This window comes from Pipistrellus kuhlii, unplaced genomic scaffold, assembly GCF_014108245.1.
Source record: "Pipistrellus kuhlii isolate mPipKuh1 unplaced genomic scaffold, mPipKuh1.p scaffold_m20_p_2, whole genome shotgun sequence".
Taxonomy (NCBI): Eukaryota; Metazoa; Chordata; class Mammalia; order Chiroptera; family Vespertilionidae; genus Pipistrellus; species Pipistrellus kuhlii.
The window spans coordinates 188,023,438-188,595,098 of NW_023425515.1; the positions used below are offsets into that span (position 1 = coordinate 188,023,438).

Consider the following 571,661-nt stretch of genomic DNA (forward strand, 5'->3'; position numbering starts at 1 on the left):
GGTGGTCGGGCCGGAGCCCGGAGCCCGGCGGGAAGGAGGAGGGGCTTCCCTCTCTGCTGTCTGGAGGGAAGGGGGGTCAGGGCTTTGGGGGTCGCCGCCCCCACCCCCTGCTCCGGGATCTCCACGCGGTGGAGTCGAAATCACGGCTGTGTCCGTGACACCCTGTCGGTCGTCATGGAGACGGCTGGTTGTTACACACTGGGGTTGTCACCGGGGTTTGCATGGGTGTGAAGAAGGTGGGCCTAGGGAGCAGGGACTCCCCCGGCCCTCCCCCTGACGCCCCCAACTCCTCCGGTTTAGATGTAAGCTGCTGCATCTGTTAGAAAAGGATGGACCAGTGGCCGCGAGGATGTCGAGATGCGGCTGGGCCTCAGCCCTGAAGGGTGTCGGAGCCTGGGGGAGAGCGAAAGAGGCTCCCCCCGCCCCACCCACCTCGGCCCAGCTCATCGCAGGGATGACTTAGCGGAATGCGTGCTGGGCCACGCTGTCTGCTAGGGCCTCCGAGGAGACGCGTCCTCTGCAAAGGCGCACAGGATGCAGTCTGGCCTATGGTCTGGCCTGTCACCTTCACACTGCAGAGCTGTGCACCTGCAGCCAAAGCAGCCCACGGCGGGGCCTGCAGAGCGGGTAGGAGGAGGGTGACGTTTAATAATCAGAGTCCTCGCCTCCGATCCAGACAGACAACCCCGGATCTCTGGGGTTCGGCCCTGAACTCTGTATGTCAGCCAGCGCCCCAGGGAGGGCTGCTCTCTGACGTCAGAGAATCAGTCATCTAGAAGGAGGGGCGTACTTATTCTCTAAAACGTTATTGGGGTGCTGAAGACCCCTCTGCAGACACCCCGCCCGCCAGCCCAGGTGCAGAGAGAAGATGGACAGGGTTCAGGGTTTAGGAAGCCGTGTCTGGAGGCAGGGCAGCGCCCTGGAGGGAAAAAGCCAGCAGCGGTTCCAAAGTGATGTGAACGAACAGCCTCTCGATTGATAGTTGTCGGTTTGCCAGAGTTTTAAAATATTGCCAAATTAATTTAAAAGGCAGTTTAAAGAGAACAAAATTGAAAAAAAACCTTGGCGTTCAGAAAACATGAAATTTTCATTAACTTATTTTTGAGATAGTTTCTGGATTCAATAAAGCAGCTCAGGTTAAATGACGTGTGTGTGTGTGTGTGTGTGTGTGTGTGTGTGTGTCTTTAAAGCTTGGAATTACGCTCCTGTTGGTCTTAGGCAGTTTGGCCCAGCTACTTGCAGGAGACACATTTTCTCTCTCCCACATTGACCTTGAAGGACCTAACAGAAGTACTTAATTTGCCTGATACTGAATGCACAAGACTAGGGACAGGGTATAGACTGAAACTCCAAAAAGTGTGTCTACAGAGGCCGGGTTCTCAGCCTTCCTCACAAAGCGGCTGACAGCTTTAAAAATCGGAATGAACCTTGACTTGCCTTAACCTGTGCTTTGTAACGGGCCTGCACGAGGCAGGGCTGCCTCGGTTATGAAATGCCCTGCATCTGCGTGATGTGAGAGCACGCCTGTAACAGGGAAGAGGGTTCAAGTTCTTAAAAAACAAAGTGCGTGCGTGAAAAACCTGTTTAGTTTGAATTATTCCCATCGGCTGTATGTCTCAAACACCCTGATCAATGACCTATTTGGCTGTGTGGACACCTCTCTCAGGAGGTGGGGCGGGTGCCATGATGCACAGGTGGGGAGTTCTGGCCGTTACCTATTTCACCTGGTAACGGGGGTGGGTGGGGGGAGGTGGAAGGGTGGTACTTGCAGGCAGAGCTCAGGAAAAGCTGCCTGGAGGGGCGAACCCTGGGAACACCTGGGATAGGTCTCTGCACAGGTTCCCTGGGTTTTCGGAGTTCGAGGCTCTGTGGCTGCGGGATGAGAGCTCACGCTGTCAGTGCTCAGCCCCATTTGCAGGCCTTGGGCTGGGCTCTGCCCTTTTCTTTCCAAAAATTGGGACTTTTTAAAAATGCCATGGGACACGGGACAAATTGTTAAAAATCGGGACTGTCCCGCCAAAAGCGGGACGTCTGGTCACCTTACTTAAAAGACAGCTGTTGATCTGCTCTAACGCCAGAGATGCATGTTGGGGCTGCATTTTAATCAATCAATCATTAATCAATCAATCAATCAATCAATCTATCAATTAAATCCTCACCCAAGGAGTGAGGATATTTTTTACCACTGATTTTTAGAGAGTGGAAGGGAGGGGCGAGAGATAGAGAGAGAGGGGAGAGAAACATCCATGTGAGAAAGACCCATTGATTAGTTGTCTCCTGCACGTACCCCAATCTGGGGTAGAGTGAACCTGCAGTCCAGGTACGTACCCATGACTGGGAATCCAACCCGAGACCCTCCGGTGAGCAGGCCGGCACTGACCACTGGGCCATGCTGGCCAGGGTGGGGGACTGGAGGGCTACATGTTATGTGAACATTCTGAGGTGACTGGACTTGGTTGAAATCACTTATTTAGAAATCAAGGATGCGGCGAAGGAAGGAAAGACACCGCTGAGCGCTGACGAGGCGGTAAAACTCCCAGGAACTCTCGGTGGCCTCTGCCTTAGGAAACCGCTCTGGAATGACCCCGGCGGCGCGCCCCGCGCATGGATCTGGGCAGAGAGAAGCGATCTGGACTGGTTACGCGTTACAGCATGCGGTCATGTGGAAAGAATGATCTTCAGGAAAAATCACACCCTCGGCAGAGGGTTTTTACAGAGGCGGGGCCGGCGCGAGCCAGTTCTGACAGCATCCCAGCAGCGAGCGAGGCAGCTGGGCTGGCTTAGTCATCATCGACTTGTTTCTCTCCTTCCTCCCACATCCACTTGTGTAACTGTCTTCTGGGGAGGGGTTAAGTGGTGTTAAAAAACACAACAGCACTTTGAAAAAGAAGGGGGAGACTCCTCGCCGGTTTGGCTCAGTGGATAGAGCGTCAGCCTGTGAACTGAAGGGTCCCAGGTTTGATTCCTGTCAAGGTCACATGCCCCAGTAGGGCGTGTGTAGGAGGCAGCCGATCAATGATTCTCTCTCATTATTGATGTTTTTATCTCTATCTCCCTCTCCCCTTCTCTCTGAAATCAATCTCTATCTCTATCTCTATCTCTATCTCTATCTCTATCTCTATCTCTAGAAAAGAGGGGGGAGAAATGGTGGAGGATGGGGCAGATATTCACTCCAATTGCCCCATCAGAACTGGGTGGTCCCTCCACTCTGAGATGCTAATAAACAAGGAGGGGTAGGGAGGCCGCTGAGATAAAGTTGGCTCAAAGTGCAGTCCACACTCAGCACTTTGTAAACACCAGCTTACTGATTAATTGTCGAAGGCACTCTGTGGTCACCAGGAAACCCTTGAGGGAGCAAGCAGACATACAGAGGTCAAGATGTAGGATCAGCCCAAGTCGGCATCTGGAGGCATTGGAGGGGAGATGACAGGGAACGGGTCACTGCGGGGTGGGTCTCGGAGGCTCTCTCAGTTCCTGCCGGGTCTGGGAGCCGTGGGGAGGGTGCCACGGGGAAGGAGCCGTGTCAGGCTCCCGCTGAGGGGCCCGCTGAGCGGGGCGGGAGGGAAAGGGCGAGCCGGGGACAGCGGCAGTGGCCCCGTTGGCAGGTCATTAGAAACCGAGCATCTATCTATAGACGCTCTTTTTGTGGTTATCTCGGAAGGGAAGAATCTACCTGAAAACTGAGATTCCCCTTTCAAATTAGTTGCATATGCTCAGCAGGGCAGGCTGGGGGAAAAGCTGTTTTCTGCTTCTGTTAAACCCTAGGCAGTTAGTTCACTGTCCAAGGTGAACAGCCTGAGTTTTAGCCTATTTTAGACTTTCAAAGAGCCCGTGTGTTGTGTGTGTGTGGTGTGTGTGTGTGTGTGTGTGTCTGCACCTGAGGTGCCCAGGGGACCCCTCCCAGAAGTGGCAATGATATGTGCAGCCGATTATGATTGTTATATTACACTGTGAAAGCAGTGCGAGTCCACATCCGGGCAATCAAGCCATATTCATTCGGTGTGTTGGGCACGGGCTCTGGTCCTGGAATTCTGGTCATGGGCAGGAGCGTGGGAGGAGCAGGACTTGGCAGTTGGAAGAGTGAGATTTGTTGGACCCCATGCTGGGGAGCTGGGCGAGGCTCTGGCCTGTGGTTGGGACTGGGACTCAGCACGTATTACACCGGCAGTGAAGCTGCTGATAAGATACCTGACTCTGCCCTGGCCGGTGGCTCAGTTGGTTAGAGTGTCAGTCCTGTATGCCGATAGGTTGTGGGTTCAATTCCAGGTCAGGACACATACCTATGTTGTGGGTTTGATCCTTGGTTGGGAGCATATATGGAAGGCAACCAATTGATGTTCTTTTTCACATCGTTGTCTCTCTCTCTCTCTCTCTCTCTCTCTCTCTCTCTCAAATCAATCAGCATATCTTCAGTGAGGATTAAAAAGAAAATCTGATACCACCCCACTGAGCCCCACACAACTTCCTGGGGGAGGGAACTGTCCCTTTGGTTCAGTGCTGGCTCCTCAGTCTCAGTGCCCAGCCTGGCAGAAATCACTGAGGAATGAATGCAAGATGGTCTGCTCTGTCCGGGGACTGGGGTCAGGCTGGGTGCTCTCTCAGTGTCCCCTCCAGCGCATCGGTGGCCCATTTTTAGGTCTCAAGGTCACTGCCAAGAAAGAGAAGCTGCTAAAGTGACACCTCTATGCACCCACATGACTCAACACAAAAGATAACAGGAGCTCCGCGCAAACAAGCCTCTCAAGTGTCCGTCCCCTACACCTCTGAGGACGGTGTCAGCGGCGTCAGACTGAGGCCGGTGGCTGCCGGTCCGGGGCATCAGGGTGGCCAGAGGTCACCTGGAGCTCTCTGCTCAGCAGGCAGGGTGGAAGGAGTAAATGGAAGGTGCAGATAGACACCGCATGTGGCCGCTGCAGGGGCACCCGAGCATTTGGGAAACGGACAGGGAAATTATAAAATCGGCACCGTGCAGAGGTGGGTGAAGTCAGATGAGAAGGAGGGAGCCCCGAGCCTAGGCCAGGGGCGCCTGTGCTGAGGTCTGAACTAGGGAAAGCAGGTGACCTCAGAAGGGGGCTCGTGACCAGGTTGCCTAGAGCAGCAGTCACCAACCTTTCGGACCTCAGGGACCACCAGCCGTCTGCGGACCACCGGTTGGCGACCTAGAGGAAGGATGTGTGTGGTGAAGACTCAGCTTTCACGCTGGATCCAGTGGAAAACAGGCGTCCAAACTCACCAAGCCAAACTCCCAATTGCCCAGGCATAGGTGTAGTGAAAGGCAATGTGGGGTGGTGGTTAGGAGTTTGTAAAGCCCAGTGGGCGACCTTTCATTGTTTATAGAATGGCAGTAATTACCTCCTCCTGGAACACTTGAGAGGATTAAATGAAAACATTTATGTACAGTCTCAACATGCTCTCAGTGGTGGAGACGCTGAAAACCTGCCTCCCAAGTAGCCATGCAGCAGGTTCTAGCCGGGCAGACATTAATAATCTAGTCTGGGTGAGAGTTTAATACAGGGCCAGCATGTCTGGCCCACTGCCTATGTTTATAAATAAAGTTTTATTGGAACACAGCCATGTTCATTTGTTTGGGTATCATGCTGCGAAGGCAGAGTCGAGCAGTGAGGAAAAAGACTTTCTGGTCCTCAGAGTGAAATGGCCCTTCACAGGAAAATTTGCTGACCGCATCCTCATGGAGCAGTAGATAATTTGCTTGGTCCTGGTCTTCACTGAAGAGAGATAGTGGAGTTAAGGATATGAAGTCTGGTTTATGACACTTTTGGTCTTGGTTACTTCCTACTCATCGTTTTCATAGGTAGAATAGGAGTCATACCCACAGTGAGTGCAGGTCTGGACTGTGCTTAGCACGGTGTCTGAGGGCTTGCCAAGGGCACTGTGAAAGGTCTGCTATTTCCCGACTGGCATGGCTCAGTGGTGGAGAGGTAACCTGTGAACCAGAAGATCATGGTTCGATTCCCAGTCAGGGCACATGCCTACGTTGTGGGCTCTATCCCCAGTGCAGGAGGCAGCTGATCAATGTTTCTCTCTCAACATTGATGTTTCTATCTATCTCTCCCTTCTCTCTGAAATCAATCTATGATATCCATAATAATAAAAGCATAATATGCTAATTAGCCCGGACAGCCAAACAATCTTCCGGACGTCATTTCGGACATCCTTCTGAATGAAGCTGTGGTGGTGGGGGCCGAGGCAGAGGTGGTTAGGGGAGATCAGGCAGGCAGGCAGAATGGTTAAGGGCAATCAGGCAGAGGCAGTTAGAGGTGATGAGGCAGGCAGGCAAGTGGTTAGGGATGATGAGGCAGGCAGGCTAGTGATTAGGGGCAATGAGGCAGGCAGGCAGAGTAGTTAGGGGTGCTGAGGCAGGCAGGTGAGTAGTTAGGGGTGATGAGGCAGGCATGCAGAGTGGTTAGGGGTGATCAGGCAGGCTGGCAAGCAAGCAGTTAGGAGTCAGCGGTCCTGGATTGCGAGAGGGATATTCAAAATTGGCAGTCAGACATCCCAAGGGGTCCCGGATTGTGTGAGGGTACAGGTGGGCTGAGGGACCCCTCCCCCGTGCATGAATTTCATGCACCGGGCCTCTAGTAAAACTATATTTAAAATGAAAAAAAAAAAAAAAAAGGTTTGCTATTATTAGCTACTGAACTTCAACTGTTGGAAGGCAGAGAGAAACTTCCAGAAAAGGGTCACTGCTGCCCGCAGCTCTCACTACCGAATACCCTGCAGTGGTCCCGTAGAAAGCCGAAAAGCAGGACGTGAACGCCCAAGGCCCGCTCTCCCTGCAACATACCCAGAAAACAGGTGACCCCCTTTTCCGGAGAACAGCAGGTCCGAACAGGAAAAGAAAGGGGAGCAAAGGTCAAGGCCCTGGGGTCTAGTACCCATAAGTGCCTGGTGCAGAGGAGGTCCCCAGTATTGGTTGCCTGAATGAACTAAGGCTGGTGGTTTAGCCACAGAAGCGACTTATCAAAGAGCACTGCTGGCTCCTGTGATGAGGAGACCACAGTTAGAAGATAAAAAGTTCTGCCTCCGATATCTGAGGGTCTTAGGATGAAAGCGATATGCTGAAGCCGAGAGGACGATCAAGGCCAGGAGGCTGCTGGGACCTCCCGCTGTGGGACAGGACAGGGTGATGGAGTCCTGGGGAACAGGTAGGCCAAGGAAAAAAAAAAACGCTTAAAAACAAAAGCAGGCACGTAAGGTCATGCATTGGCCCAAAATAACTTGGGACACTGAGCAGACGGATGCAAGCAAGCGGCACATCTTGATGGAAAAGAGGCCAACCAAGCTGATAAGCTGAAATAGTTTCCCCTCCCCGGCGACCTGACTCCTGCTTCGGAGGCCTCGGCGGGAGCAGAGGAGCCCATCAACATGGGGGTTTGGGTTTCCTCTCATCCTTAGGGCGCTGCTTTTCTTTCCTGAGACCCCCACATCTTACCGGGAGTGCACGTTGGAATGCGATCTGGAAGCTGTTTTTCTGTAGACGCTTCAGGCCCGGTTTCCACAGCAGCAGCTGCGGGCGCTGCCAAATCTCCAGAGAAGGGCACCTTATCTGCAAAGTCACGAATCCAGGCATCCAAACGGGCTGCCATTGGCGCGGGTGGGAGGAAGCTGTTTGTCTTAGCTCCTTGGCGGATCAGGAGACTGGGAGGGTTTAGGGACAGCGGGTCCCTTGCTGGACCGAGATAGAACCCCGGGGAAAGGTTTCTGGTAGCTTCTCGGACCGGCTGTGGAGCAGAGTAGAGGGCATTTTGGTAGCAACTAACAAACTCAAACCAGCTGAAGCAAAAAGGGAAGGAAAGCCAGTTCCTGATGGTCCTGACTCCTCAGATTTGCTTGCCCTTTGATTCTCTAACTTTCCTCCTTTCCTTTCTTTTTTTCCTTTCAAAATATTGTGTTTTCTTGCCAAAGCTGGTTTGGCTCAGAGGATAGAGCGTCGGCCTGCGGACTGAAAGGTCCCAGGTTCGATTCCGGTCAAGGGCATGTGCCTTGGTTGTGGGCACACCCTCAGTTGGGGGTGTGCAGGAGGCAGCTGATTGATGATTCTCTCTCATCCATGTTTCTAACTCACTATCCCTCTGTCTTTCTCCCTGTGAAAAAACAATAAAATATATAAAAAAAAAATAAAAATATTGTTTCTTAAAAAAAAGATTTAAATTGATTTTTTTTTGAGAGAGAAAGAGAAAGAGAGAATCATCAATGTGAGAGCAACACACCTATCAGCTCCCTCCCGCATGCCTCCTACCAGAGATCCAGCCTGAAACCTGAGCATGTGCCCTGACCAGGAATTGAACCATTAACCTTTCGGTGCAGGGGAGGACGCCCAACCAACTGTGCCACACCGGCCAGGGATCCTCATTTATAAACTCCCTTTCTGCCTAAGTTAGCCACAGAGGTTTCTGTTGTTTGCAATCAAAGAATTTTGAGTGATACAAAGGGTCCTAGGGGAACTCTGGAGCAGGCATTGGCACTGGCTTTCTGAAGAAGAAAGATTAGGAACCAGAAAGTGGTCAGGAATCAAGGCAACTTTCTCCATCAGTATCAGTTGGACTGCAGTCAGTTTCCAATGACAGAATGCTGGACGTGGGTAGATTGTAAAAATCCAGAGCCCCTCCCCAACGAACTCTGGCCACGTGACTTGCTTGTCTGATGGGATATGAGCATACACAAGGCAGGTAAGTGTTTATGCTTTGGGGCTTGATCTCTCCTGCTGCTCTTGGGAGCCTGTGCCCACCACACACGAAAGAGTCTGGTATAACCCAGCAGGTGTGGCTCAGTGTTTGAACGTCGACCTGTGAACCAGGAGGTCATGGGTTTGATTCCCGGTCAAGGCACATGTCCAGGTTGCATGCAGTGAGGGGCATGCAGGAGGCAACTGATTGATAATTCTCTCTCATCATTGATGTTTCTATCTCTCTTTCTCCCTTCCTTTCTGAATTCAGTAAAAATATAATTAAAAAAGAAAAAAAGAAAAAAGAGAAAGAAAGAAAGAGCCTGGTCTAGCCAGCTGCATCATGGGAGACCACCCCAAGCAGAGACAGACTGTCCCAGATGTAACCTCTCTAGACGGTGGTTTCTCATTCTCGCTACTGCTAATTTTGGGTCAAATCTGTCCTTGCTGTGGGGAACACTGTGCACTGTAGGATGTTTGGCATTCCCTCCCCAATTGTAAGAACAAAAATTGTGTCCAGAAATTGCCAGATGTCTGCTAGGGGGCAAAATCACCCCAGATGGAGGTGATTTAACCATTGACCTAACCCAACTTGCCTGCCGGTGATGAGGAATGTAAACTAGTGCCAGCCAAGCCAGCTCAGCTCAGGACAAGTGCCCACCTTGGCTCATGGAATCGTGTGAGATAATGGCTTTATTTTCACTCACTACGTTTTGAGTGGTTTGTCCCACAAGTACGCCGACTACAGTGGCTTAAACAGGAAGAAATTTATTGTCTTTCACAACAGAAAGTACAGAGGTAGGCAGTTCAGGCAGGGTGCAGAGCACAGGGATGTGGCCCCAGGTCCTTCTCATCTTTCCATTCCGTTGTCCTTGGGGGCTGGCGTTAGCCTCTTGCTTGCTGCCTCGTGATCCCCAAATGGCTGCTCCAGTTCCAAGCCTGAGCTCCAGGAGACAAGGCAAAGGGAAAAAAGACAAAAAGCTTTCTCCAAGCAAAGTTGTGCCTTTTATTGCCAAAGAGAAACCCTCTCCAGGGGCTTTCACTTTGCCATGTCATTGGTCAGAAGTGAACCACATGGCCAACTCTAGCTGCAAGGGAGGCTGGGAAATCAAGGGGACCAGCCTTCAGCTTATGCAGCAGAGGGAGGCGATAACTAAGGGACTGGTAGTATCTGCTGCATTGTCTCTCTGGGGTCTTGGTTTCTTGTCTCTATGATTGCATATCTACCCCAGCCTTCTCTCTCTGAAGGCTGGCTTTGTTCCTCCAGACACAAGGTAGGAAATGGCCATCCCAGCCCTGGAACTGCATCAGATGCTCAGCTCCAGGACCACTAATGACTTGTATTGGCACTGGCTTTCTGAAGAAGAAAGATTAGGACATTCTTTCTTGTCCTAAGATTAGTGGACATTCCAGAGTCCACTTCCAAACACTAAAAACAGAGGTGCTGATTGGCCCAGCTTGAATTCGAATAGAAACCTGATTGGTCTGGCTTGGCCAACCAGCTGTGGCCAAGAGAGCAGCATTAGGCAGGGCAAGCCTTTTTGGGGGCAGGGCGGGTTGTAGATTCTCAGGAAAAGGAGCCTGTGGCTGAGGAGACATCTAACCAGCTACCTAGGTTTTTTGGTGGGGAGGGAGGGAGAAAAGAAATTGCCATCATGAGTTGTAATGTTCATAGGATAAAAATGAACACACACTTGGAAAGACCTAAAATATATGGAATCATATAGGCATTACATTTAACTTAGGCAAATTCAAATGTTCAACCAACAAGCATTTTCCCCCCCAATACAATTTGGGTCCCAAACATGAGCCAGATGCTTGGACTACTGCCTACCCAAGTGGTCTCTTCAGATGCTGGAGGAAAACGTGTTGACTTGGAATTCTGGGATATGGTAAAGCTCCAGAAATTTCAAGAGACTTGTTAAGATCAGGTAATACCTATCTCACTGACTTTAGAACCTAATCCTGGGATAGGTGGACCTTTGGTGGAATATCATGCCTAGAAAATCCACAATTTCTCTCTAGTTTTAATCAGTATAAAGAATGCATTTGGTTTTGAAATATCAAATTATTTTTATTATGGCTTTTGAAAAATAAAAAAATAAACAATATATGTATTTTCATAACTTCTGGCCCTTACTCCCATTTTGTTTGGCGGTCCTGGCCATACAAAAGAGCTGGTAAGAGGCTGGCTTCCTGGAGAGGGGGTAGAACGTGGGAGAAGCAGAGCAAGAAAAATGGAGGTCTCTCCACACACCATGAAAAAGGGATGTTGTCCACTTGGCCAGTGTCTGCTCTCTGGTGACTGGGAACTTGGTCTGTCCTGAATTACGGGGCCACCTTGGTGTAGCAGAATGGGTAGAATGAGATGGAACTAGAAACCCAGGTTCCAGACCCAACTCTTAAATTTACTAGCTGTGTGACTTTAGACAGGACACAACCTCTCTGGGCCTCAGCTTCCTCAGCTGTCCAATGGGGGACATAACACTACAGTATTTACCTCCCAGGGCTTGGGGAGGGTTAGATGAGAAGTGGTTTGAAAACTGCAGAGTGCCTTATCAATGTTAGTCACTATTATGGAGCGACAAAACTGACTGGCATTCTAAATTTATTATAATAAACTCACCACAGCCCCGAGGTTACCATTCTAGCCTACGGCCCTGGTATCAGTCTTGAGTTTTCTTAATTGTGAGTTTCTTGGAGCTCCTTGATGATGTGACATTTAGGTGCATCACGACTCACATGTGGAACCATATAACTGTATCTACTAGACCCCTATGTCTGGGTTTCAAACTTATATTCTTCACATACCTATGTATGTATACATTATTAAGTATTTTTAATAAAGAATGCCTCACCTCACACACTCCAAAATACAGCATTGTGCAGAAAAAAAAAAAAGAAAAAAAAAAGAAAGGAAACAAAAAGAAAGAGAAAAACAGAACAAAATATAGCATTGTGCAAAATACCAGTCTCGGAAGCCACACACGAGGGGAACACGCTTTAACGTCCTACAAAAGCATCTTAGTATTTGGACCCAGAAGAGCCACACCGACTCACAGAGGATCTTGCAAGGCCGGCTGCTGGCATTTCTAGCTCCTTCCGCCAGGCTTGGAGATCTGCAGGCCCCGGCTGAGTTTGCTGGAGGACTCTCTCTTCAGCGTCTCTCTTCCTTGGTCTGTCTTTGGGGCGGCTTTTCTGACTCTGGCCTTCAACCAGCAAGAGAAATAAATGTGCTAAATCTATAAGTGCAGCGAGATCCCCAAATGTTCCACCTAAATATGTTGTTTTTTTTTTACTCAAAATAAATCTTCCCTTAAATAAACAAACAGTATATTTACACATGGATGTGAGCAAAGGAAGTGAAAATGACCCGCCATTGTCGCTCCGCCCATGGTGAGCATCCGAAGGCTTTGTGGTGTCCGCCCTTCCAGGTGTACAGGTGACATTCTCCCTTTTAACACTCGTGTTTCTCAAACCAGGAGCTTCTTCGGGTTAGCACATTCACTGTGAGGGACCGTCTTTCTCTGAAAAGCTTTCATCCAACTGCGTTTAGCCTTCTCTGAGCGCTGCCTGACTCCCGGAAGCCATGCTGTGGGCCTGGCCCTGGTCAGAGCTGACCGGACACTTGGCACAGGCTGGACCTTTAAGGGACCACTCCCAGGATTTGGGGTTAATGGGCTCTGAGAGGTTACGCTCCCTTTGAACTGGGAGACCTTGAGGTCATCCCTTCCTATCACATGATTGGAGATAGCTCAATAGAGACATGGAAAGACAATGCAGAGATGTGTGTGTGTGTGTGTGTGTAAGAGACAGGAGGCCAGTCTCCCTTTCAGCTCTTTGTTTTTATAACATTTTAAAAAATTGATTTCAGACTGGAAGGGAGAGAGAAATACAATAGAAACATCAATGATGAAAGAGAATCATTGATTGGCTGCCTCCTGCATGCACCCCAATGGGGATGGAGCCTGCAACCCGAGCACGTACTCATGACCAGAACTGAACCCCAGACCCTTCAGTCCACAGGCTGACACTCTCTCCACTGAGCTAAACCAGCTAGGACTCAGCTCTTCCATGTTTGAGATACTCACTCTGGTATCCGTATAAAAGCCCTTTTTCTCTGCCTGCATAGGTTTGTATTCATTGCAGCCCAAGATTCTCTCTCTGTGCTCTGCACCTCCTGCAGGAAGATTGCAACCTACAAGCTTTACAACTGGTTTCACATTCCCAGCCCTCCTTCCTGCAGGCTTGACTCTGCAGTGAGGACACAACAGCCCGGGGGCTGTGGGTGGGTGAATTCCAGCTGTGGCCCTCGGTTTCCTCATCTGTCAATCAGGGACCAGAATACCTGCCCTGTCTCCCTCGGCGGCCGAGAGGGGTTCTGGGGAGATCTCAATGGAAGGGGCCGCTGGACCCCCCCTTGAGCTCTTTCCCCTTTCAGACAGGGGTGAGCATCCCTCCCAGAGGCCTGCGCGGTGGCTGGCAGGGCCTGGGTGTGCTGTGCAACCGCGATCAATAGCATCGCCGAGTGAGAAGCGCTAACGTCTCTGCCCACAGAGGGTGCCTTGGCCTGAGTGCTGGGAAGATGAGAACAGACAGCAACTGTTGAGAACTTTCCTCTGGAAACCACCTTTCCTTTGCTTCCTCTTTTATTTGATTTTCAATAAAAGTGCTGGCGGGCGGTTCCCTGGTGCCAATGCCCTGACCCGGCGTGGGGCTGGCTGTCGGGATTAGAGCCGGGGAGCTGGTTAAAAGTCAAGCATCCCCAGTCCAGGGTCCCCTGCCCCGAGGTCTGCTGGGAGTTTGGGGGTTTGGTCCGCTTTTCTGAGTGACAAGGGGGGAGGGAGGGTCGGGCAGCAGAAGGCAGCCAGAATGGGCGCCTGGGAAGAGGCAGAGATAGGGGATGAGAAATCCGAAGATGCAGACGAGGGCAGGAAGGGCAGGGGAGACTGGCAGGGTCTTCCCTGGACCTGGAAGCACGGGGCTCACCCATAGAATGAAAAGGTGTGGACAGAAACCAGTCAGTGAAATGGCGACACCCAGGGGGACATGCTTTTCATCACGTTAGGTATTTGTCCCAGTCGCTCCCACACCCGTGAAATGTTGACATTACAGATGGCGCTGCCTGCACACCTGTGCTTTACACATTCTCTGAAAGGAATTCTGCCCTCTTGAAGTATGCCCACCGAGAATTCATGATTGACACCCAGCACCTGGACAGTGCCAGCCCCACCCAAGGCTCTGAGGGAAACGCTGTTGAATGAATGGGGGCTGGGAGTATCCCTTTGTTTACTTTCCCATCCCCAGGCCCGCACAGCCCGTGGCCTAGACTGGGCATTCAGTCCTTGTTTGTCAGGGAGAAGAGTGTCCTCATTAGCATACAACTGGCAAAAGATTATAAAAGACTGCTAGCCGGATGAATAGCAAACCAAACCCATGAATGGCATTTTGGAGGCCAGAACACAACCCCTCCCCCCAGGACCTGAGAGGAGGAGCTGCCAGGTCTGAGGTTGGCTAGAGGCGGAGACGCCTGTGTGAGCCTACACGCCCTTCTCAAGGTGCTCTCGCTGGCCCCATGCCCAGGACTCCAGCGCTCTGTGGAGGAAGGACGCCCCAGCCACACTTCGTAAAGAGCCTGGAGGAAACCATTCTGTGCCGAGGAGCCTCTGAGTGAGGCCTGGAGGCTGGGAGCTCAGTCTGCTCTCAGCTGAGGCACCGCCATCCACCGCATCACCTGCTCACGTCCAACCAATCACCTGCTCACACCCACCCACTGCATCACCTACTCACCCCCCATCGCCTGCTCACATCCCCCGCGTCACCTGCTCACGTCTAATCAATCACCTACTCACACCCACCCCATCTCCTGCTCACACCCACTGCATCACCTATTCACACCCCCATCGCCTACTCACACCCATCACATCTCCTATTCACACCCCATCGCCTGTTCACACCCACCGCATCACCTGCTCACATCTAACCAATCACCTACTCACACTCACCCTATCTCCTATTCACACCCACCGTATCGCCTGCTCACACCACCTGCACCACCCACCTACCTTCTGCCAAGACCAGAGGCGGCCTGGAATTCCAGGCGGCTTCCCATCTCAGGGAAGCACGTGTCTCCTCCGTCATCTCACATTCCCAGTTGGTCCTCAGACCAAACCTGGCTGTAGGGCAGTGTCTGCCTGCTCCTGGGCTCGACCATATGTGCGATGAGTAAGTGACGAGGCTCCCACTCGTTCCCACTTCGCAGGTGGTGAAGGGCTCGGATCTAGGGAGGCCCTGGATGCACTTTGCCCTCCTAACATCCTTGGTCTAAGCCTAGAGGAAGTCCTCTCCCTCTAGGCTTAGACCAAGGGTGTTGGCTGGGAAGAGACTTCTATTTCCCAAAAATGCCCCTCGCCTAGGATTATCTATTTTTTCCCCATGATAATGTGGTTGTCTCAGGATGACTGTGGCCTTTTATCAAACTCAAATATATCTCCTCTCTGCTACCCCATGATCATGTGTTTGCTTGTGAGCTTCCTGAGAGCTTGCTTCTAATCTCTGCAAAGCAGAGTGTGGGCTGGGTCAGTTCCAGTTCCTGGGCTGAACTGGGAGCGGCAATGTTCCAGCAGGTTTAGGATTTTAGAGTCTCGATTCCCAGCTCTTCTAGGATGCTTCCTTGAAATTCAAGAGAAATGCCAGCCGGAACGTTATTACCCGGACGTTTATTTTCTCGAGGAAGGCAAGCAGTGCTCGCCCGGGTGTGGGCCCTGCGCTGAGTTCCAGCTCTCCCGGTGAGCTGTGTGGCTCTGGACAAGTGACTCAGAGTCTCTGAGCCGTAGCCACCTCATCTGATAACGGGATAGTAGCGATACCCGCTGCACTGGGTGGTTGTGAAGCTCAAACGTGATGACGCTCAGCTCTGCGCCTGGCAGGTACCAAACGCTCAAATACCTAACAGACGTGGGGCCACTGACAGCTGGGCTTCCTGCTGACCTCCCACTGTGTCCTCTCTCCTGCTTCTGGCTCACCTGCAGACCGGCGTTCTGCATCTTGTTCTTCACCGTCTCTACAAACACCCGCCTCTTTAATGCAGAAAGAACAGGGACAGTGTTTAGCCTACGCTCTTCTTTGACTTTTGCATCAGAAAAAAAACACACAAATGGATTTTTCTCACCCTTCAGATGCTACCCACCCGGATGGAATGCTGGGCTTTCGAGGGGACGGGGGCGGGGGACAGTGTAGGCCTGCAGAAGGGGACTTGGCTTTGGGGTGGGCGGTGCCACCCTGTCCTGCTGAGCCCCTTAGGGGTCTCCGGTCCACATTCCAGGGACACCTGAGAGGGGAGGAGCCTATCTGTGCTCCTCTTGGAGGAAAACGGCTTGAGCTGGAAGCAGGACCTCCAGGCCCGCGGGTGAGACTGTAGACGTGGTTCTACGGTGGGTTCCCCCAGGAATCCCAGGCCCCAAGCGCGCTGACAGCCACAGCAGCTACCCTCCGCGGGGACAGCCAGTCCGGAGCTTCCCCTGGGGTGTGGTGACTGACCCTGGCCTCCTCCAGACCCCACATCTCAGGGGCAGTTCACTGAAGAGCCAGCAGCCCCTGGGGGAGCGAGCTGGGGCCCCCTCACAGACTGACCCTCGGAGGTGAGTCTGCAGAGGCCTGGGGAAGGGCTGTTCTCAGAGAGCCCTGAGGGCCACCCACTGGCGCCCCCAGGGGCCAGGGAAGTAACAGGAGTGAAGCGAGCGGGTGGGGTGCAGCACCCACAAGACCAGCATCTTTCTAAGGGGCCTGGGAGGTGGCAGCTGTGGACCGTGGGCCTAGCGTCAGCACATCTCCCGCGGTTCCCAGAGAAGCCAGGAATCCAGAGTATTCTGTTGAAGGGCCGTTTTGAAATGTTACTTAAAAGAAAAAAAAAATCCCGTAAGTCAAACGAGAACATCTGCGGGCTGCCATCTCGCGGTATCCGCCTCGGAGCCTGCCCCTGCGCCGGCCTGGTGCTCAGCGAACCCCTCCGGGCAGTGCCAGGGGACACACGGGATGTCCAGCTCAGTCTGAACTTCAGAATGAAACCAAGGAATGTTTCAGTGGATGTAGATCCGTGCACCATGTGAGACATGCTTACATGAATCACCGTGTGGTGTTGAGCTGAAATTCAGGTTTAACTGGGCGTTCTGTTTTGTTTTGCCCCCTTTTACTTCTGGCAACCCCACTGGGCATTCGCAAAACTCACAGAGGAAGGAAGCCAGCCTTTGGGACGGGCACGGCTGCTGTTCGTCACAGAAGGTGCTAGCTCAGGGGTCGGCAAACTGCGGCTTGAGAGCCACATGCGGCCCCTTGGCCCCTTGAGTGTGGCTCTTCCACAAAATACCATGTGCGGGCGCGCATGTACAGTGTGATCGAAACTTCATGGCAGAAGTCGGTTTTCGGCTCTCAAAAGAAATTTCAATTGTTGTACTGCTGATGCTTGGCTCTGTTGACTAATGAGTTTGCTGACCACTGTGCTAGCTCGCCTCAGGGGCCCATCTCTGCCGGCTTAGGCCCGTGCTTAGCCAGCTGTTGCCCTCCAGGCCTTTTCTGTGGGGAAGGCCTTGAGCCTGCAGTGACTCAGTAATTATCACAAACTCGGAGGAGAGGAGCTAAGCTCAGAAGATGGTCACATCCAAATTCCCAGACGTTATAAAGCAGTGCTTTTAACCCAACATCTTTCCTTCCTTCCTTCCTTTCTTCTTTTTTAGTTGTTGTTGTAGGAGAACCCTTTACCCAAGCAAAATCCCTGGAAGAATGTGGCATATAAAGCAGATAATGGAGAGCTTCTCTTATGGAAGTGAGGGGGGTGTGTGTGTGTATTGAGTCATTCTCTTCCGCGGCACCCATGGGCTCCAGGGAACCCCAGTTTGAACATTGCTCCAAAATCTCTTTCTGGATTAGGTCCTGTCCGTGGACAGCTGAGCGCCGAAGGGCAGAGCCCGGCCGCTGCACGCCCGCTTCCTGGCCTCACTGGGCTGTGGGATGACATCATTCTGCCTCCAAAGCTATTCTCAGACGCGGCCCAGCCAACCTCGCTTGCAGTGCTGTTCTTAGGGATGCTGTTCGTTACGTCACACAGTGTCCCCCCGAGAGGAGACCCTGCATCGCCTTGGTTCCGAGAACCCTTCTGAGTGTCACATCCTTCTGGTGTCATGGACACCGTGGGCTCTGGACCATGCTGGCACCGGGGAGCCCGCACAGAGTCAAACCAGGCCCCCTGTGGTGGGCGGAGGTGGCTACAACGGGCACTCACATCCTCATTCCTGGCTCCATGTTGCCTTTCTTTTACCCACTTGTTTCCTTCCTGGAGCAGGGCTCCTGGGGCTCCCCACTCCTCTCTTCTTCTCTTATATCCTGGTCTCCAAGTCCCTACATCACGGAGAGCTTAGGACGGCTGCCCCATCAGCCAAAACGACATTTGAACTTCCCCTCCGCTCTCTCTCGCCTCCAGACACTGGGTTAGAGGCTGGCCTCTTAGGTCATTTGTTCAGATTGCAGGCAGGGGAGGCGCAGAGGAGGGCCAACGGGGGAGGGGGCAGGAGCTGGCTGGGAAAACGGGGGGGGGGGGGGAGGGACGCGTGTGTGGCTGTTCCCCAGGCAGCACTCCATGGCACTGACCTGCATAAGCTCCCTCTCTGTGACAGTACCACATGGGCTGTGTGTCTGGGGCGAGGTCAGAAACCCTCTCCATACCTGCCTCTCTTTCTCTTTGAAGGCGCAGTTGCAAGATGTTGATTCTTTCAAATTTCTCAGTTCGTAATCCTCTGAACGTTCCTGAGGGAAAACAGCAGTGAGCAAGACAGGGTGTAGTGCATCCTGACCTGTCCCATTCTGGGACACACCTCTGAGTTCTGGGAGACCTGAGGATTCAAGATGGTGGGCCAAAGATGGGGGAGGGGGGGATGGGGGAGAGGGTGTTCTATCCCTATCCTGGGCCATCCTAACCTCATTTTTACTTTTTCATCCTCGTGTGGGCCAGAGGGTACCACCTCCAACCGCCTGCCCCATTCCATTCACATCCTACACAGCATCTACCAATTTCTACTCCGTGGTCAAAAACACACAAGTGGCACGGAGGGAACCAGGATCTGGAGGACACCTGGGCCCAAGAAAATCCGGGAAAACAGTGAGTTAAAAGAATGCCGATGACAACGATGACGGTGGTATAGGAGCATCTGTTGAGTGGTCCCACGTGCAAAGGGGTTTGTATGCACGTTCTCATGGAATTAAATGCTATGTGGTCGGTGCCATCTTTATTCTCATCTTAAAGATGAGTGTTCTAAAAAGAGAGAGAGAGAGAGAGAGAGAGAGAGAGAGAGAGAGAGAGAGAGAGAGAGAGAGAGAGAGAGAGAGAGAGAGAGAGAGAGAGAGAGAGAGAGAGAGAGAGAGAGAGAGAGATGAGGGATCTGAGCTAACTAAGCAGAGGAGAGGTGGTTCCTGAGACCACCTGGCAAAGCTGTGGCCACGCCCCCTGGCCGGGGTTCTATTGGCTGGAAATTTGATTGGCAGGAGAGCGGGGGCTGCTTCCCCAGCCAGAGGCAGCCAGTGCCCTTCAGCCTCTCTCACGCTGGGGGTCCTGAGGGAGCGCTGAGAGAGGACTGAGGGAGGGCTGGCATGCTTCTCAGAGGGCAGCTTCTGTGCGTTTACACGTTTCCTATGGGAAGTCCCAGACTGAACCCCTTCACTGAAAGAGTCTGGGCCTTTTCTGGGCCGGAGCCCTCGCTGTATTCGCCAAGCAGAAAGAGGTGGCAGAGGAGCCGCGGGCTATGGGAGGCCAGGGACCGGCCAGTGGCTCTGGGTCTGCTGCGTGTGTGTGGGAACCCTGCTTCTGCGTCGGGTAGCCGGGCAACACGACCCTCCGTCAGCGCCAGTGTCCCCTCTCTCAGATGGGCTGGCTGATGGACAGAGGAAAGCACGTCTCGTGTGGGGCAGGTGCCCGCTGTGTGGTAAGCGCTCGACAAACAGTGCCAACAGCGCTGCCATGCTTTTGGCTCTGGTTCGTGCAGGTCTCCCCCTAAGTTGTGAATTCCGTACATCTGAATGTTCCCGGCTCTAGCTCTTCCGGGGGTCCCCTCCCATCACAGGTTCGACTTGGCCATCCCAGACCCTCTCCACGGACGGATGTCCAGTGCCTGCATTGTGCACGAAGAGGCAGCTCATGAATAATGCATGTGAAGCTTGATTATGTAAATCCCTGGGTTTTCTTATATTTTTAGCCAGCGCACGACAATGGCCTTTTTGGGGCCCTTTGCTGTCCCATTCTGTGGGCTGGAGCTTTGGGACGGAGCCTGCCAAGCCCGGGGGAGGGGCACCTCAGAGGGCTAGCTCTCCAGAGGGCACATCAAAGGCAGAGCCGGAGCTCTGCCAGGCCCGGCTCTCCCTGGCATTGCTGGTGTGAAAGGAAACTGTGCTCCGCCTGAGGCAGCCCCGTGACACCGCAGACAGTGGCTGCGATGTTTAATTAACTCAGGGAGGCGAACATCAGACGCCACATCAGTGCTCCCTCAAAGCCGCTCTCGTTTCCGGGGCTGCAGCAGGGAGCCTACGGGCTGGAAGGTTTGCAGGATGGAGGACACGTTCTTCAAGGACATCAATCCATCCCCATCCACCTGTCCATCCATCATCCATCCACCTGTCCATCCATCATCCATCCACCTGTCCATCCATCCCCACCCACCTGTCCAGTCCATCCATCATCCATCCACCTGTCCATCCATCATCCATCCACCTGTCCATTCATCCCCACCCACCTGTCCAGTCCATCCATCATCCATCCACCTGTCCATCCATCATCCATCCACCTGGCCATCCACCCCCACCCACCTGTCTATCCATCCCCATCCACTTGTTCACACATCATCCATCCACCAAATACTTATTGGGTGTCTCCTATGCTCTGGGCAATCAGAATAGTGAAACCAAATCTCTATTCTCAGAGAGTTTAATCATCTATTTGTCCTCAGGACATGGCAGAACAAAGAAAATGCCAATAACAGCCACTATAGTAAAACACACACCACAGATGCGCTTGAGGGGAGTTAAGAAACCAGCCTGAGATCGCACAGTGAGTGGTAGATCGCAGGTCTGCACCTCGGTCTGTCTGCCGCTAACGCTATCCTGCTGCCCTCCTCTGTCGGGGGGAGGGGCAGCCTTGGCTCCCGGCTCCCGGCACCCGGCACCCGGGCCTCTCACCTGCTGCTGCCGCCGGGCCCTGTTGACCCTCTTCTCCTGGCGCAGCTGCAGCTCCGTGCGCTCCAGCGCCTCCTTCAGCAGTGCCTTCTCCTCGGCCCCCTTGTAGACGTCGTCCTCCAGCTTGGCCACCTGTGACTGGTACATCTGAATGGACACTGTGCTCTCCCTGAGGCAGAGGAGAGACAAAGCCTCTTTTCCCCGCGTCCTTCTCAGCCCCCGTCCACGCCCCGACCCGGGGGGGGGGGGGATTCCAAATACTCCCCCACACCGCCATCCCATGTGCTCATCACACGCAGGAGAGAAGGACACAGCTTTGGGGGAGCAGAGAGCGGAATAAATAGCCAATCGGCTGCATCAGTGAAGCGTGAGGGGGCAGAGGGTGTGTGAGCACCCCCCCCCCCCAATTTCCCCTGCGGCCCCCGAGGCTGTGATGGAGCTGGGGCAGGTCCACAAATGCTGGAAATTGGGACTCATTGCCAGCAGGGGCAGCTCGCTCACTGAGAGAGAGCCGAGAGTGGAGAACCCTGCCCACTCCGGTGGCCGCTGTGCCACAGGGAGACTTGCCACTTCCAGGCTGAGGTCATCGCCCCGCCCTGCAGAGCCCCCCGGATTTTAGCTGTTCCACAGCCCAGGTCGGGGTCCTGCCCCGAGGCTGAGCCGGGGGCACGGAGGCCCGGCCTCTGGGGGACGCGGTACCTGAGCTGGTCGATGTCCTGCTCGTATCCCCTCAGCAGCTCCTCCTTCCTCTCCAGCCGGCCCTTGAGCTGCGTGATCTTGTCGAACACCAGGTCCAGGTCCCTCTGCCGCAGCTGGTTGACCCGCTCCCGCTCTCGGGGGGAGAGGTGCTTCATGGACACCTGGCCTGCCATGTCCTTGATGTTCATCAGGCTGCCCAGCGTCCTGCTCATGTCCATGTACTGCGGGGAGGGCGGCCGCGGTGAGCGGCCCGGCCGGGAGGGCTGCTGGCCGCGCCTAACGCTCACCCCCTCGCTGCTGGCAATCGCGGGGGGCAAACGCACGTTTGGGAAATGAGTGCAATTAGGGCGATTAGCACAGTTTTCATTTTCTCCGCATGCGTTTACACTCTGCCTTGGGGAGAACCGAGGGGAAGTGACAACAGTTACAAACATCCCTCCTTACTCCGCGGGCTGGCTGTGCCCGCCTGGCCCACGCTGGGGTGGTGGGCGGGTCCTGCGGAGCCATGGTAACCGCCAGCTGTGCACGCAGGGCTGGGGCTGACACTACCTCGGTTTACACGGACTGCAGGGGCCCCGGGTTCCGACAGGAGGCTGGCTTGCTGTACGTACCAGCTTCTCACTGAGATCCAAGGCCTCGGCCACGTCCATTCTCCCCGGCTTCTCGGGGGCCAGGCTGGCAAAGCCATTTTGAGACTGGAATAAAAAGAGAGTTAAAAACTCTTGGCGTTCCACGATGGATGTCTGCATCCAGGAGGTGAAGCGCTGTGTAGTTGCCAAGAACAGCTCAGCTTTTGATTTCAGTCCCTGACCTTCTAGTCCGACTCCTTTGCCAAGTGCTTTCTGGCAACCATGTCCCCACCCTTCAGAGCGCAGCTCCCTTTGAAACGATACGTCGCTTGTCTTGTTCTTTGGTCACTGTCTTCCATCTAGACCGGCGGTTCTCAATCTGGGGTGATCCTGGCCACCCTGGTCCCCCTCCCCCAGACATTTAGCCATGTCTGGGCACATGGTTGGTTGTTGAACCTGGGGATGGTGGATGCTACTGGCATCAGTGGGTGAGAGGGCAGGGATGCTGCTATACATCCCACAGCACATAGGGCGGCCCACGACAAAGAGTCGCCAGGCTGGTGTGGCTCAGTGGTTGAGCATCGACCTATGAACCAGGAGGTCAATAGTTCAGCTCCCGGTCAGGGCCCATGCCTGGGTTGCAGGCTCGGTCCCCAGTAGGGGGCGTGCAGGAGGCAGGCAACCAATGATTCTCTCTCATCACTGATGTTTCTGTCTCTCTCTCCCTCTCCCTTCCTCCTGAAATCAATGAAAAATATTTAAAAAGAAAGAAGAAGAATCAGCTGGCCCCAGATATCGGCAGCACTGATGTGAGAAACCCTGATCCTGAAGACAAGCCCCCAGGAAGCGGGAACGGTGCTGCTTTCGCTCCCTCTCCCGTTTCCTGTGCTGCCGTGGCCCCCGGCAGAGTGACACTCCGTGGGCGTGTTGTCGAACGAATGAATGAAGGTTAAATGAGAACAGCTCTCCTCCTTTTATTAAAGGAATCTGACTTTTGTGCAGCGGAAGCTACACCCTCACAGAATGTGACCCAGCCTTTCCCAGTGCGAGGCCTGGTGGGCGAGCGTCCCTTCGGACCCTTCCCGGGGCTGTGCGGGATGGAGCTCAGAGCTGCGCACGCACTGAGACCTGGTCGGCAGCTGGCTGCTGGAGGCCCCACCCACTGCGTGGGAAAGCCACCAGGCCGATCAGGGAAGGACCACAGAGGGCCTATACGTTTCCTTCAGAAACGCAACTGGGTGTTCTGTGCTTAGCCCAGGCCTTTGTTGGCACTACACTGCAAGCCTGAGATTAACACCCCCCCACCCCCACCCCTGCCCCGCCAAAATCGGTTTGGCTCAGTGGATAGAGCATTGGCCTGCGGACTGAAAGGTCCCAGGTTTGATTCCAGTCAAGGGCATGTACCTTGGTTGCAGGCATAGCCCCAGTGAGGGGTGTGAAAGAGGCAGCTGATCGATGTTTCTAGCTTTCTATCCCTCTCTCTTCCTCTCTGTAAAACCTCAATTAAAAAAAAAAATACACCCCCCCCCAAAAAAAAAATATAAAAGCACAGAGGCCGCAAAAGTGACTGTGACAGAGAAGAATAGAGACATTTATTTATATATTTATTGGAGGAGAATAACAGGGTGTTTGAAGATGACATTAAGCGGGGCAGGCCTGCTGCAAACAGAACCTGAAATGCCGCTCAGTGTCCTCCCCTCCCCTGAGCTGTGGCCTCGGCACCCCCTACAGACCCCCTCCCCCCTTCTCCTGGAAGAGCCCGGGCTCCAGGGTGCAGGCACACAGGCCCCGCCCCTTTCTCTGCAGTCCAGAGGGGTGCCAGAGGCGGACTGCCAGGGACACGGCCCTGGCTGCATCATCCATCACTCTGTGACCTTGGGTGAGGTACTTGACCCCCAGAAGCCTGGAGGTTCTTATCTTGTAAGCCAGGGATGACAACAGTTACCAGACACAGGCGGCTGTGAGGATTCAATGAGGTAACGTGTGTAGAGAGAGGGCTTAGCTCAGTGCCTGGCACCAGTCAGCACATAACAGATGTCAGCTGTCCTTCCCCTGCTGCTTCTCGGCCTCTGACTCTGATTCCCGCCAACCTTGCAGGACCAAGGTCCTCTAGGAGAGGTGGGAGGTTGCGTGCTCTGTGGTGTCAGGGGTGGGATCAGGGGTCATTGCCAAGGGGAAGGGAAATCTTGGAAGCAGGGCCAGGCTGAGCTCCCCACCTCGGAGAAAGAACGTTTGATCTTACCAAGAAAACCAACAGGGTTTTGAAGACTCGCATCTCTCGCAAATGTCTAGAAAAACTGTTGGGGAGAATGGTTGTACAGATAGGATGACTATTATTCCTGCTCAAAGCCTGAGTATGGCTTAGACCCAACTGCGGCAGCAAGCCCTGCCCAGTGGCTCCTGCGATTGACACTGACCTGAACTGCCCATCGTTATGTGTCAATCAAATACCCACTTAGGGTACAGGGCACTTTCAACTTAACAACAGAATTACTTCTGAAAATCCTGTCAAATAAAACTTTGGCCCCTAAGAAAGGAAGGCTTTCTTGAATAATACTGTTGAACTACTGTTGAATAATAATAAAGCTATCATTTGTTAAGTGTTCACTGTGAGCTAAGTGGTGGGGTAAGCACTTTACATAATCACCTCCTTTCATTTGTTTCCTCATCACTTTACAGCTGGGCCATGGAGGCCCAGAAAGGCTTATGGCCTCCCCTAAGGTCACACAACCAGGATTCAGACCAGGGTTCCGGCACAGGTCTCTCTCACTCCAGAATGGCGTCCTCTTAATCATGGCTCCCTCTGCTACCCTTCACGTGTTCATGTTTCTCAGTTTACAGCAAAAAGCAAATTTCAGGCAGACTCACGGCATAATGCCAGAGATGAGCCTGTTGAATGTTTTCTGCGGAATATACGATGTTTTCTGCAGAATGCGATGTGAAAAGTGGGGTCCCCCAGAGGCTGACCAGGCCCCGTGTCAATGCACAGAAGCACCAGGCAAGGCACACCCGGAGGCGGCCTTTCCATTCTCAGACGGGGCTGCTGTGATGGGAGGCACTGACCAGTCGGTACGGACAATGGCCCATCGGGAAGGGCCTGGCCCCCAGCCCCCAATACGCACCGCCGTGCTAGGGCGCACAGCTGGTGTCTGCCCTCATGCCCGCCCTCTCCACGTGTCTGTCAGTCATGCAGAGACAAACTCAATTTGGTTACCGCTTGGATCTCCGTTCTTGAGAGAGCTGGCCAATCGGGCTTTGCGTCCAACGTTTTCTGGATGTGCTTTTCCATCCTGAGAGTCTTTAAGTCTTGAAATGATTTATTCTGGTGGACCTTATCATCTAGAAAAGAATTTGATTTGAAGGAAAGGCTCAGCGATTGCATGCCATAAGCACCACTACTCTTTCCGGGTCTTGTCCAAGGTCACACAGCCAATGGGAGGCCACCTCACGGGAACAGGATGGAACTTGAACCCAGCCTTCTGGGTCCTTGCCCAGGGCTCCGCCCAGCAGCCAGCTCAGCACCCGGAGAGCCCTGTCCCCTCTGGGCAGGAATTCTAGGAGGTTCCCCAAGGTCGATCCTTGTATAGTGTTGGTCCATGCGAAAGTTCCCACCAGGCCACAGTGAAAAGAGAAAAAGTAGGACAATGTATGGGTTTTTCATGAAACCCTACTTATTTAATAGCAAGTTCTGCCCTTGACTCTGAGATCATGTCTGCTCATTTTTTTTTTTATTGTATTAGAACATCCTATAAATATTATAATGAACATAACATTTCATTGGTTTTGAAATGACAAGGATAAGGAGACCGTGGTCCAGGCGAATGGGTCAGTTCCCAAAGTGAACTCACCTGGAGATGGTTCCTCCACTCCCAACCTCCAAGAATGATCTTACTAGGAAAGTCTGCCCTCCCCACCCACCCACCGCCCCTCTAGTCCCCCACCGGCTCCACGTCTGAGAGGCAGCCGAGGGAGGGGGACACTTACTGGAGGAGCCTGCCTTCTCGAGTTCTTTGATTCGCGCCCGCAGTTCGGATAAGGCCTTCTTCTGACGCTGGATGACCTCCTCGTGCCGGGACCCTTTGCACTTGGCCCCGAGGTCACAGAAGGACTGCTCCTGCGGTGGAGGGACGGGCGGCGGCTTTACCAGGGGTGAGCGCCTCTCTCACACGTGGAGAAACGTGGACAACGCACACGCAGCGGAAACCTGGCTGCCGAGGGCTTTGGAAAGTATCACAAAGGGGGCTTCCACCGAGAAGGAACTTAAATCTTTCCCTTTAAATATAAATTCCCAGCTAGGAAGATGTCCAGCTTTCCCCTCTGCTTAGCGCAGCTGTAAACAAAAGACACCCCCCCGCCCCCCCAGGTGACCTCCCCGCGTCTTGTTTATGTTTTTTCTAAGCGTGGGTTTCCATATGCTGTCATTCTGGGCCCAGCTCTGAACGGCACTTCTCACTGTGCTCTGGAGGGACGTGTGTGGATGAGAACACGGATGCTCGCTTCTTCTCTGGCGGTAAGGATGGTGAGCTAAGACTTGCCGGGGGCGGGGGGTTTGGTAAACGGGCTCTCGGCAGGTCTGGAGAGAGGAAACGCCTCCTCGGAGCCCCCGGAGCCCCTAGCCCAGCGGAACTTCTGCAATGGGGGGGCCTTCGGACTGCACCGCAGGCCCGGCAGCCGCCAGCCGCCCAGCTGGAGCCGGGCTCACAGGGGGCACAGGCAAGGGCACTTCCTTATCGTGTGGGGTCCGTGCACCCCTTTGAGATTCGGCAAAGCATAGGGTGCCTTTCTCCAGAAAAATCCACGTACACACAATGAGGTGCCTACAACCTCTGGGGGTTCAGGGATCCCCCTGAAGACCAGTCATGTTACGTGTTGTTAAGCAATTCACCTCTGCGTGCCGAGACTTATTCTAGGCACTGGGGACTCAGCAGTGAGTAAAACTGGCAGAACCCCTGCTGTCCTGGATTCTGTATCCCAGCGTGGGAGACAGACAATAAGGAAAGATGGAAGATACAGGGGGGCGGTGGTAGGTGTTAGAGTGGAAGTGGGATGGGATGTTAGCAATGGCTTTTAGGTGTAGGCAGAGCTGGCAAGAAAGGGAAGGAACGAACAATTTTGGTTCTGTTATTTATTATTTTAGATATGTTTTTATTGATTTCAAAGAGGAAGAGAGGAGAAAGAGATAGAAACATCTATGATGAGAGAGAATTATTGATCGGCTGCCTCCTGCACGCCTCCCACTGGGGATGGAGCCTGCAACTGGGGCATGCGCCCTGACTGGGGAATCGAACCATGGCCTCCTGGTTCACAGGTGACCTCCTAGTTCAACCACTGAGCCACACCGGCCGGGCTGCACCAGGCTTGTTCGTGTGTGGTGGGCGCAGGCTCCCAAGGCCAGCAGGAGAGATCAAGCCCCAAAGCATCAACACGTATCTGCCTTGTGCTTGCTCATATCCCATCAGACAAGCAAGTCACGTGGCCGGGGTCCGTCTGGGAGGGGCTCCGGGTTTTTACAATCTACCCACGTCCAGCGTTCTGCCGTTGGGAACAATGCAGCAGGGCAGCGAGGCTCCGGGCAGCCTCTACTCGCGCCTGGGCCCGGCGTGACCCCAGCTCCCCGCCCCCTGGGAACGTGTTTATTTCGAGGAGACGCAGATTCTTTCTCATACAACTCTGCAGCCCTCTGACCCGCTCTGGCTTAGAAAGCAGGAAGCGGCCGGAGGGCGGAAACCGTTCTGAGAAGGAACAAATACTTTTCCCCTTTCATCTGGCTCTGCCAATCCCGTCCCGTAAGGGAAACTAATAACAATCCATCCCGACACACACAGATCCCCAGTGGGCAGAAACCCCGTGGGTCCTCCTCTTCCCCCAGCACAGGGCCTGGCACACAGCAGGCGCTCAATAGTTGTTGAGAGAGTGAATGGACATGGGTCAGGCCTTGCACTAAGAGCCTGGGGTTCCAGCAGGAGGGAGACCTGCTCTCTGCCCCTCGGAGCTCAGCCCACGGACCCGCTGCAGTCCCAGCTCGAGGCCACCCTGAGCGGCGAGGAGATGCTGTCCAAGGGCCCGGGCAGCGGTCAGTGCCAAGGCCAGCTGCTGGGCCACTGAGCCCTTCCGTGAGAGCTGTGTGCGGCCTGGCTCGCTGCTGCTTGGCAGGAGAGAGGCATCTGTGAGGAAGCAGGAAGGCAGGCTGACACATTTGGCCTCGTTTCCAAGTGAGAATTCAAAGCCCCGTGACTGAGGCGCCCTGCTCTCTAGTTTCATAGAGCAAACCCGGGGACTCACATCCGGGGCCTCCAGGAAATTGGGGCCTGCAGGGAGCACCGGACCCACATCAGGTCTCCACGGGCAACGGGAGCATCAGGGCCCCAGCCCCGGGGCAGAACCTGAGTGCCACCTCCGAGGCCGGCGTGATTAAGGCTGTTCTCACACGTACTCCCTGCTGCTCTGAGGCTGGGACTTCAGGCCCAGAGAGGTCTCTGGGTGGGGGCCCGAGAGAAGGGTCAGGGGACAGCCGCAGAGCAGATGGTGCTGCTCTTTGGGAAGGCAGTGTGGCCCAATCGAGCGCAATTTCGGACGTCCTCTGGGCCCAGCAGTTTAGATAGTGTTTTTGTTGTTGTTGTTAATCCTCACCCGAGGATATTTTCCCACTGATTTTGAGAGAGAGTGGCAGACAGAGGGAAAGACAGAGAGAAACATCCATGTGAGAGAAACACACAGATTGGTTGCTTCTTGCATATGCCCCGACCAGGATTGGGGCCGGGGAGGAGCCTGCAACCAAGGTACCTGCCATGGACTGGAATCGAACCCGGGACCCTTTGGTCCGCAGGCCGACACTCTATCCACTGAGCCAGACTGGCTAGGCAGGACAATAATGTGGGAACACAGAAGCCACTCAAATCTCCATCCACAGGGGGCTGCTTGGACAAAAGGGACGCAGAGGATTCTATGCAGACATTTAAAAGCAGACATTAGATCTTACCTGAAGAGATGCCCGTTTAAATAATTGTGTGGGGAAAACCAATTTGTGGAATATATATGGCTTGATACCATTATTTCGCAAAAAATAAAAATAAATCTCTTAAATAAATACATGTACCGGGGAGGGGGTGAAAGAGGCGGTAAGTACACATAGGCAATAACTTAATCAATAAAGAAAATTAAAAAAATTAAAAAAGCAGCTAAGCTGAAACCAGTTTGGCCAGTGGATAGAGCGTTGGCCTGCGGACTGAAGGGTCCCAGGTTCGATTCCAGTCAAGGGCATATATACCTTGGTTTCGGGCACATCCCCAGTAGGGGGTGTGCAGGAGGCAGCTGGTCGATGTTTCTCTCTCATCGATGTTTCTCTCTATCCCTCTCCTTTCCTCTCTGTAAAAAAAAAATCAATAAAACATATATATATTTTTTAAAAAGCTAAAAAAATAAATGTATGTACAGGGTGGGACGCAAAGTACATTTACAGCTGTGAGTACATGAGACAGTTGATTCTTGTATCATGATTTATTAGCTAAAGGCCCAATGCACGAAATTTATACAAGGGGCTTGGCCCCTGAAGCTGCAGCGGCTGGCCTCGGCCTTCACAGCCGTGGCAGCCTGCCTCGGCCCTCGCAGCCCCGGCTTCGTCCGGTTGTCCGGAAGGATGTCCAGAAGGTCGTTCGGCTGTCTGGTCTAATTAGCATATTACGCTTTTATTACTATAGATCATTGTATTACTTTCCACATGAACAACTGTGAGTCTACTTTTGCCAACCCCTATCTGTATAGGTATGTGTGTGTGTTGAGTTTGTAAATAAAAGGTATTTCTCAACGACCCTACGAGGTGATTTGTGAGTGTTATTTCTCCCACTTTCCGGAAGAGGGGATTGGCTCAGTGACCTCCTGAGGTCACAGTTTCTGAGAAGAGGACCCCAGCAGACCAGACCCGAGCCGGGTCTCCACCCACTGCCCAGTCACGCTGTATAAGGAGGATGTGCCAACCTGCTGACAGCTGGCACCTCTGGGGACGGCATTGGAGGGGCAGGACTCCTGCTGGTTAACTGGCACCTGGCACAGAAGGATGCACTGTTTTGGGAACTCAGGATGAGAATGTTTTCCAGAGCCAAGAGAGCCGCCACGGGGCTCCCCCTCCCTCAGCCTGTCCTCCTGGGGGCAGGGACCGGGCGGGCACTCACCTCCTGGCTGCTCACGCAGGTGTCCGTGGGGATGGGCTCCATCTGCACGGGGATGCCGCACGTCTGGGCCGTGCTCCTGGGCCTCGGGGGCTTCTCCTTGGGCGGCGGGGGCCTGCGCTTCTCCTGGAAGGCCCTGGGCAGAGGCGACGTGTCACGGGGCTGCACAGGGTTCCGGGAGCCACGAGGTCCCCCCTCGCCTCTCCTCGCCCAGCCCCCACAGGACAAGAACAGGAGCTCCATGTTTACAGGTAACTGAGGTCCCCCAGCCTTCAGGTCTCCTGCCCACGGGTCACTGGAGAGTTTAGTCTCAGGGGACTTGCAGGAGAGTGGCCAGGGTGGTGGGCACCCAGCTGCCCTGGCTTCCCCCCTGGGTCTCCCGCAGAGAGATGCCACGGATGGGAGTGTTTGTTGTTTGTGCGCCATTTTCTGCTTTCTTACGGGTAAGCCCTTCCGGGTCTCATAGCAGCCCCAGGAGCTGGGGACTCTCCTGGCCCCACCGGCCGGGCAGGAACAGACACACAGCCATTTGCCCGCGGTCACGGAGCTTGTCAGTGGACATGCCTGGCTCTGAACCCAGTCAGCACGGGGCTGGAGCCCGCGCTTTGAACCGCTGTGTGACTCTGCTTTGGCCATGGGCCCCGAGGCATGAGGAGCTACGGGGTCTACACAAGACATCGGTTTTACTCACGCTTTCTTGGGGAAAACATTATGTCAAAATTTGGACAAGCTATGGATGAAAATGCAAAGCCACATGCACTTTTTAGATAAATCCATGGGACGGGGATATTGAATATTTCCTTGGAGCTGACCTCTGACACCTCCAGTCTATACATTTAATAATTTAAAATTTAAATCAATGTTCATTGATTTCCTTCAGGGAATGCTGGGAGGCAATGCCAGGCAAGGTCTGTCCTCAGGGGGAAGGCAGGCATTGAATGGGCAATTAAACAGCCTGACTGAGAAGTTGGGTTAGGTCAGTGGTCGGCAAACAGTGGCTCGAGAAACACATGCGGCTCTTGAGCTGCAGTTTACTGCTCTGTTGACTGATGGGCTTGCCAACCACTGGGTTAGGTGAAGTGCGGGGCTGAGGGCCCCAGGCAGAGCAGGAGCCCTGGTCCATATTTGGGGAGGGTGAGTGACAGAGTACTTCCTGGAGGAAGTGGCATTTAAGCTGAGACCTGTCCTCCGGAATATTGGGCAGGAATCTCTGAGAAGCACAGGACTTAGCAAAGGCCTGTTCTACCTGATAAGGCTGTGAAGCAATGATACAGGCCATTCATTCATTCTTCATCCATCCATCCATCCATCCATCCATCCCACTCCTCTCTCAGCACTTACTGACCCCCTCTCTGTGCAAGGTTCCTGGGGTGCTCAGGTGTACCCCGGGGCGCTCAGTGTGCCCTGGCTCTGCACGCCGTGCAGGCCTCCTCACACACCTGAGTGCCTCCTTGAGGGCCTCCAGCTCCCGGTCCTTCTTCTCCACCAGGCCGGTCACCTGGGCCATCTTCTCCTTGAGCGCCCCCAGCTCTTTGTTCTGCTGCTGGACCAGGGCCACGTTCCTCTCCAGTTCCACCTTCTGCTTCTTATTAAGCTCCCCTGGGAGCGACATGAAAGCTGGTGAGGGGGTGTCCCGCCTGGGGTCCCCACGAGGGCCACAGCAGGCTCCTCTCTCTGCCCGGGTTTGAGAGCCGCGAGGAGGGCCCGCCCTCCAGGAATTCTCCGGGGGCTTCAGCAACAGCCAGGAGGTCTGCTGGCGTCTGAGCAAACAACTCACGTGAGCGCTGGCTCTCTGAGGACCGTGTGCCCCTGCCTTAGGCTGTATAACCCGCAGGTGCTGTCTGACCCGCCCATGTCCCTATGGCCCTTTGGGGCACTCGGCCCACTTCCCGCTGCCCGCTTCTGCTGCTCTGTGTCTAAGGGTGTTCTCAGGCCTCTGGAATCTGCTCCTCATGTGTTTGCTCAGGTGCAACAGCCTCCAGCCAATGACAGGTGCAGGTGAGCACGCAGCCGCTCCCTCACCCTTAGCTGGGCACCCCAAAGCTCTGAGTACTTCACCCCGCTCTAGGTGGCCCCGATGGGCACATCAGCCCGAGAAGCAGGTGAATTGCAGGTGATTTCACATCTGAGGAGGGGGACCCTGGAAGGAATGACCTGGCCCTGGGTCCCAAAGCTGGTGAGTGTTAGGGCTTGTGCAGGTTGCTATGCCCCAGGAGGGAGCCTGGGGGCAAATTCTCAGCGGTGACAGGAAATTCTCCTAGAAAAGGGGAGCTGTGCCTCATTGCAGAGGTCCAGCGCCCTCTGAGGAGTGACATGTGGCCCCTTGGTAGGGAGTCAGGGCCACAGTCGGACAGGGCTTTTGCTGATCCCGCCACAAGTGCTGTGGCCGCCCGGGAAAGCAGACCGAGCAGGGCCTCAATGCCGTGCTTTCCGACTCGTCGGCCCCGATTCTTTCCTTCCTCAGAGTGGGCCGGGAAGTCAAGGGACCCAGGCAAGCATACGAACCTCTCAGATCTGACATCCGGGTATGGGCTTCCGTGAGGTTTTTCCTTAAGTTCATGATGACCTCCTGCTGAGACAGGATTTCCTTCTGAGCAGTCAACAAGTCCTCTCTGCAACTCACAGAAAACAGGCAGAGCCGGGTCAGCCCCGTCTCCCTGGTGTCTCAGGGGCCTGGGAGGGACCACGTACAGATGCCTAGTGACACCCCATCAGTAATGGTCCATGGGACACTGGTCCCAGCAACGGGGTAAGCAGCGGCTTTAAAAATTCTCAAAACAAAATTCATGTTAATGTACATCATTGAAGATAAACACATCGCATCCAACTGGTGTGGCTCAGTGGGTGAGCATTGACCTATGAACCAGGAGTTCAGGGTTCGATTCCAGTCAAGGGCACATGCTTGGGCTGTGGGCTCCATTCCCAGAGGGGGAATGTGCAGGAGGCAGCTGAACAGTGATTCTCTCTCATCATTGATGTTTCTGTCTCTCCCTCTTCCTCACTCTCTCTGAAATCAATAAAAATATATTTTTTAAAAAGAATTAAGAAACTCAAATAACAAGAAGACCCCGGACTCCACACCTTTTATCAGATTCTGGTAACGAGGCCGGAAGTGGGGGTACGGTGGGATTGCCGTTGCTGGCGTGCACGCCGGGGTAAGGCTGTGGCGCGGACTAGGCCCAGGATACTCACATCATGTGGTCACACACTGCGTCCTTGGTGCGGCTCTCCGCGGGGGTCCCCGGAGGGCAGTCTTGCTGTGCTCCCTGCTCCTGGGCTGAATCAGGGACATGCGGACATCGTTACAGTCCCGCAACCCGGGCCTTCTTTCCCCGAAGCAGAGTAACCCATCCACGCGCCTGCATCTCCCCCACTTATACACTCTCCCCCTACGGGACCACCACGAGTTCCGTGTCACAGGCTGAGGACTCTCCACCCTCCCTGAGCTCATGAAGTCCTCCCCGCTGCTCTCTAAGGCACAGGTCATTAACTCCATACAGACGAGGAAGTGGACACAGGAGTGACGGAACCTGTGCCCACTCAGCAAGCGCGTGAGGGGTAGAGTCCTAACCACTGGGTCACACCGCCCGCCCTACTTCCTCCTCTGCACTCAGACAAGAGTCCTGTCCTTACTACATTTTCTACTTACTCCCCAGCCCACTGCCTTCAGCTTCCGCCCTCACCACTCAGTCACATGCTCGCTCATTCATTCATTCGTTCATTCAACGTTCAGTGCCTTGTGGTCTAAGTGTGGGGTGACCAAGCTGTCACCCTTCAGGTCCCAGCTTCAGCATCCTCCCTCTGACCTGGACCTGGCCATGGTGCCCGGCTCACCATGGGTCACCTGTCAGGGCAGGATTTGGGTTAACTGCAGGGACCCTGCCTGCTTGCCCATCACTGAACCCTCGGTGCCCAGAATGAACTTGAGACATAACAGATGCTCCATGAAGCACGTTGAGTGAATGAATGCATGAGGTGAGCCCCGACAGCTCATTGGCAGGCTTGAGACCAGGACCATGATTCTCAACCAGGGTGAGTTTTTAGTTGTCGATCGATGTCTGCAGACATTTGTGGTTGTCACACTGGGGTGGGCGGTGGCACTGGCATCTGGCAGGTAGAGGCCAGGGATGCTGCTCAACACCCTACAGTGCCCAGGACGGCCCCCACCCCACAGAATTATCGGGCCCCAAATGTCAGTAGCGCTGAGGCTGACCCTGGCCTGGGGCCTTGGCTTCCAGAACTCTCCTCCGAGAAGTGAGGTGAATGCCCCTGACGTTTAGAGTAGCTAGAGGGCCTCTCCAGGCAGCTGGTGGCTGGGTCGTTTAGGGCAAACACACGCTCAGCACTCCGAGTGCCGTCTCAGCCTCTGGGGTTTGGCTTTTAGGAAACAGACCCTGACGGCTACGAAAGTGCATCAGACAAAGTCACGAACGACAACGGCAGAGGGAAGCCTTCAAAAGGCACCTGCCGGGGGAGTTCACGTAGAGAAGACGGTGCCTGCCACGCCGCTCCGACGGCCCTGGGAGCCGGCAGCCTGCGCTCCCCGCTGCCCGGCCGGGCACAGAGGCTGCCCGACTCCTCGCTGTCGCCTCGGTCCCCCCTGGGCCTCGAGGGCCCCCGACCGTGTTGTGTCACGAGAACGAAAGGGGGCGCCAGGGAGTGAGCGAGCTTCTCCACGAGCAGAAGCCCGTTCCTTACCCATCGGCCCCTGGGGACCCACAGGCCGACCGGAACCTGCCCGGCACGAAGGGTCCTCGGGTCTCCCGGGACCTACCCAGGTCGTTGTCCTTCAAGGCTGCGATCTCTTCCTCTATTTTCTTGTGATGCTCCGTCACTTTTTGGAGCTTCTTTTCGAGGCTCACGATGGTCAGGGAGTGCTGCTTGATCTGCTCCTTGTACTCGGCGACTTCTTCTTCGAAGCCCTGCTTCTGCGACTCCTGCTCCTCGTGCAGCGCCTTGATGGTCTGCTGCTGCAGCTGGATCCGCCCCTCCATCATGATCTGGGGGACGGGGATGTTAGTGCGGCGGTTGCTCTGACAGTAACGACGGTAACACGTCCCCTTGGCCTCCACAGCCACCGAGCGTGGTCCCGCCTCGGGGCCTTTGCACACGTGTGGTCCCCCTGCGTGCTGCGCTGCCTCCCTGGCTCCCTGCGTGGCTGCTTCCTTCCTGAGTTTCAGGCCGCCAATGCCACCTCCTCAGGGAGGCCCTCCCTGATTGCCCAGCCAGAGCAGCAACCCGAGGCACTTTCTGTTCCATCGTCCTGTTTCGTTGCCTCTGAGGCACTTAGCACCGTCCGAATGACCCCGTGTCTTTGCTTCTCACTCCCACCAGCACGTAAGCCCCATGGCAGCAGGTACTGATCTTTTTAAGTTTACCAACACGCCCAGCACCCTCAGTGCCCAGATCCCTGCCACAGCATGGGGCCCACATGCTCAGTAAAGATTCATTGAATTAATGAATGATTTTATAAGAAAAGAAGTGGATGGCCCGGCCCATGTGGCGCAGTGGTTGAGTGTTGACCTCTGAACCGGGAGGTCATGGTTTGATTTCTGGTCTGGGCACATGGCCTGACGGTAGGCTCAGTCCCTCCAGGCTCGATTTCCTCCCCATGGGCCGATGCTCTGCCTGAGAAACTCACATACATTTGGTGAAGTCTGAGGACAGTTTTGGTCCTACAGTCACAGGAGGGTCCCCTGGGGGAAGGCCTGTCGGACCCAGAGCCTCGGCAGCGGCATGGAGGCTGAGCACCAGCACAGGGCCCCCCCCCCCCCCCCCATTTCTGAGCCGCGTGCTCACAGCACTGTGGTTTGCGCCGAGCGGAGAAGTCTGCCTCTCACCATCTTTGTCTTGGCGGTTTCCAGCTCCGCCAGCGCCTCGTTCAGCTTCATGGCCAGGCTCTCCGCCTTCAGGCTCTCGGCCGCCTTTGTCCTCTGGCTCTCCTCCACCAGCGCCAGCGCGTCCTTTAGTTTGTTATTCAGAACGTCTTCCTTCTGCGCCTTCAGGTCCATTTCCTAGACAAGCAACAGACCCCCAATCACCAGAAACCCCCTCTGAGCGCCTCCCGCTCCCCCCGCCCCCGGCGCTCAGAGGGGGTGACCTCTGTCCTGGCACTGTTCCCTCGGTCCCTCTGAAGTCCAAGTCCATGGCTTCTCCGGGAGGTTCCGATCAGTACAGAGCTCCCTCTTATATTCAGCTGACTACCCAGGCTGACGTTTGAGAGCCTTTCTCAGGAGAAAATCATCCAGGACTGGCGTGAATAGACTTTAGTTCCACCTGGTCTTGAAAACCTTCTGAATTTGTATTTACCTGTATCTAAGTAACTTAAGTGTTATTTAAAGTTAAACCCCTATTGTCAGGCTGTGTGTTTATTGCTTGCTCTGACTATTGAGATGTTGGCTATTGTGTGTGTGTGTGTATGTGCAAGTGTGTGTGTGAGTGTGTTTGTGTGTGTGTGTGTGTGTGTGTGTGAATGTGTTTGTATGTGTGAGTGTGTGTTCCCCTTGTACCGTTGGGACCCAGGAACTGTGAATTACACCCCACAGCATGGAGGTGCCCAGGGCAGGGCCATGTGCCAACTTCTACCGCTACTGTGCCTGCGACTCCCCGTGACATACATGGGAGTTGGCATGAAGGCGATGATGACAATCAGGAGAAGTTCTGGTGGAGAAATGACATCACGGTGATGAGAAGGTCAGGCGTCCTGACCCCTCTCTGACCCCAGGCGGCAGAGCCACACAGCCTCTGGCGTCAGATGGTCCTGGTTTGGATCCCGCCCCTCTGCTTCCCAGCTGTGAGCTCTCAGTAATGATGATAATTATTATTAACTTCATTCGCAGGGTGCCAGGGTGTTCTGTGTGCTTTGTGTGCACGCTAACAACGAAGCCTCACAGCTCAAGGAGGCTGACCTTTGGGGATCGTCTGTGTTTCGTTGAGTGCGGAAACCAGTGCACAGAGACGGTGAGCAACTTGCCTAGTGTCCCACAGCCAGAGAGCGGCCGAGTGGGACCGCCCGCCTGCCTCCCGGCCTGCTCCGAACCACGCCTGCTCCTCCGCTCTCCTCGCCGGGCCGTACCTCTTTCTGCTTGCTCAGGCGGTTCTCCAGGTCTTGCACCCTTTTCTTTTCCTTCTCGATGGCCTCCCTCGCCTTCTGTCTCTCCTGGGCGATGCTGTTCTCTGATATCTGGAAGTCAAGGACAAGTGGTCTGAGGGCTTATGCACGAGGGAGAGAGGGAGATGGATTCGTAATTGTTGAAACCGGTGAGTCAGGGGTTGGGAGCGAGAGCTGCAGGGTCAGGCTGCCCACAGGGAGAGGTGAGAACCTGGCAGTCACGTCTTGGTCACGCGCGTCACAGGGAGAGCTCTCGTCACTCAGGAATCTGGGGCTGGCGTTCGGGAAGTGACATGCTGGTGAGTGTTCGGCTCTAGGCGTTTGGCTCTGAGCCCCTGAGTAAACAGACATGTGCTGGCCCCAGTGTGGCCTTCTTTGGAAGTACACGGCTTCTTGGGAGGCCGGGCACGAGTGACAGAGCTGGGCACACACCCCCTGCCCCTGCAGGCCTGGCACCTGGTGGTCTGTACGTGGCCTACAAAGGCTAGGGTCCAAAAACGGATGTCCAGGACTGTCTGGCACTGGGAACACGTAGCCGGCAAGGTCTGGTGATGGGGAGGAGGCCGGGGCCCAGCCTTAGTCACACAAGCCCCGGGAGGTTACACGGGCAGAGCGAGGCTGGAGAACTCCAGTTCTGGCTGGTGGAACTCTTGCCCCCACAAACATATAAAGCTCGCAAGAAAAATATGTAAAATATATACATACAGGCACAGACAAAACACTGGAGAGGTCTGTGCCAACACGTAAAGATGGTAATTTGGGGGGGAGTTGGGATTATGGCAATTTACATATTCTTCTTTTCACTAGTCTCTATCTTCTAAATTTTCTTTAGTGAACATGCATCATTTAGCAAAAAGAAAAAAAAAAAAGCTACTGGAAATTGTTATAGGGGATGCTATGCTGCTGGTGGTGGTGGTGGTGGTGGGGCCGCGGGGTGAGACTCTGGGATGCGTGTCCCTGGAGAAAGACCAGCTTCCCCGCTGTTCCAGAAGCTTCAGTGGCCCCCATCCAACCGCCCTGCTCCACGCTCGGGCCTTCCGGGCCCACCAGGGCCCCAACTCGCCGCCCTGCCGGGCAGGGCATTTTCCTACGGTCAAGGCTGCCTCCGAAGGTCCAGCCCCCACCCTGCCAGTCTACGTCCTTCCTGCTGTAAGAGTCCATGTCAGGAGGGCCCCTCCCCTTCTTTATTAGGGATGCTGCCTGGCCATTCCAGGTGCAAATAATACTGTGATGACGGGCATCTTTAAGTGATTACAATGTGGTGCTAAAGCACATGTGTCAAACACAAGGCCCGCGGGCCAAATCCGTCCCGCCAGGCCTTGCAATGTGGCCCGCACCGCGCTGTCATCATTGCACTCCGCTGCGTTTCCATCACAATGACAGTTTATGACTGTTCAGTAAACCATTCAGCCCGCGATTTAGGCTGGATTTTAGATTTTGGCCCCTTCTCTGATTGAGTTCGACACCCCTATGATAAAGTATTAGTGCATCTAATCTGCACACCCCCGGCAGCATCTACCCAGTTACCCCCATTTTACAGGTGAGGACACGGAGGCTGCAAGTGAGGCGGGAAGAGGACAAGTCACGTGCCCATGTCACACGCCAGGAGGCGGTGGCTCAAGCTCGGATGCCAGTGCCTGCCCTCCCCACCCTGACACTGGCCTTTGGACCCTGCTCACCCGTGCTGACTCAAACCCCACCCTCCCTGGCGGCAGAGACATGTGTCTACGTCCACACGTAAGCGGGCACAGGGCTTGCCACCTGCCCAGCAGGAGCCCGAGCTCCCAGACCCACCCCGGCCCCTCTGCGTCAGGGAGTCAGGGGCCAGCCGCCGCCCAGAGTCTGGGCCCGACCCCTGAAAAGGCCTGCTCGGGGGGTGCTCCCTCACCCACCAGGACTCTGATCTCACTTCCCTGTGCCGCCTGGCACAGTCCTGCTGCCAAGGTCTTCGCTTGTCGGTCCCCTTCCCTCTCCCCTCCCGCCACTCCCCACCTCCCACCCCCCTTCTTCTCCCCTCTTCTGGGCACACCATCCTCCCTACCCCCCTAGACTCTGCCCTCACCTGGCGGGCGCTTCACAATGAATGCACTGACCCCTCACAGCAAACCTCTAGGTGGTTCTGCCATGACACCCACATCGCAGACAGGTCACAGAGAGGGCAAGGGCCTGCCCAGGGTCACACAGCATGTAGGGCAGGGCTGGGATTTGACCCAGAATGGACGCTTCCAGCCCACCACGGTCTCCTGGCACATACTCTGTCTCCCGCTTCCTCCCCCTGCCCTAATTTGGCTTCCATTTACTACAGCCTCAATTCCGTTCCCTATGTCCTTGCCCCTGCCCCCGGGTTAACTCAGGTCCCTGTCCTTTGCACGTGGCCGCTTGGTCCAGGTGCTCCCTTTCTCCTCCAGGCCATCTCCCCAGAGGGGCCTTCTCTGCTGCAGGGCCTCCCCCCGGGAGCCACCCTGTGCATGTTCAGGCGGTTGGTTGCCCCTCACCTTAGGGTGGGCTCTTGTGCCCTGACTTTCGTGGGGACTCCTGAGGGAGGCTGGGTGTGGGTGCCCCCAGCTCTGCTGGGCCTGGAGCTCAGACATCCCCTTCCTCCCCCTCACTCCCTCTCCTCCCCATCCACTCCAGAAGGCCCTGAGCCCCGGGCATTGCTGTGACCACCACGTGAGCTCGTTATGTTCCTCTCTCGTCCATCTGACTGCGTCCATCTGTCTCCTTCCTGGGGGAGGGGCACACGCAGCCGGGGGGTGGGGGTGGTATTCCTCTGGCATCCCTGCTGGATCGCATCATAAGTGCCTTTCGGCGATGAGGAGGGGGAGCTGGCTGAGGGCCTGACCCCAACTCCACCCCGGGGTCATCCCCTGGGGATCCTCTCTCTTCCCTGGGCAGTCAGTCACCTGTGTGTGCCGTGTAGTTCGGAGTACTTGATACCTATTAACTCCCAGAGGCATGTCTGTCACCACTCCCGTTTTACCGATGAGGAAACTGAGGCACAGACGGTTAAGTGATCTGCCCCAGGCCGTGCCGCTGTGAAGCTGGATGAGGTGATGCTGGCCACTTTGGCACTGCCTGCATCTGCCCATGTGCCCAGCACACACAAGCGGGCACAGAGACACGGGGCCTTCCACTGAGGCCCGCTCCCCGTACCTCCTTCTGCTGGGTGAGCTGGTTCTCCAGGTCCTGCACGCGCCTCTTTTCGGTCTCGAAGGCCTCCTTTACTTTCCTCTCATGGGCCGCGCTGCTCTCCAGAACCTGCAAACCGGAGGCCAGTGATGTGCCGAGGTCACCCACTCCGATGACGCTGAGAATGAGGCCAGCTAAGGGCCGGGGTGGTCTTACCGGCCACGCCCGCGGCCTGCACCTCCCCCTCTCGCAGCAGCCCTCTCAGAGAAGTTACGCCCCATTTCCTGGGTGAGAAACTGAGGACAGGAAGTCGGTGGGAGCCCCAGGGCCACGCACTTTGTTGGCGGTGGGCGGGGATCGGAGCCCTGTGCGAGGAGAGAGCCGCCTGCACGCAGGCCTCGGAGGCAGCAGGAGGGCAGGGGGCCAGGCCTGAATGATTTTGGTGCCGGGCAGCCTCCCAATGAGCAGAGAATCCATTAATAGTGGAACGTGCCCATCCTGGTGGGCTGCCCTGGGTGGGAAGACTCCCTGGAGGCGGGAGAGGGAGGCTGGGTAACGGCAGGAAGCTGCTGAAGGATCCGCCCAGCCCCGAAGTTTAGAGCTCCGTGACTGCCCCAGCCCTGCGCTCTGGTCCCACTCTCCATAGAAGACGCCATGTCCCAGTCCCAACCTCTCTCCCAAGCCCTGCCTGGGGCTTTCATTTTATTTTATTTAAAAAAAAAAATAAAAAAATATATATCTTATTGATTTTTTTTACAGAGAGGAAGGGAGAGGAGAGTTAGAAACATCGATCAGCTGCCTCTTGCACACCCCCTACTGGGAATGTGCCCACAACCAAGGTACATGCCCTTGACAGGAATCGAACCTGGGACCTTTCAGTCCGCAGGCTGAAGCTCTATCCACTGAGCCAAACTGGTTAGGGTCGTGGTCGGCAAACTGCGGCTCCTGAGCCACAGGTGGCTCTTTGGCGCCTTGAGTGTGGCTCTTACACAAAATACCACGGCCTGGGCGAGTCTATGTTGGAGAAGTGGTGTTAGAAGAAAGTTTAAGTTTAAAAAATTTGGCTCTCAAAAAAAATTTCAATTATTGAAATGTTGATATTTGGCTCTGTTGACTAATGAGTCTGGTTAGGACAATGGGAGGGGGCTGTGTTTTATGCTGTTTATAACTCTCCAACTGGTTGTCAAGGCTACGACTCCATGGTTCTCTCCTAGAGCCGCCAGGCCTCTCCCCAAAGTAGCTGAGCCCCCCGGAGGACAACTTACTCTGGGGGAGCTGCCCCCACCCCGCCCACCACATCTGTGGCTCTGAGCGCACTCCAGGGCCCTCGGGCCTGGTCGGGGCTGCAGCTGACCGCCCCTGAGCTGCCTACCTCCTTCTGGTGGGTTAAGCGGTTCTCCAGCTGGTAGACTCTCCTCTGTTCTTCGTCCAGTGCGTCCTTCACTCTGCCTTTCTCTTGCATAAAGCTCTCCTCCAAAGCCTGGAAGCCAACGGGTGCTGCTTAACAGACCGGGTTACCATGGCAGGGACCTGGACTCGGAGCCAGGCGCTGTGTCCGTTAATGCTCCACAGCTCACCGCACCGCACCGCATGGGGGGCGGTGGCCGCGGAGAGCCCGGGACGGGGGTGGGCAGGCCCCGGGCAGTCAGGGCCCGGGCCAGGCCTGGATTGGGGCCCAGACAGACTCAGTCTCCCCGAGCTGTATACCTTCCTCTGGTGGCTTAAGCGATCCTCCAGCTCCTGGACTTTCTTCCGTTCTTCCTCTAGGGCTTCTTTCGCTCTGTTTTTCTCTTCGGTGATTCTCTCCTCCAAAGCCTGAAAGTCAGTGGGCGTTGTTTAACAGCCCTGGTTACTATGGCAGGAACCTGGCTCTGTGCCAGGCCCTGCAGCGGTCAGAACCTGGGGCTCTGACCGGCAGCTCAGATCCCAGCCCCAGGTCCATCCCTCCGGTGTGTGACCTTGGGCAAGTGGGAAGCTACAGAAGCCTCAGTTTCCCTGTCTGTACAGTGGGGACAGCCATGGTGCTTCCTGCATTGGGTGGATGTGAGGAGCAGATGAGATGATAAACATGAAACGCTGGGCACACGCTAGCCATTCGTGAAAAGGGCTGTCATTTCTCTGTCATCTCTGCTTTGCTGAGGAGGAACTAGGAAAGCGAGAGAAGCAATCTGCCTAGTTAACCACGAGCAGGGATTCAAACGCTGGCCTATTTGACTCTGGAGCCTGCGTTCTAAACCACGGTTAGCAAACGATGGTCTATGGGCCAGATCTGGCCCTCTGCCTGCTTTTTGTAAATAAAGTTTTATTGGAACACCTCCTTGCTCATTGTGGATTGCCTATGACTGCTTCACAGTACAATGATAGAGCTAAGCAGCCACGGCAGAGACCGCATGACCTGCAAAACTCGAAGTCTATGCCGTCTGGCTTTTTGTGGAGAAAGCTCGCCAGCCCGGATCTAAGCCATTAGTGCGTGCAGAAATCAGGTGAGGGTTGTGAACAGATGATAACACAAAAGATTGGAACTTCGGTGAAGGAAATTTCTTATCATTGAAACAGAGCCCTCAGACAAGCCAGGGCCCATGAGTAAATTCTGACACACCGTCCTGTATCATGCGGCATGAAAAAGGTGCATTTAAAATTGGGGCGCCTGGGTGCTGAGTCTGAGACAGCACTTTTTAAAAAAATATATTTTATTGATTTCTTACAGAGAGGAAGAGAGAGGGACAGAGAGCTAGAAACATCGATGAGAGAGAAACATCGATCAGCAGCCTCTTGCACACCCCCTACTGGGGATGTGCCCCGAACCAAGGTACATGCCCTTGACTGGAATTGAACCCGGGACCCTTCAGTCCGCAAGCCGACGCTCTAACCACTGAGCCAAACCGGCTAGGACTGAGACAGCACTTTTTGATGAGCGGGTGGGGTCCAGATGTCAACACTAAGTGTCTGGGAGCGAAGACCCTGCATGGGACAGCAGGGGCCTGGATCACTGTCTGTCTGTCTGGGTGGTCACCTGGCTGCTTCCCCTCTGCAGGGGGTGGTGGGCCCTGACATTGGTTTTGTTTAAAAGCGGCTGAAGCCGGCCCTCGAACCCCTGCCTCTGTCAGGGTCGATGTTATAAGTGGGTGTCTGGGAGGCCCAGGCTGGTGCCGCCAGTGGCGTGGAACGTGGTGGGGGTCAGCCGTGCACCCACAGGGAAGAGCCAAGCCCAGAGAGAAAGTAAAAGCAGCCATTTGGAAAGGGTAGATCAATCAGGAGGAGAGAGGAAGTAGTGGGAGGTGCTGGAGGCTTGACTTTTTCTGGTTTTAGCTTCCTCTCTATTGCCGGACACTGGCTTTTTGCATATCTAATTGTCCTTCAAAATGGTCCACCTGCCGAAACCGGTCTGGCTCAGTGGATAGAGCGTCGGCCTGCGGACTGAAAGGTTCCAGGTTCGATTCCTGTCAAGGGCATGTACCTTGGTTGTGGGCACATCCCCGGTAGGGGGTGTGCAGGAGGCAGCTGGTCGGTGTTTCTCTCTCATCGATGTTTCTAGCTCTCTCTCTCTCTCCCTTCCTCTCTGTAAAAAAATCAATTAAAAAATACATAAAACATTAAATAAATAAAAAATGGTGCACCTTGGTTTAAGTCTATCGCTAATATTGCCTCTATGGGGATCAGGTGAGATGTTGGGCAGATGGTTCTCCTTCTTCATTCGTTTATTTCACCAAAGGCAGAGGGACAGAGAAAGAGAGGAAGAGAAAGGAGGAGGAGACGGCACACACTGGAGGATGGAATGACACAGGCAGAGGTCTCTGCCTCTTGGAGGGGTCTTGGGGGGGGGCGTGTGACAGAACAGACTAAGCTGGAGGTCACGGAGCTCTGGTGCGTGAAAGACAGAGGCAGTGGCAGGGCAGCCCTGGGGGAAGGGCTGGGGCCCAGGGGATCTGTGCTGCTGTCTGAGGGGCTGTGAGGAGGGGCGGGCTGTGGTGGGACCACCTGGAGTGCTGACAAATGCTAGCACAGGAGCCACACCCTCACCCCAGTTAGACCAGAACCGGGGGTGGGGAGAGAGGCAGAGCATTCCTGTTTTTTAATCTGAATGACAAAAGGGCAGCCGAAGTCCCGAGCCACTGGTCTGAGATGATGGCCAGGAGGTGGTTAAAATCGAGGCGGTCCCTAAATATCAAAAAGAGCCGAGGCTGGGCTCCTGGAGTGCCGTCTCCTGGCCTTCTCCAGGGATTCTAGTTCAGTGGGTCTGGGGTGGGGCCCCAGGACCTGTAGCTTTAACCAGTGTCCAGGCTGTTCTCATCAGGCAGCCACGGGAAAACCTCCCTCTGAGGCTGCTGCTGGACGCGTGGTCTGCAGACCTGTGCCAGCCGCAGCAGCCAGCCGGGAGCTCGTTAGAAATGCAGGTGCCCGGCCGCACCCCGGACCTGCGGAGTCAGGACCTCGCTTTATCAAGACCCCTGGCTGACCCTCAGGCACCTCAGAGCTAGAGAACTTCCCTGTAAAATGTCCTCTCCCACTTGGCGTGGTTTCTAGAAACGTGAGCAGCTATTTTGGCCATTTGTCTTCCCTGGTAAGTGTAAGGGAAGAGCAAAAGGCTGGAATCAAAACGTACAAAGAGAAAGCAGAAGACTGAGATAACACGACGCTGGTCTTGCAAACACTGAGAACCACCCAGGACCTGCGGTGGCAGCTCCGACAGTAAAATCAGAGGCAGCATTTAAACTAGGGGTGTCGAACTCAATCAGAGAAGGGGCCAAAATCTAAAATCCAGCCTAAATCGAGGGCCGAATGGTTTACTGAACAGTCATAAACTGTCATTGTGATGGAAACGCAGCGGAGTGCAGTGATGACAGCGCGGTGCGGGCCACATTGCAAGGCCTGGGGGACGGATTTGGCCCGCGGGCCTTGTGTTTGACACATGTGATTTAAACAGACGAGCTACTGGTTCTAGAAATTTCAATAACATTTCCTTTTCAAGGTGGTTTTGCTCTGAGTTTCAGAATTCAAGCTCCACGTGAACTCCTCCAACATCACTCACTCCTTTGAGGAATTTAGTTCCCTGACACCAAATGACTTGCTGAGGTTTCTCCATTGAAGGCCATGCTTTTAATTTGTCATGGAAAAGGCCATGGCCTCCGTTTTCAGTAGAAAAAAAAATAATGACAGGAACCTTACCGCCTTCTCTTCCATCAGCCACTTGACTCTAGCCGTCAGCTTCTCTTCTTGCTGTTGCCTTTCTTTGCTTAGCTTCTCCTTCTCTGCCAGATACTCCCGTTGTGTCTCTTGCAGCAAAGATTTTTGAGTTTCCTGAGTACTGCTGACTTTGATCTGAAGGAGAGGAAAGGACACTGAAGCTGATAGGGGACAGGGCTAAGGGCAGGAGTCTTTTCCATGGTTGTTTATTGTTTTGTTTTGTTTGTTGTTTTTACACGTTGTTTACCTTTTTGGGGAGGGACAAAGCTTTATGTGAAACATTCCTAAACACAAGGAAAATCTATGCTTTTCCCTAATCTATTCCCTGTCCTGCCCAGTGACACTGCACTCAGCCATGTGACCTGCTTTGGCCAATGGGACATAACAGCCATGATACAAACAGAGAATGACTGCGAAGCACTCCCTGACCGGTCCTGCTTCTCTTTTGCCCCTGCCAACCATAAGAGCATGCGCGGGCCGGCCAGCTGGGGGAGCGAGGACGCCCTGAGCAGAACAGAGCAGAGCTGCTCCGGCTGGGGCCAGTCTGGACCGGCTGAGGGTAGGCCGGCGCAGACAGTGGGCAAACCCACGAGGGTCAGCGGGGACTCGGCGGCAGCCTGCAGGCCGGGGCAGTGACTGTGGAATGCCTCTCCTGTGGGGTGGGTGTTCGTTACACGCATTTAATGGCCATGACCGTGAGGGCGACACAATCCCTGAGGATCACGTTGCCTCTGACATGCTGACATTATGTCAGTTTTGGTAATTCTGCTGCCGGGACTCTGGCCAGCTGTACCTCTTCCGCTGCATTTGATAAACAGTTTTCAAGATCTGAGGGCTTTTGAGGCCTTTCTGTGTGTGTGTGTGTTTTTTTTTTTTTAAATATATTTTATTGATTTTTTTTTTTTTTTTTTTTACTGAGAGGAAGGGAGAGGATAGAGAGTTAGAAATATCGGTGAGAGAGAAACATCAGTCAGCTGCCTCCTGCACACACCCTACTGGGGATGTGCCCGCAACCAAGGTACATGCCCTTGACCGGAATTGAACCCGGGACCCTTCAGTCTGCAGGCCGACGCTCTATCCACTGAGCCAAACCGGTTTTGGCCCTTTCTGGGTTTTGATAGAGGGAATGAGCACTCTGGCCGGGCCGTCCTGGGCCATCCCAGCCAGCCCGCCTGAACCCCTTCACATGCGGATGGAGCTACGGTTTCACCTGCTGGAGGGTGCGGACTGACCAGCTAACAGGTAAACGGGGTTCACGTGCACAGCGCTGCGTGAACGCTGGGGAGGTGCCGGCCTGACCTTCCCAGAAGCTGGAAGGTTACCTGCAGTTCCTGGGTCCGGACGGAGACTTTTTTATAATGTTCCAGAAGATGCTTCAGGTACAAAGACAGCCCTTGAAAAGAGAAGCGAGAAGAAGGTAAGCATCTGCTCAGCTCACCTCCTTTGCTTTCCAAACAGCCTCTCGGCAGAGCTTGCCGGCAGGTGGGCGAGGGCAGCACTGCACGCCCATCAGGAAGACGTGAGCTTCTAAGATGGCTGGTCAGCTGGGATGGGCTCAAAGTCAAGTTTCTTTCTGGAGGCGGCAGAGGAGAACCCGTCAACAGAACACCTACCAGCCAAGCACCCACTGTGTGCAAAGCCATAAAACTGAGGGACAAGGTCCAAAGCCTGAAGGAGGACATGGAGCTGGAAGGACCCTACGGAGAGGTGGTCAGCAGAGAGCTGGGCATGCTCAGTTGGCAAGACCAGCCCAGCTCACCAGGGTCTCCATGGGCCCCTGGTGGGCCTGGCCCCGGCCAGCGTCCCCATCTGGCCCTGTCTGCCTGGAGCGGCTGGTGAGGCATGCGGAGCGGGGAGTTTCTCCGGGAGGAAGGATGTGAGAGAGGAGGAACAGTGGATGCCCTGGAGGAAACATCTGGGGAGGGACAGGACTGGAGGAAGGGGCTGCTCAGAACCAACCAAGACCATCAGGAGACAGGCAGGTGTGCCAGGCCTGGGAGGGCCCAGGGTGAGAGGGTTTTGAGCTGGAGAACCGAGCGTGTTGGGTAGGCCAGAGAGGACGCGGGCCCGGGGAGGGTGGTGGGCCGGCCGGGGCAGGAGGGCTCCGTGGCGGTCACTCAGTCGGGGCAAAGCAAAGAGGCAAAGACAGAGCAGGGCGTGGGCCGTGAAGACAGAGGGTGTGTCACACTTCTTCAAGGCCATCGAGGAGATAGGAGTGTGGGGAGCGGGAAGGGAGCTAAGGAAGTAGGGGGTTCCAGAGAAAAACTGCCACCGTGAAGAGCTTGCTTGGTGGAAAAGAGAACGAAGGAGAGAACAAAAGAAAGGCTGAAGGCGCCAGAGACAGAGGTCACAGTTCAGGACCGTGCGCGCACAGCTCTCCGGGGAGAGAGGAGAGGGCCCAGGGAGGGAGAACATGGTGGGGAAGGCGGGAGAAAGGGAGAGATGGTGGGGACAGGGAGGAAGGGGGATGTGGAACGGAACACGCCTGTGCCGGAGCCCTGATCTCCGTCAATGGAACTTTCTGAGAACTTCTACCAGGGAAGAGTGAGAATGATGTAATGGCTCTCAGGTATGAAGCATCTACTTTGTGCCAGGCACCAAGCCAGGAATCTGCACATATTTTCTCATCATTATGAGCAACCCAGCAAGGAAGTGTGTTTGAATTGATAGGTGAGACCCAGAAGCTCAGCAAGGTTAGGCTACTGGTCTGGTAAGTGGAGGGATCAGAATTCAGACCCACGCCTGCCTTTCTCTTTTAAAAGAGAGCGGAGGCTCCAGAGCAAAGGGCTGGGTTAGTTCACGGGAAGCGTGTGTGCAGAGAGGAGCGCTGGGAGGAGACCAGGAAGGCCCGGGGGCGGGGCGGCCTGGGTGGCCCTGGCGTGGGCTGTAAGAACCAGGCGCCCCTGGGTCTGGGGTGGCTAAGCTGGGGTGCGGCTGGGACTGTGCTCCGCCGCCACCTGTGACCCAGGGACGCACGGGGAAGGATCAAGTTCTGGGGAGGACCCAGGGAGGGTTAGGGACAGGAGGGAGTCGAGGAGGTTGAAGGGAAGACAGATTATGTTTCTAGATCCAACGATGAACAGTGATCAAAACGACATCTCTCTTTGGGAGAAGGAACGATTCTTTCTCATATTTCTGGTTATACAAGTTGTATGTGCTCATTGCAAAAAGCCCGACATTGCGGAAACCCGCCTGTGGGAAGTGCACTGCTGTGTCTTCAGTGGCCGGCGCATAGTAGGTGCACAATGGCTAGTGTGGAATGAGGGAAAGGAAAGGCCCTGAACGCTGGACAATACTCTCCACAGGTTTGTCTTTTTCTCCAGATTTTTCTTTTGATCAGATACTGACATGAAAAAACAAAAAAATGGGAGTGCCCCATGCCTATTGTATTACAGCTTGCTTTTTCCCACTTAAAAACACTGCATAGCTCGGTTATCAGAGAGTGACTCCTGCACACGTGGGAGCCTTTTGTGAGACAAAGCCTCACTGAAGGAGACACACAAACTGCGCTGGCGAAGACAAACCGGGTCTGTTCCTTCCTAATCGAGAGGCAGAGAGACCGGGTGGGAGGCGCAGGAACGAAATTTCAGGGTTCCTCCTTAGCCGTTTCCTATCTCCCCAGCGGGGCGCACAGCCAGCCCTCCGCCGATCAGATCGGCTCCAATCTCTTACGACATTGCCCAGCAACGCAAGGGGCTCCCCTCTCCCGGGACTCTCCCAGGGAATTTATTTCGGGATTTACAAACTTCGCTTGTGATATCCCTTGTCTCTTAGATCCGTGGTCGGCAAACTCGTTCGTCAACAGAGCCAAATACCAACAGTACAATGATTGAAATTTCTTTGGAGAGCCCAATTTTTTAAACTTAAACTTCTAATGCCACTTCTTTAGACTCGTCCAGACCGTGGTGTTTTGTGGAAGAGCCACACTCAAGGGGCCAAAGAGCCGCATGTGGCTCGAGAGCCGCAGTTTGCGGACCACAATCTCGGGACAACATCCTGAAAGGCAGGCGGTGCGGTGGTGCAGAGCCTGCTCTGAGGTCAGAGGGACCCGGACTGAGTTCTGGCTTGGCCAGGAGGCGGCTGGGACGCTCGGCCACTGTCCTCTCTCCAGGAGGGTGGCCTGGCCAGTGCTCCTTGGGTTCAGTCCAACTGAACGCTCACGACCGAGAAAACCTCGTCTGCTGCCAAATGGGGATGGGGGCGGGGGGGGGGGGGGGCGCGGTTTGTGGCCCGTCACCCCGGTGTGAGCACACAGGCTGTACGCCCTGTGCTGCCACCCACCTGGGGGCCACAGGAAGTCAACGAGTGAGGGCGCTGGCGCTGGCAGGTCAGTGCTCCTCCCATCGTTTAACCCTCACAACGACCTTATGAGATGTTGTCCCTGTTTTATTTTATTTATTTTTAAAAATACATTGTATTGATTTTTTACAGAGAGGGAGAGGGGTAGAGAATTAGAAACATGGATAAGAGAAACACCGATCAAGCTGCCTCCTGCACACCCCCTACTGGGGATGTGCCCGCAACCAAGGTACATGCCCTTGACTGGAATCGAACCTGGGACTTTTCAGTCCGCAGCCGACGCTCTATCCACTGAGCCAAACCGGTCAGGGCGTCCCTGTTTTATAAACAGGCAAACGGAGGCGCAGAGAAGTCAGGTGCGCAGCGGAGAGCCAAAGCTGGCTGGTCTCCGGAGGGCAGACTCAGCCATCCTGCCGTGACACGAGGGGCTGTCCCTGGGCCTGGCTCACTCAGAGAACGGAGACACGTCGCTCTGCCCCAGCCCAAGTTAACGACGAGCCTGTCGTCTGGCGCTGGGCATGGCCCTGCTACCCTTCTGGGCCCCAGAGGGAGTGGGGGCCATCGAGAAAACACAGGCATTCGGATGGCAGCGACCTCAGTGTGAGTCCTGACCCTGACATGTACCGGCCCTGTGACCTCCAGCAAGTTTCCTGATGGCACTGAGACTATTTCCTTGCCTGCAAAGTGAAGGCAGGGCAGTGCCCAGCTCACTGGCTGTGGGAGGACAGAAGCACACAATGTGTGCAAAACAGCCAACACAGGGACACGCTCCCGGGAGGAGCTACATGGCGCGCCTCCTGCCCATCTCTCAGGAACTGTACACAGAAGGCTCCTACGTGTACACGTCTGTGGACGGTGATGGGTGACTGGGCGCCCCCTGCTGGCCTCAGTAATGGAAAGTGCCCTGAGTCACCTTGTTATGGTCGCCAGAACTTGGGGGTAGGCAGGATGTCCCTCCCTCCCGAGAAGAATGAACAAGCTGTGGTTCCGCCAGACAACGGAATGCAGTTCAGCACTAAGAAGACAGGAGCCACGGAGCCATGAAGGACACGGAGGGGGTAAAAAGAAGCCGACCTGAGCTACACACACTGCACGATTCCAACTCCGGGACCTGCTGGAAACGGCCAAACTGTGGGGACAGTAAGAAGACCGGCAGCCGCAGAGGCTGGGGGTGGGGGGAGGGATGAATACACAGGCAGAGCAGAGGGTTTGCACGGCAGAGAGAACGTCTGTCTGGTACACAGAGGCAGGTGCGTGTCCTTACAAAGGCGTCCCAGCCCACGGAATGCACTGTGCCAAGAGTGAGCCCTCACGAGGACCGCGGACTCCGGACAATGATGATGCGTCATGTAAGGTCCACCCTGGCGAAGGATGCTGACAGTCATGGGGAAGGACAGCGGGCAGATGGGACATCCCTGAAATTAAGTCTCATTTTTAAAAATTAATTAATTAAAAATATATATTTTATTGATTTTTTTTTTTTTTACAGAAAGAAAGAGGGATAGAGAGTTAGAAACATCGATGAGAGAGAAACATCGATCAGCTGCCTCCTGCACCACCCCCCCACCGGCAATGTACCCACAACCAAGGTACATGCCCTTGACCAGAATCGAACCTGGGACCTTTCAGTCCGCAGGCCGACACTCTATCCACTGAGCCAAACTGGTTTCGGCTTTATTTTTATTTTTTAAGGCAAATTGCTTCTCAAGTGGAGAAGGGAAGCGAGTCTGGAGCAGGGGCACCTGGCCACGCACCCAAGAACTTTCCTCAGCAGATGCCCCTTTGTGATAAGGACTCAACACTACGCCCTAGAGTGCGGTCACGTGAGAAAAAACGGCCCCGTCACCTTTGTTGGAGCCGGGCAGCTGGATCCCCATGTCCCGGAGGAGCCCCTCGGCGTCCTCCAGCCAGGACTGCGACAGGCGCACCAGGTCCAGCGCCGCCTTCTGGAGCCCGGACACCGGCGGGCTCACCTGCAGGGCCTGGAGGAGCTCCACCTCCTTCCTCAGGTCCGAGCTGCAGCAGGACTGCTTCATGCGCGCCTGCAGAGAGAGGACGGTGAGCACCCGCCTGCAGACAGAGGACGGTGAGGCCTGGAGAGAGAGGACGGTGAGCACCCGCCTGCAGAGAGAGGACGGTGAGCACCCGCCCGCAGAGAGAGGACGGTGAGCACCCGCCTGCAGAGAGAGGACGGTGAGCACCCGCCTGCAGAGAGAGGACGGTGAGCACCCGCCTGCAGAGAGAGGACGGTGAGCACCCGCCTGCAGACAGAGGACGGTGAGCACCTGCCTGCAGAGAGAGGACGGTGAGCACCCGCCTGCAGAGAGAGGACGGTGAGCACCCGCCTGCAGAGAGAGGACGGTGAGCACCCGCCTGCAGAGAAAGGATGGTGAGCACCCGCCTGCAGAGAGAGGACGGTGAGGCCTGCAGAGAGGATGGTGAGCACCCGCCTGCAGAGAGAGGACGGTGAGCACCCGCCTGCAGAGAGAGGACGGTGAGCACCCGCCTGCAGACAGAGGACGGTGAGCACCCGCCTGCAGACAGAGGACGGTGAGCACCCGCCTGCAGACAGAGGACGGTGAGCACCCGCCTGCAGACAGAGGACGGTGAGGCCTGCAGACAGAGGACGGTGAGGCCTGGAGAGAGAGGACGGTGAGGCCTGGAGAGAGAGGAAGGTGAGGCCTGCAGAGAGAGGACGGTGAGGCCTGCAGAGAGAGGATGGTGAGGCCTGGAGAGAGAGGACGGTGAGGACCTGCCTGCAGAAAGAGGACGGTGAGGAACCCGACACGCCTCAGAAATCCCAACGGACTCCACCTGTGAAGAATGCTCTTGATTTTGCTGTGAAGCAGCAGAGCCCCAGGTCAGCGCCCAAGGGTGTCCCCGTCCAGTATTATTTGCTTAATTTTTTTGGTGGCGGAGGGTGGAGGATGGGAGGTGGTGGGGGTGGTGGTGGTGGTGGGGGGGGGGGTGGTGGGGGTGGTGGTGGTGGTGGGGGGGGGGGTGGTGGGGGTGGTGGTGGGGGTGGGGGGGGGGGTGGTGGTGGTGGTGGTGGTGGGGGTGGGGGGATGGGAGGTGGTGGGTGGGGGTTGAGGGAAGGGGAATGTAAGGGGCAGATTATTTTGTTTGCACCCTAACTTGGACTTTTGGTGGTCAGAGTGACCCCACTTGGGTCTATTCAAATTGAAAGCCAAATTGCCGAGGACAATAGGCTGAAATGAGAACTGAATCTGGCTATTTTTATTTGTCCAAATTCCTGCTGAGATCAACACATGAGCTGGTCAGAAAGTGCAGTTTGCTGATTGAAAGAGCTGACACACTAACATTTGCACAAACTCCCCAAATAGTAGCAGCAAGGAAGCAGTTGCCTGCTCCCGGAGGGGGCCCTGGGGCTGGGCCCCGCCCCGCGGGCCGCCCCCTCAGCGGGCTCGGGCAGGGGTGGGGGGCGTCCGGCCCACGGGTCCTATAAGGCCCGAGGAGTCATTTTGTCTGGCCCCGCTGAGGCGTCAGGGGTGGGTTAAGTGTTTGAGGAAACACAGCCGGCTGGTCTTTAAGCTGATGGTTGTGTACAGCCCAGGAGTGATGGTCCAGTAACCCGGTGGCCCTGGGCAGAGAGAAGGGCCCACCCCTGGGGAGGCACCAGGGCTACCAACCGCCTCTCCCTGCCGGGCCCAAAGGAGGAGCAGCTGGAGGACAGGCCTGCTGCTACTGCCCCCCTGGGGTCCGCCACCTCCCACTGAGGTACTCAGAGTGCCAAGCACCTCTTCCTGGGCCGCCCCAGTCCGCCCGGTGGCGTCCTCGGAGGCCCTGTGCTCCCTGCTCTCACACACGTTTCTCCAGGAGAGGAAAGGTGGGCACAGAGGCAGGGCACCCTGCTCGACCTGCCCCACGGAGGCCGACAGGCTCCCGGGCCCGGCACGGGTTCCCACAGAGGGGACGCAGGCAGAGGGGGCGCAGGCAGAGGGGATGCGGACAGAGGGGATGCGGGCAGAGGGGGGGCGGGCAGAGGGGGGGCGGGCAGAGGGGATGCGGGCAGAGGGGGGGCGGGCAGAGGGGGGGCGGGCAGAGGGGGCGCGGGCAGAGGGGGGGCGGGCAGAGGGGGGGCGGGCAGAGGGGGCGCGGGCAGAGGGGGGGCGGGCAGAGGGGGCGCGGACAGAGGGGGGGCGGACAGAGAGGACGCGGACGGAGGGGGCGCGGGCAGAGGGGGCGCGGGCAGAGGGGGCGCGGACAGAGGGGGGGCGGGCGGAGGGGGCGCAGACGGATACAGAGGGGGCGCGGGCAGAGGGGGCGCGGACAGAGGGGGCGCGGGCAGAGGGGGCGCGGGCAGAGGGGGCGCGGGCAGAGGGGGCGCGGACAGAGGGGGCGCGGACAGAGGGGGCGCGGGCAGAGGGGGCGCGGACAGAGGGGGCGCGGGCAGAGGGGACGCGGGCAGAGGGGGCGCAGACGGATACAGAGGGGACGCGGGCAGAGGGGGCGCGGGCAGAGGGGACGCGGACGGATACAGAGGGGACGCGGGTGGAGAGGACGCGGACAGAGGGGACGCGGACAGAGGGGACGCGGACAGAGGGGACGCGGACAGAGGGGACGCGGGCAGAGGGGGCGCAGGCAGAGGGGACGCGGACAGAGGGGGCGCAGACGGATACAGAGGGGGCGCGGGCAGAGGGGGCGCGGGCAGAGGGGGCGCAGGCAGAGGGGACGTGGAGGGGACGCGGCAGGAAGCGGGGACCACCTGGCAGCTGTCCAGCGATGCCCGCAGCCTCTCGATGCTCTTGGCGAGCGCCTCCTGCTTGCAGTGGCTAAGCTGGCTCTCCTTCCACCTTTTCTGCTGAAAGCTGACGTTGTCCTCCGTGACCTGGATGATCTTCTCTATTAACTGGTGACAAAAAAAGAAAAGAAAAGATTTAAAACACGAGGCCCCCTGGAGGAGGGAGCTGGGCGCGTCACCCGGTCTCTGCGGTGGGGAGGGCTGTCCTGCCGGGCGCGGGCGATGGCTCTGGAGGCCGCCATCGGCGCTGTCACCAGGACACTTTCGTTTCCTGGGATCCAAGACGGTTTTGAAGACCCCAAGGCCCGTACTGCTGTCACTCATTTGTTCTAGATTTTTCTGCCGTTTAGGAGCAACTGATAACACATCCTGATGCTGAGGGTCCGGTGGTTCTGAGGCCGACAAGAGCCGTGTGTCCTCACCCGCAGGCTGACACAGGGCGTGTGGGAGAATCACTGGAAACTAACAAGGCCCCCGCCGGCCAGAAGCCCGTCCTCACCTCCTTCTCTCTCTCTCTCTCTCTCTCTCTCAAGTATATTTTACAGAGAGGAAGGGAGAGGGATAGATAGCTAGAAACATCGACCAGCTGCCTCCTGTACATTCCCCACTGGGGATGTGCCCGCAACCAAGGTACATGCCCTTGACTGGAATTGAACCTGGGACCCTTCGGTCCTCAGGCTGACGCTCTATCCACTGAGCAACACCGGTTTCTGCTCTCTCTCTTCAGAAGGAACGGGCGGACGGGACTCCCGTGTTGTCTGGGCGAGGCGGCCCTTTCTCACGACGCTAACGAGGGTGCTAACAGGGCTGCCCCTGCGCATCCGGGGACCAGGTCACCCTGAGCAATGTGGTTTGATGTTCACAGAAACGTTTCAAGGGGGTTTCCCTGGCTTTGACTCTGAAAGCCAGGGAGATCCCATGAAATCTAAGCAGATCTTCATGGTGTGGCAGCATGTGAAAAACGTGTGCCACCACCAAAACCCGGACCACACGCTTCCAGCGGAGGCAGCAGTCCCGGGCCCGAGGCGGCGGCCCGGAGGGCGGGCGCACCTGCTGGTCGCTGACGGGCTTGTCCTGAAACGGCTTGGCTTGCCCGTACGTGGCCCTGATGACTTGGCTCCTGAAGTTCTCCAGCTGTGGACAAAGGAGGCAACTGAGTCAGGGGTGGGGGGGGAGCTGCAGCTGGCTGTCTTGGGGGGGTGGCAGGAAAAGTCAGTTAGGAGGGCCTGAGTGCCCTGGACGGCCATGCCACTGCCACGGCACTGAGATCCACCTGTCACTGAGGGGCAGTGCCTGCGGGAGGGAAGGGGCTGAGCTTTAATTGCGTCCTCGGCCTGCCTGCCTGTCCCAGCTGGTGCGTGTGGGCAGCGCGCGCGCGCGCACACACACACACACACACACGTCTCGAGCCCTCAGAAGAGCCGCTTGCTGCCAATTATCCGGCGGGAAGCCCGGGCCGGAGCACTCTGCCATGATTGCTGAGCTGGCCCCAGACTGTGAGGTAAACATGGAGGCTGTCAGCCCCGGGAAACTCATCAGCAGGGGGCCTGGGGACGGAGGGATCCACTCCCTCCCGCCGTTTCCCGCCCAGAGACCCTGGGTATCGTGTTCCTCTGTGCCCCCAGTGACTGGTCTGGGGCCTGGCACAGAGCAGACACCCCATAAAGGTTCACTGAACGCTGAGAACGGACACGTCTGTCAAAGACCAGGAAGGGGGTCGGGGGGCGGCGTGTGCTCCAGCCCAGCCCGCCCTCCAGGGCCTCCGTGGGGCCTGCGCTCTCGGATGGGATGGCGGGTGTTGAGACAGCAGTTATGTTAAAGCAGGTCTTACAGAACTGCAAGTTCAAGGGGCCCCAGGTTCCGTGAGAAGGCAGAGGCAAAGGAGCCTGAAACTTTGCTCATCTGGAAACTTCCCAGCGTGGAGGCCCTTGGCCTGGGTGTCCGGTTGCTGAGGACCCCAAGACAGAGCCCTGAGGGGGCGGAAGGGCCACCGAACCAGCCTGAAGGTCAACGGCCCCGACACAGGCGTGCACTGCGCACCGTGGGGCTCTGGGACCCGGCCGTGGAGGGAGACGCTCCTGAGGACACCCAGGCGGGGGGTGGGGGTTGGGGGTGGGGGTGGGGTGGCCTGCAGCAGCGACTGGTGCCTCGGCGCTCCATGCCCACCTCTGGCTTCACGGCCAAGGAGGGGGCTGTGCACAGAGGCCTGAGTGACGCCCGCCAGCAGAGGGCCTTGAGGACTGCTCAGGGCGGAGGGACAGGTTCTCCTGGGCCAGTGGTCGGCAAAGCCAAATATCATTAGTCAGCAGAGCCAAATATCAACAGGACAGCGATTGAAACTTCTTTCGAGAGCCACATTTTTTTTAAACTTAAATTTCTAACGCCACTTCTTCAACATAGACTCGCCCAGGCCGTGGTACTTTGTGGAAGAGCCACACTCAAGGGGCCAAAGAGCCGCAGTTTGCCGACCACAGTCCTGGACAATGGGCTGCGTCCTGGATCACTGGCCTGGGGGAGGGTGGGTCTGAGAGAGAGAGAGAGAGAGAGAGAGAGAGAGAGAGAGAGAGAGCGCGAGCGCGAGAGAGTGCGCGGGAGCAGGCCGTGGAGACGGGCTGGGCTGGGAGAGTCGGGGCCAGGGCGGGGCTCCTCCTCGCTTGAGTCCAGACCTGGAGGAACCTCAGTGCCTCGCGGGGTCCCCTCCCAGCTGACTGCTTCCTAGATGGTAACCGGGACCCCGCACTCGGCCAGTAGCACAGAGGATGCCCTCGCCTGGGCCTGCTGGGAGGGCAGCGTGCAGGAGGGCGAGGGCAGCCCAGGGGCACAGGGGGAGCCCGGACGGTAAGGTCGGCCCCGTGACCCTGGGGTGATGGTGGTGACGTTTGGTGAAGGAGCTTTAAAACCTGCCCGGTAGTCAGCAGCGCTATGAGCTGGTGCCGCTGACGGAGCCCGGCCAATGCGGGTCAGGCAGATGCTGCCCGAGGGGAGGGCGCTGGGGCGGGGCTGGGCGGGAGGGAAGGACCCTCAGGATCGCCGTGCTTGGCCTTGGTGGCTCACAGACGCTCCGAGGATCCACAGAGCAGCGTGCCGGGCCCTTCCTCCCGGAAAAGCAGCACAGCCTCGCGTGCACGCTAAACGCCCTTGGCTGCCCTCGAACCGTGGTGGCCAGGAGGAGCCTGAGGAGGAGCCCCCGGCGGGCTGCCCGTGGTGGGCTCAGTGCCCCTGACCCGGCTTCCCTTTGGCTCTCCCTTAGCCTGTGAAGAAGCTTTGTTTGCATGCTCTGGCCCTCACGATGTGCCACGTGTAAGGGGAGGGGCCTCGGGCCATCCAGCCCAGAACACGCACCCAGACCGGCCGGGCCGGCCAGCTCACCACCCTGCCCGGGGTCTCCGTCTCCCAGGAGCTCGGACATCCTGGGGCTTTGCTTTCTTAGGAAAAGGGGCGTTCCTCATGGATGCTGACGGGACCTCTGCTGGGGCCCAGAGGAGGCGGGAGAGGGGTGAATGTCAGGATGAAAATGTTAGGGAGAAGGTGCTGGAAACACTGCTGGGGTCAATAGGCTCAGGCCCTTCCCAGGAGGGAACGGCGGGCGGCTGGTTAATGGGGCAGGCACTGAAGGGTGACTGCGTGGCCGGGGTCTCGGGCGACGGCTCCCACGGGGAGGCAGGAGCCACGCGAAGCCGCTGCCCACGAGGTCAAAGGGAGCAGCACACCACGGCCGCCTTCCTCCTCCTCACGCTTCCCACCAGCCACTGGGCGCGGACGATCCCTGGGGGACGGACGGGGCCTCGGAGGGGCCCTGGAGCTCGCACGCCTACCTGACCTACTGCCCTTTCCAAATTGACTTTAATGAGGCTCTCTCTGCTCCCCATTTCTTGGAGCTGAAGCAATTTCCTTCTGGAATCCTCCTGAAGCTTCTCTTCAACCTGAAAGGGCGATGAAAGCAGGCGCTGCTGCTAATGTGATCGTAATGCACTCTGGGAAATCCCTCCAGGAGGGCTAACGGCCGGGGAGTCCCCGAGGGGGAGGGGCGGCTGCAGGGGTCAGGGGTGTGCCGGGCCCCTCGGGGAAAGGGCCGGGCCCTACTCTGTTTTGTCAACCGCAGACTCCGATCCCGGCTCAGCCCCTAACGAGCCCTGGGACCCTAGTAACTGAGAGAGTTACTGCCCTGCTCTGCGACTCGGTGTTCTCATCTGTCAAATGGGAACGATGAAGCTAGTACCGCCTCACAGCGGCATCGCGGGGACTCGCAGTGGTTAGCCTAAGAGGGCTCTGGAACCCACTCCGGGAGGCTTGCTAAGCGGTGAACCACAGCCTGTGAGGGAAGGCGTTTAGAACAGAGAAGCCAGCTGATCGCTTCCCCTGGTTTGGGTAACGGTCCACAGGAGGGGAGCTTGGGAGTGCTCGGTGCTGCCCTCTGCTGGCCATCACGGGCCCTGCAGCTGCTCAATTCATTTCGGAACAATAACATTTTGGGAGCATGTGCTGAGCCCAGGGCTCTGGCACTATCAGGAAATGAGGCAAACTCTCCGAAATAAACGGGAGGGTTTGTACCGAAATGCTCCATGGCTGTTTATTCGGGAGCCGAAGGGGAGCGGGGAGGGATGTAATAAAAGAGCCAGAGGACCCTTCACAGCCTACGCTGAGCCGTGGGGTCCACGTGAACTTGGAAAAGCCGCACACCCTCCCTGGGCCCAGTTTCTTCCACAAACACCCCTCCCAGGTCTCAGGAGCTCTGACTTCCGTTTCAGCAGACTTCCCTCCACTACAAGGCAGACTCCAACCTGGACTCTGCCCTCCTCCGTGGTCCCCACCATAATGAACAGCCCCACCCCGGCTTCAGGCCCAGGGTCATCTCCTGCGGCCCCTCTCTCACACCCGCTGCTCTCCAAACCCCGTGCTCCCATCCCTCTCAGATCCCCCGCTGCTCCGCTCCTATCCCTGCCCCACCCTGGGCTAGGCCCCACCAGGCGCTGAGAACTTTTGGCCTCTGAAAACATGCCTCTGGCCTCTATTTTCATTGCCTTTCAGAACATTCTTCATGGTCCTGAGAGTAACCAGGCTGTAGAACAGCTCTGTCTGATGGACTGGCTTCCTGTTTACGTTGGCTAACACGGCAGCCGTGAGCCATACCTGGCCAGAGCACTTGAGGTGTGACTGAGAAACTGAATTTTACATTTTCTTTAGTTTTGGTAAATGTCAATGTGAACAGTCACACGTGGCTGGTATGTGTATGTGTATGTGTGTGTGTGTGTGTGTGTGTGTTGTGTGTGTGTGTGTGTGTGTGTGTGTGTGGCTCCCGGCCTTGGCTGTGCCACTGACTGGCTTATGTACTGGCTGTATTAGTAACCAGCAGCCTTGACTCCCTCACCCATACAGCGGGAAGGATCATTTCCAGGTTATAGAGTCGTTGTGAGGATGAAAAGAGATGAACCCAGCCGGCGTGGCTCAGTGGTCGAGCATCAACTTATGAACCAGGAGGTCACAGTTTGATTCCCAGTCAGGGCACATGCTTGGGTTGTGGGTTCGATCCCCAATGGGGGCTGTGCAGGAGGCAGCCTATCAATGATTCTCCCTCATCATTGATGTTTCTATCTCTCTCTTCCTCTGCCTTCCCTCTCTGAAATCAATATTATTTTTTTTTTTTAAAAAAAGAAAACGATGAAATGTTTGGCATAACACATGAGAAATTACAGCTGCCAGCTTCACCGTCACTACTGATCACAAATGTGACAGTATCAGTGTCCAGTTTAGGGCCTCCGGTGGCTCCTCACTGCCTGTGAGGTAGGTAGCCCCCAGCGCAGAACGAACCAGAACGCCAAGCCAACGGCTCAGGAAGGTCCGTGAACTCCGCACGAGGCAAACGACTAAATAAACAAACCCACACCCCGATAAAGCATCCTCAGACCGCTGGAAACCGCGGGGACAGAGACTCTTAAAGCAGCCCAAGAGAAAGCAGAGCTATTGCAAAGGGGCGATATTAGGCTCAGCAACGACCTCAAAGTAGAAACACCAGGAGCCAAAAGACCCTAGAAAGATGAACCTCAGGCGACCTCTAAGGAGCTGAAAGAAAACCACTGCCAACTGGGATTCAGCACTCCGTCAAACACGGAGGTTAAGCGTACGTTTTTCAGACAGACAGACACACACACATACACACCTGAAAGAATCTGTCACCAGCATTGCCAAGGCCAAGGGCAGAGTCATCATCAAGAATGCAGAGCACAGCTCCTGGGGCAAGCGTTTAAAGACTCAGAAACTCAACGGATATCGGATTTTGGCAAGTCCGGGGTCAATGCTATTGTCTTACTCGTCTAAAAGTGTAATTAAGGCGTGAAACATTTCCAAGCAAACAGACAAAAATGGAATGACAGAAAACCATCAACTCAAAAGAGCCCAAGAAAGGAGAGAACAGGAAATACAGTGCACAAATATCATTCTAAGAGGGTAGAGTGAAGCCCCAATCAATATACCAGCAATTGCACTTTATATAAAGATTGTGACTGGGTTTTATAAAACGCCATGCTATTTAGAAGAGAGAAAAAAACCTTAAAAACAAAGATGGGCAGGAAAATGACGACGAAGATGCTGTGAAAACCCTAACCAACAGAAAGGCCGGTGGCCGATGCATCTGCGTTAAGGGCAACGCAGACTTTCAGAAGAAACATTAGACACGGAGATTTCTACGATGATCCAGGGGCGTTTCCTTTCCCACCGGGAAGAATTAACATTCTAAACGTACATGCACCTGGCAACACGGCCTCAAAATGGGCAAAGCAAAAGTGAGCGACATTAAAAGGAGAAATACACACACCCACGGTCATGGTGAGCTTTTTAAAAACACACCTTCTCTCAAAGACTGCAGATGGGACACACACACACAGAGGACGATCAGCAGCAGCATTTCAGTTTGAGCATCACTGGCAAACGTGGCCAATTCGGGATAATTTCACAATTCAGACCTGAAGGTGGGCTGGGGGAGCGGCTGCACACAGGGTTCGAGTCCTGCCGCCACGACTTTAGCTGAGGGATGTCGGGAAGCCCCCTTCGCTCTCGTGAGCCTCAGTTTCCCCAGCTGTGAAGTGGGGTTAAAACCGTGCAGACCGCACAGCGTCACTGCGAGGAGAGGATGCGTGGGGAGCGCCCGGCCCGGAGCGGGGCTGGGCCGCGGCTGCCCTGGCCTTACCTTGCTCTTTTCCCGGAGCGTCTTGCAGACCACGCTCTGGTCGGAGGTGCTCTTCTTCAGCTCCTCCCTGAGCCTCCTCATCTCTCTCTCCATGTTTTGGATTTGCTGGAAGAGTTTCAACAAAAGTCAGCTTCCCTGCCGGCTCGCCGGACCCGCCTTCTGGGCGGAGAGGGCTGGGTCTCGTAAGGCCTTTCACCGGGCACGTGAAGGCGAGGACCGGCTAAGGCCCGTCCCTGGGCGGGCAGGGGGGGCAGGGGGATGATCCTACGTCTGCAGAGCAAAGCAGACTTTTTTTTTTTTTCAAGTGACATATTGACCATGGCTAGTTTTGTTTGAAAATTGTAGAGGGCCTCCTGAGAACGCACATGGACATTCCTTAAATTGTTAGCTGAGCCCCAGGCACTGGCAGAGTACCTTTGTCCAGGTGTCAGCAGGGGTGGGTTAGATATGTAAATCCAGTAATGCTAGGGCCTAGTTAAGAATGCAAATAAGCCAAAACTGGTTTGGCTCAGTGGTAGAGTGTTGGTTTGTAGACTGAAGGGTCCCAGGTTCGATTCCCGTCAAGGGCATGTACATTGGTTGCAGGCACATCCCTGGTAGGGGTGTGCAAGAGGCAGCTGGTCGATGTTTCTCTCTCATCGATGTTTCTAGCTCTCTATCTCTCTCCCTTCCTCACTGTAAGAAAAATCAATAAAATATATTAAAAAAAAAAAGAATGCAAATAAGCTCCTTTGACCCTATAAATAAACCTGCATGTCTTGGGAGTTCGCCTTGCTGCCTCTCCATCAGAGAGATGGCGCCCACCTAGCGCCCAGCTTGATGAATCTATTTCTGCCTCTATGTCTCTTTCTCCTTTCTCTAATTTCTTAATCCCCAGCTCCTCCCCTCAGGAACCTGTCGTTTTCCGTGATGGACACGGAAAACAGAGAAACAGCCGCCGCAGAAAATCAGCTGTACCCTGGGATGGAACAGTGGGAGACATCCATCAGTCCATTAGGATAATTTTACAGTGATTCCTCTTGGGGTATATTTTTGCGATCAACTGGAATAAGGGCCGTTTGGAAGACACAATGGGCCCAGTTTGGAAGGACAAACAACGGATTTTCCTCCTCCCACGGGGGCAGAGACTGCGGATGTCCTGATGTGGGAGAGGCACGTCTCCCCTTCTGTTAAAGACGCTGTGCGCCCTCTGAACTGGAGCTGTGCCGGCTGGGGCAGAGGAGGGTCCCACTGGCCCAGGAAATGGACACTTCACTGTCGTGGTCGGTTTTCCTGCACCTTTAACAGCCGCCTTCTGCAGCGGCACAGGATGCCCCTGTGTTGTTGCTACGAGTGGGAGTGAGGTTACGTAAGGAAGAGTGTTGGGCTGGTGACAGTGATCAGTGTCCCTATGATGAACGTGTGACAGCGGGACATGCTGGTTTGGGCATCGCAGGGGCGGGAGCACAGGGTCTTTCTGGCAGCCTGTGGTGGCCACCCGGCCGGCCCCTGTCCCTGTCGTCCCCGACCCTGACCCTGACCCCGACCCCGACCCCACCCCGGCCCGGCCGGCTCTGAGAGAAACGCCGGGGAATGCTGGGAGGGTGTGTTTCCCAGGGTCTTCCCACCCGTGTCCTCCCAGAGGCAGCCGATCGAAGAGCGAGGAGGTGGCCCTAACCGTCACCATCGGGAAACCCCGGAGGCGGTGCTCCTGCCAAACCGGAAGGTCAGAGCCTTTCCGCGGGGGCCGGGAGCGAGGACGTTCCACTCACGGATTTGCTGAGTTTCAGCTCTTTCTCCTGGGCTTCCCGGTGCTCCTTCTGGGCCTCCTCCTTGGTCAGCGCCTCCTTGAGCAGGGAGCACTGTGGGGAGAGAGGGGCCGCAGGCCACGGGGGTTGATGGGGGCCCAGTCCCCACGGCGGCCCCGCAGAGCTTGTGCTGTTTGGTCCCTCGCGCCCCACACGCCCGGGGGCTGCCGGACCTGCGGCCGCTCCCAGGGCCCCTGCTCACGGGTTCTGAGGAGGAAAGTGTCTGAATTTTTTTTCAAGATCCAGCGAGCTACTCGGGGTGTTTGGGCCGGAGGGAGGCAGGGAGGGAGGCAGGGAGGGAGAAAGAGGGGCCGAGAAGGTCAGTCTCCTCTTTGCCCAGAGGAGAGCTGCACTCACTCTGGAGCTGATGGCCTCCAGCTGGCGGTCCTTCTCTTTGTTCTCGCTCTTCAGCTGGCTCACCTCCTGCTTCAGCTGTTGCACCTCCTCATCCTTGGCGACCACGTCCTTTTGCAAAGACGACACCATCCCTGTTTAAAAACAAACCACGGGAGACTCACTAAGTCAAAGGGACAACAGTGTGGACCACTGAGAACGGGGAGGCGGGGCGGGGGCTGCTTGTCACTGCAGCAGCCCCGGCCCTGCAGCTCAGTCCGGGCTGTGCACACAGAACACTGGGTCCTGCTGGGCTGGGGCCCGAGCCGCGGGGCGTGCCCGATGCTGGGGGGCTGGGGGATCAAACCCAGTGGTGTCTGAGAGAGGCTTGAAGCGAGGATGAGGCCTGAGGAGCCGATGTCAGGGAGGAAGGCCAGGCCTCAGCGCGTTCATCTTTCTATTTCCGATGCTTGGAGCCGTGCCTGGCCCGTGCAAATTTCTTAGGACTTTCCAGTTAGAGGGGAGTGTGAGCAGAGGCCTGGCAGGCAGGGTGGCGTGGGGTAGAGGACGGGGTGTGAGTGTGTAAGGAGTGAGGCTGAGGAACAGCCAGCCCCGGACACAGCACACAGATTCACACAGCGACGGTGACTCACTCAGGGCTCGGCCTCTGCTGTGACCGGCCCTCGGATGACAACAGCCCCAGGCGTGGCTCAGTGGCTGAGCCTCGACTTACGAACCAGGAGGTCATGAATTGGTTCCCAGTCAGGGTACAGCCCCAGTTGTGGGTTTGATCCTCTGTGTGGGGCGTGCAGGAGGCAGCCCATCAACGATTCTCTCTCATCACTGATGTTTCTCTCTCCCCTTGTTTCTCTGAAGTCACTAAAAATGTTAAAAGAAAGAATAGCCCCGACCCAGACTCACGCCTGCTTCTCTCCCTCCCTTTTTCTCTGTCACTGACTCCATCCTCATCAGTCTCTAGATTTCATCTTCTGCTTAAAAATCCCCAACGGCTTCACAGTGCCCTCAGACTGAGTCCCAGCCTCCTCCTGGGAGCCGGCCCTGCCTCCCGCCTGACCCGTCCACCCCCACGGCCCTCGTCCCCACCGCTCCGGCCCCCTGGCCTTCTGCCCCTCCCACAGGGCCCGCTCGCTCAGCCTCTGCTCTCCCTTCGCCTCCTCCCTCCGCTTCACCCCCGGAGCACCTGCCACCACGCTGCCCGATTTCTCTGCAGTGGGCTTGTTGATTCACGTTTACTCATTTCTGTCCGTCACCTGCTCCCAAATGTGAGCCCTGTGAGTTCAGGGACCCGACTCTTGCTCTGGGCTCTCTCCCCGGCCCCAGGACAGGCCCTGGCACCCAGTAAGTGCTCAGTAAACGTGCTGAAGGAATGCAGGGGTCCGGGCTGAGAGCCCTGTGCCCAGCCCAGGCGCTGGCTGCCCCTCCCCGAGTCCAGGGCTGTGGGGCGGGACCTCCGCCATCTCAGTGCCCCAGTCTCTGGGATGGCAGAGGCAGGGGCACTGTCAGTCAATGGGAAGAACCAGGTCCTCACTCAGCCCTCGTGCACCGGGGGAAACGGCGCCCCTCTCTGACGGTGCCTTAGAGCGGGGCCCACATTCAGGGCAAGGCAGCTTCCAGGGCTGCCCCAGCCCCATGGCGCCCGGTGTTCTTGTGACCTTCCAGCTAAGAGGCCATGTTCACTCAGACATTTAGCAGGCCCCGCCCGGGAACTGGCTGGCAATAAGCCTTTCTTAGGAGCAATCGCGAACTCACTGAGCCCTGCTGAAGGGGCTGCTGAGTCCATCTCTGCGCGCCTCCCTTCCCCCCCCCCCGCCCCTGAGGGCAGAGGCACTGGGATGGCGGAGGGGCAGCTCTGGGCACTGGGATGGTGGAGGGGCAGAGGCGGGGGCACTGGGATGGCAGAGGGGCAGAGGCTGGGGCACTGGGATGGCAGAGGGGCAGAGGCTGGGGCACTGGGATGGCAGAGGGGCAGCTCTGGGCACTGAGATGGCAGAGGGGCAGAGGCAGGGGCACTGGGATGGCGGAGGGCCAGCTCTGGGCACTGGGATGGCGGAGGGGCAGAGGCAGGGGCACTGGGATGGCAGAGGGGCAGAGGCAGGGGCACTGGGATGGCAGAGGGGCAGAGGCAGGGGCACTGGGATGGCAGAGGGGCAGAGGCGGGGGCACTGGGATGGCGGAGGGGCAGAGGCAGGGGCACTGGGATGGCAGAGGGGCAGAGGCTGGGGCACTGGGATGGCAAAGGGGCAGAGGCTGGGGCACTGGAATGGCGGAGGGGCAGAGGCGGGGGCACTGGGATGGCGGAGGGGCAGAGGCTGGGGCACTGGGATGGTGGGGGGGCAGCTCTGGGCACTGGGATGGCGGAGGGGCAGAGGCTGGGGCACTGGGATGGCGGGGGGCAGAGGCGGGGGCACTGGGATGGCGGAGGGGCAGAGGCGGGGGCACTGGGATGGCGGAGGGGCAGCTCTGGGCACTGGGATAGCGGAGGGGCAGAGACTGGGGCACTGGGATGGCGGAGGGGCAGAGGCTGGGGCACTGGAATGGTGGAGGGGCAGAGACTGGGGCACTGGGATGGCGGGGAGGCAGAGACTGGGGCACTGGGATGGCGGAGGGGCAGAGACTGGGGCACTGGGATGGCGGAGGGGCAGAGGCTGGGGCACTGGGATGGCAGAGGGGCAGCTCTGGGCACTGGGATGGCGGAGGGGCAGCTCTGGGCACTGGGATGGCGGAGGGGCAGAGACTGGGGCACTGGGATGGCGGAGGGGCAGAGACTGGGGCACTGGGATGGCGGAGGGGCAGAGGCTGGGGCACTGGGATGGCGAAGGGGCAGCTCTGGGCACTGGGATGGCGGAGGGGCAGAGACTGGGGTACTGGGATGGCGGGGGGGCAGAGACTGGGGCACTGGGATGGCGGAGGGGCAGAGGCGGGGGCACTGGGATGGTGGAGGGGCAGAGACTGGGGCACTGGGATGGCGGAGGGGCAGAGGCTGGGGCACTGGGATGGCGGAGGGGCAGAGGCTGGGGCACTGGGATGGCGGAGGGGCAGAGGCTGGGGCACTGGGATGGTGGAGGGCCAGCTCTGGGCACTGGGATGGTGGAGGGGCAGAGACTGGGGCACTGGGATGGCGGAGGGGCAGAGGCTGGGGCACTGGGATGGCAGGGGGGCAGCCCTGGATCCGGCCCGGGCAGTGCTCACCGGACGAGATGGCATGGTCCCTCCGTAAGGTCTCGCCCTCGTTCTTCAGGAAGCTGATCTCCGAGTTCCTCTCGGACAGGGTCTGGCTCAGCACCTGGCTGTAGCCCTGCTGCAGGGCGCTGACCTGCGGGCGGAGGAAGGGCAGTCAGAGAGGTCGGCCAGGTCAGGGGGCACCTGGTCTTGGATGGGGCACTGCTCCTCACTGTTAACTGGTGGAAGGGACAGGAGAGGCCTGTTCCTGTAGGCCCACCGGTTCCTGTGCCATCAAAACATGAGCTCATCGCTTTGTGCACCCACAGCGGGGGCTCGGGCACAGCTGCTGCCGGATAGCTGGTCCCCTAGTGTGCCTGCCGACGACCTTTGAACTCTCAGCCATCTACAGACCGACCCTTGGTTCCAGATCACCCAGCACCACTGGATACGGAAAAAAAATTCAACAGAGGGGAGCAGGTTATGAAATTAGTTCCCTCCAATGGTAATGACGATGTTGTGTACATCATAGAGCATTCCAGCCCCTTCTCAGGTGCTGCTACTTCTTTTTTTAAAAATACATTTTTATTGATTTCAGAGAGGAAGGGAGAGGGAAACAGAAACATCAATGATGAGAGGGAACCATCGATCGGCTGCCTCCCGCACGCCCCCTAGTGGGGATCAAGTCCTCAACTTGGGCATGTGCTCCGCCTAGGAATGGAACCGTGGCCTCCTGGTTCATAGGGCGACGCTCAATCCCTGAGCCACACTGGTTGGGCACATTCTACTTTTTGACAGCTCATCACAGCACCACTGAAGCCTGACGGTCTCATTACCGTCCCCATTTTGTAAGCGAGCATACTGAGCCTCAGCGAGCGAGGCCGCGGGCGCTGGGTCACTCCGCTGGTCGGAGGTGAAATTCCAACTCGCATCTCGGTTTTAGCTCCAGTTCTTCCCCTCCCGTCCCACGGCTCTGGGACCCGCGTGGAAAGCCAGAGGCTCTGAAATCTCGGGGCCAGCCTGCCACCTGCAAATCCGGCCTCCCCCACTTACAGGCCGTGGGGACACGGGGAGGGCACCCAACGCTGCTTCCCTTTTCATTCTGCAAGTGGGGTGGTGGGAGCCCCGAGCTGGCAGGATGTGAGAATGGCTTGATAAGGTAGTGCATGTGCGTGCTCTCGGATCACGCCCGGCACGCGGCACATGGCACATGGGTGTTAGCGGCGCCGATCCTCTCCCCTGACTCCCCGCGGCAAGTTCTGGCTTCATCTTCTCTCGTCTGTCTCGGGGGAAGGTAGGCGGGTAGCATGTCTGTGTGCATTTGTAAGCCTTGTCTAGGCTCACGAAAACACCAGTGCGGCTGTTGTTAAGAGCAAACACAGGGCCCGGCCAGTGTTGCTCAGTGGTTGAGCGTCGACCTCAGGGCATGTACCCTGACCAGGAATTGAAGTGTGATGAGCCCAGAGGTCACACTTCAATTCCTGGTCAGGGTACATGCCCAGGGTGCGGGCTCCATCCCCAATGGGGGGTGTGCAGGAGGCAGCTGATCAATGATTACCTATCACTGATGTTTCTCTCTCCCCCCCTTTCCTTTCCTCTCTGAAATCAATTAAAAAATATTTTTAGAAAGAGAGCAAACACAGGAATCCTTGGTAATGGTGCTATGCTGTCCACATGTGTCAAACACAAGGCCCGCGGGCCAAATCCGTCCCGCCAGGCCTTGCAATGTGGCCCGCACCGCGCTGTCATCACTGCACTCCGCTGTGTTTCCATCACAATGACAGTTTATGACTGTTCAGTAAACCATTCGGCCCGCAATTTAGGCTGGATTTTAGATTTTGGCCCCTTCTCTGATTGAGTTCGACACCCCTACTGTAGGCATAGTGCAAAAAAAAAAAAAAAAAAAAATGATGGTGGTGAGGTAAGCTCATGTAATGTGGTGAGAGCCTTGCCACCAGGTGGCGCTCAGGATCATCATTCTTGCTCTTGGTCTCAGAAAGTCTAGTCATTATTTCTCAGAATTTACCGAACCATCAAGGTTTCGTTTCATTTTCTGACCCATTTCCTGCCATGACATTTGGGGAAGTAACATTTACTTTTTCCCTGGGGCATCTGAAGCATGCAACTCTTCCATACAGGGCACTGGGAATAAGTTATTTTAAAAGAGTATCTGGCTCTTCTCAGCATAATGCTTTTGATACCAGAGGCACAACAGAAACTTCCAGAAGGGATGGGAAGACCTGCAAAGACTCCAGTGCTTCCGACAGATACAAAATAGTTAAACCGGAGCATGAGAGCTTCGGGATTTCAGATTGTGGGAAAACTCCAAACAGTCTTCAAATCACTTCTTTTCTTTCGTGACCGAAGTAAACGCCCGTATTGTGTGTCACCGGCATAAGCACAAGCAGCTTAGCGTCTGTCTTGCTGTGCAGTGAAGCAGGCGCCGAACCATGAGAGCGGTAACCGGGTGGCGGAGCGGGGGCTCCGAGATGAGGACCCGGCCGCTGGCTAGCAGAGGCTGCAGGAGCCGGAGCAGGCGCCCACAGTGACTGGAGACCTTCGAGGGCAGATCGTTACACACATACTGCGAGGGGCCCCAGAGAATGTATACAACCATCAGGCCAACAGGTCAACCTGCCGTGTGCCGTGTGCCGTGTGCGTGTGTGTGTGCTCTGGCTGCAGGTCCTCCAGACAGTAGAATATTTAAGGAACCAAAATATAAGCGGGCGAACCTCGATTTGAGTTCAAACCAGCTGAGCCTCTTGTTCAGAGACGCCTTGTTCTAACATATTCTCCTTCGGTTGTAAGTGAAGACCGGGGAAGGGAGGCAGGCCACAGTGGGATGAGTCAGTGTGATTATTTCTAGGTCATTTCTTTCCTTTTGCTTTTTTAAACCTTTTCCCGATATCACTAGCCGCTTTACACAATAGTTAACTGCAACCTGCCGACGGCCAGAGATTTGTGGGAATGGAGCGATGTTAGATGTCAAGTACATCGCAATGAGAACAAAGGTAGGTGGGGCATATGCATCCTCATCCACGTACCTGGACAAGACCTGTCACCTTTGCTCAGGAAACGGGCCAGTAACCGAAGGGCTGTTTCTCCATCCGGTGGCCCAACTGGGTTCAGAGAAGAAAGATGCTCACAACAAGCCAGCTGCAGTCAAGGCAGCTGCTTGCAGCCGTCATTCCTGCAGGACCAGCTGCTGACGTTGGTTTTTTAAAAAACGGGTCCAAGGAGTCATTTGTCCGTGTAGTGTGTGTGTGTGTGTGTGTGTGTGTGTCTGTGTTTCCTTGGCTTTCTGTCTCCCTCACTGGAATGCAGTCGGGAGGGGGCAGGGGTCATGTCCATGCTGTTCTCTGCTGAATTCCCAGAGCCTGGGAGAGGGCATGGCACAAGGTAGGCACCCCCCAAATATTTATTTGAGTGAATGAACAAGTGATGAATGAATGTATGAGTGAGTGAATGAACAGACATGGTCCTATCCGAGTAATGAAGGTCACGGGGTCTAGTCTTTGTCCTCCTGGAGCTTCCAGTCTCCTGGTGGAATCTCCTGGGTCCATCACACAACCTATGCATGCCCTTTCCTAGGCACCCCTTCCGGGCCTGCGACCCTGCACCTTCAGTTGGCTAGAGAAGGGAAAGGCAGTGACGGTGGCAGAGAGCTGGGCCCAAGCCTGACCCAGGTTTTAAGCGGCTTTGTGCGCCGGGGCCAGCATTCAGTAGTGGCCAGTTTCTTTTCTTCAGTCACCTTTGTTGAGATATAATTTGTGTGCACAGTCTATGGCCAGCTGTACAGGAGTCCTTAAAAAGACGGATCTAGTTTGGAGAGAAAGAACGGGACTGGTCCGTCCAGAACTGCTGGTGGAGGGTTTCTGTCTGAGGAAATGCCCACCAGCGAGCCAGCGGCTACCTTCGGGCTGTGGCCAAGGCCCCAGGGTTTGGACGCTGGGATTCCATGCCCCGTCCAGCTCACTGCCCACGGCTCTGTCTGGGGCTGGGTGGGAGTGGGAGGTAGGGGCAGAGGTGGTCCCTGAGACGGCAGAGTTGGGTGGACCTATCAAGTGGGGTGAGAGCATGGGGTCAGCACAGAGTTCACATTGTGCTGCCCTCGCCCCCTTGCTGTGCAAGCTGTGGCGCGGGGCTGGCGTCTCTGAGCCTGCCCCGGTCTCCTCGTCTGCAGGATGGAATGTGTCGGAGGATCGGGAGGTTAAAAGCCAAAGCCTTGCACATAGTAGGTGCTCAGTCAAAGTTAGTAGGGTTCTTCCCAGGCTAGAAACCTGCCAAGCCTCTCCTCCCTGGGTGCTCTGACACCCATCCCCCACCCCCAGCGCTGACCGCCCCTTTCCTGGCCGTCTGGGTGGCTCCTGCCGTTCTCCTCGGCTCCCCCCGAGAGCTGACGCCCTGCATCCTGACTCGGTCCTCGCCGGCGGGCTTTCCCCGGGTCCTACCTGGCTCTTCAGGCTCTGGATCTCTCTCTGCTTGGCGTCGATGTACTCGTTCAGAACGGGGCCCTTCGGCGGGGGCCCCCGCTCGCCCCTGGGGAAGGTGGTCTCCGTCAGCAGCGTCTGACTCAGGCTGGCCAGCTCGTTCTGCAGGTTCACGATCACGGCGTCTTTGTACTTGGATTCGAGCTCGAAATTCGAGAGGCGGCTCACTTCTCTTCCCAGCATCAGGATGACCTCATCCTGAGGGCGGAGGGGGGCAGATGGGCAGGTTACTGGGCCTGGGCCTGGGGTGAGGGCTTAGGAAGGCGAGGGCAGGCAGGGCAGGGGAGCAGTGGGGAGGAGAGCAGGAGGTGAGGGCAGGCGGGGGGGGGGGGGGCAGGAGGGGTAGGGAGGCAAGCCTGCAAATCTCCTGAGCCACTGGTGTCTAGTCTCCGGGAGGTGGGTGCTGGGCCTCACAGGTGCTAACACTTTCCTGCCCCTAGAGTTAGACTTTCATACCCAGCACAGCCATCCCCGCTGGGAACGTGGGTTGCTAGAAGAGTTTATCATGCTTTTCAAATTGTATCGTATTCAGCCCGGGACCCTGGGGACCCAGGAAAGGTAGTGAGGGAAACACCATTCTATTCGACCACATTCTGCTTATAAGGAGGGCTAGTTTTTAATTTCCATAAAGTTAATATATTCTGAAATGTTTCCTTTCTCTTTCTACTCTGTGGGTACTGCTTCCTGCCTCTCTTGGTTATTCACGTAAAAATGTGTCCCAGGAAACCGAACCGGGACCATAATCCAGGCAGGAACCAGGATCATGCGTGTGGGCTCGGGCACACTCTGGCCCGGAAGACAAGCTGCCCGCCCCCTGTCTCTCCGAGAGAAAAAGTGCTGCAGCCAACTAATGGGTGGTTCCCCTGAAAGGGAAAAATCCCCCAAACTGGCCACTAGAAGTCATTGTTACAATGTCAGAAAGACGGAGGGAAAAAAAATGCAGCTACTGAATTTCTGCCTTGAAAGGAAATCCTGTCCTTCCAACAATTTCCCGTTGGTTGGACAGAGCTCAGTGGGCAATTTCCAGGCCGGATCGTGGCCTGGGGAGCTGTCCGGTCAGCTTCATGACCTCCCTCTCCCCTGACCCGGGCAAGGCCAGGGTCATGAGGAAGCCTGGCTGGCACTGCCAACTGCTGCCAAGGCCTCTCTCGGGGCCTCTGACAATGCCTGTGGCAAAATGCCAAAGGATAGCATCCAACGTTCTGTCCTTCTGGGCAGCCTCCCGGGGATAAGTGGCCCAAAGCCTCCATGCTCGGCCATTATTCATGCGACACACGTTAATTGAGCAGCTACTATGTGCCAGGCCCTGTGCCGGGCGCTGGCGTATAAAGAAGCCTGCAGGGAGGATGTGGTTCTGCCTCCATGGGGAGGACCCCGTCCCTTCCTGGAGGCGGGGCCTCCCCTCCCACGGGGTCCTGGCCAGATTGGAAATCCGGTATCTGTCGCTGTGTAACAAGCCACCCAGTTACGGGGAGTGAGAGGGGCTCGTGGGAGCGGTAACAAGAGCACTCTGGGACAGGAGGCAGGGCAGTCCCTCCGCGGTCCCTCCCCTCGGACCCCTCACCTTGTCCTGCTGGGCCAGGTCCTGGTCCATGTAGAACTCCCCGGGAGGGGCCGCCCCGGCCATGCCCTCGGCCACCGATTGCTCCAGCAGCTCCGCGGCGCTGGCCCACACTAACCAAGGTGAACAGAGAGCACAGGGGAGGGTGTGAGCGTCCCGAAGGCCTCGGAGAATGTCTGCAGATTAACCCCCACATCCATTTCCTGCTGAGATTACAGCTCATTTAATTAAAGAAACGACAGAGAAAGGCGGGGGTGGGGGTGGGGAATCAGTGATGAGAGAGAATCATGGATCGGCTGCCTCCTGCAATGATTCCACACTGGAAATCGAGCCTGCAACCCGGGCGTGTGCCCTGACCAGGAATTGAACCGTGACCTCCTGGTTCATAGGTCGATGCTCAACCACCGAGCCACGCCAGCCAGGCGGTAATAAACTATTTAAAAACCTCCTAAGGCAAGGTATTTCTGCACATCTGAGTCAAGGTGTATACATTTAGATCCTGCCTCCCACTCATACACACACACACACACTCACCACAGAGGTACTGACGTGTGCATGTGGGCAGTGCACACAGGCGGGAGGGCTGTACACAGAAAGTGCACAGGGGAAATCGGGAGACGGCTGACCTCTAACTGTTTTCTTAAAATTTTTTCACAACTGACTGTGCTTTGCTGTGGAATCATATAATAGAAAGTAAACGAAAAGCAAGACCCATCCTCACGGCTGCAAGCCCACCGGGAGCCGCCAGGGGGCGTGCCCGCCCGCACCTTGCTTGATGACCGGAGCCTGGGGGGCGCCCTCCACCACGAAGGAGAACATCTTCCCGCAGGCGCTCATGGGCCGCCTGTGGCAGGCCGGCGGGGCCGTGGTCGGCCTGGGGAAGGCCTGGGACCAGTTCTTGTGCGCTGGCGCTGGCTGGACGCCCGGCTGGAAGGGCATCTGTGGCGGCAAAGGCGAGTGGGCCGGCTGCTCTGCGAACCCAGGCGGCTGTGCTCTTGGCCAGCGGACCGGGCCCCCCATCCACGGGAAGGAGACCTGCAGGGGTAGGCAGGAGGGTCAGGATGAGGGGGGCTGTCCCCACCTCTTGTCCCGGCCGCATCCCAGCAGCCCGAGGTCTCGGCTTGTGAGTCACTTCCCCCAGGAAGCCCTCCCTGACTCTCCCCACTGCGTGTCACACTGCACACGGCTGTGCCGCTACTGATGGGCGTGGCCTTCCTGCCGGGCACCTTCCCAAGGGGTCCCCACGGGACCCCACTGAATGCACCTGATCTCTGTGCTGAGCCTGAAGCTCGTCCCCCAGCTGCGAGGTTTGCCTGTGCGCTGCCAGCTGGCGGGACGGCACCTCTGAGAGGGTCAGGGCTCCGGGTCTGTCCGCTCACCCTGCAGCCTCAGCATCTGGGAAACGCCTGCCGCCCACAGGGCTGGGGGGATGGTGAGCAGAGCGCTGAGACCCAGCCGGCTGGCTGGGACCCCAGCCCTGCTTTCCCTCCATCGGCACTGTGTGTCTCCGGCACCCCTGATCCATCCACCCCTGGAAGCCGAGAGCTCTGGGGTGGCAGGGACCCCGACTGTCTCTTAACCTTTGAGCCTCAACACCCACCACTTCTGGGCAGAGGCTCCGTAGAGATCTCGCCTGGAAACCTCTTTGTTGAACCGGGGGTGGGGGTGGGGGTGGGGGTGGGGGCATGTTTGTAGCTACGCAGAGCAGAGAGCACAGCGTCCATCTAACCGGGGCGGGGGGGGGTGGGGGTGGGAGCCAGTGCCAGGCAGAGGAGCTGACTCTGGGCTCCGTCTCGGCTTAGTGCTCAGCGGTGTTTGCTTCCCGCGCCTCAAGGCTAAGGGGGCCAGCAGTGCGTGCCATGGTGTGTCCTCATCCATCGCACTCCCCTCTCTGCTCCTCACAGCAGCCCTCAGGGGAGCGCTCTTGTCACCCCGTGTTTCCCGTGAGGCGTGGAGAGGGAATCTCTTCATGTCAGCGTCTCGGCCTCCGCCCCTGTGCTCCCTTCCCTCCTGCACTCTCAGACGCTGCCCCTGCCTTCTCTGTCCTCCCCGTCCCTCCCCAGCCTCCTCGGGGGCTGACTTGCTATAACCAAACCATTCTCCCCTTGGTTTGATGAAGACGTATTGAACGAATGGGCCGAAAGTGAGGAGGGGTAAATGCCGACGTGGCTGCTGAGAAACAAACCTAAAAAATAATAAAACTCCAGGAGTTGTGTGTTGGCCACTGGGAACCTCTTGCCTGTAATTCCATCCAATGCCCAGAAGAGGGCGCGAGGACCCGCTCCTCCTGGGACCCGCGGGGCTGGGCCTGAACTTCATCCACTCCTGTCCCGGCTGCCAATTGTGTGCGCAGCTTGGCATCAGCCACGGCTCAGGACCGGCTCCACCTGAGCCTCGCCCTCCGCCCACCCCCTCCTGCCCCCCAACACGCACCTGAGCCCCGGGACTCACCGGGGGAGGCTGGTTCTCGATGACGAGTTCGTAGATCAGCTCTCCGGACCCGAACCTCAGGAGGTCCCCGGGCAGCAGCTTCACGGCCACGTTCTGGATGTGGCAGTCGTTGACGAAGGTGCCGCTGCGGGAATTGAAGTCCTGGAGGACGAAGCTGCCCTCGGCCTCATCGTATTCGATGAGCGCGTGGTGGTTGTCGATGTCCTTAGACTGAAAAGCAGGGCAGTCAGGGCCGGGAGGACAGGAGATGGGGCTAGCAAGTGCCCCCGGGTGCCTGCCTGGCTGGTCACAACAATACTCATTCTTAAATGCAGACGCTGAGGGTCAGAGAGGTTCAGTGACCTGCCCAAGGTCACACAGCGCGTGCAGGGGAAGCTGGGATACGTGCTCTCTCCACTCCAGACCCAGGCAGGTGCCCGCGCTTGTTGGGTGGGAGTCAGGCAGCACAGAGGCAAAGGGAACCTGGGGGGGGGGGAGGGGTCTGAATGGACAGGCACACGTGTGGCCAGAGAACCGCCACTTCCTAGTTCCCGGCTCCACACAGGTGTGCTCTGTTCGCTGCAAATGGCGGGACTGGAAGCAGAACCGGCCCTCACACAAACCAGAGGGTCAGTCGGCTAGTGACAACTGTTCATTTTCTTGCAAAGAAAGTGCCAAGTTCATGGAATGGGGTAAGTTAAGGTCAAGGGAGGTTTTGTCAGAACTGTCTGTCAGTTCGTTCTGTTCATTTTTAGAATAACGTTTTTCCTAATATTGCAGGAAACGAGAACCAGAGCAATGCACAGACGACATTAGAATCATGCCACATGCGGCTCTTTGGCCCCTTGAGTGTGGCTCTTCCACAAAATACCACAGCCTGGGCGAGTCTATTTTGAAGAAGTGGCGTTAGAAGAAGTTTAAGTTTAAAAATTTTGGCTCTCAAAAGAAATTTCAATCATCGTCCTGCTGATGTTTGGCTCTGTGGACGAATGAGTTTGCTGACCACTGGTTTAGGGCCCCATCCCCAGGAGGCAGGAACTGACAACCTCGTTCCCAGCCTTCCAGTCTTTAAAAAAAGTTGCTTACAATCTTTTTAAGACGTTCCAACAAAATTGACATCATGCCAAACAGAAAAGTTTAATAACTACCTTTTAAAAAAAACTTGATGTACAATAAATTTTCCCCACGTGATCAATTATTTCTATTGCTGCTTAAAAGCTTGTCAGAATTTATCTAATGATGGGTCCTGATGTGATGGCGTTTCCCCAGGAGAAAAAGACCCCAGACAGCGGCCGTTCAACCAAAGTATAATATGTTAATGATTTGCTAAGGCCACTCAACAGCTCACTATGACGGGCACTGACCACCAGGGGGCAGACAGTCGGCCAGTTGCTATGATGTGTACTGACCACAGGGGGACAGATGCTCCGACTGGTAAGTTAGCTTGCTGCTGGGGTCCGGCCAATCAGGACTGGGAGAGAAGGGCTGGACACCCCCCGGAGCCCTCCCATGGTACCTCCCAGGCCTCAATCACCCACCAGTGGGGTCCCTCGGCCTGTGCCCTCTCGCAATCCGGGACCCATCGGGATATCAGAGAGCCGGTTTGGGCCGGATCCCTGCAGGCCAGCCCTAGGGACCCCACCGGTGCATGAATCCGTGCATTGGACCTCTAGTATACTGATAAAGGGACAAGAAGACACAACAATCCTTAATGTGTATGTACCTACGCAGAAAATTCCAAAGAATCAACACCATAAATCCTGGAATTAATAAGCAGTTTAGCAAGGTTGCAGGATACAGGTTAATATTTAAAAGTCACTTGCTTTCCTATATACCAGCAATGAACAACTGGAATTTGAAACACAACACCATTGCCCTGGCCAGCATGCTCAGTGGTTAGAGCATCAGGCTGTGCACTGAAGGGTCACAGGTTCGATTCCTGGATAAGGACACATGCCTGTGTTACAGGTTCAATCCCCAGCCCTGGTCAGGGCATGTGCAGGAAGCAACCAATTGATGTGTCTTTCTCACACTGATATTCTCCCCTCAAGGTTGACCTTTCCCTCCCACCCTTTAACTCTCTAAAAATTAATGGAAAAAATATAGTCAGGTGAGGATTAATAAAAAACACACAACACCATTTACATTATTACCAAAACCATGAAGTACTTTAGGTATAAATCCAACAAAAATATGTACAAGTTCTATTTGAAGAAAACTACAAAATGTTGATGAAAGAAATCAAGGATCTAAATAAACGAAGAGATAGTCCATGTTTCATTTTCAATTCCTTAGTGATATCTGATATTTAGCATTTTCTCATGCTCATTTGCATATATAAATTGCCACCTGCATATCTGCTTTGGGGAGATGTCACCCATTTTTAAATTGGTTTTTTTTTTATTGTCCAGTTTTAAGACTCATTTATTTTGGACACACATTTATAGCATCTTTATTCATAACTGCCCCAAACTGGAAGCAACCGAGATTTCCTTTAATGACTCGGGTACCCATTGGGGTACCTCCACACAATGGGACATAGTCAGCGCTAGAAAGAACTGTGCTATCAAGCCCACCAACACCTGCAGGAATCGTAAACGCACACTGATTAGTGCAAGATAGCAATCTGCGAAGGCTACAGACTGTCTGGTTTTAACTCCGTGAAGCGTAAAACCAGAGAGACAGTGGGAAGATCGTGGTTGCCGGGGGCTCAGGTGGAGATGGCAGGGGTGGGGTGGGGTGAACAGGTGAAACGCAGGATTTCAGGGCAGTGAGAGGACTCCGGTGCTGAAATGCAGGATACATGCCTTATACATGTGTCCGAGCCCGCAGGATGTGCACCACCAAGGTGAGCCCCCGTGCGAACTGTGGCTTTAGTTAATGATAATGCCGCCGTGCTGGTTGTAACAGATGGACCACACCCACGCAAGATGCTGGTAACGGGGAAGCCCGGGGATACATGGGAACTGTCTGTGCTGACTGCTAATTTCCTGTAAGCCTGAAGCAGTTCTAAAAAACACTTTGAAGCACTTTAGGACTCGTTAGTGTTTTGGGAAGTGCCACCCCGTCTTCTTTGTCGCCTTTCCCACCCTTTGTGTGCTGTGAGCCTGTGATGACCCAGCGCAGACAAGTTCTCTGCGTTGTTTTGCGTTTTCTCCTCCCAGGCCTCATTGCTTTCAGTTCCCTAAAAGCTGCCAGGCCATTGTTAAGAAATCGATGCAGCAGGAATTCTGAATGCAATGGGGTGAGCTCTGCCAGTGCTAGGCCAAGAGGGGGCTCCCCCTTCCCCCACCTGTAATACTACCACTCCCCCGCTTACGTGGAGAATGGCTACAGGCCGCCATTGGACAGAGCCCTGCGGCAAGCGCAGGCTGAATGCATAAGCTCTCTCCGGCTGCCCCATGAGGTAAACTTTCCCTTTATCATCGTCATCATTACTACTGGCCAATGTACTGTGAGGGCTTCCTGTGAGCCGGGCTGCTGAAGCACTGTGTGCATCCTCTTATCTAACCTGTACAACAGCCCTATAGGGGGCTCTATCATTATCCCATCTTATAGGCGAAGAAGCGAGACTCAGAGGGTGACATGGGAGGATAACAGCATCACCTCCACACCAACACCAGAGACACCGCAAGGAAAGAAAGCTACACACCCATGTCCCCTATGAGCACTGACAGGAAAGCCTCACAAAATATTAGCAAGTGAACTCAACAGCATCGAAACACACACACACTCACACACATACACACACTCACTCTCACATACACACACATACTCTAATACACACACATTCTCATACACACACACATACACTCACACACTCTCACATACACACACATACACTCTAATACACACACATTCTCATACACACACACTCTCATACACACACACACTCACACACTCTCACACACACACACACACTCTCTCATACACACACATACACTCTAATACACACACACTCTCACACACACACACACTCTCTCATACACACACACTCTCACACACACACTCTCTCTCATACACACACATACACTAATACACACACACTCTCATACACACCCACACATACTCACACACTCTCTCACACACTCTCACACACTCTCACACACACTCTCATACACACACACTCACACACTCACACACTCTCACACACACACACACACTCTCTCATACACACACATACACTCTAATACACACACACACACACTCTCTCATACACACACACTCTCACACACACTCTCTCATACACACACATACACTAATACACACACACTCTCATACACACCCACACATACTCACACACACTCTCACACACACACTCACACACACACACTCTCATACACACACACACTCTCGTACACACATACACTCACACACACTCTCACACATATGATGGAATGTTATTTAGCCCAAAAAAGAAGGAAGTCTTACCACTTGCAAATGGATGCGCTTGAGGGCATTATAATAAGGAAAGTAAGTTGGGCAGCGAAAGACAAATACTGTATGATGTCACTGATATGTGGAATCTTAAAAACCCACACGCCTGAGCTCAGAGACACCGTGAACAGACTGGCAGCTGGCAGAGGTGGGGGGTGGCGGGGAGGGCAGTGGGTGAAACGGGTGAAGAGGACCAGGGGCACAGACTCCGGTTATAAAGTAAGTGGTCATGGGGATGCGATGCCAGCCTGAGACTGTAGTTACTAATACTGGATCGCATTTTTGAAAGCTGCTGAGAGAGCAAATCTTCCAAGTCCTCATCGCAAGAAAAAAGGTGTGACAGATGTTAACTAAACTTACTCTGGTGATCATTTTGCAATACATAAAAAAACATATCAAATCGTTATTTTGGAAACCTGAGGCTAATATAATGTTACAGGTCCATTATACCTCAATAGAAATAAATGAAAGTAAAAAGGATTGCGCAGCACAGGCACGTGGCCTTCAGTCCCGGCATGCAATCCGATGGCCCAGCACACGGAAACTTCCAGAGCTCAGGGAAGGCAGCTTTGCAGCCCCTTTATGCACTGGAGGCGGAGGGTGGCGTCGGGGAGCTGACAGGGAGGGTGGAAAGGGAAGGGGGATCTGAGGACAGGCAGGCCCGTCGAGGTTCAGTGCTCTCTCGGGAGCCCTACTCCTGGCGGGTCCTGGGGATGCTTGCCTGGACGCCCGGAACGAGGGCCAGGGTGGCTGAGAACTTCCCCTGAGCCTGACCGCCCACCATGACCCCGTCTGAAGGTTACGATCAGGTCACTCTGGGAGGTGACTTTCATAGATTCCCCCCTCCTTTTTTTTTTCATCCACAACGTGCTGTCACCACCATACCATCAAGCCCTTTTCTTCCGCCCAAATGATCACAAACAGCTCCAGGCCTCGCACCTGCGGTTCCAGCACCTGGGCGGTCTGTCCTGCCGGCAGACCCCCGGCTTCTCCTTATGGGGGCAGGCCAGCTTGGTCTGCTCTGTCCCGGGAGGGTCAGAGGACAGGGACAGAGGACAGCTGGGGCCTCTGTCTATCGCCCCAATGGGCCTCTTCCCCGCAGGGCACCCAGCCAACATCTGCTCCTTACCCAAGGCCCCCACTAGATGGCGCCGCGCCCATTCCTGAGCGAAGGAGGACCATAGGAAACTTTCCATGTCATTAAGGTTAAGATCTCAGTTAACTCACATGGAATTTCAGATGTTTCGGTTTTTAGTTGTTCCCCAAAGCTAAATTCACACCCGAAGAAGGAAGCTTCTTTCTTTAGAAGCTTTGAGTCAGCCTAGAATCTGAAACTCGGTCCCCTCCCCCCTCCCCCCCCATCCCCCCCACCTCCCAACTGTGTGTCTTTGGACAAGTTACCGAGCCTTTCTGAGCCCCATTTCCACATCTTGAAATGAGCGTATAAAAATGATCACCGTAGTTCCTACCCCATGGGATTATCTCAAGGGTAAAAAGTCTGTAAATCACATATAGAACATACACAGCATATATGTTAAAACACGCAGGACGCATCACGCCGTCTGTGTGTGCTGTGGCTGTTTGCAGAAGGACAGGACGTGCCCTAACATCCCTGCAATGGCTGCTGTCCAACGCCCGGGCACCCTGAGCGGCCCAGCCAGCGAGTGCCCGTGGCCTCGGCCGCGCCCCGGGGTGGAGGTGGACCCTGGAGCAGCTGCTCTGGAAAAGAGCGAGTTCCTCAAAAATTAAAAATAAGGTCGTCGTGTGACCCAGCAAGGTCACGTCTGGGTGTCCCCAAAGGACTAAAAGCGGGGGCTTGGAGGGAGACTCTTACCCCTCTCCCCCCTCCAGAGCAGCACTCACAACAGCCCGAAGGTGGGGCCGGCCCAGGAGCCCGCCTACCGGGGGGTATGGGCCTGTGGTTGCACACACGGCACAGCCCACAGCCTCGGAGGGAAGGACGGACATTGTGACAGGCGCTATGGCTCGGGGACCTGCAGGACGCTGGATGCGAGATGCAGGGCCACAGAGGACAGACACGGGCGATCCCGCTCATGTGGAGCACCCAGGCCAGCCTGTGCGGGGGGGGGGGGGGGGGGGGGGGGGACAGGAGGCAGGACGGCTGCCGGGCCTGGGGTGCGGGGTGAGTGGTTCACGGAGTTTGGGTTTTGCAAGGTGACCGCGTGCCAGAGAAGAGTGGGGGGGCTGTGCCACACAGGAACGCACTCAATGCCTCTGAGGTGAGCACGCCGACCACGCGAAGGCGGTACATCCCACGTTACGTGCCTTCTACCACGAGAATGAGAAAGAGGGTGTCACTCCGGCCCCAGTCTCTGAACTGTCCTCTCGGAAACCCCGCCGGCCGGGGAAGCCGGCCACGGACATCAGCTGGTTTCCAGCCACCGGTTCTGGGCCCACCGGGGAGAACCAGTCCCAGGGGCTGTGAGGTCGCTGGGAGGGCCCCCTGGGGGGGCTGTGAGGGGATGTGGGGCTGGACCCTGGTGGGAGGCGAGCCTGTGAGTGCACGGAGGGGAGCCGGGAGCCGCGCCCCCAGGCCTGCTTTCTGTGGGTGTCTCCCAGAGACTGAGGGGTGAGAGTCCACGTCCAGACCTCACGTCTCAAATGCAGGGGTTCCCTGGTAACGAGAGAGACGCGAATTACAGTGACAGGCGCCACGGTTCACCCCCCAGACCAGTGAAGACCTGAGAGGCGGGCAACCATGTAGGCTGGGGGGGAGGCGGTTCCGGAGCAGATGTCACCGCTGGCGGGACCCTAAAACAGTGGTCCGCAAACTGCGGCTCGTGAGCCACATGCGGCTCTTTGGCCCCTTGAGTGTGGCTCTTCCACAAAATACCACGGCCTGGGCGAGTCTGTTTTGAAGAAGTGGCGTTAGAAGAAGTTCAAGTTAAAAAAATTTGGCTCTCAAAAGAAATTCCAATCGTCCTGTTGATATTCGGCTCTGCTGACTAATGAGTTTGCCGACCCCTGGGCTAAAACACCTGTAAACCTCGGGAGGTGACTGGCAGCACCCCTCGGAGCTCAGGTGTACACGCCCTTGGCCACAGCAGACAGCCCCCACGTCCATGAAATGACCGAAACAGGACGGTCACAGCGGCCTTTTGCCATAACCATAAGCGAGGTTACGTCACAGGCTCGATGGTCCTTTTTCCAGGGCGGCCCAGGCCTGGCAGGCGCCGGGCACGGGGCCAGGGCCACCGAGCCGCACAGGGTCTAGTGTGTGTGTTAGGTCAGTCTCGCTCCACGCCCCCCGAGCCCAGGTGGGAATGGGGGGACACAGGCCAGGGAGGTGGTCCCTGCCACGAGGGAGGAGCCGGCGGGCGGCGGGACTGCCCACCAAGGATGGAGGCGCAGGGATGGGCATTCCACCCCCTGTGGGTTCTGCCCTTGGTTTTCCCTCCCTCCCCGCCCTCCTGGCCACAGCACTGTGCTGATGGAGGTGGTCCGGAGCTCAGGGGTCAAGGAGATCTGAAACCTCCCCAGTGCCGGGCCAGGTGAGTTCTTGGGGAGGGGGCAGGGCCTGTCAGTGCTCCACTGCTTAACCTTCCCTTCCTCCCCCCCCCCCCAAAGTTTATTGAGAGAGTGTACACATTCACCCTCACCCTCACAGACCCTCACACACACATCCCCCAAATGGGAGCGCCCACGTCAGAAGGGAGGAAGCATGGGGTTCTCAAAGTGTGCTCCTGGAACACCTCCATGGGACCCCACAGCCACCACCTGAACGAGGGGAGCACATAATGGGAGGGTCCCTAGGTCTCATCCCCCCCCCCCCCCCCCCACTCCTCTGAGGCAGCAGTCTGGGCTCATGTTTAACAAGCACCTTTCCGCAGATGAAAAATCCAACAACCCTTGGCTTGCAGAGTTCTTTCATCCGAGAGGAGAATCAAGCCCCTCTCTCGGCGGTTTAAACAACAGCCACATCCCACTCTACAAATTACAGTCCATGCGCCACGTCAGACCATGTACATGACAAGCTACAACGTTCAGCCCCGAAGTGTGCGGGGGCGGGGCTTCCAGCCGTGGCGAGGGGAGGTTGTGACCGAGCGCCCGGTGGCCAGCCTGCACACGGCGGCCAGGACTGTCGTTTCAAAACACAGCCCTCCCCTTTGCTCACGATCCTCCAGTGCCTTCTTGCCATTCCTCTCCCGATAGAGATCAAAGCGCTCCAGCTAAGGAGACCTCTTCCTCCTCTCGGCCCGCCTCCTCCCCGCTCCTGCTCTGGACACACCGGTTTTCTCTCTCCGCCCCTGAGACTCACAGCATGCTCTTTGGCCCCAGGGCCTTTGCACATGCCACCCCCTTCCTCCCTGGTCCGGTGAAGCCCTCCTTGTCCTCCCCATTTCTTTCCCCGGGAGCCCCGGAGTCGGTGTTGGCTGGGAGCTCCTCGGGCCTCCGTGGGACCTGTGACTCCCATCTCTGCCTCCTCGCCGCTTCCTGGCTGCGGGGACCCTGACTACGGGGACCCTGCCCGATGTGGCCAGGCCAGCGCCGTGTCCCGGGACTGCCTCTGAGCTGAGGCTCAGGGTAAATATTTGTGGAATGAGGAGCGACACCAGCGGCGATACCTGAGCTGGCACACACGGGCTTCCTGGAAGGGAATCAGACCCTTATCGGACACAGACAAGGCCTGGGGCGCAGCCCTTGCAAATCCCAACGCCGATTTTCTCTGAGCCGCATGGTTACCAGGGGCTTTTTCTTCCTTACACGTGGCTTTCCCTCCAGTTTTTTAAAAACCAATAGCATGTAACCGCCTTTCATGATCAGAAAAAGTTGGATGATTTCAAAATACAGGGTGGGGGGAAAAGTAGGTATCCAGGTGTTTGAACGGAACATAACACAATAACTGATAAGTCATAATACAAGCGTAAACGCAATTTTGCATGCTCACAACTGTGAACCTACTTTCGCCCCACTCTGTGTGATATCAACAATCAAAACCCCGTGTCAGCCTCACAAATGATGCTTCAACCTTTAGAAGCATCGCTGCCTGTCCCTTGGGATTTACCCAAGTGAATAAAACAAACAATCTATTTTTTTATTTTTATTTGCGAGATGTAACCTCGGGGTTACGTCAAGGACACCTTTTTTTTGTTAACACACATTTCTGAACTTTAGTTAGTGGCATGGCTTCTAGTGGCAGCTATAAATGTCATTCATTTATTTATTTTATTTTATCTTTATTGGTGACTGTAAGTTTGCCTGTGGAATTGCACCTCAGGGTGGCCTCCAGCTGGTCAAGGGTGACTCTTGTAATCAGAAAAGGCCAGTGAAGCCGGCAGACAGGGGCAATGTTCACCCCGTCCCGCTTTATAAAAACTGGAGAATGCTGACGTGTGTGCAGGTTTGGTTTGTCAAAACAGACCCGTGTCCCCAGATCCCTTTTCAAATCAGATCTCCTCGCCCGAATCCACCGAGGCTCTGGGAGGAGAGGGTTTGTCTAGGAGCAGACAGACATGCCCGTCAGGTTTGTTGACCAAACCTTTGGCAGTTCACGCATCACCCGTTCCCCGGAGCCAGGCTGAGCCCGCACCGCTGCATCGGCAGCTCATTTCTCCGTCAATAAACTCCGCCCAAGGGGCAGACACAGTCAATTATTGTTTATACACCGAGTGCCGCTCAATTTCTGCCTAAGTGACAACTGTCCTCATTAGTTCCCCCTCCCAGACAAGTCAGGATCGGTGGATGTACCTCTGAGGATTCTTGTGTCTCTGTTTGTTTTCTGAGACAGTAATAACCATCGTGGTGTTTTTATGTAGCAGCAGAGAAGCGGCACTGTACCTGCGTGTCTGTCTGAACCCGCACAGCGGCCCTGTGATGGGGTAAGTGGTTTGGAGACGGGGCGGACGAGCTCAGAGCGATAAACTCGATTAATTCGATCTAAGTCATGCGGCCAGAACGTGGCCTTAATGAGATTCAGAGCCAGGCCTGTCTACCCCCGGAGCCTGTGCTTTTGAAAACTGCCACGGTTTTCTCATATCGCCGTCAGATTCAAACCAGAGCTCCCCGTCTCCATGACAGCCAGACGGGAGATAAGACCACCTAAAACCGCCTCTGTCCTGTGGTGATGAAGGAGAAACTGGAATTTTTTCCCGTTTTCTCCTCCCCCCCCAACCCCCCCGTTGGGCACTCAACAGATGTTCTGTGTCCTTGTGGGGAGATGGACACAGGGATGAGGATGGGGGGGGCACTGAGTTATTTTTAAACCTGTTGAGTTTATAATAAACAGTCTCAGGAAGCTAGGAACAAAGGAGGGGACTTTCTCTAAGAGCATCTACAAAAAAACTACAGTGAGCATCCCATTTACGGAGAAAGTCTGAATGCCCCCGCCCCCTAAGATCGGGAACAAGCAAACACTTTTCAGCAGAGTACTGGAAGTGCTGGACCACGCACTAACGCAAGAAAGGAAAATTAGAGGCATTCCATTCTCCTTTTCTCAGAGAAGTGACATTGTTCCTTTTTTTTTTTTCTTTCAGATGACATGATTGTGTGGGTATAAAATCCAAGGAAATCTATAAAAAGCCTTCTAGAAAGTTCAGTTAAGGTTGAAAGGTATCATACAAGCATAAAAAATCTGTTGTGTTTACTGTCAATGACATGTGGACACCAAAATTAATAATGCCATTTATAGTCAGAGAGAGAGAGAGGAACAAGAGTAAATGTATAACAAAAATGTATAAGACTGGTATGCTGAAAACTACAGAACACTCATGAAAGAAATAAAAGACCACCTGAGTACATGGAGAAAAGTACCATGTTTGTGGGTGGAAGGTAACATGGTAAAGATATCAATTATTCTTACACTGATATAGAGGTTTAAACACAATTCCTATAAAAATTCCAGCAAGGTATTTTGTATATACAGGCTTGTTACTAAAATTTATATGGGAAGGCAAAATAAATATATAGAATAGTTTTTAAAAATTGTAAAAGAAGAATAGAGTGGGCAGAGTCACTCTAAATGATTTAAGGCTTATATGGCTATGATAATCTAGACCATGTCATATTGGTAGATTGTTGGACACAGAATCAATGAGATGCAATAGGGAACTCAGAAACAGCCCCGCACAGTTTGGCCAAATGGTTTTTGGCAAAGTTGCAAAAGCCATTCAATGAAGAAAGAACAGTCTTTTCAGCAAATGGTTCTGGAGCTACTGGATACCCATGTGTAATAAAAATAAAACTTGACGTAAACAAAAAATGATCTCAAAAAGGTTCATATAGTTATATATAAGACATTTACAAAACTTTTATTAAATAGAAGAAAACATAAGAGAGAATCCTCAGAATCAAGAGCATGGGGACCCTGTAACCAGGGTCTATAAAAAAATACAAATGATAAACTGAACCTCATCAACATTTAAAATGTTTGCTCTGTGAAATATTCTGTGGAGAGAATGAAGAGACAGACTCTGGGTGGGAGAAAATATTTGCAAACCATACCTCTGACAAAGGACTCATATCTAAGATACAGAAAGAACTCTCAAAACGCAATAGGAAAATACCCCACAAATGATCTGATTAGAAAATGGGCAAAAGACATGAGGAGACATTTTACCAATGAGAATATGCAGAAGGCACTAAATACTCAGAAACACTAGCCGTGTGGGAAGTGCAATTAAAACTAGGATCAGCTCTCACTACGCACTAACACAGCTATTAGAGACGGGGATAATCGTACTTGCTGGTGAGGATGCAGTAAAACCGTGTCTCATATACCGCTGGCGGGGGGTGAAGTGGGGAGGAGGGGAGGGGAGAATGCAAAATGGTTTGCCAACCACTGGGCATACGGTGCCACGAGTTTGGACCATAGGCTCAAGCTCACAACTACAGCTGTTGGCTATCTTTGTGCTGGGAGGGCTCTTCCCTCCAAGCTGGGACTTGCACGTGGCCACGAGAGGACTGTGCCCTCTCATCAGTCCAAAGCTTGAACCTGTCCAAACACTGTAGCCGTGCCTCATACATTTTCTTTTAAAAAATATTTTATTGATTTTTTTTTTTTTCAGAGAGGAAGAGAGAGGGATAGAGAGTTAGAAACATCAATCAGCTGCCTCCTGCACATTCCCCATTGGGTATGTGCCTGAAACCAAGGTACATGTCCTTGACCGGAATCGAACCTGGGACCCTTGAGTCTGGAGGCGGACACTCTACCTACTGAGCCAAACCAGTCAGGGCGCCCCGCACGTTTTCACTACGCTTCTTGCTGAAGCCCAGCACGTGTTGCCAGGGGTTGTGGGCAGCACACGGAGAGGAAAGGTGGCTGAAGGCCAGAGGTTACGTTTCAAAAGAGATGTGAGTCCACAAAACAGCCGGGGCTTTGGAGGGGGCGAGGGAACGGGGCGGACGGCTTCTTACCGCTAGAACCAGGTCTGAGTCTTCGTGCCTTCCAATCGTCGTACTTTTGTTCAGGACAAAAAAGCCTTTGGCGCTCTTTAGATAGGCTTTCATACTCTCTGCTTTTCCTGGACGAGGTGTTCAGAAAGAAACCGGTTAGAAAGAGGCATTCCTCCGATCACCCCACATCCTATTCAGAATGAATGGGACACACCGTCTGCCCAGAGGTAAGGCGACCAGATGTCCCGCTTTTCAACACTTTGTCCCTCGTCCTGCGGCGTTTTTAAAAAAGTCCCGATTTACAGTCCCGATTTTTAACAATTTGTCCCGCATCCCGCGGCGTTTTAGAAAAGTCCCGATTTTTTAAAAATAAAATCGGGACTTTTTTTTAAAACGCCGCAGGACGAGGGACAAATTGTTGAAAATCGGGACTGTCCCGCCAAAAGCGGGACGTCTGGTCACCTTACTCAAAGGAGAAGTCAGCAGAGGTGCAAGTGGACAAATGGACAGACGGACGCGATCCCAGTTAGGATGCCGCCTGCCTGTTGTCCATTCTAAGAGTAGTCAGGTCCTGTCTCCGGCCCCGGGGTCTCCTGTCTTCTGCCAGCATCTGTCAGCTGGGCAGGCTACCTCGTTAGCTTGCAAGCAGGGGGAAAACAGCCCCTTCCAAGTTCCCGACAGTTCTGTTACCCCCTACCCACTGCCTGGAGCAAGGCCTGATACCTAGTAGGTGCTCAGTCAACACTGTGGCCGAATGAATGAAAATACACAATGACACCTCCGAGCCCGCAGAGGGCCAGGCTAGGAATCTTGAGCAGTAATTACCCTCATTTGCTGCTTAGTGTCTATTCTACATGGCTTTTTGGAAAAGCCAAATTCTCTCTCTTTAGCTTTGGGGTTGGTTGGATAACACTTCACCTGAGTCCTGCCCTGCGCAGCCCTTTCCTGGCCTGAAAACACCGTAGAAAGTAACTGAATGTGTTCAACTCGGTAAATTCGTTCTTAGAGCCACGGAGCACCAGCCACCGTGAAGAGGAGAGAGCTTCAGGCATGGGCACCCCCTGACCACTTATGGGCCGCGGACACGGGATTTCTCCTGAGGGCTACGAGGCCTTCCGTGGCCTGGGCGGCGTGGAAGGTCCTCAGAGGAGAGGCCAGGTAAGGGGGATCTCTTACCCCTGGGTGTTGCTGTTGGGGAATCCAGAAAACCTGGGGTGGTCCCCCCTAATCCCAGCTGTACCCCACAGGACATGGGAGAGGTGGTGCCAAAGAGGGTCTGTGAAGCTCCCATGGGGCCCCCTCGGAGGACAGGTGGGAGACCGCACCCAGGTAGGAAGGGCTGGGTGGGGGCACCTCCTCTGGGTGCTCCTGCGGACCGGGGTCTGGATCGGAGAGGGCCTGGGGCGGGGCCCGGCCCCTCCCGGACACCGCAGCCCTTGACCTCACAGGCAGGCCGGCCAGGTCTCCGCCCGCCGCCCCTCGCGGCCGCGCTCACCTGGCCGGAGGAAGATGCCCGCACTCCGTCCTCCGCCCACAGCCTGGCGGGCTCGCGAGGCGCCAGGCCCGCTCCGGGGCGAGGCCTCCCGGCCACGCTCCCGCGGATTCTCCAGCCGGAGGCCGGCGCCCCGCGCACCCGCCCGGCCTGTGTACGCGTGTCCCCATGGCAACGCGCGGGGCCAGCGGGAGGGCGGGGGGCGTGGTCTGAGGGGGCGAGGGGCGTGGCCTGGGCGGTGCGCTGGGAATGCGGGCGTGGAGTAGGGCTGCCACCCACGCCTCCAGGAACCCCCCCCCCCACCCCATTCCCCGCCATCGGCCACTTAGGGGGCCTCGGCCCCATTTCACAGAAGGGGAGACGTGGGCTCAGGGTTCACAGAAGTGTCCCAAGGTTTTACAGGGAGAAAGGAGCGGACTCAAGAATTCTTCCTAGGCTGGCTGCGTTGGGGGTGGGGGGTGGGGTGGCAGGGGTGAGAGGTGATGGAGCTGAGCCAGGAGAAGCCTGGAGGTTAATCCCCCCTTCTTGTTGCAGATGAGGAAACAGAGTGAGCCGGGAGGACCATCACTTCTTGGGGGGATGGGGGGTGAGGATTGTGGGGGAGGGAGATAAGGGGTGGAAGGAACAATTTTGAAAGAATGAGGGTTTCTTCCAACTGCTGGGGAAAGGATATTTCCAAACCGACGACCTTACAGTTCCTGTACTTCCCTGTCAAGAGGGACGTTTATTCATTCACTTGTTCTTTATCCCTGAGTCCCTGGAAGTGTCAGGCGGTGGCCCCAGGGTTGACCTGCATCAGCCATGGTCCTTAAGAAGTCCCTACCCGTGGGCACTGCAGAGAAGCCCGGCTCAGAAACGTAAGCAATGATCATTATTGCCGTAACATCACTATTTTAGCAGGAAAATAAGGCTCTGGGGAAGGTACTCAGGTTTGCACAGCTGGAGAAATGGCAGGATTTGAATCTGGATGAGTGTGCCAAGGAAGAATTTCCCCCTCCCCCTCACCCCCCTCCTTGCACCGGAACTACGGTGGCAGTTGTCACACCCACAAGACACACGTGCTTTCCTTCATCTCTGAAAAGGCTGGGCTCCTGTCTGTCTGGAAGACCTGGCAGGTTTGAGGGCAGTAGGGAAAGAAAGGGGGCTTGGGCCTAGGGGGCAGCTGGGCCTGCCACCAAGCTCACCTGCCAGACACTGGGCTTTCTTCCTGTGGGACCTCCGCCCCCCATGAAGCCATATTCTGCCCCAGCCACCTTCCCTGGCCGCCCTGGATTGGGGGAAGCACCCCTCCCCAGGACTACCTGCTGTTTTTCCTGTTGCCCCAGCCCACCCACTGGGAGAGGTAGGGAGGCTTGTCAAGCCTCTAGGGGGCAGGAAAGAGCCAGAGAAATTGGGAGCAGGGAGGGCTGACGAGAGCATGAGCAGCAGGAAGTAGCCACGCAGTGGGGGAGGAGGCCAGGTGGGAGAGCAGAGGGCCTCCTGGATCCTAAGGGCCCAGGAAATGCAGACTTTTATAAACTCACACCCCAAAATAAACTGAAACCTCTGAAGGAACACTGGCAACCGAGGCCTTCCTCAACCCTCCCTTGGCAGAAAATGAGAACACACCCACCTTTTCCTTAAAGGGGCGCTCCTCCTGCTGGTTTGGGGTCTCCATTTCTCTGGCAGATCAGCCTTCGGTGTCCATTCTCCTTGGTGCCCTGGGCCTCGCCACCTCCTGTTTGAACACTGCAGATGGAGTGCGCTCAGGGCACCTTTAATGGGCCTGTGGTTTGTCTCATTCTGCCTGGAGCTTCCTCCTCTCGCCTGTGAAATGGAGATAATGGCAGCACTACCTGGAAGGATGGAACGGGTTAATCCGTGTAAAGTACTGAATGGTGATGGTGCGGGAGAACCGCTCCTGAGTGTCTGCAATTATTGCCTGCTGTTGTTTTCTTTTCTTTTCTTTTCTTTTCTTTTCTTTTCTTTTCTTCTTTTCTTTTCTTTTCTTTTCTTTTCTTAAACATCACTTTCTTCCTTTTAAAAAAAAATATATTTTATTGATTTTTTACAGAGAGGAAGAGAGAGGGATAGAGAGTTAGAAACATCGATGAGAGAGAAACATCGATCAGCTGCCTCTTGCACACCCCCCACCAGGGATGTGCCCGCAACCACGTTACATGCCCTTGACCGGAATCGAACCTGGGACCTTTCAGTCTGCAGGACGACTCTCTATCCATTGAGCCAAACCAGTTTCGGCAGCCTGATGTTGTTTTCTGATGATATGCGGGGCAGCCCAGTCTCAGCCCAGGTCACACACACCTGGGGGGAAATGCTGTGTGCTCCAGGCTCTGCCCCCACCCCGAGCAGACCTGACTCCGAACAGTCCCATACCGCTATGCCCGTTGCTCTGGCACCTTTCTGGGTGTGGATGTCAGAGATGGGCTGAGTCCCGGCCCCAGAAAGCCCCCAGAGAGGATTCCTGGGAACCTGGCTGGTCTCAGTGGGACAAACCCATAAATTCTACTTCCAGGCCTCTGGGCAAACCTTCATTGTGATTATTAATTATTATTTGCTTGTACCAAGGAACCTTTATGCGTGTGGTTAACAAAACCAGCTAATATTGGTCAAGGCTTGTTAGGAACCAGCTACCATGCCATGCACAGTTTTATTTAATTCTCTTTTATAGAAAGGGAAACAGAGGCACATAAAAGTCAAGTAACTTGGCCCTAACCAGTTTGGCTCAGTGGATAGAGCGTCAGCCTGCAGACTGAAAGGTCCCAGGTTCTCACGCATTTGTGGATAATAAGGAACATTATAAACTGATAAACAAAAAGATAGATACAGAGACAGTAAAGCATCAAACAGACTGTCAAATTACAGCGGGAAGGTTAGAGAGAGGTGGGGGAGATAAGAGATCAACCGAAGGACTTATATGCATGCATATAAACATAACCAATGATCGCAAAACTCTGGGTTGGGGAGGTGTCAGGGCATGTATGGGAGTAGGGGGGGGATGGTAAGATATGTACACATATAATACCTTAATAAAAAAGAGAGACAGAGAGACAGAGAGAGAGAGAGAGAGAGAGAGAGAGAGAGAGAGAGAGAGAGAGAGAGAAAAGGTCCCAGGTTCAATTTCAGTCAAGGGCATTACCTTGGTTTCATACCCAATAGGGAGTATGTAGAAGGCAGCTAATTGATGTTTCTCTCTCATCTATGTTTCTACTGGTAACTATCTATCCCTTTCCATTTATCTCCGTAAAAAAAAAAAATCAATAAAATATATTAAAAAAAAAAAAGTAACTTGTCCAGGCACAAATTTTGTAAGCGGTGGGTTCAAATCCTGAACCTGGCTATTTAACTCTGGAGTGCTATGCTTTTCCGGGTAAACTTTTTATTAAAAAAGAATACACTTTTGAAAAGTGAGCATCTCAGGGGTGTTCACTTGAAGACTTTTCACCAAGTGTATGCACCTGCAGAACCAGAACCCAGACCAAGAAGCAGAGCCTCGCCAGCCCTCACCCAAGTCCCTCTGAGCTCCCTTCTCGTCACTGCCCACTCACCACTCTGACTTCCAATGTCCTAGGGCAGTGGTTGGCAAACTCATTAGTCAACAGAGCCAAATAGCAATAGTACAACGATTGAAATCTCTTTGGAGAGCCAAATTGCTTAAACTTAAACTTCTTATAACCCCACTTCTTCAAAATACTCATCCAGGTCGTGGTCTTTTGTGGAAGAGCCACACTCAAGGGGCCAAAGAGCCACATGTGGCTCATGAGCTGCAGTTTGCTGACCACAGTCTTAGGTGATTAGTTCTGCTTGTTTCTCAATTTCATATAAATGGAATCACACAGATTCCGTTTTCTGCCTGGTTTCTTTCGCTCAACTTTATGGGTGTGTGAGATTCAACCACGTAGCTTGATGTTTTACTCATTCTCATTCCTGTGTTGCATTCCATTGCATTAGTTATCTCTTCCTGCATGACAAAGTATGATGATCCCAGTCACTCAAGGCAACATGCACGTGTCATCTCCCGGTTTCAGTGGGTGACGAGTCGCCGCAGTGCTCAGCGGGGCCCTCCGTTCAGGGTCTCATGGGCTGCAATCCGAAGTTGACCAGTGTTGGGGTCTCATCTGAGGTTCAACTGGGGTTGGATCTGCTTTCAAGCCATGTGGTTGTTGGAAAGATTCCGTTCTTTAAGGTTGTAGACTGGGCCCCCTCTGTTTCTTCCCAGGTGGGCCTCTCAGTGAGGTGAGTCCATAAAACCCTATAGCTAGATGGCAGTTAGGATTTTATGTAAGGCAACCATCCATCTCCTTTGCAGCATGCTGTTGGTTAGAAGGTACGGGTCCCGCCCACACTCAAGGGGAGGGGCTTACAAGGAGATTAGACACCAGGAGTATTCGGGAGCCATTGGATGAGTCTCTTGGCATCCATGTGCACATGTCTCAGGTGTGGAGTGGAGTACACTCGGGTCCAGCTTTAGGGGATTCTGCCAACCATTTTCCCAAAGCACGGGTGCCGCCCACTCCTTCGGCTGTATGAGACACAGGAACTGAGGCATAGAAATGTTCTGGTCAGAGCATGTGCTTTTTTAAAAAAAATATGTTTTTATTGATTTTAGAGAGGAAGGGAGAGGAAGAGGGAGTTAGAAACATCAATGATGAGAGGGAATCACTGATTGGCTGCTTCCTGCACGGGGACCGAGCCTGCAACCTATGCATTTTCCCCTGACCAGAATCGAACCTGGGACCCTTGAATCTGCAGGCTGATGCTCTATCCACTGAGCCAAACTGGCTAGGGCTCAGAGTATGTGCTTTTACATCTCTCCTTCCTTCTCTTCTTACAAAGGGGCTTTGACTTGTGTTCTTTGAGATCATAGATCCCATATCCGGATCACCACATTCCCAGCCACGTTGCCAGACCTGCTGATCGCTTCAAGGCCATGATACGAACTGGAAGCTACACTCCACAAGGCAAGGATCCTTGTCTTGCTCACCAGTGTCGTACCACCATGTCGCTGATCCTCAATAATTTTTTTCCTCCCAATTAAATGAATGAGCTTAGAAACTGTTGTTCAAGAGATGGGCCTCAGGTGGGAACTGAAACTGAGAGGAAACTTTGATGGATCTGAGCCCATATGGATTTTTCTGAAGAGGGCCAGATCTCTCCCCAGCAAAGGTTCGGGGCCGCTGTGATGGGGTGCACAGTCTGGCTTAGTTACTGGATCACCCGAAGAAACAGTTGGTCCTGAAGAAGGAGGCAGGTAACTGGGCACAAGGCCCCGTGAGAAGAGAGACAGCACCTGCCTGGGGCAGCACAGACGCTGACACCTTGTGTGGGTTGACCTTTGACTCAGTTGGCTCTTAAGGCACATCCAGCCACGGCCTGGCCTCGGGGCCCTCGGGGAGATGATGACTGAGTTCATCACACTTTGTCGTGCAGGAAGAGATAGCTAACATAGTCAGTCTGCTGTTGAAAGGCAGATTCTGGAAGTCCTTGGTGGCTCTGAGGTGGGTCAGTGTTGAGAAAGCTTCTTTCCACCAACAAAAAGCCTCCCGGTGTATCTGGTGTGAGGTGACCTCATCCTCTGTCACCTTCCCTCTTGTTTTCTGCAGGTTTCGCTCGCCTTGCTCACTGTCTGCGTTCTCTCTTCTCATTTGAACAGTGCTCCTATTTGGAGCTTCTTTGGGGGGGCCCGTGGCGGGGGGGGGGGGAGGGAATGTGGTTCCTGTCACATGCTTTGTGTCTTCCTTTCCGGCCTCTCACCTCTCTAGGCATGTCTTCTCAGGTGTCCTCTGAGTCATTTCACTTTTCCCTCCTTCCTCACCGCGCTCAACACAGACCTCTCTTTTCCCCAGAACAACCATCCTTTTCTTTCCCCGCCCTCACCCCCATCCTCGTCTTTCACCGTGTTTTCCGACCTCTCCTAAGGACCCATTGTTTTTTTGAAACTTGAGTCGCAGAGATCATCCCTTCTCATCTGAGTCTGAACTTGGATCCCTGTCAGGCAGCAGCGAGGGAGGCAGGAATGTTGCTGGGTGATTAGGATCCTCCACGGCAAGGCTGGGTGCTCAAGGAGAGAGAGGAGAGAGGAGAGAGGAGAGAGGAGAGAGAGAGGGGGGGGGGGAGGGAGGGAAGGAGAGAGAGGGAGAGAGAGAGAGAGAAGAATGTGGGGGTGGGGTGGGGGAGGGGTTAGAGGAACCCAGTGATGAAGAGAGGGGTACGTTCTTCTGCCTGAGGTGAGGCTTGGGCCAGGGGTGATGGTGGTCGGGAAATACTCTAAAGAAAGGAAGCAGGTGACATTTGACTTGAGTCGTGGAGGATGGGTAGGACCTTGGGAGGTAGAGGAGGGAGAGAAGTCTGTGGTGGATGACAGGCACAGAGGGAGCAGAGGTTAGAAGACAGGTGCCAAGAGGAGCTAAGTGGGGTGGTACCGAGGGCCAAGAATACAAACCGAATGGCCATGGTCAGCCTTGGCATGTTTGTTTGGCTTTCCTATGGTGTCAAGACTTTTGATTCGCTGCTGAAGGGACAGGCCTCTTTCTGTGAAGTGGCAGAGAAACCGATTCTGACTGACTTCAGCCTGAAAGCAAACTCACTGGTTATTAAAAAGGAAAAGTCTAGAAGGAACTGCTGGGCTCAGGCCCAAGCGATGCCACCAGGCCTCTCTCCAGCTCTCAGCAACGCTTCGACCACGTGCACCCAGCCTCAGGCAGACTCTCTGTCTGATGGTCACAACAAGGCTGCCATAGCGCCAGCCCTCTCATCTTCTCAGTTTTGAATCCCCTGAAGTTCCCCCAAACGGCCTCGCTGCTTCTCATTTTCTCTGATTAAATCACAGGCCCATTCCCGAGTCAATTATTGTGGGGACTGCTGTGCTCTGATGGGCTGAACTGGAGCCACATGCCCGTCCCTGCAGAGTAAGAGAGAGAGGGAGAGGGAGAGGGGGAGGGGGAGGGGGAGAGGGGGAGAGGGGGAAAGGGGAATGGGGGGAGAAGGGGAGAGGGGGAGGGGGGGAGAGGGGGATAGAAGAGGGGGGGAGAGGGGGAGGGGGGAGAGGGAGAGAGAGAACGAACCATCTCTGAGAGACTGGGCTGAGAGCAGGAGAAAGACGTGATCTATAAAGAATGATCAAAACCCCACAGTATTTTAGAGAAGTGAATTGGTATTTGGGTAACAAAAACATCAGCTGTCCACCACAATAGCCAACATATACAGGTCATTTTAATTTACATTAAAATCTGGACTTGTGCCTTTCCTTGGAAAACGGGAGCACCTGGCATTCCTGGCTTGGCTCTTGCATATGGATCAACCATCTGCTAGGACTGAGGAGCGGCAGCTTCTGTCCTCCCGGCCCGCTGCACTGCTCACACCTCCTCCCTGGCTCCCGGGAGCACTCAAGCTCCCACCCCAGCTTAGATTCTGTTTCTCCCAGCAGAACGAAGTGCTGAAGGCACAGGATCCAGCAGTTCTCCCTGGCTCCCACAAACGCCTGAGGACAGATGCCCGGCCATTTTTTATAACCTCATCCTTTGCTCATGTTTAAATCCTTTTTTAAAAGAAATTTAATCCATAGTGATTTTGGAATCTGATTTGATCACTTCAACGTCTGAATCCCTGGGGCAAGGGCCTCCATCTATTGTTTGTTGTTTCTGCTTTCTCTGGCGCAAACTGGCTTGTTTCTCGGATGTTTGGTGACTTGGCTGAAGTCTCATTTCTGATGGAAACTGACCTGTGGGAATTCTTTGCAAATGTGACTCCTGGTGCCCCTGACCCTCCCCCACTCCCTCACCTCCTGTGTCAATGTTATTCCGCCCCAAATGCCAATAGTGCCAAAGTTGAGAAACCCTGACATCAATCCATAGAGATAAAATCATATTCTTTAAAAAAAAAAAAAAAAAAAAAAAAAAAATATATATATATATATATATATATATATATATATATATATATGTTATTTTTATTACAGAGAGGGAGAGGGATAGGGAGCCAGAAACATCGATGAGAAAAACATCGATCAGCTGCCTGCTACACACCCCCTACTGGGAATGTGCCCACAATCAGGCTACATGCCCTTGATGGGAATTGAACCCGGGACCCTTCAGTCGGCAGGCCGACGCTCTATCGGTTAGAACAAAATCATATTCTTTTAAATTCACTGTTTACTCAATTAAAGGATGTGTAAAAAGTGTCTACACCTGAGAATTCAACTGCACGTGAAGCAGGGAGACGACAGGGTCTGCTTTTAACAGCCCGTAGACCTTAGCCGTCTCCTCTTCTCCTCCTCCTGTTTCTGCTTCAGGCTTATTTCTGGCCCCTGTTTTGCCCCTGGAGACCTTTCTATTATTGGCGTGAGGGAAGATTAATGCACAATTTTCCTGTTTTCAATGGAAACATTTCAGGGCTTAACATTTTTTTCTAAGCTTAGGGAGACGAACATCCAAGGGAACTTTCATCCTAAATGGCAGTTAGATTTTTGGAGTGAGGCGGGGGTGAAGGGGGGTTGTCCCAATTTCTTTTTGCCATTTTATTGATTGAATGATGTTGGTGTGTGTGCTTCACTTTCCTTTTCATTAGGGTTGGGTTCAGGGATGCTGCTTCGTGGTCAGACAATCCTAATACTTACGTGGCGGTCCCTGGGTATGTATTCCGTGTACCCGCTGGCACCATGCACAGTTATGCAATATTACCGACTACATTCCCTGTGCTTTCCTTAGGACAGCATTCCCTTTTAAGGTCAGTAAAAGGATTGCACCCTTTTGCCCGCAGCCCCTCCTGTAAGGTGCACACCCCGGTACATTTCCTCTGGTACATTTGTGCCGGTTTCAAAGAACCCCGTCCGCACTGGCGTAAATGTACCGTCACAGCTGCTGGAACTGCGTGTCCTTCCCTGTGTACAAATGCCCCTGGGTGGGCCAGGACTTTGGGTCTGATTGAAAACAAATGTGTCACAAACAAAACAGGAAGGCCGCTTTTTATGTTGTTTTGGTTTGGGTTCGACTTTAGAAGCGGCAGGAACGAGGTAAGGCAGAGGCATGCACTCTCTGGTTCACACCAGGTATTCACACCGTTTCTCCTCCTCACACAGGCTCGGTTTGTCACCGTTGATCCAGAGAGTAAACGGAAAGCTTGCTTCCGTGACACTCCGTGCTTTCTCTCTCGTTTGTGTTTTGTTGCAGTAGGTGCAGATGGTGTTTCTTGGCCGGGGATACAACTGTCCGGGTTGCATTCTGAAATAATGCATTCCCAGGAAAAATGCCAAGAGTATGCTCTTGGGTTTAGAGTTCCCACACTAATCCAGCACTAATCCCCGCTGATTTTTAAAATATATATATTTTATTGATTTTACAAAGAGGAATAGAAAGTTAGGAACATTGATGAGAGAGAAACATCAATTTAGTTGCCTCCTACACGCCCCCCCTACTGGGGATGTGCCCACAACCAAGATACATGCCCTTGACTGGAATCCAACTGGGGACCCTGAATCCATAGGTCAACGCTCTATCTACTGAGCCAAACCGGTTAGGGCCCCGCTGATTTCTTGAGAAGCGTGCTGGATTTTTCTCTGCAAAGAAGGCTTAAAGCCCAGAGGAGGTCAAGCTGTCACATTTGCCCCCCAGGTTGTATCTTAGCTGTTTTCTTTTGTTACTAAGCCTTCCTTAGTTCCAAATTTGCTTTCCAATTGGTTAACGTTTCTCAAAGTCTCTTTGTGTTTGTAACTACTCCTGACCATTGTCCTTCCAACTTCCTTTATGTTTCAGTTAATAAACTCCAGGTTGTAATGCGGAGCTGGGACTGGGGATGTGTGGTGAGCTGGCACGGCCATGGCATACGCAGCCCCAGGGCGCCGTATGTACCACACCGGCTCAGCCAGGGTCAGTGACCCTGAGAGGGATGGCTGAAAGGCAGAAAGACAGACAAGAGAATGAAAGCTGGGTCTCGGTGGGACGCTGCTTCCTGAGAGACAGCGCCGACGCCCACAAACTGCATCTTTATTTTATGGCCAGATTTCCACGAGGCAAAGTAAGGGCATGGTCAAGATGTTTACAACATTCTCGTGGGCTTCAATCCCACTCAATTACATGCACCTGATCAAGCTCTGTTTCCTTGCAGCCTATAGCACTCAGGCACGTGGGGCCACATGTTTGGACCACAGGTTCAAGCTCACAACTACAGCTGTTGGCTATCATTGTGCGGGGAGGGCTCTGCCCTCCAGGCTGGGACTTGCACTTGGTCACAAGAAGACTGTGCCCTCTCGATAATCCGAGGCTTGAACTTGTCCAAACACTGTAGCCGCACCCCACAGAGATGAAGGAAAAGGAAGAGAAATTGGTTTTTATTGTGCCATGGAAAATTCGATGTCAAGTTCTACATTGGAGCAGGATAAGAAAACAGCCTTTAGCTCAGTGGATAGAGCATCGGTCTGCGGACTGAAGAGTCCCAGGTTCGATTCCGGTCAAGGGCAGCTACCTTGGTTGTAGGCATATGCCCGGTGGGGGTGTGCAGGAGGGAGCTGGTTGATGTTTCTATCTATTTATCCCTCTCCCTTCCTCTCTGTAAAAAGCCAATAAATATATTTAAAAACAAACAAACAAAAAAGCAAAAAACAACAACAACAAAAAACAGCCTTTATAAAAAATGACAGCTAGAAAAAAGACAAGATCACATTCTGGCTGATCTCCAGGGATGACTATTTCCTGCTTCTCAAGGATGGTCTGCCTAGGACAATGGACCTTCCTTTACCGAAGGCAGCGTTTCTCAGCCTGGGCACTCCTGACATTTGGGGCAGAATGACACTTTGTGGTGGGGACTGCCCTGTGCATTGTGGGATGTGTAGCAGCGTCCCTGCCCCCCTGGATGCCAGTAGCAGTGCCCTCCCACCGCGGGGCCATCGCCTGCACCCCCGGCAGGGAAACCAGTCCTGGGGAGAACCACGGATGGAAAGCGAGACGTCTCATTGGCAGATGTGTGGGCAGCGATGGGAACTGCCATGTTTTGCTACATGTGGCACGTGGGGCTGGTTGGTCTGTAGCCTGCCTGCCTTGACCCTGCAGATTTCCAGGGTCCGCTCTTCCCTTGGGGTGTCGGTGTCATAGACACACGTGTTAGGCAGCCCTGTTGGCCCGGAGCCAAAGCTTGTTGCAAGCGCCCCGTTTTAAAGACTTGGAAGTTCATTTGCATCCGCCTGTGGTTTGCTCCTTCTCTGGGTCTCTGCCTTTGGCTCAGCGTGCTCCCCGACTGCTGCTCTCCATTGGTTACTGGAGAATCTGAGATGGATGTACCATGGCTCACTGTCACTTACCAGCCCAGCTTCAGGCACTCTGGCACATCCAAGAGGCAGGGGAACAGCTGTCTCCTTTTGGCCCATGATCTGGGGTAAGTGTGTGTGTGTGTGTGTGTGTGGCGGGAGCGGGGGATGCAGCCTTCCCATCAGAGGCACAGGCTTCCTTACCAGGCACTGGACACAGCAAGGCCTGCAGGGGGTCTGAGAGCTGGAGGCCTCGGCACTGCTGCCTGGCTCATCCTGGACCCGTGGCCTCACTCCTCCCTCTGGCCGTCTGGTGCCAGGGGCCACCTTAGTGGCTCACCCTCGTTGGGGATCTGACATCTGATTGCCACACAGCAAAGGCAGCACCGGACAGCTTTGTCAGCGAGCTATAGGTCTTGGGGCAGGTCTCTTGTCTGCTCTTGGCCTTTTCTGCCCCGTGGAATCACTGGGTTTGGCTCGCCCTCCAGCCCCGGGAGTGTGCGGGCCCTGAAAGCTGACTATGGCAGGTGCACTGTGGGGCAAGGTTCTGGGCCCAACGTGATTTGGGAGATTCAGCGGGTGCACGGGCACCTGAGACTTTCTGACCGTCTCTGGCTCACTTGCTCCTTTTTCTCCGCCATTCCTTCCCCAGGGACTTTCCCTGACCCCCTCCCCGTCCCGTTCTTTACCCTGCCTGGTTTTTCTTCTCAGCCCTTGTTTTCTGACACTACATTATATGTTTACTAGGGGCCCGATGCACGAGCATTTGTGCAAGAGTAGGCCTTCCTTCCCCCAGCTGCCGGCACCGGCTTCCCTTCTCCGACCGTCTCCAGGCACCTGGGACCCGGGCTGGCTTCCCTCCGCCCCGGGCTCTGTCAGGAAGGACGTCCGGAATGATGTCCAGTCTAATTAGCATATTACCCTTTGACTTTGTACTTCGGCCCTTGGGTTCTGTGAGAACTTACCACGTGTCCCCCTCCACCCAGAGTGTAGCCTCGGCGTCAGCAGGGACTTGGTTCATTTGTTTGCAGCTTCTCCTTAGCACGGAACACATAGTAGGTGCTCGGGAAAAATCTGTTGAACTTGGGGATTTCCAGATGGATCCAACCAGGATCTCCCCGTTACAACCTCAGGGCAGCACGCCTGGGGACTCACCAGGAGGGAGGTTCTCCAATCCCAACCATGGTGCGCCCGAGGTTCACTTTCTTCGTCCCAGACCCTCGGTTCTGAATGCATCGACAGCGCGGCATCAGAGTGAAGGCCAAACAGACGGACTGAGCAGCTCAGGATGGGCACTGCCCTCTCAGGCACCCGGGCGCCACGCTGTGCCAGGGCCGCCCACGGGCCTGAAGGAGGAGCCCTGCGCCCTTCCCCTGGAGCTGGCTTTCGGTGACGGTGCCTCACGAGCTGTGCGTGGCACCGGGCGGGTTTCTCAGGATGCGTTTTCAGAAACCAGCCAGAGGCCATGCGCTGAGGCGGCTTGGGTCTTTGGCTTCTCCTTTAGAAGATGGTGGTCGAGTCACAGCTGCCACGGAGCTGCCGCTTCCTCCATGCCAGGCACAGCTGAGGTGCCTGCATTTTTCTCGGGCGCCCACCTTGAACTCGGTGGCCTCCACTGGCAGGTGAAGGCTCAGGCTTTGCCCAGCGTCCCGCCTCTGGAGGAAGCGGCCATGCCAGGATCAGAGCAATGCAAGCCCGCGTCCCGCCCTCTGAGCTCAAAGACGGGCTGGAACTGTCCTTGCAAAGCTCTGCACCCGAATACGCAGCTCACAGGCTGTCCTGAGAGCCCAAGGGTCCTTGTCGGGGCCGCTGAGGCAGCCCAGGAGCCCATTAATCCTCACGAGGGCCCTTTGCGTACGGGCCTGTGCAGCCAGTGGGTGAACTGACCTGCCTATTTCAAGGGACCAGGGCGGCCATGGTCAGTGGGCTGCGCGTCTGCAGAGTATTTGGCTTTGCCATCTCACGCTGTCCATCCAGAACCAGGCCGTCTCGGGACAGTTGGCATCGAGTAACATAAACCCACTCCGACTTGTCTGGCAACGATGGGACTCTTCCTGAAAGCAGCATAGGGCCTCTTGTAGGGGGCGTGGCCAGGCACAGGAGGACCCAGCCCGGGGATGCATAGCAGCTGGTCTCTATCTCTTTTTGCACACGGCTGTTTGCTCCTGCACACGGCTCCCCTGTGGCTCTCAAGTTCCTTGTACCCAATGCATATCGCCGGACCAACAGGACCATGGTCATTGTCACCCAAGCCCATGGGACCACTTTGGGAAGCACTGCCCAAGCAGAGCCGTTCCCATGGAGAACAGCACCTAGCCCACAGCGGGAGCTGAACACGTGGTGCGGGTAGGTCAGCTGGTTCAGGTAGCGCTCTACCCGCAGTCTCAGCCAGGCTCCAGGCTTCTGCCTCAGTTGCCTGCTCGCAGCTGCCCTTCATCAGAACTGCCATCAGTTTGAGAAAAGGGGAAGTCAAAATTGAGAGCAGGTGGAATATCCACTGTGGGCCCAGCACTGCTGACGATGCAAAGGTAAGTGCCTGCCTCCAAGGGCTTCGGTTAAGTTTAGGGGCGGAGCTAAACAGGGGGATTTGTTCTCACAGAACCCAAGGGCCAAAGTACAGTTGGGATTCCCAGGGGCCAGTACCAGAGAGTCATCAGCAGACAGCCGTGTCTGAGGTCTCATTGCCCGTCCGCCTCTTCTAGCTTCATTCTCTTTGCAGAGCAGCATCCCCTGCTTCGCTCACCTGTGGCCCATCAGGATGGCCCTCAACAGCCCCTGATCCCCGAGGCCACATCACCCAATGGCCTCTCGGTCCATCCCAGGAACAACTCCTGGGAAAGAAGGTCGTAGCCCTTCTCCTCATCTGATTGGTTCTCCTGGGTCAGGTGGACATGATATCGGGTCCAATCAGCTGTGACCTGGAGGGTATAGGTCACATGACAGCAACCTGGCTGCCGAAATGCCTCTTCTGGGCGGGATGGGAGTGCGAGGTGGGCGTTTTCTCTGCTCTTGCACATTTAGGGCTCAAACTCAAGTGGGTGGCTTCTCCCTCATCTCTGTCCTCTTATATTTTCCTTAAGAACCAAAATGTGATGCACAAGAAAGGACTAGGGTTTTCTGATTTTATTTTATTTTTTATAGTCAACAGATGGAGCCCTGATAGATCTGAACAAAGGAGCAAACAGGACGAGGGTGACCTGGGGAAGGTGACCCCTGCTTTGGCAGGTGGTTTTATTTATTTATTTATTTTTAAATATATATATATATATATATATATATATATATATATTAATATTATTGATTTTTAACAGAGAGAAAGGGAGAGAGATAGAGAGCTAGAAACATCGATGAGAGAGAAACATCGACCAGCTGCCTCTTGTACACCCCCTACCAGGGGATGTGCCCGCAACCAAGGTACATGCCCTTGACCGGAATCAAACCTGGGACCTTTCAGTTTGCAGGCCGACACTCTACCACTGAGCCAAACTGGCTTTGGCTGGCAGGTGGTTTTAACATAACATGGCAGATAACTTCTTTGCCTCTCTCGGTGAGATTCAGGATCCCAACCTGCAGCTAACATCCTCTCGGCCTTTGTTTTAACAGAGGTGAACCCATGCTCTATGTTTTATATGCCAGCGATTCATGGTATGTCCCAAGCAACGTGAATAACTTCCTCCTCGACTCGATCCTTTCCACACAGACAAAGCCAACCGGCCCTCTGTTGCTCTCCCACAGTGATCCTGCCCGGGAAGTGGGGGGACACTGGGAAGTGTGCAGGCCGAAGGGGGCTGGTCTCTGAGAGTGAAGCTGGAGCCCCGTGCTGGTTTCCTGTCGCCACAGTGACCGTTCCCACAGACGCTGGGCGTGGCCTCAGACACCTGAAACGTGTTCTCTCGGAGCTCTGCGGGCCAGGAGCCCACCGTCAGCACCACCTGGATGTGGTCACGGTTCCAGCGGGCCGTCCCTTGCATGCTCTAGGGAAGACTCCATCCCAGGCTCTTGCGGCTCTGGTGGCCGCTGGCCTCCTTGCCGTGTGGCCGCATCACTCATCTCTGTGCCTCTGTGGCCGCATGGCCACCGCCTCTTCCATGTATGGGATCTCCCCATCTCTCACTCATGAGGACATTTGTGGGTGACACGTAGTGTCCCCATCATCCAGGATCTCCTGAGCCATCTCACAATCCTTAACCACATAACCATGTGGTTAAGGACTTGTTACAGAAGGTTTTGCCATGCTCAGGTCCCTGATGTCTTTGGGGGCCACCATTCAGCCCACTACAAGCCTCAAGTCTCTCTCCCGAGGATGGTCTAGGCTGGGCAGAGAGGCAGGGTGAGAGTCCTTTTCAAAAGCCGCTTCTCAGCTCAGCTCACTGGAACCTTGCTGTCCCCTTTCCTCTCCCCTCCCATCAGGAGGAGGCATGGAGAGTAACTGCAGAACAGGCCCAGCCCATAGATACACAGAGAACCACGGACCGGCTCAGCAGCGGGCAGGACCAGAGCAGCCTCCAGGATTCCCAAGCCAGCAGGCAGGTCCCCACACTCCCTTCTTTATAGGTAACTAAAGGCCCGGTGCACAACATTCGTGCACTGGGTAGGGGTTTCCCTCAGCCCGGCCTGTGCCCTCTCGCAGTCCGGGACCTCGAGGCGTCCTTAGCACTGCCATGGAGGTGGGAGAGGCTCCGCCATTGCCGCTGTGCTCACCAGCGTGAGCCTGGCTTCTGGCTGAGCAGGTGGGAGTGCACTGACCACCAGAGGGCAGCTCCTGCATTGAGCGTCTGCCCCTTGGTGGTCAGTGCATGTCATGGTGACCGGTTCTGCCGTTTGGTCAATTTACATATTAGGGTTTTATCATATAGGATTTGCATCAGGAAAGTGAAAGGTTGGAACTTCAGGACGGAGTGGTTCACCTCCTAACGGCTGCCTCTCCCAGCCCACAGGAGCTTTAAGGAATCATCTAGGGCCTGAGAATTACGCTTCCAACCACGCTCCCAGCCACGCAGGCTCCCACAGGCTGCTCCACGCGTGCCAATACAGGAAGGCCCTTTGGGAGCCAGGTCTGCCTCCCCAGACGTCCCCTCCTCTCTGCAGCCCGCAGCCCTCTGGGCTGTTCTCCTTAGCCGGCCTGCATTCCCGGGCCCCGCAGGCAGTCCTCCCCACGAGGACCTGCTCACCCGCTTCGTGACCACACAGCCCGGCAGTTCTGGGCAGGGCTCCCTCTTGGCCAGGTCTCAGGGATAGAGAGGTAGGAAGGATGTTCCAATAGATAGTGAGCTGCTAAGCACCAGAACTTCCTTTTTAAAAAAAAGATTTTTATTAATTCCAGAGAGGAAGGGAGAGGAAGAAACATCAATGATAAATCAATCATTGATCAGCTGCCTCCTGCACACCTCCTACTGGGGATCAAGCCCACAACCGGAATCAAACCTGGCACCCTTCAGTCCACAGTCCTTTATCCACTGAGCCACATGGCTAGGGCCAACCCCAGAACTTTCTGCGGGGCCTGTGGGCTCCCCTTGTTCTTGGGGGGACACAAGCCCGCATTCAGCGTCTGGAAAAGCCCTTTATGTGGAGTCACGTGTTTAAGAACTCAGGCCCTGGAGCCAGATGGCCTGGTTCAAGCCCCAGCCCCTGCCACTTCCGCTCAGTGTGGCATCCGCCCTTTAGTGGCTCACCTACAAAATGGGTCCAGATGACATGAGGTCACATACGTGGGGTGCTTAGCACAGCGCCTGCTGTACAGCACGTGTTGGGTACGTATCGGCTATTGGCATGACTGACATTGCTCCATGCTATGTAACTCAGCACCCACATGTACTATAATACATATAAAATACTTTATTATAAAATGCTCGGCATCTTAGAAGGGAACTTCCCCTCCAGCTCTCCTGCCGCTACACGGGAGGGACTGGTCACGTGTACCGGTTAAGACTATGGTCCTCAGCATCTTAAGGCCTCGGGCCCTCGAAGAACCCACAGCATCCGGCTCCGAGGACCCCACCCGGGCCTCACCCCCCCAGAGGCCTCGGACCTTTGCTCGGGTCCCACGCCCTCGCTGCCAAGCTGAGCAGCGGTTCCTACACGCGGTCTGGGGCTCCGGGGAAGAAAGTGAAGGCATAACTTAATTTCTTTTGGAAACAGAACAGTCTCAGTGGAGGCAAAACCGAACCACACTCTATCCCCCGTCCCCAGGCATCCTGTCCTGGTGGGAGAGATGCTGTCACCATCAGGGATTCAGTTGAGGAAAGACAATGGGGGACCATGGACCACCCCTCCCACCCCCCACGGGACCTGCAGCATCATGAGATCCCAGATGGCATCTCTGCCCAGCACGCCAGTGACGAAAGGTCCTGTGGACGTGCGTCACCCCAGAATCACAGGGCTCCCCAACCCACACCCCTGTCCGAAACGGCTCCGTCCGCATCGGTCCCCTCGCTGCTCAGCGGTGGCCGGAGTGGCTTCATTGGGGTCTGTGGGTGCGGAGGGCGAGTGGCAGGAGGGAGCACCCCGGGGGGGGGGGCCGTCAGTCGGGGGGCCGGGCGTTGGGGGCCTTCTCCTGGACCTCGTCGTACTGCGGCGGGGGCGTCAGAGGCTCGATGGAGGGCGGAGGGGTGTTTTTGTCCGGGAGGTTGATCCTGAAGTCTTTGAGGTGGAGCTTCTCGGACTTAATCCTTCGCACTTTCAGCGGCTTCAGGCGTTTGGCCAGCTTGGAGTTCTGCCTTTCGGGGGGGTGCCCCTCGGCGTCGGCCCGGGGGGTCGTGGGGCTCGTCTCGTCCAGCCCCGTCAGGGACTCGTAGGAGGGAAGAGAGATGCTCATCCGCGGGCTGTGGTCCGGCTCCCGCGCTCCGGGGAAGTTGGTGTTCATCACTTCCTCGTAGCTGGGGACGTAGTACCTGGAGGAGGCCTCCTCCTCCTCCTCCTCCTGGCTGCAAGACAACAAGCGTGTGAGCAAACCCTCCATCGTAGAGAATCGCGAGAAGACGGACTTGACATCGAGCGCTAGCCCTGGGCTCACAGACCGACCAGCCTTGGAAAGAACCATGGGGCCCCAGAAGTCCTAAAAGCTAACGCTTCCCCTGTTTGCTACGAGCCGGGCCATGTGCTAAGTTCGTTAGCAACTAGGGACCCGTTTCATCGTCCTGTGAGTCAGGTGCTATTATTATACCCATTGGATGGATGGGAAAACTGATACACTGAGGTGACCTGACCCGGCCCTACCTTTAGCAAATGAGAGGGTGGGAACTGAATAAACGCCACATTCTCAGTCCCTACATCCTGTTATCTGGGTGTTATCGCTCCTTGTCTGGGAGTCCCACACTCCGCATGCCAAGAGGGCCCTTCTGGTGCCCAGCTGGTCCTGTGGCCAAAGGCAGTGTAAACACGCATAAAAGAGCTTGAAGCAAGATGGCTGTCCCCAGGTAGAGAAGGCATCTCTGAACGTAAAATGTCTACGTATTTCAAATTGTTCTGTGATTTTATCTCAGGTTCACCATCAGACTCAAAGAGTAAGTCAGGCCCTCAGCCTTACGTTCATTTGATCGTTGAAGTACACCGTCCCCACTTCCCCCACTCCCAAATGAGGGTGTTTTTTTACACATTTATAGGGACTGATGCCAACAGCCATCTCCCGGAGCCCTACACTTGAACCTATGGGGTGGTAACAGCCAGCCTCAGAAATCCTGTGGTTGCCCTGAGTGAGCTCATTTTGGGGGGTAGTTTTGGGGGGGGGTAATGATGGGGGACTGATTTTCCTTCTTTGTTCATGCCCCTCTTACCCAAGTTTTCTAACACATGCACGCTTGTCTTTTATTATCAGAAAACTGGCTTAATTCTTCCAGAGTAAAAACAACTCCCTCCCACTGTAAGGAGCTCTTTCCTATAAGATACGAGCTACTCACAGAAAATTCAGTCACAGAAAGACCCGGTGAGGAAAAGGAAACCCTCCCCAGCCCTTCCACTGCTAACGTTCTGCCTCCCGCCTTCCCAGATCCGCCCCCACCTAACCCCGCAGCCCCAGGACGGGAGGCAACGAGGCCGCCCTCACGCAGGCCCGGCTGTCCCATCGAATACTGTGGTTATAACACAGCCTCCCGCACCCAGGCTGCTGTGTGGTAACCCCCTGTTCTCAGGGTGGTGGCTCCGCCCCCCCCTAATTAGCAAGTACAGACCAGCTGTGACTGCACAGAAGGTCGCTGAAGGGCAGGCCACAGTGTAGGCCAATGGGTGGATACTTACCGTATTTTTCAGACTATAAGACGCACTTTTCCCCCCCCCAGAAGTGGGGGGGAAAAGTCCCTGCGTCTTATGGTCCAAATATAGCCTACACATATACTTTAAAAAGAAAGGTTTTTTACTTGCCCGGCTCTGTGTGGTCTCTGTGTGCTTGCCCGGCTCTAAAATGGTTCTAAATGCTGCTGTTTACTTTACAGGGTTGATTACATGTGTTTATGACTGTGATGTTGGGTTTTAAGGCACATAAAATATTTTAGGACACTATTTGTTTCAGAATCCTTTTTTCTTCATTTCCCTTCTCTAAAAACTGGTGCGTCTTATGGTCCAGAGCGTCTTATGGTCCGAAAAATACGGTAGGTTGTGTCTCTGAATAACATAACAGGCACCAACTCCTCTGTACGTGTGCGGTTATAAGCTCTCGGAACAGAATCGATAGGCACACACACCGTTAACACCCCCTCCTGCTGTGACACTAATTCCCCTTCAGCAAGGTCACGGGGCCTCCGGCAGCCCGCCAGAGCCCAGGCTGTCCGTCTCGGCCGCCGGCACGAGAGGCAAAGAGAACGGCACCTTCTCGGGGTTTGCATTGCGTGGCTAATGAGGTTGAACGTCATCCACTGTCTGGACGTCTCTGGAACGCTTGCCTGTGCATCCTCGTGTCCATCTCCCCATGGGCCTGTTCGTCTTCCGTCTTCGTGTGCAAGGGCTCTTGATAGACGGGGACCTCGATGTTTATCAACTATCCCCAATACATGGCCTAGCTTTTCATTCTGTTTGGGGCATTTGTGATCCCAGAGAACACCACTTCCTAACCATTTCCACTCGGAGCAGCTGCCCACAGCACGCCGGGGTGGGGGGTGAGGGTGGGGATGGACAAGCGGCCCATCTGGGGGCTTGGGCCACCCCAGTCCCCACGCCATTTCTGGGGGGGGGGGGAGACACACGTCCACATCTAGGTGCATCTGTAACCCGCTCACACCATTGTCCTTGGCAGACTCTGGGACAGAGGTGGAAGGTGACTTGTGCCGTGGGAAGCTGTGTTCTCACAGAGCCCGCGTGGGGGAGAGGGAAGGGAAAGCTTCAGACTACGCTGCTCTCCTCACTGAAGGATGAAAAAGCTAGTGCAGAAAATGAAACCACACACCCTCCGTCTGCTCGCATTCTGCAGACCCTCTGCAGACCCTTCCCTGACCCTCAGCTACGATGTCTGGGTGTGTGCGTGCCTGGCCCTGGCCGGTCTGGGCCGGGATTTGGGGGAGAAGGGTTGGCCCGTCCTCACCTGTCCTCCTCGGGGGCGTGCGTCTCGGGCCCCGGCAGATGCTGGATGTGCGCCATCTCCTCGCCCTGCCGCTGCTTCCGCTTGTCCCGGATGCTCAGGCAGATGGAGAGCAGCAGCAGCATCACGCCGGCCCCCACCAGCACGTAGGCCACCGAGAACGTCTTGCTCTTGAGGATGCCGCTGCCCACCTCCGTCTTGTTGCTGCCCTGCGCGGGGGGCTTCTCGCCGGAGCTGAAGCCGGGCACCAGGTTCCACATGGCCATGATGACGCCCAGGACCAGCATCCCCAGGCCGATGGCGGTCAGCGCGTAGTGCGAGCCGTTGGCCTTGGACTGGGCCATCATGCCAGCGGGAGTGGGGCCGGGCCCGGGTCTGGGTCCAAGTTAGAAAATAAATTTAAAAAAGGCAGCCGCTGATGCTGTCACCACAAAAACCCCGAACCGCACCGAACAGGGTCCCTAGTGCAGCGCTAAAAACACAGCGGAACTCGGGCCAAGGCGAGGCATCCGGGCGGCCAGCGGCGGCCAGAGCCTGGAAGGAAAGCAGAGGAGAGGCAATCAGCTCGGCCGCCACGCCTTGGAGCGCAGCGGCTGCTCTGGGAGGGATTGGGGAGCAGCACTGAGACGGAGCCAGAGCCGGCTGGGCTGCCTTTGATGCATCCCAGATGTCTTCCAGCTCAGCTCGGCTCCCTCTGAGAGCCTGCACCGGGCACTGCCCCGCCTACCCCCACGCCAAAGGCACAGCCAGGCCTTCCCCGGCTGGAGGCCAGAGGGGTCAGGCCTGCGGGTCGTGCAAACATCGAGTGGAATTACATGAAGTGCAGCGAGCTCTCACGGGAGTACGGGAGGCGTGTGAACGATGGCAGGCACCAGCCGTGATCGGTGCTGATAGCAGAACCGCCGGGGCGACCGGCATCGGCCAACAGGACCGGCAGCCAGCCGGAGGGGGTCCTTCCCCAGCCTCAGTGGCTTCCCGTTTCCTGCAGCTGAAACGCCAGGAACGAGGGTCATGGCCCAAGCCAGTCTGGCTCAGTGGGTAAAGCACTGGTCTGCGGACTAAAAGGGTCCTGGATTTGATTCTGGCCAAGGGCACGTACCTCTGTTGAAAGCTGGACCCCTGACCCTGGTTGGGGCGCGTGAGGGAGGTAACCAATCCATGTGTCATTCTCACATCTATGTTTCTCTCTCTCTACCTCTTCATCTCCTTTCTACTCTCTTTTAAAAAAATCAATGGAGCAGAAACCAGTTTGGCTCAGTGGATAGAGCATCAACCTGCAGACGGAAAGGTCCCAGGTTCGATTCCGGTCAAGGGCATGTACCTGGTTGCGGGCACATCCCCAGTGCGGGGTGTGCAGGAGGCAGCTGATCGATGTTTCTCTCTCAATGATGTTTCTAACTGTCCCTCTCCGTTCCTCTCTGTAAAAAATCAATAAAATATATATTTTAAAAAATCAATGGAAAAATATCCATGGGTGAGGATTAACAAAACAATAACAACCAAAAAGGAATGAGGGTCATGGCTGACCTGGCCTGGTCCTGCCTCTCCCCCTCATCGCTCACCTCGCCCCTCTTTGCACACCCACCTGTGGCCTTTCTGCAGTTCCGGGACCACCCCGGCTCAGCCGCCCCTACGGCCCCCCAACAACGAGTGTGGCAAGGCTCCCTCTTCCTGTGACCCCATTGTCCTCCTCTGTGCCTGGACGAAGCAGGGACTCAGACACTGTCTGCTGAATCACGGGAATGAGATGAACAAAGGCTGCATGAAGACAGGTTTCCCTTCAGCCATGTGGGGCTCTCCTTTGCTTAAAGGGACAGGCGCTTGGACGGTCCGCATCTTAGCTGCTGTGCCCCTCTTCCCAAAGCGGCTCAGAGGCTTCTGCTCAAGGGAGCAGCCGGCTGCCCTGGGGTTCCATAGCCACTTCCTGGCCGGCAAGTGGGCCATGTGAGCAAGTCACCTGAAGGGTTAGCCTGGGGCACGTCCAGGGGCCAAGGAGGATGAGCAAGCAAAGCTCACATGTGTGCGTGCGTGAAAGAGAGAGAGAGAGAGAGAGAGAGAGAGAGAAAGAGAGAGAGAGAGAGAGAGAGAGAGAGAGATACTTATCCATTATCTGTTCCCTCACAGTGTCAGGCTGACAAGCATGGAAGTGCAAGCGTCCAAACAGCATGAAAGCAGAGTCAGGATTCTCCCCCTCCCCCAGCTCAAAGGAGACTCAGAGGTCATGCGTAGCATGCAACAGACCAGGGACCCGGCCGGAAATCCATGAGGAAGCGGTGCTCCCTGGTGACCACTCCTCAATGTGCTGACCCCGAGAGACAGCAGCCTCTGCGGGCAGCAAATGCCCGCGGGTGTTTAGATGGGCAAGGCCCTCCTCTCAGCTCCGCATTCTTTCCGATCTGCCCCTGAGGACCGCTAACCAGGCTGCCTGAAACCCAGCGCTCCGGAGCTGTTTTCTCATTAAACAACGGCCTCACTCTGACACTGACCGTTCTGTTAGACAACACTCTGTCAGTATTTGGGATAACATCCTTCATCAGCTTGAAGTCTGTTCCTTTCTCCCCGCCCTTCCCTCGCCCACCACATTTCTGTGCATCTGCGAAGCAGTGTTCCGGGCCCGAGAGAAACACGGGTGAGCAGGGTAAGGGTGGGTGGGGCTTCCGGGCCAGCAGCGAACAGTCTACAAAGAACAACCATAAAGTGGGAAGAAAATACAGGAACAGAGCAGTTAGGCAGCCAGGGTCCTAAGCTGGGCTGGAGGGCGTATGGAAAGTCTCTGCAAGACGGATGTCCCACTGGCACCAGAGGGCCTGCACCCTGAACACGCTACATTGTGTGTGCACGTGTGTGTACCTATGTGCATATGCATGTATGTGAATGGTGTAGAATCCTGTGTGTGTGTGTGCGTGTGTGTGCACAGTTGTGCATGTGTGTGACATGCAGGGCACAGGGTCCTGCTGCAGACAGAGCGGGACCAGTGGAACAGTCTGCCATAAGCACAAGGACACTGGTTTCTCACAATGTCGCTCACAGCCAGCGAGAGGCAGGATGAGGGGTTTGGCAGCCCTAGAAATGCCCCGTTCTGCTGAGTGGACCTGAGACCAGGCAGAGGCGGAGGGCGCAGTGGCAGAGGTGCAGCCTGAGGCTTTTGCTAGCACAGTAGGCGAAAAAGCCACAAACCGAGCACCTGTGAGGCCCCAGCAGGTGGGCTTTGTGCCTGGGAGGCTGATGGTGTGTGTCTTAGGCCAGCGATTGGGGCCACTTTGGCCGCCCCCTCGTGAATTCTCCCATTCAGGCGCTGCCTTATTTGGTCAGGGAGGAAACAGGCCCAAGATGAGAGTCCGGGGCAGAGAGGAACACGCCAGGACCCACACGTTCTAGGCCTCAGGGTGGGTGGGTGAGGGTGTTGGGATGGGCAATGTCACACCATTTCTCTGGGTGGTCAGCGCTGGCATTTACGGATCCGAAGTTTCAGCAGTGTTTAGAGTCTTTGGTTCCGCAATCCCAATGTCTAAGGATTATGTGTAAGGAGAGGATACCCATCACAGCTTTATGGGAGCAAGAAGCCAGACACGACTTAAACAGCCAACAAGCTAGGTCTGCCGAAATGAAACATGCACTTAGTAAATTATGGTCTCCAGGCAACTAATGACACATTTTAAAGTCCAAGAGCAAGGTTAAAAGAATGGTGTGCACAGCGTGGCGCTAATTTAAAAAGCCTATCTACACAGATGTGTATATCTGAATATGTGAGGAAAAAAGACTGGATGGTCCTACTCAGGTTAAAGTAAAAAAGAGACAGTGTATTTTCATATCTACAAACGCGCGTAAAAACCCCAGGTGAGGGGCACATCCCAAATGTGTAACAACGGTTGCTTCTGGGGAGTGAGGGGCCTTGGGAACTGTCCCTGTTACTCTCTGTTTCTGTATTTTGATTTTATTTTATTTTATTTATTTTTACAATCAGAATGCGTTGTTACAAGGCAACACAGCTGGGTGGTTAAGTGTGGACGTTGGAGCCAGGATGCCTGTGCTCTCAGATCCTCCCTCTGTGCCTTCCTAGCTGTGTGACTTTGGACAAGTTACTTAACCTTTCTGTGCCTCAACTTCCACAACGGTGAAATGGAGATAAGCTCGCTGGCCCTCCTATCGTAGGGGGAGTTAACGTTAAGTAAAAGCACCCGGGACAGGAGGTCACCAGCATGCAGTAAGTTCTTATAGAAAAGCTTTGTTATTAAATACTGTATAGAGTCTGCATTCTGAATGGAGTGAGATCACCCACAAGGGGAAGGACTGGTTTTGGGGGGGATGGTGTCATAATCTTAGACACCTGAGTGGTCTGTGGCCCATAAACCAACAGTGCCTCCGAGGTATTAAAATTCCATGTGGTCGGGAAGGAGTGGGGGTGGGGGGGTTGGGGAGTCTGGGAGCATCCCCAAAAGAGAGTTTATAAAGAGTCCTTCGGGGACAATGGGAAAGAGAGGTTGAGAAACACCGGTGACTCAACGTGTCACAGTGCATTGCAAAACCCTGGATTACACACACCGTGATGTTTACAGTTATTTTCTCTGCGTGATGGGATTAGCTTGGTTTTTCCTTCCTTTTTCTCACGGCCAAAATGAGACTCAGGGAAAACCCCAGAAATGTGCACGTGTTGCTTTTTGAAAAGGAAAGTGAAATAAGGGTTCTGCTCTGGGGGCTCACGGCAGGGGGATGTGGCCAGCGGCAGCCTCAGGTGGCTGGTCGGTGGCTCTGCCCCCGGAGCCAGGGTCCCGCTGGCCTCTCGGGACTGGGGGGAGGGGGATGTGAACACCCGGCTCCCTGAGGTGCAGCCTGGCTATTTATCTTTGTTTCTGGCTCGCAGGCCCGCGTTATATTTAGTGTGTGGCGTTCTTTCCCTTTGAAAACGATGGAAAGAAGCTAATTTTGTGCACGAAGGATTTGGACCATGTTGGGTCTGACATGTTCCCAAAACAGCCTGGGGGCTGCTTCAGGACCCGAGGGGTCCCAGCTCCGCCAAGTGCACCTCCGGACCCTGGCCTTGGACCTTCCATGGCTCATGGTCAAGGTCGTCCCACGGGTGAAGGGAGGGACCCGGGGCCCAGGTTTTCAAGAAGAATCGTGAAGCAGCTAAGAGAGGGGCTCACCTGTGGTTACCTGGGCGGCTCCCGAAAGGCCTGAGGACAATGCTTCATGCTCCAGCCTCGAGGGAGGACCCGCCTGTAAGAAAGCAGAGACAGCGGTCTAAGCATGCCGGGAGCACCCGTTGTGTTTCGGGAGTCCGGGTATGGGTTTGGGTAGGGGGACGTGCAAGGAAGGTTGTACCCAAAGAAGCCAACATTCTGCACCAAAGAAGTGGGGTTACAGAGGGATACCAACACCGTAGCTACATTTACCAAACCCTCCCATGGTTCTACCCTCCTTTTACCTGCTCCAGAGGCTACAAGAGGAGAAAAACGCTCCCCTGGGTCACAGGATGTCGGCATGTATGACCTTGGTACCAAACCCAGACACGGACCAGGCGAGAAAGGAAGATAGCAGGCCGATCTGACCCGCATGCATAGACACCAGGGTCCTGAACAAAATCTCAGCGGGGCCCTCATGGCCAAGTTCCAGCCCACAGGCACTTTGTCACCAAGTTCCAGTCCCAACCATGAGCCCCTGACAGACTGACTGCCTATTCAACGGGGGTCCCACGGAAAAATCAACTAAGGGCCTGGCCCAGGAGAAAGGACAAGCCGTGGCCACGGTGCCCAGTGGAGTACGTGGGTGGGGGTGAGAAGGGGAAGAGTCAAGGGTACGTGGGTGTTGATTTATTATTCCTCACACTTTGCATATCTCCCACCAAGGGCGAGTGACAGGGTCCCCTTCTCAGGTCAGAACGGAAATCACGTTCTATCTGGGCACCTTGCCCTCGCCGCTGGGAGACCATCTGCATACGATGAGGTTTCGGGATCCAGGTCCTCGTGAAAATTTAGCTCCCTCTCCTCCTCTCGCCCTCGGTGCCGGCCTTGAGCTGGGAATTTCCCTCCATTCATGTGGGACGTGGGTTAAATGTTTTGGCTCGCCAGATAAGTCATTCATTTAATCATCGGGGTTACAGTGCATTCCCAGCACAACCACAGGGTGTGTGTGCAAGAGGCAGCTGATCGATGATTCTCTCTCATGGATGTTTCTAACTCTATCCCTCTCTCTTCCTCTCTGTAAAAAATAATCAATAAAATATATTAAAAATAAATAAAATCCAACAAGAGGAAGCAGCTCTGCCCCCTTCTCCCTGAGCCCCAGACATTCTTCAGAACGTGATTTGGGAACCAGAGGCCGGATCTGGACCTCGCCTGGCTGCTGAGCTCTGCTCTGTGGCCCCGGGAGACACAGTCCTGGAGGCGCCGGGCCCAGCTGGGCTGGGGGAGGAGCGCTCGGCAGCGAGGTGTCTGGCCGCGTGACCGGCCCCACAACAAAGAGGCTCCTTGACCGTCCTCCCTGCGCCCAGCCTCTTCCTGCCAAGCTGCAGGCCCGGGAACGGGATCCCCATGCCATTCATGCACAGGGACCGGGCCGTGCTGCGTTCCCACCACAAAGGAAGGACTCAGCGGGGCCCTGCGGCCAAGTTCCAGCCCACAAGCACTTTGTCACCACGTTCCAGTCCCAGGCGGCGGGAGGGCGTGGGCCCAGGGACAGGCTCCCAGCGGCTGCAGCAGCTGCTGCTGTGCAGTCCTGAGTTTCAGGCCACATCCCAAGAGCCAAGGTCAAAGGGTGTCGGGTTCCTGCTTCATCAGAACAGGTTCCTGCGGATTGCGCTCGTGGGAGCAATGAGAGCCCTGTGCGCATGAGTCATGGGGGGAGGAGGAGGGCAGCCTGAGCCAGGAGCGACGGGAGAAAGAGGCTGTTCAGTGATCCGTCAGGCAGAGGGCTGACAGCGGTAGGAACGGGGCAGTCAGGAGCCACGGAACGCGGTTTCCGTCAACGACAGGCTGACCGCCTATTGGACGGGGTTTCCACGGGATTACAGAATTTTTTGTGAGAAATGAAGGCTGTGTGGTTCAGGGGGATTTTTTCTCTGACGGGAACAGCGTCTGGAATGTGGCACTCCCTCTCGCTCACAGCACCTCCATTCTGAGCGTACGGATTGCACCCCAGTCCCTCAGCCCCTGGCCTGTCTCCTCCCAGAGGAGCCCGCCCCCCAGCGCTGCATGGTCAGAGGGCGCGGCAGCCCCAGGCCCAGCTGGTGGGCTTCGAAGGACCCGGCTGTAGGTTACTGGTGAGGAACTGAGGTCCTGTCCACGGATGCAGGCCCACGGGAGCCACCTGAACCCCTATGAAGTGCCATTGCAGCTCCTGTAAAGGTTTTCCCTTCCCCTGAGGGGCCAGCCTGTCCCTGGATGTTGGGAACATTGTCAGGTTGTGATGGTGAAAAGCACAGATCGTTTTATTTCTTCCACCAGCTCCATGCCAGAGAGAGCCTTTTATGCCAGACGAGGGGCCCAGAGCACGAATTCATGCCCCTTGAAAGGAACTGTGGGCCACGAGGCTGTGGTAAGCACAGGGGTGGGTCTCAGCCCATCTTCCCTGCCCCTGCCTGGTGCCTCTTGCTGCAGCCTGGTCCCCTGTCTGCGGGCAGCTCTGATCCTGCCACTCCCACATGCTAGTTGATGGTGCCAGCCCCACTTGCTGGCACAGAGTGACTGGAGCTGGTTCCAGAAGCGACTGCTGCCCTGATTGCCCCTCAGGAGCAGGGGGAGGTGAAGAAGCCCTCAGGGGCAATCAGGCTGGCAGACACCGCTGATGGCGTTGAGTGATTAGGACCGGCACTAGGCACTGGCAGTGGGTATGAGTAGCGGCTCTGGCATTGACAGCGGGTGTGAGTGGGGCCGGCACCAGCAGCAAGTGTGTGCGCCAGATGGACCATGGCACATGGGAGTAACCACCAGAGGCTTGCCCTGGTAACATTGTTTCTGGCGACAGCGACTGGCACCCTGCCTTGGTCTGGCATCCCCATTCACCTGCTTCACCATCCCGCCGCAGCCAATACCTGCCATGTTCTGCACATGCCCCCTGGAGGCCAGCACATGTCATAGCAACCGGTTATTTGGTTGTTCAGTTATTCCACGGTTCGGTCTATTTGCATATTAGCCTTTTATTATATAGGATAGGACCCGTGGAACCCAAAACAAATTTCCAAAGTCAAAACAGTGAGTTCTGGGTCCTACACTCTCTCCGTGCTAACACCCTCTTTTCCTGAACCACCACAAAGTTCCTGGATCTGACCACTGCTCCAGCAGGCAGGAGCCACCCACGTGGCCCTGGCAGTGCTATATTCCTTCCCCTTCCGTCCTGGCTTCTCATTCCTGCTGACCCTCAGGCCGCCGTTCACGCCCTCCTGACGGCCACTGTTATGGTGCTCGGCGTCCCACCAGCCAGTTTCCCCTCCATATTTCCACCCCGTTCCCGGGGCAGCGCTGACAGCTCCGTGTTCTCTCTCTGACCCTGTCGGAAGGAAGCCGGGGAGTACTTGGGGACAGTGGGATAAAGTCTGCAGCTTGTCCAGTAAGGCCCTAGGCCTTCCCACTCACTCACTGACTCCCCGAGCATCTTCCAGTCCCGCAGGCCCCAGTCATGGTCAGTCCCTGCCCAGGTGCACCGTTTTACGCTGTACACTGTGTTTTACTGTACCTTTCCGTGTTAGTTATGCTGAGACACACAGATACCAATTCTAGGTTGCCTACAGAATTCGGTACAGGAGCCTGCTGTGCAGGCTTGCAGCCCAGGATCAGCAGGCTGCACCTTAGCGCCGAGGTGGGGAGCGGGCTGCACCACCCAGGTTTGTGTAAGTGCCTCTGTGATGCTCGCACAAGGACCACGCATTCTTCGGGACCGGCCCCGTCATGAAGCAGCCATGAAGCAGCGTGTGATTGGAACAGAAGCTCCGGCAGCAACAAGAACGAAATCAGCAGCAACTGAGACCACGAATCAGACCACACACTCGTCCCGCCCTCACAGCCACCCCCCACAAACGATTAGCCCTCTGCCTCTGAGTCTCAGAGAGGCCGAGTGATTGGCCTTAGGCCACACAGCCGGAAGCAGCAGCGACAAGATTCACAGTCACATCTCGCGGACACTGATGCCCACCTCCTGTCCCTGGCACCACACCAACCCCACAAACACGAGTCCCCGTGGGCCAACCTCTCGGCAGGACACGCAGGCCAGGAGCGAACATGGCACAGCTCATTCTTAGAGACACTTGATCACAGATGCACGAGGGCGGGCAGGTGTGCGCTCCTTTTTTAAAATATATTTTACTGATATTTTACAGAGAGGAAGGGAGAGGGACAGAGAGTTAGAGACATCGATGAGAGAGAGACATCGATCAGCTGCCTCCTGCACACCCCCTACTGGGGATGTGCCTGCAACCAAGGTACAAGCCCTTGACCGGAATCGAACCTGGGTAGGACCTTTCAGTCCGCAGACCGACGCTCTATCCACTGAGCTAAACAGGTTTCGGCCATGCACTCCTTTTAGAGTGGTTTTTTAAAGAGTTCGATCCCCACTATTCCTGGGCCCCTACCGTGTGCCGGGGGCTCTGGGAGGCACACAGGCGCACGGGGCATGCTTTCATAGTCCAGCAGGAAGACAGGTGACCCGCACTCACAGGAGGGAAGGCACCCTCAGGGTAAGAGTGAGCGTGCGGTGAGCATCGACTCTGCCAGGCCCCCGTGGAGCTCCTCCCGAGTATAATCACTTAAGAGCTATGAGTCTATTTTGTGGTTGAGGTTCAGAGAGGTAAAGCCACGTGTCCAAGGCCGCACAGCCTGTACAAGCAGAGATAAATCACGCCCGATCCTAAAACCTGCACTCTTAACCTCTAAGCAGTCCTGCTGAAGGGGGGCCCAGTGACAAGTCCACAGACAGAGCGACGAGGGCTAGGGAGGGGTCAGGGCGGGAAGCAGGAGGGTAAGACGGCAGCCCCACAGCGCCTGGAGGAACCTGTAAACGTCCTTGGGTGGAGTCGGGGTTAGGAGGAGACTATGGTATTCCAGAGCAGTGGTCTGCAAACTGCGGCTGAGAGCCACATGCGGCTCTCGAACCACGGTTTGCTGCTCTGTTGACTAACGAGTGTGGCGACCACTGGGATAGGGGCTTAATCACAAGGAACCACAACAGCCTGTAATTATTGGAATCAAGAGTCTAGGTCCGTGGTGGGCAAACTCATTAGTCAACAGAGTGGCAAAAGGAGGCTCGGGAACCGCATGAGGCTCGAGAGCCGCAGTTTGCTGACCACTGCTCTAGAGGAAGGGCTGGGGCTAAGGCACTGACTGCAGAGCTAAGAGGCAGCCACCCCCCCCCCCCAACCCCCCAGCCTGGGTGGTGGTACATGTCCTGACAGCTCGGGGCTGCTGGCTGAGAAGTTAGGGAGGACACACTCCCTCTGAAGACTCCGGGAGCCGGGAACCAATCCGAGATCTTTTCTTTGGGAGTTTGACGGGGGTGGGGGGGCATGTCTTCCTCTGGCCGGGGGCCTGCACGTGGCCCCATCAGGAAGGCCGGCTCCGGGCGCCCGGTCTCCAGCCCCAATCCGTGTTTCTCGGGAAACGTGACATCTCTGCCTGCTCCCCGCTGGTGCTCACGGGGGCAGGGCAGCGGCCAGAGCTCCTGTCACCGTCCACTCAGAGTGACCCTGACCCCTGGACCCTCCTCCAGGCCCGGGGATGAGCCAGCCGTGGCTTCTCCATCCGGCAAGCGGGGCTGGGCAGCTGAGCCCGGGTGCTGGCCACTGTCCGGCCCAGCCTGCAGGCCCCGCATCTGCTCAGCAACAGACAGATCTGCCGCCTCCGGGCTCACACGGAGTGCTCTGCACACGCGAGCTTGTTTACTCTGCCCATCCAGCTTCCGAGGAGGTGTGACCGGCCTCACCTTGGTCCGTGTTGTCCCTGACTGCAGAGAGGTCGAGGCCCTCGCCCCAGGCCTCACAGCTCCTGAGGGGTGTCCTGTGCACAAAATCCCCTGTTGGGACCTTCCTCATCCCTGCGGGCAGTGGAACCCCAGCCTTCCGGCCAAGCTTAGCTACGCCACGCAGGGCCAATCCCTGTAACGAAGCTTGGCCACATGACCCGGCCACCGGGGCGACCCTCTGGGCGCGAGGACCTTCCAGGGACCAGAGCATCAGGCCCGAGGCTCGGGCCGGAATCTGGGAGGCAGGAGTGGAGGCTGGAGGCACCCGGTCAGAGCACTGGCTGCTTGCCCGGCTCCTGTGCCCCCGGGCATCGTCTGGACACGGACGTGACTCAATTGGTCCCTCGTCCCAAAGAGGCATTTTGCAGCAAAAAGTAGAAGAGGGCAGAGGGGGAGCTGGAACTGAGCGCAGACACCCCCCGCCCCCCGACGCGGAGGCCATCCCGGGGTGGGGGCCTGCAGGAGGCTGCGTTCCTAGCTCAGCTCTGCCCCCAACAGCTACGGAGACATCGTAATTCTTACCTCCTCCAGCCCCCGTGGCGCATGGGAAGAGCGGAACGGGACGGGGTCTACCTCATGGGGCTTTTATGCGAAACGAGGTCAACGTGTTGAGTGTTTATTCATTCACTCCACAGAGTATTAACTGAGCACCTGCCACCTGCCACGTGCTCTAGCGCTGGGGAGAGAAGCATGGCCCTAACAGAGAGGAGGCCTGTCCCCCGATGGAGCTCACAGAGAACCAGCCTGGAGAACATGCTAGAAGGAGGTCAGGCTGGAGGGAAATGGTGCTGGGAGGTGGGCGGCGGTGCCGGAAGCAGTGACTTTAAAATATGATGGGCAGCCAAAACCAGTTTGGCTCAGTGGATAGAGCATCAGCCTGAGGACTGAAAGGTCCCAGGTTCAATTCCGGTCGAGAGCATGTACCTTAGTTGCAGGCACATCCCCAGTAGGAGGTGTGCAAGAGGCAGCTGATGGATGATTCTCTCTCATTGATGTTTCTGGCTCTCTCTCTCTCTCTCTTCCTCTCTGTAAAAAAATCAATAAAATATATTGTTAAAAATATGATGGGCAGACAACACAGCCAGCGAGAAAAGAGGTCTGAGCAGAGACCTGCAGGGGAACCGTACGGAAACCTGGGAGAAGGGCTTCCTAGGCCAGTGGTCGGCAAACTCATTCGTCCACAGAGCCAAATATCAACAGAACGACGATTGACATTTCTTTGGAGAGCCAAATTGTTTCAACTTAAACTTCTTCCACTGCCACTTCTTCAACATAGACTCGCCCAGGCCATGGTATTTTGTGGAAGAGCCACCCTCAAGGGGCCAAAGAGCCGCATGTGGCTTGAGAGCCGCAGTTTGCTGACCACAGTTCTAGGCAGAGGGAGCCTGCACCAAGCCCAAGGCAGGGACAGGAGGCTGAAAGCAATGACTCCCCGGGCGCCTGCCGCTGACGACAGCCCGTGGAGGGAGGCGAGCACCCATCTGTTCTTACAGAGGCCAGGGGGGAGGGGGGGGGGTGTGGGGCTGACTCCAGGCCATTCACACTGAGGGGGGAGGAGAATCTGGGGTCCAGCTCAGAGGCATTTGCCACTCACCACCCTGTGTTTCTCACCCTGAATTCGGGGAGAGGCATGTGGGGGGGCTGAGGAATGGCCCCCGAAGCTATCCAGACCCTAGTCCCTGGGACCCTGACTGGCACTTTACGTGGCAAAAGGGACTTTTCGGATGTGATGAATGAAGGATCTTGAGATGGGCAGGTTAGCTGGGGTTGTTACCCAGGTGGATCCACTGATTACAACCCCAAGTGTCGCCACAGGAGGGAGCAGGACGTACAACCTACGACGGAAGCAAGAGGCTGGCGAGACGAGAGGAGGGGCCGTGAACGGAGGGGGCACGGGGCTCCTAGAGGCCCCGAAGGATCTGTTCCTGCCATGGAACCGGCTGAGTGTGGACTCCGACCTCCGGAACCGCCGAGAACAAACGAGCGTTGTCCTCAGCCGCCGTGTGCGGCTCAGCGGGCACAGGAAGTGAAAAATGAAAGCGGGCAACGTTCAAGATCGCACCTTCCTCGGTGCCCGCCCCGCTGACTGTTTGCTTCCCCGATAGCTGGCTTATGGGGCACAGTTCCTCGTCCCGATCACACCGATCCCGTGAGGGCTGCACCCACTGCCCGTGTGCCAGGCTGGCGGGGGCTGGGCGCTGCCCTCCTCCACCCGGTTACACGTTAACCCGGGGCCCTCCGGGAGCCAGGTGCGCACCGCTCTTTGCCGGGATGAAACCGGGGTAAAGGCACTCGCTCCCGGGCTGTATCCACGGGCACCCCGAGTTCCCGTGGGCTCAGGACCCCGGCCCGCGGACAAAACAGGCCCCAGGCTTCCGTGGTCCTTGGTGAGGGGGTTTAACCGAAGCCCAGGCGTGTGGCGGTGGCAGGGGGACCTCTGGGGCCGGGCCAGGCCGCCAGCTCCCGGCTCAGGGCCCTCCCTGTTCCCAGGCCGCTGGCGGGCCGGCCCTGATGCTGGAGATTAGCACACGGCGGGAGAAAGTTTCTCCTGCCCATATCTGGACATGTTCTTTTTTAGCCATGGAAGTGGCTCCCAGACCTTCTGCCAGGAGCCCGCTTGGCACACAGCTGACCTCGTCCCGTCCTCTGCCTCCCCCCCTCCCCCTTCTTTCTCCCTCCAATTTCTGCTGGAAGCATTCCAGCCAGGGCTGCTTTCTCAAGCCCCCGGCCCTCCTGCTTCCAATTTTTAGAAAGCCACTTGTCACATCCATTCCTTTTTCTTTTTAAAATATATTTTATTGATTTTTTACAGAGAGGAAGAGAAGGATAGGGAGTTAGAAACCTCGATGAGAGAGAAACATCCATCAGCTGCCTCCTGCACACCCTGCACCGGGGATGTGCCTGCAACCAAAGCACATGCCCCCGACCGGAATCGAACCCAGAACCTTTCAGTCCTCAGGCCGGTGCTGTCCACTGAGCCAAACCGGTTTCGGCCCAATTCCTTTCTCATCTTGGCATGGTAACAACAACATTTACCCTCCTCCCAGGTGCTGACCAAGGGCCAGGCCCTGAGCTTCCCAATGCACGTATTACCATTAGTCATTTTATTTACTTGTAAAATCAGCATACCTTATATATGTGGATTAATGCTTATTACCATGATTCACTGAATAGGATTATGTTTTAGACTTATTATTTCATAGCACATTTAAGTTTCCCGAGAACCCTAGTGAGAAAGCTGAACAACCTCCATTTCACAGGCGAGGAAACTGAAGCTCAGAGAAGTTAAGATACCTGCTCAAAGTCACACAGCAAACAACATAGCAAAGATTCAAGCTAGATGTGTCTGGCTCCAGAGCTAGCACACTGTCGTCCTCCCTCCCTTCCTCCCCACTCCCATGCCTCTCCACCCCCACACACAGACTCCCATGCCTCTCCCCCCCCCCCCCCCCCCCCGTGCCCATGGAGAGTCCCTCCCCATGCCCCGGCTGCGGGAAGCCTTTTCGGGGCTGACCTTGGTCCCTGTGGGCAGGAGGCAGATTCCTTATTGTCCTCCGTGTCCTTTCCCCTCCAGAAAAACCAGCTTCCCCCATGTGACTCAGCAGGCCTCTGCAGCCCTGATATTCATCTGGCAGTATTGTAAATAATTGACGCCGGGATGTTTAATCATAAAACTGGAACTGAGGCTGAAGCATGGCGGCCTGCCGGAGCGGGGGAGGGGAGGGGCAGGCCGAGGAGAGTGGGGCTCGCTCTGGGGGGGCTCGGCACCTCCTTCACGTCGGGGGAAAAAACAACAAGAACTGCCCTCGGCCGAGTGCTCAGGAGCTCCCCCGCACGGCCAGTGCTTCCATGCCTTCGCCCCCGTGGCTCCCCGCAGTCTGGGAGGGGGGGGGCCCCTGGAACCCCTGGTGGTGTCGAGGCACAGGCTGTGGAGGGCTGGAATTAACCCCCTCCCTGCCAGGGGTGATTAGACAGGCAGAACCCCCTTCACAGGGCTGAAGAGTGAATGTTTTATCCACGTTAACTGTCCAGCGCTGGGTACACAGTAAGTGCTCAAGCATGGCGCACCGAGGGAAGGAGGACATTTGCATAACCCTAACCCTAAACCCCAACATTAATCCTAGAGTCTCCTGGAACTGAAAAAAGACTCCTTTTGCTTTCTTTCTTTAAAAAAAAAAAAAAAAAAAAAAAAAAAATATATATATATATATATATATATATATATATATATATTATAAATTTATTTATTTCAGAAAGGGAAAGGAAGAGAGAGACAGAAACAACAACGATGAGAGGGAATCATTGATCAGCTGCCTCCTGCATGCCCCCTACTGGGGAATGGAGCCCAAAACCTGGGCCTGTGCCCTTGACTGGAATCGAACCTGGGTCCCATCAGTCCACAGGCCGACGCTCTATGCACTGAGCCGAAGCCGCTAGGGCTCCTTTTACTGTCTTCGCAGACAATCCTCTGGATAAGCCGCCGGTGAACCTCCTGAGGTGCCGATGGTTCCTCAGGGGCTTCTGAGGGCATCTCTCAGCCGGCCTTCCTCTCTGCGTTCTGACCATAAACGCCGGGCGGGCCAGCGAAGTGCGGGAAAAGGCAATGGCCTCTGCGGGTGCGCCAGACACCGCCGGCTGAGGGCGGTGTCACCTGCGGGCACAGTGCCCCCGGATCTCCCCTTCTCCCGCCTGGGCTGGAGGCACCGGCTAGCCAGCCTGGTATCCCAGGTGGCGTGGTTCTGCTTCGCCTGCTCGTGGTTCCCAGTACCCAGCCTTCCCTTCCTGCATCACAAGAAAACCACGGACCCTCCGTGACAAGGGCCATGTTTGCTTCCCGTGCTGCTGTGACAAGTGACCACAAACGTGGTGGCTTAAAGCAACATCAGGTCACTCCCTTACAGTCTGCAGGTCAGAGCCTACGAGCCAGGTGCGGGCGGCTGCACTCCTTCCGGAGGGCACCGGGGGAGCCCAGGCCCTGGCCTCTTCAACTCCCAGAGGCCCCTGCATTCCTGCCTCCCCTGCCCACTCTACCGATTCCGACCTCCGCTCCATCCTTCCTCTCAGAGGGACCCTCCTGCCTGCCTCCTATAGAACGTGACTCTGCAAAGGCCTTTGACCATATCAGGTGACACAATTACAGGTTCTGGATTGGGAGGTGTGTGTGTGTGTGTGTGTGTGTGTGTGTGTGTGAATAAGAGAGAGAGAGAGAGAGAGAGAGAGGGAGGAGGGGGGAGGTTTCATTAATAATTTAATTATCCAGCTTACCATTAGAGTAAGGTGACCAGACATCCCGCTTTTGGTGGGACAGTCCCGATTTTTAACAATTTGTCCCGCATCCCGCGGCGTTTTTAAAAGAAGTCCCCAAAGCGGGATGTCTGGTCACCTTACATTAGGGGTCTAGGCACTGCCCTGTACAATTTCAGGGGATCATTGGCCTTCCACAGACTCTCCCAAGACAAAAACCCCCACTCCGGAATGGACAACGTCCACTGGGTGACAAAACTGGGGGATTACCCATCTGGCCTTTCCTTTTCTTTTTTTTTTCTTTTTTTTAAAATATATTTTATTGATTTTGTACAGAGAGGAAGAGAGAGAGATAGAGAGCTAGAAACATCGATGACAGAGAGTCATCGATCAGCTGCCTCTTGCACCCCCCCCACTGGGGATATGCCCGCAACCAAGGTACCTGCCCTTGACCGGAATCGAACCCGGGACCCTTCAGTCCCCAAGCCGACGCTCTATCCATTGAGCCAAACCGGTCTCGGCTGGCCTTTCCTTTTGAAGAGCGTGCATCCCTACGTCGTGACGAGAAGAGCTAGCACGCACCGAGTCCGGGTTATCTCATTTACTCTTTATGTAGAAGCCGCTACCGCCATCGCCACATGACAGAGCAGGGGGTGGGGTGAGGGGGTGGCGGGCCTTTTTCCTGCCAAGGGCCATTTGGATAGTTACAGCATCATTTGTGGCCCCATATACAATTATCCACTTAAAAATGAGCCTGCTATACTTGATCAGATATTTAATCCACTCACCCCTAACGCCTTGGCAGGGCCAGACCCAGTGATCTCCCTTAGGCGGCCCGCGGGCCACACGTTCCCCACCCCCGATAGGGATGCGGACACTGAGGCCCAGAGAGGTTATGGAACTTGCCCAAAGTCTCCTGTTAATAAGTAGCAGAGTGAGGCTGTGAACCAGACAGTTAGTCCAGAGTCCCTCTGAGATCCTGCCTCAGGCCAAGCTTTAAAAAGAGTGGGGTTTTCAAACGTCTACACACCCTCCAGACGGCACTCCTTTGTCCGATGTCAGAAGCAGAAGCGAGCGGATGGCAGTGAAACGAAGGCCCCACGGGGTTGTCCCAGGCCCTCAGTGACAAAGACGAAGGAAGTCCAGAGTCCCAGGTGACCTGCTAGGAGCCGTGGGTCCATCCTGTGCCCTCGGCCACTCTGCTCAGCACTGCGATGGGGCTCTCGGGGCTGCCCGGGGCCCGTCTCTCTGACTGCCACAGCCAGGCTGGCCATGAGACCCGGCCCCCAACTCAGAGCCCCTCCTGGGCCCAGGTGCCTTGCTGGACCCTTAACCTGAGCCAGCAAACCTCCCTGGCTGCTCCCCGTCCCCTGACTGAGAGGAGGGAATGGGCCCAGGACGGTGGCCTCAGGCTCTAACGGGCTTGACCGCCTCAAACCCGGGAGCCCCCGGCAGGGGTCACGGCTTCTGGTGCACCTGTGGGTGCTCCAGTCACATCGCTGTCCCTCAGGCCGGGAGTTACAGTGCACCATCACCGCCCCTAGGGGGCCTGGCTGCCGCAGGAGTTCTAATCTCTGTGAGGTCGGACCCTGCCCCACGCTGCAGGGCGCTAGAATCGGAGGATCAGCTGAGGAAGCCAGCCTCTGCACTCCAGGGCACAGACTGGGGTTCCTGCGGCCCAGGCCACCCTAGGGTGGAGGTCTGCAGGGGTCCAGTCTGCTCCCTGAGGCAGGAGAAACTTTCAGCCTCAACTATGACAGCGGCCGAGCAGTTCCGAGAGTAACAACAAATCCTATGTAATAAAAGAGAAACACACAAATTGACCGTACCTCTGCTATGATAACAAGCCGTGCCCACCAGCCAATCAGGAGTGAGCATGCAAATTAAGCAAACAAAGATGGCGGTTAATTTGCATATCCAGGCACAGAGCGAAGACTGAAGACAATGTAGAAGGAAGCCAAGCTCTGCAGAATGGAGTGAAGCTGCAGAGAAGCGAGGGAAACAGGAGGGGCGGTGGAGAAGGGAGGGAATCAGGAGGGGTGGTGGAGAAGGGAGGGAATCAGGAGGGGCAGTGGAGACTGCCACAGCATCAAATAGGAAAACCCCGAACAGGTCACCTGGGGGGCGCTAACTATTGTCACAGAACACGTCTCCGCAGGGACCTCTGACTAGGACCCTGTGGGCTACACAGCACAAAGCTCTCTGGAGCGTGTCATACTCGTCCCTCCCCAGGAGGGTCTCGGGGGCCCCAGGGGACGCCACACTGGGCTGAGGAGCTGTCCAGAGCTACCTGGGTGGGGGTGGGGGGGTTGCTATGTGGCTGTCCTGGGTGCCTGCCCAACCTCAGATCCCCTTCTCCTGGCTCTAAGCCTGGGTGTGGGCAGGCCTGGCCAATCAGATCTCCCATAGGGCAGACCCCGCCCAATCAGAACCAGTAACACTCAGTTCTCCTGGGGGAGAAATGCTGGTGGAGCACCCCTCCTTCACGCTGAGGAAATGCTGATGGCGTACCCCTCCCTTCCCCTGCAGCGCTGGTGGCCATCTGGTCCCTGCCAGGGGAGACTGCCACGCAGGGGAGCAGGGAGGGCGATGGCAGAAAAGAGAGCTGAGGTGAAGAGGGAGCGGGACCCCAGGGACCCCACGCGAACCCGTGAATCCAGCTGAACCGACTCAAGTTTCCGTCGTATGAACCCACCGGACGCTCTTCTGCCTCAGCATTGGTCTGCGGACTGAAGGGTCCCGGGTGTGATTCCAGTCAAGGGCATGTACCTTGGTTGCAGGCACATCTCCATTGGGAGGGGGGGGGTGCAGGAGGCAGCTGATCAATGTTTCTCTCTCATCAATGTTTCTAACTCTCTATCCCTCTCTCTTCCTCTCTATAAAAATAAAAATATATATATTAAAAAAAAATTTTAAGACAAAATGACTAAAAACAAAACTAAAACGGAACTGCCAGGTGCCTCAGCTCCCCTTCCCTCCCTTTCTGGGGCCAGCGTGGTGCCGACAGGTGCAAGCCCCTGCGAGGTGGGCGGTCAGGAGAGGGCGCGTCGAGGCCTGATCCCGGGTCCTGGATCTCCTCTCAGCCGGGATGTTCTGAGGATGACCATCCGGGTCACTCGCTAAGATGAGATTGGCTGTCGCAGTGACCGAGAGAGGCGACAGTCACAGGAAAGACGCTGGCTAATCTCCCCCGTCCACCCGCCTGGAGCACGCCACTGAACAGACAGCGTCACAAACCACGGGCTGGGGGACGCTCTGGGGCCAGCAGGGCATACGGGCTGGAGGAGCCGGGCCTGCCCGTGGAACGGTCATTGCCACGGCTGACAGCACATCTAGCGAGCGGACACACACGCAGAGAAAGGGAAGCAGGGCCGTGGGGCCCGGCAGACCCGCCCGAGGGAATCCGCCTCTCTGTCCTGCGGGCCGGGCTCCGTGCCGGGCCCCGAGTGAGCTGTCCACACACTCTGCCCCCAGCCGGCACGACGAGGAGGGGCACACAGAGAAAGGACTGTGAGAGATGACTCGCTGGGGAGAGAGGGCGGCAAGGAGCAAAGTGGCAGCAACAATCCGAAGAAGGAGAGAGAAAAGGACGTAAAACGAGGGAGAAATGAGAACAGAGGGCAGGAAGGAGCTGGGGAATGAAGACCAGGTCTCTGCCAGGGAGGGCATGGCTGGGAGACTGGTCGGGGGGTGGGGGTTAGGGTGGAGTAGGGGGGTGCACAGGAGTGGGGGGACCTTTGGGAAGGGGGGCAGATCTGGTGCTGGGCCTCACACTCCCCCTGGGCAGCTACCAGGCCTCTGCCATCCCAGCAGCCATGACAGGGGCCGCACCCCGTCCGGGCTGTGTACACAGATAAGCCAGGAGCCACCGAGCACCCAGAGCGGGGCTGCCAGGGCGTACCCTGCCACCCACACCCATGGCAGTGGCTGCCCAAGCACCAGGGATAGACCGAGCGGGCCCTGGAGAGAGGCCACCACCTCCTCCGAAGCTTCCCAAGCCGACCGCACACCTCCCCTGGCTGCAGACCACAAAGGCCTGCTCCATGGCCTCCGGGCCTCCCAGCTTGCTCCCTGCACACGGCTCTCCGTGGGTGGCAGGGGGGTGGGGGCTCTCCAAAAGGCAAATGCAATCACACCACCCTCACTCCAGATCCCGCCGTGGCTCCCCGTTGCCCCCAGGATAAAGCCCCGATCACAGGCCCTTCCAGCCCCTCACTTACCTGCCACGCCCCTCAGTCCCAGGCTGGTCTCTGTGCTCGTTCCGTGCACAATCTCATTTCCTCCTCCCCACAGCCCTACCTTCCCCCACTTCTGAAGACACCTGAACTGTGACCGCGAGAGGCTCGGCACCCTCTGCGGGTCCCACACTGGCAGGACACCGTCCTCCGCCTCTGGGCTCCCGATCCATCTCACCCACGACCCCGGGCTGCCCCCAGGAAGCACGCCCCCCGCTGAAAACCACGCGCCGGACGACTGGCTTAATTAGTTTAAAAGCAGCACAGGTGATAATGTGTATTAAGATTATTAACAATATCTATGTTCAACACCTCGGCAGGTGGTGCCCGCCCTGTCTGCCCGCAGATCTCAAATAAACCTCCTTCCTGCCTCTTTGCTGCTGCTGCGTCACCCGGGCGACCGCCCAGCCTCCTCGCGGGTCTCCCGGCTGCCGCCCTTGCCCAGGGGGCGGTTTTGCAAAGGGAGCTTCTGACAGTGCCCTCTGTCCTGCCCACCCCCTTGCCGGGCTTCTACTGTCCTGAGGATAAAACCCAATCTTCTCCCCTGCCTTCAGGCCTTCTGTCATCTAGACCTGGCCCCTCTGCCTCCTTCTAGCCCTGGCCACGCAGAGAGAGGTCCTCGGACCAGCAGCCTCGGTGGCCGGCCGGGGGGCTGGCTAGACAAGCAGACTCTCAGCTCCTCCCGGGACCCGCTGGGTCAGAGCCCGCATTGCCACGGGCGAGGCGCACCTCCAAGCCCGGGAAGAGCTGCTCCGGGCCACCCCACGCCCACCTGGGGCCCCAGCCACCCACACTGCCCCTCCCCACTGGCTCCTTCTCGCCCGTCACCTAAACGTCCCCATCATGTGGAGGCATTCCAAACCACACGTTCGCAAGTCGTGACCACGCGGCTCTCCATCTTAGAACTCCGTGAAGCGGCTGTGAAGGCCACTGGCGATCGCCTTCTTTGTTTATGTTCTTTTGTGTCTCCGCCCACCCCCCACCCCCAGGGTGAGCTCTCCAGGGGCAGGCCCAGGGCGGATGGTATTGGGCAGAGAGGAGGTGCTCTGCACATAGTTTTAGAATTAATAGCAGCCACGGGTATTGTGCCCTGGTGAGGTGGTAGAAAAATCTTCTTTCCGTGGATTATCTTGTTAATTCTGCATGAAACCTGTGAGGTGAGACAGGGACTAATTACGATAATCCCCACTGCACAGGTGAGGAAACAGAGGCGATGACACCAGGTCACAGAGCTGGTCATAGGCAGAGTGACCTGGTCATAGGCAAATAGGTAATAGGGCTCCGCCTGGGACCGGGCGGGGTCGTGACCTGGCCCCCGTGACAGCACCGGCTGCCGTGGCAAAACCCCGCCCTCTATGTGCACATCGAACGCGAGTTTGCACACACACGGGGTGCTTGGCGTTGCAAAGGATTTCCTAGGGAACACACCTACAAAACCAAGAATTCTGCTGTTGGGGAACCCCGGCCCCTTCGTGTGCTTTGTGCAAATCTCATTTTTGTATCTGGGATCTGCGCAAGCCAGGGCTGTCCATCCCCGTGTTCCCAAAGACAGCTGCCATAAACCAGTGGTCGGCAAACTGCGGCTCGTGAGCCGCTTGCGACTCTTTGGCCCCTTGAGTGTGGCTCTTCCACAAAACACCACGGCCTGGGCGAATCTATGTGGAAGAAGTGGCGTTAGAAGGTGTTTAAGTTTAAAACATTTGGCTCTCCAAAGAAATTTCAATCGTTGTGCTGTTGATGTTTGGCTCCGTGGACTCATGAGTTTGCCGACCACTATAAACCCTTCACCTCCAGACACGGGTCCAGAGGCGAGTCCAATGGGCAAGATGCTTAAGTGAAGAAGCACCCGCCACTTCTGTGCCCTCTGCGGAGGCTACATGCCCTCCCTGTCAGAGCCACCAGGCCCGTCACGCCCATCTGTGGAGACCTAGCGCCTGCCTCTCACGGCCTTTCCTGTCTGCCCTCCGCCTCACTCCACGGAGCACACCATGGGCGGTACCAGACACCCTCACCATTACAGCTCCGCCCCCTCATCACGTCCTCAGCACTGTCGCCTCTGGTTCCTGAGCGGGAGCTTGGGTTGGCTTCCTTGGAAAGTCACTTCCTTCACTGAATCCTCAGCAAAACCCTTCACACGAGGAACATGGAGTCTCCACCTTTCGCAAAGGAAGAACCCGAAGCTCAGAGAGGGGAAGTGATCTGCCCAAGGTCACCCAGCCAGCTGGCAAGGGACCTAGAACTTGGACCAGCTCAGCTCAGAGGGGTCCTGGCACACGGATGCTCCTTACTGAACCTGCAAGGTTTGACCTCACAACCGCTCCCATGAGGTGGGTGCCCATTTTACAGGTGAGGAAACCGAGGCTCAGAGAGGCAGATGGACACATCCTCAAGGTCACCCAGGTAAGACGTGCGCAGGAGAGCGAACAGCGCCACGTGGTGTGGCCGCTCCGCACTGAGCCTGGCACGCTCACTCATTTCTCACTTATAAACTGGCCCTCGCGGAGGCCCAGGCAGGCAGATGGGCGTCACGGTTTGCTAGTTCCCCTGTATTTTTGTCTTCCATCCAAAGGAAACAGGGCAGAGCTTGAGAAACCCACACTGGTTCCCAAGATGCAGGCAAAATAAATAACACACACATACACACACACACACACAAAATCAACAAACTACAGGGCTGTTTGTCCACCCTGAGCACCTGCCACCCACCCCACCTCCAGCCTGCAAGCAGGGTGGTGCCGTGGAAGTGCACTTAGATGTCATGGCAAATGCCAGCCTGCCTCTCCTCCAGCGGCAAATGCCAGCCTGCCTCTCTGCCAAAGGCATCAACAGGATGCTTACGAGACGGGGACACGCCTGTGAAGAAGGTCGCGTTTTAACACGAGGGAATCCGAGAGAGAGTTTAGTCACAGACCCCCCTCCCCCCAGTTCCCAGGACGAGGTGCAGGATGGCTTTCTGCCATACCTGCTGTGCCCCGGAGACTGTCCTGGCACTTCCGCAGCCTGAGCCCCACCCAGCCCAGTCACAGCCCGGAGTGAGCGACCTCGCAGGTGACGCTAAGTTAAGCTGACAAGTGTGACGGGCGGGGTGCTCTGTGTCCGTCGCACACCCATCGCCTTGGTTCACGGCCACCACAGCCTTTAAGGTTGCTAGGAGCCCCCCGTTTTGCAGATGAGGAAATGGAGGCGGTGAAGCAACGTGTCCAAAGCCCTGCAGCAGGAGGAGCTGGGACTGGAACCTGTTTTTGGAGTCAGTACACAGGGCCTTCCGGGAGAGGGGCGGGCACATCCTTCACTCAACCGGCGATGGATGCTCATTCCGGGAGCCCCATCCCACAGAGCTGAGGGCAGTGTGGTGCAGTGAAAAGCGACAGGAGTTAGGCAGCCCCCATCCCCACTCCCCAAGTTCCAATTCCAGCTCCTCTGTTTTCCAGCGGTGTGACTCTGGGCAGGGACTTGGCCTCTCTGAGCCTCGGTTGTGGCTCTGTAAAATGGGGATAAGAATAGCACCTAAACCAACAGGGCCGTGGTCGGCAATCTGCGGCTCGAGAGCCACCTGCAACTCTTTGGCCCCTTGAGTGTGGCTCTTCCACAAAATACCACGGCCTGGGCGAGTCTATTTGGAAGAAGTGGCGTTAGAAGAAGTTTGAGTTTTAAGAAATGTGGCTCTCCAAAGAAATTTCAGTCGTTGTGCTGTTGCTAGTTGGCTCTGTGGACAAATGAGTTTGCCGACCACTGCGATAGGGTTATTATAAGGATTCAACCAGGCACCAATAACAATAACTGACATTTGCTAAATGCTTCCCTGCTCGAGGCACTGCAAAGAAAGATGTACTGCCATCTTCTTTATTTCACAGACGAGGCACTCAGAGAGGCCGAGCCATTTATCCAAAGGCACACAGCTAATGGCAGAGATGTGGGGATTTCGGTCTCCTAGGCTGACTCTGAGCCCAGGCTCAGAAGAACTGCGCAGTGCGTCCCCTTATAGAATTCAACCTGTGCGCAAACCAACAGGCATGGTGTCTATAGCACAATAGCTCTCCAACCCACAGCCAAAATAGTTATCATCTGTGGGTGGCCGTGGGGACAGAACCCAGAGAGGGCCTGTCTCGTGCTGCCTGCTGCCCAGCGCCTGGCAGATGCCTGCAGCCCTCCGCGGGAGCCCTGCCCTCTGTTCCCGGCAGGGCAGGCCCTGTGACGCCTGGTCCGTGGCCAGAGTCAGCGTGGAGACTGAGATGCTCTGTGGCTTAGAGCTGGGCTTGGCGATTATCGGAAGTCACCCTGGGACCAGACGCTGACCCCCCGTTGGTTTATGCTTCAAGACAGACATAACAGTAAGCCCTCAACATCTTCAAAAACTCCACTGCCCTGGCCGGAAGAGACACTCCCGATCAGAGTTTGGGGGCACCTGCCAGGCTGGGGAAGACGGGGGGCAGTCAAGGCTGCTTGTTGGCAATACAGATGCCCCTGGGCCCTAGCCCAGACGGCTGACTCTGAGCTGCCAGAGCCGGGCAGAGGCACCTGCTCATTGACGTAAAGTATGACTTATGTCTAGCAAAACGCCGAGATCTCAGTGTGCCGTTGGACAAGTTGGAACCACCACCCAGGTCAAGATATCAGACGTTGCTGAGGCTGGTTTGGCTCAGTGGATTGAGCATCGGCCTGCAGACTGAAAGGTCCCAGGTTCAATTCCGGTCAAGGGCATGTACCTTGGTTGCGGGGACATCCCCAGTAGGGGGTGTGCAGGAGGCAGCCGATCGATGTCTCTCTCTCATCGATGTTTCTAACTCTCTATCCCTCTCTCTTCCTCTCTGTAAAAAAAATCAGTAAAATATATTAAAAAAAATAAAAAGATATCGGACGTTTCCGTCACCCCTCTGTATGCCTTCTTCCCGGGAGGCCCCACCCAGGCCACCGCCGACCGGCTCCCGTCGCTGTGGGCTGGTGTTGCCTGTGCGAGAGCCTATACGTGGGCTCGTACCTGCACCCTCATCTCAGCCTCATCCACGCGCTCCTGTGTCTGCAGCTCGTTTGGTCCCGTTGCCTTGCTGAGCAGCGCCCGCTGGGTGGGTATCCTGTGTCTGTCTGGTCACCCGCTGACGGGCAGATGGGCATCCTCTCATTTGGGCCGCTGTGCGTGAAGCTGCCGTGAGCATGTGTGTGTGAGTCCGCGTGGGCAGGTGTTACCCTCTCTCCGAAAATGCCCAGGCCCGGGGCTGCTTGCCGGCTCACAGGGGAGCATTAATCTTCATCCTCTCTCTGCAGGAGCAGCGGCAGCCCGGCCGGGGCGGGGTCCCTCGCCTGCTCTTCTCCAAGCCCCCATCCCGGGGAGGAGCCCCCAGGGGTGACGGGACCCCCTCTGGGTCACGGAGGAAAAGGTCTTCCTGACCAGTGTTGCCTGAGTCATCCCACAGTGTGACTGACATTCAGCTCCGAAAGCTGAACCCACTCTGGGTGGTTTGTTCTGCCTGACGATGCCAGCCTTTCAGCCAGGGCTCCGACGCCCGTGGAGATAACACAGGAGGGCCTGGTTGCCAAGGCTGCGACCGAGTTTCCTGCCTCCTTCCCCTGCCACCGACGGACTGAATGTGCTGCTGGAAACGGGTCATTCGCAGCCCTGCCCCTGCCCCCCGGAGCATCAGTGCCGATTTAGCAGAGGCAGGAAAGCAAGGTGGTGATTAAAATCTGTGTCTGGCTCTAACCGGTTTGGCTCAGTGGATAGAGCATCGGCCTGCAGACTCAATGGTCCCGGGTTTGATTCCAGTCAAGCGCATGTACCTTGGTTGCAGGCACAAACCCAATAGGGGGTGTGCAGGAGGCAGCTGATCGATGTTTCTCTCTCATTGATGTTTCTAACTCTCTATCCCTCTCCCTTCCTCTCCATAAAAAATCAATAAAATATATATATTTAAAAATAAAATAAAATCTGTGTCTGGCCCAGCCGGCGTGGCTCAGTGGTTGAGCGTCGATCCATGAGCCAGAAGGTCTGGGCACATGTCTGGGTTGTGGGCTCCATCCCCAGTAGGGGGTGTGCAGGAGGCAGCCAATCAACGATTCTCTCTCATCTTGATGTTTTTATCTATTTCTCCCTCTCCCTTCCTCTCTCTGAAATAAAAAAAATCTATATATCATCTATATCTATATCTATATCTATATCTTTAATCTGTGTCTGTCTGTATGGCCTTAGGCGAGTTGTTCACCTTTCTGAGCCTTGTTTTCCCCATCTGTAAAATGGGGGTCCTGGCAGCACTACCTCATGATGCTGGAGTGAGAATTACCCGCTCTGGGGTGTGGAAAGGAGGTGGCAGTGGTCAGCTGGGCAGCATGTGGAGTTAGAAGCAGAGGGAGCGGCGACTTGAGACCAGTTGTTATCTGAGGACCACTTCACCCCTCCCTTGCAAAGGGAGGGTGGACGATGCTAATATGCAGATTCTGGGGTCCCTCTTGGAGGCTTCCCGAGTGACCCGGCGCTCACGAAAGCCTTGAACCCTCACCCCGGAGTGCGGCCCGGGCGGAGCCTGGGGAGCTGCCTGGCCCGGGGGAAGCAGACAGGGGAGGCGGGAGGGCCACAGCGTGAAACTGGGCCAGGGAGGGTCAGCGACCAACTTAGTCCTCCCCCAGACAGCCTCCCGGCACTGACCCAGGAAGGCCAGCCACACGTGCCTCCCCCGGCCTGTGGGTCCGCTCAGCCACGTGTGGGGAGGCATTACCCAGCTACGGGATTAGGAGGTTGTAGGTTGGATGAAGGAGAGTTCGAGTGACTTACTCTCAGCTTGAAGCTGTGGCAGCGGAGCTGTGAAAGGGCTTTGTGTAAGGCAGTTCTCTCCATAACGGAATAAGCTGCCAGAGGCAGTCATGAGCTGGAGCGGGTAGAGCCCCTAACCGCACGCCAGCACCCTTCACCTGGCCATGACTGCGGCTGTGGACTCGGTCCTGCTCCCCTGGGCCTGGCGGGGGGGGGGGGGGGGGGGGGGGCAGCTGGTGCCTCCTGACAATCGAAAACAGTCCCAACCCAGGACCCGGGGGCAGAGGCCACGCTCTCCTGCGCTGGAGGGACAGCCTCTCCCTGCAGCCGCGTCCTCCCTCCTGCGGGTCTCAGCGTTAACCCGGCTCCTGCCCGGTGCCCCTCGGGTGCCGCTGGCTTAGCCACGCCCAGCTGATCGGGGGCTCCTGACCACCAGGGAGGCCAGCTCGGCACCTGGAAAACGGGTGTCACAGCAGAACGGACCTCAGTGCACCGCCCTGAGGCTTAGGCAAACCCCCAGGACACACCAGGCACCCCCAGCACTCAGGGAGTGTGACCCTCTCTGTGCCTTACACTCTCTCCCAGCGCCCGGTGTCACCTCCCGCCTCCCAGAGACTGGATGCCCTGTGAGGACAGGGCCCGGGTCCGACGCAACCACCCCCAAGTGGATGCTGAGTCTCAGGATGTTCTCGGCTCCCCTGACCAGTAGGTGGCCGATCACTGTTCCCTGGGAGTCCTCCCCGGGGCTGAGGTCCTCGGGTGAAAGCTGGCTCTCCGAGGGTGTTCAGGGCGTGCCGTGGCTCCAGATGGCGGGGCGAGAGCAGCCAGCAGGGGCCAGGAGGTTCCTCCTCTGCCTTCTCCTCTGCCTCCCCCTCCAGCACAGTCACTCAGATTTCCTGGAGGCCCAGGAAGGATGAGTCGAACCAGGGAGAACCCTGGATTCATCCCATCTGAGCCCCTCGCACAGGGAGGGAGCATTCGCATCCACGTGACGGACACCCCGGAGAGGGGGCCTAGAGTGAGGCAGGCAGGGTCAGAAACGAAAGCTCTTCTAAGCTCTCACTCAGTGCTCTTCCTTTTGCCACCTTCAATCTTAACTCATCGGGCAATCTTAACTTAATCATAATCTTAAAACAAACAAATCAACAAAGAGAAAACCCAACATCTGAGACACAGTAAACCCCACACCACACACTCTGGGAAGGGATCCAGGGAGACCACTCCCATTCCCAGTACCAACCAACCACACCCACAGGCCGTCTCCCATCCTCCACCCAACAGCCTTTGCAATCAGCAGTGTCCCCAGAAAGAGCTGCTGTGGTCGGTCTGTGTTCCCTTTGTCATAGTTCGCCCATGTCACTTCAGCATCTGCCGCTCCCCTCCTCCTCCCACCCTTCACCTCCCCCTTTCTCCTCCAGACTTCCTAACGGCAGTGCAAGGACACACCCGTCTCCCCGTGGCCTGAAATCCCAGTGACCTTGGGCATCTTCTCCCCTGCTTACCCCATCCTTCAACACATACACACACACACATACACACACACACTCCCAGGTCTCACACCGGCAGGCCTGTGATACAGTCCTGAGAACATGGGTAACCTCACTTATAAAGCTGGAAAATCTGGTCACCCTGGGCCACATGCTCACCTGGAACAGGCAGCCGGTGCTGAGTTATTGCATGGCCTGCAGGAGGGGCCTGCCTCCCCCTCTGCCCAGGCTTCCCCTCCACCCGCTAGCTCACACCTGGCCACGCTCTCCCTAACACGTCCTGCCGCCCCGTTTCAGACACGTGCGTCGGCGGCCCCACGCACAGGCGGCCCCCAGGCTTGCTTCCTCCTCCTTCGCAAAGCCTTTCTTCCCAGTGACTCTTCCTGCCCCACCCACCTCCCTCCTCACGACCCACCCCAGGGGCCTGGACAAGCCACCGCTGATTGCAAGTCAGGAAGAGAGCCCTCCCCGGGACGTGACCTTGATCTTGAAGTTCCGGGTGAGGAAGTAATGTCTGTGGTTTGAACCACCCCGCAGCCCACGGTTTTCATTACGGCAGCCTGAGCTGACCACGACCGGGCCCTTTTCTGAGAGGTGGCGGCCTCCAGAACTGATGGTTTCGCAGCTCCAGGATGACAGGTCTCACCGTACCACGTGAGGTCACGTCACTGCAGCCCAGGGAGGTGCAGACCCCATTTCCTCCCAAGAAGCCCCTGCAGGCTGTCTCTCAGCCTTTGCTCAAGGCCCCCAGCCCCGGTATCCGACCATGAGAGCCATCCTTCCCCTCCTCCTCGCAGCTGAAACGCAAGCCCTCGGCTCTCCCCACGGCTCTGGCACCTGCTTTTGGGACAACAACCTCTGAAAAGCACCCTTCGCAGTCCAGGCCCATCCATCAGAGCCCGGCCCGCAGGCCCTGCTCCCATCCACGGAGCGGCAGGTGCAGAGCCCGCCCAGTGTGCTTCGGGGGAAGGCGTCTGTTCTGCCCCGGAGCCACCAGGAACCGCCCAGTGCCCGCACAACAGACACCACGGGAAAAGCTGTCAGGGAAAGGGTCGGCACAACCTTCCAAGATTCCAGGTTTAAAAGACAGAGTTTCAGGATAAGGAAGGGCTGGGGGAGGAATGGTATTGATGGAATACATTTTTTTTTTTTTTAACAAGGTGGAATTTGTGAAATTTGCCTAAAGAAGAAATAAGCAACTGGTATCTGAATCGATGCCCAAAAAAGCAAGTCTGGTTGGCATGATGTCATGAGAATAATTTGTGTAAGGATATGACCAGGGTGGGGCCCAGGTCCCAGAGAAGAAAGAGAGGACGTAGGGCCCATTGGGCATCCCCCCAGCTGTGTCCGTCCACGATGACGAGCTGTATGAAGTACCCAACGCCGGAAACTGGGTACACACAGTAATGGAGTCCTTACAACTGTCCGTGAGGAGGGTAGGCATTATGTCCATTTAAGAGGTGAGTGCTGAGAAAAAAGATGGCAGCTGGCAGGCCGGAGCTGAGAGAGAAGAAGTGAGTGAGTGAGGGTATGTAAGGAGTGTGAGAGGAAGTGTGTGGGGTGTGTATGAGTGAGTGAGGGAAAGTTTAATCTCCCAGGAGCAGCAGGGGCTGGCAGAAAGCCTCTTCTTGACAAGGGGAGACTACCACCTCGGTGGGCACTCCCAGAAGGCGGGGCTCCAGCACGAAGCCCACGCCATCTTGAACGGCCTTTTTTAAAAACTCATCAACACCACCACCAACACAGGCCTTGGAACTGCACCTCGACCCAGCACACACTCCAGCTGATATTCTGCTACCCCAGCTGCAAACCCACGGACACTGCGATCTCCACCTCCAAATACACACCATTCCACAGCTAGTATGTTTGTATGTTTTCAGAAAACAACTCTGAGACCAGGCGGATTCCTGCAACAGAGAGGAATGGACAGAAGTGCCCCAGCCATGAAGACAGAAGAGAAACTGTCCAGAGATGAAAGCCCGCTGACAACACCTCGCCATACTAGCAGACAGATGCCCAGGACCAAACCAGAAACGGTCGGACCTGCATCACCACCATTTGTCCACCGTCCAGAACTGAAATACCATGGCTGACATGTACACATAAGGAACCTTTTGACATTGAAATTGGGTCTCAAAAGAACTGTTGGCCCAGAAAGGAACTCACTACAGACTGATTCATTCGCCTCTCAGCGTAACCATTATGGCTTGTCTCCGTTTCGGTTCTTATAAGGGTATTTCTTGAATCACATGATCTAACGCATCTAGGGGAAATAAAGAACAACATAAATTGATGAACAGAAATAGACCTGGAGACAGAGAAGCAACAATCAGACTGTCAAACCTCAGAGGGAAGGTAGGGGAGAGTGGGGGCAAAGGGGAGAGATCAACCAAAGGACTCATGTGCATGCACATAAGTCAAACCAGTGGTCATGGACAACAGGGGGTGGGCATACATGGAAAGGGTTTGGGATGCGAATGGAGGGATGAGGACAATTATGTGATACCATAATCAATAAAGAATTTTTTAAAAAAAAGATGAGTAAACGGTATCGGACAAGCAAGATTAAGTCAATAGCCCAGGATCACAGAGCTGTCAAGCACAAACTCTGACCCCCGTCTGTCTGGCCGCAGAGCCCACTTTCTGGTCCATATGCCAGGAGTTCCACACGTGGCTGGACAGCTGAAGTGTGTCTAAAACCTAGTGACCGGGAGTGGCCCCGGGCCCCCCGCCGGACACCTGGCTGGGCCCCCACCCGCAGTGGCTGCCCACGCCTTCCCCACCAGCCTCCCTGCGGTCCTGGCTCCCCTGATGGCCATGGTCCCCGGTCCCTCAGACCGCCTTTCTCCTTCACCTTTGCCCCCGCCCCCATCACTGGGTGAGATCCGATTCTTACAGAAATCCCTTCCCCCGTAGGTCACTCCCCCTGAACGAGATCGCCATCCTGCCATCTGCTCTCCCAGGCCTTCCAGGCTAAGGCAGCGGCTGTCCGAACGTGGTCCCCGGCCGCCAGCATCTGCAGCGCCGAGGGCTTGTGAGAAATGCAACTTCTCGGGCCTCCCCCAGACCTACTGAACCAGAAACTCTGCAGGAGGGCCAGAGCGATGCTTAGCAAGCCCCCCGGAAGCTTCTAACAATTGCTAACGTCTAAGGACCACTCACGCAGGCATTTAAAAATCCTGCCTCTCTTCTCATTTACGATGGCGTAAATGTTCTGGGAAAAGAGAGACGTGATGGTGAGCCATCATTATGAATGTGCTTAATGCCACTGAAAAGCTAATGCTTAAAAATGGTTAAGAAATTACTTAAAAAAAAAAAAAGGGTAATTAGCCAGAAGCTACACACGAAAGATTACGTATTGTAGGATTCCATTTATATAAAATATACAGAGAGCCAGGGAGTAGGGGGAAAGGGAGAGTGGGGAGTGCCTGGTTAATGGGTATGAGGCTTGGGGTTGAAGGGGTTATGAAAAAATTTTGGAACTAAAAAGAAAAAAAAAGTTTTGGAACTATTTAGAAGAAGTGGTAGTTGTCCAACTCAGAGTGTACCACGTGCCAATGGACTGTTCGCTTTTAACAGTTCCTTTAATGTCCTGTGAACTTTGAGACCAGACACGAGATCTATGACCATCAGCTTTTAGTGAGACGTCATACTTAATCTGACGGTATTCCGTGGATAGAGGTGCCGTGGGCTGTGTCAGGCCTTCATGCTGGACATGTGGAGTCTCTCCACAGGAAGACATTTCGCTGGGAGGACACGTTTAATCAGGGTGCTGAGGTTCAGCAAAGCCCCTCCCCACAGCGAGCAGCAAGCACCACTCAGCTTCGGAGGAGGGAGGGTGCCATCGATGGCGGGAAGAGCCAAGGGCCAGGCGGCAGCATGGCTGGTGCACATTTATTTCGGGACAAATGTTTGGGGGGAAAGGCTTTCGTCTTCATGTGCTGAAGAAAAGTCCCATGCCTCTCAGATTTACCCGTCACTCCTCAGAGAGATGCGCTTGACTCCTTGGCAACGAGGAGCGGACGTTCTCCAGAATCCCCAGGTACCTCCCGATTCCCAGCCCCGAGGCTGCCCACCAGGTAACGTGCATTCAGAGCTGGAATGCATTCAGAAACTCCTGTTTCCCACCACAGCAGAGTGGTTAAGAATACAGAGCCTGGCCTGGCTGGTGTGGCTCAGTAGTTGAACGTCAACCCATGAACCAAGAGGCTTCCAGTTCCATTCCCAGTCAGGGCATGTGTCCTGGTTTCGGATTCAAACCCCTGTAGGGGGTGTGCATAAGGCAGCTAATCAATGTTTCTCTCTCACTGATGTTTCCATCTCTCTATCCCTCTCCCTTCCTCTTGCTCTAAAAACAAAAAACAAAAAACAAAACCCAATAAAACCACATTAAAAAAACAAAACAAAAATGGACTCCGGGTTCAAATCGCAGCACTGCCACTCACTAGGTGTGGATGGGGAAACCGAGTGCTGACGATGACAGAAGCCGGGGTCCCAGGAGGACTCTGAGGGACAGAGGCCCCATCTCCCCCTCCCGGCACATTCCATTGTAATTGTGTCCTGAGTGTCTCAGGCCTTGAGATGTGGGGCTGTTTGCACATGACAAGCATACCCCTGCCTCAGCTCTCCCAAGTCATAGGACTGCTATGAGCTGACATATGCAAAATGCTTAGAATGGTGCCTGGCACAACTGTTATATAAACTTAAACTAATATCTATAATATAAAAGCATAATATGTAGATCAACCGAACAGCCGAACAACCTTCTTACGACCACACTATGATGACAAGGCGGGTGTGATATGATTGGTCGGGGGTCCCCATCATTGCCCCAAGATCACCCCACAGAGGGAGGCCCAGGCCACCAGCTGGTGGGGCGATCGATTGGAGGTGATCGATTGGGTGAGGGAGGGGGTTTGTGATCGATTGCCCTGCAGAGGAAGGTCCAGGCTACCTGACTTATGGCGTTGTAGCAGGTGGGCGGGGTCTCCCTCTGCGAAGCGATTGATCTCGGGGCTCCTGGACTGCGAGAGGGTGCAGGCTGAGCTGAGGGACCCCACCCGAGTGCACGAATATTGTGCACTGGACCTCTAGTTAGAAATAACTTGTCAGGGCAGACCCACTCACCAGCCAGCCCAGGATGTGCCTCCTCCAGGGCCGCCCCAAGACAGGAATGATGAGGAAGGCATGGATGTCCTCCCTCCGCCCCCCCCGCCCGGCAGTTCCATCAAGGCAATGGACCCCATCCAGGATATTCCCCCAAACATCTGTGACTGCATCACTAACCGGATGTCTCTGCCTCCCAGGAATTTCCCTAAACTCTTTCTGGTATGTAGAGCCTGAAACCCTCCTAGGAAGCAAATGTGTCTGCTCCTGACCGGAGAAGTTCCCAGGACCGGCCAGCTTCATCCTGGGCCAGAGCACACACGTGCTCTGAAGCTGCCGACACGCTTCCCCTCCTGCGATGAGTCAGCACAAACCCGCAGGGCAGAGCTCCGGGGACCTCATCTCCACCCATGCAGCCGGCGCAGTTCCCCTCGGCCCCGGCTGCCAACGGCTCCGTCCGCCTCCGGCCACAGACAGGCTCAGGACCGTGACCCGTAAACCCAGAGCTTGTACCCGCAGCGAACCACACACTTATCTCCGCCATCCATCTGTAACAGGTTGCTTGTCTCGTACCTATGAGTCATGGCTCTTGTTTCTTCCTTCCTGTGTGTGTGTGTGTGTGTGTGTGTGTCCACAGATCCCATTGGCAATCTGATGAAAGCTACTGACCCTCCTCAGAGAAATGCAGACATGGAAGGTCTGATGAAATCTCAGATGCTGAGTGGGTCCTTACAGTAATCTGGACCCTGATATGAGTTATTATGATCTTAAAATGACCCAACAATGTCATAACCATCTTGACGACTGTAAGTTTTACTGCTTTGGTGACCAGGAGACCATCTCAGAGCAGCACTGACAAGCACCTTTATCTGCACAATAAATGTCCGGAAGCATGGCTACTTCTGGGGAAAGTACTGGGGGGGAGGGGTCTGTAGTGGGAGGAAAATATATCTTTTTCACTGCATATCCTTTTACACTTATTTAAAAAAACAAAAAAAACAAAAAAACACTATGTGTAAAAAAAAATTCTAATCAAACTAATTTTTAATTAAATAAAAAGAGTTCAAGGAAAGTTATTTAGGGGAAGAACTATATACAGCCCATTGTTCCTTCAATTCCTGTGACAGGGGAGGTCACATGGGGAAAAGGTCAGCTGACTACTCACAGACTGGGACTTAACACCAACTGGGAAAGGCAAAACATCACTCAGGAAAGATGACAAACTGTCCCACGTGGTGTTCAATGCAGGCCATTAAAGTTTCAAATCAGAGAGGAGGGTGTTATTAATATTTCATTAGGTCCCTACACAGCGGGGTGCTGGGATGGGAGTTGGCCACACCTTAGGGAAGTGTAGGAGCTGCACATGTAAGCAAATGGACCCTGATCAAGGCGGAGGGATAAAGATGTGTAAATGCTAGCACAAAGCTGGGGTGCGGAGACAGGGGAGGGGAGACAACTAGTGGGGCTAAACAGTCTCCCACATATACAACCCCCCGACCCCCAAATTCAAAGATGGTAGCTCTGCATTAATTGGGTCCAATCCCGCAAAACTGCCCTTTCTGTGGGTCATGGGGGCCTAGAGCCCAATACTTCCCATGCTGTGGTGAGGATTGCATGAGGTCACATGGGTAAAGCTCCTGGCTCTGTGTCAGGTGCATGGTAGGTACCAGGCATGTGGTAGGTCCATCCCTTCTTCCCTCCCCTCCTGGATCATCAGCATAAAACTTTCTATGCTTGGCCATCCTATATAATGAGAGCCTAATATGCTAAGTATCCAGTTGTCCATTCAACCAATCAAAGCATAATATGCTAATGATATGCTAAGGCCGCTCAACCACTCACTATGATGTGCACTGACCACTAAGATGCTAGATGCTCTGACTTGCTGCTGGGGTCTGGAGGATCAGGACTGAGTGAGATGGGCTGGTCATGCCCTGGAGCCCTCCCATGGTCCCTCCCAGGCTGGCCAACCTCCTGTGTCCCTCCCCAGCCCTGATTGTGCACCAGTGGGGTGCCTCTACCTGGCCTGTGCCCTCTCACAATCCGGGACCCCTTGGGGGATGTCAGAGAGCCGGTTTTGGACCAATCTCACAGGCAAGGCCGAGGGACCCCACTGGTGCACGAATTCAGGCACCGGGTCTCTAGTTTCATATAAACATAGATGCTCCATATAAACCCGCAATCCCAAATCTAGGTATTGCCCCAGGGGAATAAAACACTCAGGTTCATCCTAAAACCTAAATGCAAACGTTTACAGTGGCGTTAGTCTGCGTCACCGAAAACTGCAAACATTCCAGATGCCCTTCAGCAGGGGACAAAGTATGGTACAGCGCGCCCGGAGATACACCCGGTTTGGAGGAGTCTCAAATGCATCAGGAGGAGTCAAGGAAGCCAGACAGAGGCCTCGCACCATGATTCCATTTAGATGCCATCCTGGAACAGACAACACTGAATGCACAGCCACCATCAGTGCCTGCTAGGCACGGGGTGGGAGAGGGGTGGACCACACAGGGCAGCACGAGGGAACTTGGGGGGGAACCTGGGGGCGACGAAAACTTTCTGCATCTTGATTACGGCGACGGGCACAAAATTACGTTTGTCAAACTCATAGAACTGTACGTGAGGAAGGGTGAACTCCCCCGGCTGGCGTGGCTCAGTGGTTGAGCATCCACCCATGAACCAGGAGGTCACAGTTCGATTCCCAGTTAGGGCACGTGCCTGGGTTGCAGGCTTGATCCCCAGTGTGGGGTGTGCAGGAGGCAGCCGATCAGTAGTTCTCTCTCATCATGGATGTTTCTCTCTCTCTCTCCCTCTGCCTTCCTCGCTGAAATCAATAAAAAATAGGAAGTTTTTTTTTAAAAGGTGAATTCTACTGTTTCTAAATGTGTGTGTGTTATAATGTCCGGGGGCGGTGTCTTGGTCAGCTCAGGTTGCTATAGCAAAATACTGCAGACTGAATGGCTTAAACAATAGACATTAATTTTTCATGGTTCTGGAGGCTGGATGCCCAAGATCAAGGTGCCGGCAGGTTTGGTGTCTGGTGAGCGCCATGGCTCGGAGGAGGGGGCCCTCTAACTGCGTTCTCACCTGGCCTTACCTGGGTGCTTGCTCTCCCTTGCGCGCGCTCTCTCTCTCTCTCTCTCTCTCTCTCTCTCTCTCTCTTTCCTAAGGGCACAAATCCCATCCTTGCTGTCTCACTCTGGTGCTGGAATCTAAACCAAGTCACCTCCCAAAGATCCCGCCTCCTCATACAATCACCCTGGGGGCGGGAACATCAACACAGGACTCAGGGGAGGCGCCACAAGAGGTTGTTTGTACATCAGCTGTGGGTTCTGCCTGGTTCCCACCATGGCTTCCTCCCTCTGGAAGGGAGGCCCAGATGCTCTCAGTAAAAGAACCCCCTGGAATAGTGCTAATATTTGCAAAGCCCTAGACAGCTCAAAGAGCAGCTGACTAAGACTCCACCCCCTCTGCAGGAACCGGTTTGGCTCAATGGATAGAGCGTTGGCCTGCGGACTGAAAGGTCCCAGGTTCGATTCCAGTCAAGGGCATGTACCTTGGTTGCAGGCGCATCCCCAGCAGGGGGTGTGCAAGAGGCAGCTGATCGATGATTCTCTCTCATTGATGTTTCTAACTCTCTATCCCTCTCCCTTCCTCTCTGTAAAATAATACCTAAATAAAATATATTTTTTTAAAAAGACTCCATCCACCCAGCATTATAACACTCTCTCTCTCTCTCTCTCTCTCTCTCTCTCTCTCTCTCTCTCTCTCTCACACACACACACACACACACACATTTACAAACAGTAGAATTCACCTTTAAAACAAAACAAAACAAAACCTGTATTTTTTATTGATTTCAGAGAGGAAGGCAAATGGAGAGAGAGATAAAAACATCCATGATGAGAGAGAATCACTGATCGGCAGTGATCCTGGGGGAGGGTCTACAACATAATTTTTATTTAAATAATTAAAAAATAATATATATTAAAAAAAAAAAACCACATTTCCTTCTGTTATAAGAACAATACTTATTTTCTAAACAAAAACTTAGGAATTCAGATTAACCAAAAAATTTAAAGCCATTAGATTACCCTTGCCATCCACAACTACTGATAGTATCTGTGACGCTGTTCGGACTTTATGTATTTTGTAAACAAATATACCTTTTTTTTTTTTAAACAAAAATGTGATCTTACTGCAATATGGTTTTGTGACCTAATTTTAACGATCTTTTTTAAAAATTGATTTTAGAGAGAAAAAGGGAGAGAGAGAAAGAGAAACATCGATCAGTTGCCTCCCATATGCACTCTGACCAGGGATCAAACCTACATCCTGGTTACGTGCCCTGACCAGGAATCGAACCTGCCCTTTAGTATACCACTGAGCCACCCAGGCTTGTGACCTAACTTTTAAAACACTGTTATATAATGAACAATTTTTCACATCACCCCTATTCTTATGAGCCATAATTTTTAGTGGCTGGGAACATTCCAGGACATGAAGGACCCACAATTTGTATAAACAATCCTCCACGGATAAACACATAGTAGGTTTCTACTTTTATTGCTATTATATAAAAACACAAAACAAGTGCTGAAACAGACTCCTTAATCACGCTCCCTCGGGATACATGCCTGGTGTTGAAACCGCCGTGATTTTTGTAGCTTTTGAAGTGCCTCTGCAGACAGTCCGATTTGCACTCCTACCATCAGCTCATGGAAGCACCTCCCAACAGCAGCATTCCTTTTTAACTGAACCTTTTAGATGAGGTGACCAGGCGTCCCGATTTTGGCGGGACAGTCCTGATTTTTAACAATTTATCCCGCGGCGTTTTAAATTTTTCCAAAAATCGGGACTTTTTTAAAACGGCGCGGGACGAGGGACAAATTGATAAAAATCGGGACTGTCCCGCCAAAAACGGGACGTCTGGTCACTTTGGTTTTAGAACTTTTCCATACATTTAAATGGTCCTATGTGGAAGACGGTATTGTTTTAATGGGCATTTTCTTTCCTAAGATGAGGGTGAATATGGTTTCTCCCTGCCCCCACTGACCATGTGCTTATTGGTTAACAGCAAGTCTTCTTGACCCCATTTCTCCACACGGGCCCTCAGCCTCTCCTTCCCGATTGGAAAAGCAAGTGCTTGTGCGCGTTTAGAAACCAGGCCCGTGCCCGCCAGGTGCTGCGAATACTGCTCCGATGTGTCATGTGCTGTATCTATGTTTTCACAGGTAGCCATCATTTTCAAGAATTGCTTTTATAATTGTTTTACATTTTATTGATTTTCCACAGAGAGGAAGGGAGAGGGATAGAGGGCTATAAATGTCAATGAGAGAGAAACATCGACCAGCTGCCTCCTGCACACCCCCCACCGAGGATGTGCCCGCAACCAACGTACATGCCCTTGACTGGAATCGAACCTGGGACCTTTCAGTCTGCAGGCTGACGCTCTATCCACTGAGCCAAACCGGCTTTGGCTGCTTTCATAACGTTACTACCGTGCTCTAAAGGCCCCTTCCAAAGAGGGGTGCTGGAGTCTTCACGGCGGAGAGACCTTGCAGAGGCCACTTGGCCCAGCGACCAAGGTCAGCATCCCCCAAAAGCCATGCTGACGTCACGTAGACCCATACACGATTCTGCGAGGACCTCACCTCTTTCCTAAAACCCCGAACCCTACGGGGTCCAAACATGAGAAGACACCAAGCAAACCCAAACTGGGGGGCATCCAACACTCCGACCAGTCCTCCTCAGAGCTCTCAAGGTCAAGCTAGGCAAGGAAAGACGGAGAAACGGTCCCAGGCCAGCACAGACGAAGGAAGGGGATGTGATGGCTAAAAGCAACTCAGGGACTTGGATCGGATCCAGGAGCAGACACCGTGAAATCCAAAACGAAGCCTGTCATTTGCTGAGCAGCGACATGAATTTCTTTCCTGCTGATTTTTTTTTTTCTATCTTTAATCTTTGAAAGCTAACTGTCTTTTGTGCTTCCTTTTAGGGTCATCCTAGCCTCTGCACCAAGGCACACAGCCACGATTGCAGATTTCTTTACAAAGCTTGGTATTAAATATTAAGTATCGCTCACCGTTTCAATGTTGCATGACTCTGCCAAGAAGAGGAAATTGAAAGCTCGAGTTATCTGACGCCTGGGCCCTTCCGTGACTGACGGGCGACATCAAAGCCGGTGACTGCTCTCCCTGCCGTCCGCAGAGCCGGGCCCAGGGCGAGGGACCGGGTGCAGTCGCATCCGAAAAGCTTTCTACCAGGCAGAGGGCCACGAAGTAAGGATGGGGCGAGGGAGGGGCATTTTCTGCCAGGATTTCCCAAGAGCTCATCATGTTTCCCCAGAACAGAACGGTTGGACGCGGGGTGACATCTCCACCTGAGCGTCCAGGGGCTCTGTGCCCAGGGGGCAGGGCTGCCTTGAGGAGGGGCTGCCCAGGAGGGGCAGGGCCAAGCGGACCCCCTTCTTCTCGAGAGGTTTATCTCCCGCCCCTGGAGGAAAGGCGGGCTGCAGCCGGGCTGGCGCCGAATTCTCCAGGAGATTGCTTCTAGAAACAGACACTCAGACTTCCTCTCACTTCAGCGAGGACGTTATTTTTGCAAACACTTGGGAGGTTCCCGTTCCGGCCTCGGAGGGAGGCTCCGGGAAGGGGGGGAGGCCGTGCAGCCGCCTCCCGGCCGCAGCGGGATTCCTGGAGGTTGTGGACCCTGCAGATGTGGACAAAGGCTGCTGCCACCACCGGAACACGAACAATCTGATGCGACCGGAGCCACGGGTCAAACGTGCCGGGACAGAGGCTGCCAGCAGCCGGCTCCAGGGATCTACGTCATCGCCAGGAGGCAGAGCTGCCCGCTGGGCCCACGGCGGTGGCCTTGACGGCGCCCTCAAGACAGCAAAGTGCATGGTGGGCCTGACGTGGCTCCAGCCAAGGCCCAGGAGCACCCAGCTCTTGCCGGCCGGTGCTCAGGAGCAGCCCCCCGGCCCCCTGTGCCACACGATGGCCGAGATGCCCGGGACACAGACGATGGAGAGGTAGAGAGCTGTGACTGTGGGGACAGCAGGAGTAATGGAGCCAGGAGACAAAGCTCCCATGTCCCTAGAGCAGAGGTTCTCCACCTTCCTGATGCCGCCGGCCCTTTAACACAGTTCTTCCTGTGGTGGTGACCCCCAACCATAACATTATTTTCGTTGCTATTTCGTAACTGTTATGTTGCTACTGTTATGAATCGTAATGTGAATATCTGTGTTTTCCGATGGTCTTCGGCGACCCTGCCAGCAGTTCTCAACCTGTGGGTCGCGAACCACTGCAGTTGCGAAAATAACGTTATGGCTGGGGGTCACCACCACACGAGGAGCTGTATTAAAGGGCCGCGGCACTAGGAAGGTTGAGAACCACCTGCCCTAGAGCAACCCCTGAATCACCCGGATTGGACAGAGTCGGAGAGACTTTCCCTGAGTGACGGGAGGCAGGGAGAGAGCCGAGAGACGCGCCCAGGGACACCCTGAAACCACCTTCCCCTGCAGGGGGCCGTGAGGTTCACCGTTAGCCCGAGGTCAGCCACGAGTCCCGGGAAAACGGCACAGGACCAGGCAGATGGGCCTCAGATCCAGGCAGATGGGCCTCGGGGCTGTGCTCTCTGCATGGATGTGAGGGACACTCCTGAAGTGGGCCACGAGGGGGCCGCACAGGGGTGGCCGCCGGCTGTCAGCCAGTGGGGGAGCACGTCCTACGGGATGACCCTCCAGCACTCTCCCCCCCAGACCTTATACACGAGCCCCTCTGTCTTCTCCATGGTGGGGTGGCCCGCGGGCAAGTGCCAGGGCCCCACCCGCTCCTGCTCCTCCCGGGGCGCTGGGCATGCGCGCTCTTCAGCTCAGGCTGGGCTGGCAGTTCCCCGTCGGCCCTTCCCCTCAGGCAGGGGCCCCGCGTCAGCCAGCTGCACCGGCCAGTGCCCTGTCCCCTGCAGGAGCCCGGCGCCCGTGCCACCACGTGTCCTTGGTGTGTCACATGCTCTCAATGGTAAACCTACTTCTGCCCGCCCCTGTGTCCATCCAGTGACACAGCGCACACCCACCCACATGTAACGAGGTGAGGGTCTTACCGGGCTCTCTCGCCACGGAGACCGCACGCTGTGTCCAGGCCTGCTTTCTCCTATTCCACTTTCGGAAAGCCAGGGCAAGACCGCTTAACTGACTTAAAAACGCATTAAGATGCCGGGCCGGCGTGGCCCAGCGGTTGAGCGTCCACCTATGAACCTGCAGGTCACGGTTCGACTCCCAGTCAGGGCACATGCCTGGGTTGCAGGCTCGATCCCCCGTGGGGGGCGTGCAGGGGGCAGCCGATCAATGATTCTCTCTCATCATTGATGTTTCTCTCCCTCCCTCTCTCTCTCTCTCTCTCTCTCCCCCCCTCCCTCCCTCCCTCCCTCTCTCTTCCTCTCTGAAATATATATATTCACTAATAAGTCACTGCCTGCAATCTGTAAACATTAGCCTAGGGCAGTGCTCGGCAAACTCATTAGTCAGCAGAGCCAAATATCAATAGTGCAACAATTGAAATTTCTTTGGAGAGCCACATTTTTTAAACTTAAACACCTTCTAACGCCACTTCTTCCAAATAGACTCGCCCAGGCTCCAGTATTTTGTGGAAGAGCCACACTCAAGGGGCCAAAGAGCCCCATGTGGCTCTCGAGCCGCGGTTTGCCGACCACGGGCCTAGAGGACCTCCGAGATCGCTCATTTGCACGGCATCAACGAAGCTGGGATCCCGGGAGGGGATGAGAGGTGCAGGGGGCCCTGTCCCCAGGTGGGGTCACAGGCCCTGTCATCAGAACCCGTGGCACGTTCTCAGCACATCTCTGCCACGGACGGGGAGCCACCCCAGTGCCCAGCCCTGGGGAGCCCTGGGGCAGGGAACGGAGATCTGCGGCTGGGTTCAAACCAACGGAGCAAACACCCAGACGGCACACAGCTTTCTCCCTCCGCCTGTGTGATCTCAGGGTCACGTCCATCCCACCCCAGACGCTGGCCTCCTCCCATTCTCAGCGGCTCACTGAGAACAGTTTTGCTTTAGATTTTATAAAAAAAAAAGTCCCTTTTCAAGAACCCATGGCTACGCAGAGGCCTGGCCCCCTGGATCTCATGGTGGAGAATCACTGGCACAGCTTTACGGGGTTTTGGCCCGGGGAGCGTTTATAGGGAGCCAACAGGGAAGTTGAGCCCCTTCCAGCCACCCGGGGAGTGAAGCGTGCGGGACCGGCAGGCCAGACCCGGGGTGAGGAACATCGCTCGGGGACATACCCCTGCGATGAGGACGGATTGGAAAATCGGGCCACGCAATGGCAGAGCCGGCGAGCACACTAACAAACCCCTCGTTAAAACCCCGCAAACGGCCAGCAGCGGCCAGCAAACCCCGATGGTTTCCTCCCAAGGTTTCTGCACGGAACACGAGCTTCTTTTGTAACCTGGGGACAGAAACCACCTGGAGAGCCTGTCCGTCCAGAGGCACTTCAGGAAGAGCAGCAAACAAGTGCAGTCGCCAGCGCCCTCCCAAGGGGATGTCGGCGCGGACAATGGCAAGATGCGGGGGCCCTGACGTGCGCCCCTCTGCTTCCAGGGGCTCCGCGTGGACTCCTCCGGACACGCCCTGGTGGGTGCCCCCCAAAATGCCCAGCAGTGTGGGGTGGCGGGGGAGAAAGGGGCTCTGGGAGGCGGAGAATGCCCTGGGGTTTTGTTTTCTTTTGAGCCATCCTCAAAATCATTCGAGGAGGAATTGGGAAACGTGGGCTCTAATCCTGGCTCTGATCTCGGGCAGGACCCGGGCCTCAGTTTCCCTATCCGTTAAAGAAGCAGGTTGGACTTTCTGATGGTTGAGGCCCCTTCTGGCTGCACTTTCCAAGAGCTGAAGGGACCAGCACTCAGGCTGAAAGGCTGCTAATTCTGATAAATCTAGGGCAAGCGAAAAGAAGGAGGCTTTCGGCAGCTCAGACCAAGTAAACAAGGCCGGCAAGGAGGCAGGCCGCCCAGCAGTGCTGAGATGCGTGTTGGGGTTGGGGGGGGGGGGAGGGAGGAAGGGGGGCCCGGAATCAGCCTGAGGCCTCTGCTGAGACCCTCACTGAGACCCTCCGAGAGCCCCCTGGCTGGGTCTTGGGGCTATCCAGGAGGGGCAGGGCAGTCTGGCCTGAATCAGGGAAAACCAAACAAGTGTCCTGTTTCGGAGGAGCCAGAACTCCTGGGGGTGGGGGAAGGGGGCGGGAGGGGGGCACAACCAGTGTGCCAAGGGCTCAATCCAGGGGGAAGGAGGAGAAAAGCATTGCCGGGCGAAGCCGGGCCACCTGTCCAGGCCGGGGAGGAGCGAGACCCCAGGAAGGGGCCGGCAAGACTGAGATGCTGAGAACCACTGAGCCAGACGCGGGCCTCAAACCCGCTCTGACCTGGATGCAGCGGGCCTCCTGGGAGCATGCAGAGGACGTGGGGGGCAGGAGGCTGGGTGCCAGGCCTGACTCTGCTGCTGACGTGCTCCGTGCCCTGGGGCAGGTTTCTTTCCCTCTCTGACTTCCGTGTATCCCATGAGAGTGGTCCCCTCCACCCGGGACACCCCAGGGTCCCCCTGTGGCAGGTGAGAGGGGGTGCCTGCTCCCACCAAGCCAAGGGACACATATAACATAGAGGACACCCTGACAGCTATCAAGATCGCCAGGACGCCTCCAAGCTTCCGAGCAGACGCCACGAAAGTGAAAGCAAAAGCCAGCAGCCACTGCAGACCCTTCACCTTGTCCCCTGTCCGAAGGCATCGAGTTTCCAGAACATTCCAGGCACTTGGGGAGGAAAAAACTCTTCTCAGTCCCTTGAATTCCACCGTAACGTGGGGCCGGGGGAAGAGACGCCCAGAGCCAAAGCCCCTCACGCTCCAGTCTCTTCCAGCCTGAGAGTTTGGGGGGTTATTGTCACCCCACAGAGGAGGGCCGAACATTTACCAGAACCCCCACCCAGTCAAGCAGGAGCCCCCAGCGGCGGGTCAGGCTGCCCAGCGGGAATGCCGACAGGAGGCGGGCGGCGGGCCCTGCCGTTCCTCTCTCTCTCTCTCACACACACACACACACACACACTCACACACACACACTCACACACACACACTCACACACTCACTCACACACACACACACACTCACACACACACTCACACACACTCACACACTCACACACACTCACACACACACACTCACACTCACACACTCACACACACACACACCCACACTCACACACTCACACACACACACACACACACACACACTCACACACACACACACACACTCACACACACACACTCACACACACTCACACACTCACACACACACTCACATACACACACACACTCACACACATACACACACACACACACACTCACACACACACACACACTCACACACACACACACACACTCACACTCACATACACACACTCACACACACACTCCCCGACCCTGGGACTCCGGGCCAGAGCCGGAAAGCCATGGCTGGAGGGGACGGGGCCCTGCCACGGTGCCAGGCCCCTGCACCTCTTCAGTGGATGCCGGGCTGGCAGCGTGGGCCTCACACCCCATGCACACATCTGACCCTTAACCAGCGGTCACATGTTAAGACCACATGCTCATCGCTGCCTCCTAGGCGGGGCTCCAGTCCACACCCCCTTTTTCACTCCCTCTGCCCCCAACCTGCAGGCCGGCCTGCCCTCCCCAGCAGCCTTCTCCGAACTTCCATTCGGCAGCAGCCGGAACTGTCTTCCTCACGTAGCGAGAGGATGTGAAGGGGGTTTGTGTCTTCTGGTGGGCGGAAGGCACGCCTGTTGACTGGTTCCCGGATGCTTACGTGACCACGTCTCGCCTGGGTGACCACCCTCGCCATCCTCCACTCCCATTCCTCTCCCCTCCCTCACTGCCTGAGGACCCACACCCCGCACACATGACCTCCAGCCTCCATGCTCTGCCGATGCTGCTCCATCTGCCCAGACACCCTTCCTGCCACCCTAGGGGACTCTCTCACACTGCTGAAGGTTCAAACATTCTCGAGGCAGGCCCTCTCGCCACGCCTCCGCCCGGGCCATTTTCCTTCTGTTCTCCGCTGAGCTCTGTAACCTGACTTCCCGGAGGAGTGGCTGTGCGCTGGGCATGCATGATCCGGCCCGCTTCTCGTTCCCATTTCACAGGTGGAGAAACCGAGGCTCAGAGAGGCAAAGGGACTCTCACTGAGGGTCACAGAGAAACCCCCGGGAGTGGTGGGGCCTGCCTGGATCGCCAGCTCTCTGGGACCCTGGTCATGGCCAACCCCCCACGCTGGGCCCTGAGACAAGCCCAGGAGACCCTAAAGATGGAACCATTCCAGCTCAGGACGGGGTGAGGAACAGAAGCACCGTCAGCCTCCTCCCCTTCCTCGCTCTTTCTCCTGCGCCTCCGGCAAGCTGTCCCGAGAGGCACCTGGACGGGAAGGGGCTCCCTCCCAATGCCATTCCACCCCATTGACTTGGGTTGAGATCTTATGTGACTAGTCTCCCGAGTGTTAAAGGGCCTCAGAGGCAGACTTTCCTTACAGAAACTCTGGGCCAGGGGTCTTCAAACTGCGGCCCACGGGCCGAGGAGTCTGATTCGGCCCGCCAGGTTTTTTGGGCAGTGAGTGCAGCCGAGGTGTTACAGTAGGAATTAGTAGTTCATATAGTCCGGCCCTCCAGCTCTCTGAGGGACCGTGATCTGGCCCCCACTTTAAAAAGTTTGAGGACGCCTGCTCTGGGCAATCCCTCTCTGCCTCCTCCCCAGCTCGGGCAGGTCAGGGTTCCAGGGGGCTGAACAGCACCCCGCCCCCACACCCCAGCTGCCAGGGAAGGACCTGGCCAGGTCACGAAGGCACCGGTGCCCCAAGGCTGGTTCGGGGCAGGGAGTGCCCGGGCGGGGCTGGGGAAAGCTATGGCGCCCAGGCTTCCTGTTCCCCAGCCCCTTGTTTGGAAAGATTTCTTTCTGAGCAGGACCATCCCTCTCAGTCAGACTCGGTGCTCCCGGGCCACATACCCTGGCACAGGCGTGGATCCCATGTGGGTTCCCAGTACGCACTCTGTGCCAGGCGTGAGCTCCCACCTCACCTCGCGGGCATCCTCGCATGTCACAGCCTTTCCCAGGGAGAACCAGGCTTCACCCCACCTCGCTCACGCCCCACTTCCTCGCCCTGTTGCTTCTAATGCACAACACGCACATACACACCCTCGCATCAAAAGCGCTAAAAGGCCTCTATTTTTGGAAAGGAGTGAGTGATGGGGGAAGGGAGACCTTGCAGGGCGGGTTCAGGGGACCTCCTGGGACATTCTCCAAATTCTGCACTCGGGAAGGCGCCTCTTTGTCCTCCGGGCCGAGGGTTCAAACCCGCCGGCGGATGGCACCTGTCCCCGCCGAGGGCCCCGGAGGCCGCCGCCTTCCCTGCCCGAGGCCGGCGGCCCAGCGCGGAGCCGGAGCCGGAGCCGGAGCCGGAGCCGGAGGCGGGCGCCCCGCGCTGGGAGGGCGCTGCCCCGGCGGGTGCGGGTGCGAAGTTCTTGGGGCGCCAGACCCGGGGCTGAAGCTCTCGGATGGATGGACGCACAGACAGACAGGGCAGCCCTGGACTCGCCCCCCGCCCCCCCATACCCTGGGAGCCCCCGGTCCCCCTGGGGAGCCACGGCCCGTCCCTCCGGGGCGGCGGCCACACTCACCGGGGCGGCGGGTCCGCTCGGCCTTCGCGGGGCGGTGGGTGGGGGCTCCACGGGCTGCCTCCTCCGGGCGCGGGGACCCCGGGCTGGAGCGGGAGGCTCCGGGGGGCGGGGGAGAAGGTGCACCGCCCGCTCAGGAACGGGATGCGAACGCAGGAAGCGCGGCCCCGGAGCGCGGCGCAGGGAGGGCGGACGACGGACGCAGAGGGCGGGCCCGGCCCGAGGGCCTTCCCCCGAGAGGCACCGCCCCCCGGGGACCCACCCTCCCCCCGAGAGGCACCGCCCCCCGCGGACCCTCCCTCCCCCCCGAGAGGCACCGCCCCCCGCGGACCCTCCCTCCCCCCGAGAGGCACCGCCCCCCGCGGACCCTCCCTCCCCCCCGAGAGGCACCGCCCCCCGCGGACCCTCCCTCCCTCCGGCCGCAGCGCCGCCCGCGGACCCTCCCTTCCTCCCTCCGGCCGCAGCCCCGGCCCCCGCAGGCCCTCCCTCCCCCCGAGAGGCACCGCCCCCCGCGGACCCACCCTCCCCCCGAGAGGCACCGCCCCCCGCGGACCCTCCCTCCCTCCCTCCGGCCGCAGCGCAGGCCCCCGCGGACCCTCCCTCCTCCCTGAGAGGCACCGCCCCCCGCGGACCCTCCCTCCCTCCGGCCGCAGCGCCGCCCGCAGGCCCGGGGCCGGGGTCCAGGCTGCGAGGGCGCCGCCCACTGTCGGAGGGCGCCGAGCCCATGTCCTCCCCGCCCCCCAGCCGCGGCGATCGGCTAAGCGGAGAGGGGAGGGAATGAACCCCCAAGTTGGGGTGCCGTGGGCGGGGGGAGGTCGTGTGCCGGGAGCCTGGGCAGTTAGGGGTTAAGTAGGGAGGGGAGACGCCCCCGCCTCTGGCTTCCCCCGGGACGCGGGCGCTCGGACCCCGCGGCGCCTGCACCGGGTCTGCACTCACCTGGCCCCGCACGTCTGCTCCCGGTTCTTCCGGGGGATGGGGGGGGGGGTGGCGGCTGCACCCCGCACGGTCCGCTCCCCGCTCCTCCCGGGGCCGGCTGCTCCCTCTCCTTCTCTCACCTCCGGCCGCGGAGCGGGGCTGGAGCGCTGGGCCCGCGCCTCGGGGTGACTGATGGGCGGAGGTCTGGGAAGCGAGTTTTTAAAAAGCGAGTCAGCTCACGCCTCCCAGCCGGCTTCCTCCCCCCCCCCCCCCCCCCATCCCCGTCCGGGGTGTTCCTAGCGCCTCGGGGTCGCGCGCCGGCGCTGCGCCCAGACGAGGCCCGTTTGGCTGCGGGTCCCCGCGCGCGGGATGGGGGCGCTCGGGCCCTGGAGTGTTCCGTGCTGGGGGGCCATCCCCCACTTTGCAGAGAACTTTCCCAGGAAAGCGCAGATCGCTGTCCCCCTGCGCGAGGCCGGGGTCCTGGGGGTGTGAACCCCGCTGGGCCCGGGCGCGCTCACCTGCAGCTCCGCCGCCGCCCCTGCCGGGAGGTTTGCCCGGGAGCCGCGCCCGCCTGGCGTCCAACCCGGTGGGTTGATCTCAGCCAAACCACCGACAGCCGAGGCTCTAAACTGGAGGAGAAGGCAGCCCGCCCGCCTCCCCTCTCAATCTCAGACCGGATTCCCGGAGGTCAGCCAGTGCCCCCTCCTCTGGTGCGTGTCCAGGACTTTGAAGTTCAAACCCTGAGAAAGCCAATGGCCAGCTGGCCAGGTGTCAGAGAAGGCGCCGAGGACACAGGCGCCCCCTACCGGGGGAAGCTAGCGTGACCAGCACAGAAATGAGACACCTGGAGGAGTTGCAACCGAGTTCACCTCCAGGCTGCTGAATTCTGCATTCATGGGTACACAGGGCCTGGTGAGAGAGGGAGAGAGAGTGTGTGGAAACCTCAGAGTTATCACTGGTGGGTATTCCAGCCCCTACACACACACACACACACACACACATTGTTTCAACTCACACAGTAACAGGACCCTGGTGTTCAGGAAAAGGCAGATTGGGGGCAGCCTTGTGATTTGAGGCTGGGAAGGCATTTGGGGAAACAAAGCAGGGAGTCTCCGTGAGCATAACACTAACTGCTGTTCCTCCCAGCCTCACTACGAACCCTCATTCCTTGCACCGTCTCCTGGAATTCCTATCCCAGTCCATGAGATGGCCGTTGCTCACACCCACTTCGCAGAAGAGAAGGTAGAGGCCTAAAGAGGGGCGGTCATGTGCCCAAGGTCACCCAGCTGGGAAGGATCAGGAGTCAGTCCCTGGTTCGTTGGCTCTAGAAGCTGTGCCTTCCTCCTACCTTCCCCCTTTTCTGGAATATGTCCTTGACAGTTGCACTTGCTTTCTACTCTGAGACAAGGTTCCCCTGCTTCCCCCACTGCCAGCCAGGAAGTCGCCTTTGCCCCATTCTCGGCATAGTGGTGGGATTCTCTCCCAGTTCCGCTCCTGCTCTCCTCGAGGGCAGGGATTCCTGTGTCCCGGCAACTTCGTCTGGCTCCCTGCAGGTGCTTAATACATATTTGACGAGTGAATGAAAGCCCCCCAAAATATTGTTTTAGGGATTGGGGAGAGCCCCTTGTGTAAGCAGGTACCTGTGCGAACATGCTCCGGGATAAGATGCATGTATATACATCACACAGTTTAGGCTGCAGATCTGGGAACCTGCCAGGCTCCGGAGGAGCGAGGAGAACAGTCACGTAGCTCGCAGATAAGACTGAAATCTGGTTTCCATTTCACTCTGGGAGTCTGACTTCGGAGAGGCCCGGGCTGAGGATGGTCACCTCAGGCCCGTGCTCCAGATCCCACCTGGAGGCGAAGCGCCTTGGTACTTTTCTGTGCCAGGATCTGGCTCCGGATTCGCCGGGCGCTGCTGCCAACCCAGCGGGCCAGGTCCCGTCTATCTCGGCAAACCATCTCCAGGCTGTTCCTTTTAGGCAGCTCACCCTGGCTCACCCGGGGAGAGGTGGGCAAGATTCCCAGGCAAAGCTGAGCCACAGGCACACCTGAGAAGGTGGGAGAGGAGACCTGTTTCTCTCTGCCATCCTCCCCTGCAGAGTGGAGAGCACCCCCTCTTTGTTACCCAAGCCACACGAGAGCCTGCTGACACCCTGTGAGTGTGTGCCCTGCACCAAGTGGAAAATAAATGGCAAGCGGCCAGCATCAAAATAAAAAACAGACAAAACAAAACAAAGCAAAAACCCCTAGCAGGTCCCAATCCTAATCCCCAGAACCTGCAGATATGTTACGTTCCATGGCAAAAGGGACGTTGCAGGTATGAATGTGAGGGTCTTGAGATGGGGGATCATCCTGAATTATCCCGCTGGACCTAATGTCTCCGCAGGGGTTCTTATAAGAGGGTGGCAGGCAGGAGGCTCAGAGTCAGGGAAGGAGATGGGATGGATGAAGCAGAGGTCAGAGAGATTCCATGGCTGAAGGGAGCTATGAGCCCAGGAGCATGGGAAGCTTCTAGAAGCCAGAAAAGGTCAGGAATGGATTCTCCCCCTGAGGCCCTCCAGAAGGAGCTCACCCTGCTGACACCTTGATTTTAGTTTAGTGAGATGAGTTATGGACTTCTGACCTCTAGAAATGTAAGATAATAAATGTGTGTTGTTCTAAACCAGGAATTTTGCAGTCATTTGTCACAGCAGCAGAAGGAAACTAATATATCTTGCAAACACAGCTATACAAGATTTAACCCGCCTTCTCAGCTAACCATCCACCCTGCTGCTCTGCTCACAAGCGGCACCACGTGTTATGGATTTAGGAAGAAGGCAGGGTTTTATCAGCTCTGTCTTGGATTTCTGAGTCTTCTGCCACTTATGAGCTGTGTGACCTTGGGCAGACGCCTCCTCCTCTCTGAGCCTATTTCCTGATCTGGCCAACAGGGCTGCTAATGACACCCACTCTGAAGGATCGATATGAGGATTGGGTGAGCCGGAATGTGACCAAGGGCCTTGTAAATAGCCCAGTGGGACCTGAATGTGAGTCGACTGGTGCATTAGCTCCTCCAGTTCTAAAAGCCTGTGTTCTAAGAAGAGACTTTGCTGCTCTGATCCTTTGCTCTGGCTAGGTGGGCCGGTGACTAATTTAAAATATTTGAACCTTTGTTGGTTAGAGCATTGTCTGGTTAGAACATCGTCCCAATATGCCACAGTGGTGGGTTCAGGGCACACACAAGAACCAACCAATGAATGCATAAGTAAATGGAATGACAAATCAATGCTTCTCTCTTTCTCTCTCTCCCCAATAAATTTTTAAAAAGCTTATCTTCAAAAAGTAAAATAAAATATTGAACTGTCTCTAGTCAATGACTAGACACCAATCTGTGGTGAAGTGAAGCTGGGAAAATCTACTTGCATGAATATATCTTCACGCACAACTCACACATGTGCTTAAAAACACATGTCAAAGGAATTCTCATTGCTGATTATCTATAATGAAACACTGTACTCAACCTAAATGCCACCAGTAGGAAAGATGCTAAATCAATCATGATGCAGGTTCCTGCCGGAATACTCTGCAGTCATGGAAAAGGAGGTGGCTCTATCTGACAGGGAAGAATAGCCAAGATGCATCATTTCCTACGAAAGGCACTAGACGAAGCAGGATGATGTCACACAAATGTGGCTTTTTAAATATGAAGACACAGACATACACACACAAATATATACATTTCATTATGCCTAGAAAGTGTGTAGGAGGAGTCAAATCAACTTAGAAACTGAGAGAAGAGGTGTGTGTGTGTGTGTGTCTGTGTGTAATAGGGGAGGTATTTTTTTTCAATAGGAATGTGTTATATTAATAATAAAAACTAAGAAAAAACAAGGAGGAGCCATGTGTACGGTCCCCCAGGAGTGCACCCTCGTTTACCTTCCCCAGTGCAACAAAAGAGGGCTTTCCTTTTGTTCCAGCCTGAGCAGGTGACCTTCCTCTTCCTACTCAGTCTTTACAAAGGGCTCATTTCTAAAACCTCAAGCTGCTGAGCAATGCCTCTGCTGTGTGACTCCCGACAAAGTCAGCAGTACATTGCATGCGTACACATACTTGCAACCTGGCCTTCGCCTACAACAATTCACATTAGTCACTGGGGAGGGATGTGTCTTACGTGCCGGTGTCACCTGTGCCATACTGGCCCGGCCTCTCTGAAGGTGGGACCAGGTCTGTGTGGCCCAGAGACCATGCCCAGATAGTGCAAAGTAACACTGGAGAGTTGGACCACTCGCTTAAATGAAGTAATTTCCATCCCGTTTCCTGGAAATTGTTCGTTCAAGAAATACATCTCTACCTGAGTCACCAATGTCTCTGGGCCTGTGCAGACGGATCAGACAGCCGGGATGGAGCTAGAAAGGGCCTCGGGGCATTTGAGCACAGGTCCCTAAGACCCCTGAGCACAGCCCGCCAGCAATCCTACCTCCTATCACCCCACATTCCTCCGGCCGCGTCCTGCAGGAATGCCCTCTGGTCTCACAGTCGGTGCAATTCACCCAGCTCCTTCCTACCCGAGGTCCCGCTCCCAAGCTCTTGCCCTTGAATCATTCTCCAGGCTGCAGGGTCAGCAGCGTGAAGCAGATCTGAGCAATGGTTCCTTACTCCCCTCGGGACCGAGCCCGGACTCCTTCACATTTCCCAATCGGGTGGGCCCTTCGGATTTGCTCAGCCTCCTTATTCATCGCTCCCTCAGGCTCCATGTGTACTCCTTCTCTCTCTTCCCGTGGGTCCCTTTTCGTCAATGATGAAACCTTTCCCGGAAGATCCCAGTAAACTTCCTTGAGAGTCCCTTGCTGGAACTGAGTCACAGCCCCATTCCTAAGCCTCCCGAACTTCCGAGACTGAGGGGTCCCAGAAAATCCTGCTCCCGTCCACACTCAGAACACAGCTTCCACTGGTGGACGGCTTTGAAGTTAATTTTACAAATACGTAAGGATACATGATCGCCAAATGCTGAAAGCAACCTAAAAATCCTTCAATAGGGGAATGTTTAAACTGTGGTCTATCCATGCCATGGACTATCATACAGCAATAAAAAGGAGCAAAGTATCAATGTATTCACCCACCTAGAAGGATCTCAAGGGGGTAAAGAAAGCTGATCTCAAAAGGTTAGATACTGTATGATATCATTTATATAATACTAGAGGCCCGGTGCACGAAATTTGTGCAAGGGCCTTGGCCCTTGCAGCCCCAGCTGCCTCGCAGCCCGGCCAGCCTCACAGGCCTGGCTTTATTAGGAAGGATGTCCGGATGGCCATTCTGCTATTTGGTCTAATTAGCATATTATCTCTTTATGACCCTATTTCCCCGAAAATAAGACTGTCTTATATTAATTTTTTCTCCCAAAGTTGTGCTAGGTCTTATTTTCAGGGGATGTCTTATCTTTCCATGCGCTAGGTCTTATTTTCGGAGGGTGTCTTATTTTCGGGGAAACACGGCATATAAGACTCTTGAAATTACAGAGATGAAGAACATCGCGAGGGGTTGCGGATGGGGTGGTGGTGTGGGATGAGGGTGGCTGCAGTGGAAATGTATGAAGGCGCTTGTGTTGGGGGAACAGCTCTGGATCTTGACTGAGGTGCTGGTTACACACACACACACACACACAATGAATTACACGTGACACATGAAATCTGAAATCGATGTCAGCTTCCTGGCTGTGACAGCATACCACGGTTAAGCAACATGTTACCGTCGGAGAAGGCTGGGTGAAGCACACACACACAACCCCCTCCTGCCCCTGTTAATTTTACTTTTTTTGCAATTTCCTGCGAATCTGTTGTCATTTCAAAATGAAGATTTCAACCCAAGTGATACATAAGTAAAATAAATAAATACATAGGGGTATTTGGGGGTGAGGTGGGAGAGAAGATCTCAAAAACATGTCCAGCACAGGAATAGTTAAATTCCCCCGATTACCAGAGGAGGTGAGAGAGTCAGACCACACCGTTAAGCAGGCAAGAAGTAGAACTTTTTCCATGACTCAGGGAAGTTTATCTCCGGAGCCCCGCTCTGCCAGGTGGTGGGAATGTTCCCCTCCCCTCTGCTGGGGTTGCATCTAAATTCTGAAGCCTTATGTCATGCCACAGCTTCCACTGGCACAGGTGCCACCCACCTAGTCCCCAGACCCGGTGCTGGCTGTCGGACCCTGCAGGTGCAGGCTGAGCTGTCCCTCACCCCAGCTCCACAACACGCCGGGCCTGAGGGGAACCTGGCAGAACAGCAAGTCCTCTGATTCACACGGAGTCCACAAATACATTTGCTTGGCTCATACAGTATTTTGAGAAGTTAGTTGGCAACATGGGTGCTTCCATGGAGGAATCTAGATCCTGGAGCAGCTCGCTCTGGGCACACATCCCAATGGGTCAACACCCTGTGGACCCGCTGGGTCCTGGCTGTCCCTGTAGACAGACACGCCCCTTTATGGGTTTGCTACAGTCCCTGCCATTCCCTTTAGGGCCTCCAGCTTGGACCCACTTTTTGACTATCTGCCTGGCCCCTCTAGACACTTGAGTTGGCAACCCTCACTCTTCCCTAAGCACCTTTGTGTCACTTTGGGGTTTTCTCCAGCTCCTGGCTGGGGTGCAGAGACCCATCTGCCTAGATAAATCGAAAGCTGTTCATGCCAGGACCTAGCTGGCTCCACACAGGAAAGGGACACAATGAGACACGGCCCAGCGTCCGCTCTCAGGATCCCTGATCTCCTTCCGGACTCCCCTTCCTCCTCCTTATATGGGGGCCTTTCTTTTGTCTTGTCTTGGGGCCCGGGGAGCCCAGCAACTGTGTCTAGTCCTCACCACGGCCCCCGGCCAACGCTGTTGTCCATACACACCAGTCTCCTGTTTCCTTTTATTACCGGGCTTTCAGACCTCCAAAGCCAGGCCTGTTAGCATCTCTTTCCCGCTGTGTCTGCCATCCTGGAGACAGGCGACAACACCTGCCTGAATTTTGCAGCTGGAAAGAGCTTTCTACAAGCCCAGCTCTCCCCATGCCCTGTCTCAGTTCAGCCTCAGATTGGAAATGAGGCTAATGGAACGGATTTTTTGGACCGGAACCCGGATTCTTTGTCCGCAGAGTCGAAGCATGAATCCAGGGACAGAGAGTAGTCTAGCGAAGGTGGAGACTTACTCAAGAACAAGTACATGCTCCCACGTGGGGAGAGAGAAAGAGTTCCCCAGAATGGATTCTTATGTGGGGAGGAGGGGGGAAAGGGTCCCACTGAGTTCTTTCCCCCTGTGGCTTATAAAGGCTGCAGTCCCGGTGCCTTGATGTCCCCTCTGATTGGTCACTATTCCCTTAAACTGGTTACTATGGTAACTCCTGACCGCAAAGGTCAAACACCACTTAGGACGGGGGATGCCCACCTCCCTCATTGTTCTTTACTTTCTGGCTTTTGTCCTTCTTCATTTTGTAAATATGGGCCTTTTTGGCCACTTCCAGCTCCCTTGTAAATGCAACTGTTGCTACTCCCTGAACCTGGCTTCCTTGTGTTAGGGAGATGTACCCATCTGTGTTTTTCCATGGACCCCGATTCTAAAAATTCCCTAGGCCTGCCTACATTCCCCTAAAATTCCTGTTTCACTAAGAGAGAGGAAGTGTTTGTCTCAAGTCAACAGCTGGTGAGAGGCAGAGCTGGGACTTGGACCCAGATCCCAGACCGGTTCTACTTCCTGCACTCCCAGGTCCCGGTCCATCTACGCAGGGGGCAGGGGCCAGTCAGGACTCACACCTGGGCGAGACTGAAAGACTATTGGTCAAACTGTTCCCAAGGCCCGCCTGTTCCCCATCTGATTGGAGGATGGCTGTGACTGACAGGCTGCCAATTACTGACACACGGACTAGACTGCCCTGCGAGCCCAGCCAGCCAGCGCGCGTGGATTCCCTGGAGAAGAGCGGGGATCAGAATGGAAGGGCGAGATAAGAGGTTGACTCAGAGCTGGTAAATCCGGTTAAGGAGAGGGTAGATGCCGCCTGCTGTCAATTTGCAAATCAGCAGCCTCGCCTTGCTGGCTGGACAAGGCCATTTCTCTGAAAATCCAATTACACTGCAGAGCGTGGAGGGCAGCCCTGGGTTTCTGCTCAGCTCCCTGTCCTCCACCCTGCACTCTCCCCGCCCTGCTTCCCGTGGCTGCCTCACGTCCAAGGGCCCTGCTGGCCACCCACGAGTTTCTAGACCCTGGGGCTCCGGGAGAGCTGTCCCCTAAGCTCTCGGGCACCAAGCATTCCCTCCTCACCATCTGACCCTCTGCCTCCCGGGTCTGGGAGCAAGGAGTGCGTGCAGGGAAAGACAGACCCACCCCAGCCCTGGGATTTTCTCAGCGGTGGCATCTGGGCCGTGGAGCTAATAGTCAGAAAGGGGCAAGTGGTGTTTTGTTTTGTTTGATTTCAGTGTAGCTCGAAGTTTAAAATTTGTGTCAGTTGGCATTGTTACATTTTCCTGTTGGAAATGCAACCATCTCTTTCACCTTATGTTGCCTTTTAGCTAACAGGAGGCACCACCCACAGAGCCCACGTTGTTAGAGTTGTGCATGCGTGAGGTCGGCTAGCTTGGTGCGTAGGCACAGGGCCCTGCCGCGGAGCCGCCTGGGTTCAAATCCTAGGCTTTGTCGTTACTGGGTGCAGCATTTCACCTGGGGGAGGGGCCTCTACTTGCTTGTCTGTAAAATGGGGTCAGTAATAGCCCTGACTAAACTGCTGCCTGTACAACACAGGAGGCAATGCCCGGCTCATCGGATGTTGCTCTGGAGAAGGAGGCTCTTATTCTTTTAGGAGAAAACCCCCCAAGGTGAAGGGGGGGTGAGGTGGCCCCTGCTCTTTGCATCCGGGTCGCTTGTCTCAGCAGAATTACGATTTGATAAGGATACAGTGCTGGCAGTTGAACTGGACTCTCCAGCGTCTGGGCTGGCACTAGAGACAGCACCAACTGGGAGTGCTTTGTGGACTCACCCAGGGAACCACAGAGGCCCGAAGGCGTGTGCCAGGCTGGCGTCCTCTCCATCTCACTGGGGACCACTGAGCACTGTGGGGGGAGGTGGGCAAAGGTGCAGAAATGGGGCCCAGTCTGCGGCCTCGGCTCCCAGGAGGAGGTGGGAGTGGGGAGGGGTAGGAGGGTGGGAGTGGGAGGGGGTAGGAGAGTGGGAGTGGGAGGGGGTAGGAGAGTGGGAGTGGGAGAAGGTAAGAGGGTGGGAGTGGGAGGGGGAGGAGGGTGGGAGGGGGTAGAAGGGTGGGAGTGGGAGGGGATGGGAGAGTGGGAGTGGGAAGAGGTAGGAGGGTGGAAGTGGAAAGGGGGAGGAGAGTGGGAGTGGGAGAAGGTAAGAGGGTGGGAGTGGGAGAAGGTAAGAGGGTGGGAGTGGGAGGGGGAGGAGGGTGGGAGGGGGTAGAAGGGTGGGAGTGGGAGGGGATGGGAGAGTGGGAGTGGGAAGAGGTAGGAGGGTGGGAGTGGAAAGGGGGAGGAGAGTGGGAGTGGGAGGGGGTAGGAGAGTGGGAGTGGGAGGGGGTAAGAGGGTGGGAGTGGGAAGGGGTAGGAGGGTGACGGGGAGGGCAAGCAGCCTGGATTCAGAGCCGCTGTGCCTGGAGTCCAATCTCCCTTTGACCAGCTGCTCAGAAGGAGGAAGCAGTGGCCAGATGTGCTGAGTTCAGAGTTGGTGACCTTGTGAGCTGCCAGGGTGATGGGAACTGCCACCCAAGCCCTTGGAAATCCCCTATGGGTGGTGGTGGGGGAGGAGCTCCCTGTGCTGGAGCTCTCCTTGTACTTGTTAAAAAAAAAAAAAAAAAAAAAAAATATATATATATATATATGTATTATTGATTTTTTACAGAGGAAGGAAGAGGGATAGAGAGTTAGAAACATCCATCAGCATGCCTCCTGCACGCCCCCTATTGGGGATGGAACACGCCCTCTACTGGGGATGGAGCCAACAAAAACTCATGTGCCTTTGACCAGAATTGAACCTGGGACCCTCCAGTCCACAGGCCGACGCTCTATCCACTGAGCCAAACCGGTTTTGGTGAAGAAAATTTTACCTGACCAGGAATCAAACTCGGGCCGCAGCGGTGAGAGCACCGAATCCTAACCACTAGACCACCAGGGATCCTTGTACTTCCTTCTCTTTTTCCTTGAGGCATAATTTCTAGTCGATAAGGTACAACACCCTTAAATGGAGTTGTGACCCATTACACCGCTGTGTAGCCGCCACCCCGATCAAAATCTAGAGTAGGGGTGTCGAACTCAATCAGAGAAGGGGCCAAAATCTAAAATCCAGCCTAAATCGCGGGCCGAATGGTTTACTGAACAGTCATAAACTGTCATTGTGATGGAAACGCAGCAGAGTGCAGTGATGACAGTGCGGTGCAGGCCACATTGCAAGGCCTGGCGGGACGGATTTGGCCCGCGGGCCTTGTGTTTGACACATGTGATCTAGAGCATTCCCAGAACCCACAAAGGCTGCCTCAGACCCTTTCCCAGCCAACACCCCCCAAAGCACCCTTCACCCCCATCAATTAGTTTTGCCTTTTTTGTTTTGTTTTGTTTTTTGTTTTTTACATTTCCAAATAGATCAACCAACCTCTTCCAGGCCCCACACAAGGCACTCACAGATCAACACCCCAGCGCTATACTAACTCAACACATCCCGATCTAAGCCTTCATCACTTGATTCAGCAGACCCTCAAGTTCCCACAAAAGTTTCCAGCCATGTCTGAGAGGCAGCCGTGGAGCAGGGGCAGGCGAGGAGCAAGCTGTTCCAGGCCTGGCCTCTGTTGCTCTGGTCCGCTCCACAACCAGCTGCTCCGGGTCTGGCCACTGCCCCTCCTGGCCTGGCTGCTGCTCCCGACCTGGCTGCTCTGGGCCCGGCTGCTCCTGGACTGGCTGCTCCCGACCCGGCTGCTCTGGGCCCGGCTGCTTCGGGCCCGGACGCTCCGGGCCTGAGTTTTGCCTCTTTTTGAACTTCAAATACACAGAACCACACAGTTCAGTAGCCCCTCCCCCTTCGGCTTAGTTTTGCTTTTAGGTTTCAGCTCCTGAAAAATGCCGCCTCCTCCGGGAGGCCTCCCCCGACCTCCCTCCTGGAGACCAGTCACCGGGTTCTGCTCATTGGCGAGCTCTTCCCTCGCACTGGGAGGCCTACGAGGGCAGGAACGAGCTGGTCTTGCTGTCAGTCCCCCAAGTGCTAAGCTCAGCAGAGGGACGGGTTTGCAGGGAGCAGGAAGGAGCCTACGGGAGAGCAGTGTGTCCAGCTTTGGCTGTGTATTAAGATCATCTTTTATTTTGTTTTCCCAGATAATCTTTTAAAGAGTAGCTATGAGTTCCACCTCCAAGCAATGGAATAGGAATCTCTGGGGGTGGGACCCTAACAGTAGGGTTTTATTATTTATTTTCTTAAAATATATTTTTATTGATTTCAGAGAGGAAGGGAGATGGAGAGACAGAAACATCATTGATGAAAGAGAATCATTGATTTGCTGCCTCCTGCACGCCCCCTACTGGGGATGGAGCCAACAAGAACTCATGTGCCCTTGACGAGAATCAAACCTGGAACATTTCAGTCCACAGGCTGATGCTCTATCTTAGGGGTGTCGAACTCAATCAGAGAAGGGGCCAAAATCTAAAATCCAGCCTAAATCGCGGGCCGAATGGTTTACTGAACAGTCATAAACTACTAGCCAAACCGGTTAGGCAACAGCGGGGCTTTAAATACTCTCCAGGTGTTCCTACTGCTCCGGCCTCCAGCTCTAAGAACCACTCGGCTGGCTGGGGTGGGGCACCTTAGTTTTAACCACCACCCAGGTGTTTCTGATGCTCATTCTGGCTTGAGGACCCCTGGGTGAGGGCCTGGTTTCCGTTACCTGCAGGGCACTCTCAACAGATAAGGCCCCTCCTGCCCACCGTGGTGACCTGCCTGGATGCAGCTGCAGGCCTGGCCCCCTGAGGGCTTTCCCCATTCTGCAGCCGCCTACGTCTCTCCTATGAGCCTGGGAATCTTTAAAGTGGCCCCGCCCCCTTAGGAGGGCCGGCTGCTGGCTGAATAGTCTCACATTCCTGTGAGGCCCCTTGTGCCTTCCTTCCCTGCCCCTTGCCTTCACTTGAGAATTATCCGTCCCCCTTCCGCCCCTCGTGGGTTCTAACAGGATGGCTGCCTGCGGAGAAGACCTTATTCTGTTCTTATTCACCCAATGGCATCGCCAGGGACAACTGAGGACTGGCTGCTCCTGACTCAAGAGAGCTTGAGGGAGCCGACCAGGCCTCACCTCACCAGCCTGTCCCATCCCAGAGCTCTCCAGATAGGCGTGCAGCCAGGCACTCTCAAATGCATTTTCTGCCCTAACCGGTTTGGCTCAGTGGCTAGAGTGTCAGACTGTGGACTGAAGGGTCCCAGGTTCGATTCCGGTCAAGGGCATGTACCTTCCTGGCGGGCACATCCCCAGTAGGGGGTGTGCAGGAGGCAGCTGATTGATGTTTTCTCTCTCATCAATGTTTCTAACTCTCTATCCCTCTCCCTTCCTCTCTGTAAAAAGTCAATACAATATTTAAAAAAAAAAAACACCAAAATGCATTTTCTTCCTATAGCACCGTTATTCAGACCAAGGTGCTTCCCCAAGCTGGCCCGAAAGAACCTGGTTGGTTCATCTCATTGCCGGAAGTGGCAGAACAATAGGAGTCCCTTTTCCCTGGCATAACTCATCTGAGATGTTAGTGAAAAGTAAAAGCTGACTCTGGGATTAGTGAACCTGTGTTGTTTGACAATATTTACATCTCCCTGCTAATCCATATGCTTTAGGCATAGCAGACATTTATCCTCCCCCGCAACCACCACCATATTCTGCCTCCCAAGTCCATGTTACTTCCTGACCCAGAGTAATACCAGTGCAGCGATGGATGGTGTGCGACCAACACATTGTCAGGGGGCAGGCAGTGGCGGCGGCCCCCATAATGACCCACCCTCGCCCACAACTGTCCGTGGGCCCGCTGTCCACCCTCCGCTGAGCAGACACTGTGGTGGTGATCAGACGCAGGTTGTGTGAGACCCGTCTGGGTGGGGCTCAGTAGCTCAGCAGCCCCACATGCCATGGGGCATAAACACAATCCCTGGGGCCACCCCTTCTCAAGAGCCAGGAGGACTTTGGGGATGGGCGTCTGAAGGGGGGTTTCTGGGGGCAAAGCAGCAGAGTGAGGGAGGGGCTGGCTGCCTCCAGGGCCTCTCTGGCTCTGCTGGGCCGTGTGTCTAATCATCACCTCGCCGTGTTTTCTAGAACCCCCCCCTGCCAGGGCTGCCTGGTCCAGCTGCCTCCATTCCTGGGTGAGCAGCCGAGACGGGTGAAGGTTGTGGCCTCCAAATCCAGGATCTCATGGGACATCAGAGGCAGTGCTGACCTTGAACTCACAGACTCCACCCACCAGCATGGGGCCCTCTCTGCTCTGCATGGACACCCCCCTCCCCCTTTCCTACAGTTTTCTCCAACTCAGGTGTAAGAGGCAGCTCTCCTGCCATCCCTGCACACAGGAGGTGCACCGAGAGCTCCAGGAGGCCAGGGCACCCCTCTTTTGCATCATTTTCTGGGCCTTGGGTGACTCCCGAGAGCGCTCCTGACTCTTCATGGAAGTCACACCCTCGAGGGGAGGGACCTCGTTCCACCTGCTCCCTTATTCCCGCGGCAGGCTGGAGTCCCCTCCGGAGGAGGCCCTCGGTAAGCGTTGGACGGAAGAGTCTGTGAACGTCCCAGCATGACTGACTGCCATTCCAGACGGAGTCCCAAACCCTCGCTCCTCCTGCCCCCTCCCAGCTGGAACCACTTCCCGGTGGGTGTGGGATGAGCTCAGCTGATGATCGCACGCGGCGTTTAAAGGGCCTGGCTGGTCCACACTCCGAACCAGTCCCGTGCGCCCTGCCTGGTGCCGTGGAACCCCTGGCCCAGAGTGCTGGTTCTCAAACTCCCCTCCACGGGACCCCTGGGGGACGCCAGGAAGCGCTTGGTTCCTTCGGAGCCCTGGACAGAGACCCAAGGTTCCAGGAAGCATCCCCGCGACTGTGGACACACACCCCCCGCCCCCATTCCCAGCCCACAGCTGGGTGAACTGTCACTTGTTTTTTCCTGGGTGATTTTTGTCATGAAAATGAATGAATGAATGAATGACCTGGTGCTCATGGTGCTCCTTTATGGGATCTCACCTCAACAGGGAGAGAAAGGTACAGTGACGCCTGTGCTTCTTCTCTGAGGGGGAGGGGCGGGCCATGAGGTAGAGTTACCAGCAAGGTCATGCAGGTGGTCGGGAGTGGGACCCCCTTGAAGGCAGGCCCCTGGGTGCTGAATCCTGTTCTCTTTGGGGTGTACTTCTGAGCAGGGCTGGGCTGTCGGGGGTGGGGGTGGGGGTGGGGGGCAGGGCTGGGCCTGATGTGAGTGGGTGTCACGGTCAGTCCTAAGTGGGCTCTCGTTTTCCTAGCTTTGCTGGGGGGCTGCAGGGCCCTCTGGCGTTCTGTGGAGCACAGTCTGGCCACTGCTGCGGTGGGGAGTTCTTTAAGCCATGCTTGTAGAGCTGCTCTGCCTTCCGGGATTAAGAAGAGTGAGATCCAGCCCCTGGCTGGTGTGGCTCAGTGGGCTGGGAATTGCCCCGTGCACCAAAAGATTGCTGGTTCCATTACTGGTCAGGGCACATGCCCAGGTTGTGGGATCGATCCCAAGTAGGGAGTGTGCAGAAGGCAGCTGATCAACGTATCGCTCTCACATTGATGTTTCTCTCTCTATCCCTTCCTCCCTCTCTCCCTCTCTCTCTCTCTCTCTCCTCTCTCTCTCTCTCTCTCAAAAATCAATAAAAACCTATTTTTAAAAAAGAAGAGTGAATCGCTTCTCGGCCTTTTGGCTAAGATCAAGTGTAAAAAAGAAGAGTGAGATACTCTTTGCTGCAGTCTTGACCCAGTCCTGGCTCTGACCCCAGCAAGCTGTGCGACCTCAGGCAAGCCCCGTCTCCTCCTCTGGGATATGTCCTCGTCAGACCAGACAGCTCCACCGGCCACTCCACTGTCCAGAAGGAAGACAGGCCCTGAGCTGGCCCCTTCAAGAAACAAAGAGGGGCTGAAACCGGTTTGGCTCAGTGGATAGAGCATTGGCCTGCGGACTGAAAGTTCCCAGGTTCAATTCCGGTCAAGGGCATGTACCTTGGTTGTGGGAACATCCCCAGCAGAGGGTGTGCAGGAGGCAGCTGATCGATGATTCTCTTTCATCAATGTTTCTAACTCTCTATTCCTCTCTCTTCCTCTCTATAAAAAAAATCAATAAAATATATTTAAAGAAAAAAGAAAAAGAAAAGAAAGAAACAAAGAGGGGCCCGGCTGGGGTGGCTCCGTGGTTGAGCATTGACCCATGAATCAGGAGGCCATGGTTTGATTCCGGTCAGGGCACATGCCTGGGTTGCTGGCTCGATCCCCAGGGTGGGATGTGCAAGAGGCAGCTGATCCATGATTCTCTCTCATCCTTCTCCCTTCCTCTCTGAATTCAATAAAAATTATTAAAAAAAAAAAAAAAAAAAGGAACAAAGAAGGTCCCAGGAACCTCTGCTGCTTCTGCTGGTTAGGAGACTCTTCCTGTCTTGAGCAATTCTAGAAGGTTCCTGAAGAGTGCCTTACTCTGCACCTGCACTGGCTGCCTGCCACAGCCACTCCTCTGGCAGTTCAGGCACTGAGGGTGGAAAGGAGCCAGGCTGAGGATGGGTGGAGAGAGCCTGGAGGGAGGCATGTTGGCGGGGCCGCCCGGGCCTCCTCCCAGGGGGTGGGGCGTTGGAGCCATGTTAGAACTCGCCTGTCACACGGGGCACCCCTCTGAGGTCACGGACATTAGGAAGAACACGGGTTTGGAGTCAGGCAGAATCACGTTGGGTAGTTGGATTTCGGCTTTTCCTCTAACCCCACCGCGGGAAACTGGCCTGTTACTCAAACTCAGCCTTAAAATACAGGCCTTGGCATCCCCCATGGCTGGTGGCCCCTTCCTCCAGCTTCAGAGACAGGAATAATGGTTGAGTCTTTTTGTTCACAAAACATTACTCTGACCTTCTCCCATAGTCAGAGCTCTCGCCACTCTCCTCTTCTGCCTCAATCTACTATTTTATTTATTTATTTTTGCCGGATGTGGCCCCACAAGGACCAGGCAGACATCGCCATAGTTCTGCCTACTATTTTATATATATATATATATATATATTTATGCTAGAGGCCCAGTGCATGAAATTCGTGCACTTGGGAAGGGTGTCCCTCAGCTTGGCATGTGCCCTCTCACAGTCCAGGAGCCCTTGGGGGATGTCCGACTGATGGCTTAGGCCTGGGCAGGCCTAAGTCACAGTGTGACATCCTGTGCACTCCCTGTGCTCGCCAGCCATGACCCCGGCTTTTGGCTGAGCAGTGCTCCCCCTGTAGGAGGCACTGCCCACCAGGGGGCAACTCCTGCGTTGAGTGTTCTCTGTGGTCATTCTGCCGTTTGGCCGATTTGCATATTAGCCTTTTATTATATAGGATATATATTTTATTGTTTTCAGAGAGGAAGGGAGAAGGAGAGAGAGATACATCAATGATAGAGAATCACCAATTGACTGCCTCCTGCATGCCCCACCCTGAGGATGGAGCCTACAACCTGGGCATGTGCCCTGACCAGGAATGGGACCATGACCTCCTGGTTCATAGGCCAACTCTCAACCACTGAGCCAGGCTGGCTGGGCCTCAGTCTACTTTTAAGGCCCCTTATGATTACTTTGATTGTTCCGCCCAGACAATTCTAAAATGGGGTAATCTTCTTAATTAAGATCAGTTGATTAGCGACCTTAATTCCCCTTTGCCGTGTCAGGCAACATAGTCACAGGTTCTGGGGATGAGGACGGGACATCTTTGGGGGGCAATTAGTCGGCCCACCAGTGTCCTTCCACATGTCTGTCTTCCTTTGCCCCAGGTCCTCCCGCCCTCCACACCCCACACCTGGCTGCCTGATTGTCCCTGAGGCGTCCTGGCACCCACAGGGAGAGGCCCTCCTTGCCCCAGGCCAGGAGGAAGACTCGTTTATTCGGTAGGAACATGAGGAGGAGGCAGGTGGCTGGACAGGGTGAAGTTTATGGCCATTCTCCAGGTGCCCAATTGTGTGTCTGACTCCCCTGGGCTGCCCACATGGTCCGGTTTTTACAGCCCTCTCTCCCTGGGAACAATGGCCCTTGCGAGTGAGTATCCTGCTGCTTCCCAGCTGCCTCCCAGCAAGGGGTAGGTATCAGGCTCCTGGAGGCCACCTGCCTGGGACCTCTCATGGGAAGGGAAACAGCTGGAGCCTCCTGTTGGAGTTGCATCATCAGAGGAAGTCCCCTTGGTGGGTGGGTGGCCTCGTGGTGGGTGGGATGCTTCCTGTTCCCCAGCTGGTCCCCTCCCTGGGTGACCTGTCACCCTCCAGCCCTATACTGGGCTCAGGAGCCGGGCCTCCTGGCTGGGAGCGAATCCTGAATCTCGGAGGGCCAGCTTCCAAATGTTGCTTCTCCCCCTGAAGATGTGTTTCTTGCCTTCTGGCAGGAAGCAGACATTTCACCCCCATTTAAGAACCACTTTTTCAGGTCGCAGGGAGGGGGCAGGAATCATAAGAGTCTGCCCCCTTGCAGCCCTACCTCATGGGCAGGGCTGTCTGGGTGGTCTGGGCTGGTTTGCTTCTTGCTGAGCTGAGCTGGGCTGGACTCTGGCTGAGAGGGACACATCTCGCCATCTAGTGGAGAGCGGTGGGACTTCCCCGGGGTAATGGACCAAGAACTGTCTACACTGGAGCTGATTATCCAGGGCAGGGGTGGAAGCCCTGGCTGTCACCCAAGGAGGCTTAAAGCATATGGATGCTCAAGCCCCACTCCACACCTGCTGCATCAGCCCTCCCTCGGACCAGCAGACTCAGGAAGGCTGCTGGGCAGAGATCCGGAGGCCCAGCCAGGGGGAGGCTGCTCGGCCTGTGTCTGGAGGAGCTGAGACATCCACCCGGGTCCCCCTCCATCGTCAGCCCTGCTGGTCCCCCACCATCCTGGCGAGAGGAGGGGGGTGCCATCACCTCAGCTCCCCCAGGCATCTGCTGGGAGGCCTGGGGCAGGGCTTGGAGCCTTCCTGCAGGGTTCTACCTTAGTCTTTGGAGCAGACAGTGGCTCCATCAAGTGCAGGCTTAAAGGGGAAAGGCAGCCCCCGGAGCTCCTGGCTGAGGGGGTGACGGGGGGTGGAGGGGAGAGCGGGGGCGGGGACTCTCATGGTCTGGGAAGCGAGTACTTACAGCAGCTAACCCCACCCCACACCTCCCACCCCCTCACCTGCCAGGTGAGGGGGTGGGAGGAGAAGTCGCCGCCCCCCGCGAACATGGCTTCAGAAACTGTTCCCAGGAAACAGCTGGGTGGCCGCCAGCCTAGGCCAGATTCCGCACAGGGCCCACCGCGCATGCTAAGACCCCGGCTCCCACTCAGAATGCTGGGGATCCGGGCGACCTCTCTGTGCCTCAGTTTCCCCACTCGTCCGCCGAGAAGAACAATGCCTACCTGACAGAGTAGCAGGGGGGTTAAACGGGGAGAACACGGGCTGTGCGATCCTCCACGGGGCACGGCGTGGCCTCTCGGCGTCGGGAGGAGCTCAGGGTGTCACGAAGGGAGCGGGTGGGTGCGGCGTCTCTGAGGTCAGGGCGGCTGCTGCACGGCCTGCCATGCTCAGGGCATCTCTGTCCCCCCGCAGGGCCTGCCCAGAGTGCCAGGCGTGCCAGGCTGAGGAGCCCTGAGCGGGACGGGGCAGTGCCCAGCCCATGTCAGCTGTTACCAGGCCTGACCTCTGGGTCAGATGCCCCCGCGTTCTCACTCTGTTCCCGGCGCGTCCGTGAGCTGCTGGGTGTGTGCATTCACCTCCCCTTACCCCTCAGAGGATCCGGGGCTGCTCTCCGGGGGTCCGAGGCCCTGCCCCTCCTGAGGGGAGGGAAGCGTGTTGGAGAGGAACGCCCTCTGGCCACGTTAAAGGGCCCACCTTGCCCCTGGCCGGTGTGACTCTGATGGTTGAGTGTGGTCCCGGGCACCAAAAGGTCGCTGGTTCGATCCCCGTCAGGACACATGCTCAGGTTGAAGGGTCCAGCCCCTGTTGGGTGCGTGTAGGAGGCAACCAATCGATGTTTCTCTCCCATATCGACGTGTGTGTGTGTGTGTGTGTGTGTGTGTGTGTGTGTGTCTCTCTTTAAAGTTAGTAAAAGCATATCTACCTTTTAAAAGGCCCTCCATTGTCCCCAAAGAGCCACAGGACACTGTTCTCTCCCCAGGGCAGCGTCCCCTCTGGCCCTGCGGCCTGCTGCGGACCCCAGCCCCAGCCCCGGCCGACGGCTCTGCCCTCAGACTTGGCTAGAACCGCCTGGAGAGGCCCCGTCCCGGGCAGGCTTGCCAGGCTGGAGGCGGCGTGTCTGTTGGTCAGTTTGCCAGCCGATGGGGCCGGCTTGTCTGGGGGTGAACTCGATAGGGGGGAAAGCAAAGCCGGGATAGAGATGGAGATCCTGGCAATACCATGCCTCTCTCTGCCACCGGCCCCGCCTCCTCTCTGCACGAGCAGGCGGGTCCTATGTGAAAACCAGCTTCGGAGCCGGGTTTCTGTCCCTCGTCGCTGGCTAGCATAGACATCCCACAAGTCCTGTCCTAGAATCTCCTCCTCCCCTTTCCCTTCCCCTCGGGAAGCTCTCCCAGCAGGAGAGAGCACAGCTGAGCTCCACCTCTGACTGATGCACCTGCAAGGTAAGTCCTAGGCTGGAGGGTGGGGGGTGGGGGCCGGGGGAGGGACCAGCTGGGAAAAGGAGGCAGGTGACTGTTCAAGCCTCTGCCCCGGGGTCTCTTAGCTTTCTAGAGCTGGGCAGGCCCCTCAGCCTTTCCAGCCTCGGTTTCTCCATCCATGCAACGGGTTCATAATCTCCTCCTCAAAGAGGCTGTTGGGGAAATGAAATGAGAACCGACATGGAGACAGGCCGCCTCGTCCAGGAAGCGCTGTGCAGTAGTGTTTATTGTTACAGTGTTAATGTTCTCTCTGGGAAAGGTGTTCCAGGCTTGAGGCCTCGGCAGCCCCCGGCAGGTGGGGGAGGGCTCGGGAAATCCTTCTCCCACAGCCAACCACCGGCAAGAAGGCCCGTTTCCACAGTTCTGTTTCCCACGGTTCTGTTTCCCACGGGGTCTTTCGTGTCACTCAACGGCCCGGAGCCTGTGGAGGCCTCGAAGAGCAGCCCAGGGTGTGATGCCCCAGACACAGGTGATGGTGGGTGAAGGGATGGCGAGGGCGGCAGGACGTGAGCTGGCCCTGGAGCATGGAGGGGCCTGGCCCTGCGGGGAGCACTCAGGCCTGTTCTTGCCCAGGCCACCCCACGCTGCCAGCCCCAGCCCTGGTCACGAGCTCAGGACTGGGGGGCATTATTCTGGGGCCCCTCCACGCTGGCTGTGTCAGGGTCTCATATGGCCTCTCGCTGCCCTCGGCAGCCTGGGGCCCGGTGACAGCGATGCTGACGGCAGAGAAAGGCTCTGCTCAGCCCTGGACAGAGGGGGCTCTCAGAGGTGCCAGGGTCAGAAAGCTGAGTGCCAACCAGGTGCCTCCTGGTGGCTCTGGCCCAGCCTCTGGCAGGAACACCGGCCCCTCTGCCTACCCTGGTGCTCCTGCCCCTGGCACCACCCGCCCCTCTCCAAGGGGCCAGCACCCGCAGGCACGGGTGACACCTTTCAGAGAGCCATGTCCCGATGCCACGTCACCCTTCAAGGGCCAAGACCCCAGCCCAGGCTGTTCGGACAGGACGTGCCGGTCAGCGTGTGCAGGTGGCCGCTCCACCAGCCCTTGTCAATTAGCCACCAGGTCTTCCTGCCAAGTCCGCCTGGCCCCCCCAAAGCAGATTGACATTGAGGGTTTTCCAGCAGACAAAGCCCACCAGAAGGGACTCTGTATGGGGCTTGTTTGTTTACCGGTCATCCTGCTCTCATGTGGAAAAGCCAGCTCCCAGTGCTCCCCTGCCACCAGGGACACGGGCATCGGGGAGGAGCGAATGTGTGGTCAGGGCATCTTTAGACCAGAAGGTGGATTTGGAGTGGCCCACGTGGCCCCAGGCCTTTCGGACTGACGCCCTCCCGGCTGGTGACCCCCCCAGCCACTGCTTGCTCACCTGGTCTGCAAAGGGCATGTGCAGGGGACAAGGCGAGTTCATTTCTGACAAGTCCCGTTAGTTTCAATAAGCAGGTCTGCCTCGCTCACCCTGCCCTTCCCACTCACCCTGCAGGAATGACCGGCCTCCTGGTCTGCTGCCCCCTGGAGGCAGGTCCTGGGGTGGCCGTCACCCAGGCTGAGGCTGGCTCAGGAGTGACCAGGGCACCGGCATGGCTGGGCCTTTTATCCTCCTTCCCCGGCTGCGGGCTCTGCGGGCTCTGAGGCTTCGGCCCACGTGTGGCTGAATGTCAATGAGACACTGGGGTTTGAGACCTCAGCGAAGCCAGGCAGGCCCAGAGCGTCACGCCTCAGGCTCAGAATCAGAAACGCGTCCCGAGGAGGCCACGCATTCGGATGAAAGGGGGCGTCTCCCTGCCCGCCCACCCCCCGGGGGAGGAAATATCCCACGCTCCTTGTGCTCCTTTTGCACGTTGCTTCCAACATTACGGACTGAGAGGGGACAGGCCCACGTCCGTCCTGTGTTGACCTCGGCCTCGCGCCTGCCTCCTGAGCCGCTGCGAAGTGTGTTACAGACGTTAGCAGTGTTAGTCCTGGCGGCAGCCCGGAGGGAGGCAGTCACAGCGGAGGGAGGTGCTGAGCACAGAGAGGGGAGGCCGCCCGCCGGGGAGGAGCCACACGGCACACCGCGGCGAGCCAGGCAGAGGCCAGGGTCCTCTCCGCCATCCCGATGATGTCACCCCGATGATGTCACCCCGATGATGTCACCCCGGCGCCCGTGACAGACACCCCGGGAAGGTTTGCCGGTTTAGAGAATCCCAGATCCGCGGCCACATTTGGTCCAGTCCTCCCAGACCTCCCTCAGTCATCCCCGATCCTGCCGGCACCTCCCTTCACCCCTGGACAGGAAGTCTGCATTTCCTGGCACCGTCATTGCCAAGCCCCGCCCCGCACGCACCATCCACCTGCCCCCACCCCCGGAGCTGGTGCTGGAGGACGGGCAGGTACTCCTCCACATGCCCACCCCGTGCTGGGCGTTAGGGGCAGAGCAATGACTTCCCTGTTCTGCTTGTTCCCGAGAGGGGCTCAGCGACCCCAAAGAGAACCCAGGAACCAGGGTCTCAGTCACAGGGGCAGGAGGCTGGGGCTGTGCTCTCCCTCCGTGTGGCGTCTCTCCGGCCACCTCGCTGGCTGGAGGGCCCCCTGCTGACTGGTCAGCCTCGGGCTTTGCCTGCCTGACCTCTGTCCCTGCTGGGCTCCATGTCTGCGTGGAGCCTGCCTGCTCCCCCCGGATGGGGCGTTGGGGCCCCTTTCCAGCTTGGCAGCCAGCCGGTCACTCTGGGTGGAGCCTGGGTGACGGGGGGGCCGGCATGGTGACAGGTCCTGGGGGCCAGCGCCCTTCCCCGGGCAGGTCGTCCATGGCAGGCGCCCCCTGGTTCCCTGTCTCGCCTCCGGATGGCAGTGTCTGTGGGGGTTTTCCCCGGGACCAAGGCCTCCGCAGTCGCTGGCACTGTGTACAGGTGACAGCGTCCGGCTCCTCTCCCTCCGGCGGCTCCCGGGGTCGGTCTGGCTGAGCAGCGGCTCCTCACACGTTGGTGACCTCCAGGCCGTTGTAGCCCTCCAGGCGGCACTGCTCCGGCCGGTCCTCCAGGTCCTCGTCCCCGCAGTCCTCGTTGTGCAGAGAGCCGTAGTCGTCATGGAAATCGGGGTCTTTGCTGCCGAAGCCCCGTCCTATCTTCCCCAGGGGCAGCTGCGGAGAGAGGCACGAGGCCACGGGACCAGGAAGAGAAGGAATGGGAGTTTCAGATCTGGGACGTGTGGCGTCTCCGAGTCTAATTGCTGTGTGGCCTCGAGCAACTTACCTAACCTCTCTGTGCTTTTCCTAGCCTATATAATAAAAGCCTAATGTGCTAAGTGTCCGGTTGTCCGGTTGACCTTTCAACCAATCAAAGCGCAATATGCTAATGATGTACTAAGACGACTCAACAGCTTGCCATGAGGTGCATTGACCACCAGGGGCAGATGGTCTGACCATAGATTAGCTTCTGCTGAGGTGCAGCCAATAGAGACGGAGCGAGATGGGCTGGACGTGCCCTGGAGCCCTCCTGTGGTCCCTCCTGGCTGGCCAACCTCCTGCATCCCTCCCCCTCCCCCAATCGTGCACGGGTGGGGTCCCTTGGCCTTGCCTCCTTGCAACCTGGGACACCTCGGGGGATGTCGGAAAGTCAGTTTCAGCCAGGCTGAGGGGCCCCATTGTTTGGGGCCCCATGTGCACTGGGCCCCTAGTTAGCAATAACACTCCACTGCTCAGGGAGACTGAGAGGATTTTGTGAGTTAACATCAGGAGCCAGTTGGTTACCAGGGTGAGGACAGACAAGGTCTTTCTGATGAGCCACAAAGCTCCCATCTTCCTCCTCAGCGGGAGGAAGGCCTAACGGAGGAGAGATCGTCAGAGCGTGCACTTGAGGTCTGTCCTCATGCCCACATCAAGGAGAAATGTGTGGGCTGGAAAAGGTGTGGGTTGTCGAGAGTCTCACACCAGGGCTCAGATCCCTGCTCTGCCACTTCCTTGCTGTGTGACCTGGGACAAGTCCCGTGCCCTCTCTGAGACTCAGCTTTCTCAGTCACAAAATGGGAACAGTAAATCCTATCTTTTTTCATTTTCTCCCTCAAAAGGGAGCCTTTTAGACACTCCCCCTCATCACACCCCCACCGTGAAATTACACCGTGGGTATGCTCTGCGGGTGACAGAACGGAGGGAGGTGTTTTCCAAGCCAGTGTTCCCCCCTTTGGGGGAGTCACCCTCCATGAGCATGCTGCTCTGGGCTGAGAGCACCTCCCCTCTCCCCTCCCCCGCGGTCAGGATGGCGCTGGGAAGGCTGTGCACGCCCCGAGGGATCGCTGAGCGAATGGGAGAACTTGGGGTCGTGGCTGCTGCTCTGTGTGCCCCCACCTGCACCTCCTCGGACTGTGCGGTCTGAGAGCGTGGTCAGCCCCAAACCCCACACGTCTTCTCACATCGGAAGCTCTGCTGGTGCGCCTGGCGGGGCCGCTGGAGCTCCAACCTGGAGTCAGGGGTCCCCAGAGGCCCTGGGCTTCAGGAATCCAGGGGGGCCAGATGCTGCATGGGAAGCAGCTGCCCAGGGGGCTCTGAGGAGGCGGCTGAGGCCTGAGCTTGGGGCCGCTCCCCTACCCGCCGTGGGTCTTCCGCATCACACATTCAGGGCCTCCCTCCTCCCTGCGCCTGTGCCCGGAGGGCCACGCTGGCCTCCACAACAAAGACCTTCCCAGGCAGCAGGGCTCGGCGAATCGGAGGCCACTTACCCGGCCAGCCTTGTGCCTGATGCCACCGTTGTTCTCCTCCTTCCCCGCCCGGGGGGTGCCGGGGGCCCGCCCGGGGGGCGTTCCGAACCGCTCCGCCTCCCGGATGCCCGTGGAGCTGGGGAGAGATCATTCCAGTGCGTGTGCGTGTGCGTGTGCGTGTGCGTGTGCGTGTGCATGTGTGTGTGTGTGCGTGTGCGTGTGCGTGTGTGTGTGCGTGTGCATGTGTGTGTGTTTGTGCGTGTGTGCATGTGTGTGTGTGTGCGTGTGCGTGTGAGTGTGTGTGTGCATGTGTGTGTGTTTGTGCGTGTGCATGTGTGTGTGTGTGCGTGTGCATGTGTGTGTGTGTGTTTGTGCGTGTGCATGTGTGTGTTTGTGCGTGTGCGCATGTGAGGGGGCATCAGTCAGCTCCGGCCTCCCGGAGACACACACACACACACACATACACACACACGCACACGCACACGCACACGGACACGCACACGCACACGCGGCCTGGTTGGCCCTTAGCCACTGCATCCCCAGGCCATGGGCTCTGTAAGGGGTCATCACAGCACTTCCCTCATAAGATCTTCCTGGGCTGAATGAGATGACACACACAGAGGCCCAGCATGGCTGGCACACGTGACGGACTGCTATGATGACATCTGACCGTGACCAGCCGGGGTAGGGAGGGGCACAGGCCTGGGCCGAGTCCCCTGGCTGTGCCCCGGTGCCACCGAGGACCTCGCTGGGCCCGTTTCCTCATCCGCACAATGTAGCCCGGAGCACCTCTGGCCTTTACAAGCCGTGAGCCCTGAGGGAGAGTGGCTGGCTCTGCGGGGCACACACAGGCCCTGCCGGCCCTGCCACCACCATCTCCTACGGAGCTGCCCCCGGATGGAAATACAAACAATTCGGGGAAGAAACCAGCACCAGGCAGAGCTCCTTGGGGGCTCGATGCGGCCCAGTGGGCATCTGCAGCCACGTTGTCAGACCTCGGGGTGCTCAGTGGTCTGACCTGCTGCAGGCACCTGCGGAGCATCCACTAGGAGGCACTAGCCCGCCTGTCCGGGTGTTGGTCCTCGGCCACTTTTCTGATGTGGAGACTGGGTAGGGGGGCTGATGGGGTCTGTCCACCTGGACCATAAGCACCATTCGGACGCCCAGCCCTTTCCCCAAGTCTTTGCCCCACAGCATCGCTGCCTGGACTGGCCCTGTGGATCCTTAGGCCTGGGTGAATCATCCCCAGCTGAGACCCCCTCCCAGGCCTCTGCTTCCACGCTCCGTCCTTCTCCCCGGTCCGAATGGATGGATGGACGGATGGATGAATGGATGGATGGACGGATGGCATGGGGGTTTACCCACACCCTTATTCCATCTCCTTCTAGTCTATGGTGTTTGGCCAAAGCACTTCACTCCCCGAACCCCCAGTTCCAGCCCTGTGACAGGAGACCAGCCGCCTGGTTGCAGGGGCAGGTGGGACCCGGTGGGTGAGTGAGGGCCAGATGGGGAGTCGGGGCTCCTTCCCCCCTGCACCCCAGGTTGGGGAGGGGGGAGGACGCTGCCCGCACTCACGTGGTCGGGGGGAAGACGGCACTCATCTCCTCCGCCAGGTGTCTCCGGAGGATGTGCTTCCCGCTGGGGATGCCCAGGGCGGTGGCCATGGCCTCGGCGTTAAACGTGGGCTCCAGCACCAGCACGGCGCCATGGACCCCGCTGTTGGTCAGGTTGTCGGCATACTCCTGGGGGCAAGGCACGAGGCTGCTGAGCCCGAGGGCCGCTCTGCTGCGGAGAGGGGTGCCCTACTGGCCCCAGGGGGTCCTAGCCCCAGGTGCCTTGGCCCCTTGGGCACCGGCCATTTCACACTGAGGCGAAACCCACCCTCCCTCTTTAGGGCCATCGGGGCAGTGGCTGAGGCCATTCTGTCACTGACCCTCCCTGATCGTGGCAGGCAGCCCACACGCACTCAAGTGAGACAATGGGCCTGGAGTCCACCCCGCACCCGCTCCTCCGTCTGGGGTCCTGTGAGGAGAGCAAAGGCACTGCGGTCCCATTGTGGGTGCGGGGCTGGTAGTGCCCTCCTCTTGAGTGACAGAGGCAGCTTGTTCTTGCCAGTCTGCGTAAGATGCCCCAGCTCACACAAAGTGCTGGTCGGCACACAACGTGCGTGGCATCTGCGTCTGCCTGAGTCACCCCACTCCCGCCGTCACCCTCACCTTCAAGTCAATGTCGCGCACCCACTTGAGCACCCGCTGGTTGGTCCAGACCACGGGGTCTGTGTTCTGTGTCTCGCAGCGGGCCCGGCGCTCCTGGAGGGCCTGGGGGAGGGAGACAACGGGTCAGTTTGGGGGACAAGGGAGCGGGCTGAGGTCACATGAAGAGTAAGGGCCCTCAGTGCTCACCGGGCCCTCAGTGGCCTGTGTGAGAGGACAAGTGATGAGCTCCTGGGAGGTGAGGGTTCGCCATTTCCCTTGAACTGAGCACAGGCCTGCCCTGCACCATAGGAGTTGTTGGGAGGAGGGATGGTGAAGAAGAGATGAATGCATGGATGGATAGATGGTAGATGGATGAATGGATGGATGGATGGATGGATGGACAGACTGACTAACAGATGGACGAATGGATGGATGAATAGATGTATGCATGTATGTATGGATAGATGTATGTATGTATGTATGTATGTATGGATGGATGTATGGATGAATAGATGTATGGATGGATGGATGGATGGACAGATAGATGGACGGATGGGTGGATGGATGAATAAATGGATGGATGGATGGATGGATGGATGGATAGATGGACGGATGATAGATGGATGGATGGATGGACGGACGGACTAACAGACGGACGAATGGATGGATGAATAGATGTATGCATGTATGTATGGATAGATGTATGTATGCATGTATGGATGTATGGATGAATAGAAGGATAGATGGATGGATAGATGGATAGATGAATGGGTGGGTGGATGAATAGATGGATGGATGAATGGATGGATGGATGGATGGATGGACGAATGGGTGGATAGATGGATGGATGCATGGATGAATGGATGGATAGATGGATGGATGGATAGATGGATGGATAGATGGATAGATGGACGAATGGGTGGGTGGATGAATAGATGGATGGATGGATGGATGGATGGATGGATGGATGGATGGACGAATGGATGGATAGATGGATGGATGGATAGATGGATGGATAGATGGATGGATAGATAGATGGATGGGAAGATGGCTGGATGGAAAAACAGTGAATGCCAGAGGGGGCAGGAAGGCTATGGGAGGTGCCTGCACCCACAGCCTGGTTCTCACCTCCCTGCTGAAGTTCACTTGGTACAGCAGCTCAATGCCCAGCAGGATGCTGACCTGGTGGAACTTCTTGGACACATTCAGGTGCTTCTCCAGGTCCCGCTTCATCAGGGAGTTCAGCATCCGCCCATCGACCAGGTGGTTTTGGAAGGCCTGGGAGTACTGGGCCAGGCCGATGTCGTTCAGCCAGGCCTTGGCCACCCAGTGATGGTCCAGGTCGGCGGCTTTGGACAGGCTGGTGGGGAGAGACAAAGCCAGGGAGAGGGGCGGTGGGAAAGGGAGAAGGAGCAGAGGTGAGCAGAGAGGAAGAGCGAGAGTGGAAACAATAGGGGGGCAGACAGTCACGGAGACTGACAGGAACAGGGAAGGAATGGAGAGACAGGAAGAGCGGAGATGATATGAGAGGGGGATGAAGGGAAGAGAGGGAAGAGGGAATGAGAGAGGGGGGAGAGAGAGCACCCCAAAGGGTAAAAAGAGACCAACAGAGAGAGGGAGGGGATAGGAAAAGAGAAAAGACCACGTTCAGACACAGGGACAGTGATGGCCCACAGGGACAGGTGTAGCAGGAACAGCACTGTGGGGGCTCCCGCACTGCCCCGCCACCCAGGGCCCCGACAGGACCCCTGAGACCCACAAAGCCTCTGCCTAGCCCGTCTCTCCTTGGACTGTAGCCAGTCACATAGCAGCACGTCTTGGAATCAGAATTAAAACCTATTTTTAATTTTGTCTATTATAGCATTCTCTCCTCACTGCCACCCCTCAGATTTCTTTGTATCCCACACAGAACCTGCCCCAGGGCCACGCACATAGTAGGTGTACCAGGACTACCTCTCAGATGCATAAACAAACGGAAGCAAGGGTAGTCTAGTCGGCTGTCACTCCCTTGCTCGCCACACGGTGGCAGCCTCTCAAAAGGAATAAGGCCAGCATCCCCGACCCTGTCCATCCACCAGCCAGTGGTGTCAGTGTGTCTGTCCCTTCCTCTTTTTCCCTAGGGTCAAGGCCCGACCTCCCTGATGTGGATTTCTGCATCTGCCTCCTGACTGCCCCTCCTCCCCACCCCATCGTCCCTTCGAGTGCACCCTCCCCATCAATTAGATCAGGTCATCCTCTGCTCATATGACCAAGTGTGCAGAGTATATGAATCCAAATACGTGACCTTCTGGAAAAGGCGAAACTAGGGAGACAGTGCAAAGGTCAGGGGCTGCCAAGGGTTGGGGGTGAGGGGAGGGAGGAGCAGGCAGAGCACAGAGGATTTTTCAAGGCAGTGAAACCACTGGTCTGACACGGTAACGACGGACATACGTCATCACACGTTTGTCGAAACCACAGAACGAACCCCCATGTCACCTGTGGACTTGGGATGATGATTATGGTGATGTGCCTAAGCGGGTCCCATGGTAACTAATGTTCTGTCTAGTGGGGGATGTGGTAATAGGGGAGGCTGGGCATGAGGGCGGGGACGGGGGATATGGGAAATCTCTGGATCTTCCGCTCCATTTTGCTGTCTGGGCTCCCCTCCCCCCTCCTCTCCTGGGGGAGGGAGGGTGAGCGCAGCAAGACAGCGGTGCCAGGGCGGTGGGAGGCGGGCGGGAGGGGCACCTGCTCACCTCCTTCAGCGAGGCCATTTCTAACCAGCAGCAGCCACGTGTGTGCGAGCCCCTCCCCTCCCCCCCCCCCCCCCCCCCGTCCCCTCACCCCTGAGACACCTGCTCTCTTCATTAAACTCGTCCCCAGGCGCCCAGCGTGGCACCACTTTCTCAGCCGTTGCCTGAGCCACTGTAAGCGCCCACGCTGAATAAAGCCTCTTGACCTTAAAAGTAATTGAAGACCACCGGCCGGTGTGGCTCAGACAGGTGGTAACCTTGAATTCCTGGTCAAGGGCACGTGCCCGGGTTGCCAGCTTGATCCCCAGCAGGGGGCGTGCAGGAGGCAGCCCATCTATGGTTCTCTCTCTTCATTGTTGTTTCTCTCTCCTCTCTCCTTCTCCCTTTCTCTCTGAAATCAATAAAAAAAAAATACATTTACAAAAATAATGGGAGACTTTTTGTCCAATGTGACACTGCCCCCTCCTTACACGGGGCTGGATTAGACCCGGACATTCGAGTTTGGGTACAGACTTAGTTATCATCTGGGTCATTATTTGACACGGAGAACAGGAGGCCACACTGGCTCCAGACCGTGCGCCTCTGTGCCTCAGTTTCCTCATCTGTAAAACGGGGCTGGCCGTGTTAGTGTCTGGGGTTGTGAGGACTCGGGGGTGAGAGAAGGGATGAGCAGCTGGGACCCACTGCGTGTTCCATAAACAATAGGAGGAGGAGGAGCCGTGGCTGCTAACACTTCGTGGGAGACCGGAGAGGGAACTGACTTCAGTGTTAGGTGTTCTGTGACTCTGTGCTCCTGGGCCTCACCTTCCCCTTCTTTATTTTATTTAAAAAAATTAAAAAAAAAAAAAATATATATATATATATATATATATATATTTTTTAATGATTTTTAACAGAGAGGAAGGGAGAAGGATAGAGAGCAAGAAACATCGATGAGAGAGAAACAGCTGCCTCCTGCACACCCTCCACCGGGGATGTGCCCGCAACCAACGCACATGCCCTTAACTGGAATCGAACCTGGGACCTTTCAGTCCGCAGGCCGATGCTCTATCCACTGAGCCAAACCGGTTTTAGCTCCTTCCCCTTCTTTAAAACGGGGGTGAGAGGACCTATCCTACATGGGTAAGGTGACCAGACGTCACACTTTGGGCGGGACAGTCCCGATTTTGAACAATTTGTCCCGCGGCACAAATTGTTCAAAATTGGGACTGTCCCGCCAAAAGCAGGGCCTCTGGTCATCTTATGCATGGGTGCTAAATAAAACTGTGCCCACACAATGGCGGGCGATGGCTTCACAAAGTCCTGTAGAGAGAAGGCCCAGAGAGGGCAATGTCTCGCCCGAGGTCACACAGGATGCGCTCTGTATGACGACCTCGCTGGTTCTCAGCCTCTAGTCCCAGGGGTGGGTCAGAGGGTCCCTGAGTGCCGATTGGGGAAGGTCTGTGTATTTCTTCTGGTGAAAGTGTCTTAAGGTTGTTTTTTTTTAATTTTTATTGAGTATGGTATCACATAATTGTCCACATCTTCCAATTCCCATCCCAAACCCCTCCCCACATATGCCCCCACCCCCCTGTTGTCCATGGCCACTGGCTAGGCCCATAGGCATGCACACAAGTCCTTTGGTTGATCTCTCCCCCTTACCCCCCCCCTCCCCTACTTTCCCTCTGAGGTTTGAGAGTCTGATCGCTGCTTCTCTTTCTCTGGGTCTGTGTGTGTTCATCAGTTTAGGTTGTTCGTTATTTCCTCTAGATGTGTGAGATCATGTGATCCAAGAAATACCCTCGTAAGAATCGAAACTGAGACAAGCCGTAATGGTTATGCTGAGAGGCGAATGAATCAGTCTGTTCTGGGCCAATAGTTCTTTTGAGACCCAATTTCAATGTCAAACATTTAAGTTTTTTATTTGACTCTCCACGGGGCTATGATCCCCCAACATTAAAGAACCGGGTCCTAATTGACCCCAGCACTTCACAGGTGGAGAAACAGTCCCAGAGAGAGAGCAAGGTCACGGGGGGAGGAAGGGCAGGCTGGTTTTCCCGGGGAGCGAAGGGGCCCTGGGAGGACCAGAGTCCTCCCACAGCTCTTGTCATTTCCAAAAGCCGGGTGTTGACCCGAATCCCCCCCCCCCCCCATAGAATCTGACCCCACAGTTTTGAGAGGTGAAGCAGGCAGCCCCACCCTGCTCAACGCAGCTTTTACTGGCTGAATTGGGAGGAGGATTGGGGAGGGAGCGAGTCCCAGCTTGGGTGACTGGGATGGGGACTCCAAGGAAGGCCCTGGGTGGATGGGCGGTGAGTGTGGGTGCTGTGGGACCTCGGAGGAATCGCAGCGGGTGCCGCTCCTCTACCCCTGGCCTCCAGCCTGGCGAGTCCCAGCTCAGGAACAGGCCGCTCCTGTGGGCTTGGCTGGCTCTCAGGTGGGGCCTGAGTTTCTGATCGTTATTTCCCGCCACCTCCAGTGCCGCCTGCCGCCCCCCCCTCCCCACGCCCCTCCCGGGTGCTCTCCAGGCACCGGGTTCGGGTTCCTGCTTCCAGCTCCGCCTTTTCTAACCCACAAGCTGCTTCTGCAAATAACGGCATGGCATGCACTGCCGGCTGGATTAATTGACGGCACAGAGAGGACGGGAGCCAGCGAAGGAGGTAATTATGCAAAACAAGTGTCTGTTCTCCAGCCTGCTCCCTGCTCCCTCTGCACGCGGGCACTGGAGTGTGTGTGTATCTATGTGTGTGCATGAGTGTGTGCATGAGAGTGTGTGTGTATCTAAGTATGTGCATGTGTGTGTGAGAATGTGTGTGTGTGTCTGGGTGTGTGTATGTATCTATGTGTGTGTATGAGGGTGTGTGTGTGTGTATATGTGTGTGTGCGTGAATGTGTGTGTATTTAGGTGTGCATCTATGTGTATGTGAGAGTGAGTGTGAGTGTGTATTTAGGTGTTATCTGTATGTGTGTGTATGAGAAAGTGTGTGTGTGTGTATGAGTGTGTGTGAGTGTGTATGGGTGTGTGTGTGACTGTGGGTCCTTTCCTTTCCCCCGGATCTGCTTGGTAAATAAGGCTCCCTCCCCCGAGCATAGCCTGCTCACAAAGGTGAGTGAGAGGCAGCAGGAGCAGGCCAGGTGGGTGATGTTATGGGTGGGGGTCAGGGTGCCAAGAGCAGGGGGGGCGCTGTGGAAAGGACACACGGGTGGGAGGGATCTCGCCACTCCCTGGTGCATCCTACACAGAGCGCCTCCCGCAGGCTGCAGCAGCCACTTCCTCCCGTCCCACCCTGCCTCTCCCCGCCTGGCCTGCCCTCTGAGCCCCCCGCCCCCTCCCAGCCCCCCGCCCCTTCCCAGCCCCCCGCCCCCTACCAGCCCTCCGCCCCCTCCGCCCCCTCCACCCCCTCCGAGCCCTCAGTGCCCCGAACCCCAGGAGCCGGGGCTGGGCGCAGACACTGTGGCCACTCCCAGGCCCACCCTCAGAGACAGAGAGTTCTGGGGGTGTGTGAGGTTTCCCCAGCCCCTGCCCCGAAGGGAAGATGGCATTTGGGGCCTCACTTACTCCCTGGTCTCCATCTTTCCATGGGGGGGGGGGGGGTGCCTGGGCCTCCTGCCCTGAGATGTGTGGACCAGACTGCACCCCTAGCCCGGCCTACCACGCCCTTCAGCCCACCGGTGTGACCGGAGGTCCCAGGGGCACTCCCCCCCCCGCCCCCCCCGGCCAGCCCGGGCGGGGGCGGCTCACCTCCGGCCGGCCTCGGCGTCGCGGTAGTCCTCGATGGCCAGGCGCAGCTTGCGCCGGTGCAGGGAGCTGCACACGCCCAGGCCCAGCTCCAGGTCCTCGTCGCTCAGGCTTAGCAGCACCTGCGCCCCAGAAGGTGGGCACTGAGCGCCCGGGGGGGCTTGGGGGCCCCTAAGGCCTCCCAGAACCCGTGCTGGCCGGGGCTGAGCCCCAGAGGGGTCTGCTGGCTGGAGCTCCCTCTCCCCCATCTCCTGCCCACCTTCCCTGCCGTCAGGGCAGAGCACCCCCACAGCCCGCCTGGAGCACCCCTGAACCAGGTCAGCCAGCTCCTGGGCTACAGCTCCTCCTCACCTGGAGGGTGGGAGTCGGGGTGGGGGTGGGGGTGGGAGTTGGGGTGGGGGTGGGAGTCGGGGTGGGTGTGGGGGTAGGAGTTGGGGTGGGGGTGGGAGTCGGGGTGGGGGTGGGGGTGGGAGTTGGGGTGGGGGTGGGAGTTGGGGTGGGGGTGGGGGTGGGAGTCGGGGTGGGGGTGGGGGTGGGAGTCGGGGTGGTGGTGGGAGTCAGGGCGGGGGTGGTGGTAGGAGTCAGGGCGGGGGTGGTGGTGGGAGTCAGGGCGGGGGTGGGGGTGGGGGTGGGGGTGGGAGTTGGGGTGGGGGTGGGAGTCGGGTGGGTGTGGGGGTAGGAGTTGGGGTGGGGGTGGGGGTGGGAGTCGGGGTGGGGGTGGGGGTGGGAGTTGGGGTGGGGGTGGGAGTCGGGGTGGTGGTGGGAGTCAGGGCGGGGGTGGGGGTGGGGGTGGGGGTGGGAGTCGGGGTGGGGGTGGGGGCAGGGCAGGCCGGCTTAGGGTTGGTAAAGCTCAGGGGCAGGACCCGGGGATTCTCACTGGGGTCCCGGGGTGCCCTACCTTCCCGCTCTTCACGTTCTCAGCGCAGGCCTTGACGTACATGGGCATGGCCATGACCACCTCCAGCCAGGCCTGCACGGCGCCCGCCTTCCAGTGGGACATGGGCGTGGTCCTGACCAGCTCCACCTGCTGCAGCCGGTCCGCCTGCTCCTCGCCCTCCGACAGGCTGAGGCTCTGCCGCGTGGGGCTGCCCTGGCTGTCCGCGTCTGCAACACACACACAAGCGGGGCTGGGGAGGGCACACACAGGCCCAGGGTTCGAGCACACACACGCAGGCCATGCTGTGGGGGAGGGGGGGTGTCCGCAGGGGGCAGGGACGGCAGGCTGCACCCTGAGCCTCCATTCCCCCTGCAGGAGGAGGGCAGGGATGTCTCCTTCCTCCCCCTCACCATGCATTTCTTCTTTTAAAAATCAAAATGGCCCGGCCGGCGGGGCTCAGCGGTTGAGCGTGAACCAGGAGGTCATGGTTCGATTCCCGGTCAGGGCACAGGCCCCGGTGGTGGGCTCCGTCCCCAGTGTGGGTTGTGCAGGAGGCAGCTGATCAATGATTCTCTCTCATCACTGATGTTTCAATCTCCCTTTCCCTTCCTCTCTGAAACCAATAAAAACATATTAAAAAAAAAAAAAATCAGCCAAGACCGGTTTGGCTCAATGGATAGAGCGTCGGCTTGGGGACTGAAGGGTCCCGGGTTCGATTCCCATCAGGGGCATGTATCTTGGTTGAGGGCACATCCCCAGTAGGGGGTGTGCAGGAGGCAGCTGATTGATGACTCTCTCTCATCGATGTTTCTAACTCTCTATCTTTCTCCCTTCCTCTCTGTACAAAATCAATAAAATATATTAAAAAAAAATCAGAGTGACCTTCGTTTTGTTTTTCCACCACTCCCTCACGACACAGAGAAAAGAATGTTAAAGACGTAACCCAGAGGAGAACACATATAACACAAGGTGGAAATGGCCCAGCCCCGGCCCTCAGGCAGCAGCTGGCAGCAGTGAGCTAAGGGCACGCTGGGAGACGCACAGGCCAGGCCACAGACACACGCAGACCCATGCACTGCACCCCGAGTCCATCCTGTTCTCGCGGCACCCCTGCACCCCAGGAGCAGTCACACGCTGTCCCCCTGCACAGCCTCAGGGGGGGCTGCCCCCACCTCTGTTTCCCCGCCTCCTGTGACGGGCAAGGCTCCGTCCTGGCTTCACTGTCTCGGACGATGCAGCAGGTCATGCTTAAGGTGACCAGATGTCCCGCTTTTAGCAGGACAGTCCCGGTTTTCAACCATGTGTCCCGCGGCATTTTAAAAAAGTCCCGATTTTTGAAAAAAATTGAGACTGTCAGCCGAAACCGATTTGGCTCAGTGAATAGAGAGCGTGTTGGTCTGTGGACTAGAAGGTCCCAGGTTCGATTCCGGTCAAGGGCATGTACCTTGCTTGCAGGCACATCCCCAGTAGGGAGTGTGCAGGAGGCAGCTGGTCGATGTTTCTCTCTCATCGATGTTTCTAGCTCTCTATCCCTCTCCCTTCCTAATTCAATAAAATATATATATTTTAAAATCAATAAAATATATTTTTTAAAAAGAGACTGATTTAAAAAAAAAAAATTGGGACTGTCCTGCCAAAAGCGGGACGTCTGGTCACCTTAGTCCCGCTGGGCAGCCGGGGGATTTATTTTCTCAGGACAAAGTGGAGCCAGCTTCCGAGCGGCCCTCGCAGACAAGACTTCTGATCCCCAGCCAGTTCCCACCCTGTTCCTCCGCGGTGGCCGCCTGCACCCACACCTGACAGGCGGCTGCACCCAGGACGCAGCTGTGGCTGCCTCGGCCCCCCGCCCTCCCGGCTTTCCTGGGAGCACTGCTTGCGTTCGGCTGGGTGCTCGGGGTGGGAACCCAGGCCCAGGCCTTGAGCATCCTCCCTGGGCGGGAACGCACTGCCCCAGCCAGGCTCCCCCTGGGTCCGGGTGGGAGGGGGCGCTATCTGTGAGCTGAGGGTGAGCTTGTGTGTTCTGTGCCAAGGTGTTTGTGGGGCCTGGCTCGGTCTCCCCGAGGGAGGGAGGGAGGTAAGGGGGCGTGGGAAGGGGGACACTGGGAGATGCTGGGCAGCAGGAGTCAGAGAGAGAGAGAGAGACAGACGGAGGGAGGAAGGGAGGGAAGAAGAGGAAGGGGAGAGGAGGGAGACTCAAAGAACAGGCCTTCAGGAGAGGAATCCTGCCACAGAAACAGCAAATACACAGACAGCGGGAAGGAGGAGAGAGTGCTCGGAGGGTGGGGAGGGCCCAGCGGCTCTGTGGACAGACAGGTCCCAGCCCCCTTCCAGTGAGCGTGCGCTCCTGGCCCGGCGTGTTTGGGAGCTGGTGCTTGTGGTTCTGACTCACAGCCCGGGCCCCGGGAGGAGCTGGCTTGGCACTCCTGTTATTTTATTTTAACATTTTTACTGATTTTTTTTACAGAGAGGAAGGGAGAGGGATAGAAAGTTAGAAACATCGATGAGAGAGAATCATCGATCAGCTGCCTCTTGCACACCTCCCACTGGGGATGTGACCACAACCAAAGTACGTGCCCTTGACCGGAATCGAACGTGGGATCTTTTAGTCTGCAGGCCGACGCTCTATCCGCTGAGCCAAACCGGTTTCGGCGCACTCCCGTTATGTATGGACTCCAGGCTCCAGGCACGCGTGGCTACGCAGAGTTCATAGGAGCCGGGCACACATTTCGGTTCAGCGGGCCACCGCTGGGACTGAGCTCCGAGGAGCAGATGCTGCTGCCGGTGCGAGGAGGGGTGTCTATGGGGTCAGACGCTGTGAACTAAAGGCCATTTCCAGATGCTGGCGTTAGAGGGCCAGACTTTATGGCTGCATCCCATCAGGCCTGGCTTTTATTTCCCCGGTCTCAGTGCTGAGAGGGGAATCACTCATGTTAGTAGCCAGGCAGCTCCGTGAGGGCTGAGGACCCAGGGGGCTGGCTGGGCCCGGGCAGTCTCAGGAGGGCCAGCCAAGAGGCAGCCGCTCCGGATGCCCCGAACACGAAGAGGCGGGACCCGGTGAGGCTTTGGAGGAGACATAGGCACAAGGGCGCCCCAGATGGCCAGCTGTTAGGGAGGGTTCCCCCAGCTGGGCCCCCCAAGCAGGGTGTCAGCCTGGCTCCGGCACTGGCACACAATGGCCCGGGGGCCGCATTCAGCCCGCAGCCTGCTTGTCGCAATAGAAAGCGCCACACGTGGTCTAAGGTTGCTCTCTGGCTGCCATGGCAGTGTGAGCGGTTGTGACAGATCTGTTCGTCCAAAATCCTAAAATAGTTCCTGTCTGGCCCGCTGTAGAACATCCTTTACAGAAACCTTGAGGTTCTGAGGTTGGCATTGGAATATGGGAGACCTGGGTTTGGGGATGTGTTTCCCGTGCCCCCAGCCTCACTTTCCACATCTGTGAAATGGGACCATCATGATGTCGAGTCACAGGGATCTACCTGAGGACCAGGGGAGAGGATGCGTGAAGCGTACAACGTTCTCCGCCTGGTGTCCGGCCTACAGGGATGGTCTGGGGTCTCCTGACCCCCGTAGGCTCATGTCACTTACAGTGAAGATCGGCTCTGCCCAGAACAGCAGCCGCGAGCCCGGGTGGCTACTGAGCCCCGGGGATGCGGCTCGTCCACATTCAGAGGGCACACTGCTTTTTGAAGACTGTGTGTGTACAGAACGATGTAAACTATGTTATTTTTATGATCACATATTAAAATATTTGGGTCTGTTGGCTAAAATATATTACTAAAATCCATTTCACCCTGTTTTCTTTTTAATATGGCCACTACAAAAATCTAAAATTAGCTAAAACGGGTTTGGCTCAGTGGATAGAGCGTTGGTCTGAGGACTGACAGGTCCCGGGTTTGATTCTGGTTAAGGGCATATACCGCAGTTGCGGGCACATATCCCCAGTAGGCGGTGTGCAGGAGGCAGCTGATCAATGTTTCTCTCTCATCAATGTTTCTAACTCTCTGTAAAATAATAATAATTAAAAAAAAATATATATATTATTTTAAAAACCAAAAATTGCATATGTGGTCTGCATATTTTTACTGGCCTGGGTGGGAGATTTTTGGTTCGTTTTCTCATCTCATTCCCACCCCTCAGAGGGTTTGGAGATGAAGCGCCTACTTCTCTGTTTCGGGCTCAGCCGTCCTGGACGTGCAGGTCCCTGAGGCTGCAGCATCAGCAGCACCTGGGAAGCGTTAGGGTTGAAAACCCCTGGAGCCTGCCCAGGCCTCCGGACACGGAAACCCGGGGGTTGGGCCCAGCAACCATCTATGTCTTCATCCACAAGCTCCTCGGGGGATTCTGATACAGGCGGAGGTCCTGAGCCACTCTGTAATGCTTGCCCTGGAAAACTTACCCTGAATATTTAACTTGAAACCTAGCATTGATCAATATCTTTTAAAAATATATATATATTTTTTATAGATTTCAGAGAAGAAAGGAGAGGGAGATGGAAACATCAATGATTTGAGTCATTGATTGGCTGCCTCCTGCAAAGCCCCTTCCACTGGGGACCGAGCCTACAACTTGGGCATGTGCCCTTGACAGGAATCGAACCTGGGACCCTTCAGTCCCATGGATGACGCTCTATCCATTGAGCCAACTGGCTAGGGCTGATCCGTATCTTAATATCCTCTCCTAAACTGTAAGATTATTAAAAACATTCATTCTGATCTCCTCTCCCAGCTATACCCTACTCTACCCAGTATTTCAATGATGTCCTTTTAAAACCCCACACAATTTAGAGATTGTCATCATGATTATTTTATACTGATAATATTAAATGTTAAAATAATGTACCTACATGTTTACCAATTTCTCTGTTTTTTATTCTTCTAGACATTATCCTTGACCAGTGGTCGGCAAACTCATTAGTCAACAGAGCCACCTATCAACAATACAATGATTGAAATTTCTTTGGAGAGCCAAACTTTTTAATTCTAAAATTTTTCTAATGCCACTTCTTCAAAATACTCACCTAGGCCATGGTATTTTGTGGAAGAGCCATGTGAGGCTCGAGAGCTGCAGTTTGCTGATCACGGTCCTAAACATTACTTCGAAGATATTGAAGAACCTGATTTAAAAGTTCCTCTGGCCCAGCTGGTGTGACTCAGTGGTTGAGCATGGACCTATGAATCAGGAGGACATGGTTTGATTCTAGGTAGGGGCAGATGTCCGGGTTGTAGGCTCCATCCCTACGTGTGGGGCGTGCAGGAAGCAGCCAATCAATGATTCTCTCTCATCATTGATGTTTCTCTCTCTCCCTTTTCCATCCTCTCTGAAATCAGTAAGAATACATATTTTTTTAAAAAGTTCCTCTGATTAAGAGTAGCTTTGGTTCATCTGAAAAAAGTCCATTTCATCCCTGTTCTTCAAAGCGTGTTGCTGGGTGCAGGGTTTTAGTTGACGGCCATTTTCTTTCAGTGCTTGGAGAACATTGCTCCACTTTCGTTGGCCTTCCATTTTGCTAAAGAGAAGTCAGCTGCCAGTCCCATTGCTCTTCTGTCAGTTACTCTGTAGGTTTTCTGTGTCTTCAATGGCCTTCAGTTTCATTAGGATGCAGCTAGATGTGGATTTCTTTTCCGTTATTCTGGTTGATAGAAACTGTGCTTCCCATATCTGTGGCTTCCTTTTTGGACTATTCTCGACCATTATCTCTTAACATATGACCTCTTCTCCAGTCTCTCTCTGTTTTATCCTGGGACTGGGCTTTCTGTCTTCCCTTTCTTGTAACCTAGCACTGTCCAAAAGAACGTTCTGCGATGAGGGAAATGCTGTATAATCTACAATGTGCAATGCGACAGCTGTCAGCCATATGTGGCTATACGCTCTTAAAATGTAGGTGATGCAACTAAAGAACTGAGTTTTAATTTCATTTTAATTAATATAAATAGATGTTTACTTTGCCATCTGAGGCTAGTGGGCTATTGTAGTGAACCAAACAGCTCTGATTTCTCCTTCAGAGTTTTTATCAACTTAGCTTCCAACATTGCATTCTGAGTAATTTCCAAAAAATTTTTTTCATTTTAAAAATCTCTCTCTTCAACTACTTGTCTGCTATTTAACCCATCCTTTGATTATTTTTTTCTCTAATGCTGCCAATGATATATTTTTGTTTTTAAGTGTTCCACTTGGTTGTTTTTCAAGATTGCCTGGTCTTTTTAGATAGCCTCTTGGTGGTTGCTCATTCTATGATTTTATCTGAAATTTCTTTAAATCCTGCATTAGTATTACTTTGTATTTGGTTTTGACAACTGCTCTATCTGAAAGGCCTTGGAGGTTTAAATGTGCTTTAGTTTCTGCTGACTTGCATGCATACCGAACTCGTATTTCATCTTATAGGGCGGTAGGGCCCATAGGGATGAGAGAGAGAGGTAGGGTCTGTCCCTCCACTCTGCCACACCCCAAGGTTTACTCCCCCGTTAGCAGCCCTGATCTCAGCATCTGTCTGGACAGACACTCACTTTGGCATCTGGCTACCGCTCACTGCTCCTGCTCTGGAATGAGCTCAGAGCTTTGGTTTTGGGGTGAGGGTGCCTTGGAGATTTCCCTTACTTTTGCTGAGGCAGCCATGCATGCAAGTATGTTTTATTCCAGATTTAGTGGTTTCATAGGGGGCAACCCTTGGGAGCCGGCCTTTCTCTGCACGCCCCCCGGGGGCACCCCGCTTGCTGTGCGCACTGTCCACCCAGCACTCCCTCTTCCTGTTCTGCTGACCCTGCCCCTGTGCCGGCCTGTTCATCTGTCCTGCCACCAAGGGAGTCCTTGATTCTGCGGTCAAGTCTATCGTCTCTTTATCAGCCAGGCCTGCCTTACGGTGATCCTTGCTGCCGTCAGTGGCGTAAAAGCCCAAGTTGTGGGGAAGGGACGGACAACTCCATTTGTTCAGATGTTTTTATTTTTGTTTCTTTTTCTAATCCTCACCCAAGGATATTTTCCCATTAATTTTTAGAGAGGGGAAGCGAGAGGGAGAGACAGAAATATTGATGTGAGAGAAACACATCGATTGCATGAGCCCTGACCAGGGCCCGGACTGGGGAGGAGCCTGCAACCAAGGTACGTGCCCTAGACTGGAATTGAACTCCGGACCTTTCTGTCCACAGGCCAATGCTCTATCCCCTGAGCTAAACCGCCCAGGGCTGTTTGGATGTTGCTAAAATTTGATTATGTCCGGGCATCGCTTCTGCTCAGTAGCCGTCCCTGGCTCCCTGGACAACACCCCAGCTCCTTCCAGGACAAGGGTCTGTGGGAACCAGCTGACGTTGCCAGCTTTCCCGCCGCCTCCCCCTTCCCTCCCACCCTGGGCACCCAGCAATCCTGCCTCCCCATCCCCAGCCCCACCTGCTCTCCCTGCTCTCCCTGCTCCAGAGGCGGCCTGCTGCTGTCCTCTCAGCGGCGTGGCGAAATCCTACAAAACCTCAGGCCCCATTTAAACCTCTCCTCTTTCATGGTGCCTCCTTTGGTCACTAGTGTAGGCCTGCCACCCCTGCACACACTCCCTTCCCACTCACACTCACACTCACACACGTGAACCCAGGTGGGTTCCTGCAGCGGCGCCCATGGCTGGGATTAATTAATTAAGGTTGTGTGCTTATTTGATGAGCACACGTGCTCCCCTCTAGACTGCAAATTCCAGGAGGCGGAAGATGGGCCCGTGTTTGCCCCCGAGGGAACCTGGGTACCGAGCAGGCCCTGAACCACGTTGTGCTGGTGAATGTTTACCACGGGCTCTCGTGTTTGAGAAAGGCTTTGGTTTGCAGCATCCGCTCGCCCATCTCGGTTCTCAGTCCTCAGACCGACACCCTCCCCGCCGCCCTGCGCGCCCACACGGATGACCACGTGTGTTCTGGGATTTCGGGGAGAGCGAGTCCCCCTTTGTCAGGCCCATCGGCACCCCTGTTGAAGGAGGAGCACTCCCACCCTTCTCCCTCCCGCCCTCCCAGTGTCTGAGCTCCACGGAGCCCGGTCACGGCCAGGAGAAGCGGCTGAGTCACCTGGCTGGGCTCTCGGGCCGCGGTGACAGGCCTACACCAGTGGCCAGAGGGGCCTCTGGGCTTGAGGCCGAGTGGGAAGGAAGCATGTATGTGCCCAGCACAGTCCTTGTCCCCTCAACATGCTTGGCAGTGGCCCCGTGAGTCCCAGTCATTCCAGCTCCCACCAGAGGCCCCTCGGCCCTGCTGCTAATGCCTGCCTGCAGCTCCGGGATCTGTGGCTGTGAGCACACTGCACCTGCCCTGGGAGGTGGGCACAGGCCCATTTTACAGACGGGAATGTGGAGCTCAGAAACGCCCTGGGAGGGCCTGTGCTTTCTCTTGCTGGCCCACAGTTGCTCTCAGCCGAGTCTCCTGCAGCGCTGCGGCTAGCAGCTTCTATCCATGTCTTCACCTTTCCATCAGCCCTGGGAGACAGGCCGTTCCCTGCCCATTTCACAGAGGGGGAAACGGAGGCTCAGAGGGACCAAGTGACTGGCTTAGGGTCACAGCTAAGTGGTCAAGCCCGAAGACCTGGCTCCCAAGCCTGGCTTCTCCTCCCCTCCTCCCCTCCAGTGCTGCTTAGTTTTTATAGACTCTGCTGGGTTCTGGCTGTTGCTAAAACAAATATTTCTTACACACACACAGACACACAAACACACACACAAACACACACCTAGGGAACCTGGGAATGAATGGTTCATACCCCCGAGCTATAATTGGTTTGTAGATGGCTCTCAAACTCCCTCTGGCTTACAGAGCCGCCTCCTCCTCCTCCTCCTCCCCCGGTCACCACGGTGACAGTGTCAGAATGGCCTTCTCCCTCCCTGGCTCAGAACCATAGATCACACACACACACACACACCCCGCCCCCGAGACACGGCTTCCTAAAAGGAAGGCCGCTAGCACTGCGCAGCCAATTTGGAAGTGACTCCAGCATCGCTGGCCTGTCCAAAGGTAGCAATTAGGCATCTCCGAGCCCATGGGGTGACAGGGGCCAGCTATCTGGGCAGAGGCAGCCCCTTCTTCTCCTCTCCCTGCTTCAGGGCCCTGCGGCAATGGGCTCGGCCCCCCTGTCTACTCCTGGGACCGGGGACGGCAGCAGAGTGAACAGCCGGTGTTTCTTAGCCAATCTGCAGGGCGCCTCCCCCGTCAGCAGATGCTGCCACGGACTCAGGCTTTCTGAGCAAAGGGGGTGCTCACGTCGATGGAGGCCCAGACCCCACTGCCTCGCACCTGGCTCCCCTTGCTTCTTAAGGCCCACGGGAATCCCACGTGAGCCACAGGGAGTTTCCGTGGCCAAACGCCATCAGAAACGTGGCATGCTTGAAAGCTAACGGGTGGTCTCTAAGGACTGGAGACTCCATGTACTGCTTCCAAACGCGTTGACCCAGAGATTTAGTTTCTTCCGGCTGAACCTTGTGGTCTGTGGAGTCAGGAGCCCTGGGTTCTGGAACCAGCTCAGCCACGGATGCCCTGCTTGGCGGTGGCAAGTCCCTTCCTGCAGGCAGAGGAGTGAGTGGGCGAGAGGCTCCCGGATTCTCACTTCCTCTGGGCCTACCCCTGGGCTGGCTCTGGCTACATGGGTGTGTTGCTGAACTTACCCGGGCCTCAGTCTTCCCATCTGTCCAAAGGGCCCTTCTCTGCCTGTTTCACGGGGCTGGCGACCCCAGCCAAGCCTTTTACATCCAAGAACTCACTGTACCCTGGCAGCCGCCCTCGGACGCTCTCATGGTCCCTGGTGTGCAGGTGAGCAGACTGAGGCACAGCCAGGCTCAGCAACGTGCCTAAGGTTAGCAGGGAGCCAGTCAGGACGGAGGCTCGAGCTCAGAGCGTCTGCCCAGAATCTATGCTCTTAACCTCGACCCTCGTCTGCCGCGGAAAGAGCGCCGTACGCTGTAGGGCTGTGACCCCGAGGGGCAGGGAGTCAGTCTCACTGTGGTTCACCCCGTGGCCTCCCGGGAGTGTCTCTGTCCCCTGACTTACAGGCTCCAGGAGCCAGGAGTGGGGGGCCACGAGCAGCCCCCACTTTCCCGTCCTGCCGTGGGGAGCAGAGGAAGTCTGGGGTGCCCACGGAGAATGGCTTTTCCACAGTTTTGGGTGGAGCTGGAGGAGGACTGGGCAGTCCCTGCCTCTTCTCCTCCTTGAGGGCGTTCCGATGACCTAACTCAGGGGTCAGCAAACCGCGGCTCGAGAGCCACACGCAGCTCTTTGGCCCCTTGGGTGTGGCTCGGCGTTAGGACCACTTCTTCAAAACAGACTCGCCCGGGCCGACAACCGACGTCTGCGCATGGGCCACGACGTTTCAGTCGCACTGTTCGTGTGCACCCACACGTGGTATTTTGTAGAAGAGCCACACTCAAGGGGCCAAAGAGCCGTAGGTGGCTCGTGAGCCGCGGTTTGCCGACCACTGACCTACCTCATGGATTTCACACTGGCTTCACGCAGACCCTCCGCTCAAATGAAATCGATCTATAAGACAAATAAACCAACGCTTTGGGCTGAAAGACAGGGTCAGGGGAGGTGGTCCAGGACTCCAGGGACCCGTAAGACTCCAGAGGGCACAGATGGGTAACCACTGCCCAGGTCTGTTTTAGGGGGAGCCTGAGGCCCAGAGAGGGAGACCCATCTGCCCATGGTCACACAGCACGTCACTGGCCCAGCTGGGAGTCCGGAGCGGGCTCAGGACTCCTGATGCCCTGGGCTGAGGCTGGGCCTCCGCAGGAGCCTGGAGCAGGGTGTGGGCAGCTGCTCTGCCTTCCACCTCTCCTCAGAATGAAGCTTAGGTAGCCATACTTTCTATTTAGGGTTCATACCTGGTGTTGATGGGGCACCACTGGCCCCAGACCAAGGCCATCAGGCCCCCCGATGCTCTGCAAAGGTCTGTCAGTCACCACAGACCAGACAAAACCTGAGATGGTGGCCATCACATCAGAACCTGCCCCGCCACTTCCCGGCCATGTGCCCTGAGGAAAACAGGGGACCCTCCCCGGGACTAACCGGGCACTGCTGCAGACTGCCAGGGCTGCTGGGGCAGCAGCTACTGTGCCAGGCCCCGGGCTCTGCTCAGCAGGCCCAGCGAGGGTGCTGGTCACCAGTCCCTTGGGGGCGGCTCCTCCCCAGAACTGCCCAGAAGGGTGGTCTCCGCCTGCCTGGGAAGCCCCTCGGGGAAGCTTTCCAATGCCAGCTGCACTGAAACCCGCTTGGGCAGAGGGTCTGCACCGTGAACTTGTTGGCTTATTTACCTTATCACGTGATTTCACTGGAGCAGAGGGTCTACACCTGCGGCCATCGCCCCACGTTAACCGCGTGCAGCTGAGCCCACTCGTGGAGCGTGTTCGATTATGCACGCAGCTCCCTGATCCCGGAGGTCTCGTGTGCAACAGCCTAGAGCGAGGCTCCCTGCTGAATGTGGGGGGTGGGGGGTGGAGCCCTGCCTGTTAGTGCCTTCACCAGCTATGCCAATCTCGAGGGACCGCTGAGGAACCCCTAAAGGTTCCACGGAACACAGTTTGCAAACGCCTTGCTTATTCCAGTTTTTTTCCTCTCCAGCGTGGAGAAACCGAGCCCCAAAGCCGAGAGCCTGCACAGGGCTTGCCTAGGCTGGTGAGGCTTCCTGCTGTCCCTGGCGAAGCACTCGGTTCCACAGATATTTTTAAAATTTAAGGTGACCAGATCGTTCCGCGTTTGGCGGGACAGTCCCGATTTCCAACAATTTTTCCCGCGTCCCGCGGCGTTTAAAAAAAAAAATCGGGACTTTTTTAAAACGCCGTGGGAGGCGGGAAAAATTATTAGAAATCGGGACAATCTGGTCACCTTATTTTAAATTTGTGTGGCTGATCAGGGGCTGCGTAGCAGTTACTGAGAACGTGACTTCGGGCCAGACTGCGGGAGCTGCATCCCGGTTCTGCCTCCTAGGTGTGCCGTGGGGTGAGGCCTCCCTGTGCCTTGGGGTGGTCCTCCGCGGGGGAGCACGGTAACATCGTTCTCTCTGGCTCTGACATGTCTTCCTAATGGGCCACCCTCGGGCGCCCTTGGGACTCACACCTCAGGAGCCCGGCCTGGGCAGCCTCCTCTCCCCGGCCGTGTGGTCACCCCACAGAGGACGCTTCTCCTGGGCTCGGGAAAGGCCAGCGCTGCCCGGGGCAAATGCCTCAGCCCTCCCTGTCCGGAGACGGAGAAACCAGGATTCGCGCCCAGAGCGACAGTGGGCCCGGATTTGGACTCGGAGGCCTGGGCACACAGCCCCAGGCCCAGATTCCACCCAGGGATAGGTGGGAGCCATTCGCCTCCCTCAGGCTAACGGTGTGTGTCAGGCTGCTTCCTGCTTCTGAGGGATCGTAATCCACTCACGTCACAAGGAACACACACTGACCTTCCCAGGCTCCAAAGCACACACAGCTGTTACGTCTGAGCCTCCAAGGAGAGGGGTACTGCGCCCATTTCAGAGGTGAGGAGACTGAGGCTCACGGGCCATGGCTGGAGCGATTAGCCAGGCGGGCCCCACGGGGCGGGGGGGGGGGGGACTGCAAGGTGCTCCCCGTGGAGCATGGCATGCAGCTTTATGGATTTTGTTACTTTGGGGCTACTAGCTGCTACGGACCGAAAACCTACTAAGAAAACAGTGAGAGATTCCCAAAACCCCAAACTCAGAAACGCCAACGAGCAGTCCGCCAGCGGCTCCCGGGGACGCGGCCTGCCACCACACAGGCTCCCCGGGGCCGGGCCGGGCCCTCCCGTCTTGCCATTTTCAGGGGAAAAGTCAAGGTTTTCCGTTGCTGCTATTTTTGCTTCTAAAGCTCGGGTCTCCCGGGACCACTTTTTCGTGGCTTCGGCCTGTGCAGCTCAGGGCTGCGTCTTCGCCTGTTTCCGGTACCTGGGCTCTACAGCAGCGTTTCCCAAACTTCTCTCAGGATGAGAATCACCTGGTGGAGCTGTTAAACTACAGATTCCTGAATCCCAACTAAGAAGTGCTAAACTAGAATTTTTGGGAACATATAGGTAAAATTGTATAAATTCATCCCTTCACTCTGCCTGGACAGGAATCTGCACTGCTGACAGGCCAGGACTGCATGTTCACAACTCAGAACGGGCCTCACAGACACCCCCGGCCCCGCCACCTGCTCCCAACAGTGGGCCCTTAAGCTTTTTCAACTCAACCCCTCCCCCGCCCCTTGGGGCCAAGCACCCCTGGGGGCCTCTCCCGCGCCCCCGTTCCCACCTCCCCGGGAAGAAGAACCCGGCGGTACCTTCGGAAGCATGGCTGAACAACTTCCAACACAGTTGCGATCAAACCCTGGAGGTACTTTAAGCTTCCAGGGCATTCTCTCATGGTCTCAGGTTATGAGCCTGTCCTTCTAGGAAAAGCTAACCGCAGGGATTCCTGTCTTGTCGTCACGACCACCAGGTTCTCTCCGCGGGCAGCGGGAACAGGTGGGAGGAAGGGGGCACGGGGTGCCCTGGCCCACGTGGTGGGGTGGGGCTGAGCTGAAAGGTGTAAGGGCCTGTGGTTGGGAGCAGCTGGGCTGGGGGGGGATGTCTGTGAGGCCCATGTTGTGACCGCCAGGTGCTGGGTGCCAGGGCCATGGGTATTTTCAAACTTACATTGTCCAAGAGCAATGACCCCCACGTGGCAGCGGCTGCACTTGGCCTCCTGGGGCCCGGAGAGTGAGGCACCCGGCAGCTGCCGACATGGCGTGGCCCTGGAGAGGCGGCTCCGGGGCCAGGCTCTTCCCGGGCCAGGAGGGACCTGGCACCTGGAGTGGGGGGTGGGGCTGCAGGTGTGGGTCAGGAGGGGACTCCGAGGCCTAGTGCGCTCCGGCTCCAAACGGAGGGCTTGTGCTGGCCGCCTTGTCTGCTCTGCCCTCCGCCAGCTCCTCCCGGGTTTCTCTGTCTGAGCCGGGGGGGAAGGCTGGTGGGAACGGATTCGGTCACAAGTGCAAAGGAGAAGCTGTGCCAGAGAGAACTGACACAGGGGGATGAGGGAGGTGGGGAGGGGGAGGTGAGGGTCAAGCCAGGCCCGGCTGAAACACACACAGTGCCCCCCTGCTCGGGGCCAGCCCCGCGCTGCCCAGCTGGCGCCATGCAGGGGGGCACCGCAGCAGCACCCCTAGGCTTGAAGCCCAGTGCTGCTGGACCCTGGACTGGAACCTGTTTTCTCGATCACGGGGACCGTGGGAGGGTTAACGGAGTTAACACGTGTCAGGTGTGCAGCGTGCCCTGGCCCGCGGTCAGTGCTTAGTGGTGTTAGCTGGGACGGTTACGGCTAGCATTAGGGGCACCCGTCGGAGCCCACCGGCACGCGGGAGAGCTGCAGGAGGGTAGAGGGCAGCCTGGCAGGTACCAGCGTGCAGCTCCCACTGGCCCGGATGCCCTGGGCAGCCCTGCCTCAGTTTCTCACTAAGGGGCACCCCTCGAAGGCAGGCCATCTGGGACAGGGTGTCGGAGATGATGACAAGATCTGAGCAAGGTGTGGCCCGGCCCTCGGAGGTCGCACGGCTGTAGGGGAGAGAGCTGGGATCTTGGCCGAGTGAGTGGCTCTCCTCCGGCCAGCGTGGGGGCTGGGTTAGGTTTGGGATGGCAGACAGCTCTCTCCCTTGTGTGCCAATTCCAACAGACGGACAGACGAATGGGCCGTGGCCGCCTGGGGCTTTGGAAAGCCAAGAGATGGGGAGTCACCCTGGGCGGGGCAGGGAGGCCCTTTACCGGATCGGTGCTGCCTGCCCAGGGCCAGGGAGGGGTACGAGTGGCATCTGGAGGCTCCCATGCCCTCCTCCGCCTGGCTCAGGGGCCGGTCCTCCAGCCCGGCTGCGCCTCGGAATCACCAGAGGGGGTTAACACTGATTCGGGGTGCTGGCCTGGCCTTGGCCGTTTTTGGAAAGCTCTGCGGGTGATTCTAAGGTGGGGTCGGGCTGAGCACTGCTGGGGGAAGAGGCCCCAGTGCCGTGGCCGGCAAACCTCGGCTCGCGAGCCACATGCGGCTCTTTGGCCCCTTGAGTGTGGCTCTTCCACAAAAGACCACGGCCTGGGTGAGTTTATGTTGAAGAAGTGGCGTTAGAAGAAGTTTTAAGTTTAAAAAATGTGGCTCTCCAAAGAAATTTCAGCCCAAACCGGTTTGGCTCAGTGGATAGAGTGTAGGTCTGTGGACTGGAAGGTCCCAGGTTCGATTCCTGTCAAGGGCATGTACCTTGGTTGCGGGCACATCCCCAGTAGGGGGCGTGCAGGAGGCAGCTGGTTGATGTTTCTCATCGATGTTTCTAACTCTCTGTCCCTCTCCCTTCCTCTCTGTAAAAAAAAAATCAATAATTATATATATATATATATATATATATATATATATATATATTTTTTTTTTTAAAGAAAGAAATTTCCATCGTTGTCCTGCTGATATTTGGCTCTGTGGACGAATGAGTTTGCTGACCATGGGCCTAGATCCTCGAGTCCTGAGCTCGCAGCCTCTCGGTGCGGTCTGCTCTCCGGGGCTTTGCAGGAAGGACAGGGTTAGAGGTGAGAGGCCGCCTCCTGTTAGTGTTATGTGGCGGCTGGGAGAGAGGCTGAGGCAATGGCTGCAATCAGGGTTTGGGGGACCCGGGGGCCCCTTCTCAGGACGCACCGTGGAGTCTCCTGGGGGAGGCTTGGCGTCTGGGGGACCCCGCGGGGTTCAGAAAGGCCTGGCTTCGCCAGGGGGAGAAGGAAGCCGATGAAAGCTGACCGGGGCGCTGGGCTGGGGGCGCGGGGCCAGGGTGCCGGCCTCGGCGCTGGGGTATCAGGACCTCGGGCAGCCCCGGCCGCCTGGAGGGAAGCCGGCAAAGACGGGCTGTTTCTGGTGAGGCCACCCGGCCTCAGCCCCTCTGTCAGCTCAGAGCCCGGCCAGCTTTCCCCGGCGCCGCCCTCACCCCGGGGAGCCAGCCTGCCGCCCCGAGGAGCAGGGGAGGGGACCTGGCCTCCCACCCAGAGCAACAGAGAGGCAATCAAATAACATGGAGTTCGGTAATATTTTAAAATAAGCTTTATTTAGATTTTTTTTTTAAATATCTTATTTTTGCATCCATGCCTTCGAGAAACCTTTCCCACGGGAAAGGTTATTTTCGTCTAATGTTACCCATAACTCATTCGCTATTTGACGCAGTTCTCTTAAATAAATCATCCTTAGCAACTCTTAGAATTATCTCCTAATTTACAAAAACTGAAATGAAAAGGAGCTACTAAATCATTACCGGGAGTGGTTGCAATCTTATTTTCTCGTAAGGGAAAACAATAAAAATCAATCAACGAAAGAGAGGGAAAAAAGATTCATGGGGGAGAAAGCATTTTCTAAAATCTCTCTCTGCAGAGAAAGACGTGGGCTCTGGTCTCCCCACTGCACGGCTGGGCCACGGGAGGCCACAGGGAGCTTAGCGAGTGCCCGGCCTGCTCCCTCCCTACCCTGCACCGGCCAGAAGGAAAGGGAGGAGCAGACGGGGCGGGGGAGAGAAGGCTTTTCTGTTTGTTTGAGAGACTTTGGACAAAAGGCCCTATCCGTTCGGACAGAGATTCTCCAGCACTGGAGCGGGTTGTCTCTGTAAGAGCAGAAAGTGTTACTGGGAGCAGAAAGCGTTACTGGGAGCAGAAAGCGTTACTGGGAGCAGAAAGCGCAACTACTGTGGCTGAGCGGATGTGCGAGCTGAGCTGTTAGTAGGTGAGGTGGAGCAGTGGGAGGGGACAGGTGGAGCAGTGGGATGGGACGGGGTGGGATTCACAGGCCAAAAGAGGGAAGCTCGTCTCAGGCCTCGGGAGGCCCTGGCTTCCAGCTCACGGGATCTCCATCGCCCCACATGGGATGCAGCTGGTTCTGTGCCAGGGAGCCTCATGGGGGCCAACACAGCTCCCAAACAGGCCCATGTCCCTGCCCGTCCTCTCCGGGGCGAGTGGGCCAGGCTGCCGGGGCGGCTGGAGGAAGGGCCCAGGGATCCTGAGAGGCGCCGCTGAGTGTGGCCGGAGGAGCCAACCAGAACGGGGACGGCAGAGGCCCTGGTGCTGGACACTGTGTCCCCAACAGCCCTCCCTTGAGAGAGAATCCCCACCCCCACCCCACCCACCGAGGACACCTGCCAAGGTGAGAGTAAACCGAGGATGAGACACAGCTGCAGGGAGGACGGATGCTGCAGGGGGGTCCCGGGACTGGTTGCCTCCCCCGGAACCCACCCTCACTCCGAAGACAGACCCGAGAGAGAGAGAGAGAGAGAGAGAGAGAGAGAGAGAGAGAGAGAGAGAGAGAGAGAGAGAGAGAGGAGGTGACCCTTGCAGGATGCGCTCTGCTCACTGAAGTCAGTGCTCTGCAGGGCAGATAAATAAATAGAGAGAGACAGGCCTGGCGAGAGTGGGGAGAGAGGTGGAGCGCACGCCCATGCAGGGGCGGGAGAGCAGGAGAGAGAACGGGGAAAAAAGCGAGCTCAGAGACCCCGGTCCCCGGCCCCCCTCCCCTCTAACCGGACCCCGCTCGGTTCGGCAGCAGCGTGATAAGAGAACAGACAAGTCAACAGAAAACCCAGCCTCCCGCCCGCCCTGTGGAAAAATATACATTACAGCATTTATGTCATCATTTAGATAGAATACGTCTCCTGCACTTTGTGCAAATAAATTAAACGGAACTGTTTTCTGTTTTTTCTGTTTCTGTTTCTTTTTTTTCTTTTTCTTTTTTTTTCTCCATCAAGAAAGAAATGGCAACGCAATTTAAAAACTGGCAGGCCGTGAAAAAGAGCCTGTTGGACCTCAACAAACCCAGCCAAGACAAGGCCCCCCGACTGCCCCCCATCCCGGCCGGGCTCCCAAGGCTGCGGAGAGGGGCCTCACCCAGGCCACAGTGGCGTCTGTGGTTAAAGTGACTTGAGCGCGCCCCGGGCACGGGGTCTGGTCCCGCTGCTCACACGGGGGGCAGGGATGGTGGGGGGCATGGGGGACAGACCACATCCTCGGGGGGAGGGGCTCCGGAAGTAGCCGTTTGGACGAGGGACATGTACAAGCACAGAGTGCACAGTCATTTTTTCTGTTATTTACAAATACACAGCAGTCCTTCAAGTTTTCAAGTTTCATAGAGAGGAGGCGGGGGGGGGGGGGGGGGGAAAGGAGGGGACAACACAACCCAACGAACCGAACAAAAGGGAAACACAAAAAAACAAAAAGGAAACAAAACAAAACAACAAAACAAAAACAGAACGAAACAAACCCAGATTAACAAACATGACCGCATCGCGCCGAGGACGACAGAGAGTTGACAGAGTCACACACGTGTGTAGTATGTACATCGATTACAGAGGTGGCGACGCAGGGGGAAGGGGTCACACGCGTCTGTCCGCGCCCGGCCGCACGCACCCGGCACCCACACGCCCCACGCACACCCACACGCACAGACACCCCGCCGGGCGGCGGGAGGGAGGCGGCATCACCAGTCCGCGTCCTCCTCTATGTAATAATCGGGGGCGGTACCATCAAAGAGGCCGGGGTCGAGGGACTTCCGCTGCTTCCCTCTGGCGAACACGCGGGAGATGGAGCCGAATCCCATCTTCTCTTTCTTCTTTTTCCGTTTTTGGTCTTCAAGATCCTCTAGTGACTGTGCAGAGATGCGGAGGAGAAGAACAGAGCCAACCTGAGCTGGGGGTGGGCAGGAGGGGCAGGCCGGGGTGGGAGGGCACAGAGGGGGTGGGGTCTCCCCTGGCCAGGTCTGCCTGCACTCAGCGGGAAATCTTGGCCAGTTAGGGACCCTCAGAGTCAACAGGAGGAGCCGTCCAAGACTGTCATGAGAATGTCACCAACGTGGACAAAAGTTAAGGTGACCAGATGTCCCGCTTTTGGTGGACAGTCCTGATTTTTAACAATCTTTCCAAAAATTGGGACTTTTTTTTAAAACGCCTCGGGACAAATTGTTAAAAATCGGGACTGTCCCACCAACAGTGGGACATCTGGTCACCTTAACAAAAATGCATAGTAAACATTCCACCACAGTTAGCTGCTGGGGTGTTGGCGCCATCATTTAAATTGTTTGCCCGAGACCTACAGATACCTCCTCCTGAGGGCTGGCTAGGAGTGTGCCCACGCCCTGGGCCATGGCCCGGCCACAGGGGCACTGAGCAACGGCCACACCTTCCCTGTGAAAGAGCCCCCGTGGAAAAGGGGGCCTGGGAGCCTGGAGAGTGAGGACAGAGGAAACCGGAGCTTTCTGTCTGCCAAGGGCGAGGACCTTGAATCTGAAGCCCCCCGGACAAGAAGCAGGACTGGCTGGCCAAGGTCGAGTGGGAGGCGGGGGCTTAGGGTCTAGTTCTGATGATGGGATAACTACGGGGGCTGGAGGCTGGTGTCTCCCGGAGAGCTTTGCACAGCCATGGGGTACTATTCTGTCAAAAAGGCAGGGCTCAGACTAGAGCAGTGGTCGGCAAACTCATCAGTCAACAGAGCCAAATATCAACAGGTCAACGACTGAAATTTCTTTGGAGAGCCGAAAACCGACTTCGGCGCATGGGCCACGAAGTTTCAACCACACTGTACGTGCGCGCCCGCACGTGGTATTTTGTGGAAGAGCCACTCAAGGGGCCAAAGAGCTGCATGTGGCTCCAGAGCCGCAGTTTGCCGACCACTGGTCTAGACCTGTGGTTGGCAAACTGTGGCTCTCGAGCCACATGCAGCTCTTGCACAAAATACCACAGCCTGGGGTGAGTCTATTTTGAAGAAGTGGCATTAGAAGAAGTTTCTAAGTTTAAAAAATGTGGCTCTCAAAAGAAATCTCAGTCGTTGTACTGTTGCTATTTGGCTCTGTTGACTAATGAGTTTGCCGACCACAGGACTAGACTAATGGTTCCTAAAATATGTTCCCTGTATTCTAGGCCCAACCCACAGGTGGTGGATCCAACTCCCCAGGAACCCACATTCGAAACATTTCCCCGGGGACCCCGATGGGACTCGCACAGGCCAGCAGGTGCGAACCCTGGGACTAGAGAACTGATCCTAGTGACCCCTCGGACCCTCACATTCATGCCATTTTCCTCCCTCCTCACCCCAAGGGTAGACTATCGGAATGTTAAAAATGAACAAAAGTTTCCTGCAAGGAGGGGCCCATAAGCTCATGGCTTGGCTCATCAGACTTTGGCTGCCAAGAGAAGACACTTCCAGGGCCACTGGATGGAGAATGTGTGATGCACTTAGTAGGTTTACAGGTCCTGAGAGGGCGCGGAAGGGCAGACCCAGGTGTACGCCTGACTCAGGCCCCAATCCACATGTGACTCCTTGACTGCTCTTGGCGTTGGGTGCCCCGGTATGGGAGGGGGATGCCAGGGGCCCAGGGGAACAAGGGATGAAGGCATGGTCGGGCTGGGGAGAAGGGAGGGACTGGGGCGCCTGGGGGCCTGGGGAAGGCACACCCACCTGTACAATGGGGCTGTGCAGGTTCTTCTGAGCTGGGCCGGGACTGTCGCCCTATAGCCAAAGGAGAAGAGAAAGATGAAACAGCGGAGACACGGGACACAGGAGAGCAGAGGCCCTTAGGGACCACCTTGCCTCTAGGTGGGGAGCCCACCCTCACCCCGGAAGCAGACACTCCTGCAGGGTCAGTGGGGGAGGGCCTGGGGCTCTCTGAGAGGCTGACTGGATCAGGGCGCCTCGCCCGAGGCCCTGGGGTACTCCCCTGCCTGTTCTTGACCCCCAATACCATCTGACCCCTAATACCCTCTGACCAACAAATCAGTTACTCAAAGGCTTCTAAGTTCCTGTCCCGATGGGTCCCTTGTGCTAGAACTGGAGGTTGGCTACACTTGGGTGCTTTTCCTACAGATAGAATTTTATAGGGGAAAAAAAGGACAAAAATAAGGAATTTTGGAACAGGGAGACTCAGAGAACTGTAACCTCTAACTCCTCCACAAACACAATGAATCTCTTATTTTGTGGGAGGGCAGGGCTCATCAGCCTGATTTACAAATTCACAGGCTCCAGACAGTCCAGCAGCACCGAGCTAATGAAAAGCAGAACGGCCATACACATTTAGGACAGTCCGGTTCCTCCTGGGCCAGTTCTCCTTCGGATGGTGCACAAAAGTGGGCGCCCAAAAGCCTTTGCCACATCCCAGCATCAGTCTGTCCTGCCTGGGGGGCAAACGGGTCATTTGGATCATAAAAATCCTTACCAGAGTGTCCCCTGGTGGTTGTTTTAGGAATTGCAGGCAAAGTGCCAATGAAGAAACAAAGTCCGTGTCACCTGTCCATCAACTTGTCCAACCTCCCTGCGCTCAGAGGCCACCTCTGCTCTAAATGAATGGCCAGAGCCCGAGGGGATGTGGGGGGAGGGGGAAACTGGGGTCCTTAGTCCAGGCTGGGCTGTTCTTGCTATTGCCAGGCCGAGTGCCTGAGAACAAAGGGTTCCCTGGAGCTAAGCTCAGGCTCTTCCTGGTTTACCTGTGTGCACATCTGTTGACATGTGGCCTGAAGGTGGTGGAGGGAGGGCGGGCGGGAAGGGACCAAGTGGCAGCTTAGTCTTTAGTCCTATCTCAAAGTGCATGCACGGAACTCACGGCAGGCGCCGGAAACAGGTTTACTGTGGGTGGGGCTGGCCGTCTTTGCCAAACGTATGGGGAAGAGAGTGAGGCCGGTGCCCGCTGAAAGGCCTGAATCCCTGTGGGAGGAGAACTTGGAGCTAAATGTGCCGGGGCCCAGCTGGGCGAAAGGCGAGGCCTGTGCCAATGCAATTCAGGAGGCTTTTAGAGAAGACTTTCTGCAGCCTGGATTTCCCCACAGCATTTTGGCTGCCAGGGCCACTGTAGGCCCATCGAGGGGAGACAAAGAAAAAAAAAAAAAAAAGGCCCTGGGGCTGTGCACAGACACCAGAAGGTTCTGGGTTCGAGTACGTCACGGTGGCCCCTCCGAACCAGGGAACAGCTGCCACAGCCCCTCTACCATTAGCGGCCCACCTTCTCCACCTTGGCTCTGCCAGTCAAGACAGCGTTTGTCAGCAAGGTGCTCTCCTGGGGACAAGAGAGCACACGGCTTCTTTCATAAAACCCCCGAGAAAGGAATCCCGGCCGCTCCTGGGGCCCAGGCCTGCGTTCTCCCCGTGACAATGTGGGCTGAGCAGGGCCCGGGGCCAGCAGTCCTGCTGCCCACGCAGCAACTTGAGTTGAGCCTCAGCTATTTTTATAAGCACTTTTCATTGTTATTGCAGATAGGAGAAAAAAAAAAAAAAGTGTTTCCACTACGATTACTTGAATATAGAGAGGGGACTGATTTTTACAAATTGATTTTCAACCAGCACCGTTATGTACTCGCTTATTATTAACGCTAATGGCTTTTCAAGGTTATTCTCCTGCGTTTCCCGGGTAGGTAATCATATCGCCGGCAAGTGATGGTTCTTTTGTCTTCCTTCCCCGCTGTATTCACCTCATTTCTTTTTTATTGCCTATCTCGCTGGTTCATCAAGCAACACGGGCTGAGGTTTTGAGGAAAGCCTTCCCACGCACGTGAAGCCCCACGCTATTGTGTCTCCGTCTTCCCGACGTGGCAGGGCAGACCCGTCATTGACAACCACATGATGGACCAGGAATGAAGAGGGGCCCTGACCCCCGACCCCTGACCCCAGCGTGTCATGTTGGAGCCTAGACAGGGCGGCGTCCAGTCCTCAGACACCTGACCCGCCTCCCTTTGCCCTTCCATTCCTTGGGAGCCTGACTGTCGCCCTCCTAGTCATCGAGAGGTCGGTGGCTAGGGACATGTGCCTCTTGGTAGCTGGCACCCAGGATGCAATCCAACAGGGTTTCTGATGACATAAGCAGAGCCAACAAGCTTAGAACAAATCCATGACGCCTCCCCAGAGGCAAAAGGCGCCAAGGCCGCTGGCAGTCAAAACACGGGGGCTCATTCCTGGATGAAGACGGAGAGCCGGCCCCGCCGGGACAGGCAGCGCTGGGAAGGCTGAGGTCTGGGCGGAGAGGCCCGAGGTCTCACCCAGCCCTCCAGCGGGGACCGCGGGCTGCACAGACCCCGCGGCCGACCCAGGCCCGCCTTCCTTCCTTCCTCTGGATTTTCCTCGCCCTCCCGGACACAAGGAGCAAATGGGCCTCCTTCCTTTCTCTCCCCACATCCATCTCTTCTCGCAAAAGGAAAGAACAGAACAGGAAGTGCCTCCGAGAGTGCTCCCTGGGTGGACGAGAGGAAAGAGCGAGCACGTGTTCAGCCCTCCGCCCGCCCCAGCGGTTCCCGGGCCCGCGCCCCTGCTGGCCTTACGTTGCAGAGGGAGTGCGTCCGGTGCCGCGGGGAGTTGATGTCGCTGGGCGTGGAGGACCGGTCGCCTTCGGCGGCGGACGCGTCGGAGATGACAGAAGGCTGCCGGGAGTGGCAGGGGCTCACCCTGACCGCTGGAAAGCAGGGACAGCTGATGAGCGAGGGACGGAGAGAGTGGCCTCACCTTGGCTGCCTGGCAGGGGAGGGCATCAGCGCCCCCGCTATACCCAGGAGAACGCTGAGCTGGAGAGAAGACACCTACCCAGCTCCCGCCCTCTATTCCAAGCCCCACAGCTCAGCAGGGAGCTGGTTCCAGGGAGAATCTCCCATCATAGCCTCTGGGTCCAATCAGGCCCTTCTGAACCCGAGTGAGAGAGAGGGAGAGAGAGAGGGAGAGCCGGAGCTCCCAGGGACCTCAGCCATATGAGCCTGGGGCCCCCCACCCTCCTAAGCAGCTACAGAGGGAATGCCTCCCCCCGCCCGGGGTCAGAGGACCTCGGAGAAGTCCCCCGCTGTGGCCGCCCCGCCCCCCCCCCCCCTGGCAGGGCTCACCTTGCCGGTCTGCAGGGTGCGGGGGGTGCGAGTGGTAGAGCGTCTGCTGGCTCTGCCGGATGGCTGCGGTCAGCGGCAGGTCCGCCTGCACCACCCACTCCTGGTTGCCGTTCAGCACCGTCTCGCCCGGCATGGCGAGCGAGTGCCGCTTGGGGACATCCTTGGTCAGCGTGGCCAAGGACTGCTTGGCCTGGAGGGAGGGCCAGGAAACAAAAGAGGACGTGACTGTGTGGCCGGCTGCTTGGCCACGGCCACCGCCACCGTGAGAAACTGTGAACTGGCCTTGGACCCGGCATCTCCGCTGCCTGAGGGCCAGTCCGTAAGCCCGGCCCCGGGAGCAGGCCTCGCCTGGTTACACCTTAGATCCGACACCGGGGGAGACCAGCAATACGGAGAGAGAGAGGGCCACACACAACACACAGAGACACACACACACACACAGACACACACACAGACACACACACACACAGACACACATACACAGACACACACAGACACACGCACAGAGACACAGACACACACACACACACAGACACACACACACAGACACACACACAGACACACACACACAGACACATAAACACACACAGACACACACACAGACACACACACAGAGAGACACACACAGACACAGACACACACACATACACACACAGAGACACACACACAGAGACACACACACAGAGAGACACACAGAGACACACACACACAGAGACACACATAGAGATACACACACACACACAGAGACACACACACACAGAGACAGACTCAGACACAGACACACAGACACACACACACACACACACAGACACAGACACACATACACAGACACACACAGACACACACACAGACACACACACAGACACACGCACAGAGACACAGACACAGACACACACACACACAGACACACACACAGACACATAAACACACACAGACACACACACACAGAGACACACACAGACACAGAGACACACACATAGACATACACACAGAGACACACACACAGAGACAACCACAGAGACACACACACACAGAGACACACAGAGACACACACACACAGAGACACACATAGAGATACACACACACACACACAGAGACACAGACTCAGACACAGACACACAGACACAGACACACACACACACACACACACCACCCGTTCTTTTGGGCTCTCTGAGGACTGGCTGGGATGTGACGGACATGGTAAGGAGATGGTGTTTCCATCACCTTAGCTCCTCCTCAAATCCACCTGTGACCCCTTCACAAGGGCCGCACATGCAGGCGGGCGGCCGCTCCTCCCGGCTCCCAGGGCCCCGGGGTGAGTGCATGGCCTCGGGAAGCCCAGGGACTGAGGGGCCGAGGCAGGGCGGTGGGCAGTGGGACAGCTCGTCCTTTCCTCAGGCGGTGACTGAGGCCTGTCTGCTTTCGGTCACTTCCGTCTAGGACAGTGGTCGGCAAACTGCGGCTCATGAGCCACATGCAGCTCTTTGGCCCCTGGAGTGTGGCTCTTCCACAAAAGACCACAGCCTGGGCGAATCTATTTTGAAGAAGTGGCGTTAGAAGAAGTTTAAGTTTAAAAAATGTGGCTCTCAAAAGAAATCTCAATCGTACTGTTGATATTTGGCTCTGTTGACTAATGAGTTTGCCGACCACTGGCCTAGGATATGTGTTTTTTTTTTTTTAAATAAACGATAGCACATTATTTGGGGGGGGAAAGGGCACATCATGGGCAATTTTTGCTTCCCGGCTGGCTCCCCCGGCTCACAGGGCAGGGGGGCACTCGGAGGGGCCCGCGGGGCCTGCGATGAGCTTGTCCGGGAATTCGATGCCCAGGGAGCCATTACAGAGGGCAGAGCCACCGTGAGTGCCGGCTTCACCCCTACCATGAACACCGATGGCATGGAAGATGTCACCTCCTCTCCCTCTCTCAGAGCGGAGATGCCAGCCCCTTAATGGACCGCCTTTGGCCTAACGCCTGACAGAGCCTCATCGTGCGAACCAGCCGTGCTGCTTTAGATAAGGCACGGCCCTCTCTGAGCCTCAGTTTCCACAGCTGTATAATGGAAAGCCGGGACCACGCGATCTTTAGGCTTCTCTCCAGCTCAGACACCCCGGGAGCCTGTGAAATCACTTCCCTTCCGCCACCAGTCCCGGGGGAATATACACCTACATGGCCGAGGGAGGTCAGGTTGAGGGGGTCAGCCCCACCCCCAGGCCAGGCAATCACCTCCTCCCTCGCTTAGGAACCGTTCCTGGGCTCGGAGTGGATCCCAAGGAGGGCGTGTGCCGTTATCTGTGCTCGACCGAGTAGAAACCAGAGCTCAGAGAGGTGCAGTGACTTCTCTAAGGATGCACAGCAGGCACAGCATCCACGCGGGGCTCCAGGCCTGGGGGTCTGACTGCAAGCCCCTGTGGGCTCCACGGGGCCCACCCTCCTCGGACACGGGAAAACCAGTGCGGGTGACATAGACCTGGATGGGGAGCAATCCCTCTGCCGCAGGAGCGAGCGAGCGAGGCCGGCGTGGCTCAGAGCCGCTGCATGCTGGCAGCAGCCCTGCTTCACGCAGACTCCCGTCTCCGGGGCCCCGCACCGCACTCCGCACCGCACCTGCTTTCCCACCAGGTGCATGTGCGTCCGGATCTGCGTCCTGGCAGCTGCTCCTAGGGGCTGCCTGCTCCCTCCCTCCCTCGCTCCCTCCCGCCCAATCTATCTTGGCTGCCCTGAGGTGGACTCAGGGGGAGCGTGAGCACCCGACGGGGTCTGCCATCTGTGCAATTAATCCTCTGCTCGCCCTCTTGCAGACACACACACACACACACACACACACACACAAAGTGATGGAAGCCCAGCGCTCCTGTCACAAGCTGCTGGTTATAGCAGCACAGAGAGAGGCCCGGGCAAGGAAGGCCTGTCTGTCTGTCCACAGGCCCTGGGCTGACCTGGGAGGACAGGCAGGCAGCAGAGGCACCAGCACCTCGGACCCCAACTCCACCCCAAAGGGACTGACTGACAGCTGCAGCTTCCTCGGGGGCCTGGGCAGTTCCTACCACTAGGGGTCAGCATCGGACAAGGAGACGCAGGAGGGAGGTAGGGGCTGAGCTGGTCCCACGAGGGTCCCATGGATCCTGACCAGGGCGGCCCAGACGGAAGTGACTGTAGAAAAGCTTCATATCATCCATCACCATGTACAGGCGCCGTTACTAAGCACTTCCTGGGCTTAATTTCATTGAAATCCTCCCAGGAGCCCCAGGCAGTTACCCCTATTGAGACTTGATGAAACTGAGGCTCTGAGAGGAGACGGGTCCTGCACAAGGTCACACAGCTAGAGAGTGACTGGGGCTGGATTCGAACCCGGGACTCATGGCTGTAACCACACCATCAGCCGCATCCGTGCTCTGCAGGCTAACATGGAGCCCGGCAGGCCTCCCCACCCCCGGGGCTCCCACCTGGAGGGCAGACAGGGCGGGTTGAAGACCCTCAGCCCCACCCAGTTCCAGGTACGGGGCACAGAAGCCCAGAGAAGTTCAGTGAGCGGCCCAAGGTCACACAGGAACAGGCAGAGCAGAACTCCAGGGCTCTGGGCCGAGAATTCCCGGCCAGACCCGGACACCCTGGCTCTCTGTTCCCACATGCAGGCTGTGGGCACCGCAGAAAACAGCTTTTGGATGTATTTTGAAGGTTTGTTTTGGATTAGAAAAAAGACACACTTTCCCCCTGGATGACCCAAATAAGACATTCTCACTGTAGATGAAAATATCTCTCTCTCACACACACACACACACACACACACACACACACGCTCAGGAAGATAAAACCCACTTGTAATCCTAGTCCCCAGAGGTGGGTACCATTGCTAATTTTTGTGTGTGCATTTCTTCCCAAATGTTTTCCTAAACAAATATATATATTTTTAAATGGGCTTTTCCTTTTACAGTAGCCCTGGGGAGTGTGGAAGAGTGGATGGTCTCCCTGCGCCCCAGGTCCCAGGCCCAGGCCAGTGAGTGAGAGATTCCCCAGGCTCAGGGGTTGAAATGGGAAGAAGATGCCAATCATCACAGACCCCGCCCCCTCCCCGGTCCTGCTCTGCCGCAGGGCAGCGAGGGGAGGGCTCACCATGGCCAGCTCAGCCTCCAGCTCCTTCATCCGGTTGTCCTTGAGGTCCAGCTGGGAGCGCAGTGCCGTGGCGTGGTCCGTGGCCTCCTTGGCTTGGCGCCGGAGCTCCCACTTCTCCCGCTCCAGCAGGTCCTTCTCCTTGGCCAGAGCTTTGACGGCATCCTCGCTCTCCTGCGTGGGGGTTGGGGGGGAGGGCAGACAGGGTGTCACCACGGGGAGCGCAGGGCCTCCTTAAGGCCCAGGCATACCCTGAGGGGCCCTGACTCCCAACCACAGAAGGCTCTGCAGTGGGGAAGCCCTGGGTTCGAATCCCAGCCATGCCACAAACCACAAGGGCACAGACACAATCCCTTGGAAGAGCCTCAGGAAGTATGTTTCAGTGGCTAAGTGAGCAAATGTTTGTCACGGGGCAGTTGTCTGACTCCATCCAGTCTCCGTGTCTCTGTATTTAAAATGGGGCAGCGGGGACCCAGCGGCGTGGCTCAGTGGTTGAGAAACGACCATTCTCTCTCATCACTGATGTGTCTCTCTCTCTCTCTCTCTCCTTCCCCGTTCCTCTCTGGAATCAACGATAAAATATTTTTAAAAGTGGGGGGAAGGAGTCAATACTATTTGTTTCAAAGAATTGTTACACAGATTGAATTCATGTGAGGGAAACATTTAAACAGAGTCTGATAGACCAGTGTTTTTCAACCTTTTTTGGGCAAAGGCACACTTGTTTCATGAAAAAAATCACGAGGCACACCACCATTAGAAAATGTTAAAAAATTTAACTCTGTGCCTATATTGACTATATATAAAGTAATTCTCTTGAATAGGAATCAAATAAACACAAAGAAAGTATTTTATAATTACTTTATTATGAAATATTAAGTAAACAAAATAGTGAAAAATTATAAAATTCTTGTCTTGTCTGCACCTACGGCACACCAGGCAACATGTGCCGCGGAACAGCGGTTGAAAAACGCTGTGATAGACGCTACGGTCCATAGTGGGCCCGAGGTTCTGTTTTGTTGTTGGGTATCATGCATGTGACAGGGAAACAGGACAGAGAAGGCGACACCTGCAGCCCAGTCCCCGTGGCCGCCATGGGCCCTGCCACCACCCCACAGGGTCACAGCCCCGGCGACCCTGGACGCCTAGGCACGGTTCTCGGCAGGTAAGGAACGTGCGGCGAAATCAGGGGCCCGACCTCTGCTGTCAAGAGCCAAGGTTCAGGAGGGCAGTGTCCTTCCCCAGAGGAAGGTCCCCACTGGGGGGCCTTCCCGGGCTCCCGGCCACAGCCTTCCCGTTCTCCACGTCACGAGCTAACCTCCAGGACTCTACGTGGCCCGGGACCACGGAGAGGTGGCTATTTGCCTCATCAACAACCCTGTCGCCTGTAATCGGTGAACCAAGTCCCTCCGGTAGCTGACCACAAACTCCTACTCATCCCCATAGAGCCCAACGCCCAGCCCCTTCCTCTGTGACGCCTCCCAAGACGGTCTCCCTGCCTGCCGAGTCCCCTGCTGTCTCCCTGGTGCTCCCGGCACTCAGTTCACACACTTCCTATGGTGTCACAGGTCAGACGCAGAGCTGACCCTCACTGGGCACTTCCTGTGCCCGGGCGCATGCGGCGTGCTCCACGCTCACCATGGCAGACGGGCCGCACACAGCTCCAGTGTGCACTGCGTTCACTGTCTGGCAGGTGAGGAAACGGAGGCTCAGAAAGGCCGAGATGCCCAAGGACACACACCTGGGGAGCCAGGATCTGAACCGAGGCCAGCCTGTCTCCGGAGCCCCACGGGCACCGCCTCAGCCAGCCGGTCTGTGTTTGTCTGCCCCGACGCCACGGAGCCCTCAGTTGGGGGCTGTGCCTGCTCCAGCTCAGTGCCTGGGCCGGGCTAGCCATGGCGGAAGCCTCCCCAGGGTAAGGTGATTAGATGTCCCGATTTCTAAAAATTTGTCCCCCGTCCCATGGCGTTTTAGAACAGTCCTGATTTTTAGGTGATTAGATGTCCCGATTTCTAACAATTTGTCCCGCGTCCCGAGGCGTTTTAAAACAGTCCTGGTTCCCCCCCCCCCCCCCAAAAAAAAATCGGGACTGTTTTAAAACGCCTCGGGACAAATTGTTAGAAATCGGGACTGTCCCGTCCCTCCCAAGGGGGACCGGAGAGGCCACCCTGTGCCGGGGTGGGAGAGCTGGTGTCCGGGGAGCGGGGGGTGGGGGGTGTAGGGGAGGGAAGGGGCCCTGACCTTGCGGTGCTGCTCGTAGTTCCGGATGAAGTCCCGCAGCTGCTCCTCGCGGCTCTCCAGCGTGGCGTACAGCTGCTGCATCTGGCTCACCAGGTCCGTCTTCTCGCCCTTCAGGCGCTTCCGGTCGGCTTTCATGGCTGGGGGACAGGAGAGCGGGTGAGTCCTGGGATCCTGGTGGTCTGCCAGCCCCAAACGCTGAGAAGGGCCCCTATTTCGACCCCTCCCCGCTTTTAAAAATATATATATTTTTATTGATTTCAGAGTGCAAGGGAGAGGGTAAGTCAGAGGAAGAGGGAGAGGGGGAGGGAGAGAAACATCAATGATGAGAGAGAATCATCCATTGGCTGCCCCCTGCATTCCTTACTGGGGATCAAGCCCGCCTCCTGAGCATGTGACCTTGACCAGAACTGGACCCGGGACCCTTCAGTCCGCAGGCTGAGGCTCTATCCACTGAGCCAAACCGGCTAGGGCATCAATCCTCTTTTTAACTGATGAGGAAACGGTGTCCAGAGACATGAAACTTCTCTCCCAAGCTCCCAGGTCACTCCGTGGCACTCTCAGGATCCGAACCCAGGCCTGCCTGTTGCTTGAGTCCCTACTGTTGCCTCTCAGTTTCATGGATCCAACGAGGGTAAGGTGACCAGACGTCCCACTTCTGGAGGGACAGTCCCACCAAAAGCAGGACATCTGGTCACCTTTAACGAGGGGGTAATGTCTCTGATTACTTGTCTATCCCGCTCTGAGCTGAGTGGTCCCCAACGTGACCTGGGGAGCCTGTGACCGACCGGTGGGCGTGAGAACCAGAGGGAAGCGACAGGGGGTGGCTCTGAGGGAGGCCACTGACCCACGCGAAGGTACCGTGTGGCTTCCCGGGAGCCTCGGGCGGGCTCTCTGCGCCGGTGGAGAGATGCGGCTGCCCAGCAGGTCTCCTGGGCTCCCGTGGGGGTCACCCCTCTGCCCTCTGGTTGGAAATGAACCCCCGGCTCGATGTACCCCCCTCAGACTCATCGGGGTGAGAACCGGACTTGGCTCTCGAGACTGGAACTTCGGAGGGGATCTCCTCACCGCCCCACCGGGCCTTCTCTCCCTTTTGCCCCGTGGCTGTGGAGGGCGTGACACTGTGGCCTCCGTGGACCGCCCACTGTCCCAGCCCCGCTGTCCCGCCACGGAAGAGGGCTGACACGAGCACACGCCTGCACTGGTGGCCTCCTGGGGGGGCGGGGGCTACGATTGGGGGTGCCCCGAGACCAACGGCCAGACTCTGCCTTCAGATCAGTGGCGCCTCCCTCAGACAAGAGCGGGAATTTCCCGTGCTTTTGGTTAAGCACCTCCCCTGTGCCAGGTCCCTGCCTGGAGGGGACAGGGTCCAGCAAGACAGGGCCCCCTCTTTCGGGTGGTGGCAGATCTGATGGAGGAGACAAGCCCTTAGGTGCATGGATGACTGAATCTCCGCCCACCCTCCTTCCCAGAGAACCCCGTGTCTGTGCCCAGTCACAGCTCCTCTCCCCAGCTCCCAGCCGCTGGAGGGCACGGCTGCAGTTCCGGTCACTGAGACGCACACAGACGTCGGCTGGGCGATCCGTTGGGCTCTTTACAGAAAAGGGTCACAGCGAGCCTCCCCCACCACTGCCTTCCTGCTGGGAGCACCAGGATGGAGACACAGGCTGAAACCGGAGGGCAGGCGGGCAGACAGACAGAAGGAGCCTGGGCTGCTGGTGCATCACCCAGCCGGAATCCACGAGAACAGGAGAATCTATGGGATTCCCGTTACTTGCAGCTCAGCGCACTCTCGACACAGGCGGGCGTGGGAAGCCTCCACCCCCACCACAAAGGGCTCCGCTGAGGGTCCTTCCCACACGCTCTCCGCTCTGGGCTCTGCCCACCGCTGGGCTGCAGCTGCCGGGCTGAGGACGGGCAACACGAGTGCTGGGCCTCTGGGCCCGAGCGCCAAGGGAAGACCACCTGCCAATGTGGATAAGGCGCCTCTGGGACCCCGCATGCCTGTCAGAAGCCACGTGTCCACCACCTGGGACATGTCACTGTGGGGTGCTCATGTCTGTGTGCATGTCACTGTGGTGCTCATGCTGTCAGTGTGTGGTGCTCATGCTGTGTGTATGTCACTGTGCTCATAGCTGTGTGCATGTCATGAGCACCACACGGCCGTGTGCAGCACAGAGCGACATGCACACGGCCATGAGCACCACAGCAACATGCACACGGCCATGAGCACCACACAGCGACATGCACACGGCCATGAGCACCACACAGCGACATGCACACGGCCATGAGGACCACAGGAACATGCCTCCTTCCTTCCTTCATCACAGGGATGCTCTTATTTCTCCTCTCAAACAGTTTTTGATGTTCTCCAAACAGCCCTCACACCTGCTGAGGTCTGTGAGCCATGACCGGCCTCTGCTCCCCTTCCCGGCCACCAGCTTCGCCCGGGCGTGTCCCATCCCAGCAGCCAGGCCGGTGGAACCCTGCCATGGTGACAGTGACGTCACACCCGGCGGGCCCTGCAGGGTCCCAGAAGGAGGCTCGCCCAGCTCCAGGGCGTGCAGGGACTCTGAGGTGGAGGGAGGGCGGTGCGGGGGCCTATTTTTCTAACTGGGAGGAGGCGGGATGCTCGCATGAGATGAGGGTGTAACCAGGTCCCAGCTGCAGCCCCACGTCCACGGTGCTTCTTGGGGATGTCACTTTCCTTCGCTTCCGGGGGGGGGGGGTGTCCTGCCGCAGGAGCGTCACCAGATGGGGGCAGCGAGGAGTGGCACCAGCACTTCTGCCAACGCCAAGGCGGGTGGGGACCGGAGAGAGCAGGGAGGTCTCTGCACTGACACCCCCCCCCACCCCCCGCAAGGCCCAGGCAAGGAGGCCACAGCCGATTCACAAGGAGAACAGAACAAGTAAGTTCTGAACTTTGGGGGCCTGCAAAGAGGGGCTTTGCAGGCTGCTTTTAGAGCACGTGGGTTTTCTCCTTCCCAACTGGGCAGTGCCTGCGTGAGAACCTGGCTGGGGAACGGGGACTAGGTCCTCGCCTTCCCCTCTCCCAGCCTCAGTTTCCCCTCAGAGTGAATGTGCTGGACTCTGAGAACCTCCTTTGGCTTCTGAGGCCCTAGGACCTCCACTTCGATGACTACCCTCCCCCCGCCATCGGCCTGGCGTCGGGGTGCTGGGTCTGTCCCGCTCTGAGTCCCTGAGCTGTCACTTACCTCCAGGCCTCAGATTCTAGCCTTTAAGACGATCCCCACGTGCCAGACACTTTTCAAGCCTCGTGTGGGTTTTGGTCGCTGAATTCTCACAGCCGCCTTACTAATGCAGTCCACGGACAGACAAGGAAGTGGCACCCGTGGAGATTAGGGAACCCAGCCAGGTGGTGAGTGGCAGCGCCCACCTGGCCCCAGGACCCACCCAGCCTGCTACCCTGCTGCTCTGCCGCCGCCAACCCCCAACCACCTACCTCCACCCAGCCCGGTTCGCCTCCCCTGCTCCTCGGAGCTGGTGCTGGGGGTGGGGCTGCGCCTGCCTTACGGAGGAGGAAACTGAGGCACAGAGGGCTCCCTTACTCATCGAGACCCACACGGCTCAAGCAGTGGACCTGGACTTGCATCCAGGACTCTGACCTTGAGCCCCTTCGACTCCTCCATCGCCTCCATGAAAGCACACAGCCACGGGCGGCAGAACCTGCATCGGCCCTCACGGCCAGGATGGCCCAGAACTCCCACCGTCACTTCCTCCTGCAGAGGCCACGCCATCCCAGGGGCTTCCCGAGGGTTCCATGAAGGCGGGCTGGCCTTCTCGTGCACACTCTATGGCTGTGTGTGTGTGTGTGTGTGTGTGTGTGTGTGTGAGAGAGAGAGAGAGAGAGAGAGAGAGGGGGAAAGAGAGAGAGAGAGAAGTCACCCCCTCTTGCTTGCAGGATCCTCAGTCAGCCCCGGGCACAGCACACGGTCAGACCTCCCGTTAGTCTGGGCTCAGAAGTCTGCAGGCTGGGCCAGGATGGTCCCAAGCTAAGAGGCCCTGTAACCATTCCCAGCCTGGCGGATCCCAGACAAACCTAGACTCAGAGGTAGGGAGGGGGAGGCCTCAGTCCAAGTGTGACAATCCTAGCATCTGCCAGTAGGGGGCCGCCCTTTCTCTTCCAGTCAACATTTCCGTCCAGTTAAACCAGTGGTCGGCAAACCGTGGCTCCTGAGCCACATGCGGCTCTTTGGCCCCTTGAGTGTGGCTCTTCCACAAAATACCACGGCCTGGGCGAGTCTATTTTGAAGAAGTGGCATTAGAAGAAGTTTAAATTTAAAAAATGTGGCTCTCCAAAGAAATTTCAATCGTTGTCCTGTTGATACTTGGCTCTGTGGACTAATGAGTTTGCCGACCACTGAGTTAAGCCTTCAGCATCTACAGATTCTGGGAAAGGAGGGTGGGAAGGTGGGAGCCAGAAAGGCCTGGCAAACCACTCAGAATAAAAACTCACCAGTATGGTCTTCCAGCTCAATTCTCTTTACAGGTGGGGAAACTGAGGCCAAGAGAGGAAAAGAGACTATCTAGTATCACACCGAGAGTCAGCACAGGTCTCCTGAATCTTAGGCCAACACAGCTGGCATTAAAAGCACTGGCTCTGGAGCCTGCCTATCAGAGCCTCAGTCTCCTCATCTGTAAAATGGGGACAGCACAGTCATTGCTGCTTGGTATGGAACAGACCTGCACATCCCGAGTGAACCAGCAGGTGCAGACCTCGAGCACTTGGGGAGGAGGGAAGTTCAGAGAGACACACCTTCAGGCACAGAGCCCTGGACTCCAGTCCAGCCTCTGCCCACCACCAGCTGGAGGGCCTGAGACACTGCACAGGGCATCTCTTATCAAGTTCACCAGCGGTCAAGGCCCCCTAGACATCACCCAGCACCTCAGTGCAGCAGAGGATCGTTCCCTGTTATCGTTTCTTCCGATCTTCCCCTCCCCAGGCTCCCAGGCCTGACCTCAGACTTGACTGACCTGGCAGGCCGGAATGGGAGGACAGGCCAGGGAGGCACGTTCAACACCCACAGACTTATGGCCCCGGGATGGGCCTGCATCAGTTTGTTGTTGCTTTTCTGTTTGGAAGCTGAGCAAGGTGAGGTAAGAATAGGTTAGAGTTCAACCTGCTTCACGAAGGTTAATAAGCAGGCTCTTGCCCCATTGGGTGGCACTCGGGTAAGAGAGAAGCCTAGCACGCACTTGGACAAGCAGCAGCCACCAGAGGCAGCTGAGAACACTGCACCCACAGAGCCCAGGTGGCTGTGGATGTGGCTGGGTGGTGGCGGGTCTGACCGGGGGCGGCTCTGCTCCTCACGAATGGAAACCCCCTTTTCTTCTCACCATCTGGCAAAGTGGGTTGACCGCTCACATGGCCAGCAAGTGGAGGAATTGGCACTCGATACCAGTCCTTTGACATTTAAGCCCGTGATCTTTCCAGAATCCCCACAACGGCTCTCTCCAAGTGCAGCCTAGAAAGTGAGGCAGCCTGACCTTTCCAACCTCCTGGCTAGGGTAGGAAAGACAAATACCGGGAACACAGTTCTCATTTTTCAATCCTGTGGCCATGCAGACATGACTAATCAACTATGCACTAGAGGAATCTGGGCCGATTGGAGATGTCTGCCATGGCAAGGGAGGGAAGTACAGATTGGCTAGCTCTACCTCACACCGATCAGAATTGGTATATTTGAGAGTCTTGTCTGGTCAATGCTGTGCTAAACACCACTGCACTCCATGGAACCAAAATCAACTCCATTCAACCAAAAGCAAGAGGCAATTCTCTCAAATGGTGATAAACCAGCACATTCACATCTTGGTAAGAAAACTTCAACCTGCATGCTTAACAGTGAGAGAGCAGATGATCTTTCTCAACTGGGCCAAAGGCACATGAAGGACGACTGGGTTTACTTAAACACATACACACACACACACACACACGCACACACACACACACACTGCACACACACACATACACATATAACAGTATTTTATTGATTTTTTTACAGAGAGGAAGGGAGAGAGAGTTAGAAACATTGATCAGCTGCCTCCTGCACACCCCCTACTGGGGATGTGCCCCTAACCAAGGCACATGCCACTGGAATGAACCTGGGACCCTTGAGTCCGCAGGCTGACGCTCTATCCACTGAGCCAAACCGGTTAGGGCTACTTACATATTTTTAAGGTCATCCCTGACCAGCAACATAAGCTTTTAGGGGCAGGGACCTGGCCCGCCTTGTTCATTACTGTATATGCAGCATCTAGACCAGTGACTGGTACATACTAAGTCCTCAGTAAACACTGAACGATTGACCGGCAAATGAATGACTAAAGCCTCCACTGGGTTTTTCCCAGTGCCACACAGACAAGCAATGCTCTCTCGCATCTTTAGCAGAAACCCGCCATTCTATCCCTTTCCCCTCCCCAGCTCTCATTCCATTTCTCTCTCTTCTTTCTGGAGCAAAAACGCAGAGGAGGATGGTGTGCCCTTGTGCCTCCACCTCCCTCCTCCCATCCTCTCTGGCACTGCTCTGATTTCTCCATCACCTGCTCCAGGTCACTGACAACCTCTGGGCTGTGACCCTGAGCCCTCATCTGTCTGGTTCTATTCGTACAGGAGACACCTTCCCTTGCCCTCCCGGCCCCTCTGGCCTGTTTTTTCTCCCGTCTCCTGCGGTTCTGTCCTCATCTCTTTGCTGACCTTTGTCACAGCTGACTCTCAGCATTAGCAGTATCCATCCTTCTTTCCCACTGCTCCTTGCTGGGCTTGTCCAGCCTCCTAGCTTTTATTTTTTAGAAGATGTTTTAAAACTGATGTTTAGAGAGAGAGAGAGGAAGAGCAAGAGAGAAACACTGATTGGTTGTCTCCTGCAGGCTTCCCACTGGGGACTGAGCCCACACACAGGGCATGTGCCCTGACTGGGAATCAAACCCAGCACCTTTCAGTGCACAGGATAATGCCGAACCAACTGAGCCACACCAGCCAGGGCCAGCCTCCTAGCTTTAAATCCAGCTGGTGGTCTCCAGCCTGGCCCTCGTCCCTGACCTTCATTTCAGAGCCAAGCTCCCGCTAGGCATCTGACAGCATCTCCAACTTAATGTGTCTCAAACTGGTCCTCCAACAACCCAAATGCTAAACTATTTTAACGTTTATGTCTTAAATGCTTATTTTTTAATATTGGCCTTCAATCTGACCGTCCAACCATGTCTGCGGGTCTCGCACAGGTGCTGGACCGCTGATGGGAGCGAGCAGGCGTCCACAGAAGAGGGAACAGGGGAGGATCTGGGCTCAGACATGATTGGGGGGGACCAGGCTCTGCAGACAGAGACCTGGGTTCAAAGCCCGGCGCCACCATGCACCGGCTGTGTGATCCTTAACCTCTCTGTGCCCTTTCCCTCCTGTGTGAAGCGGGGATGGCAGCTCTAGTCCATTCGAACGTGGCGAGCGTGAAATGAGCGCCAAGGCCCTCAACTGTGCCTGGCGGTGCCTGCCTGCCGAGGCTTCCCTTCTAAGCGACTGGCTCACAGTCAGTCCTCTCAGGGGGGGGCGGGCACCCAGCAGGGGGAGTCTGAGCAAAGGCCACAAGACCACTGGGTGCAAGGGCGCCTTGGGCCTGGGCAGGGTGATGGCAGGAGGCGTGGATGAATGCCCTTACCAGAGATGCCCAGCAGCTCCACGGGAAGAACCTCAGATGGAGAGGGAGCAGACACCTGAAGACACAGTGTAAGGGGAGCCGCGAGGGCAGAGGGGCCTTTGCAGGCTGTGCATGTCCTGCTGGGGGTGGGGCTGCTGTCGCTGTGGCCCATCACTCCCTCAGCTCTGGATCCCTCCGAGCTCACCTGGAAAGCTCGCGTGGCCGCCAGGGAGCCAGGCCACTTCCTCCCCAGGGAGACGGGAGGGCCGGGAGGGGGTGGTGTTTGTTTTCCAGCCTCTGAGGGCGAGTCCAGGAAAAGTCCTCCTTCCTCCGAGTCACCACTACAAACAGCGGCAGGGGATGGGCCCGGGCCACTGACATTCCCCAGACGGTGACGGGGCCGGAGATTTCTGGAAAAGAAGCATCGGCCACAGCCCCACGCCCCACACAATGAGGCCTATTTTTAAAGGCTCCCGTTGGTGTGTGAGGTCATTCCCAGGCACCATGATGGCGCTGGCTTGGCCCCAGGGGAAGAGGAGGAGTTGGGAAGGTGGTGGGTGGTGGCCGGGGAGGCGGGACACCAGGGTGCAAACCGATGTGACCTGTGGCCTTGGCTGGGTCTTGGTGCCCTGCCCTCAAGATGGTCCTTCAGACCCTTGGGACCCTCGGGAAGCTGCCCTGAGCTCCCAGGGGCGTGGGGCCTGGTCTCCACCAGGGACCCAGCAGGGCTGGCCATTCAAGGGGGGACACATGCGGCCAATGTGGCTCATCAGGTACTTCCCAGGGCGGCTCAGGAGCCAGCTTCAGAGCCTCAAGGTGCAGACCCAGAGCTGATGGTGTGGGCTCTGACCCAGCCTTGCCCCACCCTGGAGCTGTGACCTGCAGCAAACCCCACAATCCTGTGCTCCGGCAGTGCCGCCAAACACCGGAGACCCCGGCCACTGCCATCCCTAGCAAACAGCAGGTTCTCACTGCCACCCGGGCCGGGCCCCGAGACACCTGACGCCACCCCTTTAGCTGGCGAGAACTGGAAGCCACTGAACTTAAGAGCGCTACACAAGACTCAGACCGCCATGCCCAGGTGTACTGGTGACTGTACATTTAAATGTGAGTGAGTGCCATCAGATGAAAGATCAGCCAGGCCTGTCCCTCACTACATATGCACGCAGGACTGATAAACTCTCGGGCTGGGAAATCGTGTGTGTGAGCAGATGTACTCACTCAGGCTTCTCCGAGGGACTGTGGTTTGTATTATTGGGGAAAAAGCTCAAAGGGTTGCCAGGGCAAAGGGCGGGCAGAGGGAGGTAGCAGATGGGGGATGGGCAGGGGGGGTCAGAGGGGAGGATCTCAAAGACCCCATAGGGTCCCTGGGAACCAAAGGAGGTAGCAGATGTAAAAACCTGCATGCCTCCGCGGATGGAGAGCTCACTACTCTTCGGAGCAGCTCCATCCGTCACACCCAGAGGCAGGCTGATGGGACTGGTTTCTGGGGGTGGTTCCGGGGTCGCCCCCAGCACACTAAGAGTTTATATTCAATTATGCAACACCCATGAGATCACGGTATCTGTGAAGGTTGCTTTAAGATGTCCTCTGGTGGGTCAAGGACGAGGTGAGCAGGGTTTTGCTCTGAGGCCTTAGAATTGACTCAGCTGCAGGTTGACTGTGCGCTGGGCACTGAGCAGCTGCTGAGAGTCTGGTGAACAAGACAGACAGGTTTTATTTTTGTTCTGTTTTTTAAATATATTTTATTGATTTTTTACAGAGAGGAAGGGAGAGGGAGAAGGATAGAGAGTTAGGAACATCAGTGGGAGAGAAACATCCATCAGCTGCCTCCTGCACACCTCCTACTGGGGATGTGCCCGCAACCAAGGTACGTGCCCTTGACCGAAAATGAACTTGGGACCTTTCAGCCTGCTCTATCCACTGAGACAACTCGCTTAGGGCAGTGGTTGGCAAATTGTGGCTCATGAGCCACCTGCAGGTTAAAGACATTAGTACATTATGAAAATGGTTTTTTTTTAAAGTGTTTTTCCCTAAGGTAGTGGTTGGCAAACCCATTAGTCAACAGAGTGGTAAAACACATCTCGCGAGCCACATATGGCTCTTGAGCTGCAGTTTGCTAACCACTGGGTTAGGGCGACAGACAGGTTTTTATCTTGATGGAGCCAAGGGAAAAGCACTGGAGGGACAGCAGGTGTGGGGCGCGGGCCCTTGTGCAGAGGAGCTGACTTTCTCGGGAGGGCAGGAGTGAGCTCTAGACACATGGAGCAGCGGGAAGCCAGTCTCCCTGACAAGTGATTAACTGGCGCTACGGGCTACACATGTCTCTTGTGAGTTTGACTCATGTGCGTTTGTCATGAGAAATCTGACTTTTTTGGAGGTGAAGAGCAGAATGCAGGACTGTAGCAAGGGAATGCCACCCACTCCCCAGACACCACAGCCCACCCACTTCACATAAACCTAAAAATATATGAATAGGCATATCATGCTTATTGTGTATCAGCAGCATTCTAAGTACTTACCATATTATTAATGCTTACAGACACCCTACGAAGAACTTACTATTATTTTACACCTCCCCCCCAAAAATACTTTTTAATTTGCATAAAGAAGGTGCTATTATTATTATTATTATTATTATTAACAATCATCACTCCCATTTTACAGATGGGAAAACTGATTGACAGGTTAAATCATACAGCCAAGGACCCACCACAAGAAAAGCACCTTCAGGGGCTTATTTCTCATGATCCAACAAAAACAATGTAATCAGAGCCAGGGAATGCTGAGGGGCAGGAATCCAATGGGGGGGGGGGGGTTTGAGTGGGAGTAAGGAGATGGGGGTGGGGATGGGAAGATCTGGTCACAAACTGACTGCCCAACTGTCCCTGCAGAATAGTCAGGGGCTTCCCTCTGAGTAAGGGACAATTCTAAGACCTTTCCCGGGAGAACAGCTTTCCTGACGGGGACAAATGCCCCAGAGCCCCCTGGGAGCCAGCAAGGTCCCCCTTCCCCAAGAAACAGCTGAATTTCTGGGTCTCCGTCCCAGCGTGCTGGAAGGACTGGGCCTTTAAAAGTTACTCCAGCAGAGCTCGGCCGGATGATGGGAGACTTGGCCTGGAGACCGACCGACACGGAGACAAATGATGGAACCACACCAAACCTTCAGCAGCAGCAATAAGCCAACCTCACCTGAGCTGCGGAGCGCTACTTTACAGAACCCCCCCCCACCCCCCCCACCCCCCCGGTCCCTCCTAGGAGCCTGCAAAGCGGGCGGGTGAAAGCCTACAGTCTCACTTGCTGTGGAAACCGAGGCTCAGAAAGTTAGTCACTTGCTCACACATGAACCAGAGACTGGTCTGGATTCAAATCACACACCCCTGACAAGGCAAATTAAGGTAAATCCTCTTCCCCCAGACCTCCCCCCACCCCGGGGGTGTGGCTGACTCTGGGGCATCTGGGTAGAGGTAGCCTGAAGGAATTAGGACTTATCCAGGACCAAGGGCGTGCTCTCAGCCCTTTTCCTGGACTCAAGAGCAAATCCTGCTTCCTGCGCAGCCCGTGACTCTGAGCCAGTGGTTCCCCGAGACAGAACCCTCCCCAGGGACAAGCTCCCGTTTCTTGGGGCTCTGGCAGTCGGCTCACAGAACATCCTTCCGGAGTCTCCCAAGATGTGCTGCGCTGCTGGACTGTGAGACACGGCAGCAGAGGAAGCAGACTGCTGGGGAAGCAGGTTCTGAAGAGCAAAGTAAGGACCTCCCTGAAGTGCCCCAGGGCCTTTGCACAAGCCATCCGCTCTGCCTGGAACACCCTCCTCCACCCCAGCGCACGGCTCCCTCCCCTGCCTCCTCCAGGGCTCCATTCACTGTCACCTTTTAGGAGGGGCCTTCGCTGTGTCTCCTCATCTCTGAATCTGCTGGCGCCTGACCTCCCGGCACCGACTAACTTTCCCTCTCAACTTTGTTTCTAAGGCTCTTTCCCACCTGACATAATGTATCTTCCGCAGTTACTTGGTTACTGTTTAGCCCGGTGGGGATTTTGCTATTAAAAATATATATTTTTTTTATTGATTTTTTTTTTTTTTTCCAGAGAGGAAGGGAGAGGGAGAGTTAGGAATATCGATGAAAGAGAAACATCCATCAACTGCCTCCTGCACACCTCCTACTGGGGATGTGCCCACCACCAAGGTACATACCTTTGACCAGAATTAAACTCAAGGGTCCCAGGCCTACACTCTATCCACTGAGCCAAACTGGTTAGGGTGGATTTTGCTACTTTTGTCTCCTGCTAGGCACACATCACTGAGACCGTGGTCTGCCCCATAGAAGATGCTCGATAAATATTGGTAGAAGCATTTCAAAGGGGCCACCATATAGGCAAGGACAGGGTACAGTAATCTCCGCAAGGGAGGAGGATCTGAGCTGCCGGGCTTGGCAAGTGGAGCCTGGGGGTCATGGCAGGAGAGGGGGTGGCGTTCACAGAGCAGGGTGCGTGCGGAGCGGGTGTCTGGGGAACTGGACTCAGTTACACCTCGCCCAAGCGTGGCTGACCTAGGAGCTGGAGAAGCCGCTGACCGCTCTGGCAGGGCTGCTCAGAGACGAAAACAGCCAGCGAGGTGCTGGCTTATGTCTCCAAGTGTGGCTGGTCCCGTCTACCCAGAGGCGAGGTGCTACCAGCTCCCAGCCCTGCTGGCGGCGGGAGCCTTGGGCATAACCCGGTCTTATTTTGAACACATTTTCTAACACCAGAGACACAGAAGCTCCACACCAGCAGGAGGCTGGAGCCGGCCACCTCGCTCACGTCCCAGCTCCACTACTAGCTGGCTGTGTGACTTCAGGTGAGTCTCTTAACTTCTCTGTGCCTCTATGGTTGCCCTGTGTCAACCTCACAGAAGACAGGGAATTTCTGCTTTTGAGGAATTTACAGCCAGACCAGCATGAAGGTCTAAATGCAAACTAAGAGAGTCATGTCTATTTTTTTTGCTCATATTATTGTTATTATTATTTTCACTCAGTCACTCATTCATTCATTCAGGCAGGCAGGCTTTATTGCCTACTTTAGGCCTGGCACCATGCCAGCACAGAGACACGATACCTCCATCTTGATAATAGCAAGGCCCTGGGGGTATGCACTGGGAGGAGCAGGGTGGCCAGACAGGTTGTGAGCTCTGCGCTGGGAGGGCAGATGGGCAGATTCCCAAAAGGCCTCTGGGAAAGACGGGACTGGGCCCTGCCCAAAGCCTGGACCATCGGGGAAAACTGCAGCCAGCAGCCTCCTGAGGCTGTCCCTCAGGCATGCGGGCAGGGAGGCCTGGATTCTAGACGTGACGTGAGCATACAGCCTTTGCCGCTGGACTTGCCTGGTGCAGAGCACCTGGGTGTTCCACGAACTGGCTCCATGGAGGGCAGGTCCCACCCTCTGGGGCTCAGTCTTACGGACAACGTGGGAGGGAACCCCTCTCTGTCCAGAGGCCGAGCCGGGGCGGGGTGCTGGTCCCTAGGACACGTGATCATGCCGCTGGCTCTCTGTGGACGCATCGTTTCTGAGTTTTCTAAGTGGTTGGACCCTTTACAGATGGATTACTTAAACCATTTCCTGCTGATCTAAGGCAAAGATCTGACTCGGCGATGAAAGCGGAGGACCTAGCGCATCCTTCGGACAACTGGTCACTGAAGGGGAAAACGCTGCCTTTGTCCCGCCTTCCCCGCAGGAACTGAACCGGTGGGTACCGGACAGTCTTCGCAGAGGAGGAATCCAGCTTCGACACGAAGGAGGAGCCACACAGGCGAGACCACACAGGACGGAGCCACCATTGTGCCGCCTTTGCTGACGGGCGGGACTCAGCGCGGCACCTCCGGGCGGCCAACATCACAGCAGCGTGGCTCCTTCCCCGGACCATCCACAAGAACGACGACAACAGAGGAGGGAAGAGGACCCTTCAGAGGAGAAGACGCCTGAACCAGTCACTCCACGTGGACCTCGTCTGCATTCCGAGTCCAACAAAGTCTAAAACACGAACTTAGGAGCACATCTGAAACCTGAGTCACGACAGCACATCTGATTTATTTATTTCCAGTGCGAAAACAATCTGGAAGTTTTGTGTTTTTCAAGGAGTCCTTCTCTTTGCTAGGGACACACTAAGGCAGTGGTCAGCAAACTCATTAGTCCCCCCCTTTCTCCTCTCCCCCCCACCCCCCTCTGCTGCATGGCTGACAGCTGCCTCCCCACAGGAGCGCCCAGAGCAGCCCGTCTCTCTGAGCCGCTGCAGCTCCACATGCCCATCGGGGCTGTGTCACGTCGGAGGCATCCCAGCAGAGCGGGAGGTGCCACCCGTGCGGTGCCCAGGAGCTGTGGCTCTGGCTCTGCCTGTCCCCAGGTGCCCGTCATTCCCTTCCTGGGGCTCCAGTTGCCCAGAGCCGAGACGGCCGCCATGGGGCCACCCTAACTCATCTCCGGCTGGATTCTGGGGGTGGAAGGGAGAAGCGACTGGTGCGAATGCCAGCAGACACGGTCCTTTCCCCGCATCATCCCGGGCTCCAGCGCTGGCTCTGGTTTAGCACTGCCCCTGCCCGGCCCGCGTGGCTCCGTGGTTGAGCGTGGATCTGTGAAGCAGGAGGTCATGGTTTGATTCTCAGTCAGGACACATGCCTGGGTTGTGGGCTCGAATCCCAATGTGGGGCGTGCAGGAGGCAGCTGGTCAATGATTCTCCCTCATCATTGATGTTTCTCTCTCTCTCTCTCTTTCTCTCCCTTCCTGTCTGAAAAAAAGAAAGAAAATGAAATAAAATAAACATGTCCCTGTCTGCAACCTGGCGGAGGATGGGCTGGAGTTTGCTGAGTTCCCTGGTGCCTGGGATGGCAGGGTGAGGCTGGCCAGGCTGCAGGGCGGGGGACTGCAGGCCGCCCTGAAAAACCGCCAGCTCAGCTTGCAGGGTTTATTTACTTCTGCACGGAGAAAAGCATCTGACCTCTTAAGGAAGCCGAAGTGAAGAATTTCCTGGCCGATTGTCTGGGAGGAATAACAGGAACTGAGCTCGTAACAGCCCAAGCAAACATTGAGGGAAGCGGCGAGGCCTTGGGGACGGGACCAGGAGTGGGACTCGGCATTGTGCTCCATGTCCCCGACCACCAGCACCACTGTAACTCCGCCTCCCTGTCCCTGTCCCTGCCCAGCCTCCTGGACGCCGAGCTGACTCTTTCAACAACAGACGGTGCCTCAGAGAGACCCTGACCTTGGGAGGTACATGCGGCAAGGAATTAAGAGCCTTAGACTTGGAGCCAGACTCCAGGGCTAGAGGCCCTGACACCATGGCGGGCCCCACAGCCTCTGTTCCCTCAGTCCTGTAAAGACTGGCGATGGTCTGGAAGCTCGCCTACACTGAGCTCCGTGCACTGGTCTGCACACTGTGAGTGTGGGGCACTGAGACTCCTCACCCCTGGGGTCTTGCTCACGTGCACACAACGCGGTGAGTATCAGTTTCCCATTTTATGGATGGGCAAAGTAAGGCCAGGAGGGCTCCAGTGACTCGCCTTTGCTCACACAGCTCCTGAGCACCCAGGCCTCCCCCCGGGCTTGTCTGAGACTTGCCTCAGCGTTTTGCACCGCTCAGAGGCTTGGGAAAGAGGGCCCGCTCCTCTGTGAGGCTGGCAGCGGGGTCCAGAGTCACAGCCGGGCCCCAGGCTCCACGTTGGGGAAGCCTGGACGGGGAGGTCTGGCCGCGCGGCTGTGCTTACGGTAATGAGCTCAGGGCCAAGCCCCCAGGGAAAGCCGCCATCCGCTCCTGCAGGCCGCAGCTGAAGACAAACAAAGCGGCCAGATCCTCATTAAGCCTCCTGGACAAAACAGCTCTTTTATTAACGTGGGAAGCGGGGAGGGAGGCCCCTCCGCGCCAGAACTCCGCAGGAGGACGCGCCTGTAGGCTGGTCCTGCTCACAGGGCTGCACGGAGCTTGGAGCTCCCTCCTGAGTGGCCGAGGGGCCCAAGCCCTCACACGGGAGATGCTCTGAGCTGATACACCGCCGGGGACAAAACTCCGTGTGCAAATCGAAGCCACGCACTTGAAGGGGATGAGCAGCGATCAGATCTGCTGGCAGCGGTGCTGTGGGGAAGGGAGGAGTGCACGCTGTTCCCAAACAGTGTTCTCTGGTCTGGAGTCACCCACTTCGCAGGGCATCTTAAACATCTGTCCCGCAGGCGGGCGGCGAGGTACTGGCCCAGCCCGGTCCAAGTCCAGCCAGGACTTCCCTCCTCCTCCCTGCGAGTCAGGGCGCAGGCAGCCTGGGCAGCAGCCAAGCCCGCCAGCCCTGGCCTCAGAGTGCACCTTCCCCACCTCCTGGCCAACTGCTCTGTGCCTCAATGTGCTCATCTGTGAGGTGGGAACACAAATCTAGGCCTCGAAGGATGGCTAACCCGCTGGGTTTGGAGCGACAGCTCTGGGTTCGAATCTTGCCTCTGCAGCTCACTAGTGACTATTCTCCACAGTAAATGGGGATAGTCCTATATAATAAACAGGTAATATGCAAATTGACCCTCATGCCCTCACAAGATGGCCACCCCCATGTTGTCACAAATGGTCAGCAGGGGAAGGCAGTTGGGGGCAATGGAGCTGGCAGGAGAGGGCAATTGGTGGCGATCAGGCTGGCAGGGGAGCAGTTAGGTTTCAATCAGGCCGGCAGGGGAGTGGTTAGGGGCAATCAGGCAAGCAGGCAGGTGAGTGGTTAGGAGCCAGCAGTCCTGGATTGTGAAAGAGGGATGTCCGACTGCCGGTTTGGGCCCAATTCCTGCAGGATAGGGCCTAAATTGGCAGTTGTCCCGAGGGGTCCCAAATTGGAGGGTGCAGACTGGGCTGAGGGACCCCGTCCCCAGTGCATGAATTTTGTGCACCAGGCCTCTAGTTATACTAATGAAAGTAGTGACCATGCATGGGCTTGTGCAATGGGTTGTGGGCATTCTGAACTCATTTAATCCTCAGTGTCTCCCCTCCCACCCAGGTAGGTGCTATAGCTCCTACTTCGCAGCTGGGGAAGCCGGCAGAGTCTGTATGTACAGTGACCATGTGGACTGCATCTGAGCTCAAGCCCACCTGCCTCCCAGAGCAACCCCCAGGGCTGTCACCAAAGGCTACGGGGTGCTTGTTGGGTTCCTCTCAGGGGCGTGGCCTCTAGAAGGCAGGGAGCAAATGTAGCTATAGTGATGAGTGACACCATTCTCCCCAGAAGGTTCTGCTCTGGGGGCACCAGGTGGGGGCACCGAGGTTGGCACTTAGGTGCAGCGGGTGAGACTCCGCCTCTGTGCAATGGGCTGGTGCAGTGGGCAGGTTTGCTTGACACAAAACACGCCTGGGGGAACGTTATCCGGCTGCTGAGGAAGCGTGTGTGTGCCAACCCTGAGCTGGGGACGGGGAGAGGCCACTCTATGACCACACAGCCGAGGACCTCTCCCCACCCCAATGTCCGCAGCCCCCCTTTTACGCTAGAACTCGAGTGTGGAGCACGCTGCCTGCCTTAAGCACAACCAGGAGGAGCGCTGTCCCTTCGGTGGGCCTTGGCGGGCCGAACCCACGGGGCCGAATGGTTTCCTGCATTTTGCAGAGACAGCTTTATGGAGGTCGAACTGACAAAGGACAGCGCACACCGTTTTTAAAGCGCGTCATGAGATGCATCTGGACTCATGTGCAAACTCCTGACATCACCAGCACCGCCCAGACCGAGACTGTGCTCCCGGCCCTCCGCTGGATGGATGTGGACCCAGATCCCAAGCACCAGTCGCGAAGCACGTGGGTCAATCTGGCCAACAGAGCCGGAAACAGACACCAGGTGCTGAGTGTCTACGGAGATCCAGGCACAGAGCCCTGCGCTGCACACACATCCTCCAGGGGCAGAAGGGCGGGGGGGGGGGGGGGGTAAGGCGGTTACGCATGGAACCCCCAAGTGCCAGGGGACCCAAGTCCAAGTCCCAGGTCTGCCCCTCCCCCCTGGGTGGCCTGGGCACCTTCCTTTCCGGCTCTGTGCCCTTCCCGTGCCTCCTGAGGGTAACTGCAGCACCCACCTTACAGGTTCCACGGGCGGAGGTCAAAGGGTTAATGCCCACCCAGAGCACCCGGCACAGGGCCTGGCCCTCAGAAAGCGCTTCACGGGTCAGCACTTTTTCAAACCAGGAAGTTAAGGGAATCGTCCAAGGTCAGTGATAACCGCCCAGGCAGGCTGCTCCCCAGGCAGGCTGCTCCCTGGACAGTCTGGCCCCACGCCCGTGCGCCCTCCTTCCAGGACAGGATGAGCTCAGAGCCTAAGCAACCAGGTGTCCTTGCCTCTGTGGCTGCAGACCTGCCGGTTCCTGCCTGAACCGACCAGGCGACCTCTGAGCAGGTCACGGGCACAGAAATCTCCCTGCAGACTCAGCCCAACCCCCAGCCCACGGCTCCCCCAACAGCCCGCGTTCTCACCAACAGGGCTGGCGGGGCTTGGCGGGGCCGGCAGGGCTTGGCGGGGACAGGGAACATCTGGGGCCCATCTCCTCTCCTCCCACGCCTCCCCGGGGCCTCCTGCCCCAGATGTGTCAGCTCTGAGGTCCAGGGGCCTCCGAGAGGGGGAGCCGCCCCAGCAGAACGGCCGCCAGGAGCTCGCTCTGCAGGACCAAGCGGGATGCCACGGAGGAAACCACTTCCTGCTCTGAGCCGCCCACGGGGGATGCAGAGCCATCCCCACGGTCCTCCCCAGGGTGGTGATCCGGGTGGGAGAACGCAGCGTCTGCAGGAGGCTGACCCTGGAGGCGAGGAGCCCTCCAGTGGCTGCAGCGTGGCGTGCTCTTGGGTGGCGCCGTGGCCGGCTCTGCCCTCGCAGTACCCTGCTCTCTCTCCCCTCCGACAGACGAGGAAACCGGGGCCTAGAGGCACCTGCCACTTGGCCGAGCTTCACCAACAACGACCCTGAGCTGGTGAAGCTGGAATGTGAATCCCGGTTTCCGTAAACTCGATCCAAGCACACAACCACGGTGCCACCTCTCCACCCGCTTCTCGGCGGAGAAGAAAAACGACAGGCCGGATGGAACAGTATTTTCGTGCTTTCTCCATGCCCGGGGCTGGGGCCGGTGCTCCCGGTCTCAGAAACTCTCACTTCGGTCCCTGGAAGAGCGTGCCTTGTGCAGAAGCACCGCTGGGGGCTCGGAGGGTGAGGGGGCCGAGCGGGGTGGGCAGTAGTGGCTCCCGCACGGCACCCCCGAGCCCCGGCGTGAAGGGAGGCGCTCCAGCAGGCAGGAGGGCTCCGGGCTGCGCGTCAGGGTCCTGTGGCTGCTGTGACAAGCGACTTTGTGGCTGAAGCCAACATACACTTACTCTCTTCTTGTTCTGGAGGTCGGAGTCCGAGGAAGGTCTCCTGGGCCCAGATCCACATGTTGGCAGGGCAGTGCTCCCTCGGGGGGCTCCGGAGGGAGGCCCTGTACCTGCCTTTTCCAGCTGGAGGCTGCCTGCATTCCTCGGCCTGTGGCCCCTTCCTCCTCCTTCACACCCAGCAGGGCAGGGCCTGCACTTGTCTCTGACCCTGAACTTGTGCTCCTGGCACCACATCTTCCCTCTCCGCCCCTCCTGCCTCCCTCTTACAAGGGCCCATCCAGGTCACCCAGGGGCATCTACTTAAACTAATCCTCTCTGCAGAGTCCCTCTGCCAGGCAAGGCAGCCTGCTCGCAGGGTCCAGGGATTGGACGACGGCCATCTTTGGGGCCATTCTTTCACAGCCACGCACAGCGCCAGGGCCACAGGCGGGCAGGAAGGAGTCGAGCCGGACAAGGCAGACCGAGGGCGTCCCGAATCCGTCGGAAAGGCCCCGGGGGAGCGCGGCATGGGGTGGGGAGACCCCGGGCTCCGTGCCCACACGTCTCCAGGCCAGGCCCGGCTCCAGGTGGGGCCCCGGCCACAGGCTCATTCCTCGAAGAGCTGAAAGGCTTTTAGGTTCTAAAAATACCGGCCCGTCGCTAAACAAACACCGGGCTGTGTGAAATGAAGCAACAACATGAAAGGCCCGGCCAGGGGCGCCCGGACACTGAGCTGTAAGCGGATCGGGCAGCGCCCTCCGCCAGAGCAGCCAGAGCCATTTCTGAAGTCCTCACGGAACTCACGGCCAAGGTCAGGCTCTGGACGGGGGCCAGCATGGGGGGTGGGGTGGGGTGGGGACTGTGGAGAAAGAGAGTAAACAAACACTTGTGGGGCGCACTGTGGGGTGCCCTGGGGGCCAGGATTTGACAGGCTACCCTCCTCCTGTCCTCCAAACAGCCCTGCAAAAAAGCTTCTCATGCCCCTGTCCTGTCGGTCCTCCTGGCCCAGTGGAAGCTCAGAGAGGGGACGTAACTTGTCCAACATCACACAGCACTGAGACCTGGGATTCCAATCAGCTCACCTGCCGCTAAGACCAGTGTCCCTTCCCTTTCCCCCCAACCACTGCCAGGCCTTTCTATTGATTTTTATTTTAATTAGAGAGGAGGGGTGGGGGGGAGAGAGAGAAGCATCGATTGGTTGCCTCCCATATAAACCCCACCGGGGATCAAACCCACAACCTAGGTATGTGCTCTGACTGGGAATCAAACCTGCAACCTTTTGTTGTAAGGATGAATGTCCCAATCAACTGAGCCACCGGGCCAGGGCAGCTACCGCCGGGCTTCACACACGCACCTGACAGACATTTGCCTCCTGCTGCTCCAGCCGGACAGAACGGTGGCTGAGAGCACAAGTCCCTGGCCCGGCCTCGTGGCTCCGTGGTTGGGTGTCAAACATGAGCCTGGAGGTCATGGTTCAATTTCTGGTCAGGACAGGTGCCCAGGGCTGCGGGCTCGATCCTCAGTGATGGGTGAGCAATGATTCCCCCCCTCCCCCGCCGGCGTCTTCCTCTGAAGTCAATAAAAATATATAAAAAAGAAAAAAAAAAGAAAGAAAGTAAGTGTGAGCCCTTGAGCCCAATAGCCTGGGTCTGAACCTACCAAGCCGGGGATGCCCACCTCTCTGTGCCTCAGTTTCCTCATCTGTAAAGCACCTGCTGCGTGCTGGGAGGACTGAACGCGCTAATTCAGGTGGTGTGCTTGGGCTGGAACAGTGCCAGGCTCCGAGGTCGGACTTCCCCGACGCTGACCTTCCAAAGTCTCCACCCACTCCTTCCCTGTGCTGGGGCGGGGCAGGGCGCTCTCTCTGGCTGTTTCCCAGAAGTCAGCACATCCTTACTTAACTCTGAGCTGATGCAGAGGAGGGGAGCAGAGGGCCCAGGCCCCCACACCACGCAGGCCAACCTTCGGAGCCCCTCTTACCAGCAGCTGCAAAGCCACAAACCCATCAGCGAATCGGTCAGCAAGCAGCTGGGCAGCGCCCCCTCCTGCTCTGCCCCAAGCTGGCAGAGGAGCCTCTGGGGGAGCAGAGGCGCCGGGTACACGGGTCAGAGGGCATCCCAGCCCCACCTCATTCCCGAGCACAGACCCACGTTGCTACTTCCGGTCGCCTCATTCCAAACCACACGCCTACTATAGTCAGGTTCCCTCTGGACAGCCATCTCCCAAGGGCCTCACACGCACAAGCCCAATCCCGAGCCCCACTAGGTGGAAGGCACTGCCCCCTGTTCTGGGGCGAGGAGGCTGGAGCTCAGAGAGGTTAAGTATCTTGCCCAAAGACACACAGCAACCTGGAGAGGCCTGCCGGCTGCCTTGGTCCTGCAAGGCCCCTGGGGGGCCCCGGGCGTCCAGGGTCCCGGTCAGCCCAAGAGGCTGCGGGCTCTGCTGCCAACTCCTGGCCCAGGTCCCCGGTCTCACCTCCTCAGGGGCACCCAGGGGGGCACCCGTCTAATCCCCCATTCATTCTGCCAGCACAGCTTGCGGGAAGCCGCGGCATTGCCACCGCGTGCTGGCTGGCAGGGACAGAGCCGGAGCCAGCCAGGTGTGACTCTCTGCTCTCCTGCGATGGACAGCAAATGACCAGGAGCCCAAATATAGAAAACAAAAACTGAAACGTGCGAGACAGAGGGGAAAGCGGGCGAGGCTGCCATGGAGACTACCCAAAGGGGTGGCGGGGGTGGGGCACAGCGCAGAATGCAGAGAGAACATTCCGGGTTAGAGATCAGCAAAGCTCCCTCCCCGTAAGGTAGGGGTGTCGAACTCAATCAGAGAAGGGGCCAAAATCTAAAATCCAGCCTAAATTGCGGGCCGAATGGTTTACTGAACAGTCATAAACTGTCATTGTGATGGAAACGCAGCGGAGTGCAGTGATGACAGCGCGGTGCGGGCCACATTGCAAGGCCTGGCGGGACGGATTTGGCCCACGGGCCTTGTGTTTGACACATGTGCCGTAAGGAATAGCCTTGGGTGTCTGAGGGACAGAAAGGGCAGCGTGGCTGCCAGGGAGGTGGGCGCCCATGCACCTCGCTCCCAGCGCCCTGCATGTAGGGCCTTGGGGTGCCACAAGGGGCGAAGGTCCCAGGGCCCAAAGCTTCTTCCTGCAAGTGGCGTCTCTTTGGGAAGATGAGCCCTTCCTCCGGGGACAGGGAGAGGCTGGCGGAGGTAAAGCTGCCGGGCTGATCCGCGGGCCCCTAGGTTGGGGGGGGGAGGACGGGAGCTGGCTACAAAGCCGCTTGCTACTTCTTCCCACCCCACGGGGGCCAGGTCTCTCCCGGAACCTCAGAGGGGAGGCCTGGGGGGACCTGGGAGCGTTCTCAGCATTTCGTTCATGCACTCTCCGCTCGTGGGGCACCCGCCACGGGCCAGGCCCTGACTCAGCCACATGCCCAGTGTGTTCCCAACCAGCCGTCAGAGGAGGGACCCAGACAGCAGAGGGAGGGGGCAAGTCACTGCACTTGCTGGTTTGGGCGCAGGGAGGTGCAGAGGAGAAAGAGGGATGGAGGGGAGGAAGCAGGCGAGGGTTCGAAGGAAAGGGGGAGAAAAGGCAGCTCGGTGACCTCATGTCAAAGGCGCTGGACACTGCAGGGCACTGAGGAGCAAACCCAGAGCCGAGGCCGTTCCGCTGTCAGAGAGAGCCTGGAGGCTGACACGGGTCTCAGTCCGGCCGCAGGAGATGTGAGCGCCTATAGGAGGTGTGAGCGCCTGCAGGAGCTGGCGAGGGCTGGGCGGGTGGGCAGGGCTGCAGGAGGCAGGCAGTCCTGGGTGGCCAGACCTGCTTGTTTTCTGTTGTTTGTCTTTTAATATATTTTTATTGATTTCAGAGAGGAAGGGAGAGGGGGAGAGAGATGGACACATCAGTGATGATAGAGAAATCATTGATCAGGTGCCTTCTGCACGCCCCACACTGGGGATCAGGCCTGCAACCTGGCCATGTGCCCTGACTGGAATCGAACCGTGGCCTCCTGGTTCACAGGTCCACGCTCAACCACTGAGCCACGCCAGCTGGGCAGACCTGCTTGTTTTCCAGAAGAAGGTAAATATTCACACTGCGAATAGTTTCTGTCTTAACGATGGCAACAAATGCAAAGACAGACCCGTGAGTCACCAGCTTTAGAGCTTGGGATGGAGGCAGGTAAATAAAATAGGGGATTGGCCCGGCATGCCCACGGGCACGTCGGCGGGGCAGGAGAGGACTTCCGGAAGGAGAGCATCAGGTACAGAACGTGGAAGGCAGGACACAAGGAGCGGGGCGGGGTCAGACTGGGGAGAAGACCCTCCCTGCCCCTTGGGCAGGGCCGGCCGGGCTCCCCGTGCAGTTGTGTGCCCGGCTCCTGCCTGACTCTCGGGCTGGGACAGAGACACACCAGGAGCCTGTCCCCTGCGATCCTGGTCTAATGGGATTGGAATGGGAGCCGTGGTGTCAGCCAGACGCTGCAGGGAACCCCCTGGAAAAGAGGGTTCCCGGGCTGCCAAACAGGACAGATGGGAGGGTCACGGCCCATGGCAGGAATGCACCCGAGACACACCACCCTCTTTCCCAGCCCCTCCCTCCTGCCCTGGCAGCTGTCCTTCCTGGTGGCCACTCTCTATGGCCAAGGGTGCGGGGCCCGTGCTCCCGCCTTCCAGGAAGCTCAGTTCCTGCTGCTGCTCAGGGAGAACGGTCTGCCCCGCTCCCATCCCCCCATTTCAAGGCCAAGGGTGGCCCTTGTGAACTCTGCTCCCAAACAGGTAGCGATCGGAACAGGGACACGCATGACAGGATCCACGCGGCCCCACACCCTCGGCGCGTAGCCCCGAGTTACTGTGTTTTCCGGCAGCAGGAAAGCCAGCGCCCGGGACGGCAATTCCGGCTGCAGCAAGTCATGACTCTCTTTTCTTTAATTACACTTCCTTCAGGAGGGCTGGGCAGGGCAGGGCAGGGCCGAGCTGCTGGGGAGGGGACCCAGCACCCCTGGGAACTATGCCTGGGAATGTGGTCCCCGAAAGGAAGGGGAGCATTCTTCCCCCACTCACGGGGCATGGAGGAAGCCAGGAGGAGGAAGAGAAGGAGGAGGAGGAGGAGGAGATGAGGGTGATGGTACAGGATCCCTGGGCAGGGGCCTGAGGCCAAGTGTGAGGGGGAGATAGGCCCTGCCTTCAGCTCCTGCTTCTCCTGAAGGGAGGACATCTGTCCTCCTCCCTCCTTCCCCCTCCTCCCTGGCCCAGACCTCACTGCTCCAGGCTGGACCAGCTGTTTCCACTCCATACAGCCCCAGGCCAGCTTCCGAAACCCCAGTGGGACTCCATCACTCCCTGCCTAACGCCTGCAATGGCTCCCTCGTGCCCCCAGGCTGGAGGGCACTGGCCCAGCATCAGGTGCCCGAACCCCATTCCTGCAAGCTTTCCTCTTCTCTCTCCCACTTCGAATCTGCCAGCAAGTCTGTGGGCTCTCCAACCTGTCCTGCTGGGGGCTGCCACAGCTCCCCCCAGCCAGGCCATGCACACTGCAGGAGCCAGAGGGCTGCTTCAAATGCAACTCAGATCCAGCTACTTCCCTCCCTAAAACCTAAACTCCTCACTGGGTGAGCAAAGCCCCACATTGCACCCATATCTCCCTCCGTCCTCACCCTCCGAGCCACAGTGGCTCCCTGTTCCCCGCCCAGAGAGCTGGGCTCAGCTGCCCCTTCCCATCAGCCTCGGGTGCAAGGTCCTCTCTGGCCACAGCATGCAAAGGAGCTCCCCCCCCCCTAATGCTGTACGGCATGTGCCGTATCTTATCTTTCCCTTGTCCGAGCGCTGACTTACGACTTGCTTTCCCTCTGCACTGCTGGGCCGGGAGGAGGCAATTCCTTCAGCACCTCTCCCGGGCGGGCACGTGCCCGGAGGCCAGTCCGTATTTCTGGAACGAATGACTGTGCTTCCGACACCGGGTAGAGTGCCTGCCACCGTGCACTTGGCTACTTAGCTGGGTGAGTGCAGGCAAAGCCCTTTGGGGCCAACGTCACCCCCCCAACCCCCGTGCAGGCCTCTGGGACGGTGGCCAGCCAGGGCCCCATCAGGGCCCCAGCCCTAGCTCACAACAGACCCTCTATGTCGAGTCTAAGCTGAGCTCCACTTTCCTGAGGTGACATTACAGTATGACGCTGCCAGGCCACCCGTCCCTGAGGGCCCGTGAGCCCGTTCCAGGGGGGGTCTGGTTCCAGGGGGGTCTGGGCACCGTGTGTACGGGAGCCTCGTCCCTGCCACCCGAGGAGGCGCCATGTGCTCTGACTGCCCCGAGCAGGCCAACAAGGACAGCTGCAGGCCAGCCCTTCCCAGGGCTTGCTGCTTGGACGTTAAAACGCTCACACGGAGCAGTGACATCATCACACCGAGCATCCTGTCTGCGGAGGCGGCTCACACCTGCTCCTGGCGCCCGGCCGGCCCCGGGGTGTGCACGGACACAGCAACCTGCCCGCACCTGCGTGCTGCCAGCGCGGGGCCGAGCCGCAGCCCGAGCTCCCCGCCCACCGGGGCCCACATGCCCCACAGCCCTCTCCTCCTGGGCTCTCAGAGGCGCTGCCACCGACGACCTAATGGCAGCAGTGAACCCACAGTCCCCAGCCGTCCCCATAACTGCACCTGTGGCTTTAATGCCACCCCTTCCCCTTCCGGGCCCCCAAGGTCACAGTGCAGAGGGCTGCCCTGGCTCTAGACGGGGCTGCCACCATCTAGGAGGTTCCTTTAGTCTCTGGTGGGTTTGAAGGACCCCAAGGCTGCCCTGCCCCCTCATCCAATGACCCCACAGGACAGCCCGTCCATGCCTGGTGACTTTCTGACTCATCCAGCGTGCATTAACCAGCGTCCGCCTTTCCCCGTGTTTCTCCTGGTTAATAATCTGCTGCTTTCAGCGCTGGATGCCCGTTGGCGGCAGGGCCTTTCGGGCTGTCGGGCTGCACTCCTGCTCCTGGGACGGGATGTCCCGGTCATGCTCTGTTACCCTCCACTGCCCCGCTCCTGCGTGTTTGGCCCGGAAGTGTATTCCGGACTCTGACTTCCAGAGCCACCCTAATAAAAGGGAGCATCTGTGCTGCTCTAAGTGACATGCCGGGCCACGAGAGAGGCTGGCCCCCAGCAGCATATGTCCACTCGTTAACTCTATCCCCAAACGCACGGTGATTCCGGAATTACTGCCCCACACATCGACCAGATGCTCGCCGAGACTGGCTCCCGTCCCTCCATTCTTTCAGACCTTTGCGTGCTGCCACGCGTCCAGTTCCGTGTTTGCGGGGTTTTTTACCTGACGGAATCCTGGAAGCGTGACCGTGGAGTCCAAGGGTACATGCACCTGTGACTGTGCAGCGACTCCCCACTTCCCTCCGCTGGGCTCCGGGATCCCTTTGCTAATTAGGATCTCACCCTGCCCTTCCGCCCCGTGTGAGAGTTCTCCCCACGGGAACCGACAAGCGCGGGATCGTGTGGTTTGGCATCCTGCACTCGGAGACGGGAGCGGGCGGCAGCTCAGGGAAGCTTTTATGTACATTTTCAGTAGCGTTCTCTACCTCCTGTGCCCACACTCGGCCCTGGACCAAGGCTCTGGCCGTGGGGACAAGCCAGGGCCTCATCCTGAAGGGGGTAAGCTGGGCACCCCCTAAGGGAGAGGGGTATGCAGCCTCACAGTGTCCCCGCACCCTGGCACCAACAAACTCCGGCACCGGGGACGGAGGAGGACAGCTCTGCATGCCCAGAGCAGCCTCAGAAGCCTGCCCCTCCCGTTTCTGGACGGCGAGGGCTCCCTGCCACCCTCAGCAAGCCAAAGCAACCTTCTGCCTTTTGTCCTGACGACTGAGGACGAGCTGCCAGGCTCCCTGCCAGGTGCTCCCTCCCCAGTGCTCAGAGCAGGAGGCTCAGAGTGCCCGTGAGGGCTGGCACTACTACCCGGGACCGCTTTCTCCTGAGTCAGCTCCTGCCGGTGCCACGGCATCCAGAAAGATGTCTTTAGAGACTCGGGCATTGTGCCCCCAGCCCTCCCTGCCATTACACGCCCCCCCGCTCCCGGCTGGCCCCTGTGCCCACTGCCCCTTCAAGGCCTCAGGGTGCTGGGAACAGTATTTGGCCTCAGAGGGGACGTGTGGAGAGCCCCTGTCCCATCCCTCAAGCCTGCCTAACCCAACGGCTGCATGTTAGGGGCGCAGGGAAACGTCGGTGTAGCAGACAGGTGTTTGGTCTTTCTGGGGTGACAGTTAGGAGTGCAGGATCCTACAGAATGGGCTGGAGTGGGATTGTCATCAACACGCCATGGGTTCCGGCAAGTTCCTTCCACTTGTGGGCCTCTGGGAGCCCATGTGCAGACCTGGGGCGGGACAGGGAGAGGAGCTCTGGGCTTGTGTGGCCGAGACCAGCCTCGAAGCCTTTCCCCCGGCACAACTTCCAGAGCCCGGGAAGAAACCCAAATCCTGGGGCCGCGGAGGGACACCCAAGAACCCGCCCCTTCCTCTCGCTCCCATTCTCTCCCTCCTTCTCTAAAGCAACGGCTACCCCCAAGACCCCCAGACACTTCGCTGTAAGTGTCACGTGTGGGGCGAGTCCTGGTGGGCGTCGGTGTATGTTCAATCAGACCAGTCTTTCGGTTTTTCTCAGGACACATGGAAGGTCACTGTGATTAGGACGTGAATGCAGAGAATTAGACCCAAAGCGTGAAGGAAAGGCCGGGAGGGCACCTGTGTGGGAGGCGGCGGGAAGGGGGAGGGGACGGAACCAGCTGCTTTTCCAGCTCCCGGAGTCAAGGACGGGAGTTAAAGTTCCCGGATGGGGAGGAGCAGAGGGGACACTGTCACTCAGGGATACAGCCTATCAAAAGCAAAGGTGTCCACAGGAGAACGGGGCACAGTGGCTGTCAGTCACTGAACCCCAGGCCCGAGGGCGGATTTGGACCTGAGTCTGTATAACACGCTCGCTGGGGTGGATCCCATCACCTGCTTAGAAACCCCGACTCCCACATAACCACCGCCTTGCAGTCTCTGCCCCCGTGCCGCTGGGCACGGGCATGGGGCATGTGACTTGCTCTGGCCAATGACACATCGGCAAAGCACGCAGGGGCTGGCTGGAAAGGCACTTTTGTAATTTATCAAGGCAGTCTGAGAGGCTGATAACAGGGGAAACTAGAGAGATAGATTTTGCCACTTTTCTGTAAACCTCAAACTGCTCCCACAGAAAACATCATGATTATTGTTTTTTAAAAAGTACATGTGCACTAAAGCATGTGCCCTTTTTGGGATTCCAGTGGCTGCATAAGGCGGCTCACCTGTGGAGACACGTGCCCAGGGCAGATGCAACAGAACGGCCGAGGTTCTGGATGCTCCCTCCATGTGACTATCAATCATTTCCAATGGGATCAAATGCAGAGGCTAAAAAGCTTTCAAGGGTAAGGTGACCAGACATCCCGCTTTTGGCGGGACAGTCCCGATTTTTAACAATTTGTCCCGCCAAAAGCGGGATGTCTGGTCACCTTATTCAAGGGGAACCTGTTAACTATTTAAAGCTGCCAATTGTACATTAGGAAGATGTTCTGTCTGTGGAGTTCAAACTCTCTGGAAGCTTCCACTGATTTTTAGGACTGACCAGCTACGATCCTTCCACATCATGGCTGGGGGTCAGAGTGGCTGGCTTGGGGGTTGGGGAGCCCCTGCAGCAGCCGCCAGGGCCTTCCGGCTAGATCTGGGAGCCTAAGGTGGTTCTGTGTGTGTGACTTATTGGAAACAAGCATATCAATTCAGTCCCAGGGGAAGGCGTCAGACAGAGAAGGTGGGCAGGGCCACGGGAAAGACATCAGAAGGTAGGCAGGAGCATGGGAAACACGAAGCTGCTTTTCAAACCCAGGCGGCGCTGTGGAGACAAGGGCGTGTGTGTGTGTGTGTGTGTGTGTGTGAGAGAGAAGGCAGGTGGGCAGAGTCCTCCCAGCACCGATGACACATCACTCCGTTCGGGCACCGTCTGTAGGCCTGGTTACGTGGGTAACGGCAGCCATGCCAGGCCCACACCTGCTGTGACATAAAGAACACTGCTGTCCCCTCCTGCCCAGGGCCCGAAACACGCTCTGCTCCCTTGCACTCTTTGAAGCAGGAGTATCTGTGGCCGATTCTTATCTACAGGCTTGGCTAGCCATAAAAAAAAAAAAAGTCCTCAGCCAGTGTATTCTGAATGTGCTGTGGGTCCCAGGCGTGTCCGGGCAGGGCCTGGGTCCGGTGTGCCTCCGTGTGATCTGAGCCCCCGGCGTGGGCTCCCGCGTGGGTAAGCTTTCGGGGAGCGTTTGTCGAAGGAGCAGATTAAAAAAACGAGGCTCCGCTCCTCCCGGAGCTCCGTCTGGGGCAGGTGACTCACTCCGCGGCGGGTAAAGGCTCCCACAGGCCCCGTTCCTTCTGCTAAAGAGAGGAGCCCGGGCATCGGCTCCTCTCTCCCACACGCAGGGATCACCTTCTCCGCTCGGATAACAAGGCCCGCTCTGCGCGGGCGGCCCTGCCTGCAGGAGCCGGGCCAGGGACAAGCCTAATGGGACACCCCCCCCCCCTTTTCCCCTGCGTGGGGCAGGGAAGAGGGGCCCCTCCTCATCCCCTCCTCCCGCTGTGACTATGTCCACAGGTTTAGGAGCTTAAAGCAACACAAACGAATTATCTTACAGCTCTGGAGGCCCGGGTCCCAAATGGGTCTCACTGAGCTACGGTTAAGGGGTGGGCAGGGCTGTGTTCTCCCAGAGGCTCCTGGGAGAATCTGTTTTCTTGCCTCCTGCAGCTTCTAGAGGAGCTGCCCGCCTGCAGCTTAGAACCTTTTCCTTACAGTAAGGTGACCAGACGCCCCGCTTCTGAACAATTTGTCCCGCGGTGTTTTAAAAAGTCCCGATTTTTAAAAAATCCGGGATGCAGGACAAATTGTTAAAAATCGGGACTGTCCCGCCAAAAGCGGGACGTCTGGTCACCTTACCCTACAGGCATGAACTATGTTGGCACTTGGAAGATCTGCGCCGCCCAGTGAGCCAGTATTTTCCAAGTGACCCATGTTAGATGCTCAAAAACCCCGCGTGGGCACAAAATTCATCCCAAGTGCAAATGAGACGGATGACTCCGGCCACAGTAACAGATCACAAAAACAAGGCTTCGGATTCCACCCTGCAGCAAGTGAACCCCTAAGCAATGGCCACCTGGTGAGTGTGAGTGTGGCACCGAAGAACAATACCCACGATTCCCTAAGAAGGCGACTGGCATGTTCCCTTTCCCACCTGTGTGTGTGTGAGGCCAGATTCCCAACCAAGGCAACTAGTCACCGTTACCCGACGGAAGCGACAGACAGGAGCAGCATTCGGCAGTCTGCCACGAAGTCAGAGGTCAAAAAGTTTTGTAAAAAATTTACATTTCTGTAAAAATATAAAACAATGCTGCCTTTCTCAGTGAAATCGATTGGTTGGGGGGGAATCGTCATTTTTCATAAAAATAAATAATTGCTATGTATGTTAACATGTGATGGGCTTATTATCATTTGACAATAAATTACTGAAGGTTCAAACATGCTTTCTCTATTTTAAAGTTGAATTTGTTGGGGACATTGGTTAGTAAAACTATGGACGTTTCAGGTATAGAATTCTATAATGCATCATCTACAGCAGTGATTCTCAGCCTTCCTAATGCCGCGACTCTTTAATACAGCTCCTCGTGTTGTGGTGACCCCCAACCATAAGATTATTCTCGTTGTTACTTCATAGCTGTAATGTTGCTACTGTTATGAATTGTAATGTAAATATCTGTGTTTTCAGATGGTCGTAGGCTCTACAGCAGCGGTTCTCAACCTGGAGGTCGCAACAGGCTGAAAACCGCCAGCAGGATTGCCCGAGACCTGCGGAATTAGAAAGGTTGAGAATCTGTGACCTACATCTTGTACTGGGAGTTCACCACCTCAAGTCAAGCTTCCTTGCCTCACTCTTTATCCCTCTTTCCCACCCACCCTCTCTGTCCTCTGGCAGCCACCGTACTATTGTCTGTGTAGATATGTTTTCAGTTTTAGTTTCTAAAATAGGAAATAAGGATAGATCTCAACCCTATCAACAAAAGCTCTTTGGGGTCCTCAGTGGTGTAAGATCATAACACAGTCCAGAAAGCAGAAAGTACGGGAAAATAAACAGACCTATACAACACAGATCTTTAGCCTAGTGCAGTGGTCCGCAAACTCATTAGTCAACACTTGTGGCTCGCGAGCCGCAGTTTGCCGACTGCTGGCTTCATGTTATATAACGGCAAACACGAAAAGAAAAAAGGGGAAATGACTTAAATGTACAGTCATAGGGAAGTGGCTAAATAAATAATGGTGCCTCCATTTGGTAGAACATTATGTAACCATTAAAAATTATGTTTTCCAGGAGTATTTATTGTTGTGGGGAAATGCTCAACACATTCAACACGCCATTAAGTGATTAAAAAAGGGAAGATGCACCCTAGTGGGTTTGCTCAGTGAACAGAGCGTTAGCCCACATACCGAAGGGTCCCAGGTTTGATTCCAGTCAAGGGCATGTATCTCGGTGGCAGGCTCGATCCCTAGCCCTGGGGGGGGGGGGGGGCGCATACAGAAGGCAACCCATCGATGTCTCTCTCTCACATAAAGGTTTCTCTCGCTCTCTCTCTTCCTCCTCCCTCTCCCTTCCTCTCTCTCTAAAAATCAATGGAAAATATCCTCTGGTGAGGCTTACCAACAACAAAAATAGTAATGAAAATTAAAGGGAAAAGCAAATTTTCATGGTCATTGTTTCTATAGTGCCTTGATTATTGGAGAAATCAGCGATGGAGGGGGAAATGGGGAAATCGACAAATACCCCAAGGGGGCCCAGAGCTTCACATGTGTAAAGCTGGGGTCATGCAGGGATTTGGTTATGTACATATGTATACACACACACACACACACACACACACACCCTTTTTTCCTAGACCATCACTCACTGCTTCTGCCTGTAAAACTCACAGGGAGATCAAAATGCTAAACCAAACATTCCCAGCCTCATCCCCACAGAAACAAAGGAACCTTCTAAGTACCGTTCTCCCCAAACTAGACTCGTTCTGTGGCTTTGATTTTTTGGGAACACGGGCTGACATTTGGGTGTCTGAGTTCCTAATCCTGATGTGCTGGAAAATTCCGCTCTCATCACCCCCACACCGAAGACTGAGGGGGGACAGCCAGTGGGACCTGCAAGGCACCCTGGGGGGCTCTGCGTGCTCCCGCCACGGAGACACCGGCTGGCTGTGAACGCGTGTCGCCAACATCTGCCGCGGACTCGGCTGGCACATTCATGCTCGCTCTCCTCATTACGGGCATGTAAATCCCTCTCCATGCCCTGCCTCCTCCTGCCCACATCTGTCCGCAATTCACCCACCACGTGCTGTGGCTGGGAGGCAGCTTCCTATTTCAGGCCGTGCGGAACGCCAGGCGGGATGCTCAAACGGCTGACGGCGCCCACGGGAGGCTTTCCAGGAATACGGCGCGCCCTGGGCTCCGCCGGGCACGAGGCCTCCGAGGTCCGGGCTGCCCCTGGTGGGACCGGGGAGCCCGTGTCTCCGCGCAGATCCCAGGAGGGCTGCCGAGCCCCCTCACGTGTGATAATCACTGCGTCTTTGCACTAATGGGCTCTGGGCTCTGGGCCAACCACTTGATATCTCACTTAATCCCCACAACGACCCTCTGGAAGAGCTGCTTGTATTCGCCCCAATAACAAGAAAGGCCGGTTTGGGGTATTGTTCCCGTTACCCTCAGTCAGGGGACTGTGGTTCAGAGAGGTCAAGGAACCTGCCCAAGGTCACAGAGCCAGCAAGCGGAGGCGCTGGGCGGGATGCAAGCCCAGATCTGATCCAGGGCCTCCTGTCCCCGTGTCCCCATCTCTCCTGTCCAGGCTGACGTCCCCCCCATACAGAAGACTCGATGTGGGGTGTAGTGGAAGAAGTTTCCGGAAAAGCCCTGCATACCTTGACCAATTACTTAACCTCCCTGAGCCTCATCTGGGTGTCTCCATCTGTAAGAGGGGGGTCCCACCTCCTAGCAGGACTGAGGTGAGTGGTAGATCAGGCGCTGAGAACAGTGCTGGCGCACAGTAGGCGCTTGATAGCACGTTCCCTCAGTGACCCCTGACAAGTCCTCGCTGGGGAGACCGTTGGTGGCGGGTAAGAAATCCACGCACAGAGTTAGGAAGAGAGGCCTGCCCGGCCGCTACCAGACAGCTCTCACGGCAGGAGCAAGCGCGGCACCGACACCTCCATAGACATCAAGTCCTTTCGCTCACGGCCACTGTCCCAAGTTTGCAGAGGGCAGCTGTCTGTCCCCGGAGCTGGGGGTGGGGACTCCGGGACGGCTGAGAGGTTTTTTCATCCCCCACAGGCCCTGAGGGCGGACACGGGGAGAACGCCTTCCAGGGCCCAGGACAGGGAGGGCGGGTTTATGGTCCTGGCGATAAATACTTGGCAAAGGTGGTTGAGATGGTGCTTCCTGAGCCAGTCCTGACTCTCCTCCGGTTTTCCACACCTCAGCTCCCACCCCAGGGGCCCGAGGCACCTCCTGGGGGTGTCGCTGGGACTGGGCCAGTCCCCGGCAGGGGAGTGGGAAGCTGGGAGGGACGGAGGGAGGGAGGGAGCGAGGCTCGTGCAGATCGGCCTGATGCTGGAAGGTCGCCCACAGAGAGCATGCATGCTTGGCACCGGACTTCCCGGCCATGCAGCGCCAGCTGGACCGTGACACAGGCCACCTGCCCACCCTGGCCCGAGGAGACCACCCAGACGCTGTCTCAGTGACCCCATGGGAACTCAGCCCCAGCAGAAAAGGGGGTCCCTGCCTGTCAGAGCCGTTTGTTTTGCTGGAAGAGCGCACACATTTGGTGCCGAAACGTCTGGGTAAGGACATTTTCCCAGACGGCCCCGGGGAACGGTCGGTGGGTGCTGGACGCACAGCCAGCTTGGCCCGTGTGCGGGTGCTTGCTGATCACCGCTCCCCTCTGGTCAGGGAGACCCACAATGACAGAGCCCACTAACTGCCCAGCAAAACCCACTCCCCGCTCCCGCCCCTCTGCCCGTTAGCCGTGTGGCCTGGATGGGGCCGTCCGGTAGGAAGTGACATGGCCCAGCTGTCCCTGCAGCCCACCTCACTGCCAGTGCTGCCGGAAGGGGCCTCTGCCCTCAGTTCTGGCTCCTCTGGGTCCCTCCCAGGCTGGGGAGCTGAGACGCCCGCCACCCGAACGGCTCCTCCGGGGTTCGGAGGAGAGACAAATAGGTGCGCGGAGTCCCTCTTTTGGGGTTTCTGCTACAGCAGCCCGAAGTCAATCTAAGTAATTAACCTGCTTTGGCTTCAAAAATAAAGTCCTCGCAGAGTATTTATGGTTCTAGTAACTGGGAAGTGGAGAGCAGGCTGCCTTGTCTTCCCCCAGGGGAGAGGGAGACACCTGGGGAGCACCAGAGGATCAGGCAGACCCCGCTCCCCACGCCCCTCTCCCCCCCAGTGGAGCCCAGTCTGGGCGGGCTTCCCCTTTCTCAAGCACCTTGAGCGCCCTCCCCACCGCGGAGGGCGGCAGGGGCCCCGGAGAGACGGGCACGTGGCTGCTGCATCCCCAGCAGCTCCAGGGAGAGCAGGCTGACCACGTGGCCCACTGGCCTCCTCGTTTCCTACGGCAGCTGCTGGCTACGGGGCAGGGTCCCTCCTGGCAAGAGACCCCCTGGGCACTGACGCCATGTCTCTCCCAACTCCTGCACCTGCCCCGGGGCTGGAGGCTGCCCCGCTCGGAGCCCCGCCCGGGAGGGCCACCGCGGCGAGTTCAGGGCAGGGACCGGCTGGCCTCCAGCAGAGAACGCAGCCCACAGGTGCTCCGTCCAGGGAGGGGAGGTGCTGGCAAAGAGAGGAACCACTGCCAGGTCAGCACCTGGGTTGGCGAAGATGCCCACCCCCCTGCCATACACGACCGGCCAGGACGGGCACAGTGGCGGGCACAGCGGGAGGAAGGGATGACCTATGTGCCCAGTCCTGTGAGAGGCAGCTTTCCACCCCAACAGGCACAGGGCAGCTGGGGGGTCTGAGCATGGGGACCCCGATTCCACGTCACGCACCCCGCAGAGGCTGGACCCCGGTTCCCCAGAGCCGCTGTGGCCTGCGCCCCAGCCCCAGGCGCGGGAAGGCGGGGCCACGCTGCCCGGTCACTCACCCTGCAGGGCCTCTTTGGCTCTGGCCAGCTCCTGCTCCTTCTGGGCCAGCTGCACCCTGAGCTCCGTGGCCGACAGCACCTCGGCCGACTTGCCTCCCTGCGACTCCTCCAGGTCCTTGGTCAGCATCTCCTTCATCTGCCGGAGCAGGTGCACCTCCTCCTGCAGCCGGGACACCTCCTCCCGCAGCAGCCCTGGGGGAGAGGCACAGGTTAGAGGACGGGCCGACCGGCACCCACATGGCCTGCTGCCCCGAGCCCGGACACCACCCGCAGGGGGCTGCACGCAGGGTGAGCGGCCGTATGGGGCGGCGCACACCTCGGCAACACTAACCTGTAGCAGTGTGCACACGCACGGCCACAATGCTCACTCACGGACTGAAGGAGGTCCTGGCCCTGGTAGCAGGTCCGGACACCCAGCCTCCGCTCACACCACGCCGCATTCAGCCATCGCTCTGCTCCCTCCCCGGCCTCTGCCACCCTGGTCCTCGCTATGCACCTGGAGCACCCTTTCCCTTCCTCCCTAGAGCAGGCCCCAGCACCCCTTCCCCCTCGGAGGGGTGTCTCTCACCAGCCCTCTCACTGCCAGGGGGCAGTTTTCATGTTCCTGGGCCTCTGGTCTGGCTCCCCCTCGGGCCAGACATGTGGTCACAAGCAGGTCCCGGCCCCTCTGAGCCTCAGACACCCCATCTGTAAAATGGGTCCGGCCCCCATCGGGTGGTGTGGCTCCAAGAAGACCAGAGGAAGCCCTCCTGCAGGGCTCGGCCCTCAGGGAGTGCTCAGTATTGATGAGGCACCTGTACCCCTGAGGGGGGGGTCCTGGGCCTGGAGGCGGAGCCAGGTCTGGGGGCGGGGACAGGCTGAGGGGGCAGAGCTGAGGCCTTGAGGACAGGGGGCCCCCACCACCAGAGGCCTTGGGAAATGGTGGTGTGGATCCGGGTCCTGTTCCCATGTCCCCCTTACCACTTCCTCCGAGGCCACCGGGGTCCAGCTACCTGTGCGAGTGAGGCCTCCCTGCCCTCCCCAAACTCCTCCATCCCGCCCTCCCCCCCCAGAAGCCTTGGGCCCCCGTAACGCAGAGCACGTCCCCCGACCCCTCGGCTGAAGCCCTCCCTTGGACAGCCTCCCCCAGGCCACAGGGCCTTTCAGCCCCGGGAGGTGCCAGACCAGCTTCCTGCCTTCCTGTCAGCTGGTGTCACCCCTGCCTGCTGTCCCACACTGACAACCTGCACAAACCCCTCGTTATGAGGGAGGCCCACTTGTTTGCCACCCGCGTGCCCAGTGGGTGCAGCTCCCCAGAGCCTGGCCGTACCCTTCACTACGGGGTCCCACGAGCCCCAACAGTGTGTGCCGACACATGACCACTCCCCCCCAACCCCCAGCGAGTCCACTGGCACTGCCAGAGGCCAGGTGCGGCTCTAGCCACGGGGGACTCCAGGTGAACGGCCCAGACAGGGCCTGCCTCCGGCTGGCATCCCTCGAGGCAGGCCGTCTGCGAGGGAAGGTCTGGCTGCCCTGGCATCGACTGGAGTGCGGACTGGGAACTGTCCAAGTCTCCCAGCCAAACTGCACAGTAAGAGGTTTGCTCTGGGGGCCCCCCCCTGCCCTGATTCCAGCAAACATTCGTGGGTCACCGACACTGCAGGCCTGGCACGGGGTGTCCAGAGAGGAGTCAGGGGCACCCTGGGCCTCAGCCTCTGCCGAGCAGAATGAGTCCGAGTAAGTGAGCAGAATACAGAGGAGGGGCTGTACCTGCTCAGGGCACAGGACATTTGATATTAACTTGGAAGATGGGTACGGGAGGGTGGTGAGCAGATGAAACAGCAGGAACCAAGGCAAAGGGGCTAGAGAGCCAGAGGTCCCTGTGTGATCAATGAAGGGTACAAATGAGAAGGAACAAGAGGAAGCCTGGAGAGGTTCAGTGGGAGGAGGGGGGAGGGTCAGATTATAAAAGGTCTTAACCCTCCCCACTCCTCTGTACGCCAGCCCTGGCTCATCATCTCCAGCAGTATCTATGACTTGGGAACTTGCATTACCGTTCTGTCACGGACTGAATGTATCTCCTCAAAATGTACAGGCTGAAAGCTGATGCTCCATGTGCATTTGCAGGCGGGGCCGGGGGTTGGGGGTGAGGGAGGAGAGTGATTAAGTCTTGAGGTTGGAGCGCTCAGGAATAGAATCAGTGCCCTCCTAAGAGACTCCAGAGAGCTCCCTTGCCCCTTTCACCATGCGAGGACACAGCAAACAAACAAACAAACAAAAACACACAACCCAGATGCACAGTTAAACTGGTTTACAGCGGTCTGCAAACCAGACACGGAATATGCCAGTGCCCTGAACTTGAACTCCCGGCCTCCAGAACGCTAAGCCACACGTGGCTGTTGCTGATAAGCACCCAGCCTCAGGTGTCTTAGGTTAACAGCCCAGATGGCCTACGACAGTGGTAGGCAAACTGCGGCTCACAAGCCTCGGTGTGCTGCTCTGGTTTGAGTTCAGGTCAAAGACATTAGTACATTATTAAAGTGTTTTTTAAGTGTCTTTCCCTAAGGCAGTGGTCGGCAAACTCCTTAGTCAGCAGAGCCGCAGTTTGCCGACCGCTGGACAAAGACACTCTCCTCCATTATGTCTCCCCAGCTGCCTGTGCCGCCAGGGCCGGTTCCGACCCAACGGCCGCCAAACGCCTACTTCACAGTGAGGGCTGAGGGACCGCTAACAGATCCGGGCAGGTGGAAGCCAGCGAGCTCTCAACTGCGTTTCCACAGATGGCAGAGGCGTCCAAGAGACCTGGAGACCGAGACCGACCCAGTCCTGCCTATGACCTTAGCATGACCCTGCCCGTGCCCCCCATCCCCGCCCTCCGCCCCTTCTCTGGATCTCGGCTGTCATGTACAGCACATAGGGATGGTGCCACCCGGTTAGCCTTGCCAGATTAGCAAACAGACCAAAGCAAAGCTAAACAAACCGAAGAACCCAGATGCACAATTAAACTGTGATTTCAGCTACATGAGTCATTTTTAGCATAAGGGTGTCCTAAACACACACGGACACAGTCACACTGAAAATGTATCTGCTGTCTGTCTGGAATTCAAACTGAGCCGGGTTGTGCTGTTTTATCCAGTCACCCTACTTGCACCCCATGGAATTTGGGGACAAGAACTGGGCGATCACAGGAAGGGCGTGGAGACGGGGTGAAGGCGCAGGAGAGAGCGGAGAGCAAGATGGGGCCTGTGTCCCTCTCCTGGGCGATCGGGCAAAGGCGGGTTTCTCCTGTGCTCACCCTCCCAACAGGTGCACCTGGCAGAGACCCCGCCCCTGCAGTGGGGCCCTGACTGAGCAGGAGGAGGGACAGCAGGAGTGGCACCTGCAGGAGCCAGCCATTTCTCGGGAGGCCAGGCTGGAAAAACAGCTCAGCGGAGAGAGGGGCTTGTGGCAGCTCATTCCCGGCAGCGCACCTGCCCCCAGCTTCTGGGCCTGCGCTGTCTCCCCTGTGAGACCAGGCTGATGGGGACAGGCAGTGCACTGACAGGTGCTCAGCACAGTGAGTGCTGCTGGTGCCCATTACACCCCACCCCTGCCCCCTGCACAGAGGGGGCACGGACGTTCCTCAGAAGCAATGAAAGAGCTGAAGACTTGCGTTTCTGCCGTGGAGGGATGGCCACCTCGCGGTGTGACCAGGGCAAGTCAGTCCCTGTCCCTCTCCAAGCCTTCACATGACCAGCCCCTTAGAGGGGCCCGCTGATCTTTATGAATCTAGATCAGTGGTTGGCAGACTGTGGCTCGAGAGCCACATGCGGCTCTTTGGCCCCTTGAGTGTGGCTCTTCCACAAAATACCACGGCCTGGGCGAGTCTATGTTGATGAAGTGGCGTTAGAAGAAGTTTACGTTTAAAAAATGTGGCTCTCCAAAGAAATTTCAATCTGTTGTCCTGTTGATATTTGGCTCTGCTGACTGATGAGTTTGCCAACCACTGACCTAGTGCTTAAAAATGCCATTTATCCGCCTCCCATGCAATTAGGGTTGTCCATGTGATCCACTTCTGGCCGTTGAGGCCTAGGACAAAGACCCCAAGGAGGTCTACCCTTGAAGAAAAAAGGGCTTTGGGAGAAGAAAGGGAGGGAGGGAGAAAGAGGGAGAAAGAGAGAGAGGGAGAGAGAGGGAGAGAGAGGGAGAGATCTGCCTTCCTGCCTGGAAAGGAGACTCGGCTGGAGCTGCAGCAGCCACTTTGTAACAGGAGGCAACATGCACAAGCAAAACAGGCCTGGGAGGGAGACCAGAGCCTGGGGCCAGCACAGCGGGTGACTCAGACCTGTACCTGCACCGAGGCCTGGAGTGGCACACAGGCCTGGAGCGGCACCCAGGCCTGGAGCAGCACCCAGGCCTGGAGCAGCTGGCCAGGTAGGGCAGCCTGGCAGAGGAGAGCCTTTGATGACCCTGCTGATTCCAGTCCAAGTGCAGCGGCTGCGAAGGGCCAGCAGCCCCTGCAGGTCTGTCCTGTGCCAGCTCAGCAGGGGAATCTGGGGAGCTGGAGGAGGAGGAAGTGGGGACAGCGGAGGAATCAACCTGGCGCATAAGGAAGGCGACTGCTCCTGGCTTGGGGAAGAGGCCTCTGCGTGTGACAGGCCTTTTCCAGGATGAATCTCTGTGAGCTCGCGAGGGCAGGGGCAGAAGGGGAAAAGGGAAGACAGCTGCTTTTTGCGATGTAGGGCTTCCCCGAGAATGGCCTGACAAGGCAACGGGGGACCCAGATTCTCCTAAGGCCTCCTGGTGAGCTGTAGGTATGTAAGCCTAGCCTTCCACAGCCAAGGTCTCAAGAATAATCATATATAGCCCTAACTGGTTTGGTTCAGTGGATAGAGCGTCAGCCTGCGGACTCAAGTGTCCCGGGTTCGATTCCGGTCAAGGGCATGTACCTTGGTTGCGGGCACATCCCCAATAGGGAGTGTGCAAGAGAAAGCTGATAAATGTTTCTCTATCATTGATGTTTCCAATTCTCTATCCCTTGCCCTTCCTCTCTGTAAAAAAGTCAATAAAATATATATTTTTAAAAAGAATAATCCTATATAATAAAACCCTAATATGCAAGTCAACCAAACGACAAAACGACCGTTCGCTATGAGCAGGGCCTAAGCTGGCAGGCGGACCTCTCCTGAGGGGTCCTGGATTGAGAGAGGGTGCAGGCCAGGCTGAGGGACCTCCCCCACCCCCCAGTGCACAAATGTTGTGCACCGGGCATCTAGTAATCTTGTAATTACTATGTAATCTTGTAATCACAATAACTGCCTCTTTAATAAGCACACACTATGTGCGCCTGACTCTGCTGTAAATAGTTTACATGCCTTAACCAGCTTAACCCTCACCATAACCCCACGAAGCAGGTCCTAGCATCATCACCCCATTTTACAGACAGGGAAGCTGAGGCACAGGAGTTAGGTGACTTGACCGAGGTCACGCAGAGTCAAGAGCAGAGCCAGGGTTTGAGCTGGGCGGTCTTGCTCCAGCACCCAGTCTTATCCCCGGCACCCTATCACTTACAGGGGCTGGGGTTGGTGATGGGGGCGACACAGCAGGCATGCCCCCCACTCACACAGACACCCGGAACTCAGCCCCGGGCCGGGCTCTTGGCAGACATGCCAGAGCGGTTGGTGCCCAGAGCAGTAGAGGGAGACCCGCAGCTTGGGATCAGCCAGCGTGAACTCGCTCCTGGCTCCCTGCCCCTCCCCCATCCCAGCTATCTGACCCTTGGACAAGAGACCCCTGAGATTATCTGAAAATGGAGCCAAGACCAGTCCCCACGGCCTGTGGTAAACATAAGCAAAGCAATTGTCTAAGTGGGAACACTGCGGAAGGTTCTAGATGGGGGTCAAATGTAGTTTGTCGCGATCATCATCACAGAAAAGGGCAAACCTCGCGGGTGCTCTGAAGGAAGGCCCGGCTTCGACACCCTCGGAGCCCTGACCTTGGGACTCGGACCAGGGAGGCCTGGAGCGGGGTGAAAGGACGGCGGAGGCTGAGCCAGCACCTCTGTCCCGTTCCTCGCCCCGCCCCCACTGCGAGGGGAGGCAGGCCCCTGAGGCAGAGACAGGCCCCGAGGCTGCGGGCACACGGGCCACACGGGGACTCTCCGTGCAGGCCGGGCTGTGTGCGGTGGTGGGTGCAGGCCCGGAGCACACATCTGTAGGGGCCGGGAGAGCTGGGATCCGGAGCAGCCCCGTGGCCCTGGCTTCCAGCCCCTGCGGGCCCTTGAAGCTCTGTGAGTGACAGGAGCCGTCACAGGGGTGTCCAGGCTGGTCTGGGATGGGTCTGGGAAGCGATTGTTTGCCTGCGGACAGAGAAATCTGGGAACCTCAGCCTGGGAGGGCAGCCTCAGGGCCAGCTCTTGGAAGTGGGGTTAGTTTCAAGCTTTTGAGTTCTGCCTCAAGGCCATTTACAGACTTATCCTGCCCAAACCTTCTCCTCCCCCCAAAGGGGTCTGGCAGCACCAACTGCACGGCCCAGTTGCCGCCATCCTTCCCCGAGGCTCCAGCTTGCAGGCAGGGGCTGACCAGGAGCCTGGCCCTGAGCCCTGGCCGCCGGAATCTCTCCCAGGCCTGAGGGAGCAGCGCTAGCGTCTCCAGCCTGCACATCAGAGACAGAGGCCACGGCAGGTGAACTGGCTTGTTCAAGGTCACAGCCGGATCCCAACACTGAAGTCTGCCTGACTGCAAAGCTCATGGCCTTTACAGCTGGATGAGGCTGCTTGCCCTCAACGCCACGCTGCCCATATTTCTCGAGCTGCATGCCAGGAGAGAGGGATGGCATTTTGGTAAAAATGGTAGCGTCCCCCTTCCCCATCATGCAACCTTGCCTCTTGCCTCTTCTGCCCTCCCCAAGGCCTGGCTCCTACAGGCAGTCTCCAGGAGAGGGATAGCAACCTGTTTCCCTTGCCACCCTTGCCATGCATGCATGCATGACTCTCACCCCTCACCCCTCCTCCCTCTTTGTTCACCACTCAGAGGGAAAAATTTACCAAAAAGAGAGGAGAAGGCCCAGCTCTGGTCACACCCACCAACGCGTGACACAGGCCACCCGCGCGGCGAGCACAGAGCTCATTGCAAACCGGGTGGAACCGACCTGACCGAGGCCCTGACACCGAGGGAAAGCCCGGCCCGGAGTCTGAGTCAGCAGCAGACGCCCCGTCTGTTTCCTTCTCCACCCACCTCCTCCCTCTCCACCCACCCCAGCAGGCAGGGTGGAAGCGGTTCCCCTGGGCCCTGCTCCCCGGGGGAGAGCCACCCGCCTGGGAAGACAGGGACCAGAAAGGCATCCATTCCCGTTTTAGACACCCAACCTGACGCCCGGAGGAAGGCTCTGACCACGAGGCCACTGGCTCCCCAGAGCTGGCAGCCACACGGGAAACATGCTTTGGCTAGCTAGAGTAGGGGTGTCGAACTCAATCAGAGAAGGGGCCAAAATCTAAAATCCAGCCTAAATTGCGGGCCGAATGGTTTACTGAACAGTCATAAACTGTCATTGTGATGGAAACGCAGCGGAGTGCAGTGATGACAGCGCCGTGCGGGCCACATTGCAAGGCCTGGCGGGACGGATTTGGCCCGAGGGCCTTGTGTTTGACACATGTGAGCTAGAGCATCCTGCTCGGCCCGTCTCATCCGCCGCCGAGGGGGTTAAACGCACGGCCACGTGTCCGGCATGCCGACGGCACCCGCGGATGTCAATGATTCCACAGAGAAGAGACGAGGGTGCTCGGAGCCTGGCCCACGGCGCCCCTCGACGCCGCCATCACGCGAGGGCAGTGAGTCTGAAATCCCCACGTCTTCAGACCCACGTCACGGACAGATCCAAGCTGTCAACACCACGTAAACCAAGTCCAGACGGCGGCCTCGACGGACGGATGGCAGACCCGGATTCTTTCTCAGACGTGGATCCCGAGGGAACCAGGGGCGGGCGATCCCTGCGCGGCCTGACCTCTAGCCCCGTGGCCGGCAAACCGAGGCAAGTGAGCCACATGCGGCTCTTTGGCCCCTTGAGCGTGGTGGCTCTTCCACAAAACACCATGGCCTGGGCGAGTCTATGTGAAGAAGTTGAAGAAGTGGCGTTAGAAGAAGTTTAAGTTTAAAGAATTGGGCTCTCCAAAGAAAATTCAATCGCTGTACTGTTGACATGTGGCTCTGTGGACTAAATGAGTTTGCCGACCACTGGCCCTGAGTCCCTCAATTCCCTTACCTAGAAAAGCGACAATGATGGCTACGACCAGCGGCTCTGGAACGGGCTGCGGGGCCAGGTCCCGGCTCCGCCCTTTAGCTGTCCGACCTGTTGCCTCTTTCCCTCTTCCGGGGAATGGAGGTGACAGACCCACCTCCCAGAGAGCACCATGTCCCGTGAAGGTCAGTGACAGAGAGATAAAGAGGCCAGCAGACCCTCGGCACCACGCAGACCCTCCGCAAACGTTGGCAGCAGCCCCCATGCCATCCGGGAGGATGCCCGGCCACGGGGAGGGGGCGGGAAAGCAAGAGGGTGTCCTGAGCTCCGGCCACCGGTCCTTGGCGGTCACTCGCCGGGAGGTGCCCGAGGCCGGGAAGGCTGCTCAGGGCTCCACACAACCCACTCCCGACAACCCTCCGGCCCCACGGAGCAGCTGATCCAGGAGGGAAGAAAATGTGTTTTGCGTGCTTTAAATGTTTCCCTTATGAAAACTGGCAGGGCTGCCTCTCTGAATTGTTTGGCAATAAAGTCAGTAACGAGGGCGCCGTCCGAGGCTCTCGCCGCTGGAGTGGGGCGGGAGCCCGCGCGGGGTGGGGGTGGGGGTGGGGGGGCAGGAGGGCGGGCCGGCCGCCAGCGCGGAGCCCACGGGGCCTTCCAGAAGGCGCCATCTGGGATTCCTCAGAGGGGCACGGGATCACAGCCTGGTGTCCCGATATGAAATCGGAGCCTTCCTCTGGAGGCCAAGTCCCGAGTCAGCAGGGGCAGAGGGGAGGGCCCTTCCGGCCCGGGACATTTTCCCAGGCTCCCAGGATGCCCGCGTCTCCAGCCCATCGAGTTAATTGAAAAATTACCTTGGGCTGAGAACCAGCAGGCCCTGGCCACAGGGGCTGGGTCACAGGGGGGCCCTGCCCGGTCTCCAGACAACGGGACTCGGCAGCCTGCAGCTGGGGGCCTGGACCCCGCTCGGCACGCACACGAGGTGCTGTTGTGTGTGCCCGGCATGCATCCTCTGCAGTCCCCAGACTCCCCCAAAACTGAGGGAAGCCCAGGGCTCTCACCTAGGGGGTCGTGGGCCACAGTGGCTGGGCTGCTGGCGCCCCTGCACTGTTTCCTTGCAGGACGCTGCTCTGCATTGTGCCACAGCCCCCCCCCCCCCCCCCCCCAATCCCAAACGCCAGCGGATAACTCAAAGGAAGCGCGCCTGGCCACAGGCCCGCTGCCCGCCCGGAACACGGCGGCATTCTCACACGCAGAGGCCACTCCTGGGGCTGATGCCGCTAAGCTGACCGCCTTGAGCTTTTCCTTCCAAGTGCCGTCATGTCTGCCACCCCAACCTCGCCTCTCTGGGCTGTTCCGTCCATTCCGGTCCTCCTAGCCCCGGGTCTGTTCAAAGAGCCAGGGTCTCCGCACTTCCAAGGGGTCCGGCCGCTCGAGGCCTGTGCAGTCACAGACGCTGCGCCTTCCATGGAGGAGACCAGAGGGGACCCTGAGGCCTTGTGCCTCCTCCCGTCGAGCCACAGACATCGGGACGAGAAAGGAACAAACCGGTTAGAAAAACGCCCGCCTTTCACTGGACAGTGTGGTCCATCCGTGTGCCAATCTGATCATCAAGACACAGAAAAGGGTGGGGTAATCGTGGGGGGAGTAATCGTGGGGGGAGGAGCAGTGGGATGAGGAGGGCAAAATCCAGTCCCTGAGGTCTTGCCATGTCTGTGGACTGAGCCACAGACATGTCTGTCCCCCCTATTCCCCGCAGGAAACAGTGGCCCTGACACCGGAGCTGCGTACAAATGCTTTGAACACCCGGAGGGCGGTCTACGTGGCTGCATACTCCGCAGGGGTGAGGCGGGCTGGGGTGGCGTGCCCGCCACGTGCTAACCTCTCTGGGCCTCTGTTCCCTCGTCTGTAAAATGGGGCAATAACAGTGCCTCTCTCACAGGGCTGTTGTGAGGGTTACATGAGGGCCTCTGCATATCCAGTGACCACACACAGAGAACAGTGCTTGGCACACGCCAAGTGCCACCCATATGCCGGCCTCTCTCCCTCCTCTCCTCCTCTGGGAGCCGCTGCCTGTGCTTCTGAGACCAGCCCCCGCCTGGCATTCTTGTCCCTGGAGGCTCTGGAACTCCTGACAGGAGCCCCGGGGAGAACATTCTAGGCTGAGAGGGCGGTGCCCAGCACGGGGCTCCCTGCAGCTGGGCCCTAACAGGAGGCCCAGGCCCGGGAAGCCGCCCGCCCTCCTCACTGTCTCCAGGTGACAGTGAAAACGGAAGAAGAGTAACTCTGATTCCTGCTTTGAGCTGCCTCCGTCGGACCTGCCACCAAACGCTTCCCCTGTCTGTCTGCTCTCCGCCCCCCCCCATCCCCCAACACACACACATTTTGCAAAGGTCAATGCTCATTCTACTCCACAGGCTGCCTCTTGGGAGAGCAGAGGAGAAAACTATTCAAAAAATGTAAACTGAAAAACCCCAAGCTCTCCTGCCTCCCCCTCCCACACACCCGCATGCGCACTCCCACACGAGTGCACGGCTTGCACTCTGGACACAGGACGGGGCCCCCGCACCCGGGTCTTAAGCACAAGCAGGTGGACAGAGAGGCGATGCTGAGTTGTCAGCAATGGTGACCCCTCTTGCTCCTCCCCCCACCGCCCCTCGGCTGTCTTCCTTGCAGGAATACAGACGACCCTGCCACTCAGACAAGAAAACCTCGTACAGGACAGTGTCCTTCCTGGCTTTTCTGGAGCATCTCCTGGCACAAGCCTGGTATTATATGTGCCCTGGCACCACATGCAGCCCTGACCCAGGAGCTGAGCCCCCGAGGTGCCTGCTGAACTGAATGCGGCCCAGGGCACGAGCTCCGAGCTGAGGGTGCCCTCGATCAGGCCAAAGCCCCCCGCCCGCACTCTCCTGACCCGTGCTTCAAGACCAAGCATGCTTTCCTTCCAGCCTCTCTCCTGCCGTGTTGGTGCCCCCCCCCCCCCCCACTACCACCACCACCACCACCACCACACACACACAGCCAGGGGGACATGGCACCGAGGGGAGAATGGCAGGTTCACAGTTTGGTGGCCACTGTGTCCACGTGTCCGGCTTGAATGAGGGGATGAAATGGGCGTCGGATGGGAATAGTCTGGAGTAAAGGCTCTCTATTGGTCTATCTATTGTATTCTCTTAAGTCTCTTCCCGCTCTAGCTGAGCTTCTAGATCTTTTAACCTCCTTTTTGCCAGTCCACAGTCTTCAAACCTGGAGCACTGGGCCTTAGGCGGGGACCCCTGACATACTATGGGCACTCGTGGCCGCTTGAGGGGGGTGGAGAATAGACCCGAGTGACGGGGCCCCCGGGACTGGCGGGTGGGTGATTTAAAAGGTAACACACGCTCCCCGCAACTGGTGGGATGCTTAATAGTCGCCCCCGTGGTTGGGCAAGGCAGCAGAGAACACGCCGGGGGAAGACAGGCCCTGACCAGGTGTTGGCCCTGTAACTGGACTGGGTCCCGTGGGCTCGCTGCCATGTCCCTCAGGAACCGCAGGCTGCTCCCCAGCCAGGCCGGCCAGGCCCCTCCCTCTCCCGCGGTGGATGGCACACAGCGGCAGACATTCCAGGAATCCAAGGGCAATGACATCGGCAACACGGAGCCACATGGAAAACCCCGAACGCAGGCTCTGGCTGTTCCTCAGCCTGGCGGCCCTGCACAATGCGGCCTACACCCGGGGCGGGGGCAGCAGGTGGGCAGGCAGCACGGACTTGGCAAAGCCCACGGGCAGAGCCGGAGCGTGTCCAGGCGAAGCCCCTCGCGGTGACCCTGGAGACTGAGCCAGGGTCGCCCCGCTGCCGCCCGGGAACCTGTTCCCGCTGCTTCTCTCTGGGGAGAGCCGTACATCTCTCTGCACACGGCCGTTCCCCCTGCGTGCACACCTGCACAGGGCTAATCCGGGGGAAGTCAGGGAGCAACAAACCAACCAACCACACCCGAGGCCGGCGGGCCTGGGAGGCAGGCAGCTGACTCACGTTAAACATTTCCAGGTGGAGAAACTCGAGCTCCTTTTCAGCGGGTCAGCACTGAGCGTATTATTTCTCTCCCCGCCGCCTCCCTTTTGCAATCTCTTGGCTGCACGCAAATGTTCACGGGACCTGCCTGCCAAGAGGTGAGTGCTGCTTGTATGGCCATGGGTGCTGCTTATGGACTTAAAAAAATTAAAAATACCATGTGAACTTGTCACCGGATGTCTTTGGGTTCCTTCTGGTCTGAGAGCTGTCGTCGGTCAGCACCGGGTGGTGGGTGCAGGGTGGGCTGCAAACGCGGGGAATGGAGTCCTATTCCAGGGCCCTGTCCTGGCCCAGGCTGCCCCGCCTGCCCTAAAAGCATTCCACGGAGTTTCTAGCTCCCTCTCTCCCCGCCTGCTCCCAGGAGGGCCCCCTGAGGCCTGTAGGCTCCTGCTGGGTCCTCGGAAATAAACACGGGGAGAGTCTGGAACACACAGCTCAGTCTGGGAACATTCTCTCCCTGCCTGTGCGAGGGAAGACGCTGGCTCCTGGCGGGGGACGAGGAATCTGAGGCTGGTCGAGCTGGGCGGATCAAAGGAAGGCGCCCCGTCCTCCACGCCTCCCAGCACTGCCTGCTCCGTCCAGCCGGGAGGAAAGACACCTGGGGAAACAAAGCTGGTGCAGAAGCCGCCGTGCCTGTCCTCTCCGGTCAGAGCCTTAGGTTGCGGAGAGAGGTTTGGTGTGTGAGACCCTCAAACGGTAGGACGCAGGCCAGAGGGTGGATGCTCCATGTCTGGCTCAATAGAAAGGTGAGTGAGGGCTTAAAATGAATCCAAAAGTCTAGGGGCTGCCTGGAAAGGAAGTGAGTTCTAATCCTAGGAGGCATTCAAGCTCAGGAGGCACACCTGTCCTGGACATTAGGCGTCTATTAGTGTTTCCTTGGTAACTACTTTCCTACAGCTGGATCCACCAAGTATCCTGCCCACCCTTACAGATGCAGCTGATTGAACCAGGGCGGTCACCTGACCCAGGCTCTACAAACCATTGGTTGGGCAGGAACCAATCAGATTTTCTTGTCTCCCAGGCATTGAAGAGAATGAAAGGCTATATATATATGGTAAGGGGCCACTGGCAAAGGAGTAAAGCTATGGAGTATCCTTGAAGGGAACTAAAAGGGAGCGGGAAGAAGAGGGCATGACCCCAGGCTCCCACTGTTCCTGTCTGGGACCCCTAAGTGGCAGGTGTTGAACTTCTCGAGGTTGCCTGCTGTCCCCTGGCTGGGGATGCTGCAGAGGGAGGCAAGGTCCTCCAGGGGGCCGGCCAGGCTGGGCAAAGGTGATCAAATCCTGGAACTTCTCTAAGGCCACCTCAAGCTCCCTCTGACTTCGGGGGCCTGTGTGTGCCCCTCCACCTGCTACATGTACTTCCTGCCCAGCACGGAGCCAGACCCTGACCGTATGCCACAGAGAGCAAAGCTCAGTCATGGCCAAGACTCCCGGGACCCCAACAGGCAGAAAAGGGTGTGGTGGGCACACACCCTCACGTACAATCCCCCGTCCCCAGGGAAAGGGTCTTCCCGCACTGCCAATGCCAATGTAGAACTCATGCTTCATGGACAGCACTTTGTTACGTGCAATCCATTTAAGATGGCTTATGAACAAAACAAGAGCTCCACGTACTATGACTGTATTTTACCTACAAAACGCTGCCAAGCCCCGCCGGGCAGGTTCCTTCATTCCCGCTTTAGAAGACTCAGCTGGAGCAGCAGGGCCGAGAGCCCTGGTGTGGGCTTCTGTCAACTCCCACGGCTCTCACAGAGCCTGCGTGGGAGAGCGGAACCCTAGCAGATGCTGTCTCCAAAAACTTCCCCGCCACGAGACCTCACCTTACCCCAAGGACTTTATCTCCTACCGATCATTACCCTGGATTTGTCCAAACTGGGCATCTCTCTGGTCACCTCTGATCACCAACGTTGGTGTAAAACTAATCCAAGTGATGTTTATTGAGCGCCTACTATGTGCAACATAATTATCTGAAAGGTTCTCTATCCGAGGCTTTTTCTCCCAGTCCTACAACACCTAGCCAGAAGCATAAATGGGCAGCTGCTGAAGGAATCAGACCACACCTGCAGACCACACCTGTGTCTGCCTCCCGGCATCTGTTCCCAGCAATGAGCATTCTCTCCGGCTTTCCTCTGAGAAAAACGCCGCTTTCAGGCTGCGTGTTTCCCTGGAGGTTCACAACCTCAACCTTTCCCAGGGAAGGGCACATGACCTGGGCCTGGCCAATCAATGCATTCCATGTGACTGGACCAAGGGATTGGTTCAGAGCTGTCACATGACTAAAGCTAAGCCAATGAGAGTCAGCCCTGGGATTTCTGCTAAATACACTGGGAATGAATTACTCTCTCTGCTCTGGAATCCTAGGAAGGTAAAGGTTACTTAGACTTGTTAGGTTATTACTATTTTTTCATTGATTTTAGAGAAGAAGGGAGAAGGAGAGAAACATCAATGATGAGAGGGAATTATTGACTGGCTGCCTCCTGCACGCCCCCCACTGGAGATAGAGCCCACAACCCAGGCATGTAACCTGACTGGAATCAAACTGTGACCTCCTGTTTCATAGGCCAACACTCAACCACTGAGCCACGCCCGGCCGGGCTGTTAGGACCTTTTTGTAGCCAGAAAGGGTAAAACCCAAACAGATGAAAGGAGAGCTGGAAGATGACATCATTAAGCCCCTGCACACAGCTATGCCTGAAGCTAGCCCTACCTCTGATCATGTCAGCTACGGGGCAACTATCCATTTCCCTTTTTACTTGTCAGGTCCAGGTGTGTTTATAACATTCGCAATTCAAATAGTCCTGCAATTACAGAACTGCCTGGGCAGGTGGTGGGAAACTGAGAAGTGCAAACTGTACAAAGTTAGCTTTTCCACTAACTCGAGGTATTGAGACTAAACACAGACATCTCTGCACCTCAGATGCCACCCTGAATGAGGGTGATCATGCCTTCCTACCCCACAGGGTGAACGGGAGAGTCCCCGAACCCTCTTATGACCTCTGTTATCTGCCACAAGCTAAGGCAGAGAGCAGCAGCAAACCTATAGTTACCAGGGACACCCATATCACTCATCCATCCACACCTGGGCCTCCAGCTGGAGCGTGCAGAGCTGCCTCACGGCCCTCCCACTTCACAAGGTCCAGCCCAGCCCGGCCCGGCCCAGCCCAGCCCGGCCCGGCCCGGCCCGGCCCAGGGGGGCAGCCACAGGAGCTCCCCACTAGGGCTGGGGCCTGGACAGAGGGGTGTGCCTGACACCTTCGAGGGACAGTGTCTCTTGGTCATCCCTCCCTTTAGACTCGGCCATGCGCAGGTGGGGACAGAAAGGAGTGGTGCTGCAGGGCTGACTGCAGCAGGGACAGGAAACGGGGACTATGAGCTCAGGCTAAACTCAGGCTGAATCTTGCCGCTTTTACTTCCTGGCTTTATCGCTTGAAGCACGTTTCCTTACCTCCCTGTGCCTCAGTTACGTCATCTGTAAAATGGGACCATGAATGTACCGGATTTATTTGGGATGCTTCATGCAGGCAACCCTGCAGAGCAAGGGTCCTTGGATCAGGCTCCCTTGAATCATCGTCACCTGAGCACACTCGAGGGACGTTGAACCTTCTAGGGACCCTTTAAGATTACTATGTGGTGGACGGTGAAATGAGACCCTCTCCCTGCATAGGGATTCAGAACACCTGTGCGTCTACCTGGTGAAGGGCCAATCTCTGAAAGGGACCCAGCGAACAGGACCAGCAAGTCCGCCCCGGAAGCAGGAAGGCCAGGCTGGCCCTCGGGGACAGTGGTCATCCGGATGGAATGCAGACAGAGGCTCGGTCACCTCGGCTGCAGTCATCCAGGGTGCATGGCCTTTGGGGAAGCCTCTGGGGCCTCACCCAAGAGAGGGAACAGGAAGAGCAAGCAGCTGCTGCTCATGGCCAACAAACTGCAGCTGCCTAAGGGCTCGATCCGATCTCCCTTCACCAGCCCCAGGTAGCTAGGATTGTAATCAGCAGCAATCCTCGGTGAGCTAGCATTCTGGCTGGGCCTGGGGACACAGCAGCAAGCATGAACACACACTCGTGGTCGCAGTGTATTCCTACTTCCTCTAACCTGAGGCTGCGGAGGACCCGGTGCCACCAGCCGCCCTGAGGGCCTCCAGCTCCGGGTTAGGACTGGAAAGCCCTGTAGAACACCAGTGCCCCAGGGGCAGTGTCTGGGCTCCCCCTACCCCGGCCCCCTGGGAGCCAGTGCAGAAAGGCCTGTAGGAAAATTCCAAAGACAATGGGAACACACACACAAAAAAAGGCCTTTGGGGTCTAATTCTCCAACAATATCCTGGACTTGGAGCCCTAGCTGGCTTGGCTCAGTGGATAGAGCGTCAGCCTGCAGACAGAAGGGTCGCAGGTTCGATTCCGGCCAAAGGCACATGCCTGGGTATTGGGCTGGATCCCCAGTAGGGGGCGTGCAGGAGGCAGTCAATCCATGACTCTCTCTCATCATGGATGTCTCCCTCTTTCTCCCTTCCTCTCTGAAATCAATAAATATATTAAAAAAAAAATATCCTTGGCTTTGAGCACCAGGGAGGAGGGGAGATTGACTTCAGGGAGGACTATTTTACCCCTGGCAGCATCCCTGCTACTCAGGAAGGATTCAGGTCCGGGCAAGTGCGCGATAATTATGCGGAATAAACTAAAGAAAGGATTTCCAGAGCTCTGCCAGGCTAGACGATGCCGGAGACTGAATACCAACTGCCCACTTGTTATACAGAGATCCAGTGACCAAGCCACACAAAGGGCCACATCGTCACACCCGGAGGCCAGAGGCGGTGGGTCTGCTCAGTGAAGGGGCCGACAGCGCCGCTGGGCTGCAAGACTGAGAGCGGCCGCTGAGGGCGACGCAGGTGGGCGGCTCCAGCTCCGGGCTCGGCAGTGTCCTCCCTCCCCCAGCCCTGAACTCCCAGAACCTCAGGTTTCAGGGCTGGAGGAGCCTCCTTACCTCCCTCCAGACACCACGGTGCCCCTCCCGGCTGGTCCCTGAGGGAGTAATTGGCCTGTGGGAGGAGCTGGCCATTTCCTGTGGCTCTTCTTGTAAGCTCCTCCTTTTTTAAAAAAAAATATATTGTACTTTATTGAATTTTTACAGAGAGGAAGGGAGAGAGCTAGAAACATCGATGAGAGAGAAACATCGACCAGCTGCCTCCTGCACACCCCCCTCGGGGGATGTGCCCGCAACCAAAGTACATGCCCTTGACCGGAATCGAATCCAGGACCCTTCAGTCCACAGGCTGACGCTCTACCCACTGAGCCAAACCGGTTTCGGCAAGCTCCTCCTTCCGATGGCCTGCAGGTGAGGTGTTCACCGTGTGGCTGTCTGGCCTGAGAAGGAGGTGGCCTATCGGGGAGCCTGCGGGCAGCTTTGAGGGCACACCCTCCACCTGCCCTCTCTTGCCTCTCTCTCAGGGCAGGTTCTCAATCCCAGGAGGGAACTGGGTGTATTCGCTGACCCGCCCAATCCCTGGCACAATTACTGACGGGGCTGCGGGTGCTCTCACCTGCCTGCTGGGTGAGGCTCGTCCACCGGACCAGCCCGGTGGGGTTCCTCCATGGCCCTGCCCCATGGAGGGTACGGGTCAGGGCAACTCAGGAAATGCTCCCGCAGGACCCTGTCTCAGCTACCGTGTCCCCTGTGGCCTCACAGGGGCCATCACCGAGGAGGGATGGGCAAGAACAGCTCTGCAGAGGCTTGGGTGCCAGGCCAGAGTGAAACAGTGCAGGATGGTGAGGTGGAGAATGTGGCAGGAGGGGAAGGGGGGGAGAATGAGCCGGCTGGGGGGGAATGAGCCGGCTGGCTCATGGGACGGTGAAGACACCCCGAGCCCCTCAACAGGAGTCTGAGGAGGGGTTGTCGATGTGTGTGGTTCCCAGCAGCGAGCCCAGGCCACAGCAGGTCCCGGCTGGGATGCCCCCGGAGCCTGGCTGGGTCTGGGGCGGGGCTGAGGGAGAGGACCCTCCTGATACCCTGTAAGGCTTCCCACGGAGCCCGCCCGCCCCCAGAATGTAAGCGCCAGGAGGGCAGGGCGCTGTGGAGCCAGGGAAGGTGCAGACGAACCAGGACGACTTGGTCCCTTGGGCTCGGGTCTGCCCTGACCAGCATCGCAGAGGGAAGAAGGTCGCCGATGGTACAGACACGTTTGTTAGGTGCCTTGTGTGTACAAAGCATGTCCGGGCCCACGGCTCGTGCCAAGCAACCACCAATCTGTGAGCTGGGCGGGGCTGGCATCAGGGGAGCGACATGCACAAGACAGGTCCCTCAGGGGGCGAGCCTCGGGCCAGGTCTGATCTTGCCTGCCCTCCCCCCCCTCCCCCGCTCTCTGTAAGCACCAGGAGAACAGAGGATAGGCAGTTACTGTGCAACCTTTTCCTTCCTCCAGGCCAATGGACACCAGGGGGCCAGCAGAAGCCCTGTCCCTCAGAGAGGGCTTGGGGCCCTGGGCCATGGGGCCATCTGGCCCTCTGCTCTTCGGAGACTGGCCTGGGGTGAGCAGACGGCCGCCAGCTGGGGGGCTGGGAGAGAGGGGGCGCTGCTGCCAGCTGCAGCTCTGCCCGTCTCTCCTGGAACACCCCCATCACTCCGCCCCGTGGGGAAGGCCCCTGTGAAAGGCACAATCCTCTCCCACACACCCAGCAGCCCTGGGCATGGAAGGGAATTGGCAGGTCCTGGCAGCTGGTAAGAGAACAGACCGGGGTTCAGGAGGAGAGGGGAGGGGGCAGGAGAAGATGGAAAAGAAGATTGGGGGACATTTTTAAGTGACAGGAGCTTCCCAGAAGGGTCTTGTTGCGTGGCTGGCTGCACGCCGGGACAGAGGGCTGGATGGGGTACAGCCCGCTGGAGCCGGGGGAGCAGTGGAGGCCCCAGAGGCCCTCATACCCCACTGCCTCTGGCTGCCTGCGAGCCAGGGAGCCGGAGAAGCCGGGGAGAGAGAGAATCCTGCCTCCCTGTGTCACAGCCCCTCCGGTGCCCTGCTGGCCCTGGGGGACTCACCCACCGACACTGGACATGGCAGGGAGGAGATGCGAGTGGGCAGGCAGCAGGGCGGCCTGGAGCAGCCACTCACCACCCCCTGGGAAGCCTCCTCCATGCCACCTCTCGGAAGACCGCAGAGGTCAGGGGTCTGACAGGGTGAGGGAGCAGCAGGAATGCAAGCAAAGCGTGTGGCTCCCCCTGGCCCTCCGGACGTGGCTCTTCCCTGCCACGGGCATCCTCTCTGCCTGGCCCCCAGGACTGCGACGCCAGGGTGCCCTGGCAAAGTGGGGCTGGGCATGCGGGGAGGGAATAAAGCACCCGGAGCCGGCAGCTGCCGCCTCCAGTTCTCCCCATGCCCTCGGGAGAGCGTCCTGAGGCCTCTGCACAATGAAAAGGTCCTGAACACACTCGATGCCTGCGATAAAGTTACAGCCCAAACTCGCTGGGAGACTAAGCCACCTGCAAATCTGGGCAGCAACCGAAGCCGCGGCCGCTGGCACCTGCAGGGGGGCCTCCAGGTGGTGGGTGTTCCCGGAAACAGTCCACAAGGCCCAGCACGTGAACCGAGGACTTGCAGGGGGGGATGAAGGGGCCGGAATTGCCACACTACACCCCCAGGCTCCCCTTTTCCTTCGCCCAAGCTTCACCCAGCTCTGGGCTAGGCCTCCATGCGGACGCACCTGCCTGTCCTACCCCTCTGGTTGTTCCTCTCCCCCAATGTGGGGGCCATGGTGGCACCTAATGGGCTAATGCCACTTGGTGACTGCTCCAAGGAAGTGCCACAATCAATGTCTTCTAAGTGGCCTCTCTTGAAAGGATCCAACATAGCGGACCAGATAGCACCGGAAGTCCCTACCTGCATGGTGGCTGGTGCCAGGGCCACAGAGCGGGTGGTCCTTGGGAACAGGGGCAGTGCCAACTCCACTTCCCTGGCAGGCTCTCATCTGACACGAAATGCACTTCCATGCAAATCACTCCACACACACACAGGCCTGCCCACACCTGGCAACCTCGGCCGCCACCCTCCCTGGGGTGTTTCCAGCCCTTCGTGACTCACTGCTAACACGGGGTCCCCACGCGTTGGCGTGGCCGGCTCTAATGACATGCGGGGGCGTGTGTGTCTGCTGGGCTAACATCTGTGTGCCCGCCAGTGTGCCCGAGGGTCCCCGCTGTTGAGCTGGCTGCGCGGTGGATGGGCGGGGCTCACTCCAGGGCTGAGGGTGCGGGTTTCCTTACGCTAACGGCTCTCAAAATGATGAAAAGAGAAGGAAATGCTTCTTTCTCCAGAATGGCTGGAGGGTCCTAGCCAATGTCCGGCTAACACAGCTGGGACATCACAGAGAGCACAGGAGTGCATCACGATCCTCATGGACATTTCCTGATGACCCAGAGGCCGAATGAGCAGCTGGTGGTCCTTCAGAATCACGTCTCATCAAATCCCCGTATTTCAAACTTCAAGTTTTTTGTTTGTTTGTTTGTTTGTAATTCATACACATGCACTCATTGAAGTTCCGTGGACTCTGGATGGAACGAGCATTCCCTGCCCTCTTATGGCACAGGTTCCATAGGGATGAAGGATGCTCTGGATTCTTGCCCAACAAGCTCTCAGGTGGGCAATGTGATCCCATTTTACAGATGGGCGAACTGAGGCTCCGGATGTGAAAGAACTTGCTTAGGAACAAAGCCGGCGAATTCAAACCAGGGTGTCTGCTGGCAAAGCCGGTGCCTGTGCCCACTATGGTGTGCCACCTGCCCTGGCAGAAGGAGGGAGCAGCCACAGGAGGCCTCTCCAGGAAAACCAATCTCAGTGTCTTTCAGGAGCAACGACTCTCCCTCCGGAGAGTCCAGGACAGCCACGCCCCCATGTCTCTGTCTCACCCATTAGACCAGGAAGCTCAACTGAACCCTAGGGACCCAGTGGGTCTCTCACCCAGCATTAATCCTTTTCCAAAGGGATAACGCCAAAATGACCCAGCTGCAAATGTCTGAGTTGCTTAAAACAAAGAATGTCAAGGAGAGGACAAATCTTGCTTAAAAGATAAAACTTTAAAGAGCCCAGGCTGAGCCAATACTGGTTTGGCTCAATGTATAGAGTGTTGGCTTGGGGACTGAAGGGTCCCGGGTTCGATTCCAGTCAAGGGCATGTACCTTGGTTGCGGGCATATCCCCAGTAGGGGGTGTGCAAGAGGCAGCTGATCAATGACTCTCTCTCATTGATGTTTCTAACTCTCTATCTCTCTCCCTTCCTCTCTGTACAAAATCAATAAAAAAGAGCTCAGGCTGAGTTGGTTGGCGTGTCATCCCATACACCCAAAGGTTGTGGGTTCGATTTCTGGTCCAGGCACACCCCTAGGTTATGAGTTCAATCTCCAATTGGGGTGTGTATAGGAGGCAACCAATTCATGTTTCTTTCGCTCTCTCTCTCCTTCTCTTTAAAATCAATTTTTTTAAAAACCACACAGGCCCTAGCTGGTTTGACTCAGTGAATAGAGTGTCTCAGCCTGCGAACCAAAGGATCCTTGGTTCGATTCTGGTCAAGGGCAGGAACCTTGATTGTAGGTTCCTCCCCGGCCTGGGCCCTGGTCAGGGCTCCTGCAGGAGGCAACCAATCCATGTGTTTCTCTCACGTTGATGTTTCTCTCTGTCTTTCCCTCTCTCTACTAAAGCAATGGTAAAATATCCTCAGGTGAGGGTTAAAACACATTTAAAGAAAAACCGGACTGGAAACTTAATGTAGGTCTCTAGATCAGCACCAGGCCTTTCCTCATGGCAGAGAGATCTAAAATCAGGGACCAGATCCTGGCTCTAACACCTACTCTGTGATCCCGGGCAAGTTACTGGCTTTTTCCGGGCACCGGTTTCCCCCTGGGGGGTCGAGGGAGGGTGAGATTAGCGATGGCCCCTTCCCTGAGGGTTCCTGGCCCACTGGCTAAGACAAAGCTTGGGGTACGTTTGGCTCCTGCCTCAGAAAAGTAGAATGCTGGGAGCTAATGCCCAGATAAACAAAGTCTGGTCCCTCCTCCTTGCTCTTTAAGTGAGCAGAGGGGCCAGAGGAGCTAAGAACTCAAATGACCAATAAAAAGGTAGAGGGTACAGTGGCCCCGGGTCCTGTACGCTGGGCCTGAGCTGAACGAGGTAGTGTGGCATCTGACCTGGGCCTGGAGGATGAGGGCTTTAGATGTGGACAGATAAAGCGCCCAGTCCACAGAGATACTAATTTCCCGAGAACTTGTAAACAATGACTGGGTTCCTTTAACTGAGTGGCAACGCCCTCTTGCTTTAGGGACTCAGCACCCACGCACCTCGTCCTGGAACTGGCTCTCCCTGCGACCACCTACCTAATGACTGCAAGAGCACCCATCACGCGGACCCCTCACCTGGCCTTACGTGCCTGCACAGCGCTCACCACCCCCTGCCCCTGCCCCTGCCTCTTCCTCCTGGCACTCTCCTCCCACAGAATACTAGCTCCATGGAAACCAGGGCTGCGGTTGTCTCCTCTGCGGCTACCTCCCTGGTAGCGACAACACTGCCTGGCAGGCAGAGATGCTCAAGAAACGCGACCGAATGAACGGACGGACAACCAAAGACGAAGCAATTCGCGCTCCCGGTCCAAGAACACGCAGGGAGCCCCTGGTTGGCTCCGCTGGGGCCCAGACAGAGTTATTCCCACCAAGAGGGAAACCGAGTCACCAAGTATCTCGGCAGAACCAGGTGTCGATGGAACAAGTGCCTAACATCTCCTGCTCTGGTCCCCAGTCTGAGTGCAGAGGCCGGTAACCTGCCCTGGCAGAGGCCCCACCCAGGCCAGAGTGGTCACCAGCGTGGGGCCTGCCACCTGCTGATCTCAGGAGGGTGACAGGATGCCCAGTCCTCCATCCCTTCAATCAAGGGTCCCCTGTCCCTGTCCTCTTCCCCACACTGGACTCCGCCACCCAACAGGGCACTCCCTCAGCTCCTGCAACTCCGCCTCACATCGGGCTGGGGACCGATGTGCTGAGATCCTGGGCTGAGCCGCCTCACTGCCGGGCTAAAAGGCTTATTTCAGCGTGTGGTGCTACGCCAGCAGAGTTCCCACGTATGCTCCCAGACCAGTGGTCGGCAAACTCATTAGTCAACAGAGCAGCAAATCGTGGTTCAAGAGCCCCATGTGGCTCGCAAGCCGCAGTTTGCTGACCACAGTCCCAGAGGAAATGGCCTTGTAACACCCGTGTCCATGACATGTCCATGTCCATGTCCATGTCCTCCAGGCCTGGACACCGTGCAAGTTCTCAGGAGCTTCATTTGGTCTTTCCGAACCAGACCAGCCGAGGGCAGAGGGCGGCTGGGGAGAGAGAACTCGGAAACCTCCCGGGTTTCGCTGCTGGCCTGGCCGTCTCAGGCCAGTGATATCACCTGCACATCAGGCCAGGAGATCAGCACAGCCCCCAGGGCCACCTGAGGGCCATCCGAACATCCGCCGCCCCAGCCCTCAGACAGGCCTCTCGGTGACACCGTGTCATTAGGTTATTGTTATTATGAAACACCAACGGGAGTCATGTAGACACAAAGTAAACAGATGTATCTCCACCCGGCCATCTTCAAAATGTTTACATAATAACCACCTCCGGGCCTTGCATCACTCCGGTCCCTTACAGACCAGACAGGAAGGCATCCTGGCACAGCGCAGGAGGTGGCGATGGAGCAGACAGCATCCATCCTAATGCAACAGGGAGGCTGGCGACTAAGACTCATTAAAGCATCAAGGACCAACGAGGCGAGGTGCTTTGCAGACACCAGCCTTGAATGCTCCAAACAGGAGTGCTCAAGCAGCTTGCCTGAGCTGTCCCAGTTGCTTATTCTTTGCATTGATGCTGTTGTACAGCAAGTCCCGGGCCATGTTCCATGCAGCTGGGGAAGCGGGGTGGGGTGGGGGGCTGTCTTCAGCTGGCTCAGCCCCAAGGCCAAACGGCCAGGGACTCACGCTCCTCCCAGAGCTCAGGTCCCTCTTCAGCGCCCTCGCTGACCCAAGCTCTCCGTGGCTCCAGGACACCAGCGGGAGCCCGGCTAATGAGAGCCAGCTGCTGGGCAGTCCCCTCGAACCGCGGCCCCCCGAATTCCATCCCCTGGAGCCACCACCAGGCAGCCTGGAAGAAGGGCCTGGCTGCTGGCTGAAGTTCCTCAGAGGACAAAAAGGAGGATTAGCTGGGAAGCTGGCTGCCTGGGAAAGGCATTCTGTGTCCATGGAAAGACAAATTTAGAAGTTCCCAGCACCAAGGTTTAGGGAGTTGTTGGGGCTTGGGGGGAGGGGGGATGTCCATTATCAAGTCCATTACCCTCAGGCCTTTCCTGCTGTCCTCACCTTCCCTGGGATAAGACTACTTCCCGGAGCCCGGATAAGATTCCAGGAGTCACAGCATGAAAACCACCAGGACACAATAAGAGTTCAAACGGAATGAATAATCACGTAGGCTCCCTTCTAATGTTTCCTGGGAAAAGTATTCAAACTGCTGATGACAGACCCTCCATCTTCCATCTAAATTTTTTCCTAAGCCTTGAGTCCAAAGACCCAGGGGTTCCTCTGCCCCAGCCCTCCCTGCCCCCATGACATAACTTGCGGGATGGGGGTGTGACCAGGGGACCTGCTGAGACCGGAGCAGAACGGAATGAGCGCACCCACTCGGGGAATTTTAACGCGAAAACGCTGCGGTCCGCTTGGGTGGATCAGCCAGCGATACGGAATCAGACCTCTCGCTGCGTTTGCCTCCGCCGGCGAGGTCTCTGTCTGCGTGAGAGAAATCGCTTCGCTCCCAGCACATGCAAATCACTACTTTTCCTCTCGGTAAAGCAGGGCTCTCCTGGCACTTTGTGGGGCTACCAAGTGGGTTTCGGGGGACCGCCCACACTTCACGCGGGGCTGGCCCCTCTGCAGAACAGGCGCTGGGTCCCGCCCGGAGCCGGGTCTCCAGGTGCGGCGGGACTGACTGCACTGGGACCCACAGCACCGGCAGGCGTGGCCTTGACCTCCCTCCGCAGCCCTTTGGTGGGGGAGGGGGTCGGCGGGAAAGCCGTGGAGCCCCGAGATGTCCGTCCCCGCGCGGAACAAACTCGCCTCCCGCGCTCTCCCCCTGCACCGGCCCCCAGCTCCGGGCTCGGCGCGCAGCGGCGGCGAGAACTTTGCAGCCAGCGGCTCCCCGACCCCGGCGGGAGCGCCCCCGCGCGCCGGCCCGCCGCTCCCCGGGCTCCCCAGGCCGCGCCGCCCTCCCCTCCCCTCCCCTCCGCTCCCGGCGCGCACCTACCGGGCTGGCTGCAGTCGCCATCGGCTCGCACGGAGGGCGCCCGGGCGCGGGGCCGATCGCCGGGCCCTGCGGCGTCCGCACACGGCTCGCCGGCGGCTGGTCCCGGGAGGCGCGCCGGCCCGGCCCCGGCCCCGGCCCCGCAGGAAGGCGCCGGCTCGCCCTGCGCCGCGAGCTGCCGGACGCGCTCCCAGGAGCCCGAGTCGGCCGCCCGCATGCCGCGTGCCGGGGGGCGCTGCCCGAGGCGGGCGGGGTGCCCCGCAGGCGGGCGCCCAGCTCACAGCCCCCGGGGCGGCCGCCGCATCTGGGCGCAGCCGCGCTCCGCCCCCGCCGCCCGCCCGGCCGCCGGTTCGCGTCGGACCGGGGCTCTCCGTCCGGCCGGACGCCAGGCCGCCCGCCGCCTCCGCCGCCGCCGCACGCGAGGAATTTGGCCGCGGAGCCTCTCACATGGGAACGACTCTCACTCCCGCGGCTCCTCCTCCCGCTCCTTCCGGGCTCCGAGGGCCGGCCGCTGGCCCCGCCCCTCGCCGCCGACGGCCCCGCCTCGGCCCCGCCCCTCGTCACCGCCTCGCCCAGGCTCTGCCCCCAGCTCCGCCCCCAGCCCCGCTGCTGCGCCCAGACTCGCCCAAGGCCTCCGGGAGCTCCGCGTCGCCCCGGGCGCGCCAGATCCAGGCCACTCGGTGCCTCCCCACCGCGTTCTTTCCTGGAGAAGCTGACGGTGGAAAGATGGCCGGGGTCCCAGGGCCGGGCAGTACTGAGCCCAGGCCCGAAAAGCCCCAAGTGAGCGAGCGCTTGGAGGGGATGGGTGCACCCAGTCTGCGTGGCTCTGCGCCCTCTGACACCCCGTGACAGCCTGGCTGAAGGACTGCAGTCCCAGCAGCTGGCCGGAGAGGGCAGAGAGAGTGGGCAGGGGAGGGGTGGGCGCGCTGGGACGTGAACCTCAGTCTGTACAGTAACAGTTCTGTAAGTGGATGTAATGCTGAGGGCATTCACTGTGTGCGGGCCGGGAAAAAAACTGACATGCTCCATACCCACGGGGAGATTGTGGTCCAGGGCTGGAACCCTGTGTCTGTGCCTCAGTTCCCCTAGCCTCAGTTTCCCCATCTAGAAAATGGGGCAATAGTGATTTCCCCCTCTATCCATCATGGGAGCTGCTTATGGAGTCCTCGCTAAGGCAGCCTGTGGCAGGTGAGGTGATTCCCCGGTGAGGCCAGGGCCTGGGTTTGGGGAGCAGGTGGAGGGCCAGGTGCCAGGCCAGCTCAGCTCTGTAGAAGGCGGCATCTTGGAGCCCCTAACAATCTGACCCTTCCTTCTGGAGTGGGTGCGCCAGCGCCAGCGGCTAGCCATGCTCACTCCCCGTCAAGTGAGTTTGCAGCTCTGAGCCCCCTTTGATCTAGGCCGTAGGGGTGTCGAACTCAATCAGAGAAGGGGCCAAAATCTAAAATCCAGCCTAAATCGCGGGCCAAATGGTTTACTGAACAGTCATAAACTGTCATTGTGATGGAAACGCAGCGGAGTGCAGTGATGACAGCGCGGTGCGGGCCACATTGCAAGGCCTGGCGGGACGGATTTGGCCCGCGGGCCTTGTGTTTGACACATGTGATCTAGGGATTAGGTTAAAGCTGATTGTCTCCTCAAAGCCCCAGGAGGCAGGTCTGGTCCCCCCCACACCCCGAGCTGACACAGGGTGCTGAGGACAATGGCCAGGTGAGGAGTCACACTCTCCAGGGCCCCTGAGCCTCCCATCCAGGCCGCATGCACCCGCCCTCCCAGGCCTAGCTGGTAACCCATGGCTCACACCGGCCCAGGCATGGCTCTGCATTGAGCTGTGAGAACTGAGTTACTTTCCCTGCTAGGTCTCCCCAACCTTTCCCTTTGTCACTTTCCTGTCTGTGGGTGAGGAGCACTGCCTGCTCACACTCTCTATGGCCTGGCTTTCCCAGCTTCCACCTCCACATTCCCCCCCCCCCCCCCCCCCCCGCCCCAGCGCCCCCACACACACACCTCCCGGAACTTTCCCTCCTGCCCCCGCCCCCCCATGCACATACACACTCCAAATGCTTAGAGGCCACAGGGCAGTCTCAGACCTCCTTTCCCTACCTGGAACCCTGACTGCCCAGGGGCGGGCTGGCCAGCGTGCCAAATGCGGATGGTGCTCCCAGCTGAGGAAGAAAACTACCCATGAGGTTAGCACCCACACCACTCTAGGGCAGGGTTCGGCAAACTCATTAGTCCACAGAGCCAAATATGAACAGTACAACGATTAAAATTCCTTTTGAGAGCTAAATTTTTTAAACTTAAACTTCTTCTAATGCCACTTCTTCAAAGTAGACTCGCCAGGCCATGGTATTTTGTGGAAGAGCCACACTCAAGGGGCCAAAGAGCCGCATGTGGCTCGTGAGCCGCAGTTTGCTGGCCATGGTTCTGGGGGAAAGAAGCTGACCCCACAGCAAGTGAGAGGAGATGCTGGGAATCCCCCAAGTCCACGGCCTTTGCTACAAGGCAGGATGGAACAAAAGAAAGAGGGCTCTGAGGGACTGCCCTCAGATTCTGGAGACGTCCAGCCCTGGAGCCTCTGTTTTGATGCCTCCAGGGACCACTCACCCCCACCCCGGGGACATGAGCGAGTGAGGGGGGCTGTGCAGGGCCTGCTGTGGTTCCTTCCCTAAGAAAGGTGACTCAGGTCCTCTTTGCTTATTAGATGTAGAGGGAGGCTCTTTGCTTCCACCAAGGAACGTTCTCTTTCCCACATTTTTTGAAGAACATGGAACTCTTGACCGCCTCCTATCTTCTCACTTTGGATACTGACATGCACTTTCCTCCAAACTCCACGACCGGCAAACAGCAGCACCGGAACAGCTACATAAGCACTTGGCGCTTGGGTTCTGTGTCAGGAAGACGTTAGGGAGTGGCGGAGACTGGGGCAGACAAGAGGCCACCATTAGCCGCTGCAGAGGAGGCAGTCGATGGCTGTCATGCAGGAATGTGGCTCTAGTGTCACCAGAGGTTCTCGTTTCATTTTAGAGCTGCCAGGAATATGGAGTGATATGTGAACTCTGAGTATGAATTCCTGGCAACTCTTTAAAAAAAAAAAACCTTCAGAAGAAGAAAGAGGAGAGGGAGAAGGAGAGGGAGGAGAAAGCCCAACAAAACATGTTATGTCTAGAAGTTTCTATCCGGCCCATTGGCCACGAGTGCTCATTTCACTGCTACCACTATCGGTCCCCTCTGCATCCTCTTAGAAGTCTGCTCATGCTTCCGACGTGCATTCCAGCAAGCCCAGCCGTTTGTCAAGCCCACAGCCCTGGCGCGTTCCCACTGCGCTCCTTACTCAGCAGAGTTTGGCCGGGATGCGTGAGGCGTCCCCACGCACAGGTATATTTCTGCTTCTGAGGACACCCTGGGCCGGGGCCAGGTTTCTGCTCAGGTCTGCACCGGGAAATCCGGCAGCCAACAGGGGCCAACCCACTCTCTGCCCAGAGCAGCGCGGGCAGGCCCTCCCTCCGGGAAGGATAACTCAGGGTGGGTTTCCATGGAGACCCCCAGGCCAGGCCAGCTTCTGAGCAGAAGGGCCCTGTGCCTGAGTTGATGCTCTGCTGTCATCGCCTTCACATTCTTAATTATTTTTTAAGCGGGGGACTCCTCGCACGTTCCGTTTGCATTGGCATCTGCCAGTTATGTAGTTGGTCCAGCTCCCAGAAGGTTTTCCCAGCCTCCCAGGGATGCTGGGAATGGATGCTGGAGAGGGCTGGGCCTGGGGTCTGGCTCCCCATCTCCTTCTCCCGGGCACACAGGGGGCGGACTCTGCCAGGCAGCAGGAACGGAGGACTTGGGCTGGGGAAAAGCTGTAGGAACTGTGCCCATCCAGTCCTCAACAGAAGCTTAGTGGGAATCCAGGGGTAGGGAAGGGGGGGCAGGGGGGAGGGAGGATGGGCAGTCCAGCAGAGGGCGGGGAGGCTGCTGTGCATCTGAGCTCTGAGGCCAGACCCTGTCACCAGGGGTCCGTGCAGGTCCCATTCCCAGGAGAGCTTCCTTTATTTTATTTTTTAAAATATATTTTATTGATTTTTTTTACAGAGAGGAGGAGAGAGGGATAGAGAGCTAGAAACTTTGATGAGAGAGAAACATCGACCAGCTGCCTCCTGCACACCCCCTACCGGGGATGTGCCTGCAACCAATGTACATGCCCTTGACTGGAATCTAACCTGGGACCTTTCAGTCCGCAGACTGACGCTCTACCACTGAGCCAAACCAGTTTCGGATATTTTATTTGTAAAATATATATATTTTATTGATTTTTTTACAGAGAGGAAGGGAGAGGGATAGAGAGCTAGAAACATCCATGAGAGAGAAACATCGACCAGCTGCCTCCTGCACACCCCCTACAGGGGATGTGCCTGCAACCAATGTACATGCCCTTGACTGGAATCTAACCTGGGACCTTCCAGTCCGCAGACTGACGCTCTACCACTGAGCCAAACCAGTTTCGGCTATTTTATTTGTAAAATATATATATTTTATTGATTTTTTTACAGAGAGGAAGGGAGAGGGATAGAGAGCTAGAAACATCCATGAGAGAGAAACATCAACCAGCTGCCTCCTGCACACCCCACACTGGGGATGTGCCCACAATCAAAGTACATGCCCTTGACTGGAATCGAACCCGGAACCTTTCAGTCCGCAGGCCGACGCTCTATCCACTGAGCCAAACCGGTTTTGTCTGGGGGAGCTTCCTTTAGATCACAAGTGGAAATGACAACAAATACACGAAACGCTGCATTCAAGGAACCCACTATATTGAGTACCCGCATGCAGCCGGACATGTGAGCCCACTGGAGCTCACATTTTTCATGTATTTTCTTCTTCCTGGCTGTGGTTTTAGTACCTGTAGAAGCACTTTTATGGAGATCTTCCAGCCAACATCACTCTACTCTCTGTAGGCACCTGAGTCCAAGACAAGGTAGCAACCCAGGTCCCCAGACACGCAGTTTTGTGGGTGTATATCCCTGTGAACGCCTGGCAATGTTTCCAGGGGCCTGGAGGCCCCCATAGCAACGCCTCTCCCCCTCCTTTCCCCCCCCCCAGTTTGTGTGTGACCTTGGCAAAGGCCCTTTTTGTCTATGGTAAAAGCATGTGGAGGGCTGGGCCAGCGGGCGTGAGTTCTGCCTGCATTGGGCTTTTGCATCCTTCCCGTGGTTGTTGGGTGGGTATGTTTTGGGTGTGTTGCTAGTAGCAATGGCACGTGTATTAGTCACCTATCGCTGTGTATCGAATCACCTCAAACCTCAGTGGCTCCAAACACCAGCGCTTTTTCTCTCTGGTTTCTGTGGATCAGGCATCCGGGTGGCTGGGCTGGGTGCCTCTGGCTCAGGGCCTCTCCGGGGCTGTCGCCATGGTGTCCGCGGGGCTGCAGTCAATGCAAGGCTGCCGTTGGGGAGGATCTACTCCCAGGCTCATTCCCAGGGCTCTCGGCAAGATCCAGTTCCTCATGGGGTGTCCCACTGGGGACCTCCTCTCCTCCCTGGCTGGCTGCCGTCGGTTCTGCACCATCGAGCTATAGATCGATACCCCAACTGGGTGTCTGTCCCCCGGTGTCTGCCAGGGGGCCTGTGTGGGGTGTGTGCAGGGAGGCGAAGCTGCTGTCTCTTTGTAACCTGACTCGGAAAAAGACATCCATCACCCTTTCCCCTTTCTGTTCCTTGGGCGTGAGTCACTCAGTCCCTCCCACACTCTCTGGAGCGATGACAGGAAGGTGTGACCTCAGGAGGCAGTCACCACCTGGGGCCTTGCAGGCTGCTGCCCTAGGCGGTTCATTCTCTGGGGGCTCAAACCCTGGGTCTTGGACAGACCATTTTTCTCCTGGAAGCCTTTTACCTGAAAAACGAAGGTGATCGTGCTGACCACCATGCAGGGCTGTGGTGGGAGGTTTGGAGGACAAGAGGCACACGGGGAGCTCTGGATGGTGCCCAGCGCAGGGTAAACCCTAAAAAAACAGGCAGAAGGGCCACTTTGGGAGAAGGTCCAAGGGACACGCCCGTTGCTTCTAAGCCAGACACGTGCCTCCTGCCCTCTCCATGGACATCTGCCGCCTTCGATCCATTCCTGGGGACTCCAACGTGGCATGGATGCCCTCCGGCCAGCCCTGGGATGCCTTGGTGGCCGAGGCCACCTGCTGATCTGCCCTGGCCGTCCCAGTAGGACTCTGGGGCACAGGTGCAGCCAGGAGGATTAGACTGGGGCTTTCTCCAAAGCCACCGAAGGCCTTTGCCCTGAGGGGGACAGAGGGTTTTATCCGAGGTCCATCCCGCCATCTGTCCCGGCCAGACCTTCCTGGCTGGAGGCCTTTGTGCGCCTGTCACAGGCTCGCCGGTCTGCTTTGACGGTCTCTCCAGGGCCCCAAATGACCTGGCAAAGATCCCAATCCCTCGGGGGGCTGCCAGAGGCCCTGCCCTGGAGGCAGAGGCTTAGCTCCCAGCTGAGCATCCAAGCATTTTCACGGAGTGTGGCTGGTCTCTTGCCCGCCTGCCAGGCAGTCAGTGTGCCAAGTCAGATTGTCAAGTGCAGCGAAGGAAAAACGTTCTTCCTTACCCACGGGCCATGTCTCTCCTGTTTCTGACAAGCAGGGAGGTCTCTGCAGGAAGTTAAAGTGTTGCAGCTTATTCAGAATAAAAATAGTAATGTCATGAATACTATAATACAATTTATTTTAAAAAAATATATTTTATTGATTTTTTTACAGAGAGGAAGGGAGAGGGATAGAGAGCTAGAAACATCGATCAGCTGCCTCCTGCACCCCCCCATCGGGATGTGCCTGCAACCAAGGCACATGCCCTTGACCAGAATTGAACCTGGGACCCTTCAGTCTGCAGACCGACGCTCTATCCACTGAGCCAAACCGGTTTCGGCTCAAATACTACAACTTATAATGCCAATACTGGCAAACATGGACATCGCATTTGCTACACGGATTTGCATGCTCATTTATCTTCACAACACCTCTGAGCGGCTCACATACTGTTATCTTCCCCCCATCGTACAGGTGAGGAAACAGGCACAGAGAAGTCAAGTCACTTCCCCAAAAACACCCAGCCAAGTGCGAAGTGCAGGCAGGACTGAGGCTTCTGTTGTCAGGCTTCAGAGTTCAAGCTAAGAGCCACGATGCTACCTTGGCAACAGGTGTCACTACGGAGCACTCACTTTGCCAGGGACTGTGTTTTCTAGCTCATTCAACCCTAAAAAATCACCCATCCCTATGTCTCCGATGAGAAAACTGGGGCTTAAGGAGACACATCATGTGGCTGATAGAGGTAAAGTTGGGAGGGAGGAGTGTTCTCTGGGAAATGCCTCCCACGCCAGGGTTTTGGGTGGTGGAATAGCCAACCCGTTTTTCATTTTTTTCCTAAAGAGGGGACTCCAGGAACCCTCCGCAGACTGACTTGAGTGCCCCTGGTGGCCACTGGTAGTACTTCACCTTTCCCATCTGGGGCCCTTGAACCCTGAGTTGGCAGCTTCCTGAAGGAAGAAAGTCCCCTACAGCAATTTTAAGAACTTTTGTCTCCTTTGTGTGACTCAACAGACACATAGGGCCATAGGCCATAGGGACAGGCAGACAGACAGACAGACAGGCTTCAGGCCCTGCTTAGTAATGATTTAGTGTCTGAGATAAGAACAATGATTACCAGTTAGTTAGCACCTATGCCTTTGTGACAGGCACTCTGCTTGGTATTTGGTACTTAAATGTTATTTAATTTCCCGATGCACACAGAGGGTATCACCATCACTAAGGGTTATCACTCTCCACATACTGATCATTTTAATCCCCACAATACTACAGGAGTACCATCATTACCCTCCCTCCATCAACGAGGAAACCAAGGAACAGAAAAGTTTAGTAGGTTGGCTGAGGTCACACAGCAGTACACAGTGGAGCCAGGATTCAGACGCAGGCAGTTCTGGCTCCAGAGCCTGTTTTTTTTTTTTTGTTTGTTTGTTTGTTTTTAATTGTTATGCCATTAATGTTTGTTATTGTAGCATTATTACTCTGCATTTGCAGTTGAAGAACCCCAGGCGTGGAGCGGTGAAAGGATTCGTCTAAGATCACACAGCTGGTAAGTTTAGACGCACTACATCAAGGATTTATTCACTCATGGATTCAACAAATACTGATTGTGCGCCAACCACGTGCCGGGTACCACTCTGGGCTCGAGGCAAACCACCATGGCATCTAGCCTGCCAAGGCACCTGTGGTGTGCTAGCATGTGACCCACGAGGGCCCGAGGCAGCCCCCAGGAAACACTGGCCATCTCTGCAAAGGAGAGACTATTTCCAGCGCTCCTCGGTGCCTGCCTGCTGGCCCTGCCCCTCCTCACCCTCACCCCAGGAGTCAAAAGGGCCTGGGCTCCTAGCTCACCTCTCTCCCACCCGCATCCCCACTGCCACAGCCTGCAGGATGGCGCTCACACAGACAAGGGATGCGAAACTGATTGGACTCGGGAGAGGCTGCCGTGAGGGTCTGAGGCACGGAGTTCTATGCTGTCCTTTGTTATTGCCTTTTACTTAACAAGTAAAGCTGGGCAACTCAGGCACCTTCCCGGGGGCCTCAGTTTCCTCACTCGTGAAATGGGTATAAGAATATTTGCCTATCTCCCCAAGACTATTCTGCGAGGAGCAAAGGAGACCATATGTGGGAACCACGTGATTGCAGGGATGGAGCCGGGTGGAGGGCAAGATGGACAGACAGACAGACAGACAGGCTTTGGGCTGGGCTGTTGAGTCATGGAGCCATTTGTTTACTTGTTTCTTTCATTTGGTCCGTCTGCACTCTGCATCCGCCGCAAGTCCTGTCCTCGACACCGTGGGGAAGGACCCCAGCGTGTAGGAAGCTCAATGCACGGGGATGCTGACACGAGAAGGAACTACTGGCAGGTAGGTGACTGGGGTTGTCCTCTCCAAGCCACGGGGCCTCATCACTGGGACGGTGGTGAGCCTCTGCCACCCACCTCCCCAAGGGAAGAAAATGATCCCAAAGACCAGGCCAGTGAACTGCTTCAAGATTCTTGTGTGCAGGGTGAGTGTTGATGCCCAGAGATACTGGCCTGGCTTGTCCCTTTAAGGCTTAAACTGCTCATCTCTCTTAGAACCCATCACCTCCCCTGGGGTAAGAAGCCTGTGCAAAGGCCCAGGCCTTTTATGGGAAGGCCTCTGAGCTACCTGCAAATAGTAATTAGGCATGTCAACCTGAGGGGGTGGGGCGGGGGGCGGCTGTTGTTCAAAGACAAAGCTGGCTTCTCCTGAGAAAAAACAAGAGTCCAGAGAGGCTCAGACACTGGCCTGAGGGCACACAGCATTTGGGGGGGGGGGCGGGGAAGACAGACTGACTTCATCAGTCCTGCAGCAATGGCCCTCAGAGTGTCTAGCAGCATCCTGTGCATTTAGGAGAAATGCCAATTCTCTGCCCCACCCCTACTTCCTGAGCCAGAAACTCGGGGAGGGGGGAGAGGGAGGGTCTGACAGTCTGTTTTAACACCCCTCCAGGTACCCCTGACTCTGACAAAGTTGTGGGGCCACAGCCGTTGCCTGAAGGAAGGGCTGCTGGGTCTCCGTGCCCTTCTGAGCGGGAGGAATGAGGCGGCGGCGGAGCACAGCAAGGTCACTTTCTCAGTGGCCGTGGCGTCACCGTTACATAACTCCCCTCCCCCGCCCCGTGACTTCCTGCACCCGAGTCCCAACGCCAGGCCCTCCCCTGTCTGTCCGCACACGCCTGCGGCTGCTTTCCCATAATTAGGAGTTACCTGCCCGCCCGTCCGCCCGCCCACCAGGACTGGGCCTGCCAGCCAGTGGGGCCCTGGCGTCTCCAGCGCCGAAGGGGTTCTGTGGCTGCAAGGCCCCCAGCGTGGGCCAGGCCCGGAGGAAGGCAGAGCGCTCTGCGCTCGGACATCAGGAGGCAGCCGAGGCCCCGGGCTCAGGGCAGACATCGGCAGCCGCCCCGACTCCCAACGGGACTAATTAGAATCCACTGTAACGCCTTCGCTTCCCAGCGCCATCCTTTAAATATCTCTGAACGGGCTTCAGGAGGCGGACTTGTGAAGCAGACACGTAGGAAGGGCTGGCACCTTCCCCCTGAAGCTGCTCATTAAAACAAACAAGCAAAGATGTGTTTCGCCAAATATGACAGTCTTGTGTTCAAACGTGACCTTTGAAAGTGGATTGTTTCTCCCAGATCAGGGCCCCGGGGAGGGGCGCTGGGGGCTGCCTGGGGTGAAGGACAGCCGTGGGGCTGCTGGGTGGGCCTCCTCCTCCTCCTGGTAAACTCAAGGCGGGACGGATCTTAAAGGGACACCTGCCTGAGGGGCCAGGCTCGCAGCAAGCACCCCGGCGAACGGGTGGATGGATGGAAAGGTCCCGAGTTCCGGCTCAGGGCTTCCCAGCTGTCTTGCACCGACCCCAACAAGCCCCTTCCCAGTTCTCCTAAGTACCCCCTCCCCATCTTAATAGCAATAGCGACCATTTACTGAGGGCCCCGAAGTATGACAGGCCCTCTAGTGGCATCGTCTCATTTAACCCCTCACCTGCCCCGTGACGGTCACACCCATTTCAAAGCAGAGTAAACTGAGGGTAGGAGAAGGGGGCAGAGGTTGCAGACCGGTGGCCCCGGAGCCAAATATGGTTTGCATACGTGCTTTCTTTTCCCTAGCACTCTATTGAAAAATATTTTTAAAAAAACAAGCTGCCAACACTTTCAAGGGAGGATAATTTACACTAAAACAGTGGAATGCAAACTCATTAGTCAGCAGAGCCAATATCAACAGGACAACGATTGAAATCTCTTTGGAGAGCCACATTTTTTAAACTTAAACTTCTTCTAACACCACTTCACCAAAATAGACTCATCCAGGCCGTGGTCTTTTGTGGAAGAGCCACACTCAAGGGGCCAAAGAGCCGCATGTGGCTCGCGAGCCACAGTTTGCTGACCACGGCACTAAAAGATTCAGATAGCTTCATTTGAGAAACATCAGGAGGTCTGGCGATAGCGTACCCCCATTCCATCACACATGGCAACAGGGTGCCCCCCCCCCCACACCCTGTCATGCCCACTGCCCCCTACCTTCTATCCCCGCCTCCCTCACTCAGGGAAGTGATCCGCCGGGGAGCTCCAGGCACGGAGCTCCCCCCACTGCCCTCAACCTCCGTAGCTCCAGGCAGAGTCTGCAGTCCAGGGTCCATCTGTCCATCTGTTTCTCTTGCACACCCCACTAGCGTCCACTCCTGGGAGATGCCTATGTGTTAGGTCAGAGGAGCACTGGATGAGGAGTCTGGAGACGTGGGTGTTTGCTCTGGCCCTGGAGCAGCCTACTTGTTCAGAGGGGAGAGTCCGCCAGAGCCAGCCAGCCTAGAGAACCACTCCGCACTGCAGGGCCTGAGCTGGGAGGCAGAGCCAGCGTGTCCCGGCCCAGGTCCCTGTGAGGACAAGGATGCCCGCCGGGCACTGGGCAGGCCGGCTGGGCTCAGCACTGCCAAAGGGAAATGCTCTTCCAAGCTCCAGGAGCAGAGGCCATGCTTTCCACGTCCTTTCTCTTGCTCCATCCTGTACACATCTGACGGAGGAGGAAACTGAGGCTCAGAGAGGGGGGGCAGTGGCCCGAGGTCACACAGGGAACTGACGCCCCCGCTGGCACACGCTTGGGCTTCTTCATCCTCCCCGGGGGGCCTCCTGGATCCTCTCTCCCGCAGGAACTCAGTGCCCTCGGCTTCCTGGAACTGGGCCTCAGGCGGGGTCAGAGTGACCCACACGGCAGGGGCTGCGGGTCCAGAGGCCTAGCCCAGGGCTTGTTCACGGTTTCTAAGGCGCAAACCCTTGCGAAGAGAATGGGGACGGCAGCGGGCTCGGGGATGGCGGGCCGCCTCTGGGGGGCAGGCGGGTGGACAGGAAAGATTGCGATGCTGGCAGACGGCAGCCCCCGCTTGGCTCACAGGCATATTTTGTTTTTCCCACGGTGTTTTCAAAAATGCATACGGGTTGCCAACATCCAAGAATCAGGGGATTTCACACAAAAGACACCGGGGTTTCTGGCTCCTTGTGAACACTTTCGAGGTCTGGCAAAGCCTGAGCCACAGTTCCCCCCAGCAACGCCACCGGCAGGAGCGGGGCCCGCCCCCTCTCCCCCGCCAGCCTCCGCCACCCTCCCCTCCTGGCCTGTGTGAGCCCCCTGCACACGGACTTGGGGACTTCACCCCCTGCAGCCCCCCCATGATAAAGTCACCCCTCCCATCCTGGCCCCCCGGGGGAATTCTGGGCATCGGTGGTTCTCCACTTGGGGGCAGTTTTGTCCCAGGGGGGACACTGGGTCATTCCTGGGGACATTTTTGGTGGCCAACGTCAGGGGAGGGGGTACCACTGGCATCTATCGGGTCGAGACCAGGGATGCTGCTAACCATCCTACAGTGTATCCAACAGCCGGCCGAACGAGACATTATCCAGCCCCGCATGTGAGAATGCCGAGGTGAGAAACCCTGCGCTGAATGGGGAGACACCACGAGTTCCAGGCCAGGAACAGGGTCCGAGAGGGCGGGTCCCCATGCCAGGGACGGCCCCTGCCCGCTCTGCAACCCCAGGCCGTCCCTGTGCCTGCCAAGGGCCCGACACACTCCCCACGAGGCCATTCAGGAGGAAGCAGATGCCCTGACAGCCGCTCATGATTCAAGGTCCGTAAAGAATGTTAGAAGCAGGTGATGTGAGGGGGCACCTCACGGGGATGCAGAGGCCTCTGCCAGGTACAGGTGCAGAGGCGTTATCTGGCCCCGCCTCTGAAAGGTGCAGTCGGGGTGGGCAGAGATGGGAGGTGGCATTCTGGGCAGAGCACACAGTCCGTGCAAAGGCGCGGTGGCAGGAACAGGCTCAGAGGCTCACGCCGGAGGGGACATGCTTTCTGCAGAGATGCAAAGGCATGGGCTAGAGGAGGGGGTTGTGGGCAGAAGTGAGGGTCCCCCAGCTAAGTGAGGGAAGAGAGGGCAGCCCCTGGGGGGATCCTTGTTCAGGGAATGGAGTATAATTAACCATTGAGGAGTCACTGAAGTTCTCAGAACCCGGTTTCCTCCTCTGATCAATGGGGCTAATAAGAGTAACACCAGCTGAAACCGGTTTGGCTCAGTGGATAGAGCGTCGGTCTGCGGACTGAAAGGTCCCAGGTTCGATTCCGGTCAAGGGTATGTACCTTGGTTGCAGGCACATCCCTGATGGGGGGTGTGCAGGAGGCAGCTGGTCGATGTTTCTCTCTCATCGATGTTTCTCTCTGTCCCTCTCTCTCCCTTCCTCTCTGTGAAAAATCAATAAAAAATATATTTTAAAAAATTATTAAAAAAAGAAAAGAGTGACACCAGGTGACACATGTAACACCAACTAGCTGTGATGCAGTTAATCCTCACAGCGACCCTAAGAAGTGCACCCTGTTATTATTTCCACCAGAGGCCCGGTGCAGGGATTTGTGCACAGGTGGGGTCCTTTGCCGTGGCCTGCAGGGATCTGACCGAAACCGGCTCTCCAACATCCCCCGAGGGGTCCAGATTGCGAGAAGGCGGTTCTCTGGCGATGCACCCTGGAATTGGGTTCCCTCCTCTCTGGTTCTGGGTTACATCACCCCAGAACCTCAGATGCCAAGTCACCGCAGCTCGGCAGCTCCTGCACTGAGCATCTGCTCCCTGGTGGTCAGTGTGTGTCATAGCTACCGGTCGGTCGGTCAAACGGTCAGACAGTCACTTAGACTTTTATATATATAGATTCTACAGAAGAGGAAACTTCGAGATGTGGATAAGTAAATCAGCTGTAACTTTCCCAAGGACATTGCAAATGAGGAACGGAGGTGGGCGGTGGACCCCGGCAGTCTGGCACCTGTGTGTGAGCTCTTCACCACGGCCTCTCCGGAACCTTCTCGGAGAGCTGTCCTTAAGAAAAATGAGACAGCCCAGCCTGTGTGGCTTAAGAGGTCACGGTTCGATTCCGGGTCAGGAGTAAACGGAGTAAAGCAGGGAGGTGCCCAGCACGGTGCTGGCACGGAGCTGTGACACCTCACCTAGGCTCACCATCACAGGGAACAAGGCCCCTGCACAGCCCTCACGAGAGCAGGCGCCTGAGAGGTCCTGTGCGGGACAGCCTGGGGGAGAGGAATGGTGCCCCCTCAGGGGAGAAAACACTGAGCCACGTTTTGGGAAATACATCTCCCACTGGCAGTTCTTGAACCCTGGGCCACCTCCACCCACGCTCTTTATCATTTGCCCGACTGATCGCTCATCGCCGCTGCCCCGGTATACCGCCTGGAATGTCCTCTGTCCTCTTCCTTCAAGCCCTGCCCACCCAGCTCCAAGGACACTTCCTTCCGGGAGCAGCCGGGATGTGCCCCGGCAGAGCAGCCACGCCTGGTCTTTGTGCCCAGAGCGCTGTTTAAACTCGGGCGGCCCTCGCAGGACGTCACCCCACAGCCGTGCCCCTCCCACCACACCGGTGCAGGTGCGTCTCCTGGAGACGGTGAAATGCAGGTCCTGGGGTGTGTCCGAGGCTTTGCTTTTCTAACAAGCTCCCAGGAGATGCTCATGCTGTGGGCCCAGGGACCACACACTGAGCTGCAAAGTCTCAGGCTATGTCCTGGGGGTCACTCTTCCTCCATCGGACAGTTAACGGCAAGGTGACTTTCTGTGGTGGGTTCTTTTCTTGTTAAAAGTTTGCAGGAGGAACCTGGTCCACTAATGCCTGGTTAGCAGACCCTGGGAGGTGTCCTGGATGCAGGCCTGGGACACCTTTCTCCAGCACAGGCCCTTGTACCTGGGTCCCGTTTCATAGGTGACAGCAAGACGAGCCAGCAGCAGTTTTTCTACTCAAAGTGCATGCCCTGCCCCTTAGGGAGCAGCTGACTGGGGGCCAGAGGCCCCTGCAGGAGCATGCACTTACCCCGATGGGTGCAAACAACTCCATCCACATCTGGAGGGACCGAAGCAGAGGGGTCCCTCAGTGCCAGGGCTGTCTGTGCTGCTGCCTGGAGTGTGAGCTCACGTTTGGAGTCCTGCAAGCTTGGATGTCCAGGTGACATGGATGTCCAGGTGACTTGTCAGGTGTCCCATGTCTACAACTGGGCTGCAAAGCTGCACTGACAGTGGGAACTCAGCGTCACGGCAACTGTTGCTAAGCACCTCCCACGAGCCAGGCTTTTACATGCATGTGTCTCCTCAACCCGCACCCCAAGGTGGAGCAACTCCCAGGTCCACCTTATGAGTGGGGAACCTGGAGGCATGGGGTGCGGTGGGGGTGGTGTGATTTCCCCAAGGCCCTGCGTATAGAAGTGACTGTGCTGAGGCTGGAGCCTAGCTGTGCTGGGCCCCTAGCCATTTTGCTGCTTCACCAGTCCAATGAGCCAGTCACCCATCTAACCAACCAGCCTGTCAGCCAACATCCCACGAGGATACACGCTCCCTGGGTGCCTCCTGGGTGCCAGGCACTGGGAACAAGAAGACATGAAGACAGAATCCTGCCCTGGCTGCATGACCTTTGACAGACAGCTTACCACCCAGGCCTTGAGCTTCCTTATCTGTGAAATGGGACAATAATGCTGCCTCCTCATCGGATTGAATACACGCGAAGCTCTTAGACTAGCATCTGCCTCCGAGTAAGAATTCAATAAGTGTTACCTATTAAAATTAGACTCATTGGATGGTGATATTTTAAATTAAATTATTAACATTTCATTTTGTTTCTGGTATAATGTTTTGAAACTGACTTTCAAATAAAGCAACGTTTTGTGGAGCCTGGACCCAGGGCTGGTAGGGAGCGGGGTGCCCCTGCCTTTCAACCCCGCACTCAGTCCGAGGAGGAGCCTGCCTGGCAGAGGGCAGGGTGCCCGCCCACTCGGCTGCCCATTGATTGGCACAGCTGCCCATCGGCACAGCTGCCCATCTGCGTGGCTGGGGCGACAGGGACGTCTGCACGGGGCCTGTCCTTGAGATGTCCCTTGGAATCCTGTGTTGGAGCTAAGAAGCATGGGGGTGCCGTCGGCATTGTGTTTTGCTTGTTCTTCGATTTCCTGTGCCCGGCAGCCTGAGTGGGTGACGCAAGAGACCTCAGTAGATAAGAGAGGAGACGGGAGGAGGAGGAGGTGTGAATTAAAAAAAAAAATCATCATGTATGTGTCTCTGAGGACAACTGTCTCAATTTCCTACACCTGTGGTTGGCAAGCTCATTAGTCAAGTATCAACAGGACAACGATTGAAATTTCTTTGGAGAGCCACAATTTTTAAATTTAAACTTCTCCTAATGCCAGTTCTTCAAACTAGACTCGCCCAGGCCGTGGTATTTTGTGGAAGAGCCATACTCAAGGGGCCAAAGAGCCACATGTGACTCGTGAGCTGCAGTTTGCCAACCACTGGCCTAGACCAACAACAGCAAGCACAGGACACTTCCTGCTCCAAGGGTCCACCTGCCCACAACCTTCCTTCCCTGCCTAGTGGGGGGAGAAGGGGAGTTGGTGGCTCCCTATTCCCAGCACCGAGTCGTTTTGTTCAAGAAATTCCTCTGCATTCGTCGGGGCTGAACGATGCTGTTTCCTGGAATGTCTGTGAAGCCGGTGAAACAACCTGTATTTTTCTGGCTCTAGCTGCATAGTAGGCTCCCCTAGAAATAACATGGCCGATAAAATAGTAGTTCTCAGAAGCCCAGACTTCCACACCAAAAAGAATCACGTCCATCCGTGGGTGTCCGGTCCCTGCTTGCTCTCGGCATCTCCTGGCCCAGGTCGCAAGCTCAAGTGCACCCAGGTGACTGTATCTTACACACACCTGTGCGAGTTGTTTTACTAGTTTTATTCCTGGGACGTGCCCATCACCACTGCAGATCCTTATAGCACTCCAAAGAAAGGGGAGTCACCGTGACCTTGGCCTCTGGGCTGTGAGGGAGCGTCTCTCTGTGGCTGTTCTCAGGGGGTGACCTGGATGGACCCACCCACTAGCAAGCACCCTTGGCTTCGCCTCCACTTGATATGGAATCAAACAGCATCTTACCGCCCCAGCCGCTGCTGCCCTGAGCTGGTGCCGTCTTCTCTCCCTGGGACCATCTCTCTTTCTCTGGCCTCTCTGCCTCCATCTTACTTCATTTCCATCCAGTCTCCACCCAAAAGCAAGACTTATAACCACGTGACCCTCTGCCGAGACCCCTCCACTCACTTCCTATTACTCTTTGCACAAACTCTGAACTCCTGATCTTGCATAAATCTATCCCCTGCCCACACCCCGTCACCCTAGCTCCATCCCTTCTCACTTAAAAAAAAAAGTTTTTTTTTTTATTGATTTCAGAGAGAGGAAGGAAGAGAGGGAGAGAGAGAGAAACGTCAATGATGAGAGAAATGTAAATAAATTGTTGATCAGCTGCCTCCTGCACGCCCCCTATTGGGGATTGAGCCTGCACCCCGGGCATGGTGCCCTGACCAGGAATTGAACCGTGGCCTCTTGGGTTGATGCTCAACCACTGACCCACAACGGCTGCACCCTTCCCACTTTTGCCTTAATTCCCTAATCTCCATGGGCCTTGTTATCTGGTGGCTGAGCCCAGCTGCTTCCGACCCCAGGGCCTTGGCACGTGCTGTACTTTCTCTCCGGAGTGTGCTTACCCTGTCCTAGCTGTGCCTTATCCCCATTCAGGGCTCAGCCAGATGCCAGCTCTCGAGTGGGGCCATTCCCACCCCTTTCTTGAAGCAGCCCTTCTCCTCAACTGTCCCCAACGGATGACTGTGCTTTCTTCTGATCACAGCACACGTGTCTCTGGTGCCATGCTCACTGGCTGCCTCTCTCCGCCACCAAGTAAGCTCCTTGAGGACAGCGGCCACCTGTGTCTTGTCAGCGTGGCGTCCTGGCCCTTGGCACAGCGCCTGGCACAGAGGAGATGCTCCATCACTGGCTGAGCATAACCTGGTGGACAGTTGGTGACCATCCCCACGTGGGCACTGCCTGCAGCCCTCGAATCTCAGCTGCCGGGCCAGGAGACTTTCTTCCCTGGAGGACCCTGTCAACAACCCTCTCCTCCCAGGGCGTCCCGTTTCTAGGCAACAGAGGAAGCCAGACAGACTTCGTCAGGGAATGCTGTGCCCTTGCGAGGCCCTCTCTGCCAGCCGGGCCCGGGCCTCAGCTCTGCACAGGCATGCACTCCTACCGCCGACTTCATGGGGTGGTTACCACTCTCATACCCACTTCTCAGCTGGTGAAACAGAGGCACGCACTGATGGCTTCAACTCATGCAAACTGGCAGAGCCAGAGCTCTCACCCGCCCCCGCGCTGCTGAAAAGCACAGGACCCTTCCCCGGGGGCCTCTCGGGCTCCCTAAGAAGCCGCGCTGGGTTTGGGGGCAGAACTGGGACCTGGAGTCCCTGAGGGTGTTCCCCCTCTTGGCAGACACCCCATCTTCACAAACCCCACCTGGGATGCGGGGCAGGGAGCTCAAGGTGCAGCCCTGAGGTGAGCCCACGCAGTCACCCCAGGCCTTCCTGACGAACTTGGCCCAAGCCCCACGGGCTGCGCTGCTCTGAGTGAGAGTGGCCGCCGGCTGGAGCAGGGGAGGAGGACGGAGGGGCCGCAGGAAGGCAGGGTTAGGCTGGCTTTTGTTGGCAGAGTGGAGGGGGCGTAGCAAGCTGTCACTCTGAATGCCCAGGCGGAAATGAGTGAAATCGGAAAGCACTTCTCCAGCCAGCCCCTGAGGGAGAAGGTGGTTCTGGATCTTGGGTGCCTTACAGGGACCTAGAGGAGGAGGAGGAGAGAGGGGTGAGGGGGGAGAATGGAGGGGTAGGAGAGAAGAGCAGAGGAGGGGAGAAGAAGGCAGAAGAAAGGGGAGGGAAGGAGGAGAGAGGAGGGGAGAGGTGGGGAGGGAAAGCCTGGGACAGGGGAGTTCAAATCTGGTTTCGTGATCTTCCCCGTAACACTGCACCCCCTCTCGGTTCTCTTGGGGCCCTGGGGAGGAAGCGGGGTGAGTAGTTACAGCATCCAACAGGCTTGGCCTACACAGGTGCTGCGGACCCACACCCCCCTCCCAGGCCCGCAGGCAGGCAGAGGAGACAGAGCCTGGGACAGCCAGTGGCTTCCTTTCCCCGATCATTCTTGGTGGCCCACACAAGTTCACGGGCTCAGCTACCGGCAGCAACGACCCTGAAACCTGGGGGGGAGGCTCTGTCCAATAGTGAGTTCTCCAGGGTAAAGGGCTCTGCAAGAGGGTGACCAGTGCCGGTTTGGCTCAGTGGATAGAGCGTGAGCCTGTGGACTGAAGGGTCCCAGGTTTGACTCCGATCAAGGGCATGCACTGTGGTTGCGGGCACATACCCAGTAGGGGGTGTGCAAGAGGCAGCTGATCGATGATTCTCTCTCATTGATGTTTCTAACTCTCTATCCCTCTCTCTTCCTCTGTAAAAAATCAATAAAATAATAATATTATATATATATATATATATATATATATATATATATATATATATATATATATGGAGAGAGAGGGTGAGCAGGGCCCAGAGGGAACACACCGCCGGGTGTGGCCTCAGACCCAAGTCCCCAGGCGCCCTGGCCCTCGGCTGACAACCTCCCTCCCTGCCCCCACTCGTGAGCCTGACCTAGTGGGTCGTTCCGTGTTCCTTGCCGTTGGGATCCGAAGCCCCCCGTTCAGCACACGTCCTCAGGGGTCCCCCTGAGACCCGAGTCTCCACAGGGAAAGTGACAGACCCTGAATGACAGACACAGTGACCTAGTGCAGAGCTGGGGCTGGGACCAGTGTCTCCCCATCTGCAGAGCAAGGCTCCTTCCCTGCCTGGGGGATGGGGTTGGGGGAGGGGGAAGCAAGTGCTTAGTCCAAACACACTGTCAGCTGGAGCTTTCTGTACCACTCCCGGGCCCGGGGCACCAGGATGCTGAAGCACCGGGAATTCTGGGACATTTTGATCATTTTCAGGGATAAGCATACCAGGTCACTCATCCAGCCGATAGTTCTAGAGCAGCCACTACGTGCCACGCTCCAGATGCCAGGGGTGCAAGTCCCCATGCTCTCAGGGCCTTGAACTTGGGATCATCCTGCCAGCTGTGCCCGTGGCGGCCTCTCCTACCATCGCTTTTCCCTTGCATCAGGACTTGCTGATACCTGCTCTCTGCCCAGTCCCTGGCCCCCCTAACCCCCAGTCCCCCACCCCATGTGTGCACACACGTGCACAGGCTCCAGCTAAGCTGAGGTTCTGACTCTGACTTAAACATCATTGCTCCCAAATCATCAAAGCCCCCTGCCCCCTCCTGTCCTGCTCTAACCTCCTGGTGCCACTCAGTTTTCAGCCTCCAATCCCCAGCCCCAACCTGCTGACCAGGTGCCAGCATCAGCTGTCCAGCATTGGCCTCTGGACCCTGGGCTGTATCTCACTCCAGCCGCATGGCCACTGCTGAGCAGGAGCTGCCGTTCTGCCCGGGGTGGGGCCGCCAGCACGTCTGAGCTGGCCCTGACCCCTGGCCGGTGCCGGCTCCTGCTCCTGCCTCTCACTCTGACCCGGGAAACATGTGTGCTCCAGATGGGAGGCTGGGCCTGGTCCTCCCCTCTGAAAAAAACACCCCATTTTCCTCCCTGTAGCAATTATCATGCTATGTCTTTGCTTCCGGAGATGCAGCAAGCATGGCGTGATGGATGTGTGGGCGGAGGGACCCTGGGGCACGGAACTGAGACGTCGGCGCATCTGGGTAATGGAGCCCTGCTTTTACCTGTGCTCACCGGAGGCTCTCCTCACTCACAGACACCGTGGGATGTGCTTTATATTCATAATCTCCCCGGGCTCTCTCTCCACAAGCCTATGACGTGGGGGCGATGATTATCTCTGTGAACTGGATAGCGGGTGTTTCTTCAATGCCTGTGCAATCCTCCCACGGTACAGCTGGGCCTGACCCTGGCCAGCTCCTGGTTAGTTTAAGCACGTGGTCGTCCGAGTGTGTCTGAGGACCACTGGGGTCCCTGAGACCTGGACAGGGGTCTGGGAGGGCCCCTGGCCCATCTCACATCTGCACGAGGTGGGTTTCTTCAGACACACAACCCGGAGAACAGCCCGAGGCAGAAGCAGGTGTGAGACTCCTGTTGTCCTCCGTGGAGCCAGACGTAAGAGATTTGCAAAAGTATAAAATAATGCCATTCATTTCACTAATACATTTTTTTTTTACACTTTGGAAAGCGTGGTTATTACTCATACAGTGTGTTATTTGTATTAGCACGTCTAATGGCTTTATTGTTATTTTTAAATGGCTAAATGTTTAATCTTTTTCAGTGTTAAGCTCTAACATGGTAAACATCGATAAATATAATCCGCACTAAAGCTTGTCAGGGTCCTCTCTGGGGTCTTGAGAACCAAAGTCTGAGAACGGCTGGTTTAAGCCAATCGCAATAATCCGCCTGTCCCATGCCAGTGATTGGCTCAGGAGCTCAGGCTTAGGCCAATCAGCATGTGGCATTCTCTTGGTGACAGCTATTGGCTGGAGAAGGGGCATGTGACCCAGGTTGGATCAATGAGATGAATGGTTTGCTATGAGCTGCTGAGGAAGTTCTTCCCACTCGCTGGCTTACAGGACCGACACCTTCTCTTTCTCTGATGATACTGTGGCCAGATGTGACGTCACAACTTCAGCAGCTGTCTCACCTCCAGCCCGAGGATGGAGTTGACACCCAGAGGAAGGTAGAGCCAGGTTATCACCAAGAAAGGAGACAAAGCCACAGAGCAAGTTGACCTACATCTTCAAGTGCACTGTCATGGCTCAGGAAACATCTTTATATCTCTACTAGAGGCCCAGTGCATGAAATTCATGCACTGGAAGGAGGGGTGTCCCTCAGTCTGGCCTGTCCCTCTTGCAGGCCAGGACCCCTCGGGGATGTCTGCCTGCCAGCTTAGGCCCACTCCCTGCAGGATCAGGCCTAAGCTGGCAGTTGGACATCCCTCTCATAGTCCAGGACCCCTTGCACCTTATCATCTGCCTGCTCACTGCTCCTTACTGCTTGGCTCGCTGCTCCTTAGTGCTGTTGCAGAGGCGGGAGAGGCTCCTGCCACTGCTGCTGCACTTGCCAGCCGTGAGCCTGGCTTCTGGCTGAGCCGTGCTCCCCCTGTGGAAGTGCACTGACCACCAGGGGTCAGCTCCTGCATTGAGCATCTGCCCCCTGGTGGTCAGTGCACATCATAGCGACTGGTCATTCTATTAGGTCTAGTAATAATTAATGTCGTTTTCTAATACTTTTTAAAATCGAATTTATTTAAACAATACAACAAAATTTAATCAACAATATAGTTGCCGTTGTTTTCTACTACTTGTGCCCAACGCTCAGGAAGCATTTTAATCCCTCTGTTGTAAAATTCTTGTGATTTTGATGCAAAAAATTCGGTCAATGCATTTTTGAGGCATTCTTCATTATTAAATTTTTTTCCAAGAAGAAAGTTTTGCAAAGAACGAAACAAATGGTAATCGGAAGGGGCAATATCAGGAGAATATGCAGGTTGAGGGAGAACTTCCCATTCCAAGTGGCGCAGTTTTTCAGCAGTGATTCTTGCAGTATGCGGTCGTGGTTATCGTGGTGAAGAATTACGCCCTTCCGATTAATCAGCGCGGGTTCTTTTTCTCTTAAAGCTTGGGCTAACCTTTCCAATTGGGCACTATACACTGCACTTGTAATGGTTTGGTTAGATGGTAAAAGTTCATAATGAAGAATTCCTTTAAAATTCCACCAAACACACAACATCACTTTTTTCGCATGCAAGTCAGGTTTTGGTGTGGGCTGAGGAGACTCATTTTTGTCCAACCATTGAGGCTACCTTTTCAAATTAACATACAGCACCCATTTTTCATCTCCGGTAACAATTTGCTCTAAAAACGTCAAACGGTTTTGACGAGAGAGGAGCGAACTGCAAATTGTGACTCTTTGATTACAGTTGTTGTCGGTCAACTCATGAGGAACCCATTTTCCAAACTTTTGGACTTTGCCAAGTGCACGCAATTGATTGGAAATTGTTTTTTGTGAACAATTTAAAGTTGTCGCAAGCTCTCGTTGGGTAATTTGAGGATTTTGCACCAAAAGAGCTTGAAGAGCTTCTTGATCAAAATTGGACACACGACCTCGACCACTCTTGTCATCTAACGAAAAATTTCCCTCGTGAAATTTCTAAAACCAATGCTGGCATTTTCTGGCGCTAATTGCATCTTGACCAAGAGCACTACAGATGTTTTTTGCAGCCTCACTTGCTTTTCTTCCTAATTGGAACTCGTAAAGCATGCAGTGCCGAATATGCTCTTCATCCGCCATCTTCTTAGCCCTAGTTTTGCAACAAAAACCAAACCAAACACAAACTTCTTCAAGCAAAACTTGTTAATTGCACTTTACACGTTCTGTAGATACCACGTGTTTGAAGGTTATGTCAATACAAGTCAACGCCAAGCAAGATTTTAAATGAATGTTTAAAAACGACATTAATTATTACTAGACCCGATAGTTGTTTAGGCTTTTATTATATATTAATAGTTTTGTTTTCAGAGAGGAAGGGAGAGGGAGAAAGAGATAGAAGCATCAATGATGAGGCTGGCTGGCATGGCTCAGTGGTTGAGCGTCAACCTATGAACGAGGAGGTCACAATTCAATTCCAGGTAGGACCATATGCCCTGGTTTTGGGCTTGATCCCCAGTAGAGAGTATGCAGAAGACAGCCAATTGATGGTTCTCTCTCATCACTGATGTTTCTATCTCTCTCTCTCCCTCTCCCTTCCTCTCTGAAAGCAATAAGGAAATATTTTTTTAAAAAAGCATCCACTCTTCATTCATTCATTCATTCATTCACCCTTTCTTCTTTTTTATCTCATTACCCAGCCCACCCAACGAACCCTCTACTAAGCTCCCGGGCACTGTCCTCCTTCTTCCTTGAAGAAGCTGCTTTTTCCTCATTAGCACCTGCTAGCCCTCATCTCGGAAGACCTTGCCTCCAGATCGAGGCCTGGCCGATGTTTTCTCGTCATTCAAGCCTCACTTAAGCTGTCACCTTCTCTGAGGCGCCTGTCTGGTCACTTAAAGATTAGCAGCCGGCCCTCTCACCCCCTCTGCTTGCTCTCATGCTCTGGCTGAGGTGCCCTGCACTGACCTCACTACAGCTCCAGAGCTGGCCAGCGAGGCGGGCTGTGGCTGTGCCCCGGGCCAGGGAGCCGAGTGGCCTGGGCCAGGGAAAGGACTGAGTTTCCTGGGCATTGACGTCGTTTGCAATACTTAGCGCAGAGTTGCTGTAGGATGAACAGGTTGGCAAGATTGGGGGCCCGAGGCCTGCGTTGAACTTCCAGAGGCCGCCCAGCTCACGTCCGGCCCTCCAAGGAGGTAAGCTGAGGCCTGGTTGGGTTACACACCCGCTGATGGCGGGGCATGGGATGGCTGCCACCCCCCACTCCGGGAACCATGGTGATCGGTGAGCGTGGGAGAAGGCCACTGAGGGACGGCCCCCGGGGGCTCGGACAGTTGAGCCGGGAGCAGATCAGATCGGTGACAATGACAGGGCCTGCCGATCTGGCCGCTTTGCTAATTAGGCTGCCAGAGCTCCAGACCCCGCCAAGGAAAGCTTGTTGCTTATACTAATCAAGGCGGCTGCTTCTCCTGCTGGCAGAGCAGCCCGGAGCCTGGAGCAGGTACCCAGCATGCAAGGTGGGGGTGGTAGTGAGGGGGTGAACGAATATAGACAAAAACCAAAAACAGCCCCCAGCTGCACCCTGGATTCTGGGTGGCCCTGTATCCCAGTATCACGAGCAGACCTCCTACTCCATGGGTCCTGAGACTCGCTGTCCAAAACAGCCCGGAGTGATGCTGGCTGAACAGCCTGCATCTTGACATTCCCGGGTCTGGACGCTGTGACCACCACGTCTAAGGGACGAGTCACCCTCAGGCGGACAGCAGCGGCGTAGACTGGCCGCAGCAGGTTCGGGTGGCGGCCTCTGCAGTTACAGACTCAGAGTTTTCTGAGTTAATTTCTTTGTCACCGATGTGCTAGCCGAGGATCTCAGGCCCCGGAGAAGTCTGTGTGGAGAGTCATTCCCTTGCTCACTCATTCAGCACCTACTGTGCACCCAGTACCCACCGCTGGAAGCACAGAGATGAACGGGCACCCTGGAAGCTTGAAGTCCTGCAAGGACCTCCAACCAGCCACCAAGCGAAAGTGCAATCCTGTACGCACAGGTGCCAGGGACACCTGCCACAGGTGGGGGCACCGAGAAGGCTCCTGGGGTCGAGTTAGGAGGGACGTTTGAATCAATGGCTAGCCCAGCCGGTGTGGCTCAGTGGTTGAGCGTCAACCCATGAACCAGTAGGTCACAGTTTGATTCCCAGTCAGAGCACATGCCCAGGTTGCAGGCTTGACCCCCAGAAGGGGGCGTGTAGGAGGCAGCCTACCAGTGATTCTCTCTCATCATTGATGTTTCCTCTCTCTCTCTCCCTCTCCTTTTCTCTCTCTGAAATCAATAACAAAATAATAATAATAATAATAAATCCATGGCTAACGCTGACAGAACAAATATTATGTGCTCTGCAATGGCTCTATGTCCTTGACCTCCCTAACGTGTCATCTTCCCCGTGACCCTACCCAGGGGTGACTCTTACAGCTTCGCCGGTTTACAGATGAGCAAACTGAGGCACAAAGAGAATAAGAAACGTTGTTGGCATTTGCACAGCTGGTATGAGGTAACCAGGAGCAGGGGCTCAAGGAGAGAGGATCCTTGGGAAGGAAGAAGGTAAGTGAAAGCACTGAGGGTGGAGGCAGGAGTGGCCAGGGCAAGGCTGTGGGCTGGGGAGGGAGGGCTGGGGGTGGCGGGATGGAAGCGTTTAGTCGGATTCCTTCTTGCTCTGAGTGGCAGCTCCCTGGGCTCTGGCTGGTCAGAGAAGTGTGCCTGGGCACCAGCTAGCCGGAGACCCGCAGGCAGAGGGCCAGGCCGCTGATAAATTATGCTTTTCATCAACTACTGAGGCCCTCCCTTTGCAGCGGGTCTGAGGCTGCTCTCCATTTCAGATGTGTCTTCTGTTCAGCTAACAACGAGCTTGTCATTTACACAGCTTTCCAGACACCTCGGTAAGCAAGGCCGTCTGCTCCCGAGCGGGGCTGAGAGTTTTACATTCAGAGGCTGCCTTCCCCGGAAAGGAAACTTTTCTAGCATCTTGTACCACGAACGCAGGCCCCTAGGGGCCGGGTCCCTGCTGCCCACTTTGAGCTCTGATGCTCTCGCCTCCAAGTTCTGGCCTCTTAGGCCGAGCGTCATAGCACGCTCCGGACACCCGGGTGAGGGGGCGTGTTCCCAGTTCTGTGCTTTGCCAGCCCACCGCTCCTCGGGAGGGTGTGCGAGCAGGAGGGGCAGAGTGGGCGGGCAGTCAGTCAGGATGCGGGGAAGGGAAGGTGAGGGTCTTTGCAAGCCCACAGGGGAGCCCCGTCCCCTCTGCTCTCCGGTGTGGCTCTTGTCCAGGGCCATTTCTCCCTCTTCTTTTTATGGTTATTTGCTCGGTGTGGCTTCCTCCTGCAGACGGTCAGCCTGGCGAGTGGGGAGCAGGTCTAGTTTTGTTCATGTTACATCCTGGCCCCTAGAATTGCACTGGGCACATAGTAGAGGCTCCTAAGTATTTGTGGAAGGAATGCACAAATGAGGATTACTTTTGGGAGATGGATAATTCCTTCCTTCCTTCCTTCCTTCCTTCCTTCCTTCCTTCCTTCCTTCCTTCCTCCCTCCCTCCCTCCCTCCCTCCCTCCCTCCCTTCCTCCCTCTTTCTTTTCCTCCCTGCCTCCCTTCCTTCCTCTCTCTCCATTTCTTTCTTTAAAAAAAAAATTTTTTTATTGAGTTTTTACAGAAAGGAAGAGAGAGGGATAGAAAGGTAGAAACATCGATGAGAGAGAAACATCGATCAGCTGCCTCCTGCACACTCCCTACTGAGGATGTGCCCGCAACCAAGGTACATGCATGCCCTTGACTGGAATCGAACCTGGGACCTTTCAGTCCGCAGGCTGACGCTCTATCCACTGAGCCAAACTGGTTTCGGCTCTCTCCATTTCTTTATCTTTTCTGGAAACTTCGCCTGTGTAGGTGCTGGGGATACAGGATGAGTCAGCTGACTTGGCCTTGGCCCTGGGCATCAGATGGCCGGGCCCGCAGGAGGCCAGCACTGCCTGATGGCAGGAGCTTCTAGGCTCCTCGGCCCACATCCGAGGATGACGAGCAGGTCTAACCCCCTGCGTGGACCAGGGTGGCTGGTGGCCGCGGAGACAGAACGTAATTCAAAGGTCTGCTTTGGAGATACATTTTGGGTTTTCCCTGCAAACTCCTAGCACCTCCCCTTCTTCTCTGTCCTTAGTAGACCCGATGGGCGGGCTCCCGTAGGCTGTCAGGTAAGGGCGGGACGCTGGGGTGTTATGGGGGAAACAAGTTTTCAAATAATCCAGAGATTGTGTGTGTGTGTGTGTGCGTGCGTGTGTGTGTGTGTGTGTGTGTGTGTGTGTGTGTGTGTGAGAGAGAGAGAGAGAGAGAGAGAGAGACAGACAGACAGAGAGAGAGAGAGAGAGAGAGAGAGAGAGAGACAGAGAGAGAGAGACAGAGAGAGAAAGACAGAGAGAGAGATGGGGAGAGGTGCCTCTCTCTCAAAGACAGATTCCTCGCCTCTCCTCCCATAATGAGGGAACAGCGAGGGCGGGGCCCAGGTCCTCAGGGCCGGCCTAGAGGCAACCCCCGGGGCAGGGATGGAACCCTCTGCTGGCCGGAGTGTTTTCTCCCTGGAGCTCCGGGAGAGTCAGTGCGGGCCAGGCTCCCAGGGGGCCTCAGGCTCCGTCCAGGCTGGGAATGAGAGCACAGAGACTGCAGGGCCACCCGCCCTCCCCACCAGGGCTCTGCAGGCCTGGGAGGGTGTCTGCATGGCTCATCCTGTGAGAGGGGGCATGCCAGAGAGGGGGGCAGGCGGTGGGAGGGGGATCACAGATTCCCTCCACTTCTCAAAAGCCCTGGTGCCACCAAGGGGCAGGGCCAGACCCGAGAGCGGCAGACACGTACACCTGGCCCCAGCAGACCCCAACCACGGTGGGTCCCAGCCTCTGCCTTCCAGCCCGCCCCCCTCTAGGGAGTAAGAGATTGCTTTCTCATTTTAAAGGAAATGGCTGCTCACTGCAATGAAGTCAAACAACTCCGAGAAGTAAAAAGAAATAGTATAAATCGCCTATAAAATCTCACTATTCTCACTAATACTCTTATTGGCTCCCCCCTCCCCGCCCCTTCCTAGATAATCATATGGAAACGTAGAATTTTCCAGAAATCAGATATCATTCCACAGGTGATCTTAACTTAAAAAGCCTAACAGTATACCATAGACTTATTCCCATGTAGGTACATATAACATTTAACTAGCGATTTTTAATCTGGCACTCCCATCAGAAACATGAGGGAGCCTGAGAAAACACAGGTGTCTCTCCCCGCCCCCCCCAACCTGTCAGTGGATCTGCTGTGTCTGGAAGTCTGTACATTGAAAATGCCCCTGAGACGACTCTGATTCACAGAACCCTGACCTACAGGATGCTTTAAAAATACCCATCCTGCCCTAACCAGTTTGGCTCAGTGGATAGAGCATCGGCCTGTGGACTGAAGGGTCCCAGGTTCAATTCCATTCAAGGGCATGTACTTTGGTTGTGGGCACATCCCCAGTAGGAGATGTGCAGGAGGCAGCTGATTGATGTTTCTCTCTCATAGATGTTTCTTAGTCTCTATCCCTTTCCCTTCCTCTCTGTAAAAAAAAAAAATCAATAAAATATATATTAAAAAATAAAAATAAAAATACCCATCCTAGACTGGCCGGTGTGGCTCAGTGTTTGAGTGCCGACCTATGAACCAGGGGGTTATGGTTTGACACGTGCCCAGTTTGTGGACTCAATCTCCAGTTTGGGGCATGTAGGAGGCCGCCAATCAATGGTACTCTCTCATCAATGATGTTTCTATTCTCCCACTCTCTCCTTTCCTATCTGAAATAAACAAAAAATATTTGGAAAAATACCCATTCTTGTATTTTTATTTATTTTTATTTAAAGAAAAAAAGACTTTTATTTCTTTTTTTAAAATATATTTTTATTGATTTTAGAGAGGAAGGAAGAGGGAGAGATAGAGACATCAATGATGAGAAAGAATCATTGATGGGCTGCCTCCTGCATTCCTCCCACTGGAGGTGGAGCCTGCAACCCAGGCACGTGCTCATGACCAGAATTAAACCTGGGACCCTTCAGTCCGCAGGCTGACGCTCTATCCACTGAGCCAAACTGGCTAGGGCCCCATCCTTGTATTTTTAGAAGGGGGACAAAGGGAAAAAAGATTTTGGTATGAAATCAGGAATTTAAAAATACTCAGCTTTTATAGGTCCTGAGGAAAGAGATGTCTGGCTGCGATAAATGTGTTACTAGATGTCTTTCTGTTTTTCCTGGATGATTTACCCAGTCCAGCTCCTGGCTTGTGGATGGCGTGGGGTGTGGATCCTAACTGCATGGGTCCTTCAGGGCAAGGGAGGAGGCAGAGGGGGTTTGCTCTGGAAGTTTATGTAGGGAGAAAGAAAAACAATTTTTCAAAAAGAAAAAAGTTCAGCTTTAAGGGATGTATTGGGTTTAGCTCAGTGGTCGGCAAACTGCGGCTCTCGAGCCACACGTGGCTCTTTGGCCCCTTGAGTGTGGCTCTTCCACAAAACACCACGGCCTGGGTAAGTCTATTTTGAAGAAGTGGCATTAGAAGAAGTTTCAGTTTAAAAAATTTGGCTCTCCAGGATAGAGCGTCGGCTTGGGGACTGAAGGGTCCCGGGTTCGATTCCGGTCAAGGGCATGTACCTTGGTTGCGGGCATATCCCCAGTAGGGGGCGTGCAAGAGGCAGCTGATCGATGACACTCATTGATGTTTCTAACTCTCTATCTCTCTCCCTTCCTCTCTGTACAAAATCAATAAAATATATTTTTAAAAACTTTGGCTCTCCAAAGAAATTTCAATCTTTGTCCTGTTGATAATTGGCTCTGCTGACTAATGAGTTTGCCGATTCCCTTTCTTTGTCCTACGCTTTCTGCAGCACCAACCACGTGCCAACAGTGGGACTGCGGGGAGTCTGTCACCACACACCACGCTGGGGCAGTGGAGCACGTCAGTGACGTTTGCAAGATGGATTTCTCCACCCAGAAACGGGCTTCCAGCTCCTCAGGGCTCTCCCCTGGGGCGGTCCGGAAAGGGTTTCTGCTCAGCTTCCCCTTAAAGAGAAATTTCAATCGCCCAGAGCAGCCTGTTTGGGGGGGGCATTCCCGCTGACGTAGCTGGGCTCCCTTACCCTCACCCCAAACTTGCCGAGCTGGAAAAGGAAAGGTGGCTGTTGGGTGAGTCTGGAGAGGCCTCAGGGGTCCCCGTGACAAGCTTCCTGGAGCCTCACACCGGGGGCTGTCATTTACGAGGCACCTTTCCCTCCAGTTCCTGCCTATGAACCTGATAGTTGGCATCATGTCACATTAAGACAGAGGTCGACAAATTTTCTTTCCTTTTTCAGTAACAGGCTAGATAGTAAATATTGTGGGCACTGCAGGCCATCCAGTCTGTCCCCCAATTACTCATCTCATCCCCGTGGTTCTTTTTAAAAAAAATATATTTTATTGATTTTTTACAGAGAGGAAGGGAGAGGGATAGAGAGCTAGGAACGTCGATGAGAGAGAAACATCGACCAGCTACCTCCTGCACACTCCCCCCCCCCCCCATCTTTTTTTTTAAAGTATATGTGTAGGCTATATTTGGACCATAAGACACAAGGACTTTTCCCCCCACTTCTGGGGGGAAAAAAGTGCCTCTTATGGTCCGAAAAATACGGTACTTGCCCTTGACCGGAATCGAACCTGGGACCTTTCGCCAAACCGGTTTTGACATCCCCGTGGTTCTTAAGGCAAAGGCAGCCTAGATAACCTGTCACTGAGTGGGCATGGCTGTGCCCCAAGCCAACATCATTTATGGCCACCGACGTCTGAATTGCACATACATTTCACTCATCACGAAATGTTATTTTCCTATTGATCTTCTTCAACCATTTAAATATGTAAAAACCATTTTTTTTTAAATAGACCCTTAGACAGGGAAGCCTAGATCAGACTGTTAAACCTCAGAGGGAAGGTAGGGGAGGGTGGGGGTAAAGGGGAGAGATCAACCAAAGGACTGTGTGCATACATATAAGCCTAACCAATGGACAGAGACACCAGGGGGATGGGGGTATGAGTGAGGAGAGGTTTGGGATGGGAATGGGGGGATGAGGACAAATATGTAATACCTTAATAATAATAATAATAATAAAAGCGCCGTTTTTCATTGGTGGGCTGTGGAAGAACAGACAAAGGTGGGGTGAGGGGCCACATTTGTAGGGGGGTCGGATCTGGGTGTGTAGGCTTTTCTGGAATTGGAGCCACCTCCCAGGAGGAGTTCTGTTCTGGGAGGCCCGGGGGTGAGTTAGTCACACTGGACGAGCTTCAGGCCTGCAGGCCGGCTCGGGTTGGTTCTCCCTACCAAGCACGCTTCTCGTTGGGGAAGGCGTGTTCTTGTTCCCTCATTACGCAGGTTCAGCTCAGCGGCCTTCTCTGGTCCATGCAATGCGCACAGGATTGGATGTGCATCACCTCCGAGCAGCAGCTGTCAGAGTCGGCACATTCTGCGTGTCCTCTCTCCCTTGGGGGTATTTAGGGAGAGGCCGTTCCATCGGCCTGGGTCCTGGAGTGAGGAGGACACGTGGCAGCCCCACGAGCTGCCCTGGTCCCAGAGCAGGGATGAGAAACAGACCCTTGTTGAAAGCTACTGAACGCTTTCGGTGTCATTTGTTACTGCAGCATAACGTACCCCATCCTAACTGATACATCATGCTCTTTCCACCGCAGCCCAGTGATTTCCGGCGAAGGGGTCAGAGCGAGTGGCCCCTCTCCCAGGAGACTAGATTAATCCACAATGCCTAAAGCCACATTCGACAGGTGACACAGGGCTACTCTCACCCCCGTCCAGCTTGTGTATTGCGAGAGACTCATTCAATAACAACCAGAAAGCGCTTTGAGGATAATTTGCATCTGGGGGGCTGATGAGCACTCCTGCCTGGCTCCTGGGGGTCCCTCACTTTCTCTCCCGTTCCCGCAGGCCTTTGAAAGTAACTCTCAAGCACAGAGGGTGCAAGAGGGTGTGAGGGCTGGTCCGGACGCTCCAGCGTGGGGGTCCCGGTTCTAGAAATGCCAGCCGACACGCTGGAGGAGAACACGTAAGCTGGGGAGGGGAGAAGGTGCTCAGGCCAGGAGACTCCACAGAGGGAGCCCGGAGCCTCCTGAGCGGGGAGCCTGGGGAGGCACAGCGCTGACGAGAAGAGCTCATGGGGACCTCAGACAGTGCTCCCAGCGCATCTCCCTCGTTAAGGTCACGGCGACAAGGAAGGACAGACACTGTGTGTGCGCGGGTTCTGTTTCTCCATTGTCATCCAGAGAGGCTGTTGGGGAGGGGCTCGTTCGGTGCCATTTTTATTCCCGGTCACCTCTCTTCTCGATTCTTTATTCCCAGGCCTAGGGTGGCCTCCTTCACTCTTCCCATCCACACCACCAACAGCCTCAGGCACACGCACAGGCACACGTGCACACACATGCACACACGCACACGGCGAAACCATAACGAGAGAGCGAGCAGGCGCCAGGAACTAATCCATCCTAATGATAAGATCGTTATGGAGACAAAGGAGGAAGGGAAACAGCACTTCATCCTAATTAGGCCGGAAGCTCGTGGCTGTCCGGGAGCAGGGAAGGAGGGAGGTCCGGTCGGGGCGCCCCGGAAAATGCCTCTGGGTGACTAGGAGCAAGGTGACATGGGACACACGTGGAACGCCACCGCAAGGCCCAAGATTCCCAAACTGGGGTTCCTCACGGTACTCCTGGGGGAGGGCAATGGCAGGGAGGGCTATGGGTTTGTTTCAGAATGTAAAAAAAAAAAAAAAAAAAAAAGCTTAATGGAAATTATTGTTTTACAGGCAGACAAATGAAAACTATCAAGTTTCTTTGGTCAGGGCTGGTGTCCCACCAGCTCAGGGTAGGGGCCAACCAGATGGGAGAAGGGCAGGGCGTTCTCAGGCGCTGAGCTGGGCTGGTGCAGGGTGGGCAGAAGGCCCAGAGCTCTGGAGGCCTAGAGGGGAGCCGGCAGGGAGAGAGAGAGAGAGAGAGAGAGAGAATGAGAGAGTGTGAGAGCGGTGATCAGCGCCTCATTCCAGTTAATGAAGGGGAACAGGAGGGATTGCTCTTGGTGTTGATTCTTGATTTCCTATGAAAATGTTTCCGGAGAAGACTGGATACGGACAGATAACAGCTCCCTCCCGGGCTTTCTCCCCCGGACAGCACTGCCCTCCTGTCCGGGCTGGCTCTGGGTGAGCACAGCTCTAGGGGGCACGTTACATGGGCCACTCTGCCCCCTGCCATGGGTGCCTCTCCGACCGCCACTGGCACCGCTCTCCTTCGGAAGATCAGATACAGCACTGCCTGCTCATGTGATCACTGTGCGGGGATGGGGTAGGGGGTGAGGGTGGGGGATGGGTGAGGGTGAGGGTAGGGGTGGGGTGATGAGGTGGGGTGGGGGTAGGGGGAAAGGCCAGGGATGGCCCAGCCCCCAGCTGCACACAGCGCGGGCCTCACCTGGAAACTTGCTAGAAATGCAGAATCTTGGCCCCACTCCAGAGCTAGCAGATCAGACGCTGCGTTTTAACAAGAGCCCAAGTGATTGTCATTCACGTTGAGCTGAGCCGCTGGGCTGTAAATGACCTTCAGAAGCGCACTGGCTCTGGGCCTCTATGACTCCAGCCACAGACACGCTGATCGGAGAGCTTGGCAGTGTGTACAGGCTCAGCAAAGTCACGCAGTCCGCCTCTGCCTGCACACGGTCCTGAATGCTAACGCATTCCCCAATGCAGCGGCACGGCATTGTTTCCTTGTTTGCAGGCAGGCAGCGAAACCCTGGGCAAGCGATACCATCTCGTTCAGGCTCAGTTTCCTCATCTGTGAAATGGGAAGATAACCCAGCTCCCTCACCGAGTCTGCGCGGGCATGCAAGGAGGCAGGCGCAAGGATACAATGCCTGCACCCAATTTCTTCTTGCCACCCACCCTCTTCTGCAAAAACAGCTTGGGGTTGGGGGGGGGGGCGGCCCTAAGGAATATAGAGTGGGGTTCTTATTTATACAAGGTAAGGTCAGGGGACGTTCACGAATGACTCAGAGAGAGAAAGTCACTCCCAGGTAGGCTGTAGGCACATGAGTGGCAGGCTCATTTCAGAACGCTGGCTCTAACAGCCTCTGTTAGGACCTGCTTTTCTGAGTCTTAACTGAAATGCTCGTCAGTGTACCTGTGAGGGGGTGAACGAGCGTTGGGGGACAGAGGGGTGCTGAGTCTCTTGACACTGTACCCAACGTGGTGCATCTGTGCGTTTATCTCAGAAGCTCCGCCAGACTCTGCCCGGGGGGGGTGAAAGATGGGTTTCGGGCCAAGGTACCCCCCACCTCGGCTGTGTCTCAGTCTCTCCTCAGAGAAAGGGCGTGACTTCGGGGAAGATGCCCCAGGCACAGCCGGGCCCGGTGCTCACTTTTGGGGGGAGGGACCTCTCTGTCGGAGAATCCTGAGGACACCGCGTCTGTCGCCCACAGAGCTTAAGGACCATGGCTGACGTGACCGACAGACACCGGGAAGCAGCAGCTTGGAGAGAGAAGTCGGGGTCTGCATTCCGGCTCCCCACTTTGTCCCCGAATGACTTTTGACAAATCTTTTTAGCGCCTGGGCCTCGGTTTCCTCGTCGGCAGAAGGGGGAGGACAGCAGTACCCCCCTCTGCAGGGTTGTTAAGAGACTTGGATGGAATAATCCCTCTGAAGTTCCTAGAACAGCCTCTGGAAGCAGTAGGTGCCCAATCAGTGCCAATGGATGTTTTAAACGCCCTGCACCTGCTTCTGTTTTGGCATCACTCCGACTCGCCCTCTGAGCTCAGGGAGGTGAAGGTGGTGGGAGAACAGGCTCTGAGGGAGGAGAAGGAGGGGGGGAGGAGCAGAGGAGGCGGAGGAGGAGTGAACTCTACATGGAGCTTCCTCACCACCTGGTCGCCCCCGAGGCCCAGCCTCGCTTGGCACAAGCTCTTTGGTTCTGACGCCTGCGGCTCTGCGTGGGGGGAGTCCTGGTCTCATCCAACCCCAAGCGAAGTGCTTTCCAGGCCCCGCTTCACTTCCTGGCAGCCCTGCACCGGCCACCCCTCACTATCCACACAGGGAACCCCGGGGGTTGGAGAGAGAAACAACTCGCCCAGGGTAGAAGCGAACCCATGGAAGAGGAGTTTTTAAAAAATGTATTTTTATTTATTTCAGAGAGGATGGGAGAGGGAGATGAAGAGAGAGAAACATCAGTGGTGGGATTGAACCATTGTTCCTGCACGCCTCACACTGGGGATCGAGCCTGCAGCTAGGGCCTGTGCCCTGACCAGGAATCCAACCATGATCTCCTGGTTCATAGGTTGATGCTCAACCCCTGAGCCACGCAGGCCGGGCGGGAGAAGTTTTAATTCCAATTCAGGATGGTCTCACCAGGCTCCCCTTCAGCGTTTCCAAATGGCCTTCCTTGGGGGGAGGGGTGGGGAGAGTGAAGTTTTGTTAAATGTGGCAACTGTTCAAAATGACCTTCAGAGTCACGGTGAAATCTGAGGTTCGGCCTTCCTAACCCAACAGGTATTCACAGAGCACGGGCTCCAAGGCCAGCTGGAAGCAGACGGAGAGAAGCCCGAGGAAGGGGCGGGTCCCTGCCTGGGAGGAGCGCCCAGTGGGTGCAGAGGAGGGGCGGAAACTGGCACCACCCCACCAGCACCGGCAGCCACGAGTGCAAACTGGAATCTCACTCACACAACCACACAGTAAGGCAGCGCCCGTCCTCACTGCCAGCACAGTGACGCCGAAGCGCGTTCCCACCGAGCGGGAGAGAGACTCAGGGACTCACCAGGCCTCCCAGCCAGGACGTGGCTGAACAGAAGCTGAAACCGGGAGATCTGACTCCAGAGCTGAACCTGCACCGCCACGCTGTGCCCTGACGTCATCTCAGACCGGGAGGCTAGTAGCTCCCAAACGCTGACACCTCTGCTGTGCCCACCGCCCTGTCCCCGGTGCTTAGGACATCACCCGCACTCCGCAGACACTGCTGGGTGCAGGGGTACGTGAACGACGGAAAGGGAGGCAAGGTGACCAACGGTGCCATCGCATCTTTGACAAAAGCCCAGCCTCAGGTCCTCCCAGCGCCCCCGGGGCCTCCCCAGGAAGACCTGCCTGCCCGGGCCAGCGCTTCTCTGCGCCTTGGCGTCTGCTGCTTCCTGTTTTGGCACCTCCCGCTTGAGACAAGGTTGGGAGTGTTCTGCAAGGAAGCCCTCCGACCAGTCCCGCTGGCTTTTCTGGCACAACCGGAAACACCCTGCTTAGCGCAGGAGCCGTGCCTCTCGGAAGCGGTGCATTTCACCTGGCCACGGGTAACCAAACACACGGCGTGGCTGGCAGCCAGGCCGGGAGGACAGTTACCGCAGGCTCCGGGCGCGGGCTCCCGCCCACGGCGCATCACCCAGGCCCGGGAAGCGCCCGGCGTGCCGTGCGGGGACTCTGCTTTGGACTCCCTGGCTCTCTGCAGGCAGGCGGGGAGCTGCTCAGCCCCTGTCCCTCGATGCCAGCACCAGCACGGAGCCCCCGAGAAATGATGTCTGGCCTCTGAATCCGGGCTGGCCTGTGGCTGCTCTGGCCAGTGAAGCCCAGAAGTGATGCCACGTGACATGCAAGGCCCGCACCCTCCGGCTGTTCTCTTGGACTCCAGCCGCCTTGCTCTGAGGAGCCCGGGGGCCTGGGGACCACACACAGATGCTCTGAGCAGCAGCCCCGGCTGAGCCCAGTCTTAGAGCCCCACCTGCACACTGCTCCATTTACTTTTTATTTTTATTTTTTTAAAATATATATATTTTATTGATTTTTTACAGAGAGGAAAAGAGAGGGATAGAGAGTTAGAAAGATTGATGAGAGAGAATCATCGATCAGCTGCCTCTTGCACACCCCCTACTGGGGATGTGCCCGCAACCAAGGTACATGCCCTTGACCGGAATCGAACCCAGGACCCTTCAGTCCATAGGCCGATGCTCTATCCACTGAGCCACACCAGTTTCGGCTATTTTTTAGTTTTAAATATAATTTTTTTTTTTATTGATTTTGAAGAGGAAGGGAGAGAGAGACAGAAACATCGATGATGAGAGAGAATCATGGATCCACTGCCTCCTGCACGCTCCACATGGGGGATGAGCCAGCAACTTGAGTCTGTGCCTGACCAGGAGTCGAACTGTGACCTCCTGGTTCACAGGTCGACGCTCAACCGCTGATCCACGCCGACTGGCAGCCCCCATCTCTCGGTGGGCGAAGACGCCATCTCGGAAGTGGACCCCTGACCCCGCAGGCCCTGCTCCCCGCTCTCCGAGTCACCCCCCACGGAGGCTCAGCCATTACGAAGCATCAATAAGGTACCCTGGCCCTGATCCGTGTCCTGACCCGCAAAATGCCTGAGCGCAACAAACCACCAGTGTTTACATCACGAAGCTCTGTCATCAGCCACAGGAACTGGAACAGCTCTACCGCCAGGCTGCTGGGTTCAAATCCCAGCCCCACCCATTATTACAAACGTTTCCCAGGGCAAGTCACTGGACCCCCGCTAACCTCAGCTTTCCCCTCTGCAGAATGGGTGCCCACAGAGACTCTGTCTGAAGGGCTGTTGCAGCCACACGGTGGGAACATGTGCACGGAGCAGTGAGCACGTGTCTGCTATTGCTGCCATTATCACCAGCTCAGATCTTCATGGGGCGCCTCATTTGTGTCATATCACCCCTCCCGTCCCCCCTCTCTCAGTCCCCCTTGAGTCTATGACAGAACCTCCTCCTAAAGCTTGCTCAGACACATGAGCTGTGCGGCGTGGGGTTAGTACGCTGTTGTGAGGGTCCATGAGGTAATGCACGCATTAGACCTGATACGGCTGCTCACACTCGGGCCCATTCCACGTGGCCTCGCCCTCTGGGATGACACGAATGAGTCTGGCTGTGTCCTAGGCGCGTCCGCTCCATACGTGGGCGTCTCTAGTCGAGTCACGCACACCAAGTTGTATTCCACCCATCCTGGAGCCCAGCTGGACTCCACGGGCCCAGCTCTGTGCTGTGGAGTTTTCAGAGCGAGGCTCTGAGTCTCTCTGAGCCAGCCAGCCGCCTTCCGAAATGGCTGTTCCAGTTGGAGATCCGGCTGCTTCTGACCCTGCAGCCAGAATAAGCATCGTCTGATGCTGATGGACGATGACAGCGGGAGAGCGGACCCGGCTCTTTTCCTCGGAAAGCTGGCCAAGTGATAGTTGCAGTGGAGATAACATCTCAGAATGACTTCCGCTCCCATGTAGCAATGAGCAGTGTACAAAGCAGTGGCTATAAATAATCCTGCTTGACTTCTCAATCAGCATAGACAGGGGTGGGCCAGAGTAGGCTCGCAGTTGTTCATATGGAAAGGAATGGAAACATTTACAAACAATAATATAAGAACCACGTCTGTGGGTAAAGACCTAGCTGTCAGGACGAAGCTAGAGGCTACCTTCCCAGCTCATGGAGGAAGGCCACTCAGGGGGTGAGAACGGGGCCAACCTACAAGGGGAACAGAGGGGAGCAAAGCCACAAGACTGGCGGTGGGAGGAGAATATAAGTGCTTCAGCTGCTGGATCCAGCCATGCCTGAAGCATCCACCCTGGTATTTTCAATGACCCAAGCCACAGCTATTAAACATTTTGTTTGTTTGTTTGTTTGTTTGTTTTGTGGCTTTAGATAGTTTGGGTTAAGGTTCTTTCACCAGAAAATCAAGGATGTCTGACTAACGCAAGTGGGTTTCCACTTGCCCAAAGACCTATTTGTTTCCTGAAGTCTGTGGTCGGCAAACTGCGGCTCGCGAGCCACATGCGGCTCTTTGGCCCCTTGAGTGTGGCTCTTCCACAGAACACCACAGCCTGGGCGAGTCTATTTTGAAGTGGTGTTAGAAGAAGTTTACGTTTAAAAAAATTTGACTCTCAAAAGAAATGTCAATTGTTGCACTGCTGATATTTGGCTCTGTTGACTAATGAGTTCGCCGACCCACTGCCTGAAGTGCTGCTCTCCATGTGAATGGCTCTGTCGTGTCCTAAGTGGTGGACTGGGCTTTCCCCAATCTTGACATGCCTATCTGAAAAGAGGCCTGGGAGGGAATGATCAGAGCTAACTAACATCCATTAAGCTCCATAGGCCAGGCCTTGCATTAGGCGTTTTACAGAGATGACTCAATTCATCCTCACAAGCTCACTAGTTTTTATACCATCGTCATCTCATTTTATAAGACTGGAGGCTAAGGCATGCACCGAAGGCGAAATGTGTTCAAGGTCACAGCTAGTAAGTGGTAGAGCAAGACTGGAACCCAAGCAATCTGGCTCCAGCATCAAACACCCCCCCCCCCCCCCCCCCCCAACGCAACCCCATACACACGCTCAACTAATTTCAACACCATGTCTGCTTACCCTGCACAGACCTGCAGAGAAGTGAAGGTCATAAGCTGAGCTCCTGCCTGCACATCCCAAGGCCTGTGTCCCCCACTCTCTGCCCACTGCTTCGCTCACCACCTGCCCAGGGATGCCTCCCCGGCTTCCATTATAAGGAGCCCACGGTGGTCAGAACCAGGATGCCGTCCTGATTGCCGCCTGCATTTGTGCATGTACCGATCACAGATCCCACAAGACTGGAAGCTGAGCAGGTGACAGCAGAGGCGGGATGGTGCAGATAAGACTGGGGACAGGGAGCGGACGACACCGACAGTTCCATACAGCCATCGCCTCCTCCGCTGCCCCTGCCGTCGCGGCTCGCGTCTGAGATGCCCTAATGAGATGAGATCCTAGCGTCTGTGACAATCCCAGCCGCGCTCTGCTTGTCTCGGTTTTTCTCCTTCTTCTCAGCAGAGCACCTGCTTTGAATCTCACCGTTCACCACAGGAACGGCTCTCTCCCATCACACTGTCACCGCACAGAGCGTGAAGCAGGGGGTGTCTGCTTTGAAAGTCTGTGGGCAGCACATCTTCCCGAGCGTGTCTGTGCACGCAGCAGCCGCCTGGGCTGACAGCCCTTCCCGCTAGGAAAGCAGGGGATTGTGGAGACTGCTTTCGGGATGGATCTCAGAGGATCCTGGTGCGGAGGGCCCCAGGCAGGGACCTGCTGGTGGATGTTCAAAACCAGCTCTGGAGGTGGGGGGAGCCCTGATTGGCAGTGGTTGCCAATTGCCTTGGTGTAAATACACTATCCTCAATTGTCAGTTTCAAGCTACCAATGTGAGGCTCAGCGTTTCCTGAAAGTTCTCATGACTCTTATGAGTCTGGAACAGCCCACTCCAGTGCACTCTGGACAGAAAGTCTGGGGTCTGAGCCTCGGGCCTCCCGTTATCTGACTTTCATTGTGAGAAGACAGAATCTACTTCATGGAAATTAGGGCTTTAAGGTGACGCAAGACAGGCTCCATCCTCCATCCTCCTCCATCCTCGACCCATGAATGGCAACTACCAAACAGACCCAGAAAAAGGTAAATAACACTTTACATTACATCTCCAAATCCCTAACTACGACTTAGAAGCCTAACCCCAAGCCTCTTCTCACGGGGATTTCAAGTGGAGGAGAATCAGCAGGGCGCCCCCTTGTGGCAGTAAGTGGCTCTGCAATTCTGACCTCCCTGACAAGCTGGGGTGTTTGGCAAAGCAGAAACAGTTTGGCAAATGTAGTACAAAACCAAGTAAACCCAGAAGCCCAGAGCTGGCTTTCTTCTCTCATTTTCTTCCCTTTCTTTCCCTTCTCAAGCCTCAAAAAGAGAAAAAGAAACCAACTGAGAGCATTATGGGTAATGCTTCCTAAGAAGAATAATCAAGCCAGACGGTGCCAGATGCTAATGTTACAGCAGGGGACTGGTCGTGACAGGTTTGCTTCTGGCATCCAGGGTGCCAGGCAACACCTGCTTAAGTGCTGTTACAAGGAAAGGATGCTGCAGTCAGCTGCATTTGTTAAGTTTACCTTTCAGGTCCATCCATCCTCCCATCCCTCCTTCCCTCCCTCCCTCCCTCCTTCCATCCATCCCTCCACCCACCCACCCACCTATCCACCCACCCACCCACCCATCCATCCATCCATCCACCAACCTATCCATCCATCCACCCACCCACCCATCCATCCATCCACCCACCCACCCATCCACCCACCCACCCACCCATCCATCCATCCATCCATCCAGCCAGCCAGCCAGCCAGCAATTCATGTCCACATTCCTTTAAACCAGTGGTTCTCAACCTTTCTAATGCCATGACCCTTTAATACAGTTCCTCATGCTGTGGTGACGCCAACCATAAAATTATTTTCATTGCTACTTCATAACTGTAATTTTGCTACTGTTAATGAATCATAATGTAAATATCTGTGTTTTCTTTTTAAAAAAAATATATTTTATTGATTTTTTTACAGAGAGGAAGGGAGAGAGATAGAGAGCTAGAAATGTCGATGAGAGAGAAACATCGACCAGCTGCCTCTTGCACACCCTCCACCAGGATTGTGTCCGCAACCAATGTACATGCCCTTGATCGGAATCGAACCTGGGACCTTTCAGTCCGCAGACCGACGCTCTACCACTGAGCCAAACCAGTTTCGGCAATATCTGTGTTTTCTGATGGTCTTAGGCGACCCTGCTAGCAGTTCTTATCCTGCATGCCCCACATGGGAGGACCGAGCCTATAACCCGGGCATGTGCCCTGACCAGGAATCGAACTGTGACCACCTGGTTCATAGGTCAATGCCCAACCACTGAGCCATGCCTGAGCCTTTGCCTCTATTTGCAACAGAACCTAAACTTATGGCAGATCCCACTCTCCCTTTCTCAAAATCCACCTCTGGTTTCCCACGGAGGCCCTCCGAGGTCCGTAGATCCACGCACCACAAGCATGATCCTGACGCCTTCACACAGTATCTGGCCTCTCCATGGATGTTCCATTTAAACACGCATGGCTGCTCCTCTAACTGCACTTCACTGTTTACAAAGCAATTCCACATTCATGATCCTATTGAATGGTCGGTAACTGTACTGTGCAATATGGCCACTGCTGGCCACAGGTGACCATTTAAATTAAAACGCATTAACATGGAACACGATGAAAAATTCAGGTCCTTCGTCACTCTAGCCACACGGAAAGTGCTCGATAGCCACCTGGCTAGCAGCCAGCATACTGACCGGCACCGGCATGGCACACGCTAATCACAGCAGGACTTCCTTCCAGACAGAGCTGCTCGCCACACAACCGCCCTGTGAGGTGTGTTCGGTTCCCATTTTGTAGACAAGGAAACCAGCCCAGAGAGGCCCCGGAGGAAGGATGAGGCAGTGGCTAGGCTTGAAGCCTGGCTTCTGAGGCCAAGTCCATTGCTCTCCCAGAGCAGCTGAAGGGCCCAGTCCCCAGACTTGCACCCTGATTCATTCTTTCTCAGGAACTGAGGGTCTGCCTGCGGCGATGGCCTCTGGCCACGTTGTCTGCACGGTGTTCATGCCCCCTTCTGGCAACAGCACCCGCATTTTCACTGGCCACTGCTCTTCCCCCTCCTTTCACCGTGAGCCTAGCGTGGGAATGATCCTACTCTGAAGCCAGGGGTGAGCATGTGACTCAAGTCTGTCAGCCAGAGTCCTGTGTCTCTGTACTCGGTGAACGAATGACATCACAGAACGAATGATGCTGAGAGGACACAGGAGTGCATGCATGTGCATGGGCGCGCACACACACACACACACACACACACACACACACACACGGCCATTCATGTGGATGCTCAGGTTCACGGTGGCTGATGTCTTTGGCTCAGAAGAGGCGGGTGGAGGGAAGATGCTCAGAAAGCTCTCCCTTGCTCCCCTGCCACCGACCCATGAATTACGAGGGCGTGGCGTGCCCTGTTGAAACAGGAAGTTGAGGCTGATGCCACTGCTGTAAGACAAGAGGCCAGAGCTATGTGTACCATCTCTCTGGCTCTTCCCCGCCCTGAGAGAAAATGATCTCACCTCCGGGGAATCCCAGACTCTATCTCAGCCTTGGGCCCCTTGGCCTTGGCCCTCAGGGGCTTGGAGAAATCCCTGGATTTCCTGCAGAGATGAGACCTGGTCCTCATCTCAGTGAGGAAAAAAAATCTCAATTTGGGTTTTTTCTTACCCTCTCTCCCTCTTCCCTGGAGACCTGGGACTAATGGCTATGTCCTGGGCGGGATGGGTGTTGGGGGGCTGCTGGCAGCAAATGGCCGAGGACAGGGGACTGGCACAGCCTGGCAGCCACCACATGGAGCAAGGCTCTTGATGCCAGATTTTTCCAGTCCCTGCCTCTGGCCACAGGGCCGCCCACCCAGTGTGTCTTCACTGGGCCTTCTCACAAGGACACTGGAGTCTGGTCGCAGCCCCTGTCACCAGTGTGTGCTCCCCTTCACGTCACTGGTTCCGGCCACAGAGGGCTCATCTCCAAATAGGGTCACGCTCTGAGGTCCTGGGGTACACGCATTTCCAGGGGACATTCTTCAACCTCGGACGGTCCGGTTGGGCCAGGAGGGGGATGGCCTGCATGGGGCTGTGCTCTCTGAGGGAGGGACACTGTCTCTCTGGCCTGGGGTTCCTCCAGGCTCCTCCTGTGGGGAAGGCCACCTCGGCCTCAGATGGCAGAGGTGGGGGCGGGGGAGACCAGGAGCAGCCAGGGTATGATGATCTGGACTTAAAAATACCAAATCAAGAAGATCTGTCGTCCCTGCTAAGCAGTCACGCTCTCGGGTCTATTAAAAGCCCAAACGAACTTTAGAAGACAGATCCTAATAAGCGATTCTCATTATCCTCTTCATTAGCTCCTCCCGTCCCAGGGCGGCCTATTTTCCTCCTGGGAAGGCGCGGCGCCCACATTTGCCTGGGAGAGTCTGTTCCCGTGGCATCTCCAGACGTGGGGTTTGGTGGGAAAAGGGGTCCTTGACCTTGGGCAGGCGGCAGAGGTGAAAGTTCCCCTGTGACCCGGCATCTTTGCATCCGATGTTGACTAGCTTCCTGTCCATACATTTTGGGGGGAAGGAGCCTATGGGAGAAGTGGCACCGGGGTTGGCTTTTTAGTCTGATCAGCAGAGTGTGTGGTGAGCCTGACCCGGTGCTGGGTGGTAGCGGTTCCCACTGGAGAGCCAAGGAAGCCTGGTATTAGGCTGTGGTCAGTAACTGGGGACGCTGGTCCTGTATGTTGGTCTGCAGAGCTGAGGATTCCCTGGAATTTATGCAAAGGGCTCAGACGGTGTCGGCACATTGTGAGCAGGTAAAAGTGTTGGCTCCTACCAGTGGTCGGCAAACTCATTAGTCCATGGAGCCAAATATCAACAGCACAACGGTTGAAATTTCTTTTGAGAGCCACATTTTTAAAACTTAAACTTCTTCCACCGCCACTTCTTCAACATAGACTCGCCCAGGCCGTGGTATTTTGTGGAAGAGCCACATTCAAGGGGCCAAAGAGCCGCATGTGGCTCGTGAGCCGCAGTGTGCTGACCACGGCTCCTACGATTACTGTTGCTGTGTTTTACTGACCCAACGCGCCCCACACCATCTGCCAAAGAGCCCGATCCTGTGCTGGGTGCACATGGGGACGCGGGTTTTAAAAATCCATTTAAACCCTTCACCCCTGGCTGAGCTTTGCTGATGTCAGTAGGGAGCCTCCCTGACATGACTAGTTTCCCCTCATCCCTGGGCTGGGGGTTCGGAGCGCAGCACTGGGAAAAATCGATCCAAAGCAATCACGCCCCTACAGCAGGCCCGACGGGAACAGGAACTGGATGAGAGATGCACAGGAACGGGGAGCCTCTGGGTCTCGGCCCATGGCACCCTCAGAGTGGCAGGTGCCTGCTCCCGGGGTCCAGGGCCCAACACAGGTGCCCTAAGCTGGTGGTCGAGAAGGCCTCCTGCAGCAGACCACGGGAGGTTAGCTCCTCACTTCCTGGCGGGGCCTGCAGCACGTGGTTCATCCATTTATTACACAAACGGTCACGTTGCATTTTAATTGTGATTTCAGATTTCTGTTTTTCTCTCTATTGTTAGCTCGTGTGCCCTGCACACTCTGCAGGCGCTGGTGTCATCCAGGACTTGAAATTACAAACGACGGACAACACAACCCAAACTGGCCTAAGTAAAAAGAACATTGTTGGCTCACAGGACTGGAATGTCCCAGGATCGGAATATATCCTATATAATAAAAGTTTAATATGCAAATTGACTTCAGGAGACAGAGTGAACAGCAGAACGACCAGTCGCTATGATGCACACTGGCCACCAGGGGGCAGACACTCAACCCAGGAGCTGCCCCCATTCCGTGAGCCACAGGCCAGCCAAGGTGGGTGACAGCAGGGGTCCCCCGATTGCCCTGCCAGTCACCCCACAGATGGACTCTGATCTCTGGCCAGGCCTAGGGACCCTACACGTGCACAAATTTTGGGCACCAAGCCTCTAGTTCAGTTATAAATCCATGAGGGAGCTCAGAGGATACTGCAGCCTCTGTTTCTCTCTCTCCACTTTCGTTGGCTCCCTTCCTCCTGGTGGCAAGGGGGCTGCCAGCAGCTCCAACCTCACCCTCTCCCTGTTCAAGTTTGCAGGGAAGCAGGCATCTCTTGTGCGATGGTCTCAGCAGAAGCCTCACTGTGTCTTTCCAGTTCTGACTGGGTCAAGTGCCCATCCTTGAACCCATCAGTGTGGCCTGGGGTCTGTAATACCCAGGACTGACCATCACCTGAACTAAAAGGATTAACTGTGGAAGGGAGATTCCCTGGAAGGAGGTCAGAGGAATAGGTGGTGAGTGACCAGAATCCAGGAGAGCTAAGTTAGCAGGCATGAAGTAAGAAAAAAGTCAGGGAGGAAATGGTGTCCTTTGTTAGAATTCCTTAAAAGCGCAATGATGGTAACACCTCCTTGTTAATGCCTTTCCTTCCCATCCATCACTCCAGGGCAGGGTTCTGTCCTGGTTTCTGTCCTGCTATTCCTTCTAAAAGGCAGGGCTTTGCAAATCACATGCACCAAGGACAGGAAGGCTGAGTGAAAGCAGAACAACCCCCCTGGCCACTTGAATCTGATAAGAGGTAATTTATGACCAGCCCCAGCACCAAAGTGCAGACAGAAGCATCCTTTACCAGACGCAGCTTCTTCCAGTGGCTTAATTTAGGTCTGCCGAGGAAAGGCTTTATCCGACCGGCTGATAAACTTTGCTCCTTAGATGTATTCCGAGGACACAATTAACAAACCCAATGGAGCACGTGTGTGTGTGTGTGTGTGTGTGTGTGCGTATGTTGTACAAAGTATGTGCATGCCCCTGTGTAGTGTAAATTTGTGGGTACCAAGCAGACAACAGCGATTTTCTTTCAAAAGTCCGCAGACTGTTTACCTCCTGGTCCACAAAGAAAATCTCTATAAATCCTGGAAGAGAGTCTCCAGGCCTCCCTCCTGGACCGCAAGGCTGGAAAAGAGAGGAAACATCGAAGAAGGCTCCATTCGCACTGCACTGGGAGAAAGGTATAGGGCAGCGGTGGGCAAACTCATTAGTCAACAGAGCCCAATATCAATAGTACAACGACTGAAATTTCTTTGGAGAGCCACACTTTTTAAACTTAAACTTCTTCTAACGCCACTTCTTCAACATAGACTCGCCCAGGCCGTGGTATTTTGTGGAAGAGCCACACTCAAGGGGCCAAAGAGCCGCATGTGGCTCGAGAGCCACAGTTTGGCAACCACAGGTACAGGGTCTCTCGGCCCAGGGAGCAGAGGTTCTGCGTTTGTCGGAGAGAGATGCTGAGAGGGCCATGCTATTCCCCCAACCTGTCCCATGCCCAGGATCCTGTGCCAGGAAGCGAGGATGGGGGGTGGCGTGGGGGGTGACACAATATCCAGGAGGCTTCAAGGATGGTCCATCACTACATCCTCATCACTTCCTGTTACTGATGCTTGATGACTGATAGAAGAGGCCTCAGGAGACAGAGTGGGAACAGAAGGAGGAATAGCGGGAATGCTTCAGGCACTCAGAAAAGCCTAGAAGGACAGACCAACCCTGCCCTCTATTAGCAGGAGTGACTGACGAGGGCTGCGATAGGGGAGGATGTGGACAGATAAGGGCCTTGCTGTCGGGCTACCCTGATGGCCTTAAGATCCCAAAGAACACTCTAATTAGGGTCAGCGTAGGTGAGTGATAATCAGATGTGGGATCAGATGGGTTAAATGGAGATCTGTATCTCTCCTCGGCTTCTCAGAAACAACTCGGGGTGGGTTTTAAAACATGCGTGCAGTCACACAGGTATGTGGTCGTAGCTCAGAGCTCGGGCTTTAGAATAAAAAAGAATTAGGTTTACTATTACTTTTTGTTTTATCAATCCTCAGCCGAGGATATTTTTCCATTGATTTTTTTGAGAGAGTGGAAGGAGGGGGAGAAACACACAGAGAGAAACATCGATGTGAGGCTCTGTCACCTCTTGCTGTGTGACCTTGGGCAAGTCATCTACCTCTGATTTCTCATCTGTGAGACGAGAGTCTTACTAGGACCCGCATCTCGGGGGTTCGTTGGAGGACCAGGTGGGTGAATGCACGAAGTGTGCAGGGTTCAGACCCTGCATTGGGCAGTCACTAAAGCTGGCCTGGAAATTTGCCTCCAGACACCCTAGTGGCCATAGCCAAGAGACAAGCATGAGCATCCTTAAGCGAAAGGACCAGTTCCTTAGAATTACAGTGCTTGTTACATTGACATGAGTAAAGTTCAGGTCATGGATCTCCCCAGGGTGACCAGGAGGCAGGGGCCAGTTATTTAGAGGCTGTTTCTTCTGCGAAGGCCTTTCGGTGCAACAAGAATGCAGGGGAAGGTATTTGGGTAGCTTTCTCTAAATTTATATCCTTTTAAGGCGCGTGGTCTTTAATTCCGGTTCCTATTGTCAATACTTAGTGGTTTCCATGGAGATTTGACTTCCAGGGAGAAGCAGGACTGAGCACTTGTACGTGAGTGTTCCTGGCGGCAGCACTCGCAACAGCCAAAGTGTGGAAACAGCCCAAGTGCCCATCAACGGGCAACTGGATGGGCCAAATGGGCAGTAGGCACGCCGTGCAGTGCTATTCTGTCGTAAAAATGGATGAAGCACCGACACCTCCTGCCACCGGGATGAGCCTTGAGCACACTGTGGTAAGTGAAAGGAACCCATCGCAAGAGGCCGATATTGTGCGATTCTGCGTGTGGGAAATTTCCAGAACAGGCAAATAAATCTATCGAGATAGAGAGCGAGGCCGGGGTTGCCGAGGGCTGTCCCTGTGGGTAGGCTGTAGAGTACGTGAATTTTTTCTCAATAAAACAACTGCAACAGGAAAGAAAAAAAAAAAAAAAAAAAGGGCTACCCTCGCTCTGCACTGAAATAGCTGGGAAACGGCCTCAGCGGAAATCAGGTGGACACAGGTTTCACTGGGAGCAAGTCCCCGAAATGCTAACGAACCTGTGGGCAGCCTCTACAATGCATTGAGAGCTGGGCCCCGACTACCTAAGGGTCCCCTGTCAAAAGCCTTTTGGCCTCGGTCTGCAGAGCCCTCAGCCCCAGGGTTGGGTGGCCAGCTCTGTCCAAATGCTCATGATCTGTCTCAGTCTGCTTTAAAAAAAAAAAAAAAAAAAAAAAAAAAAAAAAAAAAATATATATATATATATATATATATATATATATATATATATATATATATATATATTTCAGAAATGAAGAGCGAGCGAGAGAGATAGTATCATCAATGAGGAAAGAGAATCATTGATCGGCTGTCTTCTGCCTGCCCCACACTGGGGATGGACCCTGCAACACGGGCATGTGCACTGACCGGGAATTGAACCATGACCTCCTGGTTCATAGGTTCATGCTCAACCACTGAGCCATGCAGGTCTGTTTCCTTAAAAAAAAAAAAAATAAAAAAAAATAAATATATATATATATATATATAAAATTAATTTTTTTTACAGAGAGGAAGGGATAGGGATAGAGAGTTAGAAACATGGATGAGAGAGAAAATTGATCAGCTGCTTCCTACACACTCCCTACTGGGGATGTGCCCACAATCAAGGTATATGCCTTTGACCGGAATGGAACCTGGGACCCTTGAGTCTTCAGGCCAATGCTCTATCTACTGAGCCAAACCGGTCAGGGCATCTGTTTCCTTTTTGAAGATGTCCCCTGCATTCCCACAGTGCTCACTGTTGGGCGGTCAGTGATACTGACAGTGAGTTACAGGTCAGAGGCTGCCCTGGGCGCTTGCCATACATGATTTCCCTGTGTCCTCCATACAACCTCTGAAGGGGGCACGGTCACCCCCACTTGACAAAGGAGATAACGCGTCTCAGAGAAGCAACCTGGCAGGTGCAAGGCCTTGACCCCAAACCCATCGACTCCGGCCCCTGAGCTCCTTCCCTTTGTGCATTCTTCACCTTGACCCCTCCTCTCCTGACACCCAACCCCAATGCCTCCTGGGGCATCTAAGCTCCCCAACTTCTGCTCCGGGCACACATCCGTGCCCTCGGCAGAGACCCTGCGTGTGGCTGGAGATGGTCTGCAGAGCATCGCCTGGCTTCCTCCACTTCACTAAGCAGCGCACCTCCCGAAGAGAAGCAGCCAGCGGTGCCAGGAGAAGAGGAATCCGAGTCCCTGTTGAGTAAGACCCTGGCCGAGCCCTCGAGGGCCTGACCACGAAGACATACTCCTGTTTACCCGGGAACAAGGGGCACCGTGGCCATCACAGTGAAGAGAGTCATCTGAGATGTGAGAAGCTTAGGAAAAGCACAGTCTCCTCCAAGGCTGCGTCTACGATGGGAACGTGGACTCTTCACGTGGACGTGGTAAATGGTGGCGGGGAGAACTGTTCCTGGCTGCTCTTCCGTCCCCCGTCTGCATCCCCTCCCCCATTTCTCCAGCCACCATCCTCACCGAACGCCTGGGTGGTGCGCGCCTTCTTCTGATTTTACGGCGCCGGCCGGGCAGTAACCGCTGCGGAACTTAAACCCAGGCCCTGGGCTGTAAGTCATGCTATTACCCGCCTGCCACATCCCCACGGCGCCGTCCAATTACAGCCCTGCTCCTCGTCAGTAACGCGGGCAGTAAATGCACCATCGTTTGGTGGCTTATTGCAAAATCAATCCCTCGCCGGAGCTGCTGTGACAGAAGCCGAGGAGGCAGCCGCCCCCTCTTTCCAAAGGGGAGACAGCCCCCTCTCCTCTTTACTTTGGAAACGCCTGCGCCCATAGCCTAGGCCCGTGGTTGGCAAACTGCGGCTCGCGAGCCACACGCGGCTCTTTGGCCCCCCTTGAGTGTGGCTCTTCCACAAAACACCACAGCCTGGGCGAGCCTATGTTGAAGAAGTGGCGTTAGAAGAAGTTTAAGTTTAAAAAATGTGGCTCTCCAAAGAAATGTCGATCGTTGTGCTGTTGATAGTTGGCTCTGTGGACTGATGAGTTTGCCGACCACTGGCCTAGGCCCGTTAGACAGTGGCTCAGTGCAGGGCAGGCCTCAGGGGTGGGGTCCAGCTTTAACCCCGCCATTCGCCACGGCCACTTGGGTGAATTGGACCCGGGCTTCGTATTTCCACGTGGAAGCAGGATCAGCCCTTGGCTGGGTTGTGCAAAGCGTGCCCCTCACCCCCAGGAGCTGCCTGCCCCCTTGTGGGTCACTTCCCCTCCCAGCTGCAAGACAGCCACCAGCTCTGCGCTCTAGGCTGACGCCAAGGCCCAGGAGGACCCGAGGACATGTCACCTGGGTCAGAGGCACTGGCCTGGCGGAGCAAAACAGTCACATGATCATGTCAGCGATCCATCTCAGGCAAGACCGCCCCTGGTCACTCGTGCATTGGGTGACAAATGAATCAGGAGCTGAGAAGCACCAACTATAAAGGTGGACTGTGTGTGGTGTGTGCTGGGGGAGGTGCTGGGCAAAGCGGGGGTAGGGGTGGGGTGGGGAGGGCTGTGGAAAAAACCACCGAAGGCCGCCGTGGAGCCCGGTAACAAGGTGCGCATTCATTTACCATTCTCCTTATCGGCGGCGCTGAGAAGGAATAATCCCCCTCGGAACAATGGGCGGCGGATAAAATGCCTGGGTGCAGCAGGGAGGGAGGTGGCGCAGGCAGGGGCTCCGGGAGAGAAGGGGTGCATTCTGAAAGTCAGCATCGGTTGAGCCGGCTGGAAACAGGCCATAATGACCTTCGTATACTTCCCAAGTCCTGTTCCCGGACCCCCGATGGCAGGGCGAAATTAAAAACCACAGTCACCTTCCTGTGTGTGCTCACCCTCCCTGCCTCAGGGCCTGCGGGAATCCCGGAATAAAGGACCTGTGTCCCGCCCACAGCCTCCCGCACCGGGCGAGCTGCAGCCCGGGACCCGTGTCCTGTTACTAATTCTGAAAGTCCACCTCCTGAGAACACTGGCGGGGCCCCAACCGGCTCAGAAACAGCCGAGCCCTGGGAAATGCGCCGCCCCCTCCCCCTCCTGGAACCAGGCCTTGGGCTCAAGGAAGGGGTCCCTCCCTTCCCCTGGGGAACCAGAGAGGCGACTCAAATACCGCAGGGAGACCCAGCACGCAAGCCTCCCCCCTTCACCCCCATCGCATCTGTCCTGTGCACTAGCCCATGGACTAGTCAACTCGCGGCCTCAATAACAATGTGCTCGGCAAGCCCCCTCCTTCTCTGGGCCTCAGTCTCTGCCTCTGAAGGATGGGGAGGGCGCACACACAGAGCCAGGTGGACTCCCCGGGGGACCCCGGGTTCTCATGTGGACCCGAGCCCCCTGGTGGCCTGCTGGGCCAGCTGGTCAGGGGGCGTCCACAGCCAACCCCTCCCTCCCCCCACCCAACCCCACCCCGAGGATAGGTGAGCAGGTGAGCTGTCCCTTTATGAGACCCTGCAGCTTCCCAGGGGCTCAAGCCAGGGCAGCTCACCCAGAAGCAAATCCATGTTCCCCAATCAGGCTGTCTTTTTTGGGTTTTGTTTTGTAGGTTTTTGTTGTTGTTATTAATCCTCACCAAAGGAGATTTTTTTCCTTTGCTTTTTCAGAGAGAGAGAGAGAGACAGAGTGGGAGGGAGGGAGAGAGAGGAAGAGAGAGAAACATCGATGTGAGAGATACACATCAACTGGTCGCCTCTCACATGCACCCTGACCTGGGTCAGGGAGTGAACCTGCAATCCAAGTACAAGCAACCCCACGACCCCTTAGACCAGTGGTCGGCAAACTCATGAGTCCACAGAGCCAACTGTCAACAGGACAACGATGGACATTTCTTTGGAGAGCCACATTTTTTAAACTGAAACTTCTTCTAACACCACTTCATCAAAATAGACTCATCCAGGCTGTGGTCTTTTGTGGAAGAGCCACACTCAAGGGGCCAAAGAGCCTTAGACCAACTTCCCAACGCCTGAGCCACACCGGGCCAAGTCAGGCTGTCTTCATTCTCCTGCTCTGTGCTCCTGGGCCACGGGAAGCCCATGGGCCACGGGCCCCATCAGCTGCATCTCCTTCCCTGCGGCAGCTCTAGGAGCAGGCGGAGAACTCCTGCTTTGTCACCAATGTGGGCCGAGTGGCCCCGGGCTGGCTGCCAACGTACCCTGAGCGGCCTGATTCCAGGCCAGCGTCAGGCCTGCATGGGAGAGGGGCCGAGAGACATGGCTGAGGCCCAGGGTGGCCACCACGCCGAGTCCACCACTTCCTGGGTAAGGACACTATGCTGCTTTGCTCCCGCTGTTCCCTCTGCCTGGAACATGCTTCCGGTGCCGAGAGGCAGTGCCGCGTGGGATGGTGGCCAGCCTGCCTGGGTCCAAATCCCACTGGCACCACCGACGGATGAGCTTGCCTCAGATGCCCCATCTGAGAAATGGGGCGGACTGCAAAGTCTGGCTCAGTGTGTCTCCAACCTCCATGAGCACAGGAGTCACCTGGGGATCGGGTTAAAATGCAGAATCAGGTTCGGCGGGTGTGGCAGGGCCTGGGATTCTGCATTTAAACCGGCTCCCGGTGATGTCGGTGCTGCTGGCCAGGCACTACACTTGCAGCAGCAAGAGGCTCGGCTCACCTCCATGAGTCTGGCGCATGGGGACACGCAATAAAAGGTAAGTCTTATAATCTTATTACAGGGGCAGAAAAAGGAATGCCTCTGATCACAGAAGTTGCAGTCCGTATGTACCCCCGAGCCCCATTTCAAAGCCACTTTTTCTGAGGCCCAGATTTGTCATCTCCTGCCAGTGGCATGAACTCTGGGCAAATGTGCCCAGTGAGACCATCTGGCCCTTTGGAGATATGCCCAGTGCTGCCAGTCTTGGCGTGGGCAGAGCTGGAAATGCAGACCAAGCCTCGACGTGGGGGCCCCCGTGAGTGGGGGTCAGGAAACAGGCAGGGAGGGGGCTGGGACCTTTAGATCATATAACTGCTGCCCCCCAGGTGGGACCCACTCTCACTCCTGCGCCACCTGCAGGTCCCTGGCCTTGTCTGGTCATCACGTGGCTGCCTCAGGCAGCTGGGCTGCGGCCGGAAAAATGCTGTGTCCACACCCGCGGGCCCTTAGCTCCCCGGGCTGTCTGTCCCCCCTTCCTCCCCGCGGCCCCAGGAAAGCCAAACCCTCCAATAGGGACAAACCTGGGCCTCAGGTGCTGGCCCAGGAGAACGGCCCTAAGGTGGAGGGAGGTGGGAGGGAGGGAGACAGGGAAACCTCCAAGATACAGCTCCATAGGGAGATACACCTCCAAGATGCAGTCCCACGGGGAGAGAGGACGTGTCTTGAGCTTGTGTATATGGCGGTCACTGGTCTCCCTGCTTTATACGCATCAACATTTTTTAAATTCTCATCAGAGAATATGTTCATTGATTTAAGAGAGAAAGGGAGGGAGGAAGGGAGAGAGAGAGAGAGAGAGAGAGAGAGAGAGAGATATCCGTTGCCTCCCATATGCATTCTGACCGGGATCAAACCAGCCACCTAGGAACGTGCCCTGACCGGAATCCAATTCAGCCCACAACCTTTCAGTGTATGAGAACGATGTTCCAACCAACTGAGCCGCACCAGCCAGGGGAGCAGATTCTCGCTCTACTTCCTAGCCTGTCACTCTGGGCAAGTGACATAACTTCTGAACCCGTTTTTCCCATCTGTAAAGTGGGGATGCTTCTAGTAGCACCCACCTCCTGGGCGTGATGTAAGGGCTTGAGAAGATGCAGTCTGTGTGCCATGACTTCTGATAATGTGGCCGTCAATAAGGGTGGGGTCAACACCGAAACCGGTTTGGCTCAGTGGATAGAGCATCGGCCTGCGGACTGAAGGATCCCAGGTTCGATTCGGATCAAGGGCATGTACCTTGATTGCGGGCACATCCCCAGTAGAAGGTGTGCAGGAAGCAGCTGGTCGATGTTTCTTTCTCATAATGTTTCTAACTCTCTATCCCTCTCTCTCCCTCTCTGTAAAAAAAAAAAAAAAAAAAAAAAAAAAAAAAAAAAAAAATCAATAAACTATATTACAAAAATAAGGGTGGGGTCAAGTTGCTTGGAGACACGTCTTCCCATGTGACAGCACAATGGATGAAAGATAAAGGTGGCAGCCTCATTCGATTTTTAATTTTGATGAAAACAGTCTCTGTTAGAAGCGGATGCCCTCCAGGATCAACATCTCCAAGGAGAAAGCGTCAGCCCTTCACTATGTCCTTTACTGATGCATCCCAGTGACCCCCGGGGACGCTGGGTACCAACTCAACGGTGTGTGTGCGCTTCCTTGTAGGAACCCGGACCAGTTCTCAGTGTAAGGTTTTGCAGCACTGTACCCCGCTCCCCATTCCCATGGGCCCTGCTGTTTTCAGGGCAGGATTTACAGAAAAGGGGGGCTTCTGGAATACACTGTGATGTGACAGGGAGAACCTCTGTGTCAGAGCTTGGCAGGGTGCCAGGTACACGGTAAGCACTCAGTGTTAGCGCTGTTTTTATTTGTTATTGCGATTACTGTGGAGGGTGATGCTGATCAGAATCAATAACAGATGCAGTGCCTGCACTCACCAGAGGCCGGAGACCTTGGAGCTAACCTCGGGGCGGCCACTGGCCCTGAGGCTCTGTTTACACTTCTTGCAACTCCACAAGCACAACCCCCACCGGCACCTTGAACTTGGTGAGCCCTGGCCCGGGGGAGGCGGACACCGCACTTAAGGAGTAACCTGCGCTCTGAGAGCTGCCTCCTCCGCTCGCTGGTCTGCAGGATGGGGGCGGGGACTGGTAGTCCCCAGGCCCCAGCTCCTTCTGCAGTGGCCTCTGCTCCCCGCAGCCCCATGTCGGGCCTGATGGCTGGCTGGTCCTTCTCTGTGCTCCGGCCCTTCCCTGGCCTCTCGCTGCCTTTCAAGCTCTCACCAGCGTTTGTAACCAAGATGCTTCGGGGACTCACGCCCAGATGTCTCCCACCAACTCTGCCTCCGTGCGGCCTGAGGAAGATGAGGAGAACAGCCTTGGGGGAAGTGCTTGGCCGGTGAGACAATGGACCCTGAGGGGGATGATGGTGACTTTTTTTAAAAAAAAATTTCTTTATTGATTATGGTATCACCTAATTGTCCTCATCCCCTCATTCCCATCCCAAACCCCTCCCCACGTATGCCCCCACCCCCCTGTTGTCCGTGACCACTGGTTAGGCTTATATGCATGTATACAAGTCCTTTGGTTGATCTCTCCCCCTCCCCCCACCCTACCCTACCTCAAACCACTGCTGCTTTGTGTATAAAATTAAAGAGAGGTTTCTGGCCTGCGTGGACACCAAAGGAAGGGACTATCATTACTTGCTCCTGGGAGAGATGGTGACGTTTTAACCATCACGGGCCAACGGGCAGCTGCCTAATGGAACTGTCCATCTCACTGACAGGTGACACCTGCAGCTTCAGACTTTAAGAGTTGGCTGTTCACGGTCCCGCTCGGGGTCCCCCCACTGAATCCAGACCAAACCCCAACACGCACACCCTAAGGGAGAGCTACTGCTTTCCGACAGGAGGCATCTGGCGAGCAGGAGGCATTTCCCTGACGTTCCTGACGGCTCCCCCGGCCCACCTGTCCTCACGGCACCGCTGCATGAGTGGCGGACACACTGTCCCCATTTCACAGATGAGAAAACTGACGCTCACAGCCAAGCAGAGGCAGGGCTGGACCTGGGTCTCCTTGCTCCGGCAGCTTATCCCCCTAGGCCATCCCAAGTTTCCCAGCTTGGTGACATCACCCTGGGCAGAAGGAGGAGACAGCCTGAGGAAGGCAGCAGAAAAGAGAGAAAAGACAAGAGGGGAGATGAGGCCGGCAGAGGAGAGGCTCAGGAGGGCGTGAGTGAGGAAAGGGAGAGGCAGGAGAAGAGCGAGAAATGCATCCTAGGTTAAGGTGACCAGACGTCCCGCTCAGGACTGTCCCGCCAAAAGCGGGATGTCTGGTCACCTTATCCTAGGTGGACGGCTGGCCCCTGGCCCAGCCTCCAGGTGAACCTGTCTGTCACCTGCACGGGGCATTTGCTTATCTGTCTTGTGCCTTCTGAGTCTGAGCTCCCACACTGCACAGAGCATTTCAAGTCCGGCTTCATGGGGCTGAGACCTGCAGCCTTCATGGTGAGCCCGAGGCTCGGATTGGAAGGTGGAGGCGGGAGTCCAGGCAGGCCCTTCCCTGGCCCAGGACCCCTCCCGTGACAGCCCAACACCGGCTGCAACGATGAAACCAAGCCGGCCAGCGACAGACCCAGGACCCTGCAAAGCCTGGTAACTGCAGCCCCTGGTGGTCCTGCTCGGGCCCCCGCTGAGCCAGTGAGGTGGCCCCCGTGGACCCCTGAGCTCCTGGCTGTCCGGCGTGGATCAATAACAGTGGCTTCGGAAGCCCTCGGGAGCTGGTCGGCTGGCACCCTGGTGACTCGGATCAGCACATGGCGTGAATCTGACAGCGCGGATTCTGGAATGGCACAGGCTTTTACGCAGACTGCCAGCCTCTCCTTTGCTTTTATTGTGCGAGCAGCATGAACGAAAGCAGCCGTGATTTGTCCCTCCATAAACAAAGGCCGTAAAAGGAAGAGGGGGGAAAAGCACTACCCAAGTTACATTGAGCCTCCTCGTGGTGATAGAGAGAGGGTTATAAAAACTCACGTGCAGGGGGCTCAGGATTCTGCTGCTGTGCCAGGCTGGTGCCCAGCGGGAGGGGGTGCCCAGCTCCCTCTCTGACAGAGCCCGTGGGGTTCAGACAGTCCCTGGTTCAAATGAAGGTCTGCTATTTGCTGGCTGTGTGACACTGAGTCAGTCGCTTAACCTCTCTGAGCCACAGGGAGCACAAAGGCAGTGAAGGTGGAGTGGCTCAGGTGGAGTGCCTGGCACTCAGAGGGCGCTCGGTAACGTCAGCAGTGATCATCGCCATGGCCAAGGTCATCGTCAGGGACAAAGGGAGGAAGGAGAGCCTCCAGCCCGGACTCCCTTGCAGGGTTGGGGTGATTCTCACAGGAGATGGCGGGCAGGCGAGAGCTTTATAAACTGCAGTGCGCTGTCCACACAGGAAGCTTGATTGCTTTAAGTTCCATGAAGTGGTTTTGTTTCCTGTGCCAGCCTTGAGCCTTGGCCAATAACTCCCCAAATGGCATGTGTATATTTGGTATCTTGCGGTCTGTTGGAAACAACCAGCGACATCCTATTTCTCCCCTGACTTGTGTTTTTGTGTTCATTTTGCCTCTGTCTGCATGTAGCTATTTCTCTTTCTCGCTCCCTCACGCTGATCTCTTCTCTTCTCTTTTCTTCTCTCTCTGAGCCTGGGAACTCCTGGGCTACATTTACACCACTGGATCTTAAACCTTATTATTTGGGACCATTCTATTAAAATAAGACCCTAGCCCAGACGGTATGGCTCAGTGGTTGAGCATCTATCTAAGAACCAGAAGGTCATGGCTTGATTCCCTGTCAGGGCATATGCCTGGGTTGCGGGCTCCATTCCCAGTGGTGTGTGTGTGTGTGTGTGTGTGTGTGTGTGTGTGTGTGCGCGCGCGCGCGTGCGTGCGCAGGAGGCAGCCGATCAATGATTCTCTCTCATCATTGATGTTTCTCTTTCTCCCTCTCCCTTCCTCTCTGAAATCAGTAATAATAATTTTAAAAAGGCTCCATAGTCAGATATATTCAGGAAATGCTGAATCCAGCTGTTCTGGACTGCAGGCTTCATGGCAGCGTGGCTATGCCAGGGTGCACCTGAGGCTCCAGGAGCTGTAGAATGCAGGGATGCCAACACTTGCGTGTCTGTGGAACTCACCCTCCCACCCTGTCGGCAAAGGGATGCATTTCGATGGCTTGCAAACACGGTGCCCGGAGCTGACTGAGGGCCCAGCTGCTGCTCTGCTTCCCAGCCAGCCACGGAGCAAAGCCACGTCCACCCTTGGAGACAGGGACTCCTCCCATGGCCAGCGGCAGCGTGGGAACTCCTGCACAGCCTGGCCAAACTTTTCTAAGGTTGCATGGCAGCTAGGATGCTTCCACCCGACCCTCCTTCTCTCCCCATGACTTGGGGTCTGAAGTGTCATGGATCACTAGCCTGGTCCAGCTGTCTCTCCACTTTCCCTCACACGGGCATCTCCCCAATGAAATCCTTATGTGCTTCATCCCACCTTGGAGGACCCGGACTAAAGCCCACCTCTTGAAGAGCATCTATTACCATCCCGAGGAATACAGGTGGAGCACAGAGGACAATGTGAGCAACCAACAGCCAGCCCATCAAGGACATTCCAAACGAAAGGCAGGAGTTGCTCATCCCATCCTTCCCTCTCTGATCTGTGCAAGCATCCATCCATCCATCCATCCACCCACCCATCTGTCCATCCAACCAAGCATACAGCCACCTATCCATCCATCCATCCATCCACCCACTCACCCACCCATCTGTCCACCCAGCCAAGCATACAGCCATCCATCCACTTACCCACCCAACCGACAAGCCAACCCCGCACTCTGATGGGCAGCTGGACAAGCCCCTGACGTCCCCGCCTGTGCAGGCAGCTCCTCAGCTGCCCAGGCGGCCCGGGGAGGCTGAGAAGAGACCGCGGAAGCAGCTTCGTGTCCTCCCTGTTGGGGAGAGATTCGAGTCTGAGTGGGTTCCCATTCAGATGGAATAAAAGTACCTCCAATAGTGGCACCCACCCCTCTTCTTCACGGAGAACAATCTCATTTTAGTCCTGGCTCTGCCCCGAAGGGCAGCCTTCCAGAACAGGCTCAGCCAGGCTGATGGCCCGGAGAGGAGCTGCTGAGCCAAGTGTGGTGGGGAGAACGTGAAGCCTGTTCCTGGGAGTCACTGTTCGCAGCGGGGAAGGTGCAGAGAGAGACAGTAGTTGGGCCCCTGCTCCAGCTGAGCCCATAACTCAACAGCACCGAGTTCTACCCCATGGCAACCTTTAGAGAAAGTAGGTCCACCTGTTGTACCCAGTTTACAGATGCACAGACTGAGGCTCAGAGCGGCAAAGCCACAGATGCACAGAACTTACACCCATATATGCCTTACCCAGGGACACGGACAATACGGTGGTGAAGGCCAGGAGAAGGACAAAAGGGAGGACATCTGTAATAGCTCAACAATAAAGGTTTTAAAAAATAGGACACCTAGTTGCACACAAAATCAGAAAATATTTGGGAGATAATTTCAAATAAAATCTTTTATGAGACAGGTTTAATTAGATACCTTATAGGCTTAGTCATTGTACTTAAAAAATAATTAGAGGAAAACATCCTCAATAAAAAATTTCAATATCTGTCACACACACACACACACACACACACACACAAAAGAGTAAAACACAGAGTGCTGGGTATAAAATAGTGAATGAAGATTTCCCTTTCCTCTGGGCACGCACATTCCATCTGGGGACAAGGCAGAGAATAAAATAAAAATAAATCGTTGAAAGTTGCCGGAAGTAGATGGTGTTAAGAACTATAGTGAGAGGCAGGGTGGGGAGGGAGCCAGAAGGGGCCGGTGTCCGGAGAGGGGCTCACTGACATGGCGGCACCTCAGCAGGTCTGAGGGCGTCAGGGAGTCCAGCCTGCAGAAGTCTGGGGAGAGAGGAGCACCCGTTCCAAAGCCTGGAGGCTGCCACCCTACCGGCCTGTGTGGGGACTGGCCCGGGGCCGGGGTGGCGAGGACGGGTTTGCTAGGGGAGAGGAGAGTCCAGGAGGTGAGGGAGTTGACCAGGCGGATCCCACCCAACGCCCACGTGTTCATTCCCAGGAGGCCCTGTAGTCCATGGGGAGCTGCTGTTTAAAAATCGGCTTAAAAAAGAAAAAAATCCCTGGTCTGTAGCACTTGCTGATTTCTGTGGCGATGGCACCGAATGCAGCGCTGGGAAGGGATGGGCACATCCAGCTCCAGCCCCCGCCCCCCACTGCCTGGGCATGGCCTCTGACCCCTTAACACTATAGAGGTTTTTGTTTTTTGTTTTTTTTTAATATACTTTATTGACTTTTTATAGAGAGGAAGAGAGAGAGATAGAGAGAAACATTGATGAGAGAGAATCATCGATCAGCTGCCTCTTGCACGCCCCCTACTGGGTATGTGCCCGCAACCAAGGCACATGCCCTTGACCGGAATTGAACCTGGGACCTTTCAGTCCACAGGCTGACACTCTATCCACTGAGCCAAACCAGTTTCGGCAACACTACAGAGGTTTTAAAAGAAATGCCCACCCCCAGTTTCCTTCACGTAAATGCTTTGGGGAAATTCATCCTTTTCACAGTCTGAGCCTGAGCCTTGGAGCACAGTCCGTCTTGAGCTCCATTTCTAAGTGAATTACCTGTGAGAGTCTGCACAGGTTACACGTGTGCCGAGCTCACAGCACCAAGAGCTTTCACATGTGTTCCTGGCACTTAGAATGTTCTTCCTGTGGTCTTTGAATGACCGGTTTACTCCCAACATTCAGATCTCGGTTCAAATGTTCCTTCCTGAGGGCCCTTCTGATCTCCCCTGTCCCCATGATTCCCTTCACATGATCCTTTTCACTTTTCTTCAAAGCTCTTATCACTGAATTAAATTATCACCTACCTGCCTACTTACCTACCTACCTACCTACCTACCTACGTAATCTATCTACCTATCTATCTATCTATCTATCTATCTATCTATCTATACATCCATCCACCCACCCACCCACTTACTTACCTATCTATCATCTTTTCTTTAAAATATATTTTTATTGATTTTAGAGAGGAAGGGAGAAAGAGAGAGAGAGAGAGAGAGAGAGAGAGATAAAAACGGCAACGATGAGAGAGAATCATTGATTGGCTGCCTCATGCTCACCCTGCTATGGGGGATTGAGCCCACAACCCAGGCATGTGCCTTTGACTGGAATCAAACCTGGGACCCTTCAGTCAATAGCCCAATGGTCCATCCACTGAGCCAAACCAGCTATGGCTCTATCATCTTCTATAGTACAACGAAGACCATGGCCTTCGGAATCTGGGATCCGGCATTGCTCTATACGTCCCACGTGCCCAGATCATGTCTGGTGCATGGAAGGGATGCATTAATAAATATGACTCCGTAGCCCTTCTGTCTGATATCTACAGTAAGGGCCGTTAAGTGAATGACTCCCTGCAGGGATGTGAATGATTTATCTCCATGGAGGTCTAATGGCATGCACGGTGGACGGTGGATGAGAGGCAGCCTCCCTACCCAATGACCAGGTGGGAGTGGCTCTTCCTCCTGGATGAGGTTGGAATTTCCGGCTTGTGGGCAGCCTGTGGTCTAATGGCAACTCCTACTGCATAGCTCAGAAAATCCCAGCCAGAGCCCTCTATCGCTGCGAGAGTTGGAGCCTGAATTCCCGCACGATGCCCCTGGCAGGAGTTCCTGCTGGGGAGTGGGGCAGCTTGTCCATCTCTCTTTTCCTTGAAGCTGGGAGGACACAGGGCAGACCCTGAGCAGGTGTAGGGCTCAGAAAGCTGACTGTTTACGGCCGAGGTATGTGATCGGGATCAGAGCCTGGGCCCAGACACTGCGGACCTACTTGAATACTGTCATGGAAAACGGAATAAGAGAGAGGCAAGTTATGGGGATTCTGGGTAACTGACCAGCGGGGTGTGATCCCGCCTCCGAAGTGGAGACTTGGGCTTTCTAGTTCACCGTGTGCCCCACAGATGAAAAGTGCCACCTCTAGCCATGACCCCGAGATGCTGCAGAAGGCATGGGTAAGAACACGTAGGCAGCCTTGTGTATAACGACACGCCGCCAGCCCCGGTCGACCACAGTGGTCCACCGTGGGTAGAACGGTGACATGCACCTACAGTCATTCAAAAGACTATTACGCGGCAGCGAGAGTGAACGAGCCACCACATAAAATAGCAGGGATGCGTTTTAGCAAGAGGATGCCACATGAAGAAAGTGAGGCCCAAGAGCCTCCATAAAATATGGCGCTTTCATAAAATTAAACAAAAACATGAGCCCAGCTGGAGTGGCTCGGGGCTGAGCATTGACCTGTGAACCAGGAGGTAACTGTTGGATCCCTGGTCAGGACACAGGCCCGGGTGGCCGGCTCGATCCCCAGTAGGGGGCGTGCAAGGAGGCAGCTGGTCAACGATTCTCTCTCATCATGGATGTTTCTATCTCTCCCCCTGTCTCTGAAGTCAATAAAAACATATGAAATAACTACTTAGAGATAAACAAACATGCGGTAAGATGTTAAAAAGTAATCAAAGAAATGATAGGCAGAACTCAGGACAGATCCTGTGTGTGATCTGATCATCGGAGCTTCTGGGAAAGACAACATTCAGGACAGTGGTTACGGGGGTGGGAGGGGAGGGACCACAGGTGGCCTCAGCACGGTCAGTCCCTTTCTAGTTTCTCAGTGAGGATCATTTTCATAAATTATACTTAATTTCAAATGTATTAATTGGATCTTTTAAGTGTATTAAGTGTGAAATAATGAAACATTTAACAAGTGGTAATGCCTGGGGGAATCCACAGGGGGACCCCTCCTTCGCCCACACAGGGGTCTGGTTAGGAGAAGGGGCAGGTCACCTGACTGCAAGCCTCTGGGATGCTCAGGGGACAAAGGCCTAAAGAGTCCAAATTGTGAAGAGAGAAAGCAGGCCAGCCAGGCTGTGGGCCCCACCCTCAGACCAAAGCTGCCTCAGGCTCAGCTTCATTCAAGGCCAACAAGGCTCCGCATTGAGACAAGGGACTGGAGGGGCCACAACCTGGAAGCTCTGTACTCTCTGGCTTTGGACACCAGCCTCCTGCAATAAAATCCTTAGATTCCAAAGGGGTAGGCTGGTTGGGGCCAGGAGAAAGGAAGGGAAGGGAAGATGTCCTACCCCCTCCTCAGTCTGTCTACGGAGTGATGGGGTGTGGTAACTGGGAGCCTGGGAGCCTGGACCAAACCAGTTCTTGAGCTTATGTAACACTTCTGGCCTCTCCATGCCCCACTCAGTCATTTTAGGCTGCAGCCCCGTCCCTCTTTCTCAGAGCCCACTGCCTGGAGGAAGCCCTCCATACTGCAAGCAGGTCTCTGATTGGGCCTCCTTGGCCTGGGGTTGGAGGAGGGGAGAGTTGGGGTATGGAGCCTCATCAGAGTCCCATTCCTTTGTCTCCAACTCAGGGGTTACCGGTAATAGAGGTGATGTGTGGTCTCCATCTGCCAGCATTTGGTTATGAATCAGCAGGGAAAACTGGAGTGTCATTTATTGATTGGTGACCCCGGGAGCTGCCTGACCTGGGAGGGCTCCCTGGCCAGTGCAATCGCGGAAGGAATCCTGGCCCAGGGCTGGGGCGGTGGAGGCAGGAGGAGGCAGGGTTTGGGGCTCTAGGGACCAAAGGAGCCCCTGACACACAGCACCCCTTTCCTCTTCTGATGAGAGAAGCTCACGGCAAACAATGTGTTCAGGTGGAGGCCGGGTTCAAATCGCAGCTCTGCCACTTACTGTGGTGTAACTTCGCTTCCTCCCTCGACAATGGGGTTTAAGCAACCAACTTGACAGGGGCTGCGTGGTGAGGAAATGACGTCGTGTGGACCTGTAGTCCATTCCTGTCTTTCCCTCTTGGATTTTTCTCTCCCAAAACCATAAAACCTTACTGTGAGTTTTAATTTTTCTCCAGTTTAAAGCCAGCCGCAGTGCCATCATCTCTCCCTCCTCCCTGGCCTTTAAGGCGAGGTGTCGGGCTGGGAGGAGAGCTTTGCTCTCCTGGGCACCGGGACCAGGAACGGAGCAGGGCGGGGGCATGCTCGGGGAAGCGGAGAATCCGGGAGAAAATCATTACGGAAAGGCACAAACAGAGGCAGATTTGCTTTAGTGGCAACCAATTATTTGAACAAACGGAACTGCAGACAGAGCGATGGTCAATATTTCACGGTGGAAGAGGCAGCCCCGGGTGCTGACGAACAGCCACTTGCCGGGCGTCACGGGCCCCCAGGGATTGAGCCCCTCTCTCCACAGTCCCGCCCGTGAGATGTCTTCCAGGGCTGTCACAGCAACGAACCGGGCTGGGGAGCTTACGCAACACAGATGTATGGTCTCTCAGTTCTGGAGGCTGGAAGTTCAAGACCAAAGTGTCGGCAGGGCTGGTTTCTTCCGAGGCCTCTCTCCTGGGCTTGCAGTTCCAGCCCTTTCTGAGATCCAAGCTTTGGTGTTTCTGGGTTCCCATCAGGCCCCCCGCAGTGCATTCCCAATGATTCAAGCGGATCGCATGTGTCCCTTCTATTGCAGCCACAGCACGAGGTGCCTGCAAGGTTCCATCTGCAGCTGGAGGTCCACTCCCTAGGATGGAGGACATGCCTCCTTTTCTTGGACCTTCTTTGTGCTTTCAAATCCTGAAAAGGCTGCCCTATATGGACTGCAACAGTGGTCTCCCTGACCTCTGACCTCTAGTTAAGTTTGGCCAATGGGAGACACCAGGAGGAGCTTGGAGGGTGGGAGGAGAAGGCAGGGGGTACCCTCACTGTTGTTGGACGTTGGCTAAATGTCTTGAACTCAAACCTGCAGCTCCTCTGGGCTGCTCCCACTCCATACAGTATGCTCTCCACAAGCTGTTCACTGCTCCCTGGCCGTGTCCCTTCAAACCTCAGGGGGATCAGTCAGCTCCCGGCCATGGCATCCTCAGGGGACTGCCCTGTCCCTGTGGGTTTCTCTACATTCAACCTGAACCATCAGGAACTGCTCTATCACTGAATTTGCTGCAGACTGAGCGTTTGTCTCCCCAAGTCCATAAGTTGAAGCCCTAACCCCCATGTGATGCTGGTAGGAGGTGGGGCCTTTGGAAGGAGATTAGGTCATGAGGGTGGAGCCCTCCCTAGGGGGATTAGTGCCCTTTAGAAGAAGAGACATTACAGAGATGGTCCCCTTTTCTTCCACCGAGGACACTGCAAACCAGGAGGCGACCCTCACCAGCTGCTGAGCCTGCTGGCAGCTGGACCGTGCGACTTCCCAGCCTGCAGAGCTGTGAGAAATGCATGTTTGCCGTTTGAGCCGCCAGTCTGTGGAATTTTCTTACGGCAGCTTGAACTAAGACAGGGCTCTGCCCAAATCACCCAGTCATCTGTTTTCGGCTGTCAGACCCGAATACTCTGGCAGCACTCACAGGACTGGCCCTCTCGTGACTGAATGATACCTGCTGAGCGAATCAAAACAGGGAGAAAGACACAGTGGCCCAACGTGTTCAGGAGCAATGAAACCCCAGCGCTTTCGGCGGCCACGTCTTGACTCTTAAACATGTTGCTCAAAAACTTCGCCAAGCCATAATGAGGGTGGGGGAGCCAGGGTGGGTGAGAGATGGATGGTACTAGGTCTTTAAGGAGTTAAGCTTCCGATGCAGGAATGACTGGCACAGCCCACGTTGCCATTTTGGGCCAAAGTATTCTAAGTGAAACAGCTGTGTGGGAGCTGAGGATTGTTCCAGCTCCCGGCCTGAAGCCGAATCACTCATGTTCGGCGTTTGATGGGCTGTGTAATTGCTCCAAACCCTATTATCTTCCTTCGCAGTTGTTGAAGTGTCATTAGGACACCTCTGCTGAAAGGCTGAATTCTCCTATATACACACTTTTAATAATTACAGCCTTTTTAAAACAGAATTCGGTTTTGAAATGCAAAGTTCCGCTCAGAGAGGGAGGCTGCAGGAATGCAGGATTGCGTCAGAGACTTCTGAGCCCAGCCTGGGATGTTATTATGTGTGTTTTTTTATGTAACTTTCTCCGGATTTTCCCGACCAATTAATCTTTTCTGATTTTTTATTTCCTGCCCGATGTGGGAGAGAAGAGAGCAAGACTGTGCCAAGTAACGGGACCAGCCACAGTCTACCTTGTGCCAGCTCCCGCGATTGTGGGCCGTGGGGGTGTCAGGATAGGCAAACCTGAGAAGGAAGCCGTGGTCGTCTCTGTGCCACACCGCACTATTGTGTAGTTTACTTATTTTCTAGCTCTGCTCTGCTGGAGAGTGAGGCCGAGGTGTGTCTTGACAATCTCTGTATCCGAAGTGGGCTGCCCAGCTCAATGGGTGTTTGTTGAATGACTGAATGACTGTCTGCAGAGTGCCCAGAAGGGGCCGGGGACCTCTCTGAGTCCAGGGGTGTGGCCACGAACAAGATGGATGCAGTCCTTGCCTTCCTGGAGCACACAGCAGGGGTGTGAAGGCAAGGTATACCGTGAACAAGTGCATTACCAGCATGATGATGCCACCAAAGAGAAAGTGCGATTCGGCCCAGGTATGTTAGTCGAAGTCAGTGCACAGGTACGGGCACTGCTCCTTTGGGCACTGAGAGAAGTGCTCCCTGGAGTCTCAGAAACGCCCACGGACGGAGCCAGCGAGGTGGGAAACTCTGGCTTGACCCTTGGGTAGGTGTTGGAGCTTGGGTAAGGTCACCTGTCCAATCCTTAGTTCCCATCTAGAAAGTGGGAATAATGTTAACTCTCAAGGCACTGGCGGCAGGCAGAATTCTAAGATGGCTTCTATTTTTTTGGGGGGTGGGGTGGGGAAGATGACCATATGTATTTTATTTTATTTTTCCTTTTAAAGTTAAATTTATCCAGGTGACCATGGTTAATAAGATCATATAGGTTTCAAATGTACAATTCTATGATATAGCATCTGTATACTGCATGGTGTGTCCACTACCCAAAATGAAATCTTCTCTCTGCTCACAAAACAAAAAGGCAGCCAACCCGAATGGGAGAAGATATTTGCAAACAGCAGCTCCCACAAGGGGTTAAGATCTAAAATACACAAAGAACTCGCACAGCTCAACACCAAACAACAAACAATCCAAGTAAAAAACGGGCAGAGGCCCTGTACAGACACCTCTCCCAAGAAGGCATATGATGGCCAACGATGGATGAAAGGATGGCCAACCGGCTATTAGGGACATGCATCAGAGCTAAGATGTCCTCGGGGTGGGCCACGAAGAGGCCACAGTGTGCTAAAGCACGGACCCCTCAACCTCTGGGTACCTGGGCAGAAGCTGGACCGACTGGAGGCCCTGTGAACGAGCTCCAGCTTCCTCTCTGCACTCCTGTACCCCGAATAAATCTCACTTTACGACATAGAAAAGGCTGAGAAATACCGACATGGCACCAGAAAAACAAAATCTCATCTCCCCAGAGGCTCCTGCATGGGCCTGCGGTTTTTAAGAAGTTGATGGGGAGTGGTTGTTAGAGGGTAGTTGGTAAAACACACACACAGACAGACACATACACACACACACACACACAGACACATAGACACACACACACACAGACACATAGACACACACACACACACACACAGACACATAGACACACACACACACACAGACACATACACACACACACACACAGACACATACACACACACACACACACACACACAGACACACATAGACACACACACACACCAAGATGTCCTCTGGATCTCACCCCCTGGTGCGAAGCAAGTCACAGGACCTAGGACTTGCTTCTTACAGATGGAATATGGCAAAGGTGATGGGATGTCACTCCTGTGATTAGGTTATGATGGATGGATCTATCTGTCCACCCCCACACACACCTATCTAATCTTTTCTATCTTTCTAAATACATGTGTTGTATGTATCATCTCTATATCTATCTATCTATCTATCTATCTATCTATCTATCTATCTCTGCTTATCTATCTGGAAACACACACACACACACACACACACACACACACACACTCACTCATATCTACCTACCAGTCTTGCTTGTATGCCCACTTTCCTGGCTTCACAGAGTCAGCAAACCATGCTGAGGAGGCCCGTGTGGCCAGGAGCTGCAGGCAGCTCGAAGACCTTGGCTGCTGCCTTGGTCCTCAGTTTTCCTCCATGGTGACCTCTCCAAGGAGCTGCTTGGGGTGCCTCACAACATGGTGGCTGAGTTCCAAGATGTCCAGGTGGAAATGACAAGGCTTCCTATGTGCCTGAACCTCCGAGGTCCCAGAACATCACATCGGCCACAGTCTATTGGCCAATCAAGTCCTCAAGTCTAATCCAGATTTAAGGGGAAGGGCATTAAATTCTACCTCTCAATAGGAGTAGCCGAGAACATGTGGTTCTCTTTAATCCACCCCACCCATCTTACAGATGGGGAGACTGAGGTTTCTGTCACAGACATTTAACACTTCCCACAGAGGGCAGCTGGAGAGTAGCAGAGACACAACTCTGAACTTAGCTCTGAGTAAGCTCTGCACACAGTGCTTTCTGCTCTACAAAGTGGGTCTTCAGACCAGCAAGCCAATACTCATGGTGGGTTGGTTTAGCTAATGTAATGGCTTCCGAAATGGGCACAGAGAGCCCATTAAAAATAAGACTATGTTAATCAGCTTAACAATAACCCACAACTGTTGGACCAATTCTCATCCATGTTTCTAACTCTCTACCCATCTCTCTTCCTCTCTGTAAAAAATCAATAAAAAAAAAAAAAAAAAAAAAAAAGACCATGTTTGGGTTTCTTATGACTAGGTACGTTCCCCCAAGCATTCACTTTCTTTAGTGAGAGCCGAGCTCGGTCACCGTTCTCACAGGCTAAGACTCATCAACACACAAAACCCAGCTCAAACCAGGAATGGAATCTAGACCAGCGGTCGCCAACTGGTGGTCTGTGGACCACTGGTGGTCCAGAGGTCCGAAAGGTTGGCGACTGCTGATCTAGACTACCCCATCATTCCTGAACTTGTCCGTATTTTCCTTCTCTCTGTCAAGCATTTTTGCCCTACCGCCCTCCACTGGAGCCAGATGGAGACACACAAGTGCCCTGGGCACAGGTACGCTGTGTACAGCTGCTCAGGATGGGTGCTGTCCAAGATCAGCGGAGGGTCAATGGGGTGGAGACTTGTTGGTGCTCCTCTCCCCAAACCTCGTATCCTGGTGTCAGACCGAGTCCACCTGGAGTCATGGTGCCATTTCCTGACTTCCTCAAGGTTGCCACCGAGACCTAACCTTCTAGAGGAGACCAGTACTGGGGCGAACTTCACACCAATGCTGCCTGAGCTATCCTGAGAGCAGCCTGAACATCTCAAGGGAAAGGTGGAGAAGGAGGACTCTGTCTCCTTCTACGGCCTCAAGCAATTCTGCTCTGGCTCCAAATTTGCATCCTCTGTCCAGGAAAACAAAACATCTTCAGTTACTGGGACCCTCTTCCAGGGAGGACAACCCATTGATCATCCATCTCTGCAGTAGTTATATGCCCATTAGAGGTCTCGGGTTCAAGTTCTGATTCTCCCGTTCACGGGAACCTTGGGCCAAGCTTGTACCATCTCAGGGCTAGCAGCCTCCCCCGTGAAACACGGATGGGAATGGTGTGTGTTTCATTCGATCTAAGACACTATTAATGATAACAAGCGATGCTCCTTTATGGATCACAAAGAAAATAAAGCTGCCAGTGACACGGAGACACTTTTGATTCTAAGATGCTGCCTGGCTTCTGAGATAAAGATGACAACAACGCCCATCCGAGAACGGATGGAACTTAGTAACAGAGCTTGCTGACCTACACCAACAGGATGGTGTGAGGAAACGGACTGAATAATGTCCCCCAAAAAGCTTGGGAAACGTTAGAGCACTAAAAATATACATTCTCCTTAGACCTTCAAGTGTCTTCCTCTCTCAGGCGGATGTGCGGGGGAGCCTGCCCAGCCCCAGGCCTCTGTGTCCATGTTCTCATGTAGCCGCTCCCTGCCCTGCGCTTACGGCATCCCAGTGCATCCCAGTGCGTCCCGCATTTGTGACATCCCCACCCTCTGATGATTTATTTGTAGAGAATCGGCTTGTGAGCTGGGAGTCAAGATTTGGGGTTTGATTTATAGTTAGGATGGACTAACATTTGGAAACAATGAACAGTCTTGTCTAAACACATAAATACCAGGAGAGAAGCCCTACGTGCTAATTACCCCAGGGGGCAGGGCGGGAAGGAACAGCTCCACCAATCCTGTTCCGTCTCAGGTTTCTGGTACAACTTCCAGGCGGGGGGTGGGAGTGAGGGATGGCTGGGGCCTCTGGGGGCCACATTCCCTGTGTCCTGTCGAGGGAGGAAATGGCTGAGAGCTTCGGATTGCGGTTTCCCTCCGGAAAGCAAGAGAAATAGTTTGGAAGCCACCAAAGAGCAGCTGATTCATGATTCTTCTCCTGCCAGAAAGAATCAGCTCTCGGGGCCTTGAGTGTCCTGTGTCCTCAGCGGGACAGGTGGCCTGGGCACCGTGCCAGGCGCCAGGGCACGGGCTCCGACTTCTGGGTCCTCTTGGGCTGGCGGGCCGGCTGGAGTGAACCTCTCAGCCTTGGAAGGCCAAGTGCTCCTGGCTCAGGATGTCCGACTGCAGCGCCAGGAGCAGCCCCATCCAGCCACCCAGGTCCTCGGGGAGGCAGCCGGGCTGGCGTCCCCAGACAAGCCACACTTGGAATCAAGGGACCCAGGCTTCCATCCGCCTCCGTCACTCCTTGTCGGAGGTTTGTCACTGGACGTTGTCTCTGTGCTCCAGTGTCCATATTTGTAAGGCTGACCGAGCCAATGCAGGGGAAGCGGCCATCCAAGTGTCTGAAGGGACGCTCATTAAATGATTCCTATTCGGAACCCCTGATGGAACTCTGACTCATATGCAACCGATATTTGCTGAACCTCCCCCACCCACCCGTGCGTGCCGGGCACTGTGTTGGGGACACTGAGATGAGGAACACAGAGCTGGTCTCTGCTCCCACAGGGCATGGAGTCCAGGGCTGGGAGCAAACGATGAACCAATAAACAAGAAAAATAAGACACATTCAGAGGGTGACGGGCTCTGGAGAAAATAAAGCAAAACAGGGGCTAGAGAGAGAGGGGACTTGGGGCGCTGCCTTGGGAAGGGTCGTGGGGGAAGTCCATGACTGCCAATGTACCTCAGCCTCCCCTCCCCGCTATCCACGAGTCTCCAGCCCATGGTTCTCAAACACAGATGAGTCTACCCGCCCCCAACCCCGACAACATTTGGTACTGTCTAGTGACAGCACCATCACCATCACCATCATCGGCTATGGGTGGCTAATGGCATGTAGTGGTTGGAGGCCAGGGATGCTGCTAAACATCCTACAGAGCACAGGATAGCACCCCCTGACCCCCCGCAAAAATACCCAAGTAATTAACTGGCTCCCAATGTTAATAGTCCTTTCCCTTATGTTTTTCATGATACTCAGCAGAGCTGGTGACTGGAAACCCCTTGGCGGAAGGGGCCAGGGTAAGTATAGACCCTCCATCATGAAGGCCCGTCATGGTGACACCAGGGAGCCAGCTGCCTACAGCCCTGCCTTCTCCACGGTATGCAGGGCGCAATGGTGCCCAGCTACACTATGTGCTCTGTATGGGCTGGCTGTAGATCCCACCATGCCTGGCCTCAGGTATTCCAATAAGGCTTCCTGTGCTAACTACTGGTTTGAAAAACACACACTAATAAAATAGGAATCTGAGCTGGCTCTAGTTAGCTTTTGGGATTCAGGAATACTTCTAGACCAGGGCACCTGGAATCCAGTAACAGTCATGGTCCAAAAACGTGCATGTCCTCCCTCTAAGTTTCTAGACTCACATACAGTTAAAAGAGAAATCAGAAGAGGGGAGTGAGGCTGCCTCTACCAGGCAGGGTAGTCGGAAGGGAGGGGAGGCAGCTGAGAGTGAAGGAGGAAGAGCAATGTCGAGGGAGGAAAGATTTCGGAAAGCTCTCGGGGTCCAGAGCCATTCGGACTCTCTGGGGACTTCTGTGTTAGCACAGAACTGAGAAACTAGGTCCAGGTGTGCTGCTACTGCCTCCCCAATCCCCACCCCTTACCCCATGCCTCCAGACCGATCTGTTGGGGAGATAACATGCTTGGCTCTAAGACAGGTTAAAATCAGCCATGGCCATCCTCTTCCTCTTTGCCAGTGAAAAAGACTCCCCCTCTGATAAAGCAGCGTGCCACATGACTGGAAAGTCCCTTATTTACCACCACTCCTTCCTGTCCGAGGAGCCATGCAATGCCTGGAGCGGGGGCAGCCATTTGTGGCCATGAGGGGAATTTTCCCCAACATGCTGAGGATGGAGGGGAGAAAACACAGGAAGAACCAGACTCCTCCATGACATTGCTGAACCCCAGACCCGTTCTGCAAACCGAAGACTTCTTAGTATCCTATCGAATAAAAGGGTAATATGCAAATTAACCATCACTCCATTACAAATATGGCGGTGCCCATAGCCACAAGATGGCGGCGCCCAGTCCTCTCAGCCCCGCTGGAGTCCCCCCTGTCCTGGGGGGGCGGGGGCGGCCAATGAGAGCGGGCAGTGTGAGTGGCCTGGCGGAACGCTTGCTTTGTCACCGCGGCGATGAGGCAAACATTCCACCCTGGCCGCGGAGGGCCTCTGGGCAGCGGGCACGGAGCGGCGGTGTGTGCGTGGCGGGAAATGCTTGCATTGTCGCCCTGGTGACGAGGCAAGTATTCTGATCCTGGCTACAGATGGGCCTCTGGGCCACAGAGAGCCTCTGGGCAGCAGGCGTGGAGCACCAGGTCCCACAGAGAGCATGGATCCGTGCGCAGGGCTACTAATGTAAGAAATAAAATGCATTTATTGTTTAAGCCCTACTAGTTGGGTATTCTGTTACCCTAGCCCAAAGCATCCTAAGTAATACAGTTCCTTTTTGTAGTAATACCTCTCAGAAAGATGATCATCCCCGGAGGTTAACATTTTGAAAGGTGTCATCTCCAAAATGGACAAATCACCAGTTATTTAGAAATCTGAAAAGATGTCCTCAACCCCTGAGGATTCCACAAAGTACAAAACTACTCGACGTAATTGCCTGAGAAACATATGATCTACGACACATGCCATCTCTGCTTTCATGCTGAGACTTAATGCTCGTGATCTCCACTCCCGGACTCAACAGAATCTCAACATTGGAAAAACGGCACTTCGAGCCAATTTTCCCCATAAGCTCCTCCTGTTGTCCATCGTCTCCTCCCCACCGCAGGTAGGCCTGGTTTCTTTACCTGGCGGGTACAGGACAAAGGGCTGGGCACCCATAGCCGGCCCCTTCTCTCTCCTTCCTCTCCGGGGGTGAGATGCCCTCAGAAGGTCTGCACTCTGCGCTGCTCTCCACTAACTTGGGAGTTGAAGGGCAGCCTCTGCCACTTGGGGAGCAGGGCCTGCTCCAGGCCAGTGACACCTGTGTCTGGACAGGGGAGCAGGTCTAATTAGGGGGCCCGTTTGCTAGGGGACAAAGGATACATTCTCTACCACCAGTTTTTTTAAGGATTGGAGGTGACATTTTGGTCTAGCATTGTGTGACCAGGGTCAGTTCAGAGAACAGACTTTATTCTAGGCTATTCTAGCAGGAATGTATTTATTATAGATTTTAAATGGGTTACGGAATTGTCGGAGAAGCTGCAGAAACAGAGCTTTCAGGGATGAAAAGCATCTCTGCTGAACCGGGACACCAGGAGATCTGCTGCTTCTTCCACAAATCAGAGGCTGGCAGCCCCAGAACCGTACCTCCTTATGCACAGCCAGGAAGCTGCCATCGGCTGCTTCTCCTGAAACCACACTGTGCCCGCCCGCCAGGACCAGCACCAGCAAAATGGGTCTGTTGTGCCCACCTCTCAGGTCCCACCCTGCACAGGGACCACAGGGGAAGCAGGCACCTCAGGAACATGCTTTTCAGCAGAACTGTAGAAGCAGCAGAAATGTTCCTCTAGCCGAAGCCAATTTGGATCAGTGGATAGAGCGTCGGCCTGTGGACTGAAAGGTCACAGGTTCTATTCCGGTGAAGGGCACAGATTCTATTCCGGTGTACCTTGGTTGCGGGCACATCCCCAGTAGGGAGTGTGCAGGAGGCAGCTGGTCAATGATTCTCTATCATCGATGTTTCTAACTATCTCTCTCTCTTCCTCTCTGTAAAAAATCAATAAAATATATTAAAAAAATAAAAATAAAAATAAAAATAAATGTACCTCTACCTCTACTAGTAATAGGACACACCTTCCATGGTTATTACAAACCCTTCCTGCTTGCTACCAGGCACTCAGAAACAGAAATGATTCAGATAGGGAGAGAAACCCTGACTTGTAAGACACACAGAACCATAGCCGGCACATTATAAGTCCCATAGAAGTGTTTGCTATTATGGTTTCAAAGCTTGGCCCCTCTCAAGCTATTCCCCAATAATAGATTAAGATTAGACAGAGACGACATGGTTAGGGTAGGGCTGTGTGCTGGATTCTGCAGATTAACAAATAATTAAGTATGTTTAAACGCCTTAATAACAGCACTCAAGAGGCCTCGTGTGTTTTTGAATGGGAGCCGATGACAATGAAGAAAACGGAAGGTGGTGCCCGACTGCGTGCTCGCTGACTCCTGGGGTCTTCCCTGCCAATCAGACCCCTGTCTGTTTCCTCCCAGGGCCATCCATCTGAGAAGGCCCAAATGAGATCGTGTCTGCGGGGGATGGCTGGCTTCAAGCACAATTCAGTGTACTGTCAGGAAGCTGGCCTGACAGCTGATGGGATCGAAATATAATTAAATGTCAACAAAAACGAACACAGCAGAGCATTGGCTGAAAGGCCAAGCTGGTCACCAAGACCCTTCCCACAGGGTGCCAATCATGCCTAGCCATCCCTGTGGGGACGACGTGACCAAAAGGAATTGGCATCGGGTGCCGAGACAAAAGGAGCAGAGGTGTCTGGAGCACCTGGGTGAAGTGTGGTCACGTCCTTGAGGGGCTGGGACCTTACCCCTGCAGGCTGCACGGTCCTTGGGAAGCTCTCCCTGCTGTCCAAGGCCTGTCAGAGGAAGAACATCAGAGGCTGGGCCCTCCCGTCTGTGTCTGGTCTGGCTTCCAGAACTGGCATATGAGATGAGAGACAATTGCCTGTTTCTCCTCAGAATGATTCTTCCAAAAATGACAGCTATCATTCACCGAGTCCTTACTACACAGGAAGGTTGTGCTCATTGTTCTGAATTGCATTCCCTTGCTAGTGGCAAAGATGGCTTATAGTGTCCCTTTGCCCCCTGCCTCTGCACCCCAACTCCTACTAATCTAGCTGTGCTGGGGTTCTTGTCCCAGCAATACAAAGGGTTCAGCAATCTGGTGAAAGGAGCTGAAGCATAGATTCAAGAAGGAGTCCAAAGACAAAAGATAATTTTGAAAGGCATTGGGGGGGTGGTCAGAGGAGCTTCAGCTAAAGGTGCTAAAGATTACCTTTGTAATTGTCTAAGGACCCCATGCTCTTTATTAACACAATTTGTCCTAAAGCAAGGTAGAGATGATACACTTCAAAGGGCAAGATTTACAGAAGCATTGTCAGTTTGGGAAATATCCTACAGCTGTTCAGGTGTTTGGCCAACAGGAGGCGATAACATGTAGATTTAAGATGCCCTGAGCTGTCTGGCAGCAAGCAATCCTATTCAGGTTTAGGGGAAGTGCCCTTTAGCCATTCCAACAGGTAAACTACATATGTGGCTCAGCCCTTGTTGAGCCCCCCAAGCTTCACCCACCTTTTGATGAAACTCTTGTAATTATTACATGCTGGAATTGGTTCCTGGCATAGCTGGGCACATAGAGCCCAGAGACTCCATTTTTCCCGCTTCTTTGCAGCCAAGTTTGGCCATGTGGTATATTATAGTCAATGAAAGTGACCAGTCGAGGTTCATGGACTTATAGATCACATCTGTTCAAAGAATCTGCCTCCACTTCCCTTCCCCGCTTCGGATGGCAGCAAAGGAAATAGGAAGTCATTTCCTCCTAAGGGGCAAGGCCTCAATGTGTGACAGAGCAACAAGGTAGAAGGAATCTGGGTCTCTAGACAACCTCATGAGTCAGAGCTACCCCCCTCTCGACTTCTACAAAAGAGAAAAATGTACATGTAGCTTGCTAACTGCCTTTGAGGACTTTTTTTTTTTTTTTTTAAACAACATTTTAGTCTGTATCTAACTAATTACATCTTCAATCTTTACAGTGACATTGCAGGATAGGAATAATTTTCGCCTGCTTTTACCAAGGTAGGAGTCCAAGGTTCAGAGAGTTTAACTGGCATGCCCAAAGTTCACAGCAGCACAGAATGGCAGAGCTGGGACCCAAGCATAAGCTCGTATCTACTTCTCCGAAATCATGCTTCTCTCTGTAGGTTCTGTGCTGATGGCTCTAGCTCTGACCATTGTAAGAAGTTGGGACAAAGAACTTGATATGCTCCACCAAAGAGAAAGGAAGGAAGGAGGCCTTCTTTTCCTCCGTAAAGCTGATCTCTGGGCACTTGAGGGTCAGGGAGTGATAAACAGAAAATCGTGCACTGGGCCCCTAGTATACCATAAAACTCATCTTTAAAAATACAACTCAGTAGTTTTTAGTATATTCACAAAACAGTGCAACCATCACCACTACCTAATTCCAGAGACTTTTCACCCCTAAAGGAATCCCAACCCACTAGCAGTCCCCCCCCCACCCCCCCCTACGCCCGTTGTCCCTTCCCCTGGCCCCTGGCAATCTCAAATCTGCTTTCTGTCTCAATGGATTTGCATTCTGGGTATTTCACATGAATGAAATCACACAACAAACATATGGCCTTTTGTGTCTGCCTTTTTTTTCACTTACTATCAGGATGTCTTCAAGGTTCATTCATGTTCTAGCACGTGTCCAAATTTCATCCCTTTATGTGGCTGAAGAATCCTCTATTGTGTGGGCATTGTGTTTATCCACTCATCCACTGACAGACATCTGGATGTTTCTGCCCTTGGGCAGTTGAGTGATGCTGCCGTGAACATGCGTGCACAAGTGTGTGTGCGGAAACAGGTGTCTGCGTCTCTTGGATCTGTGTGCAGGTAGCAATGGGGTTGCTGAGTCATTCGTGGTTCTTGGTATCAGGATCACAACAGCTGTGAGGTCTGCCACACTGGGTCCGTCTTCAGGGGGCTCTGGGTGGGGGTTCTGGGCTACCCCAGGTCCCTACTGTCTTTCTGTCCAGCTGATCATGGAACTCTCAAGACACACACCTTTCAGAAGCTGGTTATACCCCCACTTGAGTTCCATGGCACTGGTACTCTGGGAACAAAGATGTTCTGACGATGCCTCCACAGTTCAGTAGAGGAAACAGGTCAGATACTTAGAGCTCCCGAGTGCCTTTGGGGCCCTCTGCTACTCATCCTGTTTCACGGGGAACATAAAGATATGGAAACGAAGGGTAAGGAACTCCGATCAGGGTCTCTAAGGCTTCCTGTGAAATAGCGTGTACAACTGTAGAAATGAAACTAAATTGTACATTAATTTTTAAAAATTTTTTATTGTTTTACTTTGTTAAAGCCTGTTAAACACACACACACATTCTTAAGTGGCTTCCATAAGAAAGTTAAGTCCGCTTGTTAATCGTGTCCTGGAAAAAAAATTATATCCTGAGCCCCAGGGTCACAGGAGTTCTGTTTTCTTGACAGCGACGTGATCTGATTAAGTTAATGGTCTGGGAGAAGATAACGTGTCCTCTCCGGCCCTGGCCCCAGCCTCAGCCCCGCCCGCTCCTGAGCCTTTTAACAGCTCGCCAGGGTCCTCTAAAAATTAAAGGGAAGTCAGCCATAAACCGGGAGGTGCTTTTCCAATCCTTTACTGCCAGACCGTCACTGTCCTAACGAGGTTTCAGGTGTTCCTCTTTTTGGATTATTTATCAGAGCTAGTGAAAGCTTTAAAAACTGGCTCCCACAAAAGCCAAACAGCCATTCCCACGGGTGTCTTTCTGGGCAGAAGAGAGGGACACGCCCATTTTGGCTTCTGCAGGCCCCAAGCAACCCGGGAGGTGGGGCTCCTCTCACCCCACAAGTGTTCCCTGCATCGTCCTCCGAACAGGTTGTCCAACTCAGAAAGCAGTGGTAGGAGGGGGTGGGCAGGATGGGTGAGGTCATGCTGCAGTAACAAGCAACCCCCCAAACGTCACCCCCCACGTCAGAGCCTTATTTCTTATTGCAGCTGTTCCTGGAACCCAGAAAAGAGAGGGAAGCTCACCTATTAGACTATTGATCTCTGCAGGGAGAGAGAGGTGTCCACAGACAGAATTTTAATGGCTTTCTATGCTATAAGCAGAGGACATCATGAGAAGGTGAGCTCCCGTGAAGATGGCAAGCCATGTAAGATAGGACCGGGTTTCCTCCTTCCCTGCAGGGCCAGGCATAGAGCAGCGGATCCTGACAGGGTGACAGGCAGCAGAGATCACACACATGGGAAACACACGTGTGATTCACTCCTGCTTCTGCTGCCCGCCCGCCCTCCCCAAGCTGTGTGACGCAGGCGATTTTCTTAACCTCTCTGTGCCCCAGGGTCCTCCTCTGTGAAGGGGGAAAGTAACAGTCCCGAGTCCAGGTGCACAGTGAGGAGTAACTGAACTGGTGCCTGCCAAGCACCCAGAGGGCCTCTGGCGTACCACGCGGGCCCCGTGTTTGATGAATACACAGCGAGAGCATCTTCTGAGTGTTACCCTGGGAACTGAACTCGGGACTGTTTTGGGAATTCTCACAACAGCTCAGGGAAGGGGGTATGTTCTGAGGGCATTCTGCAGAGGGGGCCACAGAGGCCTGGAGGGGTAAGGCCTGGGGACCGACAACCAGTCAGAGGCAGAGCCAGACTCCCCTCCATCCCCCTTCCCCCTCTCTCCACCCACTGCCCTGGATGGCAGTGCTCTGCCCGGGGACCTGCTGCCTTGGACGGCGCGTGGGCCACGGTGGGTGGTGCCAGCAGCAGCCACTCCTGTGGCTTTTTACCGAGATTTCATGGGAATTTATAGGGATTTCCACATCTTTGGGTTCCTAACTGTGTTTGGTTTTGATTAAAGCCAGAAATCCCCGGTGGGTTTTTCATGAAGAGGAGGGTGACCTGCTGCTCACCCCCGAAGGCCACCACCACAAAGGGAGGTAGGGATGGTGGGGGGGGGGGGAGGAAGGACACCTTCATATCAGGCTGTGTGCTCAGGAGCTGGGAGAGGAGAGCAAATGCCACGTGTGTAGCTGCCGCTGAGCAAAAGGCCAGGCCCCGTGGCACTCCTCCTGATTACGCTGAGAATCCAATCCAGCTTTTAATTTCCTCTGGAGGCGGCTGCAGGCTGAGGGAGCACCGGGGGCTGATGGGAGGGGAAGCCACCCACAGGGCACTCCTGAGGGCTGGCCAGGGGTCCCCTGTCCTCCGAGTTCCCACCGGCTTCAAACACAAACTGAGCTCTGGCAGTCTTGAGCCACCAGGGAAGGAAGCTCCACGATGGAAAATAAGAGCAAATATTTACGGAGCACGTCCTGTGTTCCACGTACGTTACGTGTGTGCACATGTGTGTGCACACAGACACACATAACCCTCAAACGCCCTATGGCTAGACACGCTCACGCCCCTCATCCCCGTGTTACAGCCGTGTGGACAGATACAGAGAGAGGCTGAGTCATTTGTTGGAGGTCACACAGCGACGAGGGAGGCTGGCTCCAGATGCCCAACCCCTAACACGACCCTGCCTGGGAGCAGGGGTCGCAGAGGGGAGCCACAAGCCCCGGGCGACCCTCTGCACGTGGCGTACGTTTTCTCAGAGGAAAGAGGAAAATGCTGGGTGCTCGGCCTCCAAACCCTTCCCTCCTCCACCCAACAAAGCCAGGCTTCCCCAGAGACGCTGTGGCCACGTCCCGACCTGCCGCCCTCAGCGTTTCCTGCTGGGGCCGTGCAGTTGTCTTCTGGAGGCCCCTGCCTCTGGCCTGGCCTCGCCTTCTCCCCGTCACGAGCCCCACTGTCTGGTCACTGCACGCAGGCCTGGCAGGCCTGACCCTCCCCTCCTCTCCCCCCGGCACTTTCAAAGCTCAGTCACAGCAACTGTGTCCACAGGCATGGCCTCCGTGCCTTTGCACATGCTGTTCCCCGTGTTTGGATGAGTGCTTCATGATGCTCATCGAAGTTCCTCTCCTTCTGCAGACTCTCTGACCTCCAGGTTGAGGGGAGAGACCCTCTGGCTCCCACAGCACCCTGGGGAGGGCCACAGAACGCCACTCGGTGTGGTTACTGCCTGGACCCTGCCAGCAGGGGTGGGGGAGTCCTAGGGGTGGGGCTGGTGTCTCGTGCACTTTTGCTTCCTGAACATCCAGCCTAGTATCTGGTGCTTGATGAAAACCACTGAGGGAATGGACGGATGAGGGAAGGAGTGGCCAGCCACCCTCGGATTTATGCCCCAAATCTGACAGACGAAAGGCACCTGTGCTTTGGGAGTGGGCGGGGTGAGAGGGGTGTTTGAAGAGGAGAGTGGGGAAGGACATGCAAGGCGCCAGGGCAGGCACAGTCCTGACCACGGGAGTCCCTGCAGCACGGAGGTCACGTGGCTAAGCCCACAGCTCCTCTGGAAAGGCAGGCCCACCCGCACCGCGATCACACAGCAGCAGCAGCTACGGTGGCCACTGCCCTGATCCACATGCGCTGACAGCGACCTGCAGCGCGGAGATCAGAGCGGGCCGCCTGTCAAGCCAATGAGCTGGGAGGCCCAGGAGCCACCCTGGGGGACAGGATGAATCAGACCACGTGTGTTCCGGAAGCCTGCCCAGCTCCCTAACCACTCCCGCCATACCCTCTCCTGGGGCTGAGCCCACACATGTCCTCGGGAGTCCCACTGCAGTGCTCCTGGGCTCTGTGGGCGAGTGGAAGGGGAGGACGGGGGCGGAAGGCACGGCCTGTGAACAGGTGAGGTACCTCAGTCAGGCCCTGAGACTTGGGGTTTGGGAATGGTGCTGTTAGTAAGTACAGCTCCTTAGCCCATCAGAGCCGAGGAGAAGCCTGCAGGTAGCGCTAACGAGCTAAACACAAGATGGGAAAGAGTCCCCTGAGGATGAGGCCCAGAGTGACAGCTCAGGACCCAAAGGGGGCAGGCTGAGTGGTGTCCCATTGGACATGTCACCTGTGAAGGCTTCCCTCTACACCCCCCCACCCCCAAACTCTCCACCAACTCCCCTGCCCCCCAACGCTGCGGGCCAGGGCCTCCCACGTGGCAGGAGGACTCCCCCACCCAGCAATGAAGTCTTAATAAACTGCGCCGGGAGAAAGGCTGCCCAAACAGATTAACGGCGATGGGACGAAGTTCAAAGAGGAATCACTTTGGATGATTCAGAGGCGTCTTAAGGCTGTTTCCAGAGCTGGGTTCTCTGTTAAGCGCATGGTGAGCAAGACAGGAAATGGAATCGGATGGACGAGGAAGGTGAGGGAGTAAGACCGTGGGCCATATACACAAAGCACTTAGGACATCCCTCTGCACAGGCGAGGACCACACATGCCTAATACCCCATCTGCTTTCCCAGGGGCCCCCGGGGCCTGGTGCCCTCCGCATTCTCTGGCTCTGTGCACACTCTATCCATGCAGGCAGGGGGCTGCCACTCAGGCCTCCTCCCGCTAACAGACAGACTGAGGGAGAAGAAAACCTTAGGAGCGTTTGTGCTGCATCCATTTTCTCGGAGAGGAACCTTCCTGAAGGCTCTTAGCTGTCTCCCCAAGAATTCAGCCTGCCCGTCCCTGCTTCCCTGGAGTGCCCCTTAGCACCTGTGGTTAATCACAATCCATTTGGGCTGAAGATTTCTCTTCCAAGCTCCACCCCCGATGGAGTCCAGACCATCTTTTCCCACCTGCTACGTGTCTGAAGCTGGAGCGGATGAGCTGGGAAGCTGGAGGGGTGAGGGGCAATGTCAGAGGCAAGGCAGGCCTCCTAGGCATGGGCACCAGGCCCCCAGCTTACAAATGCCCTGTGCTTGTTTAATGCTCCAGCATCGCTGTTTCTAAATCCCTCATCCTCTATGAAGCAGGGACACGGTTTCGTTTTGCACAGTCGGTCCTGTAAGTCAGAGAGTGGGTCCCGCACGGAGGTCTGGCTGGGTCTTCTTTCCGGGCCATGGCACATCTCCCACAAAATGGAATCTTCCTTGGTAATGACACCTCCATTGAATTAGTCTATCTCATGCTCTCCCACAGCCACGGCTCCCTGTGTGGCCTGGTCATATCTCCCCTAGGCTGCTGGCTGGAAGCTCTGGGTTCCTGACAGTGTGTCCCTTCCCGCTTCTGCCCGCTCTGAGTCCATGGGGCTGTCAGGCTGCAGGACTCTGGGGTGCCAGCCATCTGGGACCCACAGTGAAAGGTCCCCAGTGGCACCCCGAAATGGGCAAGGCAGAGGCCCCACAAAGCAGTTGTTCATCGCAGAGCAGCCACCATGAAGCACCGAAAACATTGCTTTGCACGGGCTAAGCATCATCCTTGCCTTAATAGAGGTACCAGCTCTCATTAATATTGACATGTCCAAGGTAACCTGGGTAGAAAGTAGCTGAATGAAGGCCAAAGCCCAGAAACCAGACCTCCTGCTCTGTGAGCTTAACCACTGGGCCACCCCACCTTCCAGGAGGGGAACCAAGACAGGCCAAGGGCCTCAATCCCAGATGCTGAGCCAAGAGCCAGCGATCAATAAGCAGAAGAACACAATTCGACTTGCTGACTCTCATTCCGAACTGTATGCCATTCTGGCTCAGAAATGGGTCATTTCGAAGCACATCCAGTGGGACTTCACTGTTTCCTAGAAGACTCACCGTGGGGTACTGCCACAGAACAGGGGTGGGGAACCATTTTTCTGCCAAGGGCCATTTGGATATTTAAAATGTCACGCGCGAGCCATATAAAATTATCAACTTAAAAATGAGCCTGCTATATCGGGTCACACATTTAATGAACTCACCCCAATGGCTTGGTGGAGGCAGACCAAATGTTTGGAGGGCCTGATATGGCCCACTGGCCAGACGTTCCCCACCCCCACTGCAGAGTAACAACCTATAGATATAAAAGGCTAAGTGACCAACTATACTTATGTCCCACCATCTGATGGACTGACCAGCTGGTACATAGGACGCGCACTGGCAATTTAAAAATAAACATTGATTTGTGCATGCGTGATACATATAAAGCTCTCACTGGCATCAATTGCATGTGACTGACAGGCTAGTGCATTTACGTGCACTGGCAATTTAATGAGTTAATTTCCTTTGCATGTGCACAAATCCGTGCACCGGGTCACTAGTATCGTTATAATACAGACGTCAGCTCAACAGCCTCCTAGTAAACGTCTTCTGGGGGTGCAGGGGGGCCCCGGGGTTGTGTGAGAATTGCAGGGTGTGAACATTGCTCAGGCTTCACAAAGGTGGCTTTGTCTTTATCCTGACTGAGCTGGGAAAGGGAGCGAGTGAGTGAGTGAGCACCTTTTAGAGACGAGCGTCAGGTTGCTCAGAGGCCAGGCCTTTCTCTGTAAATGTCAGGTGAAAGTTCAATACCTGTACAGCGGCTCCTTGTTTGAGCTTCATTTCTTGCCATCCATTCAGGGTGCCGAATCACATGCCCGGCCCGGCCCAGGGCAGGGTCTCAGCTCCGTGTGCTCACAGAGGACACGGGACTGAGCACATGTGGGCTCCAGATGCCCTCTGATCTCCGTGAAGAATGGCTCCCTCCGATGCCGTGTGCAAAAACCATGCTGCCACTCCCCAAGCTACAGATGTCCTGGACACCAACGACAGCACAGCCCAGCTCAGCAAGTAGGAACTAGAGAGCTGCCAACGGGAGCAGGCAGAGGAGCCAGAACTGTGAGAAGTTAGCCAGTTCCGCAGGTGCCTGGGACATGAAGGACATCAGATTTAGAAATAATCAGTGGACTGCTGCAAGATGGAGTTGGGGAGTCATGTGCTAAGAGTCTATTGGACTAAATTAGTGGTTTAATGAGAATTATGATGAGAGAGATGATAATGATGGTGAGAATTCCCTCTTACTGAGCATTTCCTATATAGCAGGCATTTTGCTAAGTGTATGATGCCGGGAAGTCATCTGATCCTGAGGAGGCTCCCGTAAGAGCATTACTACACTCTCATTTTGCAAGTGAGGAAAGACGCTCAGAGATGTCGAGTAACTTGTGACATAGACCCTGAGTGGCAGGGGTGAGGCTGCAAAACCAGATACCGCCGCTCTCATGCCTGCCCTCACCTCTTCACAGTGCCCTGTGTTATCACTGCCCTCCCCACACCCAGCCAGGCAGTGAGAAACATCACTACTGCTACCCTAAGAACAACAGCAACAGTGAAAGCAATTTTATGAGCTAAGAGCTGAATGTTCATAATTTAATCTTCACAGCACTTCTGTACGATAGGTATTATTTTCATCTCCATTTGATTTCATTTTTTGGTTAATCCCCACCTGAGGATATTTTTCCATTTATTTTTAGAGTGGAAAGAGGGAGGGAGGGGGAGAAAGATAGATAGATAGATAGATAGATAGATAGATAAATAGATCGACAGATAAATAGAGACATCAATGTGAGAGAGATACATCAATTGGTTGCCTCCTGCACATGCCCTGACAGGGCCTGGCAATTGGACCTGCAACCCAGGTATGTGCTCTTGACCAGGGGCCGATGCTCAATGAGCCACATCAGCCAAGGTCATCTCCATTTTAGAGATGATGAGACTGAGTTTTAAAAAGGGTCAATTCATTTGTCCTGGGTTATACAGACAGATCTGCAGTGGGATAGTTGGAGAAAGATGAGAAGGTGTAAGTCAAAGTCAGGGCAGGAAGGTCACTGGGGATAGGGAGCAGCATGAACTTCCCACTATAATGCCAGAAGAAGGGAAATCTTCTGAGATGTCCATTCTGTCCAAGGGCTGGGGCCTGGCAGCCGTAGTCTCCATGACGCCACCCTCAGGCCATAGCTGGTTGGACTCCTAGTGAACATCTGACCCAACCATCCAATGAGATGCCTTTTCTTAAGACCTTGAACTGAGACGCACTGAGCCTGACGCCTGTTGACTGATGAGTTTGTTCAATGGCAAAGGAATGTTGAGAAAGACTCGCTATGGAGGCCCACACAGGGCTGGCCCACTTCCCAATTTTCCTGAGCTTGCTGTCACCATTTCTGAGGCTCCAATATCCCTCCATTGAACTCCCTTTTCTACTTAATTTAGCTCCCATAGGTTCCTGTTACATGCAGCCAAGTAAATTTTAGTTAACAAACATCACTGCCAGTGAAGCACCTTCTAAAAGCATGACTAATGTTTGCATCTTAACCCCCCAACTTACTTCTAAGGTATTATCTCATTTTTTAGAGAAAAAAAAAAGTAAGTAGTCAAAGTGGACTTGAAATCAAGATGTATCGGACCTCTAGACTATGCATTTCCAGTTGCCTGGAGAGACTGACCTTGGGCTGGGTGACATCATGCCAGCACAGTGCCTATATTTATTCTTGCCAGTCCCAGAATCACTTTTTTTTTTAAAATTTTTTTTTTATTTTTTTATTAAATGTGTGACTTTCTCTGGTGCAGGAGTAGTAGCATAAGTGACTCCCCAAAAACTCTCTGGGATGGTCAACATCATGTGTCAACCTGTCAACCTGGCTCATCCACAATCTCCAGTTGTGCAATCAAACTCTCATCTAGGGGTTGTGGTGAAGGCGTTTTATAGATGTGATTACTGTCCATAATCAGTTGGCTTTAAGTAAAGGAGATGATTTTACCTTGGTAATCTGGGTGGGCCTGATTTGATCAGTGGAAAGTCTTTAAGGGTAGTGCTGAGGCTTCCCAGAGGAAGAAGAAACGCTGCTGGCAGCAGCCTCACCCTGTACTGGAGAATTCCAGCCTGCCCTTCTTGATGGCCTGCCCTAAGGATTTCAGGCTTACTTTATAATAAATGCATTGCCTTATAATATAATAAAAGGCTAATATGCAAAGCAACCAAACTGTGGAATGACCAGTCATTATGATGTGCACTGACCACCAGTTGGCAGACGTTCAATGCCAGAGCTGCCCCCTGGTGGTCAGTGCGCTTCCACAGCAGGAGCGCCACTCAGCCAGAAGACGGGCTCACAATGCTAAGGATGTCCTACAGGGAGTGGGCCTATGCCATCAGTTGGACATCCCCCAAGGGCTTCCGGACTGTGAGAGGGTGCAGGCCAGGCTGAGGGACCCTCCCCTGAATGCACGAATTTCATGTTCTGGGCCTCTAGTCTTATATAAATATCCTACTTGTCCTGTTTCTCTAATTGAATGGCCCAGCACACCCTCCTTAGGGCCCCCTGCTACCCATAGATAAGGACCAACTTCTGAGTTCTCATGGCTCACAACCTCCCTAGCTCAAGACTCAGCCTCATGGCCCTCCACCCCTATTACACTCCCCATGCTTTCAAGCTTTTCCTTCTGCCAGGATCCCTCCACCATGCCTACCTGCTGGAAAACACCTGTCTCTCAGCTGGGACTCAGCTCAGGCCCTCCTCCGACAGGAGGCCTTCCCTGACTTATTTTTTTATTTTTTAAACAGTTTATTTTATTTTATTTTTAAAAATATATTTTATTGATTTTTTACAGAGAGGAAGAGAGAGGGATAGAGCATTAGAAACATTGATGGGAGAGAATCATCAATCAGCTGCCTCTTACACACCCCCTACTGGGGATGTGCCCGCAACCGAGGTACACATCCTTGACTGGAATCAAACCTGGGACCTATTAGTCCATAGGCCGACGCTCTAGCCACTGAGCCAAACCAGTTTCGGCTTCCCGACTTATTTGAGAAACCGCAGTAATTTACCCTTTATACTGAAGTCGACAGCAGTGGGATTGTTTTTAATCATTTTCCTATTTCCTTGGCTTGGTGATTCTCGCCTTGGGGACAGCGAGTTTGCCTTTTCATCTCCTATCTCCAGGGCCTCACTCAGAACCTGACACACAGATCAACTTCTGTTCAATAAGTGCATGCATGTAAGCATCCATGCCTCGGACCCCGGTTTTGCGGGAGGGATGTTCTGGAGCAGAAGGTGGTCCGACCACATCAGGGTCACCTTGAGAAGCCTGGCTGGCCCTCCTCAGCTCCCTGCACACCGGCTTTTCCTCTTTGCAGAGGCTCGGTCTGCAAAAGGAGCCCCGTTGGTGAGCATCCCCTGGCTTCTCCATCTGGCTCGGGGCTCCATTATCAGGATAAATTCCTGCGTGACCTTTAGGATTAAAACTAAATGTTCTGATCCCTCTCCAGACAGGTATTAGGTGCTGGAAATGGCATTTCGCCAGGCCCATGTTGAGTAGCGAACTCCAAATATCAGCCTCATCACATTCTGACACGTTACAGCCGATCTGAGCGGGGCTGCTCTGGGCGCTTTCAGGCTGGGCACGAAGGCCAACAGCTTTCCCTTTGTCACGCTGGGCCTTTGAGAAGCCACCATCAAGGGAGATGAAGGCCGAGTCCTCGCCGTCGCCTCTCTGTGCCTGCCGGGACTGCCAGAGGGAAGAGGGTTATCAGCCGCAATGAGCGGGGCTGACAGGAGCCAGGAGCCCTTCTGAAGATGCTGCGGGCCTTCTGCCATCGCCTGCCAGCGAATGAACACATTCGCAACGAGGCTGGGCCGATGCCTCCACTCCGGGAAGCCACCGGTGGCCTCAATCAGGAAATGGACCGAGAGTTCCTCAATTTGGACTCCTCTGATGAAAGGAAAACCTAATCAGGTAATTGTCTCCATAGAAACCTAAGTGAATTTATTATTGCTTTAATGAACCTCTTCAATTACTCAAAGGGAGGGAACACACGTCCGCCTTCCAAGTTTTCGTGGGAGGCAGGTCTCCGTGAGGAGCTGAGAACCATGAGCGAGCAGCCGCTCACTTCTAGGTAAACAGATTTCCTTGAGGGCGGAAGTGTCATTCTTGGCATTTTAAACGGCTGGTTCCAAGGAATAATTTTGATGTCATTAACAGCAAACGTGTACAGGACAGAGCATTCTTTCTATGTGCCAGACACTGTGGGTATCCCTGACAACAGGTCTCGAGGCAGGCTTCATTCTCATGCCCATTTAACAGATGGGGACACTGAGGCTTGGGGAGGGGAGGGACTTGCCCAGTGTCACACAGAGCTAAGCACGATTGAGCCGTGACTGGCAGGCATACGGCGGCTCTGGGAGCTCAGCTTGTGTGTGAAGATTGTTTATTACTGGGGGTTGAATTAATATTCATTTTAAAATAACAATAGCTTATCTTTATTGAGCACGTTTATGACTGGGGATCGCGCCAAGTGTTTTTCCTGCTATTATCTTCTCGTTCATTCTCAGAACACACTGTGGAGGGGGCTGCGATTATTCCTATTCTATACACGAGGAAACTGAGGCTCAAAGAGGCTGGTGGGTTTCAAGGTACAAACTGTGACTGGGGGAGCGGATGCCACCAGCATTCACCTTGAATTTGTCTGAAGACCTGTTGCACCCTTTGTTTTCTTTTTAATATATATATATATATATATATTATTGATTTCAGAGAGGAAGGGAGAGGGAAAGAGATACACACATCAATGATGAGAGAGACTCACCTATAGGTTACCTCCTGCACATCCCTCTTTGGGGATCGAGCCCACAATCGGGGCATGTGACCTTAACCGGAATTGAACCTAGGACCCTTCAGTCCGCAGGCCGATGCTCTATCAACTGAGCCAAACCAGCTAGGGCAACACCCTCTGTTTTCACCACCTGCTTGTGCAGATGAATTTCACCACCTTACACGTAGAGTCCGAAAAGCCTGCTGAGGCACAATGGCTCAGAGATGTCAATATTCTTCTGAGGTTGACCCAGACGCTTTTAAAATGGGGATAGGATTTCTGAGCACCTGAAACGGAGGTTTCATGCCTTTTAATAAATGTTTTCTCTCAGCTTCACACCCGCTCCCTGCCCCCATCCCGAGGCTTCTAGAATTTGGGCTGCAGGCCTGCAAGAGATACTGTGCTCTGCCAGACTCTGGATCCTCTGAGCTCCTCACTGACTTCATTTCTAAGTCAAGATAAAGAAGACTTCTGAACGTTCAAGTTCTTGATCGGTTTCCGCCTCAGTCCGCAGTAGAGCTCAGGACTCAATCCACTCCTGGCTGGTGATCCTTCGTCCTTGCCCCTAAGTCATCTGAAGGAAAACTCTGCCCAACTATCACCTCTGGGTGCTCACAGTATGTCAGGCGCTGTGCTAAATACCGTATTTTCTAAATTTCATTTTGCTTACGTGTCCTTAGCATCCGGAATAGAACTGTGCTTTACTTGCTACCTGCCCATGTACCATGAAGGAGCTAGAAAGCTCTGTGCAGAATCCCACTTCATTCTCACACCAACCCTATGCAGCAGGTGCTGATTACTCTCCCCACTTGACAGATGAGAAAACTGAGGCTCCAAATTCAGGCACTCGCCAAGATCATGGAGGAAGTGAGTGAGTGAGTGACTGGGAGGAAACGGGACCCTCTATTTACTCAACAAATGGTTTTCGAGCTGATGAAGGAATAATAGGCCCATAAACCAGCTCTTCTGTATGCACCAGGATGGGGAAGAGACCCCGCTAACCTCCAAAGAGAAGCGGTACCTGCCGGTTAGAGATCTGAGTTAGGAATAGAATAACACAGGGTGCAGGCTGGGGAGGGCCAGGCTGGCCAGGGAAAGTCTCTCTGAATAGTGACACCTGAGCAGAGACCTAGAAAATGACATGGAGAGACCATGCACATTGCAAAGATCCGGCCAAGGCTTCAAGAGATAATATCAAATTCAGAAGCCCTAATGATGCCCGGCTGGTGTGGCTTAGTGGTTGAGCATTGACTTATGAACTAGGGGGTCACGGTTCAATTCCTGGATAGGGCACATGCTTGGGTTGTAGGGTCAGTCTCCAGTTAAGGCGTGCAGGAGGCAGCCGACTGATGAGTCTCTCTCATCATTGATGTTTCTATTTCTCTAAACCTCTTCCTTTCTTTCTGAAATCTCTCTCTCTCCCCTTCCCTCCCCCTCTCTCTCTCTATTTTTTTCTACCTAATAAAAGGCAACATGCTAATTGACTGTACCTTCATGATGCCCACCAGCCAATCAGGAGTAACTATGCAAATTAACCCAACAAAGATGAGTTAATTTGCATAAATGGGCACCAAGCAGTTGGGGGTGGGGCAAGACGCTTGTGTCATCGCCATGGTGTTGACAAAGGCATTCTGCACTACCCAAGCCACTTCGGGCCTCAGGGCAGCATGGGAAGGCAGAAAGGCAACTCTGGGCCAGAGTGAAGGCAGTGCCAGCAGCCAGAGAAAGGAAGGCTCATTCTTGCACGAATCTTCATGCATCGGCCTCTAGTATATATCTATATCTATCTATCTACTCATATAGCTATATAGAGATATATAAATATATTTTAAGTATATTTGGCTCTGACACTCCAAAGACTTCACATATTCTAAAGCTCTCACTTTGGACACCCACATTTGGGAAACTATCAGGACCTTCCTCCTTAGTTTGTTGGGAGAAATAAATGAGATAAAGTGTGTCAAGCAGTTAGCCACAAGCCCGACACAAATGAAATGTTACCTGTTATTGCACAATTAGCATTAACCCAGGCCCCCTGCCATTAGCACCAGCAAAGGAGGAGGCAGGGATACCTGCCGCCAGCGCCAGCATCACAGTATCTCATCCCGATGAGTAAACTTCTCGCATGTCCTGCGCCTGTCACTCCGCTCCGGGGGAGGTCACCGGTGCCTGGGCTGTCACAGAAAGAACGTGGCACGAATCCTCTGCTGAATGATCGGATTGTTGGGCACACAGAGCGCCTTAATTCCGGGAAAAATAACCACACCAAACCCTCCCCAGGAACTGCTCCGAGAAGAAAGGCCGTCAAAAGAAAATTAACAAAGTGCACAGTGGATAATCAATAGTAATCAGCCTAGGAAATCAAGAAGAAAGCAATTGCCCTGCAGACCTACATCTTGTTTGCTCAATATTTCTGCGAGGTCAGGAGCCAGTGCCAATCCGCCGTGGTTCTTAGATCCGGAGGAAAATAGGTTCCTGGGCTTCACTGCAAGAGGTGAGTCCTGTCCGTCATCCGGGCAGCAGGGCGCCAAGGCCAAGGCCCGAGCCGTGGCCTGAATTAACTGGGAAGTTGGGTTTCGTGGGCTGTGCTTCCATCGATGACTGTCACAACATTTCCCATCCCACTCGGTGCTGTGTGACTGGGGGGGACTGTTCCCCCTGACCTTGGATCTGGGTGGTCCCTGTCTCTGCTTCTGGCCAATAGAAGTCAAGGGAAGTGACGACGGGTTATGGTAATTCTCCAGTTTGGGTCTGAATCCGTCTTCAGTTTCCACCTTTGCCACTGACTCGGGGCCACACTCACTCTTGGGATTCGTCCCAGAGACCCAGATGCCCAAGCTAGTCATGTGACGAGAAGCACACGGAGAAAGAGAGTCTCAGGTTCCCGGCCGCCGATGAAGGCAGCCTCATGGGAGACCCCTGCCGACTCCCCCTGGAGCCCAGCCTCGCCACCATCCCTGACCCCCGAACTGTGAGCCAATAAAATGGCTGTTCCCAGCCACGCGGTCCTGGGTTGTTTGCCAGGCGGCAAGAGAGGACTGAAACACGGGCTAACCAAGGCTGATGGTGAGTGTGAGCAGGGAGAGCACCGGATGCCACAATCACTGCAGCTCTGAACACGTATGTGCTCAAGGGTAAGAGAGGGTCTCGTGACGGCACGGTCTGGAAGGGGCTCCTACGGCCGCGATGCAGGGAAGGCCTCTCCGGAATATGGAACTGAGCCCTGGGTGACGGGTGCGGGGGTGCAGTGATGGGAAGGGCTGGGGGCAGAGGGGCCCCAGAAGCAAGAGGACAGAGAAATGAGGCTCAGAGAGGTGACCCGCCACACTCACAGAGCCACCGAGCTGGGGTTCCACTTCCTCCTGGGCTCAAAAATCACTTTTTTTGAGCCTCTCAGGGGACCCCCGAGGGGAAGACGAGAGGGAAGAAGCTGGGGATCGGGGACCAGGGAAGTGAGGCCGAAGAGGGAGAAAGTGCTGAGTCTCCAGAAACCCGGGTTGACGGAATGCAGCCTCCAATATGGCACTGGGGTGGGCAGCCGGCAAAGGTGCCCATGGTGGCAGGCGCGATGGTGGAGGCCTCGAAGCGAGGACCACTTTCTGGTAATCAGCGCTGATAGCTCTCCCTGCCTCCTGCAAGCTCCCCTCCGCGCCGGGGGCTGGAAGGAGCTGTTTTCTTTGGGAGGAAGGAGACCCGCCGGCTGGGCTGGCTGTGCTCCGGCTCCCGGGAAGCTGTGCTAATTAGAAAACACAACCACAGGGCCCCTCTGCCCACGGGGTCCCCCCTCCCCGCCCACGGAGCCCCATTAGCAGCTTTGTGAGGCTACCGATGCCAACCGAAATCGGCTACACAGAAGCGCCAGCCACGGTGACTCTCGAGACCCAAAGGGGAAGAGGAGGGAAGACACCTGGTGCAGATGGCACCTTAACCTCAAGGTCGGCAAACTGCGGCTCTTTGGCCCCTTGAGTGTGGCTCTTGCACAAAATAGCCCGGCCTGGGCGAGTGTATTTTGAAGAAGCGGTGTTAGAAGAAGTTTAAGTTAAAAAAATTGGGCTCTCAAGAGAAATTTCAATCATTGTACTGTTGATATTTGGCTCTGTTGACTCATGAGTTTGCCCACCACTGCCTTAACTCCTTTCTGTCTAGCTGGGATCCTGAAAAGCCAATGTCATTCTTCCATTCCCAGGTGAGGAAAGTGAGGTTCAGGGCAGGCAGCCAGGCCATTTCGGCACTAATGACGGAGCAGGGGTGAGTGTCTGTCTTCCGAAGGGCATCGGTGTTTTAAGCCTCACTTTCCCCTGTGGAGAGGGGACCCGTTGGGAAAAACGCTGAATTCTGGCCCAGTAGGGACAGAGTCAAAGACCCAGAGAAGGTCTGATGGGGCTTAGAAAGGCCGTGCTCCCTCCACCAGCTTAAGTAAGTTTGTCGTCTTGGCAAGAGCCATGTCCTCCGTCCTTGGCATCTCTGAGGCGCTGTCTGCTCTGGTGGCATCTTGGTTTTCCAGTTTACATCCTTGGTCTCACTTACCCTCAAAACACCCTTTGAAGGGAACGTGGGGGCAGCATTTTTATCCCTTTATGAATCCTTTAAGAAAAAGTCCTTGGGCCACTGAGCTGAGTTACGTACCCCCTACACTTACGACCCGATAGCCTGGCCCCACACCAGCAAGCTCAGAGTTATTCTTCCACATCTGCCTGCCCACCAGATGGTCAGTGATGGGCAAGTCTGCAGTTCACCGCTGGCACCCCGGCCAGCGCACAGAGGATGTCCATGCCTAGTCACTGAAGCATGAACAAGTGAAGGACCGCTTTGGCTTCATTCATTCACGGAAACACCAATTGAGATGCTCCTATTGGTAGGATGTGATGCTGGGGACCTGGAAGGGCACGAGTCTGATCAACATGCATATCCCACACTCAGGGGACTTTCCGAAGCTCCTCAAGGCAGCCGCCAGGTCCTACAACTCAGGGCGAAATATCAATGACAAGGCCCACGCAAAATCCAAGTGCCATGAGCAAGACAAGGTACAAGGTCAAGGACGATGGATCATAGGCTCCTTTCCTTCCTGCTGCTGGTGATGATGCTAATGGACAGCAAGGCGTGTCCCAAGGGCTGGGCCCTCCAATAGGCTCTTTGCCTGGAATGAACTCACTCACTGACACCAACGTCTTTCTGGAGAGTCTAAAGCTGTGAGGAACCAAGCAAGGCTCCGGGAAAGAGGTGGCTGCCCCTGGACCAAGTTCAACCTTGCAAGTTTTTTGTTAACTTTGGATGAGTTGCCATTGATTAAAAAATTGGGAGATTTTACCTATCTCTACTCTCAAGCTTCTCTTAAAAAAAAAAAAAAAAAGAATTGTTTAGCCACCCTGGCTGTGGTTCCACAGGCCAGCAGGGAGCTGGAGCTGAGAGGAAACGCCTTCCTCTGGCCAGAGAGGCTCTCTCTAGTCATTCCTCTCCCTCAGCTCCACTGGTCTCCGGCCGGGCTTCCGGGCCCTGGCGGTGGCATTTCCTGCTGCCCGAGGATGACTGACAGGTCCATCAGAAACGGAGAGTACTCTTAGGATCGAATAGGAAATACTCAGACTGGCCTCCAGGCGGGCCACCCCCCAAAACAGGGAGGGCAGGGAAGCCAGGGAGAGTGAAGACCATCTGAACGTCTATGTTGGACTCTCACAGGTTTTGCATTTTATTGCAAAGACCCAGTCTCAAGGCAACTTTTTCCTATACTGACAGCGTTGGTTCAAGCACAAGGGCTTGGTACTAAAATTCTCTAAGTGTCTCTGTTTCCACACCGTGAGATGGGAGTGATTCTGAGATGGGCTAGCGAGATAGGAATAGGGAAAGTGAGATAGGGTCCCAAATGGCCAACCCCTTTATAACCATCTAGTAAATCGCCAAATCCCATCTTTTTTACCCAAAGGCACTTAAAAGGTTTATCCTTCTCATCCCCCAACCAGAGGGTAAGTAGCTTAAATCCCGCTAATCAGGGAGATAGAGAACAAAAATCCAATTAGTGCCATTTGTGCCAACCACACCCAAGGACTGATAAAGTGGGGGAAATAAATCTCATTTGGGCGCATTGGCATAAAGCTGAGGAATAGTCTATTGAGCGCTTTCCCTAAGACCTCCCCTGAACTCCAGCTTCTAAAACCCTCAAGAGGAAGGCTCCAGTACACTCTCCTCCCAGGAGTGTGAGTTCCCCTCCCCCCCTGCTCCCCCCCTCCCCCAATGTTACCTCTGCCTGTCTCCTACCCTCCAATGACTCTTTTTTTGCTTCTGTAACTTGTTTCCTGGGTAGAAGCGAACTAGCTGGCTCACTTCCACTGCCTCTGTCATTTTCTACAGAAACTTTCTCTTACTTTGAGTTCTTGGCCCTGAATTCTTTCTTTGCCCAACTCAAGAACCGAGGTCCAGCTTCGCTATTTTGCTGCTAACATCACCAGTAGCCATTCCGCCTCCGTGTACAACGCTGCAGAGCTGTTAGAGAAATTATGCCAATTGTGTACACACCAGGCTGACAAGGAGTACAAATGCTAGTCTTGTATCTTCACAGGTTCATTGATAACAAACAGGTATGTCTCAAAATAGCAGTCCACATGGAACCCTCACACCCACATCCTTTTTACATCTTTATTTTTTGTTGTTTTGCTTTGTTTGTTTGTTTTGGGGATAATAGGAATCCGTGTTTCTTACAACAAAGCTCAGAGAAAACCATACTGCAGAGAGAGCAGATTCTTGGACTTCCTAATTGTTTTTGGTCTCTGATCTTGAAGAAACATTTACATCTCAGTGGTGACACAGTAGCGCCCCAGGACCCAACGGGCTAAGGCCCAGAGTTTGTCCCCTTCTGCCTGAACCTGGCCCGTAGGGTGAATAAAAGGCTGGGAAAGGGAAATTGAACTTGGCAGGCACCGTGGTAATATTCTCCGGAATGAAAGTGACATTTACTACCCCCCCTGGGCCATCACTCCAGCACTCCCTGCCAACACCCTGGCAGTTCAATTACCATCCCAGAGTCCTGGCCCGGGAGGACCTGCATTCAGGCGGCCAGCCTTGGCCATGCATCGCTCAGGATGGCACTGAGCACCCCACAGCTCCAGGTCACAGGGACCCCATCCAGACCAGCACCCTCCACAAGGGCACGTGTTCCCCGTGGCATCTGGCTGCTCTGACCCCCTCTTCCAAGCTGGTTTTCCCAAGAAGGTCATGCTTCCCGGTCCAGCTCTTTGAGCCCCGTAGGTTACGTGGACCTGCACTGAGTCCAATCCTAAGGAAGTGCTGGAGGGCTGGCACCAGGGAAGGCACCAGGTCCCTGGGCTCTGCAATCAGCCCGTTGAGATCTCCGGGGACATAAAGGCTTGGTGCTTGTTTGCACCGTGGGACCGAAGTTCTCTCTCTGCAGCCTCTCTGTTTCCACCTGACAGACAGAGCCACCAGGGCGCATCTGCTCCTTGGTTGTGCATTTCGCATAAGAGTCCCTCCCACTGTGTCATCAGTTCAGGTATAAAACAGGATAGACTCAAAGCAGCGATGGAAGTTCCATCCCTGGGGAGATGAGAAGGCTGCTGCTGTTAGGCCAATCACTGAACGCCTCCACACCCTAACCAGCCCCACCCTAACCAATCTCACCGGCCTCAGTCACCCGGGTCTGCAAAATGGGAAAGCAAGCAGAAGGTGTGTGCACTTTCCTGATGCCCAGGCTCCGTGATTCCTCCTGAGCTGAGATTCAGCGCCGAGGCAAGTCTTCAGTGAATGCCCCCATTGCCCCTCCTCCCCTCTCACCAACTGGTTTAGTCCCTCCAGCCCTTATGTGCTCCTAGACCTTGTGCGCATCTCTGTTACAGCAGCAACAGCTAGGACAATAGCTAACGTGTATTAAGCACACACTGTATGCAAGCACAAGGAGGGATACACACAGCTGCCACCTCATCTATGCTCACAGGGAGGCAGGAATGTGCTGGGGCTCTCTGGGAGCCATCGAAGGGGAGGAGAGAGGGTCAGGATGAGGCCAGTGGCTGGTGAGGGAGGCAGGGTCCACTCTCTTGCAGACAAGGCGTCTGCCAGCCACAGTCTGCTGATTCAATCGGGTCTACTTCTTTTTTGAATGAATAAAGTTTTTGTTTTGTTTTTGTAAATAAAAATCTTTACTGATTTCAGAGAGGAAGGGAGAAGGGGAGAGAGATAGAAACAAAAAGGATGAGAGAGAATCATTGATTAGCTGCCTCTTACACGCCCCCCACTGGGGATTGAGCCCGAAACCCAGGCATGTGCCCTTGGCTGGAATCGAACCTGGGACCCTTCAGTTCGCAGGCTGACCCTCTATCTACTGAGCCAAGCCAGCTAGGGCTGAATGAATAAAGTTTTATTGGAAGCAGCAGTGTCCGTTTGTGGACATGCTGTCTACAGCTGCCTTGGAGCTATACGGCAGAGGTGAGACCACATGGCCCACAAAGACACTGCCTGGCCTGTTACAGACGAGTGTGCCAATCCCCATGGCAGGCCATGGCAGGAAGCTTGGATCTTAATCTTCGGTCAATCAAGTAGCCCCTGGAGGGTCTCACACATCTGACTGGTATGTTTGGAAGGACCATGGAGGCTGCTGCGAGGAGGAGGGCTGGGAGGGGGCAGGAGGGTTCAGGAGAGCTTAATTCCATGCCTGGCACACCGAGGAGTTGGATAACAGTTAATAAAATAGTTCTTAAAACACTGGCAAGAAGCCCGGCTGGTGTGGTTCAGTGGTTGAGCATCAACCTATGAGCTAGGAGGTCATGGTTTGATTCCTGGTCAGGGCACATGCCCGGGTTGTTAGCTCAATCCCCAGTGTGGGGGGTACCAGGAGGCAGCCGATCCATGATTCTCTCTCATCACTGATGTTTCTATCTCTCTCTCCCTCTCCCTTCCTCTCTGAACTCAATAAAAATATTAAAAGACAATGCAAAACTAGAAGATAGGATTCTCAGAAGCAGACTCTGAGAGGAGGATGGGGACATGGGAGACCCGTGAAAGAATCTCCGGGGGGGGGGGGGGCGTGAAGGCAGGAAGGGAGAGATAGGGGCTAAGGGGAGGGGCCTCAGTCTGAACCTGCAGGGATGGGGGCCCTGAAGTGTAAGTGATGCCTCAGAGGGTGTCCTCAGGTGAAGAAGGGAGCTGGGCTTCCCTCCCTCACTGGCCAGTCATGGGCCGAGGGCTGTCCCGGACAGACATCAATGCCCAGGCACTGCCAGCTCTGAGGGCATGTGGGAGCGGTTTTTGGAAGAGGTGACCCAGGTGCAGGGCATGGCAGGTGAACACATGCCGACGTGAGTGGGGAGCCGCACAAGAAAAGGCTCACAGGGATGCAAGGGGACCTGGGTGGCACGGTCTCTGCTACATGAACCCATTGTCCAGATGAGGAGACTGAGGCTCCCGGCCCGAGGCGCACTGACTTGCTCTCCTATGTCAGCCAGGAGTCCATCTTGGTCTGACTCCAAGCCCATCCTCTGCTCTTTCCTTGCACACCCTCCCCCACTCCAAGGCAAGGCAGCACAAAAGCCCTTGCTGCCTCCTGATGCCTGCAGGGTCCCGCAGGGAGGCTGGCCTGCTGGGGCAGATGGTCCTTTCACGCCCGTCATTGCACCATCAGAAACAAATGACGGTCATAAAAACCGGGAATGCTCAATGTCCTTGGACCAGTCAAGGGAGGTTATCAAAATACCGAAGTTTGGATAAACAGAACCTCTTTTATGGAGTGTCTCTAACAGCAGCCTGCAAACCCTGGGCTCCGAGAGGGGGCGGGGGACAAAGAATTTCCTGTTCTCGCGGCAATAAATCAAACAACTCTCCGCGGACAGTGGAAATTGATCTTTCTCGCTCTTCACCCGGGCAGGGCTCTTCCAGAGTCACTGCGTGATGCCCGCCCCGTGACAGCTTCAACTCGCCACATCCATTATCAAAATGGGAAACGTCAGGGCGAGCCGGGAACGGCAGGATGCCGACTCCTGTACCCATGCTGCCACCGCTGGCCACAGCCCCAACCAGGCTTTTCATTTAAAGTCTAATGGGACTTGACCCGAGGAAGCCTGAAGCTAATCTCTGAGTCCTGCCTCCCTTCTTACACGTCCCTTCAGTTGTTCAGGTTTTCCCAGGTCAGCTCTGGGAAAACTGGTCCAGATTAAAGTCTCTGTGGGCCTGGCCGGTGTGGCGCTGTGGCTAGAGTGTGGGCCACACTCCAAAGGGTCTCGGGTTCAAGTCCCTTCAAGGGCATGAATGCATGCATGTAGGAGGCAACCGATCAATGTGTCTCTCTCACATTGATGTTTCTCTCTCTCTCTCTCTCTCTCTCTCTCTCTCTCTCATCCTCTCCTTCCCTTCCACTCTCTCTAAAAATCAATAGAAAAAATACCCTTGGGTGAGGATTAACAACAACAACAAAAAATTTAAAGTCTGTGTGGATATCTCTCTAACTTGCATTTTCTCTTTCACTCATTTCTGTATTCCAATGATCCCACTTGAAAGAGGTTGCTTTCCAAAAAAATAAGAGTGACCAATGCAAGGCCATACCTTTTCACCATTTGAAAGGCAAAACAGATTCTCTCAAGAGGCTCCACCTCCTGCCTCTGCTTCCTATCCCGTCCTAAGAATGGGGGCACTCGATTGTGAGAGGACAGCAGACTCAACAGCCTGAGCTTACCCCACGTGGCAGTGTGTCACACCGGCTAACAGCGCATTGGCCAGAGCAAGTCACATGGTTGGGCTTAAAGTCAAGATGAAGTCCCCTCCATCCACCGCGTGGCCATGGCAACTTGTGGATGTGAGACACCAGTCCAGGGGGTGGAGACTTGGGACCACACGTTCTGGTCAATGCAATGGGGTCACTGTTGTCCAAATGTTTCCCTCCCTCCCTTCCTTCTTCTTAAACAGAAGGCAAAGCGTGATGATAAGAGATTATGTAAGCCATTAGGCTGGGCATGCTAAAATATGAATTCTTAACCCATAGTCAGGAGCTGACATCAGAAGAGATCTCCCCCCCCCCCCCCCCGCCCCCGAGCCCCAAGGAGAAAATCTGATTTTCCTAATATGACCTCAGAGTGACATGGAACGATTACAACCTTTCACCTTAGTCAAACCAGTTCCAGAGAAAGCAATGGTTTGCTTCCTGGACTTTCCTCCATGGAATAAAGCTACGAACAGCAGCTGACCTGTCTCTCCAGCCAGCGGGCGGTCGGCAAGCCTCCGAGGCCTCCGCTCCAGCCAAGCGGCAGCCCTGTGTGGCCGCCAGTCCTCCAGGTTCCCCTGAGTGGGCACCGACCCCGGGACATTCACCCCACTTGGCTGGTGCTTTCCTCCCAGCTCTTAATTAGAACTTAAATGCCACTTGAGTGACCTTTTAAGCTCCATTCCAATGACACCCCTTGGAGCGCGGGCATGGAGGGCAGCCAGGCCAGGAAGGGGCTGCCCTCCACCGGCCTCTGCACAGCGGCGAATGAGCAGCCGGCCTCGGCGATTATGCAAATCCAAGCGTGCATCTCATTTCCTCCAGGGCGGCCTTGGGAATGAGCTCTGAGACCTCCCTCTGCTCCCTCCTAATGAATGCTACATAATTCCTTCCTTAAAAAAATTCTACAATGAGCAAGTTGATTTTTAAATTTCATATATATATATAATTTTTTTTTACAAAAAGGTTTCAAAATTTTTTCTCACCTGGGAGTTCAGATTGAAGCTAATGAGGAAACCCTCAGGTGTGGGAGTATCAGAGTGTATGTGTGAAAGGGAATTTAGGGTCTAGCACAGCAAGGGTACTTGGTAAGCTAAGCATTCATTCACTGAATTTTTCAGCCTGGAAAATTCATGCCATTGTTCCCATTTTATAAACGGAGGCAGGAGCTGAGGTTCAGAGAGGTTAAGTATCCCACGTAAGGTCACACAGCGGGCAGGCAGGGACGCCGGCATGTGACAGAGCGTCTCCCGGCTCCAAAGCCATTCGTCCTTGGTCCCCTGAACACACGTTCCCCTCCTTACACAAAGTCACTCCCCACATGCCACAAGCATGAGCCTCACTGCTGTGATAACAGGAACTTATCATGGAAAAGCTGGATTCATGGATTTGAATTTCATAGACTCACGCTCGAGTCTCATGGTTTAAAGGGCTGTGTTTTCTATCTGATGACGCCCAATACAGTGCCCCCACTGGCCTCCTCACTGTCTCCCATGTAAGTCACTGTCCGTCCCCCATCTGCACGCAAGCCCATGGTGCTGGCTGGCCTCCTGTCCATCCAACCCTCCCCCTGACTCTCAGGCCCAGGTCAGGGGTCCTGAGCCAAGAACGCTTCCCACACTGACCTCTGTCTGAATCCCCAAGGCCTGTGCCAACGTATCACAGGCTCATCAGAGGAGGGCCCCATGCCCCTTGAGGGTCCCCAGTCACCTACAGGCCAGGGCCCCCTCTGTTGTGTGTCTGGAGGAGGAAAAGGGCCTGCCCGGAGCTTGCCCGCCCACAGGACACATGCGTGGGGTCTGTGCTCTGCCGGAGGGAAGGCCTGGGGAAGACTCAGCTCCCGTGGATGGAGCGGTGAGACCTGCCTTCCTAAATCCCTGCCTGCCACTGTGGTGGGGAAATGGCCAAAACCCAATCCCGTTCCCCAGTCAGCTCCGTTGGCTGTGACTGATGACCATCGGTCTTCTCCCATGTCCTCAGCTGTCAGCTGAGACCAAGCCGGGGATGGAAAGAAAAGGGTCCTCCCCAAATAAGACCCCACAGATACATCCTATTTATCTGTGACGGCTTCATGTGTGGAAACCCAGTGTTTCCACACGGACAGGAGGCGCCCAATGCATGCTGGGTGAGTGCACAGACTATTTAAAGAGATGCTTCCCGGGTCTCTCTGGGTGCCCTCCAGTCCTGGGCAGTCTCGATAAACAACTGGCCAATGACATTACCCATGATGTTCTGCCCTCTGAGCTGCGGCTGCTCCATGAATTAAAAGTCCCGGCATCACAATGCACTCTCCTCGGCAACATCTTCCACAAAGTGCCTCGTGATCAAAGGATTCCGCGTGGCCCCTCTTCTCCAGTTAACGCGGAGCTGCCCAGTTGCACAGCAAGGCTGCAACCAATCTTGGATGAGGAGGTGTCCCCAAGGCAGCGCCGTCTATTTGGTCAGATTTGGGGAAACAGTGGCATAGGGTGGGCCCCGCAACCGAGGGAGCCACGCTCCAGTTTTGGCTTTCCCCTTTCTGGGCCTGTTTCCTTACCCCTAAAAGGAGAGATCCGCATGAAATGGGCCAGGAACAGTATTTAGGTGTCATTATGCAAACCCATCCCAACGGCTCAGCCATGGCTGCCATGATGGTGTGTCCAAAAGGATCCTAGGCCAGCCTGGCATCCTCAGGAACAAAGGTGCTGTGATCCATTAGTGATGTCTGCAGTGGAGACAAGGGGAATGGTGTTCTGTGTGTGATGAGGGCCGGGTGAGTCAGGGAGACCCAGATTCAGGACTGAGCAACAGTGCAGCCCAGTAGTTAAGAGAGTGGTTGGCATGAGTCCCAGCACCAGAATGCTGAGCCCAAGTCCCCGCCCTGTACGTTGACCTGGGGCAAGTCTCACGCCTTCTCCGTGTCTCAGTATCCTCCGCTATAAAATGCAGACAGCCACAGTACCTGTTTCATAGGGGCGTTACGAGGATTAAACGAGATCAAATCTGAGAAGCTGTGGGAGTAGCGCCTGGCCCTGAGTAAGCGCTCATATGTGCCAGCTGTCAATGACAGGGCGATAAAATGAAAAAGGTTAGAATTCAATGATGGTGGAGATAAGAACTGTCATGCCTCTAACAATGCAAATGAGAAAGGCTGGTCCCAGAACAGCCTGCAAGTATCCATTAAGTCCATATGCACACGTTACACCCAGACGTACATACAATATCCGTATGTGTCTAAGGGCCTGGAAAGATCTAGGGCCATGGTTCTCAACCTTTCTAATGCGACAACCTTTTAATACAGCTCCTCATGTAGTGGTGACCCCCCACCATAACATTATTTTCGTTGCTACTTCATAACTGTAATTTTGCTACTGTTATGAATCGTAATGTAAAGATCTGTGTTTTCCCATGGTCTTAGGCTCTAAAGCAGCAGTTTTCAACCTGTGGGTCGCAACAGGTTGAGAACCACTAGCAGGGTTGCCTAAGACCATCGGAAAACACAGATCTTTACATTACGATTCATAACAGTAGCAAAATTACAGTTATGAAGTAGCAACGAAAATAATGTTATGGTTGGGGGTCACCGCCATAAAAGTATTAAAGGGTTGTGGCATTAGAAAGATTGAGAACCACTGATGTAGGGGAATGCTTGCAGCATTAACCAGGATATTTCCTGGGTATTAGGATTTAGGGTTAATTGAGAATAAGTATGTAACGACAAATAGGCAAACACACACAACCGCACAGCTCTCTGCAATCAAGCGGCAGGAGTCCCCGACACTGTGTCTGATCTCCCACACAACGTCTGCCCTCACTGACACCAGGACTGCGAGGGACCCCGTTTAGCTGGGAACCAAAGCAGTAGGTACCTCAGGGCTTAAGCTGGGCCTGGCCTCGAACCCAGCAGAACGCGTGGCTTATTTCCAGCGACAGCCTCGGGAGGTAAAAACCCTCCCGACAAAAATCTCTAAAAACTGTGTGTTTTCTAAAGTGCAGACAGCCGCTCGCCACCAGACCCGGCGGCACGGCCTCACATCCAGGCCGTCTGCGCGCATGAGAGCCGGTGAGAGGTCCCCCCAATGCAGGAGTAATTAACGGGTCTTCAGAGTAATCAATTCTCCCTCGGCCCTGGGCTCCTCGGAGCTGTGCCAGAGGGAACGGAAGACAAATGGGTTTTGAAGTTTTTTTAATATTTTTTTTTTTTAAGAAAAGAAATACTGTCATGTATAGAAATCGAAGCAGCAATTGCTTTGAAAATAGAAAGCTATGGAGCATCCCAGAGTATGGGTTTGAAAAGGAAAAGGATGCGGGTGAGGAGCTTCGCCCGGAGCCCGGGGCTGCCCGGACCAAGGCCTCAGTGTTCACGTCTGGAAAATGGGCGCCAGAACCTGGCTCCTTCGAGCACTCAGGGGCCCAGTGGACGGAGCGAGTGAGGCTCAGGCGCAGGAACCACAGGGCCGACACTCTCTTCTTCCATAAACCCTGGGTTCTGGAAGTGGGTAGAGGAGCTGTGTCTGTGGACAGCATGAAACCGTTCAATGCATTTTCAAGGATCTCTTGAAAGAAAACCTTTATCGTCAGCTATGGCACACTGGCCCAAAGTTCCGAAAATAGTAGAGAGGACCCCTGTGTCCATAACCAAGCGCTTCCCAAAGGTGGCGCCCTATAACGATGGCCCAAAACCAGGCACCTGACATTGTCTCAGCATCTCCCATCTCACGGTTTTTACTCTTTGTTCATTAAAAAAAAAAAAAAAAATGTTTTTATTGATTTTATTAACCCCTCTCCCCGTCACACACACATACTAGTACATGTGCACACACAGCTTTCACTATGTGAGGGGCACATGTTAGTTATCTTGATCTTGGTAATCATTCTACAGGGTATATGTTTATCAAATCACCACATTGTACATTTTAAATACATATGATTATATTTGTCCATTACCACTCAAAAAAGTTTATTTTATTTAATTTTTTCAAAAGAGAAAACCAGCTATCCTTCCTGACCGCAGCACTGCAGGCCACGTGTCGTGAATTAGCCAGAAGGCACCGCACTGTGCTGGCACGCAGGACCGGCTGGCTCTGAACTTCGATAACCTCGTTTGGGGGTATGCAATGGCCTGTTCACACCAAGCCAGTCAGAGTTCACCACTAACCATATCGCACCACTGGTAAGAGCCTCCCTCCAGACCAACTGCTGTCTTCTTTAACTTCCATGAGGGCAGGGACTGCTGACTTCCCACGTGCCCCATGCCCAGCAGAGGGCTGTGCCCGGGGCAGGCTCTGGGCGACCAGCTTGTGACCCGTGAAACCCCTCCTCCCCAGCGGACAAACTGCATCAAATGAGGGCGAGGGCGACAGCGGCCGAGAAAATAGTGTCTAAATCAGCATTTGTCTAGAGCAGTGGTCGGCAAACTGCTGCTCGCGAGCCACATGTGGCTCTTTGGCCCCTTGAGTTTTCAGCAAAGGCCAGCTTAGGAGTAACCTAATTAAGTTAACAACAATGTACTTACCTATATAGTTTAAGTTTAAAAAATTGGGCTCTCAAAAGAAGTTTCAATCGTTGTACTGTTGATACTTGGCTCTGTTGACTAATGAGTTTGCCGACCACTGGCCTAGAAGCTCTGCCAGGTGCCTTTGCGATCTTGTTATTGGTGGTGATAATTCCAGGGACGGCAAAGACCTGCCTCTCCGCTCTTTATTAGCCACTGCTTCCCCCGTCTGACTAAGCTTAGAGGAAGGAACCCACTCCACGTCTACGGCTCCAAGAAGGAGGGGACCCCAACGCCCAGCGCTTTGCCATCCCCAGCAGTTACTCCACGCTGCGAGGGGAAGGGCCTCCTTCAGCTTTATTATGACTATTAGCAGCTGCCAATTAGTGTGGCAGGGGGAGCCTCCCTCCGCCGTTCAACAGTGCTCATTACTCTTGGCGTTGCTACCAGCAGAAAGGAAAAACAAAAGCCCCTCTAACTGGGTTCTGGGGGATTATTATTATTATTATTATTATTAATATTATTATTTTGGTTAATCCTCATCTGAGGATATTTTCCCATTGATTTTTAGAGAGAGTGGAAAGGGCGGGGAGAGACAGAGAGAGAAACATCGATGTGAGAGAGACATAGAGATTAGATGCCTCCCAAAAGCATCCTGACCAGGTCTGGGAATCACGGAGCCTGCAAGCGAGGTACAAACATAGCCTTGACCGGAATCGAACCCATGACCTTCAGTCTGCTGTCCACCGCTCTGTCCACTGAGCCAGACCGGATGGGGCCAGAGGATCCTTTATTTGCCTTATTGTGCTATCTTCCTTATGACTATTTATTTTGAAATGCTTATCATTTCAATATATTTTTATTGATTTCAGAGAGGAAGGGAGAGGCAGAGAGAGAGAGAAACATCAGTGATGAGAGAGAATCATTGGTCGGCTGCCTCCTGCACGCCCCCTGCTGGGGATCAAGCCTGCAAGCCTGGCATGTGCCCTGACCAGGAATTGGACCACCACCTCCTGGTTCATAGATCGGCGCTCAATCACGGACCTCCACAGGCTGGGCCGTACTTAACTCTCTTGATCAATCTGGATAAATCCTGGCCATGAGCAGGAGTGCTATTTGGGTGTCCAGCTTGCATTTTCCACTCTTCCCGGGATCAGCACCTTGGCTTTGCTTCAGGGAACCAACTTCCCCCATTTTCAGTCCCTGTGGTTGGGTCCACCCCGTGGGTGGGCACTGCCCCAAGGCTGGGTAATCAGTCTGCTCCAAACTCTTCAGGACTCTTGTTGGAGCTACTGGAATAGTGTCTCCATCCTCCTCCTACTGATGCTAACATGATCGAGGACAGCGGGGGACAGTGGAGGGTTGGGGGCGGGGGGGCTGGAAGTCCATTCTGAGGGCAGCAGAGCTGAGAGCTGAGGGGACAGATTTCCACCACGTGGTCCCCCCCCCCCCCCCATGCCAGCAACAACCTTGGCCCCTCAGGTCTGGGCCCTAATTCAAGTTCTGTCTTATTCTGGTTAAGCAAGCTTAGCAAGTATTCCAGGGCTGTTAAAGAAGTCCTCTCTCCCGCCACTGCGATGACCTACTAGTACCTTTGTGTACCTATTTGCGGAGGTAACGTAGGTCCGTCTGACCCTGACCCCGGGCTCTTTCCCGCAGTCCCAGCCTCCTCGGAGTCTCCACGCTTGCTTAAGCGCAGGGCAGTTCGACTCGCTCTTCTCCCTTCCACGTTGCATCCACCAGAGCGAAGATGTCAAAAGCTGCCCGTCTCATATGTCCATTCATTGAGGGGGCGTGCATTCACTGACCAGCCTCAGTGCTTGCTGTGTGCAGCCTCAAAGAGGGCACGCCACTGCCTTGGTGCTTTGATGAGCTGGGCGGGCGGGTGGGCAGGATGCAGCTGAACTCCCACGAGGCCCTGGCCGGCTCTCTGTCACCTCTGCACCCCTGGCTCCTGCCAGTGCGGCTGCGTGCGGGAGGAGCTCAGCAAGTGGTTCTGAACTGTGCTCTATGGCCAAGATAAAACACGGCAAACCAACTCAAAGCCAGAGAGCTCACTTCTCACCATTTGGGGTGGTTCAAAGATGCCACTGGAGCTGCCTCTAACTGGGGGCTTTGGAATGCAGAGCTGGGCAAGGTACCTCAGGGAGATCAAAGCAAGTGGAAAAGGTGCTGGGAGAGAAGTCTCCAGACTCTTTGTTCTAGAACAGGAACTAAGGGAAACGACTGCCTATTGGCTGATGGATCAATTGGCTTTCTTTCCTCCCTTCCTCCCTCCCTCCCTCCTTACTTCCTTCCCTCCTTCCTTTCCTCCCTCCCTCCCTACCTCCTTCCTTCCCTCTCTCCCTCCCTCCTTTCCTCCCTCCTTCCCTCTCTCCCTCCCTCATTTCCTTCCTTCCTTCCTTCCTTCCTTCCTTCCTTCCTTCCTTCCTTCCTTCCTTCCTTCCTTCCTTCCTCCCTCCTTCCCTCCCTCCCTCCCTCTCTCCCTCCCTCCCTCCCCCCTCCCTCCCTCCCTCCCTCCCTCCTCCCTCATTTCCTTCCTTCTTCCCTCCCTCCCTCCTCCCTCCCTCCCTCTCTCCCTCCCTCCTTCCCTCTCTTCTTTTTTTTGGTTGTGCATACATGAATGCACTGGTTAGTCAACAAACATTATTCCAGGGCCCTGAATAATCCTTGGCACATAATTGCTCAATGAATGAACGAGTCTCTATTTTGTGCCCGCTATGGTGCTAACTGGTGGCAACATCCTCTCTAATAAAAGAGAAACATGCAAATTGACCATACCTTTGATACATCACAAGCCACGCCCCACCAGCCAATCAGGGCAAGTATGCAAATTAACCCAACCAAGATGGCTGTTAATTTGCATACCCAGGCCAGAGTGAAGACTGATGGCATGTGGGTAAGTGGGGGACAGGTCAACATGTGGGATTCTGAGACTGAGGAAACTCCAATGCCCCTTGCTTTCGTCCGGCCACTTTGCCCCTCAGTCCCTTTAGCTTGCTGATTTGAATTTTGCAGAAAGGAAAACGGAGGGAGAGGTGGAGATGGTGGGAGGTCTCTGAAGCACCCCAAAGTGAGAAACTGCCTCCCCTGCTTCCGAGCGAAGGCAAAGAGGTTTCTTAGTCTTCCCACACTCCCCAAAGAGCAGGGAGCACTCAGCATATGGGTGAGTTTGGGGACCTCCAGGGCTTTTAAGGGGTGTTTAGTGACCATAGGAGCCTAAGAAGGTGCTACCTTGGGAATGAAAACCCGACAGAGAATGCTCCTCCATCCCCGTCGCTTCCACTTCTGACACCAGCCCCCCAACAAGCTACAGGCGTGAGGGCAGACGGCAGCCGTTCAAGTATCTTTTCACTCACAGTCTGGGACTTAACATTAAGCTCAAGCCCTGAGTTTACTTCTCACTTAGATCTGCTCCTGGCACAGCAAAGCGTGGAAGGAACAGGGCTTTGGGAGCTTTGAGGAACCTAGTTCTTTCTTTTAAAAAATATATTTTATTGGTTTTTTACAGAGAGGGAGGGAGAGGGACAGAGAGCTAGAAACATTGATGAGAGAGAAACATTGATCAGCTGTCTCCTGCACACCCCCCACTGGAGATGTGCCTGCAACTAATGTACATGCCCTTGACAGGAATCGAACTTGGGACCCTTCAGTCCGTAGACCGACGCTGTATCCACTGAGCCAAAGCGGTTTCAGCAAGAGGGATCTAGTTCTGGACCCAGATTCGGCCTTCTGCTTCCACTGGCTCTTTGCTCACCTCTCTGGGGCTGTTTCCACCTGTAAAACGTGGCTCATCCTCCTGTCTCAGGAGGATCGCTCTGTGAATGAAACGCAGCGTGCACACCTCTCTGAGGGAAGCACGCACATCGAGGCTGCGGCCTACGCCCTCCAAGTCCCCTGGCCGCCGTCCTTCTCGCCAGACGCCCGTCGGAGGGAGTCTAAGCTCAAGCCGCTGCACCGCCAGGACACCAGGAGAAGCCTCTCCGCCTCCCTGCATGAATGGCCGCAGGTTTATGATTTATTTGTGGATTAATTGGACGCTGGGAGACAATTCCATTTCAATTACCTTATTGGCACGGCGAGAGACGCCAGGGCTGCCAACGTCAATACGTTAAGCCTGAGCACGCCGGGGACGCAGCCAGGGTTCACGGCCCCGCTGTGTCATCCACACCACGGCCCACAGGCAGCTTGGGGAGCATTGTAAGAGGGAGCCTGCAGGAGTGAGAGACGGTTCCTGCAATGGCGAGGCCCAACGGGGCTGGCACAGAGGCCGCTGGTGGTGCTGGGACCCCCGTCCCAACACAGCCTCAGCCAGGATTCTCTACCAGAAACCCACGGGGGCCAGCTAGCGCCAAAGCAGTCATTGCTCACGCTGAGCTGGGTGCACTGTGGGGCCCGAGGGAGTAGGGTGGCCTCTGCCACCCAAGGGCCAGGGACCGGGGAGCCCGCAGGCGCAGAGGCCGGGAGACAGATTCTAAGGTGGCTGCCGAGATGCCCGGCGCTGGTGAACACACCTGTGTGACACCCGCCTCCTGAGGACAGGCAGAACCGGGGACTGGGACGGGACTGTGCTCCCAGGCCTGGGGTTCACGCAGCTGACTCTGAGCTCATTAAAAGGGAGAGAACAGAGAGAAGGAGCCATGGGTCAGACTGTTGGACCTCAAAGGGGGGGGGGGGGGGATAAAAGGGAGAGATCAACCAAAGCTCTTAGGTGCATACATATGAGCCTAACCAGTGGGCAAGGACAATATGGGGTGGGGGCATGAGTGGGGGGTGGGGTGGGGATTGGGATGCGGGGTTGAGGACAAATATGTGATACTTTAATCAATAAAGAAATTAAAAATAAATAAATAAAAGGGAGAGAAGCAGCCAGGTGGGCCAGGTTGCATTTCCGCAGGATATTTCCTGAGTTTTCCTCTTCGGAGGTCACTCCTCCACCCACGTGGCTCCCCTTCCCCTGGAATGACTTCCTCCTGAGGCCAGGGGGCGAGAGCCCCGCCATCCTCAGCTCAAGCTCCGGGCTCACAAGTCACAGGGTCCCCGGGACAGTAAGTGGCTGTTTCGCAGCGAGCCCCATTTATAGCTCTTAAAACCCGATGTGACGAGAGAGGGAGCTTGCTCTTCACATCCTCGGGGTGCCTCCCTTTTGGTGCGAGAACGGCTATTACCCAGGTGCCGTTCTGGAAATCAGAACAGGCAGCGGGGTTAACGAGAAGCGCCTGATAAGCAGCCACACGCCCCCCGCTGCGTCCAGTCAGGGCCCGCTCATGTCCGGGCTCGGCTCTCCATGTGGGATGGCCGGGTGGGAACGCGTCCCTGGGTGCGCCAAGGTTTGTTTGGTCTTAGCTCAGAGCCTGGCGGCCTGGGTTGCTTTCAGACCTAGGCCTGTGGACAGTGGGTGGCCTGGGGCCCCCCCACACAAACACTGAAGGGGGTTGAAAACCAAGGTGGGGCTGACGGAAAGAGGAAATCGTAGTCCTCTCCCCTGTTCCCTTCAACAATAGACACCTCCAGGACGGCCCGTGTGGCTCAATGGTTGAGCTCTGACCCAGGAACCAGGAGATCACAGTTCGATTCCCTGGTCAGGGCACATGCCTGGGTTTTGGGCTCAATTCCCTGGGGATGTGCAGGAGGCAGCAGATCAGTGATTCTCATCACTGACGTTTTTATCCCCCCCCCGCCCCCCACCTCTTCCTTCCTCTTTGAAAACAACAGCATGACGGGCCCCACACTGTCCAAGCCACGATGTGCGTCTTCACACAGCACACCTGTGGCCTTGCTGATGTGTCCAGCCTCAGAGAGAGAGAGAGAGAGAGAAAGGCCTCTGGGGTTCAGAAGGTGGCCCTGGGACCAGCCACCTAGTATCACCTGGGAGCCTGCAGACATGGACCAGCTGGAGTCTGACCAGCTTCCTGAATGGATCTGGTGCACCGACAGCGTGAGCAGCAGGGGCAGGTGCACTGTTATCCTCGTGCTATGGGGGAGGGGCTCAGGGAGGCTGGTGAGCTTACTAAGGGGGAGGTTATGAGTTGCACTCAGACTCCAACACGCTCTAGCGGGGGGAGGGAACCGTGAGCTGAGCCTTCACAGGGCAGGTGTTCAGAGGAGCCTGCAGCTGAGCATTCTGGGCAGAGGGAACAGCCTGAGCCGCAGCAGGCATGTGCACAGCCCTGCCTGAGCAGGGAGCAGAGAGCGCCTGGGCCAACCGGGCTTGGTGGGCAAGAGGGAGGTTCTGTCTGGAGCGGCCAGACCCCCAGAGAAGTAGCTGAACAGAGAGCTCATGGCGTGGACTGTGCTTTCCTTGAGGCCCCCACCCAGAACATCACCAGGGAGGACACGGGGCACCCACCCTCAGAGAAGAGCTTCTTGTGCTGAACCTTCCAGAACTCCTGAGCATCCTGAGAGAAGGATTGTCACTTGAACATCCTACAAGGAGCATCTTTCTGAGGCCAGGGCTCCTGGGTGCCACCGTACAGCCTGTGGCTGCATCTGCAGGGTCCTTCCTGCAGCTGCGGCTGAGCTCCTGCTGCAGGTTGAACATCCCTGTGGCAGGAGCATAGCGTGGGAAAAGCACTCAGTCTCCACTCCATGAACTGCAAGCTCATGTCTGTCCATTTGAAACAAGTACCATTCTCTCTTCGCCAGCTACGCTTCTTTAAACATGCCTCGCCCTGCTTTCCTCTCCCCTGCAAGCACAGGCTGCCAGGAACACACACCAGCCCTTCCGCCATCACTCCAACTGCTTCATTACTCCAGACCGGTGCAGGGGGTGGAGAGTCCCTTTGTTGGAAAGTCCGGGAGCGGAGATCAGAGCCCACGGCTGTGCGGCGAGGGGTCCCGAGAAACTGGAAGGGCAGGAGGTGACCACCCAGCCCGTGTCCTCTCGGGAGGTGGTCTCTCCAGGCTGAGCTGCCCTGGTGCTGCTGGCGGCTCCTCTTTGAAAGAGAGAGCTCATCTACTCCCGGGGGTCATGCAGCATCCCTTCGGCCTGCTCTGTGAGCTGGGCATGGACAACAGGTGCTTCCGTTCCTCTGCGCATTCAGAAATGTCTCCAGGGAGAACTCGTTTGCAAAGGATGCTGGGAAGCCACCGGCTGTGCCTCAGGGTAAAAGTTGCCAAATTTTCTCAGTTCAAGGCCCTCTCAGAGTCTCAGGGATGTTCTCAGGGTATCTAGAGGCCAAAAGAAACCCCTAAAGGTTTTGTTTACGAAGTAGTTAAGGCCGGAGACTTAATAAGTACTTATGCTCTAATAACCTAACAGCCAGCTAAAAGAAAATACTATGCTTACACTGAAAGAAAACACCAGTTTTATCTTGCTCCTAAATAATCACAATATGTACATGTGGACTGTGTGCATCTAGTCTGCACTCCTCTCCCCCCCCCCCCCGCGCCCCCCGCCTTGAACTCAGATTGGACCCCCCAGCCTCATTTCCTGTTCTGCACTCATTTTGTTACAATTTGCTTTTGATCAAAGGAACTGCCCCAGCCCCTGCTTCAAAAGAAATGATGTCATCAAAAGGAACGAAGCAGAATCTAATGTTGAAACAACTAACTTGAGTTAGTGCAGTGGTCGGCAAACCGCAGCTCGAGAGCCACATGCGGCTCTTTGGCCCCTTGCGTGTGGCTCTTCCACAAAATACCACGTGCGGGCGCGCACATACAGTGCGACTGAAACTCAGTGGCCCATGCCTGGGCTAGTCTGTTTTGAGGAAGTGGTGTTAGAACACTCAAGGGGCCAAAGAGTCAGTTTGCCGAGCACTGAGTTAGCGGATCCCTCAGTGTCTTCACTGGTGTTGCTGTGTTTTCTCTGAAAATTAAAAATAGCCCATGGCATCTCAGGGACTTCCCTGCCGGCACCCGGGGGTGCCTCGGGGACAGTTCGGGAATCAAAACCTCCGAGCACTTCACGAGTACTCATCACACTTGTAAGCACCCATGACCGTCATTCTCTTTTACAGATGAAGAAACTGACACTCAGCAAGGCTAAGGCACTTGCCCACGACCACCAGGCAGAGCTGGGACTCACACTTGGGCCAAGCATGAGTCCCAGCCTCCAGCACCCCACCCCTACCCCCCCTTGCACCGTCCAGGGACCCAGGTTCAAGTCCAGGCTCTGCGACTCACTAGCTGTGTGTCTGAGAGTTGGTCAGCCTCTCTGGTCCTTGACTCTACTCCTGCTGTTGGTGTGCCTCAGGCAGCTAATTTGCAGGTGGATGGTCTTTATGACAAGGGATCAAGGACAGGTAGGAAGACTCAGCCCTAACCCTTGCCAAACCTCCGAGGAAGAGAAAGGGAGAGTGGGAGAGAAGGACAGAGGAGGGGAGGGGAAAGGGGAGCCAAGGGCAGACCCTAGGTAGGGGTGTCGAATTCAATCAGAGAAGGGGCCAAAATCTAAAATCCAGCCTAAATCGCGGGCCAAATGGTTTACTGAACAGTCATAAACTGTCATTGTGATGGAAACGCAGCCGAGTGTAGTGATGACAGCGCGGTGCGGGCCACATTGCAAGGCCTGGCAGGACGGATTTGGCCCTCGGGCCTTGTGTTTGACACATGTGCCCTAGAGCAACATTTTGAGGACCACAGAGAAGTCCCAAGGCTCAGGACTGGACCCTCCACTCCCTGCTTCTTCAGACCGGCTGGTGCACCTTAACTAAGATAACCATGTTTTTTTTTTTGTTTTTTTTTTAATAACGGAGTTCAAAATGGATGGGAAAATGGGTGCTGCTTAATTAGGGCTTTTAGTCATAATTGCTTAAAAATAACAATAATAAAGCCACTAGCCTCTTTAATTACTCGCAGTGCTTCTTCTCTCCTCATTAGGCATTTCCATTTGCTCATGATGGCATTGTAAAGTGTTTATCAATGCTAACGATGCGGTCTCCAGAGCCCCATTCCATCAAAGGGGCTGGAAATGACGTGGTTAAGAAATAAGTCCCCTTTGCAACAATACATCACAAAGGAAAGGGAACAGAACAGTGGGCAGGGCCTTCCCCCCACCCCCACCCCCATTAATGGGGCTGTCACTTCGGGGAACCTTGGAACCCACAAGGCCTGAGCATCCGGGTTTCCCATTGTGCCCAGTGGGCAGCAGAGAGTCCGTGCACAGGGGGAAGGGACCAGCGAATAGGAGTGGAGATGAGGTTACAGACACCCGGTCCCAGCCCCAGCCCCGCCACTTCTATGCAAGTCAGGAGCGTGTGAGAAGGCATCAGCCCCTCTGGGTCCCAATTCACAGGAAGAGATCCGGGCATCTGCCTGGGAAAGTTTAAGGGCCCACCTCCCAGATGCTCTCTATGAGGATAAAGCTGTTTTTTTAAGCGTATGAGCACACACATAAGTTTTTACTGAGAGAGAGAGAGAGAGAGAGAGAGAGAGAGAGAGAGAGAGAGAGAGAGAGAGAGAAAGAGAGAGTGAAATAAAAACATTAATGAGAAACATCAATAGATCAGATGGTCTACCTCCTGCATGACCCCTGCTGGGTGGGGATCAAGCCCACAATCTGGACATGTGACCTCTTGGTTCATGGGTCCATGCTCAACCACTGAGCCATGCCAGCTGGGCAGGATAAAGTTTGGCAGGCTGGTCCTGAGAGCTAGTGCTTTCCCGTGAGCGTTCCTGGGCCCCTGGATGCCCTCAGCATCTCTGGGAGCAGTTCCCGGGAATCTCCATCTTAACAAACACCCGCTGGTCCTGAGAATCCCGGACCTGAGCCTATCGGCTTTCAGGGACTTAGTTCAGAATGAATGCGTCCAAATAATTCAGCAGGAGGGGCATGGAGCACGGGGAACACACTGACTTGGGAAGCCCTGGGTTCAAGTTCAAAGCCTATTTCGTTTCCCTTGCACATGCACCGATTCAAAGAAAGAAATTTAGGGGAAGTCCAGTTTTTTTAAAAAATATTTTCTTTAAAAAAATATATTTTATTGATTTTTTACAGAGAGGAAGGGAGAAGGAGAGAGAGTCAGAAACGTCAATGAGAGAGAAACATGACCAGCTGCCTCTTGCACACTCTTTTCCGGGGATGTGCTGGCAACCAAGGTACATGCCCTTGACTGGAATCGAACCTGGGACCTTTCAGTCCGCAGACTGACGCTCTACCACTGAGCCAAACCGGTTTCCGCTAAGTCCAATATTTTCTACATTAAAAAAAAAAAAATCAAATGAGACATCAGTCGAAACACCAGTTCGTTCTGTGTGCTGCCCTTGCGTTGTCTGATGCTTTACCCCGGGCCCTGGGTTTGCAGGAGAAACGCTTGTCCCTGTGCAAACAGAGGCTGGGCCCACAGCCTCTGGGCCAGACGGCCGGGTCTGAATATGGCTGCCACCACTTAGCAGCCGGGTGACTCTGGACAGGAAGCTTCTGCAATCTGCACCTCGCAGGGCTGCTGTTGGGATTTAATGCATCCACCCAGGTCTGAGGTTCTCAAACCTGAGCGGAACCAAGGTCACTGGGAGGGCAGGTTTCTGAGTCAGCAGGTCCTGGCAGCCTGAGATCTGCATTTGCCATCAGCTCCCAGGTGAGGCCGCTGCTGCTGGTCTGGTAACCATGGCAATAGTTACAGCAGGGTCTGGCCACAGGCATTGTTGCTACCTAAGCGTGCTTTGTTCTGTTGTTGTCCTGCAGGGGGCACTGTAATCTTGGCAGGCTCACAGCTGCTTCTGCCTCTCCCATCCCCCACACACTTTTCCAAAGAGTATTTATTCTGAGTGAAGTCATGATTCAGAACCCCAGGGTAGAGCCCTGCCATGGTGACTCAGTGGTTGAGCGTTGACTGATGAACCAGGAGGTCGAGGTTTGATTCCTCATTGGTTGGGGCACATGCCTGGGTGGTGGGCTCGATCTCCAGTGGGGGGCACAAAGGAGGCAGTCAATCGATGCTTTTCTCTCATCATTGATGCTTCTGTCTTTCTCTCCCTTTCCTTTCCTCTCTGAAATCAATAAAAATATATTTAAATAAGAGAATTCCGGAGTAGGGATCCCTCTGTACCCAGGTCCCCTGAGGAGGACAGAGGGCAGGAGAGGGGAGCCATCTAGATCTTCCCAGGAAGGTGTCTCCAGTCCAGCAGCCACCCAGCAGTCCTGACGCAGCCCGCACGGACCCCATACGTGATCAGATTCCCCTGGTGGCACTGCAGGGTGTGCATTGCCTCTCCCAGGCGCCAGCTGTCCCTGCCCAGCCGGGCGCTGCTTCCTCGGGAGGCCCAGCTACCTCCACAAGGGCCGGCCGCAGCACTTTCCAAGGGGGCCTCCCCCAGGGCACCCGCCGTCGGAAGCATCCTTCACAAAGCCCGTGGCAGGTGCGGTGACGCTTGCATTCCATATGTGCCCTGTCCCCGCCCCGCCAGCCTTACTGTTCAGACTGTCACCACTCACACAGACACCGGGAGGTCTGGAGCAGGGCAGTGTCCGTGTCCCACAGACATCCTGTGGGGATCCGTTCGTCGGTTCTGGACCTGTCCCGGGCCCTCGCCCAGCGATGATTCCCCAGGGCCTCGCTGCTCAGCGGCCCAGGACCAGAAACAGTGGAATGGCCAGAAACTGCGAGAAACGCAGCTTTTTGGCGGCTTCAGACCTGCTGAGTCAGGGTCTACATTTTAACAAGATCCCCAGGCAGTCAGTGTGCCATTACGGCTTGGAAAGTGCTGAGCCAGGCCCCGACCGGTAGCTCAGTTGGTTAGAGCATTGTCGTCCTTAGGTCAAGGTTGCAGGTTCGATTCCTGGTCAGGGCACATACAAGAAGCAGGCAATGAATGCATAAATAAGTGGAACAATAAATCACTGTTTCTCTTTCTCTAGAAAAAAAAAATCAATTTAAAATAAAAGAAGAAAAGTACTGAGCTGAGGGATACACTGAAGGCAACCAACCATGAAAAAGTGGGACTTGAATCCTGACTCCCTAATGGTGATTCGTGTGAGTAATTGAAATCTCTGACCCTTACTTTCCTCCTCTGCAAAATGGGGGCAGTATAACACAGCTGTTATGAGGCTTCCTTCATTCCTGAGTGCACCCTACATAAATGTCTGGCACGAAGATACAGCAGGACAAGCAGAAAAGACTGCCCTGCCCGCTTGCAACTTACGGGGAGATATTGAAGAATTACACAAGCAAATGACAGCTCCCAGTGGAGGTCAATGCCACAAAGGAGAAATGCGGAGTGCCACGGGGCCTGGGCAGCAGGTCCTGATGAAGTGATGCCCATATTGACACACAATGAAGTGCAGGGGCAGGTGAGGAGGCAGAAGGATGTTCCTGATGGGTGAATACACGGAGAAGGAAAGCACCAGGAACACAGCAGGAGCCCAGGAGAGAGTGTGCAGTCGTTATCGGTAGCTGTGCAACCAATGACGTCCAAACGGTCTTCACTTACAGTTAAAGGTATTTTTTTTTTTTTGTAACCATGTCCTATGTGCCTTGTATTCCCAGGGACTCAAGAAATACTTTTTTGAATTTGTTTTTTCATGTCCTCAGGCTTCTTGACTCCCAACTAGCACTTGGGAAGCTGGGTTGATGGAGGAGGGGGTGGAGGCAACAGCACCGACTTCTCCCAAACTTGACGGGGGATGTGGAAATGGATGGAGCCAAGTGAGGAAGGACGGGGGGTTGGGGGGGTGGTGGGAGTCTGCGGAGTAACTGAAAAGCTAGACAGAGCACGGAAGAATTGTAAAGGCGATTCCACTGCAGACCACAGAAGCTGAAGGACCATGCAGGGAGGGGGCAAGGAGAGGGATGCTGGGACCTGGCCGGGAAACGGACTCGTTTGAACGGAACGTTTCGGTTCTGGAGACAAATGGGAGCAGCGAGTAGAAAATAACGGCCTGAGCAATCAATTAGTGGAAATGTCATCCAGGCACAAAACGGGGAGAAGGAAGCAGAAGGGCTGTGAGCTTAATTTTTTAGATTAACTGTGAGCAGCCAATAATATGACTCATCCAGGAACCCGGCGACATCTAAGCTATTCTGTGTCATCTACTTAGGTTGGCGATTATTGTTTGCTTCTATGGAATTAGTGTCGCCAGTGGGTGGTGGTTCAGTAGAGACCACTGAGGTGGGGACCACCGTCACAGGTCCCCACAGCACATCTGTGCCCTGGGGTGAGGCAGTGACACTGGCCACTGTGCAGGCAGAAGAAAAAATATATATCTTCTTCACCCCTTGCTTTGTGGCTGATTCATTGCCAATTCCAAAAAATTCATTTCCACTCCCCCCTTGTTTTTTAAAAAATATATATATTTTATTGATTTTTTACAGAGAGGAAGAGAGAGGGATAGAAAGTTAGAAACATTGATGAGAGAGGATCATGGATCAGCTGCCTCTTGCACACCTTCTACTGGGGATGTGCCCGCAACCCAGGTACATGCCCTTGACCGGAATCAAACCCGGGACCTTTCAGTCCGCAGGCTGACGCTCTATCCACTGAGCCAAACTGGTCTCGGCCCCCCTGTTTTTTAAAATATATTTTTATTGATTTCAGAAAGGAAGGGAGAGGGAGAGAGAGATAGAAACATCAATGATGAAAGAGAATCATTCATCTGCTGTCTCCTGCACGCCCCCTACTGGGGATTGAGCCCTGAACCCGGGCATGTTCCCTGACCCGGAATCAAGCCATGACTTCTGGGTTCATAGGTCCTGTTCACTGGCCAGCCTGTGTTTTTTTTTTTTTTTTTTTTTTTTTTAATTAAAAAATTGGTTAGGGGATTTTAAAAGTACATGAAAAATAAGAAAAGAATTGTGCATCTTCTCACCACCCAGAGTTAATCACTGTTAACTTCTTGTGCTGTGTGCTTTCTTTCTTTGGAGTTTTTGTGTTAAGAAAACACCTTTCCTTGGTAAAAATGAAATTGGGATGGGGTGTTAAAAATGAACCACGCTCCCTTTAAAGAAACCCATGAACACGGAACACTGCGAAGACGGAAGTGTGAGGATTCGCACCCTCTCTGCTGGGTGTCGTGGCAAACACCTCACTATGCTCAGGGGCGCCTACAAACGTCACAAGGGTGGGGGGCCCGTCTGTTCCCATCACGTCTGGATTCAGTGCCTAGAACAGTGCCTGGCAGATGGAGGTGCCCAGTAAATACTGGCTGAATGAATAGAATGACCAGTCACAGCAACATGGCAGGGACTCTGCTCTTCAGAAACATGTGCCACATTTCGCCGAAACCGGTTTGGCTCAGTGGTAGAGCGTCGGTCTGCGGACTGAAAGGTCCCGGGTTTGATTCCGGTCAGGGGCATGTACATTGGTTGCGGGCACGTCCCCAGTGGAGGGTGTGCAAGAGGCAGCTGGTTGATGATTCTCTCTCATCAACGTTTCTAGCTCTCTATCCCTCTCTCTTCCTCTCTGTGAAAAATCAATAAAATATATATTAAAAAAAAAAAGAAAGAAAAAAAAAAAAGAAACATGTGCCACATTTGGTCAGCACCACCCCACCCCACCCCCACCCCCTGATGTTCACCTCGGGGGGTACACGAGCCACAGAGGGAAAAGCAGAGATGGTTGTGGGGAAGCGGGGGGGGTGGGGGTGCCGAGATGGATGGGCAGATTGAGGGCTGTTTCTACAGGAGCGTGGGCATGTTTCTGTCCTTCCGACTCTTCCCCCGACACGACACACGGGCACAGGGTAACACGTGTGCACCTCACGGGCCTTAAACCGCGCAGGCTCACTGGGCCACGCCGCCCGCCCGCTGCCCACGGAGGACACTGGTACCTGGGCACATGGGAAAGGCCTGCATGACCTGCTGTCACAGTCGGAAGGCTCTGACGGATGCACGGTGAGGCAGGGTTCAGAGGAGCGTGTAAGAAGGTCACTCTGGGGACGAGCAGCCGGCAGGGGGACTGGAGGAAAGGACCTCGCTGAGAGAGCTCGGCCTCGGGGGATGCAGTCCACAGCGGGGTCAGATGAGCAGGGTCAGGAGGCAGAGATGGGGATGTTTAAATGACCCCTGGGATTTGCTTTGCTCTCACACAAGAGCAGGGCTTTCGGGTAGGGACCCGGATTTGGGTGGGGCTAGGACTGGCCCAGGGGTGCTGGCTGTAGGGACTGGGTGGTGGGACCTGGGCGTTCCCTCTGCCAGGCTGTCTTCCCTGCATGCTCTCCTCAGTCCAAGTTAAAGAAACAGAGAGACACAAAATCAAAGGCAAAGCAAAACAACCTGTCCCTCTATGCATTTTGTTTGTAATCATAAAAAGCCAAGCTCTTAGGAAAAGGTTTCAGCAATCCGAAGTGTAGGCCGTGAAGTTACCGCCTGCCCCTGCCCCTGCTCCAGCCAACCGCCCTCAGTGCCACCCTTCAGAGTGGCCGGGGTGTGTCCTGCCTATAGTTTTCCCATGAATATACAAACCCTGGACCCTGGGTATATAATTTTTTGAAGCTGGGGTAACACTTTCCCGCATTTATCTAAAAACAAAACAAGGTTCCAATGAATGAACATTGCTCCTCGTCCAACCAGATAAACCTGGGCCATGACAATGCTCCTTCTTGGCCTTTATTTTTCCCCCCATTTTTTTTATTAAGATATTGTATGTGTACATATCTTACCATTGCCCTCCCCCCCCCCATCCATGCCTTCCCTCCCCAGAGTTTTTCATCCATTGGTTATGCTAATATGCATGCATACAAGTCCTTTGGTTGATCTCTTATCTCCCCCAGATCTCCCTCCCCTCTCCGCTGTAATTTGACAGTCTGTTTGTTGCTTTACTGTCTCTGTATCTATTTTTTTGTTCATCACTTTATAATGTTCCTTATTATCCATAAATGAGTGAGATCATGTGGTGTTTTTCTTTCATTGACTGGCTTATTTCACTCAGCATAATGTTCTCCAATTCCATCCAGGTTGCTGCAAACGATAAGAATTCCTTCTTTTTATGGCAGCATAGTATTCCATTGTGTAGATGTACCAATCCTTCTTGGGCTTTAAAGTTACCTTTATGTGAATTAGCTAGATGAGTATAACCACTCAATGCAATGGTTAGGATCTGCGAGGCGCCTCTTTCTTTTTAAATATGTTTTTGTTGATTTCAGAGAGGAAGAGAGGGGGAGTGAGTGAGAGAAACATCAATGATGATAGAAAATCATGGATCGGCTGCCTCCTGCACGTCCCCTACTGGGGAATCGAGCCAGCACCCCGGGCATGTGCCCTGACCTGTAATCAAAACGCAACCTCCTGGTTCATAGGTCGACACCCAACCACTGAGCCATTTCAGCTGGGCCACCCAGTTTCTATTAATAACAACAGCATGCCCGCCCTTCAGCAAGTATACAATTTTATTTTACAAAATTGGGTCCTCCCCTAGCCCAGTGGTAGGCAAACTCATTAGTCCACAGAGCCAAATATCAACAGTACAACAATTGAAATTTCTTTGGAGAGCCACATTTTTAAAACTTAAACTTCTTCTAGCACCACTTCTTCAAAATAGACTTGCCCAGGCCGTGGTGTTTTGTGGAAAAGCCACACTCAAGGGGCCAAAGAGCCGCGTGTGGCTCATGAGCCGCAGTTTGCCGACTACGGCCCTAGACAAAGGCATATCCACTTGCTTATTTTAAAGTGAAGTCTGTTTCCTGGCCACCTCTGCATGCCCATGTAAATCAAAGTCCTCGCCATTTTCCACAGCCTCACACCATTCCAGAATTTATATTTTACTACTTATTTATCTGGGGCAACCTGCTGATGGGCTGATGGATGGACAATTAGGATTTCCATGGAGTCTTACAATCGCCGACACTGCTGCCGGGGGCAGTCTACCCTCTGCCGAACCTTCTTAGTGGCTCTCCAATCCCAGGAATGTGTTGGACACCTGAGCAGACACTAGCAAGGGGCCGTTCAGAAAAGGCTGGGCTGATGGGCATTCTCACTGCCAGCACAGAAATGCCATCGCTGAGGGAGACTCCCAACCACAACCCGACCTCGGGGACGGACAAGGCTGTGGTCAGTGTCCTTCGGCCAAGACCAGCTGCATGAAGCGCTGTGCGTCCCTGCCACAGGCCCCGTGGTCTAGGTTTCCTCGGACATAAGAAGTGCCTGCCTTGCCCGGCCGGGTGTGGCTCAGCGGTTGGGCATCGACCCATGAACCAGGAGGTCAGGGTTGAACCCGGGTCAGGGCACTTATCCAGGTTGTGGGCCCCATCCCCAGTAGGAAACATGAATGACGTTGGTGGCCACCCAGAATGGGGAAGATCATGTGATGGTGAGTAGGCCGGAGGGTCTCTGAAACCATCCCGGAGTCAGAAAAAATACAAAAAACCTTCAAAAAACGAAGACGAGGCAGCAAGAGACAACAGGACAGGTTCCCGATGCCGGCTGCAGGACAGTCTGTGAGAAGGATAGGAAGAGCAGAGAGGGAAAATGGAAAGGGAGACTGAGCAAAGGAAAGTTGAGCAAAGGAAAATGTTGCCGGAACGCAGAGCAGGAAAGGTCAGAGCCAAGGAAGATGGTTTTGTCGGAGCGAATGAGCAAAAGTAATTTCCTGGCTGTGCGGGGAGAGGCCCTGAATTAAATTTATTCCGGGCCTCGACGATGAGGGTGGTTTCGGAAGGAGACGAGCATGTTTTGGAGCAGGAGAGAGAACAACATATGGGAAGGAATCAGAGTCACCGTGACCTTGGCCCGTGAAGAAAGACGTAGTAGGGACTTGGGAGGACAGCTCAGACGGAGACGGTGCGGCCACCAAGACATGGCCCAGGGCCGAGGAGGCTCACGGGAGCGGGAGCGAGAGGGAAATGCACTCGTTCTTGTCTCCAAGTTACAGCTGCATCCGGCAGGCGCTGAGGGTGCCAGGCCACAAAAAGAGCCGTCTTCCTGTGGACCCTCATGTCCTGTTGAGGGGTGGCACAGAAACGGAATCCAAACCAGGCCTCTGCCCGCCACTTCCTGTCTGGGAGGCTCAAGATATGCCCCTCAAACTCCCTGAGCCTCAGTTCTTCATCTGCCCGTGGTGGGAGTGGGGGACTGCTGACCCTCTGACTCTCTTGCTCTTCCTCTTGTCCCCAGACGGCCTTGCTGCTTCTCAAACGTGCCCCAGGGCCTTTGCACTGGCTGTTCCCCTGACAGGAACGCCTTTCCCAGCACCTGGGTGGCTCTCTCCCTCGCTCTCATCTTTGCTCATTGGTCACCTCCTCAGAGAGGCCCGCCCTGACCACTCTTTTTAAAACGGTTCCCTGTCCCCATCTTCCTTCCGTACCTTTTCTGCATAGTGCTTGTCACCTTCTAACACCCCACTGGATACGGCCTACTTAGGCACTTTATTGCTGAAATTTTCCCTCTTGCATCCCAGCCCCATGGGGGTACGGCCTTTTGCCTGGTATATTCTCTGCCACATCCCCAACAGCTAGCACAGACACCTGCCCCATACTGGGCACTCAACATATAATTTACTAAGGTAATGGAATTAATAATAATAATAATAGTGATGATGATGAGAATTATTTCATTAATTCAACCAAGATTAATTTCTCACCTACTAGGTTGTATGCTGGACATAACCCGGGGCCAGCAAGTGGCCAGACACGTAATAAATAGCATATACCGTGCAAAGCTGAGCGTGGGGGGATGGCATGGCGATTAGGAGTCTATGTGGCAATCGTCGCAGGTCACTGCGCCTGGACACCAAGGCTGCTCTCTTAAAGACACAGACAACCTACGTCTAGACTCCCTGCCTCCTCTGAGCTCTGTTGATCTCACACCCTCCTCACAGGCACACCTAGCAAGGCCCTGCTCTCCCAGGGCTTCCTGAGATAAAGGCGGAAAGGAAAGAGTGGGGACTTGGTGATTTAGGGGTTAATTTAACCCCCTGATCTGTGGCCTCCTCCTCCAGTGCCTCTGCAGCCTGAGGCCCTGACCCTCCCACCCCCCACCCCCATGAGGCCAAGGTCCCCCTGCACTTCTGGTCTTCGGTTTTCGCTAACCCTCCTCAGCTTAGAAACCGAGGGCAGCAGAGAGCCAGTATTTAACGCCAGCTAAGCGGCAGCACCGCACGCAAACAATGTTAGGGCCTGAAAGGGAGAATCACGTATCATTCAGGGAAAATGAGTCTCACAAGGGCCCACGTTTGCGAAAATTGCCAGCAATTCTCCCCTTTGTGTTACAAAGGGATATTGTGGTCTCCTGAAACCCGCCGCACAGAGAGCGAAAGTCCCCCAGGGATGCTGGCACTCCGGCCCATGCCATTGAAAAGCGGAGGACAGAGGGGCCGTCCAGCACACCGAGGGGAGCTGCGCGGGCACGCTGCCCACCACAGAGGGAAGGCGACTCTGGTGGCAGCCTGGACCGGGGGCGGAGGCACGTAAGGGGAATGAGCAACGTTTTCTCAACAAAGAAACCGAATCGACTGTCAGGAGTGGAGATGTCAGCAGCCGGGAGAGAACATAAACCATCGAAATCGAGCCAGACAGGACGCCGCTCCCTGGGAACCTGCTCCTCGGAGCTCCCCTCGAGCGTGGTGGCTGCAGCGAACACCATCGCCGGCCTTCAGCGTTGTCCCCCGAATTGCCATGGGCGATAGGGCCCAGGCTTGGCTGAGGGGCTCCCTGTCTCAATGGCTGCAGCCCTGGCCTCTGACCTGAGGGGCTGGAGGCTCAGAGGGTCCGTGGATCCTGAACCAAACAGCGGGCTGAGAGCGGCAGTGAGGGGCCAGCAGCCAGGGTGCCTGCTTGAGGAGGGGGGTGTGTGCAGTGGAAGGGCATCCACTCTATGATCAAAGGCACGGGGGAGGGGGGTTGGGAGTGGGGAATCCCTCATTGGGCCAAGTTCAAAGTGGCCCTCGGGTCCCACAGGGTCAAATAGTGTACCCGTCCTCCTCGCCCCCCCTCTCCCCACCTCCCCTCTCACAACTTCATGGCCAACCAGAACCTTAGAACCTTATTTGGAATAAGATGCAGATATTGCCCTGACTGGTTTGGCTCAGTGGATAGAGTGTTGGCTTGCAGACTGAAAGGTCCCAGGTTAGCTTCCGGTCAAGGGCATGTACCTTGGTTGCAGGGCACATTCCCAGTGGAGGGATGCAGGAGGCAGCTGATGGATGTTTCTCTTTCATTGATGTTTCTAACTCTCTATCCCTCTCTCTTCCTCTCTGTAAAAAATCAATAACATATATATATATTTAAAAAAAGATGCAGATATAATTAAGGAAAGGCTAGCGATGAGACCATAGGGATTAGGATGGGCCCTACATCCAAATATGAGACGGAAGACAGGGAGGCACAGGGAGGGAGGGAGGCCAGGGGAGACTGGAGTGATGCTGCCACAAGCCAAGGGACACCAGGAGCCACTAGGAGCCAGAAGCGGGGAGAAGGCCCCAACCCCCCAGCCTTTGGCAGGAGCGTGGCCCCGCCCACACCTGGAGCCGGGGTTTCTGGCCTCCAGAGCTGGGAGAGAGTGATGTTCTGTTGTTGGAGCCACGCAGGCTGTGGCGGTTTCATTCAGGCAGCGAAGGACCTGGGGACCTCGGCAGCGTGGGGGCTGACACAGGCGCTAGTCTTACCTCTCCCATTTGAACTTGCACCGCACACAGCACTTCCCCTGTGGGAGTCTCGTGCCCCGGCTCACCCACTGCTAACTCAGAGGGCTCACATGCCAAGACTCGGAGTGCCCACCACAGCCAGGCCCCAGCGTGCCAGGCCCAGAGCTTCCCATTGCCGTGGGATAAGCCCACAGGCCCCACCTCAGCCTTCCCGGCTCCTGCTCACTGGCGGTTGCAGAACTGATCTCGTAGGTGCTGCGTGGCTTTGGATGAAGTTCTGATCAAGGTCTCTCACATATTGATCCGGGTCCCCCAGCTAGAACTCCTCTCCTCCCCCCAGCTCATTCCCACTCATCTCTGTCTCAGCTGACATTCCCTCCTGGGCTCCCCGCCTCCCCGCCCCCCGCTTTGTGTAAAGGGGTCTCCTTCGTGGCTCTCCGCCCACTCCTCACAAAGTCCTTATCTCTGGGTTTGCTTTTCAAACCCTCCCTGGTAGGATGTCTGATCCATGAGAACAGAGAGGTGTCTTTCTTACTCATCCTCATGGCCACATCCCTAGCATCGCCTACTGGGAAGAGTTTGTGCGTGGGGTAAATGTTTGTTGAATGAATGAATGAGTGAGGGAATGAAGGATTTAAGAGATGGATGAGATAACCCTGGGTTCAAGGATTCTATCTCCATTGACTGGAGGAAGGATGGCTATGAAATGATGATGCTACAAGTGAGCATGCTCCGGGTACAGGATACACCACAGACACCTGGGAGAGAGGACCAGCATCTGGCCGGGGGGTGGGGAAGCTGCCTCTCCCGCCCAGGCAGGGGCCCCAGCTGGGACTGGAGGGATGGGGCTGGAGGGCAGGGCACCCAGGCGGAGGGAGTGGGTGAATAAAGGCACTGAGAACAGAAAGTGCCAAATGCCTGCAGGGAGGGAACCGCAGTGACCATTTCTTCCCCTCGGCAGAGTCTCCTCTTTGGGGAAAGCAGGCGGGGAGCTGTGACTTGTGCAATAACTTCAACCAAGCGAGACAGGCCTGCGGTGGATACAGCCTGCTGTGTGCCTGAGCGAGCTATCCGCCAGCCCCTCGCCCTCCCCTGGGTACAAAGTGCTGACCAGGAGCCCAGGGGAGGGGTCTGGGTGAACTGGGGGTAGCAGAGAGGCGGGAAAGGAAGGCCAAGCTGACACTGTCTGCCAGCCCACAGGGGGCTCTGGCCGAGGCCGGAGCCTGGGCTTCGCGGCGGGGAGCAGCCGCTTGGAGTCTTGCTGCCCGAGAATTAATCTAGAGGCCGAGTCCAGGATGGATTAGCGAGGAGGCTGCGGACAGGGAGGTGATTGCCGAGGTCCAGGGCAGGATTATCGGGGCCTGATTGCCGGGTGGCGGTGGGAATAGGAAAGGCCCGGAGAGATGTGAAAAGAGATTGGAAAGAGAAAAACATCTGTTCCGCTGATTGCATGTCCTCAAGTGAGGAAACAGGCGAAGATGACGTGAAAGGATTGGGGCTCGGGCGATGGGGACTCGGAGAGAACGCTGTGCTGCCCGAATGAGAGATCGGCTCCTTAATTTGAACTTGCCACAGCCACGGCCCACACTTCTCTGGGGACAGAGGGTACTGGATGGGAAGTTAAGAAGCCCCTGTCAGTATACACACACACACACACACACACACGTTTGCACACAACACACAATGTTTGCACATATATCCACAATACACACACACACAATGTTTGCATACAACACACGTTTGCACATATATCCACACGCACACATGTTTGCATGCATACATGCACATACACAACATACCCATACTAGTATATGCACGTACTCACATACGTCTGCACACACACGTTTGCATGCACACACACTATATTTGTGCACACACACACATTTGCTCTGGGCTCCAGGAAACGTGGTGGACATAGGCATGTGGGAGCTAATGTCCACTTCCATAAATCCCAGCATCTGCTCTTAAAACACTCCTGATGGAGAAAACCAAACCTCTCAGGGATTCAGGGAAAATGTCACTTCCTTTTGCTAGTATTTGCTGGCCACGGCCTGATTAAAGACTCCAGTAGAGCCGCTGTCTCCCTGCCCTCCCTCCCCACATAACCTCTCCCCCCACCCCTGCCCGGCCCCCGGTCTCAGAACACAGTGTCCAGCTGAAGGTACAGACACTTCTGTGCAGAGAGCAGGAAGGTGGGACCTTGTCTCCCACATGGCCCGGGGCTCTGTGATGGAACTTTTCATTTTATTTAAAAAAAATATATTTTTTTATTGATTTCAGAGAGGAAAGGAGAGAGAGGGAGAGATAAAAGCATCAAGGATGAGAGAGAATCATGGATTGGCTTCCTCCCGCACTCCCCCTACTGGGGATCCAGCCCACAATCTGGGCATGTGCCCTGACCAGGAATTGAACCATGATCTCCTGGTTCATGGGTCGACACTCAACCACTGAGCCACACGGGCTGGGCTATGATGGAGTGCTTTAAAAAAAAAATTTTTTTTATTGATTTTTTTACAGAGAGGAAGGGAGACGGATAGAGAGTTAGAAACATCTATGAGAGAGAAACATCGACCAACTGCCTCCTGCACACCCCCTACTGGGGATGTGCCCGCAACTAAGGTACATGCCCTTGACTGAAATTGAACCTGGGACCCTTCAGTCTGCAGGCAGAAGCTGTGATGGAGCTTTTTAGACGAGATGAAGCTTCCATGTTCAGAAGGGCCTGTTCAGTACCGACTCAGCCCAAAGGGAGAAGAAACTGAAGCCGTGAAATGTTGAGCTCAATCGGAAAAACGGCTCTGACGGCACGGATGTTGCCGAGCCTTTCAGAGGCGGAACAAACATCCACCAGAATGAGGCCGGAGGCAGGGACAGGGCCTTGGAGAAACGCCCTCGAGATGGGAAACAGCCATTAAGATCCCGGACACCCAGCCGCGCGCGCAGCCTCGGTTTTCCCAGGGTCACCTCAGACGAGGCCCCCTCCGAGGAAAACGCACGTACCGCCTGCTTCTTTGGAAGGTCAAGTGCAAAGGTGAAGAGCATGTCCTTCCCGGCAGAGGGGGGCGCTCTGACAGGTGGGCCAGGGCCCTTTGGCACCCAGGCTGGAGGGCATCCAGAGCAACCCCCTAAGCCAGGGGTCGGCAAACCGCGGCTCTCCGAGCCACATGCGGCTCTTTGGCCCCGTGAGGGTGGCTCTTCCACAAAATACCACGGCCTGGGCGAGCCTATTTCGAAGACATGGTGTTAGAAGAAGTTTAAGTTTAAAAAATGTGGCTCTCCAAAGAAATTCCAATCGTTGTCCTGTTGATATGTGGCCCTGTGGACTAGTGATTTTGCCGAGCACTGCCCTAAGCCTTTGGCCTTTTCTGCTGCTGCTGCAGTCAGACCAGCAAAGCGGCAGAACTACCCCAGCCCGGGCGTGGCTGAAGGGCGGGAAGGTCAGGACCTTCGGGGACCATGGGCAAAGGGCCTGCTCTGTCCACGGGCCAGAACTCTCCCCAGAGAGGACATAAGCCCAGGCAAGTGATGCCGGGGGTTTCCCTGGCTGCTGGGATGGCAAAAGCCCAGTCTGAGAACTTTCCAGATAGGATAGTTAACCTCTTTGGGCCTCAGTTTCCTCATCTGTGAAATGGGGGTAATGGTCCTGCCGCAGAGGGGAAATTGTGAGAATTAAACGAGATGATGCAATAGCTTATTTCCGTGTAGCCTAGTGCCGGGCACATTAGAGGCACTGTAGGAACAACTATGATTATTTCCACCACTGTGGCAGAGCTGAAAGAAAACACGAATTAATGACGTGACTCCTGCACTGAAACGAAGGGGTGGCCGGGAAGACGAAAATCATTTCCTCGATTTGCATCTCAAACCCCCTTCCCAGTTTCCAGCGCCTCCCGCCGGGGCAGCACGTTCACCGCCAGCCAACCTGCTGGCTCTGAAATTTAAATCCGGGTCTCTACGTCCAAAGCACACGCACTTGCTTCCAGAAAGCACACAAAGCAGCCATTTGGTCAACGCTCCAGGTACAGATGCTCTTAAAGCTTTTTTTGCGATAAAGCATCGCAGACAGGACAGACCCACTGAAGAAGGAAAAAACAGTCGTTCCTCTGGCAAATGCCGTGTCCCGGGTACTGCCATGCAGGTGTGGCCCGTGTGGTGCCAGCCACATGCAGGATGCTCCCTCTTCCGTGTTCAATCAAATACCTCCTGACTGGACACGAGATAACCATGTTTCCCTGTCTGAACACCGCTGACCAGTGTCTCTGCACGTACGTGAATGTAAGTAATGTTTAAACCGTTTGTTGATTTCCGATTTTAACATTACTTACAATAATGTAAAAGCAGACACGACTTATCTTGTGACCAGTCAGCATGGTATCAGCGTGGGTGTGGGTGGGTGCAGGATTTCCCATGGCCTGGGGTGAGTTTCTGGGTTCATTCAAGTTCTGGTCCCGACTCTTGACTAGTGGAGCGATGGTGGGCATTTGCTCCAACTCCCTGAGGCTCAGTTTCCACATCTGTACAATGGGGAGTCCAGCCCCTGATAAGGCCTGGGCCTCAGCTTAAGCCCTGCCATCTTCTCTCCTCCGTATTCCCATTCCTCCCTCCCCCTCAGCGGTAACTGTCTCCAACCTCAGCACCACAACGGATATGGTGTCTCACCTGGGGTGCCCCCCCCCCCCCTTGTCTTAGTAACTTCTATTTCACCTCCTCTGAGACGCCTTCCATCACCCCCTCAAGCTGGCTGGGGTCCCCACGCTGCTCCCCTTACACCAGGGCTATGTACACCTCACTACCTGTGGTCAGCAGGATCCTAGAATGGCTCACGAGCTTCCCACCCCCGTGTACACAACTGTACCATCGGTCCCTGCCCCTGAGTGTATTTTCCATCTGCGGTTGGGAATCCACAAATGGGAAGGGTTGCCTGTACGTGGAAGGGGAAGGGGGTGGAAGGAACAGCAGGGGTGGGGGTGGGGCATGCCTGCAGGCAGAGCAGAGGAGGGGGTGATGGGCAGAGGCTGGAGGAGCAGGTTGCCGGGGGAGCCTCCAGGGTCACGGTGGGGGTCCCGTGGGTGCGGGTCAGCCTGCTGGACGGCGGGAGGCTCTGCCCCAAGATGGTGAGAGACTTAACGGTGCGCTGTGGGTGTTTAATGGATGCTTTGGAAATTAAAAACTGAAAAGGGCCAAGAAAGACAAATTGCCAAGGGAAGTGGCCAAGCAAGCATATCCATCCTGGTTGCCGAGTCCTCCATCTTTCCCCAAAGTTCCTCCAGCTTCAGAGTCTTTGTCTGAAGAGCAGGGGGTCTTAGTCTTGTGCTTTGTTATTGGGGCAAAAGGGGACCCGGAAGAGGGCATCCGGGCGGCCCCAGCTGAGCCTGCTCTCAGCTCAGAGCATCTCTGGATATTAGAGCCGGGGCTGAGGGTGCGGTGAGACTTGCCTCTCCAGCCTGCTCTTGCAGCCCAATCGATCGAAGGCCTGTGACATGTGGGCACTGTGGGACCGACTGTCCTAGATGCCACCTAGTAATTGCTCCGTCAGCAACGCTTCACACAAATGGGATCATGCAGGAGCCCCAGGCAGCAGAGAGCCTGGGCCGCAGCAGGTCCCAATGCCTCACGGGGCATGCCCTCCCCGGGCTGGGTTCCATGCTGTGCCTTCTCAGAGGCTCCAGAGAAACTCCCATCAAGCAACCGCTCTGTGCCAAACACTCAGGGGCCAGGCCTGTGCCGGGCACCCCTCCTGAGCTAGGCTTTGCAGCCGGATGGTACAGCTCTGGTTCCCAGCTCCCCCGGCCATGCACCCTGCATACTGCAGCTTCCATGCCTCAGTTTCTGCATCTATGAAGTAGGAATAATACCGTGTTTCCCCTAAAATAAGACATCCTCTGAAAATAAGACCTAGTGCAACTTTGGGAGAAAAAATTAATATAAGACACTGTCTTATTTTCGGGGAAACAGGGTAACAGACGCCCTGTCAGAGGACTGCTGTCAGGAATAAACGATGAGATGCATATGAAGTGCTAAAGAACACAGGGTGGACCAGTCCAGGTGTTGGTGGCTCTTCTTGTTATTCCTCAAGAAGCCTCTAGGGGGCAGGGCACAGCATCTCAATCAAGGTAGAACAAACTTCCAAATTGTGTAAACTCTTTTCTGCGTCCATTCGGAGACCCAGGGGATGGCTTCAATACTGTCTTATTACCCAAGAGTGAGAAAATGAAGACATATACACCCCCTCGGGAGAGCACAGAGCCGGCAAGAGCACCTGCCGCCTCCTCAAGGACCTCTGAGACTGACTTCCGTGAGAAGCTATGAGGGAGGGGGAGCACGTCACTGCGAACACGCCATCCCTGGGCCCCCAGTGGCCGTGTGCCTTAACTATGCCACACGCAGGATGAGAAGTTCCGGAGGGTAGACCAGGTGGCCATGCTAACTAACATGCTGGCCACCCAGTGATGTTTTCCCTTTCCTTAAAATTCCTTTTAAATTGCTGCTCTGACACCACCAGTGAGAATTTCCCTCCCAGCTGTTCTGTGGGAAACTGACCCGAGGGAAGGATGTAAAAAAGCAGAGTGAGGGCCCGCAGTCCGTCACGGATGGCAGAGACACACACGGGGCCCCTGACAATCGGGAGACAGCCATGTGCACGGCACACCTGCGTGAGGTGGAGGGGAAGTGGGAAGGAAATGGAAATGAGATGGGGCAAGGGGTCACCTCTTCTTATGGCCAGGTCCTCTGGTGACCTCTTGGTTTATAGGTCGATGCTCAACCACTGAGCCATGCCAGCCGCTCTCCGCTTGCTTTCTTGAGCTCAGCATTACTGACCCACCTGCACCACATGGCTTCCCACCGCCCACCTGGCTCGGGCGGTCTCCTCTGTCCAGAATGCCTGTGTCCTCTCCCTACTGTCGCCCAGGCTGGGGATCCTGCTCATCCCCGTGCAAATCTCTTAGCGCTCAGCACAGTAAGGCTCCTGACCATGAGCTCCCTGGTGATACATCCTCCCGGCTTTCACAAGCACAGGGCTGGCACACGGGGGTTGCAGGAGGTGCTCCCCAGATACTTCTAGAATAAATAAAAAACTCAGACACGGACACCAGGAGGAAGGAGAAGAATGAATGGTCCTCAGCCCCTTCCAAGGTCTCAGGTTCCCATGGCAAGAAGCTGGCTCAGCATGGGTGGCCATTTAAAAGCACTGTTCATACAAAATTTATCGACCAGCTAAAGGAAAGCTGAATTATGTATTAACACTCCTCTTGGCAGGATTTTTTTTACTGTATTCACCTACACAAGCAAGATTTATCAACAGATTTTCAAGATCACACCTCCTGTGTAAGTCACGGCACATATATGCTACACTAGATGGAGGGGTGTGTGTGTGTGTGTGTGTGTGTGTGTGTGTGTGACAGGGACAACACCCCAGAAGCTATGCCTGTGGGTGTGAGTGGTGCACAAGAGCAGACAGAGGCTGGGGGAATGACATTCCATAGTCATTGGGGCCCTTGCTCCCTGAATTCCTCCCAGAATTCTAACCCCCTAGGTGAGGGCAGCCCGGGGGTCCCTGCCCCCTGACAGTCCAAGAACACTGGGCTCTGCCCCTGGCAACTGGCCTCCCAAATGGGAGATGGCATGATAAAAAGACCCAGCCCGTCTGCAGGGCCCTCGGGAGCCGCCCCTGGGACCGCGTGGTACCTGGCTCAAACCTGCAAGTCTTCCTCCAGGGTCTCAGGGTACAAATCGGTCCCTCGCTTATCTGGCTGCTCAGGGAAGGGCAAGCAATACGATCTGTTCACGGTGGTAGGAAGTGCTAGGAAGATGTACAAGTTCTCATCCTGGCCTGCAAGGACCTCTGGCCTAGCAGAGAGGAGACAGGCCTCCACGGAAGCCCCAGCGTGGAGGACAGGGGACTCAGGAGAGTGGTAAGTCCCCAGAGAGAGACAGTAAGTGGGACTGACTGCCAACCTCAGCTTCCATGTCCCATCACTTGACACCTTCCCTGACCTCCACGTAAGGCACATTCCCTCTAACATTTCCCCTCGCAACATGGGCTCTCTCTTTTTTTGCTTGTAAGTGTTTATATTATTGATTGATTTTAGAGAGAGAGATTTATTGGCCCACTTATTGATGCATTCACTGGTTGATTCTTTAAAAAAAAATACATTTTATTGATTTTTTACAGAGTGGAAGAAAGAGGGATAGAAACATCGATGAGAGAGAATCATTGATCAGCTGCCGCCTGCACCCCCCCCCCCCCCCCCCCCCCCCTACTGGGGATGTGCCTGTAACCAAGGTACATGCCCTTGACAGAAATCGAACCTGGGAGGCTTTTCAGTCTGCAGGCCGATGCTCTATCCACTGAGCCAAACTGGTTTTAGCTGGTTGATTCTTGTATGTGCCCTGACTGGAATAAAATATAACCTGCACCCCCAACACTTCCTGCCTCCCTCTGGCCAACGCCCATCCCACACCCAGGTGGCTGGTCCACGGGGCACAGGCCTCCCTTGTGGTGCTCCCCTGGGGTCTGTGGCACCCAGCACAGGGCACTGTGAGGGGTCCGATGCCTGATGAATGAGTAAACAGATGGAGGAACATTCCAGCTGGGAGCTCAAACCAGGAAGGGCGAAGGCGTGGAGACAGTTACAACGGGAATTCTGAACCCTTCAGCGCGCCCTACCACCTCCCCTTCCTTGTTTTTCCCCCTCTTCTCTTCTTACTTTTCTCAACATTCCAATAAAGGGCATGAGGCCCACGGACCTCTGCTCGGTCCCTGGCAGAAGGCAAGCCGAGGCCACTGGGAGTTGCCGGAATTTGTCTCGGAGCCTTGGAGGTGGAGGTCAGCTCAGCCTGAAGCCAACTGCCCGCCTGCAGGCCCAGCGCCGGGCAGTTCTGCAGCCTCAGCAGCACAGGAGGTCCCGCTTTGGGGAGGGAGACCAATAAACAATGGCCAAGCAGCCTAACGGGACTGAAATACTATGCCACTCAAAAGGAATGTCAAGGGGATTAATAGACCAGCTTCTCCTAGCTTGGCGCGAAAGCCAGGCTACTGCCCGAGTTAGAGCGATGCTTTGCCTGTGAGCTACGTTTTAAATCTTCTCCCTGGTGTGGGCCACCCCTATCTTGGCACGGCAGGCTCCGGGACCCTCGGCACCGGTTGGGCCTTTTGAAGGGGGACCGAGCCCAATGCCTGGACCGCAGGCACAACTTGATACACTGATTCCAGAAATGAATACGAGGTCCTTTTCTTGGAGTCTACCTCTGGACTTGTCTGCAGACACCCCGGAAAAAACAGGTTGCCCCTGCAAATAAAGTGCCAATTCTGGCCTCTGTTGAACAGCCAGTGACATGCATGGCAGAAGGCAAACTCTACACAAACAGCCCCCTACACACACACACACACACACACACACACACACACACACACACACACACAGATTCATGGGCAGAGAGGCAGTGGTTGGCCCCGGGTCAGGCCAGCATGCCCCATGAGTCTGCTTTGCTGTCCAAGTTTAGGGTAAGACAACACAAGATAACACACCCAGCACCAACAGGTGGACGCATTCCCCTCTCAATGCTAGATTACTGTAACTCCTCACTTACCGTGGTCGGTAGGTCCCTGGACACCAACCACTCCATTTCAGCACAGGTTTATTAACATTTGCAAGGCTAAGTGCCTACAGCCTATTTCTGTAGATCAGTTGGCCTATGGTACAATCGGTTTTGCTGTTCATTGTTTGGCTTAAAGTTACAGTTTCCAAGAACCCGTCGCGGGCATTGAGTGAGGATTTCCTGCTATATTCCTTTTCCCAGGGCATGCAGATGGGACCCAGACGATGGTGCTTGTGCGGTCTCCAGAATTTTCCACCATGGCTTCACCAATCTACATTCCTGCCAACAGTGCACGCATTTCCCTCTTCACCACATCCTTGCCAGCACTTGCTATCTTTTGGCTTCTTGGTCATGGTCACCCTAACAGATGTGCGGTGATAGGTCCCTGAGGTCCTGGTTTGTGTTTCCCTGGTGATTAGTGATGTCGAGCATCTTTTTCTTTTCCTATTGACCATTTATGCATCTTCTTTGGGAAGATATCTATTCAAGACCTTCACCCATTTTTACAATCAGGTTATTTGAAATTTTTTTTTTTTGCTCGTGAGTTGTAGGAGTTCCTTACATGGTTTGGATAGTAACTCCTCACGAGATACATGCCTTGCGAATGTCTTCTCCCATTCCCTAGGTCAAGTTTTCATTTTATTGACTGTTTCCTTTGCTGCGTAGGGAGATTTTAGTTTAATGAAGTCCCGTTTATTTTTGCTTTTGTTGCCTGTGCTTTGGGTGTCAATCCAAAAAATCATTGCCACGACCATCGCCAAGGAACATTCCCCCCGTTTCCTTCTGGTTGTTTTAGTAAAAGTGGTGATAGGGGAGTGGGCAGGGCCTGTGTCCTAGTACCCAAAGAGGTCTGGAGGCCACACAATTGGAGGACCAGGGCTTTTCTGGAGCAGAGGTATGGTCATCCCCATTTAACCTCATAAATCGGCTTTTGGACCCCAAGGTCAAAGTCAAAGGCAGTTGCTTAGTGAACTAAGTAGAGACATATCTTCATTCCCTTTAAAAATGGCCCTTCAGAGACCAAAACTGGTCAACTTGATATTAATGCCTGGATAAGGACCTAACAAGACATGAATAAACCGTGATGGGCTCTACTGTCTACGCAGGTGATCTGGACCGAGTGTCTGCCCCTCACCTGGCTTGTCTTATGGGGGCTCTCCACCCAGAGAATAAACAACACAATCTGCCTGAAGATGCAGACAGCAAGACCCCATAAGCGAGAGCTAAACTGTGTTCATATTTTATTCTTTCACACATGCATTGAAAGATGTCTAGAAGAATGAACATATATGCTGACACACACACAAACACACAAATAGTTTTACCATTATGAGTATTGGAAACAAAGTTTATTCTTATACTATTTATTAATTATTGTATTATTTATTTGTATTACAACTGTAAACCTACTTTTGCCCACCCCTGAACACACGGCACTATACATCTATGTGAATATCATGTGTATTACTGTGTACACACACATACCTGGCAGCATAGTATATACATTATATGTACTGCTGATACCTTGCTTGGTGAACTGACCAATACATTGTAAGCATATTTAATGAATTAGCCACTTGTTTCTGAGGCACCTAAACCCATATTTACACACGAGATAAAAAGTGAAAAATCAGGGATTTTCCCCCCAACCTGATATTTGAAAGTCCTGGCCATCCATCAATAGCCCCAAATCCCTAAAGCTATAAAAAATTTAACGTTGGTTTAAGTGCCCAAGTCAGCACTTGTCTGTCAGCGAAGTAATCCCCAGTCAGGACTAAAAATTATATATTTGCCTAAAATTACCATATCACCATCCCCGTGCACCTGAGACATAAATGCAAATTCTACATTAGCTATTAAAATATGCATTTGTTTTTTAAATGGCCTTACCCAGCTAATGACTCTGCAAAATTAGGAAGACTGAAATGGATCGGGAGTGAGGGATAATCGCCAGGTATCCCGGCAGCTCTGTAAATCACTGTGTACAGCCAGGGTGTGGGGGAGTGTAATTACACAAAATAAAAATAAGCCACGGCACGGCCTCCGGAGCCTGCCTGCTTGAATGAGTTATGGATATTCGAGTCCTGTCTAAGGCAGCGTTATTAAGTTTTATATCTGGCAGACAATGATTGTCTGGAAAGAAGCAAGCTATCCTGTTAAGAAGGGCTTTGGGCCCTGGCTGGTGTGGCTCAGTGGGTTGAGCATCATCCTGCGCACCAAAAGTTCACCGGTTCGATTACTGGTCAGAGCACATGCACAGGTTACAGGTTAAGTCCCCAGTGGGGGGGTCAATCCCTGGTCAGGGTGCATATGGATCACATCAATGTCTCTCTCTCTCTCTCTCTCTCTCTCTCTCTCTCTCTCTCTCTCTCTCTTAGAAGGGCTTTGGGAAAAGAAATGGAGAGGATGAGGATGGACTCACTGGGAACACAGCTGAAATGAGAGGAGGCAGGTGCTGACGGTGGCCGGCTGGCTGGTGACAGTCCTTGTACGTTCCCTCTTTTGTATTGAAAACAATCGTGCCATCTCCCTTGTGGTGAGGTATCTGCGTTTTGAGATTTCCTGGATTTAGAACATCCTGGATGTCAGTCAATACAATCAACCAAGGTATATGCCCTTGACCAGAATCGAACATGGGACCCTTTAGTCCACAGGCCGATGCTCTATTCACTGAGCCACACCAGTCAAAGCACAAGCTATATTTTCAATGGCAATCATCTCCTGACCTCTTGGCTTTACCATACCAGAATAAAGTAAAAATTCCCGATACATTTTAATACAAGCGTGAGGAGAGTGCCTGGCACACAGTAGGCCTTCAAAAGGTAGACACCGGGCATTCACAGAATCCTTTGGTTACTTTTTCATAGCTCTGGCCACAACAGAACGGGGGGATTATTTAATCAATATCTGTCCCCCTTATCGACCTCTATGATCTAAGAAGGAAGACCAAAGCCCAGTTTTTAAATTCACTCTTAATCCCCAGCACCTAGCCCCGGGCCCGGCAAAGAGTAGGGTGTCAGCAAAGACCTAATGAATGAGGACCCACTGGTGTTGCCTTAAGCCCACATTTTAACAGGTGGTGACATCTAAGCCGGAGCGGGGAAGAGACTCATCTAATCACACAGCCCATCTGGGTAGGAAGGAACAAAGGCCAACCCCTTGCTCTCGGGGTCCCTTCTCTCATCCTGGGCAGCCACCTCCAAATCTGGGGCCTGACCCTGTAAGCCATGGAGAGCAGCCCAGGCCCCGCAAACAGTCCATTTCTGCAGAGAGTTTCTGGGCTGTCTCCTTGCCCCTGATGCCCTTTGCCCTCCCCAGTGACACTGTTTTTAGTTGTTACCATTTCTGGTCACCACTCGGCAGCTTTCTGACATACTGGCTCAGACCTTGAAGGATGTAGGCCATGCCTTCGGTCCCTCTTCAAAGATGGGAGCTGGCTCAAGAGGTCCCCATCAGTATTCCCGGCCTGGAAGCAGCCTCCTCTCCCTATGTCATTCCCAAGCTGATTCTCTACCTTCCGGGGGGCGGGAACCCCTGGAGCAGCTGCCCTTGGCTTTGGGGTCATGGGTGCTGTCATCACTGAGGCCTGGGAAGGGTCCCTGGGGTGCCTGATGACCTGTCATGGACTCTTGGGACTGTTAGATTCTATTCCTATCTGCCGGGCCAAAGAGGCTGCCGTGCGTCTCCTGGGTGAGCCATTCCTGAGCCAGTCCGTTTCAACCGCCTGCCAGTCGCACTTAGCCTGAGCCTGGAGGTGTTTCTGCCTTTCCGGTGGGAGTCTTACTGTCATATATTAACCACTTTCTGCTAGACAATGACCAGGTCGCCAAGAAAATAAAACATCTGCTGACATGCAGGAGTCCAAGAGGTAGCAGCAGGGGATGAAGGGAAAGGCCTAGGCCAGTGGTCAGCAAACTGTGTCTCATGAGCCACCTGCGGCTCTTTGGCCCCTTGAGTGTGGCTCTTCCACAAAATACCATGGCCTGGGCCAGTCTATTTTGAAGAGGTGGGGTTAGAAGAAGTTTAAGTTTTAAAAATCTGGCTCTCAAAAGAAATTTCAATCATTAGACTTGATATTTGGCTCTGTGGACTAATGAGTTTGCCGACCACTGGCTTAGGCCTCCGGGGCAGACAGGCCTGGGCTTGGACCCCTGTCCAACTTCCCAGCAGCCCTGTGCCCTTGGTAGTGAGAAGGCATGAAGTTGTGACACATGTTATGACATGTATGGACCTTGAAAACACACTAATTGAAAAAGCCAGACACAAAAGGCCATGTATTTCCAGTCATTCATATGCAGTGCCAGAACAGGAAAACCCAGAGATAGAAGCAGCTTAGTGGTTGTCAGAGGCTGGAGGAAATGTGGTTAATTTCTCGGATTTCTTCCTTGTAAAATAAAAACAAGATCTGTTATGCAAAGCAAGGCATGTGAAGCTGCTTTCACAGTGCCAGGCACACGGTAGGCATTAAATACATGCTGGGGTATGAAGATGCTGCTGTGGACATGCCATTTTCACAGGCATGCATTTTAGAACTTACTCAGCCCTTTTCCCGTGCATTTGCTATTGAGGTGTAATTCTAACACCACAGAATCCACTCTTTAAAGTATGTAATTCAGTGGTTGTTAGAATATTCACCAAGTTGTGCAACTGTCGCCACTCTGTAATTCCACAGCTTTTCCATCAGCCCTAAGAGAAATCCTAAACCAGTCAGCAGTCACTCCCGCCCCACCCCCCTCCACCAGCCTCTGACAACCACTAATCTGCTTCTATCTCTGGGTTTTCCTGTTCTGGCACTGCATATGAATGACTGGTAATACATGGCCTTTTGTGTCTGGCTTTTTCAATTAGTGTGTTTTCAAGGTCCATACATGTCATAACATGTGTCACAACTTCATGCCTTCTCACTGCCAAATAATATTCCTAACCCAGACCCTGACCCTGACCCTGGACCCTGACCCTAACTCTAACCCATTCATCAGCTGATGGACCTTCCGGGTGTCTCCACTTTTCGGTGACCATTTGTGATTCCGTTCGCTCCTCACAGCCTCCCTGTGGGAGTCCAGCGCAGGCACGATCTTGTCCAACACAGAGATGGAACGGAGGCTCATGGGGATGCAGCGACCTCCCTACGGTCACTCTGCTGTCTGGACACAGGTGAGGACCAAGGCCAAGCCTCCGACCTCAAGCTCGGTCAGTGTCTCTGTGAGATGAGCAGGCCCGGTGTTTTGGTTGGGAGAGGGACTCCAACAGCCTATTACAGATCCCTTCAGCACGGGCTCGTGGGCAGAGCAATGAGCATAATTAAAGATCGTCTGGCCTCGTAAGCCTAGCAGGGGAGTCAACAGCTGATTCCACGTGGCCCGGGGCCAGCATCCAGGGAGGGAACACAGCTCGTTCCTCGGCCTGGAAAACCCAGCGACAATGCACCTCAGCCCGAGGCTGTGCCTGGGGATTCCAGAGCTGCGTGTGCTACTCGCCCTCCCTCTGCCATTCCCAACGTGCCAGGTCAGAGTCCCGGCGCCTCCTCTTCGTTCTTTGCCCCTTTTTTGTTCCCTTGTGCTGAGACCTGGAGGGGCGGGCTGTGCACGTGACAGGGCCAAGCCCACGGGGAAGCTGAGGGCAGTCAGAGCAAGAGAAGATGGAAATCATCCATGTGGGGAGGGGGTCTGCCCCACAGAAGGCAGGGCCTGAAGTGCCTGTGACAAGCACCTTGGTTATTCCGGGCAAGTCCCCATGCCCACAGGCAGGGAGCAAACAACGGCTAAGCACCTGTGGCTGAGCAGCGGTCACTCACCAAATATCAGAAGACAACTTCAGAGTCTAGCTCTGAGGTCTAAACTCTCCGGTGGAGGCTGATAACTGGCACGCAGACAAAGGAGGAAGAGGAGAGATAACAGGAAGGAAATGAGAGTCGGGAGTCAGGGGCTACGTGTTGTCTGGGCACTGAGGAGGCGGCACGGAAGGCCCAGGGACGTCTCCCAGGGGATGGGTGGAAACTCAAGAAAGAGCAGCCGAAGCAGGAGGGGGAGATCTAGAGACACTCTCAGAGGCTCCCCTCCCCAACCCCACCCGCCACCTCTCTAGTCACCCCCCACCAGCTGTCTGGGGTCGCCCCTCAGGCCCCCCCCTGCTGCTGATCATCTGTGACTCCCTCTCAGGACGGGACTTCTGGGGCTCCCTCCCAGCTCCCCTCCCACGTCAGTCTGGGATATGCCCGCTCCTGCAGGATGGATGCAGCCCAGCCTGGTGACAGCTTGTGGCCTTTGCTCCCAGCAGCCTCATATGACATCCCTGGAGGAGGGACAGGCCAGCTGTCCGCATGGGCTCCGCAGAACCCTGCAGCCAGCTCGCTCTGTGATTTATTATCCCAATAACGGACTCCGGGGGACTGGCCCCGATGCCATCACGAGGCACGCGGAAAGATGGCTGAAATCTCAGTGAGCGCATCTGTACCAACGCGATTTTCCAATCAATTTCATTCATAAACCAAACCTCCGTCCACCTCTGGCTCAGGGCCCCCTCACGCGGCCGTGGAAACATGGACAGCAGCATCGCAACATCCACCGCCCAGGGACCAGCAGCCGAGACGTTCAGCCTCAGTCCTCTGCGCACGCTCAGAAGCGGTGAGCGGCCACCTGGGGGTCTGCATAAGTAAAATGTGCCCGGGAAGGTGACCTCTCCCCTTGGGGCAAAGGCTCTAGAAGGAGAGGAGGGGGGTGAGCTGCTCAATGCCACCCTGACAGGGAGAGAATGTCCCCTCCGTCCCAGAGTCCAGGGGAGGAAGGAAATGATGACTGAGCTTTCAAAGCTCCTCAGCTGGGGTGCTCCTGCAGAAAGAGCCAGACAGTGATGGAAGTGACCCCGCTGATGGGGAGGGCGGGGCCTGACAAGGAGGGCGGGGCCACCAGCATGTTCCAAGGCTCCTCCTTCTCCCTGCAACAATGGCCTGTCCTTCCTGCAGTCCCGCTGGAAATATCAGGCAGAGGACACAAGGGAAAAAAACAATAACCCTGACTTTTTTTTTTTTTTTTTTTCATCTACTACTCAATTTGGAGGAAATGAAGCAAAAGAAGCGAACCGTGAAGTGAAGGCTTTTGTTCCCGAAGCCGCTGAGGGAATGCAAATGAACTCGGCACAGCTCTCTGCATTGTTGTGGCCTTGACCCCTTCTGACGTCACACCTATTAGCCGCATTCTGCCAGCCCAGGCCTCATCCATAACCCCGTGGGGACGCCTTGTCTCGCCCGGAGAGAACAAGGACAGAAATTCTCAGGCGGAGATGCTCACTTGCAGGCTGCAGAAGCGCCCGGGCGATAAAAGGCCAGCGGTGATTAGAGCGTGTTTGCAGTATTCTCCTCGCTGAGGACTGTCACACGGAGGTGCTCTGAGTGGCGCTAATGGGGAAATGGGATGTTCTGAGAGAGGCCCTTTGAACCCCGCTCCCCGGCTCCTCCCCCGCAGGTCCAGACATATGCATGATGGGCCTGACTTTCCAATATTCGGACAATACAGGGCAAGGACTTACAGGATGGACATGAGGTTTCGAGAGAAAAAGAAAGGCAGTGAATTAGAAGGAGACGTGGACATTTATTTTCATTTCCCACTTTTCTCCATTACACAGAGATTCCTTCGCTTAGGATGTTTCAGACAATACTAAAAAAATCCCCACAAAAAAAAGCATGGGCTCTCTGTCCACTGGGTTAATGCTCTGCCGCTCTTCTCCGAATGTCTGAAAAGCCGGGGAATAGATGGTGGGCGAGGCCTGACCATGAACCAATCAGGAATGTGCGTCCAGGAGGCCAGTGCAACCCAAGTCTTGAATGTATGTTTCATGAATGGGTGAATGAATGAAATGAAGCGTTCGCCATTCCCCCGGCCTGCAGTCCTGCACCAATTTCCGAAGACCTTGACACCCAGTCATCCACTGAATAACGATTTATGAATACCTACTATGTGCTGAGCATGGTCCTAGGTGCTGTGAATAATGAAATGAACCAGACCTGCAGAAGGCTCTGCCCTGTTGGAGTTTGCACTCCAGCTGGGGGAGGCAGATTATAAGCAAGGCACACATAAGCTAAACACATATATTAGATACTAGAGGCCTGGTGCATGAATTTCATGCATGGGGTGGGGGCGTGGGGGGGGCTCAGCCTGGCCTGCACTCTCTTCAATCCGGGACCCCTTGGGCAATGTCCTACTGCCGGTTTACCTTTTCACAATACAGGACTGTTGGCTCCTAACCGCTTGCCTGCCAGTCTGATCCCCTAACTACCCCCCTGCTGACATGATCGCCCCCTAACTGCTCCCCTGCCAGCCGGATACCCCCTAACTGCCTCTGCCTCAGCCCTTACCATGGTGGCTTTGTCCAGAAAAACATCCGGAAGGCATCTGGTCTAATTAGCATATTACCCTTTTATAAGTATAGATTAGAGATAGTGGCGTGTACTATGGAGAAAGAATAAAACAGAAAGGAGGGACGGACAGGCTCTGGGGAGGGTTGAAACCTCATGATGACACCTAATCAGCCCTGAAAGAAACCTAATATTGGACAATGGCCCCCTGTTTAAGTATTCCCTCCCCCAGGGGGCCCTTGGCCCATTGATTGGTGGTTAGCCCACTTCTCGAGGCCTTTGTCTGAGCAGGGCTTATTGACTTCAGCACCACAGACTCTCGGGCTGCATCTTCCTTTGCTGTGGGGCTGCCTGTACGGGAGGGATGGTTAGCAGCCTCCTTGGTGTCTGTCCACTGAATGCCAGGGGTGGTATCCACGCCCTGCAGCTCTGACACCCAAACATGTCTCCAGACATCTCCCATGTCCTCTGGGGTAAAGTATCCTGGCTGAGCACCATGGTCTACACCTGGCTACTCACAGGAAGTCCCGGGACCAGCAGGTGGGCAGCCTGGGGAGCAGACAGGGCCCCTCTGATGCGCACACGGGGTCTCCAGAGCCTCAGGATTTCTCAGGGTGAGAAAGCCACTGGTGGCCTCTCCAGGGACATGTGAGGAGCTGCAGAAGCAAGGCCCTGGTTCCCAGGGCAGTGACTGGGGAAAGCTCGGAAGATTTTATTCAAGATCCTTCGAGAGAGAGAGAGAGAGAGAGAGAGAGAGAGAGAGAGAGAGAGCGCGAGCGCGCAAAAGAGAGAGAGAGAGAGATCACATGTGACATTCCGAGTTTCTTAGAGATTTGAATCCCCACCACTCCCATCCCGGTACTGTTTTCTTTCTTGTTGGCTGAAGCGTTTATGTAGAGGGGCAGAGCGTTCTCTTTGGGGCCATAAAAGCACAGCATTTTAAAGCAACGCGGGAATGGGTAGGTTCTCCCCCTTGTTGTCATCCTATCTGAGCAGCTATCACCTTGGCGCTCATGCCTGTGCTGGGGCTGGAAGAATTTTGCTTCTCAGAAGGAAGATGGAGAAGCTGTGTTTGAGGGTGTGAGGCCCAGGGAGCCAGGATCCCACTCTGGTTTGGCTCCAAGGAACAGCGTGAGCGCTGAGAGCTGCGTCCAGTGTCCTCTCATCTGCCAGTGGCATCTGTGCTCATCCCTCTTCCTTTGCTCTGTTGGAGAACTCATCTGCACACAGCAGGGGGGCTGGGACGCAGACCCTGGTTAGGGGCCAACTCAGCTATGGATCAACTCCAGGATGCGGTGTTTGGAGGATTTCAGCAGGAACCTTTTCCAGGGTGCTCCCCCTGCCACGCCCCTTCCCAATTTCCCTGCGTGTTACGGCTGGATGACAACCTGAAGAATCGGCCTGGGGTTAGAGTCAGGTTGGCGGGCCGGCCTGCCTGGAAAAGCACAAATGATTCAGCTCATCTACGCTGTGGATACATTCAGACCCTAGACGCCAGCTCAGAGGTACGTGGCTCAGAGGTCAGCACATTCTTCTAATGCGTTTGCTAAAGCAACAATTTCCCCAGCTTGTGCGTGCACGGACAGGTGGAGGCCACTGATCACTGGCTGACCAGGTCCCCCACATCTGCTGCTCTCATCGGGGCGATGCTAACCCCCGGGAGGGCGAGGTCTCCAGGGAGAGTGGCAGACCCAGACCTCAGAGTATGCAACAGGCTGCTCCAACTCCGGAGAGAGCAATGGCTCCGACCGCCTGGTCCTCACCTGCCCTGCAGGCATCGGGGCTGGCGAGGCAGTGAACAGCTGCAGTGGGTTGAGCAGTGTCCCCCCCCTCCCCCCCCCCCCCCCCCCCACACACAAATGCACGTCTGCCTGGGATCTCAGAATGCAAACCTGATTGGGAGAAAGGCTCTTTGTAGATGTAATGAGTTAAGAATCTAGTGATGAAATTTTCTTAAAGGGAAAGAGTGCCTTAAATCCAATGACTGGGGTCTTGTAAGAAGAGGAGAGGACCTAGGGAGACACAAGGAGAGGGCAGCCACGGGGAGGACAGATGGAAGTTTGTTGGAAACAGACAGGAGTGATACTGTCCTGAACCGAGGAGCCACGGAGCCACCAGGAGCCACGGAGCCACCAGGAACCACGGAGCCACCATGAGCCAGAGGCAGGGAACGGTTCTCCCCTTGGGCGTTCAGACACCTTGATTTTGTACTCTGGCTTCCAGAACTTTGAGAGAATACATTCTGCTATCTTAAGCCACCTAGCTTATGGTCCTTTGTGGGGCAGCCCTAGGAGGCCAATGGGATATCCTAATTACATGCGCACTCCCGAAGCCCGGATCTCTAGCAGGCTTCTCTCTCTGCAAGCCTTTGCCTTTGTGGAGCCTCCAAACTGTCCGATGAGATGGAAACCTGTGGAGCCCAGGCGTGGAGAGTGAGGAGCAGACTTTGACCCAAACGAGGAGGCTCATGCCTCAACAAAACCACTGGAACCCAAGAGCTGCGTGTGATGGTGAGATTGGGTGAGAATTCCGTGCGTGAAAATCAGGACCAGACACTCTGTGGGCTTTTTGTAGTCGAATTCTTGGGAGGCAAGAATTCTGCTTCCGTGTTAGCAAACCAGGCACCAGGAGGTCCTCTGAGCCGCAAGAACCGGCTGTGATTCCACGCCCACAGTGTCCCGATCCAAAACCACCAGTGGGCCTCGCCGCCCCCATCCCAACCCCAACAGGCACCCAGGGGCTGACTCTTGCGACATCAGGCTTCTCTTCAGCAGAAACAAATGTGTAACACTTAAATAACTGAGTTTTTTTTGGGAGAAATGAAACCACTGTATAACTTACTCATCAATCACTGTACCAGCAGTAGACAGAAATGTCACTCTTTTGCCGCCATTCATTCCATGGGATGAAACGGTTGCATGGCGAACAGTGACAACACATTTCCAATGCTTTTTTTTTTTTTTCTCCCCACAAAGGCAGCGGCTGGATATTTCTGGGGATGGCTGAGAGAGAACAGAGAGAGAGAGGTGTGCTCAGTCTGCCCAGCTCTCCTGGTCACTGGAGTCCTCGGTGGTCCTTTTCCCGGGGGATACAGCTGTGTGACGCAGGATGGGTTGTCACAGCCTCTGGTCACAGTGTCTATGTGGGCAGGACACCTCTCTCGGGACATGGTGGGCACAGGGACACGGGCAGCTCCAGTGCCTCGCTACAGACACAGAGGGGGTTTGTTCCTGGGCAAAGAGATTTTTAAAAATTTTTTATTGATTTTTTACAGAGAGGAAGGGCGAGGGATAAAGAGTTAGAAACATCAATGAGAGAGAAACATTGATCAGCTGCCTCCTGCACACTCCCTACTGGGTATGTGCCTGCAACCAAGATACACGCCCTTGACTGGAATCGAACCTGGGACCATTGGGTCCACAGGCCAACACTCTATCCACTGAGCCAAACCAGCTAGGGCAAAGAGATGGCTTTTGCTCGTGCTTCTCAAACATTTCATATCAGAACTGGAGAGCTTAATCGGAATACAGGTTCCTGGGCACCACTGTCAGTGGAGATCTGAAGTGAAGTCTGGAACCCACAGCATTTGTCGCAGTGAAGGACTCACAACAAGCTTAGCAGAGGGTTCTGATGCACGAACAGGAGTAGGAGTCACTGATGGTCTTCATAAAGCAGAAGACTCTTTTGTCAAATTGTTGTCGAGACAGCTGTCCCTGGCAACCAGCATTCCTCGTCTCTCTCTATGAACTTGACTACTCGAGGCACGTCATGTGAGGAAAGTAGACAGTAGTTGTCTTTTTTGTAATGGGCTTATTTCACTTAGCATGAGGTTCGGAAGGTTCATCCACGTGGTAGTGTATGTAGAATGTGCTTCCTTTTGAAGGCTGCATAATATTCCACTGTATGTATTTATGATGTTTATTTATCCTAATGGACACTTGGATTGCTTCCACGTTTGGGCTATCCTATATAATAAAGATGTAATACGCAAATGATCATTACGCAATGAAGCGTAATGACCAACCACGTAACAACCGGATCACGGATCAGCGGGAGGATGGGGCAGAGAGCTATAAGAGGGTGGTGGAGAGCTGCAGGAGGGGCCAGGGCAGCAAGGTTTGGGGGCGGGGCAGCAGGCGGAGAGCTACTGGAGGGCAGCAGTGAACTACTGGTGAGCTACTGGTGCAGGGATTTGTGCGCAGGGCTATTAGTTGTTAATAATGCTGGTATGGACAGTGGAATACAAATATCTCTTTGGGACGATGTTTTCAATTATTTGGGGTAGATACCAAGAAGTGGAGCTGCTGAATCATATGGTAGTTCCATTTTCAATTCTTTTGAGGAACCACCACATTGTTTTCCAGAGTGGCCGTACCATTTTACAACTCCTCTTACATTGCAAAAGGGTCCCAAATTTTCCACATTCTCACCAACCCCCATTATTATTATTATTTTTAATAATAACCATCGTGGTGCTTGCAACTCATTTTCTTTTAACAAAAGGATCCTATATAATAAAAGCATAATATGCAGGTTGATCAAACAGCGGAATGACCGGCAGGATGACCGGTTGCTATGACGTGCACTGACAACCAGGGGGCAGATGCTGAATGCAGGAACTGCCCCCAGCCTGCAGGCCCCAGGTCAGCAAAGGCAAGTGCCAGCAGGGACTCCCTGATTGACTGGCAGGTCTCCCCACAGAGGGAGGCCACGGCAGCAGCAGGGGGTGAGGCCAGCGAGTGGGTGGGGCCAAGCTGGCCAATGGGGTGCCAGGGGGGGGGCCCCTCTGATCACCCTGCCAGTCGCCCAACAGACTGGCCCCGATCGCCTGCCAGGCCTAGGAACCCTACCCATGCATGAATCTCGTGCACTGGGCCTCTAGTATACAATATGTTGATATCTTTTTAACTTGGCAGGGAATAGCACACTCTACGGGAAAATGTATATTGGAAAAACAGCCCCAAGCATGGCTCTGCAGAGAGCCTGTTAAAGAGGGCAGGTGACAGCTGGTAATCAAGAAAGAATGTGCCTCTGTGTCACGCAGGTCTGAGCGTGGCTCCCGACTCTCCCCTGTCTCATCTGGGTGGCCTGGCAGTCATGTTCCCTTCCTTTCTCAGACTCTGTTTCAGCGTTTGCAAATACGAATAAGTCCTAAACGTGTACTTTATGTGTACAAATATATACATATATTTACATAAATATATACATATATTTATATACCGTAGGTCCTCGGGTTACGTCGGAGATCCATTCCTAGGGGGCAACGTAACATGATTTTCACCATAAGTTGGAATCCACCTATGTAAGCACCACGTCACATGGAGCACATATATAGCAGTAATGAAGTGAAACAGAAAAAAAAAAAATTAAAAGAAAGATAACAATTCCAGACTTTACTTGTGGTAAATAATAAAATAAATAAATAAATAAATAAAGCATATACGTATGTACATACGTTGAAATGATGGAACTTTTTTTTTTAATATAAATAAATGGGAGATGGTGATGTAACCACGAAACGATGTATGTAGAGTCTGATGTAACCCGGAGACGGTTTGTATACATATGCAATAATGGATGCAAAGTACCCAGCTTAGTACCTGGCACGGAGGAGGTGCCCAATAAACAGCATTATTCTTGGGAAAATGAAATGTCATGAAGAGAGGATGAAGTCCAGAGTGGGCTCTGCTTTCCAGATAGACAAACAGACAGAGGCACATGTGGTCCACAGGAGGAGCAGCCTGCCTGCTCAGCCGTGGAGTGCACCTCGCTGGCTGGCATTTGAGCAAAGGTCACAGCCTCCTGACTATCTGGACTCAGGATGGAGGGTGGGGATCATATTCAGTAAGAGTTCCCTAACAGCAGTGAATCGTCCCCATTGAAATAAATGCCCAGTCGCCCAATCGGTAGCTCAGCTGTGGCTGGGAGCAGCAGGGCTCTGCCATTGGCCAGCCTGGTACTAATCCCAGCTCTGTCGCTCATCAGCTGGGTGACTTCAGGGAAGCTACGGCTGCTGGGTTTCCTCATTTGAAAAATGGGCTGAGTGTGCGGCTATAAGAGTATCTGCTTTAGCCAGAACTGGTTTGGCTCAGTGGATAGAGCGTCGGCCTGCTGACTAAAAGGTCCCAGGTTCGATTCCGGTCAAGGGCATGTACCTTGGTTGCGGGCATATCCCCAGTGAGGGGTGTGCAGGGGGCAGCTTGTCGATGTTTCTCTCTCATTGATGTTTCTGGCTTTCTGTCCCTCTCTCTTCCTCTCTGTAAAAAAATCAATAAAATATATATTAAAAAAAAGATCTGCTTTAGATACAAATAACTAAGAAGCAATGAGAACTCATACGTGAAGTGTTGAGCACATGGCCGGGGATGTGGGGAGCAGCCATAAATGGTCTGACTGGCCTTACTGTTAAGGCCGCTAAGGCCTCAGATGGTGGGGATGGTGGGGTCACTGCACCATCGTGGGGAGGACGAGGCATCTGTGTTCAGACCACGGGCGGACAGAGTTGGCGGTGGCTAAGCCGAGCACCAGCTTCAGCGTCTGTCTTTCTCTTTCCCTCCCGGCCCCATTCAAGCGGCGCTAATCGCATTATCAAGATTATTTCCTGGTAGTCACCGAGCTGCTGCCCTGGGACTTGGGTTTAATTCCGTTTTAATAACAGGTTCTTAAACACATTTGAAAACAAAATTATGATGCCCTTTCATCCCTGTAGTTGGGGGGGGGAAAAACCTTCCGAATGTACAGTCATGCGTTGGTTTTGTGTTGGCTATTGTTTTAGTGTTTGGACTTTTTTTTTTTTTTACAGAATGCCTACTGTTTTGGAGACTGTTGGGGGCTGGGAGGTAGGGTATTTTCCATTTCAAAATGATTTCCCTGGCAACGAGGGAAACAGCCAGTCTTCCCAGATGCCAGGGCCGGCCTTATTTGAAAACAGCCTTGTTGGTGGGGCCAATAGGGATCACAGTTACTAAGAGCAGCGGACGCTCTTTAAGATGATATAGCCAATTCAGAGAGGCTTGGAATGCTCTCTTCATCTTGTATTTATGGGAAAAGATAGAATTTTACTTTCCCAGGCAAGGCCGAGGACATTCTAGAAATTTCCGCTTATTATAAAAGATACAACCTAGAGTGCTGCCTGAGCAAGAACGACAAAGGAACTCATTGGGCTTAAAGGGCTAGGGAACTGATGGTTTTCATTCCTTTACCTTTCAATACTTCCCCCTTATTATACACACCCCTCCCCGACCCACATCCATAATGTCTTAGATTTTATCAAGGCTAAACGGCATGCCTTTTGTCTAATGACCTATAGAACTAGGTCCAATTCTACCATTAGCAATGCGCTCCTTTGGCTAGAATCTGCCAGAGTAATGCATTGCAAAGCCGGTAACAGCAGAAGCTCTGGTAGTCTCTAAACATTCCTTAGGCATCAGGAAAACTCTAGTAACACCTGGAGTATGACCTGGCGTGCCCTGGAACAGCATGCAGAGGACACACCTGGGAGAGAGAGTCCTGGGGGGTTGCTAGAGGGGAACGTGGGGTGGGGAGAGGAACTATGAGAACTCACAGTGGACAGTGGTCTGAGGGACTTATTCTGTGAGCGGCCTGTTACTGCAGAGATTCTAAACCTGGTTCACGAGATGGCTTAGGGGCCAAAGCCCCTGACTGATGTTCTAAACATCATCAAATACATATTTTTTTCAAGTCTACAGTTTTTATAAGATTCTCAAAGGACTTAGGCGTAGGAAGGGCATTATAGCGACGGCAGCATTTGCCAAAGGTTCTCCAGGCATTCAGGCCCTGGGCATAGTGCTTTGTACGCTGACTCATCTAAACCTCCCCCCTCACAGTGAGCCCGGGCATCATTGTGTCCCTTTCACAGATACAGAAAACGAGGCCTAGAGTTGGTTACATAGGAAGAATAACGATGATAAAAATGTCAGCTCACGTTTTTTGAGTGCATGCTAGATGCCAGGCACTATTTTTATATGTTACCTCAGGTCCTCCTAGGTTGGAAGTTCTCGGAGAATTTAAAGAACACCCACCGTTTCAGAGCTAAGCTCACTCCAGACTTTGAACACACCTTGACTCCACTCCTGACCAGGCTTCTGAAAGTTCTCCTTCCTGTCCCCAGTGTTCCCCATCAGGCCCCATACTGGGGACTGAGCCCACCAACTAGGCGGGAATCAAACCATGATCTCCCAGTTCATAGGTCAAGGCTTAATCACTGAGCCACGCTGGTCAGGCCAGGTAATCACTCTTGAACAACTTTTATTGAGCACCTACTGTCTCCCAGGCACCATATGGGCATCCTCCGCCTTCTCTCGTGTACTCCTGGGAACCGGTGCCAAAACTGTGGGATGCAGCCCACAGACGTATTGTTTGGCCTGTGCAGTGCTTTTGTTTTAAAACAAATGCTCAATTAGTCATCCACCTTTAAAATGTGGGGAGATTCCATATAAAGTCTGGGCTTCCCACTTTTCTCAAAAACTCAGGAGGCTCGGGCCACGCTGGCTTGCGTCCTTGGCGGCAGACAGGTGACTAGAGTCACTGCCCTTCCAGCTGCTCTGAGGCCTGCCATGGCCCCCACAGCCCCAGGGGAGCAGTGGGGGCTGTCATCGGTCTCTGGTTGGTGCCTGCAGGTGTGGGAACATGTTACCTCTCTTCAGTGGCATCCCCACATGTCCCAAACTTGGATCTGCATGCGACCTTTTGTCATCCGACCTCTCTCCCTATTTCCGAATCAGAAAAGAACCTCGTGGATCCACGAAGGCACTCACTTCCGCACCACACCCTCCGAAGGAGAAATGACAGAAAACCCCTCTGACCTCACCAGTCGCATCAGCACAATTTCCCCATTCATCTGTCAATGTCCCTGGCAATACGTTAAATCCCACAGGGCCAGGAATGGACGGAGTCAGCAGAATTTCTCCACTATGGCATCCTCTATCTGGATCAAATGAGTCCCTGCTGATGGGGCCGCCCTGTGCATGACGGACGTGTGGCTGTCTCCTTGGGCACTGCTCACTAGGTGCCAGTAGCATCCCTCGCTGGCAACAGCCAAAGTTGGCTCCAGATATTGCCCCAGGAGGGCAAAGCTGCCCCCACCTGAAAGTCTTTGAGCTGGCGTACAGCCTGGTGCACAGGCAGCAAGGACATGTTTTCCGGACAGACGGACAGAGGTGTGGGTGGGTGGTCAAACCAACAAGTAAATATATGGCACCGTGATGAAGAAACCGGGGAGGGAAAAGGCAGAAAACCCCCGCCACAGCCAAATGAGAAATCACGAAGAGTGAAAATTATACGACAATCCAGACACGGCCATTTTACATGAGAGCAAATTGGGTTAAAACCCCACGCAAGTCTTCAGGGACGCTGCTAGTTGTTTAAAGTGAAGGACGCTTGTCATCCGTTTATAACGCGATCACGATTTCACGGCTGGGGTGGGCCTCTGCACACACAGACACGGCTTCCTCAACAGAAACTCTCTGCTGCTATGTAGCTTATTTCACTTTTTAAAAAAATATGTATTTTTATTGTTTTATTTACAGAGAAGAAGGAAGAGGGATAGAGAGTTAGAAACATCGATGAGAGAGAAACATAGATCAGCTGCCTCCTGCACACCTCCTACTGGGGATGTGCCCGCAACCAAGGTATATGCCCTCGACTGGAATCGAACCTGGGACCTTTCAGTCTGCAGGCCGACGCTCTATCCACTGAGCCAAACCGGTTTCGGCTTATTTCACTTTTGATTTTTGTCCCTGAAGCTGGCCCTGACCTACGACCCTGTGACCTGCCCCGGACAGGCCCCCCGTGTCAGTGCCAAATGTCCTGCTCGGTGGGAGTTAATTTCAAGCAAATAAAGGCAAACTGGAGTGCGGGGTGCGTTTCCCCTCGGGGGTCCATGTCCATCTAGAAAGCGTCTCATGGGCTCCCCAGCGCCATTCAAACAACCCTCCTACGTGCGGGGGTTGGAAAGGGGGATTGGGGCCTCTGGGTTCAGGCACAGGGGCCATGCACGCAGGCCCACAGGCCCCTCAGCATCAAGAGCCGCATCATGCCATCTCTTTCCTCCAGTGCTGGAGTTCAAATGGTCGGTCATGCAGATCCTGCCATTAGCCTCCTGGAAGAGGAGCTCCTGTCAAATTTTTGGCAAATTAGTCAGCTAAGTGTTCTTTTCAATGATGCTCCCCCAGAAAAACACTCATCAAGATTGAGTTAAGGCAGTGGTCGGCAAACTCATTAGTCAACAGAGCCAAATACCAACAGCACAACAACTGAAATTTCTTTTGAGAGCCAAAAACCGACTTCTGCTCATGGGCCACGAAGTTTCAATCACACCTTAGGTGCGCGCCCGCACGTGGTATTTTGTGGAAGAGCCACACTCAAGGGGCCAAAGAGCCACACTCATATGGCTCGCGAGCCGCACTTGGCAGACCACGGAGTTAAGGAATGGCTTTGTCCCAGGTGATTCCTGCTTGCCTGGTGTGGGTGGGAGAGGGGTCAACTCTGCCCTTTAGGATTTAACTCCCCCCCCATTCTCCCCATGGGTTGGGTAGAAAGGTGAGAGGGAGGCAGGCTGATTTCTCACTCATGATCCCTCTGGTCTGCGTGCACTGACAGGGAGACAGGCATGGGAGTTAAAGAGAAGGTCACTGGCCATTCATTCCAGGCACTGAGCGGGCTCCTGTGTGCAGACTCACCCAGAGGAAAGGAAGGCTTGGACTCCCAGCCAACTGAGTGAGTCTAACTGTTTCTTCTAAGCCCCACAGACGGTGAACACAGCATTCCATTGGCAACAATAGCTTCTTTCTCAAGGTACGCAGAGCCACACCTGGCGAGTGGAACATGAGATGAGGAAACAACCAGGAAGTGCCCAGGCTCTCATAGTGACGCTGCCTAATTTGGTCATTTAAAGACCAAACGCATCTACCTCAGGGGTGCTCTGGGCTTCAAACACGCTGGGTGAGCCTTCATCGCTTCCTCTGAATTCCAAATGAGGTTTTAGGAAGACTCTGGGACCTGCAGCGGGGCCTGCAGCCCTGCCGGGGTGTGGGGGTGTGTGGCGGGGGCCCTTCCCCCTGGCAGGCTCTCCTGCTCCACAGGCAAGGGGGGCAGGTGGGGAGGGGATGTTGGATTTGTCCTCTGATTCCCTAAACCAGTGGTCGGCAAACTGCGGCTCTCGAGCCACAAGCAGCTCTTTGGCCCCTGGAGTGTGGCTCTTCCACAAAATACCGTGTGCGATTAAAACTTTGTGCCCCGTGTGCAAAAGTCAGTTTTCGGTTCTCAAAAGAAATTTCAATCGTTGCACTGTTGATATTTGGCTCTGTGGACTGATGAATGTGCCGACCACTGCCCTAAACCATATGCTCCCCATCTGGCTGCCCTTAGGATTTTAAAGGGCAACCTTTGCAATCAGTTTCAAAGGGGATACTTCTTCGGGAGCGTTTCTGTAATGTGCCAGCAAGCGAGTCCTCAGACCTTCCTTGGGCTGCAAGATACTCGGTCACTATCACAGTCAAAATGTGAATTTAGCTTCTGGCAATGGACCAACCAGGCTTCGGGGTATAATGCAAGCTATCAGCCACTCCCCAGGAAGGAGGCTAGAGAACACTGCCTGGATTAAAATCCAGCTCTACTTCCATGTTTCCCCGAAAATAAGACATCCTCCGAAAATAAGACCTAGCGCATGGAAAGATAAGACATCCCCTGAAAATAAGACCTAGCGCATGGAAAGATAAGACATCCCCTGAAAATAAGACCTAGTGCAACTTTGGGAGAAAAAATTAATATAAGACACTGTCTTCTTTTCGGGGGAAAAGGGTACTTAGCTACTTGCTGTGCAAGTTGCTTAACCTCTCTGTGCCTCAGAGCCCCGCCTGTGAAATGTGAAAAACAACAGTGCCTTCCTCAACTCTTAAGGTAAATAAATATTTCAAAACTGGGTCTGGCATAAAGTCAGCACCCTATCAGCGAAGGTCAGGCTCTCTGGAAGGGTGTAAAGAGAAGTGCTCCGTATCCATCGAGCCCTGGGCAGAGGGCAAGACTCTCTTGAGCTGAAGAGCTAGGGGCCTGGCCACCATCAGAGCAACACCGTGGGCGGAGCCTGCACCAAAGTAATAGCTCTGCCCCGTCATGCTCAGATCCAATGGCAAGAAGATGGGGGACACGCGGAAACCGGTTTGGCTCAGTGGTAGAGTGTCGGTCTGCAGACTGAAAGGTCCCGGGTTTGATTCCGGTCAAGGGCATGTACCTTGGTTGCGGGGCACATCCCCAGTAGGGGGGTGTAAGAGGCAGCTGGTCGATGTTTCTCTCTCATCAACGTTTCCAGCTCTCTATCTCTCCCCCTTCCTCTCTGTAAAAAATCAATAAAATATATTAAACAACAACAACAACAACAACAACAACATCAAAACAAGACGGGGGACACGCCATTGTTCCAAGCGGTTTGGGAAACAATTCTGGAAAATCTGAATGTGTAGACAGAGCTGATGAGTTGCATACACATTCCTTTGCTACCAATGGAAAAGGATCGGGTGCATCAAAGTACCCATTTTTACTGTGAAGCTGTGGACAGAGTGGTTTCTACCAGGCAGAATGGCCTCATGCCCCCAAGGACCTCACTTCAGCCGTTTGCACATCTCCCAGAGAGAGGCCAGTTCCTAAGCTAATGTGAGAACAAAACATCTTTTCTGTCAAAGAACAGCTTAGACAGCCACCATTTTGGACTGTGTGACTTGGCAGCTGCCATGTTGGCCACATGGCTTGCAGCTCCCATGGGGGCCACCATCTTGAATCAGCAAAGGCTAACCCCTCCCTTTCAATTAGCCAAACGCAAAAGACTGTGCACCTGAGCTGCAATCAAGAGCCATGGACAGGTCACTTGCGCCAGGGATAATAAAGCAGAGCAGCCTGCCTGTTCTGTTTGCACACGCTTCCAGACCATGTGTGCATCCTTCTACGTAGAAGTAAAGATGTTTGCCTTGCTGCCTGGCTCCCAAATATGTTTTGTGTTCTACCAGAACCCCTGACTTGACAGGCTCGCCTTTTTTCTAACAGGTAACATGACCCAAGGCAGGCACTTCCATTAGCAGGCCCTATTATTTCTCTACTTCCACAACAGTGACTCCCTTCTCTAACTCTCACTAAGTATTCATGGAAGGAAAAACCCTCTCACTTTGGATTCTATCCTTGCATTTACTGAGGGACTTAGAAGTAATCCCTCTGAAAACGCCCCAGTCCCAACCCCTCCTTCTCAGAGGGCACTCCAAGGGGACAGGTCCAGCCCCCCTCTGCCTCTCCTCTGAGCCTCCAGGGTGCTGCCAGGTGGGGGTTGGGAGATTTGCCACAGCCAATTTGTCTGTAGAGGGGCCAAGATCCCATGCCCTGTGGTTGGGCACGTTAAATAAACCTGTGAATATCTACCAAAGACTCGACGCTCACTAAACGTCACTATCCAGCTTTCTCTATTCTTTGTGCTCCTTGCTCAGTAAGATTTCCTTTAAAAACTGTTCTCCACCATAAATTAAAAATAGCAAATCTCAGCATGAAACACTTGAAAAATACAAGAGTGCTCCAAGTCCATTGATGGTGAAAAAATGACCTCCATTCCCATGCCCGGAGCTAACCATTCTCAGTATTTTGCACGTTTCCTTCCAGTCTTTTTCTCCTATGCATAATTTCTCCCCCCGCTCCCAGCTTTATTGAAATATGATGGACATATACCATTATTTTCATTTAAAATGCACAATGTAATATTTTGATATATGTGCCTATTATAACTTGATTATCACAATATGTCTAGTTAACATCCATCACGTTACATAGTAAAAAAAATTTTCTTGTGATGAAAACTTTTAAGATCTACCATCTTAGCAATTTCCAAACATACAACACAGTTTTATTAACTACTAGAGGCCCAGTGCATGAAATTCATGCACTGGAGGGGTGGGGATCCTTAAGCCCAGCCTACCCCCTCTCGCTGTCCGGTAGCCTGGGGCTGGGGGCAGGGCCTCTGAGTGTTACTCTCTCCAGCTCCAGGGCTACCCTATCTATTGGTATTTTTCTCTCAGGCTCTGGGCCCATGCCAGGCCCCTCCTCCTGAGCTGGTCACGAACATTACAGTGTCCCGGCCTAATTTGCATATTACCTTTTTATATATATAGCTAGTTACCATGCTGTACCTTACATTCCCAGGAATTATTTATCATATAACTGTAAGTTTGGACCACTGGACCCCCTCATCCACCCCGAGCCACACCGCCTGGGCCTTCCCCTGATTTTAAAACAATCCAGTAAGCTCCATGGTTGGTTCCTAAGTTAAAGACAGAAATGCACTGGTCCTCCTCTCGCTCCTCCTCCTCAGCCACCTTTGGGATAAGTAAAGCCCTTTTGAAATAAAGACTCCACGGGCTCCGTGCTATTCATGCGAAATAAGAAATGAGGCAAAGGAGGTCGGTCGAGTGTGATGGGAAGTTCCGGTGGATTCGGATTTCTTTTCATTGCTTTTACATAATTTTGCAATTGGCGGCGGCCTGTTGTGGCCATCATTTTTTCATGCAACAGGAAGAACTATGCCCCGGGGTATGATCATTAGAATAGGTTAGTCTTCTCTGTTTAAATAGCAGAATGGCTTCTCTGAGCTTTCCGATGAGCTGAGGAAGATAGCCATAGCTGAAGACGTAACCTGAATGCAGACTGAGCATTCCACCACGCGGGAGCCATAGCTGCCTGGGTCTCGGTCTTCTCCTGCCGGGTAATGGATTTGGGGACACATCCGGAGTGACAGGGTGCAGAGCGAGGACATGGAGAAGGTGGGACAGATGCCCCAACGCCAGGAGCAGGGGCTCGGCAAACCGTCTCCTGTGCACCTGGGTCCTGCCCACAGGTGTGTCCAACCTGCGTCCTCCAAGTTCTTGGGTGGCTGTCACAAAAGGGATGATGGAGGCAGAGAGAAAGCAGCGAGGTCTCCGAGAAAGTTAACAACCAAAAGGAAGTTATTGAGTTGCAAGTAAATGAATCAGTCAGACTCACCCAGTGGTTCTGAACCAGGGCAACCGGGCTCCTGGGGACACTGTCAATGTCTGGAGACATTTCTGGCTGTCTCACCCGGGATGGGGGAAGGGGGGTGGGGAATGGGGATGGGGGATGGGGGGGTGGGGAATGGGGATGGGGGATGGGGGGGTGGGGAATGGGGATGGGGGATGGGGGATGGGAGAATGATCTTTTGTAAAACAAATACATATATATATATATATATGTATATATATATATATATATATATATTATTGATTTTTTTACAGAGAGGAAAGGGAGAGGGATAGAGAGCTAGAAACACTGATGAGAGAGAAACATCGACCAGCTGCCTCCTGCACAACCCCTACCGGGGATGTGCCCACAACCAATGTACATGCCCTTGACCAGAATCAAACCTGGGACCCTTCAGTCCACAGACCGACACTCTATCCACTGAACCAAACCGGTTTCAGCTGGGAGATGGTCTTGACACCTAGTGGGTAGAGGCGAGATGCTGTCCATATCCTAGGTTACACAGGTCATCCCCTAAACAAACAAGTATCTGGCCCCAAATGTCAGTAGCTCTGGGGTTTGAGAAACCCTGCCCTAGCCAAGCAAAGGGAACGTGCTGGAAATGAGGCACAGGTGGTTGGGTCAGATTGCTACTGGCCCTCACCCCATTGCCGTACCTCCCTTTTTTTTCTTTTTTTTTACCATAGTCAAGGCACTTTTTACAATAAATTGACTTCTGAGGAGCATACAATTCTATGAATTTTAACACATGCAGCCAGCATCACAATCAGGACACAGATCAATTCTGTCACCCCCACGTGTCCCTGGACTGTGTCCCTCAGAGTCACAGCCTTGCCCCACCCCTAACCCTGGGCAACCATGAATCTCCTCTCCATCACTATAGCTCTGTCTTCTGGACAATGCCTTCCCCCGTGTTATAAGCAGAGCTGAGTCCTCTCCTCCCCTGCACAGGGCCCAGTCCTAAAGGGTGAGCACCAGGAGTCACCCACAGGACAAAGCCCAACAAGGGGCCTGCGTGGGGCTTCCACGTGCGTCTCGGCTCCATTTGTCCGGTCCTCGTTGAGAACAATGCAGACCTGTTGGACGCAGATAGAGTGTTGCCTGTGGCTTCAGAGGAGCAGGAGAATGAGCAGAACTGAGATGAGCAAATGCGAGAGGAGGTGGGGGGATGGGGAAGGCCTGAAAGCAGAGTCTCCTGCTGGGGGCTTGTCCAACTTTCTCAGAAATGTGGGGCCTTTACCCCGGAAGCATTTTGTGATGGAGACACCGGGGTAACTCTTCTCCCAGTAAGAGGATTCTTCTATCGACAAAAGGATTAACATCCAATTCCTTTAAAAAGAAACCAGGGAAGGGACGCCATGCTTCATCAATGTTTGCCTTAAAATAGAAACAAGAGCCCCTCCCGATGCCCGGAAAGCATGCTGGGACAGACATCACCGCTGTGAGCATTCCCCGAGCCCAGCCCATGCCCACTGCGGGCAGCACGAACCCGTTGGGTGAGCCGCACTGTGATGATACGGGGGAAATGCCGAATACGGCAAAGCCTCTGAGAAACTGGAGATTGCCATGGAGATGTCTGACACAAGTGCTCCCTTTCCTGCTTTTTAAAAAAAATTTTTTTTTTTTAACTTAACAGTTTGACAATCATGCTTTGGTTTGACAAGGAGCTGTGAAAATGTGTCACTCTGTCTTTTCCAAACTTCTAAATCCAATCAAAATACCATCGATTAAAAGCCTGGTGCCGCCTGCCAGACTCGGTGGCGGTGGGATCTGGGGAGTCGGCCCAGGTCCTCCTCAGCGCGTTTCCTTCCTCCTCCGTACACCAGCGGCGCTTCAGGTGCACAACCCTGAGGTGCACTTTACCCACAGGTTCCCTCAGGGGAGGCGGCACGGCCCGGGAGAAATCCCAGCAGCCAAGCTCGCGGGCTCCCGTGCCCGAGCCCTCGAGCCCACAGTGTGGTGTCGGAAGCTGTGATGGGCACAGCACGGAGTCACACGTCTCCACCATGCATGCCGGAGGTGCCAGCTGGCAGCTTGCGGCCAGGGCAGGGCCCTGGGTCTGAGCAGACAGGATCTGGAGCCAGAGGGCCTGGCCCGCGTCTCTGCTGTAACCACTCAGCACGCTCGCTGCCTCCTCCTGCCTGCCCGGCCTTTCTGAGGCTGTTTCTCCAGGTGTAGTGTGTCAAACAGGGCTATTTTGGTTGTGATCGATGGAAATTCCCAGCCCAAACTAAGTTTAATATTTATATATTTATTTACTTAATATATATATATATTTAATGTATATGATGTATGCAAGGATGAGTGGTTTGATTCAGGCTCCAACTCGGCTAGCTTCTGCATTTCTCAGCTCAGACTCCGCGGATCTCACCTCATGGTGGCAAGCTGGACGCAGCAGCACCACCCTGTTCGTCTCCCAGGGTGCAGAGGGAGTCACCTCCTAGAAGCTTTCACAGAATCTCTTGGGCTCACTCTGACTGGATCTTTAGTTAACAGTGGCCAGGGAATGTGCCTATGCCATTTGGCCTAAACAGCTGGGCATGGGATCGGGAGGCAGGTACAGGATGTTCCATGAACTTGAAAACCTAAAAGTCAAGGAAAGGTGGTCAGCTCCAAACCCATGGGAGTGCACTGACCACCAGGGGCAGCTCCTGCCTCGAGTGTCTCCCCCCTGTGGTCCGTGCACGTCATAGTGACCAGTCAATCTGCCGTTTGGTCGATTTGTATATTAGGTTTTTATTATATAGGATAATAACTTGTATGTATATTGTGCCCTTATGTGCTTTGTCTTATTCAATCTTGGCGACGGCCCCTCCAGATAAGGTCATCATTCTTCATTTTATTGATGAGAAAACAAAGTTTCAGAGAGGTTAGGTGTCTTCCCTCCAGTTACACAGCCCCAACAGCAGAGCTGGGGTTGGAACCCAGGCCTGTCTGACTTCAGAGTTCATGGCTTGTCTGCTGGACTGCACTGGTATTGATTTGTGGCCTATGCAGGGGATACATTTGCAAGGCTTAACGAACACACCTTATATTCACATGAACATAGCACTTCATGGTTTTCAGAGCATGCCCACAGTCCAGGTCTCATTGAATCCTCGCGATGACATTTGGGGGAGATTATTCCTATAATCTTTTTATGGTTGAAGGTGCTGAGAAAGGCAAAGGACTTGACCTCGGACTTTCTAGCCTGAGTGAAATCCTCTCCACTCTCCACAGTGGTGTAGGGAGAGAGGGAGAGAGAGAGATAGCAAATGCCCACGAGCAGCTGGCCCACAGCTGGACTGGAAGGACCCGTCAATGTGGCGTCAGGAGTGAGCCTGGGCCACCCTGAGGAAGGCTCATTTTAGCAGCTGCACATCCGTGTCTTTCCCTTCTCTGCTTTTTGTTTGAGGGTCAATCCTTCCCCCTCTGGCCAACAAATGTTAGGTGACATCAGAGAGCTGCACTGGCCTGAGAGCCAACCATGTCTGGCTCAGTGGACGGAGTGTCGGCCTGTGGAAGGAAAGGTCCTGGGTTCGATTCTGGTCAAGGGTATATACCTGGGTTGCGGGCTCGGTCTCAGTATAGGGTGTGCAGGAGGCTGCCAACCAATGATTCTCTCTCATCATTGATGTTTCTATCTCTCCCTCTCCCTTCCTCTCTGAAATAAATAAAAAATAATTTAAAAAAATAACAAAATACTTCTTAGTTATGGATGAACTACGGAAGCACGGCATGGTGGCGGCGAGACTGCAGGAGGCAGGAGCGGCCATTCTCATGGCTGAAACAGAGACAGCGGTCCCCACCCCTGGCAGGGCGACGGCCATGATGCAATGGAACCAGGCGGGTCTGTGGAAACAGAAGCCCAAACAGGCCCCACGTTCTGCCGATGGATCCCATGTACGTGTGCATCCGAACTCTTAAAATGCCCTCGCCTCACGTGGGACAATGAATGGAAACTCTTTTGACATCTGAAGCCTTTCCCGTCTTGGGCTTCCCGGGAGCTGATCCATGGAGCTTGAAAGGGGTGCTCCGTGCAATTCGCGCTCAGTGTTATGAAAGCATTACTCCTGCACGTTGGGCTTTATCTAAATTTTTAAACAAGGCCTAATTTACAGGCCCCGGACGGCTTGGCAGATTTCCTGCAACCTCGCTGAAAAGGCCCCGGCTGCCGGCCTGCCTCCCTGCCGCGGGCGTGCTGAAAGACGGCTTTGTCTGGGGTGCCACCAAAAGGCTGGCCATTCAAACAGGCCCCCAGAACCCGTACCCGCGCCCGGCACGCAGAACCACCCCCAATCCCATCCCCCAGGAGCCAGGAGCCGCAGCCCAAATTCTACGGCAGCAGGGACCGGAGTGCCCCAGCCCAGGGGGAGGAAAAACTTCAGAGAAGGCGCAGGATTGTTCCCAAGGGGACAGACAGACACAGCTGGTTCCTGGGGGGAAGGAGGGAGCGAGGAGGTCAGACAGGGGAGGGAGTTTCCGAGTCACCTGGACCACACTGCCCTCCGCTGCCAATGCAGCCTCTGTGTTTACCATGAACCCAAATGCAGACTCGGGCCCGATGCGCACAGAACCCGTGCCCCCCGCGATGGCCTCCTCCCAGGGCACCTGGATGCACCTGCACTGGGCCGTGCCAGGCCTGGGCACGCAGCTGCCCTTTGGCAGGCTGTCTTATAGGGGCAGCGGGGTGAGGGGCGGGGAGGTCACATCACAGGACATGTACATCACGCCCTCTGCTTTGTCAGTGGCTATGGAGTCTCAGGGCAACCAGCCGGCCAGAACCACTTCACATACATTTATTTGGTACCTTCAAGGAGACAGGCATTGTGGGATGCCACCGTGATCAAACCAGCCACAAGCCCGCCTTCGTGGGGCTTGTGGGCAGCAGGAAGGAGAGCAGGGTCAGCCCCTAGCCACGCAGCGGCCTGAGGGCAGAGTCCTCTACCTCTGAGCCAGGTTGCATGGGGTCTGCAAGGAGACGCCTCCCCCAGGTGGGCTTCCCGGGTTGCTAGCTCCATGGTCCTGCCCACATGGCAGCTCTGGCCCAACTGGCCCTCTGACTGTGCCTCTCACGGACCCTCCACGCTTACTGAGTGCCAGCCACCAGCCTCCTGGCGCTCCTCTAACACACCATGCAGCGGCACCTCAGGGGCCCCGCACCCGCTCTTCCTCCTGCTCCGAGGCCTGTCCCTGGACAGCCCCTGGCCTGCTCCTTCACTTCCTCCCGTGGCCCCGATCTAGGTGAACTTGCACCCACCCTCCCTCCATCCCCCTCAGCAGGCTGTTTTCCTGAGCATCAGCCACCACACTATGGACACATCTGTCTGCCGTCTCCTTCCCCAACTCGTCCGTCTATCCACCGCTTTATCCGCGGAGCCTCTCACAGCACCTGGAACATCGTAGGTGCTCAGTATGTACACTTATCGAGAGTCAGGACAAAAGACCAGCAGGTGCTGTGGGAGCACACAGTAGGAGCGCAGTCTCTGCAGAGCTTGGAAGCCTCCCGGAAGTGGCACAGAAGGGCCAGAGGAGGTTTTCTGAGTGGATAACAGGGAAGAGGGCTGGCTGCAAGAAGCGGAACGGCGCTGAGAGGCCTTGAGAACCTCGGTGGCCTATGATCAGTCCCTCAGGAGCCACAGTGAGGGTCGGGCTTGATCCTGAACCAGCAAAGAGGCACATAGAAGCTTCCAGAAGCAGAATCCCACAGAGGGACTTGCCCATTCGAAGGCCCCCTCGGGCTGCAGTGTGGAGGGAAGCGGACATGACGAGAGGCTGGAGGGGGCTGTGGCAGGGGGCCAGAGAGAGATGCAAGACCCCCAGCCAGAATGGCAGCCCTGGAGAGAGCCGGGCCTGGCCCTGCCTTCGGAACCCAGGACCCCTGAGCAGGTCACCAGACCCGCCTGCACCTCCACTTTCTCAGCTGCCCAGTGGGCACACTGAAGGGCACAACGGTCTGCAGGAGGATGTGCACCCACGCCATCTCTTCCGCTGGCATGCGGGGGGCAGGGCTCCACAGAAGCAGGCTGCTGTGGAGGTGACGCGTGACTGGCTAATGGCCATGGCTTCCCGTTTCCATCCTCGCTCAGCACTGAGGGACTGTGTCAGAATCAGACCGGCGCATTTAAATAACGGGGCCGTTTGATTGACAGCCAGAAGGCGTTAATTCAGAAGAAGGAGCGTGGCCGGCAGGAGGGGAGCGGGCAGATGAAAGGCTTGTGATGGCCTGGCACTTGCCCTGCCAGCTCTTCCGGCTCAAGCCTGTACTCAGAAAACAGTAGCATCACATCTGGATGGACATCGACGACGTATCCAATACGGCTCAGAATCACTCCGGTCACCTAAAAGATGCCAGGCGGTGCCCAGGGAGGAGAGAGAGCTATTGGAAGCACCTAGATTCCCTTGCCAGCCCAAAGGACTGGCTGCCCCCACCCCCTCCCCTCTTATTCCCGAGAAGCTGGAAACGGGCCATGATACTGAGTGTGTCTGTCCTTGCAAAAAATAAAATAAAAATCACATTGCTCACCATGCAAACCTCATGCCCTTAATTGCCTGCCAAATCGGGAGACCCTTGAAAGGGAGGATGATAATTGAAATTTCACATAATTATATTTTAAAGTCACACTTTTAGCTTCCCCCAACTTCAGTCAAAACGCTTATCTTGTCAAAATAATCTGAAAGTATTTTTTTATTTTTTTAACTGAAGATTGATGAACCATCGCTGGGAATCCTTTGGCGGCTAATTATAAGTCACGTCTCTCCGGGGCTTGTTCGGGCCATCTCTCTGACTTCTTCTCCGAGTGATGGGTTTGGTCCCTCCGCTTTGAAGCGGTTCGTTTTCCGCTCACGGAGAAGAGGGAAACCTCTCCCCGGCTCTAATTACAGCCGGAGCACTATCCTCGGAGAGCGCCGAGCGAGGCCTCGCGATGGGAGGGGCTCCTGGTTAATCAGGGATAAATCTCGGATACCGGGAAGGCTTGTACCTTTCATTACGGTACCTTGTTGGTCTAATTAATGGTATTACCCTCTGAACTGTGTGCAGAGGCTGGACGCAATTCAACGCACGCAGACAACATGCTCGAGGGGAAAGTGGAGAGAGCCCGGGCAAGCCAACGCATCAGCCCCTGGGTCAGCGGCTCAGTTCTTCCTGGGTGGTTCCCTGATTGGGGGGGAGGGGTGCCCTCAGGTGCCACAGGCTGGGCTCTTAGAAAGAGGGGTGATGGCTCGGTGGATAGAGCGTCGGCCTGTGGACTGGAAGGTCCCAGGTTCGATCCCGGTCAAGGGCATGTACCTCGGTTGCGGGCATATCCCCAGGGGAGGGTGTGCAGGAGGCAGCTGATCGATGTCTCTCTCTCATCGATGTTTCTAACTCTCTATCCTTCTCCCTTCCTCTCTGTAAAAAATCAATAAAATATATTTTAAAGAAAAGAAAGAAAGAGGGGTGATGACTGTATTTTTGTTTCTGGCACAGACTAGCTATTTGCCTGTGATATTTAATTTAAGAAACCAGACATCGCCTCATCAAAAGCAAAAGGTCGCTCCCGTTTGTTCAGGTGAGGTTCGGGGTAACGTCTGGTGAGAGCGGGTGGGCAGGTGGAAGTATCACTCACCCACCTCACACCCTCATATTCCTGCTGAAGGCTGAACGTGATGCTGTGAATGACCACTGAACCACACGGTGTGCCCTCTCTGCGGGCAGGAACCAGACCGTGCTCAGCACAGGGTAAGGACCCGAGAAGTGTCTGTTGAAGGATGAACGAGCTCTCTCCACTGAGTCCTTGTCAAAGGCTCACCGTGCTGGCCATGTGGGGTCCATGGGCGTTTTGTGGAAGCCTCCAACATTTCCATTTTTGTGATAAAAATTATACATAAGAAAACTGACACCCAAAGAAGTTAAGCAAATTTAAAAAAAAATATATATTTTATTGATTTTTCACAGAGAGGAAGAGAGAGGGATAGAGAGTTAGAAACATCGATGAGAGAGAATCATCGATCAGCTGCCTCTTGCACACCCTCCACCGGGGATGTACCCGCAACCAAGGTACATGCCCTTGCCCGGAATCGAACCTGGGACCTTTCAGTCCGCAGGCCGACGCTCTATCCACTGAGCCAAACCGGTCCTGGTGAAGTTAAGCAAATTTTCTAAGGCCGTACAGCAGGGGTGGGGAACCTGATTTTTGCCAAGGGCCATTCGGATATTTACAGCATCATTCGAGGGCCATACAGAATCATCAACTTAAAAATTAACCTGCTATTTTTGGTCAAACATTTAATTAACTCCCCCCCTAACGCCTTGGCAGGGCCAGACCAAGTGATTTCATGGGCCTTATATGGCCTGCGGGCAGACGTCCCTGTCCCCTGCCATACAGCTACTAGTTAAGTCACAGAGTCAGGGTTTGAACTAGCTGTGTTGGGTTCCAAAGACAAATCCTTTAACACCGTCCAAAATAAGATGACACGGAACAAACGGATGAACCCATGACCTGAATTTCATGTCACGTGAGGTTTAAAAGTTAAGTGGAGAGTTTGACAGGTATTAATATTTTACAAAAATGTGAAAAATTGTAAAGGTACCTTATTTAACGAAACATAATGTCACTTATCACTATTTTGTTTGATGTCCCATGAACGTTCAATATTAAGCAAACCCGTACTTTCCAATCAAATTATGCCAATACAGTCGCCCCTCCCAGATGGAGCCTCCATGGGCCTTTGGATCCATCAGCACTTACTCAATGCCCACTGCATCGCTAAAGAAGTCAGAGCAGATCAGACCTCGAGAAGCTCACAGTTGAAGGAGGAAATAAGTCTGTGCTCTTCCCAAACTGCTTTCAATGTGTGCCCAGGTGAGGGGGAGGGGGGAAAGGAGGATAGGGGGCTCGGGAGGGGGTGTGTGCTGAAGCAGCAGCCGGCTGTCAGCAGTGGACAAAGCTAGGAGGATGAGGTTGGGCTCCTGTACCCGAGGCTCTGCCCAGGCCCGTGGTCGGCAAACTCATTAGTCAACAGAGCCAAATACCAACAGTACAACGATTGACATTTCCTTTGAGGGCCAAAAACTGACTTCTGCACATGGGCCATGGAGTTTCAATTGCACTGCATGTGCAAGCCCGCACGTGGTATTTTGTGGAAGAGCCACACTCAAGGGGCCAAAGAGCCGCATGTGGCTCTCAGCCGTGGTTTGCTGACCACTGGCCTAGGCAGGAAGTACAGGCTGGGGAAGGTTTGCAGCATCCCCACGCAAAACCGAGTTAAACAGAGCAAAGGCCTGTGTTTTCGGGGGCCGGAAACAGGCAGGCCTGGGCTGGGCCCTCCGGCTCACTCTGCAGCCAGTCTCTTGGGGGTTAACGCTGGGCAGTGGCAGGTGCCGAGAAGCCAAAGAAGCAGGCTGCGCCCCGAAGGCAGTCCGAGCCGAGCCAAGAGGCCTTTGGCAGGCAGTGTGGTCCTGAGAGGTGGTGGGTGACGGGGGAGAGAGGCGGCCACCATGGTTCTTTACCCTCCGTTGCCGTGCAGAGCAGAGGGTTAAGAGACACAGCCGAAATCGGCAGAACCAGAGCTTTCCTGAAGCCACCACGTGGATCGAACACACACTTCCTGCCTTTGGAAGCAACTGAAATCTATCTGTGAGAGGCAGCATCCATCCACTGTGGAGGAAAAATCCAGTCACCCCGAAGACCCGGTATGGATCTGCTGGCTGTGGGCCGGAAGCCCCTCTCTTCCCACCCTCTGGCCATTGATTAGCCCCATTAGCAGATGACAAATGACGGGGGTGGCCCTGGTCCAGTGCCCTGGGGACCAGCGCACAAAGGATCCGGCCTCCTCTCTAATGATTGTCTTTTTACTTGGCAGCTCCCCCGGGGAGGCTGAAGCTCCAGGAACGTGTCCCCTCCTCCTGCCCCTGCCCCCCCCCCCCAGCTGCCCATCTGCTCTGGGGTCCTCCTCTAGGCCAGCAAGGACGTGCCCACAGAGAGGCTGGTGTGTGGCTCCTAGGACGGGCGAGCAGAAGGGCACACCTGGACCACTGCTCTGGCGCCCTGCCTACAACCAGGAGGACCCTCTGGCTAAAGCTGGGCCTGTGCCAGGGAGTCTGCGGAGAGACTGTCACATGCCCCACCTCCTGGGATCTTCCCAGCCACCCCCAGCGCAGGGGCTGCGATTGTGCCCATTTTAAAGATGGTGAGCCTGAGGCATCACGAGACTTGCACTTTGCTCAAAGTCACACACAGCTCGTGAGCAACACAGCTGGGATTGGACCCCTAGTCCTCCCACCCCCCGCCCCACCCCGTGTCTGATTCCACAGCCTCTTGCCCACGGTGGTATTCCCACTAGCACCTGCCAGCCTGTACCTGCCTAGGCCTGCTCCTTTTCCATTTGTGCCTTCAATTCACAGCATGTAAATGCACTTCCAACTCCGACTTCCTGCAGAAGGGGAATCACTCTGCGGATTTCCTTCACCAAAGCATCTCCCAGCCCGCGTGGATCAGCCCCGGGGGATCGCTTCCGAGTGACCCTCTGGGGGGACGCGGGGCGGATGGAATTCCTTTGGTCGACGCTTATCTGCAGCGTGACCTTGGGCAAGGCCTTGCTCTCATCTAAAAACGATGGACGATCCACGTGAGTAGGATTGCTGAGCAGGTGTAAAAACTACAATCCATCTTAACGAAGGGCGCCGCTTCGTCAAATGAAATGAAATGAAATGAAAGGTGCTCAGTACAGTAGGCGCCGAAGAGCAGAGCTGGTATCACCTCCTCACAAGGTCTCAAGTCAAATCTCTAGCCAGGGATATCATCTCTCCTTTGTGGTTAAAACTTCTCTTAGAAATTCCGACCTGTATTATGTAACTTACTCACATACGTTTTTCTCCTCTTAAAAAAAAGAAAAAAATATCAGGTGAGAGCTTATGGGGTAGCAGACACTGGACGATTACTTTTGTGTCCACCATCTCCTGAGGGCCTCAGGATGAAATAGTAGACTCTATTGCAGTGACATTTTAAAAAATATATTTTATTGATTTTTTTTTTTTTTTTTTTTTTTTTTTTTTTTTTTTTTTACAGAGGGGAAGGGAGAGGGATAGAGAGCTAGAAACATCAATGAGAGAGAAACATTGACCAGCTGCCTCTTGCACACCCCCCACTGGATATGTGCCCGCAACCAAGGTACATGCCCTTGACTGGAATCAAACCTGGGACCCTTCAGTCTTCAGACCAACGCTCTATCCACTGAGCCAAACCGGTTTCAGCTGCAGTGACATTTTACAGATGGAGAAACTGAGGCCCAGAGAGGTTAAGTCACTTGGCCAGGGCACCCAGGAAACCAGCGGCGGCGAGAGGACTCGGTTCCAGGCTGTCCACCGTGGAGCCCGGGCTGGTCCTCACCTGTTGCTATAAGCCCCAGATTATCAATGCCCCGGCCCGGGTCCAGGGTTACCCCACGACCCGCCTGGACTGACAAGCACAGGGCAGCCCCATCGCAAGGGCTTGGTGTGTGAGGAAGAACAGGCAGAGGAGCAGCATGCTCCTGCAGTTGTATGGTCCCAGATCTCCTCTGGACAACAGGTGCCCCACAGTCCATCTGGCGGGGCTCTTTCCCGGACTGGCTGTGACCCAGGAAACCTACCCCAGCTTCCCGCTGCCCAGAGAACACCGTGCCAGTAACCCCAGGGCTGAGGAGTCCAGCGATGCTACAGCAACACTGACCACGCGCTTCAGATCTGCTGAGGGCTGCGATCAACGCTCAGAAGCGGGTGCTCTTATCACTTTGATTCTAAATAGAATTCTCGGGGCTTCAAACAACTTCAAAGTTACCTAATTTTCCTATTATACTTGACAATTGAAGGAGAAGCAGTTGGTTCGCTTTTGCAGACAGTGTACAATCACATATACACATCCGTACACACACACACACACACACCGGTCTCACCGTTTTACAGATGGGTAAACTGACACGCATTGAGATCAAGGTGAGAGTACATGGATCTGCGGAGCTGAGCTGGGGCCAGAACTTGACCTAAAGTGATTCAATGCCACTGTTCACAACAGCCAAATGGTAGAAACAACTCTTTGCCCATCAGGTGAGGAGTAGGTGAAAACGTTACATAATGCAGGCAACAGAATATTACTCGGCCGTGACAAGGAGTGGGAATTTTGATACATGCCACATGCAGGTGAACCTTGAAAACATTGTGCTAAGCCAATGAAGCCTGAGATAAGCAGCCGCATCATGTGTGATTCCATGTATATGCAATGTCCAGAATAGACAAGTCCATAGCGACAGAAAGCAGCTGAGTGGTTGCCAGGGGCTGCAGGGAGAAGGTACTGGGCTTCTCTCTGCTCCAGGTGATTAGAAGTCCGGGATCAATGTTAGGGTTAGGGTTAGGGCTAGGGTTAGGGTTAGGGTTAGGGTTAATTAGGGTTAGTTTTGTTGTCACTCCCAAGCATTCGTGGGCACGAGAGGTCTTCTGTGAGAGACTTCGGGACATTGTTTATTTTTGTTTTTGTTAATCCTCACCAGAGGATTATTTTCCCACTGATTTTTAGAGAGAGTGGAAAGGAGGGAGGGAGAAAGAGAGAAAGAAATTATCAATGCAAGAGAGACACATCGATTGGTTGCCTCCAGCAAACGCCTCATCCAGGGCCTGGGATCAAGCCTGCAACTGAGGTTTGTGTCCTTGATTGGAGTCAAACATAGGACCCTTCCATCCACAGACTGACACTCCGTCTACTGAGCCAAACCGGGTAGAGCTGGGCTACAGTTTTAAATCCTCACAGCTGACACTCACTGAATCCTTAACACACAGGTGCCAAGCACTTAGCACAGGGGTTCTGATATATTATTCGTTCCCTTAATTTTTAAAAGACCCATAAGATATCAGTCCTGTAGCATAAATGAGAAAACATCCATCCTGTGTCCCAACAAGATGACATGCTAGGAAGTGGGGGAACTATTGGTTAAACACAGGAATCCAAGTCCAGTTAAAGGAACATCAGTCATACAGCCAAGACTGAGGTATTGCCCAGTCCCTGAGACACAAAATAGAGCGAAGTTCTAACATCCACAGTGGCTCACAACACCAACTGAATGTCCCTAGCACGGGCCACACTGGCCCCTGAACTTGCAAGACGCAGCCCTCACAGTTCCCTCAGGAGCTGGCAGAAGAGCTAATGGCTATTTGATGGACACCCACCACCATATTACAAATGGTCGGGAGCAAAATAAATGCAAATGAGGCCTCGAGGGCAGAAAGCCAGCTGGGTGTATCCCTCCTGCACTGAAATGCCTGGTTCTATCCCCAAGCTTAATTTTTCATGCAAAAGGCAACCTGGAGCCTGTTGCTCCTAGAAGCCCAGGGGAGGACAATCAGGAAGACAAATAGAGCCCTCCTCCTGGCATCCTGGAAGTGCGAGGAGGGGTGGGTGATGGGCCCAAGTGCCCACACAAACCAGGGCGGCGAGCCTGTGGCAGAGGCTGATTTACGGGCCGAGGGCCCGGCCCTCACCTTTATTTACATTGCTTGGAGCACACACACTCCAGGAAAATTTAGTGTTTTAATTTGGGCATCTGGCTTGCGCTTTATTATTTTTTTTAAATCATCCTCCTCCAGGCCTGCGGGTAAACAAGGCTGAATCAGAAACTAACTCCGCTCCGCAGAGCTCCTCCAGCTTCCGCATCCCGGGTTCAGCATGGCCGTTCCTGGAGGGCATGGGAGGGACGTGTCTGATGCATGAAGGGTTCTGCTGGGACCTGCGGCATGGACCTGCGTGTTTGGGCTCCAGTATGGACACCACACTGGAATGTGAGATCCGGGACACGCACTGGACCAGGAAGCCAGGGTCACCACTCCAGCCTGGGCTCTGCTCCCAAGCATGGTGAGACCTCTGCCAGCTCACTCGTGCTTTCTGGTCTCAGTTTCTCCAACAGTAAAATCAAGACCATGTGGGATGAGAGTCTTCACCATCCCTTTCAGTGTAGTCTGGATGCTCTATGATGCCATGACCTACATGTGTGCTTTCCCCTGGGGCCTCCCTCTCCTCTGTATCCCAATTGTCTGAGTTTCTCGCTTACACGCCTGTTGCAGGGGCTCAGGCTTACATGAGCTCTGCTGGGCCCAGGAAAGGCAATAGTCCCCCAATTTAAAAAATTATACCGTCAGGAGCCGAAGGCAGGAGCCACGTGACCCACATCTTCGGTCATGCAGTTGGCATCTCAGCCCCTGTGGAGGCTGGAACTTCCGAGTCCCCTGGAGCCCATGCTGGGCACTCCCCGGCTGCCCCCAACTCCTTTGAATTCCCCAGAAAGCAAGCCCTGTCTTTGTCCTGGTCCTGGCATCCCTCCTGCCCATTACCTCGCTTGTCAATCAGATGTGCTTCATGACGGCTAACTGAAGGGGTAAACCAAAGGAGGAGCTCAATACACAAAAGTGTGAGCCCAGTCCCCACCCTCACCCCCTCCCCGTGCCAGCATGGATGCCGTAAAGGAATGCAACTTACGGCACCCGTTAGGACATTTATAGAGAGTCTGGCAAGTGCCAAGCCCGGCTCGCTGCTCCACACACGCCATTTCCTGCGGCCTCACATCAGCCCAGCGACGTCAGAGCCAGTGTTCTCTCCAGACACTGAGGCCCAGGCTGGAAAGCAACATGCCCACCTAACACCCCCAATGAGTGCCAAGCAAGCAGGATAATCATGCAGGCGACGGCTCCAGGGATTTCTGCCCAAGCTATATACTGAACCCCTGTGGGCATCTTCCTTTGTTTGAACATACCACTGGGCTTCAAAGGAGCCAGCGAAACCCTTTCTCACACCCACTGCCTCTCCACACTGCTCTGGGTTGTACCCGAATGATGGCATCTTGCGGCCGGCTAACCTTTTTCTGTTCTTCCATGCGCCGTCTGAAAGCAGAACACAAAAAAAGAGAAGATTCCTCCGGGCCAGATCCCATTTGCTGCCCCTCATGCTTGCGTCCTCTGAACTGAGTAGGGAGCAGCTCTGCCAACAAGCCTGGCAGATGGTCAGCCAGGCTCTGGTGATGGCCACGTTACCATGGACCTCTGGCATCCGTAGCCAGACCGGCCCCTCTGTGAGCCCCAACCTACCTGCCTCTCTCTAAGGTTCTCTGCGAAGTCCTATGTGGGCCGCCGGACAGAGCAGCACCAAAGAGCAGAAATGAAAACCGTTTACCCGGGTCTTCCAGGTGGTTTTAATGGCAGGGAACACACCACGGTTCACAGGAAGGTTTATAAGGAAGTGCAGAGCGGCTTGGGGTGTCTGCCGTGGCCCAGCGATTTTGGGAATGCCATCTTCGCTAATAAATCTGAATGCTGCTGGAGAGATTAGGCCATTATCCGGCGCTGGTGTAAATGAGAAAATGATATGATGGATCGCATGCTCGAGGGGCTTTCGGAGTGAGATGGAGATGGGGCAGGAGGACGCTAGTTAGCGATGGCAACTGGCCAATCAAATCACGTTGCCTGGAATCTAGCGGAGGGCCAGTTCTGTCATTCTGACTGTGACTGGCACTTTCCAATATTCATGCCAGGAAGTCACTAAAGTAATTTTTGCTGAAATAGAGGCGCTTTTTTTTTTTTTTTTTTTTTAAGTTGAGAGCCCAAATCATAGATTGATCTGATCATATCAGAACAAGAGGAATTTGAGGGACAGGAGAATCCTTTAAAATCAAAAGCCTAGGGAAGTAGCCATAATTTTTCTTTTAATAGTATGTTTTTATTGATTTTAGAAAGAGAGAGGAAGGGGGAGAGAGAGAGAGAAACATTGATGAGAGAGAGAATTATCAATCGGTTGCCTCCCATGCGCACAGCCTGACTGGGGTGGAACCTGCACTCCAGGCATGTGCCCTGACCGGGAATCAAACTGGTGGCCTTTCAGTGCATGGAATGATGCCTAATCAACAGAGCCACATGGGCAGCCATCATTTTCTAAGGCACTTATCAAGCCCCTAATGGCACATGGCATTGCTGAGAATCTCATTAGTCAACAGAGCCAAATATCAAGAGTACAACGATTGAAATTTCTTTTGAGAGCCAAGTTTTTTCAACTTCAACTTCTTCTAACGCCACTTCTTCAAAATAGACTCGCCCAGGCTGTGATATTTTGTGGAAGAGCCACACTCAAGAGGCTCAAGAGCTGAATGTGGCTCTCAAGCAGCAGTTTGACGACCACTGGACTAGGTGAATATGCATGACCAAATGCATTCAGCAGTAGAAGTTCCCAACATGTGGCCACAGAGACACTGTAAGAGACTTTGAACTTCCTGTAAGCAACAGCGACTTACAGGAAGTTCAAAATCCACACGTGCAGCCCTCAGACAAAACGAATCACTTTTCATCTACGTCCCCTTATTTTCCAAACATACGCAGAGGCAGAGGAAGCATCCACTTGACAATGCTACTGAATTCCATGTATTCTTTGCGTTTATGCATTTTTCTCAAGCAGATAGAAAAAACAGGACTATAAATATGCAGGGACCAGAATTCATTCCAAATCAATCTTTCTTTCTCTCTTGCTCTCTCTTATCATTAAAAAGAGCACACATGAAACCCAGGGACCGCTGTCCCAGCGGGAATATGAATGACAGAGAGACTCAATCCAGTCGTAAGCTGACGGCCCTTGACAGAAGTTCGCCAAGTCCTACATTAGCTCCATCCTTCAAACCAGAAAGAGGAAGCACTGCTGCGAATGCCAAACCAAATCAGAAAGCCCTTCTGCAAATATTCAGAAACAGTATCCATTGGCAGTCGGGGGGGAATCTTAAGTGTGTAACGCTGATACAGATCTACAACTCAAAGGACCCGAACCTTTTGATCCTTCAGAATACTGGCTGCTTTGCAGAGCCACTATAAATAGATCTTCGAGGGAAGTTTGAACCTCGTTACTTCTCTCCTGCTGCCAGAGGTTCAGGAAGAGAGAATGTTCTTGAATTGCACTGAGAGGAGAAGGGGATGAGAATCCCTGATGCTAATGAGTCAGGTCACCACCTCTGCGGGTCTTGGGATGACACGCCCCTTCCGCTCTGCTAAGATGCATAGCAAGTGACCCCACTCCGATTGTCCAGAGTTCCCTGTCTCTCCCTTGGCCACTGCCCCGAGGACAAGGCCTAAGGGTGGACCTGGAGCGGCAGGAGGTCCGCCTGCAGCTCAGACAGTGTGGCTGCAGTAGGAATGAGCACGCACCCGCACAGCCCTCAGGTCAAGTAGAAAACTTAAACAGACACTTTGCCTGCAAATGAACCCCAAGAACCTGATTCAAGAGACCACGAAGGTTGAACGGAGTCTCCCAGAAGGGAGAGCGACAAAAGAGAAATTAGGCAGAGGTCCTGTGATGGCTGAACTCTGCCTCCAGCACTTACAGAGTGCCCACATCCACATGCGGAGACCAGAGGTCCCACCCAGACGTGCTTCCCATGCTGAAGAATCCTCAGTGATGGTGGCGTCAGGTGCAAAAATGTCTCCTCCCCCTGAGTGAGAATCATGCCCAGTCCCCCCTCATTGCAATCAACCGGGAGGTCCCATGCTGCAACCCTACAGACCCCCACCTGCTTGCGAGGCAGGCTGGCGGGGTCGGGGAAACGCCAGGCCAGGAGGGAAGAAGAGAGGTCAAAGACGTCAAATGACTATAAAGCACACTGAACGGGTGACAGAACAGTGTAAAAGAGTGGGGTTAAATTTGTAACTGAAATGATAAAAGCACATAGTGTAAAAAATAGGATTACACTGGTAAAACTGGATTTTCCCTTCGCCACGAGTGGACATTGGACATGGGAGCTTAAAGTACGGGAGCACAGTCTTGGGGGTGATAAGGTGGCCGGACTGGCCTTACAAGACGGGAGGGGGAGAGTCCATGCCCACAGGCAGCAATATCAGACCTCCTCCAACCATAAGCTCCGGGGCAGCCTCTGCGGCCGCTGTGCAGCCGGCCCGGCCTTGCATGCGGAGAGAGAGCAGATTTGGTTTGTTGGCCAGCTCAATAATCTTGGTCACGTCGGCTTAAATCACCGGGCCTCCGTTTCTTTATTTGAGAAATAGATTGCTATGTCTACCTCAATTCTATCACACCAGCCAGTCGGCGGGGCCCATGGAGAGGAAGCCTGTGAACGCCTGTGTGCAAAGGAAAGAAGGGCGGGTACAGGCAGTGGAACCCTGGAAAAGGGACCTGGAAAGGGGGGAGGGGAGGGGCTTTGTAAACAGAGGGTGCCGGGCCCAGCCTGTTTGCTTTGGAGGCTGGTGATAACAACTGAGAGGTTGGAGTGTAGCTTTCAACTTGGCCCAGGGGAGAGCAAGCCAGGTGCTGGCCAGCTGAGTGTTCACAAGGCCCGCGCCCTCCGGGCGGGGGAATGGCCTGGCTGCAGACCAGGTGATGCCGGAATCTCGGAATCACAGTCCTTCTGAACAGACATGAGACAGAAACGTCTGCTGGCAAACTGGCAGCCAGGCCTCGCCTTCCTGCCCCCTAAACCTCCCCATTTCCCCGCTTTCCACAGGAAACGTGTAGGGAGAGGAGCAGCGTTGCACTTGATGGACACCTTACTTAAGATCATCAATATCCACATCATCACAGCCTGGTTCTCCCTGCCTTCCTTCATCATGCTCCAGGGTACCCCAACTATACTCCCCAAGGCCACCACCATATTCCTAAATTTCATACCTTGTCATCAAGAACTGGTGAACACGGGATTTCAAATGGCAAGAATGGGGGAGGGGGACCCCATTATGTTCCGAGTTACACTTCCCGAGTTAAAGCAAATGCATCACGTTCAATGGTTTCAACAGAGTTCAAGTTCATCAAGGAAAATGAACTAATTCATTTGCCCAGCGTTGGCTAGGAAGATAACAGGAAGGGGGATTTTATTTTAAAAGATGCAGAGCCCACTGGAATGTACTTTTCATGTTCTCTTTGGAGGAAAAACAAAAAGATACCCAGGATCTAGACCCTGTACTCTCCACACCTTCCTTCTCCTGGAGGCATGCTCTTTGGGGGAGAAGACCAGCCAGCAGCTGTCCTCGGCAGTGTCCAATCCTAACTGGTCCAAAAAAGCTACACCTTTTAATCATCTCTCTTGGTCAGTTTAACCTTTAGTAGCAAGATTAATGCATTTCCCCAGCATGTTTTTATTCCCCATTGCCGCTGCCATGTACATCTGTGAAGGCTTCTGCATTTGTCACCTTATGATCTATTTTCCCATTACACCTGCTGGACCTTTATTATAAAACTAGAGGCCCGATGCATGAATTTGTGCATGGGTGGGGTCTCTCGGGCCAACCAGGCCATCTAGTCCAGTCCCCATTGGGCCGGCTGAGGGGAGGAATCACGGGAGGTAAGCCAGCCCATGGAGGTTGGCTGTGGGAGCACACTGGCCACCAGGGGGCAGCTCCTGTGTTGAGAGTCTGCCCCCTGGTGGTCATCACATGTCATAGCTACTGGCCAGTTGTCATGTCCTATAGGTTGCTTAGGCTTTTATATATTATATATAGAAGATGTCATTATGTTTCCATGTCAGTCACACCTACCAGGACTTAGTCTGTATCTTATTAAATCTGTGGTCCCTGCACCTGTGTGCCCAGTCACTCAAGCTAGACAGAGGCAGAGAGGAGATGAGGAAGAAAGGAAGAGAAGAAAGAAGAAAGAGAAGGAAGGCATGTAGGCAAAAAGGTGAAAACATCTACATCTCCATGTTTTTGTGTGGTGACGTGGCAGGTGCCGGGGTCAGCCGAACCTGTGTCCCTACCCCCTGTCCTTCTCCTCAGAAGATGATCACTTTCCAGAGCTTGGAGAAGTAACCTTGCCTGGACAGTGTGACTCAGTGGTTGAGTGTCAACCAATGAACCAGGAGGTAATGGTTTGATTCCAAGTCAGGGCACATGCCCAGATTGTGGGTTCAATCACCAGTGGGGGGTATGCAGGAGGCAGCCAATTGATGCTTTTCTCTTATCGTTGATGTTTCTATCTCTTCCTCCCTTTCCCTCCTTCTCTGAAGTAAAATATATATATATATATATATATTAAACAAAGAAAGAAAAGCAACCTTACTAAGCCCCAATTTCTCCATCTGTAGAGTGGAGGTGGTAACTTTACCTACTCACTGTGATATGGAAGTGAGACGAGACAATGTCCCCAGGCACAGTGTCTGGGGAAAACTGGACAGAGGCTCCACCAGCGCCGGCTACTGCTGGTACTAACTCTTGGCTGACCTCGGAAGTCTCTCCATTTCCCCGGCTCCGGCCCTGGCGCATTCCTTTTCTAAGCACGAACTGCTCCCCTGCTAAGGAAAGAGGTTCGAGTCCTCTCCAGAATTCTCCAGCCGAAGCCCAGCCGAGAGGCAGCGAGAAGAGACAGCCTCACATTTGAACGTGGCCCGGCCACAAGCTGCGCTCTGCCCTCTGGTTGGACACCAGCCCCTCCTGGCTGCAGGTGCTCCGGTGCTGACAAAGCATGTTGGTCCGAGGTGCTCTGAGGCCGGGTGATGAAGCGGTTAGTGTCCGACACACAAACCCTAATTAGAATCGCTGCCTGCCAGCTTTAGAACAAAAACGACTTCTTGGTCAGGAACAGGGCTCTGGGGTCATGCCGACTCATGCTTGACCCTGGGTGAGTCTCAGAGCCTTTCTGCACCTCAGTTTTCTCATCTGTAAAATGGCAAACATTGTACTTACCTAGAAGGTAGTTTAGAGGGTTAAGGGAATATAGACAGAAGGGTTTAGAACAGTGTTGACCTACGGCAAGTAAACAATTAAATCGATCACCTATCATTACGGCAATGATCTTCATGACACCTTGTATAACGTGGTAAGTAGACCAAATTCTGCATACTCTGTAATTTGATAATCATGGTTCATTCATTCATTCATTCATTCATCCATTCATTCATTCGACAACTTAGCTGAGGTTTACTCTCGCTATGTGCGGCCTTGTTCTAGGTGCTGTGGATGGAACGGAAAACGGACAAAGCTGCTCTCACGGGGCTGTCATTCTGGGTATCACAACCAGGTCTCCCTGAATGCCTGGCATAAAAGGCAGTTCTCAGCCCAGGAGCTGTGGGCCCCCAGTGGACACTTTGCCAACTTCTATAGACATGTGTGGTTGTCACAACCGGGGTGTGGAGGGTTCTACTGGCATCTAGTGGGCAGAGGCCAGGGGTGCTGCTGAACATCCTACAATGCACAGGACAGCACCCACACTCCTCACCCCCACAACAAAGAATTATCCTGCCTCAAATGCCCATGGTACCAGCGCTGAGAAACGCTAGCATAAGGGAATCTGCAAGAAATTAATAGGTCTCTCGTGGAGCATGATTTTAGGCCACTGGAGGCTACTGAGGCCGCAGGGAGAGAACCCAGGAGAGGGAAGGGTGGAGAATGGGAGGACCACAATTCGAGCTTTGTCTGTATGCATCCTTCCTCGGAAAGAGAAACATACTAAGTCCATGAAGCAGGAGGCCCTAAGCTCAGGACAGAATGCTTCTCCTCATTGGTGACAGGTGAGTCCTAGATGGCTAACCTCCTGAGCAGGATCAAGTTCCCTCTTTACCATTCAATCTCACACCTTAGAGAGAGGTGTGGCTGCCTCCCTAGCTCTCCATCGTGAGAACACACCTCCAGGGCCCAGAGCTGCCCTTAGCCAAAGCAATAAGAATCAGGAATGGAGACGAGCTGGAGCTTCTCCAGCTAATAGCCAGAGGCTGCTCTGACTTAGGGGTCAGCAGGGAGGCCAGCCTGGGCGTACACAGCAGGGAAGCCTGTGGGTTTGAACTCCCGGGTCCCTCACTGTCAGCTGAGCGACCCTGAGCATCAGGGCGGAATGAGTAAGAGTGTGGTCTCTGGGGCCAGAGCTTGGTCACTTACTGGCCCTTTAGCAAGGAACCTCATTTCTGTGCCTTAGTTTTCTCAGATGTAAAATGGGTACAAGGGCACCCCCCTCATACACCATTATGAGGATCGATGGATTAGTTAAATCATTAATACACAAAAGCACCCTGAACACACAGTACCTGGCTCTGAGTGAAGGCTATGTCAAAGCTTGCTTTCATCATCACCATCACGGTCATTACTTTGTCACGATAGACAAGCAACGTAACCTCTGAGTCCCAGTCTCTTCTTCTGAAAAATGGGCATAAGAGCTCCCGCCTCACTGGGCTCGGGGTCCGATTATGTAAGCTAAGCACTGGGTCTATGCTCGAAGCGCTGGCAGGCCTTACTATGACCTATTGAAAAGCGTGACAAAGGCACTGAAGCGCGTTCTCATTCCATCCCACATTAAACTATTCCCCTTCACCGGAAAGAAGGAAACTCCGTGGTGTCCGGACGGTCCCTGACACCCTGTGTGCTCTGATGCACCCAAGACCTGAGCCCCAGGCGCCGTAACACAGCACCAAGGTGAGGGTTAGATACAGGAGTGGGCAGCGTCGGTGTACAGTGAATAGGTGAACCACAGTTTATTCTTGTATTATCATTGGTTGATTATTATTGTATTAACACTGTCAACCTGCTTTGGCCTGTCCCTCCATCAGCCCTGGGCCCCCTCCCATTGGAGGGCTCTTGGTTCTTAATGGCTTCAAACCGTCCCCAGAGCTGGGACAACACTGGGAACGGAAGGCCTTGGCATCCCCATAAAGGTGCTCCGGTGTGCCTGCTCAGATGGAAGAGGGGAGGGGGCGTGGGAGCCGGGCCAGTGTCTCCTCCCCTTCTCCCCATCCTCCCAGACCGGCCACACATCACAGGAGGGAGCCCAGAGGCCCGGGGACCCCAGTACAAGCTCCATCTGAGCTCCTGGCCTCAGGTTTCCATTCATTAAAGGGACGAATATGAGCTTTTCAGCAATCGGACTCAAAGGCCCGCAAGGCCGAGTCCACAGAGCCACCAAAACAAACCTAGAGCCGGTGAATTCCCACCACACCGGAGCCACCTGCTCACACAGTGGTTCCTGCCAAACTCATTAAGACGCTGCTTGGCTTCTTTCATCCTCCTCGCTGCTTAGGAGGCCGGGAGAGAGGCAGGGACGCCCACGGAGCACAGCCGGGCCTCCACGCTCCAACCCGAGGTCGCGTGGAACAAGCAGGAGCCTTCTGGCCACGTCCAGCCACCTGGGGAGGATGCACTTCCTGCGGCTTCGCCACAGGCAAGTCAGGCCCGAGGGGACCTCGAGTGGCGACCTGGGCCAGCAGGGCCCTCACCTGCTCGGAATCCTCAGATACAATCTGCTGCCGAGGATGGTGGCCGACTGGCTTCGGGGAAGCTGTCTTTCCCTAAAAGATTCCGCCTGAACCTGCGCTGCCTGCGTTCCAGATGACAACAACCTTGCAATGCCGACTGCTGGTGGCACGGCTTGTCACCCGCATGTCACTCGCCCCAATATCCAGCCCAAACAGCACGGACTGATTTCCATTACACGATCACTTAAAAGCCCATTCCCTGGCTGCAGCGGCAGAGCGCGTGTGCGCCCGCCTGCCGGAGGGCACGGTGTGAGAAGCCAACCGCCAATGCTCCCATCCGCCGGTCCTGGGAAGAAGGGTCTGGAAAGAACTGAGGAATGGATATGGATTTCAGTTTCCCTGGCTACACAACGGAGGCCTGAACATATCCCCCACATACATGATCTGCAGTGAATACAGCCATCACCCCACGCGTGACCTTCTGAGCCACACATGACTTGCGTGGCGGCGTGCAGGCAGCATTCCGGCGAGCACGCCCCACCTGCCAAGCCCATCTGCTCCCCGCTCCCTGGCAGCCAGAAGTCACAAATGATAACCCACAGGATCCTTAAGAAGTGCCAGCGCTCCTGGGGAGCAGCGGGGAGAGGGATGGAGAGAGCAGGCCTTGTGCTGCCCAGGGCGGATGTGTGACGAGGCTCCAGGTATGGAAATCGGATTGGCGTGGGCGTCTGGTTCATCAGACAGAAGTTTAGAAGGGCCTCAATAAATCATGGACATTTGAAAGCGTGAAATTAACCAGAACCAAAAACTTGACTTAAGGGGTCCCCTGAAGGCATTCTCCATAGACAATGGAGAGCCGGTAAATAATAGCCAATCAATAACTAATTTCAGCCATGCCGTCCTAATCTGTAAGTAATCTGTCTCTCTGTGACCACGCACGGTGGTTTTCGGGAGGGACGTCGAAGCCCTGTTGCGTGGCAGCCTTCCAGGGCTTGACGAGACCCACGTGCCTCTTTCATCCCGGTCCCAAGGCTGCAATCCGAGGCCTGTGCTCTGGGACTCCGGGCCAAGCGACCAGAAGGTCCCAGAGATCCCACCACATTTGGTTCCATCCGCTCTGCCATCTGAAGAGACTCCTTCTTAGAAAAGCGGAGTCTAGCCGGGGAGCCGGGAGCAGCGGCAGGAAGGGGTGGGAAGGGGATGCCAAAAGACGAGGCGTATTTTGCAAAGCAACAGTGTCTAGATCTCTGCAGGCTACACACACATTCAACTCAGTCCAAGGCTAATTCACACCACCGTCTCCGGGATGGCGGTGATGCTAAGAACGAGCAGTCAGACCTCAAGTAACAGCCTGTGTTAATGTCTACGTAACCTGCATCTGCTTATGAAAACGTGTACAGATGTAGGAAATGGCATGTTGGCCCATCCCCATCCTAACCAATGCAAGAGGCACCAAGTCCCCACCACCCAAGAAAGATGCTATCGGCACTCCCGCTGGCAAAGGCATCTAAGTACATATTTCCTTAAAACACACACCCACACACACCCAACCCTATCAACGACTGGCATCCTACTGGGCATAAGTCTTCCAGGTTAAACACAGTTAACACCTGTTTGAACTGGGCACAGTGGCGCTTCATTGTTTCCTTCCACGCATAGCAGCGCAACCACGTGACTTTAATACCGGTTATTCATCCGATGAAACGTTTCTGGAGAAACACACGGCTCTGTTTTCCCCTTGAAGAACAGCGAGGGTTTGAAACACATTTTCCCGCAGACGAAAACAGCTTAGAAATGTTACTTTCAACAGCCCGTTCCCTGCCACCGACAAGACGAGCTGGGGGCAGCGCTTGGCTCTGCCCTCTCCGAGCCTCCTTCTGTCCACCTGCCACAGGCGGCGCTGACCTCCCCACCCCGGGGGACGGCCTTGGGAGCTCGCGGCGTGCCACGCTGCGCGGATGCGCTGGGCTCTGGATGCCAGCATCCTCATTAGGCCTTCTCCAACTCGCGGGGAGCAGGGAGGGAAGATGGGCCAGCTGCCAAGTGTTCTTTCAACACAGATTCCGAAAGAAGATCCTGCAAAGTGCGGAGAGCCCAGATTTTCAGCAGTTCACTTTCTAGACTCGGTTACATAGCAACCGTGCCAGCTCGCAGAGGGGACCAGCAGAGCCGTTCTTTTGTTTGAACGATACCCTGCGTGAACCCTCTGGGAAAACCCGAGTTTCCTTCATCCACTCACCTGCTGTCCGGCATCGTCCCTCGGACGAAGTCTCCAACGGTGGGTGCGTGCGATTGTTGGATTCGCTTCTTTACATTTAAACAAAGCATCCGGGAAGGGATTTTTATGATGGCTTGGCAGGGAGAGCAAAAGGTGACTCTCCCCCGGTAACTGTTTTTGCTGATATTATTAAAAGGACATGAGCATGGGATATGCACATAATGCCCTTTAGTGAAAAGATGACTTGCACGGTGGTTGCATTTTGAAAAACACTCATTTCATTCAAAACCCTCGATTTGGAAAGCAATCTCTCAGGAGCACTGAGTACTTTTAAGGCCTGGGCCCATTGAATTGTACCAATCCAGACAACACTAGAACAGAAGACTACTGCCTCGATGGGCCTTCCTGGGCCTTCCTGGAGCTGCGTTATGAAGATGCAGGGGGAAACCAATCCAATCCATTCCAATCTAAACCAAACCAATCCGATCCAAAGCAACCCACATCGTGTGAACGTTAACTGGAGAGAACCCAACGCTTTCCTTCAAAAACCCTGGAGTCACTAGCAGCAGCAGCAGCCACCGGCAGGCCACCTCTGCAGAGGGTTCTGAGCAAGCAGGATGCCGAGAGCACAAAACCAAACAAAAAAAAACCCCTCACAGACAGCAAGTCACGTGCAAAGTACTGGGTCACGGTCCTGTGGCTGCAGAGGAATACATGACGGCCCCCTGGATGTGTGAGGGGGGCTGGTTTTCTTTCCAACCATCACGCCAGTTCTAAACTCACATCCATTTAGAGGCATATGTGGCCAACAATTAAGTTCAGTTCAAAACCTTGAACGTTTTGTCTTCTGATTGTGAAATCACGAAATGCCCCGTAGGAAAGAAAGGGTTTGGAACATACCAGTGGTGCACGGAGGAGAAATCAAGAGCAGCTTCATCCAGCCACCCACGTGGGCGGGCAGGCATGCCTCCAAGAGCACCAGGGAGCTGCTGGCGGTGTGCTTGTCAGCAGAGCGAGAGACCTGAGAGCCATTTTCACTGCCACAGCCTTGTGGTGTTTTTTTTTTTTGCAGGAGAAAAAGGAAAATAAAACAGCCCCCCTATTGCTTCACCACCACGATGTCACCGTCTGCTAAGTATCTCAACTTCCACGCGGAGCGGGCAGACCGCGGCTGCAACGACCCCCTTGGCAAGCTCCGTCTGCACCCGGACCCCAAACTTTCCCTTGGCTGAGGAGAGCGGCAGCCGGTGGGAAATTACACCGGCATTGTTCCGTCCCCTGGAGCGTGGCTTTGGATCTTTAGCAAAATGCCCAGCTCTTGGCTATTTCTTCACATGGGAAGAAATACAGGCGTCTTTGCCTGTAAAAAGTACAGCATTTGCCATTCCCCGTCTCCCTGACCCCCAGGTAGCAGCAAAGAGCATCTTCCGAACCTGGTGACATAGCGAGTGGCAAAGGACAGCATGCAGACCGCCACCTTGAATACTGTGTGGCAAACACCAGCCCACAACACCTTCCCACCATTACGTCATGGCTGCTTCGGGACCAAACGATGCCCCAGTTCCAGACTTCCTCAAGTACCAAGTTAAGATCGGATTTGGGATTCAACACGGCACTGCTAACAACAGGGCTTCACAGCTCACAGCCTGGGAGAGCACCCCTTCCCGGGGAAGGGAGGGCCGAATGGGAACTGATGGAGAGCCGGCATTCGGCGTTCCTGTGAAAACACCCCCCCCAACACTTAGAAGAAGCTCCCGCAATCACAACAAAACCAGAGCATCCTTTGGAGCCCCTGGCACCTCCTACTTCACCCAGTGACATGTTTATACAAGTGACCCTCCTGGGCTGCTTTTTTTTTTCTGTCCTTTCTGGATTTCAGCAGTTTACAGTTCTGATGATATTCATAACCAGTTACACCCGTTTCTTAAAGGGCAATGAGGCGCGCGCAAAAAAAAAAAAAAGGGGGGGGGTGGGGGAGAAAAGAAGGAAAAACCCTTAAAAAAAGCCAGCTTTGAGCATTTTCCTTTGCAATTCACAGAAAACCAACAGGACCTTTTCTTTCTTTCTTTCTTTCTTCCTTCCTTCCTTCCTTCCTTCCTTCCTTCCTTCCTTCCTTCCTTCCTTCCTTCCTTCCTTCCTTCCTTCCTTTCTTTCTTTCTTTCTTTCTTTCTTTCTTTCTTTCTTTCTTTCTTTCTTTCTTTCTTTCTTTCTTTCTTTCTTTTGATGCTTCCTTCCCCTTTAACCCTTGCAGAGGGTGTCAGAGGTCTATCACTGTCAATGCCAGCACAGACCAGCTGGCTCTTTTCCCTCCCCAGCTGCGGAGTCCCCCCCAGCACAGCGGCCCGTTCTGCAGCCCACCACAACCGAAGCTGTCATTTCCAGAGGAGCCCGTCACTCACCGCGGAGATCTGAGATTTCCCCCCTGGAAAGTGCTCTCCGTGTTTATATTTGCTGGAAACCGAAACTCCCCGCTGAGCGGGGGCATCTACGGTTGCACTGATATCCCACTGCCCCAGCGCGATCTCAGATGGAGACAAAATAAAGTCCAGATGCAACGGAGACAAGGGATCCGGCATCCCCGGAGAAAAGTGTGCGGCAGCGGCGCAATCCGCTACCCCCAGCACCAACCCCAGCGGAGCCGCGAGCTCGCTCTGGGGGAGCATCATTGCAAAGGAAGCAGGCTGCTCCGGAACCGGGAGCGGAGGCATTCGCCCCTGCCTGCCGGGGTGGGGGCAAGGGCCCGGGCATGAAAAGTTTGCACGGGGAGTGGGGCCTGAGTGATAGGTAAGGCACTTTCTGCGGCCAGAAGGGCTGCCCAGGGCCAGAGCAATCGCCGGAACCGTGCACACTGCGCCCGTTGTCCTTAATGACAGCAGCCTGCAACTCCCAGCAGGGGAGCCGAGGTGGCCACCGCCGGACGCAAAGCCACATGCATGCAAGGCGATTTCGCCCCCTGGTTCTTGGGGACACCCAGCTTCCGGCCACCTCCGAGGAGGAGCCCGGGTCCTGCTCGCTCGCTCTCCTCCGCCAGCCAGGCGGGCGGGCGCCAGGCGCTCCCTACCTTGCACGCCGAGCTGGTGGTTCTCCATGTTCGCCGCTGCCGCCGAGTCTGCCGCCGCCGAGGTGCTGGCTGCCGCCGCTCCGGGGCCCGGGCCGGGGCCGCCGCCGCCGCCGCCCAGCTCGGCCAGCCTCCGGCTGGTGGCCGTGAGCTCGGCCCGCAGGCTGGTCACCTCCTGGCTGGCAGCCTGGACCGCCCCATCGATGCGGAGCGCGAGCTGCTTATTGTCTTCCATCATGCTCAGGATGCTGGCCTGGGGGCGAGAGGGGCGACAAAGAGCTGCATGGCGCGCGGGGGGCGGGGGGCGCGCGGCCGGGCCCCCTGGGCGCTACCTGTTGGGTCCCCCCCGCGGTCCGGCTCCCCCCGCGCCCGGGCCCCCGGGCGCAGGAATGACAGCGGCGCCTCCGGCCGCAGGCGGGAGCGAGGCGGCGGGGGGAGGAGGGGGAGGAGGAGGCGAGGGAGGAGGAGGAGGGGAGGAGGAGGAGAGAGAGGAGGAGGAGAAAGGGGTGGAGGAGCAGCCTCGCTCCGCTCCCGAGACCCCGGCGCCCAGAGCGCTCGGAGAAGGACACCCGCCGCCCGGCGCTCTCCAATGGAGCCTACCATTCGCCGCGCGCTCCGGAGGGGGCCTGGCCGGTGTCCGGGGCGCCGCCTGGGCCCCCCGCGCCCCCCACTCCGGGGACACCTCCCCCCAAAGGGCGGATGCGGCGGGAGGCGGCTCTGATCGCGCGGAGGGGGCGCGCCCCGGCCAGCGGTGGGGAGGGCCCGGTCCCAGGCCGGCCCGGGTCCCCTCCCCGGAGCGGTGGGGCGGCCCCCGCCCTGGCGGACCAGCGCCCCGCGCCGGGCCGGCCGGGCTGGGAGGAGGTGGGTGCTCCGGAGAGAGTGGGGTGCTTGGCGAAGGGCCCCCCCGGAGGGGAGTGGACACGGGGCACCAGGGGAGGAGCAGCCCATGTGCGGGAGCTCAGGGTGGAGTTCTAGCCGTGTGGGTTCCTTCCCACGCGGGGAGCCGGGCTGGGGCCCCGCGCGCCTCACTTTCCAGCCCTCCCCACGCCCCCTTTGGCTGCCTCCCCCAAAGGAGCACTCCATCCATCCCGAGACTGGCCACCCGCTGAGTTCTCCCCTCCTACCTGCAGGCCAGTATGCGCCCAGGCGGAGGGGTGTCCTTGGCCCGGTCCCAAGCTTCTGAGCGGGGTGGGGTGCGGGCGAGGGGGGTGAGGCCGGGAGAGAAGGCGGAAAGGAGTCAGCGGGGTTCCCCCTCTGACCTCCTCCCTGGAGCAGGAGGTTGGAGCCAGGCTGCCTCAGTGACCCACTCCCTTCGGGGAGACCTGAGGTAACCTTGGAGTTGATAAACCCATCCAGTGCCTCTTTCTCCCAGAGCACAGGCTCTGCATTTTTCACTGGGGCCCTGGATTCCAGCCACCAGACCTTGTTACCATAGCAAGCTTCATTCCATGCAAATAGGACAATTTAAAGCAGCCAGTAACCCCTGCACCGCCATCCAGCTGGCCAGCCCTGGAGAGCAGCTCAGAGCGCTCCCAGCCCAAGCTGCACACCCCAGAGATTCAACAGCATTCCTTGGAAGCCTACTGTGTGCACAGAGCTCAGGAGGCATGATCATTGCTTTGGAGCACATGTGTCAAACACAAGGCCCGCGGGCCAAATCCATCCCGCCAGGCCTTGCAATGTGGCTCGCACCACGCTGTCATCACTGCACTCCGCTGCGTTTCCATCACAATGCTAGTTTATGACTGTTCAGTAAACCATTCGGCCCGCGATTTAGGTTGGATTTTAGATTTTGGCCCCTTCTCTGATTGAGTTCGACACCCCTACTTTGGAGTAAGGATTCTCATTCCCATTATGGAGATGAGGAAACTGGAGGTGTGGGCAGCTGAAAGCAATTTACCCCCAGGTGCCCGCAGAAATCAGGTGAAACCAGGACTGGAAGCTGGTGATCATGGGATTCCCATTGTGCCTTCTGGAGAGTTGGTTTGTTTTCCTTTCATAGGGAGCCATAAACATGCACTCTTGCTTTGTCCCCTGTGACCATTAAAAAGGCCATGAGGGTATGGGGCAGCACAATTTTCACTCTGTCCACTCCCCTCAGGAACTGGTCAGCTGGGGATGGACACCGGCCCTGGCCTCGTTACACAGGTTCTGACCCACGGCGCCAACACAGGCGCTGAGACTTCTGGAAGAGTTTGTCAATCAGGATTGACGTTCTTCTGTTAACTTATGGAGGGGCATCAAAATGAGAGAGCTTTGTGGGTCTCCCCAAGGGGCGTAGCTACTGGTGGTAGCTACTGGTGGTTCCTGAAAAAGTCAGATGTAGAACAAACATGTAACCGAGAAATTCCACTCCACGGTATCTACATCAAAGAGGTGAAAACACGCTCAGACAAGAATGTGTACACAAACCTGTACAGAGGCAGAAGTGGGAACAGCCCAGACGTCCTTTAAAAAGAAAGAACAAGCACACTGCGGTATAGCCACACCGCAGCATATTAATCAGCCAGGAAAAGGAACTAACACCTATCCATAGGCACTAGTGCCAGTGAACCTCAGAAACGCTGTGCTAAGCCAAACAAGCCAGACGGAGAAGGCCACGGGTTCTGTGATTCCACGGATATGTAACAGCCGGGGAGGGCACCTCCGCTGGCACAGAACACAGGTTCAGCGATGCCAGGGTGGGGGGGGGGGGGGAGGGAGTCGGGAGTGACCGCTATGAGCACCGGCTTTATTTGATGCAAATGTTCCGGAAGCAGACAGAGGGTGTGCTGCTCAATGCCGGGAGGGTACACAATGCCATGGGATTGTTCACTTTAGACGGGTTAGTTTTACATTGTGTGACTTCGCCTCAATAAAAAGTCAGCGTATATGCAAATATAGAAAAAGGTCGGGGACAGGGAGTATTCTGGGAACAAACCTGAGGAAACAATTAAGAGCAGCTGTATTTGGAGAGGTGTGTGTGTGTGTGTGTGTGTGAGTGTGTGTGAGTGTGTGAGTGCTCACACCTGTGTGTGTTCTGTGTATGTATGTTGCTCACACCTCTGTGTGTGTGTGTGTGATTGTTGCTCACACTTTTGTGTATGTGAGTGTAGAGTGTATGAGACGCTCACACCTCTGTGTGTGTGTGTTGTGTTGCTCACATATCTGTGTGTGAGTGTGTAGTTGAGTGTGTGTATGTGTGTGAGTTGCTCACACTTCTGTGTGTGTGCGTATGTTGTATGTGTGTATGTTGCTCACACTTTTGTGTGTGTGAGTGTAGAGTGTATGAGAAGCTCACACCTCTGTGTGTGTGTGTTGTGGGTGTGTTGCTCACATATCTGTGTGTGAGTGTGTAGTTGAGTGTGTGTATGTGTGTGAGTTGCTCACACCTCTGTGTTTGTATGTTGTGTGTGTGTATGCTGCTCACGCCTTTGTGTGTGTGAGTGTAGAGTGTATGAGACGCTCACACCTCAGTCCAGCCCTCATCAGAAGGCACCATATGTATCTGTTCCCAGGTCCCGCTCCCACTGCCCTTGAGTCTCTGCATGGGGGAGGTGCTCAGTGGTGACGGTAGTCATCCGTGCACCCTGGCCACTAACCTAGCGTCAGCATTCTGCAAGTGAGCGTGTGGGAGCGTGCTTGTGTGGTAAACAGACTGACCGGGTGTTACTCATGTTCTCGTCAGCGGGATTATTCCTACACACCGGAATCTGAGAGTCAAGGCAAAACAAAACGCCCAGCGAGGACAGGGAAAGCAAAGACCATTTCTCGGGCCCCATTCAGCTTTGCCTCCTCGTCCCCACTGCGGCACAGCCAGGAGGTTTCCAGAAACTCCCAGGGTGCTTCCTAAAATTTTAAAGAATTGCTTTTTGAGAAGAATTTTCTTAACGTGGAAAAGGGGCTTTTCCCAGCTGCGCCTCCTTGTATTGTTCCACAAACACAAGCACCAGCTCTCAGCAGAAAGTCTGAAACCCATTAGCCTCTAGAACCTACTTGACTTAAAGCAAAAGGGTCTCTAGTCTACCTTCCTTCCCCCCAACGTCCATCACTGCTCCTCCCTGGGTGACCTCAGAAGCCCTGTCCTCTGCCATCTGCCTCGCACCCTGTGGGCAGCCCATGTGCCCATCTGGGGGCTAATGTGCGTCTACAACTCATGTCTCGGGAGACACAAGTAAGCTCCTGGGGGAGGGGCTCAGAGCTGTCTGTCCCCCATAGCTCCCTCTGGGGTCCGCAGCCATGAGAACTGGCAGTACTGTGCATTCTGTCCCAGGATCCAGCCGTAGTCATGCTCCTAAAGAAGCCCCTGCCTCACTCCTCAGTAAGCTGATGTTAAGAACTGAACTAGGCCCAGCTGGGGTGGCTCAATGGTTGAGCATCAACCTATGAATCAGGTCATGGTTCGATTCCCAGTCAGGGCACATACCTGGGCTGCAGGCTTGATCCCTAGTGTGGGGCACGCTGGAGGCAGGCGATCCATGATTCTCCACCCTCTGCTCTGCCTGGAATCACCTCCCTGGCCCTCTGCATCTGTTCCTTTTTCTCCCTGAGGCTCCACCTTCCGCTCTTCCTTATCTCATCCTTGCCCTGGATCCTTGTTTGTTTGTTTACTTGTATATCTGCTCCATAGGCTGAGGGTGTGAGAGGCCAGCCTCTGTGCATTTGGCTCCCTGGGGTGCAGGTCTTGAAACCACAGGGCTGTCCTGCTTTGTCTTGAATTCCACGGAATTTGGAAGAAATAAATGCCCTTTTCTGGAGCTCATTTGATGGTTGCTATGGCATGCAACCCAATAGGAGGCAGCATTCATGTGCTCCCTGCTCCAAGGTGAAGTTCCTACACAGGGGCCGGTGGTAAAGAGCAGGTCTGAAAGAGGCCCGGGTGTGACAGAGCAATGCCCCGAGGAACCCGGATGCCTCCTGGGAGGACATGTGGCTGCCTGCAGGAGCCACCGAGAAGGGTGGTCCTGTCTCCTGCACATCACCTTTAAGGGACACATCCTAACGGTGTCCCCCACCAGGTTCCGTGAAGCACGCCTCTGGCTGTAGGCTGGTCCCCGTGTTCTTCACTGAAGATGAAGCCCCCCGATGTGGGGTCCCAGGAGATGCTTGTGAAATGTGGGTCCAGGGCCCCCTCCCTACCAAGCCATCACTCTGGGGCCGTGCTGGCATCTGCTTGCAGCAAGCTGCCCAGGAGCGTCTGTGCAAGGGGAAGCCTGAGCTCATGGCTCTGGGCATCAGGTTCTCACAATGCACTGGGCACACGTGTGAAACCATGAGCACTAGGAACCTTCTGAGCCTCAGGAGTGGCTGCGAGGGCTCCCCTTTTTCTCTTCTGGATGCTGGCGGTCGGTCCCGCCATCCCTCAGCCCTCCATCGCGAGTCCCTAGGGAGCCAGCCTCCCGGTCTACAGACGGATGCTCTGTGTATTCAAATTGTCACATGCAGATCTGGCCAATTGAGGAGATGCATGTTTACACGGTTTCCTCTGGCTGAGTGCGTCTGAACATGTGCTCCGGGGGAAAGGGTGAAGTGCCTCTAACAGGGCCACCAGGCTCCGGGAGAGGAGACCTGGGGGGCTGCGGAGCCATAGACGGAGGAGAGTGTGCGGGCAGCGAACCCCAACAGCTAAGCCACATTCCCTTCCCCACGATGTCCCCCATGCTCCCACCATTACTCGCCCTTATACCACATGAAGGGATGGAGAAAAAAGAAACCAGGAGGAAAAAACAAGGCAGAGGACTGTGGGGCTCACAACCATTAGATGGAAACGCAAGTGTGCAGGTGTGGATTATAAGTGTGTGTATACATGCACAGTCTCACACACACACACACACACACACACACAGTCATGCACAACACAATGGGCCACATAGGCAACAGTGGTCTCATAAGATTTTAATGGGAAAAAAAAAAAAGATTTTAATGGAGCTGAAAATTCCTGTCGCCTAGTGAGGTAGCTGTGGTAACGTCATAGCACCACTCATTGCTTACGTGTTTGTATGATGGTGGTGTACACACACACACACACACACACACACACACACGTGCTGCGCTGACCGTGGTATAAGAGTACTGCATACCCTATTCTTACCACCTTCCCGTGTCTACATACACAACACCGCGGTGACACAGCTACCTACAGTGTTCAGTGCAGTAACGTGCCCAGGCTGGTAGCCTGAGAGCCACAGGCTGCAGCACAGAGCCCAGTGTGCGGGGGGCTGTGCCCTGCAGGCCAGTGTGAGAGCCTCTGTGATGTTCGCCCAGCAACGACGAGATCGCCTGGCGACACCCTCTCGGGACCTCCCCTGTCATTAGGCAGCGCGTGGCAGTGCGTGTGGACACAGAGCACAGTCACTAGGCTGCAGAATGACATTCTCTTCTGGGCTCCCCAGCGCTTTCTCACCTAAAGGTCCAAAGGCTGGCCAGTGCCTCCCTTCTGTGTATGTATTTAACCAGCCCAGTCACTTCTGTGTGTTTTTCCTTTGCAAACAGCTCTTTAATTCAGAAGCTCCTCTGTTGAAATAGATACATTCTAAGCATCCACACTAACCACATAAGCAGACACACTTACAGCACCTACACTGAGTGGCCAGATTATTGTGATCTCTGAACGCATAATAATCTGGCCACTCAGTGTATATCCTATATAATAAAAGGCTAATATGCAAATTGTCCCCTGGATTAGGAGTTTGACCAGCAGGCAGGCTGGCCAACCACCCATGTCCCCTCCCTCAGGCCAGGCTGGCTGGACCCCAGCCATGCATGAATTCATGCACCGGGCCTCTAACACACACACACACACACACACACACACACAAACACAAAGTGGCCAGATTTTTATGCATTCAGAGATCATAATAATCTGGCCACTCAGTTTATTTCTCGAGGGAAGTACAATTTTTTCTTGCTTGAATGTTCCCTGGTTTTGTGATGTGTTTCTCGTTTGAGGGTGGATGGGGGTGAGGATTGTGGAAGAAGGTGCATGGTGGCCTGGGCTCTAGGCTCCTGCCTCTGGCACGGCCTCCAGGAGTGACAGTGGGCAAATAGCAACAGCTAAGAAAAGTACAAACCCTCGGACAAATATGTCCGCTGGCAGAAAACCACCATGGCACCCCCAGAACTGGCCCACGTCCAGGTCCCTTGCTGTACCCCCTGCCCTCTCATGCCGAGGCAGTCTCCATGTGCGGATTTTACCTTCCAGCCCACAGAACAGCCTCGGGGGGGGGGGGGGTGTCCCTCAACAAGGCAGAAGGGGATCCAGTCAAGTCTGCCAGCCACAGGCCTTCCACTCTCATTCCTCATCTCAGGGGCATGCCAACTGACGTCACCAACGAGCTCCCCCTTCGCCGAGGGCTCTGGAGTTAGACCAGGATTCAAGTGCCAGCTCCGCCACTTACTAGCTATGTGACACTCAATGAGTTACTTCTTTCTCAATGTCCTCATCAGCAGAATGGGATAACTTAACTTTACCACTCATGTCATAGACACAAGACCCTGCGTGAGAAGCATCTGGCAGAGTGCCAGGCGCCTGGACAGGACTCAGTGGAGGAGGGCACCGATGTGGACGCAGATGACAGAGATGATGTTGATGAGGATGGTGAGGATGCTGAGGATGCTGAGGCTGACAGTGACCGTGGAATGGGCAGCTCCCATTCTTCGGATTCGCACTGTGGCCAGGCACTGCGCTCATCCATTCATTTCCCCTCACTCAGGCTGCACCCTCCCAGCACTGAAGACGGGGTTCCTGTCCCCTTTCAGCATCTCAGGAAGCACCTCGGGCTCAGAAGGTTTGCTCACACTTACCCAGCCGACAAGTAGGAGAAGCAGAGCCAAGCCTACGCGCCCGATTTCCAAGGTGTCTCTTCCCCATGTACACCCCCCCCACCCCCCAGGCCCCAATACACCATACAGCCTCACCGTCCCTGTGCGCACTGATGTGCCAAGGGACTGTCTGTGTCCCTCCCGCCCTACGCCCTCCACCCTGGTCTGGCGGGAGACGCAGGCAAGGGAGCCGCTCCGGCTGCCCGAGCTTTCGTTCCCCTGGGCCCTGGGGACCCACTGGGTAAATTAGTTCCTTTGGCTCACGAAATGGTACCCAAGTGGCTTGAAATACTTTCCAGGCCTACCCTACGTGGGAAATTTATTCTCTTCTCACAGAGAGCATTATTCTTGTGGCCTCCATCCCATACACATTGCATTCTCTGCTTTCCAGGGTGGTGTGGGTTGGGTGGGGTGAGATGGGAAATATATATATATATATATATATATATATATATATATATATATATATATATTTTTTTTTTTTTTTTTTTTAACGGAAGTGCATTCGACTCACTAAGGAGCAGAGAGGGATTTTCCAAGAGCAGGATTTTTCAGGATCGCGTTCTCCTAGGTTTCCATCTCTCTCACTGTCTCACCAGCGGCATCTTCGGCAGGAGACTTCTTCCCACTCATTCCGTCTCCCGCCCCCGCCCCTGGCTCAGGCTCTGTGAGCTTCTGCTTGGCTCCTCCATCATTTCTCTCTTCTCGTATCTGCTTTTTGCACTAGGAACGCAGCTCAGGGCCAGTCTTTCTCAGACAGTGAAGACCAGCACGGCCCTCACCCCAGGCCACACAGGAGACACTATTAGGCACCGACAAGCCAAGGAAGTTAAGATCCTAACACCCCTCTGAGCCTCTCGGCAACGCGTATGATCCTTTCTCAAGAAAGGATGCCGCCGAAACCGGTTTGGCTCAGTGGATAGAGCGTCGGCCTGTGGACTGAAGGGTCCCAGGTTCGATTCCGGTCAAGGGCATGTACCTTGGTTGTGGGTACATCCCCGGTGTGCAGAAGGCAGCTGGTCCATGTTTCTCTCTCATCAATGTTCCTAGTTCTCTATCCCTCTCTTTTCCTCTCTGTAAAAAATCAATAAAATTAAAAAAAAAATTTTTTTTAAATAATGGATGCGGTAGGAGGAGGAAAGGGCCTTGGGATCATGGTCGAGCCACCTAAAACCTTTCCAGCACTAACGCGCCCTGGGGGGAAATATTGATGAGCCAAATAGTTCAGACTGTTCAGTCCAAGAAGGACTGAATCTGCCCGCTTCACCCCCACACCCAGGATTCGCTGTCCAATTGTCTACATCACATGTGTCAAACACAAGGCCCGCGGGCCAAATCCGTCCCGCCAGGCCTTGCAATGTGGCCCGCACCGCGCTGTCATCACTGCACTCCGCTGCGTTTCCATCACAATGACAGTTTATGACTGTTCAGTAAACCATTCGGGCCCGCGATTTAGGCTGGATTTTAGATTTTGGCCCCTTCTCTGATTGAGTTCCACACCCCTAGTCTACATAATTGTATTCAACATTTGGCTCATCGGGATCACGTGCCCCTGGCCCGGACCTTGTGAAGCTGCCATAGTTCTCTCAATGGGCTGCCCCTCTATTTGATCACTGCCGTATTCGATGCGGGGGAGGCGTAAAATGATGTCTGATCCACATCTGGAAGCACAGGCTGCGTGACCAGGCGTGTGGGCAGCTCAAGAGGCGACTATGTTTGCTCAGAGCAATGTCAGTTATAGCTCTTTGGTCAGCGCCCTCAGCCGTCTGGGCAGCAAAATGGCCCTGACACCTTTGCCAAGGGACAGCTGGCCGCAGGGCTAAGGGGAGGGGCTCACGCCTCCTCTCATCAAGCTTGCCACCGGCCAGGACCCTCCGTCCAGCACATGGGGTCCAGCCCCAGCCCCTTGCATCAACCCCCAGGCCCGCAGTGCAGGGATGCATCTGTCCAGGCTCTGAAATGGCTGCCCTGCATCAGAGAACAGAACCGGAGCCGAGTTCTTCCCTGGGCTCAAGCAGAGTGGGGGCAGGGGAGGAGGGCGGGGGCAGGGTAGGGAGGAGTCCTGCAGAACGTCACCAAGCCCTGGGGGCCTGAGAACCCTCTAGGCAGAGTTTGAGAAGAAAAGGACAGTCTAGAGCAGTGGTTCTCAACCTTTCTAATGCCACGACCCTTTAATACAGTTCCTCATGTTGTGGTGACCCCCAACCATACAATTATTTTCGTTGCTACTTCATAACTGTAATTTTGCTACTGTTAAGAATCATAATGTAAATATCCGTGTTTTCTGATCGTCTTAGGCAACCCTGCTAGCAGTTCTCCACCTGTGGGTCGCTGTAGTAAAATAATTTTGTGGCTGGGGGTCACCACAACATGAGGAACTGTGTTAAAGGGCTGAGTCATTGGAAAGGTTCAGAACCACTGCTCTGGATCCTCGTCCTGTCATTCCTTAGGAGACACGCTGGTGGGCAAGTTCCCTGTGTCACCACCCGTTGGATTCTCACCTTCACTGAGAGGGTTTTTGTGGCAGCACGGGGTAATATTGTTTTTAAAAGAGATCTTTTTGCTCTTATCATTTTAGTTCAAAGCTGCACGTGCTTTCACAAACCCATGTGAACTTTCAGATGGAGCACGTCGGATGAAGTTATGAGACAGTTTTTCATTAACTTTGAGTGTCGGTATAACCCTGGTTTTTTTTTGTTGTTGTTTTTTTTTCTTCAAAGTCCTAAACTTTCCAGGAAGAGAATAAATGAGCTGACAGATTCTAGCTTTGCCTGAAAGTGTTCACGGATAATGATGATAATAATTGTAGGGTGGAATCCAACGTGGTGCTAAGAGCTTAACTTATATCCCTTACAACGGCCCTATGAGGAAGAAGCTGCCATTCGCATCCCCATTTTACAGGTAAGAAAACTGAGGCTCGGGGAGGTTAAGTCACCCCACCAAGGTCATACAACTAACAAGTGGCAGGGCTGGGACTCGGGTCAATGGGATGCCAGCGGACACCATTTAATTACTCCTTTGCTGTCACCTTTTTACGCCTAAAGTTGCCCTTTGAACTACTGAACAGAGCAGGAGAGACGGGATTTATATACCCAGCGGAGGTGAGAATCACAATGGAACAATAAACCTTTTTCCGGGAGGTGAGAGGACAGGGAATGAGGGTAGGGTGCAGTCATTAGTCATCTGCCCCAGGAATTCTTAGTAATTCATGGGCAGAAACTTGAGCATCCATGTTCAGTCCTATGAAGCCCAGGGCTGTAGCAGGTCTGATATATTTTTTTATGAGCACCTCTGTAGTTTTAATGAGCAAAGACCATCATCCAGTTTGGGACTTTATTTTTTTTTATTAAGTTTAAAAATATATGTTTTATTGATTTTTTACAGAAAGGAAGGGAGAGAGCTAGAGAGCTAGAAACATGGATGAGAGAGAAACATCGATCAGCTGCCTCTTGCACACTCCCTACTGGGGATGTGCCCGCAACCAATGTACATGCCCTTGACCGGAATCAAACCCGGGACCTTTCAGTCCTCAGATGGACGCTCTACCACTGAGCCAAACCGGCTTTGGCCTGTTTGTGGACTTTAGAATCTTAGATCTGGAAGGAACTTCAGAGTACACAAGTCAAACATGCTTTCTTTAAAAAAATTAAAAATATATATATTTTTATTGATTTTAGAGAGGAAGAGAGAGAGTCAAACATCAATGAGAGAATATCATTGATCGAATACCTCGTGCACGCCCCCTACTGGGGATGGAGCCTGCAACCGGGACATGAGCCCTGACTGGGAATCGAACCGTGACCTCCTGGTTCATAGGTCCATGCTCAACCACTGAGGCGGCTGGGCCAAACGTGCTTTCTTTACAGCGGAAGAGACAGAGCCTCTGGGAGGCACTTGGCTTGCCCAGGTGACCCAGACACGCAGGGGCAACACTGACTGTTATTCCCATTTGTTTCTATAAGCGAGCATGTGGCTATGGGAGAGGCTCAGCCAACATCCGCTGAACTGAACTAAATGGTGGCATTTCATTCATCCGTCCGAGGGGCACATCAGACCGCACATGAGCTCCACTTCTGATCGCTCCGTTCTGAAGCTCCAAACGCAGTGTGTGTGTGTGTGTGTGTGTGTGTGTGTGTGTGTGTGGTGGGGGATGGTTGGGGGGAATAGAAGGGAGGTAATCTCTGCTCTGAAGCCCCCCTTTGATCTCAGACTTCTTCTTCTTGAAAATGTTAGCACACTTGGCAGCCGATCCTTCCAGAAATCAATATCCAAACCTTAAAAAACCCTCTCTGGTTATTCCAACAACTTAAAACAAACAGCAAACCTTCCCTTCGCTGTCCCGTCTCGGCGTCCTGCTGGGGAAGAGCTGTGTCTATTTAAAACTGACTTTGATCTCTCCTAAAGGCTCTGGTTTCTCGGCGCACAGAGCTGTGGGCTCCAGACGGTGTGTGCCGGCTGAGAGGGTGCCGGGCCCGGCTGACGCTGCGGTAATTCTAAGAGACAAGCAGCCGAAGCTGGCGCTCCCTTGGGGCTTGGGCTACAGGACACCGTGGCTGACACCCACATGGGGCAGCCGGATGTTCTGCTGTGTCAGGAATCACATATGCACTCGGCTCCACCTCCTCGCTGATCTGGGGATAATTACTGTGCTAATCCCTCACTCCCTTCAATCCTGGAATTACCTGTCTGCCGTTGGCCTGGGGACCTCTCACTAGAGCTGGCGGAGAGCCTTCCTCTGCTCCTTGATACAGGCTTGGCCATGTGACTTGCTTTAGCCTCTGGAATGGGAGGGAACCTGCAGCAAGCAGAGGCCTCAGAGTTCCCGGAGTGACTTGACCTCTTAGATGCCTAGGACCCTCCAGGACAGTGGTCGGCAAACTCATTTATCAACAGAGCCAAATATCAACAGTACAATGATTGAAATTTCCTTTTAGAGCCAAATTTTTTCAACTTAAACTTCTTCTAACCCCACTTCTTCAAAATAGCCTCGCCAGGCCATGGTGTTTTGTGGAAGAGCCACACTCAAGGGGCCAAAGAGCTGCATGTGGCTCACGAGCCGCAGTTTGCTGACCACGGCTTCAGGAGAACAGGCCCCAGGGAACTGCCTCCTTAGTCTCAGCCCCAGACTGAGCAAACGTGAAGCAGACCTACAGGCCAGAGTGAAACCCAGCCAAGCCTGAGCTCCAGCCTCTCCTGCGGGCAGATCCATAAATGAGAAAAATAAAGGTCACCATCAGCCCTGGCCGGGGCTGTGACACAGCAGAAATGGACGGACACATCCCTGACTCCAGCACCTGGACGGACAGGGGTCAGCCGCCTGCAGATGAAAGAGAAGCAACATGCGTTGGCTTAGATACCGGCGGGGAGCAGGCTGGCTCCCACAGCTCCGACCTCAGCACTCCCGGAGCTCGGGGGAGCCGCCAGGTCTGTCCTTCTGGCTCCTTTCTGCCCACCGACCTCGGTTCAGTCTCTGGTGCAGGTGGCCTTGCACTGCACAGAGGCGGCGGCGGCGGGCCCAGCAGCCACTTTCCTGCATGTTACTCAGACCACCTCGGGGAAGTTGCTTCTCTCTTGTGGCTCCCAGGGGAGAGGTGGCTTCTCCAAGGCCAGCGCTCAGTGCTCCTGTGACCAGGCCTGTGTGTGCCACCCTGGAGGCCTCTGGGAATTGGGTGGGTGGCCCCACCAGAAGCACAAGGAGTAGGAAGGAGCCTGTGGCCATGGGAGGGAGATGACTTAGCAGAAGGAGATGGACCATGGGCAGGCCCAGGCCATGGAAGCCCATGCCCACCACACCCCTGCCCAGCAACAGCTATGGCTGAGTCCAGCCAGTTATGATGGTAACATGGATGGAGCAGAGAGCAAAGGGCAGAGGGGTGGTGCACAGAGGGAGGTGGTGGGTGCTGGAGATGGTTAAGACAGATGTCAGAGCTTGCGGACAGCGGACTCACTGGTGAGAGGAGGAGGAGAGAAGAGGAGGTGTCAAGGGTGATGTGAGGCTTGGGTCTGAGCACCTGGACAGATGGAAACTCACTGACTGGGGGAGGCTGTGGAGGAACAGCTGTGGGTGAGATGCCTATTAGACATTCAAATGGAGATATCAAGGGGGCAGTGGGTGGGGTCCGTGAGTCTGGGGTTGCGCGATAGATGTGAGCTGAGAACATGGATTTGGGCATCGTCAGCATGTGTGTGTTATTCAGAGGCATGGGCCCTGATGAAACCTCCTAACAAATGCATGTCAATGGGGAAGAACAGGCCCGAGGACTGAGGTCTGGGCGTCAAGAGAAATACACACAGGAGACTGAGAGATGGGAGGGGTTCCAGCTGGTGTGGCTCAGTGTTGGCCCTCAGACTGAAGGGTTCTGGGTTCAGTTCCAGTCAAGGGGACGTACCTGGGTTGTAGGCTCAATCCCCCAGAAGGAGGCAACCAATCCATGTGTCTCTCTCTGTCTCTTCCCCTCCCTTCCACTCTCTAAAAAAATCAATGGAAAAATATCCTCAGGTGAGGATTAACAGAGAGAGAGAGAGAGAGAGAGAGAGAGAGAGAGAGAGAGAGAGAGAGAGAGAGAGAGAGAGAGAGAGAGAGAGAGAGAGAGAGAGAGAGAGAGAGAGAGAGAGAGAGAGAGAAAGGGAGAGAGGGAACGAGAGACAGGGGGAGGGAGAGAGAGGAAGAGGGAGGGAGAGAGAATAAGAGAGAGGAAGAGGGAGAGTGGGTGAGAGAGCAAGGGAGAGAGAAATGGGAGGGGAGACTTAGCTGTGTTATCCTGAGAGCCATGCGGGGAAAGCATTGAAAGGAGCCCTGGTTTAAGCATCCCACAGGCCCAGAAAGCACTGAGGGTTGAGACTGAGGAAAGGACCAGGCAATGCAGAAACCGGTGGCCCGGACGAGGGGTGTCACAGCTGAGAGGATGGGGGTGGGGATGATGTAGAAAAAGTTTAAGTCCTAGTGCCTAGGTGATGTTCATTAAACCTCAGCCCCTTTTCTCTTAATTCTTTACTTCCTACACAGTGTGTCCAGCTCACAGTACCAGTCATGTTCCCTGAATCCGCCCCCGTCTGTTAATATCAGCTCACAATTCTTCATTACCCATGGCTATGCTGGTCACATATTTTAAAGATACCAGCAACTGTGAAAGCTGAGCAGACTACACCACAATTTAATTACCCTGGAAGTCCCAGAGACGGCCAGCGAATCTGCAAATATCCTAATAGCACACCATAAAAACGACGTTGGAGTCCTGTCGCTATGAATAATGATTGGTACTAATTATCTCTTACTTGGAAATTACATGAGCAGATCCACCACTCCTCCCCTCCCTTCCCCCTGCCACATGGCCAAAAGTCTGTATGATGCCCTAGAAAATAAGAAAGTGACTGGACCCAGTTTGGAAGGTAGCAGACAGACTCACGCCGGGTCCCTGTGAATAGCAGCCCCAGTAGCCCTTTGTGTCCAATGAGGAGAGGCTCCTCCCAGGAGCACAGAGAACTCCTGCCCAGCTGCTGAGAGACGCCTGGGTCTGCTCCTCCTCGGGCAGCCCAGCAGCCGGGCAGCGTCCCGTTCATTTCAGACCAGACCATAAAGGCGTGCTTGAAAAAATTGCAGTGTGGTCAAATGTCTGTTTATCCTAGCATTTCTGAGCAAACTCAGGAGACAGTAAAAACTACCATTTTAGGAGCATTAATATGTGTCAGATATTATACGGAATACTTTAGATTTCTCCCTTCATTGTATCATATCAAGATTTAATTATTATAACAACTAGAGGCCTGATGCATGAAGATTCGTGCAAGAATGGGCCTTCCTTCCCCTGGCTGCCGGCACTGCCTTCACTTGGGCCCAGAGCTGCCTTTCTGCCTTTCCATGCTGCCCAGAGGCTGGAGCTGCTGGGGTGGTGCAGACTGCCCCCGCCGCTGGCTGCTTGGCACCTATGTATGCAAATTACCATACCCAGCATATTTGTTGGGTTAATTTGCATACTCATTCCTGATTGGCTGGTGGGCATCACAAAGGTACAGTCAATTTGCATGTTTCTCTTTTATTAGTGTAGATTCCACGAGGTGGATATTATTAACATTGTTATAAGCTGAGGTTCTAAGAAAAATAATTCCAAAGGTTAGGTCATCCGTAAGCTGCAGAGCGGGGGTTTGAAGTCAAGGAGTACTGATAGCAAAGCTGGAATCTAAAGCTCCACTCAGTGCTGCCTCCTAAAAGAAGATGGATGTCTCAAGCAGAACATTCTGGAGGCTCTGCTGTAACATTCCGCTCACATTTTTATTCATCAGGCACAGAGAATAAAAAGAAAAAAAGACAGAGTCTTGGTCCCTGCCCTTAATAAGTACACATTATACTCTGCCATAAAGTGGGAATGATAATACTTACCTTGGAGGGTCATCATAAAGTTCGAATAAATTAATAGATATGAAATGATTCTCTTTCCTAAGTGGAATGAAGGGTGTAATGGAAAGCTCATTTAAAAAAATAAATTCATAATTCACATTAATATCAACATATTTTAAGGTACTGAACCAAATCTAGCAAATAGCCAAATTTACTACTCCTTAAGTTTTCACTTGTATATGAATGGACCAATTTCCTCCCAAAGAAACATCCTGTTTTTGTGTTGTTTTTTTATTGTTGTTGCAGTTGACATAAATCTACTCTACTCCTGTGACTCGGTTCATTGAAATTCTTTCCTTTTCAATGAAATAATCACCCAGAATATTTTTAAAAAATGTATTTCCACTAGTAGACTCCTGAATAGATGACCTTTGAGATCACGGGCTTATGCAAATTTTTTCTGATTGCTCTTTATCTTCCTGTGTATCACTCTCCCTAAAAATTCTGCCAGTGGGTGTATTTAAGATCTTTTCTCATCTCCTTGCACCGCTATTTACAATAATGAGTCACAGCTGAATGGGACTGGAATATCACGGGCTTCTTTTAACATATGCTGAGAGGAAGGGTGCTCCTCGGTTGGAAAGGCTGATGCATGACAAGGGCGAGGGTTTCCACTGCGAGCGTGAAATGGAACTAGAAATTCCCCTTAGTTACTTTCCAGGCCTTATGCAATTGGGTTTTTGTTTGTTTGTTTGTTTTAGTTTTTGTTTCAGAGAGGAAGGGAGAGGGAGATAGAAATACCAATGATGAGAGAAAATCATTAAAATCAGATGCCTCCTGTGTGCCCTCTACTGGGGGTGGAGCCGGAAACTTGGGCATGTGCCCTAACCTGGAATTGAACCTTGACCTTCTGGTTCATAGGTCGATGTTCAACCACTGAGCCACACTAACTAGGCTGGCTTTTTGTTTGTTTGTTTGTTTGTTTGTTTTTTAATCCTCACCTGAGGATATAATTCCCATTGATTTCTAGAGAGAGTAAAAGGAGGGAGGAAGGAAGGAGGGAGAGAGGAACATCGAAGTGAGAGAGACACATTGATTGGTTGCATCCTCCATGTGCCCCCTACCAGTCACCCTGCAACCAAAATGTGTGCCCTTGACCGGGAATGAAACCCACTACCCTTTGGTCTGAGGGCTGACACTAACTACTAAACAAACCCAGCAAGGCTGGTTTTTGTTTTTTATATAGCCTCATATTCTCTATGAATAATAGCAAACATGTATTAAGCACTCATTACGCATCTGATCTGTAGGAGTTCATAAATCCCCCAAGTAGGAGATATCTACCTCATTATCTTTGAAAACTGAGGTTTTGGAAGGTTGAATAACCTCCCCAACAAGAACACAGAGCCAGTGTGTCAGAAAGGTGTGGTTTACCCTACAGCCCTGACCTGGAGCTATGGGCCCCAGTTCTACCAGCTGGGAGACCTCAGGCAAGTCACTGTGCTTCCTAGACTTTAGTTTTCTCATCTGTGAAATGCGGATGATAATAATCACTGGATGGGAAAATGCTTTGTACATTGCCCAGGAACCTAGTGATGATCACCATCCTTGGGAAGTGACCACCACAATGGGGGAAATCAATGAATCCATCAATGGAATCGAAGATCACTCAATATGTGGGCTCAGGTTTAAGATTAAAACCAGCTTTGTTCAGGGAACCTACGCCAGGGCTGCCCAAGTGCTCACCCACTTACTGCTGAGGAGTTGATGCTGCAGGAGCTGTCATGACCCCAGTGACCCGAGGTCATCTCTGAAGTCCAACACCACCCTTAGAAGTCAGCCCTTCGCCATCTCTCGAAGCTATATCTCACCTCCCGTGCGTGCCAACGAGACTAGGTTTGCCACCCTGTTTGATTAGTGGCACATTTCCAAGCGGAGGGTGTCTGTGAGTGCAATCTTTATGCTCAGATTTATTAAAGCCACTGTTGGCTTAATGAATTACCGCAATCCAATGAGCCTGTAGATAGCTTGTATTTAACTTTTATGTGGCTGCCTTAGAAAACCAGCTTGAAAAGCAGAAATCAATGATCGTGACAAAAAACTCTCGATACAATTTATTTTGAACGTCCAGTTTGGGATTTGATGTATGCCTTTGTCAGATATATTTTATGCTCTCGGATGAATTTTTATACTTACCGATTAAAGGGAGGTTAGCAACATCGGTAGGATTTGATTTGACAAACCTTAAAAGAAACCCTGGGAAAGGGTTCCCATCCATTACACACTCATTTCCAGCCAGATCCAGGTCACGTTGTAATCGGCGGCACTGGAAGCTCCATCTCCAAACTACCAAGGGGAGGCCCTATTTACCAGTTCTTAAGTGAATTAGGAAAAATGCATTTAATTCATCACACCCACTGTGAGTATTGGATTTGCCAGTAATTGGGTGGGGTATAGGCAGGGACCCCAGGGGGAGGGGGATGGGAGGAGTGGGCAAATAGATTAGAAATTTGCCCATTGGAGACTTTGGCCTAGATCAGTTATTGTTTGCCCTTGGATTCTTTAGTTTATTTTTTATTTTTTGGTAATGCACCAATTACTATTTAGAAATACCTGATCATAAGCAACACCTGCGGATTAGCATGGAGTTCCTATTTAGAGAGGTGTCTAGACAGAACCTAAAATAAGAACTCAAATCTTCTGCACTCAGTGGCAGTGGGCCATCAGACTTTCAAAGAAACCAAGACCAGGTGGCGTTTTAAGTTTTCAGACTAAGCAACTTATTAAACATTTGCCTACAAAACGGGATTGAGGGTGGTTTGGAAGATCATGACTTGATAATACACCCTCTTCAGACTGTTCCTTCCATTTGTCCATTCATCCATCACCAATGCATCTATACATCCATTAACATATGCTTCCATCTACCCACTCACTCATCTACCCACCCCCTCAAACATCTATCTACCCATCCACCACCCACCCACCCACTCACACTTCCATCCATCCATCCATCCATCCACCCACCCACCCACCCACCCATCAATCCCCTACTCACAATCCATTCACTTATCCATCCATCCATCCATCCATCCATCCATCCATCCAAGCCTCGGATGGCAACTACCCAGCTGCCCTAGGCCACCTGAGGCTCAGGTAACCAATCCCGACCAAGGCTTGTGCTGCCGGCAGAGGCAGCAGTAGAGGTATGATGGGGTGTTGCCTTCCCCTGATTGCTGGGTCACCTCCCGCCCCTGAGGGGTCCCAAACTGTGAGAGGGGGCAGGCCAGTCTGAGGGACCTCTTCCCTCCACTGCATGAATTTTCATGCACTGGGCCTTTAGTTAATAATATATTATCTTAAAGAAGGTATTTCTCTTAATTGAGATGTTTCCTGTTTCAAGTACTAGTTGCAGGTGCCTGAATTTCTCCTTCTTTAAAGACCCATCTCCAAAAGTGGTAATCTTAGGCGGAAAATACATGGGTTAGCTCAAGTTTATAATCGTACAGACAGAACGTGAGAATGTTGTTTGCCAGACTTATAATATCCTTGCACTTGGCTTGCCTTGAGTTCTGACCTGTACTCATCTGGGTTGGGTTGAAGTGTATTTCCAATGCTTCCATTTTTGCAGAAAACAGGTTTACGGGAAAGCCTCAAGTAGATTCCTGAAAATGTACTGTACTTGGCTTTTTACAAAGCTTTAATTTCTTTCTGATGAGTGCACTCTGCAATAGTTGAAATTGTTCAGCTAAATTTCCCTAAATACATGCGGGGGCTCAAAGGCGGAGTGTGGGAGGCGCTGGGAGAAGTGGGTTTACTGACCCCACAGAGAGGAACTTAATGAGCCAGAAGTGGACTGCTTCTCACTCGTGAAATAGGTCTTCCAGGCTGGTGCTGATGGGCACTTGAACGGGCTGTTACATTTCCGGTCTGTTACATCACTGCTTCTGTGGGGTTCCTCCAGGTAGCACATGGTCTTTCTGCAGGACAGGGCCACCTTCTCGACTTCCTCAGTGTCTCCACCCAACAATTCCCGGAAGAGTGCTAGGTATGCAGTTGGCACTGAATGCTTGCATAAACGCTTCCTCTAGCAAGTGCACAAGCTGACACACATAAGAGTCCAAGCAGGGATTCTTGATTCTTGCCACCCTTTTCATCTCCAGTTCTTCCCTTTTTTTTTTTTTTTTCATCCCAGAGCAGGGGCTCTCAGTTGCACCAAGGAAGTCACAGATGCAGTTTGCACACTTCTTAAAGGCTTTACATATTTCGTCTGATCTGAGTGTGGGCAGTGGCTGCAGGAGCCACGGGGATAGGCTCCTGTGACTGAGCTACTGGCCGGGGACAGAGGCCAGAAGGTGAATGCATTGGAAACCTCTCTGTTCTCGCTTCCAGGCCTGAGCGGAGGCCCAAAGTCACACAGACCAGAGGCATGGGGACAGGGAAGTGGCACAGAGGGCCTCCCACTGGGGGGCTGGGTGGAAAGGAAACCCTTTAAGGCCCAGAGCCCTTCTCGCCCAGGAAGGCTCCAGGAGAGGGCAGACTGGGCAGCCCTTTCTCTCCTTCCCACGGGTCTGACCTGGGGCCAGCATCTCCAGAGGCCCCTTGGCAGATGGCTGGCGCTATGAATGCACAGCCTTTGTCCCGTGCACCCCCAGTTTGCATCGAGAAACGCCAAGCCCAATGCTGCCTTGGCCATCACTGAAATAACCTGGAATGCCACGTTCGCATGTCCAGTGCTGCAGACTGAGTCATTCAGGAGCCTCCCATCCACTGTCCATTGAATGACGAGAAAGACTTGGCCTGCCTCCTAGGGGCTGGTCACAGAGAGCTGTGGGGAGCATGGAAGAGGCACCTTCTGGAAGCTACAGGGAGTGGCTTCCCCAGAGCCCTGGCTGGACCCTGTCCCGCCAGCAGGCTTCCCTGGCGGAGGAGGCCTCCAGGAAATGAGAATCATGTCCCCCAAGGCCTTTGCACAGGAGTGGGGCAGCTCTGGGTTCAATTCCAGGTGGGTCGTTGCATTGCATTCACTCTCAGGTCCTCTCTGGTGCCAACTGGCGGCAGGTGCTTCTCCTCCTTAACGCCAGCCGCCAGTGCCAGCAGGTTGGAAGGATGGATCATCTGATCAAGGGTAAGTCCCCTTGGGACCTGGCGGAGGGGAGGTGCTTCCTGGTCTGGATTCTCACAGCCCGTGCTGTTCCCCATTCAAGCAGCACAAGGGGATGCAAAGCAGCGGCTGCCTCTGTGGGAGGGGAGGTCTCTGCTCCCACGCTGCCTACCTCAGCCTTTCACCAATTGGCCCAAAGACTCCTGGGGGGCCATGTGGCATAGGTGCGGCCAGCCTTTGATCTCATAGAGGACACGCAGACCAGCTTCGCCAAGAGAGATGAACCCCCCAAAGAGCCCATCTCACTGAATTAGGCGAAGGCAAAAGCAGAAGTGTAAGAGCCCTTGGCGATTTCTGCAGAGCAGAGTCTGTGAGCAGAGGTCGGACTTTCAATGCTTGTGAAGGTGCACCATCATGGGCAATAGTAACTCATCTTCTTTTTGGTGTGCTTACTGCATGAAGACGGTATTGTGTCAAGTCTTTTAACCCTCGACCGAATTTTATTCCTCAATAGTAGTTGGGGGCAGGGTGGGGAGGAGGAAGCAAAAACATTCTGAATAATTGCGTTCACAGCTCTTAGTTTTGAATTCTATGGACATTTTGCAAGGTTAGATTTAGTCTTATTTTGTAAAACAGAAAAGAAGAAATCCGAATGAAGGACTTTTGTCATGCACAGCCCCCAGGCAGTAGTGGAGCTGGGGGGATCCCTCAGCGGAGGTCAGGCCTTAGCATCAGAAGTTGGTTAGAGGTGAGCATTCTGAGGGCACAGAGCACAGGGAGAGGCGGGGGTGGGGCCAGGAAGGTGGGCAAGGACTCAGAGCTCAGGAGGAAAGGGTGGGGAAGCCCAGGGCAGCCAGACAGTCCCTTAGAACAGAGGCATTGTGGGTACTTGGAGCCTTCTTACGCTGCTGGTTGGGATGAGGATGCTACTGGTTTTCTTTGGAAAACCAATTTGGTAATCACCTAAGATGTTGAACGGAAATGCCACGTGATGGGGAATTCCACTTCTAAGTATACATCCACCTTGGAGAAACGCAAACATATGTCCACACCAAGCCTGGACACGAGTGTTCCCAGCAGCATGGTTCACTACAGCCAGAAGGTGCAAACAACCCAATGTCCAGCGGATGGATGGGTCCATACAAAGCAGAGTACCACACAATGAACTACTACTCAGCAATAAAAAGATAAAATACTTGGCAATAAAAAGATATGAAGTACGGCTACCCGCTACAATAAGAATAATATTTTGTTTGAAAGAATTCAAACATAAAGAACAGCCACCATGCTATCTGCTTGAATGGAAATGTCTAAAATAGGTGAAACCAGACAGATAGGAAGTAGGTCAGTGGGTGCCTGGGGGTGGGGGCTGGGGTGGGAATGGGAGTAAAGGGCTCTGAGGTTTCCTTTGTGGGGGGACAGCATTCTGAAATCAGAGAGTAATGATTTCATAATTTCTGTAAATATGTGGAACATACTTGAATTGTACACTTACAATGGGTGAATTTCATGGTCTATAAATCATCCCCCCCCCCAATAAAGCTAGTAAGAAGATAAACAGAAGCAGAGGCATGAAGAGATTTAGTTAACAAAACGTGGGTTGTGAGCTGACTCTGGGACAGGGGAAACCAGACGGGTATTCTGATTTGAGAATTCAGCTCTGCGCTGGTCTAGTTGGGGGGCCTGGGACCCCTTGGCTGCAGTCACCAGGCTGTCGGTCCCCTCCTCACTGATGGGACATCCCCAGGGGTCACTGATGTGTGATTTCACATGGAAAACTTCCCAAACTGGGCAAGGATGGCTATCTCTGAGTATTTCAGTAAAAAGGAGGGTAGTTTGTGGTTAAATAAGATTGAAAACTGATATGAAATAAGTTTTTGTACCTCAGGACTTCCGAAACAATTGTATAATATATAATATCTATCACATTTTCAAAATGCTTTACCCCCCATCTGCAACAATTATGGCTACATAAGACTCGTGCATCAGACCTGGATGTAGTTAGAAGAATAAGGGGGAAACAGCACAACTCTAAAGAGGTGGCTTTAGAAAGGTGATCGGGCTGCTGTCAGAGTTTGTCTAGCCCAGTGGTTGGCAAACTCATCAGGTCAACAGAGCCAAATATCAACAGTACAACGATTGACATTTCTTTTGAGAGCCAAATTTTTTAAAACTTAAACTTTCTTCTAATGCCACTTCTTCAAAATAGACACGCCCAGGCCGTGGTGTTTTGTGGAAGAGCCACACTCAAGGGGCCAAAGAGCCGCATGTGGCATGTGAACCGCAGTTTGCCGACCACGGGTCTAGGACTTGAGCAAATACCTATAAATCCCCTGGGCATGTGCTGCTGTTCCCTCACTCAGAGGGCATCCACTGGCTGATCTGGGTGCCAGCTGACCTAGGAGCCCTGGGCTACCACGTAATACTTAACTGCCTCAGTTTCCTCAGGGTCTCTGGAAGTGCAAGACACATAGTAGGTCCACAATAAACGTGGCTGAGCCAAACAGAGTTTAGTTGGGGAGACCCCTTCGAGTCTGTTTCTGTTTTCTATCGTTAGAAACAAGCTCCACAAACGTCGGGGCTCAAAAGAACACCCACTGATGTCTTCACGGCTCTGTCTGTCAGAAGTCTGGAGTCTCCCTTAAAGGAACACTGATCCCATGTGGGAGAGCTCCACCTTCATGACTTAGGCACCTCCCAAAGGACCTCCTATTTCCACCACCAGGAGCTCTGGGGTTTCAACGTATGGATTCCAGGGGGGTGCCAGCATTGCACCACAGCACGGCGTCCCAGAGTTCCAGCCTCTTGCTGAGGTTTGGAGCCATGTGGCCTGCCAGTCATGATGCTAGCAGCTGCACAGAAATATGCGAACAGAAGCCCAGATAAGGCGAGCTGTTGGGAGCTCCTGCAATAATCAGGCTGAGGAGTGATGCCGTGGAACCAGGCAAGGTCAAGAAGATGCAGACGGGCAAAGAGATCTGATTACTCTTCAGGGGCCTGGCTGATGAGAGCCAAGAAGGGGGGGCGTGGCCTGTGTGCTGTGGGTGACGAGGGACTGAGAGTGATCCAGGCGAGCCACACCACAGCCTGTTGATGGCGTTAGAGCTGGCATCCTTTACTCACCAAACTAAAGCTAGCAGGCCTGCTGTGGCACGCCAGGTGCTTTATACTCGTTCCCCGCTCCTGTCTTCTCGCTGGGATTTGGTCTCCGAAGCTCTGACCCCCAGGCAATTGTTCACAATGAGTTCACTCTTTTCCGAATTAGAAGCTAGGAGCCTGGATAGCACCCAAATAGCTGGAGACTGCAATGTCTTTGCTGATCAGGGGGAATGGCGGTCCCCAGTCCCCAAGGGAGTGAACGCTCAACTTCATAAAGGATGAAGATGGTACCACTTACCTGGTCAGCGATTCTGTGCCTGGGAGGGCACATCAGTCCCCCAGCTCCTGGATGTTTCAAGGGCGTCCTTTTGAGGAGCCACTTTTTTTTTTCTCTTCCCATGGACAGCTTATCCTTCTCTCTCTTTCTTAAAAAAAAAAAAAAACCAACCCCCCCCCCACAAAAAACCCTTTATTTATTTATTTATTTATTTATTTATTTATTTATTTATTTTTACAGAGAGGAAGGGAGAGGGATAGAGAGTTAGAAACATCAATGAGAGAGAAATATTGATTAGCTGCCTCCTGCACAACCCCAACTGGGGATGTGCCCACAACCAAGGTACATACATGCCCTTGACCGGCATTGAACCTGGAACCTTTCAGTCTGCAGGCTGATACTCTAGCCACTGAGCCAAACTGGTTAGGTCAATGGTCGGCAAACTCATTCATCAACAGAGCCAAGTATCAACAGGACAACGATTGAAATTTCTTTTGAGAACCAAATTTTTTCAACTTAAACTTCTTCTAACGCCACTTCTAAATAGACTTGCCCAGGCCGAGGTATTTTGTAGAAGAGCCACACTCAAGGGGCCAAAGAGCTACATGTGGCTCTTAAACCACAATTTTCCAACCACTGAGTTAGGGCATCATCCTCATATCTCTTAACAAACATTAATCCCTGCTAAGGTCCTGGGGGCAGCTGAGGGACAAGTAGTGAAAATAAGAAGAGGGCTGTGTACCTGCCTCTTGGAGGTTGGCAGCTCGGGAAGCAAACCCGTTACCGTCCCTCGCGGCTGTGCTCAGTTGGCCTAGTCACCTCCTGAAGTCTGCTGGTCCTTGGTGTTGGGGTCACCGAAGGAGGAAAGCATGAGGTAAGGGATTATAAATGTACTCGAGGCCTTCCTTCCCCCGGCATCAGCTTCCCTCCAGCACCCGGGACCTGGGCACCCAAGGCCGGGGCCTCGTTCCTACCCTGCTTTGTCCGGAAGATCATCGGAATGACACCTGGTCTAATTAGCATATTACCCTTTTATTATTATAGATTATATAATCTGGATACCAGATGGTCTGAGCCCCCAAAGGGTGCCAGCACCCAGGGAAAGGGAGTCAGAGATTTTAAAGGACTCTGGGTGGGCTTTTGCTGGGTGGAGAATTCTCTGGGTGGCCCGGATCCTGGGAAAATCCGGAGGGGAGAGATAATGGTCTCAGAAAGAGGAATGTGGTCTAAGAAGAAGGGAATGTCCATTGTGGAGGGGCCTAAAGGCTCGTTTCCAGGGGAAGTGTATCAATTCAGTGATTTAATCAAACCCAACAAGCTCATTTTGGGGCCTGGTGTGGCAAGATGAGGAAGTGGCACTTCTCCTAAGGTGGGACCCCTACGGGACCGCCAGCGACAAGCCCTCCCCAGTCACAGAGAGGAGCTGGACCCTCATCCAGAACGTTGTCTGAGGATGGCCCCTCACCTGGTCCAGGCCGCCGGGAGGAAGGCTGGCAGTGTTTTATGGTGATACGTGGCTGTACAACTCGCAAATAAGACAGGGTTCTTCATCTCTGACGTCACGGTATGGAGGCTCCTGCCCAGCACAGGTTCAGTCTGCCGAGTTGTTTGTGCCCTTCCCATAGGGGGCCCGGGGTTATGAAAGTCAAGTTCTATGTCAATGCACCTGCTGGCTTCCTGTTCTGGAGTCAACCTGTAACCAGCGATGTATTGAATGCCAGGCTCTTCGGCAAGAACTGGGGAGGCGGCCATTCACAAGGCCACCTACATAGTCATTTCCAGCCACACGTTAGTCTCTGTAGATGTCACACCTCATCAGCACGAGGCGGGCCCATCGCCCACACCCCTCCTCTGCACACATGCTCGGGTCAGTCATCTCCAGGCCGACAAACACGGACAGAACACCCTCTATTGTCTGACCTTGGGTGAGGCCTGCAGACTCAGGAGTGAGTCAGACAGACAGTCCTTGACATGCTTGGAACTCGCACAGAATTCAACAGGATTCTGTTATCTGGTGACGGAGTTATCTGCTATTTTAGTTATAAAATAAAGCACACTAAAGGCTCTACTATGCCCCAGAACAGTGGTTGGCAAACTCATTAGTCAACAGAGCCAACTATCAACAGTGCAACGACTGAAATTTCTTTGGAGAGCCACATTTTTTAAACTTAAACTTCTTCTAAGGCCACTTCTTCAAAATAGACTTGCCCAGGCTGTGGTATTTGGTGGAAGAGCCACACTCAAGGGGCCAAAGAGCCGCATGTGGCTCGCAGTTTGCTGACCACGGCCCTAGAACCATCCCCATTTTTTCCTCCACTGAAGACTCACAGCCTCAACTTTCCTACACAGCATTTAGCTCTCCTGGGATGCCAGCAAATATTACCATCCCCCAGACATATTCAGTGCAGACTCAATGTCATTCCGAAGCAAAGCTACTTCCTGCAGCGCTATTCGAGCGGAGGCATTCCCCACCACACCATAAAAAGCAGTGAGAAACCACAATCGCAGAAACTTGGCTCTCTCACTTACACCTTTTTTAGGCAAAAGTGTCCACGGCAAATGATGGCCCCCAGGGGCTGCTAAACGATCCCTTTGTCTATTCCTCTATGTTTGGATCACTGTGCTCCACTGGCGTGGCTCACAGTCCCAGTTCCCTGCCCACAGTGTGCAGATGCCAAGGCTTCAGGTGCAGACGAGGCAGCCACGGGTTTGCTCAGTGTGAGACTCTGTGCCTGCAGACTGGCATGCAAGCTCCGTGCCCATTCAACTGCTAAAGGCAAAGGGGACCCTGTCCTTGGGGGTTGGCAAAGGGAACCCCGTCCTGGGGGAAGGGCACAGTGAAATTGCACTTACCAGTCATGAGGGCAGGTCAGAGACCCAACCCCACAACTCTTGGAGACATTTAATGTCACCATGGGTATAACTGGGGCCATTAGCCACCTGTTCTTTGGAAGAGAGATAAGCCCAGGCCGGGGTGGGGGTGGGGGGAAAGGGGGGGGGAAGCTGGTCTTCCCCTGCAGGTGCATTTGAAGGAACAGTATTTTGGTTTGTGTGGTTCTGGGCTGGCTAGGGCCTTGGTGCTTGTGTGTGAATAACCCACTGCTCATAATGGCCTGCTCTGGCTGTGGCTGAGAGGGCTGGGGGGGGGGGGGGGAGGTCTCCCAGGGGAGTCCGTTTAGACAGGAGGCAGCAGCTTTAATCTAATTTCAGGGGATTACCTCGCTCATGAAAATGTGGACTCCACTCCACAGATCTTCGCAGAGACCTGGAGTTCTGACCGGATTAATATTCCTAAGATGCTTTCCTCCCAATGGCTTTTGTCTCCTTGTGATCGTATCTCTTCCGAGAGTTGGGAGGATGCTGTGGTGGAGGGACGTGGCTTTCGAACATCTCAAAGGGAATGGGGATGTGGGCAGCTTACCCTGCAGGCGCTGCCTCGGGCTGAAGCACAGGGACGTGGACAGTGAGGTTCTGAGACAAGCCCTTCCCACCCAGCACTAACCTATGAACCAGGTTATGGTATGATTACTGGTCAGGGCACATGCCTGGGTTGCAGGCTCAATCCCCTGTGTGGGGCATGCAGGAGGCAGCCAATCAATGATTCTCATCATGCATGTTTCTCCCTCTTTGAAATCAATAAAACAAACAAACAAAACAAAACTCTGCTGGCGAGTCCCATGTTCCCACCAGAGCGGCTCTGGTCTCGCCGAGGGTGGGAGGTAGTGCTTGGGTTTGAGGTGTCCACCATCCCAATGGGTGGTGGTGCTAACCTGTGGCCCTTTGGGGCCCCAAGTCCAGGAGAGGGGGGTCCAGATGATCCCCAAAGCCCCGATAAAGCTGCCTGCCCAGCACTGAGGTGGCCCCTGCTCTGGCACGGGGCCCTGGGCCGGCCGCGGAGCACTCTGAGGCTGAGCCTTCCTGTCCGGACAGTGGAGGTCATCCCCTGGCCCACACAGAGTTTCAAGGCCAAGGTGATACACTGGTGCCTGAGGGCTGGTCCTGAAGGTCATGTTGCACGGGGGGTGGACGTGGTTTTGAATGAGGTACTCAGTTTTAAGGATCAGGAGACACCGTATAAAAATCTGCATTGCCGGCTTCCCCTCGGCCTGAACACTGAACCTCAGCTGCCTCCCTGGTGGGGTGTGGGGGTCCCAGCTGCCCCCAGCCCTCCAGCTTTATTGTCTCACGCCAGCCTGGACTTACCCCAGGGCCAGGTGAGTTGGTGATATTCCACTGAGCATTGAATTCTTCTTACTTGTATTTTACTATCGCCGTTATTCTACCTCGTCTAGCCTGCCCGGCTCCAGCATCTCCCTAGGATGCTCATGCCCAGTCATGCACGGAGACGTTCCTGGGGTGCCCTTCAAGCTTTTATGAAGGGTAAACCCCTTTTAAACATGCCTCTGCCTCCCCCAGACTCAGCTGCTGCACACCAACCGCCAATCTCCCCCAGAAGACAGCAGGTAATGGTTTCCCTGGTAACCCCCACGCTGCCGCTTCAGGTGGGCACACTGTGCCCTGGGAAACCCGAGCAGCCAGGGCTGGAAGGGGAGACAGTGTGTGCAGAGGCTGAGATGGGACCGGGGCTCCAGGAGGTGGAGTCCTTACAAACCCCCAGAGGCTTCTGCCCGCCAGCCCCAGACTGTGACAGAGCCATCCACACGCTAGGGCAAGAGGGTACCAGGGGCCGTGGCCATGGGAGAAATGCTGCCAACTTTGAGAAACCCCAGTCCCGCTTCTGGGGCTGAAATCATCCCAAACCGTGAGTATTCCAAAGGGTAAATTGTATTTTGAGGGCACCGAAGGAATAATTTAGATTCTCAGCTTTGAACCAAATCCTAAAATTCTTGGTCAAGGGCACTCAGACAAATGGCGGCGTTAGAGAGGGAGATTGAGGGGCGGGAGAGAGAAAACAAGAACGGAACGGGAAAGGAGGGAGAGGCGGCCTTTTCCATGTTTCCTGCTGGTAATGAGCAGAGAAGAAACTGTGGTGTCAGCCTGCTTTCCTGCCCCTTGGGGCGAGGGTGGGATGAGGATTCCAGGCTCAGCCCTGGCACTGTCCTATATAATCCCCTCTCTGTGGTCCAGCATCCCCAGGGAAAAGCTTTGTCCTTTCTGCTGGGGTTTGAGCTCAAGAACCTGGCTTAACTGCCTCAAACCTGAGAATCTTTCTCTTTTTAAAAACATACCTATCTTTATTGATTTCAGAAAGGAAGGGAGAGGGAGAGAGAGAGAAACATCAATGATGAAAGAGAATCATGGGTCAGCTGCCTCCTGCACTCCCCCCTCCCTTTCTCCTCCCCCCCCCCCCCCCCTTTGACCCCAAAGCCTGTAACCCGGGCATGGGCCCTGATAGGGAATCAAACCGTGACCTCCTGGTTCATAGGTTGACACTCAACCACTGAGTCCTGCTGGCTGGGCCTGAGAATCTCTCCATTTTTGACACCCCCTCTGATGGGCGGTCTCTGAACTCAGGCCTCTGTTAAGGTACGGAAGGCCCTGACTTAGAAAGGAACCCAGGCTCCCAGCAGATAACTCCACACTGTGGCCATCGTGCTGCTTTGTTATCTGTAACCAGTAGACGTTTGCCGAGTGCCTTTGTACCAGGCCCCGTGCATGTGCAGACGGCGCAGAGCTTAGCATCTTTGCAGAATGTAAGGTTTGTGCCGAGCCCAGTGGCATCCATCAGTCAAGATGCCCCCAATCCTCTACCAGGTTTGACTGTATCCCTCCCGGTCCAGAGAGCTGAGCAAAGCTTTACAAGGAGAACGGCCGTGGGCAGTCTTTCCTCCTCGGAAGGACAAGGAGGCTGTGATCAGGGGCCTCCCGTAATCACACGTGTAGGCGGGGCCAGCGAAGGAGGCCCACGTGGGTTTGCTGAGCACCGACGTGGTGACGGGTCCGACGTCCATTATCCAGGGGCAGGAAAATAATGGGCTGATGGAGTCAAGACCCAGGGGGCCTGCTATGCTTATGCTCCTAATATAATTCATGTTAATGGATGTTCAGATGAATGTTTACCTATTTGCATTTCACTTTGTAACCGGCACAGTTGCTGAATGAAGTCATATTTCCTGTGGGGCAGAGAAGAGGGAACGGAGCAGAATGATGGGGAGGGAAGGCTTGGGAAGGACGGAGGTTAGGAGGAGAGGATGGCGTTGGTCAGAGGCACTGCTGGAGAGACGAGGCAGCATCTTGATGAAGCAGGACAGGGAGAAGTGGGTTCAAGAGAGTCTGCTTGGGGGTTCCCTTGCTGGGATATTGCAGTCTTATTCTGAGGAGTGGGGATGTCTGGATGAGTAGGACCGAGGGAGTGTGTGAGCTGGTGTTAGGGCAGGACTCCAACCCCTCACAGACCCCCTGCCCCATCAGAGTGAGGTACCAGCATCCATCCCCTCAGCCTAGACACGGGCTTCTCCCAGCAAACATATTCTGCACCTGGGACATATAGCGACCATAGAGCAATCTTGGCTAAGGTTTGTTTAGAAATCGGCATGTGACAGCACCTCCTGATAATGACTTCATTTTACGCCGACACCCCTACGAGGGAGTCCTTGTCAAGATGGCCTCGCTAGAGGAAAGTGACCAGCGTGGTGGTGGGTCAGAAGCCCATGGCCGTGGGGCACAGGACTAGCAGGAGGAAAGCCACTGCGACAGAATAAGGACTTGGAAGTGAAGGTCCAGAGACAGGGGAGCTGCTCGAGTCTACAGAGCTTGTACGTGGTGAAGCCAGAGGCCAGCAGTCCTGGTCCCCGCATCTGCCACCTTCGTTCAGTCTTCTTTCCCAAGAGGTGCCGTCACACGGGATGGAGCATCAGTCTCTCCTCATCTCCTGAACACTCACCTTCTATCAACCTCCGTCAACCTCGCCCATCAAGACCCAGCTCAAGCTCTGTGTCCTCTCTGTGGCCCTCTCCAGCTCGGCCCATTCACCCAGGCTTCCCTCGCATGGCGCAGGGAAACAGTGAATTTGGACAAACAGCAGTCACGCTCCCTCTACCATCATCTCCGGAGACAAGGAGACCTCGTCTCAGCCCATGGCCCTGGGCTGTGTCCTCTGGAGGGTAACGCCCCGCCCCTAGGTTTTGATAACAGATATACTGAGGATTGCATTCTGTTTTCTCTTTTGTTATCTTACCCCAAAATGAGCTCAAGTGAATGTAGCCTATTCTTGTTTTGGCTGCTGCTAATGAACTTATTCTTAAAAAAAGAAAAAAGAAAAGACAAGAAAAGAAAAGTCCACAGTTTCCCCGGCCTAAACCAGACATCTCTCCAAGCAGAAAGAATAAGTTGTACCCAGCACTGGCTCTCAAAGGAAACAAAATAGAAAATGAAGAAACACACAAGGTTTGTTCCCTCTAACCTTGCAAACACAAGCCAACATTTTTGTAGCCTCAGGTATTGGCATCTGCTGATCTGCCCCCAGATCCATCCCTGGCCAGTCCCTGGCCTATGGCCTCAGGTCAAATATCTTAATTACCTTAGCTGACGCTCCATCCCTTTCCATTCTCTCTTGCATTGCTCTGTTTAATTTTCCTCCTTCATTTCTCCCTCTCCCAAGTCTGCCTGTTTGTCTGTTTCTTTCTTTACTGTATCTTCCCATTAAACATAAATTCCATGAGGGTAGAGAACTGGTTTGCCTGTTTCACCTGTGCATCCAGATCGTCAGCAGTGTCTGACTTGGATAACTGTGTTGAGTGAGTGTAGCTCCGGCCATGCCAGGGATAGGCCCTAGGACAGGTGTGCACACGTATGGATTTTGTCGACCAAACCGTGAGCTAAATGAACAGCAGATGGGAATGCCATTTACAATCTGAAAACCCTTCCAGGAGAAAATGTCTAGAAATACTGGACAAAACAGAACAAATCTCCTCTCAGATGCTTCACTGAGTTTGCAAAAAGGGAAGGGAAATTTCCAAGGACTGAAAATAAAGAGGCTGAGAACCAGAGTGGAGAGCGGGGGCTGTTGAGAACATTGGCAATCTGTGGGCCCAGGAAGCATGGCTTTCAGTGGAGACAGGATGCAGGCCCAGGACCTGCCAGAGGTGGGAAGTGGAACTATTGCCATTCCTGAGTGGCGATGGATCATGGAGAGACATTTACTTATTGTCCAAAGGAGATGGCCCGGCTGGCATGGCTCAGTGGTTGAGCATTGGCCTATGAACCAGGAGGTCACAGTTTGATTCCCATTCAGGGCATATACCCAGGTTGCAGGCTCGATTCCCAGTAAGGGGCAGCCTATCAATGATTCTCTCTTATCATTGATGTTTCTATCTATCTCTCCTTCTCCCTATCTCTGAAATAAAATATATATATAGTTAAAGAGAGAGAGGGAGATAAAAAATACATAGTCTGTCTTGTTCTTGATAAAATGGTTCATCCAGAGAATTCCCAGCAACAGTCTGCTCATAAGTTCAGGGTTCAGATTTATGTAGAAATCTTAAGGTGAGAAAGGAATGCAAAGCAGTTTCCAGCTGGTGCTGCCCTATGTCTGCACCCCAGTGTGAACAAAGCGTGGTCTTTAATTAAGAAAGGCCTTCGGTCCGTCTGACGTGGCTCAGTGGTTCTGTGTCGACCTATGAACCAGGAGGTCAGGGTTCAATTCCTGGTTGGGGCACATGCCTGGGTTGCCAGCTCAATTCCCAGTGTGGGGTGTGCAGGAGGCAGCCGATCGATGATTCTCTCATCAAGGATGTTTCTATGTCTCTCTCCCTCTCCCTTCTTCTCTAAAATCAATAAAAATGTTTTTTAAAAAGGGCATTCGCCTCCAAGAATTAAACCTATGTCCATTGGCCAGAACTGTTTCCCATGCATTTCCCTTCTCCTAGCTACAAGACGCATGAGTATTTTCAGAGGAGGGAATAGCTTGGATTCTGCTAGCCAGTAAGCGGGAGAAGAAGAGGCTGACTAAGAGGCCAGTGCTGTCGACGCTGTTTGTGAGGATTAGAAAGACAGAAGCTAAAATGATGTGATAAGATGATTATCTACAGATGAAACGCCAAAGACTCCGCTGAAAAATCATTAGAATTAATAAGTGAGACCAGCATGCACGCTCTTATAAGATCAGTATATAAAAAGTAATTGCATTCCTATAGACGGGCACCCACTTATGATAGCGATGAAAACACTACAGTATCCAGGAATAAATTGAACAAGATGTATGCAAGCCAGTTATGGGTAAAATTACAAAATTATTCAAAGACATAATATTAGACTTAAATGGAGAGATTGATCATGTTTATGGATGGGAAAAATCAATAGCATGAAGATGAAAGAGGCTAACACCTCCATGCCGAACAGCTCCACTCCCATGTTAATGCCTCAGAGAATGCTCCCATGTACACTGCAGACAAATGAGAGGCTTTTCATAGCAGGGGTGTTTTCATAGTGAAAAGTGAGAAGCAGCCTAGTTTCTATCAACAAGAGAATGTAAATCAACTTGGTAAGTCCATCCAGTGGAATAATCTACAATAGTGAGAATGAATGAGCCATAGTCAATGTGCCAACAAGCATGGCTTCTAGACTGGAGTGTTAAGCTGAAAAGCAAGTCACAGGAGAAACATACACAATAGTATTAGCACTTACATATGGTCAAGACATGCAACTTAGAATTGTATATTGTTTACGGACACAAATGTATGAAATGTTAAGGAAATGCGTAGAGACTATTAGCACCAAATTCATGGTAGGGTGGGGGTAGAGGAATGAGAAGGGGAAGGCTGGACCAGAGTGGTAAGAAATACAGAGGTTGCTTCCAATGTCTTTCTAATGTTTTAGATCTTAATTTCTGGAGTGGCTTTGTGAATGCTTATTGTAGCATTCTTTATACACTTTTTTGTTGTTTTGTAAATGTGAAATCTTTCAAAATAATTTTTTTTAAAGTATGAGGGAACTGTGTATTTTTTTTTAAACACATTTGCATTTATTTCAGTGAGGAGGAAGGAGAGAGAGAGAGAGAGATAAAAACTAATGATGAGAGAGAATCATTGATTGACTGCCTCCAGTACGACCTCTACTGGAGAAACAGCCTGCAGCCCAGACATATGCTCTGACTGGGAATGGAACAGTGACCTGCTGGTTCATAGTTAGATGCTCAATCACTGAGCCACACCAGCCAGGCCAGGGAAATGTGTTTTGAATCATGTAATCCATTCATAAACTATTTCCAGTGTAAATGATTTTTAAAGGTTATCTATTCTGACCTCTCCTTTTAACAGAAGCTGACACATAACCAGTTGATGACAAAGTCAAGGCTAGAACTCAGACCCTTCCTTATATAGAACCATTTTGCCAAATGAAACATCTCTGCAAGTTACTAGTTTTGTAGGTTAGAATTTCTATGCATTGAATTTCTTCAAACAGGTTTTCCAAATAGAGACAGGAAATAGGCCAAATGTAGTGTGTATTGAGAAGGTTTTAAAAAAAAAAAGTTTCATCCTTATCTTTCCTCTGATAACATCAAGATAAAGCTATGGACATTTTGGCTCACAGAAAAAGATACATGGGCCTTTAAATTTAGGCCGGCTCTGAGATTTGGAGGGTCTGACTGGGGGTCGGAGAGCTGGGTTTGAGTCTGGATTCTCCCCTTTGCTCATCAGTGACTGTAAGCAGGTTTCTAACGTCCTGGGGCCCTGTTTTCCCCAGGTGCGCAGGGAAGGGATGGAATAACGTGCTTTTTGGGTTAGTTCCAGATGCAAGAGAGGTTAATCTCAGTAAATGGTGTCAATGGAGGGGCGAATGCAAGGACATAGAAATGAGAGAGCCCCAAGAGCCAAGAGTCAGGAGCCACAAGAGCAAGAAGAGCAACAAGAGAGAGAAACCCTTTGGTAGGAGGCTCTGTATTCCCAAAAGTTTGCTTACCTGCAGTGGCCACACCCCTTCTGGCCAATGGTCTCTGTCCCTAGGAGTGATTGACAGGGAAGTGCCTTCACTGGGCTTCACTGAGCCTGGGTTTGTCTTCTCTTCATTGGCTCCCTCCCCCAGTGTATAGCAGGGAATAGGCTCATGGTCCCCTTGGGTGAGCAGAATTGCAGCTTCTTAGTGAATCTACCCTATGGATTCACATGCCTATCGCTCCTTTCCTATTATTGATTTTTATTATTATTTTTTTAAACATATGTTATTGATTTTTTACAGAGAGGAAGGGAGAGAGAGAGTTAGAAACATCGATGTGAGAGAAACATTGATCAGCTGCCTCCTGCACACCCTCTATTGGGGATGTGCCCGAAACCAAGGTACATGCCCTTGACCGGAATCGAACCTGGGACCCGCCAGTCCGCAGGCCAACGCTCTATCCACTGGGCTAAACCGGTTTTTTGCTATTGATAACTAATTAATTACAATGGTATCAATAAGATGATGACCCTGGCAAGCATTAGGATGTTATACTAGGAAAGATGCTTCTTGAAGAAAAAAACACAAAACACAACTCCCTAAAGTTGATTTGCCAGAGCTGAGAAACACCCTCCTCCTCCGTTCTCATAGGAGTGCGGGGCCTGATTTTTCTAGGAAAGTCTATTTAGACTCTGACACAGATTGCATTTATTTTTAAAGCAACGAGAGTGATAAAGCGTCTTAGTATAAAATCAATAGGAAGCAGTTTAGCGGCCTCTGAAGTCTTGCAGGCGGCCTTTCCTTTCAGACCTTCCTGCAGGAAAGATTAAATGAGGAGTTACCAGCTTCCTTGTGTGTTTTAGTTATTTACTACGTAAATCACCAGGAAAAAAGCAAAAACTACTTAGGAAACCATTTACAACTGGGGAGGGATCATCTCAGTGTCTAGCACCTCTCACCCACGTATAGAATGTGGAAGAAAATAAAAAGGCCCTCGTATTAAAATCATTGACAGGACTGAGAACCTGGGGGTTATTTTTCTTAAGCACTATGCCATTGTTTCTTAGACTTTGGAAGAAAAAAAGGAAAAAAAAAAAAGGAGAGAGAATTTTGTTTCCATTTTCTCCCTAGAAGCTCTTCTCTCCATCTGTCGAGCAGCCACAAAGGAATGTTCGCATTGCGATTGCTCAAACACGATTGGGTATTGACAATGTGTATTGTTATAAGAGAATATTGTAGTTGGAAAGACGTGGTAGAGAGAGAAAATGTGCTTCTCAGTGGTCGGTGCTGGGTTAGGCTAGAGACCTGATAGTTTCAGTTGCAGGAACTTATGTGTTTTATATGATTAACATTTTACATCTTTGCTTGTGAGACACTAAAGGAACATGGCATACAAGCCACTATTATATTAATACCAGCTAGTCCCTGGTGGTGCTCAGTAGTACCATATTTTTAGTTCTCTCAACTTTTGGGCACATGGTAGGATTACTCTTCCCTGCCTCAGGGGGCCACATGGTGACTTGCTTTGGCCAATGAACTATGAGCAGAAGTGCCATGTGTGACTTCTGGTGCAATATTAAGTGCCACATTCTCTTTTCTCTCTTGGACATGAAGGTGGCTGCTTCTTTAGTCTCATTTCCTGAGTAACTTCAGGGAACAGACACCCCTATCTACCTGTACAGACACATAGCATAACTGAACAGTAAAACCTTGCTCTTTTAAGTCACTGAGATCTTGTCCCTTTTGTTACCGCAGCATATCCTAGCCTATACTGGCAGATACACGCATATTTACTTCTTATGATGGGTCAGGTAATAAACACTGGCATGTGGATAATCACATTTAATTCTTTCAACAACCTTGGCATTGGACAAGATAGTTATCCTCCTTTTACAGAAGCAGCATTGCAGGCGCAAAGACATAAAGCAATTTGGCCAAGATCATGGAGAGGGCATGTGATGAAGCTAGGCAATCTACATCCACAGCCTGCAATAAACTACCATGCTCTCCAGAGACGCTGCAGGGTTGCACATGGGGAAGAAGAAAACACAATTTTTAAAACTAACCTTTGACCTCCTCCCCCTCTCCCCCCAAATTGTGCTCCCCGTGGGAATAAAGGCAATAGGTTAAAAAGGTCGATGCCACCACAGAATCAGGACCAGGAATGGCAGGCAGAGTTGCTCTGTCCTTAAACAATGGCCTGAGCTTATATTTAGGGGCAACTCGAAAAAGAAGTGGTAAGATGCTAAGAAGTATCATGGGGCCTGTATTTATTGTATCAGATCTTTGCTAGTTGACTCAAAGTCCTTTAAGACGTTGTCCCTGAGCCTGGGAGATGGGCATAAATGAATGTGCTCAGTGCTGGGAGGGGTGCTCCCTGGGAGAATGGAGTGGGGCACTTTGGCTTGGGGGTCAAAGGGCAGGGGTTGTCCTCTGAGCATCCTAGTTCCTCCTCCAACACTTGACATAACTATGGAACCCAGGGATCTAGCCGGGACTTTCTGAAGTTAGCTGTACTTTCAGCCCACACTACCCCTCCTACATAAAGAAAAAGGTGTTTAAAATGGGGCCTCCTTTCATTTAGCCTAAAAAAGCCTTTTATGTTCCCAAGCAAGATGGGAAACACTAGTATTATTATTATATGTTTTTACTTTCTTAAAGAAGCCTAAAATTTCCCTTTGCATAACTTTGTGATTTTTATACATTTGGATCCTACCCACTCAGATTCTTAGTCACTTGGGATTTAAGGGGACTCGCTTTATCTCCTGTTCACATGTGTGAGAAGTTGCTTCCACAGGAGACCAGAGAAGCAAAACACAAACAAAACACAACCCCCCCCAACCTCCCAAGCCTCACAGCACTGATCCGTGGTTGCCTACACTGGTGTTGGGATTTGAGATACTCTCAGAACAACTGGAAGGAGAGAAAAAAATAACTCCCCAACCCACACTTCAGAGATCTCTATTCCAAGCATTTTCTAGACTGAGGGAAGATTTGGGTGTTTCCCAAAATTATCCTTTTTATAACGAGGGTTTCCTCTAAACTTTGATTTCAACAGGTGCCATGGGGAACCATAAAAGCTCCCTTCTCGTAACCTCTGAAAAAGGCCTCTTTCAAGATCGGTGGGTAAAAATATGCATTTCACAGAGTCACAGAAATAATGATCCTCTGCCTAGTGGAGTCTGATTAAACATGTTTTTAGACCCAATCTTAGAGAGTTAATTCATTATCTTAATAGGCAACACAGCGTACAGAGACGAGGAGAACCCTACAATTAATTGTCTTCCTAACAATGCCTGGGTAGTCCTTTCGTTTAATTGGTCGCCTAATAATATGATTCCCTATTGATTTATTTGCTTACACGAGCCGCGCTAATATATGTAACTTCCCGCGGTCTTATTTGTAATGTAGGAAACACTCAAGGATGGCAGTCTCCAATGACCCGGCGCTGCCAAACGGATGGCTCTCGCATTAAGATGGAAATGACTATTGCACAAGACCCATAATCTTGTGATTTGTTTGCCTTGGAATCAGTGCAGCAAGTGCGAGGCAATTTCGGGAGCAAAATGAAAAGGGCGTGCCGTTCAACAGTAAAGGGAACGCAGATCAGGAGAAGGAGGCCACCTCTTAATGAGTGCATGTGATGGTGGAAGGAGAGCCGGGAGCCACAGGAAGCGTGGGAGGGCAGGCGTACCACCCTCTGTCCTCCAGCCCCTGACGTGATTGTCTCACACCAGGGCCAGTCAACCTCCCAGGTCACCGGTCAGGGGAGGAGCTTACCCAGAGCACAGGAGGAGCACCAGTGAGGCCCGCTGAGTGAGGCTGCTCTGCAGGGACTGGTGAGTTACTGAGCAGGCCGAATTCTTGCATATCGTTAACACAAGAGTGCAAGCGCCTTCAGTCTTTCTAGCTGCTACCCACATCCCTTCGTTTTCCTGCCCCCAAAATGTATCTGTAACATCCTGTGCTGGCAGACAACCCCTTTGGTGTAGACCTTGAAGGGCTGAAGCAAGCACCTCAGGAGTGTGTGTACCTAGGAAGGTGTCTCAAATACCGTTTAGCTGGCCCTAAAAGGTAGGTTGCTGTTAAGGTCTATATACATGGAAAAATTACTGTTTGTGATAAAAGATTTTCAAAGTATGACACAGCCATAGAGCCCAATTACAGATGAGAAACAGAGGCTTAGGAGGGTGAAAGCGTGTCCGAAGTCACCCAGTGCATTACCAGCCTGTGCTTCCCATCACACTACTGACCAGCAAGTAACACTGGAAACACCCTGAAAGGAGGCATTCCCCCCAACACCTTCAGTGTCTCCATCTGTCAAGCAGCCACAGTGAACACAAATGTCCTTTCCTGTTCCTCCCATCCTTTCCATCCACAGTAACTGGGCTGCCACTATGGCTGGTCCTTAAAATCCTATATAATAAAAGCCTAATATGCTAAGTGTCCGATCATCCGTTCAACCAATCAAAGCATACTAATGATATGCTAAGGCCGCTCAATTGCTCACTCTGACGTGCACTAACCACCAGGGGGCAGTTGACCAGTTGACCAGTCAACCAGTCACTATGATGTGCACTGACCACCAGGGGGCAGATGCTCTGACTGGTAGGTTAGCTTGCTGCTTGGGGTCTGCCTTGTCAGTCCCTGCACTTGGGTGACATGTCCTGGGGTGAATTGGAGGGGCTCACCAGGCCCCTGCCTTGAAGTCAGACTCCTGGGCTGTCCTTGAAGGCAAATAACCAGAAGTTCCCATTGGCCGCTCCTGACCATTGGATGAAGCATCTCAGTGTTTCAGAGAAGATTGCCTTTGAAGATGAAAATGCACCGGACATTTATCTAACCTCTCAGCCCCAGGAAAGCAAAACAGATGTGTCTTTTGTGTGTGGAATGGAACACTGAGGAGCAAGGGGCAGGAGCTGGACACAGACAGACACACTGGTAAGAGGATCAAGCCTTCCACATCAGGGGGACACTGGGACCTTGGCAACGCTCAAGGCCCTCCAGGGGGCAACTCTCCTTTCTTCCCCAAACATGGGGGCAGCTGCAGGGGAGGCAGGAAGAGCTGAGTGATTTACTCAAGGTTACCTGGTGCACCATCAATCCTGGGTGAGTGTCCAGGCCGCAGGTGCCTCTCTGCAAAAGGCAAGCCTGGGGTTCACCTTCACTGAATGGAACTGAACTGGCCTTGACCCCAACGCTTTGCTGCCTGAAAATGGGGAAAGCATGCATTAATATGTCCCAGGAAAGAACTTAGTGTCTCCCCATAAATCACCATGCCAGGACTCAGTTCCTTTCTCATGCATCTATCCCATAAATTACAATGGGTGTCTATTTTGGCTTTGCCATCTGGAAAAGCGAGCTCATTTGTAGCTATTTCATCTGTCCCTGGGGGAAGCAGAACCGTAAGATGAATGGTTAGCCTCAACTTGATATCTGTTGACAGACGACTGGAGAACGGTTGGAAATGGCAGGGTCTTGGGAAAGCCACATTTGAAAGCCTTTCTTGAAAAGGATAGTTCGCTCATGCCCTTGAGTAGGTAGGTAAACTATCTGCTGGGCTGGGGTCTGTTGCCCCTCACTCCAGAAAGGGTGGGACCTCTTGCAAAGAATTTGCCTTTGATAATGACCTAATGCTCTTATCCTTTGTGATCTAATTATTAATGGGGCTTTAAAAAGCAGAGAGAAGAGACCTGGGAAGCAAAGTAGGGGCTAGGATCTCTCCTTTTAGATATAGATATGCATGCATGTATGTGTTATAAATACAGGGTGTCCCTAAAACATGTACACGCACTTTGACAGCTGATATAGTTCAATTGATATTTCTTTCTTTCCAGCCAGACTAAGCTTTGAACAAAGGAAATTCATCCTAACATGCTACTGGGAGTTTGAAAATGCACCGGAAGTACAAACACTGCCTTTATAATTATTTAAGATTTGTATACATATTCTGGGGATGCAAGGTGTCTCAAAAAATTATGTCCCCAAAAAATGTATACGCACTTTAATAGCTAATAACTCGCTTAATGTACACTCCTTTTCAGGTTTAACTGATTTGAAATAATGGGTGACACTAGACTAAGCTTTGAACAAACAAAATTTATTCACTGGACTTTTAATGGGGACACATAAAAGATAAAGTTTACAGTACAAAACCGGCGACAGTCAATGAATGGAGGGTGCACAAATACCCAATGAAATGATTCTCGATGTTTGCGATTCCACTGCTTCACGCTATCAGCAGTGCCTGGACCAGGAAGGTCATCAGTGTGAAAATAGGCATCGACCCCCAAAAAAGTACTCATTTCTAGAGATTCTTTTAAAATTTGAAAATGAACTATATGCTAATAAACACTGATTTTATAATCATTCAAAGTCTGTACACATTTTCCTGGGACACCCTATATACTGTGACCCAGATTCTGCTAACATATAGAGGAAAAGGTAGAGACCACTTATATTAGGACAAAGTACTTTTCTAAAGTGGCAGGAACCTATTATGTAAGTTTAACCATAGTTTCCCAATGTAGAGCTTATAAAGTGCCTGCCCATGGACACACTGTTGCCCTTGAACAACACTGGTTTGAACAGCACGGGTCCACATATACATGGATGTTTTTCAACAAATACTATAAATGTATCTTTCCTTCCTACGACTTTTTAAATAACATTTTCTTTTCTCTAGCTTACTTTACTAGCATTATAAGAATATATTCTATGATACATATAACATACAGAATATGTTAATCAACTTCGTGTTATTGGTAAGGTTTCCAGTCAACAGTAGGCTATTAGTAGCTCAGTTTGTGGGGCGTCAAAAGTTACATGTGGATTTTTTATTGTGTTGGGGTCAGCACTCCTAAGCCCCACCTTGTTCTAAGTTCACCTGTGTACAGACTGCAGATTTAACTTATTTGATCCTTTTCTCCTGATTTAAAAGACAAAATCAAAACACAGAAGAGACATGGGGCAATTGCACCCCAAAAGCCAGAGTTCTGGCTTCTTTTGGAAAATCAGAAGGCCGGCTACACCAGGACCCGCATCTAGCATGGCCACCCCTTTTTAGATGGGGCATCGTTTTTCTAGCTCACCCTGGGCCCATCCCCAGCCGGGAAGTGCTGTTCCTGCACACACGTAACCCTCGATGGGGTGATCTTAGCTGATGGGGGAGGGACATTCTCAACATAAACTGGCTCACGTTAGAGAGAGAGCAGGTGGTGAGCACTTCCCTGTGCAGGGTGATTCGTGGGATATCCATCATGGAACTGCACCATCTGGCCTTCATCTTGAAGGCCAATGTCAACATATGTCTCATAAAAACCCAAAGCAAAAACAAACTCCTACTCCGGAGCCCTGATGCAAAAGCGTAGATGTTACCAAAGGTCTCCTGGGGCCGATGACGTGAAGTGACCTCATATTTCACTCAGCAACACTTCCCGGGGCTGTCAGTCCCTTCATTACATAAAGCCATTAGCTCTGACTGCTCACATTCCCTCGCCCCAGCACCCCTGAGAACCCCGCTAGCATGCTGGGAGTGAGGGCGGGGGGTGTATGCACTGGGAGGGGCAGGCCACTTACCCACTCCCATTGGGACCACAGGGAGGCGATGTCAAACGCATCCTCTTCTGCAGGGAGGGATATTTTCAACATAAGCAGTGAGGTCACTATATTACTGGGACTGGGACTTCATCTAGGGAAATGAAACTAAAATTATGGAGATTAATTTATCTTGCATGTAACACAATTTAGGTCATCATCGTAAACAAGGTGCTAATTCTTAGAATTAACAGAAAATGAACTTAACAAGGGCTTAAAAAAGAATCTGGTGTATGTGTTCCACCAAATACGAGCACTCTCATCCTTCACTTCACATTTGACGTTCATCATATAATGAAGTCAGGTTTTGCAAAAAATAGCTGGGGTCCTTATTACCTATGCCTAAGCACCTCTCTTAATCCCTCGATATCGCTCATTGAATTTATTTTAGGATAGCTTTGTGTTTACAGAAAAGTTGCAAAGATTATCCAGAGAATTGCCATAGACCTTGACCCACTTTGCCCCAAGGTTAAAAGGGCGCAGTGTTAGTGGCTTCTGCAGCAGATATGGAGGGGACGGGGGTGGGGTAGGGTGGGAGGGTGAGTCTTGCTGGGGACACACTACCCTCTTGATCTCATCCTTCTGGCATGAGTTTCCTGGCGTAGTCAGGGGAAGCTCCCGAGAAGAAGAAAGCCACCCCAGCACAGCTCAGGCTAAGGAAAATCCACCGAGAAACCGAACCTCTGAGCCCACCTACAAGCTGCACAGGAGCTCATCTCTGGCTGGGGATTCAGCTACGGGAGGCAAGGAGGCGTCTCTGCATGTCTGAATCCCCAGTCCGCCTGAGTTTCTTCCATGAACTGCTATTCTTTTGTTTAAAAAAATATATTTTTGTTGATTTCAGAAAGGAAGGGAGAGGGAGAGGGAGATAGAAACATCAATGATCAGCTGCCTCCTGCACACCCCACACTGGGGATTAAGCAGTCCAAGCATGTGCCCTGACTGGAAATCGAACTGTGACCTCTTGGTTCATAGGTCGATGCTCAACCAGCTTGGGCCATGACTGTCATTCTTACATGGGAGCAGAATGAGAGAGTAATCAAGACACAGTATGCTGAAGTCCTGCCCCCTCCCCCAAAATCTTGCAGGTAAAACACACCAGAGCTGTTTATCCAAAGGAGAGGAAAATCTGAGTGCCTGTGAACCCTGAGCATGTGAAGGAGAGATGGAGGTGCGGAGTGGAGAGCGTGAACGTAGATTTCCCGTGAATTTAAATGCACACGGCACGGCCAGATACAGTTCGCTGTGGGTCTGGAATCCTGTGGTCGGGGGTGGGGGGAGCAGCCACTTTGTGGTGGGTCTGACGGATCATAAATGCCAGAAGGCTTCAGGCCCGATGTAGGGCCTGGAATCTGGAAAGCTTGCTGGCCTGGGGGCTTGGAGATGCCGGTTCTTTTCCATTTCATGCCGATTGGCACTGCGCTGCCCGCTGGCTGAGAGAAGGCCGCCCAGGCTGCGCGGGCCCTCCGCCCTCTGCCGCCTTCACAGGGAACAGGTGAATGTTGCTGCCCGCAGTGGCCAGACGTGGGCCCTTTCCATGCATCTCATTTCCCTCCCTCCTCCAAGGCTAATAACTTGTCCCGGGGAACTGTGTTTATCCCAGAAATGCTAATGCCTTCATAACTCCGTGTGAAGTGCTCTGGGCAATTTCTGCATTATTAAGAATTCTATGAAGGATACAAAAGGAAATGCTTTCTTATGTTGGAGAAAGGAGAGGAACGGAGGTTTTTAAAAATACATGCTTTCCACCTGGAAAGCAGTTCATTCAAGCACAATGTCGCCCTTTGGACAAGGCACCGGTCTCCGGAGTGGCCTGGCCGGTGAATCTCAGCTTCTCATCACGGCCCCTCTGAGTCACGCTGGCACGTGGGCACAGGAGTGAGGGGAGGCCTGTGGTTTTGTGAACTGGGTTGAGGACCAGGCCCTGGGTTTTGGAGGGGAGGGGAGAGGAGGGGAACGAAGGGGAGGGGCAGGGCGGGACACTGTCTCTGGCCCCTGAGCTGTGATTCAGGAACTCAGAGGGAACATAGAAGTTAGGATCCAAAAAGTGGACCAGGAGGCTCGGCCTCTTTCTTGCTCCTGCCACTTCCCTGAAGTCAGTGAGTCCAACTTTGTTTTTTGTTTAAAGCCTGGGAATCCACTTTATGAGAGAAGCCATGGCCCGGGACAGTGGTCGGCAAACTCATTAGTCAACAGAGCCAAATATCAACAGGACAGCGACTGAAATTTCTTTTGAAAGCCAATTTTTTAAACCTAAACTTCTTCTAATGCCGCTTCAAAATAGACTCGCCTAAGCCGTGGTATTTTGTGGAAGAGCCACATTCAAGGGACCAAAGAGCTGCATGTGGCTCGAGAGCCACAGTTTGCCGACCACTGGCCTGGGAAACCTACGGAAAAGGTGCGGCTTCTCTGGTTGGAAATCCTGGCGGGTGGTGGGGTCCTGCGCACCCAGACCTCCCCTCCATCATTATCGTCTCCCAAGGGGGTGCTCCAGGGACCCTTGGGGATCCGGGGAACCCAGTTTGGAAATCACTGCCTAAAATGCTTTAAGAAGAAAGCCTATGTGAAACATTTCTACAAATAAGAGCACAGCCCCTTAGAAATCTTTTTATTATTATAATAGTTTCAAAGCTTCCCTCACCGCTGAACATGCCAGGTAGCTGGAATATGATGATGGCGATAAAATCTTTGATCAATAAAGGAAATCTGAGAACCTTGGGAAGATAAAGTCAATTAAGCAAAGTTGTCTAGTTACAAGGTGGGCACAAACCTGTCTGTGAACCATAGCCTTCCACTGCACCCACCCCACCCCCACTCCCACCCCTCTGGTTTCCCGCCACCTTCTCCCTCCCACCCCATGCTCACCCCCCTGGCCACCACCACCCCTCACTTCGCCCAGAAGAGCCTTCCCAATGCCCAGGCCTCAGGAAGCGACTCCCAGATGAAGATGCTGGCCCTACTGGAGTGGCCCTGAGTGCAGGCTGGGCTGAGCCCAAACCATCGTCTCTGGAGCCGATCTGGTGCAGGTGATGGTGGTGGGGTCCGAGAATCAGGGGCCAACTTGCTGTAGGTGAGAAGGCACATGTGCTGCTCCATTTTGGTTTAATCGGGTGGTCTCAGGGGAGCTTCAATATCAGGCAAGAAAGTTCTATTTCTGTGTCTGACAACAGGGAGAAGGTCAGCTCATGATAGATTTTTTTGGTTCTGCTCACGGGAAGTTTCTGTAAAGAACACGCTGGACAGTTGGCTGTGAAAATGGGTCTTGGGCTCAGTGGGGGGTGGGAAGTTCAAGTTTTGGAACTCACAAGTGAAAAAAAAGAAAAAGAAAAAAAGTAGCTTTAAAAAAATGCTCTTATCTGGCTCTGGAGACCTGCACTCCACTGGCATCAGGCAGGGGTGAACTCAGTCTGATGTGGGTTAATGTTCTCTCCACACACACACAAACACACACACACACACACACACATGCAAACACCTACTCAAACACACATCAATACACACATGTGTGGGACAACCTAGACCCAAGTGCATACCTATATCATGTGCCTCACCCTCCGGAGGCTTTGAGGGACCTGCCTTCCAGGGCCCAGGCAACGCTGCTTAGCACCCAGCCGTCGGGGAGCGTGGCCGTCAGCGGGTCTAGCTGAGTTGGAAACCCTGGCTCTCTCCATACCTGCCGGGCCTCCAGAGAAATCCATGAATATTGCAGGGTTTTGTGTGGTTGTTTTTTTCCGGTGGAAGATTTCCACTTTCCTTACGGGCTGGAGTTTTAAGAACCCGTTCCCATCCCACAATCAGGCGCAGGAACTATTTATCATACATATGAGCATCAACATGAATAAAACACCCCTAAGGCACTGCTCACATCTCTTTCGCCCCCTCACTTCGGGGCCGTTATTAAACTTCCATGCATAGGGAGTGTGTGGGGTTCCATAGAGTTGAATGGTGATGCCAGAGTCGCCTCAGGCTGGCACGCCTGGGGGTTATACCAGGAGGAGGTGCCCTAATTGCCATAAAAGGCATTTATGTATGTATGTATGTATGTATTGTTATTTCTCACAAGAGAATATTTTTTCCATTGTTTTTCAGAGAGAGTGGAAGGGAGGAAGCAGAGGAAGAAGGGGAGGAGAAAGAGAGAAAACATGGATGTGGGGAAGACACATCAATTGGTTGCTTCCTGCACATGCCCCAACCAGGGGGTGGGAACCGAACCTGCAACCCAGGTACCTGCCCTTGACTGTGAATCAAACCTGGGACCCTTTGGTGCAGGGGGCCGAGGGCCAGCGGCCCGCATGGTGCTCTAACCACTGAGCACACCGGCCACGGCAAAAGGCATTTAAAAATATTGTCTATGAAAAAGTCTCGCACCAAAACCCATCAGCACTGAAGAGGGCCTGGTGACTCCCTGGCCCATTTCTTTATTTTCAGAGGTGAGCAAATCCAGGGTCAGGTAGCGGAATGGCCGAGGCCTGGGCCCCTCGTGGCACAGCTGGGTCTAGCATATTGGCGCCTGGCCTCCCTGCCCAGTCTCTCATCCCATCTCCCCTCCTCCTGGGTGACGCGTGGGTGCACAGAAGTAACAGCTAATGTGCCATTTGTCTCTGCTTCCTCTGAGCTGTTCCATTTGTCTGACGTACATGGCATTTGTATTCCATCTTTATGGCCTGGTCCTGTCCCCTGGGTCTCCCTCGGTGCCGGGTCTCCTTTCTCTGTGCAGCCACAGGAGCATGCATGCTGCTCATGCCGTGAGCCTTGTCTGCCAAGATCTCCCCGTCCAAGCCTCTCCTGCTGCCACCTAAGTGGGGGCCCCGAAGAGAAGCAGGGGATAGGGATGGCAGAGGGATGGGCAGTGAAATGGTTAGCTTCGGGATGGAGCTGGGAGACAGACAGGCTAAGAAGGTGCAGATTGCCTGTGAGGTTGCTGCGATGGCGCAGGGTCAGAACACAGCAGGGTTCCCCCTGCAAGGACGGACAACGCTCCTGGCTTCTCCCTTTTCCTCTTCTGTTTCTCAGACAGGTCACAGGCTCCGAGCTGGGAGCCTCGGGGCAGGGGGGGAGTTGAAGTTGCCTGCCAGTCATTTATCTTTTTGGCTTGATTTGGCAATGTTGAACATCAAACTGGTGGATGGGTTTGGGGATGGAGGGAGCATCTCTGAAGAAGAAAGACAGTCTTTGAATAAAAAAGGACTTGCGCCCAGTTGATGTGGCTGTGGTTGAGTGTTGACCTATGACTCAGGAGGTCACGGCTTGCACGTACCCGGGGTTGTGGGCTAGATCCCCAGGGAGGGAGGGAGGGGGGTGTGCAGGAGGCAGCCAATCAATGATTCTCTCTCATCATTGATGTTTCTATCTCTTTCTCCCTCTCCCTTCCTCTCTAAAATCAATAAAAATATATTTAAAAAACAAACAAACCTGACTTGCTTGGGCCAGAAACAGAAGAGCATTCTGGGAGTCAAGGAAACCAGGTGTTCAGAGCACGCCAGGGGCAGGGCAGCCTCACCGTGATGCCCCTGCCTCCATGCGTGGAGTGGGAGCAGCAGCCCCAGACCTGAAGGGACCAGTAGACTGGGACACATGTGTCTCCATGGCAACCAGTGGGATCTGATGACTCAGAGCTCATCGTACATGCTGTGAGTCCTCCCCAGGGGAGGCCTGGGGGATGGGGGCCCTCCCCCTCCGGCACCTCGGTGCGAGGAAGACACTCCAGGGTGGGGCTAGGGGAGCTCGGAGATTCAGTGAAGTTGATGTTCCTGCCTATACGACGGCATGAAATAGTCAGGGCTGACATGAAGCTGCTTGGAAGAAGATAGAATTTGATCCTGTTACACACCTGAGTCTGTGGCCTGTGATTCATTCATTCCCAGAAACAAAGAGCTATATCTTGCCCTTGCATCGTCCAGTGCGTACTGAGTGGCCAGGTGACTGTACATGTGCGTCAGCTATTGTCGTGTGGGAGGTTCTGCCTGTGTCTGGAGGATGGGTCCATCTCCATCAACACGCATTTCATTTCTTCTCTTCCGGCTGTTTACGAACACCAACTTTTTAAAAACACCAAGGATCACAGCATAACCCAGCACGCCCAACTGTACACATTAGAGGTGTAGACTCGCAGGTAAGCCTTTCATTTGATTGATTTATTTATAAAATATATTTTTTATTGATTCTAGAGAGGAAGGGAGAAGGAGGGAGAGAGACAGACACATCCATGATGAGAAAGATCACTGATCTGCTGCCTCCCGTACGGCCCACACGGGGGACCGAGCCGGCACTCTGGGCCTGTGCCCTGACCAGGAATTGAGCCGTGACCTCCTGGGTCATAGGTTAACACTCAGCCACTGAGCCACACCAACTGGGCCTTTGGGACAGACAGGTCAGCCTTTGGAAGAGCCTTCCATGGCTAGGATCCTGAAGGCAGCAGCAAGCAGCTGTACCACCTTTGCCACCAACAAGGCCTTCCGGGCGTAAACAGGTCCCAGTGGTGTGTTCCTCTGAGGACGGGATGTAAAGCTGTTGTTGCCAAGGGAGTCCCCTGCAGCCACCCGACGGAGCAGAACAAAGCGGAGATGGTGAAAGTCATGACTATCCAGAGAGCAGAGAGCGGGATCGTGCTTAACGAGTGAAGTTCATCAACAAAAACTCGCCGGCGGAGGGAAGGGGCTCCTGGGTGAGTCAGGGTGGGAGTCTGCGCTGACATTTCCACGTGTTTACGAACCTCCTGTTGGAGGAGGCCTGTGTGCAAGGCTGGCAGCAACCGGGTTCGATGGCCATTCCCCGGCCCAGATGTGCATCTCCATTACAGATCCCCCAGGTGCACAGCCTTTCAAAGCCAGCTGCCCTCCCTGCCGCGTGTGGATGCCCATGACTGTGAATATTTCTTTCTATGGCACACTTCCATCCACTTAAAAAAAAAAATATATATATATACATATATATATATTTTTTATATATATATATATAAAATTGATTTTTCACAGAGAGGAAGTGAGAGGGATAGAGAGTTAGAAACATCAGGTGAGAGAGAAACATCGATCAGCTGCCTCCTGCACACTCCGTACTGGGGATGATGTGCCTGCAACCAAGGTACATGCCCTTGACCGGAATCAAACCTGGGACCTTTCTGTCTGCAGGCCAACACTCTATCCACTGAGCCAAACCAGTCAGGGCTCTATGGCACACTTTCATCCACTTTTTAAAACGTGGTTGGGAGTGTACATTTGCCGCGGAGAGTCAATTCTGCTAACCTAAACTGTGATGTAGTAACCTGACCCCCTGCCGGATGGTGATTTTGTAGCCTCGCTTCTTCCCTTTGTCTAACTTTCATGGAAAACAATGGTTCAAAGCAGGACCCGGCCAACTTCATCCCCGGGCGGCCTCTGACTGAGGGTGATGGGTCCCAGTCCTCAGTTCAAAGCCAGGTGCTCGGCTGGCGTCGTCCTGGACTGGTTCCTGGCACTGACCATGTTTGTCACTGCAGGCAAAAGGCTCGGGTAGAGACAGCGCAGTGTTTCCCAAGGAAAAGGCAATTTTAATTTCTCAGCATCACAATGCTCACCTCTCTCTGTATGGCTTGGTTTGGTTCAGATAGTCTAAACTTACTTTTTTGTTTGTTTTCTAATTTTTTAAAAATATATTTTTATTGATTTCAGAGAGAGAGAGAGAGAGAGAGAGAGAGAGAGAGAGAGAGAGAGAGACATCAATGATGAGAATCACTAATTGGCTGCCCCTTACTGGGGATGAAGCCCACAACTTGGGTATGTGCCCTGACTGGGAATCGAACTATGATCTCCTGGTTCATAGGTCAATGCTCAACCACTGAGCCACACCAGCTGGGCAATGATCAAGCTTATTTATTTATTTTATTTTTTAAAAATATATTTTATTGATTTTTTTTACAGGGAGGAAGGGAGAGGGATAGAAAGTTAAAAACATCGATGAGAGAGAAACATCGATCAACTGCTTCCTGCATATCCCCTTCTGGGGATGTGCCTGCAACCAAGGAACATGCCCTTGACAGGAATTGAACCTGGGACCTTTCAGTCCGCAGGCCGACGCTCTATCTACTGAGCCAAACGTGTTAGGGCGATCAAGCTTTTTAAATGAGATGAAGCTCCCTTCTTCAGAAAGGCCTATTAAATGCCAACTTAACCCAAAGGGGGGAGAAAATAAAGCCATAAAACTTTTAGCTCAACCAGGAAAACGGTTCCTGGGTTTACACTGAACCAACGAACCGCGCCAGGTGGGCACTCTTTTCTGTTTTTATGGACACTTTTCACTTTGGCTCTGGAAAGAGACTGCGCATGAGCTGATTCGACCCAAGGCATGACTCTGAAGGGTGTGGGGACATAAATGCCACGAGGGTGACATTTCTGTTTAAATATCAAGCTGGGCACACCGGTGCGAAGGCATTTGCCTAATGCAGGCACGGGCACCTATGTAAATGTTAGCGTCCCCGCCGGCCAGCGCACCGGGGCATCCTCAGACCCCTGCCCTCGAGCCTGCCCTTCATTTCCATTTCTCCTGATGCTGCTTCGAGAGAACGGCCACTTCGGTGCGCTGGGCCCTGCCCTCGGCATTGATCGGCACACGTGACCTTGCAACTGGACACACATCAGCTCACCTGGGCTTATCGTTGGCTGTCAGTGAGTGGGGAGCCCCGAGAAGGTTCTTTCTTTTTTCTTGTTCTCCTTTATCCACCAGGGCAGCCACTGCATGCATCTCGGATCCAGCCTCTCCTGTGCCTCTTTCAGACAGAACAGGCAGGGGGAATGGAGCTGAAGCAATGAGCCGCTTGTTTTCAGGCACTGGAATCATTTGGTTCTGCTCTTTCCCTTTCGAAATACTGTCACTGTTCATCTTGAGTTGACACCGGTTAGGCAGGTGTTAAACCAGAGCCACCTTTGGTTTGAGTGCACAAGAACTGAGGTCTCAGGGGGAGCTTGGGAGGGAGATCTCGTGATGTTACCACTTCAGGCCAGTTCCAATCTCTGCCCATCACAGAAACCAGGGAAATGGTGCAAAGGAGGGAAGGAAGGAGGCACATCTCAGCCAAACTGCTTAGCTCTTGCCCGGGCTCTTCCCAGCCTCCTCTGCGGCGCCAGGGCTGAGCTTCGGCTCAGGAAGGGGAACTCCATTTGGCTTGTTCTGTGCTGGCGGTTGTCCTATAAGCTGCTGCTCTTTATGGTGACGTCCACGGGATGGGTGTGTGTTCCCATTGCCCCTCTGCTCCCCCCAGGTCCCGGTGCCTGCCTGCATCACATGTACCACCATTCCCAGGGCTGTATGCCATAGACCCGGTGCCTGTTTTTCTCGCTCATGCTGCCATTCCCTCCTGCTCCCGCCTGTGACTTCTGTCCTGGTGTTTCATTCCAATCGTCTTGGTATGTCTGTCTCCTCCACCGGGCTGTGGTCACTGGTGGGAAGAAAGCAGGTGACCGTGCCACCATCATCTCCATCCCTGAGTTTTCAGCCTGGCCATGCCCCGCCTGGCATGTGCCCTGACCGGGGAGCTACATGGCAATCTTTCAGTGCATGGGATAATGCCCAACCAACTGAGCCGTACTGGCCAGGGTTTCACTTTTATTATCACAAAACATTTAATTTTCAGTTATTTAGAACCATAGCAAGTCAGAGATATGGCAGGCCAAGAGACAAGAATATATTATCTCTTCCTTGGCAAAGTCATCACTTGGGACATGAACAAGCTCACTTTTCCTTTAAGAACGCCTTCAGAGAGCCTCCAGGAAATGGGGCACAGCCCTTTGACAAAGATGTTTGCTGCTCATTTGACAGACGAAGCTAACTGGCTTAAGGTCTTATAGCCAATCAGTGACAGAAGTTGGGCTGGAATCCAGGACTCTGATCTCGGATAAAGTGACCTGAAGGCCCGAAGATAGGTATTCCTGGTTCAGGAACACATAGCAGGTGTTCGGCAAAGCTAGCTTCATTTCTTACCCTCCTCTCCCTTTACGATGTTCCCGAGGGCCAAACACACACTCACAGCTCAAGCAAACCCCAATCCTCCACTTTGTTTTATGGCAAAGAAAAAATGCGCAGCCCTCCCTCCGCTCCACCGCTGTCGAAAAGTAATAACAGAATGATGTTCCCCCTGGCAGCTGTCTGAACCTGATATTTAAGCAGCATCCAATTCCAAAGAACTGCCCTTTCAGAAGAGATTAGAATTGCATATCCACCGTGCATGAGCTGGAAGATAAACAAATGCTCTTTTCTACCCAAATATTTCCAGCTTTTGCTTTACGGTTTCTCAAGATTGGAGGCCAGTGTGCTGTATATGTAGAATTGAAAGAACCAAAGCTCATGCTGTGAGCCATGGACTGCGATAAGGTGTGGCTTCCAGACTCCTGAACATCATGTTTGGTTCCTGCATCAGCCTTCTGGTTGCAAATGACTCCAACTGAGCAATAAATACAAAGGGGTTACTTTTAAAAAAGGTTTTCCTTTGTATTTTATTGATTTGAGAGAGAAAGGAAGGGAGAGGAGGAGAGAGAGAGAAACAGCAATGAGAGAGAAATATCCATTGATCACCGGTCTCCGGCATGCCCCCTGCTGGGGATCGAGCTCATAACCTGGGCATGTGTCCTGTCCAGAATCAAACCAGTGACCTCTTGGTTCATGGATCGATGCTCAACCACTGAGCAACACTGGCTGGGCTAAAAGGATCTTTTTGGCTCACTAATCGAAAGTACAGAGGTAGACTTAGTTTCAGGTGTGGCTGGTCTAGGAACTTCAATGGTGTCGTTCTTTCCCCTCTCTCATAATCATTCTGTCTATCTTTCTTCCCTGTTGGCTTCATTCTCACAGGCCTCATGGTGACACGGTGATTACTATACCACAGCATCCATCAACCGGGCCACGCCCACAGAAAAAAGAGAGCTCTGCTTCCTACCAGTTTGCATAAAATCACAGGATTGAGTCTCATTGGCCTGGCTGGGGTCACATGCTCATCTCTGAACCAATCACTGTAGTCAGGGGAAATGTAAAAACCTCAATTTGCCAGGCCTGGGTCACATGCTTCTCTCTGGATGTAAGTGGTAGGGTGGATCCACCGAAACCACTCTGACTTGCAAATGAGCAGGGAAGGTTCCATCAAGTAAAACCAAGATTCTGTGACCAGGGAAACAGTTCAGATGCTCGGCAGGAGAAACAATACATGACCACTACAACTATATGATAGGTATAACTGGTTCAGGAACACAGTGATAAGAGAACTTACGTGATTCAGGAAAAGGCTCTGCTGACTGCTTCTTCTCACCCACGGAAGTCCATGTGCAGTAATTCAAGGGGATAGAAAGAAGAGGAAGCCTGGTCCCATTTCCAGACCTTTGTCCCCAGCTCCAAGCTCCCTGAAGACAAGAGCCATACCATCTGCTCTTTGTATTTCTAAGGAAAAGAAATGAATCTGTCCCCACCTCATAGTGCCTGACCTTCTCCTACCCGAAGCTCCTCAAAAATCCCCATGTCTCCTGACTTCCAGGGGTTAAATGTATAGCATCTTCAAATGGAGAAATGAATGATACTGAACCTCAGAGTATTTTTTTATTTTAGGAATTAGAGACACCCTTAAGAATGATCTCCTAATTGTAGCAACCTGCTACATCGATGCTGAAAAACTCATTTACAATTCAACTATTAAATGACAAGCCATTACCACCATTTTTATTGCTTTTTATTCCCCTAACAAATTTATTATGCGATTACCCTGCATAACAACATCATTTTTAGGATGTAAAGATGAAATAAGGTCTCTATGTTACAGCGCTTACTATTAGATGTTTTCAATACCTAGTTTACGTAAAATATCCAGCATTGAGGATCAAGTGTTCTCTTTGGTTAGCCAAGGGTCAATAAATTGGGGTGGGATCCAGTATTTCATGAATCTGACTCTCCTTTGACCTCTGCTGCAACATTAGACAGAGGGGAAAGGCGGACAGAGCAGATTTCAGCCCATTCCATAGCCTGGAGGCTCATTGGTTGAAAATACCTGAGCACACAGCACAAGCTTGTTGGTTTTGTGATTGGTGACTCTGAAAATGACTACTCTTCCCAGCCACCCAATGAGACTGGGTCTTGGTTTTAAACAGAAGTATAGCCGAAACCAGTTTGGCTCAGTGGATAGAGTGTCGGCCTGCGGACTGAAGGGTCCCGGGTTCGATTCTGGTCAAGGGCACGTACCTTGGTTGTGTGCACATCCCCAGTGGGGGGTGTGCAAGAGGCAGCTGGTCGATGTATCTCTCTCATTGATGTTTCTAACTCTCTATCCCTCTCAATTCCTCTCTGTGTAAAAATCAATAAAATATATTTTAAAAAATAATAAAATAAACAGAAGTATAGCCACCAAAGAATGAAGACTTGCAGGTGGCAGGACGAGTTTCTGCCTGAAGCCGGGGGAGTTAGAGAAACCTCTCAGACAAAGACTGGAGGTGGGGCTGCTGCGAGAGGCATGGACAATGAATGCCCCAAGGAAAGGCAGCAGCACTGAATCCCAGAAAAAACCGATGTGTCTCCAAGGGGAAGGACGGAGAAGCGTGCCTGGGACAATCGGAGTGGCCACTAGGGCATCACCTTGGATTATGTGAGGGCAGGATCAAACCATACAGAGATCTTTTCTAAGTCAACTCCTCAGACGTGATATTTTGGAGCTTGTTTGATCCTTGGGCTGATGGAAGGCCACCTAGGGAAGGGCTGTACCCCAAACTGCCTGCATTAGTTCTGATTCTACGAAAGGGGTGGTTGGAGGCATGAGGTCTCAGTTGTCGAATTCAAGTACAATTGTACCTCATTGCAAGGAATAAGGAGAACTGCTGCTTGACTTTACCTCCGCCTTAATTTCGCTCACAAAGCCAGAGAGATGGGCAGAGCACGCGCCAGCGACTGGAGCAGGAGTAGGAAACATCCGTACAAGGCCCATGAAATCATTTGGCCTGGCCCTTAGGGGTGAATTATTTAAATGCTTGATCAAAGATAGCAGGCTCATTTTTAAGTTGATGCTTTTGTATGGCCCGAGAATGATGTTACAAACACCCAAATGGCCGTTGGCAGAAAGAAGGTTCCCCACCCCTGGACTAGAGGAAGCACAGCTCAGGCCCCGGCTGGTGGTGACCTTGGATACGAATCTGTACTTCTCTGGAGCCATTTTCTCACCTTTGAAATTAGGGGGTGGGATGGAACTGATGCCTTTTGATGATTCATACATGCTGACTGTCCCGTATCTCAAACCTTCCTCGGTACCTAAGTCTGTGGTTCTCAAACTGTGTTCTCAGTGCCACCCAGGAGAGATCTGGTAATGTCTGGAGACATGTTTTGCTGTTACACTTGGGTGGTAGGTGCTACTGGCATCCTGTGGGTAGAGGCTAGGGATGCTGTTCAACATCCCACAATGCACTGGACAGTCCCTGCAACACAGAAGTACCCGACCCAAGTGTCGATAGTGCTGAGGCCAAAAGCCCTGCTGTAAACCATCCATGAGACAAATTCACACCATCCCTCCAAGTCAGCGTGTAGCCATGAGTCATGGCCTGGACCAGTGGTCGGCGAACTCATCAGTCAACAGAGCCAAATGTCAACAGAACAACAATTGAAATTTCTTTTGAGAGCCACATTTTTAAAACATAAACTCTCTAGGTAGGTACACTGTTATTAACTTAATTAGGGTACTCCTAAGCTGGCCTTTGCTAAAAACTCAAGGGGCCAAAGAGCCCCATGTGGCTCTCGAGCCGCAATTTGCCGACTACCAGGACCTAGATGAACCCCCTTGTGTCCCCTGAACACCCAGCGAGTCATCTCAGAGCTATGTCAGTGTCAGTGCCTTGGGAGCAAGACACACCACGAATCTGGTGGCATCGGAGATGCAAACACCCCCTGGCATGAGGAAGGAACAGCAGGGTGCCCGCTGCGTCCTCTGCAGGACAGCCCCCTCTGGACCTTCCTCACCACCCCCGGAAACATCCCTCTGTGGCCCCCTCCAGCCTCCCGGTATGCACAGAGGCCGGGTGGCTCTGTTCCAGTTGTCAGAATTCTAATGCTTAAACTAATGCATTTATTTATGCCGAGCGCAGCCTTCCGCCCAGAACACCATGAATTCTTCTTCGGGAACCTCCAGTGCAATCCACCTCCCCGAGCCTGGCTTTTGATTTGTGATTGTCAAGGCTGCTGGCTTCCCCGCCCTCCCCGAACAAGACCTGACTGTGTGGATCATTTAATATTTATCCAAACTATTTGACACACCGATAATGACATAATCACTCAGTCCCTTGGCCCGACATGGTTGCGTAAGCTCCTACCAGCTTTTGAAAAAAACACACAAAACTCTACATTTTCCAGAATATGTTGTCAGTTTGTCTAATGTATTCCGGAGCATAGATTTCTTGCCAAAATAATTCTGCCCGGGGAATGATAAACGTGTTGTGATTATTTCCTCGGCCTTTGTGGGAGCATACAGTAGGGACAGTGTCCCGAGAGCAATGCCCGGCCCGGAGGAACACAGAGCTTCTTTGTCTAGTTCTGCCATATTTAGAATCTGTTCCTTCAACTCTTTCCCCACCGAACCCCCTTTTACTAGCTTCTGCCCCCTGTGGTGATTGGCGCTGGCCGTGGGCCGCTGGGCTCCGTCATAAGTTCTTCTTGGCTCCGGTGCGCGTCTGTCTTAGTTACGCCCACGAGAACTTAATGAACGGTTGTGTCTCTCCTGGGTAAAGGTCACTGCAGCTCAGGTTTTTAAAGTCACCTCCTCTTTCTAAACTGGCTTGACGAATGGAAAAACCCAGAGTCTGCTATTTCTGGCTCCAACCCCAGTGAATGGGAGTGAGTATGACACGCAGCATGGAACTCGAAAGCGCATGACGTCTGATTCAAATGGTAAATGGTCCATGAGAGGGGTATTGGCCAAGGTTATAGAATTAAGGGGGGCCACCCAGATCACCAGGTGTTTGGACCACCAAAGAGGCTTATTGGACTAGTTAATGTCTATATCTAAGAGGCTTTCCTGGGCACAAAACGTAGATGGCTGTCTACTCTAGGAGCCGAGAACCAACCTTAATTCTCCCATCTCCTCCTTCCACAGCTTCCTACCACAACCCGGAGGGAGACATGGATCAGCCTCTAATTTGTCTGTTTGGTCGGTGACCTCCCTCCAGCCCACCTCCGCTGCTGCACACCACCATCCGCAGTCACTCTCTCCCTCCACCCCCTGCTCTGCCACAATCCATTTCCCCCGGCAGCTGCAATCATCCTTTAAAACTGTAACTCGGGATCACGTCACTCCCTCAGTGACGTCCCATGGTTCTTAGGATTGATTCCCAAGGACTCCCTTATATAGGGTCACCAGATTTAGCTAATAAAAATACAGGATACCAAGTTACATTTGATCAGAACAAAAACAAATATATCCCCCCCCCCCCCCCCCCCCCCCCGCCATAGCCCATAGCATATGTTCCGTGTCACATTTGGGACATACTTATTTCAAAAATGTATTTGTCATTCATCTACTACTTGATGTAAGTGGATGTCCTGTATTTTACATGGCGACCCTCCTGTAAGACTTTCTGTGGCCTGGCACCTGCCTACTTGTCGAAGTTCATCTCCCACCGCTCTCCCTCCCACTTGGACCAGCAACTTTGGCCTCGAATACTCCCCGGTCTTGTACCAGCAATGCCTTCTGCCTGGAGGGCCCTTCCTTTGGCTCTTTGTTTGCTTTGCTCCCCATCATTCTTCAGATCTCAGGTAACATGCATTCTCCTTAAAAAAAAAAAAAAAAGAAAGAAAACCTTTTCCTGTCCTCAGCCATTGTTTTATTTTCTTCCCAAGGTGAGTATACTTTCCATTTGTCTGCTTGCTTGCTTTTGGCCTGACTCCTCCAGGCAAGGGCAGTCTTGTCCCTGAGTCTGAGGAATCTGACACAGGCCTGCTGTGTGTGGCAGACCCTCGGAATAATTTGTGAATGAGTGAGTACTTACTCACTTTCAGAATAAAATCCAGTCTTTCCATGGCCTACAAGGCTCCTTGCCTTTCTCTTTAATGTCACCCCAGATGGAGGCTTTTCTCGGGAAGCCTCCTACGTGCAAGGCCAAGGCCGTGTCCCCTCTGGGTGAGCTGAATCATGTGACAGCCACATGCACCTCCCTCGTCAGGAGGTGGACCAACCTGGGTTTCAATCTCAGCTTTGACTTTGGTGACGTCATTTCCTCTTGGAGTCTCGATTTCCTTCCCTCCATGACTGGGATAAGGGTCCTCATTTTAGGATCATAGTGGAAAATTAAATACAGTGAATTTAATGTTTCAGCCACCAGTGTGGGGCCTGGTGTAGAGGTGGCCTTTAATTAGTAGTTGCCCATCACGAAGGGCTCTCGTGAATACCTTGGTAGTACACTGTGCTTCAGAGGCAGTAATCCCCTCCCCATATCCTAGCGTCTCCAGCTAATACTGGGCTTCTCTCCTTTTTCATTGGCCTGCTCACCTGTTCTCTGTAATCCTTGCACCAAATTTCCACTGGTCCCCAGGAGCCCTGAGCTCTGTCTGTACAGCTTTGTGCTATCTGCTTTCTTTGAGGACAGAACAGGCAGGTGTCAACCCCGGAAAGACCCTGCTTGTGTCCGGCTCACACAGGTTGGTACCCATTCCTTCAATATCCTCTGGGCTGGATCAGCTACAGATGTTGCTGTTGCCATGGTAACCATGATGGCCGAGATTTTCCTCAAACTCTGAAGGGAGAGCAGCAGAGGTCCAAAGAGCAAATGTAATTAATCTGCGCTGGGCTCTGAGTGCTCCGCGTAAATGCCGGGTGGTGCCTGCCTGGACCCTGGCTCCTGAAACCCTTATAACTGCTGACATCATGTGCACTCCCTGACGAGGGCAGAGACCTTCCGCTGACACCAGGAGGTTCACAGGGCCATGGTGATGCTACGGTCACAAAATATTATTCATCCGGTAGGAAATTTTCTCTCACTGTTGAAAATTATTTCAGTGGAGTCTTCAAGGACTTCCGTTGTTTATGATTGCGTTTTTAGCCCTGGTATGGCAATTTTAAAACATACCCAGGCCGAAACCAGTTGGTCTGTGGACTGAAGGGTCCCAGGTTTGATTCCAGTCAAGAGCATGTACATTGGCTATGGGCACATCCCCAGTGGGGGGTGTGCAGGAGGCAGCTGGTCAATGTCTCTCTCTCATCGATGTTTCTAACTATCTCTCTCTCTTCATCTCTGTAAAAAATCAATAAAATATATATTTTTTAAAAAATGCCCAGGAGTCCCCACCCTCTCCCTGCGAGGGGAGAGAATGTGTCGCCTCTCTTTGATTCAGAGAGCAAGTAAGTCCAGTAACTTACTGTAACCAACAGAACACAGTGCAAGTGCCTCTGCTGCCCCGTGACTTCCAAGGCTACATCAGGAAAGGCCTGGCTTGCGCAGGTGTCTTTTTGCGTTTGGGTCGTCACGTAAATCTGACCGCCCTGAGGCCACCATGCTGTAAGGAAGCCCAAGCCACTTGGGAAGGTCCTATGGAGGTGCTTCCGTTGACAGCCCCCGAGGAGGCTCTAGTGGACAGCCAGCATCAGCCATCTACCATGGGGCACCTCCAGAGGTCTTCAACCCCCAGTCATCAAACCACCCAGCCAGTGTGGCCATCCTCCCAGCGCAGGCTTCAGATGCCCTGAGGCAGAGACAGGCTGTCCTCACTTCCTCGCCCAGGTTCCTGGCCCTCAGCACCTGTGCGCCTCGGAAAAAGGTCTCCGGGAGCCACCACGTTTGCAGTGCTCATTGGTTACGCAGCAACAGTAAACGGGACCCAAGGGCTGACTCTCCCTGGCTGCCCCAGGGACGCCTGAATTTCAACCTGTCCAGTCGGGTGCCCATGACTTTGTCTTCCCTGTTGTGAACAAATGGCTTTGCATGAACACCCATGGGCTCTCCTGGGGCGATGTGGCCAATGTCCTTAAGCCCAAGTCCTCCAGTCTCAGGTGTAATGACTGCTCTGAGGACTCCTGCAATGGCGTGGGGAGGATGGGGAGGCGAGCAGCGCTTTAGGAGGCGTGGCACCACCCGGCACAGGGGAATCGGGTCCATTGGAGGGGCCTCTTGGGAACATATTGCTCTAAGTGTGGGACTTCAAACCTTCCTTAGGGCTGCAGAGCTTCCCTGACGCTAGGGTGAAGTGCCCTCAGGATAATTGTTGACTGAATTCCATCAAGGCACGATTCATTGCTCAGGGCTTTCCATTAAGAAAAGAAATACGGTTTCCATCTGGGGCAGAAAAGACGGCCTTCCCTCGTATGGATCCTGCTGGGTGGCGTCCATTTGAGCCAAAACCTTCTCTGGGCTCTGGTCTCTCAGAAAGAATTCGGTGTCACTGGCGTGATCTCCTGTGGGCGCTCTCACTGTGTAGTTAGCATTCGTTTCCTGGAACGCTGGCTCTTAGGTCTTCCAGCCACGGCTCTGCAACTTTTGTTTCCATAGCAACTAATGTTTATGTTTATGTCTATGCAGACTGTTTCTACCCGATTTTACTTCTCAGAGCAGCTGTTGTAAGTCATTTCGCCGAGATGGACGCTGGTGATAGGAAACAAAGCCGCCATTCTGCCGAAGCAGAGCATTTGACTCAGCATCATTATGGGCTCGAACGTCTGAGTGGTTCAAAGTGAAAAGAAAAGGGGCTCAGGGAGGGGTCCCAAGCAGCAGTGTGGCCTAGGTACCAAGTGATCTCTTGCTGAGAAGAACAGATGGATCCACGATGAGACCCCAGCCCTGCCCATAGCAGGGGCTCCATCCATCTCCGTCCCCGGGGCAATCTAAAAGCAGTGCATGCCTGGAAGTGCCGATCTGCTCTCCTCGGCCAAAGGAGAGAGCAGCCACGTGGAATGAAAACCCATGTTTGGAACGAAACATCCTGGGCACCTCATGTATGAAGATGCACCATCCTGGGTCGCTCCCTAGGGCTCTGATACTTCCTGAACTGCCTGCGGAAACAGTACATTCACATCCTCCTTTGCAAAGTGGAGGCCACTTTTGAGTGTAACCAGCAGCCAATGTATCTTTTCCTCATCTTGTTTTCATTCATTTAGGTCAGGACAGACAATTTTATTTATTTATTTTAATTAAAAAAAATATATATATTTTATTGATTTTTCACAGAGAGGAAGGGAGAGGGATAGAGAGCTAGAAACATCGACCAGCTTCCTCCTGCACACCCCCCACTGGGGATGTGCCCACAGCCAATATACATGCCCTTGACCAGAACCCATCCTGGGACCTTTCAGTCTGCAGACCAACGCTCTATCCACTGAGCCAAATCAGTTTTGGCAGGACAGACAATTTATATGGACACATCAGGCAGCCTCAGCTTTTCCTTATTCTGTGCATCCATTCGACAAACACTGACTCGCCGTCACGCCCTTGAGGCCGCGTGTGACAGTGAGTGGTGACAAGGAGAGGTAAAGGGTACCGCACACTTACAACGTGTCAGCGAGTGTGTACAATGCTTCCCGTGGGTTCCTCGCTTAGTGCTCATAACAGCCGTGTCAGTAAAGATGACAACGACCCTCGTTATTACAGTTACAGAGATGAAGGCACATAAAGTAATGGGCCGAAGATCACGCATGGGGGAGTGGCGGGCTGGGATTTGGGGCTCTAGGGTCTGATGTAAGGACTAACATACTAACCTGTTCTCATCCACCTGCCCTGAAATTTGTAGGCCAGTGGGAGAGACAAATGTATAAAACGTGATTGTGGCACATCATATAGAGTAATAGCAATATGTGCCACATATGCTGCCAGAGAATCAGAAAGGATACGGTTAAATCTGCCTGGGGGGGTAGAGCAAGGCTTGAGAGAGATGGGTTATATGAGCCGGGTCTTGAGTGATGACTAAGAGTTCCTCGGGTTACAAAAGGAAAAGCGTGTTTCAGGGTGAGGGAATTGCCCACTGAGAGGTAAGCTGGATCATGTCTGCGGTCTGCCCTCCGCTGATGTCCTGTATAACATCTTATTTTACTTTATTTATGATGGAAACATAGACACAACTGAAAACTTACCACTTTAACCACTGCTAACTATACAGCTCAGTGGCATCAAGTACACACGCACTGCTGTGCACACCGCCCTCCTCTCCCCCCCATTCCCCTCCAGCACTTCAGAATCACCCAGAACAGAAACTGTTAAATGCTAACTCACCACATTCCTCTGGTTGCCACTACCCTTACCTCCCGTCTCTATGAATCTGACAGCCCAGTTGCAGTCATATAGTTTTGGACTCACGTGACTTATATAATACCTTCATCCCTCATTAACTTTGTATTGTTTGGTTTCAGGTTTTTGTTGCTGAGGTCACAATTGTGGATGAGGTCACATGTCACAGGAGGAGGAGGTATAGCAATGCCTATTGGTTGTCCACAACCTGTCTCTGTCTAGGACCCGCCATCCACTTGCTTACAAGGGGAGGAGCCAGGTTCAGACCTACCTCCTGCTGTGGTTGACTGGATCAGGATGCTTCTGATCTAAGCTGGCCAGGAGCCTCTTCTCGGGGAATCTGGACATGGGACCAAAAGATTCCCATCCAGATGGCTCTTCCTGGAATGTGGGGAGCCTGCCAATGGGAGTGCTGAGAAGTGCTCTTTCTGCCAGGTGGGCAGAGAGGCCGCTTACAGATGGAGAAGCAGAAAGGGAGAAGGCATCCAGGTTCCCTCCAGCGCTGCAGCTTCTGCCATTGTCTCCTTTCAGAGGCTCAGCCGCTGCTGCCCTTGGCACACCCTGGAATCTTCTAATAGGTTCTCTTCTCTGCTACCTCAGGCCATGTTCTGTCCCTTGCTACCAAGAATCTCCATTGATACAGGAAGACTATAAACCCCTGATCTGCTGACCTCCACCAGAGTCATGTGTTTAGCCATTGCTATCGACCCATTTCCCAGAGGAGGAAACGAATCCAAGGACATGAAACTAATGAAGCCAGAAATCCAAACCACCAGCATCCCGTCTACCTGCCCCAGAGCCCATGAGCCTGCACTAGAGACTCGTTCCCTGGGTCTGTAGGGCACCTGGGTATCCTGAAGGCAACACCCAGAAGGCCATGCGGGAGAGAAGAATGCTCATGGGTTTTGGAGCCAGGCAGCGCTGGAGTGAAAATTCTGGCTCCTCAGCTCATGTGTCCTTGGGCCACTGTCTCTGCAGAGTGTCTATACAAGTAGTCGGCAAACTCATTAGTCAACAGAGCCAAATATCAACAAAACAACGATGGAAATTTCTTTTGAAAGCTGAGAACTGACTTCTGCGCATGGGCCACGAAGTTTCAATCGCACTGTCTGTGCGTGGTATTCTGTGGAAGAGCCACACTGCATGTGGCCTGCAGTTTGCTGATCACTGGTCTATGCAATAGGGACGCATACAGATCCTGGCAGGATGGTACGAGAAGTGGCTGTAGAAGCCCTGGGCAGTGTCTGGTGCAGAGCAGATGCCCGGTCAATATTGGCTCTTTGGTTTTGCTGCAGCTGTGGCCCACCGCTCAGGGAGTTTGTGATCATCATAGTGTACCCCAATATATCAGAGCCCAGTGGATTTCTGGAGTCTTTCCCCACCCTTACAGAGTCCCCAGTTAAAATGTAGGAAGCCCCAGAAAGGGAAACATTGTAAACTGACCTTCTGGCAACAGGTGACATTGTGATAGGCACCTTCGGATGGGGTCGACCAGATACCTGAATCAAAAGCTCGAAAGGAAAAAGCCAATTGTTTCTCACCGCCATTCTCACCCTCACCCTACAAGAGGCTGGCTTAAAATTGGAAATTCAGAATGAAGTTTCAAGGGAGTATGAGCTAGATTGTAAATGCTCTGGGGGAAGGCAACCAAGGCTATCTTAGTATATTTACCAAGCTTAGAAACTGACACTACTATCTACTATCAGAACTTTCCCATCATCCCCCCAAAAAAACCTGTACCTGCTAATAATAACTCCCCATTCTCTTCCTCCCAATCCTGGCAGCCACAAAGCTACTTTAAAAAAAAAATATATATATATATATATATATATATATATATATATATATATATATATATTATTGATTTTTTACAGAGAGGAAGGGAGAGAGATAGAGAGCTAGAAACATCAATGAGAGAGAAACATTGACCAGCTGCCTCTTGCACACACCCTACTGGGGATGTGCCCGCAACCAATATACATGCCCTTGACCGGAATCGAACCTGGGACTTTTCAGTCTGCAGACAGATGCTCTACCGCTGAGCCAAACTGGCTTTGCCACACAAAGCTACTTTCTATCTCTATGGATTTACCTATCCTGGACCATTCAGGTAAATATATGAGTAGCACTGTTATCTTAACAATATTGTCTTCTAATCCATGATCCTAGAAGAGTACGTCCATTTATTTCAGTCTTCTTTACTCTCTTTCAATATGTTTTATAGTTTTTAGTGTAGAAGTCTGCATGTCTTTTGCTAAATTTATTCCTAAGAATTTTATTATTCTATTGTAAAAGGAATTGTTTTCTTAATTTTATTTCTGGATTACTTATTGCCCATGAATAGTAAAAATACAACTTATTTTGTATCCTGCAACTTTAACTAATTTATTAATTCTAATAATTATTTGTGAGTGTTTGTGTGTGTGTGTTCCTTAGGATTTTCTATAGACCAGATTATGACATATGTAAATAGATTTATCTTTCTAATCTGGAAGCAGTTTATTTTTTCTTCTTGACTAATCATCCTGACTAGAGCCTTCTGTACTATGTTGAATAGAAGTGGTGACAGTGGACATCCTTGTATGTTGATCTTAGAGGAAAAACGTTCAGCCTTTCTCTAATAGGTATGATGTTAGCTGTGAGAATTTTTTGTAGGTGCCATTGATCAGGTTGTAGAAGTTCCCTCCTATATCTAATTTGTTGAATGCTTTGAGCATGAAAGGTGTTGGATTTTTGTCAAATGCTTTTTTTTTGGGGGGGGGCATCTATTGAGATAATTATGTTTATTGGTTCTTTACCTCATTAATGTAGTGGGTTACATTGATCGATTTTTGTGTGTTGAACCAACCTTACATTCTTGGTTTAAAACCTACTTTCTCATAATGTATAGTCCTTTGATATTACACATTATTGGATTCAGGTTGCTAGTATTTTGTTGAGGATATTTGTGTATATATTCATAAGGGATTTTGGTTTATAGTTTGCTTGTGATGTTTTTGTCAGAGTAGGATAATAATGGCCTCATAAAGTGCACTGGGAAGTGTCCCTTTTTCTATTTTTTGAAAGAGTTTGTGAAGAATTGGTATTATTTCTTCTTTAAATATTTAGTAGAATTTATCAGTGAAGACATTTGAGCCTGAGCTTTTCGTTGTGAGCAGTTTTAAAATTAGTAATTCTATTAATTTCCTGGTTATATAGGTCCATTCAGATTTTATATTTCTTCTTGAGTCAGTTTCTGTTGTTGTCCATATCATCTAAGCTACAGCATTAGTTAGCATACCATAGTTAATAGTATCACCTAATAATTCATTTCATTTATAATCCATTTTAATTTTGTAAGGTGATTAGAATTTCCTTCCTGGTTTTAGTTAATTAAGTTGTGTCTCTTTCTTGGTCAAACTAGCTCAAGGTTTGTCAATTTTGTTGATCTTTTCAAAGATTTTGTGTTGAGATTTTCAAAACTTTTTGTTTTGTTAATTTTCTCAATTATTTTTCTTATCTTTCATTTACTTCTGCACTAATTTCCTTTTTTTCTGCTTGCCTTGGGTTAAGTTTACTCTTATTTTTCTAATTTCTTAAGGTAAAAGTTTAGTTTATTGATTTGAGATCTTGCTTCTTTTAACAAACAGAAATTTACAGCTATCCATTTCTCAGAGGGCATTTAAAAAATAGATACAAGGTTGTACTACTTAAGTTCTGTGGAGTTGTCTAGGCTAAAAGGATAAATAAAACAAGTGAAATCTAGATCCGTGTTTCCCCGCGTGTGCTGTAGTCAGATAAGTTTGAAACTACCAGCTTAACCAGGAGAAGCAGCTTGCTTCCTTTGAGATGGCTCAGCCCTTGATCTGCTGGTGTGTGGCCCTGGAGGGGAGGCCCTGGAGGGATCCCCAGAGCAGGGATCCTTATCACTTTTGTGGGCCCTGGGCACTTTTGCCTGGGTGAGCCACTTCATTATAAAGTATTAAAATTATATAAGTCCACTGACATGAAGCAAACATAATCCAGGTTGGGTTTATTATTATACCAGAGGCCCAGTACACAAATTCTTGCACAGGTGAGGTCTTTGGCCTGGCCTGTGATCCGGACTGATTGGGGCTGTTTCATCCAGTCCTGATCGGGGCTGATCAGGGCTGGCTGGCCAGGGGGAGGGACTGCAGGAGGTAGGCCAACTATGGGAGGTTGGCCAGCTGTGGGAGCATACTACTAGGGGGCAGCTCCAGCATTAAGCATCTTCCCCCTGGTGGTCAGTGCACATCATAGCAACTAGTCGACCTGTTGTTTGGTTGCTTAGGCTTTTATATGTATAGACTAGAGGCCTGTTGCATGAAGAGATTTGTGCAATAGGCCTTTCTTCCCTTGGTTTCCAGCACCGATTTTTCTCTGGCACTCGGGACCCAGGCCTTCACTCCGGCCAGAGTCTGTCATCTTTGTCTTCACTGCCAACTCCAGAGTCTGCAGACTTGTCTTTGCTGTGGCACTCAGTTCCTGTAGATCCCCTTGCCTTCTCCTCCCCCCCTTCCCCTTTCGCCCCATAGCATGTGTCCTGCCCCACCTGGCCACTTCGCGCCTGGAGCAGCTGGGCAGCCGCCATCTTTGGCCTTCTAATTTGCATTTTCATTCTGATTGGCTGTGGGCATAGCGGAGGTACAGCCAATTTATATGTATGTCTATATTTGGTAAGATATTTATCATCATTATTATGCTTTTTCTTTTGAGTTTAAAAGAAATTAACCATTGAACATTTCCATGTGCCTTTCTTTAACAGAGTCTTGGAGAAGCCAGCCAGGGGCAGAGCACCTCCTGAAATGAGGGACCCTCTCAGGACAGTGGGGGTTTCTGGATGAGAGGACAAGGTCAAGGCCTGAAATTCAACTGTCTAGGGCTTGAGCCACTCTGACCAGTCCAGGGTCATTTCCAGGACTGTCACCCCTGATCCACTGTCAGCATTCAAAAAAAAAAAAATGTATTCAGTCAGGAGCCAAGCATCTTCATGTAACATACAATAACTCATCTCTCTCTATACCTGAGCCTCCCTCTTAAAAGGCCCCGGTTTGCTTTGGGAGAGAGGGAGAGAAGGAGGCGTGAAACCTGCACCAGATCTAACCCAATTAGACTGCAGAACAATCGGAAATGGGACAATGGGCCATTGTTAGTCAGAAATACAGCCCCTGTGCCCAATTCTTAAACCTGTTCTCAGCTCTTCACACAAAGAAAGGCAAGATAGCAATTGTCTGGGGATCAATGTCTTCCAGCTTAGCAGCAATCAATCAGATGGCAGAGGCTCGCAGATGTCTCCTACCTGGGACTTGAGGGTAGGAGGGAGGTGAGCACCCACCCTGAAAGCATGGGTGCAAGAGACCTACATGCGCTGGTAGTGGTGGGATTACAGAATGAGCCTCAGAGGTCTCTGCGTCTAAGTTTGCTACTACATTTGGGAAAACCTGGGAGAAACAGAAGCTCTTCCATCCTGAGGCCTGAAGGGATGGGGGGAGGGAGAGGTTCCCAGAATCCGGAGGGCGGGAACAGCAGGGGTGGGGCTGTGGTCTTAGACAGAGGTTTACAGCTCTGCCAGCCCCTGGCTCAGAGTGGGCAGAGCCAGAATCATAAGTAACCTGACTTCTCCTCGGTCCCACCCTCCCCCCACCTTCCATCTATCATCAGGGGGCCTTCCCTTCTGGAAGACAGAGGGCAACGTCCAATTTGGCATGTTTTCGTTTTATAAAATATGTTCAACAGAGAATACGCCTAGCCCAACCAGAAACCCCGAGCAGGGGGCCTGTGTGATCTTCCCCCTTAGGACTCAGAGCACGGAGCAGAGGGTGGAGGATGTGATTCAGGGGCGAGAGGACACAATCAGAACCGCACAGTGAACAGGTGAGAGAGGAGCCAGGCTTTGGGCCAGGAGCTCATGACATGGGGGGGGGGGGGGGGGGGGGGGGGGGGGGGGGGAGAAGGGGGGAGGATAAAAACACACTGACACCTAGCCATGTGGGTTTAAGGAGCTAAGGCAGTGGTTGGCAAACTCATTAGTCAACAGAGCCAACTATCAACAGTACAACGATTGACATTTCTTTGGAGAGCCACATTTTTTAAACTTAAACTTCTTCTAACGCCACTTCTTCAACATAGACTCACCCAGGCCGTGGTATTTTGTGGAAGAGCCACACTCAAGGGGCCAAAGAGCCGCAGGTGTAAAGTGACCAGACGTCCCGCTTTTGGCGGGACAGTTCCGATTTTTAACAATTTGTTCCGCGTCCTGCGGCGCTTTAAAAAAGTCCTGATTTTTGGAAAGATTCTTTTAAATCTTTTGGACTTTTTTAAAACGCCACCCAGAGCAGGGACAAATTGTTAAAAATCGGAACTGTCCCACCAAAAGCGGGACGTCTGGTCATCTTACGCATGTGGCTCTCGAGCGGCAGTTTGCCAACCCCGGAGCTATGGGAATGTGAAAGAAGAAAACCGAAGAAGAGGGTCAGGGAGAGAAGTCAGAGGTTTCCCAAGAAGGAAACCTGAGCCGGGTCCTGGATGCTGACTATTAGGGGAGGCGGAGCAGTTGTAAAAGTGCAGGTCTGGGGGCCTAAAAAGAAATAGGTGCCAGGCTGCCAAGTCCACCTTTCAACCTGAAGGTAATGGGAAGCCATTATAATGTGTATGGTCCCATGGGCGAGGGACTTCTTCCTCACGGTGGGCTTTGATCCCTCTGTCTTTCCATGCACACAACGGACACTATAGTCCATCACACATTGGGTTGGCCACGCAGCAAGTTTCCAAGGGCCCCTCAGCTGTCCAAGCTGATCTCGTGGCCACACAGGAACCCAAGCCCTAAGCCCTCACCTCCTAACTGTCCCAGACCCCCGATTCCCTCTGGGAATCTAGTCATCCGAGTCGTGGATCTTCGCAGGCGGAAATGGGATAAGCAGTGCCTGACAAGCAGTATGAAAGCCCCTCCTGGCCCACTCTGTTTTAAATTATCTGTTCATTCATTCATACGGCCCACTTTGAACTAAATTTATTTTCCTGGTTACTCAATTCGTTCTGAACTTGAAAACACCCTGAAAGTAATAGAAACTCAAGTTCTGAGGTAGTGAAATGACTGATTTACATTTGCGAAATGTTTTCCCTTTTAAAATGACTTACTACGTGTTGCCGCTATTCAAATCTCTTTTATCGATAGGTTTTTATGGTCAAATTTAAGAAGAAAAAAAAGGTATTTTCTTTTAGAATGGAATTAGTACAGCATATAAAAGACCAAACTCTAGGAAGGCCCAGTTCCTGATACCATTCATAACTGAGATCCAATTTCCCTTCCTCCTCTGTCTCTGTTTATTAGTTGGAATCCCAGCATGAACAGGGTGGGGGCTGGTGCTTCATGGCTCGCAGACGTGGAGGGAGAATGAGGCCTATGGGGTTTCTGAGCCTCCTTTGTGCGCGCTCCGTAATCGTCTGGAGCTCTTTCTGTGGAGATTCAATGCTAAGAGATTGAATCTTGGCTGAGTTGAAAATAAAACACAATGTTGCATTCAAGTATATCTAAATCTTAAGTCTAAGCGGGGAAAAAAAAAGAATGATAAAGATGTATTTCTCAGTTGTCAAGTTCTAAGCTCGAGGCGAGGGCAGGGAGCCAGCCGCTCTGTGGAGTCCCTTGAAGCTCCTTCTACAGAGTTTCTGGGTTTGAATTCCAGCCCCTTTGCTAAGCTTTTGAAAAGGCATGGTCCATGCCCGGCCGGTGCTGCTCAGTGGTTGAGCGTTGACTTATGAAGCAGGGGGTCACCATCTGAATCCAGTCAGGTCACATCTGGGCTTGGTCCCCAGTAGGGAGCCTGCAGTCCGCAACCGATCAGTGATTCTCTCTCATCCTCGATGTTTCTGTCTCTCGCTCTCTCTCTATTCCTCTCTGAAATCAACAGAAAGTATATGTTAAAAAAGGGCTGGTTCTACATGTTCTGCTTGTATGAACATGCCTGTGAACATCATGCTTTGCACTCGGGCACACACACGTGTTCACCGATGCTCCCACTCGAAGAGCTGCCTCCACGTGCTTTAGAGCAAGCAGCGACATTCTTGGAGTCTCTGTCACGCTGTTTTAGAGCTGAGTTTCAAGGGGATAGGAAATTAGGAGCCTGTTTCTGTTGTCACTGTTCTCATCCATCATTTTAACAAATGCATCCAAAAGTGATCACAGACCTTCTCGGCAACAATGATAATTACAGTCTCTCAAGAAGCTATTCTGGTCTCCAAAGCACTACCGTCATCTCTCTGGCCTTTAGGAGAGTGAAAATATCAATGATTAGATAAAGCCTCTTGCCTCCGAATACTTTATTTACCAGTCTATGAATATCAATCTGGGGACCGTAGCCGCATGCATAAGCTCCCCACATCAGGACTCGGCTTCTCCCCTCCCCCCACAGGACTAGCACATTTTCGTGCACTTTCCATATTTTTTCAAGCAAGGAGGGGAGATGCGGGGCCTTTTTCCTTGTTAGAGTCACGGCTGGGATTTTTTTTTTTTAAAATATGAAAACTACAGCCACGTTTGATTGTGTGTGCGAACTGGCAACCAACAGCCCTTTAAGGCATAATTTATATATTTTTTAAAAACACACGCCACAAGGCAACAAGGATCTTTCTTCATTCTCTTGGCCCAGGGAAATGTGAGTCTATGAAAATAAATAGCAAGCCTTGGGAAATCTCTCCTAGTAAACTCAAAATGCTGGAGCAGGTAAAACATATTTCTAGAAGTCCTGGACTATTACGAGAAGAAAAGATGATAGATAGATGGATGGGTAGATAGAAACAATATTTTATACCTAAGGACCCATGATGCATAGAGTTTTACCAAATCCCTGAAGACAACTGGAGGAGACAGGAAAGCCTGTTTCTTCAAATGACTGGGCGCATTTGTGCAAGCACGCGAGTCAGCCTGCAGGACCTGAAGGCAATTCCATTTTCTGGAAATGCTTTTCCACCCTCAGTTCCTCCCCCCGTCGACGGTGGGTCACGGAGATGCGTGTTCCTGGGCACCTCATTTCCTCCTGCTTCCTCAGGCTACTCCTAATAAAGAGGGGGAGCTGGGGAGCCCCGGAGACGCACAAGGAGCCGAACGTAATCGCTTCTGTCAAACGGGAATTCTGAGGCTCGCCATTCACTGTGACTTGTCATTTGGAAATCAAGAAATAAGCTGGACCCACACTGTTCATTTAAATTATTCCAATGTGCCCCGCCTACCAGAAAAGAAATGAATGTGAATTTCCTCTCTCTGCCTGGGGGTGTGGGTTGAACCATCTGGCTAAAGTGAGGGGCATATTAATATTCACTCGGTGGCGTGAGCATCTTGAAGTGAAATAGGGCCTAGGGTCCCTGTTCCAATCTTTGGTTGTCGCCTTCATCCATTGCTTTCTGGGACTAAAGGAAGGTCTGATTGAGCCAAAATGAGGACTGTCATGGGACTTCCTGATGGTTTTCTTTTAATCACCAGGCCTGAATAAACTGCCTATTGACTGACCTTATATGAAGTCCACTTTAACCTGGGAACTCCATTAAAGGCATAATTCAAGAGGCCACCTCCCTACCAGCTCCTTGTTAACCTGACCACCTGCCAATGCATGCCATTGTGGGAGACTCATTATTCCTTCCCTTTAAATGTTTATCCCAATTCTTTGAAACCTTGCTGTGTCCTCTGTCCCCACTAGCCTACATCTCATGGCTTCTTCCCGTCTCAGAGAAGTGATTTTTTGTTTTCCGGTCCTCAGAATCAGATTCAATGGACCCCTCGTTTTAGTGGGTGGGCTGAGGGGGCAGCTCTTCGACTCGCTGGCCTCTCCACTGCACCCGGGCATCTCTACCAGTGACCAGAGGGCATCAGGAATGCAATCTGCCCTCTGCAGTGTCCTTGAGCACACACCAATTACATCTCAGTATGTACCGGGAGGGCTCACATTTTGGGAGAAATTGTCCACAACAAGCTTATTTATTCCAGAAGAGTCCTAGAAACAACGCCAGCTGGAGGTTGTGGCTTTGTATGGACAACAGAGGTTGGCTCAGGATGTCATAGAGAAAGCACTGGGCAGAGGGTCTTACCCAGATGCTGTGAGCATCAACCCAGCACCTGCTGGGACATCTGAAAGGAGACTGGAATGACACCCAAATGGCCCATGAGAAGAACAAAAGGGAACTCGACCTTCCATTTCTATGAGTAGCCGAAATCTACAAGAGCCCGTATCAATTATGTCTCATTGAAACATAATTGTGGCCCAAGTAATAGAGAAAAAAATTCAAACTCTAAAATATGGACTATGAGCAAAAAGAATTATTTCAGAGTAAGAGGATGTATTCTTCTTCTCCATCTCAAGGTTATATATGCTCCTACTATGTGCTCTGATGTCTCCCCACCTGTCCTATCCATAGTACTTGCCTTTATTCATGGAAATTGCTTGTATGATTATTCCGTTTTCCCATTTAACTTTGTCATCTGTGGGGACAGAGACTTGCAGGCCATGACTTGTCAAGTGGGACCTAGTTCAGTGCTAGGTATTGGGGAGATAGCCAACAAATTTCACTAATGAAGAAAGCATCCACAATGTTCAGATGAAGTGTATACTTCTGAAAATGGTTTAATATAGCAACCAGAAGAAAAGTTTCAAAAAGCTGGAAGGCAATGGCAGGGGACATGCTTGCAGAGAGAAGTAGTAGAAAACCTTGGAGAGAAGATGTTGAGCTTCAAGAATGTCTGAGGCACGAATCTGACCTGCCAGCAGGACTGTGATTGACAAGGACGTCTTGGAGAGAAATGGCATTGCAGAAGCAGAATTAAGATTTGCTCTTGAGGTGGGAAGGAATGGAATCGACACTGCAAGGAAACCAAATCGATGGCCTGCCTATGAATTTGAGAGGCTTTCCCAGAATGCAAAAACATGATGAAAATCTATAAAGAAATACGATCTAAGAATGTAAGTTATAAGACTTCTTCTTGGAATCGTAGAAGACATTAGCAGATAGCAATTCTTTATCACGTTTCAGGCAAAATTAATGAAAACAGTACCATTTCTAGACACATTCCAGCAAAAAATTAAATTATAAAGATGAAGACAAAAATAACACAAGTATGATTCTGACATGAGAGAAATCAAAATGCACGGTGGGGGAGGAGTGAGAGAACTTCTTCCCATCTTTCTGGTTCTCCCCCACACTCTTTGCCAAGGCTGTGGAGCGAGTTACCTGAGTGGTGATTTTGGGAGATGAATGAGGCCTGAACAGCTTGGCCTTTTCTCCCTTCCCCCTCTCTTGGGGATCTGCCTACCTGCCCCCTCCCCACTCAAGTCATTCTCCAGTTCCACCACCACAGATTGCATTCCTCACTCAGTCTTTCCAAAAAGATACTCATTAAGTGCCTACTTCATGTGGGGCTTTTCTTTCTGCAGAGACGTCCTTGCCCTCAAAGAGCTCACCACTCAAGAGGGAGACAGACAAAGAACAAAGACACAGGTACACAGCCATACTATAGAGCGGTGGTTCTCAACCTTTCTAATGCCGCGGCCCTTTAATACAGCTCCTCATGGTGTGGTGACCCCCGACCATAAAATTATTTTCGTTGCTACTTCATAACTGTAATGTTGCTACTGTTATGAATGGTAATGTAAATATCTGTGTTTTCCAATGGTCTGGCGACCCTGCTAACAGTTCTCAACCTGTGGTCACCTAAGACCATCGGAAAATGTTCAGATGAGGCAGAACTCGTCGGAGTGAAAGCATTATTCAACAGAACAAAGGGGGCTCTTTTCTCAGATAAAAAGTATAATCACAGCATTTATAAATAGCCGTGCACCGACCAAGTATAGATAACATTTAACACTCATTGCTAATTAGAAGGGGATCAAATCTCTTTCAGAGCTCGGGATGTAAGTCCACTTAATCAGCATGATAAACACTATCCAGCTTGAAGCAGCAGCCACCGTCATATTTAATGGTGAACTCAGAAGGTATTCTCATTAAAATCAGGAGAAAGGAAAGTGTCCCTGGGGATATCAAACGAATCACTTGTGAATCTTTTCCAGTTCATCAGTGTTTGATAAAGTGAATGGATTAAGTATAGAACAGAGAAAAAGCAATAGCTTTACCGACACCAACAATAACCAGTTAGAATAACTAAATTGGAAAATCCCACTTTCCTAATTGCCTTCCTGAACACACATGAGATACCTAGAAAAACTATGACAAGAAATGGGTAGGATCCCACTTTAGTGCCTACGATGAAAACTAGAAAAATCTTCTTGAGATACACAACATAAAATAGAAACAAATAAATGTATGAACCCATCATTTTTAAAAGAAAAATCTAAAGTTTGTGACAATCTCAATTCTCATAAAATAAATGGAGAAACTTAATATTTCCTTAAGCAATCATTTAAAAGGCAAACTGCATACAAATTATAATGAATGCCAGAAAAGGATCCACTTCCTCTTTATATAAAGAGCTCTCAAAGATCAAACAAAGGGTTTTTACCCATTAGCAGAACAAAGGGCAGAAGATGCAAACAATTCATAGAGGAGTTCAACTTGACTAGGAGTCATAGAAATTAACAAACCATGTCACTGCGTTTTTATGTCAAGCTAACTGTCTGAGATGAAAGGACTGAAAGGACCTGCCACCTTCCTCCACGGCCGCTGGAGACAGAAAGCGCTGCACTCTTTCTCAAAAGCAACCTGACAACAAGAGAGCAAACATTTTAAATGTGTTCACATCCTTTAACAAAGAAATTCCATTCCCAGGCAGTCTGTTCTAGAGAAATAGTGAGATATGGGGGGCAAAAAAAAAATTATATACCAAGACATTTATTCATGGGAGAAATTAATATTAAAATCATATTTTGAAATAATACTTGAATTAGGAGAAAATTCTCCTGAAATAATGGTAATTGAAGAAGTGATTTCAAAACAGTTTATTGGATTCCAATTTATTTTAATATATAGGCATGTAGGATATACGTAGTACTAGAGGCTTGATGCAGGAAGATTCGTGCAAGAATGGGCTTTCCTTCCCCTGGCTGCCGGCACCCTCTTCAAAAGGAAATGGATAAAGTATGTTTACATGTGGGCTACTCCTTAAAGAATGGAAGGCTTTCAGTTAGTTAGATAGAAAACTTTACTGGAATGATATTGCTTTCTCCTTCCCAATGGTATCCCAAAGAACCAAGTCAAAAACAAAACAAAACAAAAAAAAAACACAACAGGAAGTAAGGAGGTGGCCTGAGCCACTCATGCTGCTGTTGAATCAAGAGCTTTCAACCAAGTGCAGAAGAGAGTAGCAACCCTGTCCATTAGCTCCAGCGTCCTCCAGTTCCACATGAGAACTCACCACGGTAGCTGCTGGCATTGATTTATGGCATCTCCTGCAGCCCACTTTCAGCCCCACCAAAACAAAGTTACCCTTCCTGAGTACACTTGCAGCTGATGGATTCCTCTGTTTCAACCTGGCCACAAGCAAAACCACACTAAGTGTGAGTAATTGCTTCAGCTCAAGTGACAGAACCCATAATTTATAGGAAACTACTAAGGGATTTAGGACGGAGGTCAAACCAATGGCCCGTCAAGTGTAATATTATGCCCGGCACTTCCCAGTGGTCAGTAGTCCTCTGGAAGTCAGCCAGGCACTTCTGCGAACTTTACCACAAAGGACAAAGGACTGGATTCTCTTCCCAAACCAGGTGGTATTCGTGGCACGGTATCAACTCTTATTACCTAGTTAAAAATGAATTATCAAAATGTCTATCCCCTGAGTCTATTGGACTCAACCATCTTCACTGTACATCATCTTTTATGGGTCTTAAATGTTATTAAAGTGGTCAGCTCCTCCTTTAATACAACACTGAAGAAAAGGAAGGATGGTTTCCAGAGAGCTTCTCCAGAAGCTGACGGTGCTGGAAGAGTCAACTATGGCTCTACATTTTCATCCTGGAATTTCACTTTTCATCTCCAGTTTATTTTCCTGGAATCTCTGGTAGTCACAGGGTCTCAACCTCAAGCCCGGATTAGTGAGGACTGAGAGTCCCACAGCATGTATCATGTTCCAAATAATTTCCTTGATGACCTTCCCAGTGAGTCTCCAGGGAGCATTGGTGGGAGGGAAAAGTAAAGTTCTCAAATTTTCAGCCATAGAGTGGAGTCAAACATATCTGAAATGTGGGGGGAATATCTTCGTTCCTTTGAGGTTATTTTTCATGTATTGCCACTTGGATATGTAATTCCTGGAGTGTTAAAGTCTTGGAGCAAAATGGCTGGAAAACCGACGTTCAAAGGCAAGTCTGGGTTCATTCAAAGTAGGCGGGATTAGAAATCTTGAGATTTTAAGATGGTAAGGAGTGAACGGTGAGAATTGGTGTTTCTTGAATAGAAAAGTCCCATAAAAGGGAGATGTCGATTAATATCCTCAAGGTTGCTTATTTTGGGGGCAAGTCTGGCTTTCCTTTCAGAAGACTTGATCTCTCAGAATTTTCCTCTCTCCTTTCCTGCTATCCAGGTTGGCAAGTTCTTCTGTATATGTGAGACTGGTCGACAGATGAGCTCAAGGTTTTACCCCTTTCTGGACCTAACCCCTTCGCTGTTTAACTTTGCATTATCTTCTCAGTGTGTGTGTGTGTGTGTGTGTGTGTGTGTGTGTGTGTAGGGAGGTAATTCTGTCCCATTTCTTGACTTTGGCCTCAATCATGTAATTTTTTTTTGGCCAAAGAAATGACAGCATATGTGAGACCAACAGAAACTCAATAATGCATTTTGACATTTCCATTCATTCTTTTGCTTCTGCTGTGGAGTCACACCCGAGCTAGCCTGATGGAGGATGAGACCCATGGAGCAAAGCTGAGGCCACCAGCTGAGGCCCCAGACAAGTGAGAGAGCCCAGCCAAGATGACAGGTGACCATGGACATGGGAATAAGCCCTGCTGAGTCCAGCCTAAGATCTGCAGAACCAGGCAGCCAGCCTACAGACCATGAACCAAAACAAATGTTTACCACTTCCAACCGAGGTGTGGATGTTGTTTGTTATGTAGCATTATTGGGATAAGAGATAACTGATACAAGATATAAATTATTTTTCCATTATAGTTGATTCAAGGAAGAAACACAAGCATGGAATACCTTCTGAAAACAAGTTGTCCTTCGTTACATTGTTGATTAATTGATATCTAATGCCAGTGAGCATTCCCTGTGCTGTGAGCCCCTGACTGAGGGTGGCAGACACCCGTTTTGCTCTTCTCTGAAGTACAAGTGACACATATTCTCCAGGGTGCATGCAGCAGGGGACCCCACCCTCTATCTTCATGTAAGTATTGGTGGCTTTCATGTTCTTATTTTAATGTGACTCTCCCTTGCTAGAAACTGGCCTGCAGTTTGGAATGGATTCTGTTGTCAGAAGAGAGAGAGGTATGGGATCCTGAAGAATTCTAGCAGCTGGAGCATCAGCTTGGATGGAAGCAAGAATACTAATTATTATGGTGTGCTTCCCCAGGCCAGGAAGGACTGCTTAGCGGAGCTCTTGGCATATGTTCATTCATTTAAGCCTCAGGACAACTCTGAAATAGAAACTGTTATTGCTCCCATTTTACAGAGGCGAAAACTAAGGTACAGGGAGGCTATGTAACTTTTCAAGGACACTGGGTCAAGTAGCAAGTCATATAAATCTAGACAGATGGACGCAGAAGCCCATAACCTTGACCACAAAATTATATTAGCTCTGAGTTACTTGGCGTACATGGGAGCCACATGCTCAGTGCACAAATAAACCCCGTCTTCTGCCCCTCAGCAGGCTATCGAGGTTCCCACCACATGCTGCCTATGAGAGGGAGTTTACCTGACTCTTACCACCAGAACTAACAGCAACTCCATGAAGACACCCCAACCAGTCTTGCCTCAAAACCTTCTCCCCAACTCCTTATCCATCTAATGATATCAGCCTACCTTTACCCAAGGCTTAGTGGGAAACAAGCCCTCGAGGAGTTTACATGCAATGTTTCTATTAACACATACAATCAACTAGAGGGTACTGTTATGATGTCTATTTTATGGATGAATCTAGAAGAAGTAGTGATCAGCTCACAAGAGGCAGAATACTTTCAATACTTCAAAGAACCCACATTCTTATCCATGAGCTCTGTCTACTGTCTCCCTCCCAGGCTCTCTGGTTTTACTTTTGTCCTGGGTATCTGCAAGAAACAGTACTTTGCATTTCTATACCTAAAGCGATGGACTTTGAGCCCTGCTTCTCCTGTCCTGATAGTAATATCATCCTGGTCTGGGGTTCTGTGCTTTTGTTTTAGAAGGGAAGACAAGTCAGGTGAGGTGCTTAGAACCTGTTCCTCTGGGCGCACCTGTTCAGGAGGGAACACCTTTCCTCTCTGGTCTTCGGCCATCCATCCATCCATCCATCCATTCATCCATCCATCCCAGGGCCACATCCTCTCTGAGCCCTCAAGTGCTGAGCCGTGCTTGCTGGCTCTCAGTACCACATCTATGCAGTGTTCAGGGGAGTGGTATACTGCCCGTGGCCACGTGAGCTGGGAAAACCACGAGGTGTCTTGAGCACATCTGCATTTCTGGACCTGTGTCCATCTTGACTGACCTGCAGATTTTTAGCGTTCTACCTGGGGTCTGGCATTCCAGAACATTCCCTAAGGAGGTGGGGCTCAGGGGCCCTTCACAGGCATCCTCCGGCACCCTCTCTCCTCACTTGTAAACATACTTCTTACTTAACATTCTCTCTCATCGTGTTTCTAGTTGCCCTATTCGTACATTTCCCATTTTTTCCCCAAGTGGGTTGGAATTTTTTCCCTCCTGACACATTTAAGAACCACAATGGGTGCTCATCAAGTTATTAATTTCAAAGATGAAATGCTACTGTGTGAGGCCATCCCAATTAATGTCCTAGTCCCACTCCTTGCCATCTGAGAACTTGGGGTCAAAAATACATCTTCTAGTAACCAAATGGCATTGCTACCACTGATCTCTGACGTTCTGTGGATAGACTGTGGAACCTGCCTTCTTACTTAATTAGACTAAGTCCTCATAGTTCTTAGAAATTTCTAGAAAATTAGCACTAGCACTGAGCCACTGTGTAGTAATGCAAACAACAATGATGACAACAAGCCCATTACTAATGATAGCTAACCTCATTGCCAGGTGCTTTAAAAGCTTTTTCATTTACTCACTCATTTCACCTTCGTAAAATCCCATAAAGTAGGTACTTTTATCATCTCCACTCTACTGATGTGACAACCAAGGGGGCACGTGATTTGCCTAAGAGGACACATGACATACCCGAGGCAGAGCTGGGACTGGATGCAGGTGGCCGGGCACCGCAACCCTCCCTCTTAAACATCGGAAATGACGTACTCACTATATACTGACTCAACTAGGTTAGAGAGAAAAGAGAAGCCATGTTTGGGGAATAAAAGACAGCAAATATATACACAAGGGAAAAGCAACTGAGCAAGTGTACATTCATTTATCCTAGAATATTCTGATGTTTTCCAGCATCCCCTGCATGCCTGGGCAACCTCCGTACACAGTATGCCCCTCGTGATGGCGGTCATGCCGTCCTCCTGCCATTGTGCCCGCGAGGTGCCCTCCCCCTTGCTGGAGTGGAAGTGAACTGAGAGCGGCGGCACATGCCAGAGGCTCAGTACATGTCTGGTGGGGGCTGAGCCATCTGCACACGGAGCAGGGCCTGTCCCACCTGTGGGCGGTCCCCTCCAGACTACAGGTGAAAGGCTCAGCTGGCTGCACTTGTCCCAGGGTGGACACCTGCCTGTGAGCACAGAGGAGGGAGTGCTTGAGACAAAGATTAAAACTCTTTCATTTCATTTGGGAGGTGCAAGCCCACAGCGGTGGAGAGACAGGCAAGTTGCTCAGCGGACGTGTCCATGTGGCATACAGGACGACTTCTCAGGATGGCAGGCAAGAGGAAATCGTGCCTCCACGTACTTTCTGGGAGCAAGAAAGTCGAGGTGGTCTGTCTGCTGACTCCCCAGCCCCTTTCATTTCCTCTTTCCCATTGGGCAGAGTGTGTCCCATAGAGATGGCTGCAAGGGACACCCAGTCCTCTAGTTGGGCTGCCTCTCTGATGGTTTCTCAGGAAGGCAGGCCCCATGCTGCGCCCCAGGGTGCCTCCTTCACACTTGGAAGTGGCAGGAACTCTGGGCATATGATTGGTGAATCTGCTGCAGAAGCAGAACCAGGGGGGCCGGAGTGGCAGAGCTGGGCCTGGCGCAGGCTGTGTGAACCCAGTGGCTGGAAGCTGTGTGGGAATCAGAGATGCAGGGATTGGTGTCCAATGCAGGGGGAGCAGAAACAAGCCTCGGTCTTGATGGAAAGTAAATTTAAGAGTGAGAATAAAAGATTGCCTGGGTGGGTGAGATAGCTTGAGTAGGCCTTTCCAGGTTGGTGGTATTTTCATTGAGACGTGGAATATAAAAAGGAGATGGCTAGACACAGAAAGAACGTGCTAGGCAGAGGGAACAGGAAGTGCAAAGGCCTGCAGGTGGGAACAAGTTTGGTCAAGTGGAGAATAAAAAGGATGCTACCATAGACGGAGAAAAGTGAGCAAGGGAGAGAGTGGAGGAAGCAGGCAGGAATCAGACCCTGGGGGGTGTAGCAAAGAATCTGGACCTCCATTGCCAGTGTGACCACCAGAGATCCACACATTTCTATGTCTTCCATCCAAATGGGCATGGTGGGGTTTTAGGTAGGAATTAGGTTTGGAAGTTGGATGGAAATGTATCATCTGAGAGTTGAGTCATAATCCTGAAGCACTCTGAAGCAAATTGAATCCATAATATCTGAACTGCATTGATATATTAACTGTTTCAATTTATGGGAAATTATTATCGGTAATTATAACTATATCAAGCAAAGCAATTACTAAGACAAGTTTGAGAAGCTCTTGGCTACAACTGCTCATTCCCTGTTGTCTGCTTTCCGGTCGTTATTCCATGATGCCAGAGAGCACGGGGTGGGGAAGACATTTAATCTAATAAAGGTCGCCCTCGTATCTCTCCCGCGCTGTGACATGCCATTTACTGAATCATCCATTATTGCACAAAGAACAAAGTCGAGCTTCACTAAGCAAAGGGATGATAAAGTTCACTTGAAAATTGGGGAAGAAATTGCAAAACTATTGGAGGCCAGGGCACAATCATGCACAGAAATCAATAGCTGTCAGCCAACGAGGAGGGAAGAGAATGAATAAACACAGTAAATAACGCCGAGGAATGACTCAGTGCCCAGCAGCCACCCAAGGAGAAGACTGGGTGCATGCTGAAGAAGCCAGTGCTGGAATCAGTTGGGACTAAGTGTGGATCTCTGCTCTACCACTCGGGCGTCACGTGTCTCCCGTGGCAGCCTCAGGTGACTCATCTGCGCCATGGGAAGAGCAATACTACCTGTGTCCTGAGCAGGAGAGAGTAAATATGAAGCTCTTCACGTGTGCACATATTTAAGGTAGCACCCTCCTGTCTCTGTCAACCGAGGTTTATCAACATCACACAAGAAAGAGGATAACACCAGGAGGAACTTTTCAAAGCCCACACTCTCAGGCTGGCTGAGAAGAGGGGAAGCATACTTTCAACACCCCTCAGAATTCTTTAGTGTGACAAGATGCCCATTGGGCTTCCTATGCCTCACATCATTGACAGGGAAATGAGCTTCTTTCAGCCTCTATTCAAGCTCTAAAAAGTTTAATTATTCACACATGCTCACAAGAGCCCTCCCTATATTAAAAAACCATCAAAGGGAATTCAGGACTCTGAGTAAAAAAAAAATGGCAGCCACTAAATAGTTTATAACACTTCCTGCATCACACCATCTCTTCCTCTGGTTAACACCCACACAATTTTAAACATTTGATGTAAGTGGTTTTGTTGGTGCTGGGTTTGGGTGCAGCCCAGGAGACTGAACAGGATGGAACCTAGAGATGGTGAGAGTGATGACAAGACAACTCGAAAGTTATGAATTGATAGGCAAGTACCAGAGGTAGGGAACATCGTATTCTGGTATTGGCATGATGCATCAGGAGACACCATCCCTTTTATTCCTCATGTTGTTTTGATGATGCACATATGACGGTCCTGGTCCTATGTTTTCAGATAAAGCAGGTAAGGCTTCCCTAGCTAGTTTGGCTCAATGGATAGAGCATTGGCCTGTGGACTGAAGGGTCCCAGGTTCGATTCCAATCAAGGGCACATGCCTGGGTTGTGGGCTTGATACCCCATGGGGGCATGCAGGAGGCAGCGATCATTGAGTCTTTCTCATCATTGATGTTTCTACCTCTCTCATCCTCTCTGAAATCAATAAAAATGTAATTTAAAAAAAGAAGATAAGGCTTCTTAAAGTTGAGCTACTTCATCAAGGTTATCAGCTACAAGATTCAAAAGGAGAATGATCTGAATCCAACAGAATGTTTTTCTTCCTCATCTATCCACTATCTACCCATCCATCAGTCTGTTCATCTACCCACCTATTCAGCCGTCATCTACTGACCATTCACCATCTATCATTCATCTGTCCATCCACAATCCATCCATCTATCTATCCTTTAGCCACTGATGAATTCACTGTCTATTCATCCACCCTTCCACTCACTTATGTGTTCTTCCATTAATTAATGGAAGCGATTTGTTCAATCTTTCCCAGAATTTTATCTTAAATCTGTCCCCTTCTTTATTCATTGCCAATACTACAAACTAGACTGACCCACCATCCTCTCTTGCCTAGACAACTGCAGTGGTTTCCTATCCGATTCCCATGGTTTCATGCTTTCTTCTCTAAAGTCCATTGTCATCACAGCTACCAAAGTGACCTTCTCAAGGGGGTCATTTCTCCCCTGATTAATGTTCTACAATGTAATTGCCATTGCATTTGAAGACCCAGCCTGCCATGGCTGTCCTTCTTACCACCTCTCTCACCGGCTACTTTCTTTCTTTTTTTAAAAAAATATATATTTTATTGATTTTTTACAAAGAGGAAGAGAGAGGGATAGTTAGAAACATCGGTGAGAGAGAATCATCGATCAGCTGCCTCTTGTACACCCCCTACTGGAGATGTGCCCACAACCAAGGTACATGCCCTTGACCGGAATCGAACCTGGGACCTTCAGTCCACAGGCTGACGCTCTATCCACTGAGCCAAACTGGTCTCGGCTCACCGGCTACTTTCTAGCTCATGCCACTCAAGCCAGTCTGGTCAACTATGTGTTCCGCAAACAAGCCAAGGCTGTTCTTGCCTTAGGAACCTTCCAATTGCTGCTCCAGTCTAAATGGTCTTCTCTTGGTTGACACTTTCCTTCTCATTATATAGATCTTAGCTCCTAACACCTCCTCATGAGTCACCTTTTCTAATCACTTCACTGAAAGTAGAAACTTCCCCACGTGGCACCCTCAGTTAGTCTTCAGTCCATTGCTCCACCTATTTTTTTTTCCAACCACATTTATCCCTATCATAAATCACATCATTTGGTGGTCTGATCACTCTTCTTTTACCTTCTCAGATATACACATATATTAGAGGGCAGGAGTCTTGAACAAAATAAAATGGAACTCAATTCATAAATGCTTACTGCTCACCTACTATGTGTCAGGCCCTATTGTCAGGGCTGAGATTGAGTTAAGAATAAGACAGACATAACCCCCACTCTCAGAAACTTTACATTATAGTGAAAGGAGACATACATGCCATGAAACTAGGACAATTGCAGAGTGGCACCTGCTGTAAATAAACATGGACCTGTGATAGAGAGTGATGAAGACAAGGTGAGAGGGCGTGGCTTAGATCACCTGCTCAGAGAAGGTCTCTCTGAGGTGGTGGCCTTTGAACTGAGAAGTAGAAAGAAGAGGAGAAGCCAGCCTCTCCAGAAAACCAGAGTGTTCCAGGCAGAGGACACTCGGTGTTCTATTGGCTCTACAAGCCATCCTTCTTCAGAGTGGCTGGGGACTACACATAAATGACAATAAATGACAGGAGGGTGCTAAAGAGCCCAACTGGAGACTGACTACATTTCTAGGGTGGAGGGTGGTGGTGCAGGGGAGAAGCAGAAGGGAAACAGCTCTCCATACTCCCATATGCCCATATCTTCCTTGACCTGCAAACAGGGAAACTGGTCAACATGGCAAACTGCTCATCTGGGCAAACTTTCCAGGAAGAAAAAGTCTCTCTCCTCTCAGTAGAGCTACAATTTGTTGACCAATGTGGCCCTTCCACTTAAATAGCAAACCTACATTCAGTCCAACATTCTCTCCTAAGAAAACTGCTCACTGTAATGGCAGGTGCGCACTGCCGAATGGTGGAGGTGGCATGCCATCGCACTGGGCTTTGGTGTAGGCAGAAATGGATGGTTTTCCCTTTTTTTTGTCTTCTTTCTTATGCTTTGGTCCAGTTCCACAGCCACATCTTTTCTACCTTTCCTAATAATTGGCTGCTGTGCCCAAGTACTAACTAAGGGGAACCCACCCCCCCAGGAGCAGAGGGACCATGGACACCCTTCTTGAGGTGTGTGTTGCATCCATCCACTTGACAGAACCTTCTGTCTGCATCTCTGTTCCCTGTGCCTCCTCACAGGACTTCTGAGCTGGCAGTCTCAGCACAGCATTCATTCTTATTCTACCCGCTGTACCTTGCTAGACACTTCTCGAGCACATTGTTTATGAAATATGTAAGCACACAGCCTTAAAAAGAACCCGTTCCTATAAAATGGTCAATAACAATAGCTTTGGTGTTCAACATTATTACCACCCGGACTCACTTATTTCCTCCGAACAGTGTTCAGTGCATCCACGCAACACCATCCATTTTGCTCCCGATCGTGACACTATTTCTTGGTGTTTTACAAAGCACATTATTCAGAGCCCTAGACCTCCACGGAATGCCAATAAGGAGGAGCTCACCCAGCAAGGACAATGAAAACAGTCACCTCATCCCGGCGGCTGCACCACAGCCTCCAGGGAGATTTGTGCTGGAAGGCTCAGAGTCTCCAGGCACCTAGTCTTCACTGACATTAAGAACTGGACAGCACTTTTCTAGAAAACGCTGGTGCCCACCAGGACATGCTCAGTAGAAAACACATCCACCATCTACCTACCTTCTTGCCTAGGAGACCAACATTCATTATTACCACCCTGGAACCTAGACTTTTTTTCTTTTTTTAACTTGTTAATGCTACCAAGGATAGCAAAAAAATGTCTGTAGCCACGCTGTATATTTGCTGTTGCCATCTTCACAGATAAATTGCCCAATTTTCTTAGCAAATTCAGCAACAATAACAGTGTTCTGCTAGCAAAATAACCTTCCATTTCATAAAAAAAAAAAAGGGTGGAATGAAAACAAGTAAAAGAGGTCTGATGGCTCCTGTGATGCCCACTTCCTAATTTTCGGTTTTCGCTAGCTGTGGGTGGGAGCTGGCTTTTCATTCCTGGTAAATAAAAGGGCTACATTTCACATTCAGTCTATGGCTGTCCTTGAACGGCTGGCCAAATAATGTTGGTAGAAAAGATTTATTGCAACTTTATAACTTCAGAGGGAAGATAGTGGATGCTTTTTCGAGGGGAGGGGGAGAGTTCTGCCTGACACATACCGCCCCCCCCCCCAACAATCTGATAGCAGCACCTCACTTTTTTATGGCAGAGATCCTTGGTAATTTTGCTCAGCAGGATGTATTATGGGAATTGCTGCCTGAATCCATCAAAAAGAAGAGAAGCATTTTCAGAGAAAGATCTGGGTGAAAGGAAGGCTCTGATTTCAACATTGGTTACTACCGCTGCCAAAAAGGGGGCAGGAGAATGAAAAGGGAAAGAAGAAAACGGTGCCAATCCCACAAGACCTACGTCTACTGCCAAGACGAAGATGAGATGAAGACGAAGACTGATAACCTGGTGTGATATGAACTTCATCCAAGTGACCAATAAAAGTAAGAATCACCAGCCATGGCAATGAGGGGACCCTCCTGCAAACTGCTGCTGATGCCTCCCTCGGAGATACCTGGCCAGGTGGAATATGGCCATACAAGTTATACAAACCACTGACAATCAGATGCTTCTGGTGCCATACTTTTCCAGTCACGTGACAGCCAGGAAACCCTGACTTTGTGCCTTGCCACTGCTCAGCCTGACCTAGCTCTAATTCTAACATTTAAGCCCAGATTTGCGGGGAAGCAAAACTCCACCCGGAACATGTTCTTGGCTTCTTCCCAGTTCTTACGTGAACACGGACGTGTAGGGAGAGGTGTAGATACAACACATATGTGCAATATGATTCAGGCAATGAAGTCTGGGGAACAGAACCTCGGGCTCTGGGGCTGTGTTGACCTGACTGGCTATCCAGACTGGACCATTTTCCAAATGGGTGACTTGTTCAAATGACCCTCCATTCCCTCCATTCCCACTGAGTGAGATTCAGTATATAAAGCGGCCTGGGGCAGAGCAGTGCCTCATAGAAGGAGATGGATCTTCCTTTTCCCTAAGCTCTTAGGATTCCACTTATACATGTTCCAGATACCAAGCATGCTAAAAGGATTTCTAAAGTTAATGGAGAAACTCTTCTGGAGAATTAAAACAGGAACACAAATATCCAAGTCTGTCTCCTTCACAGTTTTTTCAGCTTTGGTTTTTCTATAGTCAGACAATGTCTTTCTAACCCAAGTCAACCTAATACACGTGCTGTGGGCCCTTGTTTCCTGGCCAGTCAAGTAGTCACTCCCCTTTGTTCTTGTGAGAAGGCCCTCTGTACTTGACCGTGGGATCGCCCCTCACCTACTCTTAGCATGCTGTTCAGGAGAGGCTAAGCCAAACTGCCTCTGAACCCAGATAAGGACACATGACTCATGTCTGGTCATGGACACTGGTTCAGGTGTGGACATCTGACCCAAGCAGGCCAATGAAACTCAAGCCAGGAAGTTGGCTGTTACACAGAAAGAGAAGTTTATTTTCCACTGGCATTGCTAAGCCTGAAGTTTCTGGGGGCAGATTGTGGGAGATTGAATTACCTGAGCTGGAGCTAACAAAAAAGAAGTGAGACTGAGTTTTGACAACATCATTCAAACTCCTAGATCCAGCAGAGGTTGGTGAAAGGCCTGTTTCTTAGCTGTCTGGATACATGAGCCAAGCATTTCTTTCCTCATCTTTCTTTTACTTTCAACCTATTTGTATCTTTGAATACAAAGTGTGTCCCTTACAAACAACTAGAGGCCCGGTGCATGAAATTTGTGCACGGGTAGGGTCCCTAGGCCTGGCCAGTGATCAAGGCTGATCGGTTGACTGGTAAGGTGATAGGGGGCCATAATGGCCAGCCTGGCACCGTTCGCTTGCTGACCCAGCCCTCCACTGCCTCCTTCTGCAGAACGACCGGTGGTCTATTTGAATATTAGCCTTTTATTATATAGGATGGTGTTTTTTAAATCCACTCTGCTAATCTTTCTACCTTTTGACTGGAATGTTTAATCCATTTACATTTAATGTAATTCATGATAAGGTAGAATTTTCTATTTGTTTTCTGTATACCTCATTTCTGTTTTGTTCTATTTCTTCATTATTGACTTATTTTTGTGTTAAATATTTTCTATTTACCATTTTACTTTCTGTGATCTTTCTTTTATGATATATTTTAAGTAATTTTTCTTAGTTGTTGCTCTGAGATTGTAATTAGCATTGTAACTTAAAATAATCTAATTTGGATTAGTACTAACTTTCAAATAAAGCACAATTTGCTATGCTTTTTTCATATAAATTATATTTTTATACACTATGAGGCATTGACTCAGTTTTATAATTATTGCTTTGTGTCTTTTAAATAATAAGAAAATAATTTTAAAAATACATTTATACTGTTTTCATATTTACCTATATACTTACTTTTACTGGTATGAATTACTAATTTCTTTTCTTCTTTTCATATAAAAGCTTAAAGTTCAATTTCTTGTATCCTAATGTGTCCTATGTAATAGTGTATGCCACGAAGGACCTCTAAAAAGGCAGGGGGAGCTATCCTATCTAATAAAAGGGTAATATTCAAATTAACCATCACTCTGTCACAAAGATGGTGGCACCCATTGCCACAAAATGGTGGTGCCCAGTCCTCATAGCCCAGCTGGAGCAGCTGTTGATAGTGGGCAGCATGAGCGGCCTGGCAGAGGGCTTCTGGGCAATAGGTTCAGAGTGGCCAGGGGGGAGGGGGAACGCTTGCATTATCACCCTGGCAATGAGGCAAGCGTTTCACAGCCAGCCACGGAAAGGGCCTCTGGCCAGGCCGGGGTACGGATGGGCCTCTGGGCCACAGAGAGCCTCTGGGCAGCAGGTGCAGAGCTGCGAGGCCCGCAGAGAGCTACTGGTGCATGGATTTGTGAGCAGGGCTACTAATCTCTTATAAAAACTCATCTCTCTGTTTCTGGGGTCAGGGACATTGTGCTTATGAAGTCCAGCAAATTATTAGAAGACAGTTCTTTAGCCTAATCAAGTATCTTCCAAGTCAGGAGAGCAGAATTTGGAGAATAGACCCATGGTAGGTTAAAGATGCCACAAAGTCTTTTCTAGTCTCCCTATCGAGTCTAATTCCCCTCCCCACGACTAGGCTGGCCTCAGTGACTTGCTTGACTGAATGTGGCAGGAGTGATGTCTTGGGATTTCTGAGGCTAGTTCTCAAGAGGCCTGTGGCACCTGCGTGGGTCTCTTGGAAGAATGCCTCTAGGAGCACTCAACCACCCTATGAGTCTGATTGCCTCAGTTCCATGCTGTTCTGGGGAAGAGCAAGCAGAGGCCAGCCTTCCAGCCATCCCTGACAAGACACTGGATGTATGAGAATTGTTATCCTGGACCCTGTATCTCAGCTCATTTACCAGCTAAAAGCAGTGTGTGACCTCTGCTGCCTTGAAATGAAACTGAAAACAGGTCCATGTAAGCCCTGTTGACTTCCTAGCCCCTAGAGTCACAACATATGAGTAACAAGTGATGGTTTTAAGCCACCCTGTTGGGGAAGTTTGTTCTACAAAAATAGGCTATGTGATGCAGATAGGACCCTATTCCTCTGGACCAGACAGGAGAGACCATAGAAATCATCTCAACTTAGGGTCTTAAATTTGAGTTCCCATAAGGGCCATCCAGGCAGGTAATGTAAAGGGATGAGTGAGCTGGGGAGGAGGGCGGGTTTGTGCAAACCAGAGAGCATATGTCATGTCTGAGAGGGAAGCCAGTTGTTGCCCTGAGGGAACAGAAACCTAGTGTTCCAGACTTTTCAAGAGCTGTCAGACTTTTTAATGCAGAAATCCTAATTTTCAACCACTGGGAACTAATTTTAGACAAGTATAATGTTACCGTGCAAGCCAAGTAACACATACCCACAGGCTGCAGTTTCCCCCGGCTACCAGTTTGTAATCTGACTCAACCCCCTCGGAGACAGATGAGAAAACAGTCATCCAGACAGGGGATGTGTCAGGCTTAAGTTTCCACTAAGTGTTAACACCCTAAAAAAGTCTGGAGCCCAGGTCTCCCCGATGTGGTCTAGGGCTCTTATCACCTGACCACAGCACTTGGTCCAAACAGAAAATTCTCAGATAGATGGCCCTCTAGAGACTCATAGGTTTAACTGGGATGGAGACCAGGCTACTGAAAGACTCAGCAAGCTCTCAGAACCGACCCTTCCAGAATGAGCAGGACCATGCCCGCATGCCTAGGTCACGTGGGATGGGGCAGGAGAGAAATCTCAGGCCTTCCACCAGGGTTTCTCCCAGAGCAATGAGACATTTATCTGGCTCATTTGTTTGTGCTTGTCAGTAACATTTGCTTTATACCACATGTTTTTTGGTAAAGAAAAATATAAAAACGGATGCCTAAGTTCATTAGAACTTGTTGGGGTGGCACAAATAATAATTTGCTTAGTTTGTCTCTGACATAACTTAAGACATACTTATTAATAAATGCAGGCTAGCTGCTGTAGCCAAGAATCCCAAATTTTAAGTATCTTAACCTAATAAAAAATTGTTCTTGCTTGTACAACCATGTAGAGTAGGTGCGTAGGACTGATCTTTGCTGCCCTCCAAATGAAGATGTGGTGGCCAAGCTTCTTCTTTCTCATGTTTCCAATGCTCTCTCAGGTCTCGGAGTACTTCCCTTACAGTCCCAGTTATGCAGAAAGAAGCTCAAACATGGAAGGTTGCATTGGAGTGGTTTCCTTTTTAGATAGGCTAGTCCTGGGCATTGGTGTACATCTGATCTCACATTTCATTGGCCAGAACCAGTCATGTGGTCCCACTCCACTGCAAGGGGGTCTGGGAAATGTAGTCTAGCCGTGTGTCCAGGAAAAAAGGAAACTGGGTTCTTGCCCCAACATGCCTTATTCCTCATGTAAGAGATACCCTGAGCTGGGCTGGGTTGAGCTGGGAGCTCAAGTACTCTCTGACCTCACAGAAAGGGGCATTTCAGAGCTTCTTTGGACATTTGAGAGGTTATAGAGCTGCCTACTGCTTCTACAATATTACAGAAAGACTCCTGGCTTCAGGACTATGCCCAAACTTCATCTTGCTGTTGAGTTGAGAAGCAACAGTAATTAATTATAAAGAACTCTAGAGGCTTGGTGCACGGGTTTGTGCACCAGTGGGGTCCCTTGGCCTGGACTGTGGGGATTGGGCCAAAACCAGCTCTCCAACATCCCCCGAGGGGTCCTGGATTGCAAGAGGGCATAGGCCAGGCCCAGGGACCCCACCAGTGTAGGACCAGGGCTGGGGAGGGACTGCGGGAGGGCTCCAGGGTGTGTCTGGTCTGTCTAACCCAGTCTTGATTGGCTGGACCCCAGCAGCGACTAACCTATGAGTCAGATCTTCTGCCCCCTGGTGGTCAGTGGGCATCATAGCAACTGGCCAAACAGTGGGACACTTAGCATATTAGGCTTTATTATATAGGATTGTCTGGAAATTGTCAGACTACACATCACCATTTCAAAAGGAACATATGCTGCCGATTCTAAGAGCCATGTTGCTTTATTAGCCACTAACATTTATCGAGTGCTTACTGTATGCCAGGAACTGTTGCAGAAGCACTCTACAGAAACCCACCAATCTTAACAGAGATTCAAACAAGGTGAGGCCAGGGCTGGTCAAAGGAGCTTCGTGCCAGGAGTGTGCTGAGCTGGGATTAAAGGGCGTTGGGGTCAAGGGGAGAATGGAGGTCCTAGAGACGGTGTCTCAGCCTGAAAGATTCCTGTCAGTGGGGGTGATAAAAATGGTGGCCTCCATCACCTTTGAAACACTCAAGGGGAAAATTTAGTTTGTGCCCCAAAAAGCTTCCTGGATCCAGGATGTCTGCAATGGACCCAAGCCCCCCTGCCTAGCTGCAGACTCTCCACTCTCAGCTCCTTGTCCTCGTGGCCAGGAGTTTGGGGAAAAGCAGTGGAAAACCAGAAGTTTCACTCTTGCTTGTAAAGAGAAGAAGAGCACTGTAGCTTAGCATTTGGGGAAACCAGGAAAACGAAGTATGCGAAGCCAGAAGTCTCCCCTTGTTTATCTAGGGAAGGCACTTCCGCTGATGCTCAGAGAGCCAAGCGGGTCCCTCCAGGAATAATGTCGGTTTGTTTTCTTGCTTTGCTGTATTTTAACCTCTTCCTGGCTCCATGCAGAATATACGCATTTTTGGGTAAAATTTTAGATGTAACTGGATGGGCAAGGCCACAAAGGAGGTCGGTTTCCTTCCTCCCCCCGCCCGCATTCAGGACCCTTCTCTGCTTGTGTTAACTTCACTCATGGCCTGTCCCCTCAGTTCAGAGGAGGCCATCGAATAAACTAATTCCAATTAAACTGTGGGAGGGCAGCCTGGAGAGCGTGATTTGTCTGCTGCTGAATTCTGGTACCAGGTAGAAAGTTGGTTTTCGCGGGGCTAAGAAGCAAGGACTTCACAAGACACAGAAACCTGCCCTGGGAACCAGGGAACCATTTCACAGCCACTGAAGCCGTGATGCAAAGTCAGGCCAACACCTGGCTCCAGGGGAGACCAGGTGTGGATCTGGAGAGGTGAGCTCAGTCACCGACGTAGTGCGTGGGCTCAGGCAAGTTATTTACTTCCCTGCCACTCAGCTTCCTGGCTGAGAACCGGCCTCAAACTGCCCCCTAACCCCATTGTGCCTTAATGAAACCAAGTTAATGAGGAGCTCGGACCAGCCACGTGCTCTTGAACTATAAAATGCCACATCAAAGTGGGGCACCTCTGTTTTCCTAGGGCTTGCAAGCCACATGTGGCTCTTTGGCCTCTTGAATGTGGCTCTTCCACAAACTACTATGGCCTGGGCGAGTCTATTTTGAAGAAGTGGCATTAGAAGAAGTTAAAGTTTAAAAAATGTGGCTCTCCAAAGAAATTTCAATCGTTGTACTGTTGATATTTGGCTCTGTGGACTAATGAGTTTGCCGACCACTGTCCTAGGGAATCTACAATACTTCTAAGTTCTGATTGGAGGGTCCTGATGAGGGCTCGCATCTTCCTCAGCCACCTGGGGACTTCCGCTTGGTGTAGGGGGGATGGAGGGGTGTCCTGGACAGGGCTGTAAAGCGAACCAGAGAAGAGAATGTCTGTGAGTCCAGGAAGGGCGTTCCAGGTGCAGTACAAGCTGATGGGTCATCTGGGCAGCGAAGCGAGGACACAGGCTCACAGAGCATGGCCGGGGGACCCTGATCAGGTCTAACTTGGTGCTGGTGCCCTCGGAAGGGACAGCAGGCCCAGAGGAAGACAAACAAAAGTCCCTGGAGAGAAAACAACCCCAAGGCTGGATCCTCACGCCACCCTGCACTTCCTGGCTGCTTCCACGCTGTGTGTGGGGTCTGCTGCGGGGCTCACTGCGCTCTCCTGTATGAATGAGTGAATGAGGCCCCAGACAATGCCGAGTGCCCAGGACAGCTTCCTGGGGCTGGTTGGGGCTGGCATCCAGGTTGGGGATTGGTTGGAAAGGCAGAGGTCTCTGGGTGCTTGGCCAGCTGCTGTCCTGTAGGTAACTGGTGTCCTGGCGTCCTATCCGAATGGCGATGCCACGTAAATGGACAGACACACAGTGTCACCTAACAGCCTTGGGGCGCAGGCATCCAAGACCCCCCTAGACTCAGACACTCAGGCGCCTGAGAACAACCCCCACCAACTAACTGGAACTGGGGGGTGAGAGGAAATGGATTTGCTGCTGCTCCCCAAATGCATCACCTAACATTCCACTTGCTGAGAATTAATTGCTCGTGGTTTGGGTTTCCATGGGATCACATGAATGCAAGAAAGAAGAAAACGAAACGAAGGGGGAAAACTCCACAGAAATAGGACATAGGCGACAGCAGCTCCAACCTGGGCCCTTTCTGTCCTCTCCACAGCCCCCCTACCCGCCCCCCCCCCCTATTTCTATTTGTGTAAATGCAGCCCAATGATTCCCTATACTGACGCTATTTAGTTACACGTTTATGTAGCAATAAACAAGGGCCTTTGTTTCCCCTCGGAGGCCAGCACATTCTAGCTCTTGCATTGTTCTGACATTAGACTAGCATCCAGAACCTCCGGCTGCGGTGGGTAGATGGCCTGTGAGCTGCCACTCACCCTGCCTGTGCCCGGGGAAGGCATTATTAATCCACCCTGTCCTGCTTTTCTGCTGAGCTGGAACCCAGCCTGAGAATCCTTCATGACGCAGCAGGCCAGGCAGCCAATTATCAATCGATTGGCATTGGTAGGAGATAAAAACGACGTGTCATTCTTGATTTAACTCCTCTCTTGTCACCCTGCCTTAGTCTGAGGAAGGAAAAGATGCAGAGACCTGCTGCTTTCCCCCTTCCCCCTGCCCTTGACCACGATGTCTGCTTCCTATTTTAGAAGCTGTGCACACACAAAAGTATTCCTGCTTGTTCTCGTCCTCTCCTCTCCTCTCCTCTCCTCTCCTCTCCTCTCCTCTCCTCTCCTCTCCTCTCCTCTCCTCTCCTCTCCTCTCCTCTCCTCTCCTCTCCTCTTCTCCCCCCCTCTCCCCTTCCCTTTGTCCTTCCTTCCCTTCGCCCTCCCTCCTCCCATTTACAGTCTCTACTCCCAAGGCAGCAGGCGGTGGAGCACAGGGTGCAGACAAATAACCAAGTCCACGAAAGAGCCAGCCTTGGAGAGCGGGGTCGGAGGGCCCAGTGATATCTGTTACTTTTTGGACTGAAGCTGAAGAAATGGGCCAAACCTTGAGGCTGTCCAATCGCCGGAGCTGCCAGGCAGGAAGCAAGTAATGGGCCACCCAGCCTGATGAACAAAAAGCAAACAGGGGTTGCCATAGCTGCCCTCTTCCTCCAGTTTGGATTTTTCCAGAGTTGGCTAACTTAAGCCCCTTCAAAGACTGGGTCCAATTTTAAATTAGATGAGTTTCTAGGATTGCTTCCTCATGTGTTCATTCAACAGTACTGGAGACCTGCTAGAGCCCTGTGCTGCACAGTTATGGGCTGCGGAGTGGGGGGGGGGGGGGGGGGGGGGAGTCATCTGTAAACAAGAGAGAGCCAGCCCTGGCTCCCAGGAACCTGTCGGCAACCATGGAATTGTCATGACGCCTGGTGAGGTCTCAGCACGGGACGTGCAGGAGACTGCAGGTGGATTGATTAGTCAGGTACATACAAATCACATGAGGTCTTTCAAACTCACAGCTTCCCATGGAATCATGGGAACTGTCCTCCCAGCCGGGACCAAACCATGTCAGGAAGCTTGGTCTAAGTTAGCATCTGACTTGCTGTCTCTTGTCCATTCAATAATAATTAAGCACCAATTCTAACGGCACTTGGGTTTTTAACGCCCTGTTTTCAGAGAGTTTAAGAAAATGGCCACTTTGCACTGACAGCCAAAGCCGCCCTGAGCAGACAGAGGGTCACGCCTGGCCCTGGAGCAGCCAGGCCAGCAGGGCTGCGAGGGCTCCAGGAACCCCTCATGTTCGCATGGCCATCGTTTTTTCTTTCAGGTCACTGTCACATTCACTCCAATAAGCTCACGTTCCTCATCCTTCGACAGACAATCAGGTTCACCTGCCCGTGTAGGGACAAGAAGAGACACAGACAATGAGAGAATTTTAGAGGTCTCCAAGATCGGAGTCAGCACACCCCTTTGAAATCAACACTGGTAGTGAATATCCCCATTTAACAAACACAGCCCTTGCAAACAGCCTGGTGACCCCTGCCTCTTGCCGTCCGCCCTCGTCCAGTCCTCGCCCACCATGGTGTGTCACTTCCAAGCACAGGCTATAAGAGATGGGAGCCTCTTCTTGAATAGACTCTTGTCTTCTGTGTCTCTGTCTGTCTCTCTGGGGAGATCGTCTGCTAAGTAGTGAGCACATCTCCTGAGAGGCCGCCTGGGGAGGACCGGACACCACCTGCCTCCGGCCAGTGAACCTCTGGGTGACAGCAGCCACATCACAGAGCCCGAGCCAGAGCATCCAGGAAGCTGCTGTCAGATCCCTGACCCCCAGGACCTGGGAGGCAACGAATGCTGGGTGCGGCTGTGGTTTGGGGGTGGTTCATTTCACAGCAACAGAGACCTCATCATGCCTGATTCTTATTTTGTTTCCTGACCGAGGATGGCTGACATCCCCACAGTTTGGAGACATCACGCCTCTTGTTGTCTCAATATAGTAACAACGGAAGAGATGATGTATTTGTTCCTGAACACTCCTGTGGTTTTCACTGCTACCCTCAATAATGGCTGTGCCCACAGGTAGGGGAATTCATTTATATATTCAATCGATGAACATTTACTGGGCTCCAACTAATTACGGGCCAGGCGATGCCTGTGGGCTGGGATACAGAGATGAATGAACACACGCTCTTTCTCCAGGGGGAAGTGTTAGACGGCGTTGCAATGCAGCATAGAAGGTTCCGGAAGATGTGGGGAATGCAGAATGAGACACAGCATCTGTCCTCAAGTAGCTTATTAGAACCTAATTGAAGAGTCACAACTTCTAAATCAGAAACTGAGATGATACTTTTAGGACCGCGGAATAGATAAATGGTTGCTAACAGACAAATCCTTTCTCATCAGATAAATGATGTGAAGTTTACGTGCGTGTGAAATTTTTAAAATTCTTGTTGTTGTTTTATATTGAAGTTCCCTGGGTCTCAATGACTTACTGGAGAAAAATCTTTTTAAAACCCCACAAAACAGCAACAACAACAAAAAATCCCTCATTTGCATTCCTCGGTGGAGTTATACCTCCCTTCCCTATCTCCCTACTGCACACAGAGAAAATTAATCCAAAACGTCTCAATTCTGCAAAGCTCCATGGGGGATTTCCTATAGTGGCTTTTGTCACCCTTCTGTCCAGTTGAAGGAAAGGCTCATTGCCTGTGAAAAATACTAGACCCTCACTATAACACTGCCCGAAGCATGCTCTAAAAGTTCTTCACAAGGTCCCTTTATGCCTTTGTTGAGTATGGTAATAGATGCTACATTAGAAGTTTTATGGTTATTTTTCTCCCGCCTCCATTTATCTTCCTGGTTTGGGCTTATGAAAGATAGGCCACTGAATGCAGACTACAGAGCCTGTTTTACATCCACGGTAGGCCAGATGTCCTCACTAGCATTTTTTGTAAAGAATAAATTTGGCCTGTATGGCGTGGTTATTGATTTTAATTAAGCAATAATTGAAAATTTACATTCTCGATTATTACCCTTACATTATGGCGAAGGAGTCCTTTAAAAAAAAAAAATCTCTTATAAGGGAGAAATATTTCCCTCTGCCCATGTTTCTATCAAAAATGAAGGAAAAAAAAAACAGACTAAAAACGACACATATTTTATCGAGAAGGGGAATTGTGAGCCATTAATTTCTGGCCTGCGTTACTCATTACCATCGCTTGCATGGTCCTTGTAGGCATTTATGTCTACGACCCTGGCAACAGATCCGGAGATGGCTATTTCCCAATACTCCCGGGACTCCCCTGGTGCTTGGTCCTCGCTGTAGCATGTAATTCCCCCATAAAATGCAGTCAAGGGCAACTTAACTGGAGTGCACACGTGAACAGAGAAGAATGCGGGGGATAGGCTGTTATACCTGGCGGTCGGCACACTGACTCCACGGTGGTCTATTTCTGCCCAACGGCTGCTCCCTACGCCTGGAGAGCCCTGATGATTGGCATCAACCCAGATCCTGAAGGGCTGCCGTGATGGAGCCCTGGCACTAAGTGCCCTTGGCATGTCCTTGCAACCAAGGCCGACCGGGCTTTGATAAACACAATCTCTTGGGCCGTAGCTAGTTTGGCTCAGTGGATAAAGTGTCAGCCTGTGTAGACAGAGGGTCCCAGGTTTGATTCCAGTCAAGGGCATGTATCTGGTTGCAGACTTCTCCCTGGTCAGGGCCCTGGTCAGGGCACATGCAGGAAGCAACCAATGGATGTGTTTCTCTCACATCGGTATTTCTCTCTGTCTTTCCCCCTCTCTTCCACTCTCTCTAAAAATCAATGGAAAAATATCCTTGGGTGAGGATTAAAAAAACAAAACAAACAAACAAACAAACAAACAAAAAATAAATTCTCTTGGATAAAAACAAGAAACTTAAAAAGAATTAACTGTAGAGTAACTATGGATACTGAGAAGCCAGTCTCTTCACGTAGAGGAGAAAAGGAAGGCTCAGAGATGGCAAGCCAAGGGCCACCCTCATCCAGGTGCCCTGCAGGCAGGTCACTGATGCAGGTGAGGACCCACCACTGCCACATCTCATGTCAGACAGAGGTCAGAATTAGGTACCCCGTGCTTTCTGTGACTATTAAAAGTGGATCTGTTTACTTTTATTTTTATTTTTATTTTTATTTTTTTATTTCAACCAAAGGACTTGTGTGCATGCATATGGATCTGGTTTTATTTAGCAAATTCTGAATCTCAAGTCTTTCTTACCTAAGAAACAATGCAATTTAATATAAAGAGGGCAGAATTAAGGAGAAAGAAAAAGGAAACTGACATGTGCCAAGTCTTGACTATATGAGCACCAGGCACTGTTCAAACCTAATCCTACTCTGAGAGACAGGACCCGTTCTTCCCATCTTTGGGATAATTTAAGACCCGAAGCATAACGCAAATTGTTCAGTCTCAGGGTGAGAGAGGAATATTCGAACCCAGACAGGTTGGCTCGACAGTGAGATTTTCTGGGCGAAAGAGATGAGAATTCTGGTGTCTTCATCTGCCCTGTTTCTCTCTTCTCTTTTCCCTAGAATGTTCTCATCTGCCTACTTCCTGTCCTCTGCTCCTTTTTCAAGACCCAGATCAATTCATCCTTCTGGTCAACCTCCCTGAATCATCAGGCCACTTTGGCATCTCCTTCCTCCAGCCATGTGTCTTTGCAGCAGCGACCATTCTACACAAGTCTGTGCTGCATTGTTAGCACTTTATTATTTTGGTAGAACGTGCTGAAACATATAGTGCTGCCTTATTTTTAATCATCTTGTGCTCGATACTGTTCCTCTTCAATTCCTTTGTTTGGGAATTTATTTTACTTTTGTCCCAGTGTGTGTGTGTGTGTGTGTGTGTGTGTGTGTGTGTGTATGTGTGCTGGGCTCCCCAGCAAACAGTCCCCCAGTTTCCCTTTGTGGAATTACCAGTTCCCCCCATGTGTGGTTTTGATGATGAGGTAATTAAAGACCATGGCCTTGGACCAGAGAAGCTAGAGACCAGATCCATCCCAGGGCTGCCAGAGGCAAGCACATGACCTAAGCTCAGCCAATCAGACACTCCCTTCCCCGGACCACATTTTTAACTGGTGAGCACTTATTGTCATGGCAACATGCCCATCAGAGGGCCCTGGGCTGGCTTCCTACTGCCTGCTCCTGGCTGCAGCCTTGGACCTAGTTCTGTTCCAGGCCTGGTCCCCTGCCTCACACCAGTTCTGTGGACCTGGAAGCCTTCCTGAAACTTCTCCTTTGCTCATTTTATTCTGTGTTTGTAACCATGGGCTGCCACAGAACCTAAGCCCTGTGCTGGGCTCAGGTACCCACGTGACTTCAAATTCTTGCTGATCACCTTTCTTGAGGTATCAATATACTTTCCACTCAACAGAGGTGATGAATAACAGGCATTTGACTCTGTTTCAGGGCTTAAGATTCTGAGGGGTCTGGGACATGTGTTGGATAATAGTTGGGTATCTCTAAGAAGACAACTCCCTTCTCCCAAGTCTCTCCTTTGCAAATCCAAACAATCCACCCTACTTTCTCCACACTTGATTTCAGGGGTGTAATGACATTAAGGGGTGGTGATGGAGATCATTGCTCCCGCCCCCCACCATTATCGCCATGGCACCGCCACTCAGCAGCTCTGTGTACACCTGGGCTGGTCTACTGTGAAGCACATCCTATTACTCAACTCAGTCAGAGGCTGGGAACACAGAAATTAAATGTGAAGCAAGAGGGATGGAGCCAGGGAAGGAGCAGCAGGGGTGGATGGC

General features: G+C 53.9%; 3 protein-coding genes and 2 long non-coding RNA genes across 7 annotated transcripts; 1 reads left to right on the forward strand and 4 right to left on the reverse strand.

Moving 5' to 3' along the window:
- Positions 1–10,398: 10,398 nt before the first annotated feature.
- Positions 10,399–90,483, reverse strand: FHAD1 (forkhead associated phosphopeptide binding domain 1). The gene is made up of 34 exons (XM_045585186.1): positions 90,066–90,483; positions 88,592–88,698; positions 75,803–76,012; positions 74,119–74,386; positions 73,355–73,464; positions 71,752–71,988; positions 67,331–67,454; positions 64,145–64,275; positions 63,752–63,841; positions 62,001–62,105; positions 58,633–58,740; positions 55,868–55,951; positions 54,782–54,925; positions 51,902–52,097; positions 47,079–47,149; positions 45,739–45,891; positions 42,280–42,387; positions 41,945–42,052; positions 40,597–40,701; positions 37,408–37,515; positions 36,173–36,346; positions 35,107–35,332; positions 33,525–33,609; positions 32,838–32,944; positions 31,772–31,931; positions 30,336–30,468; positions 26,152–26,281; positions 25,382–25,506; positions 22,210–22,293; positions 21,599–21,819; positions 20,903–21,068; positions 18,404–18,484; positions 15,712–15,765; positions 10,399–11,895 (listed from the first exon to the last, which is right to left on the reverse strand). The coding sequence occupies exons 2-34, from the start codon at positions 88,682–88,684 to the stop codon at positions 11,779–11,781; spliced, it is 4,416 nt and encodes a 1,471-aa protein (XP_045441142.1). The 5' UTR covers positions 88,685–88,698; positions 90,066–90,483; the 3' UTR covers positions 10,399–11,778.
- Positions 90,484–107,115: 16,632 nt separating this feature from the next.
- TMEM51 (transmembrane protein 51) lies at positions 107,116–111,475 on the reverse strand. Its single transcript, XM_036448176.2, has 2 exons — positions 110,804–111,475; positions 107,116–108,218 (listed from the first exon to the last, which is right to left on the reverse strand). Exons 1-2 carry the CDS (start codon positions 111,145–111,147, stop codon positions 107,816–107,818), a joined length of 747 nt encoding a protein of 248 aa, XP_036304069.1. The 5' UTR covers positions 111,148–111,475; the 3' UTR covers positions 107,116–107,815.
- Positions 111,476–114,751: 3,276 nt separating this feature from the next.
- Positions 114,752–125,553, reverse strand: LOC118724639. Its single transcript, XR_006742256.1, has 2 exons — positions 125,262–125,553; positions 114,752–116,017 (listed from the first exon to the last, which is right to left on the reverse strand). It is a non-coding gene; the product is annotated as an uncharacterized LOC118724639 (long non-coding RNA).
- Positions 125,554–179,220: 53,667 nt separating this feature from the next.
- KAZN (kazrin, periplakin interacting protein) lies at positions 179,221–471,468 on the reverse strand. Of its 3 annotated transcripts, none has more exons than XM_036445442.2 (15): positions 471,019–471,468; positions 258,520–258,711; positions 223,343–223,479; positions 221,108–221,278; positions 216,997–217,186; positions 216,448–216,578; positions 213,605–213,655; positions 211,676–211,799; positions 193,224–193,429; positions 192,329–192,447; positions 187,004–187,235; positions 185,897–185,998; positions 185,256–185,422; positions 183,702–183,816; positions 179,221–182,127 (listed from the first exon to the last, which is right to left on the reverse strand). In XM_036445442.2, the coding sequence occupies exons 1-15, from the start codon at positions 471,251–471,253 to the stop codon at positions 181,963–181,965; spliced, it is 2,337 nt and encodes a 778-aa protein (XP_036301335.1). In that variant the 5' UTR covers positions 471,254–471,468; the 3' UTR covers positions 179,221–181,962. The 3 variants fall into 3 exon arrangements, with proteins under 3 accessions (XP_036301335.1, XP_045441143.1, XP_036301336.1); XM_045585187.1 differs by lacking the exon at positions 471,019–471,468 and adding an exon at positions 284,049–284,531; XM_036445443.2 differs by lacking the exons at positions 179,221–182,127; positions 183,702–183,816; positions 185,256–185,422; ... (3 more) ...; positions 193,224–193,429; positions 471,019–471,468 and adding an exon at positions 284,049–284,522 and having other exon boundaries at positions 210,895–211,799.
- LOC123652761 lies at positions 209,671–210,886 on the forward strand. The gene is made up of 2 exons (XR_006742257.1): positions 209,671–209,915; positions 209,977–210,886. It is a non-coding gene; the product is annotated as an uncharacterized LOC123652761 (long non-coding RNA).
- Positions 471,469–571,661: the final 100,193 nt, after the last annotated feature.

Bases quoted from the DNA above. Each gene is read 5' to 3' on its own strand.
- FHAD1 (XM_045585186.1), bottom strand. From the start codon at position 88,684: ATGAAAGCCTATCTAAAGAGCGCCAAAGGCTTTTTTGTCCTGAACAAA. The intron at 54,926-55,867 runs GTGCGCCCGCCC...TTTTGTCACCAG, and splicing joins AGCCCGTCAGCGACCAGCAG to TTAATAGAGAAGATCATCCA. The intron at 11,896-15,711 runs GTGAGCCAGAAG...TGCTGGTTGAAG, and splicing joins TGCAGAACGCCGGTCTGCAG to GCCAGAGTCAGAAAAGCCGC.
- TMEM51 (XM_036448176.2), bottom strand. From the start codon at position 111,147: ATGATGGCCCAGTCCAAGGCCAACGGCTCGCACTACGCGCTGACCGCC. The intron at 108,219-110,803 runs GTGAGGACGGGC...GTTGTCTTGCAG, and splicing joins CACGCCCCCGAGGAGGACAG to CCAGGAGGAGGAGGAGGAGG.
- KAZN (XM_036445442.2), bottom strand. From the start codon at position 471,253: ATGATGGAAGACAATAAGCAGCTCGCGCTCCGCATCGATGGGGCGGTC. The intron at 258,712-471,018 runs GTAGGGAGCGCC...CCTCTCCCCCAG, and splicing joins CCACCAGCTCGGCGTGCAAG to GGCTGCTGCGGGAGGAGGTG. The intron at 216,579-216,996 runs GTGAGCCCTGCC...CCTGCTTTCCAG, and splicing joins GCACCCTGCAGACCGGCAAG to CGGTCAGGGTGAGCCCCTGC.